The 572195-nt window shown below is 43.3% G+C and overlaps 25 protein-coding genes, 3 long non-coding RNA genes and 1 other non-coding gene across 52 annotated transcripts; 12 read left to right on the top strand and 17 right to left on the bottom strand.

The window, feature by feature from the left end:
* The first annotated feature begins 57740 nt into the window (after positions 1 to 57740).
* On the top strand, positions 57741 to 172337 carry LOC146704180 (uncharacterized). The gene is made up of 4 exons (XR_014921140.1): positions 57741 to 57871; positions 121472 to 121674; positions 162410 to 162467; positions 172039 to 172337. It is a non-coding gene; the product is annotated as an uncharacterized LOC146704180 (long non-coding RNA).
* A 29440-nt stretch (positions 172338 to 201777) lies between these two features.
* On the top strand, positions 201778 to 222058 carry ccnd2a (cyclin D2, a). Of its 2 annotated transcripts, none has more exons than XM_085461173.1 (5): positions 201778 to 202236; positions 203567 to 203782; positions 206142 to 206301; positions 213302 to 213450; positions 218279 to 222058. In XM_085461173.1, the coding sequence occupies exons 1-5, from the start codon at positions 202042 to 202044 to the stop codon at positions 218450 to 218452; spliced, it is 894 nt and encodes a 297-aa protein (XP_085317299.1). In that variant the 5' UTR covers positions 201778 to 202041; the 3' UTR covers positions 218453 to 222058. The 2 variants fall into 2 exon arrangements, with proteins under 2 accessions (XP_085317299.1, XP_085317300.1); XM_085461174.1 differs by lacking the exon at positions 201778 to 202236 and adding an exon at positions 202519 to 203130.
* A 5044-nt stretch (positions 222059 to 227102) lies between these two features.
* tigara (TP53 induced glycolysis regulatory phosphatase a) lies at positions 227103 to 232151 on the top strand. 2 transcript variants are annotated; one of them, XM_085461170.1, is made up of 6 exons: positions 227103 to 227173; positions 227952 to 227989; positions 228105 to 228226; positions 228523 to 228600; positions 228676 to 228786; positions 231016 to 232151. In XM_085461170.1, the coding sequence occupies exons 1-6, from the start codon at positions 227103 to 227105 to the stop codon at positions 231409 to 231411; spliced, it is 816 nt and encodes a 271-aa protein (XP_085317296.1). In that variant the 3' UTR covers positions 231412 to 232151. The 2 variants fall into 2 exon arrangements, with proteins under 2 accessions (XP_085317296.1, XP_085317297.1); XM_085461171.1 differs by having other exon boundaries at positions 227111 to 227173; positions 228523 to 228573.
* A 1188-nt stretch (positions 232152 to 233339) lies between these two features.
* LOC146704177 (fibroblast growth factor 23-like) lies at positions 233340 to 235966 on the bottom strand. The gene is made up of 3 exons (XM_085461172.1): positions 235347 to 235966; positions 234938 to 235035; positions 233340 to 234851 (listed from the first exon to the last, which is right to left on the bottom strand). The coding sequence occupies exons 1-3, from the start codon at positions 235558 to 235560 to the stop codon at positions 234432 to 234434; spliced, it is 732 nt and encodes a 243-aa protein (XP_085317298.1). The 5' UTR covers positions 235561 to 235966; the 3' UTR covers positions 233340 to 234431.
* Positions 235967 to 239064: 3098 nt separating this feature from the next.
* Positions 239065 to 243895, bottom strand: LOC146704176 (fibroblast growth factor 6-like). Its single transcript, XM_085461169.1, has 3 exons — positions 243226 to 243895; positions 242551 to 242654; positions 239065 to 240369 (listed from the first exon to the last, which is right to left on the bottom strand). The coding sequence occupies exons 1-3, from the start codon at positions 243569 to 243571 to the stop codon at positions 240193 to 240195; spliced, it is 627 nt and encodes a 208-aa protein (XP_085317295.1). The 5' UTR covers positions 243572 to 243895; the 3' UTR covers positions 239065 to 240192.
* Positions 243896 to 244926: 1031 nt separating this feature from the next.
* On the bottom strand, positions 244927 to 294504 carry LOC146704175 (solute carrier family 45 member 3). 4 transcript variants are annotated; one of them, XM_085461165.1, is made up of 7 exons: positions 287997 to 290489; positions 287178 to 287380; positions 269557 to 269919; positions 262765 to 262955; positions 261983 to 262646; positions 248078 to 248343; positions 244927 to 247999 (listed from the first exon to the last, which is right to left on the bottom strand). In XM_085461165.1, exons 3-7 carry the CDS (start codon positions 269702 to 269704, stop codon positions 247556 to 247558), a joined length of 1713 nt encoding a protein of 570 aa, XP_085317291.1. In that variant the 5' UTR covers positions 269705 to 269919; positions 287178 to 287380; positions 287997 to 290489; the 3' UTR covers positions 244927 to 247555. The 4 variants fall into 4 exon arrangements, with proteins under 4 accessions (XP_085317291.1, XP_085317290.1, XP_085317289.1 ...); XM_085461164.1 differs by lacking the exons at positions 287178 to 287380; positions 287997 to 290489 and adding an exon at positions 294187 to 294504; XM_085461163.1 differs by lacking the exons at positions 287178 to 287380; positions 287997 to 290489 and adding an exon at positions 294430 to 294504.
* Positions 294505 to 295924: 1420 nt separating this feature from the next.
* Positions 295925 to 308158, bottom strand: ferry3 (FERRY endosomal RAB5 effector complex subunit 3). Of its 2 annotated transcripts, none has more exons than XM_085461160.1 (14): positions 308080 to 308158; positions 307519 to 307707; positions 307164 to 307309; positions 304356 to 304567; positions 303913 to 304012; positions 303626 to 303750; positions 302620 to 302726; positions 302346 to 302543; positions 301952 to 302080; positions 301367 to 301435; positions 301073 to 301275; positions 298346 to 298403; positions 298077 to 298144; positions 295925 to 297061 (listed from the first exon to the last, which is right to left on the bottom strand). In XM_085461160.1, exons 1-14 carry the CDS (start codon positions 308156 to 308158, stop codon positions 296969 to 296971), a joined length of 1776 nt encoding a protein of 591 aa, XP_085317286.1. In that variant the 3' UTR covers positions 295925 to 296968. The 2 variants fall into 2 exon arrangements, with proteins under 2 accessions (XP_085317286.1, XP_085317287.1); XM_085461161.1 differs by having other exon boundaries at positions 304356 to 304537; positions 308080 to 308137.
* Positions 308159 to 309839: 1681 nt separating this feature from the next.
* Positions 309840 to 319920, top strand: e2f4 (E2F transcription factor 4). 2 transcript variants are annotated; one of them, XM_085461166.1, is made up of 11 exons: positions 309840 to 310265; positions 311947 to 312056; positions 312747 to 312935; positions 316429 to 316472; positions 316557 to 316621; positions 316703 to 316891; positions 316990 to 317059; positions 317233 to 317379; positions 317487 to 317522; positions 317735 to 317779; positions 318134 to 319920. In XM_085461166.1, exons 1-11 carry the CDS (start codon positions 310101 to 310103, stop codon positions 318247 to 318249), a joined length of 1176 nt encoding a protein of 391 aa, XP_085317292.1. In that variant the 5' UTR covers positions 309840 to 310100; the 3' UTR covers positions 318250 to 319920. The 2 variants fall into 2 exon arrangements, with proteins under 2 accessions (XP_085317292.1, XP_085317294.1); XM_085461168.1 differs by having other exon boundaries at positions 309842 to 310265; positions 312774 to 312935.
* Positions 319921 to 320825: 905 nt separating this feature from the next.
* Positions 320826 to 340306, top strand: elmo3 (engulfment and cell motility 3). 2 transcript variants are annotated; one of them, XM_085461157.1, is made up of 21 exons: positions 320826 to 321096; positions 325056 to 325164; positions 327605 to 327645; positions 327756 to 327828; positions 328984 to 329034; positions 329213 to 329382; positions 329571 to 329670; positions 329745 to 329896; positions 330215 to 330293; positions 331147 to 331197; positions 331293 to 331415; positions 331741 to 331863; positions 331949 to 332053; positions 332221 to 332329; positions 332405 to 332541; positions 336915 to 337078; positions 338408 to 338520; positions 338599 to 338703; positions 339206 to 339285; positions 339634 to 339714; positions 339807 to 340306. In XM_085461157.1, the coding sequence occupies exons 2-21, from the start codon at positions 325087 to 325089 to the stop codon at positions 340017 to 340019; spliced, it is 2148 nt and encodes a 715-aa protein (XP_085317283.1). In that variant the 5' UTR covers positions 320826 to 321096; positions 325056 to 325086; the 3' UTR covers positions 340020 to 340306. The 2 variants fall into 2 exon arrangements, with proteins under 2 accessions (XP_085317283.1, XP_085317282.1); XM_085461156.1 differs by having other exon boundaries at positions 325053 to 325164.
* A 67-nt stretch (positions 340307 to 340373) lies between these two features.
* Positions 340374 to 345301, bottom strand: fbxl9 (F-box and leucine rich repeat protein 9). The gene is made up of 11 exons (XM_085461159.1): positions 345010 to 345301; positions 344736 to 344837; positions 344521 to 344655; positions 343828 to 344007; positions 343410 to 343715; positions 343117 to 343333; positions 342702 to 342859; positions 342412 to 342627; positions 342129 to 342341; positions 341835 to 342052; positions 340374 to 341748 (listed from the first exon to the last, which is right to left on the bottom strand). Exons 1-11 carry the CDS (start codon positions 345073 to 345075, stop codon positions 341580 to 341582), a joined length of 1980 nt encoding a protein of 659 aa, XP_085317285.1. The 5' UTR covers positions 345076 to 345301; the 3' UTR covers positions 340374 to 341579.
* An 828-nt stretch (positions 345302 to 346129) lies between these two features.
* LOC146704170 (uncharacterized) lies at positions 346130 to 376004 on the bottom strand. The gene is made up of 38 exons (XM_085465102.1): positions 375815 to 376004; positions 375688 to 375706; positions 375543 to 375594; positions 375365 to 375455; positions 374779 to 374798; positions 374594 to 374702; positions 374191 to 374215; positions 373982 to 374069; positions 373683 to 373789; positions 373521 to 373584; positions 373300 to 373375; positions 373192 to 373216; positions 371412 to 371751; positions 371015 to 371164; positions 370854 to 370907; positions 361207 to 361218; positions 359203 to 359258; positions 358553 to 358749; positions 358342 to 358372; positions 356451 to 356640; positions 355589 to 355603; positions 354693 to 354728; positions 354334 to 354432; positions 354090 to 354244; positions 353049 to 353255; positions 352391 to 352599; positions 352262 to 352312; positions 352072 to 352158; positions 351856 to 351920; positions 351543 to 351665; positions 351315 to 351456; positions 349691 to 349850; positions 349505 to 349602; positions 349293 to 349376; positions 349057 to 349175; positions 348673 to 348819; positions 347454 to 347652; positions 346130 to 347369 (listed from the first exon to the last, which is right to left on the bottom strand). The coding sequence occupies exons 1-38, from the start codon at positions 375902 to 375904 to the stop codon at positions 347136 to 347138; spliced, it is 4026 nt and encodes a 1341-aa protein (XP_085321228.1). The 5' UTR covers positions 375905 to 376004; the 3' UTR covers positions 346130 to 347135.
* On the top strand, positions 365131 to 379936 carry LOC146704169 (uncharacterized). 7 transcript variants are annotated; one of them, XM_085461154.1, is made up of 4 exons: positions 365131 to 367288; positions 367511 to 368524; positions 369687 to 369765; positions 377250 to 379936. In XM_085461154.1, the coding sequence occupies exon 1, from the start codon at positions 366154 to 366156 to the stop codon at positions 367228 to 367230; it is 1077 nt and encodes a 358-aa protein (XP_085317280.1). In that variant the 5' UTR covers positions 365131 to 366153; the 3' UTR covers positions 367231 to 367288; positions 367511 to 368524; positions 369687 to 369765; positions 377250 to 379936. The 7 variants fall into 7 exon arrangements, with proteins under 7 accessions (XP_085317280.1, XP_085317277.1, XP_085317276.1 ...); XM_085461151.1 differs by having other exon boundaries at positions 365131 to 368524; positions 377250 to 377471; positions 377645 to 379936; XM_085461150.1 differs by having other exon boundaries at positions 365131 to 368524; positions 377250 to 377694; positions 378579 to 379936.
* A 1665-nt stretch (positions 379937 to 381601) lies between these two features.
* mmp15a (matrix metallopeptidase 15a) lies at positions 381602 to 406393 on the bottom strand. 3 transcript variants are annotated; one of them, XM_085461144.1, is made up of 10 exons: positions 405607 to 406393; positions 391793 to 391941; positions 389375 to 389491; positions 388976 to 389292; positions 388536 to 388697; positions 386584 to 386966; positions 386355 to 386493; positions 385292 to 385442; positions 385102 to 385217; positions 381602 to 383953 (listed from the first exon to the last, which is right to left on the bottom strand). In XM_085461144.1, the coding sequence occupies exons 1-10, from the start codon at positions 405715 to 405717 to the stop codon at positions 383493 to 383495; spliced, it is 2106 nt and encodes a 701-aa protein (XP_085317270.1). In that variant the 5' UTR covers positions 405718 to 406393; the 3' UTR covers positions 381602 to 383492. The 3 variants fall into 3 exon arrangements, with proteins under 3 accessions (XP_085317270.1, XP_085317271.1, XP_085317269.1); XM_085461145.1 differs by lacking the exon at positions 405607 to 406393 and adding an exon at positions 392124 to 392962; XM_085461143.1 differs by lacking the exon at positions 405607 to 406393 and having other exon boundaries at positions 391793 to 392962.
* Positions 406394 to 406787: 394 nt separating this feature from the next.
* Positions 406788 to 416991, bottom strand: zpd (zona pellucida glycoprotein d). 2 transcript variants are annotated; one of them, XM_085461146.1, is made up of 10 exons: positions 414396 to 416991; positions 414242 to 414293; positions 414057 to 414164; positions 410846 to 411054; positions 410596 to 410753; positions 410265 to 410379; positions 407664 to 407791; positions 407405 to 407588; positions 407183 to 407288; positions 406788 to 407063 (listed from the first exon to the last, which is right to left on the bottom strand). In XM_085461146.1, the coding sequence occupies exons 1-10, from the start codon at positions 414414 to 414416 to the stop codon at positions 406942 to 406944; spliced, it is 1203 nt and encodes a 400-aa protein (XP_085317272.1). In that variant the 5' UTR covers positions 414417 to 416991; the 3' UTR covers positions 406788 to 406941. The 2 variants fall into 2 exon arrangements, with proteins under 2 accessions (XP_085317272.1, XP_085317273.1); XM_085461147.1 differs by lacking the exons at positions 414057 to 414164; positions 414242 to 414293; positions 414396 to 416991 and adding an exon at positions 411489 to 411668 and having other exon boundaries at positions 406791 to 407063.
* A 1122-nt stretch (positions 416992 to 418113) lies between these two features.
* nup93 (nucleoporin 93) lies at positions 418114 to 441721 on the bottom strand. 3 transcript variants are annotated; one of them, XM_085461140.1, is made up of 22 exons: positions 441569 to 441721; positions 440548 to 440730; positions 439530 to 439647; positions 428556 to 428618; positions 427062 to 427190; positions 426302 to 426376; positions 425349 to 425441; positions 425099 to 425238; positions 424720 to 424852; positions 424044 to 424201; positions 423776 to 423941; positions 423542 to 423635; positions 421043 to 421234; positions 420833 to 420959; positions 420677 to 420749; positions 420204 to 420248; positions 419644 to 419760; positions 419444 to 419562; positions 419250 to 419367; positions 419081 to 419164; positions 418847 to 418975; positions 418114 to 418450 (listed from the first exon to the last, which is right to left on the bottom strand). In XM_085461140.1, the coding sequence occupies exons 2-22, from the start codon at positions 440724 to 440726 to the stop codon at positions 418340 to 418342; spliced, it is 2463 nt and encodes an 820-aa protein (XP_085317266.1). In that variant the 5' UTR covers positions 440727 to 440730; positions 441569 to 441721; the 3' UTR covers positions 418114 to 418339. The 3 variants fall into 3 exon arrangements, with proteins under 3 accessions (XP_085317266.1, XP_085317267.1, XP_085317268.1); XM_085461141.1 differs by having other exon boundaries at positions 440548 to 440727; XM_085461142.1 differs by lacking the exons at positions 439530 to 439647; positions 440548 to 440730; positions 441569 to 441721 and adding an exon at positions 432748 to 433062.
* A 3535-nt stretch (positions 441722 to 445256) lies between these two features.
* steep1 (STING1 ER exit protein 1) lies at positions 445257 to 446211 on the bottom strand. The gene has a single exon (XM_085465111.1). The coding sequence runs from the start codon at positions 446086 to 446088 to the stop codon at positions 445411 to 445413; it is 678 nt and encodes a 225-aa protein (XP_085321237.1). The 5' UTR covers positions 446089 to 446211; the 3' UTR covers positions 445257 to 445410.
* A 908-nt stretch (positions 446212 to 447119) lies between these two features.
* mt2 (metallothionein 2) lies at positions 447120 to 447859 on the bottom strand. The gene is made up of 3 exons (XM_085465110.1): positions 447750 to 447859; positions 447590 to 447655; positions 447120 to 447351 (listed from the first exon to the last, which is right to left on the bottom strand). Exons 1-3 carry the CDS (start codon positions 447772 to 447774, stop codon positions 447260 to 447262), a joined length of 183 nt encoding a protein of 60 aa, XP_085321236.1. The 5' UTR covers positions 447775 to 447859; the 3' UTR covers positions 447120 to 447259.
* A 4028-nt stretch (positions 447860 to 451887) lies between these two features.
* LOC146704163 (lathosterol oxidase-like) lies at positions 451888 to 458648 on the top strand. Of its 2 annotated transcripts, none has more exons than XM_085461137.1 (6): positions 451888 to 452433; positions 453134 to 453349; positions 453440 to 453572; positions 456414 to 456514; positions 456870 to 456998; positions 457452 to 458648. In XM_085461137.1, the coding sequence occupies exons 2-6, from the start codon at positions 453140 to 453142 to the stop codon at positions 457719 to 457721; spliced, it is 843 nt and encodes a 280-aa protein (XP_085317263.1). In that variant the 5' UTR covers positions 451888 to 452433; positions 453134 to 453139; the 3' UTR covers positions 457722 to 458648. The 2 variants fall into 2 exon arrangements, with proteins under 2 accessions (XP_085317263.1, XP_085317264.1); XM_085461138.1 differs by lacking the exon at positions 451888 to 452433 and adding an exon at positions 452465 to 452608.
* Positions 458243 to 459731, bottom strand: anapc13 (anaphase promoting complex subunit 13). Its single transcript, XM_085461139.1, has 2 exons — positions 459491 to 459731; positions 458243 to 458565 (listed from the first exon to the last, which is right to left on the bottom strand). The coding sequence occupies exons 1-2, from the start codon at positions 459587 to 459589 to the stop codon at positions 458440 to 458442; spliced, it is 225 nt and encodes a 74-aa protein (XP_085317265.1). The 5' UTR covers positions 459590 to 459731; the 3' UTR covers positions 458243 to 458439.
* A 1185-nt stretch (positions 459732 to 460916) lies between these two features.
* On the top strand, positions 460917 to 461961 carry pierce1 (piercer of microtubule wall 1). Its single transcript, XM_085465109.1, has 2 exons — positions 460917 to 461024; positions 461533 to 461961. Exon 2 carries the CDS (start codon positions 461543 to 461545, stop codon positions 461867 to 461869), a length of 327 nt encoding a protein of 108 aa, XP_085321235.1. The 5' UTR covers positions 460917 to 461024; positions 461533 to 461542; the 3' UTR covers positions 461870 to 461961.
* Positions 461962 to 462461: 500 nt separating this feature from the next.
* rspry1 (ring finger and SPRY domain containing 1) lies at positions 462462 to 480569 on the top strand. Of its 2 annotated transcripts, none has more exons than XM_085461132.1 (15): positions 462462 to 462604; positions 463304 to 463922; positions 465458 to 465510; positions 470837 to 470949; positions 471969 to 472095; positions 472212 to 472270; positions 473839 to 473905; positions 474532 to 474663; positions 474786 to 474901; positions 474990 to 475133; positions 475276 to 475387; positions 475666 to 475768; positions 475913 to 476065; positions 478328 to 478432; positions 478538 to 480569. In XM_085461132.1, exons 2-15 carry the CDS (start codon positions 463525 to 463527, stop codon positions 478632 to 478634), a joined length of 1779 nt encoding a protein of 592 aa, XP_085317258.1. In that variant the 5' UTR covers positions 462462 to 462604; positions 463304 to 463524; the 3' UTR covers positions 478635 to 480569. The 2 variants fall into 2 exon arrangements, with proteins under 2 accessions (XP_085317258.1, XP_085317257.1); XM_085461131.1 differs by having other exon boundaries at positions 462462 to 462860.
* A 798-nt stretch (positions 480570 to 481367) lies between these two features.
* arl2bp (ADP-ribosylation factor-like 2 binding protein) lies at positions 481368 to 483619 on the top strand. Of its 2 annotated transcripts, none has more exons than XM_085461135.1 (7): positions 481368 to 481658; positions 481929 to 481998; positions 482275 to 482336; positions 482409 to 482515; positions 482610 to 482695; positions 482846 to 482942; positions 483098 to 483619. In XM_085461135.1, the coding sequence occupies exons 1-7, from the start codon at positions 481640 to 481642 to the stop codon at positions 483194 to 483196; spliced, it is 540 nt and encodes a 179-aa protein (XP_085317261.1). In that variant the 5' UTR covers positions 481368 to 481639; the 3' UTR covers positions 483197 to 483619. The 2 variants fall into 2 exon arrangements, with proteins under 2 accessions (XP_085317261.1, XP_085317262.1); XM_085461136.1 differs by lacking the exon at positions 481368 to 481658 and adding an exon at positions 481729 to 481798.
* pllp (plasmolipin) lies at positions 483569 to 491794 on the bottom strand. The gene is made up of 4 exons (XM_085461133.1): positions 491222 to 491794; positions 486857 to 487027; positions 485708 to 485818; positions 483569 to 484702 (listed from the first exon to the last, which is right to left on the bottom strand). The coding sequence occupies exons 1-4, from the start codon at positions 491381 to 491383 to the stop codon at positions 484595 to 484597; spliced, it is 552 nt and encodes a 183-aa protein (XP_085317259.1). The 5' UTR covers positions 491384 to 491794; the 3' UTR covers positions 483569 to 484594.
* A 764-nt stretch (positions 491795 to 492558) lies between these two features.
* On the bottom strand, positions 492559 to 492641 carry trnal-cag (transfer RNA leucine (anticodon CAG)). The gene has a single exon. It is a non-coding gene; the product is annotated as a tRNA-Leu (tRNA).
* A 2570-nt stretch (positions 492642 to 495211) lies between these two features.
* Positions 495212 to 503224, bottom strand: tgm2l (transglutaminase 2, like). Its single transcript, XM_085461130.1, has 15 exons — positions 503145 to 503224; positions 502501 to 502671; positions 501469 to 501699; positions 501163 to 501281; positions 498922 to 499050; positions 498598 to 498775; positions 498277 to 498418; positions 498080 to 498183; positions 497583 to 497725; positions 497352 to 497451; positions 497115 to 497260; positions 496908 to 497037; positions 496638 to 496798; positions 496179 to 496315; positions 495212 to 495722 (listed from the first exon to the last, which is right to left on the bottom strand). The coding sequence occupies exons 1-15, from the start codon at positions 503158 to 503160 to the stop codon at positions 495539 to 495541; spliced, it is 2091 nt and encodes a 696-aa protein (XP_085317256.1). The 5' UTR covers positions 503161 to 503224; the 3' UTR covers positions 495212 to 495538.
* A 9808-nt stretch (positions 503225 to 513032) lies between these two features.
* LOC146704153 (cytochrome P450 2F3-like) lies at positions 513033 to 546960 on the top strand. 2 transcript variants are annotated; one of them, XM_085461129.1, is made up of 17 exons: positions 513036 to 513284; positions 514592 to 514754; positions 521068 to 521220; positions 521317 to 521477; positions 521606 to 521674; positions 521780 to 521890; positions 532603 to 532704; positions 537189 to 537351; positions 537701 to 537853; positions 537961 to 538121; positions 544564 to 544632; positions 544730 to 544834; positions 545061 to 545199; positions 545836 to 545921; positions 546237 to 546338; positions 546424 to 546565; positions 546653 to 546960. In XM_085461129.1, exons 1-17 carry the CDS (start codon positions 513123 to 513125, stop codon positions 546838 to 546840), a joined length of 2229 nt encoding a protein of 742 aa, XP_085317255.1. In that variant the 5' UTR covers positions 513036 to 513122; the 3' UTR covers positions 546841 to 546960. The 2 variants fall into 2 exon arrangements, with proteins under 2 accessions (XP_085317254.1, XP_085317255.1); XM_085461128.1 differs by lacking the exons at positions 532603 to 532704; positions 537189 to 537351; positions 537701 to 537853; ... (6 more) ...; positions 546424 to 546565; positions 546653 to 546960 and adding exons at positions 522065 to 522203; positions 522464 to 522549; positions 522671 to 522772; positions 522858 to 522999; positions 523087 to 523429 and having other exon boundaries at positions 513033 to 513284; positions 521780 to 521884.
* Positions 523514 to 524661, bottom strand: LOC146704155 (uncharacterized). Its single transcript, XR_014921139.1, has 2 exons — positions 523864 to 524661; positions 523514 to 523568 (listed from the first exon to the last, which is right to left on the bottom strand). It is a non-coding gene; the product is annotated as an uncharacterized LOC146704155 (long non-coding RNA).
* On the bottom strand, positions 541018 to 541382 carry LOC146704154 (uncharacterized). Its single transcript, XR_014921138.1, has 2 exons — positions 541229 to 541382; positions 541018 to 541097 (listed from the first exon to the last, which is right to left on the bottom strand). It is a non-coding gene; the product is annotated as an uncharacterized LOC146704154 (long non-coding RNA).
* A 1896-nt stretch (positions 546961 to 548856) lies between the features above and the next one.
* Positions 548857 to 554922, top strand: LOC146704152 (cytochrome P450 2J4-like). The gene is made up of 11 exons (XM_085461125.1): positions 548857 to 549147; positions 550263 to 550425; positions 550857 to 551009; positions 551104 to 551264; positions 551423 to 551491; positions 551569 to 551673; positions 551869 to 552007; positions 552462 to 552547; positions 553927 to 554028; positions 554110 to 554251; positions 554346 to 554922. The coding sequence occupies exons 1-11, from the start codon at positions 548986 to 548988 to the stop codon at positions 554531 to 554533; spliced, it is 1470 nt and encodes a 489-aa protein (XP_085317251.1). The 5' UTR covers positions 548857 to 548985; the 3' UTR covers positions 554534 to 554922.
* The last annotated feature ends 17273 nt before the right edge of the window (positions 554923 to 572195 follow it).

The following is a 572195-nucleotide window of genomic DNA, read 5'->3' as shown; positions in this document are numbered from 1 at the left end:
TTTCACATCCATTCGTACAAAAAAGAACGTGTGTGTCCCTGAACATGAATCAATAAACCTTTTTGATGCTTTCACAGATTTTGGGGAGACAGTGTTGTGCAGCATCCCTGCTGTGCAGCACCTGTGGAGACCTGTGGGATCTTACATCACAGTGAATGTGCAGAATATGACCCTCTATTTCTTTCTAATGGAGGAAGGGGATATATGGTAATTTCAGTGGCTCACACACACACACACAATGCACTGCATTAGCCTTAAGAGAGAAAGAATTATTGCCATAACTCTCTGTCAAGCATATTGACCGGCCAACTTGAAGGGATCTCCGTGAAAAACGATGGGCTGCGTAGCTGTGTTCAACCTGTCCTGCCAGTGGTATACTCGGTGCATTAAGTGAGTTAACAGGCGGTGCAAAATCACTCATGAACAAACTGTTTCTGACTGCAACCTTGCTCCTCAGAGGAAAATATGTCAGGGGGAAGAATGATGTTGAACATTGATCCTGTGCTGCGCCTCGAGTCCAGCCGCTCTTTGTGACAGGATATAACATAATATAACAAAGGACGGCGGCGAATGACAGAGCAGGGAGCACATCTCATACATCAAATTCAAGTAGTGGTTGTTAGTTTAAGTAAAAGGCGCACGATTAGAGCAGGCTGGAAAATAAAGAGAGACCAATCACGGCCTTTCAGGTGTGTGTTGCAAACAAAGAGAAGAATGGAGATGCACTAAAAATCTATATTAACAGCGTACGCCTATGGTGTCGTTTAGATCTGATACAGGTCAAAACAGCAAGTGCAATAAGCTAAATAACATCTACCACTCATCACGTCTGTGGGAGCAGAAGCATGTTTGGGCACCACAGACCTGTATGACATTGTAATCCAACTCGCCACCAAGTGTTACTTACACAGCTCAGCTCCTCTCTTTACCCAAATGTCTGTGACATATAGATCTAATTATAAAATGAATCATTGACCTACTTTCACTGCGTGTCCTGGTGCCAAGTGCAGTTATGGAATTTGGCACCAGGACCTTCATGCTCAAACATGTTGGAGCGTGATTAACAAAGCCATACAGAAACCCAGTAACAGAGCACCACATGCAGGTGGTTCATCCCAGTCACACCACTTCACACTTCACTGTCATGACCGTGAGCATCGACGACCTCAGCAGAACAATGAAGTCTCCAGCTGGGACGCCTTCGAGCGCTCCACCCGGGGAATCCTCAAAGGCCCGATGCCCTGAACTGCTGCATTACAGCATCAGCACTAAGACCATCAGGACCAGTTTCCTGACCTGAAGGAACATGGACATAATCCTCTTGTCCTCTGGGAAAAACAATAACATGAAATATACCCAGCTCTGGTTCCACGAGCAACTCCATAGCAAATGAAATCCAGACATTCTTTATGAGACTGAGCCTGTAGGTTGTGCGGGTATAACTCAGCCTCCTGCAGAAGCTTGTGCTCCTTTCACACCACACTGCTGATGTGCACATCCCTAAAGACAGTTTAAGCAACACCGAATTGGAAAGTCAAAGTCCAATCCATTAAGCGAGGGTATTAAACATAAGGGTCATGGGCCCGAATCAGCCCGGCAAAGACTCCCATGCAGCCTACTGGACAGCTTTGGAAAATGTGAAGAGGATAAATTTTGGACTTTTAAAGTTTTTTAGGAGTTTTTCCTCTTAAAGATCTCCCTGATGGTCATTCATATTACACCAAAGTAACAGATGAACAGATATATGACAGAAGCCTTCCTGTATTTTTTATGTATTGATTTATTTTTACAGTGGGTTCACAGTAAAAGAACATTTTGCTTGAAGTTACAAAAAGGTTCTGTTTCATAATTGTAGGCAGTCTGGGCTGCCAGGAAATTTTGCCCAAAGAGTCACAGTGACAGATTAAGATAAGATAAGATAAGATAAGATAAGATAAGATAAGATAAGATAACCTTTATTAGTCCCACACGTGGAAAATTTGTTTTGTCACAGCAGGAAGTGGACAGTGCAAAAGTTATGAGGCAAAAATTAGAATACAATAAGAATAAATACAGTACACAGCTGTACAGAATAGAATAAAATAAAATACTATATACAGTAGAATAAAATAAAATAAATATACAATAAGATAAAAATAGAATACAAATACAAATACTATATACAACTGAGTAAAAATACAACGATGACAGAAAGGATTATTGCACTTAGTATTATTGCATATGTATGGATGTGTGTGCTTGATCAGTTAAAGTCTTTATTATGGAGTCTGACAGCAGTGGGGAGGAAAGACCTGCGAAATCTCTCCGTCCCACACCGTGGGTGCCGCAGTCTCCCACTGAAGGAGCTGCTCAGTGCTGTCACAGTCTGCTGCATGGGGTGGGAGATGTTGTCCATCAGGGATGACAGCTTAGCCGCCGTTCTCCTGTCACTCACCACCTCCACTGGGTCCAGAGGGCATCCTAGAACAGAGCTGGCCCTTCGGATCACCCTGTTCAGTCTCTTCCTGTCCCCAGCAGAGATGCTGCCGCCCCAGCAGACCACACCATAAAAGATAGCAGAAGCCACAACAGAGTCATAGAATTTCTTCAGGAGTGGGCCCTCCACTCCAAACGACCTGAGTCTCCGCAGCAGGTACAGCCTGCTCTGCCCTTTCCTGTAGAGGGCGTCTGAGTTATGAGTCCAGTCCAGTCTATTGTTCAGATGAACACCAAGGTACCTGTAGCTGTCCACAGCCTCAATGTCCATACCTTGGATGTTCAGTGGTTGCAGTGGAGAATGCTTGTGCCTGCGGAAGTCTACCACCAGTTCCTTGGTTTTACTGGCGTTGATCTGGAGGTAGTTCAGCTGGCACCAGTCCACAAAGTCTTGGGTCAGACCTCTGTACTCCTTGTCGTCCCCATCAGTGATGAGGCCGACTATTGCAGAGTCATCAGAGAACTTCTGCAGGAAGCACTGGGTGGAATTGTGGGAGAAGTCTGCAGTGTAGATGGTGAAGAGGAACGGAGCCAGAACCGTTCCCTGTGGGGCCCCCGTACTGCAGACGACCCTGTCCGACACACAGCCCTGAGTCCTCACATACTGTGGTCGGTCGGTGAGGTAGTCCAGGATCCAGGTAGTGAGGTGATGGTCCACTCCAGAGTTCACCAGCTTGTCCTTTAGAACCGAGGGAAGAATGGTGTTGAAGGCACTGGAGAAATCAAAGAACATGATTCTCACAGTGCTTCCAGCGGTCTCCAGGTGAGCGAGGGAACGATGTAGGAGGTGAATGACGGCATCATCCGCTCCAATGCCAGGCTGGTAGGCAAACTGAAGTGGGTCCAGTGATGAGCTTATTAGGCGCCGAAGCTGAGCCAGGACCAACCGCTCCAGGGTCTTCATCAGGTGGGATGTCAGAGCCACCGGCCTGTAGCTGTTGAGGTCCTTGGGGCGTGAAGTCTTTGGCACTGGTACAACACAGGAGGTTTTCCAGAGCTGTGGGACTCTTCCCAACCTCAGGCTCAGGTTGAAGAGGTGCTCCATCACCCCACACAGTTGGTCCGCGCAGGACCTGACGACCCTCGAGCTGATGCCATCTGGACCCGCTGCCTTCTTGCCATTAATCCTCCTCAGTTCCCTCCTAACCTGGGTGGTTGAGAGAGACAGGCTGGAGCCTTGTGTTGAGTGTGTATTGGATGCTGTTGTTGGGGGTGGGGGGGAGTGAGCAGGGTGAATAGAGGAGGTGTGAAGTGTCTGAGGTGGAACAGCAGCAGTGGGGGTGGGTGAGTCTGCAGCCGATGTTGCAGACTGCCTCATGGCTGAGTCAAATCTGTTGAAGAAATGATTCAGTTCATTTGCCCATCTCACATCCCTCCCAGGCAGAGTTCTGCTGTTTGTGGCCCGAGATGGTTCTGAGGCCTCTCCAGACTTCACCAACGTTGTTTTGTTGAAGCTGGTTCTCCATCTTCTGCCTGTAGCTCTCCTTCCCATTCCTTATCAGTCCCCTCAGCTCTCTCTGCACCCTTTTCAACTCCTCTTTGTCTCTGGATTTGAAGGCCTTCCTTAAGAGCAGCATTTCTCAGTTATGCAGAAAAACTGAGATACAGTTTGTAGCTGCCCACTTGGAATTACCACTCGTGACGCAGAGAGCTTCGACTGATGCAACTTTATTCTCTCCTCTTTAAACCACCGACAATATGGCACCGTGAAAACTATAAAGATGCACAAACAAATACCATGAAACATTTAAGTAGAAAGTGCAGAAATGTTCACATTTTACTATAGAAAATGATTTTGATTAACTCAAATAGTGACATTGACATAAATCAATAGTTTTTAAACTATTTATGTTGCAGCATTTAATAAAATGAATTAACGACAACCTTTCTGTCTCTTAACCCTTGGTAAAACATTAAACCAACCTCTTTCTGCTCCAAGGGTGCTAATCATGCTGAACCAGCTAGCCAACCTCCTCCATGCACATCTCTTAGCCAGTCTTTCCACACCACAAACAAATGACATGCATATACAATAAAAAACGAATTCAACCACATTGAGTAAACTTTCAAAGTTATAGCATGTGACAGATAAATAAAATACATAGTTTTGCATGAGTATTTTCAAAAAATAAACGTTTTTACTCACTCTGAAGCAACGTGTTTGTGTCGTTTCACTGAGAACAGAACAGGAAGTCTGACACAATAAAAGCGCAAAGTAAAGTGGCTTTACACAGTTGAAACTGCAACGCAAGATATCTGTGTTTCATTAAACTCCTTTACACTGATAGAAAGGGAACTCCACTGGTCAGGCCCACTCACGAAGTGGGCTATGTGTGGCCCACGATGTGAAACGAGTTCCACATCCCTGCCCATGGTTCCTGCTATGGGCCAGGGCAGTACATGGGTTACAGACCAGTTACGAGGTGATCCAAACGAGACCCAGGCTGGGGTGTTGCTGGTCAGGGCAAAGTTCTAGTGGTAATTTGACTCACGTTTAGTCTGGATACTCACCCAGGACCAAAAAAGTTTTATATTCTGTATCAGTTAATATTCACATCCTTATCTGGACAATGACATGTTTGTTTTTGTGTGTGTTTGTTTCTGCTTTTGTTTGTTTTATTTGTTTTTATTGTATTAACTGTTATGGAATTACTTCCAGGTGTATAGTGAGTTGGACAATTAAATGAGAAGATGAGGCCTGTTCGTTCAAGCTTTCTGCTGACGGCCTTGGAGACTTCTCCAGTCTACTGCAGCTCTACGGTGTTGTCCCTGAAGTCCTGCTCTTTGCTCTTGCTTATGCTGGTGCTGAGTTGAAGAAACTGATTCTGTGGACAGGTGTACTGTACAGACATAGTGAGGTGAGATCAGGTGGATTTGTTATTGATTGATTTTAATCTAGAAAACTGTTGCACCCAAAATTCTGGCTGGTTTATAGACCATCAAATCCTTATTTCCACAACATTTCAATGACATGCACACCAATTTATAACTTTGGTATAATAGGTCTTTTCTATATTGTTGGTTGATGCTCTGTCTCTTTCCATTTAAATGAATCAAGCATAAAAATTAGAGACTGTTTCTCTGTGAGTAAACGTAAAAATTCACCGAGGGTCAGATTCAGTCAAATACTGCAAAACTGATGAGACAGCGCTGTGCAAATATATATGAACCAAAGCATGAAGCAAAAGCAAACCTAGAGCTTCTATAGCAAAGAGATGGGATACTCCAGGCCAGTTACCTGATATCAACCCAGTAGAACAAGCAGCAAGTGAAGGCAGCTGCTGTAAACACCTGGGAGAGCCTCTCAAAGCAGAAGACAGTGGGGCGGGGGGGGGAGTCACTGTCTGTCAGTCATTGACAGCAAACATCTTTACCCATGTATAAAATATATATATATATATATATATATATATATATATTTATTTATTTTTTAACTGCTGTCATGATAAAAGGAAAACACACAGTCTGACAATCCTAATGTTACCAATGTTGGTAACATTAGGCACATCGTGACTGAAAATCCACTGTGATGGTGTACAAATAAAACCTTGCAAAAATTATATCATTGTCTAAAATACTTATGGGTCTTTAGTAAATGTGAAGGAGATTTTAAACTTCATGATGAACCAAAAAAGGAAGAACAGCAAGAAGAATCACAGCTTTAATGAGATTTTTGTGCCCTGATCTGAAACAGTTGTGGATTCACAGTGCAGATATCACTGCAGAGGACTGGGCCACTGACACAGTCTTCTCTGTCGACCTTGCATGATAAGAATAACACCATGGTAACCATGGTAGCCAGATATAACAATGCTGAGACTGTCACAAAATAAAAAAATAACCTAAATGTGTCTGACTGAAATCTCTTTTTTTGTTGTTTTAATTGAAAGTAAAACTAATAAAATCAAGTGAGAGAAATATTTCTAAAATCTGAACATGGTACATTTCTTAGATATACATTATAGAATAATTTGGCGTTGCTTGCTTGTTGCCATGGACAACAGATTAACTACACCAGTGTTGGGACTAACGCGTTATTAAGTAACGCGTTACAGTAACTACGTTATTATTGTGGTAACGAGCACGGTAACTAGTTATTATGCCAAAACCAGGAACGCGTTACTCGTTACTGGGATTTAGATAGGCTCGTTATTCGTTACTTCGTGTGGTGGCTATCGCGGAGCTTCCACAGATTCAGTAACATTAGCAAGTGGTGGAAGCTAGCAGGTGGATGAAGGAAAGGGGAGGCAGGAGAAGAGACCCGAAGCGGCCGCTGGTCCGAATGTCAGGTGAACTGAACTTCAGGTAAGAAGCTATGACCTGCAGAATATTACGCGTTTCTTATTGAGGTGAAAAGGAACAGTTTGTCCCGTAATTCAGCTACAATGAAAAAGGCACAAAGCTGGAGTTATTCTGTCTCTTTACGCTGCACAGCTGCCTCTTCTTCTCTCATCCTCCCCCCTCCCTCTCCTGTTTCTACTTCGATCATGAAACTGATCAATGATCAGCTGATCGGCTTTTCTCTCTCGTTTGTTTATCGCCCACTTTGCGCCGAAAGAGGAAACCAGCAGATGTCGCGCTAAACAACAGCAGCACGTTTAAGCTTGATCAGCTGTTGTTAGAATTTATTTAATATTACTTTCTAGTATCAGCTGATGTTTGCTGGAGCCACAGCTGTAAAGCTGCTGGTCATGATATCGGTTTGGTTATGTGGTGGGAGGGAAACATGAAGATGAAACCAGGAGATGTCCTTACTGGATCATCGGAGCTGAACAGGTGATGGAGAAACAGGTTTACCTTTTAGGTGACATGGATGAGTTGAAGTTATGAACTGTTTCTGAGAGACAAATAACACCAGGATCCTTTTCTAAGTAGCTGACAGCTGGTAACTGTGCAGGGGCGGGTCTAGTAAAGTGTTGCCAGGGGTCCATGCAGGGCATTAACAGGGAGAGGGGGGCACAAAGAAATACTTTCTTATTCTCATTTAAAATGTCTCACTTTAAAAAAAAAAATTATCTGAGTCTTACAACAAACGATTGATAGATTGATGCATATATACCATCAGAACAGTGAACATCACTGTCACAACAGTGTTTGTTTTCATTCAAAGGCTTTATGATTTTTCCTATAATGGTGGGCCGGTCTCTAGTCAAATTCCCCGGGCCGATTTTTTGTCCCAGTCCAGCCCTGTATGCAGCTCATCTGCAGTCTGGTGTTACCTACATCTTCCTATTCAGAAGGCAGAATTTCAGAGTTCTGAGTACAATCGAAAGCACCACGACTGCAGTTTTTGTGTTGGATGTAAAAAGCGAGGATAGAATGGCTAGGATAGAATCAGGCGTGGGATTTCTCTCGTGGAAATGTGCACATTATTTTTTCCTTTCTTTTGGTAGGTGGCACAGTGCACTGTGGCAAGTAAGCAAGCTAGAAGACTGGCAAACTTGCTGGGCATCCAGTTACAGAAGCAACACATTAACAAGAGAATTCTGAGTAAAACCAAAGTTACTTTCCCTAGTAACTAGTTACTCTGAAAGTAACGAGTAACTTGAAGTAACTGAGTTACTTTTGATAGAAGTAACTAGTAATGTAACTAAGTTACTAATTTAAAGTAACTTACCCAACACTGAACTACACATTTTATTGGCTGTATTGTAATTCTTATTCTGAGGCTAAGATGAGCATTTTTACACTTGACACAGATGTTCTGTCCATCTATTAATTCAGATAAGGCATTTTCTAATCTTCCACCTACAACTCAGCTGTCTGATCTTTGCACGACTGCAGACATAATAAAAATGCTGGCAAAAGAGCCAGGCAGCAGACACCGTCTGTGAGGCGACTCGTCATATTACAGAGTTGGGACCTAGATTTGACAATTTCAGAAGGTTTTTTTCATCAGGACACTAACACTGAAACTAAAGACTAGAAACATTCACAGAGAAGCTGCCGTATCCTTCCACTGACCGCTACAACACACCTGCACCAGGGTAAACCTCCGCCTACCCCACTCCTGCTTTACAGGTGAAAATAGAGCAAAAGGACCGCTGAGTCTTTGACTTTATTTATTTCCTGCTGTGTTTTACTTGCATCTATTTGAAAGACTGAGTGAAAACACAAAAAAATATATTTTATGTGCTGGAATGTGCAGAAAATAGGTTTAAATGTTAAACTAATTTCTTCCAGTCAGAGAATGTTGCATATAATTAAATTTTTGCTTGATGCATAAAGTTAAAAGATTAAAACTAATAAAACAAGTTTTAAAAAGAGACTTTTCCATTTGATTACATTTTGTATGATGGATTATGCAGAAAAAGTAGAATTGGGCTGAAAGATCTATTTCTTTATTACCTATTCAGGTTGTAAATCATGTTTTAAAAAGTAACTAAGTAACTAATTACTTTTGAAAATCAGTAAGTCATCAGTAAAGTAACTGGATTACTTTTTGGGGGAAGTAATCAGTAATTAGTTACTGATTACTTTTTTCTAGTAACTTGACCAACACTGTCTGCTTGTGTTGTCCCTGTTGCAGGACAGTATAATGGTAAATGGCCTGTATTTGTATAGCGCTTTACTCGTCCCTAAGGACCCCAAAGTGCTTTACACTACATTCAGTCATCCACACACTGGTGATGAAGCTACATTGTAGCCACAGCTGCCCTGGGGCAGAGGCGAGGCTGCCGGACACTGGCGCCACCGGGCCCTCTGACCAAGCAGAAAATGGCAGCACAACCTGTTGTGTTGTTTTATAAGCTGGTTAATGCTATGGCTACATTTAATCCCAAATCTTGGCCTTTTCCTAAAGTCACTAAAAAAAGGAGGGAAAAAGAAAGAAAAAAGTCAAGACCCTAAAACAGAACAGAGAAAATGAACAGAGAATATAGTTACTTTGTTGAAATAAATGGATTACACGACAGTCATTTCCTGTTTCATATGTTAGGCTATGCCCTCTCTAATTTTGGTAATTCTACACATTGCCAGAAACTCAACAAATCACGCATTAAGAGGCTTTAATGTAAGCGTCCTGTTAATGTTGGTGTCCTCAGTTACGCAATGGACCCAACAGAGGCAGCAGTGCACGGGCAGGAATGCATTTCTTACTTGGAAATTCTGACTCCACTTCACATTTAAAGAAGAAAGGGATAAAATCTGAGCGTACAATGCAGACTCTGTTTGTCAGCAACCAAGCTGCTCTCAGCATCAAAAGACTCCAAATGACACGTGGAAGTAAGTTCTTTTTAAAAGCTAACGTTAGCCCACTGTAGCTACCTTGTTTTAGCTGTCGTAGCTGAGGTTACTGAAGACTGTTAGACTTGATGGATAGCATTAACAGCCTGCTAGCATGTGCAGTTCTGAAAGCAGACAGGAAGAAAACATATTACTGATAGAGAAATAGTTTTCTATATGAGATCGTTGTAAAAAGTGCAGCCTGGAAATACTGCCAATCACCACAGAGTGATTCCAAACATCATGTGACCATGGGCATAGCTGGACTGGCCATCGGGCATACCGGGCATTTGCCCGGTGGGCCGCTGGTGATTTTTTGTTTTTATGGGCCGATGGATTTTTTTTTTTTTTTTTTTTTTTTTTTTTTTTTTTTAGGAAGGGTATATATAATGAAAGGTGTTGGATTGGCCAATTGGTCATGATCGACTCTGGGCTGGACCAATTACAGCCGAGGAGGCTGGATGCACCCTCCCCCTTGTTTAGCAATCACGTGATTTTCGCGCATTGCATGCCGGGAACTCGTGGCAAAACAATCCAAGTACCGCATCAAATGCAAACATTTGCAGCACCGCAAAACGTTCATTCTCCGGTTCCAATACCTTCTTTTTTTTCTTTGCCGCACAAAAAAGGAATGTACAAAACAAAAGGAGAACAATGCCGGTCCGTACAAAGACAGACTCGACGAAAAGACAAAGAAAAGATACGAGGACAAAATCAAAGGAGTGAAAGAGTGGACAAAAGACGTCAGCGTGCTGCCCAACTTTCACCACGCTCAGATTTATAATTATACGCTTCTTGGAGTGAGTGCATACACTCATGAAGTTTAGTAACTTCAGGTCACTGCAACAAGCCCAGGTACAGTTTACCGACGGACAGGACCTTGAAACGCACCGTGTAGAACGAAAGACTATTGTACATATCATAAGTTTACCAGTCTCACAAATCGTCTTCATAAATACACATTCATTAACAGTTTATTAATAGGACCTTTGAGCTCAACGGTAATTAATTAGTAGTGGAAATAATTTCTGGTAGTGTAACAGTGTTTATGTGGTATTATTCCACTTGCCACAAATATCAGTGTAATGGGGAAACAGCGCCCCCCCTCTCGGTGTGGCTGGCTGCAGTAATCGCTGCCAGTCTGCCGTAGCCATACGAGAGGTGAGTTGTATTGTTCCGCACACAATATAGCTAAGTAGTACAGACACATAAAACATGTTTGATTAGCTGAAGAGCACCGAGTGTAATAAGTGCTTAGTGGACACATGTCCAACACCAGTTTTATGTACTTTTCATTTGTTTATTAATGTGTGAAACTGCATGCTAAAGCGGAATGCTAATGAGATGTTCTGCCGTAGTGTGCTGTGCGGAGTGGTGTGTGGCGAGCCTGTGCACTGATAATACACCGTTGTTTCCATTCAGGAAATAAAGTGGCAACGATCGATCAGAGACTCCTTGTCTTTTTAAAAACACTACACAACGCAGAGTCGAGGAGTCTGGGCCGTACTGTTGCAGCGGGATGAAGCAGAAACCGGTTACAGTAGCATTACAGAAATGTAGCAGTGACAATAATATTGTATGTTGTAATCGCAATGGACAATTAGTGATACAAAACAACTGTTTTATCTTGTGAATAAAAGTATATGGTTTTGTCAGTGTACCATGGTTATAACAGAAGCGAAACGCAATATTGTGTCAGGACAATTCACTATTTATGCACAATAAACAAAGGAGCATAGCGCGACAATTTCTGTTCAGCGCCAGACTTGCTTGTAACCTATATCACCAATTATGTTAAGAAAAATGACGCATTAACTACTACAAAACTCTGACCTTTGTGGGAATGCTTGGAGCAGACTAACCTGTGAGCTGGAGTGTTCTGAGATGTTATATTTGGTATATCCAGACCATCCGTCGGCTCTTACTTCGGAAACATGGCTTAAAAATTTTCACTTCAACGACGTAATCCGATAAAAAAAAACGACCTCTTTACCCATCGGCTTCCCGTGGCTGTCATGCGACCGGCTATTGCAGTTAATAATACAACAGCTTCTTGCCATTTTTTGGGTTTCTTTTTATCGCTGTGTAAGTGAGTTCAATTGAAAGCCTGCGTGCGCTAGTACCTCTTGCCACAAGTTCCCAGAATCCTTTGCGGTTTTATCCCTGAATGACGTCACATTTCAATCTTTATCCTGGTGGGCCGGTCTCTAGTCAAAATGCCCGGGCCGATTTTTTGTCCCAGTCCAGCCTTGACCATGGGTAATTGAGGCTTTGGTGCATTTCACTACACTTCAACAGATGGTTTACCTGCAGCCTATTTTTGATGGACTAGAGTAATTTGAGCTGGGCTTGAATTACTGAATCCATGGTTTTAATACATTTCTTACACGCAAACACACAAGTGTGTATAGAAGAAAATACCCAGTGTCTCATTTTTAGTTCTGCTGTGAATTGTGAAGACGTATAAGACTAACATCTATCCGCTTAAACATCCTGATCCAAAGCGTAATTAAAAAAATATATATATATATATTCAATTGTAATTACAGACAAAAGAGAAAGAATGAGAAAAACCAGACTGCTGGGAGAGTGCCACTGACTTCATGAATGACCTCAACAGAGACTGCTTGCACTTTCAAAGAGAAAAGTAAAGCAGGCAGAAATGTTCAGTTCCAACTCCCGTCTATTCCCGTTTTTCTACTTTAGAAAAACGGAGTATGTATTTGCTGCGTTAAGTGACTTCATCCTCACTCTAATTATTATCATGGTTGTGTGCAGCCAGAAACTGGTGGGAAAAAATGTTTGACAGCTTAAATAAAAAGGCAAGAAAAATCACATCCATTAATTATAAGTGACCTATTTGGATTTTTTTAAGTTCTAACACTTAAAAGGAGGGAATTCTGCATTTCAGTGTCAGAACCATCATGTTTGTAGACAATCCAGATAAAGTTAGAGAAAGTCTCTTCATCCTCTGTAACCACGATGGATTCGCTCAGATTTAAAAAGGTATCGGGAGGAAAACAAATGAGTCTTGTTTATTTATTATTTATATATATTTTTTAAATAAATTGAAAATGAAACCTGCGTATGTTCAATTTATTTTGTCTTTCATTCTTTGTACAGGGATTTCTCCAAAATCTGTTACTCATAAATGTTGACAGTCAGTTAAAATATATTTTTTTAATTGTGCGTTGCTTGAGTGGCATTGTGACACTAGCAAAAGTGACCATTAGGTGTCACTGTGGAAATGGGTTTAAGATTGTTTCAAAGCAATTCTGCCATAATTGTTTAAATGTTTCGCAAAGCTTCACTTTCATAAAGTCTATAACATGGAACAGCAACATAATGCACAAGCAATGGGAACACAGTGGGAACAGATAACACAAGAAAGTTTAAGGAGGAGACTGAGGAGGTGCACAGGAGGCCAGTTAGAAGAACGGGGCACCGGTGGGTGCAAACAACGTAATGGTACAAAGGACAAAGACACAAAACTAAACACAAGACACGAGAAACAAAAGAATATAAAAAAAATAAAACAGGAAGTGACAAGAGAAGAAACACTTAACAGCCCGGCTAAGACTTGACAATAAGATATCGGGAACTAAGGGAGGCGGGATGAACTGAAGGAATGACCGGAAAGAAGACTAGATTCCAAAAAAATAAATGAATAAAACAAGAAAACAAAAGACCAAAGTGAGACAACACACTGAACATGGACCACGAGACTGTCAAAATAAAACAGGAAACACAGAGACACACGAGCTTGCACAGGAGGAAAGGCAGAAGAGAGAGAGAGACATGACGGGCTGGAGAGACGAGACATCCTGGGTCAAATGAGCCAGAACCATGACAAACTTAAAACAAGATAAATGCAAGAATCCAAAACTAGCTCGGGCAGAAAACCGAGGGACACATTCACTGAGTCGAAGACTTGGAAACGAAGAGAAAAGAAGCACATCCATGTTTCTGTCCTGGTTTCTCTGCCTGTGTATGTGTGTGGGTGGATGTGCCAGAAAACTGTGGGAATCCCAGGATGTGCTTGTGTTGGATAGATGTAAGATATGTTTTCTTGTAGTGTGAACCAGCCTTATCAGAGCTCACCAAAGCTCATCCTTCATGGGAGAAGAAGTCGTATAAGATTCAAACCACATAAGCGTTGCCTCAAACACAGTGTTGAAATAAGGACGAGTTTTTGATGTTTAGCAGTCTGGACTACATCTCAGGCCCAGATTGATTTGCCCTAGACTTGTCTTTGACTCGACACCTGTGACGTCTCTGATGAGTGAGACGGGTAAAAACGATTCAGTCAAAGCTTCTTATGCTTTCATATTTAATCTGAAGACCATCAAAGAACTGTTAATGTCCTGCAGAGCTTGAACAGCAGGTCACAGACAGTGATTAATCAGCTTCTAATATCCGTCACTGATGCATTAATGACTAAATAGCAGGGGAACGCAATATTGAACATTATTATTATTTGTCATGCTAATAATTATGTAAGAACTTAGGAAAGTGGGTATATGGTGAGGCAATTGGATAAGTGGTCCATGCAGATGGCTGCTGATTGCCACACTCCCTCTGTAATGCGTGCGGTTGTCAGTATCTAACCCTCTGATATGAAACTACAATAACTGTTTCTAAGGCCACCAACAAGAGGTGTGGAGGTCTAAATTAAACCCTCCTCCTCCCAATCCTCCCACTCTATTTACTACATTGCTGTGTTTACCACGATCATATGATCCTGGCTGTCCTGAGTTGGCTATTTGCCACAATAAGAACATATTTTCTGTCATGTTCAGCTAGCAGCAATCTCACAAAAGCAAACGCGAATCTTTGAAAGCTGATTTTTAGTGTGCAGTCATAAGATTACATCTTTTTAAACCTTGTTTTGCTTCATATACGAGGAATGTGTCTTTAAAAATACTAATAAGAAGACAGAGCCAATATTGCAGAAGCTATGCAGAGCTAAATGTTAGTAGTAGTGTGCTTTCTACGGCTCCGAGAACCCCTGGCTGTCGGTATTGGGCAAATGCGAGTGGAGTGATGAGGCTGTGGCTGGCAGGGGTTGTATGAAGCTCCGCAGGCCATCTATTTGGTTTGAGCTTTAATCTCTGTGGCAACAAACTGGAGCCCAAGGCCGTCTAAAAATAATTTCTCTCTAGCTTTCCTTTTCTGTCATTCAGAGCATATCTTTTAACATAACCGAAGTTCCTCACTCATTCCCTATTAGTGTCATTCAAGCATGCAGCTGGCATCTAGTTGGTAATGAGTTAATGATCGATGTGTGTGTGTGTGTGTGTGTGTGTGTGTGTGTGTGTGTGTGTGTGTGTGTGTGTGTGTGTGTGTGTGTGTGTGTGTGTGTGTGTGTGTGTGTTCCCGTCCCGTCTCTTATCATCTGAGAAGATGATAAGAGAGCAAACACAAGTGTATCCAGCCTGAACTCTTGTGTCTCGTGTTGTGACCTACAAATTGCACAGCTCTACATTTCATAGGACATTACATTACACTGACTTACATTACCAAGCAAGTGATACAGTATCAACGCGTGTGTCGTATCCTCAGTGGCAGAGAAGTGAGTAAACGAAGTGAGGTGGGCATTGGTACGAATGGGAACTCATAAGAATTTATCATCATCATTATTATTGTTGTTGTTGTTGTTGTTATTAGCATAATTAAAATCTCTGTTGTTGATAAGGATTTAAGGTGTGACAGCCTTGGCTTTGACCAGGACCTGTTTATCCCTTTGTACTGTCTTGCAGGTTCCTGGTGCGATTAGGAGCACCTGTATTCTCCCCGGAGCGTTTAAGATCTGACTGCCTCACCCTTCATTCACCCAGCATCCATGTTATTTGATTGGTTGGTTTCAGATGTTGTACTAGAAATAACATCTTGCTATAGTTCAGCCTAAAATCTTTAATAAGACTTAATAACATACAAATAACAAGGACTCGATCTGTGTTTGACTCGTTTTTCATGTTGTTATGTCAGAATGAGGTACTGTCTCCGATTCAGTTACACCATAAGTGGCTCTATATCGATTTCATGATGCTTTTTATATTGTCACTAAAAAAAGGGTTTTCTACTCACAGGAAAATGTAAAATGCATCATTTGGTTCGCTCCCTTGATGATTCAGGGCTCACCTCAAAGGCAGCGGATGTGTTATTGCCATTAGCGAGTCCCCTAGGGTTTGATTCGTTTTGCTATTTTTGTAGTCATCCTGTTCTCTCCCTGTGTCAACACGTTTAGGTTTGATGAATGTCAGAACTCTCACCATGTAACTTCATATACCAGTGCTATAATACACAAAAATACCTTTCATAGAACCAGAACAATTAGCACATTACTCATCTTTTTATTAGTTACAGTTATATACCATCTGTTTGTTGAGATCTTTAAAAAGAAGCTAATTTGCAGTCGGTTTGGTGTTACAAGATTGTTGCAGTCCCTGAAATACATTATATAGACAAAGTGTTGGTCCACTCTTCTTAATCTTTAAATCCAGATGTTTGCAGTCTTATTGCCACAGGTGTGCAAAACTAAGCGCATGGCCACGAAGTGTAATTTTACTCACTTTTGAAAGAATGAGTTGTTCTAAAGTGCTTACTGTAATAGGATACCACCTTTCATTAATTTAAACTGGAGACATTTAGGAAACACTACAAGTCAGCAACTAGGGGGCAAACCGAGTAAAGTCACAGAGCAGGTTGCCTAATTCATAAAAGTCATCAACACTCTGCTCACTCATTTACTACAGCACTGCCAACCTCCATTAACATCAGTACAAAAACTGTGCTCCGGGAACTTCATAGCATAGGTTTCTATGGCCAAGCAGTTCCTATCCGGTCTTTAAGTGATGACGTATGAAACCTGCCTCGGGGTCCAAACTACTCTGCGTTTATTAGGGCTGTTGTGTTTTTAACATGTTTTAATGCTTTATATATTGTGTTATTTTGTTCTATCTATTTGTTCTATTTGTGGTCTTCTACAGGAAGACCACAATATGTACGTCTCCCACAGTGTGTGTCTGACAAGGTAATCAGCAGCATAGGGGCACCACAGGGGACTGTCCTTTCCCCCTTCCTCTTCACTAGTGATGTGCGATACCACTGATTTCCTTTCCGATCCGATACCAAGTAATATTCAGGGTGGTATCGACGATACTGATCCGATACTTTGTACAAAAACGTATTTTATTTGTTGTATCTTAAATTATAGCGTCATAATGATTACAGGACATCAGATTACTTGTTCTTATCACTTAATAATGCAGAGTTCATCATATAGAAATAAAAAAACTGAAGTTGTGCTATTTGACCACCTTGCCTGCCTGTGAGAGACGTCTGTCTCGCCCTAGCAGCACCTGTCCCTCTCCTCCTCTTCAGTTCGTCTCAACGCTCGTCATATTCTGTGATATGATTTACTCTGAGGTGACAAGGTTAGTGATGTTGCCACAACCATACATGCCAACCCTCCCGATTTTTCTGGGAGAATCCTGATTTTCAGTGCCCCTCCCGAAAATCTCCCGGAGCCACCATTCTCCCGAATTTCTCCCCGGACAACAAAATTGAAAAACCATATCGCAGAATTCATAGCGCGGACCAGCCAATTCCAGTTTCCAACAATGACGGCAGCTACTTAGTTTTAATATTACTCTTATTTCTCTTTCTGGGTCGCAAAAAAACTTTGAACATATTTTCAGGTGAGAATGTAGCTGTGTAAACTTCAAATATCTGAGCCGACACATCATCTTCAAACCCCCGCGGGCTTTCACTACTCGAGTTAAACATGATATTTAAGTCACTTTGATTACTTAAAAATGTTCTTGTTTGGCTTCTTCGGTGTTTTATTTGTTCGTGGGTGAATCGGTTTGGCTGAGATTAAAATGATTAGATTAAATTTAATTTAACTTTTTTAATCCCTCGGGAGGGTTACTCCGGGGTTTTACACAGCTGAATAAACGTCAAACAGAAACTGATTAATAAACAGAAGTGTGAGACGGTCGAGAGTTTACGCCAGCGCACGGTTATATTTTAGATAGCAAGGAGCAGACGGCAGAGTTTCACTACCCGGCTTTCTTTAGACCGCGAAGGCCGGGTCCTCAGGTGGAAGCAGCCTCTGAATTTGGACACCTCCGCTGTTTCCGGGCCGGCCAATAATAGCGGTGACATTTAACGTATTTTATCCGATAAATAAACCCTGTAAAATTTATTTATCCCTCCCAACAACCCCTTTGAATGTCTCCCTAATTCTGAGGTCTCAAGGTTGGCAAGTATGGCCACAACACCTCACTTTTTTGCCACATGTATCGTGAACCACGTCTCAACTGTTTATGGAGGTAAAATACGTCCGCACAATTACGCTCAGCCATTGTTGTGAGTGCGCACGCCAGGGGCTGTGAGACATTTATACAGCAGTATTTCGCACATGACTATGAAAGGCGGAAGAGGAAGTAGTTCCTTTGAATGTAGACAATCCGAATGTTATAGTTTCTTTCCACTGTGTTCCTGTTAATGACAAACTACAAATTTACTCTAAATGACTAAAATATCGATATTTTAATGTGAGAATCGATTCTAGAACATAGATGATTGGTATTGGAGGAATCGATATTTCAGGATCGATCCGCACATCACTACTCTTCACCCTCTACACCACAGACTTCAGCCACTGCACAGAGACCTGCCATCTTCAGAAGTTTTCTGATGACTCTGCGGTGGTTGGATGCATCAGCAGGGATGATGAGACAGAGTACCGGGCTGTGGTCGACTCCTTTGTCACGTGGTGTGAGCAGAATCATCTGCAGCTCAACGTGGCAAAGACCAAGGAACTGATCGTGGACTTCAGGAAGACCAGGAAACAGTTGACCCCTGTTTCAATCCAGGGGGTCAGTGTTGACATTGTGGAGGACTATAAATACCTTGGAGTACACATTGACAATAAACTGGACTGGGCTAAAAACACCACAGCACTTTACAGGAAGGGCCAGAGTCGTCTCTATTTTTTGAGGCGACTGAGGTCCTTCAATATCTGCGAGCAAATGCTCAGGACTTTCTACAAGTCTGTTGTGGCCAGTGCGATCCTCTATGCTGTTGCATGCTGGGGGAGCAGGCTGAGGGTCGCAGATGCCAACAGACTTAATAAACTGATCCGTAAGGCCAGCAATGTTGTGGGGATGGAGCTGGACTCCCTCAAGGTGGTGTCGGAGAGGCGGATGCTGTCCAAGATAAAGACAATGTTGGATAACACCTCCCACCCACTCCATGACATGCTGGTCAGTCACAGGAGCTCGTTCAGTGAGAGACTGAGATTACCGAAAAGCACCACTGAACGACACAGGAAATCTTTCCTGCCTGTGGCCATCTCCCTGTACAACTCATCTACTTAACACACTGTTTACTAGTGGTGTGCGGTACTGCATATTTTGGTATCGATCCAATACCAAGTAAATACAGGCCAGTATCTCCGATACCAACACTGATACCGATACTTTTCAATAAATAGGGTGGATGCCTCATTGAATTGCTAAATCGCAATTAGTTTTCATGACCTTAAGTGTTTTTTGTGATTTTTCCTTTTGTATTTTTAATTACTTAAAAGCCAGGACATAATTAGGAGAAATAATTTATTTATAATTAAATAAAAAAAAATGCTTTATTATTGTGGCGGCTGTGGTCTGCGATACTGCTGCAGATGAGATGGACTCACCTTCACTGCATCTACAATCATGCCTCACCGGCTTAAAACCTGTGCGCTGCTTGTGCTGTTGTTGTTTTTGGTGTTATTGTGGACAGCTGGCAGCAGGAGGGCTGCAGCCGTTGAATGTAGGCTACTGTTACAGCAACCGGGTGATCACTGTAAGGGTGGACAGCGCGCGGCTCGGGGTGAGGCGGAGGCTGACGCGCCAGCAGGACCTGCCAAGCTGGAAATGGAGGTCAAGGTGCGCGAGGGTCCTGCCTTTGGGCGGCATGCTGTGCGCTTCGGTACGCAGCCTGCATGGTCCTGCGTGCCGGCCGTCTGCCCAGCTCGTAGTAACACATCCAAAACTGTGTGATAATTGATCACCATTTCAATCAACAGTCATGGCAAAGCTTTCTGCTACAGATCGAATTGTTATCTTCGCGTGAGAAGCCGAACTAAATTAGAGATTATTGACAACATCTGAGACGTTAGATCAACCATAGTGATTCGCAAAGAAATAATGAAGAAGCGATTACTGAGAAATTAGCCACCACTAACATCACTCTTGACCCCATTTACCCAGGCGCAATCAAATAGTCTATCAGCAATCTCCAGTAATAACTATATAAAAATACAGACAATTTCCCAGTTCTGTGATAATATATATAATTTCCTGGTCTCATATTATTGCAAATTGAATCAATTTACGCTCTTGTTACAAATTATTTGAGGCATTTCAAATAAGACAAACTGCTTTTATTCTCAAGACGAAAGTAGAATTTCATGAGTGAAGTACGTGCAGAGGAATTTTCATGCTGAGGAAATGTTCAGAGCCCAGCCTGCTTGATTACTTTTGAAAGAATTGAAATGACAAGGACAAACCAATTTCTCATCTCTGGTGATTTATTATGGAGATTATGAAATGTGTGTCTCCAATGAAAGTTTGGCGCCCTTGATAAACGATTTCCTGTCCTTTGCTACCCCTTTCTTGTTTGACCTGAATGGAAAGTTAGGTAACTAAATGAAATGGAAAGTTATGTGGCTAGTCTCATAATCCAGCGGTAATGTTTTCTACATCAGTCATCCGTTTCATATGTAATTCACTAATGGCTCATCTCTCTGAAATTAATATATTTTTATTGAGATCAGTTTGCCTTTAAATCTGTAATTTACTAAAATGTGGATCTACAGTCTGGATACAGCGTCTGATATCTGCACAGTGTGATCTAAAAGTTCATAAATTCTGATGCTATTATTTCCTCATTAAAATGTTCAAATTCAAATTCAAATTTTATTTGTCACGTACACAGTCATACACAGTACGATATGTAGTGAAATGCTTGGACAACTGCTCGTGACCTAAAGAAAACAAAAAAGGAAAAGGCTATGAATAAGATAGGAAATAAATATGAAAAATTAAAAAGGGTAAATTTAACTAGGAAGGAATAAAATATAAATTAAGGTTAAAAATGAAATAACTGTACAACACAAATTAGAATGAAGGGTAAATTTAACTGGGAGAATAAGATAAAATATATAAATTAAAGTTGAAAATAAAATAACTGTACAACAAAATACACAATATAGAACTATATAAGAATGTATGAAGAAATATAAATAAATATATACACAATAACAGCAGCATATACACAATAACAGCAGCGTGATTTAAGTAATGAAGTGAAAACAATGTCCAGAAAGTCCAGTGTGTGTGTAAGAACCATATGTGTGGGTCAGTACTGTGTGGTGGTGTGATTGAGAGACCGTATCGCCTGCGGGAAGAAGCTCCTCCTCAGTCTCTCTGTGTTGGTCTTCAGGGAGCGGAATCGCTTTCCTGACCTCAGCAGAGAGAACAGTCTGTTGTTGGGATGGCTGAGGTCCTTCACGATCTTCCTGGCCTTGGTCCAGCACCGCCTGCTGTAGATTGAGTGCAGGTCAGGGAGCTCGGAGCGGATGGTGCGCTCAGCTGACCGCACAACCCTCTGTAGAGCTCGTCTGTCCTGCATGGTGCTGTTCCCAAACCAGGTTAAGATGTTTCCCGCCAGGATGCTCTCTATGGTGCACGAGTAAAAGTTCCTGAGCACCTTGGAGGGCAGTTGGAAGTCTCTCAAGTGTCTGAGGTGGTAGAGACGCTGTCGGGCCTTTTTCACCACGGTGTTGATGTGACAGGACCATGACAGGTCCTGCGTGATGTGAACTCCGAGGTATTTGAAGCTGTCCACTCTCTCCACTGGGCACTCGTTGATGACAGGGGTCTGGTAGTTCCTCTCCTGCTTAGTGCTGAAGTCCACTATCAGCTCCTTTGTCTTACTGACGTTTAGAAGGAGGTTGTTCCTCTGGCACCAGTTCTCCAGATTCCTAATCTCCTTCAGGTAGGCCGTCTCGTTGTTATCAGAGATCAGGCCCACCACGACGGTGTCGTCAGCAAACTTGATGATGGTGGTGGAGCTGGTAGTGGCCACACAGTCATATGTGTACAAAGAGTACAGCAGGGGGCTCAGAACACACCCCTGGGGGGCTCCAGTGCTGAGAGTGGTGGAGGCTGAGACATGTCCGCCCATCCTTACTGCCTGTGGTCTGCCAGTTAGGAAGTTGGAGATCCACTGACACATAGATGAGCTGAGTCCCAGATGCTCCAGCTTGGTGGTGAGTGTGGAGGGAATTATGGTGTTAAATGCAGAGCTGTAGTCTATGAAGAGCATTTTAACATAATTCCCCCTTCTAGTGTCCAAGTGAGTGAGTGATGTGTGGAGGAGATGAGAGATGGCATCGTCTGTGGAACGATTTGGACGGTAAGCGAACTGTAGTGGGTCCAGTGTGTCTGGTAGTGAAGAAATGATGAAGTCTCTGACCAGGCGTTCAAAGCACTTCATCACTACTGAGGTGAGGGCTACAGGGCGATAGTCATTGAGAGAAGCAGGGTGGGGTTTCTTCGGGACAGGAACAATGATGGACTCTTTGAAGCATGTGGGGATCACCGACTGAGATAAAGAGATGTTGAATATCTCAGTGAACACAGGAGCTAGCTGGTATGCGCAGTCTCTGAGGATACGACCTGGGATGCCGTCTGGTCCTGCTGCTTTCCTGGTGTTCACTCTCTTGAAGGCTCTCCTTACTTCATGCTCGGAGATGACGAGCACGTTTCCGGTGCTGGCAGTATCTTCCTGTCTGCAGCCGTTAGCGCCGCTAACACTAGCATTGTTGGAGTCCTTAGCTGCAGCCTCGAAGCGAGCATAGAAAGTGTTCAGCTCGTCTGCCAGAGTCACGGCCGCGTTCGTCATACCGGTTGTTGGTGCTTTATAGTCCGTTATTGTCCTTAGTCCCCGCCACAGGCTCCTAGAGTCACTCTGTTGGAGTTGTGCCTCTAGTTTCCTCCCGTAGCGCTTCTTCGCCTCTTTCACCGCCCTCCGCACGTTATATGACGCGGCTTTGTACGGGTCCATGTCCCCCGTCATGAGTCCCGTGTTGTAGGCAGCGGTGCGGGATCTCAGAGCGTCGCGGATGGTTTTATCCACCCACGGCTTCTGGTTGGGAAACGTTGTGATAGTCTTTGTCTCCACGGTATCATCCGTTAGTTTCCCGATGAATCCCACAACCGCTTCCGTAAACACATTGACATCATCATCGGAGCTGTTTCTGAACATGCCCCAGTCTGCGTCATCGAGTGCGTCCTGTAACGCGGCCACCGATTGATCCGTCCAGCGCGCGACCTTCCTCTGAACCGGAACTTCCTGTTTCAGCCTTTGTTTGTATTTTGGGATGAGGAAGATGGCGGCGTGATCAGATTTGCCAAAAGGAGGGCGGGATTGTGCCTTGTAGCCGTCCTTGACCGTAGTGTAGCAGTGGTCCAGTGTCCTTTCACCTCTGGTGGGGCAGGTGATGTATTGATAAAAGTTCGGCGCTGCGCGTTTGAGGTTGGCGCTATTAAAGACCCCCGTCACAATAAGCGCAGCGTCCCGGTGTTGTGTCTGGTGCTGTGTGAGTGCCTCATGCAGCTCGCATAAGGCGGTGACCGTGTCCGCTTGTGGTGGAATATAAACGGCACTTATAATGACCGATGTAAATTCCCGAGGTAGATAAAAAGGACGACACATGATGGACAGTAGTTCCAGATTTGGTGTGCAGGAGCGTGTGAGAGGAACAACGTTCGCACTGTTGCACCAGTTGTTGTTCACCATTAAACACACGCCGCCTCCCCTTGACTTCCCCAAGTCCCGTGTCCTGTCCATGCGGTGAACCGAGAAGAACTCGGCCGGCTGGATGGCGTGGTCCGGCACCGCTGGGTTCAGCCATGTCTCGGTGAAGCAGAGGAGATTGCAGTCCCGAATGTCTCGCTGGAACTTTATCCTGGCCCTGAGGTCGTCAAGCTTGTTCTCCAGTGACTGGACGTTGGCGAGCAGGATGCTAGGCAGAGGTGTGCGGTGTGCACGAGCTCTCAGCCTGTTCCTGACGCCGGCTCGCTTCCCTCTAGGCCGCCGCCGCTTCCCTTTGTTCTCCCTCGAGATCTCACTCGGCCAGCTCGGATCCGGAGTTAAAAACTTCGAATTGTGAGTACATTGTAAACCAATAGAAACAAGAGTGTCACTGTCATACCTAATGTACCCAATGGTGGTGATTTTGCCGATTTGGAAACGCTGAAAACTAACTTAAAAAACAAAGACAAAGAAAAAGTGGTCGGAGCAGTCGTGACGGCAGCCGACCTCACCGGCGCCATCTTTTCTGTTTCCATCATTATAAGCAAAGCACATATTTCAGTTATAAAATGGTTTTGTTGTAAAATAATTAACGAGCACTGTGGCTGCAGTTTGTTTCTCGTTTTGAAAGCCGTCCAACACGATATTATTTCAGTCGTTGTCAGCGGGCCCAGTGAAGTCAGAGCAGCCTCTACAAGCTTATAAAATGAGTCAGTTAAAATGAATGCACTAAATTTGTGTTGACAAATATAGCTTCTGTTATGTTTAATGATTAACCCTCAAAGCTATTTGCCAAAGTGAGGAAGTCATGTAGTTTCGTTATGCTGCTGAGCAAAGTACTCAGCCTCTAAATACTGGAATGATTCATGAATCATGATGCTTCTTTTTCTTGTTAAGAGGCCCAACAAATTGTTCTGGTAAAGTAGTACCTGCTAGCAAATAAATAATGGAGCGAATGATTTTTTTTTGTCATCCAATAATTTTATTATCACTATATTAAATATGTAAATTGGATACTCAGTGGCCAAACCTGCCTAGAAGTTAAAGTAATATTCTCTTCGTGAATATTTTTCCATCCTTTAGAATGACTTCAAATCAAATACAATAAATTTTTACCTATAGGTGGGAAAACAAACCCATATTTGTGATGTGATGTCTGTGTTTTAGGCATTGCCTTTGGTGAGTAATTGCTCTCTTCGCTCTTTGTGTCATGTCATGTGAAAATTGGCTGTTGAGATATGTGCAGCTGGCCTTAAACAAAGATAAAGTTTAGTTACCGTATTTTTTGGACCATAAGGCTCACCGGATTATAAGGTGCATTAAGCGAAACAAAACAATCAGATAACTTTACTCGGCTCCTTCTTGCTTCCTCCACTTCTGTACCATTGATTCATTAATGTTGAATCCTCTGCAGCTGCTCTATTCCCATGTTGTTGCAGTATATTAATAACTAACCTCGTATTGTGGGAGGATTATCTCAGTTGTTCTCCTGACTGAAGTTTGGTCCATTTACAGCATCCTGCCATGTGATTGCATTTGTCTCTAACCATCGGGAACCCTCACGTTAGCTTTTATCAAGTGGGAAAAAGTTAATGTTCATCCTCCAGCTTCACTGTGTTTATGCTAACATAACTGTGTAGCTAGCTACCACGTAGCACATCATTATATACCAGCTAGCCCAACTTCAGTAACCCTACAAACGTCACTGCTGTTTAGTTTTCTGTCTTCATTTATGTTGGAAGTGATAGCAGAGCTGTACGTTTGAATTTTTCAGAAATCTCTCAGTCAGAACATGCTATCATGTTTAGGTGGAAGCTAGCGAGCTAACTTCCTGCTAACTTCTAACTCTGTTAAATTTAATAAATTCTGTTTTCATGGATGCCTGGATGTTAAACTTAATTGTTGCACCTGGTAAAGCAGCAGCGCTGGTCATTTTATTAAAGATGAAAGAATTTAGACAGTTTGTAACTCTCAGTGATGCCGCAGTGTTTGTGTGACTTTGGCACCTGAATTGGACGGAGTTTAGGACCCAGATTACTCCGCGAGGCTCCCGTCTACGGCAGTCGTAATGCTCCAACAATCCATCAAGCGGTGCGGCTTCGTAGCTTAGCAAAGTCGGACTAAAACATTTTTGACAGATTTTTGAGTGCCATGTAGAACATAAAATCGGTTTGAGGTCAGTAAGCACAACCAGAATTCATAAAAAGGCGCACTGTCGATTTTTGAGAAAATTAAAGGATTTTAAGTGCACCTTATAGTGCAGAAAATACAGTATTGATTTTATTGGTTGATTAGTCCTGCACTAACCTCCAAATCATTGCTTTTTATTAGTGATGTGCGATACCACTGATTTCCTTTCCGATCCGATACCAAGTAAAATTCAGGGTGGTATCGGCAATACTGATCCGATACCGATACTCTGTACAAAAACGTAATGTTTCATTGCATTTCATAATACAATATATAATTGTATTATGTAATTGTAATAATAACATAACCATATTGCTTCGTAATGATTAGAGGACATCAGACAACTTGTTTTTATTGCTTAATAATGCAGAATAATCATATAGAAATAAAAAAACTGACGTTGTGCACTATTTGAGCATGTTGCCTGCCTGCAGCACTAAAGGACTGTGCGAGAGACGTCTGTCTCGCCCTAGCAGCACCTGTCCCTCTCCTCCTCTTCAGTTCGCCTCAACATAAGCTTATCATATTCTTTGATGTGATTTACTCCGAGGTGTTTGACGAGGTCAGTAGTGTTGCCACAACAATGTGTCCACACAGGACTCTGTTTGCGCTCAGCCATTGTTGTGAGTGTGCACGCCAGGGGCTGCGACACATTTATACAGCCGTATTCCGCATATGACTATCAAAGGCGTAAGAGGAAGTAGTTCCTTCTAAATTAGATGATCCGAATTGTATAGTTTCTTTCCACTGCGTTCATTTTAATGGAAAAACTACAAATTTACCCCAGAGTACTAAAATATCGATATTATAATATGAGAATCGATTCTAGAACATAAATTGCTGGTATCGGAAGAATCGATATTTCAGTATCGATCCGCACACCACTACTTTTTATGCCGTTGTTGGTGTTTGGAACGCTGTAGCCTGTTTGTTCAGTGTTGTTTTCTGATGCGCTGCAGTGCACAATCAGATTGAATCTTCTATTTTCTATTTTGCTACATTACCCACTCTGCAGCCGATGTAGTAGACGTGGGTATCCTGTGTTTAGTCCCACTCAAGCTTTAAACATGAGTCACTGACCTTCAGCCTGTCCTCATCTCCTACTCAAATTTGAAAAGCAACAAAAGAGGAATGGATCAGGGTTTGGTGGGGTGTCATCGTACTATATGGCTTAGGCGAATGAAGAGCCAAATCTGTCTTGTCACTTGCTGAAACCAGGCTAACTTGACTTTTTTTTTCACATGATGTCATTAACCCAGGAGATTCAGCTTTGCCAAATTGGTTACATTTCCACGTCTATAAAGTGAAATTAATTTGAACTCCCAAAATGGCCTTTAGACTCAGGTCGGCTGTGTCTCAGGTGGCAGAGCAGGATATCTTTTAATTGCAGAGCTGACGTTTCAATCTCCAATCCCTCCCTGCCTCACATTGCGTGGAAGCTCGGTTCCTAAAGGCTTGTGAGTTTGTGTGTGTGAATTAGAAACACAATGTAAAACGCTCTGTAGAAGCCAACAATAAGGAGGCAGGTGCTGTGAAGGTGCACATCGTTTATTTTTTATCTGCATGTTGACAACATTTCTACTCTTCGTGGAATTCCTTGTATACAGTCATTTGTAATATATTCGTCTGCTACAACATTGAGGTGAGCTTAAAGCAGGGCCATGAACCCTTAAGGCTCATTGAGGCTGGTGGGGTCAATGCATTCAATGTTAGAAGACATTAGCATCACAGAGATAAGCACAAACTGTCCTTTGGCATTTGTGTCTGTGTTTATTTCATTTCAGTCAAGTTCAGATTATTTTTGTGCTGTCAGACTTAAACGGGGTAACCGATCAGTGTGCCCCTGTTTCTGGACTTCATGTGAAGGCACTGGCTTCTAGCTTTTAGCTACTAGCTTTGTGATTAATGTAAGAACATCGATAAATTCATAGCAAGAAGTTTGACAAGCATATCTCCCAAAGCACTGAGCTGTTCCTTTTAGACTTTAATACACATTTTTTCATGTGGAGAGTACATTCTTTACCTTTCTCAGCTTATCTGGTGACATTTTGATAAGACTTTGACTCAGTAATGTAAAGCTGGGCTCCTTATGTGAATCTCCTTAGAGTCTCTAACTATCCTCAACTTGAACATCAAAACACAATCAACTTTCTAATCTAATCGTCTAGCAGCAAACAATAGAAATAGGAAATGAAATGGGGGGAAAGCAAAAGAATAAAGAAAAGAGTATATAAAATAATGTGAATAAAAATCGTTGTGCTCTCAGAGGGTTCAGAAAGTTACAGAGATTCTGATAACACAAAAAAAGAAGAGAGGAAAAGAGAAAGAAACAATTTGTAAAGCTCATTTGTCTTTTTTTCAGAGCTGACAATTGATCCCCTTTTACAAAGGCTCAGTTAAGACAGAGTCATGGTACCAATATCTGAACTCTATTCACAAAGGGACAAATCAAAAGTTTGACATCACTAAAGTTTACATCATGCTCGACCGGGCAGCCAGTCAGGACGTGGCAGGCCAGAGAGATGAAAGAAGAAGAGAACAGAAGAGGGGAAGGTGATTAAACATCTACAGATTCAAAGAGCCTGCTTTTTCCTTTTTTCTGTGCAGAGACTGCACTCTGGCTATCTGGCAAAACAGAGGGAGCACAAGAGGATTATGGCCAATAGCTAATGAGCTATTTAGTGCTTGCAGCGCTGCCAGGAGAGAATGGTCGTTCAGTGTGTACATTCATATCCTGGAGAGCACTGGTATATGCATATGAGAACACATTTACTCCAATGGCCTGAAAAACAAGTCATTTTATCAGATCTGAACCAAACATATAGACTGGACTGGTTCATGCTTTTATAATCATTATATCATTACACTGCACTAGACTGTACAACATGCCCCATTCTCACCCAAGCACTTTTTTTCTACGCTCAAGTGGTTTGAATCAATGGATGCGTCGGAGAGCAACGTGGAATTAGTATCTTCCTCAAGGATACTGGAGCAGCCAGGACTCAAACCACCAACCGTCTGATTGGTAGATGATCTGCTCAACCTCCTGAGCTACAGCCACTGTTACAGGTTCAAATATTGAGGGTGAGCACAAAAACAACAATGGTCCAGAAGAGTTAAGTCAAACGATGATTTTTAATAAACACACGCGTGGGGAGATGAACACTGCACACGCCAGCATCGATCTCCGCCCAATGATACACAAGCAGTTGTTTTTATAACACCAGGGTATTATTGATGGCGCCCCCTCACACGTCAAAGCAGATACAATACAATAAATGTTGACGACTTTTGACACACTTAAAAGGACATCTTCTCCGTCTCGAGGCCAGGTGCTTCCTATTAATCTTCTAACTCTCACTAATCTCCTGGAACAAACTGTCCCTTAGGCAGACACAAAGACACAATTTTGAAACTTTCAAACTATTATTTGAACTCGTGCCTAAACATGAGTCTAACTACTGTGTGTGTGTGTGTGTGTGTGTGTGTGTGTGTGTGTGTGTGTGTGTGTGTGTGTGTGTGTGTCTCGACCTCAACATGCACTCGGCCTCACCCCGCCCGTTGACGCTTCTGACCTTTTCCCAGACAGAAGCTCTCATGTGTAATATATTGAATAAATGCTTTGATGAAATGATAATTAATGTAATGGTAATGATGATGGTTATGAATAGTAGCAGTAATATGTGTACATATATGAAGATTTAACATGAAGATGAAGATTACTTAAAGTGCAGTTTCTTTAGCAGGTTGTTTAAACCAATAAGTGCAGTTTAAGTCAGTGATGATCTCTAGTGCAGCTTTAAGAGTAGGTTCGATATTTCTACTCAGTCAGCAAAGCTAAAGCATCCTTCCAGCCTTATTCCTCATCTCTGTCTTTATTCCTCTCCAGAGACAGACCAGGCAAGCTGACCTGGCATTGGCCAGCCCTCGATGGCATTGACCAGTTAAGTAAGTAAGATGTTTGCCTCGCTGACCAAAGATCATAGCCATCCCTCTACTACACCATTGGACTTCATTATCCAGCAGCAGAGGAGACAGTCAAAGGCCTTAAGTGGGTCTCAGGAGACATGTGAGCCCACAAATCACTTCCATCTCAGTGTTTGATGGTTTACTTTATCCTTCACTTTTTCTCTGTTCTTACCTGTTCTTGGTGTGATAGTTTCTGATCTCCTCAGTGAACGGTGCAGGAGAAAGACTGAAAGAAGGCAGAGGGGAAGACAGAGGTAGGAGGAGGCCAGAGGGAAGAGGGAGCTTGTCGTAACAACCTTTTTTGTGTGTGTTACTACAGGAGCAGACACCTAGATGAAAAGGGTACATTTTGCACTCTCTCTGTGTCTCATTAGCCTCCCTCTCAAGCATTCTCTTTACCTCACACTCATTACCGCAGTGCCTTTTATCAACATTGCATATGAATTTAGCTCCATGTCTTTTTTCTATTTCTTTACTATTCATAATCCTTTTGCTGATCCTTTGTAGGAGAGAATGACAGAAGGAGAGAATGACCAACAGCCTTCTGCAGGCCTCTGATTCATCCCTGCTGTTTTTTAAACACTGACAGACAATGCACTGAAATGTCATTGTTGCTCTCTACTGAATTCCATAGTAGCTAAAGATATCACAATAGCAGATCTATGCTACTAAAAAGTTTTATATAAAATATTAATCTATAGTCATAATGAGGCCAGAGACTCAAATCCAGGCAAAATCATTTTTGCGACATGAAAAGCTACCTTTTTCTTATTATACTTACTGTGTGTTCATACACAACTCTGCATAGTCTTCCTCGCCTCACACCCAAACGGTCAGACCATCTTTCTGCTGGACATTTCTTCCTGTTAAAGGGGAGTTTTTTCTTTCCACAGTCACCAATGTGCTTGGCTCACACGTGGTCCTCTGAATGTTGGGCTTTCCTCTGTATTATTGAGGGTTTTTACCTTACAATATAAAGTGCCTTAAGGCAGTTATTGTTTATTCTTATAGTTTGTTTAGCAACTGTTTTTTGTTTTTTTTTGTGTAACTTCAAGATGATTCTGGAGGGATTTGGACCCCCTCGTCTTTACAGTTTTGCTTCAGTTCATTGCAGTTTGTTTATGCACAGCTCTCACATTTCAGTAAGGCTGAGGTCTGGACTTTGGGCCACTGCAACACTTCCTGTTGTGCCTCTGCTTTTATAGAGCTGCTCCTTCTTGCGTTTCACAGGACTGTTTAGAGTCTTGTGAAAACTGTATGCTGTGACGCATGATCGCATTTCTTGAAACAGAGTGAAACTAATTGGAACGGCATGAACAACGTGTGATAACCTGACCACTCCAATCCACCAGCCAGTGGCAGAACACCACAATCTGTCCAGTGAATCCTTTAGTCGCATTGTTTGCCAGGATGCTGTTTCCATTCATTTCAGTCTGAGTATGGTAATGGCCGACCTCTACACTGTGATAGCAGCGGACCGAGGACTTGAACACAACCCACATGATTATGTGCTGATTTTCACATATTCTGATGAGACCCTTTGAAGAGTTTTAGGTTCTTGTTCATCATCATCGCTGTGATTTTTCCTGAACTTGGCCTTTACACTTCAGACTAGCTTATATCACAAAACCTTTCAGCAAGAAGATTTTGGGACGACTATTCACCGCTTCTTCTGTCTGGTTCCTTTGATGTTTTACTATTTTTCACTTCATGTTCTCCATTTTTAATTTGAATGTCTCCCCCACACAGAGATGCATTATCTTTCTCTCGCTGGCTCACGCACAAACGCACATTCGAGCACTCACACAGTCACACTCGTCTTCTTGCAATCCGGCTAAAGTGCTGCAGTATGGTAGATCTGCTTGCCAGGTGTAATCTCTGTTCTCCTTCTCAACTGAAGGAGGTCTCATTCACTTCTGTCTCATGTAGGTTTTTTTGCTTTCACAATAAAAACTCCTGGCTGCCTGGATCCTGGCAGCACTGCAAAAAGTGGCTTCTAATTTCGAGACAAGCAAACACTGTGTCAGTAATAACAAATAACAGAAAGGGTCTGACCTTCGACCCTTTATCACAGGCTTGGCCAACTCCTGCAGGTTTTAGATCTCACCCTGTGTCAACACACCTGAATCAAATGATGAATTTATTCCCAGGCCTCTGGAGAACTTCAAGACATGTTGAGGTCATTTGGCCATTTGAATCAGCTGTGCTGGATTAAGGACACATCTAAAACCTGCAGGACACCGGCCCTCGAGGCCTGGGTTTGGACACCACTGCTTTATCACTTAATCCACTGAAAGCTGTAAGGGTGATTTTACACGAATGTACTGATGTTGATCCAAGTAGAGGAAACAGAACAGACCATACAAGTGCTTCTGGAATTATCTGGGATTCTGTTCCCAGAGAAGTCAACAAGTCCCCTGATGTAAAACTAGTGCTGTAGGATGATGTCGTTATCTTTACTTTGACTCATGCACATGCATAAGGTGTTTTATTAGAAGGCTGGTAGGAATAACAAATCTCTGGGTCTGCAGTCTATTATTTTTACAGCTCTCATAACCTTTACACCACAGAGCTGTCACTCCAGGTTCAATCCCCCGTTAATGGCTACATTTGCACATCAAAAGTATCATAACCCATCCATTAAAGGTTTACAGTCCAATGAATTCATGTCATATTTAATGGTTACATCACAGGGGAGGGAAGGGTGTAGCTTTCAATAAAGTGCCTAAAGTTCTGTCCTGGAGCCTGACTTGTGTTTTGTGAGCAGTTTGCTTTGTTCAAGCAGCAGCAGGTTTCTCTGCAGTGAAGCTGATACAGTGCTGCTTCTGTTTGCTAACTTGAGAGATCGCATCATGACAGAGTAGCCGGTGGCTGGCAACAGTCCTCCAAAGAATTACTCACAGACTAATTGGACAGTGGTCACTGTAGACGATTTCAGAAAGTGTAAATAGTGCTGAGTCGGTACGGAGGAGTGATGAAAGCATTTGAAACTAAAAGCTACAAATGTGTAAGTACAACCCTGCTTTTGTTTAAAAATAAAGTATTTACATTACGCTGCTAAATACAGCTGATTATTATAATTACTGTAAACAACTATTAAAATGAGGAAAAGAAAGCTAATTGGTGGTCAGGTATAAATGAACCCTCCTCCTACAAAACACGCGCACACAAACTAAAATACATTAACCTGGCGACAGAGACGCATTCAGGCCTGACCTCCAGCAACCAGCCCTCTAACCCACAGGCTAATTATAAACCTCATTATGTTCTCTCAGTCCGGTTCCCTCATCACATTAATTCTGCTATGTGGTCGGACAGAGAGGCAAACGAGAACAAAGACGAGGCCGGGTCTGTATACACAACTTCTTTCATTTTAACAGACTACTTCATTATTTGTCTCATGGTTTAATTTTGAATTTGTAGGCATTGGACAGGCAGCGAGCTTGGCCTCGCTCTGCAGAAAACCTCCAAATGGAACATGAAATAAATACATAAAAACAAGCTGGGCTATTGCTCATACAGCTACAGATGTTCAGTGCAAAGTCTCGGGCACTACGAGCACTAATTAGAAGAGCAGGTTTGTCTTTTTCTGACAATATTTTATGTAAGTTGAAAACCTTCCAGTCATGGAAAAGGATTTTAGTGAATTCATGAGGCAGGTGATGTAAAGTAAAGTGAAACTCGCCACGAACCTCTGCATGTAATGCATTCCTACTTCACAACCATCTCTGCGTTGCTATTACAGTGTTATGTATTCATGGGCTTTATCTACTTCCATATCTCCATTTCTGCCTCATACATGGACACACACACACAATATACAGCAACAGATGAGAACTGGTTGAGTTTGGTTTCACTGCAGCTGGGGTTGGAGGTCTGATATGACACGTGTAGGTTGTACACCAGGGTACTTCAACAAACTCAATTACCCACTCTCTGTTTTTGAAAACAGGATGTATACCCGAGTAATCTTTAAACGAGCTGAAGGTGATGTTATTTATACACATTAAAAACAAAGAGATACTTTCAAACCTTAAGAATCTTCCTATCAGTGTTATTTATAAATTATCATATATGTGAACAGAAGCTTCATATCCTCCATACATTTTGCTTCTGCATTTCACGATCCACTCCACAGATGTGCAGATTAGACTATAGATTCCATGTTAATCTGAATGGACTCATCTGTATGAGCGACAGTTGATCTGTGAAGGTTGTCTTTTGTGTCCTACTGGAGTCTCCTGACACCCTCAGTAGTGCAGAGAAGATGGATACAAATGTTGTTGGTGATGTTATAAATGTCTTTACATGTACAGAACCGCAGGTCAAGGCGATGAATCTGCAGCTGGAGAAGTGGAGGTTTTATGTTTCTTCAGTGCATTAAAATCATTGTTTTGTTAACGTGCTGCAGAATTTGTACAGTGTGTGGATTAATATCTGCTTCAAACAGCTGACATACTGATGAAAGTTAAGGCCAAAAGTGTCCGAACAATGTAGGTGGTAAATGTGGAAGATCAAGAATCCCAACTTTGAGAATATGAGTCTGGTTTGTGTCGTCGCTATAATTAGTAGGAGGTTATCTTTCTTGTGTTTCTCCTCATATTTCTCCCAAGTGTTTTTCAGCCTTTCTGAAAATAAGTCACAATCTGGACGTGTTCTGACCCACTGAATAACAACAACTGTAATTTAATCAAGCATGCACAGGCTTGGAGTCACTGATCCAGTTGGCATGAGGGGGTTTTCATAATAGACCTCCATCAGCACATTCATAAACACATTTCCCAGTTGATGAATTGTGTAATGTTAGTTTAGGTTTACGTCCTTTCAGGTTTTAGATTCTTCTATTGCTTTGAATCAGTTTCTGTAGTCAGGCTGATATCTTTAATAATTCACCGTACTGTAAAAAAACAAAACAAACAAACAACAATTTGTTTAACAAATAAGTTACAAAGTAATTTCTAATTATTTTAACCAATCCAAACGTAGCACTGTAAGATAACTATCAGAGGGATGACTCGATAGCTGATTCGTCAGGCCAGGACTCTGCAGTCTATTCACACCTGCAGGCCAGTGGACTCCTTCAATGATGAGGATGTTCATGTCCTGGACAGGGAGGAACGCTGGTTTGAGGGCGGAGTCAATGAGGCTGAAGAAGTCACCTGATGATGATGAAACGTTTCTCCCACTGAAAACGTCCAGATGAACAGAATCAACCTTTGGGATGTTCTTACCTGGATGATTGAGGATGCATCAAGACAAAGGATCCTTCTGTTGCTGGTACTATAGGAGCTATATAGAATACATTCATTTAAAGTATTTATATAAAGTAAAATATAAGAGAAGCTGACAGTGCATTCATAAAGCTCCTGGCCTGTCCATCCTTTACATTACTACCATTTTGTGGTCCCATCATTGCTGAAAGCGCTACTTGTTTCGTGCTCATGAGAAACTGTAGTTGTTTCTTTTTCATGGGTGTGTCTGTCTCCTGCTAACAGTGAGGTGAGCTGGACAAGCTGAGATGTCAGGAGCTCCTTTCTGGTACTTTCTGCATGTGGGTAAACCTCTGGGGTTGAAGGTGTATTGATGGAAGTGTAGCACGCCGGCAAGCTGCTGCTCTGAGATCAGTTACGATCTGTGCTTTCTGTTGAAGTACAGTTAGCATTAGCATGTAAACAAGCTTACTGATTTAGAATCATAACAGGTGAGTTTCTTTTTGCTAACCACCCTGATTAACATGTGAAGAATAGAAAATAGGATGTGAAAAAGTAACTCCTGTGACATTTACAAGCAAAGCACTGACAATAATGGAAAGGGACGGCTGCTCTTATCACATCTGTCTAATAAAACATTTCAAATGTGCTTAACCTTAAACATGTACAGCAGTCATTTCAACCCATTTTACACTGATGGGGACCATATTTTCAGCATTTTCACTGTGGATGCTCTATGCACATTTTTATGTGTAGTGAGGTGCTTTCACGTTATCATGTTGCTTCTTTTGTTTAGCTGACGATGGTTTGAAATATTCCTCCACGACTGTCAACTCACAAATAGTTTTTAGTAATCTTGTAAATAGTTATTTAGTTATAGAAGTAAAAACATTTTACAATTCTTAAACTAGGAAGAACAATAGAAAGTTTGAAGCTGTCAGGGAGCAGAAATGTGTTTTGATCTGATCTGATTTATCCCAGAGGATCCAAGAGTTTTTGTTTTGTTGTTGTTGTTTTGTTTCTTAATATAACAGGTAAGTAGATGATGAACTTTCTCATAGAGATAAAGTATAAGATCCAAAAAAAAAAGAATACGATTAATGAAGATTAAAATGGAAAATTAACACTTAGTTTGAATCAGGATGGGTGTACACAACTTTGAAACCATTTTCTTCTTTTCTATGTCTTGAATTTGTACTTGAATGTGAATGTGCGGCTTTACAAAACTGATTGTCTGGTCAGAAGTAGAGCTCTGTAAACCTTTGCACTTCCCTGAATATACGAAGTATTGCTTTGCTATAATTTTTTAAGATCTTTTTTTCTGACTAATTGAAGCCATACTTACTCTGTGTTCTTCTCAACCCATGGTATGTCTCATCTTTATAGGACACGACAGTAAAGCTCTGTTTTATGTTTTAATCCAATGTTTTTTTTGGCCTTTGTATTTTAACTGAGACCTAATCAGGTTAACTGCAGGCTTTGAAAGCCTGTTTTGTCTTTGAGTGCCTAATTTGGCATATCTGTGTCTGACGACGGCCGCCTGGTAGCCTCTTCAAAGGACGTTCCAAATCAAATGCAAGTTATATTTTCACGTCAGTTTTTCTAAACGGTTAAAAATAAGCCGATTGTTTTATCACAGGAACTCACTTTTCTGAGATGATGTTCCTCTTGGTGTCTGTTCCATGACACACCCAAGTGGGTTTTGTTCTTAGCTTTTGAGTTTTTGTTTTGTTTTTTCTTTTTCTTTGGTGGTGGTGGTGGGAGGAGCCTTAGGTGGAAGCATGCGTAAAGAAACCATCTTGTAGTTTGCTATTGTTGAGCAAAGTTCAACTAAAGGAGTATTTGGCGCATTTAAATGTAACCAGAAAGGATCCCGATGGTCAGTATTTCACACGAGACTGCAAAGAAGAAAAACCGCAGAAAGATATTATGGTCACAATTCTTCTCAATTTTCCTGCTGTTTGACTTTTTCATATTGGCAACTGTCTTTTATAAGGTCAGCTGCAAATAGTGTCTATGAACGCCATTGTAGGCATGATCACCACCTGCAAGTTTTAAATATCAATGCAGGCTGCATGCTACCTGGCTCGTGCCAAAACAGCAATTTTACAACCGTTTTAATGAGTGAAATAATAATAATATTAAAAAATATAATAAGAAAAGATAAGATAAAACTTTATCAGTCCCAGTGGGAAATTTGCTGGGTCGCAGCAGAAAGTGGACAGAGCAGCAAAAGTTAAGAAAAAAACAATAGAATAGATTAAAATAAAACAGAATAAAAATACTATGTCACAGGCAGTGTGGAAAATAAAAAGTTCAATGTCCGGTCGAAAGAATGAACAGCATCAAATCTGGGAATATAAATATGGATCTGTAATGTAAAAATATACACATATGTATGTAAGCTGTAAGTGAGACTAAATTTATACACGTACACAGTGACTATATGTGTGTATATACACAGAGTGGATGTATAGTAAAATGTAGATACACAAACACACACACAGGTACACAATGGAGTGACAAGCCTTGACAAAAGCATTAGAAATGCTGCAGAAAACTTGCACATTTTAAATTACACATGCTGCCCAGCAGTAATAGCTCAGTAATATCGCACAAAAGAGAGACTAAGCGATGGCTGCCGTGGTGTATTAATAACAAGGAAGAGCGTCGGTTACTTGTAACCAAATTCTAATACATTTGGGTAAAGGCTGGTCAAACTTTCTGATACATTTTCAGTGGAAAGTTTGATCAAACTACGGCTGTCAGTCTGTTGATGTGAATCCCAGCCGAAAAGCAAACGTGTCTGCTGTATTTTAATAAACATACAACTGTCATCTTCAGAAACCTTAGCAATATAAGAACATACAAATTATATGAAAATGTGCTTCTATGCCTTTTTCAAAATATAGCTGCTACTTTCACTGCCGTGCCTCTCATCGTGCCTCTGCAATCCTGGTTCGTGAATTTGTCAACATATTTAAAAGTATTTAAGCTTCTGCTGAGATAACAGAAACATGAACGCTTACAGTGCTAAACACTTATTCACTCTTTCAGTGGCAGAGGGCAAATACACACTGTTGCTATCCACCGTGAAATGATGGCGCAGTCCAAATGATCTTTTCTTAAATCCAATACTGGTGTTTTAAAGTAACTGAATTCTTATCATATCACAAGGTGAAACCTTAATGTACTTGCAATCATGTGAGAAAAATGAGTAAAATCATAAAAAGGACAAACAGTATATTTGTATTCTTTGTTATAAATCACTCTGTTTTGTGCAAAATGTGACTCAGACTGGAATAAAGTTTAGTATTAACAGGAAACAGACTTTAAAGCATCTGTGCTTAGTTTAATATTGCATAAGAGCGCTACAGTGCAGAGAACAGATGATCCTCCTGCGTAGTTACCAGCGTTTAATACTCGTTCCTACTCTGACAAGAGAACATTTTGCTTTTATCTTATTCTTCCTGCCCTTTGAGATTTGAGTTGTGTTAGACATAAAATGTGAAATCCTTTATCTGTATTTTTATCTCTGGTGCTTTAACACAAGTTGGAGATATTTAACTTTCATAAAGGATAACAGACTGTGTATTTAAATGGCTTTAAACCCAAACTTTTACTTGAAGAACATATTGGTTTGGGATTCTTTATGAACTAAATATTTGTTTGTAAGCACAGCTAATGACTAAGAATCCAAACGCTTTGGCTTTCTGTTGGAGTCCTGTGCGTTATCCATTCTTTTCGTTCAATGCGAGGAACAAAGAAGTTTGAATTTCTGAAACGAGCTTTAAACACCAAAGATTATCCAGTTAATTACATATTATCTGAGACAACAGACAGCTATGGGAGGACCAAGAGAGGCACATGCTCAACCACTAAGCGGGCAATTACAATTACTATCAGTTCCACAGCTTTACTGATGAGGAAAGTGATAATGGTGACAATCACAGTGCCTAACAAAGCATCAAGTAATCAGAACTGGCAATTGGACCCTGCAGCCACGAGAACAGTGCTAACAAGGTACCCCACAGAGAAACAGGCAGAATTCAGGTATGTAGGACAGGAAGTGTAATCAGTCACATGAATCTCAGTGTGGATCTATTGATGGTTCCAGAAAGGCGGAGATTTTGTCAGGTTTGAGCAGCGGATGCTTGAAAAGCTCAGCTGGTGAGATTTTGTCACCTCAGAAGATGACAGAAGATTCAGGAAGCGGGTGAGCTTTGATGCACGACAAACATGTTTCCCACTTCATGTCACTCACCTGTGTTTTTATCACACTGTAGGAAAATACGCACCTTCACATTTACAGAAACGTGCCATCGATGCATCTGAAGTGGCATCTTGTCTAATTTTGTCTCAATGAGTTATTCTTTATTTAGAAGACAATGAATCCTGGTCATCTTTGAAATCAGCTGCTTGTTATCTGCTCTCCTTAAACACAGCGTGACGCCTGGTTAGTAGCAGTCACAGTGCTGCCTTTGTAAAGATGTCATTACAAGTCTCATTACTTCCACCGAGAAGGTTTTTGGTACCTTGCGTGTTTGAAATAATGTGTACATATATATATATATATATATATTTTTTTTTTTTTTTTTTTTTTTTTTCTCAGTTTTGGTTTGGCCTCATTTTGTAACCCAAATTTGGATTCCAGTTTGAAACTTTTGTTTTGAAGTTGATTGAACTGATCAAGGTCCAGTTCTTGTGTATCTTGAGACACAACTTTCCCGTCCTCAGGAACGGCGTCTCGCCTTTGCTGCTGACGAGGCTGCAGCGAGCAGTAAACTGAAGGGCCAGCTGCATCGTTCAGGTTCTGGATCAGGTCTTTGCTGATTCTGTTTTTTTCTTAAAGACGTGGCTCTCTGATACTCTTCATAAATGGTAGTTTTGGATGAGTTGTGGTCAGTGTCAGGTGGCTTTAAGAAACAAAATAAAAGCTCTGGTGTTTGTTTGCTTCATAGCTGTAGTTCCTGAAAATAATATTATCCATTTATTATGCGATTCTATCAAGTCGTGGCTCACAAACGTTGAATGCAAATGAATTAATTTATCTAATAGAGTTAAAGTCACTCAAGTTCCATCTCGTCTCAGCGCTGTGCTCCTGTTTAATGCAGCGCTGATTCTGTGTTTGCTTTGGTGACATTTATTGATCCAAACAAAAAACTTACTCTTTTGTTAAGTGATTTGGAATTACGTGAATGATTTTACAGCCCTTTATAGTGTAATTATTCTAAATTTGGATCCATTATTCCACCTAGTGGCTTGGCAACAGCCAGCTGTGAAAAAGCTGCGCGCTCACTGAGCTTCGTTCCACCGGTGGATCATTGATCTGATCACAGCATCTGCTTTAATGATGAAACAATAAATATATATTTTTTAAAAAGCTGTTGACCAGAAGAACAACAAGAGATTAGCAACTATTGTATTTGTTTTCATATTTCATACAGAGGATGAAGATAGAAGGAAGACAGATGTGTTGTGCTGCATTAAAAGGATTGTTTATTTCCATGCATACTCATTTATGTTTAATATATTCGTCTCATTTTAAGGTCACCTGTGAAAACCCGGTAAGCTGTGAAAGCCACCGTGGGCTTGTCTCATGCATGCTGCATCACAAGGAATAAAAAACAACAACATACAAGGAGCAAAATTCTGATTTGCATTTTTAAAAGCAGAATCTCTAAAAATGTCCATATTTCTGTGACTTGGTGCCATTTAGGCATTATACACAGTGTTTAATGAGCTGGCACGCACCATGAGATTACTTATGTCATTCCTGCATAATGTCACAATGTTCCAAGAGCTTCTTGTAATGTCAGCAATGTTTCTTTCACAGCCCCCATAAATGTTCAGTATAGGTCAGGTGACAGTGGAGGAAAGTCCACAGGCGTCTCCGGTCAACTTCTCTCCAATCACTGGTAAATATAAACTAGGGGTGGTTAATATCACAACCACCCTTCTAACCTTGTTGCATTCAAACTGGATGTGGCACCAAAACTACATCAGGTAACAATGGATCAGTGAGTCCAGAAGACAAAGAAGGCAATACTTGTTAAGTGTTAACAGCTGTTTAAAGGGCTGATGCAGTAGGTGCTCTGTTGCTGTGTGAATCCTTGTGAACACGGATGCAGAATGCATAGCTCGTTTCTGCAGAATGAGGTATTTCTCCTTAGCTGGGATATCCTCAGGAAGTGTTTGAGACGCTCAAACACTAAACATCATATTCAGCTAATTCTGTATCTCTGATGACGTTATTGGTCTTATGATCTGAGGCCATGATCAGGATCAGGTTGCCTCAAAATGTTATTGTCTTATTTCAAAATAAAGTCTCATTTTTTGTTTTTAAATATTTCTAAATGTTTCTAAATGCTAAATATAAACCGTGTGATTCTGAAAATATCCTGTAAATTTCCTTATAGTGTCTCTAATAATATACAATATTACCTTTAATAACTTCTTACGCTCTATGAGAACAATGTCAACTGCTCTAACTGTCAGCGTCCACTACACACAAAATTAATGTCATATTTTCATTTGCAGCCCAGGGCTCAGTGTGATGTTTTATATTTACACGAGCTGTCAGCTCTTAACTCAGGTTATGTGCTTTGTCCTACTAAGTCAAGTGATGACAGGGCAACTAATGAGACAGGAGTTACACAGCTCCGCCTCCCTGCCTGCGCTCCTTCTGTTCCCTCCTCCTCCTGTGAGGAGTCAAGGATGTAACGTGTGAATCCTTGAAGCCCAGATGGCTCAGTGGGTGGTCTGAATACACCTGAGTTTTGCTGTCACACTGGAACCCCTGATGAGATAAAGGACTATGTTTACTGAAATAAACCCACCTTTGAAAAGGCGACATCATGTCGACCTGGTTTAAAGGAGGCTTACATCTGGGAGACATATCAGCATATCAGCCTCCTGCTACCTGTGAATATCTGCGTGTTGTAGTTTGCCTTAATAGGTCTCTTTTTCCCTGTATATCTCATTTGCATGTGTTTATGTCTGACTCACACGGTTACGTAGCCATGCAGGCTGCAAGACAGCTTGTCTGCGAAAGACAATAATAAGGGGAGCAAGTAAATATAGGAACGGTTTCCATTTGATCTTCCAAGTCCTCTGTGCTAACTGTGAGTGAAGCATTGTGCCACAAGGACTTCTCCATCTCTCTGTGTCCTCTTCTTCCACCTGCTGGTAGTGAATTAGACTTTTTTTTCCCCAAAAAATATTTTTCTGGTCCTTGACTTTCAGTTGATGCTGCAACAAATCTCTAAAAACTGCATGTTTCAAAAAGAATGGGACAATTAGCCACCGTAATGATGTCCTAAGCACAAATCTCTCAAGAGGTCAGATTAAAGACAAGGCAGTCTAGGATCCAGGGATCATCACAGGGTCATTATAACATGATAACATAACAATGTCTAGAATTACATAAGGCGGGGGTTTCCAGTCTCTGTTTACATTTTGAATAATAAATTTCACACAGGCGTGTTAAGATGTCTGATGTTTGAGGTAACACATACGCATGCTCGTGGCTGACTATCCAGGCGCTCAAATGTCAAGAACGACTGCAATGAGGGTGAAAAAAGCAAGAAGAAATGAAAGAAATATTGTAGAAGAAGAAAAGATCAACTCTACAGTATATTTCGCCTTCTGCAGAGAATATTCAAAGCTGCAGAATGAAAACTCAAGAGCTCCTTTGACACTAGGCTGAGCTTAGAAGAATAACACTCAGCCTGTGTGTCAGGGATCGCTCTTAATTACCTTCAATCTCAGCACCACAGTTTGTTTCCCAGACTAATGACTTCGATGGGGATTAAGCACTTGGCACGGTGCTAATTAGCCCACTAGCACTCCCAGGGCATCTAAATGGGAGCCTCAGACAAAAAGCCACCAACCAGAAGAGAGTACAGTTATTTGGTTTTTGTTTGTTTTTGTTTTCTCATTTCCACCCACCTGACCTATGACCTTTATGCCTAAATGGTGACCACGCCTCCCATTATTTAGACATAGAAGTAGGGTAAAGTGATTAATGTGTGACGAGATTCCAGTAATGGCCACGAAACAGCATCCTTTTGGTTAACAAAATTTGTTTGCACTTGAGAATGACTACACGAAAACAAGTTCCTGCTCGGCGACATCCGGTGTTGTGCAGCCAAACCCAGATGCCAAGTGAAGTCTGATTTACAGACACCAGGATCCGACTATAACAAAACCAGAGCTGCTAAATGTGCTGTAACAGTGCCAAACACGATGATTCCACTTTTTCACAAATCTGCAACCAGAACGAGACGAAGGCGCCATCAGAACAACAGACGGCAAGTGCAGCTCCTCGTAAACGAGCGCTGATTGGAGCGTTAGAGGAGGAGTCGGGGTTACTGCTGCTGTCAAACGCAGCTTTTCACTAGGAACTCCCCATATGATCTGTTAAAGTACACATGAATTACTAATTAGACTGAAAAAACAGCACAGGTGTCGTTATTTACCTTGTGGTGGACCACTAGAGGGCTCCACTCACACCCAGTGTAGAGGAAGTGTGTTCCTGTGTTTTGTGGCGCGATATGCGCAGTTGATGTTGGAGACGAATAAAGAAGGAGTGAGAACTGAGAGCTGTGTCGTTGATGCTTACCTCCACATTGGTGACTCGAGCATGCAACGGGCCGTAGATAACGCACACTCCGCTATGGATGCATCAGCGGCCGCCGGACCTCCGCCTCCTGTTGCAGCTACGTTCGCTGTGGCGCTGAAACTGCCGGACTTTTGGCTCCATGACCCCCCGTCATGGTTCGTACACGTGGAGGCTCAGTTCGCCCTTCGCGGCATCTCGGCTGACGACACGAAGTATCACCATGTGGTGGCCTCGCTCGACCCGCTGGCCACCCGTCACGCGATGGCGCTCCTCCGGGACCCACCCGCCCAAGGGAAATACGCCGCCCTCAAAGAGCTGCTTCTTCGGCGCTATGCCCTCTCCGACGCCGAACGAGCCGAAAAGCTCCTCAACCTGTCAGGCTTGGGTGGCGGTACCGCGCTCGAGCTCATGGAGAACATGCTATCGTTGCTCGGGCCGGATGACGGTGGTTTCCTCTTCGTGCACCTCTTCCTTCGCCAACTACCGGCCGCCGTGAGAGCTGTCCTCGCGAACTCTCCGCTTCTGCCTGCGAAGGATTATCGCTCCCTGGCTGAAGAAGCGGATCACATTTTCCTGGCTAGCCGCACTTTCGACGTTCACGCCCTGGCTACGGACACGCCGGCGGCACCTTCCACGCCTCCACCTGCCTCCCCCGGAGCATCCGCCCCCTTGCTGACGGCAGGGATTGCTACACACCGGCACCGCGGAAAGAGCATCTGTTTCTACCATCAGCGTTTTGGCGACAGAGCGCGTCGCTGCCTGCCGCCTTGCGCTTTCACGGCCCAGGGAAACGGACCCGCCAGCGCGCCGTAGCAGCCGCGACCGCTGGCAATACAGAAAGGCTGCTCTTCATAGAGGACTCGCGCTCCTGGAGACGTTTTCTCGTGGACTCCGGCTCCCAGAAGAGCCTCCTTCCCCCTACCGCTGCCGATGGACTAGCAGCGAACTGTGGGCTGCAGCTCATTGCAGCTAACGGCTCTCCCATCAAAACGTTTGGGGAAAGGTTGGTGACTGTTTGTTTTCATGGTCGGGATTTCCAGTGGAACTTTGTTGTTGCTGCTAGCTCTGTACCTATTTTGGGTGCTGATTTCCTGTGTGCTCATGGACTACTTGTCGATGTCGCTAACAGACGTTTAATCGATGCTCTCTCGTTTTCTTCGCTACCCTGTTTTACTCGGGCCGCCGAGCCCCTGATTCGGGCTAATGTAGTGACCTCCGGGGATGCTTTTCAGCGTTTGCTTTTAGAGTTTCCATCGCTGTCTGTCCCTAATTTCTCTAGCACGGTAACGAAGCATGGGGTTGAGCATTATATTCCCACGGTCGGGCCCCCGGTGTTCGCGCGCGCGCGCCGCCTCGACCCCGCGAAACTGTCCGTCGCTCGGGAAGAGTTTGCAGCCATGGAGCGCCTTGGCATTGGACAGCGTTCGAACAGTGCATGGGCCTCTCCACTTCACATGGTGCCCAAATCGGACGGTCGGTGGCGGCCATGCGGAGATTTCCGCCGTTTAAATAATGCCACGGAGAATGACCGTTACCCCATCCCCCACATTCAGGATTTTTCTGCCAATCTCGCCGGAACGTCGATTTTTTCTAAAATTGACTTGGTGCGGGGGTATCACCAGGTTCCCGTGCGCCCCGAAGACGTTCCTAAAACCGCTGTCATTACCCCCTTCGGCTTGTTCGAGTTTTTGCGCATGCCGTTTGGCCTGAAAGGTGCCGCCCAGACCTTTCAGCGGCTGATGGACTCAGTTTTGCGTGGGCTGCCGTTCGTTTTTGTTTATCTGGACGATATATTGGTGGCCAGCTGCTCAGCGAGCCAGCACGAGTCCCATCTGCGCCAGGTTTTCCAGCGTTTGGAAGCGTACGGCCTGATCATCAACCCTTCCAAGTGCCAGTTTGGGTTGCCTGTTCTGGATTTCCTCGGGCACCGCATTTCCGCTGAAGGTGTGGTTCCGTTGCCCGACAGGGTCCAGGCCGTTTCGGCTTTCCCGCGTCCCACGTCGGTTAAAGCGTTGCAGGAGTTCTTGGGGATGATAAATTTTTACAACCGCTTTCTCCCCAGAGCTGCCCACCTGCTACAGCCACTCTATGCTGCCTTAAAAGGTAAAACAGCCAAAGATCCGGTTGACTGGCTGCCTGAACGCGTCCGTGCGTTTTCCGCAGCCAAGTCTGCGCTGGCTGACGCCGCCCTGCTGGCCCACCCGCTTCCGTCGGCGGAGATCGCGTTGACCACCGACGCCTCGGATGTGGCAGTGGGCGGAGTGTTGGAACAGCGGGTTTCAGGTCTCTGGCAACCGCTCGCCTTTTTCAGTCGTACGCTCCGGGATGCTGAACGCAAGTACAGTGTTTTTGACAGGGAGTTGCTGGCCCTGCACCTCGCAACACGGCATTTTCGTTTTTTCCTCGAGGGTCGCAACTTTGCTGCGTACGTTGACCACAAACCTTTGACGTTTGCGATGTCCAAGGTCTCTGACCCATGGAGCGCACGCCAGCAGCGCCAGTTGGCGGCCATTTCTGAGTTTACCACAGACATTCAGCATGTGGCTGGTAAGTCCAATCACGTCGCTGACTGTCTCTCACGTGTATTGGTTTCTCCGGTGTATGTCGGCATCGACTACGCTGCCATGGCCGCCGAGCAACGTGCTGACCCGGACGTCCTTGCCCTTCAGTCAACAAAAACGGGCCTCGTGCTGGAGGACACCCCGGTGTGGGACGGCGGTCCGCGCCTTCTTTGCGACGTTTCCACCGGCCGCCCCCGCCCGGTGGTTCCCCTTTCGTGGCGTCGTCGTGTTTTTGACTCGGTGCATGCCCTCTCTCATCCCGGCGACCGGGCCTCGGTCAAGCTGGTCAGCGCCAGGTTTGTTTGGCCGGGCCTTCGCAAGACGGTGAAAGAATGGGCGGCGGTTTGTATCCCATGCCAACGCTCGAAAATCCACCGGCACACACAGGCACACCTCGAGCCTTTCCGTGTCCCGGGTAGGCGTTTCGATCACGTTCATGTGGACCTGGTTGGTCCCTTGCCGCAGTCACAGGGTTTCACGCACCTTTTGACTGTGGTGGACTGCACAACCAGGTGGCCGGAGGCAGTACCCCTGGCATCCACGACAGCGGCGACGGTGGCCAGGGCATTTTTGTCAACGTGGGTTTCACGTTTCGGCCCCCCTGCTGACATTACCTCGGACAGGGGCCCCCAGTTTGTTTCCGAGCTTTGGTCTGCTATGGCTGACGGCCTGGGAGTCAAGGTCCACCGCACCACAGCATACCACCCGCAAGCTAATGGGATGTGCGAACGGTTTCACCGGTCACTTAAGGCCGCGCTCCGTGCTTCCTTGACAAGTGGCGACTGGGTCGAACGTCTTCCGTGGGTTTTGCTGGGTTTGCGTAGCGCGGTTAAAGAAGACCTCGGGGTTTCCCCGGCTGAACTGGTCCTCGGCCAGCCTCTCCGGGTCCCCGGGGAATTCTTACCTGAGAGCCCTCCCCCATGTTTCGATACCTCTTTGTTGCCTTTTCGCCCCCCAAGAAACTCATTTCCTGTTCCTGGTCCTGTGCACCACTGCCTGCCTGACACCTTTGTTCCGAGTTCATTGGACTCTGCTCGTTTCGTTTTCGTCAGGCACGATGCCCATAGGACTCCGCTGCGTCCACCATATGACGGGCCATACAGGGTTCTTAAACCAGGCAACAAACATTTCGTTTTGGACTTTGGCGGTCGGCAGGAAGTTGTCTCTGTTGACAGACTTAAGCCTGCACATGTTATGCAAGAGGATCAGGTGGTCCCGGCCCAGGCCCCTCGCTGCGGCTGCCCACCTGCCACCGGGCTGATGGATTCTGTTTTTTCCCCCAGGAGCGACCCGAAATCAACGGAGTCCGAGTCGTCTTCAGCTTTTTCTGACCGCCAGTGCCAGCCTCGCTCCCGGGCTGGGTTGCCCTCTGTCAGTTCCCCACCCCCCCAGTTCAGCCGCTCCGGCCGTTTGCTTAAGCCCCGGGTCCTGGACTAGTTCTGCTGGGTGTTCGGGGGGGGGGCATGTGTGGTGGACCACTAGAGGGCTCCACTCACACCCAGTGTAGAGGAAGTGTGTTCCTGTGTTTTGTGGCGCGATATGCGCAGTTGATGTTGGAGACGAATAAAGAAGGAGTGAGAACTGAGAGCTCTGTGTCGTTGATGCTTACCTCCACAACCTCTCTTTTATTGTATTTATGATTGATGGTGCATTTTAATGCTTTTCCTCACAGAAAAAATATGAACGCACGTATTAAAGAGCCCTCACACCTGATAGTCTAAGGACTGCTCATCGATTAGAATAGAATAGAATAGAATAGAATAGAATAGAATAGAATAGGCCTTTATTGTCATTGTACATGTACAAAAAAATTGTGGTTGCCCTACCAGAGCGTTCTCACTCCCGAGGCGTAACATGTCGACGTTTTGTCACATCCCGCGGCGTTCCTGAGGAACGCGAAAGGAGACCTTCGGCGTTCTTATGGTACGCGGCGGGTTATTGCTGGAATCCAGTGCAATTACGCTCCCGCGGTAATAGACGTTCCAGCCCTGTATTCCAGCCCTAAACCTAACCTTATCCCTAGCCCTGACCATAACCTTATTCCTGACCTTAACCAGGACTTTAATGATGTTAAATAGCGTGTTTCTAAGCGATTTGAAGAAAAAGAGCGAACATGTGTAGGTTCAGTCCAGACGGTTCTCATATTTCCTCTTTTTCCGAGGTCGTCATTTAGGAACGTGGTGGGTAGCCGAAAACGTAATATGGTGACGATTTGTCACCTAGCGTAAAATGTTACGCTTTGGGAGTGAGAACGGGTTGGCCCTACACCAATATGTGTTGGAATAAATTATAAATGGCAGACAGGAGAAATGTGTACAACCACGAGGAAGGTATACAAAAATAAGAGGCACAGTGTTCTGTTTCATTCCCTCCAAACCTGTTCATCTGTCTGAAATCTGCCAATAATTTAAAAATGTCCCGTACCACGATAATAAAATATGCTCTTTTTTGGTGGCAGTGTTTTTTTGTTTTTGTTTGTTTTTGTTGTTTCTGTTGTTTTTGTTTGTTTTCGTCTGAAAGGAAGGATTTCCTCATTCTCAGTTCTTTGATTTAATTGCTGCTGTGGTGCAGTCGAACCCTCAGGAGGGTTGAGGATTACGCATCATAATTAAGCAAACTCACAAAAACTGCTGCATCCACTTAGAATCGTCAGAGCCAAAGATCAAAACTGTGGGGCTTAATTAAGCAATCATCCCTTTTCATGCATTCTCCTATTTTTAATTAATTTTCAATACTATTATGTATGTCAGTGAAAAAACAGCTTATTTCAATTCTCATATCTTCCAATGAAACTAAAACACTTACCTGCATGCACGTATTAGACAGCTGGTTGAGAGATTTGGTTGGCTGTAGTTGCAAAACACAGATGAACGTGCATAATTCTAAGATTCAGAGTAGTTCTGGGGCCTGTGCACGAACATTTATTGTGCAGACATTTTTTAATGTTATTAAATGTTTTTTGATTTTTAATTAACAAAAATCCACCTTTTTTTTCCACAAAAACCTCATCTGACTCTTATAGGAAAATCTGTTCCATTCATTGTTCATCTAAATCCATCTATAAATCATACACCTTATTTTTCGGACCATAAGGCGCATTAAGCGAAACAAAACAGATAAGTCAAACTTTACTGAACTCATTCTTCTTGCTTCCTCCACTTCCATACCATTGATTTTTTTTTTGTAGCGTTTTGGCCAACATTTTGTTGTTATTAAATGTGCTGTATAAATAAAGTAAAGTAAAGATACATTAATGCTGAATCCTCTGCAGCTACTCTATTCCCATGTTGTTGCAGTATATTAATGACTAACCTCGTATTGTGGATGGATTATCTCAGTTGTTCTCCTGACTGAAGTTTGGTCCGTGTACAGCATCCTGCCATGCGATTGCATTTGTCTCGAACCATCAGGATCCCTCACGTTAGCTTTTATCAAGTGGGAAAAAGTTAGCGTTCATCCTCCAGCTTCACTGTGTTTATGTTATGCTAACATAGCTGTGTCGCTAGCGATCACGTAGCACATCACTATATAGCAGCTAGCCCAACTTCAGTAACCCTACAAACGCCACTGCTGTTTAGTTTCCTGTCTTCATTTATGTTGGACGTGATAGCAGAGCTGTACGTTTGAATTTTTCAGAAATCTCTCAGTCAGAACATGCTATATCAGCTGTGTCCCAAAACGTACACTTAATGGGATCGGTAGTCTCTTAAATTAATGTCTGGATCTATAATACTTATACTTAGAATCAATAAGTATATAATGTTTTTATTAAATGAATAAGTACCCAGCATTACATGGGATAGGCTACAGAAAAAACAACTCCCCATGTGCGTGCGGATATGACCGTAAATACTGGGGGTGTCCTTATTCATGGGCTGCATCCTCCTGAGGCCGCATTTGTAGACCGATTACATCACAGCGACTCCTCTGAATCCAGCTGACTTATGCGTCCTCCTTTTCCCGAGATTTGAAGGATGGGTCGGGTGTATCCTTCATGGCCCACCATATCCCAGAATTCATAGTGCGGCCCAGCCAATTCCAGTTTCCAACAATGGCAGCAGCTACTTAGTTGTAATATTACTCTTATTACTCTTTCTGGGTCACAAAATAAACTTTAAACATATTTTCAGCTGTGTAAACTTCAAATATCTGCTCGGTTTATCAAGACATCGCATATTTGCAAAAGTGCTCCGACGTTTTCGGAGACGTCTGTTACCCACCCGCTCGATAGCTAGAGGGCTCACTGGAGCCGGGGAGAGCTGTGAACTCGGTTTCAGACCCCCGCCGTCTTTCGCTACTCAGGTTAAACATGATATATGAGTCACTCGGATAACTTAAAAATGTTATTGTTTGGATTTTTCTGGTGTTTTATTTGTTCCTGAGTAAATCGGTTTGGCTGAGGTTAAAGTTATTAGATTAAATAAAACTTTATTAATCGCTCGCTTGGGTTCCTCCGGGATTTTCACACAGCTGAATAAACATCAAACAGAAAGCTGATTAAAGAGAAGTGTGAGATGGTCGAGAATTTACACCAGTGTCCTGTTATATTTTAGTAGCAAGAAGCAGACGGCTGAGTTTATTAAACTCCACTGAGACAGCGGTGACGCAAATCTGTAGGCTAGACCGTCCCATTTCACAGCCTCGCACTTCCGGCCTTCTCGGCCTTCGAAGGACCCGGCCCACGTAGACCGCGAAGGCCGGGTCCTCCGAAGGATGCAGCCGACGTTTTGGGACACAGCTATCATGTTTAGGTGGAGGCTAGCGAGCTAACTTCCTGCTAACTTCTAACTCCGTTAATTGTAATAAATTCTGTTTTCATGGATCCCTGGATGTTAAACTTAATTGTTACACCTGGTAAAGCAGCAACGCTGATCATTTTATTAAAGATGAAAGAAATTAGACAGTTTTCAACTCTTCGTTTGACTTTGGGACCTGAACCGGGGGAGTTTAGGACCCAGATTACTCCGCGAGGCTCCTGACTAGCCGTAATGTTCCAACAATCCATCAAGCGCTGCGGCTTCGTAGCTTAGCAAAGTCGGACTTGTCGCGAAATCAATCAATGTAGAGCAGTGTCACAAACCACGGAGGCCCCAAAAAAGTGCAATCAGCCGTTGAGTTTATTAACAGCTCGGAGAAAACATCAACATATGTCTTCTGACCAAAATACATGTTGTGGACACTTATGAAGCAGTGGGGTACACGCCCCCCCCATGGCGTCAATGACAGATTGACAGATTAAAATAGGTTCCAGGCATTAGTCACAGTTAGTTGTACATCTTGTACATCTTTAATAGCTATAAACAGACATAGAACTTCTCATTTTGATAACACCTTCCATACAAGATAATAATCTTAAGCCCTCAGAGCGTCTGAGGGCTGGTTATCGCCTCCAGTCATCTGTTACCAAGTAGAATAAAATGCAACAGGTTTGCAACAAGAAGCTGGAAACATTTGGGCCTCTGCTCAGGCCTATTCCTAGATTATATGTATTATATGTACTGTAAGCATGCATTGCAGTTATCCTTCTATGTTCTAGTTTCCCTCAGCATGTATCACCTGGACAGTCACGCCAGTGAAGCTTAAGACCCTCAATGAACTGAACATCAACTCAAAATAAGCGCAGATATGCAATGTGTATAAAATACTTCTGACCATACTTGTAATAAAAGTTAACATGGAAGGATCCTCAAATGGACATCTTCAATAAACAACTGTAATACAGTATCAATACTGTGAGAAATATTATTAAATGGAATAATGATGTAAAGAATGTTATTAATGCACTTATAATGATGCAGGTTATATGGCAGCAATAAAATAATTTCTGTATCTCCACAAACTAAAACATTGTTTGACAGATTGTTGAGCGGCGTGTAGCACATAAAATCGGTTTGAGGTCAGTAAGCACAACCAGAATTCATACAGAAGGCGCACTGTCGATTTTTGAGAAGATTAAAGGATTTTAGATGTGCCTTATAGTGTGGAAAATACAGTAAACATAAATTGCTAATTTCAGAGAATACATGATTGTGGATCCAAAAAGCTTGAGATGGTACAGTACTGTGTGTAAAGTGTCAATAAAATGAGGATCCACTGCTCGCTGTGAATGTGATGTCAGCAACCTAAAAAATAAGGTTAGCAGAGGGACAAAACTCTTGAAAAGTTGTTTAATCTAACAGAACAAGTCAGCTGGACATCTTACAACTAATGAGATAAATTATTCAATTATTTGCATGGGCAAGTAGTTGGACAATTTAACAATAATTCAACAATCAGCAGTCAGAAGGTACTAATGCTGAATGACATATACAGGTTTGGGAACAACATTTGCTTCCACCCAAACAATCTGTGTCAGGGTCACTGCTTAGTATTTCAGCAAACCAGCACCAGTCTGCATTCTGAGCTGGTTCCATCAGTAGCCTGCCTGCAGTGCAGTGCACTTCTGTATTATAACGCTTCCAAAGGCCTCGACCAACAGTTTTCACTGTTCAACAAGGATTCTCACCAACAGCTTGTTCCTACAGGTTCTATAAAGTAGATGGTAAGTACAAGCGAGCCTGTTGTCATAGTTCCCATGTGAGATACTGTAGAACTGCACTGATGTAGAACCTGATCATCTATAATGAATTTCAAATGAATAGAATCCAAAGTAGAATCCAGTCCTTACCAGTAGCAGATGTTTTGGTAGAAAACAACAGAACAGCATATCAGGCAAAGGTGAGTGCGAGTGGATATCTCCCGGATCACATTTACTTTTTAATTATTATTTTGATGTCATGAAGCTTTGAAATGCTGCACTATTATTAGTACCAACTCCTGCAAACACTTTGTAACTGAAGGAGGAGTGGATTCAACGTGCCCTTTGTCCCGATGTGTGTCCAGCGCTAGTTCAAATTTTCATTTCATGCAGGATTTACTTTTTTCCCCCTGTATGGCACATCTTACAACAAAAGAGTCATCAAAAGAAACTCTGGAGATGACACTGGCTTGAAGTGAATCTGAAGCCTACTGTGTGGAGAGTGAAAATGAAAGCTGAAATGTGCGATTCCCTGTGAGACTCCTTTTTATTCTGCAGCATTTCCACCACAATGCTCTGGAGGAGGCCAAACAGCACTTTCTGTCAATTAAATAGCCTGTAATCCAGGACACCATGCTGCTGTCCACCTGCTTCACTTTGTGCTTCACCCAGAGGAGCTGAATGGCCCTGAAAACAGTGCAATCAAAGAATGTGCTTGCCATCTTGCAACCACCTCTCTAGGTGGGATTAAGCCCTGCGGAGCTGGTACATGATGAAATTGTCCACAATCACCACGGCCTCTGCTGAACAACAATAAAGCACATTTGAAAAGGATATAGATTTTGATTAGTAAAACCTGTCCTCACTAGTTCAGCGTATATTTACAGCGTATTTATTCTTTGCGTTTGCTTTTGCTGGTTCGTCATTTTGCCGATGACATCTGCGCGCTCTCGTCAGACTCGTCAAACTCCGACCTTCATTTCTGAACACACATCAGCAGAACAGCAGGATATAGCCATGAAACATATCATTTCAGCAGCATTTCATCTGCAGAACTGTTATATCAGAAATGATCACGAGCCAAAGTATTCATTTCCATAAATGATCTTATTTCCTGTAATCAGCATTTAGAATAAAATATTTAATGCTCCTAAACTGTGACAAAAAATTGTATGAGGTATGTGAGGATGCGTGTGTGAAATGTCATGAAAAGCTTTATATGTGATTTTAAACACAACACTTCCCTTGTTTGGCATATTTCTGTATTTTCCAGTTAAAATGAGGAATATGACGTCTGTAAAGAATTGCCTTTTTCTTCACTCGCGCTTATCTTCAAGAATATTACTTCGTCTTATCAAAGCCGGGCCATGCTTCGTCTGTAACACACTTATTATGCGAGCCCACCAAGGTAGAAATTAATATTCATTAATCAGAGCCTTCTGTGAGGTTCGAGAAATACACTGAAACAAACGGAGAGCGGTGGGCGTCCTGAGCTCGATAAGTCTGTGCAGCCACGTTCAAAGACTCGACGTATGCACATAAATTCTCATTACATTGTTATCGCAGCGTTGATGTCATACACCCATGAGGATCAGTAATGGAAAACATAAACCATTTTCTTAATGTTTGTTCAAAACTAAAAGGGCTCGCTGATTTAATAAACATTTGCATTCTGCTGGCTGTATGACAGATAAGAAGTCATAAACTAAAGAGGCGATCGATCACGTAACTCGCTATAAGCTGATGTTCATATTGGCAGGAGGATTAAGCCTCACTGAATGTGATTAGCAGTTTTTGTATTCATTCGTTCCTTCTCTTGTTAACACAGTTGCTGACCAAGATCGTATTTTGTTGTTTTGTCTTTGATATTTTTCCTGCAGCGTGTAAAAGTCGCCTCGTGCGTCCAGGATCAGTATGATCAGAGGAATTTATTTATCTGTAGCAATTCTAATGTTTATGAATGTTCTCATTAAGTCTCCATCCGTGCGATGAGTGGGCAGGCACACAGATAAGGTTTTTCACACCACAGCTTCACATGTGATGTAGTGATGGTGACACGCTGTCGAATGAGATCAAGTTCATCAGGTTCGAGTGAGGTGAGAATTGTTGTGCAAAGATCCCTCTGTGTGTCTGTGAGCTAGTGCTGTATAGCATTTACTATATTACCTGCTCATCTGCTGCTGGGATGTTTGTGTGATCACTAAAAGCACCTGAACTGAACTGACACTATGCACTGTGTATCTGTATGGACTTCCTCCTGCTTTAGCTTGACGAGGTTGTTAAATAGGTTTTATCTGGTTACCTGTGAATACAAGCACAACATAAAGGCTTTCAAAAATTGAAAGCTTTGGCCTTTGAAACCAGCCAAGAGTGCGGTGCAGTGGTTAGCATGGTCGCCTACAGGAAGAAGGTTCTGTGTCCAAAGCAGAAGCTTCTGCGTGGCGTTAGCATGTACACGCCCTGTGTACGTTTAGATGCTCAGGGTTTCTCCTGAAGTCCAAAGACATGCATGTTAATTATAAAATGTTGAGGCATGAATGTAGGCTCTGGGCTCTAACTGCCAGCAAAACAGCAGTCAAGGAAAAGCACACATTTTGCAGAATGTCATTTTTTTTAATGGTCATAATATTTCATATGCAAAGGTTATTGTCGTGGGACTCAAGCTCATCTATGGATTTACTGCCTCAGGATTCAGCACATTCAACCAGTCTGTGAAAGTAATATATGGTGAAGATAATGAAGGAATAGAAGCGATAGTTTAGTTTAGTTTAGTTTAGTTTAGTTTAGTTTAGTTTAGTGGTCAAAATATTCAGTTTAGTAATACAAAATATGTATTTTGTGTACTTTAAAATCATCGCTTCGTGATTTTATCCTAGCAGAAAAATGTTGTCGTGATAAACAGTTTACTTCCAACAGCGCAAACTTTTTTAGATGACAGACAATTTTATCAGTTTTACTGATCATTTCAAAAGAAATTCTAGTAAATTGCACAACTGGAACCTAAGATGACGCAGTTCTCTTATTACTGTGGCTGCGCTGAGCATCTTGTAAGCTAATGAAATATTTGTTTGTGATACACGGTTGGTGCACAAACAGCAGGACGTTGATGGCAGTGCCATAAGGTTCGAACCATGAAAATAACAGAAATGTTGCCACGATATTCTTATTTTTATTTCTCTGTTTGAATGAACAAGCACCTTTTAACCCTCTGTAGAATGCTGTTGCCTTCAGGGAACACACAGCGTGTCTGCTTATTGCACTGTTCCTTAAATATTTTATTTGCCCATATATGGCTGGTAAATTGTGAATGGACTGGTTCTTTCTCTGGCCCTTTTCTACTCTACCTTAGCAATTAAAGCACTTTAACAACTTGCCTTATTCACTGGAGCAACAGCACCAACAACATGTGTAATTAAATACACACAGGGAAGATCGCTATTCAGTAAAATGCATGTTTGACCTTTGACCTAAGGGTTGGACAGTCCTTTCCAGAACCACATCTGCATGGGACACAACCATTTTCTTCACCTTATCAAGTTCAGAGTCACGGCCAACTTTATTTTTAAATCTGCTTAAGTGGAAAATCTATATTTTAAAAAATATACAGGCATATGCATGAACATGTGAAATGTATCCGAAGTGTATTTGTTTGTAAAATCATTCATTTCATTTATTTACTAAAATAACATTTTTGGTTCATTGCCTCGGGGCAACGTTTCCACTTTTGTCTACTTTTCTTAGGGCAGTAACACTAAAGCAGTGCTTCTAAACGCTGCCCCCTGCAACTACTTATTTTGGGTTTTTAGGTGCATCACACATGTAATAAATCACTTGTGAGGCTGTAATGTAAATAACTTATCTAAGAGTCTACGGTACATGACCCGGTCCATGATCCCCTCAATGCCATGAAGCTATCCTGCACCCTTTTCCTGTTTCCGCCTCCATACTCTGGAGATGGTGTCATTTGGCCATGTACAGCCTTCCTCTTCCTCCAAACATGGCAGATAGAGCTTGATTTTGTTTTCATGTGACCACAGCACTTTGTCCCAGTCATGCTTTGAATGATTAGATGCTCATTTCTAAACTTAAGACGGGCCGGTACATGTGCCTTTTAGAGCAGATGGGCCTCGGGGCTGCCATTACAGCGCAGTGTGTTATCAATGGTGTTTTTGGTGACTGCAGTCCCAGCTGCCTGCAGATCAATAGCAAGCTCCTCCATGAAGTTTTGGGCTAATCCACCACTATTCTCATGATCATCATAGCTTCATGCAGCAAGAAATGAAAGGAGCTCCAGACTGAGAGTGACTGATGGGTCATTTATATTTCTTGCAACAAAGTAGTAAAGGCACCAGTAGTTGTCACCTTGTCACCGAGCTTCTTTCCGATGGCTTTGTAGCCCATTCCAGCCTTGTGCAAGTCTGACCTCCTTTGACAGCTCTTTGGTGTTGCCCATGGTGGCTGAAATGAAGGTTGGAATGGAAGATACTGATTCTGAGCACAGTATTACAGTATTTCACTCATGCAAATAAATGTATAACTGTCATGTAATTTTTTTCTGGATTTTTGATATTCTGTCTCTCTCCATTAAAATAAAAACTACCATAATTAAAATAAATAAATAAATATTCATAATAAATACGGACATTTAATACCACACAGGGGTCGTCAATATCAACGGCTTAAAGAACTGAAGTGTGTATGTTCATATTTGTGAGCCTGGTTCTGCTGGAGGTTTCTTCCTGTTAAAAGGGAGTTTTTCTTTCCCGCTGTCGCCAAAGTGCTCATAGGGGGTCGTATGATTGCTGGGTGTTTCTCTGTATCTATTATTGTAGGTCTACCTTACAATATAAAGCACATTGTGGCGACTGTTGTTGTGATTTGGCGCTGTGTAAATACAACTGAACTGAAATTAAAGCAAATATAAGTGGGCAATCTGCTGCGATCGCCTCCACGTTTCATATTAAACTTCACGTTTACAGCGTAGTGTTCTCGTTCGCCTCCTTGCCTGTGTTACATGAATGCAGCGAGTCCGGGAAACAAGTTTGACACTCGGCCCGGTGACCGAGGTTTGGGGCGTTGACTAAACTTTACTCAGACCAATCAGAGTGTCGGAATTCACGGTGAAACTTTGTAAACAACTTCTACACGCTGGTTTAAAGCTCGTCCGCCGTATTTACTACGAAACAGCGCGGTGGTGCTGCAGCCGAGAGACTCAAACGACTCAAAACAGGTGAGACGCAGTTATGTGTGTTACACGCTCGCCGTTTTTGTCTCCATTCTGTGTTTGTGTCTCGCGCACCGTGCGCGCGCCCCCACTGTTTGTATGCGTGCTGTCGTTACTCATAGTAGAGTGGGTGCAAAAACAGCTGTCATTTCACGCGACAAGTGGAGGAGAAATGCGCGCTGGGCGTTTGGAGACAGTCCAGAAAGACCAAATGTAACCGTTTTATGTGGACGCGTCGCCAGAGGTTGCTTCAATGTATCGAATGACGTCGCCACTATATGGTGAATTCCAGTCCTGAGTAGGAACAGCTTGTAGCTGCTGCACGTCTCCATTGGATCGTTTCGGTGTAGTTTGAGCAAAGTGTGTCTGTTGCATCACCTAAAAGCATGATTAGCGAGACTTTTCATCAGTCGGTGGGATTTGAATTCAATTTTAGAGATTTCCTTAAAGAAGAGTGGGCCACTCTTGCTTCCCCTCTTCCTGTCGACATGTATGTGTGTGAGGCAGCGAGAGAGCGCTTGGTCCTGGCCGTTTAAATTGAACAATCCTTGATTTCTCGGAGTAATTTCAACGAGCAGGCTAATGATGGAGCACACTTCTGTAAAAATCACTCAGCATTTGCCCGCCGCCTGAGTGAGACAGACCTGTTATTAGGCTGCTTCACAGCCTGTGAATGCGTCAGGTTGCTATAAGAGCAGGTATCAGGAGCTGCTTACTCAAAGCCTGCCTCAAATGTTTCAGAGGAAATTTGACTCTGCAAGACACGAGAAAGGAGTCACGCTGAGAAATGTTGAAAAAGCTCCTTATAATATATGAAAAGCCATAAATCAGAGTCACGAGTCAAGTTACACCTGTTTCTCTAATTTCATTTAAATATGCGATTTTCTGCGTGTGTTTCACACTAAAATTTACAGACTCCAAGTTTAAACTCCGTTCTTGATCTGCGAGCTCCAGTGGCGAGAAGCAGTACTGCCTGCTGTGTTACTGTTAAGTGTGAACAGCCTGCTGTAGACTGCGGGAGACTCGGTTCAGAGCGGATGTGGGCACAGCTTTCGTTGTGGAACATCAACATCTGCATGCTCTGTGTTCCCTCAGCACGCCCACTGCAGCGAAGGAGGAGCCGAGACAGAAGGGGGAGGGAAAAGTTTCCTGTCAGAGTGGCTGAGAAAGTGAATCAGGTTAAGTTTGGCAGGCAGTCAGACCTGGGGGGGGGGCTTCAATTTTAGACTTTTTCCGCTGTAACTTCTCTGGAAATGTGACGCATTTCATTTTGTGGTCTGTGAAGTTGATTTCTTGATGGTATCATGCTCATTCTTAGTACATTTCTGTTTTGAAGAAGTTCATCTCAGCTGTCTCCTAACAGCGTCCAAAGCTTAACAGTTGCTGCATTTACTTGTCTGCATGCGTCCTTTGCCTCTTTTTACGGGCAGTTTTTGGTTTGCTGATGTTGTTTTGGATAGAAAGCGACACCACGGTAGACAGGGTCAAATATAAACCCGAAGAGTAAACTTGTGGGTATATTTTACTTGGAATTATTGAGTTGCTTACACTAAACTGGCAAAGTTACATGTTTAACAGAAACAGAACAGAGAGACGTGTTTTTCACAAGTCTTTTCCATATAATGAAGACTGTCCAAATATGCAGTTTCCCAACGTTAATTTGGAAAATTTCCAAATGCTGCCACCAGTTTCCAAAGATTATGTAATTGTGAAATTGTGCAACTAATAAAGGCATTATTTTACTCTTTAAAGTTACACAAGAAAATCAGCCCACATGTGTTAGTTTGATTGTTGTCGTCTGGCTGCCTCAGTTCACACAAGCTGTGTGTCAGCTACCTGTTACCACTGAAACTGATTCGGTAGATCTCAGGGAAATTCTGTGAAATTACCCATCATCTTATCTGGCCCTCAAACAGAATCAAATAATTAAAGTTGAGAAATGATCCCCGCAGTTTCACAATTGCATCGCTTTGTTTCTAACGTTTTTAGAGTGAGCAGGCCGTGTCATCACGTAAAAACTCCACCTATGTCCCAGTTTGTTCTGTTTTGCACGTGACGTATCAGCTGCCGGTAAGTGTGTGGGTTTTATAACAGCTGGACTCACAAGGCGCACTGTGGTTTTGTTGCATTTGCATGTCAGTTAAAAACAGAAATACTCTGAGGAAATACGAGTTTGTTTGTTTTTTACGTTTGATAGCATTCACCGCAACATTTGATTTATAATAAAAGCTTTATCGCTGTTGGAGTGCCCTTTAAAACTATTGTTGCTCATGACCTCAAGCAGCGATCAGACTGTTGAAGGGGAAATGAGAATTGTTTGTTTTCAGGTTGGGCTGTTAACCGCCCTGACAGTACATGAAGCACGCTGACGTCATCGTTTCCCATCACAGCACCTAAACACAAACAAATGTCAGCTGTGACTTACAGACCGCAGTGTTTTGGTGGTTAGATTGCTTTGAATACACAATGTGCCGACCCCCGACGTAGGTTAGACGAAGATAACGATCGTACGTGTTGACTCGGTGCCGATGTTACATATAGAGAAGAAAAAAGAGGCAACACAAACACAAAGGGTAAAAGGATAATAGAGAACCATATAATAACATTCTGCATTATGTATCAGTTATTTTTGGCTAGTTAACGAGTGAGTGTGAGCGACGAAGAAGCTGCTTCCTGCAAAATACTGTTGTGGTGATACGCATCAGTAATGAAGTTGTTGACGTCATTTTGGAGTTTCACCTTGAGTAAAAAGTTGCTCTTCTGGGAAGTCACTGTCATGGTTCTTGTAATATCACGGATGATGTCGATATCAGCTGCTTTGGTAAAGCGGCTGATCTCTTGTGTGTATTTCTCAGAAAACAGTACTTTGCCAAACTAAACGGCTTGTTGGTGTTTCGTGATGCTGCTCGATGTCGGCCTGTGAGAAACAAAGACGAGTAGAAACGACGAGTCGGTGTGAGAAGAAGTTTCTTTAAGCGAAGACTGCTGGCATGTTTTCAGTGGAGCAGGAGGAGGAAGAGGAGGCAGAGCGCGGTTGGATTGTGTCTTCCGATGTGTCTACTACACAACTGGACTGGGATCTCTGAGATTTAACATCTGCTCTGCAGGAAAGAACATCTCGCTGATGCTGATTATTCCAGCTCACATCCTGTAGGGATGCAGTTACATGAGTTACACTTTAAAGTAGGGCTGGGCGATATATCGAGTTTTTAAAAAAATATCGATATATTTTCATACGAGATATAAGATGTGACAATATCGTTTATATCGATATAGTCTATGTTACGTTATAATTATACTTGTGGAGCCGCAGGCTTGCCTCTCTTTCGTCCACTTTTGTCTCTACGCAACGTTACTCGGCCTCGCCTCTCCTTCACTGAACACAACTCCCCCTCCCCCATAGCTTCACCTGCAGGCAATGACAAGATGAAAGCGGAAAATCTCCGTTAGCGAGTTACCGCGGATCGCCCCGTGCGTGGGGCTGGACGGCGTCAACGTGTTAGCGAGTTAACCACGCTAACGACATGCAGCCTGGAGGAGCTGCACGGCCTAAAATCCTTTCATTTTCTCAAAAATCGACAGTGCGCCTTATGTATGAATTCTGGTTGTGCTTACTGACCGCGAACCGATTTTATGTGATACACAGCGCTCAGCAATCTGTCAAAAAATGTTTTAATATGACCGCTTGATGGATTGTCAGAGGATTACGGCTACCGAGGAGGAGCCTCGCGGAGTGATACGTACTGTGTGTGTATAAGGACCACAAATGGCACCTGTTCAGAGACGTGGTGCAGCTGTGAAATCTGTCTCTTTGTTATTATGCTCAGCGTCTATTAGTTTACATTTTCACTGCACAATTGTGAGCTTTTTGTTATGCACAAAAACAAGATTGTTTTCTTTTATTTATAGACCATGATTATTTAATAAATGCTGATAATTTATTTTTGAGTAATTTCTTCGTGTACATCTACGCTGTATGTTAATAAAAGTGCCCGTGTGACATCTGGGACACAGTGTGACTAAGAACTCTCTTTTTGTTCTTAACTTATGGCTTTAAAAATAAATATCGAGATATATATCTTATATCGCCATCCAGGTAAAAAATATCGAGATATGAATTTTGGGTCATATCGCCCAGCCCTACTTTAAAGCGTTCACGCCAAATGAACTATTGACTTGTTTATGTTGCTGTCATTTTCTGCTCCGTGGGTAGTTTTGGCTGTCAATGAAACATCTTGGTTTTGTTTGTTTATTTGGTTTTTGTTTGTTTGTTTCTACACCTTAAAGTGGCAGCATCACAAAAAAACCATTTATACTTGTGTTAAGGGTTTATTTATTGATGTCTAATTAAACTGCTGTTGCAATAATACTGGTGTGTTTTACTCGTTAAAAGGGGAACACAAAGTACAGCTTGGGCTATTAATAAACCTCAATGCAGTGCAGCTTTCTGCTGCATATTTTTAGACACTGTATTTGTTTGCTGTACTTCACAGCTGTGCATTATTGATGCACAATCTTTGTCTTTGCCTGATTTCTAAGGTCACTACAGCTGTTGTAGGGTGTGTCTTGTTGTTTGATAGGTATGTCAGCTGTTGACATTGCAATGTTTTGGTGTTGCAAACTCCCCTGAGAGTCTACGTCAAGACATGTCGGTGCATTTCCCAGAGGTACGCTTTTTTTTTTTTTTTTTTTTTAAGCAGCACAGTGTGCCACTTTGCTCAAATGGGTTTTTTTTTTTCTTCTGTGAAGATGAGTTTGCATCTTCACATCCGGTGTGGTTCATATAAAAAAAGCAAAGTTAAATCAAACTAAATGAAGTGTTCTGTGAAAAACAAAGAACACGAGTTGGTATTGTAAAGGGAGAACAGGAGAAAGTTATTTATGTCCTACATTAAAAAAATCAAGAGTAGAAATGACTGATGTCTTCTGGTATGAGTAATGTTTTGTCGTGTATCTCATAGAGCAGATTTCAGTTGCCTGTGCGATATTTCACTCATGCTTTATGATCATCTTTGAGTGTGGGAACAGTTGTTACTTTCAATCTGATTGCTGAAAAAGCCGTGTTAGACGAAGCTTCTCATCTGAGCTCTTTGCATTTTTATTCTTCATCCAGTTGTTTACTGACTTTGTTGAAAGAGCGTAATTAATGCAGCAACTATGGGCTTTTTCACATTTGTTCATAAGTGGTCGAACTCTGACCTCTAGTGGTGTCAAAGTTACCCACATGCAACATTTACATGACGCAGTGAGATACAGTGTATGGAATGCCAGGACTGCCATAATGAATTAATTAAATACACCATTAAATAATTAATTAAATGTGGCAATAATGAATTTATTAAAATGCGAAATAATTAAAACGCTGATCGAGTCAAAACCATTGCTTTGGCCTGGTGGCCATTGTTTTTAGCACACAACAACCGGCATGTGGAAGCTAACAGAACTGAACTTTGAAAAACCGTTTGTGTGTCACCAAATACCGTTTTAATATTTTTTTAGCCGAGAATGTAGTGGTTTAATCTTCATGTGTCTGGTCGGTTTGTCAAGATACAGCCTCTTTGCAAAAGTGCTTCGATGATGTCGGAGATGTCTGCCCAGTCTCACGGCAAAGCGTGGGATAGACCCGCTCGCCTCGCAAGCAATCGAGCTGTTATTGCCACTGACAAAGCGCAGGCCTGGTACACAGCTGTAGTAACCCCCGCTGACTTCTTTTACTGAGGTTATATTTATCAGGGATTTATTTCCCGATGTTCTTATGTGTCCTACGTGTTTCAGTCACCAATTCTGAATTATAACTAACATTAAAAACATGTTTAAGGAGGAGAGAGAGCAAATAAATCTGTTTAACATCTGATCTTTGGGTTTTTGTTCAGTAATCAGCGTGACCTGTGTATAAACACATAAAAGAGATAACGTTGGTGTTTCCGTCATGTAGTAACTGCTGGCTTTAACTGTACAAAGGTTGTTCGACACTATGAAACACATACAGACTTCATGATGTTCGGCTAATATTTTTATTGTGAATATTAATCATGAGGGTAAACGGCCCTGTACACCACGCAGCGAGGTCAGCATGTCCACGATATCTTCAGCTCTCTGAGTTAACTCAGAGTTTCCCAGCTGACTAATCTAACGGTCATCTACGAATATTTCACGGCTCATATCAGTATGATTTTACAGAAAATCATCCGTATTACTGCCAACTATTCCAGAGACGTGAAAATCTACAGCATAAAGAACAAAAACATATAGCAACACTGTAACAGAGATGAACCGTCAGTTTGTCGCAGATCAAAGTGGAATGAAAGTGATTGGTTGAACAGGTGTGATCTGTGTTTTCTGCATTTTCATCAGTGTAAGAGACTCAGCAGCAGATTAGGATAACAGTTATACATTTAATGAATCACCAAATGAATCCACGCAAGAAACGAGCAAACCTGTTCGGACAGTTTGAGTTTGTATTCCCTCAGCTGCAGACTCGCTGCTGCTTAAATGTTTGAGAGGAAGATTAGATATAAACAAACGTCAAACATAGACTCAGTCTGCTTTCACATTTGATATGAGGCCAGCACGTATAGTGGCTGTGTCCTGTTTTAAGATCATACATGTAAAATTGTTGTCTGACCTCCGTCGATCCAGCCGCTCAGAGTCCGTGGTTACCATGGTTACTGCTTAAGCAGCTGTAATGTTAACAGCTGGCACTGAGGAAACCTCCCGGCAGCATGGGTGTTTATGTTTTTCATTGCAAAAGAACCGTCTGAATGGTTAACTGAAGTTAACTTGGATAAATTATAGTTAAGGAGTATCACAGATAACGCCTACGTGAGCTGTGCGACTGTTCACCACTACACTGAAATCAGCAGGCTATTACTGAAATACACGTGCTATATCATAAACTATGATATAAACAGGGAGGTCCTATTAACATGTTTAGTTTTACAGGACACCTTCCTGCCTTTAGTCTTCTTCATGAGCAGTATTAGTTTTCTTCTAACATCCAGAAGTCTGCACGATGTGTTTCATAGTTTGTAACAAGCCTTTGACAGGTAAACATAACATGACCGAAAAAGCAAAAAAAAAAAAAAAATCACAAATTGTATGTTAACCTTGTTTATTTTTAGTTAAGTAAACTCTAAAAATTCTAACAGACAGCTGGTGCTTAGAATACAGTTGAATAACTATTAAAAAACAGATGATATAATATTTCTGTCCAGGTTGCAGACTTCATGATGAGCATGCTGTTGCAAACTCTGCTCCTCTCGGTGGAAATGCGCCTTCTCTTTCCTCTTTGTATAAAAACATTTTAAAAGTCAGTTTAATCTCAAAATTCACTGTTAAATCCAAAACACACCAGATAAAGAAAAGCGAACGGTTCAGTCTAACACATGTGCCAGTGAACACTATATTTACTTATCTTGTGCAGAAAAATGCGCTGACATTGTGTTATATCGAGCACCGGCTGCCCAGTTAAACTGTGACTATCACCAGGTCACGTGGGCATGTTTCTTGAATTAGCAGCAGGTGTTAAACAGCTGACAGGTGAGGAGGAGGATGCATGCAGGTAAACTGAGGGTCTGTTGAGCTGATCGCTGGTGTCCTGAGAAACAACTCAGCTCGTTCTTTATGTTACAGAAGCACAGAGACACAAGACCAGGTGGAAAGAGACGATCGTTCGGTGAAAATGAGAATCTGCGAATGCAACATGTGGAACACGGAGAGTGGAATATGTAAACAAACTGTTTAACTTAACCCCCCCGTTAAGCTGGAACACCGGGGCTGTGAGCTCGGTGCACTCTGTCAGCTGACTGTTAGCAGAGCTAGTGACATCTCTGAAAACATCTGAGCACTTTTGCAAACATGTTCTATGTTGACAACCTGACCAGACGTGAAGATTACGCCACTACATTCGCAGCTAAAACACTATTAAAAGTGTAGTTGGTGACAAAAAAACGGGGTATTCTAAAACTGTACACCACCACCATTGCTGCCTGTTCATTCTGGGATACCTGGCTGCCCCAAGTCCACACAAGCAATCGATTATCTAGGATCGACCTGTCTTGACTTACTTTGCGGGCAACCAATCAAATGTTAGATTTGACCCCGCCCACTTAGTTTGATGGGTGAGGCTGACAGATAAAATTATTTCAAGGAGAGAGATGAAGGGGGCAAAAGTGCCAAAATGAATTAAATAAATAAATCATTAAATAATTAATTAAAACTGTCAATAATTATTTAAATGTGTTATTAATTAATTAAATATGTCAGTAATTAATTAATTACACGTGTCATAAATATTTATGTAATTAATTATTTCCAATTTTAATTAATTATTGACACAATTAATTAATTAATTATTTAATGGTGTATTTAATTAATTCATTATGGCAGTCCTGGCGTTCCATACAGGTGACACACCGTTACTTAGTGCAGTTGTAATGTGCGTTTAGGAACTGGCGTCACAGCAGTCTGGCTGCACGCAGAGGGCGTCGTTATGCGCACAACAACTTTCTAAATTACAAATATCAATTATTCTGACATTTAAAGGTTGGATTTCAAGCACTTATTTAACCTCAAGTACTTCTCAAGAATGTGAAATCGCCGCTAACAACACCTGCAATTATTTTTATACTGAGCAATTATTTCATGTATTGAATTATTAGCAATTACACGGCACTGCTGGTCGTGGTTTTTGTTTTTTGTAATGTTATTTTATTTATGGAAAAATTAACCTGCCTTTAATTGTACACTTATTAACATGTACTTAACTTTAAAATACCACATAGTTAGTATATTTAACTAATGTCAAGCAAACATTTTCAAATGTGATTCCTATTGTAGAGTGAAATATCTCCCAGTCTTCTGCTTTAATGGGTTAAATACAGAGTGACAAAAATGCAGTGAAGATTTTCTCCATTCAGTTTTGATCCACAGCGTTAGGTGAAGTTCATTTTATGAACGTTCAGATCCACATGCTGTACACGTAGGCTGTCAGCGCTAGATGTTCCCCCATAGTGCTCCAAGTAATCACGGCTGCTATTCTTATATTGTACCTCTAGATGGCAGAATAGTCATGCTGATGTGCTTTAAAAATACACTGTAAGAATCTCTACTCACTCCCTGAGACAGTGTTTTACATGACAGAGCATCAGTCAGCTTAAGTTATAGGATTCAAATTGAGATTTTATTGTTTTTAAACTGCAAAAAACACACAGAAAACCATTTGTATCACGTTTAGGGCTGCGTACTGTTTGGAATATCTACCTAGAAGTGCTTTATGCTTGCTTGGCTCAGTTGTTGTAGTTACTCTGAGAAATCGAATATTTTTTTTAAAATGAAAAACACGAAGTGTGAGCCAGTCAGTCCGAACGAGTAAACTAAGTAGCCATTAAGAACCGAAGAATCAATAAAGTCTAAGATGCAGAAAAATAAGTAAACAATAATAAATGTGTAATAAATATTAATAAATGTGTAGTGATCTTATCTAGTTAAACTAATCCTCACAATAGACATTGATCACTCACTTCCTGGACTTTCCTGGATTTTTTTTTTTTTAAATTTTCATTATCCAGTCTGCCATCCACCCATCCTTCCATCCACCCATCCATCCATCCAGGATTGATCCAGGAGGTGACCAAGACTGCCACAGATCCAAAGTGAATCCAAAGTCCCATCATGTTGAGTGCAGCCCGCTAACATAGCATTAACAACAGAATTCAGCATGTTAGGGATGTGAAAAGGTGCAACTGAGGGCAGACAAATAACTAACGAGCTCGCTCCGTCTGTAGAAGTCGAGCTACATGACCTTCTGTTGGCCCTGTGATCCCAAAGCCTGACCTCAAGTTGGAAGTTTATACTAGAAGGAAACCAATCTGGACGACGTTCCGCATAGAGGATGGATGTGGATTAGAGGAGAATGTTCTGTGTGTGTGGAGGGGGGCGGGGGGTCTGCTTGTTCGGGAGAAGGAAGGATATAGTGTTTTATATCTCCACACAGGGTGAAACCCCCACGGTGAAAAGAACTGAGCCATATTGTTGCCTCGTGTTATTCCTTCATTCTGAATCTCCTTGTGTAATGCGTTAGATGGCTCAGGGTGATGGGAGTCATTTACAGGTTAGTGGCTGCGTGGATGTGTGTATTAACATTTTTGTGGTATATTTTAATTTAAAGAAAACTTCCCTTGATGAAGACTTCCCAGTCAAAGGTGTGCTTTGTGAAATTCTGGCAACAACAAGGATGGACTCTGGTATGAACTGTAGGATCAGGCTGATTGTGAGCGTTCACGGGGAAACTTGAATGGAATCAGAGCTGTGTCGATCGCATGCATCGCTTTGTGTTCAGCTTACATCTGTGACGCACACTCATCGAGACGCTGCACGTGCAAGGTCGGTCCAGTAGGTGGGCTTACAGTACGGAAAACAAGCTGAAGTTCCCAGGCTTCAGTGTTTTGCTGGACTAGCTGAGGAGGCCTCTTACTTGGCTCAGTCCACCTTCGGGTCCCTCCTGGCTCCGGCCTCTGTAGATTTAGACATTGTGGGTTATTTTTAACCTCTTGGCCAAGCTTTAAACTGTGAAGGGGAATAATGGGTGTCTAAAAAAACCGTTGACGTTGTTGCACGGGAACGTGTCCATCAGCTTTTCTTTTGTTTAGTACAGCAGATGTGCCTGTATAGTGCAGTGGTTAACACATTCCCATGACAAGGGTAAGGTCACTGGTTTAATGGCTGGAGACATCAGGAAGGGCATCGGGCTCTGTGCAGTCAACAATGCAACACTGACCCCTTGTGACAAAGGAGCAGCTTTTTACAACAGATACTTGCTGTATGTTTGACCTGTAGTTGTCTTTACATGCACGTAACAACAAGTATGAAGAAATCTATCATAGGAATTGTTATAAATGTGGCAACACAATCTAAAGCAATGCTGTAATATCAAATGAGCTCAACACAACAACCCAGTTGTGCAGTGTGTTGTCCTTCTATGTGGGGGGCCAATTTGAACCTTTTTGACAGACCTCACAGTATTGAAGAAATTGCCCTTTCTCCTTGGGGGCAGTTGGTCTTTCCTCCTAACTTGTCACATGAAGATAAATGACTTAATTTGCAAAGGCATGTGGCCCTAATCTGCTTAATTAGAACAAATAAATCCACCAGATTGGTTAAAGGTCACGGCAGAATTTACACAAACTGGCGTATCAGATCAATCTAGCTGATTAATTGCCGGTTGTTTGCCTGCTGTGCCTTTGTCGGTGAAGTCGGTGGTTTGTTGGACGCTGATCTCGTTCTGTGCGTGCGAGTTTGTGGCCCTGTGTTTAAGTGTCATCGGCACTAGATTTGATCACTCACGTCTGAGCTGTTTGTGGCTTCGTCTCCACGTGTGAAACCATTAATGAGACCGTGATAATATTACACTTTACATTCCATCCAGGAGTTTGAAACTTGAGCTGCTAAATCTACCAATCAGTTGTGCTGTATTATTATAGAAAAGGATTGTTTGCTGTTACTTTAATAGAGTTACGACTGCATTTGTTGCTCAATGTCAGCCCAGCCCAGGCTCCGCAGTCTGGGCTGAATAAGCTGTTATGACAAAGGATTTAATGGGAAACATTTGTTTGAATGCTAAAAATTTGGGATTTTTACAGATAAAGTCTTTCGCCAGATTTTGCATTACAACAGATGCGGTTTTCGAGTGCTGTTGTTGGTGTCACTGACAGTTCTGCCCATCTGCTCCCAAATGATCCAGCACATTCACCTGGTTGAGCAACAGTACCACCCGGCCATTAGGTACCATCAGACTGCCGGTCGTCATGTTGGGCTGCGAAAGCAGGAACCAGAGCCTGCGCCTCACCGCGTTCTCCAGTCTAAACAGTCGCAGTCCCCTTCATGCTGTGTCTAGTTCTACTAATTCTGGGACCAACTACAGAAAAGTTGGGCAGAGGTCAGCAAAGCTTTGTGCATCCTTGTGTCTGTGCATGTATGCATGGTGTATGAAGTCAAGAGTGAGGATAAGGAGAAACAGGAGCATGTGGTAGACACATTGGGGTAGTGGAGGGGGTACCCTAATAGGCCCCAGAAGTTCCCCAAGCAGCACCCAACACAGAGGAACAACTATGGCCTTTGTTGGTCACCCCGTGGATCTCACACACAGTTAATATAGACTTTTCCCACTGACTCTGCCAAGAGTCTGAAGTCATTTAATGAAGTGGCGGCTGAGTTTAGAAGGAGCCAGTGTGCTCGCTGCTTGCACTGACAGAATGGAAAATGTCTGTGTTATGCAGCGAACAGCAAGTGACAAGAGGAGTGTGTTTTAATACCTCTCTCCCTCTCTCTCTCTCTGCACACACACACAGATTAAGAAGACGAGCCTGCATGTGCACATTAAAGCCTCGTCAGGAGAGACACAGTGATTGTACATATTCGCGCAGGGATACGTCGTCTGGTTTGTGATCGGCTGCGCTTCGGTCTAACGACATGAAAAGTTTCTCCTAAACTCTCAGCGTTCGGTCTCTGCTTAAACGTGTTGAGACTGAATGTGGTAAATAAAAACTGTCGCGGCCTAAAGCGAGCACTTCTCGTATCGCTCGTATACTTGCCTAATTGTTTCACGGAGCCTTTGGAGCTATCTCATTGTTCGGGTCATCTATTGTAGTTAAACCTCACCTTTCTCGCCCATTTTCACGGCTGTCTGTTTATCCGCTCAGCTGTGAATGGACAGTATCTCTGTATGTATTTGGTCACACTTCTTTTCAGCTCCCTGTCTTTTCATCTAGCTATGAGCAGATTGCAGTCTGTTTTGCTGTCCCATTGTGCAGCTGTCAGTTATTTCCAAACACTCAAGTGTCATTTGCCTCAGATTCCATCCCTTTCATTTCTCACTTCTTTTCTATGGCTCCACCAGCGTACATCTCATTGAGTGGGCATCAGCAGGCATATTCATTCTCCTCCATTTCTAAAAGCACATTGCTTTTTCATAGCAGCCATAAGCCTCCTTTTTAAATCCACAGACAATGTGTTTTTGTCCATCCTCCTCTATCCTTTTCAGGGGAGAGTGCAGGGATTCTCCCTCTTTCTCTCTTACTCTCTCTCGCTCTCTCTCTCTTTCCGAGGGCATCTGGGCGGACCCCGAGTACGGCGCTCCTCTTCGAGCTCGATTGTCTGTCTGTAATGAGCCGTGATGAAATATAACAGACTGAAATGTAATAATTCACGCGGGCCTCGATGAGGAGCACGTGGCTAGCGGTCGGCTCGGGCTGCGACGGCCTCCTCCTCGGCTCCCGCAACAATGCCGCGGTACTGCCAGCACCGCTCGCCCCGCTCTGGTCCAGTGATCTTGTTGTGCCGTTCTCTCGCCGTTGCCTCGCTTCTATTCAGAGTCACTTAACGTTGGAGGCTGTCTGTGATCACTGGCGTGCCAGTGCATCTCTTTGGGAAACAAGGCAAACTGTCTCCTTTGAATTCCTTCATTCTTTACTCCTCACCTCTCGCTTTATATGTTTGGGTTCTTGCCAGGCTTCTGACCCGCAGCTGAGTTTGTGGAGGAGGCCTAAAAGCATCGGCCCCTCGATGCCGCCTGATCTTCCGTCTGCGTTTTTGGTTTTCCTGAATGCTTCTGTCATTTCTTGCAGTTGTGCTGGGAATGCAAGCATCTTGTTTAGTTATGCAGTCGGCTCAGTTCTTCGTCAGTAACCTGCTGCTTTATATTCATGCAGCGCTACTAAACTTTAGATTTTTTTCCCCATTATGCAGAATTATTGGGGGGATCGATAGCTCGAGCAAAACACTAATGTAGTATCTTACTCAAGGTTGCTTTGAGGTCGTCTGGAGCTAGAGCAGGGCGCTATGGCCAAAAATATTTATCACAATATACATTTGAAAATTTGCGATAACGATATAACTGACGATATAATTGACGTGAGACAAAACACTTTACAACTCCTCAACTTTATTAGTGCAAAAAACCCATCAATGTATTTTCACTTAAACAAGCAGCTGTTTTTTATGTGCATTAATGTTATATAAAAATGTAACAGTGCAAATGCAAATTCCTCGCTGACAGTTTAACCAAAAGGCATTTCCAGTGGAAACTGGCCGACACATCCTCAGCATAACCATGTATAATATCCACAACACTTAAAAAGAGGTTATACACACACAATACGGTAATATTATGTTGAAGCACAGTACGTATCACTCCGCGAGGCTCCGCCTACGATAGCCGTAATGCTCCCACAATGCATCAAGCGGTGCGGCTTCGTAGCTCAGCAAAGTCGCACTGAAACATCTGACAGATTTTCGAGCGCCGTGCACATAAAATCGTTTCGAGGTCAGTAAACACAACCAGAGTTCATACATAAGGCACACGGGGTTATAAGGGGCTCTGTCGACTTTCAGAAAAATCAAAGGATTGATTTTAAGTGCGCCGTATTTTCCAAACAACACGGTAATAACGACGGCCCGCTAGCATGCTCTACCAAAAATAGTGCTTTGTTGTGTATCTGACGGACGAAAGCTAAACCAGTTCCACACCAGTGAAGCTGCAGCATTTTTACAAACCAGTTCTGGTTCATGGTTTCATTCAACGATCCGCTTTCGCCCTTCTCATTCTCCGTCACCGCCATGTGCGTATGAAAACAAAGGCACTGCACATTTTACCCATATTCTATCGCGATATTTCATTTTCTTGTCGTTGCCCAACATTATACCGGTGTTACCGTGAACGGTATGATATGGCCCAGCCCTATCTGGAGCCACTTCCTTTGCCTTTGATTTTGTCTTTGGTGGCACGCCTTTTATGGCATTGTGACTCCAATTTATGCACTTCCTCCAATTGCAAGGTACTCTCTGCTTGCAAAGTCTCCTAGCGATCGTACAAATCTACTACTTGAGAAGTCAGCAGCCTCCCTGCCACACCTTCGTATTCATCAACTTTCCTAAAGGAACTCTAAGAATTTACAATTAGAGGTGAGAAACTTGTGAGAGATACACAATTGAGTACTGGATAACAGCACTGTACTACATATTAAGTCAAGCTTGCTTTGAAGGCTGCCTGTTTCCTTTGAGAGTTGTGCTTTCCTATGACAAATTATGCGGTGTGGACGTCGGCGGTGGAAGAAGGCAGTGTAGACGAGGAAGGCAAAGGGACTGAACAGAGACTCAATTGATGCTCCTGACCAGCAGCTCGGGGTTTTGATGCAGTGTGTGGATTTGTGTCTGTCTGTGTGTGTCTGCGCTCCAGTATACTGCATAGACTCTTATGAGCATGTTGGCCATCTTAAATATTACTTTGCTCATTTGAAGGCAAAAAAAAAAGACAATAGCATCATGGAAAATATATTAATATTAGTGACTCTTCATTGGCTCCCTGTTAAATCTAGAATTCAAAATCCTGCTCCTCACATACAAGGTCTTAAATAATCAGGCCCCATCTTATCTTAATGACCTTGTAGTACCATATCACCCTATTAGAGCACTTCGCTCTCGCTCTGCAGGCCTACTTGTTGTTCCTAGAGTATTTAAAAGTAGGATGGGAGGCAGAGCCTCCTGAATGACCCCTTAGTTATGCTGCAATAGACGTGGGCTGCTGGGGGATTCCCATGATGCATTGGGTGTTTCTTCTCACTATGTGTTAACAGACCTCTCTGCATTGAATCATATCTGTTATTAACCTCTGTCTCTCTTCCACAGCATGTCTTTATCCTGTCTTCCTTCTCTCCCCCCAACCAATCACAGCAGATGGCCCCGCCCCTCCCTGAGCCTGGTTCTGCCGGAGGTTTCTTCCTGTTAAAAGGGAGTTTTTCCTTCCCACTGTCACCAAAGTGCTGCTCATAGGGGGTCATGTGATTGTTGGGTTCTTCTCTGTATGTATTATTGTAGGATCGACCTTACAATATAAAGCACCTTGAGGCGACTGTTGTTGTGATTTGGCGCTGTGTAAATAAAATTGAATTGAATTGATTCAGCAAATCGAGTTACCCTGATCCTCCCTTGATCTGATGACGGGAGATGTATTCATGTTGTTTACATATTCCAACATCACACACCTGTAACATACAAGTTAATTACCGTCTTTAGTAGATAAATCATGTCTCGTTTTCTCTCTGGGTGTCTAATAATGTGCACGCTGAGTGGAGGAGAAGGCTTAAAAAGTCAGATTTACCACTAAATCGCTTTCTTTCTAGCTTATTTTGGTACCTATAGGAAACTCATAAGAGTTTCTTAATATTCTACCAAAGTAAACCCACCAACCATGTGACCTGGTTTGGATGATATTGTTTGCCTGAAGTTTTCCGAGTCTCTTCATAACTAGGCAAAAGCACCGCAATACTCTCAACAGATGTACTACTACAAGTCAGAGAAATATTGTGCAAATTTGATTGCGAGCTGTCTCTTATGTTTGCGTGGAGTTTTATTTATTTTATTTTTTTTGTATACTTTACTGATCCCTTTGGGGAAATTCCCCTCTGCATTTAACCCATTCACTCTGTGAAGCAGTGGGCAGCCATTGGGCGCCCGGGGAGCAGTGTGTAGGGACGGTACCTTCCTCAGGGTAGCAGTTCAGGGGAATCAAACCCCCGACCTTCTGATCATGGGCCACCACTCTACCTACTGAGCTATCCCTGCCCTAGAAAAGAAATGTTACCATGAGCAGGGTTCAAACCCGGGCTTCCTGGTCTCAAAGCGGCTACTCATCTCACTGAGCCAAACTGGTTCTCAAACTGGTTCTCTTTAGCTTAGCTTAGTTGCATTGGCACATACAGCACAACCTCCAGTACAATAGAATCTAGAGGATAGAGAACTAAGAAAGATTACAGAGTAAAAGAGAGTCTAACTGTAAGCGTGCTTTGAGTGTGCCAGTTCACCAGTTTGGTGGTCTTTCTCTGAAGGTTGTTAATTAGTGCAGAATGTAGACTACAGTTCTACTGCCAGCACTGATGAAAAGAGGAAAGGGAGAGAGAGAGAGGGTAAACTGTAGAGCTGCCAAGAAGGAGGAATTAGTGATAGGCTGAGAGTGGTTCCAAATGGTGGAGCAAAGCATGAAGAATCCCAGAGTCCCTGCCTCCTGACCCACATGTTTTCTGCAGCCCCTTTGAGACGCACACATACAGTACAGTGAACAACTGTCGACAAGCGCAGTAGGCATAATGAGAAATCCAAGCGTCAATATTCAGCATATGGAATTAGTTTTAATTGGTTTTGAAACTGTCCTGGTTGAATAGGGATGCCCCCCCCCCCTTCACTGTTGGTATTGGATGGATGGTTCCTTTTTATGTCCTTATTGTGTAAAGGCATCTCAGAGGACATTCAGAAAGACTTGAATCTCTCTAAAGTTGCTGTCAGATTTGGCACATGTGCAGTACGTCAGGTGTGGCTTCACACAAAACACCGTTTAAGCATTTTGAAAACCTGCACTGCAGTTTGTCAAACATCTACACGCTGTGAGAAATCAACTCAAAGGTGCTTTTGGGGACTGTGGGACACCCGTCTGAGCTGTGTGTACTGTAAAAGTAAAAGGTTATTATCCTTCTCTCTCACTCACACTGCACCACACCTTGTTCAGCACTGTACAGATCCTGAGAGTGGATGGAAAACCCCATTATGTCATCACAGTTGCACCCTCTACAACTGGCCACACTGTGGAGCTTTGTGTGCAGCAGACTGAGGATGTGGAGAGAGAGGGATGAACTGATGAACTCTACTGACACAGAAATGTGAACGTTAAAGTAACAAACATTTCTGATTCATCTTCTGGAGCCGTTTCTAAGCAACAATGTTGCAACAATGTTGCTTAGAAAGTGACTGTCGATTGCAGATCAAGTCAAATAAAAACAGCTTGTTGGAATTAGTGGTTTTCACACGGCTCCTGTTTGTCCAACCAACACAACCTCGCACTGAAAGTTTTAATAAGATAAAGTAAAAACTCTGTTTCATCAGTTTACAATGAGTTTACAGCAACTAAGAGATTACCTTAACGCTTTGCAACTACAGACACGCATTTAAATCAGAAGATCTGAAAGTCCAGGGATGACATGTTTAAAGTATAAAAGTTTGCTTCTCTCTCTTTCTTCAGTCTGCCTCCTAACATCTGCTCCCAGCCAGCCACCTGTCTCCTGTCAAATGCAATATTAATGTCCGCCATGCACTTGTTAATTATTTCCCCTGAATGTAGTCGTGTCAAGCCGAATATGGATAACAGGATTGTAAAGAACCATTTTATTAGAGGTGATCACTCTCTTTCTCCCCCCTTTCTTTCTGTTTTTCATTGTCCGAATGCAGTCTCAGGTCTTTCTATCCGCTAAAGTAGAGCGGTGTATGTGTGAGCGTGTCTGTGTGAACTCAGCGTGCCTCCATACACCAACTAGAGCTTGTTTCCAGGGAGACGCACAACTGCGTGTGCTAGGAGGGTGGCAGAGGGATGGCCGATGGGGGCTGACGGAGGGGTGGCACGTTGAACCGGGGATGGAAAGAACGAGGGGGGTGTAGGGGTAAAGTAATGAGAGGTGTTATGGGAGGAGGTGGCAGCAAAGCAAGGCGAGGCCAAGCGGGTGGCATGGCAGTGGGGCCTCCTTGTGTCCCGGTCTCCCTTGTCCCTCCCGGTCCCTTTTGCGGACAGCATCTGCAGCCTGTTTTACATGCAAAACACACCCTGCAGAGAGGGCGTCTACACATGGGGCTAAGGGGAGGAGAAGAAAAGCATTCCTGAGGCAGTGCTGGGAGAAGAGGGAGGTGGGTATCTTCAACAGCCTCGCTCAACCAGTGTCTCTCCCAGATGAAGCCATGGGGGGATGCGGTAATGGGGGATGAGAGGATAAATTCACTGCAGATTATTTTGCATTGAATCGCAGTTGAGCTCATTTCCACACACGGCCAGTGCCATTGTTTTTTTTAGTTTCATTCAACGCCAAAACTGACTGTCAGCAGCTTTCTATTTAGCTCAAGAGCAAACGATTATTAGGATTTTAGTAGAATATGCCCAGAAAAACCTGAACTTTGGATTTATTCTCACTTGTGTTGGTTTTTCTTGTGTTTTGGCACTACACGTCTCCTTACCAGAGGGCAAAGCTGTACTAGAATAAGTTCTTGTCCCATTGTTGATGGAGGAAAACGCTGATGGAGAACCAAGGAATTCTAGTAATGCATTTTATTCCATGGCTTTCTGTTTTTCCTTCCATTGTGCACAGCATATAGTCGCTTTACTTCCCTGAACATCGTATTCAGCACTGACCAGATGTCACGGCATGCAAGTCAGCTCAAGTAGGGGAAGCGCACATGTGTGTGTGTGTGTGTGTCTGTGTCTGTGTGGGTGTCATGAAGGAAATGCCACCTACCAAGCACGCTGCACACATCTATACGCTTCACATCCACACATTGAACATACTTCTTAAACTATTTTTTGCTATAATCCCTCTGTAACAACGCAGTTTTCCTCCTTTGTTGGTCAGAGGTGGTAACTGATAAGGCTTCATTCACCTTTATTCTATTTTCAGTTTTGCTTCATAGCTTCAATTCTTTGTTTTGTTGTTAACTCGGGTTCCTTCTTTCTGCCAGCATCAGTAAAAAGAGTTGACAACAGCATATGATTCCAATGAATTGGACAATTTGGAAATTGTTCTTTACTGGAGCTGTTTCTCAGTTCCCGTCTTTAGTGTTGGTCATATGCCGTTTGAGAAAATACCTCAAAGACACTTTAATGTGTCAGAGTCATTGTAGTCAGAGCTAGACTGTCATTTGTGCCGGCTTCCTCTGGAGTCAGCCTGAGGCCACCGAACGTCCTGGCTTTACATACTCTGCCAGTGCTTGGGGAGAGGTATAATTGACTCGTTGAAGGGATTTGGGATCATCGTGCGACATTTGGTAGTGACGCAGGACAGGTTGTCTTTATTTGTTAGCCTTGACGGGAAAATGGAAATTAATTTAAAATGTGGTTTTGGTGCCACTTCTCTTTGTCAGCCCATCCATCTACTGGCAGATGTCTTAGATCTTTAATTTTTAGAAAGACTCATAGCAGATGTCTTTATTAATGTGTAACTCTGACACGTTATTCTCAGGGCAGATAATTGTTGATTTTCTCGTCTAACTAAAAGCAGGAGAAGTGAGTTGATTGAAATCTGACTGATTTTTACCTCTTCCTTACATGCAACTTTTTTTATTGTACATTTCGTGCTTTACGTCCCACCATATATACGGCGTGTGAACAGAAGTGTGTCTCTCTGGTATTTATATCAGATGTCTGTGCAGTATTAGTTCAAAACAGCTTACAAATCATTTGCTTAGGATTGCGACTCATGAAGACGTTGCTTTGTATGTTTAGAGTAGTGAGTGATTTAACTGCTGTCAAGTGAACCGACAACCTTAAAAAAAGAAAAACTCAATTTATAGATGCAAGTCTTTTTCATTTTGTACATTTTATTTTTACATTTAAAAATTGGTGCTTAAGTTAAAGCCTGAAGTTTCCTTGCAAATAAAAGAATAATTTAAAGTCTCTTCCCCTAAATTGAGTAATGCAGCTTATTGATTAAACACTAGTATTAAATCACTACTTGATACTCCAAGCCAGGTGAAATGTATGGAAGCCCGTTTCTGCCACTTAAAAAAAAAAAAAGTATCCATAATTTTGACAAAAATAAAAGGTTAGTTAATATCATAATCCCTCTTGGGTTGTGGCTTTTTGTTGTTTTGTTGTTTGTTTTCCTCTCTTTTTATTTACCAATGTTCTAACATGAGAAGCTCTGTTTTGTATTCAATGTAAACACTTTTTGTGTTATTCTCTTCTTTTTTTGTAAACTGTATCCACAATTACTCAATAAAAATATTTTGAGTAGAAGATTTTTGATAAAAATAACTCAAAATTTTGAGTTTTCTCAAGATTTTGAGTTAATGAGTCAAAATTTCAAGAAAATAACTTGAAATTTTGAGTTATGGATATTTCTTTTCTGTGGCGGAAACGGGCTTCCATAGAAGTGAAAACGTTTCAGTCTTCTGTCTCCTCCTTTTTTAAACTCTTACATTGATCTTTCAATAATGGATCAAAGAATCCAGACTTAACCAACAACAGCGAGCTACTATTGCAGCCTTGCCTACATTTTCCAAATGGCCCACAGCACTCCTGTCACTCTGTGTTTGTCTTTTCCATTCCCACAGGGGAAGCTTCCTCTTTTTTGGCTCTCCCTGGAGAAGTGAATTGTGTAAGATTGCTTTCTTTGTGTAACTAGTGTGTGCAATAATAAACTGAGGAAATGAGTGCTATTGCCTCACTTAATGTTAACATTATACATGAGAGATAGATTGCTGCTGGTTCAGGTTGCAAAGCGCAGGCTGTCACAAGCAGTTGTTTTGTGGAGAAAAGAATGAAGTGTTTTCATATCAATTAGAGTTGTTTCTGTGATCTTAATTAGATGAATACTACAGAGGATTCTGTAGACAGAATACCTGGAAGACTCATCCAGGGATGAGCTTTGAGCTGGAGTGTGAGGTGTTCAGCGTTGTTCACGAGGGTGTGTGAAGGTAACATCCAGACGAATGACAGGACCGATGAATATTATCTACTTTAGTCTGTGATTTTTATGTTAAGTGTACACGTAGCATGAAATTATAGCACAATATAATTTATTTATTGTGTTTTTGCAGCCATAATACAGCTTAAAAAAACACTGATCCTTGGAAACTTTTGCAATGTCCGTTTTTATTTTAAACATAATGCCCATGAGTCTCTAAGGAGGTAGTTTGAATAGGTAGTCAGGTCACTTCTAAGATAGCATTTAACCGATTATCTGAGCAGATTTTAAAATATTGCACAGCTCCATCCTCCAACAGTTAGTCCCATATTTATTCCCACTGTGCTCCACCATCACTGCAACCACAGACTCTCAGGTTTACCAAACAAGTAGTGCATTAACAATTTAAGATTTCAGTTTATGGATCGATAATGCAAAGGTCATCGATTATGCAGCCCTAAACAACAAGCTCAAGCTTGCATACGACTCTTGGATTTTTGCTGGATGCTGCACATGCACTCTGATGTGTGGCTGGAGCTACTGGGATGACTATTTAAATCGCTGTCTGGCAAGTTTACTGTTGCATTCTGGGCCAAAAGTAGGAAATCCAGAAATCATCTTTTGTGTTCTCCTCCGGCATATATCCCACACGCCTGCTCAATAAAAAGGAAGCCCTGCACTTTGCCAGCTTAAAGGCAAATGTGGGGTTTCCTTTTTTAAAAGTAAATGTTGAACTTCAGTTTTTTCTCTCACTTCTTTTGTTTCCCTCTCGCTGTGGTAAGAAAGACTCTGTCATGCCCAGTTCCAGATGTTGAAGCTCCTCTGAAGGGAAGAGGTGAACCTTTGCATAATTACTGTGCAAATGTACACAATTAAAATCCACTTTTAAGAGCAGCTGTGATCGAAGCCTTCGAGCTGCCTCACCGGGATGCTCAAAGGCTAACATTTTTTAAGGTGTTTTCATTCACTGGTTAGCATTTTCAAATGGAAACCCAGTCTTCCCTTCAAAAGGGGCTGTTCCACATTCTAGTTTTCAAATTTGTGTTTGTGCACTTCAACGCCCGTGCAGTCCTGAATGCTCACAACCCAAACGTGCACGTGTCCACCATACCCATGTTGCATGCCTGCATGCATGTTTGTAGTTGTTCATCCCCATGTAAATATTTGTCAGTGAAAAAGCTTCAGCAGATTCATATGTGTCTCGTTAATGCAGATGACAACATCCCCAAAGCAATAAAAACGACTAACAATACAATCGCAGTGAGATTCTTGAATGGTGTCTTTAATGAATAACAGAACCCTTTCATGGGCCTTAATGTCGTTTGATTACATTCACTGTATGATGGTTTACATTAAAAGTCATATTTCCATTGCAGCTAGTAATTGTGGGTCTTCTATACCGATCACTGCACATGTAGCCACTTAAGTCACTTTCCATTCACTGCATTGTGCGATCATCTCCAGCGTCATGTGTGGCAGCCCAAAGCAAACCCCAGCGAACGAGGCTTTCTCTACTGTGGAACGAAGCATTTGAACCTGATACCTTCCTTGGACCCTCCTGAAACCACGTTTTTTTTCTTTCGTTTTTTTAAATTTCTGTGCTCTAACCTTCAACAGGAAGTTCTTTTTTCTTTTAAGTCACACCTCTTTGACACCAAGGGTGAGATAGAAGCCACAAGTGGTCTCTCCCTTTAATTTTCCGTGTCTTCCTAAGCACAGAGCAAAAGCAGATGGAGATGCAGCGTACTGTCCACATGTGTGCGTGCATGTGCGTCTGTGTTGTGAAAGGCACAATACTGTCATGTTCTGAAAGCCTACTTTGTTCTCACTATTTCCCATCCTTGCTTAGTTCCTATTTGATAATGCACCCTGCATGTCATTTGGCAATGCTGCAACCACTGTTCGTTGCAATCTCAGAGCCTGAAATGAACCTTTGTGATAACAAATCCTCGGCCTAACCCAACCTTCTTCGTTGCCCATCCCGCCACTTCCAGCTTTGTTGAAGGTGACCTGGCCAGTGATCACAGTGTCGTCTGTCTTATTCAGAAAATATAAAAGGAATGAACACACACACACACACTCTCACTCCCCCGCCCCACTCTGACATCCCTGTCTTGTCCCCGCTAGCGGCTGCAGAGCGAGGGAACAGGAGGCCCCACGACAGAGCCAGCTGTTCCAGGCTCCCTTACTGCCGCCTTGGGCCCCACATTCCCTCATTCAAGGGAGCTTTGTAGTTCTGACATCTTGGAACAGTTGAGCAGCTCAGCTTCTAATGCTGCTGTAATGGTGAGAGAGAGAGACCGAGAGAGGGAGGGCAGGGAAAAAGAATAAGACAGACTTTATGTGTGCTTGCTTGTTACGCCTCCCTCTTTCTACCCCTTAACTGCCTCCTCTTAAATCCCCTCACTGTACGGTACCAGGGTCTACACTTGAGTGTGTGAGCTCTCCATAATGCACTTCACTCAGTTTGCAGAATCACACAATGCTGCTCTAAACTACAGTGTAATCATATTTTCATTTTCCATGTTGACTATCCTAATGTTCCATACAGTCCTGTATCTGTTGGCTGAACTCTGTTCCAGACAGTCTGAGCCTCACTGTGGCGTACTGTGTTTATACCAGCAGCACAGTGTATTTGTGGGAGTCTGCCCGTTAGATCATGCTTTACAGCATTTTACTCTGTGCGTGTGTGTAGCTGGCACCTTTGCCAGCGATGACATCCTAACCATGTGAAGGAGCTGTAAACCAATCAGCTGTTGCGATGAACTGTACTTTACAGTAAATGTGAGTCCCGTCTCTCTTCTTCACTGCAGCCCGGCTGTCTGCTTCAAGAACAGGAGAGAGTCAGAAAACAAGTTAACAGAAATCAGGTCGATGGAGTTCGAGTGGGCAAAGAGGAAAATGTTTTCTCTGTAGCTCTTCTTCAGTTGTGATGTGTTAATGTAATTTGGCTCAACCGAGACAGCGTTTTCTTAGTTAAACCTCCTTTAACACTTGCCTAAAGCCACTGTTCAATATCATAGCTGAGTGCCAATGTTTAAAAGCAGCTAAGAAGAGCGTGTGCTCATTTCGGGCTTGGCAAACAACATTTTCTTACCTGCCAAGAGAGTGCTGCTGCTGGTTGCACTTTGATATTTTCTGTGCTTTCATTCCCAGAGCTATCTCTGTCACAACTTATAATATGGATGATTGGCATCGTTCCCATGGGGCTGAGTTTTAACTTGTTCACCTCCAGGACTTTTGCCAGCCTTGCATTTTGCACGGCCCCATTTCTCCTCAATGACATGCCATTGAAAAAAAGCCCAGTTTTATGGGGTAATCAAGAAGGTTTATCTAAAGGAATGGAACTGTAGATCATGCGGCCGGACTAATTGCACTCTACACTCCCTTGTCACAGTGGAAATGCTGTTTGCTTAGGCCACTTATCCACTGCAATCACTTTAACTTGCTTTTTGCACCACAGAAAACTTCATGGGAAACTCAGTCTGATTAGATGCTGAGAGTGGTTGCACTTGTGTGTTTGTGCACATGCCTGTAGCTGTACATCTATGCATGAGTTCACATGGGCCTGAAAGTAATGGTGCTGGTCACAATTTCCCAAAAAGAAAAAAAATCTCCATTTGCAACAAACAAACTGGGTGCGCAGCATGAATGAACCCTCTGGTCAATGACATGCAGACCTTTCAAATTCCTCCAAGTACAAGTCCCTCAATTGTCGCTCTGATGGAGCTTTCTTACGAGGATAATGCGTATTTTTGCCGCTCATGCCACCATCCTGCAGATGCATTACATTCATGTAGTGAATATCCTTTTGTTTATAAGAGAAGCAGGAAGCACGGCCTGCTAACAGGCAGGAGCACAAAGAGTAAAACATGGGCTTTGTTGTTGTTGTAGTACCTTTTAATGACCTTAAGATGGAACTGCTGCATTCATTTTACTGACTCTGTTGTGGCGCTCACATGTTATAATGATTATAGTTGCATACAGACTGCACATTACATGGCTTTAATATAGGCTGAAATAATAATCATAAAGACTCCAGGGCTCGAAAAATGAAAACAAACTATATATATCACATATGATATTATGGAATTGTTGTTTTAGGATAAACCGCTCTTATTGTTGACAGATACTCTGCTGTTTAGTTTGGGAGGCAGCCCAACCATTCTTTTGTATGCTGGGATGTCTAAAAAGGCCTATTTTACATATATTAAATGAATTTTGTATAAATTCTACTTCAACTCTGCTACTTTAATATCCTGCCTCGTGTTAGTCACCACAAATGTATGGAAGTGAACTAATAAATCACATTTGACATTCAAGTTTTTTTTTCTATTTAATTTCAAACATAAATAAATCCTCTTTGCCTCAATTTAAACCTCATTCATACATTTCTGTCTTCGTCTAAACAAATTGCTCGTGTATTACGTAGGCGTGGCAAATCCTAAACCTTAGGTACTGACTCCTGTCCCGACTTCCTCCCATCGCCCCCAATCGGTCGCGGCAAATGGCTGCCCTTTCCTGAGGCTGGTGCTGTCAGAGCTTCCTTCCTGTTAAAAGCGAGTTTTTCCTTCCCACTGTTGCTAAGGGCCTAATACCCCTAAAATTGGTATTAGTTAGATTAGTCAGAGTGACTCAAAGGTGCACTGGTTAGCGAACCTACTGGCTAGTAGCGGTGGGGGAAAAAATCGATACTGTGTAGTATCGTGATATTTTGTTTGCTAATAATGTATCGATACAGGGACAGCAGAAATCGATATTTTGTTACAAAAAGGTTTTTGTGCTCTGACTTCAGAGCATGTTGATCCTTTTTCTGAGCAAGAATCCTGACATTCCTTCACTGTCCAAATGTGTTTAACTTGTTTTTGGCAGCAATAAACATGACAGTTTACTTATTTTAATTTAAGACATGTTTTATTTTAATTAAGTTTAAACCTTTTTTATTTAATGTAAAATTATATTTTGTTTTAATTTACTTTCAAATTCTTCAGTTTTCATAAATTGCATAGTGCAGAATAGCTGTAATTGTACCAGATGGTTGCATTCAGTTAAGTTGGACTAGACTGTAATACAAACCGTTCAGTTTGTCAACAATAAAACTGAAATGAGAGAAAGACTGAGTGCGAGACTTTGATTTTAGATAAAATGAATATTGATAAAGTTTACCTTTATGTACAGAATCTGAATATCGCAAAATATTTTTAAAAATTGCAATAATATCGTATCGTGCGTTAAGTATTGTGATAATATCGTATCGTGGGATGTATGGTGATTCCCACCTCTACTGGCTAGTCGAGCCCCTCTTTGGAAAAGGCTTCACTCTGACCCAACTTCCTCCCACAGTCCAGAGACTTGCTTATTTATGTCTACCCCACTTTTTAACCTATGACAGCTGGGAAAGACCACAGTCTGTATGTGAAGCTGTCTTTTACCTGCCATCTCCTATGTGCAAACTTCATGGGTTGCTTTCACCCAATCACACGCATTCATACGGTGCTTTTTTAAACCCATGCCTGTGCCAATCAGAACAGGAGTCACGTGTTTAGCTGCATGTTCTCCTGAAATTGCTGACTGTCCAAAAAAACACTATGGGCTAACCAAAGACCTAGACAGTTTTAATGAAAGTAAAACCTGACCCTTAGCCTCGTCTGCCCTAGCTGGTAAATTCAAAAAACAGTTTTATTTGCTGTTATCTATCATCCACCCGAGTTTTTTGTCTGAATTTTCAGACTTTATATCTGATTTAGTGCTCAGCTCAGAAAAAATAAGTATTGTGTGTGACTTAAACATACATGTAGACACTGAAAATGACAGCCGCAACACATTTAATCTACTATTAGACTCAACTGGCTTCTTTCAAAATGTAGAAGAACCCACCCACCACTTTAATCGCACTCTGGATCTTGTTCTGACATACGGCACAGAACATCTTACAGTGTTTCCTGAAAACCCTCTTGTGTCTGATCATTTTCTGATGACATTTAAATTTAAAATAATGGATTACACAGCAGTGTGAAAAGGATGTCATCACAGCAACGAAGTTTAAGGATATGATTCATCCACTGTTATCTTCCTTAATGCCGTGTGCCAACGCAGAGCAGAGCAGCTACCTAAACACTCGCACACATCCACGAAGGTTGATTCTGTGCATCTGGACGTTTTCAGTGGGAGAAACGTTTCGTCATCATCAGGTGACGTCTTCAGTCTCAGCTGACTGCAGGTTTCAATCTTATAAACAGGACATTTGTATAATTACTGAAACCAGCCCACTGAAGGAACAATGGGCTGGGAGGTCAGTTCCTTAATCAATAATATGTAAATTGTCATGACCACTGATCAACAACCACTGACCAAAACCCACTGATCAATAACCATGAGCACCATTCACAGAGAGTTGGGGAATGGCTGCAATCACAGCATTGTAAGATGGTGACAGATGTACCCTTAGGCCCCTCCTCGATTCAGAGACGGTCTTTCCCTTTTCACGTAAATGGCCACCTTGACTCCGCCCTCAAACCAGCGTTCCTCCCTGTCCAGGATGTTACATCCTCATCATTGAAAGAGTGTCCACTGGCCTGTAGGTGTGAATAGACTGCAGGTGGCTCTTCTGTGTTGTAGCCAGAGGTTGTTTGGTTTCCTCGATGTATAAATCCTGGCAATCCTCCTGCACTTAACAGCGTACACTATGTTACTCTGTTTGTGTCGGGGACCCGATCCTTGGGGTGGACCAGTTTTTGCCGCAGCGTGTTTTGGGGTTTAAAAGCCACAGAGACCTGATGTTTAGAAAAAATGTGTCTCAGCTGCTCCGATACTCCTGACACGTACGGGATCACTACAGGTTTTCACTTAGGCAGCGGTTGTTCTTCTCTCCTGGATCGGCTGGAGCTTTCTTTAGGAGCCTTCCCAGCTTTGTGGGGATAACCACATTTACTCAGGGCCTTCTTGATGTTCTTCTGCCTCCCTGGCTGCTGTGTCAGTGGGGATGGTGTTCGCTCTGTGTTGTAGCGTCCTGATGACGCCCAGTTTGTCTCACAGTCACAGAAGGCTAACCTGCCACTTTTCATATCCTCCCTGGTGAATTTGATGTGTCGGTCCACCGAGTTAATGTGATCCGTGAAATGTAGTACATCCTGAGATTTGATTTTCAGCCAGGTGTCATCCACATATCTGAACCAGTGGCTTGGTGGTGTTGCAGGGTAGGATAGCAAAGCCCTCTTTTCCACTTCTTCCATGTACAAATTGGCCACGATGGGTGAAACTGGGAGCCCATGGCACACCCATGTTTCTGCCTGTAGGACTGACCCTTGTATGTGAAGTAAGTGGAATGAAGACACAGTTCAAACACACTTGGTCAATGCTGAGAGCGGTCCTGTTGCTGAGGTTGGGGTCATCCTGTAATCTCTTACGAACTAACTCCAACGCTTCCGTGACTGGGATGCAAGTGAAGAGAGATGTAACGTCGTACGAGACTATGGTTTCATCTGCCTCCGTAATGACATCTCTCACCTTCACCTTCTCACTTGTATTTTTATTTTTATTCACTTGTATTTTTATTTTTATTCCTATTTATTCTATTTATCCCCTTCGTATATTTTATTTATATTGTCTCTGTATTTATATATATATATATATATGTGTGTGTGTGTGTGTGTGTGTATTATATATATTTATATATATATATAATATTCTGTAACTCTGTAACTTCTGTCGGTGCTGTGCTTTTTTGGAAATCGAATTTCCCAGAGGATCCCACCCGAGGGATTAATAAAGTTCTATCTAATCTATCTAATCTAATCTAAAATCCAGGGTGTTCTGGATGTGGTGTTCAGAGCTGCCCACCAGCGGGTTGAGGATCGAAGCCAGAAACTTGGAGATGTTATAGGTGACCGAGTTGATCATACAGACGATCGGTCTTAAAGGTGCACCCTGTTTATGTATCTTCGGTAAACCATACAGACTTGGTGTAGACTCTCCTGGGTACAGCCTGTGGTATGAGGTCCGGTCAATAGCCTTGTGTTGTTCTAACTGCTTCAGACAGTCTATCACCCTCTTCCTGTAGCCACTTCCTGGGTTTCATTTCAGGGGCTCATAAGTATCGTCATCAATGAGCAGTGACAAGAATTTCTTACGATAGTCCTTCTGGTTTAGTTAAACCGTGCACCTACCCTTGTCTGTCGGAAGGATGATAATGCTGTTGTCATTACCGAGTGATGTGAGTGCCTTCCTCTCCTCCATGCTGATGTTGGATGCTGGGGGCTTTGCATTGTTGAGACCGGCCGTGATTTCGTCCGCAGTTGCTCTGCTTCCACTTCTGCAATGTTGTTGTTTCGAATTGCTGTTTCTGTGGCTGTGATCAGGTCCACCAGTGGGATTTCAGCGTCACAGCGAAGTTCAACGCTTTTTCCCACAGATTATCTTGTTAATATATTTACTTCTTTACATACTGTAGCTCCTCTGAAAACAAAAATCCCAAATCAGAAGTGCTTGAATTCCAGGTATAACTCTCAAACGCACACCTTAAAGCAGATAACTCATAAAGCTGGAGAGGAAATTGCCTCTCACTAATTTAGATGATCATAATTTCTAAATAAGAGAGCATAAAAAAGCCCTCCATGAAGCTAGAACATATTACTGTTCATCACAGATTGAAGGAAATAAGAACAAGCCTGGGTTTCTCTTCAGCACTGTAGCCAGGCTGACAAAAGCTTAGAGCTGTATAGGACTGCTTTCTTTAATTTGCACAATATCTCCAGAATTAGAACCGTCCTTTCTCAGAGTGACGCTGAAAAACTAGTTCGTGCATTTATTACTTCTAGGCCGGACGACTGTAATTCATTATTATCAGGATGTCCTAAAAATTCCCCGGGGGATTCCCATGATGCACTGGGTGTTTCTTCTTTAGTCACCTTTTTCACTCACTATGTGTTTATAAACCTCTCTGAATTTAATTATTTGTTATTAATTTCTGTCTCTTTTCCGAATCATGTGTTTGTCCTGTATTCATCCACTCACCCCAAACGGTTCTGTTGGAGGTTTCTTCCTGTTAAAAATGAGTTTTTTCTCCCCACTGTTGCTAAAGCACTTGCTCATAGGGGGTCATATGATTGTTGGGGTTTTCTTTCTATTATTGTAGGGTCTACCTTACAATATAAAGCGCCGTGAGGTGACTGTTGTTGTCATTTGGCACTGTATAAATAAAATTACTTTGAATTGAAGTGTGCGCTTTTAATCTGACTTCACATGGACGCACACACACTCACTCCGATGGAAGCGTTGGGGGCAACTCAGGGTTCAGTATCTTGCCCAAGGATACTTTGACACATGGACTGGAGGAACTGGGGAACCCAAGCTACGTGTGATTGCACTCAGATATCATGGGTCTGATTGCACAAGTGAGAATCAAGTGATTGTCCTTTGTAAGATCCGGTTTGTAAGATACTGAACCCTGAGTTGCACTTGGGGATGTGTGTATGAATGTGGGTGTACCTGTAGGAATAAGACTTGAGTAGAAGTGTTTTGGGTGCTCAACCAAATAAAAAAAACAATATTTATTGTAACTAATAACCAATAGAGTCCATTTACTCCTCCAGCACTCTGGCTAAAGCTAAATGGAATATTTCCCGGAATGAGAGCACGTCTGACACAGATTATCTACTTATATGCACAAAAACTTTGCACATGTCCCAAACTGATTTTTCCTATTTTGTTCTGGAGATCAGGTGTGTAAACAACTGAAGTTTGCAAGAATATATTTCCATAAATAATTAAGTTTAGTTATGAAGGTCAGCAGCCAACGATATTGAGGAAACAACCCGAGCACAAAACCATCCACTTTTTTCCTATGATGGCGCAACAACGTGGGCTTTAAAAATGCTGTTAATGCTTACCTCAATCCTAAAAAGTCTAAACACTGGATTTTGTTTCTATTTTTTAAATTGTTTAATACGTAATAATAAAGCCGTCATCAAAATACATCCGGACAACTAGGATCAAACTCCATAGCATCACTGTACCCTGGGCTTTGTGCTAGTTTGATATAATTATCTATTAGTGCTCATTTTGAAATTCATGAAATATGAAACAGATTTATTCTGATGATTTTGGACAAAGACGGGAGGGCTGTGAAATATTCTGCAACACAAAGTCCAGTCACTCGCTCCTTTGATGCAGCATGATGATTAAATAATTCATTCCATTAAGAAACAACATTAGACAGTTTCACCACAGCGGACTGCCAGATTTGATTGCCAACAAAATACTGTCTGCATGGCACCATCGGCCTGGTGCAAAAGCCCTCTGAAGCCAGGGAGAGTTCCTAGATGGGTCCAAAGCTTTGGCAGTAAACAAACTGTTACAGACGCGACCCATGATGTGCAAAGAGATGAACTATGACGTGCAGGATGTCATGGCAGTGAGTGGCCATAGCATTATATAATAAATAGACGCTACTATTTTCATTTCTTATTGAATTATATTAAATATTGAAATGTCCCACGTCTTTTAGTCCTAATCATCCTGCCTGATCAATCAGTCCCACACGCCACCAAAGCAACTGGAATTATCACTATTGGCAGAGTAAATTTTAAAATGACCTGATGCAGAGAATCTGTAGACCTACATACAATCATAGTAAAAAGGTTTTCTGGCTTATAGCAGGTTTTAAAATGAGGAAACTATCATCTCAGGTGAACAACAACATATGACATTTTACACTTTGTAATATTTATTTAATGTGAATTAATCAAAAATGCAGAAGCGCTGTGTGAATGATACCATTAATGCTTTATCTTGGAATTAAGACAATAACTAGCAGCCAGGTTAATTAAATACACTTGATTAACTGATCCTTGGCAAGGCGACCACCTCCATTAACCCTTTAAAACCGATCAAACCGGAGGAGTTATACTTGCATCTTATGCCATCAGCTTGTCCTCGGTCACAGTTTCCTTCCACATATAGCTTTGCAAAAACTGCATAAAAAGCACTTGCAGCAACACAAACATAATATTCCAGAAACAGGCTTTGCCGATCCGATCAGCTGTTTTTAACACTTCCTATGTTGGAATAGACGTCAGGTCGAACTTTTGTATGTCCGCCATTACCTGCCCGAAACCGGAAGTGACGTCATTTTTACGGAAATGTAGTTTTTTACCATCAAGGCCTCATGAGCCTACACTTGTGTTTTTAAAAGTTATGTTTGACTTTATGACTTTCTGTGTCGTTTCTGGGATGCTGAGGACTCATATTGCACTGCTGGAAATAGTTTATTTTGATGCACATGCTGCTTTTTTTGCAAATTTGCATGATAATATTTATTTTCGTTTTTCCTGCAGTAAATAAAAATTGGTGTATTTCAAAAATAAAACTATGAAGACACTTAAAATAAATTTCCTGTGGTGGGAAACTATTTTGTGCAACTTTTTTATATTTACAGTTTTGAGGGATAAGCCTCTTAAATTTCTCTACCTAGAAATACATGTTAAAAAACAAAAACGATTTTAAATTTTTTGTAGTTTATTGCACTTTTTTGCAATTTATGTGGTTACTATGCACCTAATGCAGACATATTATTAAAATCTGGGCTATAATGGTTGTATTGATGTATAGCAACTTGAAATGCTCCCAAAAATGGCTCCACAGCATGTAAACATATAATATAAGCTCTGGCGGACTTGGTTCTATGGTAGGTCTTAAAGGGTTAAAGTACAGGTTTTGGCAGTTTGCAGGTTTGGAATATTCAGGTGTGCATTAACACAATATCAGTGAGAAGAGACACCACCAAGATCTCAGCTTCAGCTTTGCAAAGCTATGTCTGGACAATTCCCAAGACTTCTGCAACAATGTCCTTTGGACAGATGATACCAACATATGTGTTTGGCTATAATGCACAGTGCCGTGTTCATATATGTGGAAATAAACACATTTTCAAAAAATAATCAGTCTATGAAGACATATACCTCATACTAACTGTGAGCACTGGTTGAGGGGTAAGGATTTGGGTCTTGCAGCCACAGCACCTGAGCACCTTCTCTGTATCCCTGTATATGAGTCAGATTGTAGATATTTTTTTATTATATCTTTATTGTCTTATAATTGACAAGACAGTGTATTTAGTTCTTTTTTTTTTTTGTTAACATGAGGGTAAAATATCCAATATAAAGAATTAATTGCTTTTTTTATTGTTTATAATAAAAACAATAATAATATAACTATTCCACCATTATTCTACCTTTATCTGTATATATCAGTACTTCTGTGTATTTGTTCTCTACTTACTGCTTTTGCACTTCTGATTAGATGCAAACTGTACTTCGTTACCATGTATTTATACATGTGTAATGACAATAAAGCTGAATCCTAATCCTAAATCGCATGCATGCACTGAATATAATCCACTCCCTCTCATGTGATATGGCTTAAATAAATTAAATATGGACAAATTACAGAATTTTGCAACAGCAAACGTGAGTAGTAGAGGTGGCAGAAATGACTTAAAGCATACAAGTAACAAAACATAGGAATGACTATTCAGGAACTCTGTGAAATTTCAGCCCAACCAGAGTCTGAACCTAAATCTAAGAGGAGAGACAGAAAGGTGTGCTAAGCTTTCAGGATCAGTCCCGAGACGTTTTTTATGATGTTAGTACGTGTTTCCATTTTGAACAAGTACTAAGTGAAAAACGGTATTTCAGTCTTTCATTTGTATCATTTTTTTTTAATCCCAAAATTTGGCTGTTCTGTGAGGACTGAAAAGTGCATTTTCGATATGTTCAACACAAAAGGTGGAAATTTGGAAAACGTCTGACAAACTCTGGAGGTTCCTACGGGCTGGCTGTTCTTTGAGGCCCACAGGTGTGCAACCATCTGGGGCTCAACCGTTGAACCAGTGTCCCTTGAAAGATAGTCACCACTCTGCCAGCAAACCAAAAACTGACTTTGATGCAACCTCCCATTGACTGTCATAGTTTGTCTGTAGTCGCAATTAAAGTGTGTGTGTGTGTGTGTGTGTGTGACTATTCATGCAAATCTAAGGAGACGTAAAGATGAGTCATGTTTGTGTGTGTATTTGCATGTGATGTATGTTTCTGTGTAATCTCCATGTTTACATGTTTGTTTATCATAAAGTGTTGTGGCAGTCGTAGAGAAACGTGCACGTAGTTCCCCTGTCTCAAACCACACATTTCACATTTGACTAGAACACCACACGGTCAGTTGCTAACCTCATTATATGTATTAAAGTGTTTTTTTGGTTACAGTACTACTTACACTCTTAGATACGGTACAGTTGTAAAATAATGGCAGCAGCAGAATCATGTCATCGTGTCCTCGTGTCCTACTTCTGCGTTGCCATGACGGTTCTTGTCATGTTTTGTCCAGAATTTACTGCTGGTTTTGAAAGCATGCAGCATTTATGCAAAACAGTGTCATTTGTAACAAGTAATACGCAAACTGTCACCACAGTCCATGTAACGTAAAAGTCAGGGCATTGGCGTGTGTAAGAATCAACAAAGCAGCCGTTGTTAAGCTGCTAAACGCAGGATGGAAACACTGTGACGCAGAGAAGAGTGCATGCACGTCCTGTTCTTGGTATTCATTTTTGGGAGGATTTCTAGGAATGTGAGGCGACTGGTGTTTTGGTTTGGTTTTTCTATTTCCTGTGCTTTTTTTTTTGTATAGACGCGGCATATATACAACTTTTATTGACATTAATATTAATAGGGTCAGTGAGAGAGCTTGAGAGGTCGCTGGTTTAAATACCAGTGTCAAAGCTCAGTTTTGTTTTGAGCAAGTGAAGAAGCCTTCAGTCAGTTACGCTTTTTAAAGATGGTTTAAGTGTTGTAAAAGCTCTTATCCTTGATCACTAAATCACACTGCCTGTGCTTTGGCTGTCAGAAAATTGAAACCCATCATTTTGACTCTGTGTGATCAGGTTGATGCACCCAGTTCAGCACTGGTCCTCACCAGTAATCGGAACATTTCACCAGTTTGTGAATGTCAAAACAAAACAAAAAAATGCAGCGTCTCTGAAATGGAAAAAAAATAATAATAATTTCTCTGACAGCTATGTTGCCACAGTGTATGTGTTTAGTGTTACAGACAGTGAAGTTTGTTGGATTGGCAGTTTTAGATAAACTCATAATTCTGCTTCATAATGATAATGTTGAGGTTTGACTGTCAGGTCCGGTCTCATGTACTGAAGTGTCCCTGCAGCATAGATGCATAGAAACAAGCATTATCTTCCTGCTCGACAACTATTATTTCTCTCACATTATTTGCTTCTTTCTTTTTTTGATTCACAAAGCAAAAATAACATTTTAAAGAGAAAAGTAAGCAAACGCCGGGAAAGTTTCTTTTTTCTATGCAGTCAATCTAACATTGGAGCTTTTTCTTTCTATCAGGCGGATTTTATATTTTAGGCTGTTTGCATTTAATACCAAATGTAGCATCAGTGATAACATCCATCACTAGCATCACTCTTGGCAGTTAAGAGTCACTGCCAGGAAGGCTATCAGTGAAGATTATTTCATAAGAGACTATTTCATTAGAAACGTTGCTACATATTGAAAGCACACAGAGCTGAGCGGAGGAAATGATTTGGAAATAGTGCATTCAAGTTTCCTGTTGGACACAAAATGTAGGATGTCTTTGTCCGCACATCAATCGTGTGGTCATTCTACTGACGATGGGAAAATGTTTCCGGTTGTTGCTGACTAAACAAGAACAATAGCAAAAAAATATGAATCCGGAAACCTGCGGTGCTTTGTTTCATGTTTCTGTAAATGTGTTTCCACAATGCTCGGATCAGTTTATTTGGGAATCTCCGACAAAGTAACAAAACAAAAATATCATTTGGGACCATCAGCTATTATATCTCAAGAGCATGTGACTGCCCCGCCCCTACTGAAAGCAGTAGACCTGCTGGAAAAATCTAGAGATGAGAAATAGTAAATATGTTCGCAGATTATTGCTCTGTTTGTTAAGTAATACAAAGGTACGACTTTTTAAAGATGGCAACGCTTGAGGAAATATAAATTTCAAATAAACAAAAACTAATGTAGCCACTGCAGGCAGCCTGAGCACAAACGGCTCGTGCAACATCGCTGACTGAACCTTAAACCAGCTGGATGTTCAGTGGGTGTTGGCACAAAGCAAACACTGTGAGACTCTCGGATCCTACCTCGTCAGTTTAGGGGCCAAAACAGCCATTAACATTATTTATCGACACTGCAACGGGACCTCAGGGGGAAGTAGAAAAAAAGCATGTGCACTATGTTGGCTACTTCAAAAAGTCAGGAAATCACCCGGTCTATCTGCTGTAAAGCTAGCTTAATTCCTATAGTAACTTGTAGTTGCTGACATCTGCGAGGATCAGCACGTACAGTTAAAAGTAAGGGTTGCTTACTATGAGATGATTACCTGATATAGGAGTCGAGAGAAAATGTGTGAACGAGAGATGTGCTGCATCAATTATTTGTTACTTTTGTTACCATAGTGATGCTGGAGAGAAGTAGCGATGCATCATAATGACCTACTTGTGTTGTTGGCAGTGTGGTTAATGGCGGTGTTCACACTAGCTTGTATTTGGCTGACTAGAACTGAAGACACCTTAAAAAAAGAAACATTTGTCACTGTGAAGCAAATGTTGCTTCACTTTTAATGATACAGCTGCACCAATCAGATTGCTGCTGAACAAATTCAGCCCAGTCAAGTAAACATATGGCTTCACATCTTCATTAACTAATTAGTCTCCTACTTCCTCTTTTTCAAAGCTAACACTCGTGAGTTTTTGGATTTAACTGGAAGACAAATGAAAGGAAATTGGTCCAAAGTGCTGTGTGGTCGCCTTGTGACAGTTGCTACGTTACTTATGTATCAGTTTGCTGCTGTTGCAGAGGGGCCTGAGACAGAACCAGAGCCGTCAGAGATTTCCATCAGAGGTCGACTCAGGTTTTCAGACCATCTGGCACGAGAAGGCTGGGGCTGCACTCCTTACATTGTGACTCTCTCTGTGCCGTGGCCGGCGACGTTTGACTTGTGCTTTCAAGGTCATGACCCTCGACTCATTTCCTTCCAGGCACCCATTCTGACAGCAGGGTTAAGTTTATCCGATACCCCTGGATAAGTGCTACTTGAAAGTGCCAAGTTTCTGGAAGCATCCCTCTTAGCTTTGATGCTCTGGTTTCTGTTGTGACCCCAGTCCGTCCATACTGGTCCTTAGTCCATCTGGACAGGCCACACACACACACACACACACACACACACACACACACACACACACACACACACACACACACACACACACACACACACACACACACACACACACACACACACACGCATGCATGCATAAACAGACATACCATCCGTCCATCATAGCAAGGAGCTTCCACCCCAACAGGACATTTCCCAAATTGTTTTTTTCCCTCATCATCTGCCGTAGTGGATGTCCAGCAGTCCAGCATCAACTCTCATTATAATAATAATAATGATTTCTGTGTCTATATAGATAATAGACGTCACTAATGTGGTGAATAAGCGTTTCATTAATATGCAAAGCAGCATGTATTGCCCCCTATAGGTTGACTGAGTCTATAATTACCATTCCCAAATATTTGCTAGGTTTTGGCTCTGTGTGGTCGTTCGCAAAGTAACTCTCCACCGAGAGCTGCCCTGGAATTTGATGAATCTTTGAACCCTGTGTGCAGCCGGCTGGTTTCACAGGCCTGAGGAATCTTTCAGTGGCCCTTGGTGCCAGGAGGAGGGCATCAGGTGTCGGGCTCAGAGCCTCGGTCCTCCCTTCTCTGGCTGACCCTGGGGTTTTCGGGGAATTTGGGAATTGCTGCAAACTAAGAAGAAAAGAGTGGAAGAATTTTTATGCTGATCCAGTAAATACACACTGTGTGTATATGGGTGTGCGTATGCATGTCTGCATGTTTATTATGTTCTAAATGTGGGACAGAGATTGACACTCTCACTCATAGCTGTCAGTTTCTGTGCGATAGCGGCGCTTTCTTTGGTATGTCTCGCTCTAGCTGTCCTTGATAGACTTGGCTCTCTGAGAGAAGTCAGCTGTGGCTGCAGCATCCCCCTCACAGGTGCATCCCATCCTCCATCAAGGACATACTGGCTCATGAAGGAAAGGAGAGGCTGTGTGAGCACTGGGACTTACCTTGTGAATCTTTCAACAAAATGGATAGAAACCCTCACTACACTGTTTAATTTTTATCTTTGCAATAAACATATTTATTGGAGAAGTTCCTGTTTATTCTTTTTCTTCTGTAGAGAAAAAACACATTTAGCTTGCCAAACCAAGACACACCTTGTTTTCTATGGTTCTTTTCTCTTTTTTATACCGTTCATTCGTGTAATGTGGTATCACTTGAACAAGCAGCGACTAAAAATGGAAAAGCCCCGTTTGGTTTTCATTTGAGATAAATACAAGATTTGGTTTTTGTCTTTGATCGTAGTTTGGGCTGTGGCCTAACAACGGTTTCTCAGAATTTTACGTTTACACTTTAAACTCAAACGGAGCTTCTTTTACCTCAGATTGGGGTTTATTCTGAGTCTCTATATATGAATACAACTTATGTAAAATGAATGTAGTGCCTGCAGGGCAACTCTTCTGTAGGCACTTCACTGTTACATGTTGTAGCCATTATTACTGTTAGAGTTTGCCACTTGTAACAGATGTGATACTCTGCCTTTGGTGTGACACCATCTTTGTTTTTAATCGAGTTAGCTGCAAGTTTGCGTAGGGCTCGGCAATAAGACCTGAAACTAGGTTTATTATCGATGGGGCGATGTTCGTCTTGTAATCGGAAGGTTGCCGGTTCGAGCCCCAGCTCAGACAGTCTCGGTCGTTGTGTCCTTGGGCAAGACACTTCACCCGTTGCCTACTGGTGGTGGTCAGAGGGCCCGGTGGCGCCAGTGTCCGGCAGCCTCGCCTCTGTCAGTGCGCCCCAGGGTGGCTACAATGTAGCTGCCATCACCAGTGTGTGAATGTGTGTGTGAATGGGTGGATGACTGAATGTAGTCTAAAGTGCTTTGGGGTCCATAGGGACGAGTAAAGCGCTATACAAATACAGGCCATTTACAGAATCTTAACCCTTTAAAGCCGGTCAGAGCAGCACGCTCTGTTTTGGGTAACTATTTTTAAATCTCGGTAGAACCGGAACCACGTAAGCTAGCGCAATAAGTTTTTTTGCATATGAAACCGGAGGAGTTATACTTGCATCTTATGCCATCAGCTTGTCCTCGGCCACGGTTTCCTTCCACATATAGCTTTGCAAAAATTGCATAAAAAGCACTTGCAGCAACACAAACATAATATTCCAGAAACACGGTTTGCCGATCCGATCAGCTGTTCATAACACTTCCAACATTGGAATAGACGTCAGTGCGAACTATTGCATGTCCGCCATGACCTGCCCGAAACTGGAAGTGATGTCATTTTCGCGGAAAATGTAGTTTTTTACTTGTAGGCCTTATAAGCCTTTACTGGTGCTTTTAAAAGTCATGTTTGACTTTATGCTTTTCTGAATAGTTTCTGGGATGCTTAGAACTCATATTGCACTGCTTTAAATAGTTTATTTTGATGCACATGCTGTTTTTTTGCAAATTTGCATTATAATATTTATTTTCGTTTTTCCTGCAGTGTATAAAAATTGGTGTATCTCAAAAATAAAACTATGAAGACACTTAAAATAAATTTCCTGTTGTTGTAAACTATTTTTTACAACTTTTTTGTATTTACAGTTTTGAGGGATAAGCCTCGTAAATTTCTCTAACTAGAAATATATGTAAAGAAAACAAAAACGATATACAAATCTTTTGTAGTTTAATGCACTTTATTGCAATTTATGTGGTTACTATGGACTTAATGCATACATATTATTAAAATTTGGGCTATAATGGTTGTATTGATGTATAGCAACTTGAAATGCTCCCAAAAATGGCTCCACAGCATGTAAAAATATAAAGTAAGGTCTGGCAGACTTGGTTCTATGGTAGGTCTTAAAGGGTTAACAAACCTACAAAATGAGCAACATTATGTTGATGATGTCAGTTAGAGGTTCCAAATAAAATGGCAGATTTGGTTAATTTTCAGTTAATTGCTCAGCTCTAACTTTGCAGTTGTTTTTTAATTTTCATAATTTATTGTGAGTCACCTACAGCGCAGGGTCATGGCTTAGGAATGCGATCAATGATAGCTATTTTTGCAGGATAGCTTAGAGGCGAAAAGGGGAGGAGTGGGAAAATGGGGACATGGTTTTACCTGTCCTAACGCAACATCGTTAATGGAAGGATGGATACTGTTCAAACATGAATTTCAGCATTATAATTATATGAATTTGGCTGTTGGCCAAACCTTAAATAGACACAAATTAATGTCAGAAAAATCCAGCGCTGTGAAGTCAGGAATAATTCCAGAGTTGTAGAAGAGCCTGTGTGCATCTATAAAACAAGTGATGAAGAATTTCTGTGTGTGCATAAAAAGAAACATTTGTATTTGCAGAACATGTGCACGGCTGGGGGCAACGGGGGCTTTTGGTGACAGTCACAGATATGTACCTGAAGAATTCAGTCCTTAGAGTTGCTTTACCAAACAAGCACACTCATTTAACTCACTGAACCAGATCTCAGATATCATCAGGTCACAAATCATCAAATTTACAGATCATTTTGTGCTCAACCATCTGCGCTTTGCCTAAGAACTGTATGCTTGTAATGACTGCTGTGATATTTTTGTTTTAGCTCAAATTTAATTGGTTGCAATAGGAAAAAAAAAAAGAAATTGTCACTAATTCACTTTTTTTTTTTTTATCAGTGTACGCTTAGATATGCAACTTGGTAGGCCTGCTTGATTTTTTTTTTTTTAATATTTCAGTTTGCTAATACTCTGAAATCTTTGGCTGTTTCTGTCCGAAATGAGAGACTCTGATTCATTTTGATGGTTACCAAAGTCGGTGCAAATTTTCAGGCTAATATCTTTAACAGTCTTCAGATATTCATGTTTAACCCTCGTCTCGAACTTCGACGTATCACTTTATCTCTCGGTCCTCACGCCACTGCTCAGAGTCACAGCCGTGTAGTGCACTGATGCATTACTCTGTATGACACTTGCTAAAAAACATTTTGTTCCATAGATGATGGCAAAAGGTTTACGTGCATTTTCCACAAGTGACAGAGAGCAAGGTCAGGAAGTATGAGTAATATATTTCACATAATATATGTGGTTCACAAGAACCATGACTTAAAGATTCAGTGGAACTACAGTCTGTCCAAATTTAATTTAATGCAGCAATGACTTGCATGCAGCGTAATAAAGAAGAAGATATTCAGAAGATATTTGATATTGAGGTCGACTGTGCCCTTCCTTCCTTCTGGGCCCTGGACTGCACCAGCTGCCCCTGATGTTAAAAGTTTTATTATATATTTTGTCAAAGCATCTGAATCAAATACATGCATAAAACATGTGTCTCTCCTCTTCTTTTTACTTTTAGTTTCTCTTTGTTAAGTTGTTATCTCAGTGTTTGAACCTGAAGAGAAGGAAGGGACACGGTGAACCTCGTTTGACTGATTACTGCACACTGCCCACCTTTTTTTTTTTTTCTTTTTTCTTCAGGTTAATGCACAGATATATGGAAGCCTATTTCTGCCACAAAAAAAACCCAAACATATCCATAACTCGAAGTTTCAAGTTATTTTCTCAAAATTTTGAGTTAATAACTCAAAATTTCGAGTTCGCTCTGCCAATCAGTAATCTACGTAAATGATGTCATTTTCTTGTTACCCGGAAGGATATGGCGCAGGCGAGTGTGCACTCAAAACCGGATCGCAACAAATTGGCACTTTCGAGAGTACGTTTGCTGATAGTAACGCCATGTGATTCAGCTAATAACACAGGGATTTCATCATTTGTGAAGCCACGCTGAAAATAATCAGCAATTTGTGCATTCACGACCGTAATACTGGTAGCTTAGCTGTAGCATTTGCAGCTGAGGGCTTCAGCTTTACGTAGATTACTGATTGGCAGCACTAATGCGAAACTTCGAGTTATTAACTCAAAATTTTGAGAAAATAAGTCAAAAGTTCGAGTTATGGATACTTTTTTTTTTTTTTTTTTTAGTGGCGGAAATGGGCTTCCATACAGAGATGATGGGAATAGCACATGCTCACTAATTATTAATGACAAACTGTTTGTGACGTCTTTTCATCTCCCACGCCACAGCTCACTTTTGTCCACCTGTGTGTCCCTATTGTGGTTATTTTGTTTCACTTGTTACTTATTTATACACCGATTTAAAAGACAAACAGGCAGACGGGAGAAATGAATGCAGTTTGATGTCCAGTGTTGGTCAAGTTACTTGAAAAAAGTAATCAGTAACTAATTACTGATTACTTCCCCAAAAAAGTAATCCCGTTACTTTACTGATTACTTATTTTCAAAAGTAATTAATTACTTAGTTACTTTTTAAAAACATGATTTACAGCCTGAATAGGTGATAAAGCGATAGATCTTTCAGCCCAATTCTACTTTTTCTGCATAATCCATCATACAAAATGTAATCAAATGGAAAAGTCTCTTTTTAAAACTTGTTTTATTAGTTTTATTCTTTTAAATTTATGCATCAAGCAAAAATTAAATTATCTGCAACATTCTCTGACTGGAAGAAATTTGTTTAACTTTTTTGTGTGTGTGTGTGTGTTTACACTCAGTCTTTCAAATAGATGCAAGTAAAACACAGCAGAAAATAAATAACATCAAAGACTAGCGGTCCTTTTGCTCTATTTTCACCTGTAAAGCAGGCTTAAAGTAAGGTCAGTACTTCCACGCTTTAAACCAGCGGTCCCCAACCTTTTTTGCGCCACGGACCGGTTTATGCCCGACAATATTTTACAACAAATACAACAAAATAAAACTATTACCGGTACCGAAAAAAGAAGATTTATTCATAACACACGTGAAAAGACCCAGGAAAAGCGAGTAAACGATAAAAACGATAACAAAATAACGCTGAAAACCGATAAAAACCCTGAAAACTATACATTTCACACCTGATCCTCAACTCTCGCGGCCCGGTACCAAACGACTCACGGACCAGTACCGGTCCGAGGCCCGGGGGTTGGGGACCGCTGCTTTAAACGCTGCACGCTCATACTCTCTCCCGCACTTGATATGTGATCCATTGTTGATCTGCACACAGCTGTTGTCACGAACGTCGCACTCGCTTACGTCACTGTCGTGAGACATTCTCGCAAAAAAATCCCGGTTTTAGTAACGCAGTAACGCAGCGTTCCTACGGGAAAGTAACGGTAATCTAATTACTGTTTTTGCAATAGTAATCCCTTACTTTACTTGTTACTTGACAAAAGTAATCAGATTACAGTAACGCGTTACTGCCCATCTCTGGTGATGTCAGACAATAACTGATGACGCTTCCCTTTATTAAACTTCATTGCTGTTGATGATCACAGCACACAGTTTCACTGCTGAGATTGTGGAAAAGGTCACACCTCATCGCCTGAGGCAGTTTCCCATCCACACCTATAGGTGTGTGTAACATTTTTTGCCTCTGTCTGGTTTCCAGTCTCTACTCTCTCCGTCCTTTAGCACAAGAACTGCAGTGCAGGAAATTCAGCGGATGCTAAACTGAGACGTCGTGTTATTGTGCACCCTGAGTTTAAATTCCTTGGTTTTTGCAAGTTTCTCTGTTCCTCATTTTCAACATAGCAAACTTCATGCTTGGGTAACAGTAAGATTGCCTTTGCTTACTTAAGAAATCATTTTCCCCTCTGTGACAGTAGAAAAACGATATATTTATAATAAATACAGTATGAGAAAAGCTGCTTTATTCACGAACCATATCGGATATTTTAAGACCTATATTAAATGTTAGCAAACAGTTTTCTGTTGACGGAGGTTTTTGTAAAGGATCACACAGATTTCGTCACAGATTAGCACCCTAAATCCCACATGATACGATGTAGACAGCTCAATATAAATTTGTTCTCTTAACAGAGGATTTTAATGTTTTAGCGACAGAGGAAAGAGGTTGCAGGGTCACGAAGTTCTAACTTTGTTATATCTAAATTTGCTTCACTTCATCAAAGTTTACAAGATGTGGACTTTGACTGTGTATTCCAGCACCTTTTTTCCCATCCTTTGTGTTGTAAATTTGCTGGTGGGTCATTGTCCTGTTGCATGACCCAAAGTTGACCAAGCTGTGGGACAGATGGTCTCACATTTGACTCTGGAATACTTTGGTACACAAAGGAGCTCATGGTCAACTCGGACTACGAGGTGCTCAGAACAAAGAGAAATCATTGCTCCCTCCCTGCTATATGCTGAACGTTATGACCAAACATCTCCACGCTATTCCCATCTGTCCAACGGACGTGATTCCAGAAGTCTGTGCTCAGATCCAGCTTTGCAAACTGAAGCTATACTGCCATTTTTTATTGATTTATTTTTAAGAGAGAAGAGGCTTTCTTCTTGCAAACCACACTTGTTTAGTCTCCGTCTTTGCACTGTCATAAACTTTAACACTTAGCTCCTGGGTTTTCTGCGCTATCTCTGAGCTTTGTTATGGACACTCCTGGGAGGATTGGCAACTGTCTTGAGTTCTTCCACTTGTGAATTATCTTTTTATTGAAGAAAGATGGACTTCAGATTGTTTGGAAATGCCTTAGAAACCTTCCTAGATTGATGCGCAGCAACTGTTGGCTCTTTAAGGTCATCGGTGATGTATTTCCTCAAACCTGCAAAATGCCAAAGCATCTGCTTTTATAAAGTTGGTCACAGTCTTCTTCTGCATCTTATTTATGCTGTATATGTTTATTTGTTCCTGTTTTGCTGCTGTAACAATGTGAATTTCCCATCTCTGAGACTAATAGCGGCTATCTTATCTATCACTATCGCTTCAACCGGCTGCAGCTAGTGCTCCATGCTCACAGAAGTGAATGAACCAACCCAATATTGTATGCATTTATCTTATTTGTATTTAAAACCACTCATTTGTTTATTTATTTTGTAGACATGACCAAACTGAAATTTCTACTGTTTATGGGCTATGTCAATATCAATTAGTCATATTGGGTTATAGCATCAGTAGTTTGTTCAGTCCTCTCAACACTAAATTATCCTGATGGGATTTTAAGTTGAGAGAAGGACGACAGAGGTTGGGGGCATCACCCTGGAACCCGTGCTTTGAATGTCAAGACTGTCTGACTTGGTCAGAAGTTCAGCCATTCCGCATTCTTGACTAAAGGATAAAGCAGCCCTAATCCCCTTTACCAGGTAGCTAGAGTTGGCAGCGGAGCCAGAAATTCCTGCAGCATACCGATTTGGGGAAGTTGCTATGGTTTGGATGGACAATTTCAGCAACAATAGAGTTCTCTCATTCAAAAAAGAAAACAGGGTTTAAGTTTTGTGAGAAAGCACTGCCACCGCAGAGGTAGGGACCATATGGAATGTAACACATTGAGAGTCCTTTGAAGTCAGAGGCGTGTATTGCAAGTTTGTTTCATTAATAATGAATAAATGTTCATCATCCTAAAGTCGGGTGAGGAACTCAGACAAAGAAAGAAACGGTTACGTATCGCAGATGATGAAGGTATTTAAGGAGGCGTTTTTAATCTCGCGACAGGCCGACCAGGGTAGAGTATAGTGACAGCAGGCCCTACTGGGCGTACCTGGCTATCAGACTGAGCTGCCAGTCTTGCTTCTAAGAGTCCAATGTCAGGGAACAGGATCAGTTGGACAAGAATAACTTCAGAGACAGAAGGCAGCCTCTAGCTCCTTTATCTGCCTCAATAATGCTGCCAAAGACTAGGGCGTCCACAGAGGTGGAGCAGCATTACTGACCTGTCCTGCTGCTCCTCTCGGGCCTGGTGGATTAGCTGTGAAAAGGCCCCCAGAGAAAAACTGTGGATGAACTACACTGGCCTGTCTTTGTGCCGTCTGTCTGCTGGGCTGGGGAGCACTGACTTTAGCCCTCTGTCAGCTAAGACCGGTGAAACCGCTCAACAAAAGCCATTCATCTGTTGTACTGTACATGCCAAATGGCTGACATTCCTCTTCCAGAGTTGTTTTGTAAGCCGCATCTGTCTGTCTATCTGTGCAACTACAAGTCTGTTAAGAGAAGAATGGTTTCTGTGCAGCTGGGGTTTTCTGCATTAGATCTGATTAACCTTCTGTCTGCTCATTACTGACCAGACTGACCATTACTGAACTTTTTTTCCTGGTCATTTAGTCACTAAGACACAAGTTTATGCATCTGCTTGTACAAAAGCACCACTATCTGTGGTCACATGCACACTCTTTGTCAGACAACAGTTTATTGTAATTTGGAGAATCAGGTTTGTCAGCCGTTACATGTGACGCTCTGACTGGTAAAATCTTTTATGGGCTTAAGTTTATATCACTCGTGATTTAATCCTGCATCCTTTAATTCAATTCTTTGATTTAATTGTTGGATTATTCATTATTGTAATATAACTACATGATACAAGTGAACGCAAAGAATTTGCAGATTTCCAACTGGAACATTAATAATTCAAGATTCAAGACGTTTATTGTCATATACACTGCAAAACACAAGTGGTTACGCAGAGCAGTGAGATTCTTACTTTGCAGCTTCCCTTCACACAAGTAAATAAAGCCCTAAGTAAAATAAAGAATAGACTTAAATCTGAGCGTAGAAAATAATAAAGTAAAGCAAGTGCTTATGTAGCTTATGTGTGGGTGTACTGCAAGTGGCTGAAACAGTCACAGTGGTAATATGCACAGAATATACAATATTAAGATTGTTTAAATTGTATGAAGTTGTATTATATTGTATAGAAATGTACAAAATGAGCCATATTAATATAGTTTAATCAGTTTTCTCTTTTCTGTGATCACGTTTACCTTTCCTGGTAGAGAGAGCGCCCAACTTCAGTTCCAGTTTTTTTCCTGCGAAACACATGAAGGAGATGAGAGCTGTAGCCATTTTCTCTTTTCTTTCTACTTTATTGCATTAAATTAGAAATGTATCGCTGGCTGTTAGGTTGAAGTTTGTGCTGTAAGTTAGTTTAGGTGCGTATTTTAACATTAAGAATGTGTACGTTTTATGTATTTGTATGTTGTTTTTTTTAACTAACACTGATTGGAGAAACAGTTTCTTGTGTCTCTTGTCCACTGGTGGCCGTCCTTTGATTCGAGTAGTAAATTGTTTCTCGTGTGAGAATGTGAGGAATCTCCGATTGCCGTATTCTTAATAAAGCTGATGTTAGTGCTTCCTCTTTGGTACGTGTGTCTGCGTGTGGTTAGATAGCTTTGGGTGGAAACTGCAGTAATTTGTGGATTAAAAAACTATGGTTGTTATTCTGTAACAGGGCATTTATCAGTCTGGACGTGTGCAAAACATTGCTATACTAATTACTTTATTCTACAGCCATAGATGAAATGCTTTCATACTATTTCTCAAAGTGTTTATTAAATGCTTTTTCCAAGATAATATCACTCCGAACTCGAGCTCGAGCCACTGAGCTAATAGCCTTTAATCAGTCAAAGCAGAGACAGACACCGGGGGCCTTAATCCAGTTCCGAATCCTACTTTTGAAGATAAATCTGACATTTCAGACGGACACCACAAGGGCCTGATGTCACTTCAATGCACGTGACGCATTTATCACCGTGAATTCAAGCCTACACGGAGCGAACCGTTCCCACAGTTAAAGAAACGTCGCCCAGAGGACAAATGCCCATTCCCAACCGGCTCACCGTTTCAGTGGCTGGAAATCCCCTCACGCACAAAGAGGCCAGATATGATACCACAGCACTGCAGGCCAGGGAGGGACAGTATTGATACTGTAAGCACTTCTGTCTGAGAAAATCCTTAAGGGACTGCAGCCAATTGTTGTTAATTGTATGGGGCCACATTCTATCCAACTGTCGCTGGTATGTGCTACTTGTTTTGAATAGGAGACAAGTATACGTACTGGTGATCGGCACTTGTGTTTTGTTCTTGAAACATTTTGGTTTTGTGGATTGCCCCATTTTCAGATGGGGTTTTATCGATGTCTGAAGCTCACGTGTACAATCGCATTGTTCGCGTTGCACAAAGAGCTGAGCTGTTGTGCACGCTCATATAAAGTTCATTATCATTTTAGCTGCAGGCAAGCATGCTTCCACACGCTTCTCTAACAATGGAGCTGAGGAAATATATCGATACGTTTGACCTTTTCATTCAGAAAATAAAGTCGAGATTAGCAGCAGGGGACATTTATCTGTGATGACAGGACGTGTGGCACTCGGTCCTGGCGCTCGTCTAGGATCAACGAGGTACCCTTCCTGTTAAGTTGCTGTAATTTGTATTAGAAAGACAGAAAGAAGCCAATGAGTCCACAGATGACTTTGCGTTCCCCTGGGCAGTATAATGAAGCTCTCAGTGGGACGACGTGGTTTGAATGCACTTCAGAAAGAAAGGGGAGAGATGTACAGCCCCATATGCATCTACTCACCACATCATATTTCTACAGCCATGAATGAGGCCCTCACACAGGCACCCCCTGTGCTGCCAGGCAGTCAGAGCCAAAACCTTTCACAACACGTCTTCTACACAATGCAGAGAAAACTCTTTCTTGGGTTTGCACCGAGCAGAACCCTCGGGGAGGATAGGGTCTGTCTTCATACTGCAGCAGCACGGCGAGCCTCAGAGAGCTTGAAAGAGAAAGAAAGACGGGTTGCTTTTCTCAGAAATCTGGCGAGCAACGTCGTATTACTCTCTGTCCTTCATGTGGTCTGGAGCTCTTTTTACATGATGTTTGCAAAATTTGTTTTACTTTTGTTTCCCGACCATGGTTTTGTTTTGATTTGATTTGATTGTAGATGCGATGCTGATGGAGTTTAACTGTAATGAACAGTGCCTCTTAGTGTTGCGTTGCGTGAATGTGACAGATGTCAGGCCGTCAAACTGGCCAATGAGCAGATGTTTCTCTGCAACTGTAATTAAGTCTGTGGCGGAACGCCAGCGAGCTATACTGCTAATGATAACAAATTACTGTTTCTCCGGACGTCCACAGAACACTTTCGTTCTTATAGTTTTCATTACAAAAGAAAATCTGATTCACAAAAATGTGAAATTAAATTTAGCTTTTAAACATCTAATCAGTGATATTCCCCCAAATTGTACATCAGCCTTTTTACAAGATCTCAAGTAAGCGCGCACTCCCAAATGACCTTTTTGTTGTTTTTAACCCATCAATCAACAAATATTCAGAGAATGCAAATGCTTCTCAAGTAGTATATGATGATGACTCTTACAGAACTTCCTTTTACTTTGTTTACCCACCTCAAGACAAGGTTTTAGGGGATTTTCGCTCTCTAAGCCTATTTTAGGCTTTCATTTGTGTTTTCTGTGGGTATGTACAGCGTGTTTTTGACAGCATGTGTGTCCATTGTTGTTCCTGCAACGTGAGGCACTGTTGTCTGTGGTCTAATTTGGTCAGAGTCGACTAATCTCAAAAGGTTTGCATGCCAGCTGCAGGATTAAGTAGAGATCCATCGCTCTGTGTTGCATGTGCATCGTAGCCAGTCGTGAGTTGCACAGGAAGCTAGTGTTGGTACAGTAACCTGTCCTGTTCACACTCTTGCTTGACTGCAGGGTGCGATACCTCTGCATCTATCGTCAACTGCATCTCGCCGTCTTTAAAGCTGCACTGAACCATCCTTTCCTCGCCTGCAAGTGTTGGGGGTGGGGATGGGATATAAGATCTCAATCTTATATCCCATCCCCACCCCCAATTTTTCATCCCAGTTTAATTTAGCATTCCCCTTTTGATAAGGAATATTGTAAAGCTGGGACACAGACAGGAAGCCTGGAAAAAGCAAGGTACTATTTTGAACAGTCCTATTGTCCGCAAACAGGGAACGGCTGGGGGGTGGGGGTGCATGCTCCTGCTCTCTATCTTCCCCCCTACCAGCTCTGATCATTCAGAGGGTCCTCTGTCCCCCCGCTCAGCGTTGAGCTCATGGCAGTCACACTCTAAAACATGTGCACAGGAAGGGGCAGGGGTGTGAGGTGGGGGGTCCGTTATGTAACAGTGCCTTCCTTAACAGGAGCGCTCGTCTCTTAAAGATGTAGTGTGACAGAGGTGCGGCTGAATTTGAACATCAAAAAACTATTAAAAGAGACGAGGCAGAGATGATGTCAGGTTTTTGCTCCCGCCCAACCGCCTCCCCTCAAACGGGCAATCCCTTTTTGTTTTTAGGATATAACAATATAATGATGCCACATGCTAACAATAACTGCTTTTAGGAAAGGGTGGGATGACATGATGAGAGCAAGGGAATGTTGGCCTTGGACTTTATTTTTTTTATAAATGGAGATGTAAATATGGAAAGATTTATGTGGAAAGAGAAGGGCCTGCTTGGAAAAAGTGTGCTTGGAAAATGATGCGTTGCCATATCTTTGCGTTGTCCCAACTACCCCTAAACTGTAAACAGACTTTTGAACATATGCGACAATAAGTAATTTTTATAAGGTTATGAAGCGTGTTAGAGAAGTTTCCCAGGCAGACGAGTGAGTGTGTGAACTCTGTAACACCACCACAAGGCCACACAAGACATTTACCGCACACACACACAAAAATGGGGAGGGGAATCAATGTATGTTACAGGAAATGTGTTCTTGTTTTAGTTTTACGGGTACTCGGGGTCTCATAGCTGCATCCTCCCAACTGTCAGAAGCCCTTACTTCTTTAGGTCTAAATCCCTCAGAGACAATGAAAGGCGTCGACTCGAGCAGGCGTCAATGTAAAGCATCCAAATAACACAACCAAATCAGAAATGATGACTGTAGTGTATGAAATGAAGACCGATGACCCAGTCGGCTTAAAAAGCCACAAAGTAAAACTTTTTTTTAATTGATACTTCCATGCAGGCAGCTTATCGGTGGTTAATAAATCGCTGTAACCGTTTTAATTGCTGGGATAAAAACAGCACAGCAACAAACACACAAGCTTGTCATCGTCCCAGAAGGCTGCGCAAACAAGGTGAAGGTCATAGGGCTGCAAGTACATCATGTATGGGCCACCGCACTGAGCAGCATTAAAGGCTGTGCATACTCATACCAACATGTGCACATATATGCAGCTGTGGATACATGTACTGTGTCTAGCAGCACAGTGCGTATACACGTGCACGCTCCTAACACTTGTCCTCTTACACTTCAGGGGCCTCTATATAGGCTACATACAGTGTTCACCCACGCGTTCCTGTCACTGCTCTCGTCTTACTGACTGCTCTGGCTGAGCCGCTGAGCCAGCTGGTGATAACAACACTTCCTCCGTGCTTCCCTCTTGTTGCTTAGCTGTTGTGCTCTTACCATCTGTGGCAACGGGCTGGGGCCAAAGTGTCGTGTTACTCTCACAACTGGAGACCCAAGATGCTGAGGACACACAAGCACAGACACAATTCGGGGGCGACACACAGACACACACATACAGCAGTTACAGTTGTCATGAGACATGGAGGTGAAGAGGTCTGAAAAATGCAGCAGAGGGGTCAGCAGAGGGGTCAGCAGAGGGGTCAGCAGAGGGGTCAGCAGAGGGAGACCCAACAGCAGACAGTTCCTTGAAGGAATTATGCACGAGGCTGTGTAACATTTAGTAACTCAGCCAGTGCCCCGTGTTGCAGTCGGGAATCACAGAAAAATGTAATGGGTTTTGCACTCCACCTCTCCAGCATGCTTCATAAATTTTGGCCATGGTACATTTGCATACTTCTGCAAAACAGACAAACAGCACTAAAAATGTACCTCCGCTGAGCTTCTTTAGCTAACTGGATGAACAAGGTGTTCAGACAGTGTGAGAGAAGGAAGATCTTTAAATGCTATTTCAGTTTATGCTACAAAGTCATACTACTGTGAGAAACGTGAAATTAAAGTTGATGAAACGCTGTGACCAGATGAAAAAGGATCTCCCTGCAACACTCAAATTTACATGTTCACTTATAGTGAACTATTTTGAAAGTAACAACAACAAAAATAACTGGAAAATTCCAAATGGTAGAAACTAGAGGAAGTTATAACATCCAGTTCTTCTTGTGGGAAGAAATGTTTCCTCCATTTGAGGCAGCGCACGCCAAGTCACAACTGCGGTGACCCTGAAGCGCAAACTTTCCTCCAAACAAAACGACAATCTCACTTCAAAACGCTTCAGTTTCTTCAGTTACAACAAAAATAATAGAAATAAAAATAAAAATACATTTCACTTCACAGGCCAAAAAAAAAGAGATTTAATGGTATAAAAATTCCAAATCAATCACATGTAACATCTCGATGACACCATGACCTTTAACCAGTGACGTTAACACGAATTATAGATCTTGAAATTGTGTCACAACAGAAGATGCAGACAAAGTTTAATCAATAAGATCTCCTGTTCATGAACGTCCAGCTGCGGTCACGGCACGTCCAAGTAGACTCTACATCGCTAAGCTTTAGGCGAAACCTTTTTCACTTTATGATAAGAAAGGGCTCAAACTTGGCAGTTACAGCTAAAGATGGTCGACTGATGAGCCGCAGGTCACGGTGAGGTGGCGGTAAAGAGAGGTCGGGAGTGTAGGAGGAGAGCTGGAGAGGAGGGAGGCTGTTCTGAGACAGAGGACAAGAGTGGCATGTGGCTGGATGGTATCCTTGGGAAAGTTTGCAGCTCTTTCTCCCACTCCCTGGATCTTAGCTGGGGACAAATACCACATGGAGCTGAGAGGAAGCCCGCTGGAGTGTGCAGGGCCACGAGCACGCAGGAATGTTTCACTTCAAACGGAAAATGTTCACAGCTGTTGCTTAAGCGATCTCTCTCACTGTTTCTCCACTTCTATCTCTCCATCTCTCTCCTACCTCTCACTGACTCAGTGTGTGCCAGTGATAACTCGTATTTTTAGTTCTACTGTGGCTATTCTTGGCTTCCTCTGACAGCATCTAATGTGTTTGCTTTGTGTATGAATGAAAAGGATGTTAATTTTCTCTAAAAGTTACCAGGCGGGAACTAGCAAACTTTATGTACTACTCAACGCAGCGATGAACGTGTTCACGTGCACATCACTAATTTGCACCTCTTGTTCAGTTTGCTCATCTCACTAAAAGGTGAAGATTGTCCAAAATAGCCAAAACATCTAGATTTTAATATTTGATGTCGCAGCGTGCATAAGTGATGGCTTTTGACTTTTCCTAGTGCAGAAAGAGAGAGCTCTCTCTCTAAGCCTTCACCTGAAACGCAGGAGCAGGCATCACGCACTGCAGCAGTGCACAACACGCTTTGTGCTGCGTGTGCCAACAGTGGTCATTTCCGCAAGTGCAACCAGTTTTCTGTCCATGCAACATCATGCACGTACCTTCTCCTGCTTACTTTTGTTGGAACATTGGAATGAAACCGTAACACTAAACAGTGACTTATGTCTGAATGACACAATGCTGTCACTTCAGCAGATAATTAAATGCAGCAAATTTACATGTTTGGGAAAGAAAAACTCAAAGTCTTGGCACTTCTAAAACTTCTCATCGTGTGGTGGTTCGTTTTGTATCCCAACACAGATTGGGAAACCGCTCACTCGATTGTGGCATGAAAATACCGGAAGCCCTCGCCCGACCCACGAGCAAAAATGACAACAACACTGGATTTTCGTCCCCACATCAAGCAGCCTGAAGTCTGCTGACTTTGGTTTGGCCCGTGATAAGTTTGGGGGCTGCAAATAAACCTTGCACACACATACCACCATATAAAGTGAACATGTGTGTGCATGCTTCTGTGTTTGTGTGCACATTTATATCCATCGTGACTCATCTGTTTACGATTGGGTAGAGCTCTCAAGCTCCAGATCCACATATGCAAATGGTGGAGAGTCCCAGATGTCCCATTTGACCCGAGAACTGAAGAAGCTTCTCGGATCAGAGGTGAAACGTCTTCGAGCAACTTAAAGAAGTCCAGACGCTTTTCTTTCCAAGCTCCTTAAACTACGATGACCTGGATGACTGAGAACCTTCACAGACATCAGCAAGTCATAGTTGTGCATTCAGGTGTCATTGCACTGTCTAATCACTGTACTTCCACCACCTCTTCAACAGCAGTAGGCAGGCAGCCTCATCTTTCTTCTTCACTTTTGCTCGTAGTTGACCTGATTTGTGGACAGATGACAAAGGCACAGTTCACTGGTACATCTGAGAAGTCGTCGCAGCTTTATTTTGTCTGATCTGACTCAGTGAAAGTCTGAGCGAGCGTCGCGTCTTCGGGCAGAATGCTGGAGCTCCTGATCCTACCAGCCGAATAACGAGTGTGTAAAGAGTTGGAAAATTGAAATATTCGCGACATACATTTTGTGCCAGCATTCTTGTTTTTGTTTGTTTTTACATGAAAATTCTTTGTATTGTTATCAGGATGATGATATAATGGTTCCTGTGTTTGAGCACAGCGGTGATCTTGTTACATACGATCGACCCGTCTGAAAGTCTGCCGACCAGCCTCTGGATGTACACGCATGCATATTTACACAGTATACAGTACGTTTAATGCATATTGCAACTCCACAGACAGACATACAAACCTTGGGCTGAAACCAAGGTTTTCTTTTTTCTTCTTAAACCACTTCCCTGCCTTTCCCCGGCTCCTGGTGACGACATTCTCTTGGAATTCATCATTGCACTGGTGGTGCTCTCAGGGAGACTTTGTTGTTGAGATCTCTGCGCTCTGCAGCCACTAACTAGGACCATTTGGTGTCTCCTTTCACCACACTCTTTTCTTGCTCACTCTCCTTACATTAAATGTTCTCCTTCGTGCATCGGTTGGGAAGATTTTGCATTATCTGCTGTCGCTGGGGCTTTGAAGGGGTTGTTAACTTGTAATGGATGGGTATTTGTGATAAGGCTTGAGGTTTCAGAATGTTGCTTTTATGTGTCATTGCATTTCTGCACTGTATGTGTGCAAAGTGCAAAGGCTTTGAACTTGCATCTGCATCTGCATTTGCATCTGTGAGTGTTCGTAGGTGCTATGTATGTATGGCCACTATGTAATAAAGCTCCTGCATGTTTGTATCCAGTGTCTGTGTGCAAGACAGACATGGGGGGCATGCTGCTGGGTGCTCCGGAGGCCTGCAAAGGGACAGCCTTCCCCTCCTCCCTAAAGCCTGTAGATTGATGGGGGAGGTGTTGCTCCTGCTCACTCATCCATCACACACTTTATTTGGGTTTTAGAGGAAAGGAAAAGAGGAAAAAAGGCAAAATAAAGGAAAAAAGACTTCCAAAAATATCAGAGTTGGGGGTTGGGGTGGTGTGCTCAAGAGCTGAGGAGGGGGAGGCCCCTTGTCCTGCATTGCTCCCCACCCTTGCTCGCCTCTCTTTAAGCAGATGTTGGAAAAGAAGTCTTACCCTTGTGACCCCCTGTCATTCTACAACCCCAGCCCTGCTAACAAAAGACAGATAAAGCTAAATCAGGGGCAGATTTACTGAAGATTAACAGGGAAGTTTGTGATTTTGTGCTGCGCGTAAGCGTGAATGGATGTTTTATATATTTTGGTTACCTGCAGCAGATTATGACGGGCTTTAGTTTGCAAGTGGTTGGTGGTCTTTCTCTGCCATCAAGGTTTAGTGCGAAGCCAAATGTTTGGTTGACAGGGGAAACTATGCCTGTAATCCCAGCCCTCCGTGCTCCCACTAAATGAGCGTCATAGCAACTCAGCCCATAAATTCAGATTAGACTGCTTTACATGGAATGCAGAATTCCTATATATGTGAAGTCATACGTGTTTGTGCTGAGCGTGGTCCAGTGCTGCGTAGTCTGACGGGATGAGTGAAGTTCTACTGTTCCAAACGGATGAATCAAGAAATCTCTGTTTGCTGTGTACTTATTACATATACAAGGAAAGGGAGACTTTTACTTTGTTACTACAAAGAGAGGGTCTAATGTTAATTAGTCAAAAAACGTAAATAAACTGTATTCTCATAATGTTAAATCCAATGTTTCTGTGCTTTTCTTTAACCTTGTGCTCTGAATGTTAACCCCCGCCATGTGGCCAAACGAGTGGAATGGTTTATTTCCCAAGTGCACGCTGCTCTTGTTCATCAGTCAGAGTAAACCGAGCTAAATCCCACAGTTTTGTGATGTAAAAATATTAAAATGTGAAATTGTAGCAAAAAAGAATACCAGGTTAGCTTCTCCGTGCTGGGATGGGAGCGCGTTTGTTTCCTCTGAGATCCTTTTCCAACTCCAGACCTCACAGCGAAGCTCCCACAGGACTTATTTGAATCACAAATGTCTTTCGTTTCTCAGTCGTTCACAGGTTTTGGTCAGTTGAGGAATTTTGGGACCCATTAAAGCCTGGTGACAATGACTTTCACCCCCAGGGCCACCACAGGGGTCCGCCCTCCTACTGACCCCTCCGTTGCCGCCCAGCCCTTACTTCAACATTTCTACACCCAAGTTCTGATCAGTTCAACAAAGAACCAAAAAAACCCAAAAAAACTTCTGGGGTCAATGTCTCTTTTCTCCCTGTCGCTCTTTTACTCCTCGCCGCCTTGTTCTGGCTCAAGTCGGGGCTTATCAAAGACAATCCACTTCTGTCATGTGGCCAAATCATTCTGACACCCATTTAGCATGCTCATCAGAGGACAGTTATGAATATTCAACATGTTCCCAGGAGCCAGTGAGCGGCAGAAAGAAGACTTGGAGTGACAGATAATAGAGCGTGTGTGTCCAGGAAAAACTGAGACAAAGACAGACAAGAGTACGAAAACATATGTACATGTGAGTGAGCAGGAAAGAAAGAAATCAACATAGTAACAATTGGATTTTAGGAGGGAGCCACTTTAGTATTTGCAGAACCAGAATAGTTATTATCAATAGTTTTAGTATATGTGTAATAGTATAGTATTGTGTGTAATAGTATTACACACAATAAAAATTAAAAGCACACACACACACACGCACACACGCACACACACACACACACACACACACACACACACACACACACACAGTGAAGTAGCTTCTGCGAGGTACCGGACCCTCAAACTGTGCTGTTAATGTGTAACTAATAGGGATTTCTTTGGATACTGAACAAATCTGAACCTTTGTCATCTTGAAACAAACCTCGGATTTGTTATGGGATGCTTTAAAATACCGACGGGATCAGAGGCTGATGTTAGAGGTCTACAGGAAAATAGAAAGCACAGGTGTAATTAATAACATTAATGACTTCATTCCATTTGGCTGAGCCTGTTCCAAGGCACTCATTAGGCCAGCGTAATGGGACACTTAATGGGGTCGAGTTGTTAATGTTATGAGTTACATCTGTGCTCAGCGCTAGACTGGGACAGAAAATCGGCCCCAGTATTTTTGGACCAGGCAGATAACAAAAGTAAATAAATGTACATATTTCATTTTGTTTGATTATAGATATTGAAACAGGGCTTAATCAGGTTGGTACAGTTACTGTTGGGTTCTTTCTTTTTGCACAGCTGTGACGATAGTTCATAGCTACACTTTAGCTGTTAGCATTAGCGGTGGCTCATGGTCAAATTTTACCTGAATCTCTGATTCTCTCCTTTGATAATTATGCCCCACCATCTGTTTTCTTACTGTCATGTCATGACTTTCCTCACCTCTCCACGGCTGGTGTAGCAGCAGCAGCACCTCCTGTGCCTGCGAAGCCTGTTTGCTGGCTGTTGTTGGTACTACTGTTAACGGTGCGGCAGTCCAGCAGCTAACGTGTCGGTTAATTTGACCCATTTTGCTGCATCTATTTTTAGTTTCTTTTTATTGTTTTTCTCTCCGCTTCTCAGCTCCACCTTTTCCCCACTTCTGCCACACTTAACGTTTTCTACAAGCGGTGCGAGCGCTCAGCGAAGGTAGGAGAGGGCCCGGCCAGTTAAAGTCAAAGTCAGATTTATTTATATAGCACATTTAAAACAGCAACTGGTGACCAAAGTGCTGTAATTTTAAGATTATCAAAAGAGATAAAACATAGACACACATGATCAAATTTTTTAAAAGAAGCATAAAATAAGAAGAAGTAGTACAAACTCATTCTGATTTAAAAGCCAAGGAATAAAAGTGGCATTTCAGATGGGTCTAATGTTGGGGAGGTCCTGATGTGACGGGGCAGTTTGTTCCACAGTTTAGGAGCAGTCACAGCAAAGGCCCGGTCTCCTCTGGGCTTTAATCTGGACCTCGGGACAGCTTTGATCCGCAGACCTCAGCGATCTTGCAGGAGTGTACCAATTCAAAAGATCAGAAAGGTATGAGGGTGCTAACCCGTGCGACGCCCTAAAAACGAGAAATAAAATCTTAAATCAAATTGAAAACTAACTGACAGCCAGTGTAAGGATGCTGGTACGGGAGATATGTGGTCTGACTTGCGTGCATCAGTTAGTAACCGTGCTGCAGCACTTTGTGGGCTAGCTGATGACAGACTGACACCTGAAGAGAAATGAAGAGATGTGATTGGGCAATCCAGTGATGGATGAAAAGGAACGAATGGGCTGCTGTCCTGCTTTAATCGCCGGTGAGCAGCGACCCTTCGGGCCGGTCCGTTGGCCCAAAAGTGCGTCGGCCTGCTGGCTAAATACCCGGTATACCAGATTACCAGTCCAGCCTTGTCCGTGCTTTTCTTGCTCTGTCTTAATTTTAAGGTCTTTATAAAATTTTGATTTTTTGGGGGGGGAAGTGTGTCGTACAGAAATTATTGTTATAAAGATGATTGTGAACAATATTCTATAAATTGTTTAGCAAACAAATATTGGGTGGTTCTAAAGTGAGTTTGTCAAATGTTCGATTCTGTGACTTTGTGGTCAAAGTTTTTGTAGTTTTTAATTTTTAGTTCTGAGTGTGTTAAACACGATTAAATACTAATAAACGAATAACATTTTGTTGTGCATGTAAGCTGACTTAGTGCGATCTTTCTTTAGCACTGCTGTTGCAACAGCAGCATTTTATCTGTACAGGATATCGAGTTGCATCATGGAAGAGCTTAAAGTCGTGAATGATATTTCCCAGCATTACTGACTTGTTGTCATTTAGTGTTGAGTATCATGGAAAACCCTTTGGCACTCCTTCTGAATCGCAGACTTTCTACGTCTTTGATCCTCTTGTGTTGTTGACCACTGTTTGGTTATGAATGTGTTGGATTTTGTGAGAACAAGAGAGCTGAGCCAGGAAGGAACCAGTTTGTCTGAATGAGACTGTCTGTCTCTTTGACATCGATGTCAAAAACTTCTAGGATCACATCCAAGCTGAGACAAGTGGTCACTCGGACTTGGAGAACGTGGCACCGATCCAAGCTTTGATGTTTCCGCTGTTAAAAGTTCTACATGGAGACGTTTATCAAAGGTTGTTGCATCTTCATGAACTGTAGAATGTTTTTGTAGTCATATTTTCAGCATGTTTTCTGGTTTATGTTGTGTTGTCATTGTTGTCATTGTCATAAATCTCAAAAAATGAGAACAACTGAGAGTGCGAATGTGTCATATGATGGTGGTGGACACCTCATTGGCTGATCAATGAATCAAGTGTACTAAAGAAGTGTTAGGGTAATGAAATGTAGCTGTGTTAAAGCAGGGCCTGCTGAAGTCTCTGGATGAGGTTCATTTTTATCGAATAACTTTCTAGAGGCAGAGCGGAGTGGTTCACCTGCCTGTAGTGTGACTTTGAAGGAGACGGCCAAATAGACCAGGGGTGTCAAACTCAATCGCACTGGGGGCCAAAACTCAAGGCACACTTTAGGTCTCGGGCCAAACAAGATAAACATTTATTGAACACACTAAAACATGTATTTTAAACATAAATATGAATAAAAACAGACAACTTAAAAAAATAAACTTTAACTTGGCATCATACATGAGCTCAAAAACTCTGTTGAGAACTTTTCCCCAACTCAGCCAGCGGAGCTCTGCATGAAGGAATGTCGGCAAACTCTGAATCTATTTCCCACATAAAAGACTGAAACTGACGGTGATTTAAACTTTTGCTCAGATCAAATTTACGGCCTGTGTCACGGTGATCATTACATGCTCCATTTTTAGGACTTTACCACACATCCTTTCCTGGTGTGTGATGCAGTGATGTGCTGTTAACTCACCGGTACAGTTCTCCTGCATCTTTACTCGCATCCTGCGGACTAGTCCGCTTTTTTCACCGCACAGCACCGGCGCTCCATCTGTTGTAAGTCCAACAAGTTTGTCCCAGGGCAGTTTCATGTCGTTACACTTTGACATACGTTTTAAAAAATGTCTTTTCCTGTTGTTGTCCCGTGCATCGATTTAATGTTCAGTATTTCCTCTCCACGGACGAAGATGGCCAGCTGTGCAGTGTCCATCAGGTCTGTACTTTCATCCACAGCCGAGTATGCAATAAAGTTTTTGCTTCTTTCACACAACTGTGTTCTTAAATCAGTGGCCGTCTCACAAACCCGATCAGCAATCGTATTTCTGCTCAGGCTCACATTTGCCAAAATCTGCGTTTTGTCTGGACACAAGCCGTCGCACAGCTTCATCCTGCAGCTCTTCAGAGCGGTACCGGGCTCATTTGGCTCCTCTGCTACGATAAAACTTGCTTTCACAACAGCTTCACTTTGTGATTTTGCTCTGGTGACAAACGTCTGCTGAAATGTCAGATTCTTCTTTAGCTCTTCTACTTCCTGTAGTTTCTGCGTTTAGGTTTTTCAGCTTATCCTGACGTTTTGTCTCGTAGTGCCGTCTTAAATTAAATTCCTTCATTACAGCCACGTTAGCTCCACTAATAAGACGCACGGCTTTACCAGCATGTCTGTAAACAACATTGAGAGTAGCATCCTCCTCTCTGCCCCATAATGCTCTCTGGTTGCTATGGTAACACGTGAACATTTCTTTCAAAATAAGACGCACAGCTGCAACACAGGAAAAAGACCCCAGGAAACTGAGTTAACGATAAAAACCCTGAAAACCAGAAATTTCACACCCGAGCCTCAACTCTCGCGGTCGGGTACCAAACGACTCACGGACTGATACCGGTCCATGGCCCAGGGTTGGGGACCGCCGATGTAGGTAGTATCTTACTTCAGCTGAAGACGGCAGTGCTTGCAATAAAATCTGTCACTTTAGGAGACAGTGTGAACAATTTTTCAAACCTGTGAATTTTTTGTATCTCTAAAATTATAGAAATATGATGTCTTCAACTTGTTCATCCACATTTAGCTCCCTGACTCGGGCCTCATTAATTCACAGATAGTTTTACTCAGCAGTTTTATGTTTGACATGCAATGAAAGCTAAATGTGGCTAATGGCTAAGAAACGTAGACTCGGCTTTTGGACTGACACTGAAGCACCTGCTTTCAGCTAACAGGACCCAGCTCCCCTCCCATCAGCACCATGGGGAGGAGAGAGTTTAATCATTCAAGTGAGGATATTCTAATGTTTTGTAGCTTGCACATGCTAATCGCTGCTCTCTCTTTTGTCTTGCAAAGCAGTGCCGTTGTTGATGTTGTTCCAGAGCCAAGTACATGTGCACAGCTTGTTTCAAGCAGAGAGAACTTTAAAGAATACTTTGATCCTGATTTACTTTTCCCTGTAAGCAAAATTGCCCAGAATTCATCTTCAGATTGGATACAGTATGTGCGTACTGATTCTGTACGTTTACTGGATACGGCTCCTTTGACTCTCTTTCCACAACTTATCTGCATATATATCTCACTGAGATGAGCAGGGGTCAAGGGTCAGGGCTAGGCCACCAGAAGCAGCTCGAAACATGCTTCACAGATTCATTTGGAGGTTTGCTGTGCAGCTAGCATGTTATTTTTTAACTTAAATTGTTTAAGGGATTTTAGTGGACGAGTCTTTTAAGGTCCATTCTTTAGTTTTTAACAGTTTGCCCAGAACTGTTAAGCACTGGTGGACGAAGCTAACGACGCGAGGTCATATGGCAGACAACGGAAAACAACTTGCATAATTAGACGTTAGAAAACCACTAAAAATATGAATTATTGTATAGAGTCACGACCACACCAAAACATTGGTTTGTACCATCTGTAGGCTATAACATATGTCCGTGAGTCGTCATGAGTCTTTGATCCTCTGGTTCCAGTGATGTTTACATCAAGAGAACGTTCCTCAGCTCTGCAATTTCAGACTGACGAGAAGGGTGTCTGTCTAAAATAGTCTTAGCATCTGTGTCACAGACCTTATCTGTTATTATTCTACATTTTATTGTTCTCTCTGTGATATTTCCCATACCGCTATCCTCCATACCGCATTACCGCTAAGCTGCCGTCTCATTTTTGGTTGCATGTGGTCAGTGAAGTCTTTTTGGCTCTTGGACACAGGTCGGTGACTCAGCTGCCACTTTTCGTCGAGTCTTAAAGATGTACGACGTCACTGTCAGATACTGTTGAAAGCATCTGTAGCGCATTAAAGGAAGTAGCAACTTGATTCCTGAATGTTAATCAGTATAAACTGTGTTAAATAAGAGGAATTCTGGTGGGTAAACAGCCGTCAGTAATTAGAGGGGAGGTGGAGTAAGAGTTGGAGACGACCACATTTGAGAAGATCTCAGGATGAGACACACCACAGACGTTGTCAGTTAGACTGGGGTTTCCTGCAAACACACATCTGCCACACTGTGTAGATCTCCGTCTGTGACTGTGATAAGAGAACTGCTCATTGACTGGCTTAGTTCTTTAATGAAATCATGTTATTTTAAGTTTAGTGTTACCTGACTTTCTAACCTTACAAATGACACTTTTATTATGGAAGAATTGTTTTCTAATATTTGGTAAGCAGGGATCAGGATGCACTCGCTGATCCAGCCTAGCCAGCCAGGCAGGCACTGGAAGGTCCAGCCAGACAAATGCTGCCCATTCTGTCAGCTTGCTAGCAAGGGCAGTGAGGTAGATAATAATTGGCAGCTTGATTGTGCCATTGCCAATAATGTCGGGGGGGCATCAGATCACCGTGGGCATCAGAAGTCCCCAACAGGACCAAGAGAAAAAGGCTCACACAAGAATGACCAGATGTAAAATAAGAATAATAATATTTCAGTGTATGAGGAATAAAAATATGTTTTTAAACCAAAATTCTAAATTTGACCTCTGCATTTTTTTCTTTTACCACAGACGCAAACACAATTCAAAAATCTATGAAGGTAAGAAGAATAATGTCACGCAAACCAGAGAGAAGCAGCACCAGAAAGGCCAGCAAGGCAAGAATTAAGACCAAAGCCTGGATCAGGCTCTTTATGGGATCCCTGAGTGACAGATACTCGGCTGAAATTACACATGGAGATCTCCACCCCACTCGAAGCTGTCCAAGTTTTAATGTAAGTCATTTTCTTTCTTTAAGTATTTAAGTCAAAATAGGTGTGAAAGAGATTCTGGTGTCAGATTTAGGGATGGGTACCGGTATCCGGTGCCATGATAGCACCAGTTCTGACATAAACCGTAGTAACCAGACCGAAAAGCAGCGCACATTTCGGTGCTTTATTTTCCTGAGCTGTGATACACTTAGGTAGGCGGGTCCAGGTACGTACGATCTTTTAGAGCAGAGCTACAGATTAAAAATGCCCAAGGCGAAGCAGTCAAAAGTCTGGCTGTACTTCACAGCAAAAGATGCAAACTCAGCAGCAACAAGTGCTTTAAGCTGATACTGTGATACTGTCAAAGGAGGTAACACCTCAAATCCGATGAAACACCTGGCGACGCATAGCGTTTTTTTTTAAAAGCCGAGAAATGCACCGTATTTGATAGCTTGCTGCGAGACCTCACACAGAGCACATCTACTGCGGGTAGAGGAGAGTCCTGGCCCCTAGCCCTGCCAGTGTAGCAGAAATGATGAGGATGATGATGCAGCAGCAGCCGTTCTTCTCTGCGTGAGTAGCTTAATGTTGTTCGTGTGTAATTTACGTTGAGTAGGCTAACCACGTTATTACATTAATGCATGTAAGGTGAACTAGCAAACACCATCATAGCTACATGCGGCTGTCTTCTTGTTTGATGGCAGATACTCCCTTCACCCTGGCCAAAAAGGCTAAAATGACCAAAGAAAAAGAGGGAAACAGCTAAACATGAGAGGTTTTTGGACAAAGTTTGTGTTTTTCCATTGTTTAAGCACCGGCACCATTTCGAAAGTATCGGTTTGGTATCGGATAAAACCTAAACGATACCCATCCCTAGTCAGATTTCACCTTAGCAAAATATAGACATCCACATGTAGATGGGCAGTAAGGCTCTTGATGGTGACTTATGCTATGGGCTTGAAGTTGGCCTTTAGTTTTGTCCGCCACATCCCCATTGAGTTCCTGATGAAGGCTCTTAGGGTCCTGTTGATCCTGTATAGGTCTAGGCATTCCAGGATTGAGTCATAGTCCTTCTTGTAATCAATCCAGGCGGTGCACCTAGTCCTGCAGTCCTGGCTCACTGGTACACTGGTGCAGCTGGTGTTTTGCACCTCTGGTATTCTTGCTAATCCCTTTCTGTGCCGCATTCACAGGGCTGGACTGGCCATTGGGCATACCGGGCATTTGCCTGGAGGGCCGCTCGTGATTTTTCGTTTTTATGGGCCGATGGGGTTTTATTTCTTTTCTTTTTTTCAACGGTATAAATGAAAGCTGGTGGATTGGCCAGTTGGTCATGATCGACTCTGGGCTGGACCAATTACAGCCGAGGAGGTCGGACTTTAAAGTTGAGGTGAAAAGGAACACGGTTTGTCCCGCACTACTTCAGCTAGAAAGTTGCTAATTCAATCATGAAACTGATCGATGATCAGCTGATCGGCTTTTCTCTCTGCGCCGGAAAAAGGAAACCAGCGGATGTCGCGCTAAACAACAGCAGCACGTTTAAGCTTGATCAGCTGTTGTTAGAATTTATTTAATATTAATTTCTAGTATCAGCTGATGTTTGCTGGAGCCACAGCTGTAAAGCTGCTGGTCATGATGTCGGTTTGGTTATGTGGTGAGAGGGAAACATGAAGATGAAACCAGGAGATGTCCTTACTGAACCATCAGAGCTGTGATGGAGAAACAGGTTTACCTTTAGGTGACATGAATGAGTTGAAGTTATGAACTGTTTCTGAGAGACAAATAACACCAGGATCCTTTTCTAAGCAGCTGACAGCTGGTAACTGTGCAGGGGCGGGTCTAGCAAAGTGTTGCCAGGGGGGCATGTAGGGCATTAACAGGGAGAGGGAGGCACAAAGAAATACTTTCTTATTCTCATTTAAAATGTCTCACTTTGAATAAATAATTATCTGAATCTTACAACCAAAGTTTTCATCTGATGTAAAATGTATAGAAATCCATTATTGTATTCAGTAAATATTAAGTCTAGTATATATCCTAGTAAGTTATAGTATTCTTTCCTTTGTTAAGGTACCATCTGTGCAGGCTGCGATTCCGCTGAAGAAAGATGTTGAATGAATTTAATTACTGGAGAAAAATAATAGATTTCTGTGCATTTATTTTATACGTGCATTAAGTTAAAATCGGTTTTATCAGTTAAGCATCTTGCTGGGAGTTGGCAATCCTATTAGTGAGGTATATGTAATTATAAATTAGGTTGTTTTATATTTTTGCTAAGTACTGTTTAGAATAGCAGAATCGTGAGGATAGTGAGGTTTAAGTTTATTATAAAGGCTTTATGGCTTTAATACCACGGAGGGCCGGTCACTATTTGGTGACCACTGAAATTGAGACCTCCTGTTTAGACTGTGGGAACTGTTGACAGGAAACCAAATTAACCAACATTTCAGCTCCTCACTGTGAAATAAACAGTCTCTGGGATGCCATGCAAACAACTCCTTCTGTAAAATATTAAAGAAATGAAGCAGCTACGGGAATGAAAGTCCACCTAACACTGTAGTGCAGGTGTATTAATTTACATGATTTTTGTGCTTTTGAGTGCCTTTAGTTCATCCATTGATACCAAAAAACAAATCTTCAATACCAGTGTGTCACCCTCTGACAACTAAGCCGACTTTGATGCAGCTGAAAATCCAGTTTATTACACTCTGCCTTCTCACAGTAATGCAATACTATTACTTACACTGACTTTGTGTGTGTGTGTGTGTGTGTGTGTGTGTGTGTGTGTGTGTGTGTGTGTGTGTGTGTGTGTGTGTGTGTGTGTGTGTGTGTGTGTGTGTTTAAAGGGGTACACTATAGTTGAGGCCTACAGGGGAGAATGCTGAACCTTAGATGGCTTGACCTTATTTTAGATAGTCATGGTAGCATTTTCTGAGCCACAAAATTGCTTGGCATCACTTACGTTAAATATCAAATTATAGGTCTTCAAACCTCAAACCAGTTATACCTTAGGTGCAGGAGCAGGTGTCACGATACCCTTCTTCAAGACATTGGTTGTTTCAGTGGATTTCTCACCTGCCACACAGGAAGCCTGGTTTCGATTCCCAGCCGGTGCAGGAGCTTTTTTTTTTTTTTTTTGAAAAACATCAGTTACCAACACAATATGTGCAGATATGAACACTTTACAGCTGACTGTAATGTTCTGGAAACTTGTACACATCCCAGGTCCCCACCGGTTTATGAAGTGCTGGGGCTAACTGTGCCCGTGTGCTGGGAAGGTAACGGAAGGTAACTTCCTGCTGCAGTAATACCGGGCTAGCTCATTTTTCTTTTTAATAGTGTAATTTTATTCAACTTCAGATTCAGAAACGATATGAATTTGGCCAACAGTTAGGGTTGCCAACTCCCTGAAAAATAAATAAGGGACACCTCGTGGCCAGGGCCGGGTGACCCAATTGTCTTCACCCTTCCCAGTGTGGTAGCTCTTTTTTTGTGTGTGAAATTATTTTTTAACCCTTTGACTTGAATTTGATTTAAGTAGATGTGTATTCTTTGTGATATGAACACATGTGAAACAAATGATCATTTAGCCATTTATTTTTAGCTCAAAATGACAACATTAACACATAAAACAGGTCTCCTTCTTAAACAGAAGCCTGTCATGCTTAACTTTTGAGAATATAAGTAAATCTTTCTTTAAAAGAACTCTGTCCTGCTTAACTTAAAATAATAGAAAACAATAGAAAGAAAAATATTCTTGTAACAGTGCACATTTAGTGCATTTAGTACAATTGGCTTCAGTTGAGGTATTATTTCAGCTTTTCTAATGCTAATCAGCTGCTCCTGTTTGTAAACCCACTTGTTCCCATGATTACACATCTTAACTCATCATCATTATTCATCTATGTATTACTTTTATGTATTAGTCATCTATTTGTTGTAATCATCTATCCTTGCAGTTGTTTATTACACAAAATAAATTATATTATCACACTTCTGGCCACATAGCGCTGATATTCACTGCACATGCCCATATTAACGTTTTCCAGCCAGGTGTTTTCCTTTTCCCATTCTTCCCTTTCTCTGAGGGGAACAAACATTGCTGCTCTAACGCTGGGCTCACACTGTGCGGTTTTAGGCCCATTTTGAGCCGATTTTTGAGTGATCGGACCGATTTTGGCCTTCATCGTGCGTCGTGTAGTATACGTGGGGTAACGAGAAGTGATTAACACCTCACGACCAGCTCCCGATCATCAATCGCTCGTGAGGTTCTCACCACAGCCGCTCACACTGCTCGCGCGCAAACACGTAAACGTTGGTGTAAAAGATGGAGCAGCACGGCTGTGCAGCGTGTGATCTGGACACAAGCGATGGAGGCACAACTTGTAGAACTTTGGAAAGCTCATCCGAGCCTTTTCGATGTGGCATCACAAAATTATCACGACCACAACAACCGTGAAAATAGTTGGATTTACATGCTGCTCAATCACAGCTGCCTGATGAGTGTTTTTCATTAGCAATTTAGCAAAGTTGATGGTGGTGGTGTGTCTGTGTGAGTGAGAGACGGAGAGAGAGAGCGCGACAGATTTTCTGTTATAACCTTCATTTTATGGACGCACAGTGTGAGCACTCAGGTCGCATCAGAGCATCGGGCCGTATAGTGTGAGACCTGCATCGTGACCTACCAACTGCAAGTCAATCGTGCAGTTTGAGCAGGAGCTGAATAACGTGACTGAAAAAAATTGCACAGTGTCTGCCCAGCATTAGGTTTACTGTCGTCCGAGACTTGCACCGCAGTGTCTGCGTTTGTTTCCCTGTTGGCCATGCTTCTTGTTGTGGTCATTTGTTGTCTTCCGGTATTTTCTCCGTATGCGACCTTTCCTCGACCAATGAGATGAGCGGTAATCTGAATTGTCATACTCGTAAGTGTGCTGTCAGCTCATTGGTCACAAAGCAGGAGAGGGGCTGGGAATTATGTTTTCAAACAAAGCGTTAATTCCATTAAAAGTTATAGACTACTTTTGATTCTCACTGTATTACGGGACAAAGTGCGTCCCTTATTAGCTCAATACGGGACGTGTACTTTTGTTTCGAAATACGGGACGATTCCGTATTTTAAGGGACGGTTGGCAACCCTACCAACAGTAGAGATTTTGACTATCCGGTCTTTAAGTGATGACGTGATAAATTTTGCTTCCACGTCCAAACTACTCTGCATTTATTAAGGCTACTGTTTGGTCCGTTTACAGCATCCTGCCATGCGATTGCATTTGTCTCTAACCATCAGGATCCTTCACGTTAACTTTTATCAGTGGAAAAAAAGTTAGCTTGTTTATATTATGCTAACATAGCTGTGTAGCTAGCGGTCACGTAGCACATCATTATATAGCAGCTAGCCCAACTTCAGTAACCCTACAAACGTCACTGCTGTTTAGTTTACTGTCTTCATTTATGTTGGAAGTGACAGCAGAGCCGTACGTTTGAATTTTCTCAGAAATCTCTCAGTCAGAACATGCTATATCATGTTTAGGTGGAAGCTAGCGAGCTAACTTCCTGCTAACTTCTAACTCCATTAAATTTCATAAATTGTGTTTTCATGGATGCCTGGATGTTAAACTTAATTGTTACACCTGGTAAAGCAGCCACGCTGATCATTTTATTACAGGTGAAAGAATTTAGACATTTTTTAACTCTCAGTGATGCTGGTGTTTGTTTGACTTTGGGACCTGCAGCGGAGTTTGGGCCCAGAGATGGCTAATAAGGTCAGACTTAAAGACCGAATACTGCTGTACCGCGATAGTGCATGTTGATGATGTCATCAAGCTGCGCCTGTTTTGGTCAAAAGCATCGCAGTGGCTGCAAGCATGGAGCTTACACGTGGGGAGGAGGTGCTCATAAAGAAGACCGGCGCGACGTCGGTCACATGCACCTGGTTTGGGTTTAAGCAGTCGGGTGTTAAGCAGAAAAATATCATCTGCAAATTATGCCGGGCGACAGTAATAGTGAAGAGACGAAGCACGTTTTGGAATATGAGGAAAACCCTGCACTCTCCACAAACGCCCAGTCAGTCAAGTGGAAAGAAAAAAGAGGCCCTACACACCAGCAGACTGATCTTTTCCAAAGGCACAGTTTGCACTTTATTTTAAACAACTTAGAATTTAGTGTTTTACTGATATTTAACTTTTTTATTCAAAAATTGTTGTGCATTTATCTTCATTTTTATTTGTAATGTAAGAACTTTGTGTTACAGTTTTTGGAAAAAGATCTGTTACATCGTAAAAATTATTTGAAAAGTTTTGTAATTTAAAAAATAAAAAAAACCTTTTGCACAATATATGTTCTTAAAACGGCATGCTATACTGTTCAGTCATTCTGACACACACACACACATACATATATATATATATATATATGAAAATAATATATCGCAATATATATCGTTGCTGCATATGCTTTGAATTACACTGCAATATGGATTTTAAGCCATATCGCCCAGCCCTATCTCCACCCATCACACCTGAGGATGATGTTAATAAAACCTGAACCAAACAACGCATGATGGGATAACATATGACAACATGTGTCCAGTAAATTGACCTTTTTCCTGAAACTCATTGAGCTCCTTGGACACAAATCTTTGGCGACTGCATTTGAGGTTTCCATCTTTGTGAGACAGACGCTGACAAGCCTCACCTTTATGTACGTCTGAGCTAATGTTGGACAATTAAAGTTAGCAACCGCTACATTCATGCATTCATTATGTTGCAATTTGTGCTGTGTTCTTACTTGTGTTCTTGGTTGAATAGCATTGTTGTGTTGCCCTGAATTGCAGCACTCTCCACATGACTTGTTCACCTTCTGTTGTGCAACACATTTAAATTGTGTTGTCTGTCTGTCTTTTAACACAGTGATGCTCATCTTCTAGCTGTGCGGTACAGGTAACAGCAGGCACGTCGTCACACAGTGATTTGTGGATCGCTTGGTGCACTTTTGCTTTGCCTTCTGTTGGAGAGAACACATAACCTGTGAAGCCTGAATATGCCTTATTTTGACAGGTTAGGACACCGACTATAACATTAAAGAGTTCACCATTAAGAACAGTGTTGGTGGTCCGTCTGCTTCACATCTCAACATAGAACAAAAGCAGTAGAATAACACATGAAGATGAAACCAGCTGTCAGAGGGTTTAATGTCAGAGCCAGACATATTCTTATATACCATAAAATATATGAAAGGTCAAAATCAAGGTCATTTCCACTAGGTCCTGTAAATAAAAGTACTTTGCTATAATAAACCGTTATTCTAGTGTAACTGTTTCATTCTTTTCTCAATTGATTTTTTTCTTATACTGAGAATAAGAAAGATTCTAAATAGAAGTAACTGACTATTAGATAAAGCACATTGTTGATCTGATTAAGCAACGTTATTCTGAAATGTGGTCAACTTTGTTTTTTGCTAGTTCACCTGTAAACCAGGTGCTATGAGCAACTCTGAAAGTAGAGTGTTTTCCGGCGAGCTGACATCATGGACTAAACACTTCAATATCATGTTTTTTAAGCTTAAATTATTCAGTTTGTCTACGTCTGCTCTCTTGTATGAAATGTGCTTTAGTGATGATTGGACTCGTGATGCTAAATGTAAATATATTTAGTGTCATATCCTCTCCATCAGCACTTTGTCTTTGACTGCTGTGGAGTTATAGATGTAACTGCTTGTTAAAAGCTTTAAAGCTCAATGCAAAAGATGTGAAAAATGATGTGTGTAGGTGGGAACACATTAAATGGAAAACAAATTAACGCTTACTGATGCTACTGTAGCAGTAATAAGGTGTTAGAGAAGAGCTTGTCAGCAGTGGTGACGAAATGCGTTCAAATGGCCCCTCTGGACATGACAAATAAAATGCAGGTGTCCAGAGGAAAAGATCCAGCAGTGGAAAGCACGATGGTGTACGTCAGGACCTTGACACGGGGAGGAGAACCTTTCCCCTTTAGCTGTAGGCTGTGCTGTTTATCTGAAGGGCAGGAATTCAGAGGAACAAGGGCACTGCAGAAACTAGAGGACTTTGATTTAGTAGCTAACTTATATACAGTCAATCTGCTTCCTTCTTGCCCACTCCTGAATGTTCAACACCTCAGTGCTGAGTTTCCCACCATCCTCATATAGTCTCCGAGAGTAAACAGCGCATAGACGTAAATAGTAACTCCCTTGCTGTAGTTTAGCTCACTTCCTGTTCACTTGCCCCTGGGCGAGAAGGCACAATGACGAACACCACCCACATTAGCTCCCCTAGCTGGCAGTCAGGCTGACGAGCAGGGTGACACGGGGGTCATTTGTTTCTGTCACGAGCACAGAAATAGTGTCCCAACTCCTCCTGGGGTGGACAAAGCAGGCACACATTCATTGGCCTGCAGCCTGGGCGGGATGTACTCTTGTTGTGATTACCTGCCTCTGCAGAGGAAGGGCTTTCTCTGAGGACCTATGGAAAAATGCTGCCGTCTGCCAAGCGCCATGATTAGCACCCCAGCCAGTTCCTGGGTCAGCTCAGAGGGCAAAAGTGTCTAGACCAGCCAGGGGGATTTCCACAGGCTCGAGCCTGAGCTGTAATTATTACTGCTAACAGCAGAGCCCCGACTCTCGGGGCCCAGTTGCACTTCATGCAGTTGTGCAGAGTTAAACTCCATTCAGTGTGCGGTGGGAGTCAGATCAGACATTGGCTTTACATATGGTTTGAATATTGCATTGTTAATGGCCCCAATTTTTCATTGAGTCGTGTTATTTGATGTGAGCAGATCAAGAGTTGGGCGGTTGGAAGCCAATTTGCTGATAAGTATCGAAAGTTAAATGTAAGAAAACTGTAGCTCTGGAGAAAAACAAACTTGATTGATTGGCGTTGCGTAGCTGTAGGGGGCCTCTTCTGCTCATTTCAGGATCTTCTGCCTTGTTTGCAGTGCTCTTACGCATCATTGTACTTTACAGAGTTGTTGTTGTTGCCAGCAAAAGCACAACCAGTTAATGGTTCGGAACTCTGGCTTATCTCGGCCATCAATGCAACAAAAGCTACAATTATCTACAAAATAAACTCACTTCCTTGATTGTTGGACAAATAATGCATTAAACAGTTCCAGATAAACCTCTGTGTTGCCAGCCCCTGTGGGGAAGGAGAGACTTTCAGGCCACCAGAACTGGAAGAGCAACTCATTGAGCTGCTTAGGAAGTGCTTTGGTTCCAGTGCTTCATAAAATATGAACACCTTATATAAGCAATTATTATTTGAAAAAACACTGTTTCATTCTTCATGAAAAGAGCTGCAAAACATGCCCCTGATGCTTTCTACCTGCCAACAAACTGAGCATTTCTTATATGTCAGCGTTTTTTCTCTCCCGGAGCCTTCTTTATATAGGCTCACATGTTATTTTTGGCTTTTTTTCTGACGTCCGCCTCCTCTCTCTCTGGCCCTTCTCCACGAGGGCCAAGAAAGCCTGGCACTCGCCTGAAGCTCTCAGCCAGTCCTGGGCAGCTGGGATCTGGGGGAGCTCCCTGCAGTTCCGCAGTGTGCTGGCAGCCCCCTTTCTCTTGCCCCCGCTACTTTTAATTCTGCCTTTTTACTCCAAGCCAGGCCCAGAATACAATACAGAGGAGCCCTGTGCTGGGAACAGAGACACACACCCTTAGGCGTGTACACACACATCCACACTTTTATAAACCATTGAAAGAGACAAGACCAAAGGCGTAAAGAGGAGCAGACGCCTCTCAGATGCTGGGCTTGGCTTCGTGTGGCACTCGACACAGACGGCTGCACACAAGATAACTGTTGTTTATTGTTTATGGAGGGACCCTCTGCCACACTCCGCGCTCTCTTCATCTGGAGACTCCTAAAGGCCCCCGGCCAAGAGCCACGGGGGAAAAGCAAACTGGAACTCTGTGTATCTACTGTATGTGTGCAAGTGTGTGACCGTGTGTGCAAAACGATCACACGTATGCAGTTGTGTTCACACGTTCAGCTGGTACGTGCACTTGTTGTATCTGGGACTATTCTTCTGCGACTTCCACGTCGAGTATGTGTTGTTTGTTCAGCGAGGGGTTAAGGAAGCCATGTTCTTCCACTGTGGTATTAGTCACAATAAAGTTATTACAGCAGGCCAGGGTACGCTTCCACTCGGACCTGACAAGTGATGCAATTCTACTATATTATGTAATAGATAAGTAATTGCACAGCCTGATTGAAGTACCTGCGGTTATTGAGCGGCACCTTATCATCATAGTGATATATCGCTAGGTTTCGCTTTCTTACGGTCAACGAGTGCTGCCGTAATTAACTTTTATCCTGGAAAGAAAACGTAAAATATTACGATGTCCGCTCCTCCCAGCCATTGTCCATGTGCTAAGCGATACTTCTCAGTCTGTGCCATGTTGTCAGACCATGAGAAATTCCTCCCTGATGGTGCATGAAAGCACTGTATTATCTTTTCACATTACCAACAATGTATCAAAAAGTCCATATTCGTCTTATAGTTGATATACTTTTTTTGGATGTCCCTCAACCTTTTACCAAAATGTGAAGTTGGTAGGAAAGAGGCTGCAGCTGGACAATTATCAGTCTAATGGCGGTAGAGCATGAATAGCCGGGTAGCCCTGGGCACTGTGAAAAGGTCCTGCTGACGACTGCACCGGCGGGGTCGCAGCCCCTCCGCGAAAGAGAGCGAGAGTAAACAGGCGTAATGGGGAGAGACTAAAAGAGACTTGGACTGTGTTCTTGTAAATAATTGCATTCATTGTTCTCTGCCACTGTTGGTTATGGTCACAAGCTGTTTGGTAGGCCCCTGTCTGTCTGGTGCTCACCATGAGCCTGGTGTCAACCCCTACGCCCGCAAGGGGAGCGACTTGTGCCAGGGGTGAGGATGCCAGCTCCCTGACCCAGTGGCCCTGCGTCTGATGTGCCCACGCCAGGAGCAAACAGTCCCTAGGCCTGCTCGGAGACTCGGGGCGTGCTGTGCGCATGCTGCTCCGCTGTTAAATAAAGCTGGTTCAAAGAGCACATTCTTGCCCCTAGCGCAGCAGCGAAATAGCAAGCTTTCTTGCTTGTAGTGTCAAAGCACCAGATTGTTTCACTTTATTGCTTTGCCTTTATCTCGGCTGACCCCGCTACAATCTGATTGGATGCACCGTGTTATTAGACTCTGTTGTTTGCTGTGGGAACAGCAGATGGCTTATTTGGACCAGATTACCTGTGCACCTTATCTTAAGTGTAGAATTCGTTCCAAGTGCTGAAGAAAGCTGTTTGTCCACATTGTGTATGTGGTGCAATAGAGTTGAGCTTATCTGGACGTTAACACCCACTCATACTGTAAACATCAAATATTTAACCGGTGAAAAACTGTTGTCATCATTATGCATGTTTTATTGACTGTACTGTGGCCATAATTGCTGTTTGAGATTGGCCATTAAAATCTAGCAGTAGATAAGACCGTTACTATGATGACCGCAGCAAAATTTTAAAGTGGAAGCAGACTGTATGAACTGTGAATGGTAGAGCCAAATGCAGACACAAAAGAATGTGGAACAAAACTTGATATTTAACAAAAGCAGAGCCGTTTAATAAGGCAGATTTTTTTTTTTTTTTTTGTGCAAAGTGCAAACAAAAGGCAAGACAAACTGATGAAAACTAACCATTAACCTAAACTGGGAGAACTAAACAAACAACATGAAGAACCCTGACATGACACGGGGCGACCGTGGCTCAGGGGGTTGGGAATCGCATCTGTAACCGGAAGGTCGCCGGTTCGATCCCTGGGCTCTCTGTCCTGGTCGTTGTGTCCCTGGGCAAGACACTTTACCCTACTTGCCTACTGGTGTTGGCCAGAGGGGCCGATGGCGCGATATGGCAGCCTCGCTTCTGTCAGTCTGCCCCAGGGCAGCTGTGGCTACAACTGTAGCTGCCTCCACCAGTGTATGAATGTGAGAGTGAATGAATAGTGGTATTGTAAAGCGCTTTGGGTGCCTTGAAAAGCGCTATATAAATCCAATCCATTATTATTATTATTATTATTATGACCCTGAACATACCTGGACAGGAAACATGGCGAGAAACAACAGACGACCTGCCGACGAATGAAAGAAAACACACAGACTAAATACACACAGGAGGCGATCAAGGGAAGTGGAAACACAAGGGGAAACAGCCGAGGCTAATCTGACATAACGAGACAAAGAAAGCAAACTTCCAAAATAAAACAGGAAACACCATGGAATGACGTAGACATGATAACACAAGCTGGACAACATGAACAAGAACACAACACAGAACACCTAAGTGAAACGTAACTAGACTTAAGGCAACCAAATGTTGCCTTAAGTCTACATTTGGTTGCCTTAAGGCAACCAAATGTAGACTTGACATATGTTACTCAACATATGTCAAGGAATAACTTAAGAACTGAAAACGCAAACTGAAAACGCTGGGTCAGAGACCCACGATCGTGACAGGAACACTGTGACAAGTCACTAACAATAATGATTGTTCGGTAGCTATCTGGTCTTTAAGTCTGAAGTTACTCCAAGCTTCAATTTAACAGAGTTAGAAGTTAGCAGGAAGTTAGCTCGCTAGTTACCTAAACATGATATTGCATGTTCTGACTGAGAGATTTCTGAGAAAATTCAAACGTACAGCTCTGCTGTCACTTCCAACATAAATGAAGACAGAAAACTAAACAGCAGTGATGTTTGTAGGGTTACTGAAGTTGGGCTAGCTGCTATATAATGATGTGCTACGTGGTAGCTAGCTACACAGCTATGTTAGCATAACATAAACACAGTGAAGCTGGAGAATGAACGCTAACTTTTTTCCACTCGATAAAAGTTAACGTGAAGGTTCCTGATGGTTAGAGACAAATGTAATCGCATGGCAGGATGCTGTAAACGGACCAAACTGCAATCAGGAGAACAACTGAGATAATCCATCCACAGGACCAAAGATGATCAAAGAGACAAATGTTACAAAACGGGAACGGTAATGTACAAATGTCTTATCTCTGAAGTAGAGAACAAAAACAAGCACAGCCCAAAACAGCATCACACACAACCTGTAAGGATAGAACTCAATCATGACTGTGGGGCTCCGGTAACAGCGACGGTGCCAGCGGTGAAGTGGAACGCACGAGCTGTGCTCGGCAATGGAAGGCAGATGCTCCCAGGCTCCTTCTTACCATCTACAATCACCGCTCTCATTTCTCCATCCGCTGATAGGTTTAAGAGAATTTGAAAAAGGGGCCTCCCTCACAAGGGTGACGTCTGACTTTACTATATGGAAAATGTCTGAGAATAAATGCAGACCTCTGTAACCAAGTGGAATTGGATCAAATCTGCCCCAGGCCACCGCGTTTGATCTGCAGCCCTCTTCGGTACAGCAACCCACATTTTAGTGAACAGCACATCAGGAAGTTATGGTATTTGGTCATGTATTAATCTGACATCACAGAGGGGGAAAACAATTTTCATATGTTGCCTGACATTATGAAAATGTAAGGTCTTGAATTCGTTCATTTATTCTCATCTTGTCTTTGTTACTGCTTGTTGGGAGTTTTTTTTATTTAACATCCTGCAAAACCGGTAACCAGGTTGGTATAATGGGTTTGTTTCTTTTAGTTTGATATTGTGTACATTATGCTGTTGAGTACTTGCATCTGTGGTACATTCCTGCACAGCCAACAGAATTTCTAACCCACCAGCTGAAGTACAACACAATGCTTGGATTAAATCGAGCTTTTTATATGCCTCTTGACATCATCCTGTTGCAAATAGCATGTCCTTCATATGTGTTACAAGAATAATTGTAGGTGGGGAATGTTTTATCAAGTTGACTGAGGTCAATCACTACACCACAATGAAGCAGAGATCAAAGACAAGAGGGAACAAAAACTCTATAGACCTACAGGTAGTTTAGCAGTTAAACTGGAAATATGAAACACTCACCCACGCACATTCAGTTTCCCAGCTAGTGTGGGATGATCCCTAAAGATGTGAAACTCAAACTGTTTTGTGTGTTGGTTTTGATCATGTGTTTGACATCAGATGATGGATAGGTGTTAAACGCTATGAATCACAGAGGAAAAGTTCTTTTATTTAGCAGATATACTTGCAGGTTGTGATTTTAAAGGTCGATAAAATAAATAATGCAACAAAGTAATGTTGCTGTTTATACGGCCAATTGCTCTAAAATGTGTCTCGAAAGAAAAGATGCTATTCAAATATCTCAGCAGCTAAGCAGTTGATAGATGTCTGAGATGGTTTTATCGTTGCATGCTATTAATTCTGTGCTTGCATCAGCCATTCCACAAACTCACATGAAAGTGTGACCCACTGCTCTGCTGTGGAAATGGCATCAGAAAAAATCGAACAAAATAAAAACAGATGGAAAGAGAAATGACTACAAGTGAGCGAGAGCATGCATACTCGCACCAAATACAGTGGCTTGCAAAAGTATTCGGCCCCTTGAACTTTTCCACATTTTGTCACATTACAGCCACAAACATGAATCAATTTTATTGTAATTCCAGGAAAGACCAACACAAAGTGGTGCACACGTGAGAAGTGGAACGAAAATCAGACATGATTCCAAACATTTTTTTACAAATAAATAACTGCAAAGTGGGGTGTGCGTAATTATTCAGCCCCCTGAGTCGATACTTTGTAGAACCACCTTTTGCTGCAGTTCCAGCTGCCAGTCTTTTAGGGTCTGTCTCTACCAGCTTTGCACATCTACAGACTGAAATCTTTGCCCATTCTTCTTTGAAACAGCTCCAGCTCAGTCAGATTAGATGGACAGTGTTTGTGAACAGCAGTTTTCAGATCTTGCCACAGATTCTCGATTGGATTTAGATCTGGACTTTGACTGGGCCAGTCTAACACATGGATATGTTTTGTTTTAAACCATCCCATTGTTGCCCTGGCTTTGTGTTTAGGGTCGTTGTCCTGCTGGAAGGTGAAGCTCCGCCCCAGTCTCAAGTCTTTTGCAGACTCCAAGAGGTTTTCTTCCAAGATTGTCCTGTATTTGGCTCCATCCATCTCCCCATCAACTCTGACCAGCTTCCCTGTCCCTGCTGAAGAGAAGCACCCCAGAGCATGATGCTGCCACCACCATATCTGACAGTGGGGATGGTTCAGAGTGATGTGCAGTGTTAGTTTTCTGCCACACATAGCGTTTTGCATTTTGGTCTCATCTGACCAGAGCACCTTCCACATGTTTGCTGTGTCCCCCACATGGCTTGTGGCAAACTGCAAACGGGACTTCTTCTGGTTTTCTGTTAACAATGGCTTTCTTCTTGCCACTCTTCCATAAAGGCCAACTTTGTGCAGTGCACGACTAATAGTTGTCCTGTGGACAGATTCCCCACCTGAGCTGTAGATCTCTGCAGCTCGTCCAGAGTCACCATGGGCCTCTTGGCTGCATTTCTGATCAGCGCTCTCCTTGTTGGGCCTGAGTTTAGGTGGACGGCCTTGTCTTGGTAGGTTTACAGTTGTGCCATACTCCTTCCATTTCTGAATGATGGCTTGAACAGAGCTCCGTGGGATGTTCAAGGTTTGGGAAATCTTTTTGTAGCCTAAGCCTGCTTTAAATTTCTCAGTAACTTTATCCCTGACCTGTCTGGTGTGTTCTTTGGACTTCATGGTGTTGCTGCTCCCAATATTCTCTTAGACAACCTCTGAGGCCGTCACAGAGCAGCTGTATTTGTACTGACATTAGATTACACACAGGTGCACTCTGTTTAGTCATTAGCACTCATCAGGCAACGTCTATGGGCAACTGACTGCACTCAGACCAAAGGGGGCTGAATAATTACGCACACCCCACTTTGCAGTTATTGATTTGTAAAAATATTTGGAATCATGTATGATTTTCGTTCCACTTCTCACCTGTGCACCACTTTGTGTTGGTCTTTCACCTGGAATTCCAATAAAATTGATTAATGTTTGTGGCTGTAATGTGACAAAATGTGGGAAAGTTCAAGGGGGCCGAATACTTTTTGTACAATCTCCTAAATTTATGATAGCAAGAGTTTTTTTCGGTTTTTTGTACATGGCTGTAGATCTTCAAAGGATTACATTCAATTCACTTCACTTTTATTTACACAGCGCCAAATCACAGCAGCAGTCGCCTCAAGGTGCTTTATAGTAGACCCTACAACAATACATACAGAGAAAAACCCAATAATCATATGAGCCCCTATGAGCAGCACTTTGGTGACAGTGGGAAGGAAAAACTCCCTTTTAACAGGAAGAAACCTCCAGCAGAACCAGGCTCAGGGAGGGGCGGGGCCATCTGCTGTGATTGGTTGGGGTGAGAGAAGGAAGACGGGATGAAGACATGCTGTGGAAGAGAGACAGAGGTTAATTTCTGGACGACTGGATTTAGTGAGAATCAGTGCTGATGTGCACTTGTTTTTGTAAAGTCAAAGATAATTAGTAAAGCTCTACAAAGAGCACAAAGATCCAAGTTAAACGCCTGCTCCCACTAAAACAATCGTGTATGTAAACCTCTCGAGCATCAGAGTGCCCACAGTTGCATTAGTGAGTAATCTTACATCTGATGTAACACCACATGGATGTAGACAACAAACTGTGTCCTTGAGCAAAGGGAAGGGCACCATGAGTAGATAACCCACATTTCTATACCGGTCCACTTGATTGTCATAGTTTCTTAGATTTTTTTTTTTTTTTTTTAATACTTTATACCGTCCTTAAAAATCTGAGAATCTATTTCGGTGCAGATTGCAGCACATGTTCCCAGTGCTGTGCTTTTCTTTATTTCCTTCCTCATTGTGTGTAATCTTGTAGCTCCCTTTCACATCTGTTTGCTCCCTTCAACTTGAACCAGAAAATCAATCTGCCATACGTGTTGTCAAACAGTGATGTCGACGCTGGTCTACCCATCCATGGGGCCAGACGTGGCTGACTCGAGATCTGGTCTGAAATGTTTAAAATTAGTTGGCGCAGGCCGCTCGCAAACCCGCAGCTTTATACACGCATATAAGCATGCATATACACTCATACCCCCTCTTTCCAAGTTAAATTAAAGTCAGATCACTATTAATATGCTTTTCTGTAAATGCAGCTTGACTTCTTCAGCCAGCCTGTTCGCATCCCTCAGTGTGAGACTCATTCAGAAGCCATGTTTTGCTCACCCTATGCCACTCACTAATTGACGAATGCATTCGATGTGAGGTGTGGTGGATGGAGATCGGGATGCATGGCAATCATATGTGACTAAGCCCACTAAGAGTCTGATGTGGGAACCATTAGCGCACAGCATCAGTAGAAGCATGGAGGCACACGTGGAGTGTGCAGCTTGAACAAATAAGGTCCTCTGTGTTTTGGAGTGAATAACCCTGCTGCCTTATTACCAGTTTGAAGTGTGGTTTGCTGGCGATGACATCAATGACAAACAGAGCGCTCTGGTTTCCTCCTAAGGGATGGAAACTACTGCTTTGAACTTAAACAACTTCTCCATTCATTCCTTATGGGATGGAGTCCTGCGTGATCTGTGCAAAGGCTCGGATTCTCCAGTAAAATGTGACTTATTTTAATATTAAGCTGTTTTACACATTGCCATGAGACTGCCAGAGATTAAATTTAGCTGTTACATTACAATGATGCTTCAAGGAGAATGTTAACATTTTAAGAAAATGGTAAACAAGTTGAGTCAGACTGATTAGACACATTTTGTCCTAATTTCCAATGGAGCTAAGAATGAGTTTGCACCCTTAGGGCCCTTAGACTGCAACTGGGGGCTGTAATGTGCAATTTCAAGGGGTAAGGTCATATTGGTGCAACTACAAAATAAACATACAGTGGTGTGAAAAAGTGTCTGCCCCCTTCCTGATTTATTATTTTGTATGTTTGTCACACTTTAATGTTTCAGATCATCAAATGAATTAAAATATTAGACAAAGATACCACAGTAAACACAAAATGCGGTTTAGAAATAAATGTGTTTATTATTAAGGGGGAAAAATCCAATCATACAATGCCCTGTGTGGAAAAATTACACTCCCCTGCTATAACATAAGTTACTGTGGTGTATCCCATCTTTGGAAAACCGAGTTCACTTTCTCTAGCCACACCCACACTTATTCTCAATTAAGAAATCACTTAAATAGGACCTGCCTGACAAAGTGGAGTCGACCAAAAGATCCTGAAAAGCAAGACATCGTGCCGCAATCCGAGGAAATTCAGGAACAAATGACATGTCCGAGTCTATAAAAGGTTATAAAGTCATTCCTAAAGCTGTGGGGTTTCCAACGAACCACAGTTGGAGCCACCGTGCACAAATGCCAAAAACATGGCACGGTGGTGAACCTTCCCAGGAGTGGCTCCTCATCAATGACCCACCAAAAAGGCCACTAAAGACCCAGAACAGCATCCAAAGCACTGCAGGAACATAAGATAATATTAATAAACACAAAACACTGAGTCATCAGACTCGGGACCATGACAGATCCACAAGACGTTTGGGGAAATACTCTGTGGACTGGCGAGACAAAAGGTGAACTTTTTCTAAGGTGTGTGTTACATCTGGCATGAAGTTAAACAGTAAAACGTGGTGGTGGTACTGTGATGGTCTGGTGGCGGTTTTACTGCCTCAGGACCTGGAAGACTTGCTGTGGTAAATGGAACCTGCTGTCTACCAAAACATCCTGAGGAGAGTGTCTGGCCAAAATGAAGCATTGGTCAAAGGCCTGGCCTGAATCCTGTTGAGATACTGTGGCATGACCTTTAAAAGGTCGTCTATTCCCGAAAACCCTCCAACACGGCTGAATTACAACAATTCTGCAGAGATGAGTGGGCCAAAGTTCCTCCAAAGCTCTGTGAAAAAATTGTTATTGCAGGTCATCGCTATCGATTGGTTACAGTTGTTGAAGCGAAGGGTGGCCAAACCAGTTATTAGGTTTAGGGGCCAATCACTTTTTCACACAGGGCCAAAATATGAAATCAGGAAGGGAATTATTTTTCACAGCGCTGTGTTTATAAAAAGAAATTAGTAGTTCTGGTCTGACTGCATTATAAAAAAGCATCTTTCAACTATTGTCTCCACAATATTTACATGATAAGTATCCTTTGTAGAATGCTAACACTGTTAACCTGATATGCTTGATTTAACCCTAAACTGTAGCTGACATGTTGAGTCCATTGTTCTTCTTCCAACATCAGTCCCTTGATGGTGAAGCAGGGCTGCAAAATGTCCCGGCACCCTCTGTCATCCATCACAGCTCTGTTGGCCATCAATGTAAAATGACATTGAAAAACACACTTGGCTTGTACTTGTCACTCCGCATAGTTACAAAGCTAAAGCATCGCTGCTTTATTTTTGTATAAAACATCCTTCTGTGTTTGCTCTTGCCGTAATATTAGCACTTTTTCTTTTTTGTTGAGCAGAGATGGCACCATCTGATGTCAGCTGATGCTTTTGACAGTGATCTGCCCTTTATAACAACGACAAACAACTTTCTAAGCAATTCTTGAGAAATACACTTAGATGAGAAGACAAGTGTGAGGTCAGTCATTTCAAAGCTGTTATGTGTGTGTGTGTGTGTGTGTGTGTGTGTGTGTGTGTGTGTGTGTGTGTGTGTGTGTGTGTGTGTGTGTGTGTGTGGCAGTGCTGGCCCTGCAGTGGGCCGGCGACCTGTCCAGGTTGTACCCTGCCTTTCACCATATGGCAGCTGGGATAGGCTTCAGCCCACGCACCCCACACCCTGTGCCACTCCTGAAATGGATAAGTGGAAGAAAATAGAAAAATTGATGAATGGTATTAAAAATAAAGCCCTTCCTTAAAGGGCTTAGTCATATAGTGTGGGTCCACTGCTACATTGAGCAGTCGTATGTAACCTGCTTGAGTGTTCAGGCTGCTGAGTACCCTCTTCTGCTTCGTCAGCCTCACACAAGAGTTTATCAAGTGAACTGTGCGAAGGCATGACGGTGGACGACTTTGGAAGCGAGTGCTTACTGTACGTGGAGATGCAGTATGTGTGTATTAATGTGTCAGGATCCCAGTGCGCGTGTTTGTGTTTGCGTGTCATATGCGTTTGAGCTCTGATGCGCATGCATATGTTGTCTCGCTCGGGGACTTTGTCCTCTGATAGGTGTGCCAGCCAGTCAGCTGAGAGAGAGGGAGCGGAAAACAAGATCTGAAGCAAGCCGTGGTGTTAGAACTGGGACAAAGACGAAAGAAAACAAGGGTTAGTCGCAGGGAATTGGAGATAAGAGCAAATGTGAAAAAAATGTGGCGCCGGAGGGCAGTTTGTAACTTTGAACCTTGTTCCAGATGTTTGTAGATTGCAAATATTAAGAATGTAACATAGCAAGCACAAGTAGGATAAGAGTACAGGTGCTTTACAGCCAAGTAATTTATAATTTCTTTAACTTGAATAACTACTACGCTAATTTGTGTCTTGGTTATCCAGCTGAGTAAAGTGTAACTTTCTAATAAAATCATTGTTTTCTGTAAAATTGTATCGTAGATGATGATGTCAGTTTGAAGAGATTTTGATAAGTGGAAACCTTGATGATCATATGTGGTAACATTTAACTGCACATGTAAGAATGAAAATGACATTCTCACTGTTAGCTGACTGTTGGAGCAAACAGAAGACTTGCTGTCATGCATGCTGTTGACAAGAAATGATGCCTAATGACGTCATTAGGTAAAGGACAAACAGTAATGGCACTGACCGACCCAAGCACTCTTTGAACTCCAAATGAATTGCAGGTCTTGCAGCAGCTGTTCAGGATGACCTTACCCCACAAAAATCAATCAGCACAAATATACTGGGAAGGCTTTGGTGTAATGGGAAAGTATGTGTATGCGTGTGTGTTGGTTTCGTTGTCCACCAGTTTGTTTGTTGTCTGGTCCAGCGGGTGATGGATGTTGCAGAAAAACAGGAATCTTCCCAGAAAGTCTTTTGATGTTTTGACACATTATCACAGTTCGCCACGGTCCTTCCATCCCTTTCAAAGATCTTTTTTCCACTGACCCATGTTCAATAGATTGGACTACTGGACTTGAACCAATGGAAAACTCTTCCATGAGCCAGTCAAACACACATTGCAAGTGTCAAGGTGTTCTATTCAGTGATTGAAAGACTTATTAACCTTCCTGTCCAGTCCAAGCCTCGTACAGGACAATAGGCGAATAAATCATGTGGTTTAATAAGCATCAGGCACATACAGTACAGCCCACTGCTTGTTTGCCAGGGTTTTCCTGCCATTTGGGTACTGGATCAGACACGTTGCCTTTCAGTCTGACTGATTCGGGTTGCCACCACAGTAGGCGACGCTTTGTCCAGTAGCGTCACTACATTGTCTGTGTTTTATTTTTATTTCTTTTTGTTCCCGTCACACATTATGTGTCACGTTGTTGGGGAGTACCTATTGCTCTTGCACATGCAAACGTGGGCTGTGGTAAGTGTCGGTTATCTCATTCTGGAAAAGCAGTGCCCTTGTTGCTTCATATAGCCGAGCTCTAGTGACCGGCTATTGATAAGGCTAATGTCTCCCGATAGCTACCAAGCTTTCAAGTCCCGGCACAAAACCGCCGGCTCCCTTTTATGTTGTTTTCCCAAGCCAAGGACAGACAGGCCTGCCTACAGGATCGAGCTGGCTAATCAGTAATCACTAACTTGCTGAGCCCAGCAGTCCCTTTCTTTTCATCCCTTCTTCTTTATCATCTTCCTCCTTTGCTTCTTCCTTTTCCCTAAATTTACTATTCTTCTGTTTATCTTTATTTTTCATTCTCAATTCATTTCATTTCATTTTCAATCTCTAAACTTTTAATGATGCTGATTTGTTTTCTTACTTATGTTAGTTCTTTATGCTTTTTACTTTCTCTCAGGCCCCTCCCTTCTTGTGAGTTCCTCCTTTGCTCGTCTTCGTTTACTTTTTTTATGCCCCACCGCAGAGCAAATGCCGCCTCTTTAGCCTGCTGATGAATCAGGATACAGAAGGAGGATCAAGAGGTCTGTGGGCCATAACTGTGCCACAGACATATGGCATGATATTAAAACATTAGTACCACTATATGACTTTATTTAGGACTTGCCAAAGAAAATTGATTAGGTGACAGAGATGGAACAAAAGAAGAATCCTCTTTAGCCACCCTGACTGAGCTTCTGCTTTTAGAGCCAACAGACACAGTTGCTCTCCAAACTTGTTGAGAAGCGATTTGGCTGTTTGGCCTCTTGCTCCAAGACACTCCCACCTCTGTCTGTTTTCTGCAGTCCTTCTGTCTTTAGCGTTATTCCAAATTCTGGCTAATCCTCACCTGCAAGCATACAACAACATTTTTTAATTGTTAGCATTTAAATGTTTGTGAGATTTGTAGCAGTGTAAGCAGAATCACTTCTTGTTCAGTAGCATGCTGTCCACTTTCGCTTACATTTGTAGACCTTGACTGAGACAAACGAATAAAATACAGTGTAATTAAATGCTGTCGCCTTTATGAATAACCAATAAGTAATGTTGACAACCGAACATGATACCTGAACAATTTTACTTTCAAAATTTGTTCCTTGACAGGTTCAAGTTGTTACATCACAAAAATTGTACCATAGTAATAATAATACTATAGAAGCATGACCTGAGAGATCAGAACACTGTTGTGTGTTATTGAGTCATCGGTTTAATAATAATAAATATGGATTGCATTTACATAGTGCTTTTCGGGACCCCTCAAAGCGCTTTACAATGCCACTATTCATTCACTCTCACATTCACACACTGGTGGAGGCAGCTACAGTTGTAGCCACAGCTGCCCTGGGGCGCACTGACTGACTGTCGCACTGACAGAGGCGAGGCTGCCATATCGCGCCATCGGCCCCTCTGGCCAACACCAGTAGGTGACTGTCTGAGCCGTGGCTCGAACCGGCAACCTTCCGATTACAAGATGAACACCCAAAACCCAACTCTTGAGCCACGAGCGCCAATGTTAAGGCATGAACAAGAAGCATTCAGAGTGCCTTCTGTGATGTAATATATACAATATCGCGTGTATTCAGTACAGAATGGCATTACAGTGTGTATGTAAATCCCTACAGTCAGCCATTTATAACTTCTCTTTTTTCCCCCGACAGAAGAAAACTCTGAGAGATTTTTCCTGGATATTATGGAATCGGGGCTTCTAGTTGTCTTTCTCACTCTTTAGTGTTCAAATTCCTGCAACATGAATATTAAAAAAAGTATTTCTTCAAATGCGTCTCTTGTTCTTTATAGGTCAGCGTTACATAACCGAGCATCTCTCTTCTGATTAAACTTCTGCGTTCTCATTTGAATTTGTGAGGTTGCTGTTTGCAGTGAGTATTAGAGAGAACAGTATTTTGTTATCATTTATATTGTAGTATTACCAAGTTGATGCTAAATAGTAACCACATTACTTTATACAGCAGAATGTTTCGTATTCGCTTCTGGGTAGGTTCAGTTCCATCCACAGTGTTAGCAATAAAAGCAATATTAACATTTTTATTTTTCACTAACATCAGAACAAACTGTATTTACTTCACATTGCTTTCTATCTATATAATCATAAGACAGGTTTCAGAATATCTCAGTTTCACCTTTAACTACAAACACAGTGTCGTGTCCTGGATAAACACAATGTGTAATTTGTAGATACCTTGTTAGCATTGTAGCTTAGTGGATATGGAAAATAATGATTTTCAGCAGCAAAGCATATGGACATTATTTGCAATATTATCCATTGTCAGTCATTTTAAATTAACACTTCAGTAGCTCGTGTGTGCTTTGATTAACTTGATGTTAGAGAAGCTGTGACACCGTGACTGAGGTGGGTGGTCATTGTTCAATTCCATTCAGCTTTATTCATACAGCGCCAAATCACAGCAACAGTCGCCTCAAGGCGCTTTATATTGTACAGTAGACCCTACAATAATAGATACAGAGAAAAACCCAACAATCATGTGACCCCCTATGAGCAGCACTTTGGCGACAGTGGGAAGAAAAAACTCCCTTTTAACAGGAAGAAACCTCCGGCAGAACCAGGCTCAGGGGAGGGGCGGGGCCATCTGCTGTGATTGGTTGGGGTGAGAGATTGTTCTTCACAGGCTCGTCTTGTAATCGGAAGGTCGCCGGTTCGATCCCCTGTTCTGTCTGTCCTGGTCCTTGGGCGAGACACTTCACCTACCGCCTACTGGTGTTGGCCAGAGGGGCCGATGGCGCGATATGGCAGCCTCGCCTCTGTCAGTCTGCCCCAGGGCAGCTGTGGCTACACCTGTAGCTGCCTCCACCAGTGTATGAATGTAAGAGTGAATGAATAGTGGAATTGTGAAGCGCTTTGAGGGTCTCGAAAAACGCTATAAATGCAATCCATTATTATTATTATCATTATTTCCCAACACTGCAGAAAACAGTATGAAAACTTAAAATTATTTACAAAATTGTATTTTCCACAAAACTAAAAACATATCAGTTATTTGCTGTTAGACAGGAGTGACTTTATGGCATGATGTCTATCTCTCCAACAGTGATGCTTTGCACGCTGACCTCCGCTGCTAATCCACAAACTAGTTCACCAGCTGGTCCAAATGCATTGTAAGTAGAGGAAATGACCTCAGAGGAGAGGAAAGCGTTATCATTTCTGTCCAGGACATCCTCAATACAGCAATGTCACCCAGCAGCATGGCTGGGAGATAAAGGCCTGCAGAGGAGACTAGACTTCTATTTTTCATTAATTTACTTTTTTCTTTCCAGTGTAGTTTAGTGTCAGTGGGCCTTCCTTATTTCTGTTTTTATTATTTAAAAATATTTGCTTTTATTTTAGATTTTATTATCCTTTATTATTTTTTTCTAATAATATATTACTGGTATTCACGGGCAAGATTTCCCTCTTTACTTTCTTGCAAAGACGCCATCAATTCATCCTATGTGAGATCAACCTTACATAGACTAAAACTGAAGAGCACTTTGTCTATATTTGAAATATTTTTGAATATTTAAAATACTTCATCTACATTCCAAACAACATTCTTTTGTTTTATTTTTTTATTTTTTTCTTTCTCCACACTTTCTCCTGCGTCATCAGGACGCTACAACACAGAGCGAACACCATCCCCACTGACACAGCAGCCAGGGAAGCAGAAGAACATCAAGAAGGCCCTGAGTAAATGTGGTTATCCCCACAAAGCTGGGAAGGCTCCTAAAGAAAGCTCCAGCCGATCCAGGAGAGAAGAACAACCGCTGCCTAAGTGAAAACCTGTAGTGATCCCGTACGTGTCAGGAGTATCAGAGCAGCTGAGACGCATTTTTTCTAAACATCAGGTCTCTGTGGCTTTTAAACCCCAAAACATGCTGCGGCAAAACCTGGTCCAGCCCAAGGATCGGGTCCCCGACACAAACAGAGTAACATAGTGTACGCTGTTAAGTGCAGGAGGATTGGCAGGATTTATACATCGGGGAAACCAAACAACCTCTGGCTACAACACAGAAGAGCCACCTGCAGTCTATTCACACCTACAGGCCAGTGGACACTCTTTCAATGATGAGGATGTAACATCCTGGACAGGGAGGAACGCTGGTTTGAGGGCGGAGTCAAGGTGGCCATTTACGTGAAAAGGGAAAGACCGTCTCTGAATCGAGGAGGGGGCCTAAGGGTACATCTGTCACCATCTTACAATGCTGTGATTGCAGCCATTCCCCAACTCTCTGTGAATGGGACTCATGGTTATTGATCAGTGGTCATGAGAATTTGCATAATTAAGATTAAGGAACTGACCTCACAGCCCATTGTCCCTTCACTGGGCTGGTTTCAGTCATTATACAAATGTACGGTTATAAGGATGAAACCTGCAGTCAGCTGAGACTGAAGACGTCACCTGATGATGACGAAACGTTTCTCCCACAAAACACTGCGTCCAGATGAACAGATTAAACTTCTGGAGATTTTCTTTCCTGGATGATTGAGATGCATCAACACATTGTTTTTTTTCTTATTTCTGTATCTTGTTGTCTTTTGTTTGTTTTCCAAACTTTTGTGAACCCTTTAGGAATACACCTCCACGGCTGTTAGCTGAGCAGTCTCCATGTGTCATGCGCCTCCTTGTCAGTAAATAAAGTTGTACGCATGTTTGAGTGAAATACACAGGCTCTATCGTGTCTCGCACAGAAATGGGACTCAAACACTGCAAAGAGTTTTTCTTTGTTCTTTCTTAATTGATTTTCTTCTTTGAACTTTTTTTAAACTTTTTTTACACATGTTTATGCATAATTCTTTTTACTGAGCATTTCCTGTAGTGTAGCTGGAGCTGCACAGAAACTTGCACATTTTTCTTTTACTTCTATTCTTAAAGTTTTTCTCAGATGCATCAAGCAGCGAAGGTGGTGTTTTATGACATTTTTGCTTAGTATGCAGTGCAAACAAACAGCCAGAATGAAAATCTTCCAGGCATTGCTTGAATATAAAGAAGGTTCACATTGTGTGAAAGCGTGACCGTTGTAGTGGGTTATTGTAGCCCCCTTAGTTTAAGCAGGGAACACATTCCACCCCACCATCATCGTTCTCTTCTGGGTAACCAGACCCAGATGGTACCTGGTACAGACACCGGCCGCTTGTTTTTTGCCTTTTGTGAGTCTGACGCTGTAATCAGTAGCCAGGAAGTGAGGTGTGGCCCTGTGAGGCCACACCGGGGTGAAGAAAGACTTAGGAAGGGAAAGACAGGAGGGAGGGGTGACGGGAGTTAAGCTGAGCCTTTAAACTTTTTTCACAACAAGGAGCATTTAACTGAAAGCATGAGGAAATATGTAAATGTCATTTTGTGTCAGTGTGGATTCTTAGTTTCTACATAAGCTGTGAGAACTGTGAATGCGTGCGCTGTCATGTTTGAGCATGTGCAGACTCAACGGTTCGATATCCTGGCTGGTGGTGCTGCGCTTTGGTCGCACGTATTATTTTTACACTGGTTTATCTAAGTGGTCCCGTGAATGCACGTACGTGCAGGTGTTTACTGAGATTGTGCACGCTGTGGGTACAATCAACACAGCTGGTCGTGAAGATGGATGTAAACGCTGGGCTCTGGGAATCTGGAAATTGTGAAATTAACTGTGATCTTTTTAAGACGCTACATTTCCAGGAGTCCTGAAGTAAAGAGACACCAGGATCAGGCATGTTATCCATAGCATCCATGTCCCCTGATGAGTAAGCTTCAGGTAATTTCATACGACTGATGGCTTAGTCGGTGTTTTAAATGCTTTGAATGCAGAGTTCATGCATCATGCTGGAGTCTCTAAGCACTTTGTTCACACTGATAAGTTTCCACCTTTCCCTGCCGTGATGATGTGGAATGGTCGTATAAAAGCAAACACCGACGTGAAGGCGTGCCAGCGGAAACAACAGCAGCCGCCCCCTCTCATCTGATAAGATTACATGACTGTGGTCTCTATCAACTCTGGCTTTAATTGTTAAACACAGAATCATGTTTTCTTTTTCTTTTGTCCTGCGAAACATGAGTCATCGTTAACATCGGTGAAGGTGGAGTTTTACAGTAGGAGTTACAAGCTGATCGTAAAAATGTCTCTCTGAAAATGTTACTGCCAAACACACCTTTGAATTGTCGATTGCTCTTTTCAGTTTCCTTTTCTAACTGAGCTCTGCTATCAGTCCTCAAGAACTATCATAAATTCCCTTATCACATCTCAGGGTCCATCATGCATAAACAATTTTGAATGAATGAATATTGGGTTTCATTTTGAGCAATTTCACGCAGTTATAAATTTCCCCACATACCTTGTTAATGTATTAGCCTCCACATAAACTCGCTGCCGTGCCCTTTGACCTTGGGTTTGTTCGTTTGTTTCGTAGTATTCAGCGTATGTAAACAGAAGAAGGCCCTTTAATTTCTAAGATTGAGGTTTTGGCCTTAAATGCCCAGAAAGTGAAAACACAAGGTGTGACGAGACAATAACCAGGATATGAAAGTATGCACAGTATTTTGGAAGAACAGGTGAAAGAAGCCAAAGCTAGAACTGAAGTGACAGGATGTTTACCAGAATGCTTTATATGGAAAATATGTGATTTCCAAGTTACGCTGCTTGCTGTTCCCATATGAGGGAAATTGTACGCTTTCTGTTTTGGCCCAGGTTCTTCATTACTGTAGATATTTTTAAGGGTTTTCCTTCATCTCAGAATGTGCATAAATAAATGTGTATGGTTCTTTTCCTGTTTTGAGTTGGGTTGTTCTCACTTTAACACCTTGACTTGGTCTAAACCTCATCCACCATGAGTATTAACACATCATGGACTTTGCTTTATGCTGTTGTTTTCTTGCCTGGTTGATGTTGTGGTTAACTTGTTTACAGCTGTCAACACACACACACACACACACACACACAAAGAGGCTAAACAAATGTGTGAGTGCAGGAAGTGTGTTAGATAACACAATCCATAATTTAAATGAAAAGCAGGCATGAATTTGTAGTTTGGATAGGGTTACGTGCACATCATTTAATGCCGCTTTATGCATTCTGAAGCCATAAAAAGTATCTGTGTGTCACTGTGTGGAGGGTGACTGATAGCATAGCAGCTGTTTCCGGGGGGCTGCACCGCTGTCTCTGCCACGAGTGCTCCTGGGGGTCATGCTGCACTTGTCCCTGTCCAGCTGCCTGCGCTTGTAGTTTCAGTTTTGCATTCAGCAGCTATTCATAGAGGGCGCTCGTTGCCGGCTGGCTGCAGTTGCCGAAAGGCAGAAAAGGAAGAGCCTCACTTAGAGCCTGCTGTTTCTGAGAGTTGTAGAAGCAGGCAGGATATAGAGTTTGCACATTTGTATGCAGGGCAAGTAAGACGAGTCATAGTTCGTTCAAACAGATCACAATAATCAACAGGCTCTTATTGCTGTACGCTGCAGTGTAAGCCTGTTTGGAGTCACGTGACACCCAAAAATAGTATCTTATTACTTTTTTATTGTTTATTTTCTCTCGCCTCCAATTCTGTTTAACAAATAGTTTTCAATGAATGCCTTTTTTTTAAGAACGGGAAACCAGCATGATTTATCGGTGTCCAGGAAAACTGATTTGAGGAGAATCACCTCACCATACAACAAAAATACAGCGTGTCAGCATGCTGAGTCAGAGCAAGAGCCCTCAGCTGTTCCAAACCTGCAGGCTGCTCTTTGCCACACCTCACAATACCTTCTGTTTCACATCCTTCTCATACTCAAAGAACCATCCTGTTTGCTGCAGATCAGCGGCCATCAACGTTGTGTTAATTGTGCCCAATTCTGTTTGACAGAGTTTAAAAAGCAGTTAGCTGTGGAGCATATTTACTGTATCATAACGGACCCACCCTTTTGATTTATGAGTCACAGCAATGGCAGTTAACCCAAGTCAAACTGTGAACTGAAAGCAATGAAATGGCAGTGCTTTATCTTTTCTTTTTAAATCAGCCCTATCACTGTTAACTTGTGCAAACTTTCACTTTGGTTCCAGAGTTACTGTGTCTCTCATTCTCACCAGCTTCCAGTTTGAATGGAGAGAGTAACCCACCTCTAGACAGGCTGTTAGTATAGTGTTTCTGGATCAGGGTTCACCAAAGGAAGTTAGTCTTCTAACATATTGGCTTCTGTTAATCAGTGATAGCAGTTTTCCTCTTACAGGTACGTTAAATTGCCCATGAACGGTGGCAACACAGATTTCAAAGAATGTTTCCATCATTCCAAACAAGGCAATTATCAACCAATCACATGGGAATCAGTCCCCCTCTTGTCATGTGGAGTTATTTTGCCCAACAACAGTTAAAGTTTAGTCAAATCCCTCTGGGAATGAAAGAGAGGTCTTCAGCTCAATCACAGGACCTTTTTCAAGTGGCTAAATGAAGAGAAAAAAGAGATAAATGTCTCAATCCAAATAGAAAACAGTGGTGGAGTGTTTCAAGGCACAGGCGGTGATGCAGGAATTAGCTGTAGTCACTGAAACACTTGGAGAATGTTTGTGCTGCGTGCCAGAGTTTCTCAGTGGGTTATTTCATCATAAACTATGGAAACAGTATGTTGGAGCAATAATATAAGCTACACATAATTAATTATATTTAAAAATAAGTAATTCTGTCATTCTTCATTAGTCTGTGACCTTGTTTTGACATGCTTTCCTACCGTTCACTCTAACGTGGGCGTGACTACTGTAGGAGTGTCCAGACAACATAAATCTTCATTACAAATATTTCTTTATTTTTACAGAAAAAAGTGTTCCTATGCTGAAATTATTCAGATTTGTATGTTAAATGGAAATAAAGTAAATAACACAAGGCTAATATTTCTATATATTTTATGGTAAAAACTCGCTGCCCTGTTCATTAGGTACACATGCGGCGTGGCTGTTGATGCCAGCAGGTTGGTCTGAGTAGTTGAGAAACTGTTAATCTACTGGGATTTTCTTGCACAGCCATCTTTAAGGATTACAGAAACGGTCCAAAAAAGACCAAATGTCCAGTGTGTGGCAGCTCTCTGGGCAGAAATGCCTTGTTGATGTCCAGGTTGCTCGACAGGAGAACAAACAAGCACTTTTTACAATCAAAATATGCACAAGACCATCTGTGACAACACATTCTCACTCCCAAAGCTTAACATTTTATGCTAGATGGCAAATCGTCGATATATTACGCTTCCGGGCACCCAACACGTCCCTATATTACGAGATTGGAAAAATGAGTAAACACGAGAGCGGTTTGGAATGAATCTACACATGTACGTTCGTTTTACTTAAATCGCTTTGGAAAGCACTAATGTCATTAAAGTGCTGGTTAAGGTCAGGGATAAGGTTATGGTTAGGGCTGCAATACATGGCTGGAACCTGTATTACTGCAGGAGCGTCATTCTACTGGATTTCATCCATAACCCACCGCGTAGCATAAGAACACCGAAGGTCGCCTTTCGCATTCCTCAGGAACGCTGCGGGACATGACAAATCGTCAGTATGTTACGCCTCGGGAATGAGAACGGGCTGTCTCTGAATGCACAACATATCAAATCTTGAAGCAGGCTGCAGCAACAAATGATCATATTGGTACCACTACTACCAGCTATGAACAGGAAACTGAGGCTGGAATCTGCACAGGCTGACCAAAACTGGACAGCAGAATACTGCAGAAACATTGCCTGCAGCATTCAGATCGCAGGTTTAGAATGTGGTGCAAATAGCATGAAGGCTATTCCACCCTGCCTTTTATCAATGGCTCAGCATGTTGGTGTAATAATGTGAGGATATTTTCTTGATACTCTTTGGGCCCCTTAGTACCAATGGTTCAGTGGTTCAGTGGTTCAATGGTAACTTTATTGTCCCCAATGGGAAATTGATTTGCAGTATGTCCATACAGAGATCTAAAAAACAAACAAACACAACAAATAACAAATAAGCCCAGATGACAAAAAACTAAATTTATCATCCAAAAAGTGCAATGTATAATGGCAACAGCCCTTATGGTTTAGTGTTATTAACCATAATACTAGCACTAGGTACAAAAGACAATCTATGTCTCTTTGTCTTCACTGCAGGCAAATGATCATCTGCTCTTTAAGTCTGACATTAGCCGTTTCCGGGTCCAAACTCCACTGCAGGTCCCAAAGTCAAACGAGCACTGCGGCATCACAGAGAGTTACAAACTGTCTAAATTCTTTCATCTTTAATAAAATGATCAGCGTTGCTGCTTTACCAGGTGTAACAATTAAGTTTAACATCCAGGCATCCATGAAAACACAATTTATGAAATTTAACAGAGTTAGAAGTTAGCAGGAAGTTAGCTCGCTAGCTTCCACCTAAACATGATATAGCATGTTCTGACTGAGAGATTTCTGAAAAATTCAAACGTACAGCTCTGCTATCACTTCCAACATAAATGAAGACAGAAAACTAAACAGCAGTGACGTTTGTAGGGTTACTGAAGTTGGGCTAGCTGCTATATAATGATGTGCTACATGATCGCTAGCGACACAGCTATGCTAGCATAGTTAGGATGAACACTAACTTTTTTTCCACTCGATAAAAGTTAACGTGAGGGTTCCTGATGGTTAGGGACAAATTCAATCACATGGCAGGATGCTGTAAACGGACCAAACTTCAGTCAGGAGAACAACTGAGATAATCCATCCACAATACCAGGTTAGTTATTCATATACTGCTGCATGGGCTGGGCTGTAGCTACAGCAGAAGGGTTTAAACACTGAGCTTTAAAATGAACAGTGGCAATAAAAAGTGAGTGATCACTGACTGTTTTAGGGGCTTGTTCAGATTAAATAGAACAAGATACAAAACATTAAAACATGTTAAAAACACTACAGCCTTAATAAATGCAGAGTAGTTACGTCATTAGTTAAAGACCAGATTGTTTAAATGCCTGCTTCAAGGAGGATAGCATTTTTTGACACTAAGAGTACTGTACTCAAACAGACTCCACAGTCATCAGATCTCAGTTTGCAGTTCATGTGGTAGAACAGGAGATTTTGCATCACGCATGTGCAGCAGTTGTGTGATACTGCCATGCCAACATGGATCAAAACCTATGGCATGAAGACCTAAAGCAGGCCTGAAGGCAAAATAGGTTCTAATCCGTTACCAGCAAGCTGTACCTAAAGAAATGAAAGCCAGGGAGTGTTTTCATACTTGTAGTTCTGTATATTTTGCGCAGACAAAGAAAAGATATGATACACTGTTGCCTTTTACTTATGGTCTGATTTTAGTAATAGTTTGGGCTATGGCTATTTAAAGAAAATACACCATCTATTGCAGGGGTGGGGAACTCCAGGCCTCGAGGGCTGGTGCCCTGCAGGTTTTAGATGTGTCCTTGATCCAATACAGCAGATTTAAATGGCTAAAGTTCTCCAGAGGCCTGGTAATGAACTAATCATTTGATTCAGGTGTGTTGACCCAGGAGTTCCCCACCCCAGATCTGTTAATTCATGTTAGACCCAAATTCTGTGCCAGCCTGGAATGAAAGAAAGGCAGATTTGTTTAAAAAAATTCTCTTAAAGTTCCTTAAATGTTTAACATTTGATTATCCAGCCTGTTTTCATTCCTAGAACATCAAGTGTTTTGTTTGTTTGCTAGTGTCTCACTGACATGAGACACGTCTCACGTGACGTCCGTCTGCCTCAAACAGACTGTCATCATTTTTAGTAAGCGTGCGTGTGAAGTGGCGTATTTTAAACCAAAGGACATTTTTTTCCTAAATGTAAGTGACCGACCTTAACCCGACCAAGTAGCACCTAAAGGCCAAAGTGAAAAGGAATAAAAACAAGCTGCAGTTCCATACTAAGGAGTCTCTGAATGCTTTATGCGTTGCCGCCTAAAACTAAATTAATAAATGCACCACTCCCTGTGCCATTTGCTGGTTGTGACCATTTTGGTCTCTCTGAACTTTCGCTTTTAAAGTTAACAGAGTCCAAAGTTTCCTTCGCATTCATGAATGATTGAAAATTGAAACTAAAGGTACCGTGTGAACAAACCTCTGGCCATTTCAACATTGCGACACTGTCCGTCTCACTCAGTCAGTGCATTCAGTGGATTAAAATATCTCAATATTTGTGAATGTTGTTGCGTGTTTGGCTCAGTCATTCAAAAACCACGGCTTGGTGATAAAAGAAACTTTTATCACAATGCAACGTCTTAGAGCTTTTATTCTCAAAGGACTTCAAATGAATGACGATAAAGTGAGCTGATAGATGAAACGACTCTGTTGGACACTAGCTTCAGATTGCATTATGAGAACAAATACAGTCATTTTTATGTGCATGCATGACTGTATCTGCAAGCATGTGTGACCATTCATATCGCTCTGCCCTTTATATCAGTGAGGTTCTCTATGATAGGCTTATTTTGTGGAATGAGCACTGAGCTTGTTCCCAAAAGGGACCGAGCCCCAGGTGTTTCAGACGCCGTGGCGCTCTCTCGCTCTTATTTGCGTACACAGATGTTAAAGCTTCCACCTTTCTGTAAAATCCCCCCAGGCGTCATTCTCAACCATATAATGAAACATTTTGTTTAAAGGGATGGTTTTGTTTGTTTATTTGTTTTTTTGTGTGTGTTTGAATTTTTTCCTTTGCATAGTTTAGATTTAAATAATGTTGCCTGAGTAACAGATCTGTGGCTGATGGAGCTTATGGAGGAGCCATAGGAGCATGCCCACCGGTCGCTGTGGACAGTTGATGAAACCACCTGGCGTCCACATCTCTCCCATCACATCTTCTTCAGACATCTGGCTTTATAACGATGTACTGTTGATGCAACGGACACAAATATTTCAGATGCCAAAAGGTCATCAAGCTCATTCATGCACTTAGAACAGGGGTGGGCAATTCCAGGCCTCAAGGGCCGGTGTCCTGCAGGTTTTAGATCTCACCTTGGGTCAACACACCTGAATCACATGATTAGTTTGTTACCAGGCCTCTGGAGAACTGCAGGAGCTAATTTAGCCATTTAAATCAGCTGTGTTGGTTCAAGGACACATCTAAAAGCTGCAGGGACACCGGCCCTCGAGGCCTGGAGTTGCCCACCCCTGACTTAGAAGGAACTCCTACAAGTTGAATTGATGCATTTTTTTTCTCACATTTCACATGAAAAACGTTTTGCATAACAGAAAGAGAAACAAGATAGCAGTAATTCAGGCAGCACACAAATACGTGAGTGGTAAACGGTAGTGGCGATAACAGACGGACAGTGACGGGGAAGTGACAGAGAGGGGGAGACGGGCCTAATGATGGATGGACAGATAGAGAGAGGGGAGAAGAAGAAGAAGGGCTGTGATAAGGACAAAGACATCAGTCACGTTTAGGGGTTTTTCCCTCCTCCCCCTATGTGAGTGGACCTTGATCCAAGCCACACAGACTCTACTGTGTCATGGTGTGTGTGGCCCTGTGTCCGTGTGCAAGTGGTGGCTGAACAAATCATGACTCAGCAGAAAGCGAGCAGCATAGAATAGAACAGATTATAGAGCGTAAAAGTAGGTTTCTGTGACTTCACAGTTGCCACAATTTCAGACACAACAGATCCAAGTCAAGCAGCAATCTCAGGGCCTGAAACATAAGAGCATTTAGCAATTTTGTGTGTATATAAGTTTTTTTTCCTGTGTCTTCTTAAAGAAAGTCAGGTTAAAATGTCTAATTTAACAGCAGACGTAATAACCTGCTTTTAGAAAAACAACTGCTGGATACATTTTAACATAATTGTAACCATAGTCAGCAGCATTTTTTTATGTAATGGTTTGACAGCTGGTGTGTGGTTATCTTGCAAAAACACTTAAAAATAAGTGGCTGATATCACAATGGACACAGCAATCTTTTATATTCAGACGACTTTTTACAGAGCATGAGTTTGTTCCTTTGCTCTATTTTAAAATATAACGGTTGATATTATACAACCTTTATTAACTTTATGCGAAAATCATCTTACAGTTTATTTCGATGCTTGTTTATCACTCCGTTTTACAGAACTGTGAGCTTGTGTGACTATTACACAACCACGGCTGGTAGTTACAACACACATGCTAATGTATGCTAATATCTAACAAAGTCAAAAAGCCAGCTCACTCTTTTATTTTTGATTCCGGCGCCCGAGCAACTAAACCACGGTGTTTATTGTGTTGAGTAGAGATGTGCTTTATTTCCTAATTTATTATGAATTCTTTTTTTCTAAAGAATGTGGAATATGTTCATAGTTTGACTTTCATTTTTAGTAAATATCGTGAACTGAGAAAAAGAATCGCATTATAAAAGAAATGAGAACGATAATGAAAGATCTCTTAAACCACCTCAGGGATGCGTAACGTTATTAACAATCAGCAAAAATATTCCAAACAGGCTCAGCAGGTACCTGAAGCTGCAAATAAAATAAGACTTTAAATCACCTGTCACATTTGGGACGTGTAATGGGCTTATTGATGCTTTGATGCTGTTTGGTACTGTTAGGTGATCAGATGATCTTAGCAATGTGTGCTAGTAGGTCAGCAGAGGTGGTCTTTAACAAATAAGCAAGTCATCTTTATAGTGTGATTGAGCATGCGGTGTACTTGCATGTGTACGCTGTCCTCTGTGTGTGTCTGTGTGTGTGCATTAAACACTTGCACTTGCAGTTCCTGTTTGGGGAGGTCCGCTGGTTCTGGCAAACAGTGTCTGGTCTTATCTCTTGTGTTTTATGTTTCTAGCAAGCTGAGGGCACAAGCAGCCCTTTGTGGCCAAGAGGTGGCTGGTCTCACTCCAGACCAAGCATGCAGCTGTTCACCACTGTTGGTCATATCCATGTGTGTGTGGGGATACATGTATGTGTGCCCACATGCATTTTTATAAGGATCTTTGAGTATGTGTACATTTCTCTGTGCAGGTCTTTAATGGAGATGACTTCTTTCATGTCATTTAGGTTATTTGGACATGTCACAGTCACGTGTTTGTCATTTCTCCTGGGGTGCGTTCATTAAGATAGAAAATTGGAAATTGACTCCAGTGTTTCTAATCCTCTCTCCCTCTCCTTTGATTAACTGAAGGCTGGTGACGCTCTCATTTCCTGTTCAATAACACATCGGGTTTTATGAATAAAACAGATTAAGAACTCTGAAGAAATGCATTTGGCAAATCCATCACAAATCTTTATGTTGTGTTAATTTCTTAAAAATACTGTCATATGTGTAAATGTGTGAAACACTTTTTAAAAGTTTCTATAAACGCAGAAGAAAGACTTCTATGAACAGCTGAAAGCAACAAACTAAGTAACCCAAACCTCAGATGAGATGATCCCACTCTGATCCACGAGGCATCGGTTTTGTCAAAACCACTGATGCGGCTTATTTATGCACAAGGCGTGCTTTGTCATCACTCAATAATGTATTACAGCTCAACATTTTTCAGCGAGCAGGTGCATATTTTGGAACCCAAACCGTGATATTTTACCTCGGTAGTCATTAATCGTTAAACTGAAGCAGTCAGTGAAAGTGGAAGTTCAAAAGCAACTGAAAAACAAAACAGCTCACCATGTGGGGGGAAAATAAAGAACAGGGTCTCCTGGCTGATGCCCTTGAGTTTGTGCCATCACCTCTACCTGCCCGTGGCTGATGTTGCAGCGGTTGGTGTGTGGCAGTACCAATAACAAAGGAAAACATTTGCATAGTGGAGAGATACAGGAGGAAGCCTTATAGTACACACTGGGAGAGGGGGTTGATTGTTACTGTTGAGTCTCATCCATTTCACCTGTCTCACACTGTGTTTTCATCACAGTACCCATAAAGCCGTGTTTTGAAAACACTGTTTTCTATCTTGTGCACTCAAATAAAACCTGGTGCTTAGATTAAGTTTGTGTAACTAACTTTGACTGACAGGGCGCCAATCTGCCACAGGCCAAACTTTGACTGTGGCGGATTTTCTTAGGAACAACTTTTCTGCCTCCACCTGATTATTTTAGGCAGAGTGAGGCGTCTCTGCAACCAGTTAGCTCTGTGCACAACATCTCCTCCTGCGTGAGCAACAGTTTTACATATGACTTCCATTCAATTCACTTTATTTATGTCACATCATATAACAACAGCTGCCTCAAGACACTTTAATATTATAAGGTGAAAACCAAACAATAACAGGGAGACATCCCCAAGAAGCAGACAAGCCCCTATGAGCAAGCACTTGGTGACAGTGGGAAGGAAAAACTCTTTTAACAGGAAGAAACCTCCAGCAGAACCAGGCTCAGGGAGGGGCGGGGCCATCTGCTGCGACCGGTTGGGGTCCACGTGTGCACCGGGTGCATTTAGCTGATTCTTGAAGAATAGATAGGTTCTTCTCTACCTAGTTCTATGGACCTAATGTAATCTTAACTGGACCCATAGCTGGACTATATCAGGATTAATTAAGTGAACAATAGTATAGGTAAGATGCAAGTGTGCATAAACTGACCTGGCCAAAGAGGATTTATTTCAGACGCACACATATATAAGAAGATGTTACATGTCTGCACAGTTCTGTCGATCCTGCACACTTGTGTAATAATAGGGACGTATACTAAATTCATGCTTGCAGTTCTTACACTCAGAGTGTGATAGCTATCACAAAAACAACTATAATAACCTGGAAAAAACATTTTCTCAATCATAACATTATTAGCTTGATGTTCATGATTATGAATAATTTCCGGACCAAATAATAAAGTTTTTTGCTAATTTTGGTTACGATAATGTTTGGTAACAGTCCGGCTTGAAACAGTTTCTGGACGGTTTAATTTTTTGTTTTATGTATTTTAAAAAGGGCAGCACGTTGACGCGGTGATTAGCACTGTTGCCTCACAGAGACTCTGTGTCTCTGTGCTCGCCCTGCATCAGGCTGTGACCTGTCCAGGGTGGACCCCGCCTCTCCACTCATGGTTGCTAGGATAGGTTCCAGCCTCCCTGATAAGGATAAGCAGAGGGGAATGGATGGATGGGTTGATTTAAAAAGATTTATTCCATCACTTGCATTAGAGTAAATTCTAACAATTAATATTATTGTTGTTGTTAAGCTCATCTGGACCACTTGTCTAATTCAGGGCTGTGGCTCGGCTGGAGCCTGTACCAGCTGTCACAGGGTAACCAGTCTGTCACCAGCACGACTGACAACCATTCACACCCGCTGCCAATTTATATTCAGCAGCTATCACAATATGCACGTCTTCTGACTGAGGAAGTCAGAGTACCCAGAGAAAACCGACACGAGCACCGGGTGAACATGCAAAAGCCTCGGCCGTTCGGCGGATCGAAACCCAAGACTTACTTTGGCCGATGGCGCTAACCACTGTGCCTCCCATCCGTGTGCTTTTGCAAGCAGTCTTGTCAAAAGATGAACAAAGTAGATAAAACAGGTTTCTTCTACATAAAGCACAATATAATGCTTCATCAAATTCATAAAACAGCCAACCGAGTCAAAGCTTCCCTTTCTGTCTCAACATGAAAAACGAGAGGAATCTGTGGTTTTGTCCTGTTACCTGAATGCACCTCTTACAAACTGCCTCCTTTCTCTCCTTCTCTTATCTTTCCTTTCTCCTCTGTAATCTCTTATGTTCTCTTAATGTTTATTCAATCTTTGATGAGCTGGATCATCTCTGTCAGCACTGTAATTGTGTGTTTTCACTTATTTATGCTTCTCTGCGTCCTCACCTCTGTGCAGAAACATCTGTTTAGTCATGCTAGTGAACGGCAAATAGAGAGGCTGAATTCCTAACGGAGTCCCGAATGAACCGTTTCACAAAGGGGATTGGGGAAGACACTGAAGTCTGCCAATCAACTGAGTTTGTTCCTCCAATTAACCTGAGGTTGAAAAGATAGGTGAACCTCCCTGAACAAACGTGGGCTGAAAGTTGCTCTCGGTCTTTACTTGGGTGGCTACGCAATGTGCTGTTTACTCAGGCTTTGGTCTGACTCACAAATCAAAGTGTGTGTCAGAATAGAGAGATTAGAGAATCAGAATAGGTCTGGGATTTTACCTGCACCACTTGCATCTTTGTTGTCAACCACCTGGATGAACTGTTAGCATTGTGTAAGACACGCACATGCACAAATAGGTACGCGGACAAAAGAGTAACTTTCTAATACCCTGATAAAATGCAGCTGTTTTTATCTCCTCCTTCAGAAAAGAGGCCCTGCGAGGGCTGTTTGAATAGAACTAACGAGTGAATGAGCATTGTTCAGAGTGGGAGATTCCCCTTTCCACACTGAAGCATTCGGTTGCTCTCAGTGTGGCCTGTCCCAGCAGCTGCTGTCATTTCAGGACATGGTGCAGAGCGTTTTCAGCGCACACTGGCATGGACCTATAGGGAAGAACACAGAGGAGAAAGCGCGGTGACATGATGACAGACTTTCAAAGCTTCTGCTCAGAGCTGCACGATTTGTTATTCGACAAGGTTAATAAATAATATCAGATGCCATCAGAGTTACAGAAAAGAGGCAGTCGAGTCGGGTTCAGCTGAATAGTTTCCTGCTGTCGTTGTCTTACATTTGTTTAACAGGAAGTGAGTAACTGATGTGCCCGGCTGGGAGCTCGGGTTTCAGAGACAGGACTGGATAAGGGAAGATTGAGGGATCTAATTGAAACCTGGCTCCTTTTCACCTGCTTTGTTTTCCCAGTGCGTTCATTCTGTTTGAAAAAAGAAAATATGTGTTGTGACAACTTCGCGTTTCACTGGCTTCTATCATCCTCTCCCACTCCTTGCGGTTTCCCCTCCAGGTGAATTCAACCTCGTCTGGCTATTAAATGAAGCCCTCCGGGACCTCGGGAGGGAGGGAGGAGTGGGGCATTACCTTTCGGAAGTGAAGCTAGCTCTCTGACCCGCCGTGGTGAAAGGCCCTCGGGCTTCGCTGCATCACGCACATAAAATGATCTCTGTGGGCAAAGCAGGAGATTACACCTGATAGGAAGGAGACTTAGCATAAAGTCAATTGGCTCCTTTGCGGAATAATCCGCTTTTCTCATCCAAGGCATTGCGATGAGTGATAAGGCCTGGAAAAAAGAGTAGCAGAGTGACTATTAACCCGCCCTGAGTGCTCGCTTTACATCGGTTTTATGCTGCGCTGTGATTTTGTCATAAGAAATCACAGTCAGTTAAACTGTAACGATAACTCTGTTAAACGCGACGCTGGAAAGTGTGCGTCAGTGTATTTTATGACTGTTAGTAACAGGAATTTCCAATCTGGTCAAACCGTTCAGAATCTGCATAATCCCTGCACACTGTACAAATGTGAGATCTCTGACATGTCATTGAGCATACTTATCGTATCCTCTAGGACTGGGATCCTACCAGTGAGGTGCATATCAGGGGGAAGCCTCGGGAGATGACTGCAGGTAAGAGGAAACTACCTTATTTCAATGAGCTGCTGATTTCTGTGAGCAACTACTCATCTGTGCCCTTTTTTACGTTTCAGCTCGCTCGATCTCGGGCAAAACTAAGCCTGACTGATTCAGTTTTAAATGACTCATTGGCTGTGTATGAACAGTCATCGTGTGCCCGACGGCACGTTTGCGCCTTGATGTTTTGGAGATGCTTTTAAAAGAAAAGGTCTTTTTCTCACTGCGTAGATGGTCTCGGCGGACGGCCCTTCTATCCCCAGATGCCACCGTCTCTGTTAACAATAGATCATAGCAATGCTGGGCTTGTAGCTTTGTTTTGATTGAAACCAGTCTTGCTGGTCTCCTGCTGGAGCTTCTCTGCTGCTCTTGCTTGTAGTTTTCTTCTGTCAGAGATGTTTCTGAAAAGGTGATATATGAGGGAGGAGTGGAACTTTTTATTCATAACGCTCTCTCACTATAGACGTGAAACTTAATTTGTACCTTTGCAGCAGGGATTACGCTCACTGCAGTCGTGCACTTTGCCTTCGCTTTTGATTAGCTAATTGACTAATGTGTTGGTCGGGTGTATTTCGATGGTATTAACTGAGCTGCGTCTATCGTAAGACGCTCTGCGAGTGTGTAATTCCCTGAAAGAGAAGCAGCTTTCAGTCAGGTAAAGGTCAGCAGAGAATCTATTATTGACCCTGTTACTGTCATTTTCAGTATCACAATGATATGATACTACTGTGTCTTTCTCTGCCATCGAAACCACATAAGCTTGGATTCCTGTAAATGTTAGCTTTAGGTGCTTTCTCTACCTCTGTCATTTTTCACACAATGACTGATTTGCTTTTTAATTTGCTAATTTAAAAAAGTATTTTCAGCAAAAAGATAGACATGAGATGCTCTTGTATCAACAGTGAGGTACTCATAGGTGTACTGTAAAATTATATTGCCATGGTAACGTGTCATCTCACCATTTTTTAAGCCCTTTTTTCACTTTCTGGTGATTAAAAAAAACAATTGAATAAATAAATAATAACATACATAATACAAATATTATTTTATACATTTATTTATTTATTCTTTTTAAATTGAAGGAGTATGCGCTAATCGGTATCTGCGAGTACCATCTCTCTGAGGAAGCAGCAGGTGGAGATGCCCTCGCTAACCTCAGCTGTGGCTTCTGTCATCTGCACCGACTAAAGACAAACTAATTAGAAACCAAGATGACAGAACATTACTGTTCAAAACATATAAACAGGTGACTCGACACTTTTGACACATGGTTTGCCGCTCAGCAACAGAAACAGAACACTTGTGTTCTGTTAGGATTAGCGCTGTGCAGCTGCCTGCTCTCCTCACAGCTGAGCAAACCTGAAACTATATGGAAAGAAAAGGGGCGGAGTCAGCGCACTGCTCTGCACAAGTTTATTTCCTTAGTCCCACCACAGACAGAGATTCTGTCACAGTCTGGCGAGGGCAGACTGTATGAATTGAAAAAAGGACCCAAAATGCAGACTCCAAGGAACAAAACTTGAATGTTAACAAAAAGCGAGCCGTTTAATATGGCTGGTAAAAAAAAGGTACAAACAAAGGGCAAGGCAACCTGAAGCAAAATTAACACAAACCTAAACTGGGAAATCTAAACAAACAATAAGAAAAACCTAGACAAGGAACTTGGAAGCATGGGAAACATGGCGTGGACAACAGACGACCTGACATCACACACTGAAAACAGAGGACTTAAATACACAGGAGGTGATTAGGGGAAGTGGGAACACACGGAGGAACAGCTGACTGACATGAGCCTAATGACAGGACAAGGGAAGTGAAACTAAATACAATGAACAAAGAACACACGACTCCTTCAAAATAAAACAGGAAACATGAGACAGACATGATAATACAAACTTGATAACATAAGACACGCAGCATGAAACACGAAGGGTGAGGGAAACTAAATACAGGGGAAGAAAACACAAGGAGTCTAATAACCAAATGAACTTAGATAACCTAATGAACAAAATAAACTCAAACTTAAAACGCTGGGTCAAAAGACCCAGGATCATGACAGATTCACATGGACTGTACTTATTGCCATTCATAACGTCACAAATAAAAAAGAATATTCATAACCATCCCACATGTGTCCTTATGTACAGCTGCTTTTAACACTACTGATATTTCTTTGGATGCTTTCTCATTAAAAGGTAATAATATAATATGTAAAAGGTATTTAGATTTCATTGATTGAAGTAAAAATATTTATGGTGTGTTTATACATAAATCTATAAATCTATTTTATACTCATTTTGAATTTAATGGGAAAAAAGCTCATTGCAAATGAAAAATAAGAAATGCTTAAAAAAAATTTAAAAACTGTATATTTATTTTGAAACACTTTAGATTTTTTTCCTCATTGCTTTTGTATTTGTGTCTGTGAAGGTTCTCAGTCATCCAGGTCATCGTAGTCTAAGGCGCTTGGAAAGAAAAGCGTCTGGACTTCAAGCAACTTAAAGAAGTACAGACGCTTTTCTTTCCAAGCGCCTTAGACTTTTGTATTTGTGAGGAAAGCCTCCTGTTATCACATTCCAGCGCTCACATAAAGATATTCTTCATCTTTGCTGTGCGGCGCTAAAACGAGCTGCATCAGCGTCACAGTCGCACATTCGATACATTGTGTAGGTTTTGGAGTTACGGAGCATGTTGTTACTTTTTATTCACTCAAAAATGTAAGTTATCCCAGCACTGATAGTATTGTGCTGATATTATTTAATTTATTTATTATTTGTTTGTTTATGTGAAATTCTGTATCTGTGAACAGGACTCGGTGTGTTTGTTCAGATTTAGATGTGCTGGTGACTTTTTGTCTTGGAAGTACTGACCTGGAAACACTCATTCACAGGCCTGTTTTGAGAATGTGAGCTTTATATGATTTTCAAAAGTCAAACAATAAAGATGTTCTGTATTGGGAGAAACATAATCATCAAACTGAGCTCAACAAATGTGACCTAACAATTAGCAAAGAGGAAACGAGAGCATATCTTCGCCGATCAGATGAAATTTACATAGTGTTAAACATAGACGCTAACACGAGAGCAAACTACAAAAACAACTGCAGCACAGTTTTCTGGTTTAAAAACATCCACACATACAATACTAACTGAGTGCAAAACATATTTCAACAGTCCTGATGTGGATTTGCTCGTGCATCGCTTATTTCTAATCTCCACAAAGAAAGAAAGACAAACATCTTGAAATACATTATAGATGCTTTGTGTGGTGGTGAGGCAGCTGTCACACTTTACAACAAGCATTTTAGTGTGTCGTCGACGTCACTCGCCCTTTGAAACCTGAAGTGTAGCCATGATTTGACTCTGATAAAGCTGCTCTTACAATGATAATTTCATATCTCACACTTTCACTTAGTTTTGAGATCAAGTTTCCCCCGTCTGCTTATTAAGAAGGTTTTACTGGACATTTGAGACGCATTTATATTATAGCAGGTGAACAAGAGTCTGATAAGTAGATTAAATTCACTTTAATGCGTAGTGTTGTGGAAAGGAGTAGAACAAAGAGATAGGAAGTAAAGAAAATCGTACCTATTCTAGGAGTTAACAGGATTAATACCACAGATTTGCTCAACGTAATCGCTGAGAAATATCGCAGAATCTTTTGTTTTATCTGATGCAAAATGAAGAAGAGAACTTTTGCTTTTATATGTGTCCAGATCTTCATAAGGTTTGAGAAAGAAATCTTTTAAGAGAGCATTGCTAACTTAGTGAATGTTGGCATCCTGCCTTTGCCACTAGAGGACCTTGTCCAGTAAACACAAAGTTAGGTTCAGGCGTTTAAACAAATGATTTGTTGCCAATTTCCTGTTGGTATAATATCAACACACAATTTATGTTTGGAGAGATCAACAGCGCTTTCAATAGATAAAATGATCCCCGGAGATCAGGCCACATTTTTGGGAAGTGGAGGCTTTAATGGTGACTGTCGGTGCTGCTGTGGATCAAACTGCCTCTCCAATGCCACAGAAATAGCTCTTGTGTGGGCCCTTTCAAAATTTTAGAATAATAACCCTTGTCACCCAAAAGGGAAAAGGCAAGGTCTCTCCTTCCCAGAGATTATGGTGGGAAGAATCGATGACTTCCTCCATCTTTCTCCCCCAGGGGACGTGGGGACAAAGTCTCACTGGTATTAATAGCAGCCCTCTGATAAGCCGGCCAGTGGTCTGCGTCGTGGTGTCACAGCCTTTCGTCTTATTGTTGTGAGAACCTCTTGTTATAGTATCAGAGAGCCCTTATAAAATATACATTTCCTCCACTTCCTGTTTTTGTACTGTACATCACAGTGTCTTTGCAGTACAACAGAGGACACTAGTGTCCCATCAGTAGGCAGTGTGTCTGATAGCTGCTGCTTCAGCTCTGTCCTGGTCACGATGGTGCTTGCTGCCTTGGGTTGTGTTGCTGCTGGATAGTTATGTTGTAAAGGACTGGGAGCAAAGGTTGAGATGCCTCTGCTATTGAGCAGGCTGTAGGTTCGGCTCAAGGACAGCCAAGCCTGTAACCCTGACTCGCTGGCACAAAAGAGGCTATAAATGTTGCTTTGCAATCATCTCTTTGTTTCTGAAAGGACGTGAATCATGTAATGCTTCACTTTGTACAGTCAACTGGGAGACAGTTGTTTAACAGCAGTTTTTTACACTAATGGAACAATGAATGTAATTATAAACAGTGTGGTTATACTGTGAAGTGTTTTGTGCCCATTGAATGGATAACTTTTTTTTCAGCTCTCAGTCTGATAGCCTCAATGCCCCAAATGGGTTCTGTGAAAGGAGAGCATGGGAAAAATAGCTGCCGTTGTGGAAAATGCTGGGAAAAGTTTTAGTTCTCATTGGTAGCAGTGCAGGGCATTGTGGGATGTGAGAGCTGAGAAAGACCGTTTTGCCCCCTGTGAGAAGAAGAAAACATGCAAAGATGGACACAGAAATCCCAGCGAGTCGTCCAGACTGAGCAGAAGCGCCTCGCTGCTTTGAATGCTGGTTCCCTTCAGTCAGAGGTGGGATGGTGAGGCGTGGGCGTCGGTGGGTAGGTGGGCTGGGTACCTGCTACTTGTTTCTCTGCCAGTTTTTTGTAAACCCCCTGACGTCAGCACAGACATTGGTGGCCTGCATACCGACATACCGGGCTGATGTTTGCCAGCCCATTAGCGAAGCCAAAGTGGCGGAGCCCACCCAGGACTGCCGACCCTCTCCTGCCCACCTTCTGCCTTCCCGCCCAGCCCTGGCTCTGGATCAGAGGCAGGCCACACGTCGGGGGACAAGGCTAATGATGGCCACAGCCATGCTATCTCTTTCAAGCCCCAACCCAAGAGTACAATTTTGGCTAATGCTATTTCCTGCAGATAAGATGCAAACAAGCTCCTTTTACTTCTTTTTCCTCACTAGAGGTTTGGGAGGTGAGGGGTGGGTGAGCAGTAGCAAAATAGTCCTCTTTCATTATCAGGTGCTTGGCTTTGGGCGACCTTTGCTGTAGATGACACGACCGCTGTCACATTACACTAATATGAAATACATGAAGTACGTTTTGTGACCAGTTACCCGAATCAAACCATTTTGCTCTCCATCAGTCCCTAAATGCCTCAATCAAGACTGTGTAATGTGATTATTTTACTCATCCAAGACTTTCTAAATTGTTTCCAGCTTAAAACAAGATTGTTGGAGATATTCTTACAGTGTGGAACTCGCACAATGCTGCCGCTGTCTTTATTCTTCAGGCAGATAAGCTCCATAATGGCTAAAAGACATTCTTTGGCTTTTCACTGCTAAAGATCCCCAGATTTTATGCTCCGGTGCAGGTTATTGTGTTTTTCCCGCATAAAGACAATAAGCTATGAAGTTGGCAGTAATATTAGAAACACTTCAAAGGGAGTGTATTTTTTTTCGTTTGACGTAATCAGATTATCATCGATATTTTTCATAATAAATCAGACTGACAATATTTTGCTAAAGCAGCATAGACTGTATTTAAATAATGGACACAGCCAGGGTGATAGCACACACTGACTGTTAGTCGACTGTTCAACGACCCGACACTCACAGGGTAACCACACAGTGCTCAGACAGTTTTAAATGAAGCTTGAAACCAGCAACTGAAATCACAAACTCGTCAGATTTTTTTTGATAAGTTTGACGATTTTCTTATGAACTTCCAAACAGTTCGGATTATTTGTGCAACCACGGGGAGTCGCCCCCTGCTGATCGGTAGGTAAAATGAAAGTACTTCTGCGCTGGCCACGCCCCTTCCTTTAGATGTTTTATGGGACTCTGTGAACATGGAACCGGTGATCTTGACTTTTGCTGTGTTCTCGCCGCCTATCTCTGCAGTGTCATCAGAGGAGATGCGTGATGGCTCGCATGGTCTGAGCAGGGCGTACACATCACACACCACGTGCCCGCCTGATCCCAATCATTCATAAATCTGCTAGAGAGATTTGTATCCACAGTCTGCCTGCAGTCTCTCTTATCTCTGTCCCCGCCTCCCTCTGGCTATTAGGAAGGAATGAGATGTGACGGTATCTACACACTCGGCCCTGTGGGGACTCTTCTATTCAGCCCTACTCTTTTCCCGTTTCTTCCTCTTTTACATCAAACATGCTTTCAAGAGCACGTTCCAGCCATGTTCTTCTTAGCTCACTTCACCCTCTTTCTCTCTGCAGGATCTGCAGTTATTCGCCGTGTCCTTTGTCCAGGAAAAAGCAGTGAAATTTCCCCTCAGTCATTAAGCCCCGATTCAGCACTACAGTCAGTGTAGAGGCTGTAAGTTAACAGAATGTAAATAGAGCAGTGTTTTCACATTGCTTCACCGCTTATTTTTAGTAGCTGGACAAGAGCAGGCGAGGGTGTGCCTTTTCAAGCCCCGACTGTGAGTCTTATCAGCTGAATGCACCGAAGAAAGGATTGAAATTATAAATCAACAAAACAATAATGACTCAATACAGGAAGTGATGTGTTGATTTATGGTTGAAGTTTAACTGTAACTGGCAGACTGTGCTGAAGGAGCTTTTTTAAACATGGAGCAGGAGTGCTGTCAGATGTGCTGCACACGAACTCGACACGCCAAATATTTCTCCTGTAGCTTGAAACAAGCGTGCAACAAGTGACCGCTCAATTATTTATTTTATAAAGTAACAGACTTTATTACTGCACTTGTCTGTTAGGTGAAACCCAAGTGTATATATTTTTCAAGTGCAGCTGCCAGGCATTCCTTGATTGCTGCTCCACATTTAGCTCTTAACTCGCCCTTCCTTCCAGGAATCTAACCGATTACGCCATCCTAGTGGACACAACACCTGTAGCAGTTGGTAAGCAGTGTGCTCGGTTGTGTGTTTCTGTGCATGGCAGTATTGATCCCAGCCACCCGCTGCTCACACCAGGAAAAGACTTTTCCAAAGCGTTCTCCAGTATGGACTTACTTCTCCCCTGCTCGCCAGTGACAAAGCCAAAAGCAGACGAGATCTGTTGCTGGCAGTTTTTAGCACTTCACTGGCAACTGCAAATTTTCTGCCACCGCTTTGACACTTAGATTTTCCTTTTGCAGAAATGGCTTGTGTCGTCTCGTAAATGTGGCTGCAGAAATGAGTTACTAAGCAAAATCTCCAGCTAAGGTGATGCTCTTGGCTGCACCAGCGACACGTAGAAGAACTGCTGTTTTCACGCAGCTTCTCTCGCACAAAAATGAACAGCACTCGAGGTTTTGTGTGCTCTTAAATGATGTCAAAATGATGACTCAGTTCATTTCCGTTGTGGTCTCACTCAGTGTCAGAAAGACTGAGTCACACACACACATATACACCCATCTTCTGTCCCCAGCAGGCCTGTGGCTCAGCTAGAATTATGTGCTGAATGTTTTGAATTGAGCCATCAATAAATACAACAAAACACTTTCCCTCTCTGTGATGATCTTGGTGCACACACACACACTTGTGCTCGGCCTTGTCCCTGTCCAAACAACCCTTCTATAGTGAGGGGCTCCAATGGAGTGGATCGACTCCAGCTAAGACACCCTTTCAGACTTCCTCCCTCCTTTTCTCAAAAAGCCCTCCCTCTCGTGGACCGCAGGGCCTTCCTTCCTTCCTTTATTATGACACACAGGCCTGGTGGCGTCGCAGGGAAGTCAGGATGGCCGGATGTGCCCTGATCAGACACGCAGACAGAAGGATGCCGCTGCTACTGTGGACCTCGGGTTTGGTTTTATGCCCAAGAACTGCAAGAGGAATGACATCGTTCCTGTTTTGATAGCTCAGCAGGAAGACTGACTCGAGTCAGCGAGGTGTGCGGGTCACCGTACGAACTACAGAACTATAGCCACGCCGGCGGGGGTATATTTAACCTCCCATTCCCATCTCGACCCCTGAATGTAATAAGACAATGAAAGTCTCACAGAAGTCAGTGTTCAGTACAAGACGCAGGGCTAGAGCCTCACACAGAAAGCTATACGAGACGAGCTCGTGTCCGTGTGGTTTACGGCGCCTCTGTACCTTATTGTTTACCAAGACTCGTCTGTGACACACTTGCTAGAAACGCCTGTCTCGCAGGGAAGACGAAGCTTAGAGAAGACAGCGTCAGAACAATAATAATCATTTTTCTTTTGGTTTGTTTGTTTCTTGGAAAAGGTTACAGTAAGTAGCAGCTGCGCTCTGCTGCTGCTGTACAGTGCACGCCACCTCGGAGAAGTCGACCCCTCTGCACTCCATCCATCCACCCCATTGAACTGCCAGCCCTGGTAATCAATTCTGAGCCTTGTGCTGTCACTGAGGGCCTCTGCACACAGCAGCTGGCTGGAGGAAGACAAGCGCTCTTCCACAGTCTTTCCAAAGATCAGCTGCACCCAGCTGTCTAGCAGCAGCCCTGCTATTCAGAGCCCTGCCGCTGCTGCTGCTGATGAGGGAGGCCTCTTTCACTGCTGTCACCGGTGTCTGTTGACCGGAGTCCCCTTCAACATACTTTCTTTTTCAGTTCTTCCTTCCTAAATTTTCAACTGTATAGACACATCCGCCCCTTGAACTGCACAGCGTGCCTCATATGTCTGTCTGGGCTCAGCTCGCTTTCTGTCTTTCTCTTTATTTCTCCCAAAGTCATGTTGTCCATCTGTCTCCGCATTTACGGACTTTGAGTCCGCTGTTTTTATCTGGCTTTCTCTCTCCCTGTCGTGCATGCTGGGACCTTTAGATTAACTTTCCTTCTTTTTTGCTGTTGTAGCCTTTCTTTCAGTTACATCCATCCATGTCCCCTCTGTCCCTCTGTTTTGTGTTCCCCATTCCTCTTTCCCTTCTTTGTTGCTCGCCATGTTTCGGTTTCTCTACTCTTTTCTCTGCAGTTCTGTCCCCTTTTTGCTGCTCACTCTTATTTCCTCACAATTTCCATCTCATTCTTTGTTACTCTGCTGCAATCTAAACTATGCCCCCTTTTTCCAAATGTCACAATACTGTATCTTTTCTTCCCCCTTTTCTTTAGAGTAACTTCTTTTTCTGCCCCCCCCTCCCTCCCCCACCCCTTTCTGCTGTATTTTTTTCACAGGTGTCTGTAAGGCGGGGATTTACATTTTCTCAGGACAGGCAGCCCATGGAGAGAGGCCTGCTGGCAGATCAAAGGCTCCGGCTGTAAAACGATCTGAAAGAGTCCAGCATTAGCATCCATCAGGGTACCTTGAAAGCTCCCTGATCAGCCGAGAGGGAAGCTGAGGGCCCCCCAAAGTGAAAGCCCAGTCTGGAGAGGGGTGATGGAGGGGTGGAGGGAGGCTGGAAAGAGGGTACACAGAGAAGGAAAGGAGTAAAATTCCCATAATAAACTACAAATGTTTTGATTTCTCTGTTGGATTTGACCCCCGTCTCATCCCTTTACTCGTCCTCTCCACTCTCCTTTTCTTTATAGCGTTTAGACTGAGAACGTCTCCATCTGTGCACAGAGGCCAGAGTTTACTACTGGTCCCTGATGTCTGTGCATAGTTATGACTGGTCTGGGTAGTGGACTGAAGGGTGAAAGAAGTGAGGGATAGTGTGTGGGAGAAAGCTAAATCTGCTCCAAAGTATCTCTTTATAGCAGCCAGTCGGCACTGTGGGAAATAACAGCAGCATAGAGGCAGTGTGCTGCACTTTTGTGGAATAAGCTTGTTCATAGTCTTGAAATGGATAGGTATCGAACATGTGTGATAGAGATGGAGATTAGACCTGCGTTCCTGCTGTGTCCCAGTGCGTCAGTGTTTGCATCTTTTTCAGTAACAAAAGTAAATCTGCATCCTTTGGATTAAAATTCCCCCAGGAAACAAGCTATAGTAGGGTCCAAAATGTGCATATTATGAATATACATTTAGTCAGTTTTAACATATGTCGTTTTAATAAATGTAGACTTTAAATGACCTGTACTGTTTGTAGTTGCAATCTACACAGTGATTTTGTTTTAAAGCTTTTATTTTGAAATACTGCACCTGCCACTATTGATATAGTTTCCAAAAATGGCTCTAAAAAGGCTCGTGTCTGGCCAATAAATTCCTCAATTTTGCCTGTCATGATACCATTCTTCATTTTGATGAAAAGGATTCAAGATTGAAGATTCTTTATTTGTCACGTGCGTAGTTATACAAGTACAACACGCAGTGAAATGTGACCTGATACGTAGCTCCTGATTCAACACACGGAGGATAGAAGCTCTCCGTGCTTACTCCTGAAGTCCACCACCAGCTCCTTGGTCTTGCCGACGTTCAGCTGGAGGTGGTTATCATGGCACCACGATGCCAGATTCTTCACTTCATCCATGTAGGCCGCCTCATCGTTGTTGAAGATGGCGCCCAACACCACTGTGTCGTCAGCAAACTATTGGAGCCATGGTCAAAGGAGCTTGCAAAGAAAAGCGTCTGGACTTCTTTAAGTTGCTTGAAGACGTTTCACCTCTCATCCGAGAAGCTTGGTACAGATATGTGGACGACACCTGGGTCAAAATCAAGACACAAGAAGTGGAATCCTTCACTGCGCACATTAACGCTGTGGATAAAAACATCAAGTTCACCAGGGAAGACACAAAGGACGACTGTTTGCCTTTCCTGGACTGCGCTGTGCACATTGAAGAGAACGGCAACCTCAACATCGAAGTTTACCGGAAGCCCACACACACGGACCAGTACCTCCTCTTTGACTCCCATCACCCTCTGGAACACAAACTTGGAGTAATCAGGACCCTACACCACCGGGCAGAACATGTTCCTTCTAAGCCTGAAGGAAAAAGAAGGAACACACACATGTAAAGGAAGCACTCAAAACGTGCGGCTATCCTAAATGGGCGTTCTTAAAGTCAGCAAAGAGGCACAGAAAAGAAGATCAGACACCAGCGAGGGAGGATAAGAAGGACAGACGCAACAACATTGTCATCCCCTATGTAGCCGGTGTATCAGAGAAACTCAGGAGAGTTTTCTCCAAGCATGACATCCCGGTGTATTTCAGACCCAGCAACACGCTCAGACACAAACTGGTTCACCCAAAAGACAAAACGCCAAAACACAAACTTAACAATGTGGTGTATGCTGTACAGTGCAGCGAGGAATGCCCAGACCTCTACATTGGAGAGACCAAACAGCCACTTCACAAGCGCATGGCACAACACAGAAGAGCCACCTCCACAGGACAAGACTCAGCAGTCCATCTGCATCTTAAGGATAAAGGTCACTCTTTCGAGGATGCCAATGTTCACATTTTGGACAGAGATGGTTTGAAAGAGGAGTGAAAGAAGCATCTATGTCCACTGTGAGCGACCATCTTTGAACAGAGGCGGGGTTTACGACACCAACTCTCTGCCATCTATAATCCAGTTTTGAGATCCTTCCCAGATGCCTTAACGCCCACTCACATCCTGGGCCATCTGACCTCAGGAATTCACATGATAAGGTGGGGCCAGGTTTCACAATGAGCTCACCCGAAACTCTGGCTGATTGTGACCCACACCCAGTTTCCCACCTTGGCTCAGGCGATTAGAGGATCATCAGGGGGTCCTTTTGTCCCTCTGTGGGGGGAAACTCCTACTGGGTTTATATCTGGGACTCTCCACCATTTGACCTTAGAACTGAAGAAGCTTCTCGGATGAAGGTGAAACGTCTTCAAGTAACTTAAAGAAGTCCAGACGCTTTTCTTTGCAAGCTCCTTTGACTACGATGACCTGGATGACTGAGAACCTTCACAGACCTATTGGAGCCATGAGTGGCCACGCAGTCTGAGAGGCAGTAGAGCAGTGGCGAGAGGACACACCCCTGTGGTGCTCCTGTGTTGATGGTGATGCTGTTAGAGACGCATCTACCCACCCTCACCACCTGAGTACTGCCACCGAGGAAGTTCAACACCCATGCTTAGTGAACAGTCTGCAGGGCACTATTGTGTTGCCCTGTTTCTTGTCCGTGTGGCTGAGGGTGGTGTGCAGGACATGGGCGATGGCATCCTCTAGCATCACAGCTTGGTCTGTGTCGCTACATATTGGCAAATGCCTGTTATATTCATCCTCAAAGCCTCAGCTACCAAGTCTTTCTTTGACAGGATGTTGCCCAGTTTGTTGCAGACTCCATATTAATGTGAAGTAAATGTGACTGTTGAGTCAGATCTTTGGTTAAAAGTCCACTTACCCACAAACCAGTCTACCTAGAGACTGCATGCCTAATAGAATCATTGGCATTTTAGCAGTGACTTGAACCCTTACTATGGCATACAGTTAAGTTGGAAGTTTTTCACAAATGAGTCATCTATGAATGAGTCAGAATTTATGGCAGTTGGTGTGTTACTAGCTTGTAGTGCCTACAGAAACATACTGGAGACCTGCACTGTGTTTGAGGAGTTCTTAAAGCTACCTTATTAAGAGATGTTCTTAATTTTCACATAATGAAAAAAAAAACATGTAAATATATATATATATATATATATATATATATATATATATATATATATATATATATGCACATATGCTTGCTTTTATCAACATGACTAGTTGTCACATCAGCGTGTATGTACACATCAAAATTCATGTAATGCATGCTTACTCTAAGAAAAAGCCCCACTCAAGCACGCACAATACTTCCCACGCAGAATCACCCAAACACACTCCCTGGTTGTGTGCCACAGTGTGCAGCTTGCTGACATGTGTGGAGCCTCCTGTGTGCGGGACCAGGGCTGCATGCCACTGTCTCAGCTCAGTAATGGATGTCCCGTTTGTTGCACACAGATATACAGAGAGACCGACAGACAGTGGCGGGACTCAGCTTGGCTGTCCTGTCCAACCAAGGATGAGTTCCTCTTCTGTTTAGGGAAAGGGATGTGATCTCATTCTTTAAAAATCCAACCTATGTCGCTTGCCACTCATGACTTAATCCGGCCTTCTCCTTTGTGCAAAGTGCTCTCCCGTTCTCCACTTCTCCTCTTACTTTCTCTTACTCTTTGGCTCTGCCTGTATACTTTCTGCCGCTCTGTTTATCAGTGTGTCTGTGTCTCACGTCTTCACTTTCTGTGCTATTGAGGAAAAAGGCCTTGTATTATGTGGGAGAGCAGCAAATTTAATAAAAAAGATTAGACAGTACTTTGCAACTTTTTGAGAACATCATTATTTCCATCATGTAAAATCATCAGAGTCATCAACACTGAATTAGTTCTGCAGCGTGGCACTGAGCCACACATACAGCGAGAGGCATAAAGTCCTCTCTGCAGAGAAAAGAAGGTCAAGGAGTTTTGCAGCGGCCTTCACAGAGCCCTCATCCCAACGTCATGGACTCAGTCCGGAATTACAAGAATTTCGCTGACAAAGCAAAATCTCAGATGCTTACAACAACTGTAGGGGCTTTAGCAAAGTTCAAATGCTACATACATGACAGACAAGCTCAACGCAAATTCAGTGGTCACGTTTGCCAGCAGTACTTTTAAGAGGAAATCCAAAAATGCTGAATGTCGTGAAAAATTTGGGCATTCCCCACATAGTCTTGTTCTTGGTATCACTATCAAGTGTAAAATTAGAAGGACAACAACACACGGAAAATAAGATGTGGTGCAGTGAATTATGCCGTGGAGTTTTGTCTGCGAGAAAGTGCTTCTAAACTCACGTTAAGCCCAAAATCAGTACTTTTTTAGGAGTGTGGAGTATTTGCATGGTGTTACACATCTGGTGAGAGGTGCATGCAGCACAGACGAGGACGCAACACAGTCTGTTTGCAAACCCCGCATTTTCCTTTCTTGCCTTTTCCATATTGCTGCCCACTGAAAATAAAAAGTTGAATGTAATCCTGTTACACATGAAGAAAGTTTCCAGCGAAAGAAATACGTTTTATTAGTTTATGTCAATTAAATCAATCATAAAAAGATATGTTTATGAGCACTGTGCTGACTGTTCGCCCGGTCCGTCAATGGATGCATTTGAAAAAGTCCCCTGCATGTTTTTTGGACAGCTGCTCACAAGAGAGGTGTCCAACCCAAATCTTTTGTGTTATTCTGAAAAACCATCGCGAGCATCTTCACTGCACAGACTCGCACGCCCCCCATCGTTGGTTGGTCGGTAGTACTCAGAATCCAATCGTGTAATCTTCTGCCGCCTTCAAAAGTTTATCAAAGCCAGAGAGTCAAAGGATTGTTTAAAAATGAAGGAGGCAAATATAAAATAGCAGTGGCACCGTGCAGCCGTGACACTACTGGAAAGAATTCACTTGTCCTGTAAGAGATGAGTATTGTTGAGCGTGCAGGAGCACGTTTAGCCTTTCATCCTCTTTTCTGTATACGTCTTTTGTTTGGCACATGTAGATGCATGCTACATAGATGTTCAAACAAAGTGAACACCTCTGATCAAGCTTAACGACAGATTGTGCATCTGTTACTGTTTGTATGCGACATCGCTACATGTGGAACTGCAGCATGCTGGTCAAGCATTAGCTACGCTGTGCTCTCCACAGCAATATGGGCTCATCAGAGCAGCAGTGATCATAAGTCTAAACAAGAATGGGCGTTTTCCAGAAACCTGACTCAAGACGGTGGTTTGTAAAATCTGGACCGTTAAACTGCGCTAGGAAAGCTGTAAGCTTGACTGTGTTGTGTTTAAATGAAAATCTGGACTTTTAACCTTCTTGATCTTTCTTGTGTTTTTCATATTCTTAAATATGTAATGAGTGTCTGCCTGGGTACAAGTTACAGCCAAACACACAGACATATTCAGACGGCCAGGGTTTCATATACTGTAGTATAACTAAGCTCAGGAGCCAGTCCTGTTAACCTGCACGTGAGGTTTAGTTTATCTGACATTAGCAACACGTCATTAAGGTCTCCACATAATAATATTATTGCTCGATTGGAGTTCATGTGCTAAACTGCCCTGCCTGAGACATTATTAGACATAAAGCAGAATCTTCACATGTTATTACTGAACCTCTCATCGTTGCCAGCGAGGCCTCATCTCCTTGCAGCATGTTCTGAAACCCTCACTCCATGCTCTCTCAATTGTCACAGTTTGTCAGGACAGCTGTCTGCATGCAGCAAGTGACCGTGGCACCTCATAACTCAAACTGCACGGCGAAACGAGAACCCGGCGGCTGAACTGGCACGTTGGAAACGATTTGTTGTTTGTTTAGCAAACATCAAACCTCTTCCCGATAATTTGCCGTTTCTCTTTCATTTTCTTTACCTGCTTATTAGTTCCCTGAGGCCGACACAGGCTGTCGTCCAATGCACATGTTAAAGAAATGAAAACACAATGGGAGGAGCTTCACGGTCAATAAAGACATGGGGGTTCTTGGGAGGACAATAATGGGACTAAATGACCTTGTTCTCCACGTGGTCAAACCCTTACACTGACTAAGGTTGCTGTATACGAGCCCGGTGACGTGTTGGGTCAGGTGGGAGTTTTCGGTTTTTCTTCTGTAGAAATTCTTGAATGGTTTTGGCATTATGCTCTGGATCATTATCATGTTAGTATACGTCTCTTCTGCCAAGCTGCTGTCAGATGGTATTTATGTATTTTCACAGGAATTCTTTGTCATCTCACTGATCTCTGAGTCACCTGCCTTTTATCATTGTCTGTAATGTGCCACAAACCACAGCACGGTCTGTGCTCTACGGTCAAGACTACCAAAGTTTTTCATTTAATCATTTTTGGGGGGTCTTTGATACGTTTTGTTGTTATTTGCTCTTTGTCGACATCTCTGGAGGTTGACATCTTGGTTTTTACAAAAACTTGAATTTCCGCTGAAGCGTTCCCATCTATCTGTACAGCTTGAGTCAGCAGGACCTCGTCCATGGTGTCACTGTGGGAGGATGCCCACTGTGGCTCTGATTAGTGGAAGTACAGTACATAGCACACCTGTTGATGGCTTCTGATGGTTGATTTCTACTCACCAATCTTCCTGTGTCTATTTTCGTCTTTGTGAAATTTCACAATCAAATTTTTTCAGTTGCTCTGGAATTAGTTTTTCGTCTGCAGCTGTGGTGCATACGTGTAGATTCAGACCCCTCATAAATACAAAAGTGAGAAAGTTCTGGTGCATCGGACAGTCACGTTTTCTAACTCGTGTGTCTTTAATTGCAGGTGTACTCACTTTTGTTGCAGTTTGATTAGTCCTGACCATTTTTTGTTTTTATTGTACACGGGAAGAAATTGTGTTGAAAAGTAATATATGCGTGCTATGATTCTTTACAAACAACATTTTTTGTGTATCTGTGAATCCTCAAAGATGACTTCATCTGCACTTGGTTATGTTTGTCCCCTTCAAAGGGTTTCTAGCAAATCCTTCCTTAACCTCACAGAGGAGTATTTGCTGAACAATATATTTACCATAATTGTCGGGCTATAAGCCGCTACTTTTTGAACCCTGCGGCTTTTAGTCAGGTGCGGCTTTTCTATGGATTGTCCATGATTTTTGTCATATCGTAAGACGATTTGTTTTGTTTGTTCCGCTGTTGTACGGCACTACGTTGCCTGGCGGAAGGGCATGTGATCAGACACACAATATCGGGGTTCAAGAGTGGTATGTTGGTCACATGTCCATCCGCCAGGCAACATAGTGCCGTACAAGTAGCGCGAAAAACAAACTTCAAAGTAGCGTTCAGCGGGAGGCGTGGATGACGAGCGGCGATAAACTTGCGAAAAGCAAGTTATGCCCAACTCCACCGGTGGATTCTGACAGCGTGGAAAAGTGTGAAAACATCCACGATCACCAACGGATTTTGAAGGGCTGGACTGCTGCATGATGGAGAGGAGGACACCGCCACGGCCCTTCTGAGGGTGTTCGACTCTGACACTGACAATGAGGATTTCTTTGGTTTTGTAAGTGACGAAGGAGAGAAGCTGAGAGTGGATGACGAAGCCATCCTGAGCCTGTTCGTATCCAACACTGGAGGAGAGGACTTTGGTGGTTTTAGTGGCAGGAAGAAGAGGAAGATGGTGAATGACTGACTTTTCTTCTTGTTAAAGCAGTGTCACTGCACCTGAGCCTAAAAGGTAGTCCGAATCTATTGTTCTGGTGTGCTGTAGGCTACTGTTATGTACTACATGTGCAAATATGTACCCATAACTTGTTTTTCACAATATTAATAAAAGTGATGTCTCCAAACAGCCATCTCTTTCCTGACAATTCGCTTTGTGCATATTCTCTTACATTCAGGTGCGCTCTGTAGTCCGGGAAATACGGTAAATAATTCAAGTCCAATACTTGTCGTACTTTTCAAGTTACTCATCAGCAAAGGTTCTTGAATACATTGGCTTTGGGTTGCATTAGCTCCTCAGCCAAGCTTTGCTAAAAGTGGTTTCAAATAACCAAAAATCCTCCAAATCAACTGATATCTCTGATATGATGTTTTACAAACGTGTAGGAATAGAAAACAAGTCGTTGTGGTTTAATGTGAAGGTTGCCTGTGATCTGAAACTAAACACTTGATACTGATATCGAGTGTCCCATCAAACAGCTTGCTATGTGGGTCCCCCATAGGCACCAGGCTTCAAGGCACCCCTGCCCCAAACCCCCAAACCCATCAGCATCATAACCTAAAAATTACTGTAATTACTCAATGTGAATTTGTCATCCGTTTGTTTGCTAATAAAAACTGCAGTTCCCCAAGAATCGCAGTGAAAAGCTGTGTTTACACGACCTTCTGGGGTAAACGCGTTTAGGCTTTTAGTCGTCTGTGTTACTTCTCCGTGGGACATTTCTCGGTGACTTTTAGTATCAGTAGCGTAAACAGTGTTGACCACACACCGCGCCCTCATCGGCGCACACACATTCAGCTGAGGAATGTCTCTCACATCAATCTTATCAGTGTTTTGTCTGAGGGGCATCCGTAGAGAGCTTGGCGTTACGACTGATAGGATTTTTGGAATACACACCTCGCTCTTCCCTTACTCATCCCCCTCTCATCCTGTATCATTACCTCCTTCCATTTGGCACTCCCGCTTCCTTTTTCCCGTATTGTGTGTTCACATTGTTCTTACCTGCGTTAGCATTGAAGCTCCTTCCTTAATTGAAGATGCTATAAAGATGTGCCTTTTCTTTTTACGTTGCTGCTGTTCAGCACTTCTTCCAAGGCTATACTGTTAAAACGTTTTAGACGAGACCTGGCTTTCCTCCGGTCAGAAATACCTCGTAGCCAGCGCTGTTACCTTGTTCCCAGGCCTACCTCCTGCAGCACCCTGACCCATAACAACAAACTGATTTATCCCTGATTGTTAGGCGGCCTCTGGAACTGCGTCTCGATTGGCTCCATATGAGAGGTCATCTATAACAATCATTTTCAGTGGCTCATTATTCCCAGGGCCAAACAACCCAAAGACCCAATTTCCTACCACACTGCTCATAAAAGTGACAGATGGTCAAAACCTGGAAAAGCTTTCCTATAATCGTTAGCCTGTCGAAATGCTAAATACAATGCTCTTTAGTGAGTGGAGGTTAGACTCCACTCACCCACTTCTTCCACCTTCACTAGCCTGTTCATTTTTTCCAAGTGAAGAATGTGAAGCAGGAGAACACAGTATGTTTATTAGCTTTGGGCCATATTTAACCCAGTTCAGCTTTGCTGGTCTTCACATGGACCATAGTATGGATCCAGTACACACAATGTTAGCCAGGTAGATTGTCTCCCTCTACCTTAACATGGGGACAGCACTTATAGTCACATGGACCGACAAAGACCAAGACAATGTGCTCTTTCATCCCACAGACCTGCTACTCTGTGGTATTCAAGCTCATCTAGTCACTTCAGCGAGTCTGTACCCTGCCATGACTGTTTGTGAGGGTCTTTTCTTTCTGGGGAAGTGCCTGTGTGATAAATGTGTGGTTTGGAACAACAGCTGAGACTAAGACTTGGCTCGGGCTTCCCTGTTTTAGACACAAGTGTGGTTTCCTCATATCTTGGCTCTTTGTCATGAATGACCTCTTTCATTTTTCCCCTCCTTACAATAATAACCAAATTCCTCGACTCAGCATTTAAGAAAAAAAAGTTTTTTCTCATATTTGTTTCCACTTCTGTCTCTTTGGCATGCTGAAATGCCAGGTCACTGTAGTCACTGCACGTTGACTCGCAGGATTGCAGTGTGTGGGCACGTTTTAGTGGATGTTTGTTTGAAACATGTTTAAAACATCCATCCACTTGCCAGCTTTTTCATTCACTAAAATAGTTCTCAGTCTCATATCTCTCTCTAGGTGGAGACAGCTTAGACATTGTGCTCAAAAATGTCACAAAGCATTAAATTAGATTTTGCAAAACTGTCACTTCATACATGAACTTGCGCAACGTGGAAGCAGTGGACCAACTTCTGTATCTTTTATGTTAAATAAATCATCTACCGAGCTCCAGCAGTCTGCACACTTGAAAGACTTTCAGGTTTACCTTCAGTCAGTTCATTCATTCATTCTTTGCGTTGCCACTTCAACCACCTATTCATCCTATAAAAATAGGGGGCCTAACCCCCATCTCCCTCAGCCATCTTTCATCCGGGTTTGTGGCCCTCCCATATGTTCCTCTAATCTCTCCCTTGTGTCTCTGAAATGTCAGCGCGGAGGAGTGAACATGTACTTGCTCGCTATGGATTTCTCATGGAATGCGCCATCTTCGGTTCACCCTGCAACTTTGCGTGTTTTGATAGGCGGTGATTATGGAGTATTTGTTTTCCTAGTGGGTGTGGGAACCCAACCTGTTAGTACACTACCAATGCGAGTGGGTTGCTGTTTCTTATGAAGTAGCCGTGCCTCATACGTGTTGAAGCACACAAGCGTGCTCTGATAATTAGATTAGATGGGATTAGATTGTATCTGTAATTAACCTCGAGGCCACCACGAGGTGTTTTTGTTGACAGTGGGAGACAAAACGAATGAACTGGTCCGTTGGGAAGAGAAAAACCTGTATTACTGGAGAGAGATGGGTGTCAGGCCAGATGCAGGATACTGTTCAAAAATGCGGTGTGTTTACAGCTTTACGTCAAGCTTCATAACGCACAAGCATCTGAGTTTTATGTGCAGGTTCAATTCCCATGCATGCATGAACGAGGGTGGCTGCTTGCGTATGTGAGAGAGAGCGTGCATGCCTTCTCCTGGTTGTTTGTGTTTGAGAGCGAGCGCTCTAGGAAGTCACAGAGGTTAAGCCCCAACTATCTAACTCATTGGTGAACGGTGGAGGTCTGTGATCGGCGCTTAGTGGAGGAGGGGGGAAAAAAAACAGAGAGAATGAATGATGGAGGGAGGGGAAAAGGGAGGCCCCTGCAGGACAATTCCCCTGACATTGGGTCATTCACAGACACAGGAAATGCTTGACCTCACACCCTGAGAAATGTCCACAGCGGTCCACTTGTGTTAAAGGTGTAATTGGGCATAATTAGAAGCTGGCAGAGAGAGAGAAATGTGGACGGACTCGCACGCCCCACATGCCTTCTTTCGGCAGCCTGCGACACACCGGAGCCAAACTCTTACTGCACAGAGACGGCAAATACCATATCTAAACAAGCAGCGAAAGGTTCACAGCAACAGGAATCCTTTCAGCTCAACTGCTGATTTTCCAGCTATAGCAAGAAAAGTCTTACTCTTGATATTATTCCAAAAGATCAAGAGAATGTGTGTTGTGTAATCACGAGTGTATAGCAGACATGCCAACGGTCTTTTGCCTTCCTCTAAACAAGATAATATTCTGTTAATTGGTGCAGCAGATATTGCCTCTGCGTTCTGATCCCCTTTGTTCTGGCCTCGTGTTCAGAGGAGGTGCAACCTCTGCTAGTGCTGCAGGATCTCCACAGCACATCAGCCTCTGGGCCCCTTGTTGATATTCTTCTTAACCATATGTTTCATCTTCGCTTTACCCTCCGTCGTATATTGCTTAACTCTCCTGTGTATGTCAAACACAGACGCCTGACATGAGCTCACCAAACACCCAGCTGTTTCCTTTCAGAGCCGAGGCAGGAATGCGCTTTCGTTTGGGTCTTTCATTCATAAGAAATAAACCATCGACCCGCATGCTGGTGTTTTAGCAAGAGTCAGGCCTGCCAGCCGCTGATGTGATACTAGGTTTAGGTTGCAGGGGACTGAAGGGGAGGGGCAAGTCTTGGGAACGGAAACCTGATGAATGGAGCATGAGGTGAAACTCTCTACAGAAACCTGAAGCCAATGAGGCAAGTTTGTACTTTTGAAACTTGAAATTAGGCTCTTTATTCTCTGGTCAGAAAAACCACCACCGAGAATGATCTGATCGGATTTAAAACGACAACAGAAGTGACAACAAGGGTGGAAACGCTGCATTCATCATGAAAGTTTCTTCACCTGGAGCCAAAATGGGTCGAGGAAGAACCATAAAAGAGATGGTGGGGCTACAAAGAGCAATTCATGCGAAGGGTTGGTGGAGCGGGCAGGGAGGGGGTGACCAGAGAAGCCAGTGAAGTCAGTGATCACTCAGGAGGTCTGGAACTCTGACCTTTGACCCCATAGCAGAGCGGATACCACCATGGTGAAAATGTGAGAGGTTAGGTATGTGAGCCCCCCGAGCCCTGGCGGAAACCATTCCCCCCATGATGAATGGGATGTTAGCATTGACACAAATTGGCCCATAATAATGACACAAGGCCGCTAAGCACACAGACACAAAGTGACAGAGTGGGAATTACAGAATGAAAGAGCGGGCAAAGAGAAAGAGAAGAAGAAGAGATTTTAAAAAAGTTATTCAGGAAAGCATTACCTTACCCAGCGGGACAGCCGGGGAGGGGGAGGGGGAGATTTATGACCCAAGGTATCTTTGGTGTTTTCTCTCCCCTCCTCCGAACGTTGGGATTGCAGAAAGTCCTGGAGTTCAGAGGACTCCAGACACACTCAGAGGCAAATTGTGAGGCTGGCAGAGTCACGCACACTCACACACTTTCTTGCCTTTGTTGCACCTCTGTAATGTCCGTCCTTAACCGCCTTCGCTCTTTTCCTCTCGTCTTCAATCCGTGCCCAGTGACCCGAGAGTTCACGTCACCATAAAATACAGTATATGTCTCGCTGAAAATAGATGCTGCATTTGCATTGTGACAGCAGAAGAAAACACTGGCATCTCTTTTTGTAGCTTTGACATTGCATGTTTTTTTTCCTCTTCCTTTCACTAAACAAGCATCTCTCTGTCTTTTAGGAAACACATGTATTAGATTAGGCATGTTGGGAGGCAAGGGTCACACTCCTGTCAGTAATTGAAATGCGATTATGTATGAGCTAACATGATTACAGGGGTGAGGGGCTGAAGGGAGGGGGGTGATTGAAAGGTGAATGCCAGCTTGTGATGTACGGCTGCTGAGACATTCCAGAGGTAATGGAATATGAATGAGTTCCCCATTTTGATCCTGATGGCGACTGATCGCAGTTCACAGTATTTCTGCAGTCTCCAAGACTGAAAACAAGTATCAATCATCGTGGAATTACTTTAGTTTGGTTGTCTTCTCCAGTCTACTAATTTCCTAGTAAATAACAATTAATCTGGGACTGAATCAATGACGATGAATGGATGTGCTGGGGTTCGGTTGTCAGCACGATCACGTGGGGCAACGCACGCGTCGGAGTGATATCGCACGCTTTCTTCAACGATGCTGATTTAGGTCCCTGTGAGTAGCTCTACAACAACAACGCCGGACCACCACCTCTTTGCAAGATGACACCATTTTTCAAAACGAACAGTTTGCCGCGGTCGTAGTTTGGTTGTGTTTTAACACAGAAATAACCTGATTTGGTTTAGGAAACATCACAGTTGAAGTTCTACAGCTACATCAGAGATTGAGGTGTTTCTACCAGACGTGGAGACAGCTGTGACTTGAGAGGGGTTTACTTCATCAATCACTTCCTATAATGCAAATTGCTAATTGGGTGATGTTTCAAGAGTAGAGGGAGAGAGAAACAGACATAAAAAGTCATGTCAAAGAAAAAGAAAATGGAAGATATTAGTACTAAAGTTCAAACATATTCTGGTCATGTAGTCTGGTCGTTATTTCCTGTGAACGCGAGCCCCAGCGTACTGGGGCTACCACTGGGGACGAGCAGGTACAAAGCCTATATGGGTGTTTCTGAAGAAATGTTATGCTTGTGGTTTGTTGGCTTTGCAGCTCATGGTGCAGCCTCACTACTATGTGAAAGACCAACCCTAACCTGACCAACATTCACTGCATCAGTTACAAGTTAGAACTTGTGGTCCCTGATGCTGTAAAACATCATACGCTGCTGACTCATTTTCATATATTTAATAACTCCAAAGTCCAAAAGCCAAGTCTTGATCTCGGTGAACGGCCTCGCCGTCGCCTCCTGCCCTGCCCGCTTATTTGCAGGGACGAATGTAAAAGAGTATCAGTGCACCACAGATGAGCCGTTCACAGGAAAGCACAAAGTAGAAACTTGATGTTTGTTGTCAGCGCAGACTGTTTTCATAGTCTAGCCAATCAGAATATGCTATGGCCTCTTTACTTATTCATTTATATGACTGACAGCATGCTGTGCTCTTGCATTTTGAGATTATGTCATCTTTAGGTGATGTCTATAAGTACTGCATCCTGTTTTGTTTTCCCACTTCCACCTTAGCTTAGCTGATTTGCTAGCAGCTGTGCTGGCTTGAGGGCTGAGCCTCCAGTCTTTTGTTCAGCTCTCTTTGTCTGCCTCTCCCCATCATGCTGCAGAAGGACCTTTGCCGGGCCTTTACCATAAACATTCTGGCATTAGGCCTCCACGTTGATGTTGTGTCAACTGATACTTTCGATGTTTCAATCAGCGATGTATGTACCAGCCGGGAAAAAGTAAAAATATTTACGGGGCAAAAACATGTGAGCTGGTAAAGTAAAAGTTGCTCGCAGCTGGTTAACAGAAAAACAACCTCAAGGATAAAAACTCAGTGGACGAGTGGCGTAATTTTGCAGCTAAACTGGAGCTTAAATTAATAGTTTAAGCTGCCACCGGTCACGTCGGATGCGTCTTTTCTAGCGCGATATTTCTGCACGCTAAAACACCCTCGGAGCACTTTTTATTTAAGCGGGGGCTTAATGTGTGTGTGCCAGAGAGGTGCAGACAAATGTGGCATAAGGTAGAAGTCCATGAAAGGAAACTGAGAACAGAGGAAAACTACAAGTTACAGCTGTCTGACGTAGAGATTGCAGTTTTGTAAGAAAAACATATGCGATTATCTTTATTTCCAGTTCCAGAGAAAGCAGAGGAAAAGAAAAACAGACAAAATAAATAAAGAAGTAGTGAGTTAGTAGCAGAGGTTACTGACACACTGGTTTGTCTCTTCAGTTCAGTTTGTTATAGCAGTGTAGGTCTTTTTTGTGGGCGGAGCTGAACTAGCCCCACGTCATAAACTGTGACAGAGCGTGGCGTTCACTTTTCCAGAAATGTAACAACATGTTGCTTTAACACAGACTATAAAGTCTGTTTGTAACCGGCACAGCGACCTCAGCAAATCACAGTCTTACTAGGCTCACCTGCATTATCTTATGGTCTTTACCATTTATAACACAAAGTGACTTAAGCCGGCTGTTGTTGTGCTGTGTGCTGCATAAATAAAGTTGAACTGAATGAACTGTATCTGGCTCGCAGGATGTTAAAGAGTGAGACATGGGCCATGTATAGACTCAGTGAGCTTTGAGGGTTTCTCTTGTTCCTGTGTTTCAGTTTCACTTACTGCAGCTATGATTCAATATTTAATGGCTTTAATGGCACAAAGCACACCATATAGAGCGAGTATAAATGTCACGCCGTTGTCTACTTGTGTAGGCTACTGTGTAGGTTCTCTAAGGAGAAGAATGAGGTTTGGGGATGTCCAGACTCTTCCAGTGTTTCATCTCACTAACCAGAGGCGAAACGCTGGAAAGATTTCTTCTTTTTGTTGATGAGGGAGAAAAAATGAGTTCAACAACCTTGCAAGAATACAAAGGCAACATTAGTATGAGCACGTTTGTCTAGTTTTGGTTTTGGAGATGGATGATTTCACTTTGGGAGTTTTGCAAAACTGAAGCGTTTCCTTGGAAGCTCCAGCTCACCCAACCAGTCTCCTGAAGTGCTCCTTTCATTCGTAAACCAAGCGTGAAGGTCAAGGTTGTTCCGGATTCAAAGAAGAGAAGAGGTGTAAAACTAAACTGCCATCAAGGATCGTTCTGAACAGAACTCACACAATAATTGATCATTCTGCAGCACAAGAGTTGCACCTGACTAACCTGATGACACACTCCCCGTGAGCAGTCAGGTTACAGTGCTCTAGATGTGGCTCAAAGTGCAGCTTTGCTCATATCCGGCACTTTCAGAATCAATACCTTCAGCAGACATTTGTTGCGCCTTATTCTAATTGGGTATAAGAGATCGTCACATCTGCAAAACCCCGAGAGAGCACGCCTGCAGAGGCGCTGCAGATAGTCTGATAAGAGTAAACTCATCACAAGCTGGCACACAACAAACAGGTGCAACCAACAAACACAGGAACTGGTTGTTTTTTCCCTGAAACGGGTCGCCTCCTCCAGCTGTCAGTGCTACGCCATCGACTGATATTCATTTCTCTTCCAGATCAAAAATAGTTTGGCATTTGTGGGGACGGAATTTCCTCAGTAACAGTGGCTGAAGAAAAAGTCCCCAGCATTCTCACAGATGTTTTACTGTAGCGACTTGGATAGCCTTGATAGCTACTGAACAGTTTTCCCAGTCTTTAATTTTTACATACTAGTATATTAGATCTAGTACTCGTAGTACTAGTGTTTGTTTTTAAATCTAACGCTTGCATATCTTCTAAATTGCACTGGATATACACCAATTATCGTCTCCACCTGGCACCACCTTCCAAAAGATTATGCTAGACCACGTATGCCATCATGGCAGTGGCACCGCCTGTTGACTGGAGCCTCCCTCAGTGGGACAGGGTAACCTCCACACCTCCAAAACTCCTCAGGAACCGCTTGATGAATCAGGAAATGACTCCCTATACTCCCCAACGGTCCAGAACTGAAGGGCGAACGCACCAAAGCAAAGCTATCTGCTAAGATTGAACGTTCCAGGATGCTCTTCTGCATACCTCGGCTGCAGCGAGCGGCAGCTTGAAGTACTCTGATCGTTGTTTGATTCCCTCTGACATCAGTAAGACATTTTTGCCCAGAGAACTGTCACTAACTGGATATCTTTTCAAACACTGTGGGTCTGTGGGAAAATCCCAGTCGAGCAGCAGTTTGTGCAACACTCCACGCCTGCATGCCCAAACGCATGGCGCTGCATTAACAAACCACTGAGCAGGTGTACCCAATGAAGTGTCCATGAGGACTGAGAGATATTCTTACACATTGTGAAAAAAGGAGTAAATCATTTAATAATGTATTATATACTTTAATGAACACACCGCTGTTCCCGAGAAATATTTTGAAGGTGATGTGTGTTTGGAGTGTGTGTCGTTTTCCTGTGGCTGATCTGTTGCACAGTATAATTACCTCATTTTCTTGAACTGCACATCCAGTTCAGGGTTGTGGCCGATCGAACACGAGAGCCGATCCACACAGTTGAATAATACGTATGAATATAGAAACATTTTAAAGAAACGAGCGGTGGTCAGTGTGTATTGTTTGAACTCATTTTGTTTTCCCTGTTGCACGTTTGTCTTGAATAATTTCACTCACAGTGATCGGTCAGATTTACTGTCCCACAAATACAAACGGCGTGTTGAAACAGAGGCCACAAGGACATCAAATGGAAAATTTCCAGTCATGCTTGTATCTGCTGCTCAAGTTGCTCACACCCCCCTGGCATGTGATTTCCAACAGCCACAATACTACAGCCACCGACGGGTGGAGTGAAAAACACCGATCATCTGGATACGACACAATTGACCGGCTGAAGCCTCGGGTCCTGGCGTTCACGTGGAGCTCCTTTCACCGTACCAGCAGACCAAACATACGCCCCCGTGACAACGACACATGCTGTTTTGGCTTTCACTGATGTTAAAGGCTTGTTAGCCGTTCACATTTCAAATATAATCACCGACAGATTGCTGCCATCCTTGAAATTCTATAAAAATGATATTAGCGCATCGGTCCTCGAGCTGTTATGTGAAACCTTTTCAAAGCTTCTATTTATTGTCGATGATTCACCGTCACATTTTGGCCAAAGTAGATCAGCAGGCATCTCGTAAACTGTGTTGTGTTTTATCCAAAATCACAGAGCCCGTGTTTGTTTGCTGTTTTTGCTTCTTGAATAGTTTCAGATTAAAAAAGGCGAGTGAGTATTACGTTAATTTAAAGCGACTGCAGCCTCAATTTGCGCTTCTTCACTCTGCCCTTCATTAATGTCCTGCGTTGAATTTTACAGTCACTGTTATGCAGGCAAGTTTAGTCGTTTTCCTCTGAGATCTCCTCAAAACTGGGAGTCAGCAGCACCCCACGTACCAGTTGTCCCACATTAGACGTACAGTATAGATACTCTGACCTCTGCCACTTATTGTGGACGAGGGATTATTCCTAGTGGGTCTCCTTCCTGCTCCCATTTATCTTTCTTTCACCTCCTGATACCCCCAACCCCACGCCTTTGCTGTCTTTCCTTCTGTAATGTCTCAGCTGTTGCCTGCAGGCAGGGCTCTCTGACTGAGTGCCTGCTCTGTTATGGGTTCATTGGGCTGGTATGCAGCAGGAATCTTTGGATCAAGGTAATTTCACACTGTTCAACTTTTTCCCAGGCTGTTAAGCTTCCCTTTACCTTTGTGCCACTCAGAGAGCGAGATAGGGAGCGACACATGTAGCCGTTAAACATACACAGCGGCTCAGAGGCTGACGCCACCGGCAGAGCCGAGGGAAAGGCTCCACAGATACGGCCTATAAATTAAAGTCCGACACCTCAGTTTCCCAAAAGGATCAGATTATTGCAGGCCGATCCAGCGTGGTGGTGGGGAGTGCAGTGCACATTCACGTGCGCCCCCTTCATTCGTCTCTATCACTGATCACTAAGAAGATCAGATACTCTGTGAGCGTGGGTGTGTGTCGTGTCTGCTTTCCTATTTTCGTGCATTTCTCATCAGATGTTTCTGCTTCCTGCAGCTTCTCTCTCACACGTGTGATTTCTGCATGAAGCGCTTCATCCCAAAGCAGAGCACTTAGTGTTGTTGTTAGTGGCAGCAGACAGACGAGCACCTGATGGAGCCGAAAAAGGAGGGAAACCCTCTAATTGTTGGAGCAATCTTGTGCTCCTGTGCCATCTGTTACCATCTGCAGGAGAGATATAGAAACAAGGGCAACAGAAAGCAGTACTAGACGCATGTGAGGGCTGCGTACGCTCAGGTGTTCAACATATTTGTGTTTTGGGTTTATTTTTAATGGCTTGGGTTATTTTTGTAACGGTGTAGTTATGTTTTTTCATGTTTACGAGCTGTGCCATCTGTTTGACAGACTCGGCGTAAAGAGGCAGATTTTCTTTGTATTGGGAGCAGTGTGTGAATCATAGGTTAACTACTTACTGGGTGATACTTATTGACTCGCTCTGTCTGTTTGTTGTGCATTTGTGTATTTTCTAATATTCAAACGCATTCGGGCTTTGCTGACGAGCTGTGAAATCTCTTTGACCTCTAGTCCTGTGTGTTTTAGTCTAAGCTTGTTGTGATCTCAACTGGAAGTCCACAGGACGTTGATCCTCCCGAAGCACCAACAGACACAATTTTAAAACATTTTTGGGCAGAAAGTCCTTGCATTCTGTTTGTATCAAGGCTGGATTAGCAATGCCTTTGTTGTTGCTGGGCATAGTGAAAAGGGGGGAGCGATAGGCTGGAACAGTGATGCAGTATCAGCAAGCAGCTGTTGAATGAGTGACAAAGTCAAGGGCTAGTGATACGAACATGGGAAAATCCTGGAGGAGCTGGAGGGGAAGAGAGCGGCAGCAGCTGAGGCAGCCTGAGTGCATAAGAATTCAGTGTTGCTGTTACGCAGAGAAACAGACGAGAAAGTCATGAAATATTCACATTATTTAGGAGCTGGAGCTCAAGACCTACCTCTGTAGCTGGCTTATTTTTCCCCAGGCTTGATGACAGTATTTGAGGTTGTTGGTGGGGTTCAAAAGACGGGTCAAGCATGTGAAGGGGGGAGGGATGGAAGCAGGGATGGAGCGCTGGGGTGGAGGAGTGGAAGAAAGATAAATGAATACCAGACGCTTCATGTCTTGTGTAAACTGAAGGTCTGCCCAAATCTGCCAGACCTTATTGTTTCGGTGACACACCTTCCATGTCACAGATTCTATAGAGAAGCGTTTCAGTCTCATGGCAAGCTGTCACTCATACCTGTGATGGGTTTAAAAGTAAGACGGTGTTTAGTTATTAATGGTGCTTTGGCTTTGTATTTTCAGCTGTCCTGCATGGCTGATTGTCTATGAAGAGATAAGCAATCTTTTTCAAAGGGGAAATGTCACTGTATTCACCCGAGTCTCTCACCCGAGTCTCTCACCCGGGTCTCTCACCCGAGTCTCTCACCCGGGTCTTTCACTCGGGTCTCTCACCCGGGTCTCTCACCCGAGTCTCTCACCCGGGTCTTTCACTCGGGTCTCTCACCCGAGTCTCTCACCCGGGTCTCTCACCCGAGTCTCTCACCCGGGTCTCTCACCCGAGTCTCTCACCCGAGTCTCTCACCCGGGTCTCTCACCCGAGTCTTTCACCCGAGTCTCTCACCCGGGTCTCTCACCCGAGTCTCTCACCCGGGTCTTTCACTCAGGTCTCTCACCCGAGTCTTTCACTCGGGTCTCTCACCCGAGTCTCTCACCCGAGTCTTTCACCCGAGTCTCTCACCCGAGTCTCTCACCCGTGTCTTTCACTCGGGTCTCTCACCCGAGTCTTTCACCCGAGTCTCTCACCCGAGTCTCTCACCCGAGTCTTTCACCCGGGTCTCTCACCCGAGTCTCTCACCCGAGTCTCTCACCCGAGTCTTTCACCCGAGTCTCTCACCCGGGTCTTTCACTCGGGTCTCTCACCCGGGTCTCTCACCCGAGTCTCTCACCCGTGTCTTTCACTCGGGTCTCTCACCCGAGTCTTTCACCCGAGTCTCTCACCCGGGTCTCTCACCCGAGCCTCTCACCCGGGTCTCTCACCCGAGCCTTTCACTCGGGTCTCTCACCCGAGTCTTTCACCCGAGTCTCTCACCCGGGTCTCTCACCCGAGTCTTTCACTCGGGTCTCTCACCCGAGTCTCTCACCCGGGTCTCTCACCCGAGTCTTTCACTCGGGTCTCTCACCCGAGTCTCTCACCCGAGTCTCTCACCCGAGCCTCTCACCCGAGTCTCTCACCCGGGTCTCTCACCCGGGTCTCTCACCCGAGTCTCTCACCTGACTTTTTTGTGTCGCTGCTTTGGCAGGACAGACAAAGATGATCTTTTTCACATTATTACCTTCTGTACCTGCTCTATTTTAAAAACGGCATCCAGAAAGTACATTAGCCTGTGGCACAGGTGCCATACGAATACAGTTCGGTGCCTGATGAGACGAGCAAGGTTGTAGTAAGAAGAGAAGAGAACATTTCCCTTGGTCAGTGTGTACACCTGAAGTGGATGTCATCTTTCCAACATGTGCCTTGTTTAAAGTAATGATCATTCCTGCTGTCTGCACTCACTATGCAGCCGTAGCTGTGACGTAAGCCTTTGGGTGGAGAGAGATTTCAAAATGATTTTCTTTTTCATGTTGTCCTTTCAAGTGCCCAAGAAACACTTTGACATTGTGTTACTCAAACTAAAAGGATATGTTTCACCTGAAGGAGCTGCTGGTGGTGAAATCATCTTAAAAATGACCGTTATTGGTGTTACAGTGTAATAATAATAATAATAATAATAATAATAATATAATTCTTATACTTATTAGTGCAACAGACAGCGTAACAGGGAAATTATTCACGAGTGGATACAAATACTAAAGCTGATAATACACTCTTCAGGGTTACTCTGTTTGAAAATTCAAGATGGCTGCCCTTTTAAAGATGGCTGCCCTTTTCACAATGGCCATCTACTCGCTTTTTTGTGTATTTTTAATTCAAAACAATTAAAAAGATTTACTTAAAAGGACATCGTGGTGTCGTAGCAGAGGGAGCACTTTGTTTCCTCGCTGTTTATCCGTCGTTCACTCTTGGGTTGATCGTTAAAGGTGGCTTACAGGAGCCAATATTTAGAGCAAGTTGTCAGCTGTTCGGTTAGCTGGTGATGCTGGTTCCTCCAGTCTGCATGTTGGACAACATGCTAAGCTCCAAACCATCCCTGATGCATTCAGCAAGGTGTGCAATTTTCCTTGCATGTAGTGCAAGTCCAGTTTATAAAAAGTGCTTTGAGTGCTTGATAAGAATCCGGTCTTTAAGTGATGACGTATGAACCCTGCTTCCAGGTCCAAACTGTTCTGCGTTTATTAAGGCTGTTGTGTTTTTAACATGCTTTGTATCTTGTTCTATTTAATCTGAACAAGCTCCTAAAAACAGTCAATGATCACTGTCGGCCTCTCACTTTTTATTGCTGCTATTCATTTTAAAGCTCAGTGTTTAAACCCTTACGATGTAACTGCAGCCCAGCCCATGCAGCAGTATATGAATGACTAACCTCGTGTTGTGGATGGATTATCTCAGTTGTTCTCCTGGCTGAAGTTTGGTCTGTTTACAGCATCCTGCCATGCGATTGCATTTGTCCCTGACCACCAGAATCCCTCACGTTAACTTTTATCGAGTGGAAAAAAGTTAGTGTTCATCCTCCAGCTTCACTGTGTTTATGCTATGCTAACATAGCTGTGTCGCTAGCAGTCACGTAGTGCATCATTATATACCAGGTAGCCAAACTTCAGTAACCCTACAAACGTCACTGCTGTTTAGTTTTCTGTCTTCATTTATGTTGGAAGTGATAGCAGAGCTGTACGTTTGAATGCTTCAGAAATCTCCCAGTCAGAACATGCTATATCATGTTTAGGTGGAAACTAGCGAGCTAACTTCCTGCTAACTTCTAACTCTGTTAAACTTCATAAATTTTGTTTTGCTGGATGCCTGGATGTTAAACCTGGTAGAGCAGCCACACTGATCATTTTATTAAAGATGAAAGAATTTAGACAGTTTGTAACTCTCAGTGATGCTGCAGTGTTCGTTTGACTTTGGGACCTGGAAATGGCTAATGACGTCAGACTTAAAGACCGGATAGGAAAAATAGGATTCCATTCAATTCAATTCAATTCAATTCAATTCAATTCAATTTTATTTATATAGCGCCAAATCACAACATAAGTCGCCTCAAGGCGCTTCATAGATACAGAGAAAAACCCAACAATCATATGACCCCCTATGAGCAAATGAGATTCCATTTATGTTCCGGTAAATCACTTGACTGAATGGCTGATTCAATTCAGTTTTATTTATACAGCGCCAAATCACAACAACAGTCGCCTCAAGGTGCTTTATACTGTAAGGTAGACCCTGCAATAATACATACAGAGAAAAACCCAACAATCATATGAGCCCCTATGAGTAGCACTTTGGCGACAGTGGGAAGGAAAAACTCCCTTTTAACAGGAAGAAACTCCAGCAGAACCAGGCTCAGGGAGGGGCGGGGCCATCTGGATTATTTATGAATTTACACAGACAATTAACAGATGTTGTTGAAGTCAAAGCTGTAAAACTCAGCTTTGGGTTCAGTATCGACTGTTTTCGCTCAGTTGATGCTGATTCTGTGCTGGAAAAGTTATCTGAAGGCAGATAACTGGTAAAAAACAGTTTAAGCTTTACCCAAGGTAAATGTGTAAAGCACTTTGGGGTCCTTAGGGACTAGTAAAGCGCTATACGAATACAGGCCATTTACCATGCATTAAATTTTGAATCTGAATTGAATTACAAAGCACTTAATTGCTGCTTGATGAATGTTTAATGTCTAAAACAAACTGTTTGAGTCACAGGTCCATAACAAAAGTAGAAGCAAACAAGTCTTTGTGATTGTCTTGAATTTTCCTCGAGACCAAGAACCAAATTTTTTTTCCCCTAATATAAAAATATAGAAATTAGGAGTAGAAAAAAAATCTGGAAATGATGGCCATCTTTAAAAAAAGGTAGTCATTTTTATAATTCAAGTGGTTAATGAGGTTTGTTTTAATTAATGACACCAGAGGGACAAACACAAATTTTGGTGCTTATATCCACTTTTATTCGCTCGTTATCTGATGTGTGACATAGTTGCCTGTCTCTCTCGGTCATATTAAATTTAGAACAGCTGATGTTATGAGTTCCTAATCTAGATTATTATTGTAGCTGTATGTGATGTCTGCACAGATACACTGTAGCAAGTCCTGAACATGTTCTAACTGTTCACAAAGTTTTACACTGCCTGCCGCTGCTGTTCTGTAAGAGTTGTGAATAGCAAAGCATCATTAGGTAAAATAATCAGGAGCTAATGGAGTCACACAAACTGTGTTCACATGGTAGTTTGTAATATCTACATATGTAACAGCCCTTCATTTGGAAAAGGGAACGAAACATCTTCCTTTGGGATCTACCTCGAGTTTCTTTCGATGTTCCTTTTCCAGTAGGAAGGGCTTTCACTTCTCCCTGTCATTATACATGAGCGCAGCCGAAAGATGTCAGAACACAATTCCCGTTTTTTTAAACAGTTATTAATAAGGCAGTGTTTCAAAGAGATGAGGGAAGTGCGGGACAAGCGCTCAATGCCAAACCTGCGTCACTGTAACATTGTGGAGTAATAAAATCCCACAGGTGGTCAGAGGAGACGTTGTGGACAAACTTCAACAGTGACAGCTGCTGGAAATGCATCTTATATTGTTTCTAAATGGGGGGAAATGCCCCCAGCAGATTAAAAAAAAAAGAGTTTTCCTTCGTGATGCTGATGCTGCTCATCCTGACTGATGGAGGCTGAGCAGATCTTCACCTCCGATTTCTGATCATCTGATTTAAGATCTGCTGAAATTTAAGGCTTTGTGTATACAAGTCGATTTTTTCAGACGTTCTATGACATTTGTGCGCTTCTAAACAACCTTTTTAGGCATTTTTCATGAATGCAAAATCATTTAGGTTTATATTAGTTTCTGACATTTTAATCTGAAGCTGGTAGCAGTAACTGATGTTTGTGCTTTGTTGTGTTTTTTAACGACCTGATGGGTCAGCGAGATTTAGCAGAAAGCTGGCATTTTTTGATATTGTATCAGCATGTTTCATTTCAGCCAATAAACAGTTTGTGATTTCTGCGACTAGTCGGTTGGATGATAGTTTTCCACAAAGCTTTGCATGCAACGTGGTGCTTTTTTTATCATGGATGAGCAGCTTCTGTCCGTATTGTTGTTCTGGCTCACACATCTGCAGTTATTCAACCACAAAAAAATACTGCCAAAATGGGGAAATATGGGTGCGATAAACAAATGACATGAAGTGATGTATGAGTGATGTTTTCATCAGAATTCAAATGTGATTCGTTGCTGTGACACAGTGGTTGTCAAGTTTCAAACTGAAAGCATGTAAGAAAAACCCTTTTCATGCATGTTTTTGTGTCAAGATTATTGTTACGTAACTCATGTGCTTGGCAGTGTTTAAGGTTGTGATTGGCTCGTGATGCTGCTGTCAGAGAGGACTCCTTGGTTCTTTGCATCCTCTGTCAATTCAATTCAACGTATTTATTTGTAATTAACGGATAAATCCAAAAGGTTTTGTCTCAAGCAGAGAGAGATAAGGATGCTGAATACTCAAGTCAGGACTAATGCTGCCATTTCACCTACTGACTGTTTCTTTTATTATTACAGATTGAACACCTTTGTTATGTCTTTGTGTAAGATAATAAATTTTATAATAAAAATCTAATCAATTTGTTATGCCAAATTAGTTTCTCTTTTCCTGATTTCCATCTTTCTAAACATCCCTCTGTCTCTTCTTCTTTTTTATTTCAGTGGAAATGTATCCTATCACTTCATAACATTTAAATAAAAAGGAAACCAAACTGATTTGATATCCAGAAAATTCAAAAATTAGCATTTGAAAATTATAATAATGAAATGTTTCATTTTATTTGTGTTGTTGTCTTTCAAATAATTAAATCTGTCATCTAATTTTAGAAAAGCTACCAGATTTTAAGCAATCAAAAAATAATCTAATATATTAAGAGTGTTAATACATTATTTAAAAAATAGACTAATAAACATTTTCTGGATCAATTATGTTTGTAAAAAAAAAAGAAATATATATAATCTATATATTAACAGTTTAAATACAGGTATACAGCTAATTAATACATGTCAAACTAAATAGACGAAGATGGAATTTAACAAAATGTCTTTGTTCCATCACATATGCAGGATTCCTGTTTCTTTAAAGTTTTTACACAAACATGATGATTTAGAGTTACATCATGTCCGATTATTGTCTCATTCTAGTCATTTTTAAATGTTATTTCATTTGACTTTTACAGAAGGTCTCCTGTGTAGCCATTACTGACCTGTTGATGTACATGTGTGTTTGGGGTGTTTTATTTTATTTTGTCTTCTCACACACCTCCAGAGAGCTCATTTGTCTGGGCAAAAGATTCACAGGTTGTTTTTTTCTTGGTGATTTTAGTTTGGGGTTCATGGGGATGTAGTCTAATTGGACAAATAATTTTTTTTTTTTTTTTAAACAGCTGTTTAAGGTATTTTCTGTTGTTTTAAACCATATATATTAGCATTTCTTTGAATAAAAGCTGCCTATAAATATCTGTTATTTCTAAATAAATATTGGTAATAAAATATATCAAAGTTTTGTTATATCTGCTTTAGACTGTTTACACAATATAACACCTGCGATGACTGGCAGGTTAGTAGAAAGCACAGTGTGCCTCATCTCAAAGGGAGAGCTGTTTAATTTCTCACTCGTTGTGTTTTACTCCCAAACTGTCAGATCTCAGCTGCTGTCATTTCATAACTCAGTAGGAACTTGTCAAATTCCCCTCCGACACTTTTCTTGTCTTGTGGGACATTTTTCTGAGCATCAGATTCCCATCTTGATGTCGGTAAAAGAAGCAGATAAAAGGAACTTCGGGGCGCTGTCATTATCGGTTGTTGGCTGCTCTTCTCTGCTTGTTGTGATGGTGATTTAAAGTGTGAAATGCGCGGTGATGACTCACTGGCCGATCCTCGTTACAAAGAGTGACCACGTTTCTTTTAGTGATGAATTAAATGGGGATTTTTATTTTTATTTTTTTTTATGAAAACAAAGGATAAATGACCCGATGGCTCCTGAAAATTTGTTGTTTTCTGTTATTTTATTTCGGTAAATTTCATAGACAAGATAAATGGGTAGTTCCCCGCCGCTCGCTTCGCGAAAATAATAATGTTGATAAAACGCAAACCACCGGACTTGTCCCGTATCCTCGGGATGTTTTATTTAACTTAACTGAGCCAAACATGACATTTCAAAGTTTGAGGCAGCACAAAAGATTTTTGCTCCGACAGATATTTCCTGCAGTGTGCAGCGCATAATTTTCAACAAACTTTTAAAACATCGCTACTTATTGATCGCCCCCCTCCCGGGGTGCTTTTGCCTGCCTACTGTCGCCACTCCTTAACGTTTCGAAGTTGCAGGGCGGGTTCCCGTTTTATTCTGGTGTGATAATTGAATGCTTCCGGGGAGAGAGAAAAAACACGCTCCTGCTTTTGCTGCTTCTTCTGAACTCACTCAGAGGAGCAGTTGGTGTCACTTTTCGGCAATAGAAAAAAATAGAAACTCATCTGTTGTGTTAACAGAGTAATATGTTGGTACTTCAACCGCGTAAATGATGGAGTGAAGGGTGTGAAATGCTTTTCCACTGAAGTAGATACATGTTTGAGTCATTATGAGTCTTTTTTGGTTATTGTGTGATCTGAAAACACTTTAACACGATTGAATCGACTTCTTTTCAGCCTTCGTGTGTGGGTGGGATTTTTCCCCCCACTTTTTTCAGAGAGTGGTTTTTTAGGGATTGAAGAATGTTTGTGTGGGTGTGTGATATTCAACAGATCTAACCGCTGATTTGAATTAATGCCTCACCTGTAACAAAGAACAATCAGACTGCGTAATTGCGCGTGGTGTGCTGAGCGCAGCTGATAGGACTGGAGTACCTGTTTGGCCATATTCTTGTTGCTCGTTCTTATTTAAAACTGGCGTGTTTGATAAGAAATAATGCAACTTTGTCTCTTCTTATCCTGTGACAAGGATCCTTTTTGATCAAGTCAAGAACATATTTGTGAAGGTTTTTCTGCCTTGATGTAACTTAAAACTGTCCATTTTAAGTATGACCCATCATAAAGTGCAGATATTCGCGTTTTTCAATTGAGAATATCTATCAGTCAGGATCAAACGCCTTTAAATTTGGTGTTTATGATTTTTTTTCTCAAGTGAGAATGATTTGTGGTGATGTCCCTGTGCGCTGACTTCTTTCATTTCAGGCAGTTGTTTAAAAAAACGTGACAGTTTTTAGGGGGCACTAAACACTGCAGACGCCAATGAAATCTGCCCAGTAACAATCGTACAGCCTCATTCGAGGGCTGAGGAGCTATTGGCTATGCAAATAGGAGGAGGAAGCAACTTAGACTGGAAAAAAAACTTTAAAGAGACATTTCCACCACTTTTCTCACAAGCACTGCTATAGAGCCAGCAAGCTTCAGATGGAAATTAACAGCTCTAAAGCTCTGAGGACTTTACAGTCCCCAGTCTTCCCCTGATGCAGCGATGTCTCGTTTCTTTCACGGCTTGCTCTTTGAAGTTGACTAAGAATGGGACGGGGATTAACATATTTACCCATGCAGATTCTCTTTGTGACTGTATGTGAGGCTAAATCATTTGGCAGTCATTTTTTTAATTATCTGCTCAACGACTTACATTCTCGTTTCCACCTGCTTGTTTTTCCATGTAAATGATGACAGAAGTCTAATTAAAAGTATATATGTGTGTGTGTGTGTGTGTGTGTGTGTGTGTGTGTGTGTGTAAATATATATATTCATATATATATATATATAGTGATTTTCTTTCTGTTGATATTATTTGTGTTGTGCAAATCCAGCGCGTCTCATCTTTGTGTTATCTTTAACAGAAGATTATGCAAAAGAAAAAAAAGTCAATGCTGCTAGAAATTTCCTAGAAAGTTATCTCATAAACCACAAGCAGCTTTGTGGCGGCTATTAAAAAAAGTATAAGATGATGTGTGTCCGTCTATGTGCGCTGGCGGGTTTGACGTCTATGCGGACGCGCGCGCGTGTGCGTGCGCGTGCATCTTTAAGTGCTAACTTGTATTTATGGCTGCTTGCCTACAGTATCTACATGCATCACATCTGCACCAAGGTTCACCGAGTCCAGTGCAATGCAATGAAAAAAGTGGCAGACATCAATAAATTAGTTCTCTCATTGGCTCCGTAATCTGAGCTAATATACAAATTATTTTCACAAGAGGGCTCTTGAAGCACTTTATCAACTAAAGCTGACTTCTGGGAGCCTTTTGATGCTGAAAATATGTGCAATAATAAAGCAACAATGAACATATTGTAACAATTCTATATCCTGATTTTGTAACGATCATCATAAGTTCATCAGGCACCAGCATCAACAAGAAGCCCCCCAATAAAAATGCACGCAAGGACTGTACCTGAATGCACTGTCAGTAGGCTAAACGCTTTAACGCAGCCACAGGAATAACTCTAATTGCCTTATTTGAACCCCAGTTAGTAAAATAACGTGGCCATAGTTGGATGGTGTTATTCTGTGCTTGCCCCTACACTGCTGTGCATCTGCATCTAAAATGCATCAAGTTTGGTGAAAGTTGTCTTTCACAGCAGGGCAGTAGAAAGAGAGACTGGAATGCAGCTTGTTGTGTCTATACAGAAGTAATGCAGTTGCGTCAGTGGCGGACGCAGGGCAGGCTAAATGCGCCTGATCTTAGGCAGCGAAAGTAGAGGCGAGCTGTGGGGAGAGAGGAAAAAGTTCTCAACAAGGAGAGGCAGGACTACTCTTACGGAGCCCCTGCAGTCTCGCTTTTTATGCCTCTAAAAGACTTTTCCTGCCATCTTTTTGCATTTTCGCTCTGCAACACGCCTTTGACGTCTCCGAAAGCGAAATCCTACTTTTTAACTTCAGTGAAAACACCAGCACCATGGAGCTGCTCTGCCTCGAAATGGACACCATCATACGAGCTCGTCCCGATCCGAATCTGCTGTGCGATGACAGAGTCCTGCAGCGCTTGTTGACTATAGAGGAGAGGTTTTTACCCCAATATTCTTATTTCAAAGGCGTCCAGAAAGATATTCAGCCGTTCATGAGGAGAATGGTGGCCACTTGGATGTTGGAGGTATAGCGAAACACCGAGTGCTGACAAGACATATTATTTCCGTGCTCGACTTTAAAGCCTCTCGATTTGTTTCATTTCTTTATCGAGCAATGGTTGAAATATTCCGAGGAGCACATATGGCATACGACTCATATTTCCGACTGCTATTTCCTTATATTATTCGTCGGTGCCGTTTAACGCAATTTCTTTCCATTTTTAAAGTCCGATCGCTGCGTTTACGAAAGTGGCAGCTGTGCCATCTGTGGCACCGGAGGATTTCCTTTATCTGCCTCACATGGTGTCTGCACATGTTGCCCGTTGATTATTTGATGTTATTATTTTAGATAGGCTGAATATTTTTCATGCACACGTATGCACTCCCCCAATTCAATGCTGACTTGCGCTGTATCGCCATGTTGGTTTTTATAGGAGTGCTTTTAAGAGGATTTACAGTGTCAAAAGCAAAGTAACAGCGCGTAAAAACCGTCGGTAATGACAGAAGAGGGTCTTAGGTGTCCACCAAATACAGACTCGATCACAAAAAGCGTTGCGATCGCTTTAGATATCTATTTAAATGTCGGGAAGGGCGAGGGCCTTATCGCTTCTTTTGGTCTCCAGTGACTTGCCGAAGATTTCTGTTCATTTGTTGACGATCCGTCAAATATTTCCGGTCAACAGCCTTCTCTAAACAATCTGCAGTCTTTCCTCTTTATTTTCATGTAAATATTGTCAGAATCTGACGCACTGGAGATTTTTAATTAATTTTTGAAATAATTATATCGGCTCGGCGGTGAGGCACGCCACACCAGCCGCTTGCGACTTGCCTCTTATTTTGACATTTTCTTGATATTTATCGCGCATGGATACGGATAGGAATTGTCGGATATGATGTGGAAGAGTCTGCTGAACATTATGGTGTGAAGAAAGTCGCTCCAGATAATTTATTTCTATTTTTAAATATTTTATGAAAATATGACGACTGTTTTAAAAAAAGTGTGTTTCCGTGTGCTGCGCTTTCCTGGTGTTTTTTTGGCTCGGCTGATTGTGACTTGAATTCATTTCTTAGTGAATGAACTGCAGGAATGCGAGTCTATTGAGAGTATGTGTCTTAAAGTTATTTCAGTCTTTGTGAAATAATTTCTTTCGAATTATTTTGTGATGTCGCAACAGATCTGGGCTGGGCGCAAATTCTTGGCTGAGCCCCAACTATGTGTGTCATTGATTTTAAATGTGCTCTTATGTGATCACTCTTTTGTTTCGTTATTTCACAAAAGTTTTCTATACGTTTCAAGCGCTGAAAAAGAAGTCACGTGTCGTCAACGTTGTCGCCTTGTGTGCTGTCTCCTTATAGGTTTGTGAGGAGCAGAAGTGCGAGGAAGAAGTTTTTCCCTTGGCCATGAACTACTTAGACAGATTTCTAGCAGTGGTACCCACCAAAAAGTGTAACCTGCAGCTGCTGGGAGCAGTGTGCATGTTTCTTGCATCCAAATTGAAAGAGACTCGTCCATTAACTGCAGAGAAGCTGTGCATCTACACAGATAACTCCATCAGACCACAAGAGCTGCTGGTAAGCGACAGTTCTACGTGTTTCACGCAGTTTGCAGTAACACATCTGCAGACTCACATTGTCACCATCAGCTGGTTAAACATATTACATAACTTCTTCTTCATCAGAGCAGGTTTGGAAGCCGGGATTTGTTCTCGAGTATTTCCTTCTTTAAAGGTTTCAAATGTGAGGTATACTCGACACTGTCCCCATTTCACTGAATCGGTTGTCCAGGCTTTAGACATGAAAGGCGCAGGAAGGAGCTCAGCGCAGGATTGTTCTACAAGGGCTCTCTTTACTGTATAAGACCCTCAAGGCTTTACAGTAACCTTCCAGCCTGTGCGGTGGTCTCCATCGCCATCTGCTGGTAGATATTTTTCACAGATCAGCGAGGTCATATTGAACTGGAGCCAAAGTTCTCTGTTCCTGTGAGCTAGAGAGGGAGAGACGGAGAAATTCAAGTTTGCCTTTTACAGTTTAGCTGGTGTCCAAAAATAACTGTGGATGCACACATTGCTGACGTGAGGTCACGAGTCACTGTTTCTGATTCTAACTGCACATGAAACCCACAGTACAGAAAAAGTCACCATTCTGTGTCCTGTTTAATGAATATAAGCTCTGTTGTGCTGGCAAACCAATTAATTAAGTCAGTTTCACATCAGATAAGTATTTTCCCTCCTGCTCTGTGGCGCTACATAAACATTCCTCAGTAAACAACAGCCAATCCCACCCATGTTGTGAAAGAGGCCACATATTATGATTCAGACGGGGCTGATGGTTGCAGGCCTGCCTCGCTGCCTGACTGGCGGCTCTACCCACTGAGCAGACTGCCGCTGCAGCACATTCAAGCCCCAGACGAGCTGCTGTTGATTTGTTGCTTTCCCGTAATTTTCTGGAATGACAATTTCATTTGTTTAATGAAGGTTCCGACTCCGAGCCAGCGTGTTAAAGTTCCAGTTTCAAACAGCTTATTTTGAAAAGAAAAGCAAAATGCGCTGCTGTGGCTGGAAACTCGTATCATCTGCATGCAGTGCTGCACTTGACAAAAAACCGTCTCTGATACCTTCATGTTCAGACTGCAGACGAAGCCCTCAGTCCTTGAACTGGTTTGCTGAGGCCTCCTTTCTGTGTTTCTGTATAAGGCAGTATTTTGGCTGACACGCAGATACAGGAAACAGATCAGCTGCTCGGGGCATGTGATCGTTTTTTTGTCCTCATCTTTAGTAAGAACTTCTTGTAAAGAGAACCACAATTTTACGAAGAAGGTGTGACCAGAGGAAGGCAGTAAGCAGAAGGAAGTGGGTGATACCAGATTGCCACCCTTGTCAGCATAAAGCATGTGTTGCAAGGTTTGTCGCAGCTATTGCTATAGGCTTTGGTGTTGCGTACTGTCATGGATGGAAAACGCCTTTTAATAGCAGGAGGCTGCTAATGATCAGACAAAAACGTTGCTGTAGCCAGAAGAAGACGGCTTTCACTTTATGAAACTCCAGATTTCATCAGGAACATGTCCTGTTTCTCAGTCTCTCAAACATCAGCAAGATAGCAAAGCATGACATGACTGACAAAGGTCACTTTGATTGGGACAATGCATGCTGCTAGTAGGGGCGGCCATATTGAATTGTCTCATGACCGAGTCCATGTGGTCTCTCCTTCTTAAAGGGAAAATGAAGAACATCCATCCTCCCAGTCACAAGGCTGCAGTGCGGAACCAAACCGCTGACATTTTTTCCCAAATTAGTCACCAGCTCTTTCGTTAATCACCTCCTCCTCTAGGAAGTGAAAGTAACAATGCAGTCTCAGAAAAGAGAACGCCACACCTAGTATCCTCACCCCGTGTTACAGACGTGCAGATGGATGAGCACGTGTCAGCACATCCTGCTGTGAGATCTAAATGAAAGACTCAGATGCTGATTAATCAAACGGAGTTTCAGTCTTTCCTCAAGACACTTCATGTGGAAAAATATAGTAACTAAGTGCTGCAGTGCATAAATAGGATTCTGATTGATATATTGCGATAAGAGATGACATACTTAATGCTGACTGTGCTCAGCAGACATAGGCTGCTTATCCGTGTTCACTCTGCGCTCACACAGCAGAGCCTCTGATGGGCCTCTTTAGGAAAGTCCCCACATGCCAGACACCAACAGGGAGGGAGACAGTGATGCCGGGTCACCTGGGTTGGTGGCACTGCTGGTGATTCTCTGTCCCAGGCCCAGCCGAGCAGAGACTAATAACAATAACACTTAACCTCCAGATGCTCGCCGTGTATGTCACATTAACACACTTTTGGCTCAAGCGCACCTGGCTAAACAATAAAAGTGCAGAGCTGCAGCTGAAGTTGTTTTTCCGCCATCCCTTTTCTACTCGCTCTCTCTAGGAATGGGAACTGGTGGTCCTGGGGAAGTTGAAGTGGAACCTGGCAGCAGTAACACCGAACGATTTCATCGAGCACATCGTGAGAAGGCTGCCGCTGCCCGAGGATAAGCTGGCACTTATTCGGAAACACGTCCAGACCTTCATCGCCCTCTGCGCCACAGGTAGGAAACGTTCGATTCGATTCCCTGCAATGAATCGCTGAGCCAGTCTGGACGAATTGAGTCCAAAGATGACCGTATCTTTTCCTCGATCCTTTTTCTGTCGTCTGTGCCAAATCAAACCAAGCACTAATGGCTTACGCTAGCATACTTTGTAGTGTTGTCTTTGCCGTTTCTTCTTTCAGGGCCGTGTCCAAGTCTTCTTTGGAGATCTGTTATGGGCCAGTCACAGCTAGCCTTACCTTCAGTGAGAAAATATTCTTCCTAAGAAAAGCATTAGTCGTAAAAGTGTCAGCCTCTCAGGTCTGACATCCATCGTCTGTCTTCTCCCAGCAGCCTCTGAAGTAACGCTTCAAAGCCTGATTGAGGGGGTCGAAAAGACAAACGGACAAGGGTGGAGGCAGGCAGACCATTGTCTTTTTACACTTGAGCTGAATGGTTCCCGTAAGATCAAACATGCAGGGAGGGATGGAAGGAACGAGAGCCTCAACATGATATGAAGGGAGAGTGAGGTCAAAGTGGGAAAGATGCAAGAGGGGTGAGGGGAGTCAGAGCCAGAGGAGGGTATTGTTTTTGTGCTGCCAAATCTGAGGCATGTCATGTTTTCAAATTTCCTACGTTCTCTCTCTTAACTTCACACGCCTCCACGCCCCGCTGCTGGAGGACATGATGGCGTTTGCAATAGGGCAGATTTCCCTCAGGTCACCACGATCAGAGCTACAAAGCAGGCGGGGCCACGAGCACCTTCTTCCACTGCTTCTGGGCACGCTCGAGGACTTTGTGCGAACGTTTACTTTGGATAACCGCACAAGTCATCCTTAATAATGCTCTTTGCCCCCCACAAACTGGTCAGCGACCAGCAGCTGCTTCATTTTCTCTGCAGGTCACAAATAGGAATGCTAACTAACACCCCCCCACACACACACATGGGAAACACCTCCTTCTGCTGACAACATTGGGAGGAGTGTACACAGTTAGATGAATAGATACGTGACAATCGCAGCATGAGGCGATCTCCTGCACCGATTGTGCAATGGATTCAATACAGACAGCAGAGTCTGAGATGACGCTTCATTTTTTAATACTTCCCCTGTGTCCTCAGTCCGGTTCCCTCAGTTTTCTCATATCTCACTTTTTTCCTGTCTCACCCCGTATTTTTGCCAGAGGATTAATGTTTGGAATGACAGCGTGTCAGGGATCGGACCTATTCCCCAAGCAACGTTGCGAAAGACTCGGCGCGCACTTTGTCCGTAATTGCTTCAATGAGGCAGTGGAAATAAATTTACGAGAATCGTCCTCCTGACACTGTACTCTAGGAGAGCCTCGCTGTGGAGATCGCTCTGGACCGTCATCGGCCGTTTATTTGTGTACACGCTCCGTATCCAGGCAAGCACGAAGTGAGGGCAAAATGAGGAAAGATTCAGCACGAGTGAGTCAACGGTTTGGTGCATCGGAGGATCTCTGGGAATACGAGACCCGTTTGTGAAACATTGCCAGCTGTAAATCTTCGGGTTATCTGGTGAGAATCCTCCTCGAAGACGTCCTCTGAGCAGAGTTGAGAAGGTAAAGGCGCAGGAGGATTTCTCTCTCGGGAGGATTTAGGTTTACGAGCCGGTCGACAGCGGGGTCACCTGTGGCCTCGGTCCCACCGCCGCTGTCCCTTTACGGGAAAAGAAACCACGCGTAAAACCACGGCTCTCTGTTCTCGAGAGGAGAATAAGGCCTCTCGTTCCTAATGGCTCCTCTCTTTTGATGAAACAGTTCCGTTCGGGCCACTCGGTGGGATTTTGTCAGGTGGCGCAGGCTGGCTCTGTATTAATTAATAACATTGGCTGGTCCATTCAGGACTATGCAAATGGCTCAGGGGCTCAGCTAGAGACTGGGAGAAAGGAGACAAAAGGCTTGGCCCTTACATTTCATATGCAGAGCCGTGTGAGGGTCAGCGCTGCAGGGCCACTTGATAGGAAACGCCAGCGTTTCCCTCAGGCAGGCTGCCGGATAATAGCCCAGAAACAAGCTCATTAAGGGAGATTATGAACCTCCGTTCCTAGACACAGACACCGAGCACTCTGAGCTTCCTCTTCTATTCTTATTCACCCGAGTTAAAGTGGGAGAATGGACGGGGTGCGTGGGGCAGACAGATGCAGCCCAACCTGTCTGCTGCGGTCATTGAGCCCCATCTTCTTGCCATATTGGCAGGGTGCATTTTTTCTGTAATGGTATGCATGGAATGGTGACAATGGTCACAGAAGCTGATCAAAAGAAATCTCTGGATCCGGGCCAGCAGCGCTGTCCAAGAGAGACTCGACACAATGCAGATTTCGCTACAAGTTGGGATCCAAGTAATGAGCGCTCGTTCTTTTGTCTCCGAATAGTATTTGATCACTTATTGCTGGTATGTGGAAGTGTCTTTCAACTACGTATGAAGGGACTTGATGATTAACTGGTTAGTTTATCAGGACAACTAATGATTCACTAGCTGACAAACACGAGGGAACTGAAGCCGTGCTTACTTTCAACTGCAGTGTAACTTTGGTATTATTCCGTTTATTTTATTCCCAACCTCCATGTTGGGAATGTTTCAATTTAGCTTTCTGGAAACCGGCAGCTTTCGGCCTCTTTGGCCTTTTCTGGGTTCTATGAGCTGCGTCTTTAAATCGGCGACAGCTCAAATGTCGCAGCTTGATTCACAAGCCCTCTTTCTTTTGTTTCGCCTGTTAAGTCTCTCTAGTCCAGAGGCAGGAATGCTCCTTGTAGCTTCGACTCCAAGCGGCCGTGGCACGGAGAATCCCCTCCAGCCTGGGCTCAGCATTGTAAAGATGGATGATTCATCTCAGATGTGTTCAATGAAAAGAGCTTTGCTGGTGTTTGTTTACATAAAATCCCCTCCGTGTTTGATGAGTCAGAACCCGAACAAATTAGCCACCTTCTCCAGCGAATTATCCTTTCCCTGCACGCTCCGCTGATGTGAGGAATCATGTCCGGTCTGCCTGCATTGTCAACAGATGAAGCAGGAAAAGGCTTCCTGACAGTATGTGCCCAGTAACGTGACACACAGGGTGAATCATCGAGTGGCACGTCCTGAGTTCTCCTCTTCACCTCGCTGTTTAATCAGCACCACAGTATAAATCCTGCGGCTGGTTGAGTCACACCGGAGATCGCAGACATTTTGCTTCGGCTGCTACAATTATCCCAGCAAAAAGGTTTAGAAATCAAAATCTTCCGTGTTTTTCTCGGACGTCATGTTAACCACAAAGACTAATATTTGTACTAAAGTAAATGCTTTGGTTCCAGATAGTTTGACTCAACATTTTTCTCAGCACACCGTCCCCTCATTTTTGTCTTCCTCTTTAAAGGCTACTTGATACGGCCTTTAAATGCTGTCATTGGGATTTAGTTCTTTATTTCAAAAGCAGGACGTGAACAGGGAAATATAACTGTAGGATCTAATCAAAACTACTGCGACAGCACTTTGAGGTTGTTGCAGGAGCGATACACTAAACGGAAGATTGTTTTTGCTATTCGGACGGAAAAACAAGAATCGCTCACATTGATCACATCAGATGAGACTGATGAAGACACAGCAGGCAAAGGGGGTGGGTTACAAAGCAGCTTGCAGATGTGCTACACCTGTTGGCACGCTAATGCGACTTAAATGGCGTGTCATGTTATGACAGTTGCCGAGTAGATGCATAGAAGCTGATGTGAGCGGCCACTGAGGTCAGCTAAACGTCTGACCTGTGGCTGAGCGTCACTTTGTGGCCTGTCGGCGCCGACGCGATGCTTCTGTGAGAGGAGAGCGGTGCATGGTGCCGGCTGTGCCTCAGTTTGTCTGTCAGGCACAGCCGACATCGTGTTTACAGATTGTTTATTCGTTCTTTAACAATGAGCAGGGAATTCGTGGTGATTGGTGAGGTAACGATGGAGCAGCATGACAGTATATTGGGTACAGACACTGAATTACAATAGTCCACACGATGTCATCTGAAAGGGACGAATAGCCCGAGATTTTTGAATGAAGCTTAGTCGATTTAATCTAAACTGTAACTGTGTTCGGGAGAAAAATCTGTACGCTCCTCAACACTCAACTCGACCATCTCAACACTGATGTTACTCAAGACTGCAGCTGTGACACAGGATGTGATAGCGAGAGGCTAAAAGGGCAGCTTACAATTAACACACAATTCTGAGCAAGAGCGTGCAACTCTCACAGGTTTGGGTTTTTTAGTTTGTTTCCAGAGTGACAGCCAGACAGGAAGCAATGGAAATGACAGAAATATCAAGTTGTTGTTTGTTAGTTTGGCATTTGTGGAAAAAAGCCGGCGTGTGGGCCTCGGCCAGCCGCGGTAGGTGGATTGTCTTCTGAGAAGGTCGTGTTGGCTGACGGTCTGTGTTGCGTTAGTGGTGAAACATACTGTCATGCCAGTCCTAAAGAGATGTTTGCTTTTAACCTTAATCAGTCAACCAAACCCCGCGTCCTCGTAACGGCGCTCCCTTAATAAACACGTTCAATAAGCGCTACATGTATAGAATACAAGAAGCTGATTTATCGCTGTGGAAAGAGAGGTCAGGGTAAATCCGTCTTTTTCTTTGGCTGTTGTTCAACTTTCCAACTTTAATTAATTTACAATTTTAATGTGCGTGGTGTGCGTTGCAGCCACCCAGATGGAGCGGGCCATGTAGGGCAGGAGAATGTGCGACCGGTGGCCCGAGGATGAAGTTTCATGGGGTAGGAACAGGGAGGAATGGAGACGAGGGGGCACAGGGAGGAGAAAGGGCCATTGAAGGGGCTGAGAGGCGTGCAGGCCGGGCCAGCCAGCCGCTGCTCACAGGGAGCTTTCCATCGCAGGCGTCCCCACTCAGCTACATACACTGTTTATCCTCAACATGAATATCAATGAGGGCCTCCTAAAATACAGCCATTCTTCCCCCCACATGCAGCAGCCACCAGGCCCGAGTGTCAGCCCGCATCGGCTGCACGCGCACGTCCTTGTTCTGCTACAGACCTGTCTTGTCTTGAGTGCGAAAAATCAGCTTGCTGCCCACTGCCTGCCACTCAGCTCTCCCACAAACCAACATCTGTGCCGTGCGTGTGTGGGGGGGGTCAGTGTGTGTCTGCATCTGAAAGCACGCAGGCATCGGCGCATTGTTTCTCGCCTGTGTCGCTGAGGTGTCTGTTGCCTGTCGCTCTGCGCTCGCTGCACACTTACAGTAAATCCTTGTATGCCTTTGTCGTCTCAGCCCTCTATAGAAAGTTGTGCTCTTACAGCAGTGATGTAATGCCGGGGGGCTTTGTGCGCTCTTTCCTCTTGGCTCGAGGTAGCCTTTAATAAATCGCCCCCTTGGCAGAGGCCCAGCGGCTAACACAGGGGTGTATAATAAGTTCATTTATTTGTCAACACTGAGCCCACAAGATGAGAAAGCGCCTGGCTGTGCATGTTAAAAAGGCAGTGAGAGGCTGCCTCTGCAGCTATCAAAGGGCCTACCTCTTTGATTCCAAATAAAAAAAAGAAGAAGGAAGAAAAATCTCCTTCAGAGCCATCGCACGCGGTTTGCTTTGCAATTGAATATAGCAATATGTTAATGTGCAGGCTGTTTCTATGCCCCCATTGCTCACTCCTCTAACCCAGAGGTGGCCCAGGAACAGAGAAATACTTGCAGGGAGGGATTGGGGGTGGGGGGTTGGATGGGAGGCAGGAGGTGAGGGTCACTGGAGGGCAAGTCTTTTCTTCTTCCAAAACTTCACAAGGGTCTGGACGCAGACTCGAGAGCGATGTGCAGCAGAGTCGTCTAGCTCCCCCTCCTCCCACCACGCCTGCGACCTTCCCCTCTTTTCTCCTGCTTGCCTCGTCACCGCACCGTCCATCGCTGCCCTCTTCGTCTTCCTCCCCCCCTGTCAAGCCCCTGTCCTCAAGTCCAGCCAGGGTCTTTGTGCAGCCTGTCTAGCTGAATTGGAATCGGTGGCGAGAGGATGGATGCCGCGTCCCTCATTTGGGTGAAATGAGGTGATGACTCTGGACAATGGAGTCACACTCTTCTGCCTTCCCTCTCATAGGCCCGCCACTCCATTAATATGCTAAAAGATAGGAGGGCCGCCAATGCAAACCGCTGCCTGTTGTAGCAACAAAGACGGCGGCATGTGTGCCATTCACCGGCCGTCCAAGCGGGCCATGTGTTACCCAAGAAGAAAGGTAGAAGTTGAGCAAGACATAAAGAGAGAATGCAGAAGGGTGTGTGTGCGTGCGTGCGTGCGTGCGTGCGTGCGTGCGTGCGTGCGTGCGTGTGTGTGTGTGTGTGTGTGCGTGCGTGCGTGCGTGCGTGTGTGTGTGTGTGTGTGCGCGTGTGTGTGTGTGTGTGTGCGTGCGTGCGTGTGTGTGTGTGTGTGCGTGCATGAAGAGAAAACCTCTCCCTGTCTGTCTGTCTCACTGTATGCCAGTTGCCTTTTCGGGCTTCTGGCCCGTTCACAAGCTGTCTCATTTGCATTATGAATGACAGCGAGGGGAGCTAACAAGGTTATTGGTCTTTGAGACGCACGCCTGTGACCACACGTGGAAAAAGGACCTACAGCAGTGCGCATTGGCAAAGGCACTGAGCCTCTTTATTCCTTCTTTTCCAAGCGCTATGGGGCTTTTTTCAGCGAGCACACGATTTACTCAGGAGATGGAAGAAAAGGGGCCGGGCTGGGGAAAGGGGGACTGCATCGGGGTGAGGGTGGTTGCTTTTCAGCTCCTTTACAAGCCCAGTGAACCCTCATTATCCAGGCCCCTGGTCATTAGCGAGCCCAGCGTTCATAGCCGGTGCAATAGAAGGAGTATTTATTAGCTGACTGCTAGATTACTAAATCATACCGTATCTGTACCCTGCGAACTGAAACGTGCAGTAAAGAAACCAGTGGTAAATACATGCACCCACCTGACCAAAGATTGTGCTTCCTGACTTCATACGCTCGTGCTTCAGACTAACAAACTCACATTTAACTCAAACGTTTTTATTCCTCTAACAGATTTCAGATTCGCCATGTACCCTCCATCCATGATCGCTACAGGAAGTGTGGGGGCAGCGATCTGCGGCCTGCAGCTCGATTCAGCCGACCAGTCACAGTGGGGTGACAGTCTGACGGACCTGCTGGCAAAGATTACAAACACAGAAGTGGTAAGTTTACCTATCACTGTAGCTCGATCGATTTAAATATGCAGCGTGTTCCAGCGCTAAGAGGTAATACTTACATCTGGAATGTAGGGGATTTGTTGCTGAGTAATATTTTAATCAGTATGACTAAATATTAGTGACTCTGCAGACATCGGTTACATGTTATCTGGTTATCAGAGTACAAGTGTTACAGTAACTATGATTCAGTGCTTAATCAGCTGTTTCCTGCACTGGAAGCTTACTTTTGGAAGTCTTTAGTAGACATTTCTAGTGAAGTGACACATTTAAGTTATCTTATTACCACTGAAACAAACAGGTTTTGCTTTTCTCAAGTAACTGGGTTGTTTTTTTGCCCGACCAAACATGCTACTCTGTTGGAAAGCACATGGCAAGTTAAGAAATGCCACATGTTTGTTGGGGCTGTGTGCGCAACAGACAAAAGTTGAAATGTCACTGAGTTTTGGCTTCACACAGGCATATTTTAGGGGAGATTTACTGCCAATTTTAATAAAAATGAGCACGAGACTGAGCTAAAATGTCTACATTTAAAGAAATGATCGATATTTGTCAGTCCAGCAGCTGCCTCGTGTAAAGGCTCCTCTAAATCGCTCTGTAACTGACAGGAAGGCCGGTGAAGCTGTTGTGCGGCTGCCTGGTACAGTGAATGTTGCACCAGAGGATAAGCTACGTCCAAACACAGGCAGGGCCCCTGCTAGCTCTGAGATTCCTGGCTTTCATCATACACCAGAGAGGATTTTGTCTGTCTGTAGTTCGCTGCTAAGACAAGTAGCTGGGCAGAAGCGTAACCTGTGAAGTTCTTCTTCTTTAGTCCCCGGAGGGTAAGCTGTCGAGCACAGGTCCACAACCACCACCTTGCCAGGAGTGCTGCTAATACCTAACGTGATGAAAACGTCTTTTGGTTGGTAATGGCAGACTTACTCTAAACTGTGTGCAGAGTGCACAGGGGGCACGACACAGATCCCGAGCATCGGCCGTGGCATGTTAAATTCTGCCTGAAAAGGAGGCAGAGGGGGAGGAGGAGGTGGAAGAAAGCTGTTGAAGTGTGAAAAGGACACCGAGGGGGTGTTATGCCTCCCTCGCGACAATCGGGCCTCTCTTGTCTCCTCCTATGGTCCATAATGCAGCGCTGCTGGAGAGCATGGCTCCCTCTGGTGCGAGCTGTGTGAAGTCTCGCTCAGCAGCTGAGGAAAAACAAATAGTTGGCCTCAGCAGCACAGGGCCTCGGTGTGTTTTAGGCTGCTAGGTCTTAGACTCCGGGGAATTAAGTGGCGCTGTGTCTCAGCGATCAACTCCTTACATTCCTGGATTCAGACAAGCCACGGCTCGCGGTAAACACGGGAGAAAAAGCACAAGGCGCCCGTCCTAATTCAACATATAGGGCTTTAGTATGAACTGCCAAGCAAAGCTTAGGGTATTAAAAGATTTTCCTGAGATCCTCGCATCAGGCTCGTGCACCACGTGCAACACCAGCAAAAAATCTCACTGCCCAGAATTACCTGTCAGTATTAATAAGTGGCGTCAGTCCTATTTACGCCCTTTGTCAGTCTCAGCGTGCAGGCTTTGGTGAAAGAGGAAATGCTGTGTCATTTTAGCAGCGACCCTACCTTCATTTAGACTTCAGACACCAGCGAGGTGGTACGAGTCTAAAAGAGTACGCGTAACATACCCCGTGTGATTTTGGCACAGCGGCTCGGCGAGCAGCGACTCGTAGCCGCTCGGCCAAAGAGCCAGGCGAAATATGAAGGCCGAGTTTCGCCAACCGCTGCAGCTGCTGCTGCCAACAGCGCCGTGGCCGACGCCACCCCCTGGTACCCCGCTGGCATGTGTGGTATCCAGAAGCTGCGGTTTTCCAGTGGAAATGCGATAGGGCCAAGTCACCATCTTTGGGCCATTGCAGGAATGCGTGTTGCCTCGCAAACACCTGGTGTGGCCTTGTGGGGCGAGCAGACGGGCTGTGTGTGTGTTTGTGTGTGAGATGAGCAGAAATGTAAGAGTTCGGTTTACTCTTCATTGATTAAAACAGGAAACGGCGGCAGGAGAGGGTTTAAGAGCACCGCTTCCCAGATTTGTTTTCTCTCAGTCTTTCATTCATCTTTTTCAGCCGGGGTCACATGCTAAGACACCGGAAACACATTTTCCCATTGCTCCCTTTGTTTTTCTTCCTCTTTTTTTAATCACAGTTATTTCCTGGGGACAAAATGCTTGTAATAAAAGATGCATTTATTATGACGGATTATATCTATTAGCACAGCCTGTGGCATCACTTGTGGTGTTTCAGGCATGCGGGCTAAAGAAAGGGAAAGGTCACATTTCTATTGTAACTTGTGGAAATTCAAGTCATGTGGTGACTTCTTATTTCCAGCGTCAGCCCCGGGATATTTTGTTTTCAGATTCCCTGAGATTCGTAGTGCGTCCCTGCCTGTGTGTGTGTTTCAGCTGTCTGACCACCAAATCCTCCCAGAGTAGCCAACACTGTCTTGTGTGGTACAGTCAGCAGTTAAAACACATTCCACGCTTCACACATTTCTTCCTTTTGGTTTTGTCTGTCTGCACGACTTCCTCCCGCTGCCAGTGTCACAAAGGCCGCCCAGGGATACAGTGCATGCCACGATTTGTCAGACTGACAGGCTGTTGCAGTATGATGCATGTTTGGGGTGGGCAGAGGGAGGACTATGACTACAAGAAAGGATCAGAGGTGGTCATGTGTTTTCCGGTTTGAGGCTGCAAAGCAAGATGCTTAAGTGCAACGCTGTGTCCCGTGGTGAATTTATTCAGCGCTGTTGGCCCCTTCATTGTCCGAGTACCTACAGCTTCTGTGGAAACAGCATCGGTGTTTCCAGTAGTCGCACACTGAAGTCATTAAAGGTTCTCAAAGCCCACGGGGCTTGGCGAGGGATCCGAACTGCCGCTCTAAAGAGCAGCGCAGACGGGGGGGGAATGTCTTTTAAGAAATGAAGGCGTGCATTCTTGCGGTAGGACACAGGCAGTTCCTTTACATGTTCGGCGTTTGAGTCCATTTTCTCACAGGAATTGAGATTTTATGACCAATGAGGCACATGTTGGTGGGAAGACTTTGCATGTGTGCATGAACACACCCCCACATTAGTGGCCACCCTCTGGAGAAGATTAAGGGACAGACTCTGGTGGGGTTTCCTCCATGTCAAAGCCAATGCTGAGGAAAGTGTTTGCCCAGAGGCGTGCAGCCCAGATCAGTCAAAAACTGTTAGAATTAAGACGTCAGGGGAGCTCTCACTTAGTATTTTGGTAGTGGCCTTGTAATGGCTTCTTTTTTCACATAGTATATAAATCCTCTTCCTTCTGTTATGTGTTGTGCTGTTTGACCTTTGACATTGTGACCTTTAGCCACAGCTCCCTGAGAGCAACTCTGACATGAGTGAGGGCCCGGTTCCTATTTCATGGAGGCTCCGCTGCACCAGAGGCTGTAACGGGCTGGACTGAGGCCATCAGGTTTAAATTAGCTGTAAATTTCTAAAGAATGTCTCAGCGCTCCACAAGCGGTACATTTTCACCCGTCTTTTCAGTCATGATTCCCACTGACGTCTCGTGCTATAAGGCGCAGGTCATGCATGCATGTGCGTGCACAGAGCTAAAAGGAAGCAGCACGGCTTCAGTTGTTTTTGAAGTGTTTTACCACCAGAGGGCAGTGTTAGCTCTCTGTTAGGGACAGCATTTTGTTCTCAGGCCAGTTTCTCAGTCAATCAGCTCTGCAAAGTACACTTGGCATCTTCTTCATGTGCGTTATTAATGGTTGGTCACCTGCACCTTATGCTTCACTGTTGTTGTTTTGCAGCAACACAGATTTTTTTGATTTCATATGTCATCATTTTAAATCTGATAATTAGTTTGAGCTCCTGGGACTAAAGATCCTTTGAGGTACTTTAGGTATTTAATGACCCTCCTTAAAACAGTTCGACCTTTCTCTGACGCTAACAGCCCATTCAGCACTCTTTTACACCAACCCCCCCTTCCTACCCCCGTCTTACTGCGCTGCACTGTAGCACTGTCTCCCGGGGAAGGATAAGAGGCCTTGGTGCTGTTGAGGAGTTTGTCTCCCAGGTGGATTCTCAGTTTTCCTTGGTGGCCTTTGATGGTGTAAGTCGATGCGGCTGGGTCTCAGATGGATCCCCTGCAGGCAGGCGGGCGCACAGACTGGCTCTCGTTAAAAAAGCACCACCTTTGTGTTCCCACAGGAGGTGGATGTAATTAACATAGCTTTAATACTACCTGTGTTTTCAGCCGCCGTTGTCAAGACGACTCCTGTTTGGGTTTTGTGTGTTTTGGGGAACAGCAGAGGTGGTGGGTGGCTGGATGGGGGAGGGCAGAGGTATGCATGCGAGTGTGCGTGTGCATGCCGGTGCATGTGCGTAGGCTACATGAGGACGATAGTGATGGTATTCGCTGCACAACCCCGGTGGGCTGATGTAATGCTTGGGTCTGGCCCATGTCTGTGGTCTTTTGGAAGCAGCAACTCGAAAGTCAGCTGTCATTTAAAATCACAGCGAGACGCCGTCATCGTGGCCGAAGCACTTTCTGAACAGCAGATTGATATTATAGGGCATAACATTTGTGTTACATGCTTGATAGAAAATTCAAAGGTTTAACTTCTAAGTTTAAATTGTAAGTAACAGAATTGGTTTGCTCTTTAGTTTCATGATAAAGTCTCGCTTTGAATGTGCCCGATCGTACCAAACTGGAACTCTGAGTTGATGAAGAAGCAGGAAAAACGCACTTCCTTGACTGCAGATTTAAAAAGATTGATGTAACCTCTCGATTGTCTTTTGCATTGCAGGATGTTCTAAAAGAGTGCCAGGAGCAAATCGAGCGCGTGTTGGTGAGCAGCCTACGCGAAGGACGGCAGCAGCAACAGCAACAGCAGCAAACTCAGAGAGGCCCGAGTGGGAAAGGCCTGGACGAGCTGGATCAGTCCTCCACCCCGACAGACGTCCGCGATGTCAACTTGTGAACCACCAGAGGGCATCATTGCACAGGATTTACAAAAACAAAAATAGAAACCAACAAAAAAAACTCAATTTTCTTAAAAGCAGAAAAAAAGAACAAAATGTAAAAATGTTAAAAACAAAAGACAGCAATGCTTGCTAGTTTTTTTTTGTGTGTAGATTTTCTGTTCTACAAGTCGAAAACACCTGCTCGCAGAATAGATTTTCGATGACGTTATAGCATAAATGCATCAAATTTGATCCGAGATGAAGCTCTGTGATGCCTTGGATATCCAGAAGGGAAGCCAATCATATTTGCATTCTGCCTGATTGTATAGTATGATCTTTTAAGTTATATTCTAACTATAGATTGATAATGAGGCTGAGACGGAAACTATTTGGAAATTGCGGGATCACCCTGGGGCTTCTCTATCGTTGCGTTACGAGTACTGTCACCGTTACGTTTGAGCCGCTGAACGAGCTCCTCGACTGTTGTGTGCTGAGTGTGCGACTGAGGAAGCCGTGAGACTATTTGCCGAAAGTGGGTGGATCGCATTATCAGGGAAGACCCGGGATGATGATAATTATCAGTAGTATTAGTAATTGTTATTATTATTATTATCATTGGACGTCTTTTGAAATTAATAGTAGAGATCAATAAGCTCCTTTTGTCTGGCTGCTTGTGCGTGTCAGTTTGTGGATGCAAGCGTGTTTTTGTGTGTGCGTGTCTGAGTGTGTGCGTGTCTATGTTAACAGTGATTCTACAGCGAAAGGCACTTGAATAAAGTCGCAGGCTTACAGTTGTGTATTTAAAGACAGCGGAGCGAGCCGAGGCTACATATACTTTCTCCATCCGTAGAACTGGGCATCTACGCTACGTCGCTGCCGTCGTGCATTAACAGTGTGTCGTGATTCGTTGTTCTCCAACAATAAACCTGTGTGCGTGGACCACGAGTGAGACGACAGAGGCCGTTATCTTTCTCGGAGGTTATGCGAGCCGTTTGTTCATTACTGCCGTTCCGATAACGAAATATCGCACGTTCGTCGCGCTTTGCGATGAGGCGTTTCTTGTGTCTGGATGGAACGTGCACAGCATGCGTGGCACATGTGAGAGCAGGAGAGTCTTGAGGAAAGTTTCGTTCTTCTGTGTCGGTGAGCGCAGAGCGAGACGAGCGCAGGCTGAGGGAGAGGCACAGCACCGGGTGGCGGGACAGAGACGGTTTTAGTTTTTAGTGGTGCAGAAGTTTGCTGCTGTGTGGGAGACGTGGGCTTTGTACAGCCAGTGGCTGGAAGATGACGAACAATAAAATTGGTATCCGTGGCTGCGTCAGTAACGGATGCCTACAACGACACACAAAGATGTTCCTGGTTTTCCGTTTACGTGGAAATGACACGAGGAAGTAAGACCGTACGCTGCCAGGTCACGCGTTGGGGAATCTTTTGGGGCGGGGGGGTTGGGGGAGGGGTAGAGGATGACAATAACTGTCAAAGCTCATCTGGAGTACCGCATAGGGTTGTTTTCAACACCCCTGTATGATTTTAATGGCAAAGCACTTTGCAAACATGCTCCCCAGGAGATGATTAAATTGAAATGGACGGTGATTGGAGGTGAACAGATGTTTCATTTTTTTTCCTCATTAGCCTTTTCTTTGGTTTACTTTGAAGGGCTGGTTTCCCAACATCAGTCGTTTGCCTTTAAAGGAGGAGTCAAATTGAAAAAAGGCTTCCTGCGACTTTCCGCATAAGCACATTCCAAACAAAGAAACAAAGAAACAACATTCCCAGTCACGCAAATTGCAAGTTGATCCTGAACAAATAAGAGCATGAATTCACACAGCTTTCTGATCTGTGGGCTCGAGTCGATTTTCTTTTACAATGTCAAGAAATGATTTTGTTTTTACTTGAATTTTTCTTTCTATTTATCTGCATCACAGCCAGGGAGGCAGGGCGCTACCAGCAAGGGTGGTCTGAACATCCAGGTTTGCACATGTTCTTTAAAGGGCCATGAGGTTTGCAATGTTAAGATAAAGCAACGCCTGTGTTTAAAAAAGAATTTGTGTCGCAGTGGTTGGTCAGTTGTTGTTTTGTTGTTGTTTTCTTTCCTTTATGTTTGTTTCTGTTTATGGTGCTGGCTTCCGTAGCGCCCGTCCAGGCCAGTTGTCTGTCAGTGAACACATTTCCCCGGTGAGCTTTGCTGCTTCGAATCATTAGCAAGGGGATTCATCTGCCAGGCAGACAGCAGAACAAAGCGAGACGGCTGATTTTGTTTTGTTTGGTCACGTGGCTTTGTCACAGCAAGGTGTCTTTGACTTCTTTTTATTGTTTTTCCATGACCATGTGTAACTTTGCTGAGTGTGAATGTGGGGATCGGATGATTTTCAGTAAAACTGAGCGATTTCATGACCCGTTTGCCAAATCGTCCCCCATCTGAATATTTGGTATGACCCCTTTATTTTGCCTGTTTTCCTGACGTAAGCTCTCTCCCAAACTTGTGATTCCTCCTGCAATATGTTGTTGCATATGTTCTATTTTGAGACCACCTTTGTCAATTTGTGTTTGATAATATTTTACGGGGCGACCAGACCCACAAAGGGTTTTTCTAAGACTTAGAGATACTGTATTCCAAAGTGAAGAGAGGACAGAGGAGGACTGAAGACATCGACAAAAAAAAAAAAAGTGTCAATATTTTATTGTATTTTTTGCGCTGCTAAAAGCTATGAATTTGTTTCATTTATACAAAAAAATAACATTACTTAGTTGTGATGTGTCACTTGAGTGTGCTGCTATTTTATAAACATTTGTATTATAATATAATTATTTTACTGCTTAAGAGATACATTCAGAAACCGAAGTAGATGGTGATAGAAGAACATGAAACGAGTATTCGACTGGAAATGTTCATTGTACAGTTTGACCGTTTGCTTAGATAGCATGTCTCGTTTTCCCCTTTATCTATTTTTGCTCTCCTTCTTCAGTCACATTCTGCCCATCAGTGGTATTTCCGATACCTCAAGATTACTGGATTTTAAAAAAACGCAAAATTCATCAGCTATACCTCTGCAGTTAGGGAGCCTGAAACGGAGGGGAAAGAAAAGAACGACGTGTTCTGTTGCTGTTTTAGTTGGAAAACGACTCGCTCGGTGAGATGGGGAAACCGGAAATATGCAAGGCTTCCACTTGGACTCTTTTGGAGGGGGAGCGCCGTGACGTTGCAACAGCTTCTTTGAGGATTTTGTACCGCAGATAGTTCGAGCATGTTCACTACTGTCCGTGTTGGTGCTACATCTGACTGTGTGCAAGCGAGGGGCAAAAACAGCATTCCTATGATGGCCAAAGTACAGTTCTTGCTTTATATAACCACAATCACTATGAATGTCATTAAATATCGATTCTGTATGTGAGAAACGTGTGTTTTGGTCTAAAGATATTGTGTGTGCACCACTGGAACTCCCGCAGAATAATGGCTCGAGCTGACCTGTGGCATCCAGTCATACATTTTCTGGAAGTTTCAATGGTGCAGATTTCCCTTCAAATCGCCCGCTCCCCCTCCTCTATAACTCATATCATGTACCTCAAATGTCTGTTGCACAACCTCTGTTCAATAAACGTCTGCTTTAAAGGGTGTGACACCACATCAGCTCACTATTTCCCAGGCCTGTGTTCCTTTTCAGCTGTGTGTCTGTCTCCTGATCAGGACATTAGTTTGTCAGTCAGCAGCGACTTTAACTGCATCAGTGATGATGATGATGAACCTGGGACAATATGCACTCATCCCACCAGAATTTCAAGCAGTTTCTGCAAATGTGTATGAACCTGTTGATCCAGTCATGCATGCATAGTCACAAAACCAAAACGGGTTCTGGTCCTACTCCTCCTTTGGATCTGCTGCAGATTAAAAGAACCACAGCTCATGTGTTGGATGCAGTACCGTGTACGGTGTCTCCGCAGTGGAGCGTCTGAATCCTGTAGGGCTGCAAAATGTGAGGTGTCGTGCATCTCATGGATGCTTGAACTTGGATGCAGTGTCCCTTCAGAGAGAGATGGCAGAGGCGGGGCCTTGGAACCAGTACCAGCGTCTGCTAATAAAGAGGCAGGTAAAAGGAAATACAATTTACATAACTGGTGATTTTAAAAAAACAAAAATAATGCATTGAAAGCCATGCAAGACTAAAGTGCAATATAAGACTGGGATACAGTGTAGCCAGCAGTAAAGAGTAAAGTAACATGAAGACCTACAAATGTGATGCGTTGTGAGCCGTGTGTGTCCTGCTCAGCCAGCAGCTGCTGTTGGAGAATGTCAGAGTAATTAGGGAAAAGGGGAGGGGAATCTATATGAATGTCAGGAGTTTCCCAGAAGAGGCGCACAGTAACAAGATCATAGTAATCACTTCTCTGGTCAGTGGGCTTACTATAAAGGCACGTGTGGCGATATGCTTTTCCACATGTTTTATATTTATATGTTCTAAGAGTCGGTGCAGTCCACATAAGTCTCAAACTCAAGCCAGTATCTTTACTACTTATCCTCCAAGATTTCTAAAAGTCTTATTTTTAATTATTACCATAACTATACAGTTCCCCTTTTAGATATTCAGAGAAAGCAGCTCTTTGTTTAGAACAGTCATTGGACTTTTTGCACTTAGTTCTCATGTAGTGTGTCACAAATCACCTTGCTGCCAAGTGAAGTTCTGCTGAGCAGCTACAGTGCTCAGCAAATGTATTAGACAACCTTTCATTAAAGCAAGAAAATGTGTATTTTAGAAATCTGTTAAAAACTTGTTCAAAATCTAAATATTATATTGTTATTTATCAGGCAAATAACAATCTGACATCCAATCACAACAACAGTCGCCTCACAGTGCTTTATATTGTACAGTAGATCCTACAATAATACATACAGAGAAAACCCAACAATCATATGACCCCCTATGAGCAGCACTTTGGCGACAGTGGGAAGGAAAAACTCCCTTTTAACAGGAAGAAACCTCCGACAGAACCAGGCTCAGGGAGGGGCGGGGCCATCTGCTGCGATTGGTTGGGGAGAGAGAAGGAAGACAGGATAAAGACATGCTGTGGAAGAGAGACAGAGATTAATAACAAGTATGATTCAATGCAGAGAGGTCTGTTAACACATAGTGAGTGAAGAAGAAACACCCAGTGCATCATGGGAATCCCCGGCAGCCTACGTCTATTGCAGCATAACTAAGGAAGGATTCAGGGTCACCTGGTCCAGCCCTAACTATATGCTTTAGCAAAAAGGAAAGTTTGATTACTTAACAGAAACTTAAAGAACAGTTTTGGTGTTTATCAATATTGTTAATTTAGGGCAGCTGTGGCATAAACCTTACACACTGTGGTGTTTTTCACACACAAATGTGTCAATGTCAGGGTCACAGGTTTGTTGACGGCAATACAGCGATAGTGTAAAAAAACTGACACAATAAGTGAAGTCCTTACATCGACACATTACCGTTTTTTAAAAAATCTGTCAACTCACGCTTAAAAACAGAAATGTAAAAGAAACTGACACGCAGCTTTACAAAGGTCAATATTTACATATTTGTAACATTTGTAATCAGGAGCATGTTACGTGAAAATTGTAAATGCATATATGCAAGAAATTTTATTACAATAAATTCCTTCCAGTTGTTTTTAACATCTATGCCAAAAAAAAATCACGTTCCCAGTTGGTCTTTATTTTAAATGTAGGCATAACATTATTAGTATAAAATAATTATAGGATTTTCGATATACATTGTCCTACTATAATACAATTTTCCTTTTTTTTATAAAATTAAGTTATCAAAAAACATTTTGGACATTGTTAGCATCATATAACTGCATACGTGGGATTTAAGTTCACTCTGTCTTCCTAAAATTATGACAACAGGCATAATGGCTGGTAATATGCAAGGTCAATATTTATGCTAAAAACATGTTTTTCTCAAACAGAAACTCTGACCATCCTTTGCCTTGGATAATATCCTTAGTCCAATCCAGGGCCGTGCAGAGATGTTTAAAGGGGCAGGTGCTCAAAGTTAAAAAGGGGCACCTAGAACCAGGCTGAAGAGCAACAACACGTTCATGAAGAATCTAATATGGAAACGCATCAAACTATATCACTGTCATCAGGTGGGGTCAATGCAAAGCAAATGTATGTTTTTGTCATGGTCCCCGTGTCTGCCCGGCTGACCCAGGTTGGCTATGTTTCTTGTTTTCCTTTCCCTCTCGCTGTGTGTCGCCTGGGCGGAGCTCATTGCGGGCTCCCGCCCCTGGCCCTCGCACCCGTGGCTCATCACTTCACCAGCGTCCACTACTTAAGGCAGTAGCTGGAAACATCTCATTGCTGGACTACTGAGTAACCTTGGATTCTCTTTCCCTTGGAGGCCTGGGCGAGCTGAGTTGCTGGTGTGTTGTGTTTTTGGAACTGTGTAAAGAGCCCCTGTTTCCGGACCTCCCCTGTGCCCCTCTGGATTCCCCCCTCGCTCTCACCTGTATATAGTTGCACCTGGTGTTGTGTGTTAATAAAAGGAACTGCATTTAGCTTCCCTTGTCTGCACATGAGTCCATCCCGCCTTGTGACAGTTTTACTGATGGATACAATGTTGCTGTTGAGGAGTTGCTGCTGCTGGAGGGCAGGGCCGTGTTGATCTGAGAAGGTAGACATTAAAGAGTCCACAGGAGAGATGGTAGCCGATTAAACAAGTTATGAGATAATAATAAAATGTAAAGAATGGTGACAGCACTTGGAACCATAAGACAACAAAACTGTGAGACGTAAACTCGCTCTGCCTGCGACTCACTCTTTGCCTCTCTTCCATCTCCTCGTCTCATCTGTCACTCTCCACTTCCTGTCCATCTGAGAACGAGGCACAAACTGCTACTGAATTAATCTATTATTGAGTTATCCACACTTAAAAACTCCTCCACCTAATCCATAATAAAGTAATGATAGAAAAATGTTAGAGAACGAAAACATTGTGTTTATTATTGTTTTTATACTTGAATGCAATGCAACAACTGGTGCAGGTGTCATTGTGACCTGTGCTCTTTGTAATCCAGCTGCTGACGGATCCGCTGCCTCACACAGCGCCTTCTGTCACTGTTTCCTCCTCGTGTCCTACAGAGCCTGTCTGGACAATATTATATCATGAGTAATAATTCAAAGAAATCTATACACATAAAACACGCACATACAGTGACATTTTATACCTTCTCAATGATTCTGTACATACTATGGCCACAAGTTTGAATCATAGTGCTGATCCAGAATCCTTCCCTTATTGTTTATTCCTAGTGCTACAATAATAAAGTAACGAGTATAAAACAATTAAGTAATAAATATAAAATAATGTATTTATGGCGATTCAGTTTGTTTGACTATCCACTCTGTGCAGGCAGAAAGTTTATTAAATGAGATACAATGTTGCTGCTGTAAAATCAGCATTTTATCATATTTGAAATATAAATGTAATATAATCTGTTTCTTAATGCATTTTCTTTAAAAACACGTGTGTGTGTGTGTGTGTGTGTGTTTTTAATCATAATTATAATAATCCATAATTATGTGGATATGCATATTAGATTATTCACAATCTAATAATTTATCATTTATATTATTTATATTTAGTGAAATATAAGCCTTCCTGAAAGGTTTGCGGTCGCTCAAACGGCAAAAAATGCGCGTGCTCTTTCGAGCTCATTCCCGGCTCGTAACCAGCGCGCTCTGCCGTCAAGTGCGAGGATTGGTTAATGATAGTCATGTGACTGATGCAAGCTAGACCCTTTTATTTAGCAAAACTGTGATTAATTGTTAAATATTATTGTTGAGGGGCACAGACAGGAAAAAGGGCACCTGGGGCACCCATCAGGAAAGGGGCACGTGCTCAAGCCCCTTCCGCCCCCCACCCTCTGCACGTGCCTGGTCCGGTCCATGATGATTTTTTGCAAATGTACCGCTCCTCCTGTCACTGACAGTTGCATTAGGTGCTTTTACACTAATATGCGATCTTCCTTACTGATGATGTTACGCATTAAAGATTTACAGCTCCTACTCCGACTGTTTGAAGTCAGCACATTTTGAGTTAAACAAGTTTGCAGCTTTTCAGAAGCTTGAGGCTTTGACACAAACTCAAAGTCACCAATTTGTTTACAATTCAGCCTTTTTTTTCTGCTGACACAGAAAAGTGCAGAATCTGACAACTTCCACGTGTACATGAAAATATGACCGATTTGCATGTGGCCCCAGAAATAACTGATATCCTACAAACAGATAAACATCCTGTTTGTTTGTTTCTTATTATTTACTATTATGTAATTTTAGCTTTACTTTAGGTACTTGAAATATATTTCGATTAAACAACTTTTGTACTATAAGCTACCTGTGTAGTAGTATAATGCAAGTATAATGCATCATATGTGCACGTCTAAATCGTTTGTAACCTGGACTCTCTTTAAGAAAAACTCCCAATCTCAGTAGCTGCTCAAATAATCTCCCCTGGATGTCGTAGTCAGTGACTGATCACAGGTGTGTCGACACCTTTCCAGAGTTCATCTTCATAATAAGATCTGTACCCTACAAGCGTGCAGTGGATGGTGTCGGGCTAAATATATCTGTGGGGGTGATGCGCTTCTGTGGGCAGCTGTAATTTCCCCCTGACGCCATAAACCAGTGTTCCCATGTTCCGTCACCCGGTCTCTGCCTTCCGCAGCATGAAAACGCTAACATTTGGGCTGACCCTTGTTCGACAGTAAGTTCATCCGACGATAATATATGAAGTTCAGCACCACAGGGTTCCGAGGAGCGCGACTTGTACTTTGACAGACTTCAGTCTGTCGTGTTTGGAGGGGTTTTAAAACGTGTAGCAGTGACGGACTGTTTATTTCTATCGTGGTCTTAACCGGAGTTCACGGAGAGCGGCTTCTAAGCTGAAACGAGGAATATATGATAAGAATATATGATAAGACTGTGACTCTCCCAGCGGGTTTGTACCGTTTGTTTAGTCTGTGCGACGTTTCACGATGGCCACCAGGGGGCAGAATAAACGCGGAACAATAAAGGTTCATTCATGTACAAAAACAAAAAACCGGATTTTTGTGGGTCAAAGGTAAAACCACTTACACACACCACATATTGTCCGAAGATACCATGAAAATAAAATCAAAATTAGCAGTGCAGACTCCAAATGTTTGTTGTCTTTGTAATTTATTTGCAGTTTGCGTGTCACTGGGGTTCAATCTGTAACTGAGAACTTGTGAATTTCTTTTTATCCTGACATTTGTTGATTTATGCATTTATTTTGGCCATTTTGATTAAGTGATTCAAAATAACTGAATCATCAAAAAGACGTGTTAGTAGCCAGTCGCCATTAAAAGTATAAGTACAGCTTTGGGCATACAGAACGTCATGGCTGTGAGCAACACGTAATAAAAGATTTGCATTCATGTGGTAACAGATGTGAAATCAAACGAGTGCCTGTTGAGCACCAAACTCTGTCAGTGTTATCTCCTGTCATTTATTTCCTACAGTGGGGAAACTCAGTACAACAAAGATGGTCTGCTGCAAGGTAAAGAATGATTCTAAATATTTGTTTCATTAGAATAAAATTACTTGTTTTGGGTAAAAAAAAAATAGAATAAGGGAGCTGCTTTATTCTAATTTCCCCTTTTCCTTCCACCCAGGCCAGGCTATAGACGCACCTTTGTCTGAGGCTGGGCTGCAGCAGGCAGAAGCTGCAGGGCGATACCTCGCCCATGTCAAGTTCACCAACGTGTTTGTTAGCAACATGCTGCGGGCAAAACAGGTAAACTATGAACCTTATACAACAGCAGTGTAAAAAAAGCGTCTGGCCTTTCAAAAGATCCAGTTTGATTGATTTATTTTATCTTGTGAGTCTGTGGATTTGTTTCTGTGTGTCATAAAAGTTCACAGGTGTGGAGATGAGATCTAAATGAAGGCTCAGTTAGAAGATAAATGCAGTCGGACCTTTGAACACTGAGCACTTATGTAATTCTGACTGAGTACTCGTGGCAGACTTATAAAAGCCACCCTCCTCCTCTCTGTAATCAGATTACATTTTGTTTTTGTTTTTCCATCCAGACCACCGAAACAATAATGAAGCACAACAGCAGCTGTTCCGCTCTAGAAATGGTGTGTGACCCTCTGCTTATAGAAAAGGCGAGTGACCTCAAAACTTACGAGAAAACTTATTGATCAGATGTTTACGTGCCAATGAATAAGTTGATCTTTCAGAGCTTTGGGATAGCTGAAGGGAGGCGGTTACAGGACGTCAAAGACATGGCCGAGGCGGCTGGTCAGACGTTTCCAGGCTTCACACCTCCGGGAGGAGAGACGCAGGAGCAGGTGAGGCTGAGGTTGTCTTATTGTAAAAGGAGAGAGTCTTGGTGAAATTCTGGATCACTGGTAATGAAAATAATATAAAAAATAAATAATATTCAGGCCTATTGCCAAGACTGAATTATTTACTTTCTTTTTATTCTTGGGAAACAACAAAATGCTAAAAACAAAAAGATGAAAAACACTCACAGTTCTATTGTTTTTCCACTCTTCATCTCAAAAACAGATGTGGCACTGGTGATAAACACGGGCCATAAAAGTCACCCTATTGATGTCAGGTCCTTGCATCCCTGCTGATTATCTGGTTTTCTGTTATTTATGTGACATTAATAACATCTGTAATCTTTTGAACCCGACCCCTGAACCATAGAGCGGCTCAACATACCCAGGGTATCTTTCTTTTATCTGGATACACGCTATCATCGGCAGTAAGGATAAGCGGTCACATAAAGCTGGCTGTCAACTCGTTTAGTTACCGAGGGTTTCCCACCCGCATTCACATGAAAGATGTGGTGTTGGCAGCATCTGACCAATCACAGCTATGCATAAGAATACCAGCAGTTGATCAGCTGATTTTACAAAGAGAATTATATAATAGCAAAAACATGAAGAAGTTAAACACAGCACAGCAGCGTGAGTGGAAGAGCACTTTAGTATTAATAGTGCTGAGTTAGTCATCAAAACATGGGAAAATATGATGGATTATAATCAACTGTTTGATTAAATAAATGTTTCATCCTTTCAGCTGCAGCCTTGGTTTGAAACGCACATTTGATATAAGGACAGCAAGTGGGATACAAATAGATGGGATCATGTGTTCATGCTTTAGTTGTAAAACTGTTTGCAGCCAACAGGAAAAAATAAGCTCTATCTAAGAATGTATATTTCGTACTGCTCAACAGGGAAATGCAAAGATATTAGATGCTGCTGAAAAACTTTAGACCCTCACAGTGATGCAAATAGAGAATCGATTGGTCAGCTGGTCAACCGGACCTGCTTTGGAGCAGGTTAGCATAGGTTAGCGTGGACATACAGAAAACCCAGGGTTAGCCCTGACGTTGCCCATATAATATGAAATCTTGCTTCTTAGCACAGGCCTCTGGTTTTATTTATTTATTTACTTCATGTTTGTGTGTTAATGTGGTTCCTGGTAACACATCGTGTATAAAGATCAGTCACAAAGGTGCATTTGAGTACTTGGTTCCAGCACGATATAGCCATAAAGTTTTACAGTTGTTTAGTTAAGATTAAAATGAAGTCTCGAGTTCGAAGTACTCACAGGTCACGAACTACAACATTTTGATTCCATCGCAGAATTGTCTGTAGATTATTTCTTTCCTGAGTTTCCTCGTATCTCTGTTTGCTCTCTTCTTCATCTTCAATCCATCCTCTAACGCTCATCCAGTTCAGGGCTGGAGCCTATTCTCTGGACAGGTCACCGGTCTGAGCAAAGACAGAGAGAGACACAGAACTGAGGCTGCAGTGCTAACCAGCTCACCGCCGTGCTGCCCAGTTCCTTTATATATTCCTTCAAATATGTTTCTGATGCAAAAGATCCCACTTAAGCTTTTTTTTCTAAAGTGGGATCTTTTGCACATATTACACTAAAATTAAATCTTTCCGCACACTCTGGATTGATACCAGGTATCTTGGTGTAATGTACACATACTTCCACTAGGTGGCAGGAAGCATTCACCTCCTAGCTCTATAAAGTTATGATTAGCATATCATTGTCTTCTTTGCATGACTGAATGTCTGAACTGAGTGTGTGTGTGTGTGTGTGTGTGTGTGTGTGTGTGTGTGTGTGTGTGTGTGTGTGTGTGTGAGAGAGAGGACAGGATGTGAGGAGGAGGGGTTGTTGGAGGGAAGGATGTTCTATTTCCAAGATACCTCGTCAGACTTCGTCCATTATGTTCTAGCTTGGACATGAACTCTGGTCAAATCCAGGACGTGACCAGCACATCGTGATGGTGACGCTGATCTTCAAATATAGATTTGACACAAGCACAGAGCACTCAAATCCTCTGCAAAAGGCCTGCTCCCTCCCTTTTTTAAACAAGTTGCAGGTTGTTGCATCAGAAAGATGTGCAGTTTTTATACCAAAGGACGTGACTATGAATAAAACGACCTTTAACCTTTATCCCTCAGCTCCGTAGGAAGCCTGGGTCTCATTCTACAGTATGTACAACAATAGAAGCAGGAGAACTTTTCATAACAGATTTTTGCTCTGCTCAGGTGAAGATGCGGTTCAAAGAGTTTCTGGAGAAAATGCTTCAGCAAATTGGGGCCGAACACTTCAGCGAGAGAGGGCAGGACGACTCGTCGTTACCTGCTCCGTCACAGACGACTCCTACTGAGGGGAAGGCCGACGATGGGGTCAAGGATATCCCCGTCCATGCTTTGGTGGTCACCCATGGGGCTTACATGTGCGTGGTGGTGCGCTACTTTGTGGAGGAATTGCACTGCCGCTTACCTCTGGGTTCTGATCAAGCACACGTGTTCTCTCTGAGTCCGAACACGGGCCTTTGTCGGTTTATAATAACCGTGAGGAAACAAGACGACGAGTTCATATTATCAGGGATCCGCTGTGTTTTTATCCACAGAGGGGACCACGTGAAACGCAGATCGTGACCTGTTACGTCCTTTTCTTAGGGTTCGTTTAAACAGTAATTAAAGCCTCGGATCGTTTGTGTTGCAGGAAATTTCGTCATCGCGTTGTTATTGTCTGGCTGTTCGTTGCTACATACGTGGGCGACTCTGTGGTTTAGCGAGGCCTCGTTTCTGAATTTCTCCTGTAGGGGTCCAGAAATCTGCACAAGAACTCGGAGTAGTGTTTACTCTTTGGAAATCAGTTCCTTTCCCATTGTTGTGAATTAACACTTGAGTCAACAAGGACGGACGAATGTTACGAGCCCATTAAACTGTGGAACGCGTGAACGGACTCTGTGTGGCTGTTTTTCAGTCCACACATTTATTTAGAGTAAAAGCTGCTGTTTCTTAGCTAAAGGAGTCTGTGGCGTGTGCGACTACTGAAATGCTTTACTGATGTAAAAATGTACGTTTGCACCTGTGATGGTTCTTTCCTGATAAAGTCGTTTCAATAAACTCAGCTGGTTGTTGGGACATTCTTACTATTCGGTGCCATTTGAGTCCTAATGACATAATATGGTATATTTAGTGTAAAACTTGTCTAATGCTTATTTCTAAACCATTTTCTTGTATGTTTAACCCCCCTCTACCATAGAACACATTGATATATACACAGGATAAATACATTAAAAGTAAATTACTTTTATTTTAGCACAAGTCACTAAAGTACTATGTCCCCAGTCATGCTTGCTCGACTTCAGTTACAAATATAACTTAAAAAAAATAAATAAATCTAGATTTTTCATCATTTCTGGATTGGCTTATTTCTAATGTTCCTCATCAAATGTTCTTTTTTATTATTAATGCATGTTTAATACTTAAAATCTTTAAAAAATGTTGTGTCCCTGAATCAACTGTCACCCCTGTTACTCTGATAAGAATTCCATAGAACACATCACCTGATTATTCTTTTAGTCACATGACACTCCCGGATGTAACATATTTTGGAGGGAAAACTTTCAAGAAGAAGACGAGTAAGTACCACTCTTTAATCAACCCTTTTTTCAATGTTTTAGCAAGATTTTGTAATGTGGCAAAGCATAACACGTCCAACCTGTTACGCTTATTAATAGTGGAAACAATTTTTTTTTTGTAATTTTTATAATATGGCTAATAAACATGTTAAAAATGGTTCTTAGTGGTCACCATGTACTAGCTTGTTGTTCATCATACTAGTAGTAATGGCTAAGTTTAGCATAAAATCTCCCCCCTGTTACCGTCACCCCTGTTATTGCTATGCACTGTAACATGAAATTTCCTTGCAGATTTTAAAAAGGGACATTGTAGCTTTTAGAGAATGTAAATATTACTATAACTGTGTATTCAAAACAGTTATTAATAGAAAATTGAATGTCCTGTAACAGGGTGGACATTTGGCACGTCATGGGTAAAGACTTTGATTTTAAAAAATATTATAATATAATATCCTTAGCTGGACCAATACATTTTTCTTATAGGTTGAAAATCCCTCTTTTAGATGAAATGTTAAAATAATTCAAAATTTTGTATTTTTTGATGAAGAGTGATCACACTGAAATGGCACCGAATAGTAGGAATGACTCTGTTATTTATTCATCTTTTCATGTTGCGTACCTTTAATTTTCATTCCTGTAAGTGGGCTTCATTATTTAGGTCATTTTAGTTGTTTTTGTTCGGTTTTGCTGCCTTCATGAGAACTGTGTGACACTTATTGTCAGTAAGATTTTAAAAGAGTGTTTTAATCTTAAATCACTCAAATGCTTTCAGCTAACTGGGACTTCCACGTTTGCAGATCCCGTTTATTTTCGTTTGACAGGCATCTTAGAGGAGGAGGACGTAATCTGACAATAATGCACATGAGAAATGTCTCAGCCGTGCGTTTGAAAATGACTCATCTTCTGCTTAAAACAAGAAGCAAAAGATGTTCCAGATACTTACAATTTATTTTATTAACATCAGAAATGATACACCAACCAATATATATAAATAATAAAACAGTAGGCGAGCAAGGACGTCATTAAAACAGCTCAATAAATAAATACGTTTGTATTGCTGTGACTGTTGGTGTCCAGCACCTGATACATTTTTGACATTTTTATGGAAGCTGCATACAGGAGATATTTTTTCCCAGTCACAACAGCATCATTCGTCTTTTTGTTGTTCTTGTTGCTGTTTTTCAGCAACACTTCAAGAGTTGTTGGATGATTTAAACAATTATTTGAACAAATATTGACATATCTGACCCAGAGGTTCAAATTCTCCTCACCAAAGAGGTTAAAGGACAGCAGCAAACTGGACCAAACTTATGTCGAGTGTTCCCAGACCATTATCTTCAAACAGGAGACCTGCACGAGCCCCTGTGATGTAACTTGGTTTATGAGTACATACAAAAGGGTTAGCTCCATAAAAACTCCAGGAAGGTCAGTATCTCCCCACCCAGCAAAGCATGACTTTACAAGTGCAAAGGCACCGTTTGAGTTCATTAGAAACGTGATCTTCCTTTTTTGGGACGGTGCAAACTCCTCAGACGACCAGCAGATTCAAAGCCGCTCACTGTTACTGTCAGGCAGCACTGACATGCTGCCCACCCTGTGAGAAGCTCACACACCATGCATCAGACACCGAGACATAACCTGCTTACGTGTAGATATATGCATATATAAATAGCATAGATGTGTTTTAATATTTTGAAAAAGACAATCCACTAATTCTAGTTGTGGACCTGAAGCAGACACTGTTTTACTGTCCAACCATTTCACATCCCAACAAACAAAAACAGACACCTGCATGTGCATCACTGAAGCGACGGCTGTTATCTGTGTCCAATAAACTTTTGCTTTGGAACCGACTTCAGCCTCGACGACTGTGCAGAGTTTAGATGTCAGTTCGGCCTCTAATCAACAGGTCTTTTCAGACCTTTTCAACCAGGTCTAGAAATAAGGGACTAAGGTTTCTATGGCTCTTAATGGTCAGCCAGATTTATCCCGGGAAATATCTTCTATGGATGAGTGATGCTGCGCGACTTAGGCTTGGTCTGCAATGTTAGTCTTCACAGGGCTTCCAGGCGCGTTGGGCTGTAAGACAGACAGGGGGTCGTCGCAGGAGGCGATGGTCTCTTTAGACACAGCGCCTGTCTGAGCCTGTTCAGGCCGAACGTGATCTGCATCTCTGAGATCTTTTCCAGAACGTGAGGGATTTGCTTCTGTTCGTAAAGGATCAAAGGGGTTCACCTCTTCGCTCCTTCTCTGTCTTTTAACCGAGGGATTCAAGAGCCTCTTCAGCGGGGCTAAGTAGTGTTCAGGCAGCTCGCCATGTGCCACTTGCAGATGACCTCCTTGTAGTCTGAGCAGCCTTCTCCCGCTTGTAGAGTAAAACACATGATGGTGGCTTACTAAATCTAACCAAATGTCCTGGAAGAGACAGTCTTCTCTGTCCCTTTGCCTCTGTTTGGTAGAAAGAAAATGTTTATGGTCTGTTTTTGGCACTTTGTGACTTCATTCAAACTAAGAACATCTAAAACAATACTCACAGATATGTACAGCTTAAAGTCCATGCAGATGAAATGTTTTCTTCTCAAATCAAATATTGACACAAAGTTGCTGGAAGCTGTTCTCACAGGCAAAGTGACTGAAAAAAAAGCACATTTTCTATTAACAAATGTAACAAGAAAAATTATTTGATTAACAATATTCTGCTTTTAAATTTGAAAATATATTTTGAAGTTTATAAATGTACAGAATTAATCTCAAACTTTCTTTTTTGTTTTGTTTGGTTCAGTTTTTCTCTGATTTTCCTGAACTTCCTTTCAGATCCAAAGCTGATATTTACCCTCTTCAAAATCAAGTAAGCAAAGTCGGTCATACTTAACATTTTCCTTTATTATTGCAGAGGATTGTCTGTATAAGCGGTTCCAGTTGTGTGTTTATATGCAGACTTACCCAGAAAGCCGCTGTAAATGCTGTGTCTCATTGATCCATTCAGCACAGAGTAGAAGCGTCCCATACCGGCAGATGGATCTGCATTTGTTGCCGCGTTCAATCGACCCTGCTGATGTTGAGCTAGTTGTTCTGAATCCTGGAGCCTTGGCCTACAATCCACTGGTACAGACACATGTCCAGCAATCAGGATGACTAAGAAGGAAGCCAGTTGCATGATCGATGGCAATTAAAGGCCTTCTAAAAGCACGAATGTTCAGGATGGTATGTGGTCCGCTACTGGAGGAGGAGAAAGTCCAACGGGTCTATTTAAACAGAGGGTCAATAAACTGGCTAACTCATTTACCAAAATGACTCCAAGCTTGGCTGCAGCAGTTAAGGGTTGCCTAGATGCAATTGAAGTAAGCTGTATGGAAACACGATGCATCACACATGCATAAAAAACAGTTTTCTCCCCTACGTGGAAGTAAAATTTCTCATGTGTTCAAGTTTAACTAACAAAATCTAGCACAGAGCTTAAAGTCTAGAGATAAGAAAGTGCAGAAGAAGAAATGACTGACGGTCATTCTTTGACATTAATGACGGGTTTTCACAATTTTTGCTCATATTTCTTGTTACTTGACCTCACGTGTTGTTAGAAATGTAACATTTATGAAAGCGTTATATAAAGATCAATTAGATTCGTCTAAAATTGGTCGTTTCTTAATGACTGGCCCTCTGTTGCGTCACAGTATCAGGCTAAATGATTTATCCTGTGCTTATTATTAAACTGCACACACTTCCGCTGCTCTCGTTATCTTTTACAAGAGTTCCCGCCCTGTAATTATTCCTGGAAAGCCTGGCCTCATTCTTATTCATGTCTATTTAAAATGGAAAAAAAACTTTCAAACTCAAACATCAAAGGAAGATTACATTTGAATACTAATGTAATGTTTATTGAAAATTGTGCAGATGATCTGCGATTATATGGCATATATTTATAGCAGAAGCTATATAAACTAGCAGTATGTCACATATTCATGAGGAAAATGAAGATTCATGTTACTGTATGAAATCACACACTATTCAAACTGATGCTAGTGTTTGTTTTTGCTTATATTGTAATTGGAGAAAAATGATATTTTTTCAGATTCAAATTTAAATGAGATCAACATAAAGGGCTGCTGTATTCTTGACCCATTTTCTTTGCAACTACGCTTCCACACCTGCAAAAAACCAAAAACATACATAGTGTGCCTTCCTCTTCACCAGGAGGGGGCGCTACATACTGACTCATGAAAAAGACTTTGGCTGCAGGTTCAACATTTGCGCTGGTACTCGGATTTTCTCTGGTCTTTGCCGTCATTCCTGTCATGCGCGTGTGAAGTAACTTAGACACAATAAAATAAAAGATTCGCAACAGATTTTACAAAAACGTATTTTATTATCGTCTCAGGAATACAGTTGACTGCTGTGCACAGCACATACGTACAAAAATAAAAGGAAAACCATTTGCAATATATTATTTTACTTACTCATCATCATATTTTTCAGAAACAAATGATTGGAGAAGTCTGTTGTTTCAAACTAATTTACAATCATTTCAATAATCGGAACTAAGGCAGAAGGTGAGGTATATGTTAAAAAAGAGGGGGTGGACTCGGAGGAAGTACTCTCCTTTCAGTGCAGGAATAGAAAAGTGAGAGAGAAACACAAAGGCTGCCGGTGGCACACCGGGAGTCTGATCCCAGAGCCGCCCGCAGGCCTCCGGTTCCCTACGAACCGACACGTTTTGAAACCAGCTGAACAGATATATAATGAGCGCAATGGCAAAACCCAGACCTGGATCCGGATCCTTAATCAAAGGGGTAAGACAAACCTAGTCCGTTCAGAACACTACATGCATAATGAGGACTTGAGGAAGTAAAGGTTGAGGACCTTTTCTCCGTTACTGCGGTATCATACAACCTTTTATGCCTCTGAACAGCAACATGCAAAAGTCGTACAATTGCGACAGTAAATGTTTCCTTAGTCTTAGAAAGTAAAAACCAAGCTTAGTTGGTGTGTGCACAATATCGATTTCAACAGAAAGCATCATGTTGGAGGAACTGCTGTGGCGTTCCTGTTCCTGCAGTGCTGACAGTGTCTCTCAGGGCCGTACAGAAACTACTCGTCATCAAAACCACGTGCTTTTATTCTTTCGCGTCAGCTAACTGCTTCTGCGCTCCATTAAAAACGCACCTTTTATATATTTTGGATAAATTAGCAAAAATAGCTCTCTGACCTTTTCCTCATGTGGTCAGCCAAGAGAAAAAGCTACATGTGATCATTGCTTCGATGGCTGATCGCTCATAATGACAAATAAGATGCTCAAGGCAAAATCCCCCACAGACACTTATAAGTGGTGTATTCAGATACACACATGACATCCTGGGCATTTCAAGTTGCTCTCTTGGATCACAGTATTCAGAAATAAGCATCCCCTCTCCTGGAAGCGTTTGATTCTTTTTCACGAGGCCTTTTGCTACATAGCTGTTGTACAGTCAGCGCTTTTCTGCTGCACGCATCCCTCAACTCACTGGCTTTGCTTCCAGTCGCTCTCATCTTTGTCCTCTCCGTTACTACCGTGCGTCAGTTTGCACGGCTGGACAATGCCTCGTCATTCCCGACTTAAGGTAAATTGATCATCGCTACAGTCGTTCTGGCTGAAACAGAACAGGACAGGAGTGTGCTCAGTCGGACACATGCATACGTGCTTACGCACACATTCGTCTCTGCTACTAGACAGAAGCTGGAGCTTAAAGGGCGCATAAACCATTGCTCACAGACATTCTGTCAGTGTTTAAAAGGGCATGAGGTAAAATATGATAACATATCTACAAGTGCCTCGCTACTTCCTTTTAATCATATTTCACCGAGCTGGCCTTATACTCGTAGCATAATGAAGGTCAAAGCCAGCTTGATAGCACCTCCTTCCAGCATTTAAAATACTTGAGAAGTTGCGAAAATCATTAGTACTTTCATTGCACATTACAAGAGAACTGTCGTTGTTTTCATCAGGAAAATGGCCTAACAGGTTTTAAACTTTAGAAAGCAAAAATGACGTGGCTGAAACGCAGCTACACGAATAACACAGAGGGCAAATCGCCCACGCCTCTGACCTTTGCGCAAAAATGGCTCAGATGCACAGGATTCTCAGGTCCCTGCGATGACCGTCCAGTCTAAGATTAACTAACAGGAGACCCACGAGTCTGCCACGCAGGTATTTCACCCGATATTATCCACATGTTCGTCAACTTAAACACTCCGTGATTCCTCTGTCCATCTTAGCTATCGTTTGCTTTGTTTGCTTCTTGTGCCCTCTCGTTTCTACTATGGAAAATTACAGTATTAGAAAGAGGAGCATGAGAGGTTGTTAAATTCAAGTATGATATGCTGTATGCAAAGCCTGAATGTACATCACTAACGTAACCCTTTGGTTCAGCTCATATTCGGCGCTCTCCTGTGAGACTCAGTGACCAATCTGAAGAATGCATAAAAACTCTGTCATAAACGATCCGCTTTATCTAAATATCAAAAACGGAGACACCGTAAGGATCGTTTGCAAATCCCAGGATCTTGAACTGAGAGTAAATGTCGCTTTTCACTCGATTTATTTCGAGTTAAAGCAGCAGACCGTGCCTGCTCTGTAATTTTACTCAGCATGCTGCTTTAACCAACTTCATCGTCTTACTCTACTTTGCAGTGTAGAGTAAGAGGCCTGATGCAACAGACGGCACCGACTTGAACCGGGGGAAATGTACAGTAGGCAGAGATGGAGGGTATTTTGCGTCATAGTGTTAGGTCTATGATATTCTGTCCCTCCGCCATGTAAAGGAAGAAAACAGGCAAATCCGCATACATGATGAAAGCCAATGCATAAACATTCACATTTTCAGTTTGGACTGATGATCCGGCTACAAAAACTGTTCAAACGAACCCCGGGATTGTCAAAGCTCCCTTGGAGGTGATGGCGACTCCAAATCCAGCTTTCCTTTTTAACAAGAGGCTCCACTGGGTCCTGTGCAGCGTAGAGTCTCGCTTACTAAATTGATCTAATTATGGAAAGAAAATAAAGTGAAAAAACTTCTGGCCCTCTAGGAATTGGGCTAAAGCCCCCCCAGTGGTGTCTGAGGGAGTGATGACTTGCGTATCATTCCTATTTCTGACTTGAGCACCACATTTCTCGCATGCAAGGGTAAGGGGGGGCCGCAAGAAGGAATTCAAGGCACCGCCACCTCATGACAAAGCAAGAAGAAAACAACCGTTATTTTTTCAAGTGCTCTAGTTGCCCTGACCGTGACAGAGACACGCAAATGCAACGGGTGGGAAATGTCTATAGTCCTTGATAGATGACGACGACAACAACAAAAACAAACAAAAAAAACCTTAGAAGTAAACAGGCATTCTTCTGTGTAAAAATTTCATGCACACATTTTCTACATCCTTGGGACACGGTGCTTTGAGGTAATAACAAATCCATTTGAAAAAGATGAGCTGTCATCCACCGACAGGACAAAAACTCAACCAATTCCAGCAAGCACCCATAAAACCAGAGGGGACAAACGACGCCTCTCCGTGCCCTTCATATCATAAAAGGATGAAAATCACAAAAGCAGCAAAGAATGGCATTTTTGATCATTTCTAATACAAAGTAAACTACCCAAATATACATATAAAGTTTGAATAAATACTATCAGATATAACTGTGTTTCTTTATTTTATAGTCCATTTTTGTCTTTTTTGTGTTTGTATGTAGTATACGGTATTTATGTTACCTGGGAGATAATCCACATGTGCAAATACGTTTGTTATTGCCACTTTTTGCTCGTCATATTCGGGGTAGGAAGTGCGTTACAGTCATGGCAGTTGTGGCCTTGTTGCCCCTCTTCACGCGGCCATGCTTGCTGAGTGCGATGTAGGATCCTCTGTAAACCAGAGACTCGTAGGCGTTGTAATTGTTCGCGAGCAAGCTCTCCTTGAACTTGCATTCGTCGTGGAAGACTGTCTGGAGGCGACAAAGAGACAGGACATGCTTTACAACGAGCTGCTCGACACAAATGCAAACAGAGACACAAGTTTGAAGCTTAAATAAGACTGTGAGCAATGAACAGTAATAAAAACAGTGAAATCTCACTGTTGTGGGTTTTAAAGAATCATTTTTTCAGTTGTTTGTGTTACTTCGCTGCAATGCTGTGCACTCAAAAAATGATTTTTGGATTTACTTTAAACAGTTATGTCAAATCCAATTCAATTTTATTTATACAGCTCCAAATCACAACAACAGTCGCCTCAAGGCGCTTTATACTGTAAGGTAGGCCCTACAACAATGAACTATGACCCCCTATGAGCAGCACTTTGGCGACAGTGGGAAGGAAAAACTCCCTTTTAACAGGAAGAAACCTCCAGCAGAACCAGGCTCAGGGAGGGGCTGCTTCCACCTGACTGTGTTTAGTAACTATAAAGAATTAAACGTGTTTTACTCCAAAATGCTGTCCTGACTAAATGAAAAGCCACTGCAGCTCTGTGGAACCACCCAGCGGAGCTTTTTTAATGTCAGCCGGTAACTTGAAAGCTCAATAAGTCATTGAAGGTTTCAGGTTTTTATTATTACCCATACTAGGCCTTGCTCCTACTTTCTGCTATCAATCTGATCTAACTCCAAATCTTGCAAGTATTGCTTTCTGAGATGCAATATTTCAGACCTAAAACCTCCAGCAAATATTCTCAAATAAATAAAATAAGAACAATTTTGGAGACAAAACTGCTCGTCTTTGAATATCTGACACTGTGAAATATCTGACCCTTCTCTGCTGTGCTGAGCTGGCTATGCATGACTTGCACAGTGTGCAACAGTCACACTCGCCATCAGAGACCATGTGGCCTAATTCAGTCTCTTATCAGATCATCACCATGCTCTCAAGCTAACGCTTCATCACTCATGACCAGATAAGTGATTCACATTCTGTCTGTCAAATATGTTTTCCACAATCACATTCATGTGTCAGCAGGGCTCCACTAAACATAATGTTCCTTCCCGCACCACTCGGAGCTAATAACTGTCATCAATGTGCTTAAAAGCAAACCGATCACGTCAGCTCAAACAAGCACGTGTTTCCTGAGCAGATGAGGAGTTCAGTGACGAACTAAATAAAAGGAATGTAAACTGTGCTCTAGCTACCATCACATTGGGAATGTGAGGTCATTGGGCAATAATAAGATGCACAAGCTTGAAACTCTGATTAAGACCCAGAGTACTCCAGTTATCCAAGTCAAGCAATGGAGGAGATGATGGAGTTGCAAAACACTAAAAGGAAGAATTATAAAGCATCTGATGAGGTCCTCAGGCAATAAAATGCTCAACCTCAGAGAATCAGAGGATATAAAATATATCAAATAAAGACTTGAGCTGACAGCTATCAATAAAAACCCTGATGAAACTCAGAGGTTTCCATGTGTCACCTTGCTTGCCATGTTGAAAGAAAACCTGCTCTACCTCAAGGCATCTTCAGCGCCTTTAAAACACTGAGTCATTTTGTTTTATTGGATCCTGAATCCATATTTTCAAAAGACCACAAAGGCTGTTGAGGAGAACAAGCAAACAAAGTCATGAGTAATAACTGCCAGGAAACTCTTAAGAACAGATTGTCTTTTGTAGAATTAAATGTTTAACAAGAGAAATAAAGTGAACATGTTTGAAGGGCAGGATTATGGAGGCCTGTGGAAGGTGCTGCCCATGTGCCTCTCAACATGTGTGTGCTGCGCCATTTGCCATTAAAATCGATTTTCAACTGTGCTGACAGGTTTCTTGTCACCAGGGGGGTTTCCCTCCTCCTCTTGCTCTCGTTCTCTCTGACCCACACACACACACACACACACACACACACACACACGGTACAGCCCTGTGATCTAAATCCCTCATCTGTTAACCTCATCATTATTTACCCATCGGCCAACAGGCCTCGCACACTTGCTTTAAATATAGCTTTAGAAATTCCTGATGAAACTGAAATATAGGTTTCGCAGGCCGTAGCGTGCAGCTCCCCTGCAGCCACATAAGGCAAGAGTCTCTTTCCAATTTATGACAGGCAAACAGAAAAAAGGCGGATCGAGCTCCAAGTGCGTCCTGATTTCAGGATCCAATTAACCAACAGTGCTGAACAATAAACGAAATACTGTGCATACCTACCGTTCCGTATAACCTCCCACGGCTGTTCATTGCGACAAACAGCTCACTCTTCACTCCATATAGGCTCACCACTCCTCTCTCCACCGTCGAGATCTCTATTAGACCTGATACATGACAAAGATGCGTTACGTTAGAGTGAGCAGTGAGGTACATACCAAAGGAGCATCCTGGCTAAGTGCGTGCGTTTTGCCACTGTAGCATTGTGCTTTCTCTGCGTCTATGGGTGTAACCTTGCAGGTTGCTGCGCAGCATGCCGAGCCTTTGTTCTGCATCTTTCACCCCATCTTCCATTTGCATCCAGGCGCATTAATTTAGCGCATTGTGGTTATCGCAATAATAGCTGTCCTAATTGCACGGCGTGCACGGCTATTGGTCTCCCGGACCGCCCTCAGAGGGCTGCGTAAAAATAAGTTGTGTCTAAAAGCGTCCATACATTCGTGACATGGTTGAGCTGGAGGAGGAGGGGGAGGAAGAGGGGTTTTCAGTACTGATGGATACGTGCTTTAACAGATTTGTCTTTGCCGTGGAAGAAATTCAGTTCTCTCCCCGACTCGGATGAGACGCGATCATGCAAATGAATAGAGGGGATAGACTAGCCTGCTCATCGCAGATCCATGCTTATTGACCGTCTCTCTTTTATGTCTATTGCATTACATTGGTGGAGATATAACTCACTGTACTGGTTTTCATTATGTACACCGTTTATCCTGCCGTCGGGGAGGATCTGAAGGTGAAACCCGATGCCCACGTTGCAGTAGAGCCTCCGCACTCTTTTGATGCCCAGCAGATAGTCACTCTCCCAATTCAGCTCCGGTTTCTCTCCGGAGATCCCGAGCACAGAGCGCGAGAAGAGGGTCTCCCATCGTTTCTCCAGTAAAGTTGCATTTGTCCTGCTGCTCGGTAAAGGGTACGCTGACACGATCCCCAGCAGAAAGCCCAGGAGAACCACTGCGGTCAGCGTCCAGTGCGGCGTGCCGGCCTCGCAGGACATACTGACGAGGAGCCTTTGCGCAACGGCCATCCGGTTTACCTTCGGGCCACGTGGTCAAAATTAATGACCCTAAAAATACCGCTCTTCTTGTTTTGCTTCCTTCGGCATGCTGACTGAGGGTTATTTTTGGAGCACAGATCAGTGCTTTGGGCATGAAACGCAAGCCCCGGTGCAGACGAGGAGAGGAGACGGGAGAGTGCGCGGCAGAGCTGGAGGTGATGGTGATGGTGATGTTGGTGGTGGTGGTGGTGATTACCATGTTTTGCAGCTCCCCCGCGCCCCTCTCTCTCACACACACACTCACTCTCTCTCTCCCTTTTCTGACAGCCTCTCTCTCTCGGTAAGAGTTCAGAATATTGCGCTCACCAAAAACCCTTCAACCTCGCCAAGACTATCGCATCCCTAGATGACATCATGCTGACTTCACCCGCAGGGTTATTGCAAAGGCAGAAAAAACAGCAGGTCTGTGGAGATGTGAGGGGGATAGCTGCTGTTTCTGCCTAACTGGAAGAGAAGAAAGCTTATTGGCGTTCCGCGGTATGGGACGCGACGGGCACTCGGGCTGCTCCCAAATTGGGTCGGTGGTCATATGTCTACCCGATCGCTTCCTTATTTAGAAGGAAGGTGTAAAAACAGGCCCACTTGTCACCGGAGAGCAATGACAGGGCTCTTGTGCTGGTCGCTCTTCTTTCCTGCCACGTTTAAGACTTTTCCCCAGCAAATCTAGGCTTTTTTAAGCCTAAACTGAAATGTCAGCTGGGCCAGAGAGCCAGCGGGGAGCTCGCACCAATCAACGGCAAAGATCAAGGTTCAAGCCTTCAGTGCAGGCTAGCATCCGCCCCCCTGACCTTGAACAAGACACTGAGCGCCTCTGAACTCAACAGCACGACCGGGTAACGGAGGCCCAACGTGTCATTTTAATCATGTCAGGTTTTTCCACGTATACCCTAAGCCGTGCATTTCTCACGGCGCATTCGTGAGAACTACGAGGAGCACTGGAGAGGCCCGTCACGAAACGGCGCACATTGTCGGCGTGCCATTCCGTGTAACATGAAAGCCTGTCGTCTTTTCCATGTAATGGATAATGCCACCAACAGTATGTCCATGCGTCAGTGAGCCCAACGCAGCTGCGCACCAACAGCTCTCTCGCACACATCAGTTCCCCAAGATTTCCAAAGGATGGCACCATTTCCAAGTTCATTTGTAGCGCTCATGTAGAGTCTTTAAGCTTCGGCTTTGGCAGAATTGTGGACGCTGTAAACGGCTCATTTAAATAAATGATCCAGAACTTGTTTCAGATTTAATTAAAGAAACGCTTCTGACCTCTGTCATGTAATGTTTGATTTTTAAACACTGTCGCATGAAGGACCAAAGACACCACCTCATTGAAAACGCAGATCTTTTATTTTGTATAAAATCTATTTGGTAACTGCACATTTATACACAGCCTGACAGGTGTACAGTGAAAATGATATAAACTCTGAAATAAGTAGCTGAAGTCATGTGATAAAACAGAAAATCAAAAACAACTTCTGGCCTTAAATCACTAAGTCACTTTGTTTTAATACAAGGAGAACATCTCCACTCATCCAGTTACAGACAACTGCAGTTAACGGAAACTGTTTATTGACCACTGATGAGACGTATGACCCGACGAATCACTGCTGACAAAGGACACGATTTCTTAAATGAACCATGAAAACAGAAAAAGAAACTCAAACCATGTCGCTTGTGTAAAGGGCTTAACAGACCTCAGCAACGAGCTCTGCAGTGTCCCCAAAGCCAACAGAGGGGGTGAAATGGGTAATATTAAAATAAATTACAGCTTTATGAATGCTTCTATAACACATCTATACAAATAATTTATTTTCACAGAAAGAGCCTTCACCCCTGCACCTGTGACAGATGCCGAAAAAAAAAGTCCAATAGTTTTAATACATGCTATATTGTAATAGAAGCATAATAAATAAATACATATGTACAAAACATGTTTGGAAAATGTACAGGCACTTGTAAAACAACCTTTCAGTTAATGCTAGACATGGAGGATAAGTCGATTGCTTGGCAGTAATGTCAACATGACAAATTCTCTGGTCTTCCATGCAGGAAATAGGATCCTTCTGTTGTACCAACCGAACAGTTTGTGTAGGATCAGAAAAGAAGGACTCAACACAAATTCTCAGCAAGAACTGACACAAACATGGATTCTTCATCATTTGGCCAAGATGATGCTCCGTGATGTAAAGCATTATTCAGGCTACTCTTTCCTCTTGCTGTCGGTGCAGCAAGAGAAGAAACAAAAAACTGCATTTGAGTCATACCAACTATTACTCTCACACTTACTCATGACTTCTTGCAATCTGTCCTCCATGTTATGCATACATACAAACACGCACGGCCTCCATCGCCCTTGCTTGCATGATTTTCAGTAACCAAATGTTGACATGCACTGCATAACTTTTTGGGAGATGTTTTCCAGAACGGTTGCTATGACGTGGGCATCCATAAGACATCACTCTGCGTGTTTACCGTTCACGTCTGGGATTATATAACAAGCCCATCTGGATGTCCTAGATTGTCATTTAAAAAAAAAAAAAAAAAACTTAAACGGGGCTTAGGCAACGGGGAAAGTGTGTTATTATTACTCGACAGGATAAGCAGTCCACTAGTCTAGATTACCTCTCTTGATTATCTACACAAAGGACATTTGATGCGATATTCCCATTCAGCTGAACAGCCTAATTGCTAAATCATCACAGTCAGAAACTTCACTTCAGCACGTTGCATAACAAATTCCCATAGGGATTATACAGTAAAAATGTATGCAAATATTCGCAGTAAACAGCACTAAAAGATGGCACTAGACGAGGAAGGGAGGGATAAGAGGAGACTCAGAGTATAGCTCACTGACTGCTGAAAGAAAAAAAGGTCTCCTAATAAGGCTTTGGGCCAGAACAGGCCTTGGCATTGCCGCTCCAAATCTTTGGAAATATACAGCAGGAATGAAACACCCTGACGGTGCACGCGATTGCCGTCTACCACTGGTACAAAATTTCCCATAGGTGTTAAATAAGGATGAGATGCTGTGACTGAAGAAAATGAGTCACATTTTCACCTTTCGGTGACTCCCACATGCCATCGTCCTCCTGGACGTGACCAATCCCAGGAGGAGAAATGGATACTGATGGCCCAACAGAACTACCACATCCCCATATGTACCCCACCCACGTATGGAGTTAGTTTACTTATGGTGGAGACTAGACAAGTGTAATGACGAAAGCACATTTGACAGAAAAAAGGTCGATTATAAAGTAGAAAGATGATGACATTTAGCAGGAAGGGACGGTCTAATAAGAGATCATACAGAGTTGGCAAGACCATCTCTGGAGGCTCTCAAATTAATGAATAAAGTAGCATATTTCTGAAGAAACCAATTTGTCTGTTCTGCCATCTTGCATTAGATTGACTCCCCCCCACGCTCACCTAATTTAATTTTAAATGTCATTATGTAAGATGACCATTATGGAAAATGCCTTAGTGACAGTGAAGACGAGTGAGCAAAGACAAAAACCGACTGCACTGTGTAAAACCGTAGCTTAAGATAATTAAAAAATACGATTCAGAAAAGTTAGTTGGTGTATTCGAGGTTGACGGGTTGTACAGTAAATCTGTTTGAAGGTACCTGAGGAAAAAGGTGGACAGAAATTATGCCGTGACAGTTTTAAAGAGACACGTCTGTTGAATTCAATAGGTTTTAGTACACACTGTACCTCATCGGACCTGAGCAGGTGGTGACTCTTCTGGTAGCAGATAATTCCTGCTATAACACGGCAAACGGCTCCTGACTTTATCTTCGGTAAGCCAGTTTCACACGCCACACGCTAACAGATATACCTTAATGCAGAGTGTCGCTGAAAGCAAAAAAATGTTACTAGCAAAAGGCTTTCTGGGAACAGTAGTGCAGCGAGTACCACTCGTGGAACCTGAAGGGTTGATTATTGGCGATCCCATCACTCAGTTTCTGAGGTCCTTTTGGTCAAAGACAATCTGACTGGCCAGGTAGATGGCGACAGCTCCAAAGATGGCAGAGCAAGCGATATAGGCAGTGACGGACTGAGCAAACTGAACAATCATGCCCATGAAGAGGGTGGGGAAAACCTGAGAGAGGAGAAAGGTGCTGTCTAAGATGGCAAAGTCCAAGCCCACACCGCGTTTCTCAAAGCCCGACTCGGCTTCGTCCTGCTCGGGGGCGTTGGCGCTGTGAGACGAACCGTTTTGGCTTTGCGGGCCGGGGTAGTACTCGTAACTGTCCTGGCTGAACAAGGCGTGCCTGTAAGGAGGCCCCGTTTGGTGGTTCAGTCCACCCTCCTCTTCCACAGGAGTCAAATACACAGAGTCCCGCATGGCTGTTACACCGTTTTTATGTCTGCTTTTGGTTATTCTTTTTGGCATGTAGACCTGAAATGAGAAAGGAATCATTGACTGTAATCATCTAAAACATGTCTTTGAATATCCAGTTCTTACTTCTATACTTACCTCTATCTCCTTGTGGTAATGGCAGGTGAGTGTGTAAGGGAGGGTCTGCAGTGTTGCGTATGCATAGCCAGTGAGAGCTGCCATTACAGTGACCAAGACGACGCTTTTGGACAGGCAGATGACCAAAGCGGAGACTGTGAAGCTCACCATGCTGCTCAGGTAAACCCACCGGGATCCCAAATGCCGAACCAAACGACTCATAACCAGAGAGAAAAAGGTTGAGGTAGCACACTGCAGGAACAGGCCCATGCTGCCCATACGGATTCCTGAAAGAAACAACAGCGTCCAGAAAGTATAAGAACGAGCAAAATGAGTGAAGGACGATAAAAGATGGATTTATGTCATCAGCTGCAGTCGAATATTCTGCACTGACTCCTTCTAGAAAGCATTCTAGTGAAAAAAAGTGCCTTGGAGTGACGTTTGCTGAACTCTGCAGCACAGACACCTAGTTTGGTCTGACTAATCGTTACACAGCATCAAGTTTAGAATAATGCTGAAAAGAGACACACACAGGCTGACCCAAGGCATGGGCTGTTTGGAGGGGGTGTCACAGGCTGACCAACAGCAAAGCTTACTCACTATTGTCAAAGTTCCTGAATCCTTCCTTAGTTATGCTGCAATAGGTGCAAGCTGCTGGGGGGTTCTGGGTGTTTCTTCTTCACTCACTATGTGTTAATAGTAGTGCTGTCAGTGTTAATCTCGTTAAAATGACGTTAACGCCATAACAATTCAATTTTATTTATACAGCACAAAATCACAACAACAGTCGCCTCAAGGCGCTTTATATTGTACAGTAGATCGTACAATAATAGATACAGAGAAAAACCCAACAATCATATGACCCCGAATGAGCAAGCACTTTGGCGACAGTGGGAAGGAAAAACTCCCTTTTAACAGGAAGAAACCTTCGAAAGAACCAGGCTCGGGGAGGGGCGGGGCCATCTGCTCTGATTGGTTGGGGTGAGAGAAGGAAGACAGGATAAAGACATGCTGTGGAAGAGAGCCAGAGGTTAATAACAAGTATGATTCAATGCAGAGAGGTCTGTTAACACATAGTGAGTGAGGAAGGTGACTGGAAAGGAAAAACTCAATGCATCATGGGAATCCCCCGGCAGCCTACGTCTATTGCAGCATAACTAAGGGAGGATTCAGGGCCACCTGGTCCAGCCCTAACTATATGCTTTAGCAAAAAGGAAAGTTTGAAGCCTAATCTTGAAAGTAGAGATAGTGTCTGTCTCCTGAATCCAAACTGGAAGCTGGTTCCACAGAAGAGGGGCCTGAAAACTGAAGGCTCTGCCTCCCATTCTACTTTTAAATACTCTAGGAACAACAAGTAGGCCTGCAGAGCGAGAGCGAAGTGCTCTAATAGGGTGATATGGTCCTACTGGTGTTGGCCAGAGGGGCCGATGGCGCGATATGGCAGCCTGGCTTCTGTCAGTCTGCCCCAGGGCAGCTGTGGCTACAACTGTAGCTGCCTCCACCAGTGTATGAATGTGAGAGTGAATGAATAGTGGTATTGTAAAGCGCTATATAAATCCAATCCATTATTATTATTATTACTACAAGTAGGGCTGGGCCATATCATACCGTTCACGGTAACACCGGTATAATGTTGGGCAACGATAAGAAAATGAAATATTGTGATAGAATATGGGTAAAATGTGCAGTGCCTTTGTTTTCATACGCACATGGCGGTGACGCAGAATGAGAAGCGCGAGAGCGGATCGTTGAATGAAACGGATGAACCAGAACTGGTTTGTAAAAATGCTGCAGCTTCACTGGTGTGGAACTGGTTTAGCTTTCGTCCGTCAGATACACAACAAAGCACTATTTTTGGTAGCGCATGCTAGCGGGCCGTCGTTATTACCGTGTTGTTTGGAAAATACGGCGCACTTAAAATCAATCCTTTGATTTTTCTGAAAGTCGACAGAGCCCCTTATAATCCCGTGTGCCTTATGTATGAACTCTGGTTGTGTTTACTGACCTGGAAACGATTTTATGTGCACGGCGCTCGAAAATCTGTCAAATGTTTCAGTGCGACTTTGCTGAGCTACGAAGCCGCACCGCTTGATGCATTGTGGGAGCATTACGGCTATCGTAGGCGGAGCCTTGCGGAGTGATACGTACTGTGCTTCAACATGATATTACCGTACTGTGTGTGTATAACCTCTTTTTAAGTGTTGTGGATATTATACATGGTTATGCTGAGGATATGTCGGCCAGTTTCCACTGGAAACGCCTTTTGGTTAAACTGTCAGCGAGGAATTTGCACTGTTACGTTTTTATATAACATTAATGCACATAAAAAACAGCTGCTTGTTTAAGTGAAAATACATTGATGGGGTTTTTTTTGCACTAATAAAGTTGTGGAGTCGTAAAGTATTTTGTCTCGTGTTAATTATATCGTCAGTTATATCGTTATCACAAATTTTCAAATGTATATGGTGATAAATATTTTTGGCCATATCGCCCTGCTCTAACTACAAGGTCATTAAGATAAGATGGGGCCTGATTATGAGGAGCAGGATTTTGAATTCTGGATTTAACAGGAAGCCAAAACAGGAGAAATCTGCTCTCTCTTTCTAGTCCCTGTCAGGACTCTTGCTGCAGCATTTTGGATTAGCTGAAGGCTTTTCAGGGAGTTTTTAGGACATCCTGATAATAATGAATTACAGTCGTCCAGCCTGGAAGTAATAAATGCATGAACTAGTTTTTCAGCGTCACTCTGAGACAGGATATTTCTAATTTTAGAGATGTTGCACAAATGGAAGAAAGCAGTCTTACATATTTGTTTAATATGTGCATTGAAGGACATGTCCTGGTCAAAAATGACTCCAAGGTTCCTCACAGCGTTACTGGAGGCCAAGGTAATGCCATCCAGAGTAAGAACGTGGTTAGAGACCATATTTCTAAGCTTTTCAGGGCCGAGTACAATAACCTCAGTTTGATCTGAATGAAGAAGCAGAAAGTTAGCGGCCATCCAGGTCTTTATGTCTTTAAGACATTCCTGCAGTTTAACTCATTGGTGTGTGTTATCTGGCTTCATGGACAGATAGAGCTGGGTGTCATCTGCATAGCAGTGTAAATGTATGCTATGTCTTCTAATGATGCTGCCTAAGGGAAGCATGTATAATGTAAACAGAATTGGTCCTAGCACTGAACCCTGTGGAACTCCATAATTAACCTCAGTGTGTGAAGAGGACTCTCCATTTACATGCACAAACTGGAGTCTATTAGATAGATATGATACAAACCACTGCAGTGCAGTACCTGTAATACCTACAGCATGTTCTAATCGCTCTAATAGGATATTATGGTCGACAGTATCGAACGCTGCACTAAGGCCTAGCAGGACAAGCACAGAGATGAGTCCACTGTCAGAGGCCATAAGAAGATCATTTGTAACCTTCACTAAAGCGGTTTCTGTGCTGTGATGAGCTCTGAAACCTGACTGAAACTCTTCAAATAAACCATTCCTCTGCAGATGATCTGTTAGCTGTTTGACATCTACTCTTTCAAGGATGTTTGATATACCATACCACCTTTATTTATAAAGCACTTTAACATAAAACCAGAGTTCACAAAGTGCTGTACATGCTAAAAGCATAAGTAAAGAAAATTAAAATGAGATAAGATAAAAGAAATAACTAAAAAACTAAAATAAATTGAAACATGTCAAAACAAATTGAGTCAACCCCTCTAATCAATGCCAAAGGCTTCAGCAAATAAATATGTTTTAAGAAGACTTTTAAATTCAGAGAGAGAAAAGGCCTGCCTAACATGCAAGGGTAGATCATTCCACAACTTTGGAGCAACTACAGCAAAAGCACGATCACCTTTAGATTTATACTTAGTTTTTGGTACCTTAAGGAGCTGCTGATTGGCGGACCTAAGGGAACGGGGAGGTGTATATGGTTGTAGTAGCTCCGAGAGGTAGGGGGGGGCCAGGCCATTAAGAGATTTAAAAGCAAATAAGAGAATTTTAAAAACAATCCTAAAATATACAGGTAGCAGTGGAGTGAAATTAAAATTGGGGTAATGTGCTCAAACTTTTTTGTTCCAGTTAAAAGACGTGCTGCAGCATTTTGCACAACCTGCAGGCGCCTAATGGACGCATCACTAACCCCAAAATAAAGTGCGTTACAATAATCCAGCCTAGAAGTAACAAAGGCATGGATTACTGTCTCAAAATGCTGTTTCGATAAGATGGGCTTTATTTTGGCTAATTCCCTCAAATGAAAAAAGCTAGATCTTACAACAGCTCTGACCTGGCTTTCAAGTTTAAGATTTGCCTCTATTTTAACTCCCAGATTAGTGATGACTGGTTTAACATACTGTGCCAGTGAACCAAGATCTATAATAGTGGCCTCAGAAGCGCCACCAAAAACCATCACTTCTGTTTTCTGTTCATTAAAATGTAAAACGTTCAAAGCCATCCAGGCCCTTATATCATCAAGGCATCTGAGCAGCGGGTCTACTGAGAAGCCATTTATCTTTTTAAGTGGGAAATAAATCTGGGAGTCATCGGCGTATGAAAGGAAGGCAAATCTCTGTTAGCAAGTTAGCGCGGATTGCCCCGTGCATGGGGCTGCATGGCACTAATGCATTAACGACCTAACCGCGCTAACGCATCAACGCCGTGCAGCCACACGGCGGGGACAATTCGTGCTAACTCGCTAACGGAGATTTGCCGCATTAAGATCCAGTCATCCACCCATTCACACACACATTCACACACTGGTGATGGCAGCTACATTGCAGCCACAGCCACCCTGGGGCGCACTGACAGAGGCGAGGCTGCCGGACACTGGCGCCACCGGGCCCTCTGACCACCACCAGTAGGCAACGGGTGAAGTGTCTTGTCCAAGGACACAACGACCGAGACTGTCCAAGCCGGGGCTCGAACCGGCAACCTTCCGATTACCTTACCTTACCTTCCGATGAGGCGACTGTTGTTGTGATTTGGCGCGGTATAAATAAAACTGAATTGAATTTAAATAATGTTAACAATAAGTGGAAATTTTTAACAATGTGATGCATCTAAAACCAGAGAGACAAGTCTTGATATTACAGGTCACAGTAGACAGTTTTTCAAAAGCAGTATATAATGATTAGAAACACTGTAAATATAATTTTCTAATAATAGCATTGCCCATTTAATTTCATCCTCTCGCTTTCAAAATATTAAAATGAAAACATTTCCATCTTTATAAAGATTCTCAGAATTGTTTAGTAATGAGATTTGCTGCCCAGAAAAAGGAAAGAAGGGCAAAAACAGTCAGTGGTAAGACTTTATTTTAAAAAGGACTTGCTTTTTATGTTCCCAGTTTGTCCTTCCAAGTTTCTCATGCTTAACCCTTTAAGACCTACCATAGAACCAAGTCCGCCAGAGCTTATATTATATTTTTACATGCTGTGGAGCCATTTTTGGGAGCATTTCAAGTTGATGTACATCAATACAACCATTATAGCCCAGATTTTAATACCGTAATATGTATGCATTAAGTGCATAGTAATTACATAAATTGCAAAAAAGTGCAATAAACTACAAAAAAATTGAAAATCGTTTTTGTTTTTTAACATATATTTCTAGTTAGAGAAATTTAAGAGGCTTATCCCTCAAAACTGTAAATACAAAAAAGTTGCACAAAATAGTTTCCCACCACAGGAAATTTATTTTGAGTGTCTTATTTTTGAAATACACCAATTTTTATATACTGCAGGAAAAACGAAAATAAATATTATACTGCAAATTTGCAAAAAAACAGCATGTGCATCAAAATAAACTATTTCCAGCAGTGCAATATGAGTCCTCAGCATCCCAGAAACGACACAGAAAGTCATAAAGTCAAAGATAACTTTTAAAAACACCAGTATAGGCTCATGAGGCCCTGATGGTAAAAAACTACATTTCCGCAAAATGACGTCACTTCCGGTTTTGGCCAGGACATGGCGGACATGCGATGGTTCGCCATGTCCTGGCGGAAGTGTAGGAAGTGTTACAAACAGCTGATCGGATCGGCAAAGCGTGTTTCTGGAATATTATGTTTTTGTTGCTGCAAGTGCTTTTTATGCAGTTTTTGCAAAGCTATATGTGGAAGGAAACTGTGACTTAGGACAAGCTAATGGCATAAGATGCAAGTACAACTCCTCCGGTTTCATATGCAAACAATTTTATTGCGCTAGCTCACATGGCGTCTCAGGAGGGGAAAGCGGTGCTCTACCTGCACTGTGTATAGTGCTGGCGGAGCGCTGTTGACGTCGACTGAGAAAATTGTCGGGCGGTGGAAGGAATACTTCGAGGACCTCCTTAATCCCACTGACACGTCTTCCGGGGAGGAAGCAGAGTCTGGGGATGAGGGGTGTGACCCACCAATTTCCGGGGGCGAGGTCACTGAGGCAGTTAAACAACTCCTTGGTGGCAGAGCCCCTGGTGTCGATGAGGTCCGCCCCGAGTTCCTGAAGGCTCTGGACGTTGTAGGGCTGTCTTGGTTGACACGTCTCGGCAATGTTGCGTGGAGATCAGGGGCAGTACCTGTGGACTGGCAGACCGGGGTGGTGGTCCCCATCTTCAAGAAGGGGGACCGGAGGGTGTGTTCCAACTACAGGGGGATCACACTCCTCAGCCTCCCCGGGAAAGTCTATGCCAGGGTGCTGGAGAGGAGGGTTCGTCCGCTAGTCGAACCTCGGATACAGGAGGAACAATGCGGTTTTCGTCCTGGTCGCGGAACACTGGACCAGCTCTTTGTCCTCTCGAGGATACTTGAGGGTGCATGGGAGTTTGCCCAACCAGTCTACATGTGTTTTGTGGACCTGGAGAAGGCATTCGACCGTGTCCCTCGGGGCGTCCTGTGGGAGGTGTTGCGCGAGTATGGGGTGTCTGGCCCATTGCTACGGGCCATTCAATCCCTATACAACCGTTGCAAGAGCTTGGTTCGCATTGCCGGCAATAAGTCGGACTCGTTCCCGGTGGGTGATGGGCTCCGCCAGGGCTGCCCTTTGTCTCCGGTTCTGTTCATAATTTTTATGGACAGGATTTCTAGGCGCAGCCAAGTGGTGGAGGGCTTTCGCTTTGGTGGCCTCAGAATCTCATCTCTGATTTTTGCGGATGATGTGGTTCTGTTGGCTTCATCGGGTGAGGGCCTCCAGCTCGCACTGGAGCGGTTCGCAGCCGAGTGTAACGCAGCGGGAATGAGGATCAGCACCTCCAAATCTGAGGCCATGGTTCTCAGCCGGAAAAGGGTGGAGTGCCCACTCCGGGTCGGGGATGAGTTCCTGCCCCAAGTGGAGGAGTTCAAGTATCTCGGGGTCTTGTTCGCGAGTGATGGGAGAAGGGAGCTGGAGATCGACAGACGGATTGGGGCTGCGGCTGCAGTAATGCGGACGCTGCACCGGTCAGTCGTGGTGAAGAGGGAGCTGAGTGTAAAAGCGAAGCTCTCAATTTACCGGTCGATCTACGTCCCTACCCTCACCTATGGCCACGAGCTGTGGGTAGTGACCGAAAGAACGAGATCGCGGATACAAGCGGCGGAAATGAGCTTCCTCCGAAGGGTGGCTGGCCTCTCCCTTAGAGATAGGGTGAGAAGTTCGGCCATCCGGGAGGGGCTTAGAGTAGAGCAGCTGCTGCTCCACATCGAAAGGAGCCAGCTGAGGTGGTTCGGGCATCTGGCAAGGATGCCCCCTGGGCGCCTCCTGGGCGAGGTGTTCCAGGCATGTCCCACCGGGAGGAGGCCCCGGGGCAGACCCAGGACACGCTGGAGAGATTATATCTCTCGGCTGGCCTGGGAACGCCTTGGTATTCCCCCGGACAAGCTGGAGGAGGTGGCTGGGGAGAGGGAGGTCTGGACCTCTTTGCTTAGGCTGCTACCCCCGCGACCCGACCTCGGATAAGCGGATGAAGATGGATGGATGGATGGATAGCTCACATGGTTGCAGTGCTACCGGGATTTAAAAATAGTTACGCAAAACGGAGCGTGCAGAACACCGGCTCCAACCGGCTTTAAAGGGTTAAATGTCTTTATTTATTTATTTATTTCTCCCAGCTGTGGTTCTGACCTCCAGGTGCTCTTGGTAAACAGTCAGGGTCAAGTTCAGTAGCATAGCAAGCAGCAGCTAACTTAACATGGAAGAGTATGTTTATGATATTACTCCTGGAAAGCAAAGTTAATGAGCTCCATTTTCAAACACTACCACATGTAATGAGCACTAAACTGTAGCCCTGACAGATAAGGGAGGGAGCCAGAATGCTACTGAATCAGCTGCAGAGGTGGGTAGTAACGAGTTACATTTACTCTGTTACATTTACTTGAGTAAGTTTTTGAAAAAAATGTACTTTTAAAGTACCTTTTTTGCACGATACTTTTTACTTTTACTTAAATACATTTGTGAAGAAGAAACGGTACTTTTACTCCGCTACATTTGCAAAATTCGACTCGTTACTTTTTGAAAAAGTAATTAGTTTAACACATTAGATAACATGCTGCCAGTGGAGTTTCCGGTAACTTTTTACCAATCAGATGTGGCCATGCAGTCACATGACCAGTTTGAAACTGTGGCGGCCAGAGCGGCCCAAGCGTTTCAAAGTAGCGACACACGTAAAGAAGAAACATGAAAACATGGCAGAGCCAGTCGTCTACGCTAGAGCTGAAGAGGATGAACAGCCTTGGCCTCACATACAAAGGATGTTTCGCTTAAAAGCAGCACAAAAGAACAGCTCTGTCTTCAGCGTCGGTGTCTTCAGTGAGAACAAAACAACAACTTTTCAGCGTGAAACAACTCAGCTCGTGTAACCTGAGTAAGTTTTCTCTAAATATCTTTTAGCTGTGGTTAGCTGGATGTCAGTCTTATGTTACAGTAGCTGTGTCGAGCTGCGAGTCATGTTTTCGGCGCTACGTTGTAGTGAGATAAGTTTGTGAGTGTTTTGTGCAGCTTCGGCTGTCTTTTTAACTGCTCGCTGGTTAGCTAGCGTGAGCTGTAAGCTAACAGCTAACCTGGTTAATGATGCTAGAGTTCCACGCACATGCAAACAGCTCGTCTCTACTGCTTTAACTGTTAAAACAGAAGGCAATACTGCGGCTGACAGGGTTTATTATGTGAAACAGCAGCTTGTTTAGTTTAAACAGTCTGCATTAAGCTGGGCAAACACTGCGATTTTTTTCAGTCACGTTATTCAGCTCCTGCTCAAACTGTACAATTAAATCGCAGGGGTTAGAAGTTCATAGGTCACGATGCAGGTCTCACACTATACGGCCTGATGCTCTGATGCGACCTGTGCAAAGTTGTCTTTGCACAGTACAGCTGATTCAGCTGTACTGTGCAAAGACAACTTTCTGTGGTACAGATGTTACAGATAATGCACAGTGGTTACTCTTAAGAAAAAAAGGGGGCCATGCAACTGTAATCAACAAAGATCACCGTCATCCGGAGGAACATCTGCAGACAGAAGGATGTGGCGTAATAACAGTCGCTGCATTTCGGATTAAACAAATGAAACTCAGACCTCAGATATGTGTGCTTTGGCCGTCTAGTTGACTTGAATGAACACGCTCTTTGTGTGCCGATTCCTTGACATTAATGCTTTTTGAGTGTGACATTCCTCATGGTCCAGCAAGCACCGGGACTAGGAACAGAAGAAAATTAGAAAGTAAACAAAGTAAAGAATGAAAGAGGCGGACAAAGAGGAGTATGAAAAGAATGTGGATGGATGGATAAAAATGTCAAATGAGAGAGGGCAAAAGGGGGGGGGGGGGGATCCCCAGATTTAAGGATACATTTATAGTATATATGGTAGCGGTGTCGGAAGGACAGCTAGACAGGTTTAGCTACCTGTAGTGAACAGGTGATTTCTTACTGGTTTAGAGTAAATTATATTTTCTTTAAGGTCATAATGGTCATTTTTCTGAGCATATTTGTGCTTCAGATAAAATGTTGTACTTTAAGAAAACACATATTTAGAAGCAAAAACTTGTGCGAGAACTCTTAAATATTTATTTGATATTTATTGGGAATCTGCCAAAAAGTATGGGAACATGTACTTTCAAGTTATTTTAAATAGGCCGCTTTGACCTACTTTACTCAACCAAGTAGGTAAACAGGGGGGGCGGGGTGGAGGTCAAACGCAGGGTATACATTTTTCTGGCTGGATGAATCCACCAAATTACATTCCAGGACTGTCAGAAGTCTGTACACCGTCAGTTGTTGGTTTGTGAAGTAAATGACGAGGAGGTAACTAAGAAATCTCCCCATGGAGCCAAGAAGAGGCAGTTTCAGTTGACCCATCTCATTTGTCCCGTCCCCAGCAGCAAACCATTCTTACACCCAGATTTCTTTGGTGGGACCCCAGCGTTTACGGCTCTTGTCCAGATATAAATACAAGTCAGCTGGAAGACGCTCCGTTCAGGAGAGAAGCTACAGGATTCCAGAGTGATTGGTACCAGTGCTGCAGAAAGTTGACGTTTCCAGTAGTGAGTGGTGCAGCTCTATTGATCTGGTGCCAAAGAAAGATGCAGAGATTTTGTATTGAATTCAGATATTTAAATTCCATGTCTGACTTTGATCCGTGCTTCACGCCTGGAATCGATGATCTGTTAGGAAAAACATCCTGGACCTAAACACATCAGCACTCTGAACTAGAGATGGACCGATCCGATATTACGTATCGGTATTGGTCCGATACTGACCTAAATTACTGGATCGGATATCGGAGAAAAATAAAAAATGTAATCCGATCCATTAAATATCACGAAAGCGCCTCACAAAACTTGCAACACGCCGTAACTCACCTCAGAACGTTAGCACGTCAGAGCAGTATGCATCACGTGATAGAGCGGCTGTGGCATGCGGGACCTGTCGGTGGTCTGGATAGCATGTGGAGCTTCGCTAGCAACCCGGCATTTCATCTCCGACAAAGTTATCCCCGAGAGAAGTAAAGCAAGTGTGTAAGTCCATCTCTGAATGTTTGTAAAGCATTCCTGCGTTAAGCTTAACAAACGATATATGGAGCGACTGCCTCTTCTTGCTGCGACTTCAATCATGAAACTGCTTAATGATCAGCTGATCAGCTTTTCTGTCGCGAGTCCGTGTCTCTGGTTTGTTTTTGGCCCACTTTGCACCAGAAAGAGGAAACCAGCGGCTGAACAACAGCAGCACGTTTAAGCTTGATCAGCTGTTGTTAGAATTTATTTATTATTACTTTCTACTCGAGGATCTTTTTCTACGTAGCTGACGCTGGTAACTGTGCAGGGGCGGATCTAGCAAAGTTTAGCCAGGGGGGCCGATAGGGCATGAACAGGGAAAAGGGGCACAAAGACATACTTTTCTTTCTTATTCTCATTTAAAATGTCTAGCTTTTAATAAATAATTATCTGACACGCAAAGTTTTAATTTGATGTAAAATGAATAGAAGTCAATTACTGTATATAGTGACTATTAAGTCTAATATATATACCCTAGTAAGCTATAGTACTTTTTCCTTTGGGAGGGTACCATCTGTGCAGTCTGCAATTTTGTTGAAGAAAGATGTTGAATCTATTTAATATTTCTTGAAAAATAATTGATTTCTGTGCATTTTTTTTCCACACTGCATCAAATTAAGGTTGATTACGTCGATTAAGCATCATGAGGTGGAGCGTGAGGGGTGGTTCCCTATTTTTTATTTATTTTTTTTTGTTGTTGCTGGGAGTTGGAACCCTATTAGTTAGGTTGCTTAATATTTACGCTAAGTGCTCTTTAAAATACCAGAATAGGGAGGATGGTGTAGGTTTAAGTTTATTAGATTGATCAGTATTGCTGAACTATGAAATATATTTTTTTTTGCATACAGGTATAACAGAATAGCTTTAGTGTAGTTGTTGTTTTAAACTTGAGTATGAACTTATACAAAATGCAGCAAGATATTAAAAAAAAAAAAACAGTTTTGTTGATTAAAAAACACTATATCGGATTCATATCGGTATCGGCAGATATCCAAATTTATGATATCGGTATCGGTATCGGACATAAAAAAGTGGTATCGTGCCATCTCTACTCTGAACTAAAGGATATCGGCAGCTGGCCTCAGCACCAGAGGTAAGAGAACTCACAGCCTTCGAGGGTATGTACCCGTTTAGTTATATCATTGGCCTCCAGGGGGCGCCAGCCACATTTCAGTGACTGAATTGCTGAGCGATATGTCCGAATTTTCAGTAGAATATCTGGATGATGTGGTGGTGTACAGTTGGGACTGGGAAGAGTAAATAAATCCTACAACATAAAGCCTCTTGGGTTGGGCATCAGCCCTCGCCGCTGCACAGGTACCCATAGAGTACCTGAGCTTTGTTGTTAGTTAGGCAGGGTCAAGCTACAAGCTGGGAAAATGGATGCTATCCAGTCCTTTCCTGTTCCACTGAGAGGAAGGGTGAGCTGAAAGGCTTCATATGCCTGGTTGGGTGGTACAGAAAATGTACCCCCCATTTGCAGAGAGTTGAGTGACTTCACCAAGAATTTAGCCCCTAACAAGGTACTAAGGTAATGGAGAAATGCACAAGAGCATTCAGAGATCCAGGCTGTTCTCCACAGCATTCATCGAGCCATTCATCCTGCAGAGATGCGGTCCTCCTACAAAGAGGGAGGCCAGTGTTATTCCTCTGTTGAAAGATGTTGGGCAGAGAGGTGAGGTACTTGATGGTAGAAATGAGTGTTTGGCAATGAAGTGGCATTTGAATCCTTCAGATATCATCTCTGCTTTGATGCCACTTCCTCATGGAGACTGATCATCACGCCCCCCAGTGGCTGTCTCATGTGGTGGCTGACTGACTGACTAGAAAAACTGAGTAGTGAAATCTTTATCCCTGCTGTAGTGAGAGGAGGTAATGAAAATGTATTCCATTACTGCTTTGCTGCATTTTGTTTTAGGTAATAACATTTTCTGGGCACAGCTGCACTTTAGGAAAACGTTTGCACATTAAAAAGCACAAACCCAGACGTGTGGGCTTGTATGGTTATATGATCTTAAAGTAAATAATATATTTGTGGGTGATGATGGTGACAGTTTTAATAGCAGGCTATAACAGAAAAAATGTTACATGGCTTAACTGTCAAATTAAGTAAACTAAAATTAATTCAAATTTCATTTGTAAATTAAATGTTTGATAAATAAAAATAACTAAAGTTGGTTGGCACCAAGTCCTGCCTCTGCCTGGCATGATTGGTCACTCGGGTCCAATCAAACAGCTCAGCAGCTTTCTGTGGTGGGGACCCTTTTGCTGCGTAATTTGCAGTTTTCTGCACAGCGCAGCCCCTCGTTTAGAAACGAGCTTGTCGATGTGTTTGGCTGGTCTTTCTGTGGTGCCGCAGTGACTGTTGCTAACAGTCATCTAAAACAATGAAGAAATATTGCAGTAAATGGCGTTTTACGACAGCAAGAAATAAAAGCGAGACTGTATTATGAAACAATACATTTTTTTATATTGTCATCCGATATATTTCGGCATATCGCACAGCCCTAAGCAGGAGTGGAGCACAATACCTGAAATTTTGGAGTGGATTTACTTGACATGCTTTAAAAAAAATAAAAAAAATAAAAAAAGGTAAAACTTCACAAAACGCTCACAATCCTATCTGCAGTGTTGTATCGGTGTATTAGTCTCAGCCATCGTTTCTGTCTATATCAGATACCCTGAGACAGACCAGAAACGGATGCATGATAACAGATACACGGGATTCCAGGTCAGCTGTGTGCCACGATGACAAAAAGAGGAGGACACGTCCTGCATCCGATTAGCACAACGAGCACCGGTAATCAGCTATTTGTGCATTTAGGACTTTTTTTTGGCAATGCCATGCTGTCTAGAGCTACAAACACATTTATAAAGATGCAAGACATAAATCTTACATCATATGCACGTAATGTAAAAAGAGGAATCTGACCTTCATCATATCTTTGTTTGGACACACTCCCTGGTAATGCACTGGGCACGCCCTCATAAAGGCCTTCACCCACAAAGTCTGTGTAGAAAAGCATAAAAGACATGACAGCCATCCAGCTGCAGAGCTGAGCCACGCACAGCTGCCTCATCACCCGTGGAACGTGGCAGTAGCTCCTGTAAATGGCCGGCGTCATGGACCAGCATGTCCTCAGTAAGCACATCAGGGGTCCAGACTTGAGGAGCCTCAGCTTGCACTTCAGCAGGTAGCAGCACGAGCGTGGCACGCCACACCGGCCGGCCTCCATCACACCGGTCCCCGGCTCCAGTAGAGATCCCGACTCTCCCGCGCCGCTGTTGGCACAAGAGGGTTCCTCGGACACCTTCATGGTGATTAGCACACTGGAGATGAAGATGAGGATGAGGAGGGAAAAGAGGCACTCTGCTTGGCCTCCCAAGTAAACAGAGAGGAGGCCGTGACTCCAGTCCAGCGCAGGTAGCAAATAACCCACACAGCCTCCCAAGCTCACCATGAAGGAGAACATGGCAAAGGCTTGGCTGCAGTCCTCCTCATCCCGATACAAATCTGACAGAAGAGCCTCCAGCGGTGTGAAGCAAACTTGTCCACAGAAGTCAAGGAGCCCAACACCAAGGATCAGGAAGCCCACCTGGAACACGGAGGAAACGCAAGGTTATATGGAGGACACAGTCTTCAAACGAATAAACTCTCGGGAAGAATTTACCCTTTGTCTGAAAAACTCAAATTCAAACAAACATTTCACACACCTGGAGCGTGCGGCCACCCCATGCAACGTGGGCTGCCAGGACATCAGCGTGGGGAATAATGAAAAGCGCCAGAAGGACTCCCATCGACAACAGCCAGATGAAAGGCCGCCTCCTGCCGTAACTGCTGTTGCACTGGTCACTGGCTGAGCCGATCAGGGGGATGAACAACAGGCCAAGCACTGGCCCGATGCCTGCAGGTACAACCAGGCAAACACAGAAGTCAGAGATCATACTAACAAACCATAAGATGCAAAGACAAAGCATAAAGAAACACAGACAATGTTGGGGAAAACATGTATTCACAGATGTCGATGTGGCGGAAAAATCAAAACCAATCCCTATCAACTCAAACATGTCTTTGCCACAAACACCAGTATGGTTAAAAGATACTAGAACTGGTCGAATGGAGCCAGATTTTTACTGGTTGCCTTAGATTCTTTGTTATCGACCTCAGGGGTGAACTGCATGCGTCTCTGCCATCATTAATGACTGCTGAGGTGACGGTTCCTACAGATGGCTCGCTGCCTGAAGGTAGCAGTCATCCTTCACACGTGGCTGGGTCTGGCTAATTAGAACACACCATGAGACGCTGGTCCACACAAGATCTAATGTGATGAGATCTCAGGGCTAGATTTTGACATTTAAGAAGGTGCCCCGTGAAGTACTCTTACATCATTTCTCATCAAAAGGAATTCGTGCGTGCCCAGTGGCCACGCTGTCCTTCATTTAAGTGTTTACAGAACGCACGAAAAATAAAAATACACAGAAGCCTGTTAATCATGAACGCTGTTCTGCAGCACCTCTAACGTGACACGTGTGTGTTAGAGTCCGGCGTAAAAGTAAAGCAGCAAATATGGGGAAGAAACTTAAGGTCAGAAAGACCCGAAAAGATCAATTCTACCACCAAAGAAACAGGTCATCGCGCTCGTTCCTCCAAACTGATCCAGCTTAACCACAAGTTCCAGTTTCTGCAGAAAGTCTGAGCTCTGGTGGATCTGTGCCCTGCACCTGGAGGGTAGTTGCAAATAGCGTCTAAGTTTACGCTCGTTTCAAGTCTGATTATCGGTGTTGACTTGGTCCCCATTAAGCCCATCCCCAACGTAAAGGCCATCGCCCACTGAGAAATGCAGACAGGCTCTCAGAAAGGAGCCTCAGACTTGGAAAGTGGATGTTAAACGACAGAGCCCCAAACGTGGGAACACTTTTCCCAAGTTCGCCTGACTCTAATGGCTCTGAAGTCGCCCTGTGAGTTTCTTACCAACGGTGGCACCTTTGTCTCCAAAGAGACTAACGTTCAAAAAGTAGTAAATGGCCTGCATTTGTATAGCGCTTTTCTAGTCCATAGGACCCCAAAGCGCTTTACACTACATTCAGTCATCCACCCATTCACACACACATTCACACACTGGTGATGGCAGCTACATTGTAGCCACAGCCACCCTGGGGCGCACTGACAGAGGCGAGGCTGCCGGACACAGGCGCCACCGGGCCCTCTGACCACCACCAGTAGGCAAACACGGGGTTAGTATCTTGCCCAAGGATATTTGGCATGCAGCCAGGATGCAGCCTGGGATCGAACCACCGACCTTCTGATTAGTGGCTGACCTGCTCTGCCACCTGAGCTACAGCCACCCAACATGGACACACAAGCAAGATCAATTTGCACTCTTTCTGCAGTTTGACAAGAAAGTGAAACATGAAGAGAATTCTTAAAAGCATGAACTGAAAGGAGCCACTTAAACTGGGAAATGGAGACAGGTAGAACAAATACGCTGCTGCCAGCGAGTCTACCCTCGATCACATTTCTCCCTCTGCAGCTGTGGAGGCCCCTCAAAACAATCCTTATCATCTACAGCTGGAAGTGTCACTGCATCACACATTCCCCACTCACTCTTACCTCTCCTAAACACAATGCAAACTCCAGTTTAGAAACACGCATGTGTGCTATGAAAAATAGCCAATACAATGAATAAAAAGCGTCACATGTGCTCAACTAAACGTACTTACGATTAAATGCTAAAAAGCAGAACGCTCTCTGCCCCAGTAAGAGAAACTAGAGAAAGAAAGTAATTACTGTTGGATGAAGCAACCACAAATGGCTATTAGATACAGCAGACAGCAGCCATCGGAGAACTTGACACTGCTGCTTGGGGAAATTAGCTATAAGCCTCCCAAGACACGATATCCATCTTCATTCAAATAACATCCCAGCACTCCATTATAATACAAGCATATAGGAATTAGGTTGAAAGCCATTTCCAGATTGGCTTACAGTGCAGCGTGTTTGAGAGCAACGCTACAGTGAAATCATTTTTCTTCATATCACAAGCAGCTGTTAGAGAAGTGCAAGAGTAGGAGGGGATATTGTTTTATACAGCTGAATGGCCATTTCTGTTGTGCACTCTGAGCCTTTTGTTACGGTGGAATTATATCTATCATCAGTACAGTCACAAGGCAACGTCTCAAACAGACGCCTGCAGTGAGGACCACGGGAATGCCATTTGCACTTACAGGATAAAGCAACTATTCATATTAGCACACAGTACAAATGCTAACAGTCCAATCAGACAGGTAAAGTGAATAACAGTGATCGTCTCTTTTTCCTCAGTGGGGATGTTACTTTGTCACGTACGACCCACCGAAACGCTGTTGCAGACTAAAGGTCATGAACTCGTTTTTAGTTCGTAGTCCACATGTCGAACAATTTCAACTAAAGTGGGCCTTCCCTGTAAGCGCAGTCACCGAACCGGCTCATTAATGCAAATATCCAAATAGCCAATGCCATGGCAGCAACTCATAGTATTTAGGCATATACAGATGGTCAACATGGTATGCAGGCAACCCGCTGAAGTTCAAATCACCAAAACTGGACAACAGAAGATTGGGAAAATGTTGTATTGACTTCTGCCTGAATTTGGCGTCAACAACATTAAAGCACAGATACATGGAGCCTTGTATCAACAGTGCCGTTGGTGTAATGGTCTGAGTATTGCTGGTGACCCTGTCTACACCGACTACATCCTCTGATGGCTTCCAGCAGGATGAAGCAGCATCCCGCAAAGCTCAGACATCTCAAACTGGTTTCTTAAACACGACAACGAGTTCACTGCACTCCAATGGCCTCCACAGCCATCAGATGCCAATCCAATAGAGTATCCTTTGGGATGTAGTAACGCAGGGGATTTGGTCCATTTCAGCTTCACCACCTTTGGCTGAAGCTTCCAACGATTCAGGCTACGTCCACACTAATGCGTTTGCATTTGAAAACACATCGTTTTCTCTCCGTTTTGGCCTCCTGTCCACGCTGAGACGGCGTTTTCGCTCAAGGAAAACGCAGCATTTTGAAAACGTATACATTTGAAAACGGTTGCAGTGTGGACAGCGAAAACAGAGACTATCGAAAACGATGACGCATGTTAGTCATGTGATGCAGTCATGTGACTAATTAAACAAAGATAGCGGAGGGCATTATACAGCAGTTGTTTTGTTTGAGTTTAATATCAGTCTGCACGCGCTCCAGAGAGCTTTTCTTCAAATTCTTTAATTCTCACTCGCTTTTGCAACTTTGTACTTTTGTGTTACTCGCAGTAACAACTCCACCTCATTGTGAGTCCATTTAACAAACTCGGTGCTTTTCCTCAACATTCTGCCGCGACGTTTCAAAGAGCCGGAAAGTAAATAAGCAGCAGACAGAAATGAGGCAGGTCGCATCTTCTTGTGTTTCACGCATGCGCAGGACTGGAACGTCAGCGTTTTCGGCCTTTTCAATGTGGACGCACAACTCTGAAAACGACTGAAAATGCTAGTGTGGAGCGTTTTCAGACATAAACACAGTTGTCAAATCTATCCGTGCTGGTGTGGACGCAGCCTCAGACCTGTGAATAAATGTATTCATTTGAAGAACTCCTCAAAGGGTAGTGCTAACGATCTCAGGGACTGATTACCAACCGGCTGCCAATCAAGGTGAACTTTTAGCTCGTGTTCCAAGAATAAGAGAATGCTTCAAATCAAATTATCGTTAATAATAGATCCACATTAAATGTAATTTGCCTCATTATAATTTAATAATAGCATCTTGACATTCACCCAACACAGCTGAAACACCTCTGCACCCTTTTGGAAAGAACGCGTTTGTGTGAAGAGCGGTTACATCCATTACCGTCATCATCATCAAAGGGGAAACACAAGCATGTCATCACTGTTTATTAGTTTGATTTCGAAATGAGTGTGAGCTGAAGAAACTGTGGGTTTGGAGAAATGGCCTTTTGTCTACCACTCTGCACTACTGAGCCGTCGCCATCACGCCTCACACCAGAAACGGTATCGGTTATAGGCAATAAGATCATCGAACCCTACACTCGTGACACAACCTATTAATTACTTTCAATGAAATCAGTCCCGGTGGGGAAATTCCAGCTCTCCATTTATACATTTTGCAGGTCCAGTGGGCATTTTGGAAACCTGTGGTGGGAAGGTCCTTACACACCGGCGTGAGCAAATAAGCCTCAAATACATACAGCACCAGAGGCAAAGCCAATTATGCTTTAGTGAATTGCAGTGTTCGTCAAGTTACTTGAAAAAAGTAATCAGTAACTAATTACTGATTACTTTTGAAAATAAGTAATCCCATTCCTTTACTGATTACTTATTTTCAAAAGTAAGTTAATTAGTTACTTTAAAAAAAAAAACAAAAAACAAAAAAAAAAAAAAAAAAAAAAAAACACGATTTACAACCTGAATAGGTAACAAAGCGATAGATCTTTAAACCCAATTCTATTTTCTACATAATCCATCATATAAAATGTAATCAAATGGAAAAAGCCTTTTTTTAAAACTTGTTTTATTAGTTTTAATCTTTTAACTTTATGCATCAAGCAAAGATTAAATTATCTGCAACATTCTCTGACTGGAAGAAATTAGTTTAACATTTAAACCTATTTTCTGCACATTCCAGCACATAAAATAAAATGGTTTTTGTGTTTACACTCAGTCTTTCAAATAGATGCAAGTAAAACACAGCAGAAAATAAATAAAGTCAGCAGCCCTGTTGTTCTATTTTCACCTGTTTAGCAGGAGTGGGGCAGGCGGATGTTTGCCGTGGTGCAGGTGTGCCGCAGCGGTCAGTGGAAGAATCTGGGAGTTTCTCATTCCCCTGGTAGCGCACTCGGTGCTTGTTTTCTTCCCGCGCACAACGGACACTAATGTTTTTGTCACTTTTTACAGAATCAAACTCAAAGTAAGGTCAGTACTTCCACGCTTTAAACGCTGCACGCTCATACTCTCTCTGCACTCCATATATGATCCACTGTTGATCTGCACACAGCTGTTGTCACTAACGTCGCACTCGCTTACGTCACTGTCGTGAGACATTCTCGCAAAAAAAAAAAAAAAAAAAAAAAAAAATCACGGTTTTAGTAACGCAGTGTGCTTACGGGAAAGTAACAGTAATCTAATTACCTTTTTTGCAATAGTAATCCCTTACTTTACTCGTTACTTGAAAAAAGTAATTGGATTACAGTAACGCATTACTTGTAACTCGTTACTGTATTTTCATGTAAGCAACAAAGTTGGGTTAATATGTTCACATTACAGTGGCTCCAAACACTGAATGAAGCAGCTCTGTGTGTCTGACGGTCTGGAGGACGTGGCTCTTCCTCCCACAGTTCTCCTCCCTGCTGCCTGATTGCCACACTGACAAAACAGGTGATTTGACCACTTACCTCCATAAAGACCTCAATTATGTTTTTATGACCTAAATGGAAGATGGCTGCCCCGACGCGTACTCGCACTCCCATGCTACACCCCCCACTGTGACACACAAATTTAGCTGCCACTGGATCTTATATACAGTGCTTCTGCAAAAATTAATGCCGATAGCTTTACACTACAGCAAAACCTACGAAATTCACAGAAACCCTGCTTTTTGTCCTTTTGATCTTCCTGCAGATGCACAAAAATTATGTTTATTAGTTTGCAACGTATAAAGTGTCACAGAATCGCTGATCAGTGTTTCCTTACAGTATATCTGGGCCGAAACACCCAGGTACTATTATATAAATTATATACTATATATCATATTATTATTGGAGATAATGTGTCATTCAGAGTTAGTGGACTAGACCAGCGGTCCCCAACCCCCGGGCCACGGACCGGTACAGGTTCGTGAGTCGTTTGGTACCGGGCTGTGAAAGTTATGGTTTTCACGGTTTTTATCGCCGCTAATAAAGTTACACAATTACACAGTGAATTCGCCTTTATTATTATTATATTTACAAAATACCACAGTTTTTGTTTTGGTCGTATAATTTTATTTTTTATTATTTTTCCGCTGCACCTTAAAGGCCGGTCCATGGCGCTAAAACGGTTGGACCGCTGGACTCGAGCACAGTCTCCTATTCGGTCCTTGCCAACCAGCCAGGCCTAGCTCAAGGCAAAAACCAATGTTTTATACTGGTCTGGTCTTTGTGTTTGTTTGGGTTTTTTTGTCAAAGACACTCGGAAACAGGAAATGCTCATTATTAGTCACTCTGGTTCCCAGCTCTCGTGTCTAACGTATCAATTATACCATGAAACTATTATTTAAAATACATATCGTCATTGAACCAGCCATCGAGGAGATAGACAGGACACGCAGCTGAAACCTGCAGGGTGGGCGGTCCCACCTTTGCCTTTCATGTTTAACAGAAAGAGATGAAACGACGAGAGAGCATGAATACGTGTACGAGAGTGAGGCTTAAGTGCATGCAAACACCCACACCGCGAGGTGCCGAAAAGGCCTAGTAATTAGCTTACCTAGCACCATGGTCATGTACCGCTCTTCTACTCCAGCCTCCAGCAGCAGTGGAGGAACGTATGTGATCCCAGCTGCCACACAGATCTCCAGGCCACAGGTCAGGGAGTTCAGGAGAACAAGACGCCAATGAGACCTCCATCCAGGCATATTTACAGAGGCTGGGTCGCCTTTCCTTCCCTCTGGGATGGTCACTACTGGGGGCAGGGAAGGGGGGAAGGATCTGGATAGGGACAAAGGGGGGGATGAGGGGAAGCAGATGGTGCCCCGGTCGGACCTGAGGACTGTCGCAAAGGGACAGCAGCAAAGACACTTTGATGTCTCAGATGACCTGGAGGATTCATCCTCTTCTCAGCATTCTGGATCTGAAGAGCAAAAGAAAAGCTTTCAGTGCACAGTCACATCATGACCATCGTGCAGAAATTACCAGTTTTAAAGCTGAAATAAAACCTGAGCAAAACCGATTATTCACAGGATGACACCTGTAAAGCCACAGATGTCAGTGGCTTCAGGTTACACAGGGGATTATCAGCATCCTTGTAACAGAACACAACCTCAAACAGGTTGCATTATATGTTCCAAAGACACGGAAATGGCAGCAAAAGTCAAAAAGCAATGATGGATTCTCTGAGCTCTTCACCAACAGCTTCAGGGCAGCACGAACAACAACAGGGAAAGCAGATGAGTCAGCTGGAGCAACGTGGCAAACCATTTGCTATGCAAATTACTCTCTGCTGTTTTCCTTGCTCACTTTTTTCCGCCTCGTTTTAAAATATGCCAGAGATGTAGAAAAAAAATTAACCATTAGCTTTCGGAAAAGTTGAATTTCTCTTTTCTTACTATCCCTCACCACGACACTTGACAGGAGCACCAGTATTAGCACCCACACCTCCCGGAGCCTACACTGTCATTATTGCATTATTGAGCTCTGATTGGAGCTTTAGTCACATATTCTGCAGATTATTGTTGAACTCAATGAGCAATAAAAGATCTTTGCTGGGCAGAAAGGATCAGGCAAGATGATCAGTCGAGTCACCTGTAACGTATACAACACGTCATCCCATCACCTAACATAACGACGACTGAGACAAATTGTCGGCACGTTACGCGTTCTGAGGCGTGAGACGGGTCAGAATGAACCTATACATGTGTTTTACATGTGACATGAAAATCAACCTAACAAATCGTCATGTATGTTAAATCTGTTCACGTCCTGATCCTGAATCACTTTGGAAAACACGATGTAGTAGCGTTAAGCTTACGCGAATGGACAGCTGGAGTCTCTGCTTGAGCGTGCCTTAGCGCCACGAGCGGCTTTCTGTTGGATTCAACTGACAACCCAGAGCGTTTCATAAGGACTTGGAATAGCATGTGACGCCCAGGGGCGGGGCAAATCATCAGTATGTTACGCGTTGGGAATGATAATGCTCTGACTGTATATGGCAGGGGTGTCCAACTCCAGGCCTCGAGGGCCGGTGTCCTGCAGGTTTTAGATCTCACTCTGGGTCAACACACCTGAATCAGATGTTTAGTTCATTACCAGGCCTCTGGAGAACTTGAAGACATGTCAAGGAGCTAATTTACCCATTTGAATCAGCTGTGTTGGATCAAGGACGGGTCTAAAACCTGGAGGACACTGGCCATCGAGGCCTGGAGTTCCCCAACCCCGGTATATGGGCTCAGCATGCCAGACACTACTACAGGATCCAATGTGATGCCAGATAGAGGCAGACTGACAACACCGTCATCGACAGTTTGGTCAAGTTGGTGCTTTTAGGTTCAAAAGAACAACAACTGTATCCTTATTGATCACGTTGACAGACGACCCAAACACACATTGAAGCATACGTTCTCCAACATGTTTTTAAAAGTTGTTTAATTCTAGTCAAATCATAACAGCCTCGTGAAACTCTCACTTTCCCAATCAAACAGCATGTATTCACTCCATATACCTGAAAGTGCTCCAATCATTCACCCGAACATGCCGATAAGGCGACCAGTCTCTCAGTGTTTTGAACTGAGTCTGAAAACCAAAAGCAGAATCTTACATAAACTGAAATATCTGGAAACAGCAGAAGAGGCAGATTGATGAAAGTCCTCTAAATAGAAAACTGCCATCCATGAACATCCATGTGCAGATCGCACTGCTTCCTGGAGCAGAAAATAAACAAAAACACAACCAAGAGAAACACTGTCGTCATCATCCACCAATGAGACGGTGTGTTCTGTTAAAGCAGAGGGGCAGAGCACGAATGGTCAGAACAGCCACAACCACAAAAACAAGGCGCTATATTTGCATTTAGTGTGACATTTATCTGCCAATGCTGCCCATCTGTTCACTCCCAGCAAACAAAATGGATGTGATCATCTCAGACGAGACTCGGTTAAGCACAGATGGGTTCAGTCGGTATTTCAAGGACTTTCCACTTTGCTGGGTGGGAAAAAAAACCCAAAAAACCTCTTTAAAAAACAAACAAACAACAAAACATACAGCATACACTATTATATATCGTACATATATTTATTAGTTTCAGGTTGGCCATTCTTGTATTTTGCTCGTTTGTGTTGTTGTATTTTGCACATCTCTGTTGCTTGTGGGGCTCGCACACAAGAATTTCACTCGCATGTGCTGTGCCAGTGTGCCTGCACATGTGATGTGACAATAAAAGTGATTTGATTTTGATTTGAAACAGCTGATAAAGACATAAAATAGTGGCCAAGCCATTTTCCCCACCAGTGGCTTTTGAATAGTATAAGGTGTTAGCTAAGAGGTCCATTTAAAATCTCTGATGCCTTTCACATCATTACAAATCAGGGACATTAACTGAATGCTATCAACACCACTGCAAGACTTCCTCAGGCATTCATACATTCCCATCTTTGTCATTATGACACTTTTGATATAGAGGCTCTCTGAGAATCTGAAGGACAATGCAACAGTGTTAGCAGGCCGGGCCGATCAGGCGCCCGGGTCACAGGGAGAGAGAGGTCCATTTCACACCCGTCAGATCTTATTCCCACCCAGCCTGGACGCACTGAAAGACACTCATCAGGGGACCAGCCTTTGCCCCTGGGCCTGTCTGGCCACTACAACCCCCTACCAACATTCTGTGTGTGTGTGTGTGTGTGTGTGTGTGTGTGTGTGTGTGTGTGTGTGTGTGTGTGTGTGTGTGAGAGAGTGAGGATTTCTTCCTCATCCTTCCTCTGAGGTCAGCTTTATCTTTGACCTGCATTCTAAGAGGAACCTTCTGACATCTTTATGGTTCTCGGTGTGAACGCCTTCCACCGCAGCTCCATCTGACTCTGTTAGACTGAAAAAGTGGCAAGAGTACAGAAATCTGATTTTCCCAAATGCGCGTCAGATTACAGTGTTTTGGAAATGAAACTGTGTCGAACTAAAGAAGGACTGCAAGACAGCAGTGCAGAGTGACATTCATTCATGCTCCTTAACCTCCTAGGACCTGCGTCCACCTATGTGGACATCCCATTTTGTGTTATTTAGACCAAAATACTTAATTTTGCTCTATAAGGGCCTGATATCCACTTACGAGGACATTATGCTGCTACTGTTCTATCGAAATTTTAAACGAATATCCTCATATGTGGCTCTCATTTTTCTTAGAAACAAAAATAAGGTAAAAAAAAAAAAAAAATATTATATATATATATATATATATATATATATCTGGTAATTCTTTTTTTACATTCGTTAGGTCCCAATCTGCCCAAATATCAAAGAGAAATTAAAAATGCTGCTGTGGAAGAGTTCAGGTCTTAGGAGGTTAAAGTCAAATATAAAAAATAGGGTCAGTTTATTGTAAATTGTAGCTCTACAGCTAACAAAGCGTTTGTGGTGCCGTTTTAAAGCAGAACGGAGCTTTCAAGCTCTCAAGTCTGCATGTTAGGGAGAGGGGACAAAGGACACACACACACACACACACACACACACACACACACACACACACCACTGCTTACTTAATGACACCTGACTCTACAATGCATTGCAGTCATGACCTTCATCTTCACGTAGCCTCGGAGACACAAAGGCACGCTTAGGCTGTTAGACAAATGACTTTCCTGCTGCTCACCTGACAAATAACACAACCGGAGCCAGACAGGTGACGGCGAGGAGATGGAGGCTGGTTTACTGTTGTCAGCTCTCCTTTTGCTCCATTACCAATTCCTATTCAGCCTCGCCCCCTCCCACCTCACAAAAATCAGCCCTAATGACTCCGAGTGGTATTCTTAGAATACAAAACAGCCTTTGTATACATTGTGCCAGGGAGAGTAATTTAATAGAGGGAGGTATTAACTCCAGACTAAATGTTTTGATGCAGGATTCTTATAGACGGTAAGATACAGGAAGCATGTTTGGGTACGAGCGGAGGGTCTCGCAGCAGATATCAAGGTTTGTAAGAGAAGAGCGGAAGGAATTGTTTTGAGATGACATCACAGCCAAAAACACAGCGGAGGCCGTGGCTGCAGAAACAGCAGGAGGCTCTGGTTGGCTGCTTGGCTCACGCTGAATGGCTGCAGCACTATAGCCGCTCTGCCTCTCCGGTTCCTGGACATTAATGGACCCAATCGTCCGCACTGAGAGACAAGCAAGACCAGTCTTTATGCAGACCGCTTGTTTGGCCAGCAAACCTTTTTCTATGGCTCTCTCTGTAAAACAAGACAAAGTTAAGCTGGACCTTTACTTGGTCCTGGAAGCTGCTTAGAGAGGAGCACTGTAGAAAAGTAGCAGGTGAAAAGGAAACAAACAGGTTACACCTGGAAGGTCCTCGAGGTGGGCTCCCATCAGACATGGGATCTCTACAGAAACAAGTATCAAGAGGCCAAATTAGACCCAAATTATTGGATTACCATCCCCGTTTAAGAATTCAAAACGTGCACCAAGATGAGATCAAGTAAAAAAACCAACATACTTTTACTAAACAAATGCTTCAATCTCTTCTTTACACGTCAGTTCAGATGGTTTTGCTGCTTTGCACATTAACTGGCATTTGAGCTGCTTTGGCTTCCTGATTTGCGTGACTTCAACACTCAGCACGCGAAACCAAAGCCTTTCACAGGTCCGCTAGGGTCAGAGACACGTAAAGTTCGTGGCCACACAGTGAGTGCAAGGGTCGTGCGGACATCTGCGTGCCATTTATGGATTTGGTGACGTGCATGTATGAGCTTTATGTTACTACGAACCAGCTGCACATGCGTCACAGGTGAGTACGAGGGAGCGACCGCTCATTCAGTCCTCTCCAACCGTCCACGTCTGCATCTTCCCTCAGCATGTGCATAAGCATACATTATTAATTTGTCTCCAGGGGGTAAATGAGACTCTTCTTCATCCTGGCGTTGTTCCCGCTGGTGCAGGGTCCGCTCTTCGGCAAAGGTTTGGTTCTACATTTGGTTCTGTCCGAGGCGTCCTCAGGCGATGCGTTGACGGTCTTAATGTCTTCCTTGATTTTGTCCATCCACCGTTTCTTCAGTCTGCCTCGAGGCCGGCGTCCTTCTGGGTCGATCCTCATAGCCGTTTTTGCTACAGAGTTCTCATCGCTTCGAATCACATGTCCGTACCACCTCAGGCTCAAGCATCTGCAGTAAATGATATTGTAAACCTATAAATTAATGAACATACCACAGTCAGTTCATTCGAATTTTAAGCTGCAATCCAACAGTTTGACAGCGAGCCCACACTCGGCACTTGCTCCAGACTATGTGTAGTCTGTGAGCCGTTTGCTGTGTAGCAACAGATGCGTCAGTGACATTTTCCATTCAGCCCAGTCTTCCTCCTGCAGTCGCACCTCAGAAAATAAGAACTCGACAGCAGTGGAATCAAGTTTATTCTCAAGCAAGTTTATTCTTAGCTGGCTGCAAATTTAGTGATGCCACGCAGCTGCATTTGTTAAACGACAGTCCAGCTGTGAACAACAGGATACTCTTCTGTACTGTGAAGAATTAAGAGGCAAAGGAGGGCCAACCCAGTATTAGCTAGGTCTAAGTAAAAAAAAAAAAAAGCATGTCATATTTTAATATGTATGACCTAACAAATATTGCACATACAACCACAACATCAGCAGCTATACCCGATCAGGTCGGACGTGAAGCTACAGCACAGCTGTGCAAACGCTTTCAAAATGTACAATTTACAGCACACAGTACAACTCACTGTATTTATAAACCAGGGAAAACGTCTGAATTCACCAAAGAGGCCTAAAAGTCTTAGAACTGAAGTTTGAGACCACTTTACGTAACCGGCTGAAATGAATCGTCGAGCCTTAAAATGCCAAAATATGATTTGTTAGTCCACATCGCCCAGCTCATATCTCGTGTAAACAATTATTCCAAGACATCAGAGATATTAGATACTCTATGCGATTACAACAACCTCCTTTCATCCCTTCTTCAACGAGCATTACCGGGTGTTGTCATCCAGATTAGCTATGCTAATCCACCGGCATCATTCTCCAACTTCTTTGCGTTTGATTTGGATTTTCAGCCTGTTCCCAACTCTGACCCTCATTTCACTGCAAATCCTGTGACCAACCTCTTCTTTTTATGCAATTTTAAAATTTTAAAAAAGGAACAAGTGCAAAGCTTTGGTGCAAATAACCCCCCCAGTTTTGTGCAGCCTGAGTAAAAATTACAGTCAATCACCGTTATTTTAAAATGCTGGTTTGGTGAGAAAATGTGAGTACGGGACATGCATCTTATATTTCAGCTGGAAAGCCAACCGAGTCTCATTTCTAGAGGGTAAAAATAAAATTCTTTCCGTTCAAATCTCCACATAATTAGGACAATGACTCAGAAGAGTCTAGACTGAAAGGATGACAAGCAGACGGTTCATAGCTCGTGAGAGAACGACGCTGAAGGTTTTCCTTCAAGATTTATTTTAATAAGAGACTAATTTCTTCTGCTAGGAACAAAATATGTCGTCACTATGAATTCTTTTTAGGATTCGTTCCCTCCCAGCACAGGAACGCATCTTCACACCAGTAAGATCCAACCATGGAAAGAGTGGAGGAGAGCACCAGTGCTCACCACACCGAGGCCAAAGATGATTCACACAGCTAGAGTGAGGTCTCACAAACACACTGTTACGACGCGGCTCAAAGCCGCAACATAAAAAAATGAGACGAATATCAGAGTATGGGTTTTATCTTAGAATGGAAAACCAGGTTGGCTAAAATGGCTGCTGTCACCAAGGCAAAGACAAGTGAGCTCCCTGGGAGCTTGCATCAGGTATGCTTTTATCCACACCTGACTAGGTGTGGCCAATTAGCACCAGCTGAAAACATTGAGGAGATTAGGGGCTGCAGAGACGTAACACCTCCTCCCTCAAAAGGGTTCCTCTAGGACCCCTAAATTTATTACAAGCCCCTCTGAAGCCTTCAGGTCCTTGACCCACAAACCTGAAATAAAAGTAAAAGCTAACAGAAGCACAGTGTTCACATTATAGTTGGCATCTTTAAGCATGGATGCCCCTGCATGAGGATTTGAAGTTGCCACACAACAGTCAAACCCAAAATGATGACCTGACCTGCTACAACACAAAACCAAAAGTAGCAACAAATAATCACAACCAAGTGATCTGTTCTCTCCACCACACAAATGGTCACATACGAGTGGCCCTATACCACAACAACTTACTTTAATCCACAAGGTTCAGTAAAGAAAACATACTAGTGACCACCCACAAATGGAGAGCTATGGCCACACGACGACCACGTCAAGGGTGGCTCAGCACCCCTCAGTGTTATTGCCATCACCTGGCCAACAACACTCACAAGTGATCCAACAAAAGTAGCCATATTCCCCACAACACTAAAGGTCACAGCATAAAACACTCACCTCATGAGGATGTCATTAGCATCCATCAACACTGACATTAGATGTGCACACAGTGTACACACTATGCCAACTTAAAAACGACCTACCTGCCTCAGCTACAGACCATAATTAATGAATGTCTCAAACCTCTTGCCAACCCATATGGAAAAGAAATAGTAAAAACATACATGATTTACTCATGAAAGTGGCCACTTTCATATATTTTTTTAGTAAGTATCCAAAACATACAAGTTTCATTATATAATTTTTCAAGGGATCTTATATCTGTTTTCACCCTTGTATGCTTTTCATACAAGTTTCACACAAGACAGATACAAACTTTATAAAATTATATCTATATCTATTAGAGCTGGGCGATATGAGATTTTTTCATATCACGATATGTTTTTTTCATTTCAGGCGATAACGATATATATCACGATATAAGCCAAATAACTATATTTGTAAGATTTAAATGTGCCGTTGCTCACAAGTAAAATGTGAAATAATCAGCAGCTTGTTTTTATTTAAATATTTATTTCCCATAATAAGTTCGACAGGGTAGATGTACTTAAGGAACATGAGACTTTTTCAGATAGATAAAGGCAAATATTGCAAACTACACAAAAGGCAGCCGCTAAAGCGTTTAAGTTTCAAAATAGAACAAACGAAACAACTACTAAATTGTCAATTCCACTTAGAAACAAAATATTAATTCTAAAAATAAATCTTAGTTTGTTTTACAGAAGAACAGACAAAACTGACTAACTTTTGTCAATATCAAATAAACTGAGAACTAAAAGGAAATTCTCAATCTCTCCTTGTTGTATAGCTTAGCTTTTCAAACAGTTTTAACAGTTACTTTAGTCTGACAAAAGCCGAATGACGAATTAGCGCTTCCAGTCAGAGACTGAGGCTACGTCCACACGTACACGGGTATTTTTGAAAACGGAGATTTTCCGTTTTCGTTTTAAAAAATAATCCCGTCCACACATAAAGGCAGAAATGAAGGAAAACGCTGCTATGAACATGCCAAAGCAGCAGGTGGCGCTAGATTCCTAACCGTGAAGAAATGTTGGCCAATCAGAAGTCTAGAAGCCTCGGTGGGAAAAAGTAAACAAAGCTGCGGCATAGAAGCAGAACAGAGTCGTATGTGTGGACGGACAGTAACTGTGTGTATATGTAAGCATTTAAACACTGCAGAGAGTAGAATTAACAGTAACAGTATTGTAGAAATTCATTTCACCGAAACAATAACGTGGCGCACAGTGTGACGCATGCACCAGTTTATTGTATTTCCAGACTTGCTTTCGGCACAATTTACAGTGCACGCTACTGTTTTTTGTCAGACTTGAAATAGCCGAAATACCTTCACACTACGGAACTTCTTTGGCTCTTCCGTTCGACAATCTCTCCGGCATTGGAACCATCATCTGTTTTCTCTTCTGTAACCTTCGGTCACGCTCGGTTGATTTTTCTAGTCGGCACACTCATTTCCTCCATTACGCGCTGGCTCCATTACCCGCTGGCTGCTTCCCAAACAAACACACGTGCGGCTTGGCACTTGTGCTGTACGTAACAAGTCACGCGACGTGACGCTGCGGCTGTGATTGGTTCGGCTCTGCGCTACTTAATTTGGATTGGCTGACCTTTTTTTTTTTTTTTTTTTTTTAAGAGGACAAGAGCGGCGAGGTCTATCGCGATAGCTTAATTTCTCTATCGAGTAAAAGTTATATCGCGATACATATCGTTATCGTTCTATCGCCCAGCTCTAATATCTATATATCTATATATATCTATATATATCTCTCTATCTATCTCGATGGCCCCAACTGACCGAGTGCTCAGTGAATACCTCAGGCAGCAGAAACCCAAGAAAGAGGAGGGAGACGAGGAACCATCATGGAAGGACAGGCCCCTGCACGGTATGTACCACCGGCAGATAGAGGAGGTGGCTGATATCCAGAAATCCTACCAGTGGCTGGACAAAGCTGGACTGAAAGACAGCACAGAGGCACTAATCATGGCAGCACAAGAACAAGCTCTGAGCACAAGATCCATAGAGGCTGGGGTCTATCACACCAGGCAAGACCCCAGGTGCAGGCTGTGTAAAGATGCCCCAGAGACAATCCAGCACATAACAGCAGGGTGCAAGATGCTAGCAGGCAAGGCATACATGGAACGCCATAACCAAGTGGCCGGCATAGTGTACAGGAACATCTGTGCCGAGTATAACCTGGAAGTCCCGAGGTCAAAATGGGAGATGCCCCCAAGGGTGGTGGAGAATGACCGAGCTAAGATCCTGTGGGACTTCCAGATACAGACGGACAAAATGGTGGTGGCTAACCAACCGGACATAGTGGTGGTAGACAAACAGAAGAAGACGGCCGTAGTGATCCATGTAGCGGTTCCCAATGACAGCAATATCAGGAAGAAGGAACACGAGAAGCTGGAGAAATACCAAGGGCTCAGAGAAGAGCTCAAGAGGATGTGGAGGGTGAAGGTAACGGTGGTCCCCGTGGTAATCGGAGCACTAGGTGCGGTGACTCCCAAGCTAGGCGAGTGGCTCCAGCAGATCCCGGGAACAACATCGGAGATCTCTGTCCAGAAGAGCGCAGTCCTGGGAACAGCTAAGATACTGCGCAGGACCCTCAAGCTCCCAGGCCTCTGGTAGAGGACCCGAGCTTGAAGGATAAACCGCCCGCAGGGGCGTGCTGGGTGTTTTTTTCTATATCTATCTATCCATCCATCCATCTATATTTATTTATTTTTTCTTCTCTCCATATGGGAAGTTTGGTGCCACTGGTTTACTATGTGCAACTCCCAGCCTAAAATACTAAAAAAAAAAAAAAAAACAACAAAACTTTACCTGTCTGGTCTTCAGTGGTGTACCGGGCTCGAGGCAACTTTAAACGCAAACTCAAGGGTAGGCAGCAGAGCGGGGTACAGTTTCCCACCAAACCCTGAAGCGTACCCCCACCCAGGATAACCACCAAACACAAACTAAAACAACAAACAAGTGCTTCGATGGAAGGGCAGCACAGCCACTCAGCTGAAACACACTAAAGGGACGTTGCTCAATCACACACCAGTGGAGATTATTGTGGACTTCAGGAAGCACACAGCTCCACTCCCCCCCATCATCCTGACTGACACCCCCATCACCTCTGTGGACTCATTCCGCTTCCTGGGTACCACCATCACCCAGGACCTGAAGTGGGAGCCCACCATCACCTCCGTCATCAAGAAAGCCCAGCAGAGGATGTACTTCCTGAGGCAGCTGAAGAAATTCAACCTGCCAACACGGACGATGATGCAATTCTACACTGCAATCATCGAGTCCATCCTCACCTCCTCCATCACCGTGTGGTACGCTGGAGCCACTATCAGGGACAAACAGAGACTGCAGCGTGTTGTGCGCTCTGCTGAGAAGGTGATTGGCTGCAGACTCCCATCTCTGCAGGACCTGTACACCTCCAGGACACTGCGGCGTGCAGCTCGGATTAGAGCTGGGCGATATGAGATTTTTTCATATCACGATGTTTTTTTCATTTCAGGCGATAACGATATCTATCACGATATCAGCCAAATAACTATATTTGTAAGATTTAAATGTGCCGTTGCTCACAAGTAAAATGTGAAATAATCAGCAGCTTGTTTTTATTTAAATATTTATTTCCCATAATAAGTTCAACAGGGTAGATGTACTTAAGGAACATGAGACTTTTTCAGATAAATAAAGGCAAATATTGCAAACTACACAAAAGGCAGCCGCTAAAGCGTTTAAGTTTCAAAATAGAACAAACGAAACAGACTAAATTGTCAATTCCACTTAGAAACAAAATATTAATTCTAAAAATAAATCTTAGTTTGTTTTACAGAAGAACAGACAAAACTGACTAACTTTTGTCAGTATCAAATAAACTGAGAACTAAAAGGAAATTCTCAATCTCTCCTTGTTGTATAGCTTAGCTTTTCAAACAGTTTTAACAGTTACTTTAGTCTGACAAAAGCCGAATGACGAATTAGCGCTTCCAGTCAGAGACTGAGGCTACGTCCACACGTACACGGGTATTTTTGAAAACGGAGATTTTCCGTTTTCGTTTTAAAAAAATAATCCCGTCCACACATAAAGGCAGAAATGAAGGAAAACGCTGCTATGAACATGCCAAAGCAGCAGGTGGCGCTAGATTCCTAACCGTGCAGAAATATTGGCCAATCAGAAGTCTAGAAGCCTCGGTGGGAAAAAGTAAACAAAGCTGGGGCATAGAAGCAGAACCGAGTCGTATGTGTGGAGGGACAGTAACTGTGTGTATATGTAAGCATTTAAACACTGCAGAGAGTAGAATTAACAGTATTGTAGAAATTCATTTCACCGAAACAATAACGTGGCGCACAGTGTGACGCATGCACCAGTTTATTGTATTTCCAGACTTGCTTTCGGCACAATTTACAGTGCACGCTACTCTGTTTTTTGTCAGACTTGAAATAGCCGAAATACCTTCACACTACGGAACTTCTATGGCTCTTCCGTTCGACAATCTCTCCGGCATTGGAACCATCATCTGTTTTCTCTTCAGTCACGCTCGGTTGATTTTTCTAGTCGGCACACTCATTTCCTCCATTACGCGCTGGCTGCTTCCCAAACAAACACACGTGCGGCTTGGCACTTGTGCTGTACGTAACAAGTCACGCGACGTGACGCTGCGGCTGTGATTGGTTCAGCTCTGCGCTACTTAATTTGGATCGGCTGACCTTTTTTTTTTTTTTTTTTTTTTAAGAGGACAAGAGCGGCAAGGTCTATCGCGATAGCTTAATTTCTCTATCGAGTAAAAGTTATATCGCGATACATATCGTTATCGTTCTATCACCCAGCTCTAGCTCGGATCTCAGCTGACCCTTCTCACCCTGGACACAGTCTGTTTGACCTGCTCCCCTCAGGCAGGAGGCTCCGGTCCATTCGCACCAGAACCTCTCGCCATAAGAACAGTTTCTTCCCCTCTGCTGTCGGACACATGAACAATAACCGTATGACTGTTCCCACCACTAACACATGACCCTACGCTGTGTTCACTGCATCATTCCATGTTTGGCACTGATCACCACCTGCACTCATGTATATATCATGTATATATCTTTCTACTTAGCACTTTTAATTCTTATTCTCATTTTTATTTTCATGTCTATTTAAGCTTAATTTATAACAGTATGTTTGCACTGAAGCACCGCAGCAATTTCCCAATGTTGTAAACCCGCTCAACATTTGGCAATAAAACCCTTTCTGATTCTGACCATGGCAGCCTAACCTAGCCTGCATTCCTGCCATGTTCGCTGTGTGTGTGTGTGTGTGTGTGTGTGTGTGTGTGTGTGTGTGTCAGTCAGAGGCTGGGGGTGAAGGCTGTGCCTGTGTCCAGAGGAGGAGACCAGCTATGCTTCGGGGAGGTGACCGTTATCTCAGCGGCTCACAGAAACAGCCAAACAAAGAAGTGCGTGAGCGTCCAGCTGTGACGCCTCCTGAGGCTGATAACGTCTCCTCTCAAAGCCATTACAGTCAGAAAAGCTTTTCTGACTGGAGTCAGACCGGAGTCTATCCAAACGCTAATGTGTTGTCATTTAATCTTGATCAGGCGTGTTTACATTCAGTTAATACTGTTGTCATGCTGTAATTAGGTTTCATTAACAGGTAATTAGCAGATTTGGGTTTTTCCCGTTCGACCGCGATGCATCGTGTAAACAAAGAGATTTACAAACATCTTGATTTTTACATCCGCACTTTATTCCAGCTTTTCCACTGCATCGCTGTATTAGTGCCCAGTGTTTACCACTTGGTTTAAAGTTTAATTACAATTTTAATGTCATGTATGAACACTTTAACCTACATGCAAATATTAGATTTTTTTAATTGACAAATGTAAATGTAAATTTAAAAGTCAAAATGGAAAGCCTGTAATTATGGATGAAAAAATAAAATAGAAATGCACCTGTGTATTAGGCAGCTGCTGAATATCGTGGTAAAATGGCCACTGAAAACAAGAGCTTTGTCACTTTTTGAAACGTGCCACAAAAAAAAACCAACAAAAGAAAGCAAACGTTAAAGATGGAGAAGGTTACAGACACAATGCTCATCTGCTTAAAAATGAGTGGAAACCTTTGCAGCAGTGATCACTAGTTATCAGTTATAGAACAAGCTGTAGCGCCATTAGTCAGAGCCAGCCATCTTCCTAAAGATGTCAACACAGACAGCGCACTTCTTGCACAATTTAACTCTAAAAAAAAAAAAAAAAACAGACAAGCGACGTCCTCGGATTTGGCACAGAGGTCATCAGTGAGAATCAGTTTCTGTGAAAATACATGATTGTGTAACATTAAACCCGCATGCAGAAAACGTCCAGATTACAGTTTGCTGAAGAACTGGAAGTGTGATGACACAGATCAGATGGGGTCTGCCGTGTTCCGTCTGAACTTAGCCAGGAAAATCCCAGTGACTGGAGAATTCCCACAGTGAAGAAGAGAAGTGGGAGTGGGATGACATGTGGCTACATGAGTGCAAAAGGTGTTGGAGGGATGACATTTATAGATGGCACCACGGCTGCCTGTGGTTACACAAAACAAAAAACACCCCACAAACTTGATATGTTGAGTTCCAGCGTCACTGACAGAAGAAGATTCCTGAGTGCAAAACACCTCCCGCTGAACAACGGCATCCTTCATACCAACAAGTCAAAGTGAAAACAAACAGGAACCAAACTGACTTCAGCTGCATCGTCTGCAGATCCACAAAGTTTCATGTAGCAAGTCAAATCTCTTTCTTCTTAATTTTACATGAGGGCAAAGATCCTGTTGTTCAGAAGTAACTTCAGAGGATACGCACTTTTGAAACGTTTGACATTTAAGTAACTCTGCGCCCTTTGCTGCACATAATATATATTTTAATAAAAGAATGTTCTTCAAAAATCATAAAAGGTCACCGAGACCTTCAGTCAACAGCATAACTTCAGTTACAGTGCAGCAGAGCTACCATTAGCCAAACAGTAGCTACAGTTTCACTTCACAGACTAACATGGACACAGCACATTCAGCCAGGCTATTAACAGCATCTACAAATCCAGCTGTCATTCAGAGGTGAAAGCACCAATATTACTCACTAGAAGCCCCAAAGACGTGTTCGCTGCCACCTGGCCGGGAAAGGCCAGGTAACAATGCATGAAAAAGGGCAGTAATAGCAAAATAGCATAGCCATAAAAGAGTAGCAATTAGGCAAAATTATACTCACCAGTGAAAGGAGAAAAACCTAAAAAGGTCCATCTGTAGATGTGTATTGCTGAAAATCCATCATCTAACCTATTTTAAAAGCTATTTGCAGGCTTTGTCTGATCAACACTTGTGACTCACAAAGCTCATCTGTACTGATGCTTCCAACCACCTGCTTCTAGCAAGAGTGGGACTTATTTATCCTGCCTCTTCCCATGTCTCCTGTTCCCGCCGCTCTTATTTAGCCCACCTCCTTTGCATCTCTCCCACCCTTCCACTTTTCCGTGTCTCAGTCTATAAGGTGGGAATTTGGAAAATCCCAAGGCACTTGAGGAATCCTGCTGGTCTTTGTCTGCTTGGGTTTGTCCCCAAACTGCTTCTCAGACAAAAACTAAAACCTGAGATGTAGTGTTAACAGAGACGCACAGCAAAAGAGGCATTTAGGAAACAAAGAATGAATTGATATCATCTAACAGCCCCACAATGAAGCCACTCCCCCAGCTCTTCTCTCTCACCGTCTATAACCACTCCCTAAAAGTTGAGTATTATACCCCCTGACCCAGTATCATGTTCAGCCGCCTATCAGGTCAGGGGGCAGCTCTCCCGCCCTCTCGCCCGCCACCTTTCAACCAGCCCAGTCTTAGCTGAGCTCATACCCCTGCATGACTACTTGTCTGTGGATTTCGTTAATATTTCTTGCTTCACCAGCTCAGCAAAAGCCTATTTGAGTAGACAAACGCACACAAAGTGCACATTTTCAGGGAAACACATGATCAGGCGACCACCCGGCCAGTTGCCATGTCTGTACCAAATGCCTGCAAGCCAAGACCAGCCCTCCACAGAAAAGCTTTTAAAACAGTAATGTCATTAGACTCCAAGCGACTTTAAGGAATCTCCATTTTTGGAGCACAGAGCCTGATCAATAGAGCAGAGTGCAGGAGAATGGCTGCTGGCAGCACTTCCCTCTGCAACAGGACCGGCTTCCCTGGAATTAAGACAATTCTGAAAATCCCATTTTGGAAAGAGGCCTGGCCTCACTTACTCAGCTTCTGTCCCGACTTAAACAAAATATTTTGTCCTCTTGGTTCAGATATATTTAGAACTCCTCACAATGCACACCAACAGTGTCCTTTCTTTAAAATAGCTGCTAAACGTAGACCATCATTACTCTGCAATTACCCACCCAAAGTGCAAACACGCATGGGCTGAAAGCACACCATCCAAGTGGTGTAATAATTAACCGGGAATGAAAAACACCAGAGAAAATGTAGCAAAACACAGAGAGGGAGAAAGGCTTCCAACCCAGGTCCAAACATACCGGACACTTTTTTCTTTAAACAAATGAATTTATCGCTCCACAAGATGATAAAGCAAACTTTGCATATCTCTAACGGTTTTTTCCCTCCCTTTGCTGTTCTGCTCGAATCGCTAACAAAAGTTTTTTACATCTATCTGCAGCTTTGGCTAAAAATGCACGAGCGCTCCGAGCTGACCGAGAAAGATTTAATTCCACAGTAGCCTTTTCCACAAACCCAGCTTCCTCCTGTGCCAGTCAAACCCAAAGTGGCCATAATGGGCTATGACACACGGCGCCCAAAACATTGTTTCAGAAATAGATCTGGAGGGCCACCGCTCTTGGCGTGTAGCAGCAGGTACCCAACAAAGCCTAAATGTCACCCACATTATACATCGCACGAAGGATGGGAGGGATCGATCAGTCACTGTGTGGTCGCACAGCAAATTAACCTTTAAGTAAAGACGCGATGCTGATGTTTAACCACAGAGCGTCCATAAATGCGCGGTAGCTTTTAACGTGTAGAGTCTTCAGGATAAGCATTGCTCCCATCTAAGAACACTAGACGGCTAACATCGCCAAAGCTAAGACAGCATAGCTGGTCCAGATCTGTGTAGTTTCTCAAAGCTCCCACCAGTGTTTCATTTCCACAGAATGTCCCAGCTGCCACGTATGGCAACATTTACATTATAATGTTGGATACCATTAAAAGGCCAATCGCATATCGCAAAAGAACAATTACTCATGTCAGTTCCTGCATCTGAGAAGAGACGTGACACCCAAAGGAAAAAGGTTTCCGTGCTGGAGAATTTCATGACATGAGAGGCAAAAATTTTTCAGGTTTTTTCAAGTTAAAAAAGAAAAAGAAAAAAGACACATTTTCATGCAAGAAGGAAAACTGAAAGATTTAATGATGCTCTTTTAAACATGGATTTAATTTCAAAGAAATCAGAGCAAGTGTGTAACAATTAAAAAGTTTAAATAAGTAACAGCCAAAAACAGCACTGGTAAAGACTTTGCTTACTGTGTGAACAGACAGAACAGAAAAGCAGCAGAGTAGCGATGGATCCAAACAGATCTGAACTTTATACACTGTATTTAATAAAGTGACGATTCATCCATAGAAAAATGCATCTTAATAAATCCACCATCGAAAACGACCCTGAGACCACCACAAACTGCACGACTGAAACGAGCAGGAAGATCACATCCAGAGTTCAGTTCATATTCTGCAATTACGTTTTTTCTTACATCAAAATCGATTTGCAATCAGAATCAGTCGGCGCCAACCAGCTGGATCCAGTCCGTCCCTCTCCCTGTTTACTTAAGGGCAGTCTGGTCAAGCTGCTGCTGCGGCCGCTCTCGATGTCATTCAGCTGCCTCGATTCTCTCGTCCCAGGGTCGAACTAAATCCACCGTCTGCAGCTGGTCACTGCTCTGGGATGTGCTGTGAGCTTGGAAGGAAGTACGTCCAAGGATGAGGATTATTGCTTTGTTATTTATTGTGCTACTTATCAGTTCATCTGAGGACATGCCTTACTGTGGGCACAAAGTTAGAGCAGAGAATGGGACAGTACTGGTGAGAGCGACAGATCATTCATAGTTAGGCTTAGTTTTGTAAAAGGACAGAAACACAGCAGCGTTTGGATGGAGAGGCTTCACACGAGTCTAAATTCAAGAGAGGAATTTCAACCAGGCTGCAAAAAGAGTACTTAAAGCACGCCAGTGCAAAAGTGTAGCAACAGTGGTGTTAGTGAAATTATACCCTTCACCATCTTTCCTTAAAAACAAAGTGTCATCTTCGCATTCATTTACTTTTGTTCTTGAACACGTACAGCACGTGAAGCAGTCTTCCAGGTTGTACTTTTTACAATGACTAGTATCTAAAGTCCAGCTATTGGACAATAACTCTTACTTATATGTTGCTTTGAACCATTACAGATGCATTTCTTGTTTTAGTGGCTAAAGATGCACGCAAGCACAGGATGCAGAAGGAATGAAACATTAACTGCTTCTGTAGTGTGCAATTGTTTTTTTAACAGTCAACAAAAAAAGGGAAAGTCCACATACTTAAATGCTGGGATGGAGTCGGTGACGGACTTGCAGGAAGTCGTGGGCTGAGAGACAGAGCACCAGCAAGCTCCTTCCAGCTTTTTCAAAAACTTTGTGGTAGTTTTGCGAGGAACGCCAAGGTCATGAACCTACAGCTGCGGGGATACAGTTAATGCAGCAGTCCACCGAGGACTGACAGACAAAAGGACAGATGGACACCAACAGGTCCATCTCCCTTTTCCAGCTGTTGTAGGAGCAGCAGTGGCCCCAGGGTGTAATGATTAACGCCTCAGTCAAATGCTGCACAAACCAGATGGTAAAGATAGATGAGAAGGGCAAAGTCCCTCGTCTCTGCAGCTCTGCACCCACAGACAAACCATCACTCTCCACATACGATTAATCCTGTGCGCACACAGTGTTTAAATCATTTTTAATAAACATGGAGCCGTAGTCAGGAAGCACTGTGCCGTAAAACTGTAATCACATAGCCTTTTCTGTGCAAACATAAAAGAGCAGCATAAAAACATAATTACACAAAAGGCAGGCTTTTATAGCATCGCTATTTACTTTCCAAACCTTAAATGATGACTAAAGAGCGAGAGGCGACTTCATATATTCTGGGGAGGAAAAAAGAAAAAGAAATGTCCGGCGTCGACTTGACAAGAAAAATATCCCTGCTAACAAAAGAAACATGCAATCAGGCGAAATCTTTCCTTCCTTCGTTCTAATCGTGCCCTCCAAAGTTCAGTCGGGACGCTCGTTATGAAACGAGCTCACAAACAGGACATTGTGCATCAACAAGGGTGGACGTTTCTGACAAAAACACTGGTGTGGCGAGAAAACAGGCATCAAAGCACTCACATGCACGCTGACTCAAATCATAAGCTGGCTCTTTTCATAAGGCACAGAGCATCTCACATATCAAAGGTCTCCCTCGAACACTCAATAGCATCCCCTTCAGCTCGCTACATGAAAGAGAACACTGTGGTGTCTTATAATACGCCGTTTTCCCCGTTCACAGGGCCCAACTTCAAACATGGACAAAATCAAGTAGGAAGCCTTTCAGTGTCTCTGTGGAACGGAGTTTCCTGGAAGTTTAAGTCAGAAATTATCAGGAGGCAGCAGGCTCATTCATAATTTGGCACACTAAACGCCTTACTAGACGTGCTCCATATAGACCCGCCATCACACACACTCGCCGGGGCTCCTGCTTTGCAGAGTGCGAGTAAGTATCACGAACATCTGGCCAAGCCCTTATCACCATGGGAAAAATGTCTAAGGAGGCTGTGTTATCCCTGCTCCAGGGTCCGATTTAGATTGTGTCTGCGGTTCAGCAGCCATAAACTGTCATAGCTGTGATTCTTGTTAATGGGAATCATGAACAGTGATTGTTAAGCGTTTGTTCGCCTATTTCATGAGAGCTAGACCTGAGGCTGTTTTGCCTTCAATGCCATGCAGCCTCGCTCACGCCTGACCCACGTGGGCAGAACTAAGTCAAGTCAGAAAATGAAATTAAGCTGGCAGAGGAGGCGTTAGAAAGAAATGGCAAACAGACCGGGTGGGTGTCAATATCAGTGACATTCACCTGGACCGAGTGTGTTGGGGGGTTCAGGTAGTTTCATTGGGGCCGAGGTCAATTGCACCAACGAGTTGGGGAATCCTTTTCTTAATGGTACTGCCACGTGAAGACATTCGTGGACTCCTCAGTGAAGACCTTTCATTAAACCGTGGTTTCTCTCCGACTCACATGACACAGGGTGGCAGGTCTACCACCTGAGGTACTAACAGGAAGGTTGGTGGTTCGATCCCAGTCTGCTCCAGTCTGCAGATACTAGCCCCATGTTGCATCTATCGGAGTGTGGATGTTAGTTAGGAAGCACTTTAATAAGAGTAGAAAAAAGTGCTTGGCTGAATGTACAAGTTGTGTAAAGCCCTTTGAGTGCTCAACAGAGTAGAAAAGCACTATATAAGAACCAGCCCATTTACATCACTACAGGATTTATTTATTAGACTTGGCACCTTTGTGATATAATTATAGAAAGTTGTGTTCAGACAAACGACCACCAGCTCAGTGAACAGTTTAAATGAGAAATGCAGAAGGTGAAAGAATCTACAGCTGAGCACAAACGTGCATTTCAACATGTGATATAACATGAAGCCGTTTAAAGCAGCGTCGTGCAGACGTACTACGATTCCTCGGACAGGAACCAGGGATTTTTTTTAACCTTAATGGCAGAAGATTTGAAGCAGGCTTTCATGTCTGAGTCCTTTTGTCTGATTAGTGCACTCATGCTCCCAACTCCCATTACTACCTGACTCTGACAATACAAGCGATGACTCATTCAGTAGATTAGCAAAGGAAAAAATAATAAAAATATTCGTCAAGCTTCCAAGTGCACCGATTTGTGTTTAATGAGGGGGATCACGACTGTGCACACACTGGTCTTAACTCATCTGTACAGCTGCACCCCACGGTGTCGCACCTCAGCTAACCCCACACACATTATTATTAGATACAGGCCGACATAAAGTTCAACGCGATAGAACGAAGCTGGAACTTCCAACATGCAACACAAATTCATAACGTCACATTACAGGCTCGAGTTAAAACTCCAGAGAGTCAGTGCACAGAATTCCTTCATTTCCTAACAAGACTTAATTTCACATCTGCAAGCAGGAACATGAAACCTAGTTTTGACATGCAGACACACAATGCAAGACTTTTACATTAATATTACATGAAAATGTTCCGTCCACAAACATGCACGCACAAAGGTTAAAAGGGTGGTTAGCGCTACGTTGTTGTGTTTCCTGTTCAGCTGACAAAGGATGAGTAACATTACTTTAACATAATGATCATTCCTATCAATCAACAGGATCCGAGACAAAAAGGAAATCTCACTAAGACTCCCACTGGGAAATAGGACCAGTGTCCCAGAAATGAGATGGCCCCATCAGATTAACACAGAGGCCTGAGAGGGGACTGGAGTAACAGAAACAGCTTAGACATGACAGGCAGTTTGTGGTGAAAAATCGCAGGAGGCACAAAAACTGTCCAGCAGTCAATATAATGACATTATGAGAGGACAAAAAAAGGGCTTAAATTTTATCTAATGTTTCACAACATCTCAGGAAAGGGAGGCATCAGGAGAATTGTGCTTTGCCTGCCATATACGAAGCGAGAGCCACAATTAGGTTTCCATAATTCACTAAAAAAAGCCATACAGTTGGCATATTTCACAGTGAATCTGAATGACAAAAATACTGAGCAGCAAATTAGGATTAAAGAGAAAAGCATTTGGCCAAGCAAGCCACTAGAGAACTGAACCAGTGCCAGTGCACCCACACACTCCGGCATGGAGCGATTCCATGCCAGCCCGGAGAGAAGACAGGGAATACTCCTTCCTTTAATCAGACAAGATATTAAAAGAGCATCGATAACCTAGATGCTTGAATTAAATAGGTCTTCACCTTCTCAAATCAAGTCAATCCGGCTACACTCCCGAGTGAGGTCACGAGAGGACTCGGATCCTTAGAAGAGGACGATAAAACAAACGTGCTGCAAAAACGTTCCCAGCAACATCCCAGAGGAAGCGGCAGTAATGTGAAACACAGTGAACGGGCTGAATGATAACCATGTCACAAAGGTGACATTCCTAGCTGGAGGGAAAGCCGCCGTCTTTTCTGTAACTCGGGCCCATTAAGGTAGTCTGTATGCGGTCTTTCTTTCTGGCCTGGCTCGCTGGGGAGCACCATTACAGGGAAGCAGTTTGGACTTTGACCCCGGTGCCTGCAGAGAGCTGGGAAACACTTCTGAGCTCCTCTGCTTCCTGTCAGTGAGAGATGCAGGAATCAGACAGGTTCCTTAATATTCAGCCTTTTCCCTGCTGTTAGTGGTTACGGGGGCCTAACGATGTGCATTCCAGCACTTGTGCGATTTTCACAGTCTAGGAGCAGGTGTTGCTTCGCTTTTCATTGGTGGTTGTTGTACTCCAGAGAAACACATACCAAATGAAAGAGGGGGGAGAAAAATCTCACACTTCCCCCTCCCTCCCCATCAACTTTCTTTTGCCATTACCACTTCTCTGCCCCCTCCTGTTTCAACAAATGAGCTCACTGTTTTTACAATGATTAGTACTTAAGGGACTTAGCAGTAAATGTACGAGGTGTAAGTGGCATGAGTGTGAAGACAACTACACAATACACAAATTCATGCAGAGACAAAGAAAATAAGACAAATAAGAGCGCCAGCATGGATCCTGTCAGTGCGGCTTCAGTGACGTGAACCCCCCCCAGGCTATTAGTCCCAACTTAGATGAAGGTTTCAACCAACTTCCTGCAAAATCAAAAGGTTTGTATTTTCCTGTTTATAATGGACAAAACTGAGACAAAGCAAGAACTGGAAACGATCGAAAAACAGTTTGGGATACAAACACACAGAGCTTCAGGCGCTGTAAGCAAACACATCCACATAACAACGCTTTCCCAGAGCGTCTCCTCGGATGTGAGGGACGATTTCAGACTGTACCTGTGACTGCTGGCAGCACACGATGCTTTGAAGAGGACAGAGCTTAAGGGAAACAAAACGCCTTCGAGCAAATGCTTTTCAGACTCAAACCATCAGAAAAAAGGTAGGAAATATATGTATCACACCCACCACATAATCCAGCACTCGTCTTTGAAAGCATATGCAAGAGCTGAAAAGCCAGGTACACACAGGAAGAACAGAAAGCACACCAAGCCGGAGCTAAACAGCCTACGAGCGATTAGAACTGCAAAGCCTTCAGTCTGCCTAAGCAGCTTGGTGTCCTCGACGGTGGGCGATTATCTTGCGCTTGGCTTTGGGGGGATATCAGACTGTCAGGGCGCAGTTAGAGAACAGCCAGCTGGTCGTGGCATGGAGAAGCGTTTCTATCACGGTGGAGCAGATGAGCAAAGCTTTCCTGGGGGCAACAAATAAATAAGAAAGTTGCAAGTACTAAGAATATAACTGCTCTGAGACCAGCCGGTCAACCGTGACGACAGCCTGCCACTGATCGTTAGCAGACAAACTTCTGGGTGATGTCAGTGCAGCAGTAAGAATTTACCGCTACTATTTCACAACCCTTATGTGGCAATAAGCTGCGCACACGTGGACGCAGTTTAATTTGATGCCGTTTTAAAAGCAAAGAAACAGAAATGACGTGTGACAGGATGAAAGAGAAGAGTCCAGTGTCCAAGGCGGAGTGACTACCAGACCTAACGCGCCCAAGAAGCGGAAAGAGGTCTTTGTGTGACGGCAGAGTCACGGTCATGGGTTAGAGCGCTTTAACCTTCTGATCCTCTGCCCTCCTCATGTGGATTCTGAACCTTGAATTTTCTCCAAGAAACCAGACTCACACAACCTCCCAAAAACATGCGAGTGGAAACTTTCAGCACCAAAGAAGTTTACTTGGTATAAAGCGTTGCTTAATTTCCTGGTGCTACATTCCTTAGATAAAGAAATTACTATTAGCGGGTGTGATAACATTGTTCAAACAAAAAAACAAAAAGTCGAGGAATCAAAATCCAATGATGGCTGAAAAACAGGAAACTAAAGAGGAAAGCTCGTGAGGCTTTCAGCCTTAACAGCTGATAAATCAAAGCACACACGTCTAGTTCCTGAGAGTCACCATCAACAAGCTGATGGCCGCACTGTGGAAAATCCCATCTGTTTCAGGCTGAGAACACTTGTCCATACAAGACTTGTCTTAATATGATAGGGCAGCTTTTAGAGTGCCTTTACGGTCCATGACCTCACTCTGTAGCGCGCGCACACACACGCGACATTAAAAAAGGAGTAACGAAGCCCAGGAGTCATTCTTTTGAACGTTACCAGCCAATGCCACAGCCAGCTGGAATACTTCGTAACTTTCCACACGGCGGTGTCCGCAAACGCCTCCTCCCCCATCCATCCATGTGTCAAAGCAGCGGGGTCTCGTCAACACAGCGCCAAACGCTTACGGCGAAGGTTTTGGTGTAGACACGCAGCGTTGTGTCGGCCGGGGAGAGAGTAAAGTTACTGCCACCACGGCACTTGGCACGGCATCGGTGTCCAGGGATCCCGGTGGCAAAGTGGCGGTCTGCGACGCAGAGTGGAAAAAACTTCCAGACAGCACCACGCTGCTGAACCCTGGCTAACCGCACACCTTTTAGCCGCAGGCTCGAGCACACACCGCCTCACACCTACCTCCGTTTCCAGGTCAGCTGTATCACGGTCTCCGGCGTGGTACGACTCGGGGACGCTTGGGTCAAATTTTAAAGCCGCTGTCTGCAGTTTCGACGCGGTGAACAACGTTGCAAGGCAGCCACATACAAAGAATAAGTTTCAGCACATAGAGCAGCCGACATGTGATAGATGTGTATCACACACGAAAGCCTTACTGAACACAGACAGAATCGCGCTAACAACTCGTTTGGGTGCAAACTTAACCGTAAGTTCCGCGGAGCTCCGAGAAATCCATGCAGCAACTTGCTCGCTCCCGACAGCCCCTGTTGCTTAACTTGTAGCGAGCCAACTACCCAGCTGTGACAACCTCCGTCAAGCCAGTGGCAGCGACAGCGGTAACTTCCGGTTTGGAACTTCGAAATAAATGTAGCAAAAACTAGAATAACACGTTAATGACAATTTATAAAACAAAAACGGCACACAAAAAGAAGATTTCGTTTATTTTATTTAATCAAAGACCTAAAATAACAAATACATTCTTTGCTGTTATTTTTAAAGCGTTTCACAAGAGATATTCACGTTTTTATTTTTTTAAGCAAAAAAAAAAAAAGCATCTTCCGGTAGCAGCACCTGTGACGTATGATTTTTCTACTGGCGCTCTCGGGTTTGCTCGTTTTCATGTTCAGCATTTGTCTGTTAGCATTTTCATATCATTAAAATTTCTGTATATAAATTGTATTTAATTTTTGCCATTTCCAACCAACTGTGGAGAAGCCGAGAAGCTGCGTGTAACAGCTGACTTACCCTTTAAATTCAAATTCTGTCACATACGCAGTATGACACGTGGTGCTTATTGCTGTGCAGCAAGAATTGACCGTAAGATAAAGGGTATAGTACAGTAAGTGATATTTATGTAAATTACACCTTTACTTGACTTTTTACTTTTGCAGAGGATTGTATATTACATCATCCATTACCAATCACCGGTAATACCAGTGTAAAATAATATTTCTGATTGTTATCGCATCAAATAATGATGCATTTTTATGCATGTAATTACATGTTTGTGACTGTACACACACTTTGTACAGCAATTTGGGCAACGTTGTATTTGAAAGCTCATTTAAAAATACATTTTATTTGCTTACTGAATGTATGCAAAAGTACTTTCAGCAGTTCTCTCATTTCTGTGCCTGGACTCTATTTACACACACACACACACACACACACACACACTTGCTTGAGTGTGTAAATTTTCATGCATTTTAAGCTTGTGCACAATCAAAGCCTCCAAGACCAATCCTGAGAATGCTGAACACTTTGCAACACATATTCTTACAGCTTTGTGGCTTCTCAGCCTGGCTGCATGATAAAAACAGTTGCAAGTTTCAACACAGCGCCATTCAAAAATCTCATAACTCTCTCTGGGCACAGCTGATTGCTACACTGTCAACTCTTTTAATCAGCCTAATGCCACCACTGAATGCCGCAGTGGCAAACTTTGTGAGAAACTAAATGGATTATCTGTCTGAAATGGCTCGTAGGCCAACCATTAGACGTGAAGGAATGTAATTCCAATGAATGACATGGATTATTAACTTTAGGGAGATTAGGTCCCCGTGGATAACCAATCAAGAGTAAATACAGCCTGGAGACGAACTCACTAGAAGTGCATCAGTTCTGGCAGACGGGTGGGGGCACAGAAAAACTAATCCTCCAGTGCTGAAGTCTGTCAGAGGCTTATGAGGAATACACCACATCAGTGTAGAGTGTTACTTTATTAAAACATAAAAAAATGTACACAGATAAAGTAAATATACAGAGTGCACATCTAAGTGTTTAACATAAAATACAACCGAGCTGTACTTTCAGTGCCGTTTCCCTCACTTAGAATAGATTGAGATGAATTTCAATAGGCAAAACGTTTCCTCCGATAAGCAAAGCGTTCAAGTACAGTTACTCTTTTTCACATTTTTGTCTTTAGGAACAGTGCCATCTACTGTTACGCAGGTGAGGGGGGAGGGGGACCGTACACATTCACACTCCCACAGAGAGTTAGCGGCAGTCGCCTCAACTGTCTGCAATGCAGTACAAAAATCACAAGCACACCGCTCATATGAGCAGCAATGCAATTTGTCACTAGGACTAAAAGAGCCAAGTCCATGTCACTGAAGCCACAGCACCACGACATCATGCTGCTAAATCTCACTCGATGGCTGAACTGTAAGATCGTCTGTCACCACAAGAAATTCTTTAAGAATTAAATATGACAACAGCAAAACTAGCATTCAAGTTTGAGCCCAGATTGGTGATTTTTTCCTGCAATAATCAACATACTGTAAAAAGAAAAAAGTAAAGATATGACAACATGAAGAGTCACAAGTTTTTTACCGTTCAGCCCACTTTACACATTTGGTTGTCTCGTTTTTACCGACTTCAAGCAGCTGAATGTGAACAAAGTTGCAGCTTTAAAGGAAAGTGTCTGCAGTGCTGGCAGCTAATGTAATAAAACGCTGTCACCAGAACCACACCCTGGAGACTAAATGATAACTGCAGCAGCTGTTTTAGCGTGCCAGTGAATCCAGTCCTCTTCCAGTCAGAGTGAGTAGCTTTGGAAGGTGCAATAATAGGATAGGTCATCAATTCTTTTGCACTGAATGCCACCATAACTTAATTGTTTTTAAACAAATGGAAGTTATCTATGTCACAAAGTTTCTATATTCATCCTAGTTTAATAAAAACAACACAAAAACCCAAGACTTTACTTGTCTTCATTTGCCCGAATGACCTGAGGTGCAACCAATCAGTGCTTGGAGGTGAGAGTAAGGGTGGAGGAGACGCGGAAGATCTGCGGCAGCATGTTGCTCAACTGGTAGAACATTTCCTCTGAGATAGTCTGTCAGTACAAAGAGACACACAGAGGGGTGACCAGGGTTAGTGGGCGGTTTGCACGGAAACATCTTCTCTCCCCGTGCTGTGATAATGGAAAGATGCTGTTTAAAGTCCTCAAAAAACAAAAGTACAGCTGAACTCTTGGCGTCCAGTCAAGTATTAACAGCCTCTGTGGCGTCCTGAAATGAAGTGAGCTCAGCAGCTGTGACTGGAACAGGGGACACACTCTAAGCACTGCCACCCGTCAAGTAAGAATGTTAAGTAATCCTAAAGCAGAAGCAGTCCCGCAAACACACGGCTTATATTTAGACACAGTATTTCTTTGAGTCGCAGACAACAATGTCGTTTCAGAAGCTGCTATTTTGAATGGTGTCTGAGCATGTAGCTGACAGGAAGCCGGTACAGTCAGAGTCCTTTGATGCCACTCGTTTTATCATCTTATCCTGTCAGCGGGAGCTCATTCTATAGGATCCACCGCCTTCCTGACAAACCGCAAAAACTCTGCACGTATAGCTTCGCAAATAGTAACGGCCGTGATTCATCCTGCACGGCAAGCTTAAATCAAAATATAACAGAAAACCTCGCTTCAAAGTTAACCCCGAATCTTTTTCCCTTTCCTTTATAACAAATTAACATAAGACCTGGATTTCCAACAAAGTGAAAGTGATTACACCTCAGTGTTGGCAAGCTGCACACTAATCCCATTGCTTATCACACATTTATGTGATTGAGTCTCTGAGCTTTCTTTTATCACAGCAGTGCAAATATGGAGCTAAAATATCCTAAAGCTCTGTAATCTATGATTTATGGCACGCTTTTCAAGCAGTCAACTCTTCGTAGTGTGCACTCGGAGACATGCACTGCAAGGCCAGGTGTGCCTTTTGTTACATTATGTACGTGCGAGGCCTTAAGTATACAATTCTTTAAAAGAAGCATGAAGCATTGCCGGAAGGCAGTCACTCAGAGAACAGCAGTGTATCCACAGGTACACGTTTTGAAGCCTGAATAACTGATCTCACCTTTGGCACTAGAAACTGGACTGTGCGTGATACACCGCCATCCCACGAGGCCATTTCCATCATAAAACCTGCAAAGAAAATTTAGCATGAATATCACCATTCATTCTTACATTGCTGCATGCAATGTTAAGTGCAATTATTGTGTATTAATACATAATAAAGTAACACAGTATTAAGGATTCTGTATATTTATGTTTGACAGACGGTTGAACAAACAAGAAAAAACCCACCAAATGACCAACAACAGCTATGCATAACATCCATGTTACCTTTGACACATTTGAATACGAGCTCCGCCCTTTTAAGACACCACGGTATGGTCATCTCCTGCAATGAACAGAGAAGGAAGGTTGGTGTGAAATGAGACACACGGCGGTGAACTCAGACTGACGTACGACTTCATTTCAAAGACTTCATGTAGCACCACCATCACCTGCAGCGTACGAGCTCCACAGACCAAACAGGAAAAATAATGTGATCAGTTTTTGTAATGTGAAACAATGTTTCAAAAGACTTTTTGGCATCTTCTTTCATTTCTTTCAAATTTGTAACATTTTTAACGTTCTCGTATTACTTATATCTGTGCTACAGTTCAAACATGATAAGAGAAAGAAAAGCAAACGAGTTGGTGGTGAATGATGTTACGGGTTAAAGTCACAGAACATTAGTACACAGATACTGTTTCTACAATATTACTCCACACAGAGCTGAATGCCGTCCTACACACTACAGAGCAGAGAGAACCTGTTATATGATGCGTCTTTGTGTCAAATCCAAAGCTTCTTATTAGGCAACTATGTCTAAACTGATGTTGTCAAAATGTTCTTTGTGCTAAATCAAACACTTCTATTTCCTTTCAGCTTTGAGTGTACTCCGCTGCAGTTTGTGCACAGTGATCTCATCTTGCAAACTACCTGTTCTCACTGCAAGGAGTGTAACAGAGAGTCTTTGCCACAACGCACACTCTTGTTTACTTGTACGTTTTGTATTTGGATAAGCTGCACAGGCTTTAGTGAGGGATTTCTGAATATTCATTCAGCTTTTTGGTAGGACTGAAGCGTAAACAGGAGCACTGAAGGCGACTGTGGCGTTTGCCAAACAGTTTGAGGCAAGAACAAAAGTGTTTCTTACAGCCAGGAAAATGAACACAGCAGTCGTGAAACAGTCAACGTCTGCAAAGTGGCTCCAAATGAACCCAGTTTTCAGTTTTATCTACACAAACCTTTAACCATATATTATAGTGACACTGAGCATTTATTATGTGAACCTCTTTCCTCAAACTTCAAAGGAAAAAGAAAAACCAAAATAAGAACAAGAGCAACAGCCGTGCTGGATTTGGACTGTGGTCTGTAGTTCATGTAGACAAACTAAACCAGTTGTTGTAACACTACAATAGACTTGTACAAACAGGCAAACATCTGTGCTCAAAAGGGAAATGCCTGAAAAAGAAGCTGGCAGATGGAAAGTTTTGAAATGAGAAGCCTTCAATCAAGTATCCTCTGCTTCTCGAGGCTTCCAGAGCTCCAAAACTTTAGTTTTATGAATCTAAAGACTGTTGATTAGGCAGCAGAAGAAAAATTAGGCATCTATAAAGAGGCTTGTTGAACTGATTATGTTATTATTGGTAACATTACTCAGTTAAATAACCAACAAAGGACATCTAATGTGATTAAAAACAAAGAAACAAATGTAACAGACTAAATACAAGAAGTTTCACAGGAAAATACTAGAAGTGTCCGCTCGCTTCACGTCGAGGCTTTTTCTGTTATTGACCCAAACATGTGAGCACTGACTGTCGCTGTGCGTATGTGCTCTGTACGATCGGTGACCCAAATAAAGTTGTAGTCTGAATCTACAGTTCGTGTCCAACGAGTCAGACGTTACCGTACAGGAATAAGCACAAGCTTAAAGTCAGTCTGGGTGCTGACAGTCGGGAAAGTTGCACAGCCATCAGGTTTTGGGGTTTGACGCAAGTGCAAGACCACAGACGAACCTCACAGTTTGTGACGTACCCTGTTACAACATCACTGAGTAACAATGCACTCATAGCAGTTTTTCTGGGAACCGATCCTGATTACTCAAAACCCCTTTTGCTTCCCCCCCACCTGTATCAAATAGCTGACAGTAGAGCTTCAAACAGGTAACACAAGAAAAGAAAGAAGGCAATAAAGCACGAATCCAAGACCAGAGTCATCGAATAACGAACGTTTCAGCCCCAGCCGGCTGAACTCAAACGCCTCCCATCAACATCGGCCGCTTTGAAAACGTTTCTCAGCACCATTAATCACTAAAGTTTCAATTCTCTACTTTTTAATACAACTGAATCATTAACGTTCAATCACAGGTATGACAGTTTGAAGAGTTTATTACAGTCTAATGATACAAGTACAAATACTCAGGTTGATCTAACAGGAATACTCCAAATGAGACTTTTTTTCTACTTGCCCAAACTAAACCATCAAGAAGAAAGAAGAAGAAAGTGTACTTTATTGGTCCCCGTGGGGAAAATCCCTCTCTGCATTTAACCCATTCACTCAGTGAAGCAGTGGGCAGCCATTGGGCGCCCGGGGAGCAGTGTGTAGGGACGGTACCTTGCTCAGGGGTACCTCAGGGTAGCTGTTCAGGGGAATCGAACCCCCGACCTTCCAATCATGGGGCCACCACTCTACCTACTGAGCTATCCCTGCCCTCAAACATCAAACATCCACGGCAACCCTGAAACGTCTAATAACCCAACAATGGATCTGTCCGGCTCAACCATTTACCCGTACTGTACTTCCTGATCCTTTCTCTATTTGGAGAAATCTGATCAGTTTGTGTACTCGTGCAGTTTATGGGGAAAAAGCAGATTCTGTGAAGGCACAATACCTGGACGTCTGCTGGTCCAATAAACTTGCAGTCATTTGCTCCACTAAGATTATTATATTACAATATGCAGTTTACAAGCGTTTATTCTTGCAGCTGCACTCATGCAAGCATTGAGAGCGTCTTCTTACCTCGGACATGTCGTGGACGAGCAGCAGAGGGATGGTAACGGTGGTGATGTCGTGAGTGCAGCACACCTTGAGGATGTTTCTCAAGCCCATGATGGCTGGGTCCCGGGCAGTGATGTTCCCTGATCGGACGTTGTCATCCACACACAGATGGAAGACGGCGTGGACCTCCGACAGGTTGGAGTGCCGCGTGATATAGAACTCACCTTTAGGAAGAGATGTCGCCGACAGAGTTAAAATATAAAATGATGCTCTAGAAATAATCTGCTGGATAATCACAAACTGTTTTCTTAATACCTGGTAAGATATTCGAGGGATTTCTTTCAACATTTTTGCTCTTATCATCACCGCCGTTCTTTTGAGTCTCTGTAAGGATACAGGATTGCAGAATAAAGCACAAATCAGCAGGAACAATGCTCATCACACTATGTCAAAGGGACAAAAAGTGTTAGCAGTGGATCTGTGACAGGCTTGGAAGCCAGTGGGCCTGTATGTGTACACCTCTACTCAGTAAATCACTTATGCTGTGATAAAATCAACATCTTCTATTTCCTGACAGCTTAATCCCGCTCTCATACTGCTAGCATAACACTGAAATGTCCCAGCTCCACGAGGAGCCTGTCAGTGTGAGCTTCGTGTAAAAGCCAGACTCGTACAGGCAAGTATACGCATTTACTTGCCTCCTATAACTTTTATTTTATTGTTTGTTTGAGAAAGGCTTGAATTTTACTCATATGTTATATTATGGTATTAAAACAGGAGATAAACATCTTGTTTTCCTGAAGAATGGCTGAAACTATAAAAAAACCAACCATAGCATCAAGAATAATCAAATTTATTCCCCAAGATTTCGGGACCTCCAGGCTGAGCGAAATGTCTCACCAGGCTGGTCTTTGTGCTTGCTGCTCCGCTGGGCTCTGGCGTACAGCACCACCTGCTGCACCTCCTCCAGCTGCTCTTCTAGGCAGGGGAAGTGGAAGTCTGTGCACTCCTTTGCCACAGTTGCAAAGTCTGTGGGTTGACATAGAGCAGGCCCCAGATGAACTCAAACACAGTGGAACCAAATGACTGCTTAGCCTCAAGTTCAAACTTAAAGTTAAATGAAACCCACAGTAAGTGAATAAAACACTTAAAGTTTGGCTTCTCCCAGTAAAAGAAAAGAGAAGGTAAACAGAAACAAAATATCCACGTTACAGCCAAAAACCACTCTTTGCAGGTAAAAGCAGGAATCAACATACATATATGTAGCTACATTATACACCGCGTGCTCCCTGACCTCTCTTGATGCCACTGTAGGAGTTGACCCTGTTATCGACCAGGAGCACCAGACCGCACAGTGAGAAGGAGTACAGCGAAAGAGCCGTCTGCAGCCGCCGCAGCTTGGCGCCGCTGCTGCCGTGTCGTCTGTGTTTGCAGAAATCCAGCACATCTGCTCGGACCAGTCGCAGGTTGTGCATCGTCTTTAGCTGCGCTCCTGCAAATTTTTATTGTGTTAACTGTAACAGCGATCCCTGATCTGCGCACAAATACTGGGGAAGCATGTGAAGTACCTAAGTGTATGGTGAAACTCTCCTCCAGCTGCGGCTGTTCCTCGAACATCCTGGCACCCAAATCTGCGGCTTCTGACAGCTGGCTGGGCTGCACCTTAATCTCCTCGCTGGAAAATTGAGAGGGACGAGAAACCAACCCTTAGCACGTCTGCGGATTCAAGGAAATCATTTTATGGAACCGACGGTTATAAAAAGCTTGAGCTTTAGTTGCAGCTGAGGTTTAGTGGGCGAGTGGGCGTGGGTTATACAGGTTAGTAAAGTGAAGAGTTTGATCCCAGGATCTGCTAAAAAAGTTACTTCTGCCGTGGCAGGTAAACGCACACCTTAGCCTTGTTTATCAAGTTTAAGAAATATATTCTAGAAACAGACCCACGAGTGACACGTGCATTGCATTAACTATTCTCACCAGTGTCCGGTGTAAAATTTCATAAACCAGCATTAAACCCAGGAAATCAGCCTGTTTAACCAGTGTTATTATCACAGCACATATCAGATAATGATGCTGCACTCACTGCAGGGTTTCTCCTTTAAAGGAAAGAGTAAGACTCAGCAGCTGACTCTGGTGTTTATCATCTCGAATCGACTGTTTTTGGTAAATGGCCTGTATTTGTATAGCGCTTTACTAAGGACCTCAAAGCGCTTTACACATCCAGTCATCCACACATTCACACACTGGTGATGGCAGCTACGTTGTAGCCACAGCCACCCTGGGGCGCACTGACAGAGGCGAGGCTGCCGGACACTGGCGCCACCGGGCCCTCTGACCACCACCAGTAGGCAACGGGTGAAGTGTCTTGCCCAAGGACCCTTCCGATTACAAGGCAAACCCCCAACTCTTGAGCCACGATTTTGTTGTACCTCGAAATCCATGAGAGTATTGTCACACACCTGAAAAGGCTAGCTCGGGTAAATGCGAGCAGAAAGTGAGGTTTCATATATCAAAGAACAAACACAAAGACAGGCTGCACTGCACTGTGCACACACAGATACACAGAGAAGAACTCACTTTATTTTGCTGCTGTTGTTGGATTTCTGCAGGTCCTGGTGCAGTTTGACCACCCAGTCTTGGTATTCATGCTTCTGAATGCCCGTCACTTGTTTAAGCTCGCTTGCCCACTTGTTTTCGAGTACCTGTTCATCGATGACAATGTCAAACATTCAGGGCTTTAAACAAAAAGCTTACTTGAAAAACAAACCACCTGTATCTCCTGAAATGTCACAGGTGAAATCATCTTTTTTTAACCAACACTTCTATTAACACTGAGACAAACTTCCTTTCAAGCTTCCTTTCACCTGTTGTGCATCAAAGTGTTGAGAAGCTACTGCGTTCACATCCTGGTCACTCAGTGTGTTTCCCAGCTCATGCATGACTTTGTCCATTTCTGCCGCTTGCCTACAAAACAGGAAAGCATTTATTGATTTTTAACAGATTGTTGGGAAAGTACATAAACATTCATAAAACATGATAAAAATTATCTCTGTGGTAGGAAACAGATATTAAATCATCTTAAGTGTGGTTGCTTAAAGGGAAAAAAAGATCTGACCTAATTTTAGTCCATGGAAGAAATTTGAGATGATGATCTATTTGATAATAGTTGTGTAAGAGGGGAGGGCTGAGAACTAACATTGGCCAACAAACTAAAGGCAAAACTGTTGGCAATAAATATTTAGAAATAAGACAGAAAAACATGTTCAGGAAATCCAAAGATCCCAATCAAATGCTGCCTAACACCAACCTCTCCTGAAGCTTCTTAATCTCCATGTCTCTCTCACTGATGAGCTCAGAGATGCTAACAAAGTAGTTGTGCTCCAGGTTGAGCAGCGTATCTGAGGCGGGGGAGTGGATCAGTTCATGGTACACATTGGCAAAGTCCTCATCCCAGCTGGGCTCTTCAGGCCGCGCATGTTCCAGCGTCGTCTGCAACAGTGACGGCAGGAAGCAAAACATCTTCTTGTGAAACGACAGTTGTAAGCAGTTAAAGAAGGGTGGAGGTACAGTGCTTAACCATGATCAGACTGTGAACAAGAACAGTAAGCAAGCAGCTTATTTTCAGCACAAGTAGCCAAACAAAGAAGGCAAAATACAGAGTCGCAGTTTCTGTGTTATGACCTGCAAAACATACGAGGCCAGTTGACCCAGTAAATGCAAAATAACAGCACTCTTCAGTGTGAACACCCCTCATTTACACAGGCTCGAGAATGTTTAGGCAACAAACTCCATGCAAGCGGGACTGCAGGCAAACTGCTAAATGTGCGAGTGCAGCGGGAGCTGATCTCAGCGGCCTTCCTTAAACATGAAGCGAGGCATTTGGGTTTAAAGAAATGTCTCAGTGAACACACCATACACGATTTCATTAGGAAACCACAAAGTCTGCTTCTCACAATTGTGTTTGTTTGTATTTATCCACAGCACAAAAGTAATGACTCAATTCTCGGGCATGTGAATATATCCCATCTCTGGTGGGAAATGCATCAAAGTAACCAAGTAAAATGCTTGCGAGAGACATTAAACACAGCGTGAGGGCTCATGTAATGAGATTTTTTTTGTTTGTTTGTTTGGGGGTTTTTCTTCGAGGGGTCCAGAACTCATGAATAATCAATTACTGCTCCAGTTCTGTTTAAATGACTTTAATGATCCATGACCGCTCCAAAGTTAGTGAGAGTGTTCAAGGACGCTGCTGTGCTGCTGCAGAAACATGGAGCTGTATTTATCAGGGTCTGTTAGGCAGCCAGCGCATGAAATGTATTTTTGGAATACCTGCCAAGCTTAAAAAGCACCGTCCATAATATTAACAGATATTTTTAACAGAAACATTTGTCCACACAGTTTTACAAATTTCTGTATTGAATCTAATCTGTTTCCTGTGTCACTGAATGAGACAGTCGCAGCACGATTCTTTATTCTAACGGCCACATGGCATTTTGAAGTTACAGTTTAAACACACAGTGTTATATAACAATAGCGACGCTTATGGAAGATGTTTTCTGTAACTAAGGCTACGTTCACTCTGCAGGTCTCAATGCTCAACTCCAATTTTCTGATCAAATCAGATTTTTTTTGTCTGCTTGTTCACACGACAAATAAAATGCGACAGCAAACGCTCTCCAGTGTGAACGCTCAAAGCGGCCGCGTGCGCAAAAGAAGATGTCACACACGACGCGCTCTGTTTAGACCCAGAGCAACAGCATTGTTTGACTGATGGCCTTAATATAAAGACTTGTTTCGTACTCTACGTTTCCCACTTTTGCTTTAAGTTATAAAGTTATTTTGTTATTTACATTTGGCCTAATAATGATCCTGATTGCTGTGTTAGAGGAGCGCTGCTTCTAGCTGCAGATTTCTGTCAGACTCTGCAGATTATACAGAACAAATAAAATGTTCACGTTGTCTTCCCAACAGTTTCACTGACATCTACACCGGATGGCCAGGAAGCGTTCGCGATGTCTTCTCCGGCGCTGATAATGGCGTCTGTCTTGTGTCAGTGACGTAAAAGACGGATTTAATGCGACATGACCATCAAACAGCAGTCGCTTTCTGAAACATCAGATATGTATCGGATTCAGGACCACATACCAAAGTGACCCAGATCGGCTTTGAAAATATCGGATTTGTGCCGTTCACACTGTCACACCATGATCGGACAGATGGTCGCAGAGGGTCAGAAAAGTCGGATTTGATGCGCTTTCGCCTGCAGTGTGAACGTAGCCTTAGTTATGGTTAGTTATAGTTAGGCACCAAACAAGACTTTACTTTAAGACAAATGATTTGTAACTGTTAATAAAATATCGTGTGTGAAGTTAAATGTTTTTCATTAAAATTATACATCCTTCAGCCTAAAATAGATAACATTAGAAACAGAAACTTGCTGTAAGGTTGTACAAACAACTAAGGCAGTAAAACTTATAATCCAGCCTCAGCCTCCTAGAAGAGCCACCTATGGTTTATATTTGAAAGGTGATTTTCAGAAAGGTTGACCTCTGAACTATCCATAACATTCATATTTAAAAGAATTAATCAAGGAAGTTACATCTAAGAATCTATGATTCTTACTGATGCCAATCAGAGAAAGGCAAAAACTTTAAGACACTCCCACTCTCCATCCAAAGGGATCTTTCAGAAATTTCTGGAGAACCGATTAGTCAGTAAGAGGTGATCGTGTACCTGCTGATCTCTAATCTATAGCATAACCTGCTCCAGAGCATGTTAGGTTTTCAAGCGTTGCCCCACTGGTAAGAAGTGAACCACCTCCTTAATTCTGAAAACTCAGGGTTCACCGTTAAGGTGCATGGATACAGCGAATTTCTGCTGTGTGGTACCAGGCGTCTGGACAGGTCACCAGTTCATCACAGGGTGGACGCACAGAGACAGACACCCACTCCACACTCACATTCACACCTACTTTTCCTGACGTGCACGTCTTTGGACTTTGGGCCCCAAGCAAACACACAGAAAGGCCCCAGGTGGCTGATGGATTCGAACCCAGGCCCTAGTTCACACAGTGCTGTGTTTAACACGATAAAAGCACAATGAAATGCGTTATTACCTCCACGTAAGACCTGGTCCATGCACTGGTGAGCTTGTTTACATCTACGTCTCCTGTCGTGAGTCTTTGCAGTGCCAGCTCTGCCTCTCTGTCATAATCCAGAATCGTCTCCTTCTCAACGAAACTGGAAAGTGAGTTTTTCAGTTCTAGAGCAACAAAGGACACAAAGTAGATATTTAAAAAAAGAAAGTCTTTCAGGTCTGTGCAAGCAAAGTGGAAAGTGCAACTCTGTAGCTTTGTACAAGAAATGTAACAAGCTCCTGTAATCGAATGCTTTAGTGCAGCTTCTAGCTGTCTTATGTTACAGTTAGGGCCGTGGTTATACTCAGGGAAGGGGAAAGAATAACAATCTCACCACTTTCTAAGTAGCAGGGTATTTTGTGCAGCAGCATCAGGCGTCCGTGAAGGTCACTGATGTTCTCCTGCACAGGAAGCTGCAGGGGCACTTTAAGGACACAGTTGTGTTTACCTGCCCTGAACTCGAACACAAACTCCTTCTCAGTATTGCTGCTTGCCTTGGCTTTGTTCTTCTTCATGGTCACAGCTGAAAAAACAAAACAAGATAGCAGAAAACCATGAATGAATTCAAGCCTCCGGTGCTGCGCCACTTTTACACTGTCGCATCAAATCTGTGACACAACCGATGTTTGCACACAAAAACACGGTATTCACGAGCTACAACAAAGGCCGTAAATATTTGTAACTTAATCCCTGCTAAATAGCTGCTCAGTTTGTTAACGTGAATCTCAACGTTGGCTAGCAGTGCGGCTAACAACTTAAAGTACCACATATCTAACAATAAATAAATAAATAAACAGAATAAAAATAACAAAACACAAATCTGACAAGACGGCCACAGTATTATTTTTTCAATATCATGTGATGAACATAAAACCTTTCTAAAACTCAAAATTACCTGCGTCTGGATGAATGTAATAACGGTATTTCCTGTAGCCTTCCTGTTTATCGTTGAGCTCGCAGTCAGCTGACTGCATGTGACAGCAGAAGCAGATTCGCGGCGCAGAAGCTCGGGGGTTATTTTTATAATTTTTTATATTTCAACTCTGGGTCACCACTGATAACACATTTGTATGCAGCTCTGATAAAATTTTATTTTTGTATATTTTTTAGTGTTGGACTTTTTAAAAACGTTATTACCGTCACGAATCTGCTGACTTGAAAGATTTAACTTATTGGGATTTTTTCCCTTGGGCACTAGCTCCCCCTGCTGGTTTAAAATAGTGTCGGCTGGATGGCGTGGTTATATATCAGCTGCCAAAAGGAATCTATTATTTCTCTTAACAATAATTCCAAGAAGAATAATTATTTATATAATATTCAGTATATTAATATTTATTGAGCTATTCAGAGGTGGACTGACTGGTGTGTTTCAGATCATTGTTCCCCTGCGAATTCCAACTGCGCTTGAGCTTCATAACATGAACCGACGGGCAAACACTTTTCCTCGGTATTTTCTGTTAGGGAGAGAATTTATTGTTCCATCACTTACAGCAAGTAATTCAGGTCCCGAAGCAGCAAAGCAGCTTCAGACCAACAGACTACCACCACCACGCTTAATGGGTGGTATGATGATCTCTTTTATGATCCAAACCTTCCAAAAAGTTCAACTTTTGTCTCATCAGTCTTTTTTTCTCCAAATGTGGTGAGATGACTCTTGTTTTACTTTTGATCAGCAACGGGTGGTCACCGATCTTAACTAGGGCCTGCATTTCACCACTATTCCAAGTTTTCTCCATTTGTAGATAATGACTCTCATTAGCCAAGGGAATTAGAGAATGATTTTTTATTTATTTTATTTTATTTTATATACAGAGGGACGTGGATAGCTTTTTTTTTTACTCCTTAATAAAATATTAATCATTCAAACACTGATTTTGTTGAATTTACTACTAAGAAATCAGGAAGGGATTAAAAAAATTTTCACACGACTATAAACGTCAGCTTGGACTTTGTGTAAGATGCTTGTCTAAGTTGGTGGTAAACCAAAACATTCAAATGAACAATCTGCAGTGTACAAAACTAGCATGCCGACAAAAAAGGAGAAGTACACCACGCCTTTCCCTAATGTTTTCAACCGCATGATCTTTTTTCGCAGATAAACATTTGAATTTGGTCAGGTGCCATGAAGAGTCAAATGATAAATACTAGAATATGAATCACTGATACGTGTACAAGCGCGTTTAATATATAAAAAACACAAGATTGTACATTTAATATACAGACTAAAAATATGTCGTGCAGTCTGTGGGGCAACTTATACTATTTGTTTATATAACGTATATGAAGATATTTGTGTGTGTGTAGTTTTAAAGGACTTCTTAATTCTAAATAATTCTAAATACTCTATACTCTACTATCCTAGAAAGTAATTGCCCGCGCGCACGCAAGCTAGCGTAGGCGTGTACGTGCTTTGACGCGTGCGTGTGTTTTCTTCAAGTTTGAGTCAGTAAGGGTGCGTCTGAAACTAGCACTACTACATTAATCCGGAAAAACTCAGTGTTGTTGCTATAAACGAAAATAACAGCGAAAAGAATTTGCAAATTAACCTTTAATTGCGAACAATAGAACGGCGCACTAGAAACAATGTAATGACTGTACAAGTCTTGGCGCTGTCGCTTTATTCCACAATCTTTGACGATGGAGTTTTCGCAGACACTCCCTTGAATGATTGAACCGTCCCGTCATACCTCGCGTGGCCAACGGCTCTCCGCCGACTGTTCGCTCATTGAATTACCGTGTTCAGCCTGTTCGGCTTGATTTGGGGCAATAAATTGGAGAAACGCGGGTTACACCAGCACATTTGAAAGCCGTCGCGCTATCCCGGCCTTCTGCTTATCTGACTGGGCGTGCTTTCCTGGGCTCGCTGGCTGGTTTTGGTCGGGGAGGCAGGGGGAAGTACGGAGCTGGTCCCGAGTGATGATGGAGCTGGAGTCGGCCAGTAACAGAGGCGACCTGGTAGCTGTGGGGGACTCGCTGCAGCCGCAGACCCCGAGCAGGCACGAAAAGAGCCTGGGGCTGCTCACGACCAAGTTTGTGACTTTACTACAGGAGGCGAAGGACGGGGTGCTGGACCTAAAAGCTGTGAGCATGCAACCCGGGGTCTTTGTTGTTAGCTAGCACATGTCATTTGGAGCCTGCCCGCTGTCGTTACACTTTCGCTAGCTTGTTAGCCTAGCCTAGCTGTATGACAGGCTAATTCGAACGGTTTTCTTTCGTGGCACTGCAGTTTCAATACACCCGGGTTACTTTCAAACGCAACTTAAATGTTGTTTTCAAGTTTTTAGCTAGAGAACTGAGCAAAGACAACAAGTGAACTTTGAGAACACCGGTCAACTTTTCAGACTCTGCCCCCTGCAGATTCAAAGTTTAAAAAGTGGGTCAGCTTTTGTCGCTTTCTTTTGACTCGACCCTGCTGCATCTTCACACATGAACAAATTTTCTCTGATTGATAACGTCTTTGTCACTTAACGACATGCATTCACTGTGTTAGTTTCCCCGCAGCTACTCGGAGAGCATGTGTCCTAAAGGACAGTGCATTCAGTCACCGTCCTTGTTATAAGCGCTTCTGATATTACACAATGAGCTGCTTTTAGATTAACCATAAGTAACTGGGTACTTGATAATTGTGCTCTTCTACACTTATAAATAGAACTACAGTCTGAAAAGTCTAATATTGTACTATTTATACTATTTGGCTTCAAAGTCGTAAAGTTTAAAACGTGTTTTTAAAGTGAAAACCAGACTTTACCAAACTTCTCAGCTCGTGTTATAAATAGAAGCCTTTCACAAACTGCCATTCATGTTTTCTTAAACCAGTGAACCAGAAGGCAGCCTGACCAGCCAAGCATTACTTGGACTGTATCACAGTGGCTGCTGGGTCTTAGCAGATAGATTGGCTTCATAGCTTTTGACACTCGCAGCTGCACTGTGCAATGCTGATAAAGTGCCAACCCTCTTTTTCCCCTCCCTGTCTCCTCAACTTTAATTTTCAGCAGTTTATTAGAATAGAATGGAATAAAATAGCCCTTTTATTGTCATTGTACATTTACAACAAAATTATGTATAGGTTAGTAAAGACATCAGGAATAAATGGCAAACAGAAGAGATGTATACAGTCTATAAATAAAACAATAGAAAGGCACACAATGGAGAGCAAAGTGCTTGGAGGTAGTGCAAAAATGCTATGATAATGAAACAAATTTACTGATTCATTCTGTAGTTGTGTAGTTATACTCTGTAACTTTCACACAACAAAGGACTTTTTTTCATTTTTCCAGGGATCCTGTTATTGAGATATGGAGCCATTACGAAAAAACTGACAGAAATTAGTTTGGTGCCAAAAAACAATTTTCTCCCCTGATTTTTAGGCTGAAAATAAATAAATAAAATAATTGAAAGGCCATTTGCGTGCTGCAGGGTGAAGCATTTTATGTTGGGAATGTATATGAATTTATGTTACGTGAATTTTCAAATAGAGCTGTCATTAAGGAACTTCCATGAGTCCACTTTAGCCACAGGCCCTGACGATAACGCGTGGGCTTACAGTATCAGCACTTGCCATATGGTTAATGTTAGCATGTTGTACATCAGATGATTTGGGCTAGAAAGGAAGGAAGTTAAAATTATGCCACCATTTTTGGTGTGACTTTAAAAGTTTTTTGTTGCAGGGCACCTGTTGGCCTAGATACCACAGTCCCTGTCTATGCGTTAGCTACATAAGTGCTGTCGTCTGTGTTTTAAATGAATTTTTCTTGTCTTTCAGGCGGCAGACACCTTGGCTGTGCGTCAGAAACGGCGTATCTATGACATCACTAACGTGCTGGAAGGTATTGGGCTGATAGAGAAGAAGTCCAAAAATAGTATTCAATGGAAGTAAGTCCACATTTCATTTTGTTCTTCAAGTGATTGACAGGGCTTTCATGACAGAAGGATGATGTGCTTAGGTAATGATGGTACAAGCTATTTGAAACCATAAATGTTTTGCAAGAACTTGCATCACTCCCAAACCTTCCACTCTGCACAAGAGGCATGTGCTACAGATGCAGAGAGAGGCGGGCAGTAGGTGAGAACCTGAGGACTGTGGTGCCTGTTGGTGTTATTCTTTGCATGTTTGCGTTTCATGGAAGATGCTCTCATGGCGTTAGCTTCGTGGTAACGGGACAGAAATGACTAATGAACTGAAAAGTGCACATTCAGACTTTCAGTTTGCATAAATCATGAGGGCTGTAGGACTGACCACAGACCATATGCACTATAAATGCCACCTGAGTTACAATAACACCGCATGAAAAATAGAAAGACCCCGTCTACCGTAGCTGCAACTTCTAGGATATATTATAATAATATATTATAATAATATACATTAACATTTCAGTTTACTCAGGAGAGAAAAGAATATCAAAGCTTTAATTACGCATAAGTAAACTTTCTGAAATTTTCAAATCTTTCAGGTTCGGGCAAATTAATGTGACTCTGAGAGTCCAGGCTCTAATAAAAAACAGATGATCAGTGGCCAAGAGTTTTGTGTGTGCATGAAGGCGTCTTTATCTCCTCTCTGTACAGAAACGTGCTATTACCGTTGTGTTTTAGGGGTGTTGGTCCAGGGTGCAACACCAGAGAGATAGCCGATAAGCTGATTGATCTGAAGGCGGAGCTCGATGACCTGGCCCTTCGGGAACACGAGCTGGACCAGCAGAGAGTCTGGGTCCAGCAAAGCATCAAGAACGTGACAGATGACTCCAACAACAGCCCATATCCTTCACTGCACAGTCTGTGGGTTTTAGCTGGAAGTGGTCTGTCCTGTGGTCAGGGATGCTTTAACACGATGGCTTTATTGAAGCTGCTTGTTAGATTGTACATTCAAATTTTATTTGTCACGTACACAGTCATACACAGTACGATATGTAGTGAAATGCTTGGACGACTGCTCGTGACCTAAAGGAAAAAATGAAAAGGCTATGAAGAAGATAGGAAATAAATATGAAAATTAAAAAGGGTAAATTTAACTAGGAAGGAATAAAATATAAAAATTAAAGTTAAAAAATAAAATAACTGTACAACAAAATACACAATACACAGTATAGAACTATATAAGAATGTATGAAGAAATATATAAATATATATATATATATATATATATATATATATACACACACACACACACACACACAATAACAGCAGCTGTACATTTTGTGTTTTCTAGTATTTAATTAGAGCAGTGTCAGATCTAGTGCATACCTGTGTGAGAGTTATAAACTAGTGGGTACTGCAAGGCAGGTTTATTTATAGAGCACAATTCAGCAACAAGGTGATTCAAAGCGCTTTACAGAGACATTGAAAACAAAAACAAAAAAAAGCATGATTTAAAATTGATTAAAAAAAACAGTCGATAAAATCAGTAGTTAAATGTAAGTTTTGAAATTTAAGCTTAAAGTGTGGATTTGGTGCTTTATTCAAATGCAGCTGAGAACAGGTGAGTCTTCAACCTGGATTTAAATAAACTGAGTGTTTCAGCTGATCTGAGGCTTTCTGGGAGTTTGTTCCAGATATAAGGAGCATAAAAGCTGAATGCAGCTTCTCCGTGTCTGGTTCTGACTCTGGGAACTGATAAAAGACCGGATCCAGATGACCTGAGGGATCTGGAAGGTTCATACTGGGTCAGGAGGTCACTGATGTATTTTGGTCCTAAACCATTCAGAGCTTTATAGACCAGCATCAGAACTTTAAAGTCTATCCTCTGACGGACAGGCAGCCAGTGTAAGGACCTCAGAGCTGGACTGATGTGGTCCACTTTTTTGGTCTTAGTGAGGACTCGAGCAGCAGAGTTCTGAATGAGCTGTAGTTGTCTGACTGATTTTTTAGGTAGACCTGTAAAGATGCGTAATCAAGCCTACTAAAGATGAATGCATGGACTAGTTTTTCCAGGTCCTGTTGAGACATCAGATCTTTTATCCTTGATATATTCTTGAGGTGATAGTAAGCTGACTTTGTTATTGTCTTAATGTGTTTTTCTAAGTTTAGGTCTGCATCCATCACTACACCCAAATTTCTCGCCTGGTTTGTGGTTTTTAGATGTATAGATTGAAGTTCTCTGGTGACCTGTAATCGTTTTTCTTTGGCGCCAAAGACTATTACCTCAGTTTTGTTTTTGTTTAGCTGGAGAAAATTGTGGCACAACCAGTCATTAATTTCCTCAATGCATTTACCAAGAGCCTGTACAGGACCTTGGTCTCCTGGTGACATTGTGATATATATTTGTGTGTCATCTGCATAGCTGTGATAGTTTATTTTGTTGTTCTTTATAATGCTGCAGGTTCATAAATGTTACTCTGAGCAATGCCAAAGATCTGACGTGATTCAGCTGTGGGTATTGGCATACACTGCCAGTCAAAAGTTTGGGCACAGCTTATCATTAATGGTTTTTCTTTATTTTTATTTACATTGTAGATTCTGACTGAAAGCATCAAAACTATGAATGAACACCTTGGAATTAAGTAGTAAAGGAAAGAAGTGTGAACTAACTCAGAACATGTTTTATATTTCAGATCCTTCCTAACAGCCCTTTGCTTTGATTCCTGCTTTGCTCACTCTTGGCCTTCTCTCCATGAGCTTCATCAGGTCGTCACCTGAAATGGTTTCCAACAGTCTTGAAGGAGTTCACAGAGATGCTGAGCACTTGTTGGCCCTTTGCCTTCACTCTGCGCTCCATCTCATCCCAAACCATCTCCACTGGGTTCAGGTGACTGTGGAGGCCAGGCCATCTGACACATCACTGCATCTCTCTCCTTCTTAGTCAAATAGCCCAGACACAGCCTGCAGGTGTGTTTGGGGTCATTGCTCTGTTAAACATAAATGATGGGATGGCATGTTGCTGCAGGATGCTGTGGTAGCCGTGCTGGCTCAGCGTGCCTTCAGTTTTGAATAAATCCCCAAGAGTGTCACCAGCAAAGCCCCCCCCCCCACACCATCACACCTCCTCCATGCTTCACCTTTGCACAAAAACACGGCAGGTGGAACCAAAGATCTCAAATTTGGACTCATCAGACCAAACCACAGATGGTCTAACGTCCACTCCTTGTTTCTCAGACCAAACAAATCTCTTCCGCTTGTTGCTTTTCCTCAGTCGTGGTTTCTCAGCAGCTATTTGACCATAAAGGCCTGATTCCCACAGTCTGCTCTGAACATGTAGAGATGTGTCTGCTACTGGAGCTCTGTGCGGCATCTATCGGGGCTCTAATCTGAGCTGCTGTTAATGATTTCTGAGGCTGGTGACTCGGATGAACGTATCCTCAGCAGCAGATGTGAGTCTTGGTCTTCCTTTCCTGGGCGTCCTCATGTCAGACAGTTTGATCGTAGTCTTGATGGTTTTGGGGGACACATTCAGAGTTTTAGTGTTTCCTGGACTGACTGACCTTCAGTTCTTAAAGTAATGATGGGCTGTTGTTTCTCTTTACTTAGCTGATTGGGTCTTGTCATAATATGAATCCTAACAGTTGTCAAATAGGGCTGTCAGCTGTGCACAACACACCTGATGGTCCCAACCCCATTAACAAGGCAACAAATTCCACAAATGATTGCTGACAGGCACACCTGTGGAGTGAAACCATCTCAGGTGACGACATCATGAAGCTCGTTGAGAGAAGGCCGAGTGTTTGCAGCGCTGTCAACAAAGCAAAGGGCGGCTGCTTACAGGAATCTAAAATATAAGACACATTTAGAGTTATTTATCAGCTTTTCCTTTGCTACATAATTCCATAAGTCTTGCTTCATATATTTGATGTCTTCAGTATTTATATAAAATGTAGTAAAAATAAAGAAAAACCATGAACTGAACAGGCGTGTCCAAACCTTTGACTGGTAGGTTGGACTACAGTCGGACTCGTGTCTGCATTGCACAGTGAGCTGCAGCATAATGAAAGACAACCATAACCCTCTATATTAGTGTTCAAAGGTCTTCAGAGAGTATGAACTACAGGTGAAGCATTTCTTCCGTGACTTTTAATGTCTGAGGAAATTCTCCTAATGATGTCACAAGGTGTTCGGGGACTTTCTGAGGGCGTCTAATAAATATGCAGTTTAGTTACAGATGTAAAGGTTTCTTCTTTCAAGCTTAAACTTGAACTCTTTCAAATACTCATTAAATGTCTGTCAGTCATTGTTAGTGTTTGTGTACAAAGGTGTGCTGTTGAGAACACTTGAGTTTGTGTGCCAGATGTGGTTGCTGCTGCACTTAACGCATTCATACTATGGCCTATGTAAAGCACGAAGATCTCTGTGGAGCATTTAAAGGTAATTGTTTCGCACGCTTGGATTTGCAGGCATTTCGCTCTTTCACTCAAAGCAACTGTTCTCACTCGCCACCTCCTTCCACAGGTGACACTCTCCTCGCCATCCGTGCTCCAATAGGCACACAGCTAGAGGTGCCCATACCAGAATCTGTAAGTGACGTCTGTGGTGGATTTTCCTCTCTCGGGTCCGGTTGTTGTTTCGCTCACGTCTCCGACTGTGCGTGTGTGCAGGTTCTCAACGGACAGCGAAAATACCAGATCCGTCTTAAAAGTACATCTGGTCCCATTGAAGTTTTATTGGTCAATAAAGACCCCTCCAGTGCCTCTCCCGTTGTTTTGCCCGTTCCTCCTCCAGATGACGTCCTACAGAACCTCCCAGCTCCAACACCTACCTCCCAGTTGCCCACTGCCACCACACAGGTCCATTTTCTCTTTGTTTAGTGAGTCTGAAGTGCCAATAATAAGAACAGTGATCTTATACTAGAGTACTGGACCACCTTTGTTTGTTTCCTCTGCAGGTCCCTAAAACAGCTGTTGCTCCTCCCACAAAAACAGCTCCTATCACATCGGCCATCCAGACAGCAACGGGTAAGGAGAATCGAGTAATCGTTTAATTGTCCCACACGGGGAAAATTGGTTGTAACAAATGGCGCCTGGAACGTTTCCTCTCAACACCCACACAGTTTCCTATCGTGGTTCACATTTTGTCCAACATTATGTCAAACTATGTTTTTGTTGTGTGATTCTTGCCTTTATCTCAGAGGTGACAGCCACCACAGCGCTCAGCCCAACAACCGAAACGCCCGCTGCAGTTACTCAGCAGCTGCAGTCGTCCGCCTCTCTGGACGGTCCCGCGTCGTCTTCTGCCTCTGCAGGATTCGAACCAATGAAGTCAGGTCCATCTGAGTGTGAGTGTTACCCCTGTTCTAATAAAGGTTTGGTTACAGTTGCCTGCGACACTGTTTTATTATTATTATTATTTATTTTTTTGGTTGTTTTTGTCTTTTCTCTGTAGTGCTGGACTTCTCTGAAATGTTTGACCCAACAAAAGGTAAACTTCTCCTGAGCTTACGTAGCTACATTATTGGTTGCTGTACATTGAACGAGTGCATTGGAAATATTTACCAGATCCTGACGTTCTGGCTTCTTGCAGAAGTTGACGTTTCCTTAGGAACGTTTCTGCTGATGCAGGCCACTTGTCTTCATTCTCCTGCAGACTTGGTGCTTTAAAAATGTCTCTTGATTTTATTGTTCCTCTGACAGAGATCATGAGTGGTGACCTGCTGGAGGACTTGATGTCATCAGAAGGTATGTTTGCTTACAGACGAGCTGGGATATTTGTATTTCTCAGATATTCCCAGAAAGATTCCAAAGTGGAGCGTTTGTGCAGGAAAATCTTAGCCCGAACGTGTTTGGGCTCATTTGGACGAAAGCATCATTTATCCCTCGAGAACCAGTAGAGCTCAACTGCTGAGATGACTCTACAAATATCTGCGTTCTGTTTGGAATTGAATGTCGAGCTGTTGGAGAAGAAGGAAATTGCAGTGAAGGATTTTTGGAAAAAATGATTTGCTTGTGTATTTCTAATTTATACCACGCTGTAAGGTGCCTGATCTCAGTTCTCTATAATAGGTCTCATGTATTTCTCTCTTTCACCCCCAGTGTTCTCTCCTCTCCTTCGCCTGTCACCTCCACCCAGTGACCACGACTACATATACAACCTGGACGAGACAGAAGGTCTGTGTGACCTGTTTGACGTCCCCATTCTCAACCTCTGACCTCCGAGATTGTCGTCAGAGCAGGAAACAGTTGGCCCAAATATAATCGACCCTCATTTTATCCGAGTTTTGCCCCTCCCTCTCCGTGACGGTGAAGGCGGGAGAAGGTGCAGGACAGCCATCCCCACCTGAGGAGCATTTAGGGGCACCTCTGCACTGACACGATGAGCTCCAGCTGAGCTCTGATAGCAGCTCCATGTGCCGCCTCCTGAAGAAACGCAGGCGAGAACAAAACGTTTTACTTACCGATTTTCCAAGGAAAAAAGAGTCGGAATTATATTTTTGGGGGATTTTTATGTATCATAAGGGGTTACGTTTGTGTATCGGCTGCGTGGGCACACTTGATGCGAGCGAGCTTGTGTGTCTGTGAGTGTGTTTTTGTATAGACCGATCTCTTAAGTCAGAAGTCTCCGGGATTTAAGAGAAACCTTTTACTATCAGGTTAAAAGTCATGGCACGCTAAGTTCATGCATGACGTCACTGAGTCCAAACAGAGCTGGTTAAAATGCACTGTCCTCATGTACATAGAGAATATATATTTTGTATTACCAGCGCATTAGAACTTCACAGAGAAATCATTTGCAGGTAAACCAAGTCGCCACACTCAGTTAATCATACCATGTAATCTTATATGAACTGCTTTCTTTAGCATAATGGGACATTTTCAAATCCTTCAGAGTTTGAGTGTTTTTTGTACCAGTTTCATGATCTTAATGCAAAACTAAGCCTATTTAAATTTGTGATACAAGGAATCATGGACCAAAAAACATCATTTAATTAAACGGTAAAACTTGGTGCTTGCTAAAATCAAAAATCTTCTGCAAACTTCGCTGTATAACTGACTTCAAGCTGGTACTAGTGCTTCTAAACTTGCAATTTTCTCCTTTTTTAAGAAAATCGGGCTCACTTTAGTCATTAACTCCTGTTTGTCAGAGGACAAACTCCCCTCCTTCCAAAATGACTTCTTTCACTCATAACGTATGTATATCAATGGCATCATTTGTATGTAAAAGGCATTTTTGATGTACTTTTTTATTGCTGCAGTGAAACGTGTATTTCTTGAATTATCCTTGTTTTTTTTTAAGTGTATATGTGGCACAGATCCCTTTTTCTGTAGTTTTAATGGTTTTTGTTGTAAGCAGAAAATCTGCCCATCACTCTAAATTACACCTTTCACCTTAGTTTATTCTCTCTGCGCAAAGGACACGTAAGTGCTTTCTTCTGTAAAATCATTTCAATGTGTAACATCCTGTTTTACCCTGGAAGACGTGTGTTTGTACAGTATGTGCTGTGTATATCTCCCTCTACTGCTTGTATAGAATAGCATTTATTTTTTATACCAGCTAGATATATTATTACAGGATTCTTGCCACTGATTCTGAGCTACTCAAGAAATTTATCGACAAAACCTGCTTCAGCAAAGCATCCTTTCCCGTCGTTGCACTTTTGACGTCACTGTGGACAGACTGGTTGCTACTCATCCTCTCTTCGGTCGATATCCAGTTTTCGTGTTTTGGACCGTGTCGTGAGCTGCCGGGGTTCCAGCAGTGGTCGCTGAACAAATTGTATCCATGTAAGACTCGAGTATGCAGTCAGTTTTTAACAGGATCACAATTGCTAAGCTGTAGTTGCATCAAATGGAACACAATAAACACTTAAATATTATTTGCATGTTTTTGAGTGGCTTGTTACTTACTGGTCGTTTCTTACAGTACACACTTGATTTATTCCAACTGTAACTGGTAACCTGATTATGAGGAACTGTTGAAGGATAAAAGTAATGGGATTCTGGGATTAGGCTCTTAGACTACTGGTCAACACATAGTGGACCATCTGCATAGAGTATCCTTCTATTATGTATCTGCCATATGGCCTTTAAAGCTTCTGCACATTGTGATGAAAGTAGAGAAACTGAGTCATAGCAGCCATTTGATAAACATACATCCCATTTTATGAGCTTCCTGTTGGCTCTCACTCCCGCTTATCTTCCTCCTCGCATTTCGTGTCAATTTTACTGCCATCTGTAAACAAAGGCAGAAAATCTGTGGAGAAAGTATTTCGCATATAAGGGGAACATAATCAATATCTTGATAGCACTTTATCAGGACAGGAAGGTCTTTCTGCTTCCCTTTTTTCTGACATTAATCCTGATACATACAGAAGTCTTTCTGCTGGACAATGAGGCGACAGCAGGGGGCGGCTGCAACCAGCTGTACGCCACCGGAACTTTGAATTCAATTTTATGTGCTAGTGAAGAAATGTGAAAGAAATATGATAGAAGTCACCATAAGCAGCAACGACACCTCCGGTATGTATGTCGTTTGTGTTTCAAAGTAAAAGCACTGTATCGCTCGAAAGAAAAAAAATGTGACGGTCAAAGGTTTCCTGCATGGACAATAAAGTAGCAAAATATAAAATAAAATATGGCGTTGGTTATTGTTCCCATTTTAATTTTTCTCTTCCTTATCTCTAGTTTTATTTTCAATTTAAACGTTCAATTAATGTGAAACGCGGGAGGGGTATTATTGTGAAAATCCAAATCGGAAACTGCTCTGTTAATCAGAGACGATTGACTCCAAAAAAAAAAAAAAAAAAACCCAGAAAAAAACGCTCGACCAAGAGACTCCAGCCGACCCGGAACTTTTAGGTCAACTTATCACAGTTAAAACTTTCTGCAGAGACGCTGGTACAGATTTTGTCAGCGGTCGGATGTTTTTGTAGGGGAACACATCTCCGCGGACCGACTCGGTTCCTCCTGAAGAGTAAAAAAGGAGCTGCAAATGTTTCTCGGTCCGACTGCGGCGGTTCCTGCAGGATAGTAGCTCTTGACTCGTCTTCTCATACCAGGTAGGAGGCATTCAGGGAAAAAGAAAGCTGTGCTCACATTTCTTTCACGACTGTTGTGTTGACTGTTTCCAACACGCTGTGGCTGCGCTCATATCAGATTAGCTGCACTTTTAACTTGTTGCACTGAGTGGTTTACTTTAACTAAAACATTGTTTAGCTGCTAACTTGATGCATGACTTTACTTAACTGACATGTGCTATATGTAAAGCACAATTGTCTTATTCATAATTATTATAAGAAAAACTCCGAATATAAGTGTTTCTGTGTTTTATTTTTATTTTAGAAAGGCAGCTTCCAGTTTTCTCTACCATATAAATCCCTTTTCTTGGAAACCTGTAGCATTTGAGATTTACCGAGTGTATGTGCGACTCTGTCATGTCAGGAATTTCAGGCAGCTGAGCTCTTCCCTCCCTACATACACACTTCCACAGTGGGTAGGGGGGGTCTGCCAGTCCAGGGGGTCTCAGACACACACACACACACACACACACACACACACACACACACACACACACACACAGGATCTGCAGGCTAACAAAAGCTCTGAGCCTGCTTGTGGTTTTAAGCCTAACTAAGCAAACTGCTCACTGAATATAGACGGTGACAGCTGAATGTGGTGGGACTCTAATCTGTCTGACATCATCTCCTTTAAATGCATTTATGCTTTTAATGGTGCGCAGCTCAAACTCCACCTGTTTCAGCTGCACAGTGAGCGAGTGCACAGAGATGTACTCTTTGAGTTCTCGTCTATTGTAGCAGCTAGAACTTCCCATATTATAACGACCTGTTTGTTGTTGCATTTCTAACAACTTCCGTTCAGAAAAGCAGAAAATTGTATCTGATTGAACCCAGCAAGGCTGATTTTTCTTCTCCTTCTTCTTTGATTTACACATAATTGGGTTTGAGTAACTGCTGGCCTGTAAAATGAACCATGTCTTGTCTTTGGCTGTCAGATGGAAGCAGCTATGATCCATATGTATTACACTGCTGAGGCTTCGGCTTTTTTGTGTCTTTGAAAGATTGGCTAATCTCTTATTTGACCAGTTGTTCAGCTTATTAAAGGATTTTTGTTAACTGGGATCATTACATTTAGAGTACTAAAGTTAAACCTCAACTTCTCTTCTGTTTTAAGCCAGACAGTGGGTGTGGTTTCAGCTTCCACTTGGTTAATTCTGGGGGGCATCACGAACAGGCACAGACAGGTACAGACTGAGGCAAGCACGCACTGGTGGTTAACCTCTGGAGCCTCACATGAAAGCTTCCCTCTTTTCCTGAGTTCCTGAGTAAATGAGGCAGCTTACACAGTTTTGCTGATCAGCAGCTTTTTAACTTTCGATACAAGCAAGTTGGGTTTAGTTAAAAATGCAAAAAACATCTTTTAGTTCATCTTTCCTTGTCTGGGGACGTTAGTTCCCCTAAAGAAATGGTAACTTCTATTAATGAGAGGTTTTAATTTATTCTAATTTGTATTTCTGCCGTCGTGTTCCTGACCACTAATGCATTAAGTGTAAAGCTGTATAAAATCAATTCAGACACTTTAAAAATACTTTGTAGGAAATGCTTAAAGGATTAGCTTAAGTTGATTCTTCTTGGACGACAGGAATGCAGGCTGATCTCCGCCCTGGTCAGGCCACGGTGAGCTCTAGTCTGCTCAGATTATATCAATGTTCAAGCTTCTGATCTAGACGAACTGTACTGTGGTGTTCTATTCCTGTCGCCGGGCCACATTTGTCTACAACCTCATTTCCTTCTTTCTGATAGATCGTATAGTTTGCTTATAGATGCGACAGCAGCATCGCAAAGCTGTGAGCTCTGAATGCTCTGGTCTACAGATTATCCTTGTACAGTGCCACAGTGTCAGATGAGTAGTACTGGGTTGAAGCCCCTTGTGCCTTCAGAACTGCCTGCAAAGATTCATCAAGGAGCTGGAAACACTCCTGAGGTTTTGGTCCAGCTGCAGATCCATGATGCGAGTGTCGCCTTCGACCACATCTCCACGACGCTGTGCTTGGACTGAGATCTGGTGACTGTGAGGGCTCTTTGGGTGCCCTGAACTCACTGTCATGTTCAAGAAAGCAGCTTGCAATGATTTGACACATGACACAATGTCCTGCTGCAAGCGATCATCACAGGACCTGTACGCTGTGGTCATAAAGAGCTGGACGTGGTCTGCTACAGTACTTGCTGCGGCGTTTAGACGATGCTACCGAAAATATCGCCCACATTGAGACTCATCAGACCGTGCAGCATTTTTCCAATCTGCTGTTGTCGAGCTTTGGTGAGCCTGTGCGAGCCGCAGCCTCAGTTTCCTGTTCTTACCTGACAGGAGCGCCACGTCATCTGCTTCAAGGTCCGACGTGTTGTGCGTTCACAAACTCTCTTCTGCTTACCTTGATTGTGACGTGGTTGTTTGAGTTACTGTTGCCTTTCTGTCAGCTGGAAGCATTGGCCATTATCCCTGAGCTCTGGCATCAGCCATGCATTTCCTCCCAGAGAACTTCTGCTCTTTGTCTCTTTGTTTATGCCAAGTGGAGACGCTTGAGCAGAAATCATCTAAAAACTGGCTGATTTGAGAGGAAGTGACCCAATTATATTTGATGACGTAAATGATGCCAAGCAGGTAGCGTGTTTACTGTGAGTGCCATCCTCTCTGTATTTATCATCACAACATCGTTATCCTGCTATTATTGTAAATCACGACGCTAGTCAGTGTTGACCTGATGATTGTGCTTACTAGGAAAAAGGGAACTTCTTCAGGGGTTGAAAGACTCTTTGTGCCAAGTTTCACTTTTACAGCGCTTTCTTTGACTGATGTACTCGTCATTTTTTTATTGAAATGTTGGATTTTACACCCAGACCTGAAATTAAGTTCAGTTTCCACTTGCAGGCTGATTAGGAAACTGGTGTAGTCAAAGCTGTACTATATGACGCAACTCATGTGTACTTGTTTGGTTAGTTCTTTGAGCCAAAGCAGTAACCACAGCAAGTAGCCTACATGGGCTCAGTTTCACATTCTTCATTAAGCAGCTTGGACAGCTCAAAAACCGCAGGTACTCTCAGTTATTGTTAATAAAAACCGTAGCGTGACAGGTTGGCCTTTGAATTCGGTCACTCAGAAGCTGAGTAGGCCTCAGTTTCTATAAATCTCTATTAAGATTAATACTTTATTTTCAAAGGGAAGTTGACCTTTGGCACCACACCAGATCCAACATACCCAAACAGGTTTGGCCCTTCAGACTTCTCCTTCCATCTAGTCCATGTCAATTACCCCCAAACAAAGATGGATGTTTGAGAGGTGACATCCAGGTATCGGCTGCATTCTTATCGTCACTTAAAACGGCCCTTTTTTCTCAGACGGCGCCTCAGGGAGGCGAGGAGGCCTCGAAGCATGCGGTTGTTGTGACAGCAGTGGGAGTGTTGCTTTGTTAAAAACTGCGAGCTTTCTTTTTGAGGCTGGAAGTGACAGAATGCAAAAAGCATCCAAGAGATCGAGCACAGGCTGGGCTGTTAATGACACCGAGCCAGTGAGCGCACAGAAGACTCAACATCAGACTGTATGTGTTGTCCATGTGTCGACAGACTGAGGAGGAGGACGAGGAAGGGTTTGAAGCGCAACAGCAGCTTCTTCTTTATCCTCTGGGAAAAGTCTATCGGAGCCGAGGAGGAAGTGAGAAGAACGATGGAAGGACTGGAGGTGCCTGTACGGGCAGGAGGTCACCTGTTTCAGCTTTACTCAGCACTCCATAAATAAACCGTGAAAGAGGAACCGCCGTGTTCTGCAGCTTCACGTGTAAAACGGTTGTTGGATCAACGCGAGGCAGCCATCAGATTTACTCGTTTTTTTGTGCAAACTCGAGTCCATTTTGGTCGCATGGTTTTTATATATGTTCTTAAATGGGACTCAATGTATTTCATATAAATCCCACAGGTGCCCAATAACTCTGTTTTCCCGTTAGCAGCTGAATAGCGGTGTAACCAAGAGGTGCCATCATGCCGCAGCAGAAGGACATAGTGAAGATAGCCATCCAGATGCCCGGGGCCTACCCCCAGCTCATACAACTGGACCAGGTAATGCACACATTTATACAACGTGCACACTTTTAACTGATAACGTCCGTCGCGCTCTGGTTGGTTAAAATAACGCAGTCTGTCACACTGAGTGTCTGATGTGCTTCTCTGATGTCACGTTTGATCTACCTCTAAACCACAAGAGGACTTTGTTTCCCTCTGCGGAGCATCTTACCCAATTTACTTGTCTTGGTAGAGTTGAAAGCCGTTTTCACACGTGCACCGCAGCCGTGAACAATGCCCTGCGATCGTGCAAACGTCTGATGCAGCAGGACTGAACTAAGCTTTCTTTAATGCGTGTGATCTGACTGTTTCTGTGTGAGACAGGTTCAACGAGCTCGTCACTGTAACCAGTCGGCTCGTAGTGACGTCGTCGCTCTCTCGATGCTACGGGACAACTTAGAAGAGTGTCCTGATCTTATGTTTCTGGCATTTTGGGAGTTTTTGTGTAAGAAAAGATGAGATGGTGCAGGAATGATGGCGCATGAGGACCTGGCAGAGCTGTGACCCTCAGCTCACATTTTACACCTCTGAGTTTGTTGCACCGTCAGCATCGTGGTGAATATAAACCTGCTCGGTGGAATCAAACAGGGGAACCTGAACCACTTTGTTCTGCAGCCGTTATGAACACATTTCATCAGAGAGTTGGTCAAAATGCGAAGGCTCTGATTGGACTCCAGGTTGTGACATATTTCAGTCAGGCTGCATCAGGTAATTTGGTCGATTAATTCTGCCCAGGTTGGTTTTAGTCCAGTAGTGCTGAGACTTTCTGGCACGTTCATAGCAGCACTCACGCTAATGAGTCAACGCCAGACCACAGAGACGTGCATTCATATGAACTATGCTGGGCATTTTCTTGCTGGGGGGGAATAAAAAGGTGTCACCATATTGGCCCGTGCGTCTGTGAAGGCTCCGCCCACTCCTGCTTGTATCAGTTCAGAGGGAGAGAGAGAGAGAGGGGGAGAGAGCGCTTTGGCAAAAGGTTTTAAAAGGGGAGTTAATTATGACTCTAGAAACTGAAAGACACTAATAATACTGGCACTTTTAGGTGTGTGTGTGTGTGTGCGTGCGTGCGTGTGTGTGTGTGTGCGTGTGCGTGCGTGTGTGCGTGCGTGTGTGTGTGTGTGTGTGTGTGTGTGTGTGTGTGTGTCGATGGTGATGATCCCCACTTCCTTACCGCTGTGGTTTGAAACAGCTGCTATAACATGACATGTTTAAACTAGCTGTCAGAATAACACTTCGGCTCCCGACTGTAAACGTGATGTAAGACTAACAGTTAAACTCAAATGTTCCCACTTCCTGCTGCATCCTACATAAACTTCATGAAGCACATGTTGATATAATATCACAGAAGTCACGCCGCTTTCATGCGTTTCTCAGTGATGCTGTGGAAAGAGCTGCAGCTCACTTTCTCCACTTTCTCCCTGCGTCTGCCTTCACTTCAAATTTGCACAGTGAACATGCACCGATGTGAGTTTTCAGCTTCCTTTCAGTCGCTCTTGTTGGCGACTCACATGACCGGACTCTGCGGTCTGTCTCTTGCTTGCTCGTGCCTCGGGAGTGACTCTTTCACGTGAACGTGTTGTTATTAATACACTTGTTACTCGTTCTGGGGTTTGTGTTGATATGAGCCATAAAGTGTGAAAGCTTTGTGACTAAAGTAAAAAGTGTTTCATAGCAGTGATGGCTTTCTGTGATTGTGGGGAAGTTTTCCATATGTTTCCCAGAAACTTGGGGGAAGTTGTTTCCTTGCGCAAGACAGTTAAGTCTAGAGTGTACAGCAGGGCCGGCTGTGAGGTCTCTGAGTTGCACACTAGCGTAGGCTTAACCAGGTTCCCAGCCAGCGCCTTTCACCCACTATTTGAACAGCTGATAATCTCATCGGGATTATTCTTAGAGGAACCATCACAATAAGTTATTCAGGAGTGTTACTTTGGGCCTTTCTTGACACAAAATAGTTTCGTTTTAAATCGCGACCAATTCTACCTCGCCAGGAAAACTTCCCATTGGCCCGAGCGTTTCCAGCAGACGCATCTGATTCGTAGACCCTCTTTGCTGCCACTAATGACAGACTGTCCACCGGGTCAACCACAGAACCTGAAGACATTTTGACAGGGTAACCACAGGGCTGACCACTAATAGCAGGATAGCTGAGAGGCAGACATGGAAGTAGTCTGGCTTTTATTTCCGTACAGAGAGGACTCTGGGCACCGAGGGCAACATTGTTCACAGAGTGTCGGCGAGCTTTCCTCTGCCCAGCAAACAAGGTTTCCAGCCAGCGGGAATAGTTGTGGAACCGCGATCCCATAACAGCATGTCATTACTGAAGCATGAATTCAGCTCCCCGACAGAGAAACATAGTAGTTGTGCAGCAGGTGTGTGTCTTTTATGCTGCGTCTGCATGCATGTGTGACTAAGTGCTGTTTTGTTGTCTCTGCAGAAAAAACCTCTGTCTGCTGTGATAAAGGAGGTGTGCGACGGGTAAGTCTGCGATGGAGGTTGTTTTGCTTGACATCATCGTGCTTCATTGGTCACACTGAAGAGTGTGTGTGTGTGTGTGTGTGTGTGTGTGTGTGTGTGTGTGTGTGTAGATGGAATCTCCCCGGGTCCGAGAACTACGCCCTGCAGTATGCTGACGGAGTGCAGATGTACATCACCGAATCGGTCAGTCGGCAACAGTCAACACAAAAACGTCTGTCGTTGGCTCAGGTTTCTGCAAAAACGTCAAGTACCAGACCCGAGTCAGCCTTCCAGATGTTTCCATGGTTACGAGATAAGCATCTATCTCTGCCACTAGATCAGTGAATCACTACTTTGTCAGCACTTCGCCTGCGTTTACGAGCGTCTCCCTGGAGCTCAGTCATCAAAGACGAGCGTGAAACAGGAAAAACAGAAGCTAAAGCGAGAAGCAGCTTCACTCAGATTCCTCTCGAAAGGTTGCTGCTGAAGCTTTCCTGCTCTCTGAGATAAGACTATCATCCCATCAGGAAAAATGCAGACGAGGCTTCTGCAGCTCCTTTACAGTTAGCGTAGGGATGGTAAGCTTCAGGCTTTTGCAGTGATCACGTAGTTAAACACACATGTTTCAGTTTAAGGTTGGCTTCTTGAGGAGTCTGTGGAACAGAGGCGGTCTAGTAATGGTGCTGATTATTTCCTGCTTTTAGTGGCAGACTTCAGAAATGTGCATGTTAATATTATCAGCAGTCAGGTGGTCGGTGGGTTGGAGCCCAGGCAGGGCCCGTTGGTTTTCTCTGAGCTGTTTCTCCGACCACCAAAAACCGCTAATGTGCTGGGTTCATCCTGTCTGCACAGGCCAGGGGCAGCCTCACAAAACACAGACTCGATTGCAAAGATTTTACTTTGTGCTTAATAAATGTTAAGAAGAAGAACAGCAGAAGCTCTTGGCTGCAGCAAAGCTGCACGGCTCATTTGTAAGTGGCACGACGAACAGGGACTGAGACGCTTTATTGGAGATGAGGTGTAAATTTGGGCTGAAATATTTTGTCACATCTGTGATCACGTGCATTCAGTCTTAATGTTCTGCTCTAGACTTAAAAGCCAAACAGGGTCACGGTGCAAACAGCAGCCCGAGCCCCAGACGGCCCGCTAACCCCGTTTTAACGTTGGTCTGTTTGGCCTTTGGTAAATAAACAGTACATATGCAGGATGAGTCATTCTTTGATAATGTGAGGAATGAGCTTCTCGTTGACGTCTTGAGCCTCTGTGCCTGGATGTGCAGTCCTCTGATAGACACAGATTATGTTTGGTGTTCTTCTTAAACCTTTTCTCCGTGTCTGCCTGCTTGTTTGTGTGTCGTAGAATCGTCTGGACATTAAGAACGGCTGCATCCTGCGTCTGACCAAGGCACCGGTGAGTCTGCAGCCTGTTTCACCTTCTTCTCCCTCTAACACAGCGAGAGGCTACGTTCTGCTACGTGCTGACCAACTAGAGCTCCAGAAGTCTAAACTGTCGCATCAGAGCTCGATGGATGACTTTTCTGAGCCGGTGTGTTTCTCTGTGTGTGTTTCGTTGGCGTGGATGAACTCAGGGCCGCTGCGCGGAGGATTTGTTCAAGGGTATCCAGAGCTCAGACGCAGGCGTGCGCTGCGATTCGCTGAAGGAACTGGCGAGCGTTTCAACAGACGTGACCTTTGCTCAGGAGTTCATCAGCCGAGACGGACACCTCTTATTGGTCAAGATTGTAGAAGACTCTAATGAGTTAGTATCCTCGTCACATATCACCGACTGATTCATTGAAGCTCTTTTCTGTGATGGTAGCAGCAACACGATTGGCTGAGCTCTCAGCGATGCAACGCTTTATGTTACTGACTTTAAAGCACCAACGGCATCACTGATCGTGTCCGTGTGAATGTCTCATGCTTGCCTCTTTTTACTGTGTCATTCAGGAGTAATGTGATCATGACGCACACGCTGACGGGGTTCATGGAGCTGATGGATCATGGGATCGTTTCATGGGAGAACCTCTCTTCTGTCTTCATCAAAAAGGTCCCCGCTGCTCTCCGCACGCCTCTCGCACGTTTTCCGAGTTTGATTTTCTGAAGCTCACGTTTCTCCCTCAGATCGCCGGCTTTGTGAACGCCAAGTCGACGGACGCCTCGATACAGCAGGTGTGCTTGGACATCCTGGAGAGCATGGTGCTCAGCAGCCACAGCCTTTTCCTGCAGGTCAAACAGGAAATCACCATGGAGAGGCTCATTGCTCACCTGCAGGTGTAAGTAGTTTATCACGCAACAAGTCACACTCGCTTGGTGTCTGTTGCATCTTAAAGTTCAAAATCATTAATCAGCATCATTTGCTTTCGCTTAATCTGGCACAAAGATATAGTGTCACGTGAAACGCGTTCGAGTAATGCAACGAGGTCACAGCATTGTTTCTGTAACAGGAAGTTTTAAATATGTAAACTGTCCAGTTTTTACTGCACGAGTGCAGCGATACGAGAACTGAAATCTGTCAAAGGAGCATGCACGCATTTCCATGTGGCTGCAAAGCTGTAAAAATAATGTTTTTGTGTGTCTCTAACCTTTTTCAGGACAAATCAGCAGATACAAACCAAAGCCATGGCCTTACTCATGGCCCTGCTGCAAACAGCCGGAGACTCGGACCGAAAGGTGCCTCTGCTACTTTCAAACCTTTCATGCACTTCCTCTTTTCCACACTAGTAAAACTTCAAAGCTTGCAGATGATCAGGTGTTTTAGTTTGGCTCGCAGTTTGTCCTCGGTGTCTGCCTCCAGGCAGCACCGTGCACACTGTTCATCAGCAGTAACCTTAAAAGTTTGGCTTTTCTATCGCAGGATGTCAGATTCAGGTGCTTCTTCACTGATACTCATACATGTGTCCTAGTGACAGCTTTTAAGGATCAAAAACATTTAAACTTGATGCTTTGTGTGAATATGTGACCTTGTGAATCTGTGGGCTGAAAGTATGTGTTAGTGTAGCTGATGTAGGCGTCCCTCAGGTAAAAGGTGGCTGTAGTTCTGGGCCACAGCAGAACGGAGCTGCACTTGTTCCTGGAATAATTTCATTCTCTTTGTTTTTATCTCATAATCTGAGGAGACTGTAGCTGCACATGTGCCTCGGGGTGAAGGACAGTTGCTGTTCATGCGTGTCAGAATCCCACAGGCACCGTCTGCAGACAGTCGAGTCTTTCTGCGCCTCTGCTCCTCTCTCCATGTGCACAAACGGTTCCTTCATTCGGCTCTTTTCTCTCAGGCTCTCTTTGTTACTTCCTCACTTTTACATCAGGTCAACAAACCCACCCTTCTTATCAGCAAAATAGTTGCGAACAAAAACGCGGTTGAGTCAGAGATGCACGTACCAGCAAGCAGCGATTTCGTCACAGAGGTCAAAGTCCCTCAGGCTGATCCTCCTGCCTTACGCTGCCTGTCGACACTGTATCGCCACCCGGTGGTAGAAGCAGGTCTCTGCAGTCCAGTGACACACGCGCTCTTCTTGTTTTACAGGATATGTTTGATTTCCTGACTAAGAAGAATGTCCGCCAGTACATATATAAGGTGAATCATCTTCACGTGTACGATCACGTTTCACAAATTCTTTTAATAATGATGAAATATAAAATGTATTCATGTCAAATGTGTGTCTCTGGCAGAATATAATCCACAGTTCTGGTTCAGTCCAAGACGAGATGGCCCACTACCTCTATGTCCTACAGTCGGTTACCTTGAATCTCCAGGAGCCCCGCATGAGGACACCTCTGGACTGTTGCAGCCAGGTGAGCCGCAACACAGCGGGTCAGGTTTCAGAGAGCTCGGAAAGAAACGCGTCCGGACTTTAAGTTTCCTTGAAGACATTTCATCCGAGAAGCTTCTTCAGGTGTAAGAGTAAGGCCCACGTCCAGACGCCTTTCTTTCCGAGCTCCTTAGACTACGATGACCTTCACAGACATGTTAAAGCCACGCCCGGTCGGCTGCACATTTATGTTTTTACATTTATAATCCTGAAATCTTATGAATAAAATACCGTTTCTAATGTTCTGTCGCGCTCAGAAACGTAAAGATTCTAACAGCCCACTGTGTGTCTGCCTGCTTTCACCTCAGGAACAAAGAGACATCCTTCACGGTCTGAGGCAGGCAGCGTTCGAGACAGAAAGCGAGAACAGTCTGAGTCACGAACGACGGCGTTCGCTCTGTGCTAAAGAGTTCAGGAAGCTGGGCTTTTCTGTAAGCGTGAGATCATACACGGTAACTGTTTGTCTGCCAGCTTTTCTCTCGTTTATATGTGACACTTTGTCTTCCTTCCTTTCAGAATAATAGCAACCCCGGTCAGGACTTGTCACGAACGCCTCCTGGTCTCTTAGCTTTGGACACCATGTATTACTTTGCCACACGTTATCCCGACGCCTACAGCAGGGTGAGCATGACTTATCTGCAGTTTAGTTAGACATAGAAAACCTCTGCTGGTGCATGTTAAATGAAAAAATGATCGAGTACAAGCGGCTTGTTTGTTACATGAGCTCAAAAATCAGGTGACTGCATAATAAACGCTCAGCTTAGTTTCCGTTCTGTCTCTGTCGTCAGTTTGTCTTGGAGAACAGCAGTCGAGAGGACAAACACGAGTGTCCCTTTGCCAGGAGCAGCATCCAGCTCACGCTCATCCTGTGTGAAATCCTTCGGATCGGAGAGCCACGTCAGTCTGATCTCTTACGCGCTGCGATCTCTGCTCGCTCTTGTTCGAGCTCTAATTTATTTTGTCTGTTCACAGCCTCGGAGACGGGTTCCGGCTACCACCCCATCTTCTTCAGTCAGGACCGGCTGATGGAGGAGCTTTTCTGCGTCTGCATTCAGCTGCTCAACAAGACCTGGAAAGAGATGAGAGCCACACAGGAAGACTTTGACAAGGTACAGCAGCAGAGGCGCTCGCTTTGCTAGAAGGAACTCAGTCCTTGTACACCGGGCAGTTCTCACATAGACGGGAGAGTTTGCTCTGGTCGTTGGCTGTGGCAGTGTGTGAACCGGTGACGTGGGGTACGTCAGATCCAAACCGTCCACGACCACATGTGGGATCTTTGCTAAATGCAGTGACAGTCAGTCTCACTTTCCCACGGAGTACTTGGAGTCATTTGCGGTACACCCAACCACAAAAACGCTTCCATAAATCAGAAAACAATGAGTGGAATCGAGCCGGTGACCAAACTGAAGTGAACGGTGGCTTTTTGTAAATTCTTCTATGCGACATTCGTCGTTTTACACAATAGCACCATGAGTTGGAACGAAAACACAGCTCTTCATGTTATATACGTTAGATGCATGTGTGTGGTCGGGAACAAAACACTTTATTATATTCATAGCACACAGTCATACATGCATACGAGTGATGTGTTTAGCAATCGTGCACTCGTGGATGCATCGGAGGAAACTGTGGTTCAGTGTCCAACCCAAGGATGCTTCATCGTGCAGACCGGAGGAGTCAGAGAGGGAACCGCTGGCTCAGGAAGTTCAAGGGTAGAACAAGGTGTCATCAGAAAGTTCAAGAATCAAAGAACGTTACCTTATTTAAATATAGTCAGGCAGACAGAGGTCAGTAGTCCCAAAGTAGTCCCCCCCACCGCGGGTATTTGTGCAAGCTATGCTGGATCTCTTCTGGTGAGCTTTTGTTCAGGAAGTAGAACAAATGTGGTGAATAGACTGCTCCACAGTTAATCCCATTTCTGCCGAACAATACAAATCAGTTGCACTCTGAATAAACAGGAGTTGAAATCAGAGTGCAAAAATTCAATCCAATTTTATTTATACAGCAACAGTCTCCTCAAGGCGCTTTGCATCGTAGACCCCCGACCTTTTTTGTGCCACGGACGGTTTAATGTCAGACAATATTTTCACAGACCGACAAACCCAACAATCATATGAGCCCCTATGAGCAGCACTTTGGCGACAGTGGGAAGGAAAAACTCTTTTAACAGGAAGAAACCTCCAGCAGAACCAGGCTCAGGGAGGGGCGGGGCCATCTGCTGTGATTGGTTGGGGTGAGAGAAGGAAGACAGGATAAAGACATGCTGTGGAAAAATGCTAATTCAGAGGGCGGGGAAGCCAACACTTCTTCATCTTGCCCCTCAGTTGATGTTTCTTATTCGAACCGCTGCAGAAAATTGTGGTCAAAGCTAGAGATGACCCGCCAAATTAAAATTGAGGCCAGTGTGCAGTAAAATGTAATTTAAGGTCCGTGGAGAAGCCGCAGAGTGCAGGTGCTCAGAACTGGACTTCTGGGGAATGATCTGAGAATAGCTGCACTTTAATCCCTGTGGTCATGTGGGTGACCTTGCATGGGTTGAATGGGAGACCTTGAATCCATTAAGGCCCACTGGTGGACTGTTTTGATCACACCTCACAGGGTGTTTCCACTCAGTTATCTTAATGAACTGTGACACAAGTAAATAAAAATGCTGATATAGTAAAAATGAAGCACAGAGAGACTGAAATTTAAAAGCAGAATGCTTTAAATTCAATTTTAAATGTACATTTGTCTAAGTTTGTATTTTGGTGGGTTGGATTGGTTCTCCTTCCCCGCCCCGCCCCCACACGCACAGTTAGCTTTGTGGTTTAAGCCGAGCTGGCGGCAGAGCGCTGTCATCTGGGAGAAATACTGAGAACTCAACAATCCTTCATCCACACAGTGCTCATAGAACTCTGTGACCTTTTGACCTCTCCGGTGCACGCCAGTGTCCTGTGTGCCAGACCAGCAGACTGGCCTTTTGTTTCTGCTCGTGTCCAACCTCCCAGGGTGCTTTGAGGCAAGGACAAAGCAGCATTAGGTGGACAAAGAGAACCGCGGCGAACGGCAGAAACGGAGGGAGAAGGAAACGAGGAAAACAAAGCGCCCAGGGCATCGGCAGTAATGACACGACAACAGAGGGGAACGTAAAACCTCTGGAAACGATGTGAGAGGGAGAGAAGGAAAAGGTTCGACAGGGAGCAGCAAAGAAGAAGGAAAGCTGAGGCTGTGACGGCGATATCGCTTATTTAGGTTTTAGTTGCATGTGCGCCTCCAACATTAAGAAATCTCCTCAGTCCAGCTGTGTTATGATCTGAACAGCCGTCCTCCGCTAACACACATACGCACACTTAGCGTCCGTGAACACGCTGCCAAACAGAGAGACAGCTGCCGTCGCTCCTATTGGCCCGCTGAGCTAAACGACAGAGGGGCCGGACCCGGCTGGGCGTGTGCATGTGAGCACCGGGGTGTCTGTTTACCAAACACTCAAAGGCCTCTGCTGTCATAGGTGATCTCACTTTGACTCCGCGTCATCCCCGTCACGTTTCTGCGACTGACCGAGGGTGAAAATTGAAGCCAGGGTTTTAAAATAATTGTCTGTTGAGGAGGAAGAATGGAGGTAAGATAGTAGTTTTTAACTAACTGGTAACACAGAGGCCAATATGAAGTATTCTAGTACAGAAGTGATTCATACATCAAAGGCTAAAAGGTTTTTTGTTTGTTTTCAGTGTGTGACACTAGAAGCTGTTAATAAATCGTTACAATGTGTCGATTAGATTTATTGTCGTTACACGTGTATAAACACACGGCAATGAAATGCAGTTTGCATCAATCAGAAGAGCAATAGGAGCAGATTGCATACAGATAAGGGCAGAATAGAAGGTGGGAACAGTTACGTACAGATGTGTACAGCTGAGTGGTAAACAGATGTACAGTGGTGGGAGCGCAGACCGTGTCATGTGATTGCTGCTGGACGATGAGTTTATTTTGGCTCTGAGGACGTGAGCGGAGAGCCGCGCTGTGAAACCGTAGACGCTCGTTTCGTGTTCTGGATTTCACAGATTGTGTTTCCACTGCTGCGGGACAAAAACGACTTCGCTGTCGTCTGCAGTCACAAACACTTTGGTCACGCTTCACATTCTTGGAGGACATTTGTGAGACCGAGCGATTACTCTGAGCTTTGAGAATGAGTCGAGGCTTATCGACACTTTAGACGCTGATTGTTTGCAGTCAATCAAATTGGGCGTGAACAGGAATGATCTAGGTCAGCTGCGTACATGTGTGGGTGAGGGGGTGTGACCGCAGCAGCGCAGAGTTGGCTCGGTCTTTTAACACTATTGATTTTTATATAGATTTTCCACTTTTACGACTGAGGGAACCATAGATTTAACACGTATGTCACTGCCCTGAGCGCTGAGGGTCACCTCCCGTCTCTGTGTGAGCGTCACTTTAACGAGTAGAAACACAGACTGAAGCACGGAGCTTCAGAAAACGCTGGGCAATTCAGTCTGACCACCATCTCAATAAAAACAAAGAATAAAGTAAAAATTGAACTAAAGAAACACTTTACAGGTAACGATAGAAACCAGTCAGTCTGTCATCGAGCAGCACGAACCGTTTCCCACACAAAGACGACGACCTTACCAGTGTATGTATCAAGACAGCTGCTGGGTGGAGACCGCCCTCACTAACTCCTGATGCATGAACATTTTATTCTGTAAGCAGAAACCGAGAGCTCGAGGGGGTTTGCTCCTAACCTCAACCCCCTGAACCCCACACGACCGACAGGTGAGCTGTGGACAATAAGAGACGGGACAAGAACAAATTATTATTCTTCACGTTTAACATTCAGCAGCTTAATAGAAGAACGTGAAAGAATTTGAGGAGCAGTTTTTGTCTCGAGGGTGCGCGAGACTCGAGCTCGGGGATACTGCTAACGCTGTCCCTGTTACTCACATCCTGCTCATCAAAGCAGCGCATACAGAACGTGTTGCAATAACAGAATGATAAAAATTCTATCAAATATTCTTAGAAACACTGAAAACTTTCAGCTTCTGCAAAAATAAATTCTTTGTTGTCCTCGTTTAACCGCAGTTTCTCGTGTTTATATCAGATTTAAGCTGCGAGTCCAGCGTTCCCAAATATTTACACAACTTGGAGTCTCACTGTGTGTGATTCTGGCCTTCGGTTTACCGCCATCTTTCCTGTAACCAGTGATTAACTCCTTAGTCTTAGTCACATTAAGGTCAAGGACGTTATGATGGCACCGTTTGACAAATGCAAGCAAGGCCATTGTGTGAGCGCGTGCGTGGAGAGGATATCGCACTGATGACTGAGCGGCTCTGAGTCTTCTTTTGCCCACATGAAGGAATAATGTTCAACCATTGTGCACAAACGTGTTAAATAGGCAGGCTGACATGCCCTGGTTATGTCAAAGCCAAGCCGTGAAACACCAATCCCTATCACACCAACAGCATGTCTGTGCTCCCATATCTGTCCTCAGGTGATGCAGGTGGTGAGGGAGCAGATCACCAGGACTCTGTCGAGTAAGCCGACCTCCTTGGAGCTCTTCAAGAACAAAGTTAACGCTCTGAACTACAGCGAGATCCTCAAACTGCGGCAGACGGAACGACTGCACCAGGAAGAGACTCTGGCTCCGCCTGTGCTGTGAGCATCAGCAGGTTTACGTGCTGCGTACCGGTCTGTGTTAAAGGAGTTGCCATGTGCACCAACTGTCCTATAGTCTGTATAAACAGATGTTTGTCTATCTGTAGGCAGGAGCCAGGTCTACTGGTTATGGATGAGTGTGTTGTACAGTCACGTTCGAGTGGGCACACATGGTAAATCCATCTGTACTGCAGGCGAGCCGAGGCCCACCGCGGTGTGATAAACGGATAGGTTGTTTAAAAGCTGCCAGCATTCATCGGATCAGATGAGCGCCCACTGCTTCCCAGATTGACTTCTTGCCTTTTACAGTTGAACTCATTTACTTTCTGCATGTCAGAGAAATGTCGAGGTCTGCAGTTCCCGCCGTGTAGCATCCCTGGCTGAATGATGGTCTCTTATACTGATGCTTCAGAGGTTTTATTGGAAATGTTTTTATTGAAACATTCAGTGAAGACACCGTAAGAGCTAGGAGCAAAACAAAGCCAGCAATATTAATACCATAACATTAAAGGAAACACATTTCCCCTGCTCACATATAGCATATACATCAAATTTACATCATTCAATTCATTATATCACCTCACTAACTTACAGCTACACATAAAGGTCAAGGTTAACAACACAAACTCTATTAAACGACATGTTGGTTGCACGTAACTTATTCCGTTAAAGGAAACATTAACAAACCTTGTGCCACTGTCAGCCAGGTACTAATTGGCAAAGGAAACGTACATATTTTTCACTTTAAGGCACACTATTTACCATATCCTAAAAGAAACCTTACTAACAAGCCCTTTAACGGTTTTGCGCCAGTTTCCTGTTTCAAAATAAAAGCCTGGATTTCAAAATAAAACCGAAGTACCTTTCAAACAAACGTAAAAATATTTACCAAATTTAAAGGTCATTTACACGCCGTCCGTACTGATTCAGTCATGCAAAGATCAGATTTGTAACAGAACAGAAGCTTGAAATAAACGAGCTCAGGTTCAGTGTGTTTGTGATCCACACACAGTTCGGCTGAGCGTCCCGTGTGTTGACCCCACATTCTGGAAACGATTCAATAAAAACGGAGTTTGTGGTTTGTTAAACTGTCCGATCAGCTGTTCTGCTGACGACTCCAAATAGTTTCCACCCGTATGGAGCAACCAGCAGGTCACACTGGTGTTTGTCACTAAACACTCAGTGTAACAGTTCTGCTGCTTGATTTTTGATTAGATTTGAATAAATGTCATCTGGGCAATAGTGACGGTTTATGTCTTAGAACAACGAGAAAACTGCTTGTGACGTTTTCAGAATAATTTTATAGCTCTTTGCTGCTTTTCTTTCCAGTGAACTCAAAGAGCGGCTGAAGCCGGAGCTGCTCGAGTTGATCCGGCAGCAGAGACTCAACAGGCTGTGTCAGGGCACGATGTTCAGGAAGATCAGCAGCCGACGCAGACAGGGTGAGAGCGCTCACAGGCTCGCGTGCAGCGAACGGCAGACTGGGCGTGTCAGGCTAACCCGCGTCTTTGTCTCTTCAGATAAACTGTGGTACTGTCGCTTGTCGCCCAATCACAAAATGCTTCACTACGGCGATGTGGAGGAAGACACGGAAAATCCACCAATAGAAACACTGCAGGAGAAGAGTGAGTTCAGTTTTTCTACACCAAATGGCTCGAGCCATATTCATGCTTAGGTTTATCCATTAAAATTAAATTGTGAGAAACTGTCATGTGTGGAATTCCAGTTTATTATGCTCATTGATTAATCTTAATAATCATCAAGCATCAGTGCCCAACAAACCCTGATACAAAGTGCAGAACAGTGCAGGTGTGTTGAGCCGCTGATCAATTCAGTTTTATTTACACAGCAACAGTCGCCTCGAGGCGCTTTATATTGTAAGGTAGACCCCACAGTAATGCATACAGAGGAAAACCCAACAGTCTTTTTTTGGTGACAGTGGGAAGGAAAAACTTCCTTTTAACAGGAAGACTCCTCAGGGAGGGGCGGGGCCACCTGCAGCTACCGCTTGGCACTGACGACTCTTTGTTATTCAAAACAGAAGAAGGAACTAATATGACTCCGACAGATGGTTTTTATTGTCTGAAGTATATTAACCATATGTGTGTTTTGATGCTTCCTCTTCAGTTCCAGTCGCAGATATCAAAGGCTTGCTGACGGGTAAAGACTGTCCTCACATGAAGGAGAACAAAGGCAAACAGAATAAGGTCAGCTGTTTCACCTTCTCAGTACCATGGTGATCACCTCCTGCTGTAGGTGGTGTGGACAGTCAAGGGAGAAATATGGAGAGAAACTAAACATGACTTAAGGAAATAAGATGCAGGTCCATCGATGGGCACAGAAGGACCTCCCTCACTCAGGGTATCTGGGGTCACGCTGAGGCGTTCCCAGGCCAGGTGAGAGATGTGGTCTCTCCAGCGTGAAGTCCTCACCCAAGCACACTGGGATGTCTCTGATGCTCTCGAGCTTCTTTCTGTTTAACAATGATTCTTGTTACTGGTGATGATTGATAATAAGTGTGGACGGGGGAATGTCTCACTGAGCTTTCTCTGTAGGAGGTCCTCGATCTGGCATTCAGCATCACGTACGACGTAGAGGAGTACAGCCTGAACTTCATCGCCCCGTCCAGAACCGACGTGAGTCTAAACGCTGCTCCGTTACCTCCTTCAGTTTCTTTGTGATATACGGTGAAGAAACTAAATCTAACCAGCTTCCACTACGTCTTCAGTTCTGCCTGTGGACGGACGGACTGAGCGTGCTCCTCGGCCGGGAGATGAGCAGCGAATCGATGCGGAGTGAGCTGGAGATCCTCCTGTCTATGGAGATCAAGCTCCGCCTCCTAGATCTGGAGAACGTTCCCATACCCGACAACGCTCCGGTCGTTCCCAAACCTCCGAGCAACTTCAACTTCTGCTACGACTTCAGCCAGACGGAACAATGAGCGCGTGACTGTGTAAATATGTGTGAAACGAGACGTTGGTGTGGGCGGAGCTGCGCGTGCACGCGCTTGTCATCTTAATCGCAGATTTATAACTTTGACGCTTGAGTTTTCTTATTTTAAACATCCAAGTGAAACGAGTGAAGCAGGAACAAGGTTGAGACGCCGTCAGTGTTTGTGTGACGCACGTCTGCTCCTCCCTGCACTCAAACCTTCACACAGGTACCGAGCAAAATGTAATTCAATCCTTTTTAATATAACCACTCAAGTAATGGTACTTTACACTTGTTTTACAATCATTTTATATTTTTGAATTCTCTAAATGTGTGTGAGGAATACTGCGTTTTTTAAAGAGGGCATTAACTACAACACGGTACGTCGTTTATTCTCCAGCACATCAGACATACAGCAGGTGTTCAGTGTTACGCAGCTTCATGCACCTGCAGGCACTCGTCTTCATGTGGATCTCAGCAGCTCTGGAGCAGAGATGCATTAAATGATTTTGAATCGTTGTTGCAAACAGGCACACGTCCCTCTGTCACAATCACACGGTACCACATGCGTTGGATGACTTTTGGCTTTTTGGATCAAATTTCATTGTAACTTTAAAACTGATGCTTTTTGTCCACGGCTGGTTTTGTAATGTGAGCACTCAGTGGCGCCACCTGGAGGAGCTACTGGGGAACTGACTGATTTCGTTTCAGCACAGCTGCTCCACACTGACACACTGACCTCTGGGATAATGTCCACGTTGAATCATGTGCTTTGATTTAATTCACATGAATAAAAACATTTGATTTATACAGCAAAAAGCCAAACTTTGGTTTATTTATAAAAGACACCTTTGCACACTTTGGTCCATGATGAGTACTCCCTCTGTCTCAGTGCTACAACAGCGTCCACAGTGGGCTGGAGTGGAAATGAAACTCGCTAGTTTTGGCATGATGCTCCCTTTCCAAGAACATCTGACACTATCATTTTTGAAAAGCAATTAGTGATTAAAACCCTGATTTACTTTGTTTTAATCTAAAAGATGAAGTTGGGGAAACGTTTTCACTCCACAGCTTTAGCAGCATCAAAGTGTCCCATCCTACATCCTGCTTTTAACAACATCACTGAGCAAACAAGCAAAGACTGCCAGCATTAAAACAATAAAGGAAATGGAGCATCGCTGGCATCTGTCTACAACAATCTACGTCTGTGACAGCAGTAATTCATTTAAAAGCACCTCAAAGAATTTAAATATAAAATTTTCCAAACAGTAAATACATGAAATGCTGACTACTTTCTTCCTCCTGTGGTGCTCGTGTGTTGCCGTCTTCGCCTTCCTTTGAAATCTTTAAAAATAACCTTTGGTCCAAACTGGTGATTCCTACTCCACACAGGAGCAGATATTTACTCGAGAGATGACATAATTAGGTCCTGCTGTAAACTTTAAAGTATTTTTCCTCTCTTGCACAAAATACTGACATGTGCCAAAAGCTCAGCTGAGAGCAGACTATAGTCAGCAGGTTTTCTTCTTTTTCAAGTCCCAGCAGCCTCTCGGGATGTTCACTCAGCCTGTCAGAGGCTTAGGCTAAGATCAGCCCCACCTATGAACTTGTAGTGGAGATTCTCCAGGAAGGGCAGCTGTGTCTGGAGGAAGTCCACTGCTGCTACGGAGATGTTGTTGCACCTGGAGATGTCGAGCGTCCTCAGACGTTTGCAGTGCTGCACCAGGAGGAGCAGGGATCTGCGGGGTTTAGAGTGCAAACAGCGTAAGAATTTGATGGCTTTCCGATGAGCTGCAGCTACTTGCGAGGCGTGTGTGCTAATCACCTATCGGTGATGTTATTACAGCAGGAGAGGTAGAGATGTTGCAGTCTGGGGAGGTAGGGCGCAGCATGCGCCACGCCGCGGTCGCTGATACCTGGGCAGTGGCTGAGCACGAGACTAGTGAGACTGCGGCAGTGACGCGCCGTCGACACTAAGCTGTCGTCTGTGATCTCTGGCAGCATGGAGAGAGACAGATGGTGGAGATCTGGGAAACGCATCACCTGAGAGAGGAGAACAGAGCTTTTCAAATATTTTGCATTCCAGACTGGAACCTTCTGCTGCCCGTCCTCCTCCTACCTGAGTGATGCTGCTGTCCGTCAGTTTGGAGCAGGCAGAGAGGTCCAGTTCCTGCAGCCTGCTGAGAGCTAAAAGAGAAGCTCCAGCCTGCTGTCTGAGCTGCTCCAGGTCATTCGGAGTCACTAGCTTGGGTCGCTCCTCGAAAGGCAAGCGAGGAGGCTTGAAGAAGCCCATGTTGCCAAAAGTCCGGGTGAACCTGGGCCCCTTGTCTCCCTGTTAGAGCGAATTATTATAACAACCACACGTGCTTAGAGCAAAACAGACACAAAGCTGTGATTCTCACCGTCTCCTCGTCAGGCTCACATTTGGCTCTTTGCACCATTCCCAGCAGACCCCAGTCTGTCACTTCTTTACACCAGCCGAGCCGCAGCACCACCAGCTTCTGCAGGTAGGTGGCGACTGCGCACACGGACAGGTCAGTCACATTACTGCAGGAAGTCAGGTCAAGCTCGCAGAGAGTGTCCCCGAGCAGCTGGGCGAGAAAGAAAACTGCAGGATCCTAAAAGAAAGGCAGGAAGCTAAGATTTTTCCGTCTGGTTTAAACCGAACGAAGCGACGCAGACAATGACCGACCCTGATGTAGGTGCAGCTCCTGAGGTTGAGCGTCTCTAGCTGTCGTCTGGCAGCATCGGATCCCTTCAAGCCTTTCACCATCTCTGTTCCATTGATGTGCAGACACTCTGACAGGTCCAGAGAGCGCAGGGAGGGCAACAACAGCAGGTCCGACAGGCCTGTTGGTAACACGATGTTAATCACATGGAGGCAGTGCAATAAGCTGCGAGCGTGAAACTAATAACCGAGCATCATAAACTTGCAGTTCTATTCAAATAGAAAAATGCTGATTATTTCGTTTGTTTTCCCCTTAAAGCTGCTTTTAGTTTGTTCCATCATCGTGATTACGGTCACTCCAAAGATAATATCAAATATAAAAATGATCACACTGGGTGACAATTTCAGTTAAATACACAAGAATGTGCACGGGGGGAACCTTTTTCTGTGATCCTCCAGTCCTGCGACAATGAGAGGTGTGTCAGTGACCTCAGACCTCGCGCTATGGCCTCCACAGACCTGCTGGTCAGCTCCGTGCAGCCGCTGATGTCCAGTTTGAGGAGGCTTGGCTGGTGCTTCACCAGAACTTCCACCGAGTAGTTGGTCAGCTCCTTACAGCCGTGCAGGATCAGCTCCTCTAAAAACAAACCCTGAACCTGCAACACAGAATTACAGCTCTCAGTGGAAGTATTCTTAGTGATGCTGAAACTTGTGCTGTGCCAGCATCCCGACCTGTGCAACAGTGCGCAGCGACTCAGGGGTGATGGATGTCCTGCTGAGGTCCAGAGCTACGAGGGTGGATTTCTGCTCCATCAACAACCTCCTCAAGTTCCTAAGCGACAGCAGAGCTGAAGAGTCCTCGACGGCCCCCACCGGGCACCCTCGATACGGGTCAAACTCAAAAGCAATATGGCAGCCAGCCAGCGAGAGCCGACGGAGACGCGGCGTGCATCCGGTCAGCCGGTTGAAGGTGAGGTCAGACAGGTAACGGAGGTCAGACAGGTCCAGCTCTTCCAGACCACACAGTGCTGACCGCACCTGGAAGCAGATTATGATTGCTCACATTTTTATGACACCATAAAAAAATAAAGATTTTTTAAAAATTTCTTGTTTGAATTGTTCAGATTGTTTATTGCCCGTCTCCACCCACCTGCTGTCTGTGCTCCTCCCTGGAGAGGAATGCTCCAGACATGAAGAGGCTGTCCAGACCTCTGAGGTCCAACCTGCGGAGGGAGGAAAGCCGAGGGAGCAGGGCCAGCAGGGAAGCCTCTGTTATGCTGCTTCCAGGCAGGGCCAGGCTCTCCAGTTTAGGGCCCAGGCAAAGGCCCACCTGAGGAGGAAGCAACACAAAACAGGAAGGTTAGCAAAGGTGTGTGTGTGTTTAGTGGGAAACTCGGTGCATACACGTTCACACACACAGACGCACATGATTGTGATAAGCATGAATTATTAAGTAATGACCACAGCTGCTCTGAACTTTGGCGTTCATTTATGGCCTGTCACGTGTTTATCCTTGTGACAGGAAATTAAAATAATAAGGCTGTGATTGAGATATATATAAAAATGTTAAAACAATGCTAGTGTTTTTCTAAGATGACTAGAGTCCAGACAAATCCACTGTAAAAAAAGTTTCCATTGCCCGGAGGTGTGTGAATTATGTGAGCCTACCAGGAAGCGTATGACTGCTTGTTTGTGGGTTTGTCATCACATGACGTCAGGAATATAGTTTCACAGAAGGAGCAATGGATGCTGAGACATTTTTAGGTACTAAACACAACAAAAAACCACCTGTACCCCTAATATGTGTCAGACAGGAGCTGTTTAATTCGTCAGAGTACTGCACCTCCAGCAGCAGCGATCTGGAGATGCTGAAGCCATCGAGCTGGCTGATTATCAGGCTGCAGCGTGGCTTTCGGCCCAGACCCCTGATGAGCTCCAGGGACGAGGCCGAAGCCGGGAAGCGGAAGGTGATGTTCCTCTGCAATTTGAAAAAAACACAGTTAAAATGTGCAGCCACCTTTCAATTCATCGTCTCTGTTGTGGTCTGGGGAGAGTGACCTGGAAGCGGGGGTCCTGGCTGGCACTGTACCAGCTACGGCAGACCAGCGAGGCTTCCTTCCTGTCTGAAGCGTGGAGAAAACTCAGGATGTAAACTACGACCTGCAGATTGAGACAGAAATGCTGGATTAGATTAAACATCCGCGAAGAGCTCGATCCGAACCAGCTCCAGCGAGAGCACACTCGACAGGTACAGCAGGTCATGCGCAGTAGCTGACTGCCATTAGAACACTGTTACTGTAGCTCACGAGCACTGCGTTTGTATTGCACTCACCTCCACGGGCAGCGCAGGAGTGTCCACTGCGTCCTCCCCATCGCTGTCTCCCATCGTCCAGACCATCTGTGACTCAGCTAGCCAAACAGTAGCTATCGTGAACTAAGTTTAGCCTTTAAGCTAATGCGTCCACAGCACAGAGAAACGGTGTCGCCCGTCAACTAATAATTACAGCTTTCCTTTCATTACAAGCTGCGTTACCTGCTGTCGTTCCCCTGAAAGCTCCTTTACGTTAGGCTCTGTGCACGCTCAGTCCCTTCAGGTGCGATCAGCTGACCGCAAAGGAGGCGCTGATGACGTCAGGGGGCGGGGCGCTGTGTTTTTTCCAGCACGCTTGGTACCGACGAGCTTTGATCTGATTTGTTTTTGACGCTTTGACCTAAATGTGTGGAAAGTGTTCTGTTTACCCCACACAGACGATGGTGCGGCCCAGAAGAAGCGGTTAGCTGTTAGAGCCGAATCAGAAAGGCTTTTGTTGCCAAATGGTGAGCAGGTTTACAACAGTATTGCTTCGGTACTTAGTGCAAAACATAAGTAAGATACACTTAAATAAACAAAAATAAAACTTAAAAGTGCAAAGCGGATCGATATATACATGAATGCAGGTGATGATCTGTGCAAAAATGGAACAGATATGACTGTGGGTCAATAACACGCCGTAAAAATACTAAACATCCGCAGTGAAAGTTAACGTTTGGAAAATCTTGCAAAAACATTTAAAATGACTTCATGCAGAAAAATGTCCCCTGTATGAGAGAAGACCGCAACTTTACTGTGGGGATTGGCTGTTAAGAATTAATTAACCCACGTATTGACCTGCAGAAAATAAAATAAAAACAAAGATATTAACTAGATTTATCATTCAAGCCCCTTTCCCCCCAACAAATACTACAAACCTCCAGTTTAATATCAGTAAAGTTAAAATATGTTGGAACAAACACCAGCAAGTAAAAATGTCAAATTTGTTCTTGATTTGAACCAAGAACCAGATCCTGGTCTGTGGTTAGTGTTTCAACCACCAGAACTAACTGGTTTCACGTCCTGTTGTTTCCTGTTTAGTTTCGGTCTTTTTTTCTTTTTACCTTTATGACAAGTCAAAGACAAGAACAGATGCTAAAATATGACGAAAACTCATTTATTTCAATAAAATTTACTCGAAAAAACAGGCCTTTGTCGATGATTCCTTTCTATGGTCTGGCAGTACGGATCGCTGGCTTGTGGCTACAGTTAGCACATCTATACAAAAGTACTGCTGTGCGATTATATTAAGCATTTACAGCACAAGTGAAGCATTTTGCATTTCTACAGTTATTGCAGTCTTGTGACAACACAACCAGCACAGTGACTTAAAATTAAACTGTGAGAGCTAAATAAATACAAAAACAGATATATTTACATTATTGTACAAAACAAAAGAAAACATAAAAAGATCGACCGTAGTGAGGTTAATTCCATCAGTAGACTGGTTCTTAGTACATAGTAATAAACTGTTTGCTTTACAATTACACATGTATCATGTATCAATGTGTAAAATATGCTGAAGTTAGGAGATGTTGCTACAACCTTACCCAGTATCTTTGTTCAAAACAAAACTTACACCAACACAACAGAGTCAGACATGTAAGGCATCTTTCAAGTTTACAAAAAGAATCCGTAAACATTCAGCAAACAACAACAGCAAAAACATTTTCTCCTTTCCTGTTTCACAGAAAGACAACAAGTTCAATCCTGCAGAATTTACTCATCGTAGCTACAATGAATTTACTCACATAAACTCAGTGCAGACGATGAAAATGGGCCAGAAATCGTGGCACTGACAGTTTCCTGTTACATTACATGAGCTATAAAACTTAACTAGTACAATGTGTTAAATGCATTAGGCTATAATTATAGATATTATTATTTAACGATCATTCAAACTATTGAGACCCTCCCTGAGTTTCTTCCTGTTAAAGGGGAGTTTTTCCTTCCCACTGTCGCCAAGTTCTTGCTCATAGGGGGGGAATCTGATTACTGAGGTTTTCTCTCTAATATCATCGAGTCTTTCCCCTAAAGCGCCTTGAGGCAGCAGCTATTGGGATTTGGCGCTATACAATTGAAAATACATTTAAATAAATAGAAAGTAATCACGACTTTTTTTCTTTCCTCTTCCCGTTTCCTTCATCATCACTGATTGGCTCCTTCGTGACTGTGTCGCTGTGGCACTCAGAGGGTGACTGAGGCATCGCAGAGTACCGACACCGGGAAGCAGAGCTAAATGTCGGAGAGCCGGCAGACATGGGTGATGGCGTGTCCACTTCCCTGTCAGGTTCCAAGCTGGAGGCGGGGGATGGAGGTGGGAGGGGGGAGGAGATGGACGGCTGGGAAGGGAAGAGGAGAGTAAATAAATCTTCTATTCAAAGTAGATGATTTGCTGGGTTAGCTCAGGGTTTGAGCATGTTTACCTGTAAGGAGATGCTGGACTTGTTCGTCTTCTCTTTGACTTTTGCCAAAGCGCCTTTAAGTCCCGACGATCTCTCCGTCATCTCAAGAGCTGCTTTCAACAGTTTGGGCGTCTCTGCCCTGACAGGAGCTGCTGGTACCAGAGGGGGTTCCTTAGCCTCTTCTTTAGGTTCAGGTTTCTTTCCTTTGTTAAGCATCTTCCTGTGTTTGAGACAAGGATAATCCGGCTAACGACAACTGTAAGCAGAAAAAAGGGGGAACTCGAGCTGCCCTGCATAGTCATACCTTCTTGGGAAAGCAAAATGTTTTAGCGGTTTTCCAATCTGGTTTTAAACCCTTTCATAACACTGAATCAGCCCTTTTAAAGGTTTTCAATGACATATTTTTAGCTACCGATGCTGGGACTGTGCTGCGTTTGATACAGTGGATCCTTTTACTCTCTCCTTTGGAGCACTGGGTGGGCATTAGGGGCACAGCACTGGAGTGGTGAACTTTCTGTGTCGTCCTCCCCTCTTGTGTGGTTTCCCACAGGGCTCAGTTCTAGGCCCCCTCCTCTTTTCTTTATATCTGTTTCCTCTTGGTTCTGTACTGAGAAAGCACAGCATTGCTTTCCACTTGTATGCTGATGACTGTCAGATCTATGTCCCTCTAAAGAAAAAAGGCAGATTCCACACAGCCCAGTGTGTTAAACCAGCTGTCACAAACCTGGGGGTCAAAGTGGACTGTGATCTGAAGTCTGACAGTCAGATTAAGGCAGTGGTAAAATCTAGCTTCTTTCAGCTGAGGCAGCTGGCTAACATAAAGCCAGTTCTTTCACAGCAGCACTTTGAGACAGTGATCCACGCCTCTGTTAGCGGTCGGCTGGATTACTGTAATAAAATTCTTTTAAACCTCTCCATGGCCTTGCCCCATCTTATCTCTCTGAGCTAAGATGTTGTTTTCTTGCTTGTTTTCTTTTAATATAGGGCTGTTTTAATTTTTATGTATTATGTGTTGTATATATTTATTAATTTTTGCTGTTTTCTGTTATTCTTTTGTTTTTAACTGATTTTCTGTACAGCACTTTGGTCCTGTGCTGGGTGTTTTAAAGTGCTTTTGGATTGATAGCTACTTGAACTGATGATGGGTGGCCGACAGCACCGGAGCGTTTGATGAGCTGGCAGTGAGGGGAAATCATACAGTACAGATACAGGACAAATATTATTTCTATTCATATTCAACCTGGCTTTCTTGCGCAGCAGTTTCTTGGACTCTGGATAGTGGACCAGGATCTCATTCAGGTCTTTTTTGTCCAGGATGAATAGATTGGCAAAGCCATGAGCAATCACATTGGCTGTGCGCCTGTTACCACCGCCGACTGCAAGCAAGCTACCAAACAAAGAGCACTGTGGTTAAAAACAGCATTATTTAAAAGAAAGGTGCATTTTTACATTTAGGAAAGAGGAATTTCTCTATAAGTGTAACTGTTTGATTTGATGTATAAAATGGTTCTGGGACCTTGGAGTGTGACCATCACAGTTTTTGGCTCTGTGCTTGTCTGCATGTGTGAAAACACTGTAACTCTGTTTGAAAACTTTTACTCTTAATTGTGCGCCACGTCTTTACCTGATTTCTCCAAAGACTGATCCTGCTCTAAGAGTGACAAATACAGTCTTCCCATCTGGGCCTCCAACCACCTGCACCTCTCCAGCCTTTATGATATACATCTCCCGACCCACCTCGCCCTTAGACAAGTGAAATACCCGAGCCAGGTGATTAGACAGAGATCAAGCAAAAAACATCAAGCTGAAAATATTTGACATGATTCATACACCAGAACATGGAGAAATAAGCACATGTACCTTTTTGCAGACATAATCCCCCGGGAGGTAGACGACAGAGCGCAGGCTTTTTAGCATGTCGAAAATCATCTGTCTGTCACAACCCTGGTCAGGAGGGAGAGCCAAAATAAAACAACCTGGCGTCACTTCTCCAGATGCATAAAAGTATTTTAAAAAGGGAGATTAAGTGAAGCCTACCAGTATGTTCTACATTTTGTATTTCTAATTCCTACCTGAAAAAGAGGGACTTTGCTCACAATGGAGTAGCTGACATCTATCGCTATGTCCAGACGCATTTTATCTGGCAGCTGATTCAGCAGCTCCTGCTCGTCTGGACGGTAAAGGAAGAAGCAAAGGGTCAGGTGTGACTGAAACATTGCATGCGTAAGATGAATGCAAATATATCACGTCCTCCTCACCCAGCATGCCTTGTGATTGCCAGGTATAGTTATACCAGGTTTTGACCCGGTTCTGGACGTCTCTCGGGATGCGGTAGGAGGACATGTATTTAATAGTGCTGTCCATGCAGCTGCGGTAGTAGGTTTGACTTGCTGTAGCTGCACCGACAACATCGCGCATCTGACAGACAAATGAGCAAAATGAGGATTATTAGTGTCCCGAAACAATCACAAGCTTTTAATGTTACACACGTTTGCCCCCTTTCTGATTTCTATTTCGATATTTGTCACATTTAAATGTTTCAGATCATGAGAGCAGCCCAGACCATCACGCTACCACCACCACTGTGGACCGTTTGTATGATGCTCTGTGTTAGTCTTACACCCGTCCACACAATATTTCCCCAAAGTCTTGACAATCATCCAGACTTTTTTTCACTCCTTTGGAAGCTTCACCCGTTACGTCCTGGTCTAGGAGTACAGGAGCGCAACATAAGGGTTAAAAGGAGAGTGACCCCGGCCCGGTCCCCAAAGTATGGAAGCCCGTTTCCGCCACTAAAAAAAAAAAAAAAAAAAAAAAAAAAAAGGATCCATAACTCAAAATTTCGAGTTATTTTCTCTTAATTTTGAGTTACTTTCTCGAAATTTCGAGTTATGGATACTAGCTTTTTTGTTTTTATTTAGTGGCGGAAACGGGCTTCCATACCAAAGCCATATCCAGAAGCCAATTTACAAGTTAAGGTGGTTTTATTGCTACCAAAAACCAAAAGCTTTAACTCCGGGGTGAACAAAGGCCAAAATAACAAACAGAACAAGCTATTCCAAAAACGGAGGTGCTAGCAAACACAAGGCAAGCGCTACTGCTAACTCCCTAACTGAATAAACAAGAGAAGGAAGGCAGTCCACGCCTTCTGCTTCAGAGCCTCTTTATAAGTGAAAGCATCTACACACTGTATACAAAACTTAGCAATTCTCTGAAGTCACACACAGAAGTTTATCACAGATAAAGGTTTGGAGGCGGAGGACGGCTCTGCTGCTGTCAGGGGGAACAACTGCTGGAGAGAGTTTTTAAAACAGCCACTTGATGATGGAACCAATCAGCAGCTGCCAGCTCTCCAATCAGGAAGGACCTGCAGAGACTCTTAAAGGCACAGGACACACAGAACAAAATCCAGCCAACGTGATCCAAAATATGGCCAGGGCCATAACACACCATAGTTCCAGGCTCTTTAACGCTGGAGTCCCAAAGCCTTAGAAATGCACTGTAACTCTTTCCAGACTGACAGGTGCCGATGACTTTCTTCATGTTTGTTTACATCGTGCAGTGATGAGCTGCTTTCTGTTAGCGGACTTCGCTTTGTCAGACACGTTCCAGTGTCGGCCTGGGTGCGGTTAGTGAAACTGAACTCAACTGTCAGTCGCAGTTAATTCATCATTTAACCAAGGGTCAAATAAGGTAGATGTTGGCTTTGTTTTCATCATTTAAAAACTATTTTATACTTACTCAGGTTATCGTTGTGTAAAATTAAAATCTGTTTGATGACCTGAAACATTTAAGTGTGAGAAAAATATTTGAAAAAGAAATCAGGAAGGTGGGCAAAGACTTTTTCATGGCACTGTACATGAGGCGCACGTGTGCGCCTACCTGTCCAATCATGATTGAGAAAGCAAAGACTCCGATAAAGTAGTTGATGAGTTGGAAGATGATCTCAGACAGGGTGGTGGGATCTGGCAGACCCCCAATGGTAATCAGGGTCTTCACTGCGAAGTAGTAACAGCGAATGTAACTGAGAAGAGAAACACTCTGTTCTTATCTTCAAAGCAGTCATTTGGTTAAAAGACACATGGCCGCTACTAAAAACAGCCCACCAACCTGTTACCCTCGCCATCGTACACCCACTCAGTCAGTCCCAGTCCTATGAAGTCAGAGATCCAGTAGTAGAGACAGGCATTAAAGTGCAGACAGTAAAGAAGATAGGTGGTGGTACGAATCACCCTAAGAGACGGAAAACACAGGAAAATACATGAAATGCATATCTAACAGCAGATTGGTTCTGTGACTCGGTAGCTTTGTATGTCTCTTAAAACTTTATTTCAAAAAGGAAATGAGGACAATGCAGTCACAATTTTTCCTGCCACTCGAGTGCTAACATATCAGGACACGACCAATGCAGTGTGACGCTGACCTGTAGATATAGGCTTTGGTCAAGATGGCCTCTAGACGATCATTGAACTCAAAGAAGGACTTGATCTGCAGATATGGAAGGAACATATTTGTAGAGCTTAATATTTGAAACTGTAAATGACTGATTCCTAAAACTAAAGGTGATGTGGAGCCCAGGAAATGAGCGAGCAGTGAGATTGTTGGAGGAGACGTTCGGTGTGTGGTGTCAGGGTTTCACCTTCAGCAGCCGTGGTAAGCGGAGCAGAGGGTTGATGCCAGTTTTAAAATAGAAGAGCTCAAGGGGAACAAGGCTGGCCACATCAAACTGAAAGTGAGACGACAGGATCTCACTTTAATGACTGATTCTACCCTTTAAATGCAAAGAAAACACAACCTTTGACATGTACCTCACTTTCTTAATGTTTTACCTTAAAACGTTTGGTTTTCATGTAATTCTTTCTCATCTCCTTTTGGTCACACTGTAACAAAAGCAAAATGTGCACAATTATACTCTTAAACTACAACAAGTGTCCACATTACTCCTTTGACCCACTCACCACTATGTCCCCTCCACGCACAAACTGCAGGCGCGGCTGAAAAACAGCGATGTCCAGGATGTAAATGAGGTCACACAGGTAGTCGGTTAACAGCCAGTAGTGAATGTTGTCCGGGGTTTGGTAGGGGAAGGCCCAGCGCACCGGGATGAACCACACGTTCCAGTTCCAGGCCAGAGACACCAAAAACATCCAGAGCACGTACATCAGGTCTGACAAGAGGAAGAAATCAGGGAATTAAGTGAGTGGACAGTTCACAGAGGTGCAGAGTGTAGACCAGGAGAGACTGGATCGGTAACTAAGAAAGCATCAGCTACCACCATGCAAGATCCAAGTGCTATTAAAGAAAACATGCAAAAGAATAAGAAAAGATAAAGTCTCACAAAGAAAAGTAAATGATTGGAACACGGGTTTCTGTAAAAACAGGACAATGCAGTCGTTTGACCTTTTCCCAAACCTCACATGATGTCATGTTTCTCGTGTTCTTTTCCTTTAAAGATAAGAATCAAAGCACTTGATAAATGCGTGTGGGGTTGTTTCTCAGAAATATCTGGTCCGATTTGTGTGGCTTAGCCTGTGGGTGTGTGTGAGGTATGATTCCAGTAACTGTCCAGCACAACACTGAAGGCGGTAGAGGGTGACGCATTCGCTGGGTTCTCACTGGTGAAAGGGTCGATGCTGGCGGGGAAGCGGAATCGCACACAGGCTCGTATCCACCGAGGTGTTTTCACCTTGCAGCAACGGCCAGGCTGCTCCTCCTCCGTTCCGCTCTCTACTCCTCCTCCTCCTGACGGACCTGCTTGCGTCTCGTTCTCATCTGGCGGCTGAGCTCCAGGAGCAGGCTGAGGAGCTGGAGGCTGAGGAGGAGCTGGAGGAAGGAAGAGCCAAAAAGAAAGAAAACAGTGCCTTCAAGACAGGATTCAGCAAAGCTTTATTACCTTCTTAGCATTTGGTAGACATTTATATAAATACTGGAACAAATAAAGTGTTAAAGGTTTATCCACCTGTAAGCAGCTGTTTACAGGGTGCCACAGATGACATGTTGGACTTTAGCACAGGTAAAAGTGACACAAAGGGTTAGCTCTGACCAGCTTCTCACTGGGTGCTACAATAACAGATGCTAAATGTAACTAGAAGCTGTCGTGACAACAAAAGAGAAAAATGCGATCAGCCTGTTGTCAGAGGTGTTTGTGGCACACGTGTGCACACAGACCTTAGTTTGGTTTTATTAGGATCCCATTGGCTGCAACATTTTAGCAGCTTCCTGGGGTCACAAATCTTTATACACTGACATTTCTCTGTAAAACAAACCCCCTCGCTAAAAACAAAGCACTGATTTATCTGTTTGTCTTTAAGACTGTGACCTACAGGAAGCTACTTTGGGAAGGGCTTAACTACATAGTGGGATGAATGAGGGACACTGTGGGTAAAACTCTGTGGGTGGCTGAGGAGTGGGTGGCAGAAGCTGCTCACCTGTGTGTGACAGTCACTGGGCAGTTTTATGTAATTTTATCAGTCTTGTGTTTGAGTGGCAGCTTTCATGGCTGTGCAAGGCTCGAGATCTTCGTACCTGGAAGTGAAGTGCACCGTAACATCCACACACACATGCTACTATCCACATACACTGAAATGTACCGGCAAATCTTTTTGACTTCTTTTGTTTCTCGAACGTGTGTCAGTTCAGTTTGTGTGCGAGACTCACAGGTGATAATGCTGTCTTCATCCGAGCTGTCTGGGTCGATGAGTTTCTCCTTGGCCTTCTCCGTTCTCTCCTTAAACATCCTGACGAGCTCCTGAAGCCTCTCGTTGACCACCGTGCTGGTCTGACTGGCAGAAGATGCTGGACGTTCTTTCAGACTTGGACACGGAGACATCAATTTATTTAGATGATGCCGATTTTTCTTATTGTAAATGTCACTTATTTATCTTGGTGTGTGCACGCTCACACGTCATCTGTGCTGTGCAGGCTGGACTGGCTGGGCCAGGCTCTGACGGGGATGCTTGCCTCTTCATCGTCATCCTCGCTTTCAGAATGAAGCCTCCTGCTGTCAAAGTCAGGCAGACGGGGCAACTTTGAGACTGTGCTGCCTTAGTCACATTATTCTCTTTATTTCACACAGGAAAGCCTAACATCACTGCAGATTATGGAAAAGCTACATGCAGCTATCCATGTCAATGACTGTGAAAATAGAAATGATGACTGAATAAATAAGTGAGCAAGGACTCAGATGGGAAAGTGCACGGATAAAATATTAGAAAGTGGATGAAAAAGCAGCAGGACACCAGTAAGGATCGGATATCTTACATCTTTGTCCAGACGCTCCTGCGATTCCTTCCACTACTGTCAAACAGAAGAACGGCGTTTCAAGCAGGGAAAAACACGGAGTTAATCCAGGACACAGATAAGGAAGTCTAAATCACTCACAGTAATGTGACCAGCAGGTGACACAGTGATGAAGCAGGATTGTGATGCATTTGTTTATTGACTTTTGCTACGTTATGAAAACAACCAAAAGCACAAAGCCGTGCAAAAGTAGAAACAGTGCCATCACAGTTTACAACAGAACATCACAAGACACAGCAACACAAAACAGGAAGCGCTCTTTCCAAACCACTCATAAAACAAACTGTTTTCTGTGTTCTGCATAAACTGTACGTGCCCGTTTCCTTGTGTGCGTAATCTTTTTGGCAGCTTTCAGAGTTTTTACGTGCAGAAAGGATAGGATATGTTTCTGAGTGCACACACATTGTTCTGCAGGACACTAAAATACAGACAAAAGCAGCAGCAGTGACTCTGGAAAGACTGCAGAGCAATAAGATGGACAGTAGGGGGCAGTAGGATGAATCACAGAAAGCATAACAGACTGTAGGAAGTGTGAAGCATTTCACTCCAAAATGGAAAATGTAACAATGAAAGACATATGTGACAATTCTGACAGCAAACGCCTTTTATGATGAAACAACTGCATTTCTGTTTTTGCTGCTACAAATATTTGGATGAAAATGCTTCACATGACAAAGAGAAGCTCGCACCCAGATCATGTATCCCAGTGAGTCTACTTCTTATTTCTGTGTTATGAGATATAATGGCAGGATTGCATATATGCTACACAAATACATCTATAGTGTCATGGTGGAAGTGGTCACTGTTGGAAGAGCGTGCACAAAAGCCCCAGGAGACAATTCAAACAGGATCCTTACTCTTTATCTCCTTTACTGTAGATGCAAAGCGTAAGGAGAGAGAAAAGGGTTAAAAATATTTAGTTGAGATGAACTGAGATCAAAACGTGAGTGCAAAATGTTAAACGTAACACACACTAGTCTGTTGATAACATACAACCAAAGCTGCATTTACAGACAGAGAAAACAACAATATTGATATTGTTCAGCATGAACGGTGCCCTCACAGACGTGCTATGGGCACTAATCTGCCCCCGTACCATCTGATTACAAGCTGCACAGCTGCTCTCCTCTTTAGGAGGACGCGGCATCCACGATTTCCCAACACGGGAAAGACAGCAGGACAGCTTCTTATCTTCATCGTTTAGTGTATCTTACAAAAATAACATCTAACAACGTATCGTTAAATATTTAGTGTTTAATTAAATCTTACAGCGAGTTTTATAGAAGCCAGTCAGTTAAGAGCATAATTATTTTAGTTAGTGATCATATTAAAAATATGGATGTTTATGCAGTTTTACTGCTGATTCAGTCTTCTGCTGTGAATTTGTAGAGCAGTGTTAATCGTGTAAACCATGTCAGTGGATGGTGGTGTTTATGAGGTCAGCGTTTCACATGCGGAGCCATCCATAATGGAAAAATGGAAAATGTTGCCCCTTTAGTTTCCCAGCTCGTCACTCGTTGTTGTGGCCGTGAAATGTTTCAGAGTTTTTTAGGTAAATTAAATTGTCCCTCAAGCTTTTCGGCTTTGCCGAAACAATTGTAATAGCTGTAAGGAAACACCTCCCTCCAGCTGCTCACTGCGTCAACGCGACGTGCAGTTACATCCGTAGGCTTTGCACCTATGGGATAGATTTAAAGTATAAATCCCCTGTTAGCTCACCTTTGACGACCTGAAGGGGTCACAGGAACAGTGAGGGTTGTAAGCTTTGGGTCCTGTGGGGTGAGGATTTGGGGGATTTGTTCTTCCCCTCCTCCTCCTCCTCCTCCTCCTTTTGCTCCTCCTGCCCTCTCATGATCAGAGTCAACATCCTCTACATTAACAGCTGGGCGAAGGCTGATGTTGGAGCTCTCTGGAGAAACAGACATTTATTTTCATTTAGTCAAGGCCAACCGCATCACTGCAAACAGGCAAAACTGATGCTGCAACGTGAGCGTCACGAACTACTGAAAGTACTGCAAAACACAAAACAAGTAAAGCAAAAGACAAAGCAGGTCACGAGTATAAGCAGGAGCAGGGCAGGCTGGGAGAAAGGTCGCGACCTACAGCGGGCTAATGAAGAGGATTCACGCGTGAACTAGGCCATGTATAGACGCCCTGGTAGTGAAGGACTAGTTTACTAATCTTGCAAGCCAAACAATCTGGTTAATCTGGCTCATGATTCACTGGCACACTTCTGTCAACAGTCATTTGACAGACTTCATCAAAGTGATGAAGAAAATAGATGGCATCAGTATATTTCAGTCCTTTGGAACACCTTAGCTCCGTGCGGCTCTTTACCTTACCCGTCTATGATCTGAGCAAACTCGGGGTCAGAGGTGAGCTTATTCGAGGAACGACAAAGCAACACAAAAAGACACAAAAATGTACTTCAACAACACAAAGAGCTACTTTTTTACCCTGCACAGACTCTCGAGCTAAACATCTGAACTCAAGCATCCTTTACTGATGGTTCGTATTTGATTTAGTGTCAGATACCTGCCAGGTTGATTTTAGAGTCTGTCACATATGACGAGACGGCCGTTTACTCGCATGCAGTATGACTGAGTTCAGGATGTACAGGGAGTGAGAGGACAGTGAACGCTACACTGATGTGGATTCACCTGCAGGTCTTATTGCTGAGATGTCTGAGTCATCTTCGATGAAGAATGCTGGGTTAGATAGACCAGACAGCTGATGTGATAGGGGTCTGGGTTGCTTGGAAGGGGAGCTGACGATGGGCGGCAGGCGTGGATAGGATGGCACGTTGGGCAACTCGAGGATGCTGCCGTTAGGGGAGGAGGGAGAAGGGGATCGGGATCGCAGCTGTGGATGATGAGGAGGAGGGAGAGGGGAGTGTCGCACGAGCCGGCTCAGTTCTACATCGTGCTGACTGTTGTCTTGTTTCTGTTTTTGCTGTTGTTGTTGTTTCTTAGGCATCTTGAGGCACAAGGCTGTTGAGGTGGTTCCGAATGTTCGTGAAATACTGCTGCGCCAAGCTCGGAAACCGGGAGAGCTTCTGCGGGACGTTCGAGAGGCTTTGGGAAATACCGGACAGACTAGGGCCCACTGAGACTTCCGAGCTTTGGGGCAAAAGCTCGGTGAAAGTCTGGGCAATATTTCGGGGAACTTGTGTGAGTCTGATCTGGGAGAGCTCTTGGCGTATCTCTGGGGGTAGGGTGGGTAAGTACTTGGTAAAGTCAGAGAGCCGGGTGGGTAGTTTAGGCACCGAAGGTATTTGGGGAGGAGTGATGCCGTTCTCTTTGAAGAATGCGTTGATGTTGTCGAGGCACTCGGAGGTGAAGGGAATGCGCATCAGGCAGCTCTTAAATGCATCGCAGCTGACTGGAGCTACAGAGAGAGGGCGACAGGCAGATACAGTAGGAGAAGGGCACTGCTGGCAATCAGACAGTCAAGAATGACAATATCAGACTTCTGGTCTCCAGATGAACTCTGCAGTCACACTCAAGCAGTGAATGAATCGACTATTTAAAGTCCAAAGAGATGAACTGGCGTTACAGTCAGATAAGCAATCTGAGACTTTCCTGAAAGACAATAAGAAGACGGTACATACCACCGCAGTCATCCCCAGTAGCTTCCTCCTCCTACAAAAACACACGCACAACAGTTGGGAACTAGTAACCAGTTATCCGATGAACATTATTATTCGATTTCTTGATAGTAACTAAAAAAAAATCTTTTTAGCTGTACTGAGTCAGTCGGGCAGTTTAGCATGACAGAGTCAAGAGTAACGCAGTGATACGGCCCGGGATGTCAAACGTTACTTTTTCAGGAGCCTTGTCAGCGTTAGCAGTTTGACCGACGTCTTCGTTTTTCTGCGGCTGCTCAGTGATGGGCTCAGCTTCTGGAGGAGCTTCTGGGCTCTTGGTTTCTGCTTCTAGTGCTTGTTCTGGCTTAGGCTCAGAAATCTCCACTGGTTCACTGCTCGGAGGCGGTGAGGTCGAGGCTTCTTCCTGCGGCTCTAAGATCCAATAAGCAGGGGTGTCACACTCAAATACACAGTGGGCCAAAATTCAAAACTGGAACAAAGTCGCGGGCTAACGTTAATATGAAAAAAAACTTCCTCCAGATATAAGAATGAATCTTTTCTTATGGACTCAAACAGGTTTTGCTGGAAAACTGAATATGGAACAAGCAAAGCTTAATACTAAACAATATATACATTAGCTGTATAATACCAGTAGGCCAGCTCTAATAGTCATTTGGTATGGCTTCGCAAATGTAATTAGGCTGCGGGCCAAATTTGGCCCGTGGGCCAGAGTTTGACACCTATGATCATACACACAGCACAATGTCCTGCATTTGTAAATACTGTTCAGAAGAGTGTTGACGTTACTTAAAGATGTCACGCTGAATGAGAGAAACTCCTCTTAATGATAAAAACATTTTTAACATATATTTGAATTGTATCTACCTGGCTCGTTGACGGTGGGCTCCTCAGTCTCAGCTTTCTGCTCCTCCTGGTTCTTCCTGCAGAACAGCACAAGAGAACGGGTTGTTGGGCGGCCCAGGAGCGACAGGGAACACAGCTGTCCTCTTATGGTGACCCAAGTCACAGCCAGAGATGGGCAGTAACGCGTTACTTGTAACTCGTTACTGTAATCCGATTACTTTTTTCAAGTAACCAGTAAAGTAAGGGATTACTATTGCAAAAACGGTAGATTACCGTTACTTTCCTGTAGGAACGCTGCGTTACTAAAACCGTGATTTTTTGCGAGAATGTCTCACGACAGTGACGTAAGCGAGTGCGACGTTCGTGACAACAGCTGTGTGCAGATCAACAATGGATCACATATCGAGTGCAGAGAGAGTATGAGCGTGCAGCGTTTAAAGCGTGGAAGTACTGACCTTACTTTGAGTTTGATTCCATAAAAAGTGACAAAAACATTAGTGTCCGCTGTGCGTGGGAGGAAAACTTCTTTTTACAGCAAAAAAACCCCTAAACTTCCAACAAGCACCGAGTAGCTACGACGTAATGGGAAACTCACAGAGAAACTCGCGGATTCTTCCACTGACTGTGTGATCCACACAGAAATGTGGTCACAATTGTGAGTTAAGTGTCGTGATATATGGAGATTATTTTGCATGTTTTATTTTGCTGGTTTATTGGTGTAATTTAAAGCCACAATGTCATGTAAGTTCCCTGTTGCCAGGAGAGTGTATAACACTTTGGACAGTAGGGGGCAGCAGCGTGCTTTGGGAACTGAGTCGGGTGCATAGCTGCCGTAAGTTTTCCATTCTGGCAAGACTGACCAGGCGAACGGCAGCGTGTCTCCTGTGCTCACTTTCTCTCCTGTTTTACAGGTCAGTAACGTGGTCAAAAACATAAAGAAATACACAGCTGGACACTGTGATACTTAAACTTTCATGACATAAGACGGGTCTGTGATATATTATACTGTCGCTATGTGAGCTACTTTAGCTCTGTAAGATGTTATAGCTAGGCTATATGCCTGGGTAACGCTAGCAAGCTGTTGCAACTGCGTATAATACTCCATATAATAATAAGAAGCACCAACCCAGTTAGGTTTACAGTTCCTGATAAACTTGTAGCTTTGTGTTCATGACAAATGTTTTGTATAACGCGTGTGTAAAGTGTTCTGAGCCCGCCTGAAGTCATGTGTAAACTTGCTGTTTCAGTGTTAGAATCTAACTGGTCTGAAAAGGACATATGAAGCGAGAGCGCTAATAAGAGTACAGCCAACAAAAATGCTGGCAAGGAAAGTAGTGCAGTAATGTTGAAAGTAGAGTTTCCTTTCTATGATGAGACACTACCATGATGATGTGAATTATTTTGTTTATCTCATTTATGGGAAAAGAGGTGTAGTTTTCATTTGTTTCATTCATTTAAACCCTTTGTTGTTTTATGCCAGTAGTGTGGACTAATATTGAAATGTACTGGTGGAAAACAAGCCATGTGAGGGAATGAGCAGTTATTGTGAAATTGAGTTAACGAAAGAGTGGAGCAGATATGCTTGTGTTGTATGAATAAATTCTGGCAAGACTGACCAGGCGAACGGCAGCGTGTCTCCTGTGCTCACTTTCTCTCCTGTTTTACAGGATCGTAATCTGGCTACGCGCCCATCATAGTGGGGCCTGTAACAGATTTCTGGGGGCTCGTCCGGGATCGGCGGCGTCTGAGGAGCACGTCCGGCTGATCCAGTGATCATTGGACCCAAAGTGACAGTGTTGCTAAAGAGGGTGGGACCGGTAACGCCACCAGGCTGCAACAAAAGTCATGTCAGGCGACGAGAGGAGAAGACTCAGCTGGTCCATCAAAAAGAAACTCTACCAGCTAACGGCTGATGAAGCATACGACATTGCAACTCACCTTGACCCAGTGGCTGAACTGGACTCAGAAAGGCTAAACAAGGACGATGAGGAAGGTTGTATTGAGTACATCACTGCTTATATGAACAGCTCCACACTCCTACAGCTAGAGGATGAGGGCTTGGTCATGTTGTTATGTTTACAAGACACTATTGACTTGGTTATTACTAACCGGGATAAGGGTAGACCACCCCCCAAAGATCTGGCTAGTGGTGAAGGGACGCCTGTGATGCCACCAGCCAGTGATAACATTAATGGCAAACATATATCTCCCATGGGTGGCTACGCTCCCGAAGTGGCAACCCCAAACTTTGACATACACCAACTGCTCACAGATTCAGGGGAGGGGCAGAACAAATCTCACAGACACAGCATCAACGCACCTGACCCAGAGGGACCACAGTGTAGGACGGGTAGCTGCGGTCACATCAGCGGGCCTCGTGCCACTAACTCACCACCAACTGACATCAGACATCCACTGATTCCCCAGCAACACCACATGGCTGCAGGAGCACTGCCTGCCCCAGCCCACGAGAGTGTGATTGCCCTTCGCGACCTGCCCCTGTTACAGAGGAAGGAATTCAAAATACATGGTGGGCAAATAACTGATACTGCATCGGACATTAGTTTTAACAGTATCTGCAAACAGATTGATGACGGTCGCAGGGAACAACACACAGATGACGACATAATTAGAGGAGTCCTACGCGTAATCAAGGGTGGAAACTTTAAAGACATGCTTGTGAACAAGGAAGACCTGACAGTTACAGAACTGAAAAGTTTCCTACAGTCCCATTTGAGAGAGAAAACCAGCACCGAGCTCTTTCAGGAACTGATGTGTGCTAAACAACACGAGAACGAATCTCCACAGCAATTCCTGTATCGCATGATCGGACTGAAACAGAAAATAATGTTCACATCCAAGCAGGCAAGTTCAGTCATAAAGTATGATGCCTCCACACTCCAGGGCGTGTTCCTGAACGCAGTTTATCAAGGCATGGGAGAAAGGCACGAGGACCTCAGGCGGGACCTGAAGCCGCTCCTGGCTAACCCCACTGTTTCTGATGAAGCTCTCTTAAGACAGGTTATCCAGACCACGATGGAGGACAACGAGAGAAAACGCCGACTGGGGCGTAGCGCCAGCCGGAAGTTCACACAAGCCCACAGCACAGTTGCAGAGCCAGAGGGAATGACCGGCGTTGTGGGCGAGACTAGAGTCAAAGGTAAAGACAATGTAATTCAGAGACTGAGTGCTCAGGTCGAGGCTCTAACGGAGGCCATGGAGACACTGAGAAAGCTCACTGCTCCAGCCCTGGTGCCCGGGGCTGCCCATCAAATTGTCCAACAGAGTGCCTCTGACAAGACCAAATTGGACAGAAAGACACAAAGATCATATGGGTGTCCACAGTGTGTAGCCCAAGGCAGGCCAAGCTGTAACCACTGCTTTTCGTGTGGAGAAGTAGGCCATCGTGCTATTGGCTGCTTGAAAAGGAATATGCAGTCGGGAAACGAGTGCCGGTCAGGGCTGAGGGGCAACCCCTGACCAATCCAAGGGACAAATCCCAGCCCCATGATGCCACAGTACTAGAGTTAGGAAAGAGGGACCAGTCTATGAGCTTACAGATGGGTAACCACCTACCCCCACCTGAGAAAGTTGCCCCACTGATTGGCCGAAAATCCCTATTGAAATGCAGCATGAACGGCTATGCAGTGACTGCCATGTTAGACACAGGGGCAAATGTGAGCATCATAGACCACGCCTGGAAGAACAAGTACCTACCTGAAAAAGAGATCCGCCCACTGAGTGAACTAATGGATGAGGAACTCAGTGTAACTGCTGTCACGGGGGAGGCAGTGCCATATGATGGGTGGATGGAAGTGGTGGTAAACCTGCAAGGCAACAACGATCCAGATCTATCCATTAGAGTACCTTTTCTAGTTAGTCGACTAGATTTAGAAAGACCATTGGTTGGTTTTAATGTCATCCAAGAACTCATCAAGAGTAACGAGAGCAGACCCAAAATCATGTCCATCCTCGTCAACCTGCTGACTGGTGCCCTAGAGATCAACAGTGCAAAGGCAGAGGCTATTGTAAGCTTCATACAGACCAAACCAAAAGTAGAACAGAATGCGACTGTAAAGGTGGGCAGGAAAGGTGCCACTATTAATCCTGGTCAAGTAGCGTATATTAGGTGTGGAGTATCTTTAGACATTAGTGACTCTAGCCCACTCGTGCTGTTTGAACCTAACCTAGATGACACACCACTGTTGCCACTGAGTATAGGTGAAGGGCTATTGGCAATCCAGCAGGATGAGAGACCCTTCGTGAAGGTACCAGTTTCCAACCACTCTACCGAGACGGTGGTCCTGCCCAGCTCCACGGTCCTAGGCACCATTGAAGCTATTGATGGAGTAATAGGAACAGGCAGCCCAAGCGGCGAGCACAGTCAAGCCCGGGGCAACACTGACCCGCCACCAAGCTCCATGAGTGACCTGCCCCCTACTACACTGTGGCACCCGCCAGTGGATGTTAGTCACCTAAGTGATGAGCAACAGAGAAAGGTGAAACAAATGCTATACGAGGAGTCAGGAGCTTTTGCTTGTGATGACGAAGACATAGGGTGTATTCCAAGCCTGCAAATGTCCATAAATTTAAAGGACAACATCCCAGTACAGCGAACCTATGCTGCAGTGCCCAAACCCCTCTACAAAGAGGTTAAAGAATACATCCAAGATCTGCTTGCCAAAGGGTGGATAGTTAAGTCAAAGTCACCGTATGCAGCACCTGTCGTGTGTGTCAGAAAAAAAGATGGAACATTGAGATTATGTATCGATTACAGGCTTTTAAATCAAAAGACTGTACCAGACCGCCACCCACTGCCTCGCATCCAGGACCTCATAGACACACTAGGAGGCCACAGCTGGTTCACCATCCTGGATCAAGGCAAAGCCTATCACCAGGGCTACATGGCAGAGGGATCCAGACACATGACAGCATTCATCACTCCTTGGGGTCTCTATGAATGGGTGAGGATCCCATTTGGGCTCTCCAATGCCCCAGCCGCTTTTCAACGCAGCATGGAGGAGATGTTAGATTCCCTGCGTGATAGCTGCTGCATCCCTTATCTCGACGACATCCTCTGCTACGCAAAATCTTTTGACGAGCATGTCGAGGGAGTACGTCAGGTCCTGAGGTCTCTAAAAGCCCATGGTGTCAAGCTTTGGCCCACAAAATGTGAGCTGTTCCGGCAGGAGGTCAGGTATGTGGGGAGGCTGGTCTCAGCTGATGGTGTCAGGATTGACCCAAAAGACACTGATGCGATCAGGCTGCTGCAAGAGAAAACACCCAATACAGTGGGTGAGGTGAGGAAGCTGCTTGGGTTCCTGAGCTATTACAGAATGTACATCCAAAACTTCTCTAGCATCGCTAAGCCAATCTACGAGCTGCTGAATGTGAAAACCGCCCCAGCAGTAACAAGTGGAAAGCTCACGAAGGGAAAGGGGGCCCAGCTGCCATCAAAGACACCTATCGTGTGGACAGATGAGCACCAGAGGATATTAGAGCAGCTGATAGACACTCTGTCGCACCCACCCGTGTTGGCGTATCCAGACTTTGAACTCCCGTTTGTACTCCACACAGATGCCTCTAAGGAGGGACTAGGCGCTGTGTTGTATCAGCGCCAGGGTGGAAGAATGAGGGTCATCGCTTATGGCTCGAGAACTCTGTCCCCTGCTGAGAAAAATTATAACCTGCACTCAGGGAAACGAGTTCCTCGCCCTTAAGTGGGCGGTATGTGAGAAATTCAGGGATTACCTGTTTTATGCACCCCATTTCACAGTCTATACGGACAATAATCCCCTCACCTATGTGCTGAGCACTGCAAAGCTTAATGCGGTGGGCCACCGCTGGGTGGGTGAGCTGGCAGATTTCCGGTTCGATGTCAAGTACAGGCCGGGGAAGGTGAACATAGATGCGGACACATTCTCCCGGTTTCCACTTGACATCGACACCTATCTCACAAAGTGTACGGAAGAGCTCACGGGAGACGCTGTCCATGCTGCCTGGGAGGGTTGTGAGTCAGCAAAGACAGAGGACGTTGCATATGTTGCTGCCCTGAGCTTAACATGCCCGGAGCCACCGGTGAACGGATCACCATTTACAGTCTGTCACAGTGATCTGGTGACATCACAAAGGGGGGATCCTGTTATCAGCGAACTGATCAAACTGAAAGAAACAAAAACAGTAATAACGAATGACGACAGAAGGAGAGCCAGTGGCCCTGTGAGGAAGTTGATGCACGAGTGGGGAAAGCTCAATATCGAAAACCAGCTACTGTATCGCACGGCAGGACAGCGGAGACAGCTTGTGCTTCCAACACAATACCACCCCCTAGTGCTGAAACATCTTCATGATGACCTGGGTCATATTGGGGCAGAGAGGGTCATTCACTTGGCAAGGGACCGTTTTTACTGGCCTTTTATGAAGAGGGACATTGAAGCGTATGTGACCAGGAAATGCCCCTGCATTAAGAAAAAGAAGCCGGTCAAACAGATCAGAGCCCCGATGGGATCAATCTCCACTTCTGCGCCGCTTGAACTGGTGTCTGTGGACTATATGCACCTAGAAGCCAGTAGGGGGGGCTACGAGTACATCTTAGTAGTCATCGACCACTTCACCAGGTTTGCTCAGGCCTACCCCACGAAAAACAAGTCGGGAAGGACGGTGGCGGAGAAGATATTCAATGACTTCATCCCCAGGTTTGGATTTCCAAGGCGGCTACACCATGACCAGGGCAGAGAATTTGAAAATGACCTGTTCATGGCCCTACGACGCCTGGCTGGGGTTGCTCACTCGAGGACGACACCATATCATCCACAGGGCAACCCAGCCGAGCGATTTAACAGGACGTTGCTCCAAATGCTAAGGACGCTGGAGGAGAGGGCGAAGAGCAACTAGAAGGAGCACCTACCCCAGATAGTGCATGCCTACAACTGTACCAGGCATGAGGCCACAGGCTTTTCACCCCACTACCTCATGTTTGGTCGGCACCCCCATCTCCCAGTAGACCTAATTTTTGGCCTGTTAACCAGAGATCAATCTGAAACACCTCAGAGTTATGCCAAAAAGTGGGCATCACGGATGAAAGAGGCTTACCGTATTGCAGCTGAGAACAGCCAGCACTCCAGTGCAAGGGGTAAGAAGTATTATGATTGTCACATACAGAACACAGTCACTCTCCAGTCTGGTGACAGGGTCCTAGTCCGTAATATGAGTGAGAGGGGAGGACCTGGAAAATTGAGACCCTACTGGGAGCAAACTGTGTATGTCGTCAAGGAACAAGTGGGTGACAGTCCCATTTACAAAGTATGCTCTGAGGCAGGTGGTGCTAAAACCCGCATACTTCACAGAAACCTTCTACACCTTGTAAATAATCTACCTGTGGACTTACCTGACCTGCAGAGGGGGCCATTGCCATCCAGAGGGGCTCGAAGGAAAAGGAGTGACCCTGCTGTGGGACATGATGGGATGGAGACGCCCGAAAGCAGCAACTCTGAAAACTCAGACAGTGAAGCACCCAGAGTGCAGTACTGGCTCAGAGTATCACCACAGGCTCAACGCCAAACAAAGAATCTGAGACCAATGCATCAGTCCCAGAGAAATATTGAAGGAGCCCAGAATGTCCCTGGAAAACAAATATACATGCCACGGTCAGGAGGTCATATGGCAGAGCAACCCAGAGGCACTTCTCCTGAAAGAGAAGTTGAACAAGAACAAGGTGAAAACCAAATTGCAGACTGCTCTGTTGCTGATCCAGAACACCTTGATGCGGAGGAGTGTCCAGAGACAATGACTGAGGGTGATGAGGCTCGACCGCTGACTCCTCAGGAAGCCACAGTGAGGAGATCCGCCAGGGGCAGGAAACCCCCTCGGGTTCTCACATACGAGTCCCTGGGCCAGCCATCTTACCGAGCACACGGGTCACTTAACCCCGCTGGACTTTGTACAGTACAGGCCCTGCCAGTCTGGGGAATGCCACCCCTCACTGTGCCACACTACATCCCATACCAACCATTCCCCTGCACTGTTGTACCATACACAAACCCATATTGATACACACACTGACGAAATACCTTCGCTCTGAAATATGAAGATCAAGAACTGTTTCTAGGTGAGCGAGTTAAAGTGTTAAGAAGTGTGAACTTTTTGTGTATTTTCTTGAAATGTCTGGAGCCATCTTTTTTTTTGTTTGGGAGCATGTGATCCACACAGAAATGTGGTCACAATTGTGAGTTAAGTGTCGTGATATATGGAGATTATTTTGCATGTTTTATTTTGCTGGTTTATTGGTGTAATTTAAAGCCACAATGTCATGTAAGTTCCCTGTTGCCAGGAGAGTGTATAACACTTTGGACAGTAGGGGGCAGCAGCGTGCTTTGGGAACTGAGTCGGGTGCATAGCTGCCGTAAGTTTTCCATTCTGGCAAGACTGACCAGGCGAACGGCAGCGTGTCTCCTGTGCTCACTTTCTCTCCTGTTTTACAGGTCAGTAACGTGGTCAAAAACATAAAGAAATACACAGCTGGACACTGTGATACTTAAACTTTCATGACATAAGACGGGTCTGTGATATGTGATGTATTATACTGTCGCTATGTGAGCTACTTTAGCTCTGTAAGATGTTATAGCTAGGCTATATGCCTGGGTAACGCTAGCAAGCTGTTGCAACTGCGTATAATACTCCATATAATAATAAGAAGCACCAACCCAGTTAGGTTTACAGTTCCTGATAAACTTGTAGCTTTGTGTTCATGACAAATGTTTTGTATAACGCGTGTGTAAAGTGTTCTGAGCCCGCCTGAAGTCATGTGTAAACTTGCTGTTTCAGTGTTAGAATCTAACTGGTCTGAAAAGGACATATGAAGCGAGAGCGCTAATAAGAGTACGGCCAACAAAAATGCTGGCAAGGAAAGTAGTGCAGTAATGTTGAAAGTAGAGTTTCCTTTCTATGATGAGACACTACCATGATGATGTGAATTATTTTGTTTATCTCATTTATGGGGAAAGAGGTGTAGTTTTCATTTGTTTCATTCATTTAAACCCTTTGTTGTTTTATGCCAGTAGTGTGGACTAATATTGAAATGTACTGGTGGAAAACAAGCCATGTGAGGGAATGAGCAGTTATTGTGAAATTGAGTTAACGAAAGAGTGGAGCAGATATGCTTGTGTTGTATGAATAAATTCTGGCAAGACTGACCAGGCGAACGGCAGCGTGTCTCCTGTGCTCACTTTCTCTCCTGTTTTACAGGATCGTAATCTGGCTACGCGCCCATCATAGTGGGGCCTGTAACAACTGCGGCACACCTGCACCAGGGTAAACCTCCGCCTGCCCCACTCCTGCTTTACAGGTGAAAATAGAGCAACAGGACCGCTGAGTCTTTGACTTTATTTATTTTCTGCTGTGTTTTACTTGCATCTATTTGAAAGACTGAGTGTAAACACACAAAATATTTTATCTTATGTGCTGGAATGTGCAGAAAATAGGTTTAAATGTTAAACTAATTTCTTCCAGTCAGAGAATGTTGCAGATAATTAAATGTTTGCTTGATGCATAAAGTTAAAAGATTAAAACTAATAAAACAAGTTTTAAAAAGAGACTTTTCCATTTGATTACATTTTGTATGATGGATTATGCAGAAAAAGTAGAATTGGGCTGAAAGATCTATCACTTTATCACCTCTTCAGGTTGTAAGTCGTGTTTTTAAAAAGTAACTAAGTAAGTAAGTAATTAATTACTTTTGAAAATAAGTATTCAGTAAAGTAACGGGATTACTTTTTTGGGGAAGTAATCAGTAATCAGTTACTGATTACTTTTTTCAAGTAACTTGACCAACACTGGTCACAGCTGGTTGTGTTGGCAGATTCTTACAGTGCTGTTATTGTTAGCTGGACACATACTGCAAATGAGGATTTGGACCCTAATAGGCTGTAAACTGAGTGTGTGAACTGCTTATTGTGGAAGTCAATTTAATCGTAAAGTTTAGGAGAGGTTCTCCTCTGTTTTAACGTTATGAGATTACAGCAAAATCACATTTCATAGACTTCAATTATGACAGAGTTGGTTCCTGCTATTTATTTTTATATTTCAGCAGGTTCCAACGTGACACACATAAACCAGGTTACAGTCATTTAAGCCGTCACGCTTTTTACTGGATATCAGAAATATTTGTTGTGGATGAAGAAACTTCAGCTTCTGTTTTCTCTCTTTGAGCACAAATTTACCGACTTTGTGACCACCTGTAGCAGAAAAGCTCACTCTGTACACGAGTTACTGTTTACACATGAAAAACGTTAGTTATGATAAATAGAAACTCTGTAAGCTTTACCGTCACGTTTTTTTAAATAGGCTGTGTTTACCTTTATTAGTCCCGACAGAAAAATGTCCACCAGCATCGACACGCGTTAATTCGGCTGCTGAGACGCATAAACTGCATCAGGTGGTTTTAGGAATATGAGAAAAACAACGAGGAAAAGGTTCTGTTCCGATATGTCCGTCCATCTTTAATCCAGGGACGCGGAGCAGCTGCAGCAGGTGCGCGGGGTTACCGGGGCAACAGCTGAGAGGAGGAAACGAGGCGGGCGCGCGGAGGTAAGAGGGTCCGCTGTTGCCAAGGGAAGCTGTGGTTGCTACGACACAGTGATGTGATGCAAAGATCACATAACGAGAACCCGCGGGATTTGGACCTGCTGATAACAAAATGACCGTGCTAGTGTCGTAACAGAGAGTGATTATTTATTTCTTTATGTCCAATATCGATGCTTGTATTGATAAACAGACTTTAGTCAACAAGATTTACAAAGGAGTTGAGCTACATGTCACCGTGTCTGCGCTCTGTTCTGCGTTATAATAAACTGTTATGGTAGATTTGTTACTACTTCTATTGCCCATCTTGTACTGCTGCTCACTCCTGCCACTTACATGCAATTACGTGCCCCCCCGACACACACACACACACACACACACACACACACACACACACACACACACACACACACACACACCTCAATACCCGTCACTTTCTATTTCTCTCTGTAAAGTTTAGTTTAGTGCTCAGAATGTCTTTATTTAAACATGTGTACATTTATATGTATAATAGTCTGTTATACTGTTTTATACTGCTGAGAGATTTGTTGTTGAGCTTGACACATTTCATTGCAATGTTGACCCTGTGCTAACTTGCATATGACAAAGAAAGCTGAAACTGAAACTCCCTTAAAAACCACATTTTTAATGTCAAGATCACTTTTTACGCGGATAAATAAAAGGACATAAAATTCACTTTGCTAGAAACTGATGGTAGCACAGGCCTGCAGACGTCCACACATTAAACTGCCCAAAGGTATAGAAAGTAATAAAGTTTATGAAAATGCATGACGTTGCTGGAAGATGCAGTTACACACTATTCTATGTGTATTTATTAGTAGAACATCCTTTATTTCCTATCAAATAACCTAATAAAGTCCTGACTGCAGCTTAAAGTAACCTGTATATTATATTGTTGCATTGCTACTTATTTTTCAACAAGCTGCTGGCTCAATCGGGGGAACAGCAGCAACAACATCAGCATTTATGCACATCTGCTATGCACAGCACAAGACTACTATGATATGCACGGTGACACAGACAAAGTCCTACAACGACGTTAACAACCAGGAAGCTCTTATTTGAATTCTTACTCTGGGGCTTTGCTGATCTCCACCTCGCTCTCCTCTTCTAGCGGCACCGGCAGCCTGGTCAGAGTGGACATGGAGCCTCACGTCAAATCACAAACAGGCTCTCGCTGCCAAAGCTAACCTGAGCATATGTTCAAACTTTTGCTCTGGGTACACCGTCTTACTCGGCTTCAGGCTCCTCCAGGAGCTCTTGACTCCCCAGCGAGAGCTTGATGGACTGTCCCTCACTGGCCATCTGTCTAACGGCCATCTCAGCTGTCTGCCTGGCAACCTCTTCAGCCATCCGGGTCATCTCCACCCTCTCCTGAAGCAGACTGAAGGAAAACAGGACAAAATGCTTGTGCTGTGAGCTAAATATCATTTGATGATAAAGAAAATCTCGTGCCTCACATTAAATCAGGTTCATTTCTCTTTGTTGGCTGTTTTCATTGTCTTAAGGTGTTAAATATGACAGCAGAGAATATCTTTAAAAAAGCATCCAGGTGCTACAATGATGGATGTAAACATTCAGTATCTGATAAGGGACGCAGCTGTTTCTCTTCATTTGTCCGCCATCCTTACCGCTCCTCCATGGTAGCCAACGCCACCCCTTCGGCCTCCTTCTTGATGTTTTCAATAAACGGCGTCCAGCGGCCTGTCTGGGTCTCTGCATCTTCCAGAGATACTTTTGTGGCACTCTCTGACGGTTGTGGCTCCGGAGGGGCGGCGCTGCATTTCTGTGACTCCACTGAAAGCGACTGTGAGGGTTGTGTCACTTCCTGTTGCTGCTGGGGTGCAGGTGATGGTGGAACCAGGGATGCGGACGGAGCTTGAGCTTTGGGAGCATCTGCACATTTGTGCTGGCCCTCGTTGTCCGACTCCACGTCTTCCAGCACCATGTCTGGTTTGAGTTTGGCTGATGCTGTGAGAGGGCGATAAGCATGAGAACTGTTTGGTTGGTAAAACTGGGGGATTTAACCTTAACTAGTATAATCCTGTTATAATTCTATTGGGCTGCGAGGATCGTCAGCTGCGATTTCATTGGTGGTAGGAAATGTTGTTGTTGTTAGGATTCGAAGACCTCTCAGTTATCGGTGTTATTGATGAAAGCGCCACAAAATCAGTTCACACACTGATCCTTTATTATTCTCACTTCATGCTTCCATTACAGTGTTTACTACATTCATTTGCATGACAAGCGTGCTTCTCTTAAATCACAACACACCCCCAGGCCACATTTCACAGTTCAAGGCTACACAGCAGATACATACGCAGATCAAACCAGCCTCACGCTGCAGCTCGTCTTACACTGAGTCGTGCAGGCTCTGCTTGATGTTAAGTTTTAAATATACAGCAACATGACCAAGAACCAAACTGAGCTCAACTTTCTTTAAGCAAAAAATCACAAAATATTCTGAAGAAACAGGACTAAAATTAAATACGCAGGTCCTTTAGAGACACAATAATAACTGAACATAGCTGCCATTTAATCATCATATCAAGGATAAAAAGGTGTGTAACTCTATGGTAGGTACGTCAGGATTGTTACAGTGTCTCTTGCTGCTGTTTTGTATAGTGAAATGGCAACACGAACATACGACGCACCCTGACGCAGGGAACGTTACAGTAATGTCACAGCCCGTTTTTGGAGCTGCAAATGTAATCTCCAAACCATGACTGGACATCACTGTTACAGTCATTTAAGAGAAAAAAGCATTGAAATGATTTTGGGTGCACAGCCTACAGTAATTTCAAGCAAACGGCGACTTCTAAAAGCTCCGGTATGAAACAGGAAATGTGAGTATTACAGGATAAAACACATTTTCTGTGTTATATTTAGTTTACATTCATATTAAACTGCACAGAGTACAGTAAGGTGAGTTTAAGATATTACTATGTTCATGTGTGTTCATTCACAGCTGCCTATAGTCCCTATTGTCTGCTGACAGTTCAATGAGCCTATTGGTCTATCTGTGCGGGTCAGAGCATCCCCCAGTCGTCTCCTCCTGCTGTTTAAGGGGCTCGCAGCACCTTCCCCCCTGAAACAGAAGGAGAAGAGGGACTGAGTTAGGCTCCGACCGTCCGACCAAAACACCTCTTCATTAACTATAAGGAAAAAACAAGAAGCTGCTTCAACAGAAAGCATGCATGCAAGAGTCTGCAAATGTCACACTGATGCAGAGGAGCTGTTCAAAATCAAAATAGAGTTTTTACTGGTGATGAGACGGGTTCACTCTGTTCTGTTCTTTTCTACAAACTCTACGCTCTTCTCTAGAATTAGAAAACACAGAATAGTAATCCAGCTGATTGAACTGTGAACTGTGGCGCTCAGGATCCAAAAGTACTGACAGGAAAAACTCACCTTTCTGAATGAGTTCAGGTACCGTCTGAAACAGGGGACACATAAATCAGTAGATGGCAGAAGAAAAATCAGGTGTCAGGGTTTTGTTGTTTGTTCCCCACAACTTACAGTAGCTTCATCCTTGGATGGAGAAATAGGCTGCGGCATCTTCAGACCCAGCCCTGACACAAACCAGTTCACCACACTGTGGAGCAGAAACCCAAGTGTCAGGAGTGTGCCGCACACTGTGCAAACACATCTACCACGAGCAACCCCCAAAATGCTGCTTTGCTAAAAAGGAGGCACTCTCAAGTCCCGCTTCATCCACGTGGATGTTATTCAAGACTTACCCAGAGGCCTTGCTTTCAGTATCCAGTGAGATTCCACTGAGCGATTCAGGCGGCGGAGACAGAACTGTGGAGCAGACAACATGAAGCACTTTACAAAAAATATATCCTCAAACAAAGTCACAGTTTCTGGCTGTTAAACTGGGATTTTCAGGCTTTCTTTACTTTTATCCAGAGAGGTGCAGGAGGACTTGGTTGACGGTTCCACGGGCACAGCACCAGGGGGCAGTATGACCGGCTGAGGAACTATCTGCTTTATCCAGGTCACCACACTGAAACAGAGCGTGCAAGGGGGCCTCCTGAACGTCTGCAGAATATTTAACTCGGTGATTTGTGTCATTAGTGTGTATTTAATATTAGGACGCCTGTAAGTGTTTGGGGAGCAATTCAGACAACGCGGTGCAGATTATTCCTCGCTACGGCTGCCGTGTGTGCACGTGGAGCAGGAGGTGGTTTACACTCACTTGGGAGGAAAGTGAGGGGCCAAACTCTCTGTGTCCTCGTCGTCTGACACCATCTCCACCACAGGGATGTGGGGAAGTGGATCGAAATCTGAGTTTAAACCCCCCCACAAACATTTCATTCATGCATTTTGTTATTAACTCACTGCATAATCATCAAGGGTGATTTTAGAAACATGCATGCAGTGTGTTTGCATGATTGTGGAACGTACCTGGCATCGTGGCTACGTCGTACACCTGGAACAGCAGACAGAAAGAGATTAAAAGAAGCCGTAACACAGAGACGATGGCAGGTGCAGGATGTCGGTGTTGTTTTGTTTATCAGTGTTGGTGCCCTGGTTTAGATAGCAGTGAAGGTGTTTAACAGGATACCCCCCAACTTCCTTTATACCCTTGATCCTTATATGCGATTAGTCTTTTAAGCCTGTGGGACAGCATCACGCTGCTTCACAGTGTGGCTGATTTAACTGTTCATTGAACTCCATTAAACACTCAGTAAGTTTAGTGTTGGTGTTGTCGTTTCCTAAAGACAAACATGCTGCACAGAGACGATGTGCTCATAGGACAAACTGACACTTTTTAAATGTTAAATATTCTCTGGCTTTGTTTTCTAACCTCCGTGTGCTCCTCGTCCTTCGAGTCCTTCTCAGTCTCTCTGTACTTGTCGTCAGGCTGAGGCAGCACTTTGGTCAGACCCTGAGTGACCCAGGTGATCACTCCAGACCTGACAGGGAGGCACGATTTCATTTGATTTCATGCGAGTTCATTATAAACTCAGCACATGTTCAGTCATACTGTACCTGTCTCCATCTTCTCCGGACTGAATATATAGAAACAAAGAGAGAAGAATAGAAAATAAAATGAACCTTAAATAAAACAGCTCAGAAAAAGTGCATCTTTACACCAACAAAACAAATGCAATGATTGTGACACACTCGTGTGTGTTGGTTCATCAGTCACATGGTTGGCGAGGTGATCATGAGGAGGTCCTTCTGCTTTCTTATAGTAATTTGAACTAATAACTGTACAAGCTGCACAAACTCAGCTGATAAAATAGCTTCACGTGAGGATTTCTTCATGAGAAGGAGCCACAGTGGTGAGTTTATGCATGCTAGTGTCGCTGGAATAAAGCTGTTCATTAGCCTCATTTACAGCAGCTCCTTAGGACACGAGTCCCCGGCAAACTGTGTGAACATTTGGTGTTGGAAAAAAGGTGCTCTGTTAGAAACGCCTTGAATGATGATGTACCTTATAAAATATTATTAAACTGTGCTCAGGACATTTCCACATCGTAAGGGAGACGAGCAGCTTAGATTCTGTGTTTTATAGATCATCTCCTACGACTACGACTTCACAGAAACTCACTCCAGTCATCTGCAGACTTACCTTGGCTTCAGAGTTGGCTCTGCCCGCAGGCTGTGGGAGCGTGCTGACGAACCCATTAGAAAACCAGCCCAATACTCCAGTCTGCGCTTGGCTGTAAAGGATGCGCACGCAGACAGGTAGAAGTCAGCAACTGTGCACGCCGCGAGACACAAAGATGCTGATGGACAAAAACATTTACCCTTCCTCTGAAACCTCGTCTGCATCTTTCAGTGCAGCTGTCTTCACTGCAGCTGCAGGAGAAGTTAAAGACATTTGCTGTAGATCCATGTGCACGTATAAAGATAAAGGTGGAAATAGAATAAAAGGTTACAGATAATCCTCACCCGCTTTATTTTTGGTTGGCTGCAAGGAAAGAAAACAGACTGTTAATTACTCTGTATGAGTGTGTGTGTGTGTGTGTGTGTGTGTGTGTGTGTGTGTGTGTGTGTGTGTGTGTGTGTGTGTGTGTGTGTGCTGTCGTACAGCATCAGGGGTCTTGGCAGCATCGTCTGTCCCAGCATCAGGAGGCTGGGGAACCACTTTCACCACCCAGTTAAACATCCTGTTGAAGTAAAACACAGAAACACACAGTCAGCCTCTTAAAGAGCCGCTCATCAAACACGGCTGATGGTCCTGATGATAATGATAATAAATCAGTAACTCTTTACTGGTGGCTTCATTAAAGCAGCTTCTTCAGCTGCCTGAAAGAGACGTTCAGCTGCTTCATTGTTGCTCACACACTGTCAGCTCACAGGAGAGACACCCAGAAATCAGGATCATGCATGCCATGCAAAGCCCACACAGAAGTCAAGAGTTAGAGGACGTTAGGAGGCAGGACTTTGTTCCAGCAGCAGCAAACCATAAGCTGCTTTAGCGAGAGGCTCCGCGGGGGGTCGATCGCTCAGAAAGGAAGAAATGTGGGAACGAGAACATTTGAAGCGGCCTGTGCGCACGACTGAAGATGGAGTGTCTCAGAGCCTCCAGGAGAGCCACTGTGCTGACTGATCTCACTCATATATGCACGAGTTATCCATATTGTCCTCGGTGACAGTTCATCAGCCCACTGAGATAATCCTCATCAGCAGGGGGGAGACGTCAGTAAAACCGGAGGATGTCCTGCACCGTGATCTCACCATCCAGGACACGAGACAAACGCTGGGATTATTTCTAAATGTCAATCACAAGATTGTTCTTTTAAAACATGCGTTTTAATTTTCCTTTGTCAGCATCACTCGAGCCTGGCTGAGGGGGCAGCTATCAGTGATGGTGAGCTAATGAGGGCCGGTCTTAAAGATTCATTCATTCAGCTGCATCTACAGGTTGGCTCTAGACACATAATACAGCACAACAAAGGTCTGGTAAAGGCTTCACAGCGCTCGGAGCTGTCGCGTGTTTTCAGCAGTGGGAATCGTTTCAAGGAAGAATCCTCTCGTGGATGATCCACGGAGAAGACTTCTTTGAAAAACTGTGTGAGCTGCTGTCGTCCCCATCAGCAGAGATCAGAGGCGCCTCTTCTCAAATTTGTGGCATTAAATAGTGCAACTCTGGCCCCAAGTAATCTACTAACTGTCATCCTCAGTGCCTAGGATCAACTCATATCCTTATTATAAATGGTCCCTTCACTTATAAAAAAAAGGAAAGAAAAAAGAAAGAAAATAGTTCAAGATTATAATTTAACTTTGATTGTATTTAGATTTTTATTTTTTAAAGTTCAAATTAAAGTCCCGGCTTCAAACGATCTTTAAGGAGGGTCACACGCTCACTCAGCACAGGAAATGAAACCACATTAACTTCACCGGTTGTCTGCTCCATCAGGTTTTAAAGCACCACCTACATAACCCACAAAGTTCCACATTTCACTGTGTACGTGATAACAGAGCTGCGTTGCTTACCTGCGTGCCTACAGGTGGTTCTGCATGCCGGTGGTACACGGATCTAGAGTGTGGCACAGCCGGCGCAGGTCTGCTGAGATCTTCACAGCGGATGCCCGCGGGGCTAACGGGATTAACCCGCAGCACCTGAAGGTCAAGGCCCAATCCCAGACCGTGAGCAATCGCAGATTAACAGCGAGGAAACTTCTCCGTAACCTATAAACTGCTGTCACGGGAAAACACGGAGCAACCAGCAGGTGGGGGATTGTTTGTAACAGAAAGGGGAAAGGTCCCTTTTCTGTCAGATCACAGTCGTTTAAACATGTGAGCACATGCAGCAGAGACTTCACCTGAATCATAAACGAGTGATGAATTCAATTCAATTTGATTATTAAAGTAACTAAATTTCTTTCATCTTTGCTTTTCACAGGAATGTCGATCATTTTGGATTCGTTCTCACTATTCTGCTGATTAAATAAGGTCAAGGTCAGATTTATTTATATAGCACATTTCCAACAGCCGATGCTGCACAAAGTGCTTAACAATAACAATAAAATTAAAAACTACAGTGTAATACAATAATAACAATAGAAACAATAGAATAGAAGAATTGAAACAATACTAACTAATTCAGATAAATCCAAAATGCTTGGGTCATAATGTGTTAAAAGCCAGAGCGTAAAAGTGTGTCTTTAGTAAAGATTTAAATTGCTCAAGAGTTTGAGCAGATCTAATATTAAAGGGGAGACTATTCCAAAGTCTGGGACCTGCCACAGAGAAGGATCTATCACCACGAGATTTGAGGTTAGTCCGTGGAATGGACAACAATAGTTTTGAACTAGATCTCGTGGGTTTTCCTGGAGCATAGGCAGAGAGGAGCTCTGACAGGTAGGGGGGGGCTCGGGCGTTGAGTGACTTAAAAACAAAAAGTAAGAGTTTAAATTGGATCCTGTAGGGGACAGGGAGCCAGTGTAAAGAGGCTAAAATTGGGGTTATATGCTCTCTCCGTTTGGTACCGGTTAGCAGGCGAGCAGCAGCATTTTGAACCATCTGAAGGCGATGGATGGTGGCATGATCTAGGCCATAATACAATGAATTGCAGTAGTCCAATCTGCAAGTAAGAAAAAGGTGGATGATACGCTCGAAGACGTCAGCCGGAAGGTATGGCTTTATCCTGGCTAGCTGTCTTAGCTGAAAAAAACAGGACTGAACTACTGCACTCACCTGCTTATTCAATTTAAAAGAACCATCAATGTAAACTCCGAGGTTTTTTACATGTGTTTTACAATACGAGGAGAGGGTACCCAACGTGCTGTCGATATGATTGAAATTGCCAAAAATGACAACCTCAGTTTATAAATAAGCTCCCACACTGCAGGGTCACTGAACTCAGCTGCTCAGCATGTGTGAGTCCTTCATCGTGTCAGTGCGTAGTGAGGGATAAAGCGTCAGGCTTAGAAGTGTATTACTGATGCAGTCATAGATTGGAACGACAGGAGGAAGAGGAGTGAGAGGAGGAGTGGTCAGCTTTAGTCTGCACTGCCCTGCTGGGTGTTTCCTGTGAGTTTATAAAACTTCTTATATTAAGTTGCTCTACATTTGTTACGTCATGTATTTTACTTGGTTGTGTTTCCTCCATGACAGAAACCTATGACACCACGAATGAAGTGAGTCGCTTGATCATCGTTGCCGTGTTGGAGCACTTTCACCTTTTCCCATCCACGTCCGAGCTTTTTCAGCAAAGCTCGTTCAGCTCGTTCAGCAGTCTAACAGTTTCGCTCTGTCAGCCTAAATGTCACTGAATCAGTAAAAATATGAAGAGAGCATACTGTGTCTTTAGGCCTCTGTCGGCACTTCCTTCCTCCAGACTTCTGTTTATTGAACATTTTCAGACTCAAAAGTTCCACGCAGATGTAATATTTATAGTAATTGTGAAAAGAGTCGCAGTTATCTTTCATAATCTTATCTGAATCTTATTCGTTTCATTATATTCATCACATTTAAATATGTTTGTAAAATCCCAGCTGTAGATCAGACTGGTAGGCATGGATCCACTTCTGTCAGCAGTCAAAGGCGGTGGGGACGCTCTTGCCCTTATTGTTTGGACACCACAGCCTAGCGGACTATTGTTGCTGACGTCCATCCGTCTATGATCAGTGTGGGCATCTTCTGATAGCAGGACAAACACAAGATGTCACAAAACCAAATCATTTAAAACTGATTTCTTGACTGTAACAGTGAATTCGCTGCACTCGATGGCCTGCACGGCCTCCGGCTGTCAATCCAATGGAGCGTCTGGTGAAATAGGAAATTCCCATCACGGATGTGGAGCTGAGAACCTGTGTGATGCTGTCAGTACAGTATGAACCAAACATGTCTGAAAACACCTTGTTGAATAATTAAGAGCCCAACCTGATGCCTGAATGTGTTTGAATTAGCAGTGAAGACTTTGAAGTAAAAATCACTCCTTATCTTAGAATAAGGTCAAGATGAGGAAAAGTATGAATCCTTTTTTTCCTATTTCACTATTTTATATCTTTTATCAGCTGGAGCCCAAACTGTACACCGGCCCTGCATGTGGGACTCACAGCCCGATCGAAGCAGTCACATCTATGAAAACGACGCCCACCAGTGAGGCATCATCGGTCGGATCCAACGCACTGACACGAAGGTAAGGCGTCCAAAAACAGTTCAGATGCTTCTGGTCATCACTAGTGTACAGTGTAGAGGACGCTGGTGCACTGACACTTGAAATGGGGATATTTCAGCCTTTTTTGCATTATGGTGTCATTTTTACTCGCCAACCTGAAGAAGAGTGGTTGCAACTATAACAGAGGGATTTAAGAATGAAAGCAGAAAGAAAGGAAGGTGGACAAAGCTAATGAGAGGATTGGGAAATAGGTATGAGAAAGAAAGCACGGCCCGATGCCAGAGGGTGATTAACGAGGATTCAGGACAGCCGTTGTTAAAAAGAAAACTGGTAAACAAGACGTGGCGTGTTGGTCGCCCCAGCTGATGGCGTGCGAGCTCTAAGGTGGAGCTGAAAAAGAACAACTGCAGGAAGAGGCAATTTTATGGCTATCAGATTCATTTGGTTCAAAGAGCAGATCGTCGGTCTGATCATCCAGGTAAACACAGACTGTCCCTGGCAGGTGGACAAACATTCACCAGTTCAGATAAATGTCCATTTAAAAAAGCCTCGTGCTGCATTTGAGAGTGAAAACCATTTATGGTGCTGATGAAGCAGAAGGCAGCAGGTAGATCTCATTATCAGCTCAGCAGGAGATAAGCTGAGAAAACAGGCTGATGACACAGAGCTGGGCCTTGGCTGGACACAGTACTTCCACACTGTCCTCAATTCTAATTGAACAGCTGGATTAGACCCGGTGAGGCGGCTGGTTTGGGAAAAGATGAGGTAGGAGAGAGCACAGGGATACACAGCTGTGTCCAGCTGGGACACCCCCCCCCCCGATTTGTCATATTTGAGTTAATCTGAGAGTCAAAGGAAAAGAGAGAGCAGCTGAGGAGTGGATGATCTGTGACGAAACTAATCCTCATTACCTCTGACATCAAGGTGCTCTCATGTACAAGACAAAGGAAGTCACGCAGGAGCCTCATGCGCGCGCGCGCACACACACACCTCAATATTTTGGTCCTTTACTCAAACCAACAGGAAAACACTGAAAAAGGATCAAAGTCAAATTTCATATGCTTAAAAAAAAAAAAAAAAATACACAACTGCAAATTTACTTACTGCGAATATTAGACGAGTGAAACTGTTAGAGGTGGAGCTCGTTTTCATTTCCATCATTTTATCGTTTAGAGCAGCGCTCTCCAACCTTTTTTGCGCCACGGACGGTTTATGCCCGACAATATTTTCACGGACCGGCCTTTAAGGTGTCGCGGATAAATACAACAAAATGAAACTAGTACCGGTACCGAAAAAAAGAAAATTTATTCATAACACACGTGAAAAGACCCAGGAAAACCGAGTAAACGATAAAACGATAACAAAATAACGTGGAAACCGATAAAAACCCCGAAAACCAGACATTTCACACCTGAGCCTCAACTCTCGCGGCCCGGTACCGGTCCGAGGCCCGGGGGTTGGGGACCGCTGCATTAGACCGCAAATAAAGTTGTGATTTACAAAGTCACTGCTGACTTTAGATGTAAATAAATGCAACAAAGATATTTCATTTGAAAGATTCTTATTATTCAACATCGACATACATTCATAATATTAAAGATTTAAGTAGGAAAAAAAATGCAGTTTTGTGAGATCAAGTTTTCACCATTTCCTGGAGCAACGACTCCCTCTTGTGGCCAAAAGTATGAATAAAACTGCTGAACTTGAAGTTTCAGACAGCATGGAAACACGCAGCAGCAAAGACGACTCGTGTTGCTTTTTATTTGAGTTTTATGTGAAACCTTTAATGTACTCTACACTGGAGTGCACAGGCCTTATCGAACATGCCCTGCATGCATCATCATCATCATCATCATCATCATCATCAAAAAAAATCTACTGCTGCTCTAACAAAACATCTGAATGCACACAAAATGTGCAAAACTACAAATGATAATGTAAAAAAAGTAAGAAATCCTTTCCCCGTACTATCTATATAGTTCTTTAAAAAACGCCGCCGCAGTATCCACAGGAGGGAAAACAAGTCACAACGAAACTCGATGCAAAGGTTAACAAGTTTAAAATGCTGATCGATGAGCCGGGAAAGACAATAAGACGAGATCCCGTCCTGCAGATGCTTCTGTGGATTCATTATCTTGTATATGCTTGAGCTGACTTTCCAGAAGAGTGGAGGAGAAAATGAACACACCGGGGAAAATACATGAGTGAAAGAAAGAAAAGCGAGCAGAGAAAAAGCAGACAGTCATCTGTAGCCGTGAAAACAGAGCGCAGCAGAAACAAGAGCTGAAAAGGAGAAGCGGACTCGAGTGGCCCAATGTAGGTCAGGAGGCACAACGCCAGCATTGCTCCTCCTCTAAATCCTTCTAACCTCCCTTTCTCCTTCCTTCCTTCCCTCGCTCGCTCGTCCTTTTATGCAGAAACCTGAGGAAACACTGACAGAGCCCTCCCTCTCCTCATCTCCTTCCCTCTCATTTCCCTTCTACTCTTTACTCACCGCCATCACTTTTTATAACTCCCCCTTCTGCATTTTTCCCGACTCCCCCGCCTCCCCTCATGCCTGACGGCCCTAAATCTGCAACATGTGGCCTTAATGGAAACCAGACCCTCACCCATTCAGGCCTCTCCCTCGTAGACATAATTAGCTTTAACTCTGTTTAGCATTAAAAAAGCAATGGAGACAAAAAGAGGACACAGTTGCTTTTTCACTCTCCACAGGCTGACACTGCAGATTTTATAAAAGACCTCGATAATTCTCGACAGCGCTCATAAAAAGGCGAATAAATCCTAACGCCGGCACCGGCCGTATATCAGCACGTCTCCGCTGGGATCGTGTTTGTAGCGCTGCAGTCTGCAAGAGGCTGCGGCAGGAGGAGGGGAGGCTGGAGCCTAAGTGTCTGTACACGAAAAGAAAAGAAAAGCTACGTGCTGCGGGTGGATGAGCGAACATGCATGCACAAATCAGTGCAGATACAAGCTGTTTTTGAGCTAATGTGTGTCATGTGTGCAGGAAAGGTCAGACATAATGGGCTCAGTGGGAAGCGGGCAAGTCATGGACACGCAGCTGTCGAACATTCCTGCGCTGTTGGAGGACGAGCTCGGCCTGCAGAGACGCAAACAGCACAACAGAGACGGCAAAGTGCAAACGATCTGTTCTAAACAGAAGAAACGCTGCTGAAGCATCTTCATTAAAAAGCTTGTTCTTATTAATGCAAGCAAACGTGTTTATGTGACGGTGCTTCTAATATATGTGCTCGAAAGACTTGGTCTGCATTTACACTACAAATAATCCCCCAAACGTCCTCAGTCCAGTTGGAATTGATGCAATCACACATCCCTGGTGAAAACTTATTTTAAAGAAAGGGGTTTTTTTGGGGGGGGGGGCCTTTTCAGACTTTTGGAAGGCACAGAGAGAGGCACAGTAGAAAAACCTGTGGCCGAGCTAAAGCTCCACAGGCGCTGAATTCACAATTTTTTCATCACGTCACACGAGCAGTGAAAGTTCTCCCAATGACTAACGGGCCCATCGTCAGCTTTTTCAAAGCTTCTTTTCCTCTAACGCCAAAAGTAAAAACTGGGCGGCTGCACCAGATGAACGACGGACACCTGAACTCTCTCTTCGACTCGAGCGTCACACCCAGTCCTGCAGCGAGCGCTTGCAGTGCACCAAGGCCCTCGGTGTCTCTTTGTTCTGAAGAGTCCTGAGGATGGCATAGATTAGGACGAGGATGCACAGGATGAGCACCAGGGGAACGACCACCATAATCAGGGTCATGACCTTTGATTCATTGTCAGCCACAGCCACGACCACGTTCACGTCTTTGTCCTCCTCTTCCTCTGTGCTGTCAGGCTTAGCGGTCTCCTCTCGCTCCGAGTTTGCGTCTCTGTCTGGCTCTTTGTGCTCGTCTTTGCCTCGGTCTGAAGGCTCGACCGGTTTGTCTTCCGGCTCGGCGTCTGCGTCGGGCTTCGGGTCGGGGACCCCCACGCAACCCATGAAGTCCTTCAGGATGGAGCGGGGATAGCCTTTGTCTGCTTCGGATCTGCGATTGTCAAATCTCCAGTAGTTGGTGCCTTTGTAGAAATAGGTGTAAGCTGCACGAGGAGAAGAAAGGAGACATTTTCACTTGATGCCGATTATACAGCATGCACAGTGCTGATGTTTGGGAGCAAGCCCCCCTCATGTGAATAGAGCCTTTCTGGCTGTAGACCATTATAGAGTCAGATCAATCTAACAGGCAGTGAATGTACGTAGTTATCCGTACAGCTACAGCTAGCTCTCACAAACAAGGAAGAGGCTCCGTCCAAAGATACCAAAATAAATTCACTCATCGCATCTTATTAGTCAAATCATCAAAAACATGAACTTGTGGTTTTCCAGGGTTACGTGCCGACCTCGTCGTGTTCAACAGCGAACCTGCAGAGGCGACCCGCGCAGATTAATCCTGTAACTGTATTTTGTAACTTGGTGCTATGAAAGAGTATTTCCCCCTCATGATTTTGCATTATTGTCACAATGTTTCAGATCATCAAACAAATTCTAATAACAGAAACTTTTTCAGAAGGTGGACTAATGAATAAACTCATCATTTAAAAACAGTCTTTTCTAGTTACTCGGGTTACTTCTCTCTAATATTGTATACTTGTTTGATGATCAGAAACGTACGAGTGCGACAAACATGCAAAAGAAAGAATCGCTGCACATTCAAAAGGTCGTGTGCGAAGACTCACACAGTGCGCCGCTTTGGTGACAGCCAGGCCTGACTATATTAGTCAAGTCTGCCAAATTATTGGATAAAATAAAACCAAAATGCAATAAATCCTTTGAAATCTGTCACCTTCGTGCACTTATTGACAACATGCTGCATGAATAAGCACAGATTCTTCTCTGTGCTGCACAGGCTGCCTGCACAGCGTCTGGGTGGAGATGTGATCCAACTCTTACCGAGTGCATTCAGAGCTGCTCGGACACAAATCTCATTTCCAAAAGGAAGGACGGGCCAACCCACAGACCAGCGCTCTCCTTCCTCTCTCTGCTTTGTTGCTTCACTGCTTCCTCCAACCTTTCCTTCTTTCGCTCCCTCCACCTCCACCCTGCTGCTCTGTCAGGCTGTTCTCTTGCTTCCAACAGTGAAGGCGAAGCTTTTTATGTTTGTTGTGATTCTCATAAACCGAAGCTGTTGGATGTTCCCACTGCTAAAATAAAACCCGGGCAAATTGCTCAATTTAAACTCCTGACTTACCCCCATCATCGCTGAGGAAGGCTCCTTTAGGGGAGGGAGGGATCCTGCCCCATCTGCTAATTGGTTTGGGGAAGTCGCGGTCTGTGGTCCGTGTCTCCTCGTTGTATCGCCAGTACCTGCGAGACAATAAGACGTATTAAGATGTCTACGCGGCGTTAAAACCTCCGCGCTCCGTGTAGCCGAATCATACCTGTCTCCAGAGAAGAAGTACGTGTGCCCGTTGGGCTCCCACCAGATCGCTGTGTCGATCCCGTGTGGAGGAACGCCTTTTCCATAGTGATATAAGGGCTGTGGGTACCCTGGCATCACGTCAGCCTCCCTGAACACCCAGAATCTGTCACCTGTAGGCACAGATGGAGACGACGCTTTGTCCAAAGAAACAAAAGCACACCGAGTCGAGCTTTCTCGCACAGCTCGTGTTTCTGACACGGCCAACAGAGGGAAGAATAAGGCAAAGGTAAGTCTGAGGAGAAGAAAGGAAGATGAAAAGAAGCTCATGGTCAGCACACATGGTGTACATCAGCAGGTTTACTCACTCCAGAAGAAAAGCAGAAAAGACAGGCGAGGTTGAAATGGCATGCATTCACACATTTTCCAAGACTTCCATATGTGAGGGTTGACTCCTCTCCTAAGCCTAATCTTTGGACACACTTTCAGCCACTTTCCGCTTCTACTGCCAGGCTGCTGCGCTGCGCTCCAGGCCAATAAAATGTACTGAAGTGTCCGAGCCTGATCAGAGATCCTGAAAACGCACAGCAAAGCACCACAGCTGCTCACATCTGGAGCAGCGCAGTCAGAGAGGCTGATGTAAGCCCCTCCACCTCTTTCATAAGGCCGTCCGGGCTCAGCTGGAGCCAATAACAGCTGCCACGCTGCACAGGCCTGTTCAAAACACCCAGTGAACTCACAAACACACATTCATAAATGCAAACTCGGTGCTCTCGTTCAGTTTGCAGCAATCGTGTCGTAATGTTTTATTCTTTTGAGGGGAGTTTTTTCTTTTTCTGTGGTGTTTTAAACATTTTTTACTCAAATCCGTGTGATTCAGAACCTTGTAAATCAAGTTGTGCAGGAGACGAATGCAGAGTTTGCATCGAACAGTTCATGTTACGCTGCTCCTCAGAGAGGACGCGAAATGAGGAACTAGAGCTAAACTAGAATAACATCGAGGCGTAACGCACTCGCTGCTCAACAGGTGGGCGACGCTTTGTGGAAGTGGCTGGTTTTATTTGGAATAAGCAGCTGTGACGTACCTTTAAAAAAGACAAATTTGCCGTCGTGACGTTCGTACGCTGCGTCAATGTCGGTGGGGAGACCGTTCCAGAATACAGATATCGGCATGGGGTAATTATCGAGGACGCGGTTCCTCCGAACCCGCCAGAACCAACGACCCTGCAAAAGCAAAACAACGATGCACGTCTTAGTTACTTTCCCTCGCATGACTCGAACATTGCAGCTGTGAGCAAAGCCCTGTTTGTTTACCTTGAAGACAAACATCTCCCCCCTCAGCATGGTCACTGTATCAAAGTCTCCATCGCAGATGTCAGGGGGCTGGTTGTCTGGCAGCTTGGGAGGCCGAGGAGGAGGAGGAGGGATGTCTTTCCGTGGAGTGACGGGTTCTGGCACAGGCGGGGATTGGGTGGTGGTGGAGGTAGGGAGGATGGGAGGCGAGGTGGGACCGGGGCTCGGTTCGGGTTGGGCCGGAGGATCCGGGTCGGCGTCCGTCGGGACGCGTGGGGCATCGGCTGGAGAATAAGTGGTGGGCTCTTCTTCTGGGACAGAAGGGGAGGTGGGGGAGTCGACGCTGGGTTCATCGTCAGGGGCGAGCGGAGAAGTAGGCGAAGCATCTGTGATGAGGGGAGGACCTTGGGGGAAAAAAGAGGCAACAGGAAAGGCTCCAGTCTGTGTGGCATTAGACATTAATACTTGCTTTTATTCGCTTCCTTTCGACTAAATACTCTGCAGCAGAGCGAACACAGTTTTCCATTTTGTGACCGACTGTCACTCTGCTGCTGCTCGTTGGAAAAATCTGCTGGTTGCTAAGAGAGGAAAACACACAGATAAAGTCAGTTATGCAATAGGTATCAGCTGATGGGCTCCAAGATGCGTGGGTTACACTGGACCAAAGGCTTTGCTCAGAACACATCGAGGCCAGTATGTGAAGAAATCCACCGTCTGCAGCAAAACAACAAAAGCTCAGTGCTGCCAAACGAGAACTGAGGCCATCGCAGCACAAAGATACTGTCATCAGTTTTCTTCTTTTAAATTCAGCTGTGTTTCAGTGGAATAAAAACTTCACATTTACAAAGACCCTAGTCGGCCGCTATCCTCACAGGAAGACAGCGGGCGTGTCTGCGTCTCTGCACAAAGAAAGGAAAAAGCTCCAGGACGAGGCTGACTGCCCGCCGATGTTACAACATTTTTGGCTCCAAAGCAAAATACATCCCAAACCCAAAGATGTCAGCGAGTCTTCTCAGCAGCATTCACTCGTAGCCAATCAGGAGGAAGCTGTGAGCAAACACCATAACGAGCAGCACTTGGATTTATTCGGGTCGTGTGTCTGACCACACGGTAAACGTTCGCTCTTGCTTTAAGCTCAGTTTTGTATCAACCATCTCCAGCTCAGAGCGCTAAAAGCTCCGAGCTGTTACTCAGAGGCGGATTTATATAAAACAGCTGATGTGAGAGAATCAAACGTCACGGGATGTAAAATCAAAACAAGCGTGAAACCTGCGGAAAATCCTCGTTTTTATCTAAAGCAAAAGAAATGCAAAGTTCATAAATCATCAAGTGTGAACAATTCACGTCTGTGGTTTTAATGCAGCGCGATACGCCGACAAACGGCGTCTGTTAATCAACAACGCCATCTATTCAGGAGGAAGAAGATGGGCTCATCATACTGGAATGCATGACATTCTGCATCTGCTGCTTCCTGCATCCTCTGTAAGGATCCAGATGTGACGTGAGAGCGATGACTGACGTTTGGCTCGCTAACAGCGCAGCGATCAAAGCTCAGCATGGAAACAGAAGATGATGACACCCCTCTGAGGATGGTGAGCCCGACAACACGGACAATCAAGAATAGATGGAAAGGCTTTCGCTGCAGGGGTAGGGCAGATTTGAAATGTTAATCATGAAAGACAAAATAAAGTTTGGGGCATTTGCTTTTAGATTCAATAGTGTTTTTCCATAAATACTGCTAATATGCATTTAAGTAGCCCCAAACACTGCACTGGACCGCTGTGCAAGGATTCACCATGAGGATAATCAGCATCATTTCTAGTAATATCCATAATTTCCAGAGCACTGTGGGGTTTCACATCTCTTCTGCATACAGAGATTTAGAAGCTCTGCAGCCCAAAGAAAAGAACATCTCATGCTGGTAGAAATAACTCTGTATCACCAAAGACATCCATAGAGCGCGTTCTTCTCACCATATATGTGCTGTATGCCTCTGATGTCATCCTCATGGAGCGTGAAGTTCTGTGTGTGGACCCACTGGTAGACAGGAGCCATTGTGGCTCTGGGGTTATCCGAATGCTGCAGACCCAGAGCGTGACCGAGCTCATGAACCGCAACCAGGAACAGATCTATACCTGCGAGAGAGACAGGCGTAGCTGTGGGTCATCTGCTTTGAGTGTGCACAACAAGGAAAATGCACATTGCTTTGTGGTTGGTGCGCACACAAACGAACACAAAAGGCACTGAGAGCTCTCGGCCCAAACATTTATCACTGCGGAGTCAAAGCGAGTCAGGTCACCGAGTACGACCGCATCCTTCCAGGTTGCCTCCCAGCTGATATCGACCAAAACGGCGACTGTTCAGAGATTAAGTTGAATTTCTCACATAAGCAGAAAAAAACAAACCCACTGACCTTTCGGGTTTTCGTTGTCCAGTGTCCAAGGCTCATCTGAATCAAAGTGCGTGTCCCCACCTATTCCCGGTCCGGGATAGTAGGCGTGGGCCAGAGACCCACCCTCGCCATCGAACAGTGACATATCACCATGGAAACCGGAGGCAAACAGCAGCAGGATATCGGCGAGCTTCGTCTGGCTGCTGTTGACGCCGTGTCCAGGTGGTAGCTCCTCAAAGGTGAGCGGCGTGACTCGTCTCCAAACACCGAAGGCTTTGCGGATCGCATCGTACGTCCGTTCCTCTCCCAGGGACGGGGGCATGTTTTGGTCCATTATACTGAAGTCAGAAGTAAAATCGTATCAGAGCTGCGGAGCACTTTGATTTATTGCAGTCTGATTGTTTCATTTGGTCTGGAAACCTGTAGGTGATGTGATCTTTGTCCCAGCGCTGCCCAGTCAGAACGTAGCGCTTCTTCCTGTCAACCAGATCCTCGGGCTTTCTGTCAGGGAGGCCACAACGAGGCCGCCGCATGGCCCTGCGCACACACACACACGCACGCACAATAAAGGATTTCTCAGTTCCACATTAAGCTGGATGAGATTAGCTTTCTCATTCTCACCAGACTAACCTAGAAACGTGTACAGTCAGGTCCATAAATATTGGGACATCGACACAAGTCTAACATTTTGGGCTGTATACACCAGCACAATGATTTCAAATGAAACGAACAAGATGTGCTTTAACTGCAGACTGTCAGCTTTTATTTGAGGGTGTTTACATCCAAAGCAGGTGAACGGTGTAGGAATTACAACAGTTTGCATATGTGCCTCCCACTTGTTAAGGGACCAAAAGTAATGGGACAATTGGCTTCTCAGCTGTTCCATGGTCAGGTGTGTGTTATTCCCTCATTCCTCCAATTACAATGAGCAGATAAAAGGTCCAGAGTTCATTTCAAGTGTGCTGTTTGCATCTGGAGCCTGTTGCTGTCAACTGCCAAGATGAGAGCCAAAGAGCTGTCACTATCAGTGAAGCAAGCCATCATTAGGCTGAGAAAACAAAGCAAACCCATCAGAGAGACAGCAAAACCATCAGGCGTGGCCAAAACAACTGTTTGGAACATTCTCAAAAAGAAGGAACGCACCGGTGAGCTCAGCAACACCAAAAGACCTGAAACAACTGCGGTGGACAACCGAAGAATCCTTCCCCTGCTGAAGAAAACATCCTTCACAACAGTTGGCCAGATCAAGAACACTCTCCAGGAGGTGGTGCATGTGTGTCAACAATCAAGAGAAGACTCCACCAGTGTGAATACAGAGGGTTCACCACAAGATGGAAACCATTAGTGAGCCCCAAAAACAGGAAGGACAAATTAGAGTTTGCCAAACAACATCTAAAAAAGCCATCACAGTTCTGGAACAACATCCTGTGGACAGACGAGACCAAGATCTACTCGTACCAGAGTGACGGGAAGAGAAGAGCATGGAGAAGGAAAGGAACTGCTCATGATCCTGAGCATACCTCATCGGTGAAGCATGGCGCTCGAAGTGTCATGGCGTGGGCATGTATGGCTGCCAGTGGAACTGGTTCTCTTGTATTTATTGATGATGTAACTGCTGACAAAAGCAGCACCATGAATTCTGAAGTGTTTCGGGCAATATTATCTGCTCATATTCAGACAAATGCTTCAGAACTCATTGGATGGTGCTTCACAGTGCAGATGGACAACGACCCAAAGCAAACTGCAAAAGCAACCAAAGAGTCTTTGAAGGGAAAGAAGTGGACTGTTTTGCAATGGCCAAGTCAATCACCTGACCTGAATCCGACTGAGCATTTCATGTGCTGAAGACAAAACTGAAGGGAAATGCCCCAAGAACAAGCAGGAACTGAAGACTGTTGCAGTAGAGGCCTGGCAGAGCATCAGCAGGGATGGAACCCGGCGTCTGGTGATGTCTGTGTTCCAGACTTCAGGCTGTGATTGACTGCAAAGGATTTGCAACCAAGTATTAAAAAGTGGTTCTTATTCTGTCCCATTACCCTGCCCTGTTCACCTGCTTTGGATGTAAACACCCTCAAATAAAAGCTGACAGTCTGCAGTTAAAGCACATCTTGTTCGTTTCATTTGAAATCATTGTGCTGGTGTATACAGCCAAAAATGTTAGACTTGTGTCGATGTCCCAATATTTATGGACCTGACTGTATATCGATGCAGCTCTTGGGAACTTTTGGAAACATTCCCCAGCCGGCTGCTGTAACCTGGACTTTTCAGCAAAGTGTGGGCGGTGTTGTGGCGCTTTGCACCATTAATTCACAGTCAGAGTTCAAATCCTCTGTGGAGTTTGCATGTTCCCTTTGCATGATAGTGGGTATAAGGGGCTGGGTTTATTGGCAGTCCTAAATTATACCCTCCCCTCTTGCCCTACGATACCCGGGACAGGCTCCAACCCCCTGCCACTGTAAATTGGATAAGTGGAAGAAGATGCAGATGTATCCCTCAGTTTCCAGGCTTTATGAACAGCTAATCTAAGATGCAGGTCTTTGTAGTTTCACTACAAATCTACCACACAGACACAAACTGATCGTCTTCACACTTGACAAGAAAACCACAAACAGCGTTTCCAGCCGAGAATTTGCAGTAAAATTATTTTGAAAATCTTTGAAGGAAAAGCCATGCTCGTATTTGGGATTTGTGCCTGGAACTGTCATTCCATCCATCCCCCCCCCCCCACACACACACACACGTTGAATTCATAATATGCAAATGAATAGAAAAAAAAAGTCTATACAATATCCCTGAGCTCTCTTTGTGGTCACTGCTCTCAGCACATAAAGAGCTTACGCGAGCGTAGCAGAGTCCACCTTCCCGGTCACCTCCAGTCCATACAAGCGCTGCATGTCGCTGATAGCTTTGGACATAATCTGAGCCGACTGCATGGTGGACATCTGCCTGCTGGCTTGAGACAGGTAGCCGAATTTACGGAGCCATGCCTGCGTGGAAGGAAAATAGAAGAGGTCGTCAGATTTCCTTAAGATAGCAGGTCTCTGTGCTTGTGCATCAGGAATGCATGGTGTATACATGAGCGTGACAGCCCCAGCTGTTGGAAGAGCAGCATCTGAGGAGTCGGGAGGAAAGAGAAAGTAGAAACAAACCAGATGGCTTGCATTAATACCAGGACATTCCTGCTCCTTCGTTCCTGCGGTGACAGCCAAGACGGGGAGAGAGGACAGAAACGGGAAAACTGACATTAAATAAATTGCACGTCAGTCCTGTGGGTACACCAGCTAAACCTATAGCTCTGCATGAGTGCCTGAGGTCCCTGCTGAATGAAGCGTCACATGTTGTGAATTATTCTTCTTCGTTTCATGTTTGATGGCACTGAAACTGAGCCACGAAGTCACAGAACAGGCAAAACAGGATGATGGCTCCAGATGGGTGGGGGGAGGGTCCTGATGTTAGGTAACATGTGCCTCAGCAGGAGAACACGAAAAAACCCACATGCAACGCGGCTTCATGCGTGCGCACTGAGACAGAAAATCCTTAGAGGGTCTTTGCTAGCAGGACAAATCTTAACCAATCAAATGTGTCGTTATGAAGCCGGACGGGCCAAACCTGCCAGAGAGAAACTTTCCTACAGCAGTGTGGTTTACGTGACAAGTTTGAATAATGTCCCTATTAAACCTTTAAAAGCTTAGAAACACATTTAATTAGCCTTCGTGTTGTGTTTGGGGGATAAACTCACTAATAAATAATCACAGGTAACACAACACATCAAAGTCATTTCCAGGTGAGTTTCACTCTGCGGTCTAAAGATGCCGCTTCAGACACATTGTTACCACTCAAAGGAAACACTCGGGTCTAATCGTTTCCTTGTTGACGGACGTCGGTCACACCTGCACAGCTGTTATCTGGAAAGAGGACAAAGGTCAAACGAGCTCCCGCTGTAATCTGTAATTCTGCAGTGAGACTGTTGAAAGCAGGATGATTCGTTTCAATGTGCAGCAACAACGATTTAAACTAGAAAGTGCATTTTCTGAAGAAACTGCAGTGTGAATGCTTGAATCTGAATGTATGCACTGAAATGAATTAATTACTGAATTTAAGTTAAAAATCTTGAATGAGATAAAAAAAAAAACCCGAATTTAACCTGAAAACAAAAGTGCTGAACTGCTAAAAGCTGAAGGTTACACAGAAGAAGAAGTTGGAAAAAAGCTGAAAATGTTTTAATTGTAAATTAGAAAAACCTAAGAAATGAGAAAAGAACATTTAGAGTCAGAAAACATCTGAAAGAATATTAAAAGGTCATATTCTTTGAATCACTGAATGACTAAAATGTGATCCCTCCACTTGGACCCACACAGTTTAAAAAGTTTACATCTCTGAGCTTTGAAAGACAAGATGTTGGAAAAAGAACAACGATGGCGACGTTTTGAGGGTAAAATGATGGCTGTAACACTGTGGACACAGCAGCAGTTGAAAGAGAAGTGCTTAAGATGAATCTTGGCACAGTGGCAGGCAGAGCTCGTTAAGCAGGCAGGTGTGAGCCTGGTTGCTATAGTGACTGCACCCAATGGCTCCATACACACGTACACAGACATGCACCTCACTTTTGCTGCTTAAAATGAACAGAAAAGTCAGGCCCAAACAAATTCTTCCCAAATGAAAAGTACATGTCGTATTGACAAAATTCTTTCACCGTGAGCGACAGCCATGTCTAGTCTACCTAATTCTCAGTTTTCATGCCTGTGGAGTTTATTATATGGACGTGGTGACAGTGTAAAGACACCATGCTCTTCTGATTTTCAAACGAACCTTCTGAGCCATTTTAACATTAGAGTCTATGGAAGAGTTGGAGGGAGGAGGCTGTGCATTGGTGACATTTATGAATGAACCATAACACCTAGTACAATAGTAAACACATTGGATGAAAGAGGACAGCGATGGCTACGTTTTGAGGGTAAAATCATACCTGTAGAGCAAACGCTGCGGACACAGCAGCAGTTTTAAAAAAGATTTTAAGATTAATTTTTTTGCTCCTCTCACTCTAGCAGTTGAGCTGCCTCACTCTAGCCCCAACATTCCGTCCCATACACACCCATTATAAACTCTGAAACGGGTGAAAAAACATCATGAAACTTAAACTGGAACTGAAGAAAAAGTATAATAGATATTGAAAAGATAAATACAAGTTGAATAGTTGAATGTCTTGTCTTCGTTTTAAAGTTTGAATGGTGGCTCTATGTCAATGTATGTGGAAGTAGTAAGAGTTTAAAAATGAGTAAGTTGAATGAGGATTTGAAGGGTCTCCCCATTGAAATACATTATAAATTTTTGTTGAATAAAGTTGAATAAAATTAAAAATTTAAATGTTAAAAATATGAAAAATAGAAGCAGTGTTGTCCAAAAGAATAGGAATCTAACGGTGTTTGAATGGTTTTTCTAAGTTGAACGGTTTTGAAGTTATAGGATTACAAAAAACGTACGGAATAGATAAAATATAATAATAATAATAATAATAATAAAGATTCGAATAACAATACTGTGAATGCTTTTCAAGCATTCACACTAATAAAGATTAGAAGAACAATACTGTGAATGCTTTTCAAGCATTCACACTAATAACTAGAAAGTGCATTTTCTGAAGAAACTGCAGTGTGAATGCTTGAATCTGAATGTATGCACTGAAATGAATTAATTGCTGAATTTTGAGTTAAAAATATTGAATGAGATAAAAAAAAAAAAACAAAAAAAAAAAACGAATTTAACCTGAAAACAAAGGTGCTGAACTGCTAAAAGCTGAAGGTTACACAGAAGAAGAAGTTGGAAAAAAACTGAAAATGTTTTAAATGTAAATTAGAAAACCCTAAGAAATGAGAAAAGAACATTTAGAGTCAGAAAACATCTGAAAGAATATTAAAAGGTCATATTCTTTGAATCACTGAATGACTAAAATGTGATCCCTCCACTTGGACCCACACAGTTTAAAAAGTTTACATCTCTGAGCTTTGAAAGACAAGATGTTGGAAAAAGAACAACGATGGCGACGTTTTGAGGGTAAAATGATGGCTGTAACACTGTGGACACAGCAGCAGTTGAAAGAGAAGTGCTTAAGATGAATCTTGGCACAGTGGCAGGCAGAGCTCGTTAAGCAGGCAGGTGTGAGCCTGGTTGCTATAGTGACCGCACCCAATGGCTCCATACACACGTACACAGACATGCACCTCACTTTTGCTGCTTAAAATGAACAGAAAAGTCAGGCCGAAACAAATCGCTCCCAAATGAAAAGTATAGGTCGTATTGACGAAATTCTTTCACCGTGAGCGGCAGCAATGTCCAGTCTACCTAATTCTCAGTTTTCATGCCTGTGGAGTTTATTATATGGACGTGGTGACAGTGTAAAAACACCATGCTCTTCTGATTTTCAAACGAACCTTCTGAGCCGTTTTAACATTAGAGTCTATGGAAGAGTTGGAGGGAGGAGGCTGTGCATTGGTGACATTTATGAAAGAACCATAACACCTAGTACAATAGTAAACACATTGGATGAAAGAGGACAGCGATGGCTACGTTTTGAGGGTAAAATCATACCTGTAGAGCAAACGCTGTGGACACAGCAGCAGTTTTAAAAAAGATTTTAAGATTAATTTTTTTGCTCCTCTCACTCTAGCAGTTGAGCTGTCTCACTCTAGCCCCAACATTCCGTCCCATACACACCCATTATAAACTCTGAAACGGGTGAAAAAACATCATGAAACTTAAACTGGAACTGAAGAAAAAGTATAATAGATATTGAAAAGATAAATACAAGTTGAATAGTTGAATGTCTTGTCTTCGTTTTAAAGTTTGAATGGTGGCTCTATGTCAACGTATGTGGAAGTAGTAGGAGTTTAAAAATGAGTAAGTTGAATGAGAATTTGAAGGGTCTCCCCATTGAAATACATGGGAAATTTTTGTTGAATAAAGTTGAATAAAATTAAAAATATAAATGTTAAAAATGAGAAAAGTAGAAGCAGTCATGTCCAAAAGAATAGGAATCTAATGGTGTTTGAATGGTTTTTCTAAGTTGAACGGTTTTGAAGGAGATAGATTACAAAAAACGTACGGAATAGATAATAATAAAATAGAACTAGAAAGTGCATTTTCTGAAGAAACTGCAGTGTGAATGCTTGAATCTGAATGTATGCACTGAAATGAATTAATTACTGAATTTTGAGTTAAAAATATTAAATGAAATTTAAAAAAAAACAAACAAAAAAAACCAAATTTAACCTGAAAACAAAGGTGCTGAACTGCTAAAAGCTGAAGGTTACACAGAAGAAGGAGTTGGAAAAAAACTGAAAATGTTTTAAATGTAAATTAGAAAAACCTAAGAAATGAGAAAAGAACATTTAGAGTCAGAAAACATCTGAATGAATATTAAAAGGTCATATTCTTTGAATCACTGAATGACTCAAATGTGATCCCTCCACTTTGATCCACACAGTTTAAAAAGTTTAAATGCCTGAGCTTTGAAAGACACGGTGTTGGAAAGAGAACAATAATGGCGACAATTTGAGGGTAAAATGATGGCTGTAACACTGTGGACACAGCAGCAGTTGAAAGAGAAGTGCTTAAGATGAATCTTGGTACAGTGGCAGGCAGAGCTCGTTAAGCAGGCAGGTGTGAGCCTGGTTGCTATAGTGACTGCACCCAATGGCTCCATACACACGTACACAGACATGCACCTCACTTTTGCTGCTTAAAATGAACAGAAAAGTCAGGCCCAAACAAATTCTTCCCAAATGAAAAGTACATGTCGTATTGACAAAATTCTTTCACCGTGAGCGACAGCCATGTCTAGTCTACCTAATTCTCAGTTTTCATGCCTGTGGAGTTTATTATATGGACGTGGTGACAGTGTAAAGACACCATGCTCTTCTGATTTTCAAACGAACCTTCTGAGCCATTTTAACATTAGAGTCTATGGAAGAGTTGGAGGGAGGAGGCTGTGCATTGGTGACATTTATGAATGAACCATAACACCTAGTACAATAGTAAACACATTGGATGAAAGAGGACAGCGATGGCTACGTTTTGAGGGTAAAATCATACCTGTAGAGCAAACGCTGCGGACACAGCAGCAGTTTTAAAAAAGATTTTAAGATTAATTTTTTTGCTCCTCTCACTCTAGCAGTTGAGCTGCCTCACTCTAGCCCCAACATTCCGTCCCATACACACCCATTATAAACTCTGAAACGGGTGAAAAAACATCATGAAACTTAAACTGGAACTGAAGAAAAAGTATAATAGATATTGAAAAGATAAATACAAGTTGAATAGTTGAATGTCTTGTCTTCGTTTTAAAGTTTGAATGGTGGCTCTATGTCAATGTATGTGGAAGTAGTAAGAGTTTAAAAATGAGTAAGTTGAATGAGGATTTGAAGGGTCTCCCCATTGAAATACATTATAAATTTTTGTTGAATAAAGTTGAATAAAATTAAAAATTTAAATGTTAAAAATATGAAAAATAGAAGCAGTGTTGTCCAAAAGAATAGGAATCTAACGGTGTTTGAATGGTTTTTCTAAGTTGAACGGTTTTGAAGTTATAGGATTACAAAAAACGTACGGAATAGATAAAATATAATAATAATAATAATAATAATAATAAAGATTCGAATAACAATACTGTGAATGCTTTTCAAGCATTCACACTAATAAAGATTAGAAGAACAATACTGTGAATGCTTTTCAAGCATTCACACTAATAACTAGAAAGTGCATTTTCTGAAGAAACTGCAGTGTGAATGCTTGAATCTGAATGTATGCACTGAAATGAATTAATTGCTGAATTTTGAGTTAAAAATATTGAATGAGATAAAAAAAAAAAAACAAAAAAAAAAAACGAATTTAACCTGAAAACAAAGGTGCTGAACTGCTAAAAGCTGAAGGTTACACAGAAGAAGAAGTTGGAAAAAAACTGAAAATGTTTTAAATGTAAATTAGAAAACCCTAAGAAATGAGAAAAGAACATTTAGAGTCAGAAAACATCTGAATGAATATTAAAAGGTCATATTCTTTGAATCACTGAATGACTAAAATGTGATCCCTCCACTTTGATCCACACAGTTTAAAAAGTTTAAATGCCTGAGCTTTGAAAGATACGGTGTTGGAAAGAGAACAATAATGGCGACAATTTGAGGGTAAAATGATGGCTGTAACACTGTGGACACAGCAGCAGTTGAAAGAGAAGTGCTTAAGATTAATCTTGGTACAGTGGCAGGCAGAGCTCGTTAAGCAGGCAGGTGTGAGCCTGGTTGCTATAGTGACCGCACCCAATGGCTCCATACACACGTACACAGACATGCGCCTCACTTTTGCTGCTTAAAATGAACAGAAAAGTCAGGCCGAAACAAATCGCTCCCAAATGAAAAGTAAAAGTCGTATTGACAAAATTCTTTCACGGTGAGCGACAGCAATGTCTAGTCTACCTAATTCTCAGTTTTCATGCCTGTGGAGCTTATTATATGGACGTGGTGACAGTGGAAAGACACCATGCTCTTCTGATTTTCAAACGAACCTTCTGAGCCATTTTAACATTAGAGTCTATGGAAGAGTTGGAGGGAGGAGGCTGTGCATTGGTGACATTTATGAAAGAACCATAACACCTAGTACAATAGTAAACACATTGGATGAAAGAGGACAGCCATGGCTACGTTTTGAGGGTAAAATCATACCTGTAGAGCAAACGCTGCGGACACAGCAGCAGTTTTAAAAAAGATTTTAAGATTAATTTTTTTGCTCCTCTCACTCTAGCAGTTGAGCTGCCTCACTCTAGCCCCAACATTCCGTCCCATACACACCCATTATAAACTCTGAAACGGGTGAAAAAACATCATGAAACTTAAACTGGAACTGAAGAAAAAGTATAATAGATATTGAAAAGATAAATACAAGTTGAATAGTTGAATGTCTTGTCTTCGTTTTAAAGTTTGAATGGTGGCTCTATGTCAATGTATGTGGAAGTAGTAAGAGTTTAAAAATGAGTAAGTTGAATGAGGATTTGAAGGGTCTCCCCATTGAAATACATTATAAATTTTTGTTGAATAAAGTTGAATAAAATTAAAAATATAAATGTTAAAAATATGAAAAATAGAAGCAGTGTTGTCCAAAAGAATAGGAATCTAACGGTGTTTGAATGGTTTTTCTAAGTTGAACGGTTTTGAAGGAGTAGGATTACAAAAAACGTACGGAATACAGAATAAAATATAACTAGAAAGTGCATTTTCTGAAGAAACTGCAGTGTGAATGCTTGAATCTGAATGTATGCACTGAAATGAATTAATTGCTGAATTTTGAGTTAAAAATATTGAATGAGATTAAAAAAAAACAAAAAAAACCCCCAGAATTTAACCTGAAAACAAAGGTGCTGAACTGCTAAAAGCTGAAGGTTACACAGAAGGAGGAGTTGGAAAAAAGCTGAAAATGTTTTAAATGTAAATTAGAAAACCCTAAGAAATGAGAAAAGAACATTTAGAGTCAGAAAACATCTGAATGAATATTAAAAGGTCATATTCTTTGAATCACTGAATGAAGAAAATGTGATCCCTCCACTTTGATCCACACAGTTTAAAAAGTTTAAATGTCTGAGCTTTGAAAGACACTGTGTTGGAAAGAGAACAATAATGGCGACATTTTGAGGGTAAAATGATGGCTGTAACACTGTGGACACAGCAGCAGTTGAAAGAGAAGTGCTTAAGATGAATCTTGGTACAGTGGCAGGCAGAGCTCGTTAAGCAGGCAGGTGTGAGCCTGGTTGCTATAGTGACTGCACCCAATGGCTCCATACACACGCACACAGACATGCGCCTCACTTTTGCTGCTTAAAACGAACAGAAAAGTCAGGGCGAAACAAATCGTTCCCAAATGAAAAGTATAGGTCGTATTGACGAAATTCTTTCACCGTGAGCGACAGCAGCTTCTAGTCTACTGAATTCTCAGTTTTCATGCCTGTGGAGTTTATTATATGGACGTGGTGACAGTGGAAAGACACCATGCTCTTCTGATTTTCAAACGAACCTTCTGAGCCATTTTAACATTAGAGTCTATGGAAGAGTTGGAGGGAGGAGGCTGTGCATTGGTGACATTTATGAAAGAACCATAACACCTAGTACAATAGTAAACACATTGGATGAAAGAGGACAGCCATGGCTACGTTTTGAGGGTAAAATCATACCTGTAGAGCAAACGCTGCGGACACAGCAGCAGTTTTAAAAAAGATTTTAAGATTATTTTTTTTGCTCCTCTCACTCTAGCAGTTGAGCTGCCTCACTCTAGCCCCAACATTCCGTCCCATACACACCCATTATAAACTCTGAAACGGGTGAAAAAACATCATGAAACTTAAACTGGAACTGAAGAAAAAGTATAATAGATATTGAAAAGATAAATGCAAGTTGAATAGTTGAATGTCTTGTCTTCGTTTTAAAGTTTGAATGGTGGCTCTATGTCAATGTATGTGGAAGTAGTAAGAGTTTAAAAATGAGTAAGTTGAATGAGGATTTGAAGGGTCTCCCCATTGAAATACATTATAAATTTTTGTTGAATAAAGTTGAATAAAATTAAAAATATAAATGTTAAAAATATGAAAAATGGAAGCAGTGTTGTCCAAAAGAATAGGAATCTAACGGTGTTGGAATGGTTTTTCTAAGTTGAACGGTTTTGAAGGAGTAGGATTACAAAAAACGTACGGAATACAGAATAAAATATAATAATAATAATAATAATAAAGATTACAACAACAATACTGTGAATGCTTTTCAAGCATTCACACTAACTAGAAAGTGCATTTTCTGAAGAAACTGCAGTGTGAATGCTTGAATCTGAATGTATGCATTGAAATGAAATAATTACTGAATTTAAGTTAAAAATATTGAATGAGATAAAAAAAAAACCCCCGAATTTAACCTGAAAACAAAAGTGCTGAACTGCTAAAAGCTGAAGGTTACACAGAAGAAGAAGTTGGAAAAAAGCTGAAAATGTTTTAATTGTAAATTAGAAAAACCTAAGAAATGAGAAAAGAACATTTAGAGTCAGAAAACATCTGAAAGAATATTAAAAGGTCATATTCTTTGAATCACTGAATGACTCAAATGTGATCCCTCCACTTTGATCCACACAGTTTAAAAAGTTTAAATGCCTGAGCTTTGAAAGACAAGATGTTGGAAAGAGAACAATAATGGCGACAATTTGAGGGTAAAATGATGGCTGTAACACTGTGGACACAGCAGCAGTTGAAAGAGAAGTGCTTAAGATGAATCTTGGCACAGTGGCAGGCAGAGCTCGTTAAGCAGGCAGGTGTGAGCCTGGTTGCTATAGTGACTGCACCCAATGGCTCCATACACACGTACACAGACATGCGCCTCACTTTTGCTGCTTAAAATGAACAGAAAAGTCAGGCCGAAACAAATCGCTCCCAAATGAAAAGTATAGGTCGTATTGACGAAATTCTTTCACCGTGAGCGGCAGCAATGTCCACTCTACCTAATTCTCAGTTTTCATGCCTGTGGAGTTTATTATATGGACGTGGTGACAGTGTAAAAACACCATGCTCTTCTGATTTTCAAACCAACCTTCTGAGCCGTTTTAACATTAGAGTCTATGGAAGAGTTGGAGGGAGGAGGCTGTGCATTGGTGACATTTATGAAAGAACCGTAACACCTAGGACAATAGTAAACACATTGGATGAAAGAGGACAGCCATGGCTACGTTTTGAGGGTAAAATCATACCTGTAGAGCAAACGCTGTGGACACAGCAGCAGTTTTAAAAAAAGATTTTAAGATTAATTTTTTTGCTCCTCTCACTCTAGCAGTTGAGCTGCCTCACTCTAGCCCCAACATTCCGTCCCATACACACCCATTATAAACTCTGAAACGGGTGAAAAAACATCATGAAACTTAAACTGGAACTGAAGAAAAAGTATAATAGATATTGAAAAGATAAATACAAGTTGAATAGTTGAATGTCTTGTCTTCGTTTTAAAGTTTGAATGGTGGCTCTATGTCAATGTATGTGGAAGTAGATACAGTTTAAAGAGGAGGAAGTTGAATGAGAATTTGAAGGGTCTCCCCATTGAAATACATTATAAATTTTTGTTGAAAAAAGTTGAATAAAATTAAAAATATAAATGTTAAAAATGAGAAAAAATAGAAGCAATGTTGTCCAAAAGAATAGGAATCTAATGGTGTTTGAATGGTTTTTCTAAGTTGAACGGTTTTGAAGGAGTAGGCTTTCAAAAAACGTACGGAATAGATAATAATAATAACTAGAAAGTGCATTTTCTGAAGAAACTGCAGTGTGAATGCTTGAATCTGAATGTATGCACTGAAATGAATTAATTGCTGAATTTTGAGTTAAAAATATTGAATGAGATTAAAAAAAACCAAAAAAAACCCGAATTTAACCTGAAAACAAAGGTGCTGAACTGCTAAAAGCTGAAGGTTACACAGAAGAAGGAGTTGGAAAAAAACTGAAAATGTTTTAAATGTAAATTAGAAAACCCTAAGAAATGAGAAAAGAACATTTAGAGTCAGAAAACATCTGAAAGAATATTAAAAGGTCATATTCTTTGAATCACTGAATGACTAAAATGTGATCCCTCCACTTGGACCCACACAGTTTAAAAAGTTTACATCTCTGAGCTTTGAAAGACAAGATGTTGGAAAAAGAACAACGATGGCGACGTTTTGAGGGTAAAATGATGGCTTTAACACTGTGGACACAGCAGCAGTTGAAAGAGAAGTGTTTAAGATTAATTTTGGCAGAGTGGCAGAGAGAGCTCGTTAAGCAGGCAGGTGTGAGCCTGGTTGCTATAGTGACCGCACCCAATGGCTCCATACACACGGACACAGACATGCACCTCACTTTTGCTGCTTAAAATGAACAGAAAAGTCAGGCCGAAACAAATCGTTCCCAAATGAAAAGTAAAAGTCGTATTGACAAAATTCTTTCACCGTGAGTGACAGCAATGTCTAGTCTACTGAATTCTCAGTTTTCATGCCTGTGGAGTTTATTATATGGACGTGGTGACAGTGGAAAGACACCATGCTCTTCTGATTTTCAAACGAACCTTCTGAGCCATTTTAACATTAGAGTCTATGGAAGAGTTGGAGGGAGGAGGCTGTGCATTGGTGACATTTACGAAAGAACCATAACACCTAGGACAATAGTAAACACATTGGATGAAAGAGGACAGCGATGGCTACGTTTTGAGGGTAAAATCATACCTGTAGAGCAAACGCTGCGGACACAGCAGCAGTTTTAAAAAAGATTTTAAGATTAATTTTTTTGCTCCTCTCACTCTAGCAGTTGAGCTGCCTCACTCTAGCCCCAACATTCCGTCCCATACACACCCATTATAAACTCTGAAACGGGTGAAAAAACATCATGAAACTTAAACTGGAACTGAAGAAAAAGTATAATAGATATTGAAAAGATAAATACAAGTTGAATAGTTGAATGTCTTGTCTTCGTTTTAAAGTTTGAATGGTGGCTCTATGTCAATGTATGTGGAAGTAGTAAGAGTTTAAAAATGAGTAAATTGAATGAGAATTTGAAGGGTCTCCCCATTGAAATACATGGGAAATTTTTGTTGAATAAAGTTGAATAAAATTAAAAATATAAATGTTAAAAATGAGAAAAATAGAAGCAGTCATGTCCAAAAGAATAGGAATCTAATGGTGTTTGAATGGTTTTTCTAAGTTGAACGGTTTTGAAGGAGTAGGAGTACAAAAAACGTACGGAATAGATAAAATAGAATAATAAAGATTAGAAGAACAATACTGTGAATGCTTTTCAAGCATTCACACTAATAAAATATAATAATAAAGATTACAACAACAATACTGTGAATGCTTTTCAAGCATTCACACTAATAAAGATTAGAAGAACAATACTGTGAATGCTTTTCAAGCATTCACACTAATAATAATAAAGATTAGAATAACAATACTGTGAATGCTTTTCAAGCATTCACACTAATAACTAGAAAGTGCATTTTCTGAAGAAACTGCAGTGTGAATGCTTGAATCTGAATGTATGCATTGAAATGAAATAATTACTGAATTTAAGTTAAAAATTTTGAATGAGATAAAAAAAAAAACCCCGAATTTAACCTGAAAACAAAAGTGCTGAACTGCTAAAAGCTGAAGGTTACACAGAAGAAGAAGTTGGAAAAAAGCTGAAAATGTTTTAATTGTAAATTAGAAAAACCTAAGAAATGAGAAAAGAACATTTAGAGTCAGAAAACATCTGAAAGAATATTAAAAGGTCATATTCTTTGAATCACTGAATGACTAAAATGTGATCCCTCCACTTGGACCCACACAGTTTAAAAAGTTTACATCTCTGAGCTTTGAAAGACAAGATGTTGGAAAAAGAACAACGATGGCGACGTTTTGAGGGTAAAATGATGGCTTTAACACTGTGGACACAGCAGCAGTTGAAAGAGAAGTGTTTAAGATGAATTTTGGCAGAGTGGCAGAGAGAGCTCGTTAAGCAGGCAGGTGTGAGCCTGGTTGCTATAGTGACCGCACCCAATGGCTCCATACACACGCACACAGACATGCACCTCACTTTTGCTGCTTAAAATGAACAGAAAAGTCAGGCCGAAACAAATCGTTCCCAAATGAAAAGTAAAAGTCGTATTGACAAAATTCTTTCACTGTGAGCGACAGCAATGTCTAGTCTACCAAATTCTCAGTTTTCATGTCTGTGGAGTTTATTATATGGACGTGGTGACAGTGGAAAGACACCATGCTCTTCTGATTTTCAAACGAACCTTCTGAGCCATTTTAACATTAGAGTCTATGGAAGAGTTGGAGGGAGGAGGCTGTGCATTGGTGACATTTATGAAAGAACCATAACACCTAGTACAATAGTAAACACATTGGATGAAAGAGGACAGCCATGGCTACGTTTTGAGGGTAAAATCATACCTGTAGAGCAAACGCTGCGGACACAGCAGCAGTTTTAAAAAAGATTTTAAGATTAATTTTTTTGCTCCTCTCACTCTAGCAGTTGAGCTGCCTCACTCTAGCCCCAACATTCCGTCCCATACACACCCATTATAAACTCTGAAATGGGTGAAAAAACATCATGAAACTTAAACTGGAACTGAAGAAAAAGTATAATAGATATTGAAAAGATAAATACAAGTTGAATAGTTGAATGTCTTGTCTTCGTTTTAAAGTTTGAATGGTGGCTCTATGTCAACGTATGTTGAAGTAGTAAGAGTTTAAAAATGAGTAAGTTGAATGAGAATTTGAAGGGTCTCCCCATTGAAATACATGGGAAATTTTTGTTGAATAAAGTTGAATAAAATTAAAAATATAAATGTTAAAAATGAGAAAAATACAAGCAATCATGTCCAAAAGAATAGGAATCTAATGGTGTTTGAATGGTTTTTCTAAGTTGAACGGTTTTGAAGGAGTAGGCTTTCAAAAAACGTACGGAATAGATAATAATAAAATGGAATAATAAAGATTAGAAGAACAATACTGTGAATGCTTTTCAAGCATTCACACTAATAAAGATTAGAAGAACAATACTGTGAATGCTTTTCAAGCATTCACACTAATAACAACATGGCAGTCTCCCCCCTACGGAGCCTTCAGCGTACCTCGGCGCTGAAGCGTTCTTCCTCTGGGTCATCTGGCACCGCGCTGCACAAGACCAGGGAGAGTAAGGACGCGGACGTGATGATCTGAGCCCAGGTTTGTTGGGATGTCATCCTTCCCTCGGACGCAAAGACTTGTTGAATGGCAAATATCAAACCAAGCCGCTTCCTCCGACAAGCAGATGCTTTTACATTTAACTCCTGCGGAAAGTGATCATTATTGTTCAGCTGAGAAACTTAAGGCACATTTAAAAGCCCGAGAAAACAAAGTGTTTCTACTCCATTCTTGGTCGATCCGGGACAACTTCCCTCACGGAGCATCCAAGTGTTTGTTTCCTCATACGGAGCTGATGCAGCAGAAGTCCTTGCCCCTTTCTGACGGTCACAATGGCTGATCGGCAGCTGAGGAGAAATCCTGCTGAAAGTCACAACTTCAAGCGTCCGAGCACCGAAATGAGCGCATGAAAAGTAAAGTACTTGTTGCGCCGTTTCTGGGGTTACTGCAAAAACCGACCGCAGTAACCCCCCAAAAATCAACCCGAGGGAGAAACTTCACTTTTCCCCGCTGCAGAAATCGACTTCTTTACGTTTTAACCGCGCAGCATGCCTGAGCCCATCATCGGACAAAAGAATCCGCCATAAAATATCTGTTACCGACTTCCTGTTAAGACCTCCCCCTCATGGCTCAACAAACCTGACCCCAACAAAAGGCCACACAAGGTAATGGTCAGTCTGCCCTCTGCTGCTGTGAATGGGACGCTGCAGCAGGTCCACGTGACCACAGCCATTTAACTATAGAAAACACGCGTCGTGTTATTTCAAGTCCTCAAAATAAAACGATTAAAATTCGCTTTTTCTTTAACAAAATTTCCAGACACTAGAGTGACGCGCAGTGACGTCACAGATATTTGAAGCTACAGGACAGTTTCATCTCATCTCCATACAATTTGCTGCCTTCATTAATCGAGTTACGGAGAAAATTAGACATTGAAATATCTAACATTGCATTTCTAATGTTAAGCTTTCCTAACAACACTCAGCCTCCAGTTCACAAACTTGCCATAAGCCTGGTTGCTTTTGTTAATGATGAGCCCACATGTGTCTGGATCTCAGTTTTTGCAAATATAACAGAAGTTAATCTCTTTTGGGCTCACGAGGCATCATCTTAGATGAAACTTGATTTTTGCTTAAAGGTCACCAGTTCCTTCTGCAGCCATGCTTTCCTCAGCTGACACCCACAGTCTGTGAGAACACTTGTTACGGTCGTCATAATAATAAAACAAAGGAAAAAAAAATGCACATTTTAATGTTTTATTTGTGCTGCCAGCAGCATTGTCATCACTGCTCCTCTATTTTCGCTAGCCTCTTTCTGCCAGCCTTGGCCACAGTGATGAGGATGACGAGGAAGAAGCCGAGAGTCCACACAGCTGCTACGGGCAGCACCACCGCCAACAGTACGCCTGAAACAAATGTGAAATTTAAAGAGAATGAAGGGACACGTTTCTCATTAGCAGAAACCTGCTGATGCTACAGGAGCAGCAGGCAGAGTGTAAAGATTGATATAGAAACAGGAGCTTACTGGACTGAGATCTGTCTGGTACTTCGATCCTGATGGGGCCATAGGTGAGGAGACCCTGAGCGGGGTCGGCACTCACTGCTTCTCTCTTACTGATCGAGTTACAATTCTGAAAAAGAACGATGCTCCTGAGAAAAGTCAAAGATGATGAGACGGTAAAAACGATGCACTTCATCGTGTCCACACACTCCTAAATCGCCCTCAATAATAATAGCAGCAGCTCACGGGAATGCAGGACTCGTGGTCGTCCAGGTCACACAGCTGTACGGTGCAGTGCAGGTAGAGGTCGTGCGGATCTGCTGAGAAGCGAAACATGTCGAAGCTGTAGCGGACGGTGGACTTCTGCCCATTACGTCCAGACTGTCCCTCGGTTATATTAAGGAAGGAAACCGTTTGGTCCTTCACACACCTGGATGAGAGAAGTCACTGGATGTGAGGAGTTCATCGTTCACGTGCCAGAAACAACACAAAGAGAAGTTCTGACCCATTCTGAAGCAGGAAGTGAACAGATCCCTCTGTAGAGTTTGGCTGGGGATACTGTGTGGCCCAGCACTCGTTTACTCGGAGCAGAAATAAATCTGCAGGCTCCATCATTGTAACCTCGACATATACCTGTGCAAAACAAAACAATTCACTTTAATTAATATTTGGTTCTTCAGAAGGCACTTAAACCAAGACGATTTTCTAAGAATAAATGTCAAAATTCCCAATCTTCTGATTTGATTCCACCACACAGTCCTGACCCACACATATGGTTCTTACACACACACTGGACTTTGGTTTTGCACAACACTGGTCACTATATTCTTCATTTCCAGTTAATACTTGTACAGCTGCTGTTATTGTGTATATATTTATTTATATTTAGATTTCTTCATACATTCTTATATAGTTCTATATTGTGTATTTTGTTGTACAGTTATTTTATTTTCAACCTTAATTTATATTTTATTCCTTCCTAGTTAAATTTACCCTTTTTAATTTTTCATATTTATTTCCTATCTTATTCATAGCCTTTTCATTTTTTGTTTTCTTTAGGTCACGAGCAGTTGTCCAAGCATTTCACTACATATCGTACTGTGTATGACTGTGTACGTGACAAATAAAATTTGAATTTGATTCTTTGATGGCAGAGAAAGGGTTGACCTGCTAATCCCAGTTGAGGTCATCTCTAATGGGAGCGCGTGCTTACAAAGGCAACATCAAAGTCAAAGCCACCATCAGTGTGTAGAACATTAGCTGGGACTAATTTCACCCCGAGCATAAACTCGGCTAAACGTTTCGTCCCTTTAAACCTCATTTTCAGCATTTAGCCTGAACGGTCAAACGCGTGGTTCTCCAACTCAGTGCTGGGAACCAGTTGTGGACAACAGAGCCACACAGGTGAGGTGTGGAGGACCAGAAATATGGTTTTCGTCCAAAAGCCCTGAGCAACCCCTCATTTCTTGATATTTTGTTAGGAAAATAGGACAGATTTATTGAAACGTGCAAACATAAATGGAAACATTTGAGGCAAAGAGAGTTTCTACATCGTCAACCAACCTTCAAGGACATTCAGAGCTGCTCTTTGGATGTTGGCTGCCTTTTGTTACATTGCTTCAGTAACGTTAAGATCTGGAGGCCAATCACCAACTAACCATGTATACTGTCACTGCATTTGCAGTTCTTGGATTCATGTTGAAAAATGGAGCTGCTGCCAATCACAAGCTTTGCAGATGATAATGTAAATCTGATGGTACTTTTCATATCGTTAACGACTTTGACAAGATCATCAATACTACTGAAACCCAAACCATAACAGCCTCCGTGCTTCACAGGTGACTTTAGACATCCTGGTGTGCTGCTCTGACCTCGTCTGTAGAGACTGATGATATTTGGATGCATCGCTCCGTGACGCCTGTTGCTACCGTTCGTGTACCTTGGCACACCTCAGGTTTTCCCTCCCTTGTAAATGCCTTCATGACAGCCGCTCTACCACAGAGGTAAACGGTTCATGAATTACTCAGCTGAAGAACCAGATGCTTCTTCTCAGGTCTTCACTGGATTCCCCCATTTTTTTAAGGACATGACTTTCATGTATTGTTCATCTGCTGCAGATATGTCTTTTAGCCCGGCCAACTCGTTGTGTCACACACACACACACACACACACACACACACACACACACACACACACACACACACACACACACACACACCTCCAAGATGTGCAAACCTCCCCCTCAAACTGAGCCTTCTTTTCTGAGTTTGAGGTGACCCTGCACACCACCTCCCCCTTTACCAGGGCGTTTGTGTTGTGTGTCCAGGTGAGATGGACGGCGACGTGGGTGCCCAGAAACCTGAAGGTGGAGACAGATTCCACCACTTCTAATGGGACCGGTCTGTGCCTCCTTAAGTCCATTATGAGTTCGTTCAGCTTCAGGTTGTTTTCTAAACACCAGCGGGACAGGTTCTCTACCTGCGCCCTGTACGCCGTCTCATCTGCATCAGAGATGAGCCCAGCCACGGCCATGTCATGGTCAAGCATGCCAATGAAACCCCCGTGATGTTTGCCATTTATTCCTGTTTTCTACCATCTATATTGCATTCTGTCACCGTTGGTGTGGAGCACCCACAATTCTAGTGTACACATACAATGACAGTAAAGGGCTATTCTATTGCATTTGAACCAGGGCACGTCAGCATTGTAACCTGTGCATAATCAAACTGCTCTTGGGCAGCTTCTGTCCAAGATAACAGATCAGCATTTACAAAACCACCACCCAACATGAGTCAGACCGTGGTCAGGCGGGCAACAGTGCTCAGGATCTGTAGTTCTCTGTATCAAACAGACTGATTTTAGCACTAAACCCTTCTACTTGTTGCCATCAGATATGAACAAAACCCTATTAATCAATCTGAGTAATATTTCTACAGCCCTGAGTGCACGTTGACTAGCACTACATGTACCTGCTTAGCTCAGGTGTTGCATAAAGGCAGGCTGCATCACAGCACAGGTGAATTTGAAACCTGCTTCAAAGAACCAAAAGTCCATCCTTGTGTCTAAGCATCAGTTTCATCTGTGACTGGTTAAAATCTTAACCCACCTTGTCTCGGAGCTCAATGGTTGGAGAGCTTGTGTAAGGTTTAGTGTAAGTGTGGTCTGTGTACAACATCATCCGTATCTTGGCTTCAAGTTCGTCTACTCGCATCACCGTCTCGCTGCACGTAAACAGAAGAAAGTCAAGAAAGGCGGGTTGTTCGTGGCTCTGAATACTCAATGGACAGAAAATCATTAACTCATTGCAAAGACTTCAGCAGACGGGTTTCAGAGGTCCATCAATTGAACAGACTTATTACAATGCTCAAAGGCAGCTTAAAAAAAAAAGAAATGTGAAGTACCATGGATGGAAAAGATGCGTTTATTTCGCCCCTCACCTGGAGATTGGTGAAACTGAAAAAGGCAGACTGACTCTTCTGATGAATGGATACATGCACGTGAAATCCATCCTGATAACTGGATCTCTAATGATGTTTCCAGTAACCCGAGGGTCTGACCTCACACTCAGGGAAAACCAGATGTGAGTTACATTTTTCTGTAAGGGGACAATAAAAGAAACAAAACATTGAGGTGCTCATCTTTTTCTAGGCTGGCGCAGACATTAAAGGAATTGTGCTCGAGCTGCACCTCAAACGGCAGTCCTCCACAGGTCACGTATTTGTGTTTGGAAACCCTGAACACGTAGTAGGGGACGCCGTCGATATGCTCTCTCTTAGCACCACAAGATTTGTTTGGCAAGTGAAGCGATTCCAGCGGCACGCCGTGATACTCGAAAAAAGCTTCCGCTGCTCTGATTGCTATGTGGTCTTTCCCACACATAACCTTGAGATGTGCATCTGTAAGAAGCAAACGTCAGCGAGTCTCTAACATAAACACGTATCAAAGGAAACGGCTCAGTTGGTGAATCGCATCCATCTGAGATTCCAGATTGTTCGTGTAAATGAGAAGTTTGATGCACACAAAGGTTAGCCATGGAGTCCCACAAGGCTCTGTGCTAGGACCAGAGATGGGCTGTAATCCGATTACTTTTTTCAAGTAACGAGTAAAGGGATTACTATTGCAAAAACGGTAATTAGATTACCGTTACTTTCCCGTAGGAACGCTGCGTTACTGCGTTACTAAAACCGTGATTTTTTGCGAGAATGTCTCATGACAGTGACGTAAGCGAGTGCGACGTTCGTGACAACAGCTGTGTGCAGATCAACAGTGGATCATATATCAGTGCAGAGAGAGTATGAGCGTGCAGCGTTTAAAGCGTGGAAGTACTGACCTTACTTTGAGTTTGATTCCATAAAAAGTGACAAAAACATTAGTGTCCGCTGTGCGTGGGAAGAAAACTTCTTTTTACAGCGAAAAAAAAACCCTAAACTTCCAACAAGCACCGAGTAGCTATGACGTAATGGGAAACTCACAGAGAAACTCGCGGATTCTTCCACTGACCGCGGCACACCTGCACCAGGGTAACCCTCCGCCTACCCCACTCCTGCTTTACAGGTGAAAATAGAGCAACAGGACCGCTGAGTCTTTGACTTTATTTATTTTCTGCTGTGTTTTACTTGCATCTATTTGAAAGACTGAGTGTAAACACAAAAAATATTTTATTTTATGTGCTGGAATGTGCAGAAAATAGGTTTAAATATTAAACTAATTTCTTCCAGTCAGAGAATGTTGCAGATAATTAAATTTTTGCTTGATGCATAAAGTTAAAAGATTAAAACTAATAAAACAAGTTTTAAAAAGAGACTTTTCCATTTGATTACATTTTATATGATGGATTATGCAGAAAAAGTAGAATTGGGCTGAAAGATCTATCGCTTTATCACCTATTCAGGTTGTAAATCGTGTTTTTAAAAAGTAACTAAGTAATTAATTACTTTTGAAAATAAGTAATCAGTTACTGATTACTTTTTTCAAGTAACTTGACCAACACTGGCTAGGACCACTACTTCTCACGTTAGACAACATTATTAGAAAACACTGCATACACTGAAACAAAATGACATCAGTTGTCTCAAAGGCCTGGATGAACTTCATTTGTATTCCATCGTTTCCATTTTACTTCTCATCGTTTTTAAAACTAGTTTTCATTGCAGTTAGTTTAAATGTCTTCTTACACCAAGCTTTCTGTTAGGTATTTTAGTACCATGGTAGCATTTACTGGATATTGTTTTATAGTGACATTATACAGGAAAACTCTGTCATTCAATAAGGCCCCTTTGTTTTAGTTATTTTTCTCTTTGACCCAAGAATTGATGTGTGAGAATCACAGGCTGGTACAAGGTTGAAATACCACAGAGATCACTCCCTCAGCTACATTAGTTTCTTAATCTTTTAGACACCTGTTGAAGGCCAAATGGTTTGTTTCAGATTTCACTAATGTAAGAACTCTTTGTTTTGTGCCTTGAAAATATGTCGCTGAGATAATCACAATTGTAGCTGAACTGATAAACTACACAAAGGATGCTTCTTCACCCAAGGGCAGGAAGACGCTCCCTTATCTTGGTCTGTACTGGTTTAAACTGATAATCTGCTGACTCATGAATTTTTCCCTCTATATAAACTGTTGTACTTGAGAATAAAGTTGAGTCGATTTGGGAAGACAACCTGAAGCAGTCTCTGTTTTCTTGTTCTCCCAAGCTGCTCCCGAGCTCGTACTAACACGCTGAATGGCATGCTTGAATGTTACTTGAGAATATATTTGACTGTGTTACAGACTAAGGGACAATCTCTGCTGATAGACGTCCACGCCTCGGAGGAAGTCGATCCACGGATTAGGCCTTGGAAACCGTTTCCTTCACTTTCGTTAACTGTAATAACCTGGGTTATATCCCACCTCTTGAAACACGTCAGATGACAGGCAGCCCTGTCATTGTTTGCTAGTTACAAATGTGACTATGCCTCAAGTTTCTAGTAGAAAATTAGGAAAAAGTTTTTCCACATCAAACCATAATTTGACTGAAGATTTCTTAGGGGCAGTGCGCAGTACTGTAAAACACCAAGTAAAAATGAGCACACCTTCAGAAGATTAGATTAATTAACATCAGGCTTTGCTGAATGAGACAGCAAGAAACGTCACAGATATTGACTTTGCTACATAAGAAAACACGAGCCTGCGATCAGGAGAAGCACCGTTAACAATGCGGTCAGAAAAAGAAGCATCTACACTAGTCGGGAGAAAGCTGTGGGTGGGTTGTTGCATATCAGCATTTTAAAGTAGAAGAACCAGGGAGGGGAGATCCAAGTTTGTGGCAGTAACAGATGGAGAAGCAGAAGACAGAAGGGTACTGCAGAGTGAAACGTGGTGGAGGAAAAGTTTAAATCTGGGCTCGTTTTGGCTACTCTTAAGTTGTTCGTCCTTCAGAGACACTCCACCCTCTGGTTTGCTTGTTTGTGGATAAGGATTCATACACAGCAGTGGGATAATGAGCCAAACACCTCAATCTTTGTGAAATTGGACTATCACGGGCTGCCCTCCAAAAAAACAACACTACATATTTATGTTGGAACAAGACGTGGAAGTGGGTATAAGAGGACTTGCAGAACAGTGTCAGTGCAGCTAAATGCATGCTATCACAAACCAAACGCATGATTCGAAAACTCATTTTTCACAATGACAAGCTTTGAAATAATATTCTAAGAGATATTAGCACCGGGATCAATCTGAGAAGCTGATCTTAGACAAGTATACATTTTTGTACTTGTTATGATTTAATCTCCAATTCAAAAGCCCTAAACACAATCAGCCCAACTCAGCATAATTCTGGGGTGCATTCAGTTTCTCTTTGACAAAACTGATGATGAAATGCATTGAAATAAAAGAAAAGACAGGAGAGCCTACTTCGGTCACACTTGTCAGCATAAAAGCCGAGAGCACATTTGCAGCTCCTCTGGTCTTTAGACAGGACGCATCTTGTGGGGTCGGTGCAATGCTCCACACTGCAGGTTCCTTAGAAAGGACACAGTAAACGAACTTGATGAATCTCCACGCTGAAACACATCTCACATTTTTTTTAACCTTCTTACCCTCAACCCCGTCCAACGTGAACCCGAGGAAAAGCAGCAGAGCCACGGGAAGCTATTTTGGAGGAAGGATATTTCCGCTTTTACTCTTTTTATCCAACTTTCTTTTTTTTACACGAAAGGACAATAAAGCTGTGGACGTTTCACCCGGGCCTACCTTCAAGCCGGTTAAGCTCATTGTAGTAACGATTTGTGGGTATATGCAGGACACGCTGGCGTTATATTTGCAGTCAAACGAGACGTCCTTCTCCGCTCCGTCGTTACTTCACCTGCCGGTCTCCAATCAGGAACACCTGCTGTGTTTTTCCGTGGAGGGTTTTGGAGCTTTAACCCCGCTGTTTGAACCCCGCGAATTAATTCGGCTAAATATGTCATGTTTAAAGTATCAAATAAGTTTGAACACTCAGCCCCACCACGTCGATCTCCTGCGTTTTATTGATTAACATAAATAATATTCTGATAATTGATTATATTTACATTTTATAGTTTCACGGTTTCCCTTAAAACAAAGGGAAAGAAAATAAAAAGAGGCAAAACACAAACATCTTTTTTTTAGTTCCTTCGTGGATGTGCTGACAAAATTGGTTTTATATATCAAGAGGTTTCCAGCAGAGGGCGCTATTGCCGCCTCAAACTAGTTCCGTGCTTCGTCATCCCCATCACCGTTTACAGCAGTGGTTCCCAAACCTTTTTGCTGGGCCCCTTTGTTTTACAAGAAAAATGTTCCCCACGCGCGTGCACACGCACAAACACATCCTCCAACCACACGCGCTCATATTTTGCTCCATTGCGGTTTATTTCACACCTCAAACATTTAGTAAACAATTAAAAAACACAAGTAAACTGCAATAAATTACAGGTGGTAATAAAAGAAACTACTAACTCTTTCACGCTGCGTCCGCACCTACACGGGTGATTTTGACCACGCAGCTGTTTCGTCCACGTAAACGGCGTTTCCAATCACCGAAAACGGAGATTTTTTTAAAACTCCTTTTTTGCGTTTAACGTGTGGACGAGGAATACAGAGTTGGTCAGGCAGCGTCAAAGGTATGCGCCTTTATTCACGTCACGCTGTGGCCACGTTATTGTTTACAGGAGATGAATCACAGAATGATAGAGACGAAATACTGTTAATCTGACTGTCTGCAGGTTTACACGCAGTTACTGTCCCTTTGTTTACAAAGGCAGAGGCGTCACGGTGTCATTATTTTACATGTACTTGTTTTTTTCCTGTGTAATAATGTTCAACATTGCTGTCAATACATTTTTAAAAAGGTTGGTGAAGCCAAAGGGAAGAGTTGCTTCACCACATTTTCTAGTCTTTGGCTTAGAATGAAGTTGGTTTGGAAACATATTCAGCGACGCTTCATCTCCTGCTTTGCGTTTCTGTGGGCGCCCCGTGCTAGCAGTGTCCAAGCGTTTTGTTTTGACCCCCCCCCCCCCCCCCCCGCCGCTAGGGGGCGGGCCCCACACTTTGGGAAGGTCTGGTTTACAGTATGCGTAAAAACGCCGCAGTCACTCAGGTGACTTAAAGTTCGGCTCTCTAGTAAAGTAAAGACTTTGAGCCAGATGCATCTGGACACTGGAAAATCACTAAAACCACTTTGATTCCATATTTGGACCACTGCGGGCACAGAAGGTTTAGTGTCAGCAGGTCAAAACAGTGGGGCTCCTGCATGATGGGCCTGTGGTTGGAAATATCTGTGTCTCCAGGGAAGCCATAAGTGGGTCAGTGCATTTCCTTCTGTTCCAACTCGTCACACCCCGAGGCTGGGGTCCATACTCTCAGGCATCACTGGCCAGGCCTCCCTTCTCTGCTGCAGAGGCACGAACAGCACCGAGGAGCAGGTTCTTTGTCTCTGGTTGTTCAGAGCTGTACACTTCATTTTATTATTCCAATCTTCAGTTTTGCAAATTTGAGTAGATGTGACACGATGTTACAAAACCTCTGAGGAAAAATCGGCTGAAATCCAGCAAAGAGCAGAGGCCAAAGATTTTGAAATTACCGATAAATAATGGCTCGGCACACGTCACATTTTGGTTTAAGATGAAATACTGTTACAGTACAAAGATGTCCTCTTTTTACACTGTTGGTAATTAGCTTTAGATTTACAATGTAGCCATGTGTGCTCTTGTCTTTGCAAGCAGAAAAAGAATCATTCTGCTACATTTGAAATGATCTGTTCTGTGCTTTGATGCTTCCCCTCTAGCTGTAGGTAATACAATCCACTGTGTTACTATAATCTCAGTCAAAGAGAAAAGAAACATACTGGACTTTATTAATGGACCAAAGAGGGAATCTTATGCTTTACAGCTCAACGCGGTGAGTTTATGGAAGATTTCATCAAGCAGATGTACCTGATATCAGAGTGAATTTGACTAAAATAACTGAAAAAGAAAGAAAGAAAAAAATGATCTCGGCAGATTTAACTGACAAAAACGCGATCATTATTTTCCCTTTTCAAAGTACCGGTACACAAATGATCGTTGTAGGACTGAAGACTTGAGCTCTCCCAGCTCTGCTCCGTCTGGCTGAAGCGGGTCCTCGTCTCGTCGGCAGCGGTGCAGGGCCACCCTGGTGTTGTGAAATAGCCGGGTTATAAGAGGTGTGTGTCATCGGCCTGATTCACAACACCAGCTGCGGCACACACACCTGAGAGGCAGATCTTCGGGTGACGGAGCTCTTAAAAACACGCACGAGCATTTTCCTGAGAGACTGCACCGCCCAATACAGTCTAACGCGGCCCTGACGACGTAAGCAGGAAAAACATAAGGAGGCGATAAAACAACAAATGCAAAGGCGAGACAAAAAGACGCTCGAGCACAACAGCGTGGGCCTCCTGTACCGTTCAGCTCAGCTGTGTTTGTGACCACGAGTGATTCCGACCCGTCTGCAGTTATGTGGAGCAGCAGAGACAGAATGAGCCTCCATCTGTGTTCTCTCAGGCCAGACTGAAGGACACAGAATGTGGGCCACAAACAGAGGAGATGGAGGGCCAGTTTTTCTAGCAAACCTCAAGCGATGTCTGGTTGTGCTGCTGAATGTTCAACAGGGGCTCCAGGAGGGGCTCGGTCTGAGTTCAGGTAGCTTATAAAGGCAGGAGTGGTTAAGATGCTGTTCTAAATGCTGGCCGGAGCGCGGCCGGGCGATTACGGTGCGCCCTTACAAAAGATTTGAAGGAACTTTGCATACAAACGTATCACAAAGTTAAACAACGTCCACATTTTTAGTCAAAGATTAGTTTTTGGTTTCTTTACTAATAAAATAGTTTAAGACTACCTCCTTTGAAAATACGCACAAGGAACGAGCATCACGAGGACGCACTCGTTCTGCAGCGTGCGGTAAAATGTTTTGTTCCACTGATTTCCCCTCTGATGGAAACAGAAATATCCCCCCCAAGTCCGATAGCTGAGCTTGAGCCAACCAACCATCTGCCAGGGGACAGGACGCTCCACAGCCTGTGGAAACGGCACGGCTATGGCCTGCGACACTCGGGACTGCGTAAGGCTGAGAGGAACGGTCTTGTTTTGTTTCCCAGGGAGACGATTCAATTAGATTTCACCTGATTTATTCCCTCAGGGGGGACATGGAGCATTTCGAGTCTGTTGGGTAAAAAACAAAAGTGTTTGCACCTTCTGTTTTAGACGAGTTCACTCTCAGGATGTGTTCTCCAGTATTTCCTTTGTGCGAGTTAATATAGGTGCATGATGACTAATGTGCTCAAGCCTGCGTGTAACGGCTCCCGTATTAAACACATATATCATAATATTGTCACAACTTTGACAGTAGCACTGAAATAAAATGAAGCCAAATGAGGAAAAAAAGGAAGAAAATGTAACGAAACATAAAATGTTTCAAAATAAAAAAGACGAACGAAAAGCAAACTTTTTATTCTAAATCATCACAGATACAAATATGAAACAAAACAATGGAAATAACAAAAACAGACTGACAGGATTTCAGATGAGCAAAAAAACCAACGTATGGCTCAACATGGCGATGAACGCCGCCGCTTTTACACAACAAGATGGCAGGTGAGCGTGTGAATGAGCCGGTCTTCCCAGAGGTTTCTGCTCATCGTGTGTGTGTGTGTGTGCGTCTCAGTTCATCAGTAACTCCATCTGCACCAGTCTCGCGTTGGTGTCCCCGGCCATGTTATAGGGAATCATGCCAGCGAAGGTGATCAAGGCTCTGGCCTGACCGCGCAGTTGCTGTTCAGAGAAGAGATGGCGTGTTAACATAACGCATCAGTGAGACAGAATATTTAACAACCAGCGAGCTGGGCATAGACTAGCCGGCTCGACACAACCTAAAATCCTTCTGTAGACACCAGCTGCAGTCAGCAAGCTTCTGGGTCACCAGGCTTTCTATGTCTGATGTAAGTAGAAGTGAAAAGGTAGAATCCAGAGGAGCGACGGAGACGTACTGACAAGGGACGAACGAGAAACTCTGCCAAAAATGTCACATGAATATATTCAGTTTGCCACTAAATGTGCTCGTATCAGCTCAAATATTTAAAGTAAACGGATCTTTGTATAAAAACAGAATGCGTTAGGTTCAGATCTACCTATAAACACACGTCTTTAGTGCTGTGCTCATTCCCTCACCGTGTCTCTGTCCTCCATGGTCCTCTGTGGCCGTCCCGGTGTGCCGGCTGGCGCCCCCTTCAGGCGTTTGTACTGCGTGTAGAGGATGTTCATGGTGGCCAACAGCACCTCGGAGAGGTTGTGACGCACCTGGAGGAACAAAACGACATTTAAATAAAGAGAAAGCAGAGAAGTGGAGCCCATATAAAGACTGAGTATCGGTTTTGTGTCTGGTGTCCAGAACCGAGTCGACACCTCATCGCTGAAGTTCCTGAAAGCCGCCACTCTCTCCTCCACACTGTCCTGACTGAGCGGAAGAAGCTTTAAGCGCTCCATCACCTGACAGAGAGAGGCAGCGTTAATGTGACGAGGCCGCGTGCGTCTCCCTTCATGTCTGTTTGTTCATTTTCAGAGTTGCACTCACATCATACGCTCTGTCGACGTGCCCCGCGTGGTACTCGTCGAAGAACGTCATCAGGTCTAAGAGCAGGTAGAAGGTACTATCGACCGACTTGTCTCCTGCTACGCCCTGAGAGCGATACCTGCAGAGGGAAAAGAAAAGGTTACGGAGGTGCGTGTGTAGATTTTGACCAGCGCACGGCGTGTCCGTGTCCTTACCTCTCGGCGATGGCCACGGCGGTGTTTTTTAGCCTCTCCTTGTTGGACTGAGGCGCGCTGACCTGGGCGATGACGGGACTCAGGAGCCGATTCATCAGCTCCAGCACCTTGTCTGAGTTCTACGCAGAGACACACGTAAAGTGAACGAATCCCAAAGCGACAGCTCTGCAGAGATACTGCGCAGTGCACGGTCTGCTCACCTTGGCCAGCTCGTACAGTTTGACCGCCTCCTCAAACAGACCTTTGTTCTCGGCCTCCAGAGCCACTTTACTGATGATAGCTCTGGTGTCCCCAGCAAACTTATCTATGACTCCGGGCTAGACAGGAGAGGATGGGAGACGGGCGTGAGGCTGAGAGAGGTGCAGTCCTGACAGTAACAATGTGCCTTCTGTTCTATTGTGTTACTCAAACAAAATAAAACCCGTCCTTAAAGTCTGACTGTCCATCAAAATAAGTCGATGCATATTTTTAAGTAAGCCGTTAATACAGAAGCTGCACATCTAACGATGCGCCGTGACGCATTTAACATTGTCAGTCGTGAGTGGGACGACCCGAGACAGCAGAACCGAGTGCTGCTGAACGGGGCGTGTTGAGACATGCGGGACTCGTGCCAAAGGACCCCCCCAGGGACAGGGAAGACAAATTCAAAGCAAGACGAGGAAGACATGGGTAGACAGTAGGTGAGGGAGGCAGGTTATAGAAATAACCATCGACCAGATGACAGTGAGCCGAGACATCGGAGACGTGTCCATCGTCCTACCTTCCTACTGCCGTCCTTCTCCAATCTGCCCAAAAGCATGTCGAACTAAAAGAGGACAAAGTACAAATCACCACATGACAATAAATACATGAATGCAACATCGTCAAAGTTCACATGTAAACTTGTTTTCCAGGAGAGATCAGTTATTAAAACCAGACAGAGCAACACATTGTTCTGAATCTAAAATTCACTCCATGCTCCTCACACCTGTTTTTATTACAAACATTTGTCAAACGTTGCTTTAACATATACCTATTTTTCATATTCTTTAAGTATTTTTTAAACACATGAGCTGTTTCAGAGCCAATCGTATTTAACGAGGACAACACCGGGAATCATGCAGGTCTCATCTGCCCCGCGGGAAGCACAGTGAACCAGCTCTGCTCTTCTAAGATGTTCAACATCAGCTCATCTGTCACCAGCGCAAAGCTTCTGTGCTAACGTTCGACCACAGAGTAAGACGGGCCGCCCACCTCTCGACTCTCAATGACAAGTTCGCTGACACAGCGCATGAACATGTTCTCGCCCTGGTTGTCTTTTTCATTGCTGCAAAAAAGAAGAAACATGAATTTAAACTTGGAGCTGTACAACATATCGTGTGTGTGGTGCAGGGCGAGAAATGTGTTTACCGCAGGAAGTAGAAATACTGCAGCGCTTCTCGTGGATCCGTGGACTCAAACTTGCGAGTGTAGAGCATGAGCAGGCGGATAAAATTGAGCCGACGCACCATGGGAGGGTCACCGGGCTCCTGGCTCACTGCGGGGACGATGTGATCAGTGAGATCGACAGGAAATAGAATATGCATGTGCATTACCCTACAAAATAAAGGTGATACTCACGTAGCTGAGCGCTTTGACCGGTGGACTTCAGCAGCAGCCGTAGCTCATACAGGACCAACGCCACGTGCACGGCGTGACTCCTGAGTCGCTCGACTCGAAACAGGAAAGCCACCGCCGCCTCAAACTGAGCCGTCAGGAACAACACCTGGAAATACAGGAAGGGCTGCTGGCTCGCAGAAAAATGGGACTCGCCTGCAGAGAAGAGGCGGAATAAAGACGGCAGGTGGGAAAATCAAGTGTCTGTGACCAAAACCTGCAAACAAGTTCAGGAGGAAACGGGTCGCGCTGCTCACATCCACATGAACATAGTAAACGAGCGTTTCCGATCACTCTGCGGAGATGGATGGAAGTCACCTGTGTGGGTGTTTCACCGTCTCAGACAGAAACTCTGCGCTTCACAGAGCTGTGCACATGGCCACGTCCGGCTTTTTTAAACATGGGAGGAGAAATTTAAAGACGTTTTTTGAGTGCAGGTACTTAGTCATCAAGTTTACTTTTTTAATTATAATTCCTAATCCTCTTGTTGGCTGAAAGTTTGAGGAGGAGAGCAGGGTGGACCATGTCAGCCATTTTACAGCCTTATCGCAGACTCCCAGCGTTTTAGTTCAAAACGGGAGAGCGAGGGAGAGAGGAGGCGAGAGAGGGGGGAGATGAAGGGAATAAAAAGGACAAAGGGGGAGAGATAGGAGTGTGGGTGTGAGAGGGGGGAGAGGGGGAGGGCGCTGCAAACAAGAAAAGAGAAAGAAGAAATGCACAGCAAAGAATGTGAAAGGACAAAAATCAGTGGGACGGCGATAATAGAGGACGGGGCTGCAGGAAAGCAGACGAGCCCGGCACCGTGTGAGAGAAATGAAGACGGGTTTTGGGCTTCGTGTCCTGCTGTGAAGCAAGATGGAGGACAACGAGGAACGCTGTGCCAGACAACCGAGGGAGGCGAGCGGCAGCGAGAGAGAAAGCAGAACGAGGCTCCGGGCTGTGCTTCCCACCGAGCAGCGAGGGCGGGAAAATGGGAGATGGACAGAGAGAGGGAGAGTACGAGAGAGCGCCGAATCTTATCTGAACAGAGCAGGATCAGCCTGGAGAAGGCAACACCCAAGGGAGAAAGCTGTGCTTTTGTCCGTCTGTGGGAGGGAAGGCCTCCTCGCGCCCTTGCACTTGTGTCCCGGACATGTTGAAGTCTTACTTTAAATCGATTCTGGATGAAGAATCAAAGCGTGTCTGCTGGTGCCTGTTCACAGGCGTGAGCAGCTGACCCACAGCTCTCTTTAAGGCTGCTCTCAGCTTTCTGGTGTGCAGCTCCGTGCTCAACACCACGCATGCCCCAAAAAGTGCCCCGAGTCTCTCGCTGTAATATTAATTATGGTGAGACATAAGCTCGGCCCAGTTTGTTTCGGGCACTCTTAACGGCGTTTGACCCATTTTCATCTCCCTGCTTTAAGCTGAGGAGCTTTGCTGACGGTGTTTGATGAAGCCTGTGGAGATGTGGTGGTAGGTGTTGGTTAATTTGATGCAGGTAGCTGTAGCGCTTCCAAAGCAGGAAAGTCTCATCATCATGAGCACAAAGATGAACGACTGCTGCTATTTCCACATTTCCAGGTTACAGAAAAGAAATCAATTCACAAACAGACTCGTGAACTTTTGTTCCTGCCGACTATGACGAAGCTCTGAGTCACACTTGGCTCGTCGTCCATGGCAACAGCTGCTGAGGCTTATGGGGAGGGTAGTACTTCGAGCTGTTGGTACAGCAAAGAGAAGCGAGAATATTCATGTGCAGGAAACAGTTGAAATATTCATCGAGCGATTAGTTACACAGGAAAATGAATCACTTCTCTTTAACGATCACCGATGTTACTGATGAAAACTTCACATGTTTAGCATTTAACATCTATATGATGTTTTAAAGATTGTGAATCTGACATCATGTAAGAACACAACGAGACGCTGACAACAATAATCACCTGATGAAGCAAATCCTGAAGCGTGCTGTGATTCGTCACCAGCACACACACATTACAGGTTGTGCACCTCGACTCTGTGCACAGAGGTGCTCGCACCATCGCTAATACGTCTGTTTGAACATTTTAACGGCTTAAACCAAACCAGCACTCAAGGAAACTCATTTTGATGTAGTTAAAAAGGTTTTAACGGACTCAAATTTAACTTAAGATTTTGTTTCTCAGACGACTCGCTCCTTACGAGGGACCGGTCGTCCGTGTGCACGCCGTCACCCTGCGTTCTACGTGTCCGCACAAACATGGATGCAGTCTCACAACAGCACGAGAGGCAAAGAGCAAACAGTAATCCAAATAAAATCTGCATCCCGGGAGGTGCAAACAGCTCGGCCGTGCAAGCCTGTGCTTGTTCCTCTGTGCTCGGGCAAAGAGATAATGGAAAAAGAGGAAGGTGGAGAGGCAATGTGATGCACCGCAATTCTCAGGAAACTCAAGTTCATATATTTGTAGTTATTTCGAGAGCTGAAGGAGAATTTCAGTCCCCTACCATAGTCTTCCAGCAGCTGTTTCTGTAGCTGTGGCAGGGTGAGTCTGTCCTGAGGAGAGCTGCTGCCGTCATCATCGAAACACACCTGGTTCAGCTGTGGGGACACAACGCGACGCACATTACGCAAGGGAGCAGCACAGCCCCGAGATATCAAACTGGGACGATGATCTCTAACCGACCAGGATCAGGAAATCGTGCCTTTAACCCAAAAACAGCAAACCAGGGGAACGGTACCTTAAGCCAGAGGTAGTCCTCAGTCTTGTCTGCTATCTCGCCGTGGTTGTCATTGATGTCGCATTTCCCAATCATGCAGTAGACAGCTCTCTTGTATGGATCGGCACAGTTTCTCAGCACTCTGCGGTAGTGCAAGCGAAGCTTGTTCTCTGAAGTCGGGGAAAGTCTAAAGAGGAAAACCAGATAAAACGGGAAGCGCGATAAGACCGGTTTGACCTTCAGGACTTCTCTGTGTGCAGAGGATGAGAATGAGCTGAGCGGAGCTCACCGTCTGTCAGGACTCTTCATGTACTCCTGAAACCAGGTCTTGAAATCTCCCAGCTGATGTTGCATTCTGTTCACCACCTGCATGGCTGCATGCAGGTCGCCACAGCGCAGGCAGTAGTAGATCACAGCCCACACCGGGTGGCCTTCTATCTCGCCGTCCTGTTGTGCAAATTGAACAGAGTGGTCGTATTATTTATTTATTTTGCAGCCACTGCTTAATTCTTCAGACGGTCGGAGCTTCGCACTGCAGATGTGACCTGTCAGCCAAACAGACTCATCAAGAATCAGTGAAGCAACGGTGGGAAATTAAACCGTTTGCACCTACCAGTCGCTGGCTTTTAGAGCACAGGTGTGCATGACCAACTGCATGAATGCCAAAGAAAAGATAAACTCTTAAATATAAATGACATTTCTGATCAGCCCATCAGATTATTCTGATTAGGTACTCATGCACCAAGCCTGGGTCACCCTGCACAGACAGTATTACTGCAACAGTGAGGAAAGCAAATGAGTGTGGTAAAGGTTATTCAGGTAACGACTGGAGTGGAAATAATAAAAATGCAATCCAATGCAATTTTTAAAAAAGTGATGAGGCCTGTAGGAAAGTTAAATAAAGCTGCGTGTTGCAGGCTTTCTTTATTAGCCAAACATTTAAACAGTGTATACACGTGTGGTACCTGCATGCCAGGCAGAGGCCCTGGTAGCTTGATGTTGAGGAAGCTGCGCACTAGTTGGTATGTTCCAGGCACCCCTCCTAGTTGGGCCTGATGGAGGTTCCCAAAGACAGTCACCATGGTGTAGTTTTTATAACTGGGAAAGACAGAATTCATATTTATGGTTCATCCATCCATCCATCCATCCACTTCCGCTTATCCTTCTCAGGGTCGCGGGGGGCGCTGGAGCCTATCCCAGCTGTCATAGGGCGAGAGGCGGGGTCCACCCTGGACAGGTCGCCAGTCTGTCGCAGGGCTAACACACAATATTTATGGTTCATTCTAGCTTAATTTCAGCAAACTGTAGATCCATGCATGTATCCACAAAAACAGGACCGGCTACCTGTTCTCAAGGAAAGCAAGTGCCTGGCGCACAAAGGCCATTTGCATTTCAACACTAGTGCGACTCTTCAGAGTGTCTTTGGCTGGAACCAACAACACGTCTGTCATCTGCTTCACCATCAGCCACAACTCTGACACGTTCTGGAGGAACGAGAGAGAAAGAAAGGTGCGTTCATACCGAGTAATCTGTTACATCTGTCAGTAACAAGTAACTTCAGGCTGATACATCAGTGAGAGATCAGCGTTCCTACCTTGTCGTCCAGGCTTTCTGCTACTGAAGCACATAAATCTCCCAGATTAGGCTGAATGTGACCGTTCACTATCTTCTCATTGAAAATGTAGATCTGATGGAGAACAAAACGGAGGCAGGTCCACAAACTGTTAAATGCTCGTTTTATAAGGAAATGTCAAAACTTTCATATAAACTTAGCCTCCGGTTAAAAATGAACCTTTTTTTACGACCACCGAGTGAAATGGTTCACAATAAAAAACAGCACGAAAAGTATCAAAATGTTGACGAGGTCGTCAAAGAGGATCACGAAAATCAGACAAACGACGCCGCACGCAATGTGTCGACACATGGTCGAAGTAATAAAATGTGGTGCAGCGAGTGGAAGCGACAGAAGGTCATCCTGGATGATGCTGGGTGGAGCGCTGGGGCGGGGACACGCGCCCCCTCTGCAGAACAATTAATCCATATGTTTGATCTGCAGCTTCCAGGCTTTGCTGTAACCCCGTTTCAACCAAACCATCGGCCGACAGCTTCATGTCTTTAACAGAACACAGCTAGAGATGATTATTATTGTTATTGCTACCAAGCTCTGCGGCGCTGTTTGTATTAAAACACACTCTGCTGATGTCCTCCTTTTCCCCTTCATTAGATCCCAGTATGTAATCAATACATGTTTCTTCTTCTTCTATGCATTTATTACATAAGAAAAAGCAATAAATAACAGGCATTATTAGGCATTAGCACAACACATTTTAGTGCCACTAAAAATGTATTTCCCTTATAGTAACATTTGCATTCAGATTTTGCAGCGTTAACCTGATATAAAAATGCTTCAGTAACAATAACCTGCTGTGCAAAATGCCACAATATGAATGCACTGAAAGGTAATTTGCATAAAACAGGAATGTTGATGTGCTGTGTGCATTTACCTGAAATTTTCACACCAAAATAATTAGACTATCGGGGACCCACCTGGCGTCCGTAGGCCACCTCCACGCTGTCCAGCGCACTTCTTCCTGGAGCGGTCACCTCACTCACAAAGCTGGGCTGTAATGGACCGCAGGTCAGGTGGTAAGCAAAGACAGAAGTAGATCAGTCGCGTGCTGCTGAAACGTTTGTGTCTAAACAGGAGAACTTTTGCTGCTCATTACTTTGCATGTTGAGAGTCTGAGACAGGAGGACGTCCTGTCCCGACTGATTACTGCCCGCCTGCTCGACACACGCTGGGACACAATCCCACACAATAAGATCAAAGTCTTGTTTTTGTTTCTTGCTCAGGGTGATGATAAAAATAGTGTTTCTGAGTCTGAGATGAAAACGCTAGCTTGTTTGTTTTAGTTGAGCAGGTAGACAGGTAGTGTGTGGCGTCACAGCCCTGACATGCTCTTTGAAGCAGACATATTCAGTCCAAGAAGTTTAACTGTGTTACAAAAATGATGCTATCTGTAAGACCTAATGAAGCGGGAACGATGCGGCACTTGACAGTTCTGATCTCCACACAGCAATGTTTCTTTCATACTCAAACGAGGTCACGATTAATAAATCCACCGTGTTGTTGACACACCTGCACGTTAACTGAGACACAACCTCTGAATTTATTGTTCATAACTACAAATGACAGATTCATGAATGCATTAAAAATGACACAAACATGGACCGACTCGCTGCTGCAAAATTCATTTACAATGTGCAGGTGCCACCATGAGCACCTATACGGCTCCCTGTCCCGTACCTCCACGTCTTGACTGAAGTCCAGAGCGTCTTCTCCTGCTCCCAGCAGCGTGTGCAGCACTCTCTGCTTCACCTGCTCCCACTGAACCAGCATCGACTCCCGATGGTACTCTTCAGCCAGCAGGAACGTCTGAACAAACGGCGATGGGAAGCAAGCCTCCAGTCATATTCGAGCGTGCAGAAAAACACAGTTCACTGGGGTCAAGCTGTGTTACAGATGCTAAACAGGGGATTGTCCTTAACATGGTCATCTCTGCCCCAAGCACCAGCTACTCAAACCCTCCCGTTTGTGAGTGGTAGCAAATCACAAATAAGTTGGCTTAAAGTCAAGATGACCTTAAAGTTGAAGGCGCTAAAACAATGCATTTGCCAGGCAGGATGAGTGGAGGGGTCTGCACTGAGCTCCATCATACAAAAAATAAGAAGCGCTAGAAACGAGCAAAATAATTTGTCCTTGTAGTACAAGTACGTTAATCCACATCCACGAGGTAAGACGAACATCGCACACACTAAACTGGATTTAACAGCAGACCCCTGTGAAGACGAGTCCACCAGGACTCGGTGGCGTCTATTTTAACCCTCCACAGAGACTTCAAAGTGAGAGAATGGGAACTCGAGATAATTGAATCTCCAGCTTAGGGAGATGCAAATCTAGACTAAAGCCACCATTTACTGGGTTAACTTGGTCAAAGCTTTAAACAATTTAAAAACGGCATTAAGTCTAAAAAGATATTAAAATTGTATTTAAATCGTAAGTATAAACGTTCCTGGTCAGCGACACATCGCAGTAATTTAACAATTTAAAAAAGCAGTTTCATGTTATACATGTATTACGTTCTGTTATCGGGGCTTTTTCCTGCCCAAATACCTTTTTGGTTTTAGAAGCACACAGCATGCAGCAGCTCCAGTGGTTACTGTAACATGCCTGCCTGCCCTGCTTTTCATGTTGATGTCAAAACTAAAGCTACGAGATAAAAATCTGCAGGAACATCTAACACCCACGTTCTTTTTAATCTTCAGTGCATTTGTTTTTCCCCACCCTTGCACATAAGTCCCTTTCCTCTCTCGGGGAGCGGAGACAGATAATGGGAACGGCAGCTAATTAAACGCGGGGCCTATTAGCTCTGCACATCAGGGAAGCCATTTCAGAACCATTCCCCAAAGGTTCACACCAGAAGGACTTTTAGATCACAGCGAGCAGAAATGACTAAAAATGTCGTTTTTAAGTGTTCGGTATTGTGATGTGCTGATGCTACGAGACAGTGAAACGAATGCTTTTGTAAACCTCGGTATATGACAAACAAACACACACTGTCTGTGACTGTTGGGACTAATTATGTCATCTTCTTTTTTAATCATCTAAAGAATAAAAAGTATAATCGCACTCGGACGTGCGCCCTGCAGGCCTGCGTTACTCTAACAGTGCCTGTGAACTAGTTTCCTACACTGCAGGACTAAAGACTGCGAGGCCACGAGACTCTGGACAGATACCGACCCTGCGGCGAGACTCCTCGATGGCGGACAGGAGGGCGTTGTCCCTCTCGTTCTTCAGGAAGCCCTGCAGACACACAGACAGATGTGGGGAGAAGAGGAGTCACGGTGATGAACACACTGTGCATCATGTTCCTGTTGGCTTTGGCTTACATTAACACGTTTGTCAATGCAAAGGTGCACTTCTATCATGTGCAGGTAAGTACTGCCGCTAACCTTGAGTTATTCTGCTTTTTTAGGTTTATATAACTGCAAGTCGTGCAGCCCTGCCATAATAGCTTCTTAGACTGGAGGAAGGTTGTTCCCTTTGTCAGATAACAGAATAATCATTTACTGGTGACATTGTCTGACTTTAAATCTGAAGCAAGCAGGATAATTCAGCCTCAAACCCCCAAAAGCAAGCAGTTGATCAGAGACAGCTAGTTTCCAAAGCCAAGGACGGTTTATTCAGCTCTTAAGAAGCTGAATTCGCTCCTGTCCTCTCATGTGCGTCTATGTCCAAATGCTTAGCTCAGTCCAATTTCTACCTCTTCCTTTTACAAGCTCACACACACATCACCTCTGCCTGACGCTAAATGGGCAATTTGCATGAACACCTTTCTGAAGAACTGTCAATAACAAAATACCATCAAGTAACTCACAACTAAGGTACAGCAGGCTTACCACAGGTTACCGATCCGAACTGGATCAGTCAAAGAAAGTGATTATTGGATTTTACGTGCTGATTTTTGCTGACCACTCTGTGGGTGAGCCTTTTTACCAGTGAGAATAAAAACAGACACATAAAATGTTCAGAAGGTTTATTATAAAGAAAAAATGAGCCCTATATAATCGTATAGTTGTACTTCCTGTAATACTGCAGCCTTCTTGGACACGCACACAGAACTTTATCTCTTTTGGCTTTTTCACGGTGTGGCGTTGGTTCTGCGATGAGCCCACCGACAGTTTAGCAGACTGACGTCTACGTGCTGCTGCCGTTTACCGTCACCAGGGGGCAGTGTCCCACGCAACCCGCGCAGACACGAGAGAAGTTATAACAGAAAGAGCAGAGAAATGTTCGCTGCTCTTTTCATGCCGATGTTTGAAAATATTTTCTTTACGCTTTTTCACACTTCTCCCGTTTATGTACGACCTCACTTTTCAACCAATCACAGTTGAACCTGTGTGTGATTTGCGGCCTGTCCGCAAAGCATGTCTGCGTGGGTTGTAGCACAGGCAAACACCTACACGCACCAACAGAACGTGCTACTATAAATCCATGTAGGTGCACTCTTAGATAAAGCAAGAAATTTGAAAACATTGAAATATTCATTTTCACTATTTAGCTCCGTAGATTTATGACAGTATTTCAACTCTGTTGGCTCTTTGGGTCTAAACATTAGGAAAATGTCTTTTCAAGAGTAAGTTACAGCTTAGCTATGCATGATGAAAATGTGCAGAACGCTAAATTTGACTATGAATAGCACAACCTGCCACCACAGACATGTCAGTAACTGATTATCAGTATTTGTATTTCTCCATGTTAATCATTTCTGGGCTTGCAAACACTAAACATCTGACACTACATGTGGAGCAGTATTGATATCTTTTGGGTTTTATTTCGCTTCAGGCACTCTACAGTCTGTCAAACAACATCTTTATAACTAGCATATTTTCCATCTTGGAAACAGCTGAAACTACTTATATTGTGACATCTTCAAAGCTGCAGAAGAAGAGTTCCCGTCACAAAAGATGATGTCGAGATCCAAAAAAAGTCTATGCAGAGGTCGGTCAGAAAATAGGACAGAAACGTTTCCTGCTGCAGTCGCTGCAGGTGTTTGAGTTTACGTGGAAAATAACCAGTGGCTAATCTGGTTTTGTGCTACAGTTGACTTTTAGAGACGTTGTCGTGTTAAACCGTAATGGATCGCGTCTCCTCTAAAACGGGTCAGTACCGCGTCACTGAGTTTAAGCCACAGCATTCATTCAGGTCAGTGTAAAGTGACAGAGAAAGACATCATTTACTTCCTCGTATTACTGTGTGAAAATCTAATTATCTATGACAGATTATCCACTGCAAATTAAAGACTTGAAAAGCTGGTGTTTGCACGGCTGACAGCCAAGTTAAAGGTAAACTTAGTGAACTTACATGCAACACCATTACTCTGGTAATTAAGAAAGAAAAGAAGCGACTCCAACGTAGCCCGTTTATAGCAGCAGCTCATCCCTGCTACCCTTAGCTTCCCTTTCCTGCTCTGTCCCTCTCTCGTTTTTTCCCCGTCTCACTTTCCCAGGAGAGGCTGACAATAGGTCTATATTTAACCACTCAAACCAAAGAAGAGCTCAGGTCAACACTCGCAGGAGAGCTGCACTGGAAAAATGAAGAGAACAGAATGAAACGTTCACAGATCAGAGGCTGATTGCGATGACTCCAAGTGTTCTTGTAAATTGGAGAAAAGGCGATGAGACTGACGATCCTTACAGAAACAGGCAGGGGGCGGGGCTTAAAGCATCTAAAACTACGGCGGTACATTGGGCACCGAGGGGGAACTGCCTCGTCATTTTTCCTTCAGCAGGTGGCAAACATTTGTGACTGATGTCATTATCAGTGCTGCCAACCACTGGCCTATACATTACTTTTTGTGCCAAGTGTAAATTGATGAGTTAGCCAAAAGCTGAGGCCAACAATCCCATTTATCTGACATGCAAATGATTTCTGTCTTTTTGGCTTTGGTTGATAAATCACTAAATCAAATATGAATATTACAGCAGTTAGATATCTGATAAAAAGGACTGCTGGTAGCTGGATACACTGTTTCCCTCTTCACCACAGGGGGTGGCCAGTTTCACGTAACTGCTCCTTAAAATGTTTGAAGCTTCATCGCAGGCAGGCACAGCATCGCTGTCGCATATAACCTCCTTATAATTTTGATCAGCACTACACAGTCCGAAGATCTGGCACGTTGTTCAGGCCCAGACACCGGCGTTTCGCGCTGACTAATCGCTGCCAATGTTTTAATTCCTCCTCGTATTTGTTCCCAAACTGTAAAAATAACCATGAAATAGAGAAACGCATTTAAAAAAGCAACGCTGAAGCGTTTAGAAGTAAGAAAGATGAAAAAACACATTTTAATAAATGTGCTTATCACACTCGATGATGCACTGAGCACTGGGGTATCGGCGTATCAAAGATGCACGTTTCTTTTGCCCCACCCCTGTATTGTGTATCCTCAGAGATCTGCAACCTGCTGTGAACACCCACAGCCTGCTGGCCAGACAGCCCAGAAGCTTCTACAGGAAGAGGAGCACTGCCACCGAAAATTATTTGATCATGGTTGATAAATCAGGAAATACTGATGGGGGTGGGAAGAAAGGTAAAGGCGAGGACAAGTCGGCCTTCAAATATAAATACAAATGATCCAAGTTCCATTCTTTGTCTCCAAATTCATCGACAGTATGGAGATAATGTGAAAGCTCGGTGCACATTTGACTCTAAAAATATTATTTTCTATACGCCAAAATGAAACATGACTAAATTTTAGCATACAGTATAAATGTGATATTTAAAAAGGTTTCTCTTCAAACTTGTACGCATGCTAAATCTCTGTGCTGGCATACAGGCCCCCGTCTCCACTGCTAATGACAGTCACGCCATCTACGCATAAAGGTAATCTTATTTTATACTCATTCAAATCAGAACATCTGAATTTTCACTCTTTTGAGCCAGCTTCATGCTTATGACACTATACGAAAAATATTAAGATACCGAGCCGACGCAGAAACGTGTGATTTCCAGGAATCTAGAGGTTACAGAAGGGCACGTTCAACGAGCTGACGGGGAAAAGCCTCACTGTGGAAGTCATTATGAACCAAAGCAAAAACATTTACCATGACAGAATGAACCGACCACTGCCTGAGTGTGTGTGTGTGTGTGTGTGTGTGTGTGAGAGAGAAACCCCACCCTTTCACTCTTTCACTTCCTGTGTGGTGAAATAGAAATAAAGAAAATGAATAACATACATTTATAACATGTAAGTATAAATGATCAGAGTGCCTCACATTCACAAATGACTCAATCATCTCCATCATCATGTATGTCCGCACACACTGTAGCACAGCAGAGAAGACATGACAAAAAGTAAGACGCACAAAGCACATACCCATCAGTGAGTACATGTATATGTGTGTGTATCCGTGTATGTATATGCAATACTCACTCATGAGGAGAGCCTTTCTGCCTGTCTGGCAGACAGACGAGAGGGCAGGATGAGACAAGGAAAAGTAAAAAACTGGTTTTCAGTTCTTTGTCTGAGCCTAGGTACGTGGGCTCTGACAGCCCAGGACATTTGCATCGTCTCTTCGCCTCTCCATCCCACCGTGTCACTGTGCCAGGGCAGCAGCAGCGGCCGCCATGCTGGGGCGTGTTCCCTGTGCCCCGTCGAGCCGGCATGGCGGTCCGCTCGCAGCCTTTTCCCCGTTCAAAGCAGGCCAGTGACTCTGGTGCGTGAGCCGGAGAATCGAGTGAAAGTGCCACATCAAGACTCGCTGGAGGTTGTTTTATTGTCGGAGGGCTGTACCAACTGAGCGCTCAGACACAGGGGGAACCCGCGAGAAAGAACTATGGATTCATATAGAATATCAGTTCCTGCCATCAGCTGACACCCCCCCAAACAGCCATTCTCCATCCTCTGTCTCTCTCTCCATCTCTCACTTCGTCCTAGCATCTCTGACGGCCCTCCCTCAGTCCCACTCATTTTCTTCTTTTTTTATCCATCTATGCATCCTTCTTTTCTTCCCTCCTTCTCTCCTCCCTCCTTCAGCTCAATGCAATTATAGTAATGGATTTTTTCCCCCTCGGTTGATGGCTTCCGACATCCTGTCTCGAAATGAGGCTAATCATGCTCTTAAGGGTCATGTTTAGTTAATGAAGGGTTTGGGAGGCACATGGGGAGAAAGGGGATGGGTTGGTGGGTATTCCTATATGCAGTCTGTCTATTATAGTGCACACGTGCACACACAAACAGCTTCAGGCATGTTAATCCATGCACTTCCGGAAGTTTTGTGCACATAGTCTCTCTCTCACACACACGCACACACACGCACACACACGACTGGATTCATGTGTGCAGGCAAGCAGACAGGGATGCACGCAACCACGTGCAGACAAATCTATGCTACACATTCATTCATAAATACACGGTTCAGACACCGTATACAGCAGCGATCGATAGCGCCTGACACACAGGCATGCAATCTCAGCACACGAGGCTTGTGCACGAGAGACACACACATCGTGTGAAGCTATGTCAGGAGCGTTCGTGTATCTCAGCAGATGCTCTGGGCTTAGCCAACTGCGTCCGCTGAACGCATGCCATCACTGCTGAGGGATATGTGTGTGTTTAAGGGCTGGGGAGGGCAGAAGAACAGGAGAGGAAGAGAAAGGATGTAAATGGGAGAAGGATAAAAAGCAGAAAAATGTGAAAATATGCAATTTAAGAGAGAAAGGGAAAAAATGAAAGCAGAGAAGCACGTAGAAAGAGTGCGATGTACGAAAAAGGAGAAAGAGAGCATTGGCAGAGAAAGATGGAACAGTGAAAAGTGAGACAAGGACAGGGAGACGGAAAAATATTGAAGCCGGTCGCCATTTTTCTACCCGCTCTGCTCTCTGCCTTTCACTTCTACAGTTTCATTTTTCTGCTCTTTTCATGTGATCTCTTCTCTTTCTCTGCTTTGCTTTGATTTTGAATCCTTTCCTGTTAATCCTTTGTAAGCACTGATGGGAACACAGGAAACAAAAACATGTAAGCAGACTGCACTCTGATAAAGACCCTAAACATGAGATGTAAATATATTCACGTTTGGAACAGACTCAGCCTCATCTAACCAACCACATAATCTTACTAAATATGAAGTTGTCCATAGTATGTGCAATCTAAAAACATGCTAATTCCTGCTAGCAGCTCCGACGTCCACGAAGCCCAAAATCTAAGACGAGCTATACGGCCACAACCTATAGGAGCGCTTCAGCATATATACAGGCGCATCATTCACACACCACTGCCCTCTACATGTACACGTGTGTGAGCCGCAGAGGCATGTACCAGCTCACTCATGCGCAAACACACACATTTACACACACACACTCATAAAAACACAGCACATTTTCCATTTCCTTTGTGTCCCGTCTATCCTGGAGAACTGCAGCCTCTACTGCCTCGCACCCCTTAAACCAAATTAAACCCAATCTGACGCACTGAGGTCGGGTTGGTTGAGGAGCGAGGATGCACAGATGGATGATGCACGAGGCACACGTTAGAGGTCCTCGGTTACATTTGGATACATTCTTTGATTTCAGGGTTGCCATGGGTGCACATGCATGTGTGAGTCAGCAACGGTAACGAGGAAAATGTAAAGCGTAGATTTAAATTGAAAGTTAAACTGATGATGAAAAGTTGGCTGATGAATAAAATCATTGACAGACTGCAGATGAAACACAACAATATGTGATTGTAAAAACGGAGACTCTGTCCATGTGCAGCGATAATATCTGGGGTGTTAGTTAAATATAGACAGGCTACATCCTTTGTGTGGTTATAGGAATGCATCTGTACGAACAATAACTTCTGCAAATAGTCTGCTGTGAGACTGTGACAAAGAAAAAGTCTAATATAAAGTGTATCGTGACAGGAAAGGAAGCAACAAGATCAAAGTTTTAGTAACAGTAAACTAAAGCTAAACTTCACTCCTAATTAATCAAAGCTAATTAAAAAATAACAAAAATGTGCACTGATTTCGGGGATGCTTCCATTTGAGTAACTCCATCACGTACAAACACAGGTGGTGCTGAAATGTGTGTTTGATCTTAAAGAAGAACATTTGGGTGTGAGATTGAACTGAGCAGCGCGAGAACGTGACAGAGGTCCTGAAAGTGGCGATGACAAACGCATATGTTAGCATTTACACACAAAAGGCTTGAGTCTCCAACGATGATGACTGAAGAGCGAACGCGGCCCTAAAGAAAGTGTTCTTGTCACTGTAACAGTGACGAGAAAACGTGTTGTAAGTACTGCAAATATAAACTACTACAGTCTTTCAGAGTTTTATTAAATATTTAATAAGAATACTCCTGTTACTGCACCAGCTGTGTAATTATAGAATAAACCATTTATTTCTTTTCAGTAGACATTATTTCCACCTTTCTTTCCAAAGTAACTAAGATTTGAGCGACTACATCAGTGCATTTGAGCGTAAATTGCAGGTCAAATGTAGAGTCTGTGTGTTAAGAATACTCTGGAAAGGCTGTTTGCTTTCAGCTGTTCAACAAAGTGCATCAAACAGCTTCTTGGTGATGCCTTCTTCATTATCATCGTCATCATGATCAAATAACCTCTCTGCTCCTTTGTGTATACTTGATGATATAAAGTGGCTGAGACTGCCATCAGTTAAATGGAGGGGAAAAAAAGCTGAGCTCAGTTTCTCTTTTCAATGGTTCAAATTTAAACTACATTTCTTCGTTGTTTCCTTATTCTGGCTGAAATTCTGCTTCATTTTTGGCACACTGTCATGGAGCCAAACACGCCCAGTTAAATGAGGTTCACAATTAGTCACAATTTGCAATTAAATTCAAACTGTGTGTATGTGACGTTATGATCTTCATTAAAAGAGAATTTCCCATGGGGGAGCAGACAGCTTTCTAAATGACTACTCACCTTGGTCTGCCTAGATTAGCTTAAACTGTTGTAAAGCAACTAAAAAGGCTAAAACATGAATCTTTTTGATGCTGCTAAAGACTAGATTTACCTTTAGTTTGGGGGACGGTAGAGTAGAGCATCACAACGTTACGATTTAAGACCAAAGTAAACAACTATTTTTGGCAAAGGCTCACTGCGCCACTAAACAGAGGCTTAATGGAGATGGTGAAGACTTTGTTTAAGCTCCATTATGCAGTTAGCCTGGCTGTCCAGAAATCATCCTATATTGTGCTTATAGATTACACATATATATGAAAGACTACTGTGTGCAGTCTATGCATCCAACAATCTGACATCTGGAGTCCAATCCTGACTCAACAAGCTGATCTACGGAGCCGATCTTTTCAATTCTCTGCTGTTCTGGGTTTACCTCACAATGCCTCAGCAGCAGAGCTCCAGAGGAGGAATACAGCTTATTAGTTTAACACTGGTATCAGATAACTACTTGGCATCAGCAGATACCCACAGCAGCATCAGTATCATATGAAAAACTGTACAGTGCACTCCATTAATTTTCCATTTTTGATCATAATTATTTATACTGAATATGCTCAGCGCAGGGCCCATTAGGTAAATGCCAATACAACACTACTATCTCAGCTGACTTTCCATTTATCTGACCAATTCCTGTAATGTGGCTGTTTAAACTGAGCAGCTGTTTGTCTGAAACAGCTGTGGAAAATTTCTCCTGAAATAAAACGTAATGCAATGTCATCTTCTAGACCCAGAAGAGCAATCGCAGGGAGGCAGAGTGCTCGTGTGTGTGTGTGTGTGTGTGTGTGTGTGTGTGTGTGTGTGTGTGTGTGTGTGTGTGTGTGTGTGTGTGCGCGTTCACCCTCACACTGCCAGAAGCTAAGTGCTTTTCCAGTCAGTGAGTGAAACCCACCCTGGCCAGGATACATCTGGCCGACCAATAAGAATAAAGAAGATTTCAATGAAACAGAGAAGAGGCTGGACTGCAACAGTGGAAGAAAAAAAACCACAGAGATAAGAAAGGAGGGTGATAGAGTGGTGGCACATGTATGTGGAAACCTGATGGAGAGAACAGATACAGTGGAGAGAAATAAGTAACCAATACAGGAGGATTAAGCAGGGTGGGAATAAGGGACGGAGAGAGCACTCAGGGAGCAAAAAGTCTGGAACTCAACATTAAAAGAATACTGGGCAACTTTGATATTGCACTTTCAGACTTCTAACAGAACCTTTGTTTTACATTTAAACCTTCTGTCTCCAATACCGTCAAAACAGTTCAAGATTCACGTGTACCACAGGAGCAAATGCAGCTTTGAGCCTCCAGCCTAAAACAAAGGACAGAAGCGCACGATAAGCTCACTTTGTTCCACCTCCCTGCATCACAGTTTCTCCATAACTTGCATAATCTTCAGATCTAACCAACTTCTACTAGAGCAGCATGGCCTCTGGCAATCCATCAGACGTCTTCACGCTCAAACCTGCCAAACTACAAGACAGTTTCACACACATAACACAACTACCTCCTCACGCCTGACTAAATGCGACAACATGCCAACCATGTATCCATCACAAATGCTATTAATTCTGTTCAGCTCTACAATCGTGTACACGCACTCAGTCACAGCACAACCTCCAGAGCCACATCTATACATTATGTGACATGCACTGCTTTTACATGGGTGAAAGCTTTTTTAATTCAGTGCAACTCCACAGATGTAGTTTAGTGTGACTGATGATACATGTCATCATATAGTAAAGTACAGTCTAATGAATGTGCAGAAAGAAAATATGATCAAAACTCAAAGTTAAAGAGAATAAACAGCACAATGTGACCTTGAAACCAATGAGATTTTCCATGAAAGTCATTTTTCTTGACTGTCCACAAAAACAGAGCCTGTGGGTCACACAGCAAACCCAATTTTCCACTGGAATAATTAACTCATTGGCTTTGTGTACTTATTTCTGTTATCTCTTAAATCTTTGTTCTGTTCAGCCTCCAGTTATAAATTTCAACATTTTCAGCCTTTAACTAACAAACTTCACACTTGCTCAGTTTTTATCAGGCTTATCTTGTCAGTGGGGACAAAATGCAGACTTATTATCTACAGTTAATTACTTTCAGACCTTAGCCACAAAACAAATTTAATCCTCACTTCTAAATGCAGTGAAATATGCACATGCTTATTAAAAGACTAGGTACTAGTTTCTTACCATCTGTCAATGGAATATTTCTTATTTCACTCCACAAAATACCTCTCAGTGCTCTCAGTAGTAAGCGAGTCTTCCTCTAGTGAACCAGTTCATTTAGGTTAAAAACACTGCATTAGCAGCTAGCTAGCAGCTAGTTTATGGTACCTGTATGTAGGGCTGCTCGATTATGGCAAAAATGATAATCACGATTATTTTCACTGAAATTGAGATCTCGATTCTTTGGCGATATTTATTTAACAATAACAATGTGTTGAATAATGACTTTAAGGATTGTCATAAAATAATATAAAACAGTGCAAATACTGATAACAGTGCAAATGTTTGCAGTATAAGAAATAAATGAAAAATGTAAACATCTGTGTTTAGTGAGCTTTGCAGTGTTGCTCTGTGGTGCAGCTACACTGTAGCAAAGTTTACACACTGTGTCTACTTGATCCACGTCTGACTGAACCCATAATGTTTCCACACCACTGAAGTTTTTTTTACCTCTTTACAACCAACAGCAGTCACTCTCCTCTCCAAATAACTTCTGCTCAGCTTTCCGAGCTTCCCTCGGGTCCTCTTAATCAGCGGTCCCCAACCCCCGGGCCTCGGACCGGTACCGGTCCGTGAGTCGTTTGGTACCGGGCCGCGAGAGTTGAGGCTCAGGTGTGAAATGTCTGTTTTTCAGGGTTTTTATCGGTTTTCAGCGTTATTTTGTTATCGTTTTTATTGTTTACTCGGTTTTCCTGGGTCTTTTCACGTGTGTTATGAATAAATCTTCTTTTTTTCGGTACCAGTACTAGTTTTATTTTGTTGTATTTATCCGCGAGACCTTAAAGGCCGGTCCATGAAAATATTGTCGGGCATAAACCGGTCAGTGGCGCAAAAAAGGTTGGGGACCGCTGCTCTTAATTGTTGTGACACGTGTTCGAAATGCAGAGAGGTGCGCTCGATTTGCCACACGGAGCAGCGCGAGAGTAAAGCACGAGGGAGGGGCTAATAATCAGCTCAGTCATTTTTAATGATCGTTGAAAGCCCAGATCGTAATCGAGATTACAATTCGATTAATTGAGCAGCCCTACCTGTATGTCCGTGTCTTTGACTGGCTCCAGGGGCTCAAACGTGGTGGCAGCGCTGAGACTTTCTAGTCTCTGAGAAATGTGGAAGATGTCTAAACCTCTGGAACCAAGGAGGATGGACCTGAGGTGAAACAGAAAGGTGATGAAGAACTGACTGACAAATAACTGTAGTTGCTCCACGTGACCACTAGAGGTCGCAGAACGCTTTACCACCGTTACAGAAACCACTGATGTGAACTGTTACCCATCAGATCAGGTGTCATCACATACATCACAGAGAGAATTTCAATCTAATATCAATGCAGTTTTAAAACTAATACATTAAATCCTTTAAATATCACTCAAGCTTATTGATTAAGGAATATCTTCTTTAAATCTTTAAAACCAAACATATAGTTTAGAAATGAGTGTGTCTATCATAGAGATTAATGGGAAACAAATGAAAAATGATTTTATACTTTACATTTTATTTACATGAGAATATATTGCAGTAGATTATACTAAATCTGTCTGTTATACTAAGTCTGTTATTGTGAAACGTGTATTATTATTAGTAGGATTCTTACCACTATATATAAAAAGGAACTCTTCCCAGGCTCTTTTTTTCATGTTGATCTTTAAAAATTAGACCTGATGCCTTGTGTGACTGTTTACCACCAATTTAGTTCCCTAATAGCCCGTCCCTTTCTTTACTGGTATTGGGATCTAATTACTTTATTTATACAACTTTGTACACATAGATAACCATTCATTTGTTATCAATTACCATTTTTGCCAGTAGCAGTAATATTATGATTAACAGTGGGACATTTTCTGCCTATCTGCACATACTGATGTTCATATTTCATACCGTTCTTGGTTGTATCTTGTTATTTTATAGTTCAGCTTTATTTTGTTGTTTGCTGGTTTACTCTGTGACTACTAAGTGTTTTTGTTTCCACTCTTATAGTACTGTGCAATAACAGAAACCACAAGAATTTCCCTCAGGAAAAATAATAAAGTTCTATCTTATATTTCTTACGCTTTTACGTCTGCAGCATCTTGGGAGGTGCGGGTCAGGGTGCGGGATCGAAGCCTCTCCCCCGCCTGCTGGATCTCCTGAAGGTTCCTTTCGACGTGAGGAAGTTCAGACACTGCTTCGGTCTCAGCAGCCAGCTGCTCTGCCTGCTGCAGGAGCTCCCCAAATCCCTCTGTATCCATGCTGCTATAGAGAAACAAATGAAGATATTTACATGTAACATCATCAGAGGTGAGATGACTAGTGTACAGTGGTTTGGGGAGCTATAATTTTAGGGTGCTCACATCCTTTTGGGGGGAAAAAGGTATAATTGGCCTGGACAATTTTGCATAAATATGTTGCTGTTATTTTAGAAACCTAATCAACATTGTACCTCACCGACTAAAGGTTTTGTATGTATTATTTGTTGTTCATTTTCAATCCTTAGAAGAAGGGACTGGGTTAAAATGTACTGCAGTTCCTCAACTGCGTGGATGGAGATTTACACAAATTCAGAAGTAAACGTAAAGTGAGCACGTAAACGTTTCAGACGTAATATAGCTGAGAACTGCCACAACAACAACAAAACACGTTTAGGACTAGGCCTAGTCGATAACATACAAACTGTGAATAACATAAACACCCATGTATATAAGGACATACAGCTGTGAGCTTTCGGACAGTTGACAGCAACACCTGGAGCGCGCGCATGGAGCGCTGTGGTGTTAGCTTAGTTGCTATAAACTCGCTTTAGGAACAGCAACAAAAATGTACAGTTTCAAATGAAACTTAATTCCGGCTGCTGTGAAGTGGCGTGATGTGAATCACGATAAAAACATGTTTGAATTCATTTTATTTTATTGTAGTGCTGTCCTTTTGGCTAAGCTTCGTTAGCATGCTAACATGTAGCTACAAGTCAGAATGAATTACACTGTGCAACGTTAGCTAGCATGCTAAGCTGCTATTATTCTTACATATGCTCAGTGTTGCGTTAACTCAAAAAGTTCATTTTGATGACGCGGCTGGAAGCAACTACACTTCATACCTGTTGTGTGAGGTGGGAGAAAATACGGTCCTGTTTATACTCCACGCGTGAATGTATTTACAGTTATCTTCTGTTACTCCGTTTCTTCAGCACGCAAGTACATTATTTGCCCCGACCGGCACTTCTGGAGTCGATCGTGATTGGACAATCCCGCATCCCTCCCGGAAGTTCTTCTTCTTCTCTAGTTTCAAATATTAACGAAGCATATCGTCACCTACTGTCATAATTTATTATCATCATCATCATTATTATTATTATTATTGTTATTATACATACAACATCTCCCACCCCATGCAGCAGACTGTGACAGCACTGAGCAGCTCCTTCAGTGGGAGACTGCGGCACCCACGGTGTGGGACGGAGAGATTTCGCAGGTCTTTCCTCCCCACTGCTGTCAGACTCCATAATAAAGACTTTAACTGATCAAGCACACACATCCATACATATGCAATAATACTAAGTGCAATAATCCTTTCTGTCATCGTTGTATTTTTACTCAGTTGTATATAGTATTTGTATTTGTATTCTATTTTTATCTTATTGTATATTTATTTTATTGTATTCTACTGTATATAGTATTTTATTTTATTCTATTCTGTACAGTTGTGTACTGTATTTATTCTTATTGTATTCTAATTTTTGCCTCATAACTTTTGCACTGTCCACTTCCTGCTGTGACAAAACAAATTTCCCACGTGTGGGACTAATAAAGGTTATCTTATCTTATCTTATCTTATCTTAACACTAAGTAGTAGGATAACTCTTCTAAATATAGGCAGAAACGTGTACAGTATGAAAAGCTGTTCTCGCTTTTAGAAGTATTCTTTGTCAAAAGTTTCAGTATTAAAATGCTTGTTTTGTTACTGTAATGCTTACTTGGGGTGGCTGTGGCTCAGGAGGTAGAGCAGGTCACCTACTAATTTGGAAGGTTGCTTTAGCCTGTGTGAAAAATATCCTTGGGCAAGATACTAACCCCAAGCTGCTTGCATGAATGTGATAGAATTTGTGTAGGAGAAGCATAGAAAGAGAGTACATGAACAGTGTATGAATGGGTGAATGAGGCAATTTGTGTAAAGTGCTATGAGTACTCAGTTAGAAAGGTGCTATATAAGAACCAGTCTATTCATATGGAGTTGAACTACCTCTATGTGGGCATAGAGGCAGGTAGACTTTTGCTCATAGAGTCATGTTGACAAGTTTCAGTCATTTGCTGCAGCAGCAGTCCTTCATCAAATAAAAAATAACAAGACACGCAGTTGAAACCTCAGTTAAGATATCTCATGAATTCGATGTGCAGTTTGTACAGTGACAGAAAGCAAAGTGTCACTGGTCCAGCTCACTTAAAGGCTACATGTGACCCATTGTGTAAAATTAAATTGTTATCCCTGTCTTACATAGTCTCAAGATTCAGCTGTTGTCTGTGGGGAACAGGCATACATTTAAACTCTATTGACATCATTTGATTTTTATTTATCTCAATTTTGCTGCTGCCTTGGGACAAAACCACTGGCTTCAGGTTAAATCACAAAGATCAGATGGGTGATCCACACCTGCTTCCAAGCTGCAGTCTGTGGCTTCATCAGGAGAAATCTGGTCATGTGGCGCACAGTCGCCTTGAGCTACTTTGTTATATAATACAATATGTATGATCCTATTATACAACAAAAAGCAGACACAGAAAGTGAGGCACAGGGATTGCATTACTCTTGAATACAAAAGTACAGAAATCTGGAAGCTATGCCGAGTCTTCCGCTGGTCCCAGGGATCATCAGTTAACCTCGTGACTGGAAAAACTCACATGTGAGAGAGAAAAACAACCAGTGAGGACAAATGAAAAAAGACCCAGTTCACATTGATCAGTGACAAAGATCACAGTAAGCATAAAAATGATAAGCATACTGTGTTGGATCTCAGTAACAACAGTTTGTACCACAGAAGAAAAGTGCAAATGTAGCCAAGTTATTGGTTTTAGTTGTGTCTCCAATTTATTTTGAAGCTGTTTGTTTTCATTACCATCAGCATCCAAAGCCACAAATACTTTGGCTCTTCTGTCAGTGACGTTGAGATCCAGTCCAGGCGACTCATTGTTCTCCTAATTTGTCTTGTATTTTGTGGCCTACATTGAGTCTGGTGTGCTGGTCGGACACTGCCCCAGTTATTCTATCTTCTCATTAATCACAGGATCTTTTTTTAGCATTTGGGCTCCTCAACAGTTCAAGGCCTCGTTTGTTGTCAGTTTACCACCTGAATCGTGGAGCCATGGTGTATTAACAAGCTGCTTCATAAGACACGAACCATCATTGGTCAGAATCTGGAGGCGTGTCAGTCAGTAAGAGACAGAAGTCACCAAACTTTACACCAGGGGTAGGCAACCCCAGGCCTCGAGTGCCGGTGTCCTGGAGGTTTTAGATGTGTCCATGATTCATCACAGCTGATTTAAAGGGCTAAATGACTCCTCAGCATTTCTTGAAGTTCTCCAGAGGCTGGTAATGAACTAATCATGTGATTCGGGTGTGTTGACCCAGGGTGCGATCTAAAACCTGCAGGACACCGGCACTGGAGGCCTGGAGTTCCCCACCCCTGCTTTACACGCTCCACACCACACAGACAGCAGAGCCTTTCTGTGACAGGTCCACAGACCTGCTCCATATTTATATTTCTGTATTTTTGAATGCAGTCTGCACGTCTTTATTGCCCAGTGTCAGTCTTACTTTTCTTTATCTTAACCTTGTATTTATTTTCTTTTTATCCTGTTTTATAAATAAAGATCTGTCAGCTTATGGCCTTCCCCATGTGCCTGTGGAACTTTAATTTAACTCTGTTATTTATTTTTTTATCCTACTGCTGCAACACAATCATTTCCTCTGTGGGATCAGATATTTAAGGAACTCTCCTGAAGAGTTTGGAAGAATGCTCTAATCCAGGGGTGGGGAACTCCAGGCCTCGAGGGCCGGTGTCCTGCAGGTTTTAGATCTCACCCTGGGTCAACACACCCGAATCACATGATTAGTTCATTACCAGCCTCTGGAGAACTTCAAGACATGCTGAGGAGGCCATTTAACCATTTGAATCAGCTGTGTTGGATCAAGGACACATATGAAAGCTGCTGGACACCGGCCCTCAAGGCCTGGAGTTGGACACTCCCACAGCTTTACAGATGCTTTCTTTTGAACTATGCACTGATAACAAGTTGGATAATCATCATATTTGACCTAGACTGACTACAAAGATTTTCCCAGATTCTTGGCAATGTTGTTCCTAAATGTTTCACCCATTCTGAACACACAAGTCTGAGAGTAGTGAACCCTCTTCTCTATCTTCAGTCTCTCTGGAATGACCTTTTTGTGCCTAATCATGTTACTAACCTGCTGCCAGGTCCAACCTGAAAAGTTTCACTGGCTCAAATAAAAATGAGCGAAAGAAAATAATACAATAAAAAAACTAACGATGTTTGTTCTGATGTGTTTGTAGCTTTAAAATTACATTTTTTAATTAAATATTTGGTTTGAATTATACACAACTCAAAACTGATGGTGACAACTTTACCTACAGGCTTCCGTTCATTGAGCTGTTGCTAATAAAGTTTTCCCCCTCGTGTGGGCTGACTCTTTCAAACAGCCGAAGCCTTCTGTGAGGTTTAAAGCACTCTGCTGGTGATAACGACAACAACAAAACACTTTTTAAAAAATACCAACAACAAAAAATGTTTATTTTGTCTTTTCCTGTATGTACAAAACATTATGACAAACTAATTTAAAGGCCAGATCACATTCTTATGATACGACTGCTACACTCATCAGTCCTGTACACCGAGTCCCAGGCAGAGTCTCCTCAGACTCCAACTATTTGAACTGATTATCAATGAGAGTGCCCTTCATCTTGGCCTTCTTGGCCTCCAGCTCAGCCAGCTCCTGCAGCCTCCTCTTGCTCATGCCCTTCCTCTCCAGCTGCTTCTCGATCACTTTGGCATTCTGGGCATAGGAGTCCGCCACCTCCCTGGCCTCGATCTCCTCCTCCTCCTCGTCGATGGTGGAGACGGTGACGGAGCTGAACTTGCCCATGTCTTTGGTCCGCTTGGTCATCATCACTCGGACTTTCTTGGGAGCCTCGGGCTGCTTCTGGCTGTAGACGCTGGTGTTGCCGAAGCCCTGCCCGAACTTGACCACGGCCCCGTCCACGATGAAGGTGGCCGGGTTGTTCTTCTCCTGGTGCTGGTAGAAGAGCAGCAGGCCGCATTTGCCGCACTTCTTGCGGTACTGCCTCTCGATACCCTCGGCTCTCTTGATGTACGTGTTTTCGTCCTCCTCCACGTTGCAGAACTTGTGAGCGTGTTTGGCGGCGTCGATCACCCGGGCTTTGTCCCGGGGTCTCATGGGCAGCTTCTCCAGCTGGCAGTCCAGGACCAGAACCATCTGGCCGCACAGGCAGTAGTAGACGTGGAGGGGCTTCTCTCCGTCGTCGTACTCCTCCCGGTCTCTGGTGTCCGAGCACACGACGCTCCTGGAAACCACCTTCGGCATGTTCACACGCGTGGGTGTATTTTACTACCAGGACGGGATCAGAAACACCGCTACAGCCAAACTTGCCCAGAAAATAGAAACAACGCAATAGTTCCTGTGTGCACCGACGATATTGTTCCCGCGAGAAACCCAAGTGCCGAATATTTGTTCCGCCTTCACAGATCGTTCCGCGAAACTCAAAATAAATAGATTTTATTACAACCCCAAACCAAGAAATACAACTTTATTACAGATTAAACGTATGTATGTAACACTACCTCACAACAATAGTGCTCTTTGCAAGCACCTCCAGGGCAGGTGTCCTGCAGGTTTCAGATCTCACCCTGGGTCAACACACCTGAATCAAATGTTCAGTTCATTACCAGGCCTCACGTTGAGGGGGTCATTTAAGTCAGCTGTGTTGGATCAAGGACATCTAAAACCTGCAGGACACCGGTCCACCCTTGGGCTACAGTAACAGAGCAGAGGAGGATCCTCTTTGAGCCAGCACGTAACAGGCCATGATTGGAGGTGAGGGGAAAGACAAAGACTGTGGCGCAGTGAGATAAGAACCTCCCTTGAGTACCAGAAGTGCCAGGTTCGGAAAGACAAAGGATCAAGAGCCTGCAAAAAGGATATTACGTATTTGCCCCCACCCCATTCAACTAGGCAAACGGGCTAATAAGTTTAAATTCCATTTCTGGTTAAACGGGGCAGACATTTTCAGTCTGCTGGCTCACAGCCACGTGTAACAGTTCTGGACTAATTTTATAGCAGCTTTTGTTCAGTTCAAGTTACAACTTCAGTTTTCCAAATGCTAATACGCCAGCTAATGCATTTGGACTTCCAACTTTAGATTTGAGAACAGTTTCTTTGCATCCCTGCAAGAGGCTTTTAAGTGGGCCACACAGTTTAGTAGCAATCATGAGTCAATTTAACTTTAGTCCTTATTCCAAGATGAAGATTCCAGCATTACACAAAGTACCACAGAGCGTGACCAGAGTGAAATGATGCACTGACATTAGCTGAATTAATACACCAGACAGGTCATGGCGTCAATAAACATGTTTATTTCAGACACCCAAAGACAAGTACAAAATCATCCGTCACCATTTCGTGGACGTGTAAATTTATGATTAGTGGCAAATAAATGACTCCATAATTTCAGCAGAGAGCTGATGCTGCAGACTCCTCACTGGCAGCAGCTGGTGTCGCACGTCTTCCCTTTGCACACGCAGCCAGAGGCGCATTTGCTGCAGCCGGATGGGCAGCAGTCGCAGCAGCCTGCAGTGACAGACATCATTACTGACAGAACACAAAGAAAACTACAGATCTCACTAAAGCAATTCGAGCCGCTGCGCATTTTGTTTTTTTTAATGGCATCAAATGCGGAATTTTGAAGAAATGGCGCATGACTATAAGACACAATCTTCACACTATGCATGTTGGGAAGATAAACAGGAGCGTAACATTAACAGGTCGACAGATTACTGTTTGCTGTGCTGTGAGGTGTTAGACTTACTCTTCTTACAGCTCTTGCATGAGCACTTTGTGCACGTGCAGGATCCTCCGCAGTTGCAGGTTCCAGCTGCACATAAAAAAAGTCAGTTGAGTTTCATGTGGTCCGCTGGTAACAAGCAGCGCATTAAATAGCCTTGTTAAACAGCGGCAGGAATACTCACTCTTGGCGCACTCGCAGGGGTCCATTTCTCAGTTGATGGCTCGTTCAGAGTGATGCTGGCGTTGCTCTCGTGTCTTCGGGACTTGAGTGAATGTTGTGAATGACGGTGTAGGAGTGGCTGTTTTATAGCGTCCTGGGAACAACAGAGCCGAGTGCAAAACACGCCTGTCAAGCTACACGCAATCACGTGGTTAATGATTACAAAGAGGTTTGTGCACACGGCATGGTCCAACCTTTCAGCAGCGGGAACAGAGAGATCCTCATAGCCAGATCTATGGCCTGCTGCCTGAACATTATATAAGAATGTCAACTCCTGGAGAAATTCAAGCATGCAATTAATTCATGTATTTAAACAGAGGAGAACATCTTCAGGCTACACGGAGATGTGAACACACGGTCACAAACGCTCACCAACACTGATTCATGTAGAATGGGCTACATGAAGTGCGGGTCTCCAATCAGAACGTCTTAGTTTTATATGGATGGAAGTGACTCTCATATTAACCATTTGGAGCTAATATGAGAGGATGTTGGGTGGATGGGTGCACGAATGATCACCAACACTATTATTTTAAAAATTACAAAAAAACTTTTCAGCATCTGCGAAGATTCTTCACAGAAAACATTTCCGTTCAGTATTTTCATAACAAACTTAACCTCATACTTGATTAATTGAAACTAATACACTCTATGCCGGTATTATTTTGACAGTGCGATCATTTCATGGGAGTAAACATCCACATTAAATATCCTAAATCCAAATCTAACCGCTCATTAAAAAAAATAATAACACATGTAATATATCGTGTGACTCCTCAGTTTTGCTCATTTTTTTATAATAAAAATAATATAGTCATCATGTTGTTGAACAACTGCAGCGGAGAACACGGGGTGTTTCTGGCGCTGTGCACACGGTGCAAACCAGCTGGCGTCTGTCTGCCGTCGGTGTCGAGCTGCACCCGGCCGCTCGTGAGCAAACCGAAGCAAACAGGCTATTGTAATATGCTGCGTTCACGTACCGTGTGCTATCGGAAATACCGGATTCAGCAGCGAGCCGTGTGCATATGGCACGTGAGACGTCGCGTCTCCCCACAGAGGACAGAGAAAATTGTTGTGCATTGTTGTTACACAATATATATATATTTTTAATAATAGCAGTCTTACAAGAAATTAAACACCAAAATCGCACAACGCATAAAATATCCGTGGGGAAACATCGGTGCGCAACAATAAAGAATCAAACAGAATAGGCGAGCTTTAAAAGAAGTGCTTTGTCGGTATGTGTGAGTACAATAGAACAGAACAAAATTAATCTCGGCTTCCGTAATCCTGGATGCTTCGCACTTGGTTGCTTAGTTTTTTATGTCTATTTGTCTATAAAGACGATCTGTATTTACAATTCTTAGGTTTTCCATGACGGGAGCATGAAGGCAGCATCATTCACTGCACTCGACACAGTCACTGGAGTGTTTGTCCATTAACATGTAGTTTCTAGAAAGAGTGTGTCAGCCGATGTAAACCGCAGGGAGCGACGAGCGAAACGAGCTTTAGAGATGAGTGCTACTCTTCTTAGCGAAGCAGCTGAAAATGGCAATTATGAGGGGAAAAATCGGTCATAATATAATAATACTGCAATTAGATTCAGTCCATCCATTTCCTATCGTTCATCCAGGGTTGGGGAGGGGGCAGAGTACTCCGGTCTGCTAACACAGACCTACAAATCAAGAAGAAGAAGACACTTTAAATAACTCAATTACCTGAGCTGACTGTCCAAAAACATTGGTGAAAACAGAGAGGGGAACTACTGTGCTTTCCCCCGTTTCTTTTTGTTTTCTTGGACTCTAGTGGAGTCCCAGCTATGTTCACACAACCTTCTGTGCCTGCACAACTTTTCATTTAGAGTCATCAGACCAAAATGTCTCTGGGGACAGAGGACACTTTATAGGACTTGGAACAAATTGAATGCTTCTGTCTGGGATGCAGTGTTACATGTTGGTGCAGTGATTAGCAGCAAAGTCCAAACACAGGTTTGTTGGTTTAACTGGTGATTCTAAACTGGTCACTGTGTGATTGTGAGGATGAATGACGTTGTTGGGTCTGTGTTTCCACAAGCCCGGCTAGTTTAGAGACTTATTCATCATGAAGAAAACAAGACATAACAGAACATCTTCAAGCGGTTTTTCACTCGCTAACGAGGGACGCTTTGGTCAAGAACCAGCTCTTGGAGCCCACGCTCCTGTCTCCAGCCCAAAATCCTTCCAAGAGCAGCTTCCCTCACAGCTATTTATTGACAAACTGTTACAATACACATCACAGCACAAGCACCTCCCTCTGTAAAACCCCCTTCTAAGACAAGGCACTATATGTGTGTATGTGTAAGCACGTATATGCATGTGCAAGAATGTGTGTGTGTGTGTGTGTGTGTGTGTGTGTGTGTGTGTGTGTGTGTGTGTGTGACCTCCTGCTGACCAAAAGGGTCATAAAAGCAGGAAGCTTACAACAGAAGCTTCTTCTACAATAAAACCTCCCCCAGCACAGAGTGGCTGGAGAGGTGGTCAGGATCAAAGGAATGTCTTGAACTCAGACTTACAAATTTAAGAAGCCCAATGACAACATTCAACAATTAGACTTAACAGACGTCCTTCTCTCTCCCAGGACCCCAAGACTACGCCATGCTGGGTCATACATGTTTTGTTAACCCTTAAATGAAACACTGCCACTGAAAAACACGTTTGCATTATTTACGGTTTAAAAATGTCAGTGCAGCAGTGCAGTGTTTCAGCCACTGTCTGAAACAAGCTGTTATAACTCCGCCTCTGTTTGGCCTACGTCCTTTTGATTGGCTGCTTCTTACAAGCAGAAGTTTTGAACAGCTGCTTTTAGGGATTTTTGTTCTCCTAGCCACAGCTGTGTGACTGAGATCACACCATCAATATAGTCATGTCATCATAATAAGGCCATCCCCTCACTGAAACATGATGTGGTAAATGGCCTGCATTTGTATAGCGCTTTTCTAGTCCCTAAGGACCCCAAAGCGCTTCACACTACATCCAGTCATCCACCCATTCACACACACATTCACACACTGGTGATGGCAGCTACGTTGTAGCCACAGCCGCCCTGGGGCGCACTGACAGAGGCGAGGCTGCCGGACACTGGCGCCACCGGGCCCTCTGACCACCACCAGTAGACAAACATGGGGTTAGTATCTTGCCCAAGGATATTTGGCATGTAGTCAGGAGGCAGCCTGGGATCCACTGACCTTCTGATTAGTGGCTGACCTGCTCTGCCACCCCCGCCACATGATATAGAGCCAGGAGCAGAACATTTTCATTATTTGAAATTTTAGCCATGTTTTATGAAAAGCCAGCATTTTAACAGCAAACGTGACACAAAGTAAAACAAGAGAGAAGAAAAAAGCTCCACCTTACATGTAAATAACCTGTCATACATCCTTTATGAATACACTGCTTGGATAAATATGCAGTAGTTCCTGTTTTTGTACATGATTCATTTTGGACCCTGGATGTGAGAACTGTCCATTACTCCCTGAAGGTGCTGTTTCAGTCCGGGAGCGCTAGAGGGAGACAGTTACACGTGTATCTACTGGTGGACAAGAATGCATAATATGAAACAACTCAGCTGCAAGTGCAAGTAACTGGTGTTAAAATATTTAAAGGCAGATACCAACAACCCAAATTCAAATGGCACAGGTGGCCTTACGTGCTCTATTTGAACTAGAATGCCTGACTTAATGTGATGGACACACGTTAACGAGCAGTTATAGGAGAGGAAAGTGTGGAAGTGGCATAACAACATCCCCTGTCCTGGTCAGAGCCTCTTTGCAAGTGTTGCTCTGCTCATTCTGAGAAGTGATTACGCTGTCTTAAATTTCATACTCAGTGACTGTCTGCATGTTCTGTCCACCAAGATGTGTGTTTATGTCAAAGGTCAGTAATGCCGACAGACAGACTATACTTTACACTGATGGGATATTCTAACAAAGTGTTAGGCATGCTCCCAGCAAGACTCGCTTCTCTTAACTCTGTGTGTGTGTGTGTGTGTGTGTGTGTGTGTGTGTGTGTGTGTGTGTGTGTGTACAGGGCAGACAGCTGAGCTGCTATATTTGATCCTTCCAAGCCCAGCATGGGACAGGGTACATCCACTACACACACGCAAAAATGACATGCTGACCATTGCAAGGGATTTTATTTTGCATTAAAACTGAGATAATACAGCTGAGTTGCTACAATGCACTCTTCACAACTGTGTAGAATATATATATAATATTTAATTCAATGAGCACAGATATTGTGAGAAAATGGTGTCAGCTGAGGAGCGCTCCTGCCGCTGAGCTCTGAGTTATTTGCTGAGCATGCTGGGATCTTGTTCCACCTGGACAGGCATGTCTGTGTCTTCTTGGATCCACTGAGCACACGGTGTCAACTACCTCGCAAAAAAAAAAGAAAAAAGAAAGAAAACCGGAGCTTCTCTTGCAGTTTGTGGAGACGGCGGCCTATTGCACGGTAAACCCATGTTAGCAGCGGAGCAGTTTTCCGTATGGGCCACGTGTTCTCTGTTCCAGATGATCTGCTGTTGGACAGACTGTGAGAGGAGGAGTGAGCACTCATCAACTTTCTAGGAAGGTTCTTTCTAATCTGGTGACAGAGCCCATCCTCAAGCAGGTCAGTGCAGCACAAATGATGAATTCAGCAATAAACGCTTCACTAATAATAATTTTTAAATAGTAATGAGATAAAACCTGGAAAGTTGAGGTGGATTTTCTTAAACTGACCGCTGAGATGAAGCTGCAGTAGGTGCACTAAACAACGGTTTGTTTTCAGTCACTGAGTGAAGAGGGTGAGTAGGTGTGAGAAATGCTCATGATTCATGTTGAACCAAACAGATCCAGAACAGCTTTTCGATTACTATAGAAACAAGCTTGAGAGCACTTCTGTAGTCATGCAGGGACGCGGGGAGCAGGTACGTAACGAAAAAGTTCAAATAAAAGATTTAAAAGTGAACAGCTGAGTGTTTTATGCATCGGCCTCGCAGGGGCAGTGTTGGATTTTGTACCAGCACAAACTTATATTTCACTGTCTTATTACTGTTGCTCCTTTTGCAGTATTTCATGCACTTAAATGTGAAATGTGTACATGTGCTCTCTGACAGAGCAGCAATGATACAGATTATCCAGTTTCAAAGCTCTGGCTGAAGCAGCCCTGAGTGTGTGCCGTGCACACCACAGAGCTTAGGCTATTCACTTCTCGCTAAAACATAATAACGTTTCCACTCCACCTAATTTTAGCAAAGCGGGCTGTGATTGGTTTGCTTTCTCTCATGTATGCTAAGAGCACTACGGGACATCATTTACTGTCTTCACAGGCTGCCATGGATCATGTGCTGGACATAGCTGACTGTTACTTCTTCACTCCTTACATTTACCCGGTCTCATGGCCTGAGAGCTGGGCTGTGCGCCAGATTATCAGCCTGTGGGTGGTAACCAACGTGGGAGCTCTGCTGGTTTACCTGGTTTTTGGTGCTCTTAATTTCTACTATGTGTTTGACCATGTGCTCATGAAGCATCCGCAGTTTATTGAGGTAGGCCAGTGGATGGATAGCCAGCTTTGGTACCATTTCCAAACCAAGGTTGTCCTAAACCCCAACTTTGTGCATTTGCTTCACTAACAGCATCAAGTAAGAAAGGAGATCCAGCTGGGAACAGTCTCCATCTTCTGGATGAGTTTTCCCACCGTGGTGCTTTTCTTCTGGGAAGTCAGAGGACACAGCAAACTTCATGACAGCGTCAGTGAAAACTCCCTGGGTGAGAAAACGGTTATTTACATATTATAGCACACGATTCATGTTCGCTCCAGTTAATGTAAAACTAAAAATGAGATTCTCCAAGTGAGCCTACTGTATTTAATGAATGTACTGTTAAAATGCTTATATATGGCTAAAGGCTCAAATCAGAATACTTTATTGATCCCTGGGGGAAATTATTTTTCATTACAGTGCTCCATTATAAACAAACAGTAAAAAAGACAGACAATACACAAGAATAGCACAATATATGCAGGCATATATATCAGGGCTCTAGACTAACCTCTTGCCATGGGCGCACCGGTACGCCTAACTTTAAAAATTTAGGCGCATCGGCACAAAAGTTAGGCGCACTCAAATTTTTCAACCGCATCGCTTAACACCGCAGTTTTACATGTGCACTTTCTTTGGGGGGGGGGGAGTCCATACAGACAATATTCATTTCTAAATTATTAACTAACAAACTTGTGCTTAAAGTGCTTTGTCAATATTGTAGAAAATGTTAAACTTAATCATCATCTCGGCTCCTCTGACGACCTGTTTGCTGCTGTCTGGTGCTGACAGGCAGTGTTAGAGGGGACACTCGGGCATTTATTGCAGCATATAATGTGTTTTCTGGACACACTGCTGCTTTTTCAGCATTCAAAGATTGATGACACCGTGTCAGAGCTGGCTATGAATTTCAGACGGATCAGGCCTTAACTTAACAAAAAAGTTATCAATAGTTCTTTTCATCTTTTCTTATTACAGCTACATCCACTCTGTCGGGCCCAGGCTGCTCACTAGGGCTGGGTATCATCACTGATTTCTATAATCCATTCGATTCAACTTAGCCTCAGACAGTCAGAAATATTATAATTCTGATCATTTATCAGCACTGATACACATGAGACCATTAACACCATAATTCCCTCCACACTCACCACCAAGCTGGAGCATCTGGGACTCAGCTCATCTATGTGTCAGTGGATCTCCAACTTCCTAACTGGCAGACCACAGGCAGTAAGGATGGGCGGACATGTCTCAGCCTCCACCACTCTCAGCACTGGAGCCCCCCAGGGGTGTGTTCTGAGCCCCCTGCTGTACTCTTTGTACACATATGACTGTGTGGCCACTACCAGCTCCACCACCATCATCAAGTTTGCTGACGACACCGTCGTGGTGGGCCTGATCTCTGATAACAACGAGACGGCCTACCTGAAGGAGATTAGGAATCTGGAGAACTGGTGCCAGAGGAACAACCTCCTTCTAAACGTCAGTAAGACAAAGGAGCTGATAGTGGACTTCAGCACTAAGCAGGAGAGGAACTACCAGACCCCCGTCATCAACGAGTGCCCAGTGGAGAGAGTGGACAGCTTCAAATACCTCGGAGTTCACATCACGCAGGACCTGTCATGGTCCTGTCACATCAACACCGTGGTGAAAAAGGCCCGACAGCGTCTCTACCACCTCAGACGCTTGAGAGACTTCCAACTGCCCTCCAAGGTGCTCAGGAACTTTTACTCGTGCACCATAGAGAGCATCCTGGCGGGAAACATCTTAACCTGGTTCGGGAACAGCACCATGCAGGACAGACGAGCTCTACAGAGGGTTGTGCGGTCAGCTGAGCGCACCATCCGCTCCGAGCTCCCTGACCTGCACTCAATCTACAGCAGGCGGTGCTGGACCAAGGCCAGGAAGATGGTGAAGGACCTCAGCCATCCCAACAACAGACTGTTCTCTCTGTTGAGGTCAGGAAAGCGATTCCGCTCCCTGAAGACCAACACAGAGAGACTGAGGAGGAGCTTCTTCCCACAGGCGATACGGTCTCTCAATCACACCACCACACAGTACTGACCCACACATATGGTTCTTACACACACACTGGACATTCTGAACATTGGTTTTGCACAACACTGGTCACTATATTCTTCATTTCCGGTTAATACTTGTACAGCTGCTGTTATTGTGTATATATTTATTTATATTTAGATTTCTTCATACATTCTTATATAGTTCTATATTGTGTATTTTGTTGTACAGTTATTTTATTTTCAACTTTAATTTATATATTTTATCTTATTCTTCCCAGTTAAATTTACCCTTCATTCTAATTTGTGTTGTACAGTTATTTCATTTTTAACCTTAATTTATATTTTATTCCTTCCTAGTTAAATTTACCCTTTTTAATTTTTCATATTTATTTCCTATCTTATTCATAGCCTTTTCCTTTTTTGTTTTCTTTAGGTCACGAGCAGTTGTCCAAGCATTTCACTGCATATCGTACTGTGTATGACTGTGTACGTGACAAATAAAATTTGAATTTGAATTTGAGACTTCATCAGAATTGTGAACATCACAGCAGACGCCTTTGGGTGAAAGTAACTGAGAATAAAAACACAGAAAAACATGAGGGAGATTTTCCTGGTCTGGCTTTTTATAGCAGATAACCTGAAAAATATTCTGCAATTTTGCATAATTTTAAGAAGTTTAAATTTCTTCAGTATTGAACAGCAGAAATTAGGCTTTCTTGTCCGAGGTCATTTAAGTGAAAAAAGAAGAAGACAGCGCTGTAAACAACGGTATAGTGAGTAGATATCCCTCATATGGTCATCTCAGCTGCACAGCTGTGTTTAGCACAATCGGGTGCTTCTGTGAGGCAGCCAATCAAAAGACAGCTGCCTTAAAGTGAAGGGATGAGATTTAAAGTGCTTTTTTCAGGGAGAGGCGAGTGGCTGCACTAAGGACAAGTATGAAGTGAATGAGCGTGTCCACTTTAAGGCTGCGTGCGATTAACTCACTGAAACTAACCAACCCACAAAGAGTCTGCAAAAATGAAAACTCATGTATGTCTCTGCTCCAGGCTGGTCACGACTGTTCGTAAGCATCACTGGTTTCTTGTTCTTTACTGACATGTGTATATACTGGATTCACCGCGCCATGCACCATCAGAACATTTACAAGGTGAGCTTCAGCATCTGTACTGCCAACCTACACTTGCCCCAGGCAGTCAGTTACCTTTGTCAGTGGGTGGCTTCCTATAATGAAAGGGTCCACCTGTACCAATGAACCCATGAAACAATGATTTCATGACCTTTTGGGCTTCTCAGCACTTTTATGCTCACAGTTGTTTTTACCAAACAGGTTACAGGCTCGGTTTAGCACACAGTAAAACACCGAGCAGCCGAAGGAAACATGTAGAATATTCTTTTACTCTTATAGTTATTTTAACTCCACAGCTTTGACTTCGTTTGTCTTGTGTATCTTCTCATTAAAAGAAAATCTCAGACTTGACACCATTTGTGTTTCTCCCCCTCAGCACTTACATAAGCAGCACCATACCTTCAAGATACCAACACCGTTTGCCAGCCATGCCTTCCACCCACTCGATGGCTTCCTGCAGAGCTTACCGTACCACATCTACCCTTTCATCTTCCCTCTCCACAAGGTGCATATCATCTGCTGTTGCTAGGAAATACTGACATGCCCGATCTGAGGTCAAAGGAGGACCACGCTGTAAACCAGGGGTTGGCAACTCCAGGTCTCGAGGATCCTGCAGGTTTTAGACGTGTCCTTGATCCATAACAGCTGATTTAAATGGCTAAATGACCTCCTCAACATGTCTTGAAGTTCTCCAGAGGCCTGGTATTAAAACTAATCATGTGATTCGGGTGTGTTGACCCAGGGTGAGATCTACAACCTGCAGGACACCGGCCCCTGAGGCCTGGTGTTTGACAACCCTGCTGTAAATCAGGGCTGCATTAAGTTATTGCTATTAAACTGCAGTAAAACGTCTAAGTGACTGGACAAAGTGTATGTTGATACACTGAAACTGAGAAAGTGCACCGTTGTCTTCAAACTGTGAAATGCTTCAGCTGACATGAGTTATTTTAAACTGCAGGTGGTTTACCTCTCCCTCTTTGTCTTCGTCAACATCTGGACCATTTCCATCCACGATGGAGACTACCGCCTTCCAGGCCCGCTGATATTTCTGATTAACGGCGCTGCTCACCATGTTGATCATCACCTGTACTTCAACTACAATTACGGACAATACTTCACACTCTGGGATCGCCTGGGAGGCTCGTACCGACACCCATCGGCGCTGCTGGGGAAGGGACCCCGTGACCAGATTCGCAAGCTGACGACAGAAGCAGCACAGACACAGTGATGATGGACGCTCAGAGCAGAGAGCCATTTCTGGAAATTAACAGGCTATTATGCTGCCAATGGTCTAAAGCAGAAGAAAGAGACAGCCGGTACGAAATATGCAGATGCCCTAGCTAGATACTACCCAGGCAGAAGATGAAAATGATAAAGCATAGCAAAATAACACACTGTATGTTAGCAACAGTGTCATAGGGTTAAGTAGTACTACTGGTGTGAATGTAACGAGCACAGATTTGGTGTTACACACAACTGTAGCAGAAAACTGAAAGTTGAATCGATGTGTTTTAAGCATGTTTAAGCATAAGAGCAAACCTTTTCCCCCAATAATTTGGCTGCTTTTATAGTACAGCGACATCCAGTGGCCAGACTACCTGCAAGATAACTCTGGTATTACTGCATGGGTAAAGGTGAGATGATTTTGTTACAAACTCAGGAGACTAGATCTGTTCAAAGCCAGGGCTCCTCGTTATAACGCTGCAGAAATAAGAGCCGTGGTTTAATAAATGCACACACAAACAGGAGGACTATGTGCTCACATTTATCACAGTTTCATAAAGTATAAACAATGTTTATGTTTTACAATAAGAGTGATGGATGGTTCACCACCAAGTAAAAGGCCAATGCGCAGAGAAGATACGGCACATTTGTGTGTCAAAACCGACACAGCGCGCACCACGTCTGTGCATTTTATTTGTACAGTTCGATTCTGTGTTAGTCTTTCAGCTTCCGGTGCTCGGTGTGTTCTCATGTAGGCTCTGCAGGGCGAGGTCTGTCCACTTCATCTCTTGCTCTTTCACAGACTCTGTCGATCCCCCGTTGTCCTGCTCAGCCTCAGGCAACTCACTCTGCAACAAACCAGCATCAGAAACTGGTGATCTGCTGGGATTTTCCCACAAAACCGTAACTTGTGTTTAAGGTAACATACAAATGGGTGAAAATGTGTTGTTGACGTTAGAGATCAGAGGAGAATGTGCAGACAGTTTCAAGCTGATAGGAAGGTGAAGGCAATCCAAGCACGCAGAGCTTTGAACGCACAACACACCATGAGGCAGATGGACTACGGCGGCAGAAGACCACACAGGGTGCTGCTCCGGTCAACTAAGAACGGGAAACTAAAGCCGCAATTCACACAGGCTCATGAAACTTTGAGAACAGAAGACTGGAAAAATGTTGTTGTTTCTTGTACACGATGTGTTCACGGCACATGTAGTGCAAGTAGGAGATCTGGATCGTGGACGGCCAAATCAACAGCAACTGCGTGATGCTATCATGTCAACATGGTTCAACATCTCAGAAATGTCTCCAGCATCTTGTTGAATCTTCGCTATGACAAATCAGAGAAGTTCTGAAGGCTTTAACCCTGGCAAGGTGTATCTAATGAGTGTATATAGTAGAAAGCAGGTAAGCATGCGCATGTCATCTTCTGTAAACCGAGAACAGGACAGAGAAGTATACCAAAGCAAAATCCCCCCCAAAACCACGTGTATATTTAAGCTTATGTTCATATCCTCTCATTCTTTTCTATTTTATACTCGAACTCTGTAATATGCAACTTCTGTCGGTGCTCTGCTACTGGAAACTGAACTTCCCGGAGGAACCCACCCGAGGGATTAATAAAGCGCTAATCTAAGTCACTGGCATTAAGTAAAAAGCTGGATATTATGGAGTGTCCTCTCATAAACTGCACTGCTCGGGAACATCCTGCAAAAACATTTCTGCTTCCTGTAATCGTTGGTCCTTGTTGACGTCAACCTTAGCATTAACATTTACCAAAGGAATGGTGACGTCTTCGTACGGCAGCCTGTCTTCCCTCCAGGCATCATCGGTGAGATCCAGGACTCTCCCATCCCGTTGGATTTCACTGTCCATCCTCCCGCCGAGACACAGCCGGCTGCCAACTAGCCTCAACAGCAGGGGAGCAACAGGACCCCAGATTTACGTCCGAGAACAACGCCGTTGCTGTTTGAGAAGAGCAGTCGCAGTAATTCTACGTACCCCGTTGTCACGTGCTGATGACGCAGTGAATGGCGCCTTTACGTGCAGTGGAAAAATACGAATCTGACGAGTTGTACTAGCAGGAGATCCAATACAATTTCTCGAAACCACAGATTGTATATATGCAGTACATTATATGCAGTATATATGTATGTTTATGTACAGCCATTGGTCCAAATATGTAAACTTACACAAGAGCAACATTTAGACTGCTACGTGGCATTTATGCTCCACAGTATACAGCCTTGTATGCCACCTGAAGGCAAGTTTAGCCCATCAGGAGTTATTTTAGAGTATTATCTAAATGACCTGATTCACTGATCATTGGGACCCAAAAACTGTATGCAGAAAATGGTCAGTCACCATTCAAGTCCTTGCTTTGTCACAGCCCTCCCACATATTTAAAGTGACGATTAGTTGAGTTTCATGTCTCTGTCTTCTACCACATGCATGCATGCATGTGTGTCTATGGTTATTTAGTGCCCCATGGGTTGTGGTATGTTCTATATTTTGGTGAGCAACACATACCGTCACTCTTTCTCCAATGATCATTTTGCACTTAAGATCATGCAATATCAAACAGTGACCACACACTGTGGTTTCTTTTGGTTTCTTGTTATTGTTGTTTTTTATGTCTTCCTTTATTTGACCGCCAGACTGCCTGATTTTTATCTCTGACAGCAAAGCAAAAAAACCTGCTTTTCACATCTAATCTGTATTTTTCTTCTTCTCAGTCTTCTAATCAGGCCTCTTTATGTTGTGATATAACTTGGTTTACTCTGATTAGTGTTTGCTTGTGAGACTGTCCAGAGCATGTCTGAGAGGAGGCAGTTAGCAGCATTACATCTGACATATGAGACTCTTGTATGAGTTCAGGGAGATGTTTGAAGAGAGGAATAAGGTGGTGCTGTGTTTAAGGTACCTGATGGAAAATAGTGCTCATACTTGAATGTTAATTATTAGTATAGCGAGCTGGGGGATACTATTAAATATTTTAAGGTAGATTTGAACCAAAGTTCGGAAATATAGGCAAGTTATTACGTTTTGGTTTTTTTTGTTTTTTTTTTGCCAGGGCCAATATCTGTCAGTAGCTGTAATTATTTCTTTAAACTATGTCCAGCTGCTGATGACAGAGTCTTTTTTTTCCAGTACAAAAGAGTCGGAGCCCCATCCTCTCGCGCTTTCTTTGAAAGTCTCGTGAGATTATGTGAGGTCAAGCGCCTGGGTCGTCATTGCTATGGTAACCACATGTTTCTCTGTCTTCAACCCGTGACCAGTCGGTGTATTTTGTTGAGTTCACGAATCTAAGGTAATTATATGAATCACATCGTAGTTTGGAAACAAAAACGCTTCAGTCAAGCAATAAAAAACCCAGTGGCGCGAAATTTAGCGCTAGATAGTGAAGTTAAAAGAAATGAATAGACATGAATCACAAAGATCGCTGGACCGCTCTATGCTCGAAAATAATTTAACTGTAATCACTGAAATATATATATATAATCTTAAATCCGTGTAAAACTAATACCCGCTATATGCAACTCTCCATTGACCATTAGTGAGTCCATATACACCTGGTCAGAGGGCCCGGTGGCGCCAGTGTCCGGCAGCCTCGCCTCTGTCAGTGCGCCCCAGGGTGGCTGTGGCTACAATGTAGCTGCCATCACCAGTGTGTGAATGTGTGTGTGAATGGGTGGATGACTGGATATGTAAAGCGCTTCGGGGTCCTCAGGGACTAGAAAAGCGCTATATAAATACAGGCCATTTAATGTAAATGTGTAAATAATCTCCTAAATCGTTTCCCCCTCCTTTTTTAATAGAAGATCAACAATGCCTGTTTCTCCAGAGCAGCAGGCAGAAGATGCCAAAACATCAACCAGTCCCGGAAACCCAGTTTTTACCTGCGTGATTACTCCACAAGCAAAAGATCTGATGTCTGCAGGGGGAACAAAGCTCGAAAGCATCATGTATAAGACCACATCCGCCGACTACGGTCGCCTCCCTCCAACCTTTGAAAGCTCTCCGTGCACTTTCCACCCCAAATCACAAAGGTTCACCGAAGTGCTGAGGAAGACCGGGATGTATCGGAACTACTCCTTTAATACATCCCTGGACCGCAGCAGGGTGTGTGACTGCTTTGCAGGACATGTCTTTTGAGAAAAAAAAAAAAAAAGCATAAATCTCAAATGTAACGACTGCAGTATTCAATATCTGCACATGTGTGAAATTAAATGACATTGTTTAGCATGTGTGTTGATGTTTTTGTTTTCCTAGGCGTTTGATTTATTTGTCTTAACCTGTTAATATTATATGTATATATTATTTTGAATCTCAGATGAATTATAAACACATAGGTAGTCCATCTGGCATTACTAAATAGATAAAATATCCTTAATTGATGTTTCGGAGAGTAAAAAAAAAAGAAATCTTTCTTTCTTTTTTTTTTTTGAAGGGGGGGGGGGGGGGGAGGTCGCTTTAGTAAATGTTTCAGGCTGAACGAATAAAATGTGTACAAATTTAAAGGTTACTAGTCTTATAGTCCCGCTCTGCTGTACTGAACTCAGGTGTAGCATGCCATTTCTTTAATTCTTTGAACTTTGTGTTGCGCAATCAATTTCCTTTTAAAATTAACAAATTAATTCATATATTTCTTATTTCCTCATACACGTTTTAAGAGAAAAAGTAAAACCATCAGGCAGAACTCCTATGTTCACGTAACATTAGAGAGAAAAATCCTCCCTTCTCCTCCAGTCTCGCCTTCGCATCCACAGCTGACGATGACCAACCTTTTAGCTGGCAGCGCTACGGAACTTAGCGACCAGCTAGCTCTCCTTAGTAGCGTCGTTTAAAATGTGTACGCTATGACCGTGTTGCTGTTTTACTTCAGCGAAGGTGTGTTACGGCGGAATATAGACGGGTGGTGTAAATGTGTCCTGATACCCGAGTACCACGCTCAGCTTGTTGTTCCTCTCGTTACCTAACTTGTGTAGTCCGACGGGAGAATCGGAGGAGGGTCCAGCTATCGAAGCTAACAGCTCGGAGGCTAGCTCATACACAACGCAGCTACCTTGTTAGCCTTCTGGTTTGTTAACTACTTTTGTCTGGCTCGACTGCGCTTTGAATGGTGTTTGTTTTACAAGATAGCACCGTAAGTATGTCTTTAGTTCAAAATGGAACCATTGTGGCTTTTAATGATAAGAACAAGTTCGGGAAACTTGAGTTTCCTTTTTAACGTGACAACTGCTTGCTTTGTGGGTGGCTAGCTTGCAAGTCAGCTAACTGAAAAGCTCTTGTTTGTCAACAATACTAAAATGTGTCATCGTTTAGTTGCTCCGTGTGATACACTGTGCCTTTTTAATTGAGCAGCACAGCTATAGATTGAAACAACTGAACGTCGTTTAGTGGCGCTTTTGTTTGAGAGAAAGGGGAGTCATGTTTAATTTCAATAATTAACTTCTGTAATCTGCTGACATTTATCGTACGGGGTGTGTCGTTTCCGCAAGTCTAAATATTTGCTGCTGGCGGCACTGACAGATTGAGTAAGCAGCTGAGCTAAAGGCTTTCTGTTTTGTGTTTGTGTTGCCTTCACAGCGATCCATCCAGTCCTGGATGAGAGGTTGACTGAAGCCTTTGGTTGCCTGTGATGTTCCGAGCTTTCCTGGCTGCATCACCAGACCTTTTCTGGTTCATTTTAGTAGCCATTTATCACTAGTCCCACACAAGTCTCTGCTTGGCAACAGTATGGTCTTTTGCGCTGGCCCCACCCAGCCCACAGGGACAAGAACCCCCCAAAACCAAGCTCTCCAAATGATATGATAGTAGCCACCTGGATTACTTTCTGTGCCTGCAGGAGCCTTGTACAGGTTCTGCTCTTCCTCTCTTCCTCAAAGTCCCTTCATCCATTCTGGGAAACACTTGCCAGTTTGGTCTCCAACTCTGGAACCATGGGTAATAGCTGTGTATGTCGAGAAGATAGTGACTTAGAGGACCAACATCATGGTTCATCGAGAGCAACCCGAGGACAAGCTAGGCGGGTGGATCACAGTGCAGGTGTGGGTGCTGACGCCGCAGAGGCTCGGAGCAGTCGGCCCAGGGACCCGGTCAGGCCACCTCGTCGAGGTCGAGGGCCTCATGAGCCGAGACGGAAAAAGCAGAATGTAGATGGCCTGGTGCTGGACACGCTGGCTGTCATCAGGACACTTGTAGACAAGTAAGTTGGAAAATGCCAACAACTATTCAATAAGCTCAACAAAATGAAAACTTAGGGTGTTCTTGGTCTACAGCTCTTAAATTCTGTCTATCCTAATTCTTGTTGGGGTTTTTTTTTTGGTTTTTTTTTAAATAACGTCAACCTATAATGTTAACAGTGGGTTAACAATTAGGTGTCAATTAGGGTTCAGTGTTATTCTTGTGGTATTATAACAATAAACTGGGGAGTTATTCTTTTTTTCAGGAAATTGGGATCTTTCATAAAGAAAAGATTAATAATAAAGCATGCAGCTGCAGCTTATTCATGAAAAAAATCAATACTTTCACACAAAAGCCTGCTTAAAACAAAGGTGATTAAGAGCCCTGAGCTGCAGTTGCAAGCATTAATTTGTAGAACCTGTGGCTTTGAATAAGTAGAACCCATAAGCCCGTGCCACCTCCTCCACGTATTTGTTGTCGTTGAAGAACCAACTTGCATTTTGAGGCGTAGTATAGTGAGTCATGTTTCTGAAGTTCATGCAATAAGAAGAGATGCTCCCAAGGAAAACTGATTTCCTTGTGATTGTAGATAATCAGAAAAGAGAGATTTTACTGTCCACTGGGACTGTTGTCACAGATCTGTGCAACTGTCTCTTAGTATACACCAAATAACAGCCACGGTGTCTTTATTAACTCTTCTTTCATCGTGTTTAAAAGCCTTCTGTACAGACATCTCAGTTTGTACCTAAAGCAACAGAACAGATTTTCCATCACAGCCTCTCGGTGGTTTGATGTTGGCTTCAGCACGTTCTGTCTGATTCAGCCACTTGTTCAGTTGCCCTTTTTTTTTTTTTTATTTCCAGATTTTTCATTTAACATCACTGACATCTGTTTTAACAGCGTGTTGCCACACAACTAAACCTCTTCAGGATAACAGTACATGTATGAATCGACAATAAGCTGCAAAAAATCGGACTAACAGTGTTTTAGAGGTTCACTGTTTGTCTTAAAATCAATGTATTGGCAAAATAAAGTAGACTTAAAATACTATTGCATAATCTCAGTTTGAAAATGGCTGTGTTTAAAACATTATTCCAACAGTGTGCAAACAATATGACTAATTAATGAAGGACATCTCACTTGCAGTATTACTAAGTAATGGTAGGAAATCTGAGAATTAAGCCGAGTCTGTGGCTGGCTATAGTGATAGTGGGTTTGATTTTTTTGGGATCAGCTACAATAAGTAATGGTAACAGAAGCGTTATCATCAGTTACATCCACTGAACCAGATACATCGTAACTATACACTCGCTTCAGCCTCTCCACAGGATAACACTGTTGTCCATATCCATTACTGTGATCACAGAAACGCACAAAGACATGAGTCATTTGTTGATATTATTCCAGATGCTGTGATCACAGGGTCACAAACACTTTGGCTGGTTGAGTGCTTTTAGTGAGCATCACTACATTTGTGTTAATTGTGCACGCGCAAGTTTGTTATTTTTGGGTAAAGTGAAAAAGATGTAAAACAAAAAACCCTGCCTTGTTTTTCAGTGATCAAGAGCCTCCTTACTCCATGATCACGCTGCATGAGATGGCAGAGACGGGTAAGGAAACTTCTCTGAAACACGTTCACATGCTCAACACAAAACATGAAGCCACACAGCAAACAAACACCACTCTGGCACGTCGGTGTTCTTTAAAAATGTGAAGAAGTGTGGCTCTGTGTGACATAAGAGCTTTTATTGTTGGTTCAAAGGTTATCAGATGTGTGAAAGAAGGAACACTTGCTCTGTGATGAAAACACGATATGATAAGGTGACAAAAACATTTCTTGGTTTGTCAAATGAACCCATTTCTCTAATATCGAGAGGGTTTATCTTTATTAGTGACTAGAGAGGAGTTCCAGGAATTAACAGTCCTGTGTGCATATGCTTTCCCTTCCCCCCCCTCAGGCTCAATGTCTGAGTTGTTTATGAGAAGTGCTAAGGAAGTATCATTACAGTGCATTGAACTCAGTAGATGTTTTTCTGCTTTGATATATCTGGACTAGAGCTGGGCGATAGAACGATAACGATATGTATCGCGATATAACTTTTACTCGATAGAGAAATTAAGCTATCGCGATAGACCTCGCCGCTCTTGTCCTCTTTTTTTTTTTTTTAAAAGGTCAGCCAATCCAAATTAAGTAGCGCAGAGCCGAACCAATCACAGCCGCAGCGTCACGTCGCGTGACTTGTTACGTACAGCACAAGTGCCAAGCCGCACGTGTGTTTGTTTGGGAAGCAGCCAGCGGGTAATGGAGGAAATGAGTGTGCCGACTAGAAAAATCAACCGAGTGTGACCGAAGAGAAAACAGATGACGGTTCCAACGCCGGAGAGATTGTCGAACGGAAGAGCCATAGAAGTTCCGTAGTGTGAAGGTATTTCGGCTATTTCAAGTCTGACAAAAAACAGAGTAGCGTGCACTGTAAATTGTGCCGAAAGCAAGTCTGGAAATGCAATAAACTGGTGCATGCGTCACACTGCGCCACGTTATTGTTTCGGTGAAATGAATTTCTACAATACTGTTACTGTTAATTCTACTCTCTGCAGTGTTTAAATGCTTACATATACACACAGTTACTGTCCGTCCACACTTACGACTCGGTTCTGCTTCTATGCCCCAGCTTTGTTTACTTTTTCCCACCGAGGCTTCTAGACTTCTGATTGGCCAACATTTCGGCACGGTTAGGAATCTAGCGCCACCTGCTGCTTTGGCATGTTCATAGCAGCGTTTTCCTTCATTTCTGCCTTTATGTGTGGACGGGATTATTTTTTAAAACGAAAACCGAAAATCTCCGTTTTCAAAAATACCCGTGTACGTGTGGACGTAGCCTCAGTCTCTGACTGGAAGCGCTAATTCGTCATTCGGCTTTTGTCAGACTAAAGTAACTGTTAAAACTGTTTGAAAAGCTCAGCTATACAACAAGGAGAGATTGAGAATTTCCTTTTAGTTCTCAGTTTATTTGATATTGACAAAAGTTAGTCAGTTTTGTCTGTTCTTCTGTAAAACAAACTAAGATTTATTTTTAGAATTAATATTTTGTTTCTAAGTGGAATTGACAATTTAGTCTGTTTCGTTTGTTCTATTTTGAAACTTAAACGCTTTAGCGGCTGCCTTTTGTGTAGTTTGCAATATTTGCCTTTATTTATCTGAAAAAGTCTCATGTTCCTTCAGTACATCTACCCTGTTGAACTTATTATGGGAAATAAATATTTAAATAAAAACAAGCTGCTGATTATTTCACATTTTACTTGTGAGCAACGGCACATTTAAATCTTACAAATATAGTTATTTGGCTGATATCGTGATAGATATCGTTATCGCCTGAAATGAAAAAAACATATTGTGATATGAAAAAATCTCATATCGCCCAGCTCTAATCTGGACTATTTGAAAACTTGCTTGCTCCAAATTTACCTGTGGTATTCTAAAATGCGCACTTCTAGACATCATACTGACTGGTTACCATTTCGTGGCAATTCAGGAGCAGAGTTTGCTTTATCTGTCAGAAAAGACCCCGTATGTGTGACAATGGCTTTATCCTTCTAAAGCTTTCCCACATGCGCTGCAGCTCTCGCCTCGTCTAAGAGTTGCCCAACAGAGGTGCTCGTGAGAAACGAATGCAAGGTGCCACTGGATCAGACATTACCTGGTCTTAAACCTGCTCCCCAGTACAAAGTCTTGGTGAGATTATGCTAGTGGTCAGGAAGTGCAGCTAACAGTATGTATGCATTAAGTGCATAGTAATTACATAAAATTCAAAAAAGTGCAATAAACTACAAAAAAATTTGAAAATCGCTTTTGTTTTGTTTACATACATTTCTACTTGGAGAAGTTTAAGAGGCTTATCCCTCAAAACTTTAAATACAATAAAGTTGCAAAAAATAGTTTCCCACCACAGGAAATTTATTTTGAGTGTCTTCATAGTTTTATTTTGGAGATACAGCAATTTTTATATACTGCAGGAAAAACAAAAAACAATCCTATGATGCAAATTTGCAAAGAAAACAGCATGTGCATCATTTCACTGTGGGAAGTGTTACGAACAGCTGATGGATCGGCAAAGCGTGTTTCTGGAATATTATGTTTTTGTTCCTGCAAGCGCTTTTTATGCAATTTTTGCAAAGCTATATGTGGAACAAAACCGTGACCGAGGACAAGCTGATGTCATAAGATGTAAGTACAACTCCTCCGGTTTCATGTGCAAAACAAATTATTGTGCTAGCTTACACGGTTCAGATTCTACAGGGATTTAAAAATAGGAGCGTGCTGCTCTGACCGGCTTTAAAGGGTTAACAATGACTTTAAAAAATAATATAAAATAGTGTGCAACACCACTGAAGTTTTTTTTTTTTTTAACTCTTTTCAACCAACGGCAGTCACTCTCCAAATAACTTCTGCTTAGCTTTCCGAGCTTCCCTCGGGTCCTCTTAATCAGCGGTCTCCAACCTTTTTTGCGCCACGGACTGGTTTATGCCCGACAATATTTTCACGGACCGGCCTTCAAGGTGTCGCGGATAAATGAGGGAGGGGCTAATAATCGGCTCGGTCATTTTTAATGATCGTTGAAAGCCCAGATCGTAATCGTGATTAAAATTCGATTAATTGAGCAGCCCTAGATGACACCATGCATTAGCACTTGGATGAGATCTGCTCAGTGTATGAGCTTGACTCCCACCAGTTGTGGCCTGTTTCTTCTAGTCATTTTTCAGTCCCCGTTTGTTTGTCTTGAATTGATGTATCATCTCCCTTATTCAGATAAGTGTGCATGCACGCTTCAATTGTGCAATTTGTAGTGTTCAAAACTGGTCTGGGTTGTGCAATCTCTTGTTAACAGTAAGCACAGTTTTGACCAAAATACGCAAAACCTGCACGATCAGGTTTGAGTGGACTGAATGTGAGCAGAGGAGTGGGACTGCAGCAGTCCCGAGCTAAGGTTGCTTCCTCAGCATATGTACTCCAGCTTGCCCAGCCTGAGGGGAGCAGTTCATCATTTGGGGAAGGGACACAGTCGTGATTTATCCCACATACATAATGTATTAGAGTTCACACTTTTACCCCAATCTAGTGAGTTTTATTTATGGAATAATTTTGTGCTAGTTTGATGTTTCTGTTGAATTCTTTTTGTTGTGCTTCAAGCAAATGCCCTCACATTTGCTTGAGGCGTGCAGTGTTTGGATGTGTATGCGGTACCTTGTGAATTCTTGCACAAGCCTGGTGTCATGCACATATGGTGTTTGACGCTCACAAGGCTTGGTGTTGTGTGGCTTGACAGCAGCCAAGCTGGGTATTAGCTTGCAGTCCTGAACCCTGAGTCCAGCCAAGAAGCAAATCAGTCAGCTAGCCAGTCACTTTCTGTTTGACACGTGCAAGCAATGTAAATTATTCATAAGATAGTTGGCTTTCATGAGTGCTATTACAGAAAGGATTTCTCACTGAGTCACCTAATGGGCAGGAAATGCATGCTTTAGTAGGCTGCGTATTATACTCACAACCGAGGGTTATGTTGGTGAGCACGGATTTATACTCAAACATCTTCTTTCCTTGTGAGAGAAACAGCAGAGGAAGCTTTGCTTGGATGAGGCTTTAACAGCAGCTGTGAAAGGAATTTATATTTTGCACTTAGTATTTATTATTTAAGAGTTTATGTGAAAAACAACCCAGACATGCTCATTGATTTCACACAGTGTTGACTGTTTTATTCTTTTTCTTAGTTTTAATTTTCCAACCAGCATCGTCAGTCCACAGATACTTGCTCCTTTCAGAAACATCTCACTGGAGATCATTCAGATGAAATGGGCAAATCATGGAATTTGAGCCAGATTAAATACACCTTGTACAAATGAACAAACAAGTCTCAGAAAAGAGACCAAGAAGTGTGCTGCTACTTTTGCTAGTGTGGGCTCAATGACGGCTGGTTTGCCCTACAGACAGAACACGAGTGTCAACTATATAATGCCAGTATCCAAACAGCATCTGTGTGCAACTCTGTTCTAGCTGAATACATCAGAAAATGAGGCAAAATCTTGTGGGACCATTTAATAATTGCACCTTAGATTTTAATTATGTATTTTGGAAGACACCACATGCTCACTACCGTGAGGTAGAGCAGGTAAAGAACCGTAAGATCTAGGGCATTCATGCCACGGCTGACCTGGCCTGTGCCTTAATTTACATCTCGCCTGGTAGAGAAGGACCAGCAAAGGCTCTTTTTTCCCCAGAAAGCTTAACCTGTTAAGCCCCCAGCGGCTTTATGATCTCCGCAATCTCCTCCCTTTTGCACCCTTATTTGGGTGCTTAAGAGGTTAAACTAACTGGGCTTCCTTCAAGGCTGCTGGCGAATTGTTGCAGAACCACAATAGAAAAGCATCTTGTGTCTTAGTGTAAGAGTATGGCAGCTGCATGAAACAGGACAGAAAGGACTTGGCCAGGCTAGTGAGAAAAACATAGGGCTTTATGGGACGGTCTCTCCCAGATCTGGATCCAGTGTATGCTGGCCATGTCCAGAAGGAAAGCTAGCTGTAGACTCCGCCCACCTGGTGATAAACTTTGTCCCTGTTCTTTCTGGAGGACGGTATAGGACCACTGAAGCAAGAACCAACAGACGCACGCATGCAGGCACCTCGGGCCATGCACTGGACTCCTGCACTTTAAAACGTGCGGCTACAATGCTGCCTCTTTATTCGTTTCCCTGTTGTGTGTATTTATTTATTTGAAGTCTTTCTGTGTTTTAAGCTGAGAACTATCATACAGAATTATGTTGTGTGACTGCTTAATGACAATGACGAATCTTTTGATTCTCAAGGAGGCAGATTACCAAAAACCAACAGTGTAAAATAACAAAAGTGATACAAAATCTCGGTTGAAAGTTTCTTGTTTTCTCTTAGATGACGGCTGGCTGGAGGTTGTCCAGTCTCTGATACGAGTGATTCCACTGGATGATCCACTAGGCCCTGCAGTGATCACACTTCTCCTGGATGAGTGTCCTCTACCCACCAAGGTATCAATCTGACCTTTAACCTAGGAAGTAATGGATGTGATCTTAAATCTGCCGTTCCTTGGCCTTTCTGTTTGACTGCAGCTCTAATCAGAATAACAATCTTTGACTTGTTCTTTCCCCTTTTCTGTATTTTGATGACGCTCGCTCACTCACATTTCTCTGCGCATATGTTTCAGTTAAAATGATGCTCGTTTATATTTGGAAGCAGCATTTTAAATCATTAGTTTCGATTTTCGCTCAAGTCACACAGATTAAAGGAAGTGCAGCTATTTTTGTAGATTTCTTATCATTTCTATTAATTAGAAATGATAAAAATGAAATCACAGTTATTGTTATTATTGTCCAGGATAGATTAATCTTGTGTAGAACAACAAGTGCTCATTCAGCTAAAACTTTTTTGTTTTTTCCCTCCGATCCCCCCCTTCACCCACAACCTTTTTTTTAAACTTCTTTGAACAAATAAAATGTGCCTGCTGCTTCCATGATCAGTGATGTGGGGACAGAGGCCGTACCGTTACACTCTGAACAGAGTGAGCTCCTCACAGTATCCCACAGAAATGCAGTGAATCCAGTGGAACTTATATTTCACACAATATCATGTAATAATAATAATAAAGTGTACTTTATTGATCCCTGTGGGAAAATTCCTTCCTGCATTTAACCCATTCACTCAGTGAAGCAGTGGGCTGCCATTGGCCGCCTGGGTAGAAGTGTGTAGGGACGGTACCTTGCTCAGGGGTACCTCAGGGTAGCCGTTCAGGGGAATCAAACCCCTGACCTTCCGATCACGGGGCCCTAAGACTCAATCAGTACAATCTTAGAATAGAAATTGTGGGTGCTCTGCGCCAACTGTGCATGGAATAATCCTGGTTTATGTCCTTGTAGCATCATCTGTCAGGATCATGGAAGTGTTTTTAAATGTTTAAAACAGAAGCGTTCCAGCTTTCTGTGGTGCTTGACTTTAGGTTGTTTGGAGAAACAATGAATGATCCTCGCTGAAGTTTTCCTTTTCTGTTCAGGATGCTCTCCAGAAACTCTCGGACATGTTGAGTCTGAGTTCAGCCGTTGCACAACAAGACGCTCTAAACCCCGCTAAACACAGAAACACCACTGCGGTTCTGGGATGCCTGGCAGAGAAGCTAGCCGGTACAGTCCACAGTTCTGGTTTATTTGTGTTTAATTTTTGGTATTTTTATGTTTTCAATAAACCTAAAGAAAGACCAACGTTTGCCCTGTTTCTTACAACACCTTTTATTTTGTAGGATTGCCCAGTATTGGGTTGTTGAGCCCTGGAACCCTTGAATACCTTCTAGAGAGCCTGGTGAGCAGACCTTGACACGCGGTGTTGTTTAGTGTGTGGTATGCTGCACGAATGACACTGTTGCACATTGCCTACAATTTGCTGATGCCTTGTGGTCCGAGAGCTTTTATTATCCTTCAGACGGAGCTCTATAACACCGGGTAACCTAGGGCGGCTCGATTATGGCAAAAATGATAATCACGATAATCATCTCGATTATTTGACAATATTTATTTAACAATGTGTTGAATAATGACTTTAAAAAATAATATAAAATAGTGCAAATACTGATAACAGTGCAAATGTTTGCAGTATAAGAAATAAATGAAAAATGTAAACGTCTGTGTTTAGTGAACTTTGCAGTGTTGCTCTGTGGTGCAGCTACACTGTAGCAAAGTTTACACACTGTGTCTACTTGATCCACGTCTGACTGAACCCATAATGTTTCCACACCACTCAAGTTTTTTTTACCTCTTTACAACCAACAGCAGTCACTCTCCTCTCCAAATAACTTCTGCTCAGCTTTCCGAGCTTCCCTCGGGTCCTCTTAATCAGCGGTCCCCAACCCCCGGGCCTCGGACCGGTACCGGTGCGTGAGTCGTTTGGTACCGGGCCGCGAGAGTTGAGGCTCAGGTGTGAAATGTATAGTTTTCAGGGTTTTTATCGGTTTTCAGCGTTATTTTGTTATCGTTTTATCGTTAACTCGGTTTTCCTGGGTCTTTTCACGTGTGTTATGAATAAATCTTCTTTTTTTCGGTACCGGTACTAGTTTTATTTTGTTGTATTTATCCGCGACACCTTAAAGGCCGGTCCATGAAAATATTGTCGGGCATAAACCGGTCAGTGGCGCAAAAAAGGTTGGAGACCGCTGCTCTTAATTGTTGTGACACGTGTTCGAAATGCAGAGAGGTGCGCTCGATTTGCCACATGGAGCAGCGCGAGAGTAAAGCACGAGGGAGGGGCTAATAATCGGCTCAGTCATTTTTAATGATCGTTGAAAGCCCAGATCGTAATCGTGATTAAAATTTGATTAATTGAGCAGCCCTAGGGTAACATTCTACTTGCAAGAACAGTGAGAAAGCTTCAGGTTACTTAAAACGAAGTCTGGTAAGGTCCAATCACGTCGAGCAGCCCAATCCCCGATGATGCACGGCAGAGACGGTGGACTATAAAGATGTGGACACCACTCTGCTACATCTGCTGGGATCGCTCTCGCTGTTTATTAGATAAGAGCTGCACTGTTTTCTGTGACACTGCGTCACCAAGTTTTGTCAGAGCTATAAAGAAGTCGGGTCTGTTGCAGTGCGCATTTCAGGCTGGTCTAACAACAGCAACAAAACACATCAGCATTTTCTGACAAAGACAACAGACGCAATATTGAAGTGGCCAAATTTAGTGGGAATAAGTGCGTTTCTTTGGACTGGTTGTATTTGTGCCACTGCGAACATGAATGCGATCACGTCACTGCAGCGACTTTTTATAAAGTACTCAAGGGAGCGTTAAGGTTGAATTATAACATGAAAGTTAATGGTTTGTTTAATTGGTGAAATATGTGGAAAATGAATGTGTAATATTTGTGGTTCCTCCAGAGCTCCGAGGCCCACCCCACTGTCATGCTGTTTGCTCTCATCGCTTTGGAGAAGTTCTCTCAGACAAGTAGGTTCACTCACTATATGAAGCCAGTTTAAAAACGAAGACTCACGATTAGGCTGGTGAAATAAGACGTGTGTTATCAGATAAATGAGCCGAGGAGCTGTAAACGGCTCTTCTGCTGTCGATTAGTGTTTCACAGAATTCAGATGAGTGCTTTTGTTTAGCAGTTTTATTACCTGAGCGATGAAGCATAATAGCACTAAAACCCACCACTTCTCTGTATTTCACGACTAGGACGTAATGGTCTCAGTTACAAATCTTTTCTTATAGTTTCTCTAAAATGTCAGCATTGAGCTGCCCCCTACATATTTAATTGAAGTCACTGCATAAAGAACTGTGAGGTCTGTTTAGAGACAGGGTTTCATGTGATTTGTTTTGCTTCATTTCAAATGGCTCACGTTTTATTGATGCTGTTTGTTCTTGAACATGTTTTCTCCCATTTGTGTTGTCAATTCTGCTCCGAGTGCTCCTGAAACGTGGGCGACTGTAGCTCGATGCGGTGCACAAACAGCACTGAAGCTGCTGATGCTCAGCTAATTGAGATCCTCCCGTGTAGGGATGCTTTTACACACAGCAGGGTTGTGACGTATTGTGCGAGGTTCACAGACGTTCTGGTTTCCTTTGCTTAGGCGAGAACAAGCTGACTGTGTCCGAGTCTTCGATCAGCGATCGTCTGGCTGTTCTGGAGTCTTGGGCAGAACATCCTGACTATCTAAAGAGGCAGGTTGGATTTTGTGCACAGTGGAGCCTTGACAACTTGTGTGAGTAGCCCCATGTTTCACCCGTTCTGTGCCGGTGTAGTTTCTTAGATGAGCCAATTATAATCCTCTGAGTCACCGACAAAAGAAAAGCCATCATTTTTCTCCCGCTCTTCTCCATCCAGTCCTAAAGGACGGTCGTCAGTTCACTTACGAAAAAGTCAACCTCACGAATATCAACGCCATGCTGAACAGCAACGATGTTAGCGAGTACCTCAAGATCTCCCCGACTGGACTCGAGGTCAGTCTGCGTGTGAATGCAGATTCGATGCAGAGTTTTTACTGTAACTGAAAAGTCTGAACCTCCTTCTGTTTGCTCTTGTCTTCAGGCGCGATGTGATGCCTCATCCTTTGAGAGCGTGCGCTGTACATTCTGTGTGGATTCGGGCGTTTGGTACTACGAGGTGACGGTTATCACATCGGGGGTGATGCAGATCGGATGGGCCACCAAGGACAGCAAGTTCCTAAACCATGTACTTGAATACTTTTACAGTTTGCCCTTAGCAAAGTGTTCTGAATCTGATGAGATATTCTCCTTTGGGTTGACTGCACCACCTAATCTGTGTGTGTGTGTGTGTGTGTGTGTGTGTGTGTGTGTGTGTGTGTGTTTTACAGGAAGGTTATGGAATAGGAGATGATGAATACTCGTGTGCGTACGATGGCTGCAGGCAGCTAATCTGGTACAACGCTCGCAGTAAACCTCATGCTCACCCCTGCTGGAAGGAGGGTACGCAGTACTGACATACATGTAGTTATAATCAGGCATTGCTGCCATCTTTTTGCTGACTTTAAAGACATTTTCAAATGTTCCCATTTTAAGAAACCTGTGTTATAATGACATGAGTGCCAGTGTTTGGAAATAGCTTTGTTATTTCGGCGTGACTGTTTTGTGATTTTTAGCGCCCACGCTGTCACTGCCAACATTCAGGCTCTGGCCCACATCCCACACAGATAACAGTAATAGCACGCCAAAGCTTCATTCTGCTGCGTGTGCGTTCCCTTTAGGAGATGCCATCGGCTTCCTGTTGGATCTCAGCAAAAAGCAGATGATCTTTTACCTGAACGGACATCAGCTCCCGCCAGAGAAACAGGTGTTCTCATCTGCCACGTGAGTCCACACAAAGTCTGTCATCTCCTCTCGTCATGTTTCACTTCCTCCCTTCCTCTCCTTTCCTCATTTTTCTCTTTATTTTGTTCTGTGTCTCCACATTTTCTCTCATTTATCCCCGTGTTTTCTTCCCCTCTGTGCCAGGTCCGGCTTCTTTGCGGCAGCCAGCTTCATGTCGTACCAGCAGTGTGAGTTTAACTTCGGGGCCAAGCCTTTCCGTCACCCACCTTCTGTCAAGTTCAGCACCTTCAATGACTTTGCTTCACTGCTGCCCAGTGAAAAGATCATCCTGCCCAGGTAAGACATGAAACAGGTCCGTGACATATTTTATTTATTTATTTCGTGGTGTTGGATGATGCTGTGAGAGGTTGGGAAAGCAGTGTGTAATCTGCTGTAACTAAACTGTCCTCTGAATGGTTCTTGTATAGCTTTTTCACTCTGAGCACTCAAAGCGCTTTATACAACGAATTCATTCACTCATCATTCTTTAAACCTCTCATTAGAGTCTGTCGGCTGCATCAAACCAGCACTTTTATTTCAACGGTAACATTAAAATCTTCAGTGCATTTGTCTCCTACACGTCAAACTTTGCTCTGGGCAGATGCTCGGTCTTGGCTCAGTGTAACCACGCAACCATACTCTGAAAGTGGAGCAAAAACGAAACCCTGATGTCATATCTGATTTAATAAGACAGGATGGAGACGGGCTACAGCTGCTTAATACAAAGCTCTAATGTTCCTCTGTGTCAGGACGTTGTTGACTCAACTTTGCAGCGATCTGTTGCAACAACGGGACCTTGAACGTTACCACAGTTGGATCATCGCGTCTCTAAAACATCATCAACAAAAATAGCAAAATAATGTGGACAAAGAAAAGACTCGATGTAGGTGTTTGTTATAGTGTCCTGTCACTGACTGACAAATGAAAAGGATGGACAGCTTTTCATTTCCTCTGTTTTTGTCTTTTCTTTGAAACACAGTCGGGCTAAATGAAGGAAAGACTGACGCAATAGAAATGGCTGCATCTAAAAACCAAGCGTCTGTCCACACCACCGTGTGCAGCATGCAGTGTTGGGAAGGTTACTTTTAAAATGTATTCCATTACAGAATACAGATTACATGCCCCAAAATGTATTCTGTAACGTATTCCGTTACGTTACTCAATGACAGTAACGTATTCTGAATACTTTGGATTACTTAATATATTATCGTGCTTTTTACAACAACGTGAATGTACTATTGCTGTGTGATTTATTACTGTTACTGAAGGTCCGCGACTCCGAACTGTAGTAAAGGGACCTCTGACTAATACGGCGGGGTCCCTGTCGGCTCGTAGCCGAAAAATAGCTTTACTGTGTTGTGTGGGTCACTTTTCTTGCGAGAGACAGAGAGAGGCGTTGAAAGGCTGCTCCAACGGAACTTATTGTTTTCGGAGGAAAACAGGAACACGGTGTACAGTCGAGTCTTAATAGCTTACTTACAACTGGGCTCGTCAGGCTCTCTTCTTGGCTGCAGTGGTTATTATTATATTTACATGCTTCCAGCTCCCGTTTTTCCTCGATGACAACTCGTACCTTTCCACTCCCCTTTTTCTCCCTCCTCGCGCTCACAGACCCATAACGTGTATGGCAGTCCATTCTCCCTGCAGCACGGACTACACTGCCCATGATGCAACATTCTTTAGAGCTATGCTTGTAGCATTCTGCCTGTTAGCTTAGCACAACAACAACAACGAAAAGGCCTCTCTCACCCAGGGAACACACAGTCGCAGAGAGAGAGAGAGCGTCGCCCTGTAACCATGGCAACCGTAACGCTGCCGCCTGGAACAACAGAACGTAGCTGTCAAACAAAACCCAAACAGTCCTGACCCGCGACAAAATGAAACAGGAAAGTACCGCCGTGTAATCCATTTATTTCAACAAAGTAACTGTATTCTGAATACCACCTTTTTAAACGGTAACTGTTACGGAATACAGTTACTCATATTTTGTATTTTAAATACGTAACGGCGGTACATGTATTCCGTTACTCCCCAACACTGGCAGCATGACGCATTAAGCAGCTGTCCCACAGAAAATCTGTCAGCTGAGCTTCAGCAGCTCAACGTTAGCTTGTTCGTCCTAAAAATGTACATAAAATGTGACCTTTAAAAAGAAACCTAAATGTAACCATTTGAGTTGCATATTCCACATCTGGATTTTATTTTATTTACTGATTTATTTTTACATTTGCAAAAAATGCAACAATTAACATTTTTTTTAATTAAAAAAAGGGGTTAAGACAGCTTGTTTCAGAGCACCGTAAGGTAATTGGGGATTATTTTGAACTTGAAATGCATGGCTCTAAATGAGTGTAATGACTCTGATCAGTCACTCCCCCCACACATCGATTTTGAACGCTGTGGGAAAGGGAGACGGCGTGAAGAGAAGGAACGATTGCATGAAAACTGTCCGTGTGTGTGTCCAGTCTTCTTTTTCCTTAGACAGAACAAACCCCAGCAGACGGTGCACCTGCATGTGTATAGAAACGTCACGTGTGTATTTGTGTGTGTGTTTCCTAGACACCGGCGTCTGGCCTTAATGAGGCAGGTTAGCATCCGAGACAACTGCTGCACGCTGTGTTGTGACGTCATGGCCGACACAGAGCTGCGGCCCTGTGGACATGGGTATGTGTTCTTCTGCTGTCAATAAAACGTCTGTGAAACTCAAGTTCATTTTTGTTCACTCCTTAAACAGGAACAATCTGACTTTGTCCCGTCTCTTTTCCCCAGTGGTATGTGTATGGAGTGTGCCTTACAGTTAGAGACGTGCCCCCTCTGCCGCCACGACATCCAGACCCGCGTCAGACTCATTGCACACGTCTCCTGACACACTTCCTGCGCTCGCTCCAGTAAACGGAGGCACACAAGCCCTTTAGCTTCCTCCTCCTCCTCTAATCCCCTCTTACCCCACAGGGCTGCGAGGACGTTGCCACAGTGTGGCGATGATGGCAGAACGCTGAATTCTGGTCAGACGAGATGGCGGCAATGGAGGGGTGGATAGATGAAAGAAAGGAGATGAGAGGAGGGGCAAAAAACCGACAGCTGGAACCCCCAGGAGCTTTTCCTCGTCTATCTACATCTCCTCTTTTATATCCTTCTGACAACTCGCTGCAGAAGCTGGGCCAAGAAAACTTTCTACTTTTTTTTTTTTCCAAATAAAAGCGCAGAGACCGTGTAACTCGGCTACAGACAGAACCGAGTTCTTATCTCCAGGCCCGTGTAAAGCTATTTAAAAACAAAGAACCTTTCCATCACGAGGACCCCACTTGTGCTTTCAGTCCTGAGGCTGCTACTATTTAACCCCATCGCCGTCATGCACACGTCTGCAGACGTGACAGGGCTTGGTCACAGAGGAAAACGCAGCCTGTAGTACAGTATTAAACCGAAGGTACAAACTTGAAATGTGTCTTACTTTCTTTTTTTGCTTACAGATGCGTGAGTGATTGTGTTCTCACTGTAGCATTTTCATTTTCTCCAACACTCAAACCCTGGGCAGCTTTCCCGTCTGTACTGATCGATCACCCAGTAGGAGGTTTTTCATTCTATTGTTGGCTAAAATCTCAGATTCTACTCTGTCTAATTGACTTTAATCGCTTGAGTTCAATTTTCTGATTAAGTTTACAAAGCAAATCCCAAAAGAAAGTAAATGGCAGAAATAACGTGTTTCTGTCTGAATAAGAACTGATTGATTTGACCCTCCCTTTTGTGCTTTACTCGTTTATAAAGCAACCACAGAATGTGGGGATTAAAATTTACATTAAAGTCACATACAAGTGATCGCAGTCAGGTTTCTTCCTCCCGGTTATAAATGCACATTTTAAAGAACCAGTGTAAGGGAAGTGTGTACTCGCACCACCACACACTGTAAAACTTGATTAGTGCCAACAGTTGGGGAACAGGGGTCGAGCTTGTCTGAGAGGCTGTTTGATTTTTGGTTTGTGATGACAAACCTGACACTTTTCAGTCCACAAAAAGAGTTTTTAGTTGGTCACTTAAAATGAGGCTGAACGCTGATGTTGGCTCACGAGCTGAGCGGTGAATTGCAGGAGGAAATGTGGATTGATCGTTCACGTGCTGCACGTCACAGCGCTGCTGGTGATCTTGTGTTAAAAGCAAAGTTTGTCAGAAGTGCTCAGGCTGAGTAAAAACGCGGGTTCTGTACAACTCCTGCTCCCTTTTCTTCATCTTCCCTCTTCTTGTCTTTTGCCTTGTGTTTGTCTTTCTGTCCATCCTTTACTTGAAGCATCTCTGGGTTGACTGAATTATGTTTGTATTTTGGAAACAGGTGACAAAATTAATCGTACGTTAAATCATAATTCAGTAAAATTGTATTGTACAATTTTAAAACGCCCAATGGCATTTCAAATGACAGCAATTTTACATATATCCTGTTCTTATAGTTTCTGAAGGAGTTGATGCTTCATGCTGCATGAACAAAATCAGTAAAATCATTCACACGATACTAGAACGGTTTATGACAACAGCAGAATCTCTCGGTATGACAAAAGACCGGTATGGTCGTTGTTTGCTATGTTGTAGTTTCCTGGAGCACCTTATCCATGGAGGTGAGAGGTGAAAAGTGTGTGTGTGTGTGTGTGTGTGTGTGTGTGTGTGTGTGTGTGTGTGTGTGTGTGTGTGTGTGTGAGAGAGAATGTATTTAAAACATCTGTAAAGGAAAATCTCCCCGAGTTCCCAAAGATGTGATTTATTGAAGAATTGTTTCCTGGATTGTGACATTTGTAATAAATGTATGTTCATGTGATTCTTTTGTGTGACTCCTGCTACAAAACCAAACTATTGATACACTCACTGATCATTTTACCCACTGGCCTGTGAAATGTGGACATTTTTAAACACACACAGCAACTCTTTAAGTAACAGCTGATCTCCATCTCCTCTGGATATTAGTCAGGGATCTATTGCTATGTTTTTGTCTCTTGGTGTGTTGGTAATTTATCACAAAGAATTACAGTGCAGAAAACACTGGGCACTGTCTCAGGCTCACATGAAGCCCGATGCACTCAGGACAGATGTGTCAGGGGGAAAAGTGACACAGCAAAACAGTTTAAACGTTATTTTGTATTTAATAACTCCTTTTGGAAAGTCCTAATCCTGCTTGGTATGATAATAACCTACGAAGTCGGATTTGGCATAAAAATGTACATGAAGTACTTTAAATATAATACGTTATGCTACAGGATAATTACAGATTCGTTAATACCTCACGTTAATGTTGCAGCTGAAGATGATTTTAATTACTTTTACATAATATTACCGATATTAATACGACCTTTTAGATTTCGATTTTAAATTTGCAATAATATCAATAATAAAACTTTAATTGATACTTTAAAATAAAAGTTATGGTCGATCCACCGTCTCATTCACTCTTCTCTTGTGGCACGAACAAAAGAAGTATATGATCTCCGATTTTCAGCGCTTCTGATGGACGTCAGGCAGCATCTGAGTTATACGTATTTCCTTTTTGCATCTTTAAGCTCCAACAATCATCTGGTTCCGCTAAAACAGGCTAATGATCGTCTGTAGGTGACGGTTTAAAAGTAACAGGCCTGATGGAAGAAACGTGAATCGTCCTCATGGCGAATGATTTGGTGAACAAACAAGTGTAATCTGCAAAATTCGTGAACATTTTGATGTATAATATTAGTAGTAGTACCAGCTGTTTCCCTTCCAGATAAATGTGGACTTGTTTCGAATGTGGGAACCGATATACGGTAGTTTTTGTTTTACCCGACGGAGCACGAAGGCGCACAAAGTTCACTCGTTTCCTTGGTAACAGGATTACGTACGCTAGTGAGCAGTTTAGCCGACATGGACATCAGGGAGCCGGGTGAGTTAAACACGTCACGACACTTCTGTAAATGAACTTTTTCACTTATGAGAAATGGCGGCAATTTAACGCCGCGTGCGTCTTTGATTAGCCGCCTCGGCTAACTGACGTTGCTCGCGCGGGGACTCTGATGAGAGCAAGTAACGGAAACACACTTCAGAGCCGATGTTGCGTTTGTTGTGAACGTTAGCGCTGGCTACCTGCCTGTTTTATCTTACAGGTGTTAGCAGAAGGGCAGTGCTCACCTGTGTGCTCGCTTTATCTTCTCAGAAATCCGGAGTAGTGGAGACAACATGGTAAACGTGTTCGATACGGACGAGGAGCACTTTGCTATTTCCAGGTGGGTTGTTGTGAAACGCTTTCTAACCGTCTGCAGGAAGCTGACGTCCTGTTTTAAGTCAGATTTGATGCACTCATCGTGGGCATGAATATCAGGGTAATTTTGGGCTTTTTAGCGATTTCTCACTTTTTCCAGGGTGGAGTGATTGTACAGCAAACATGTTTAACGGGTGCAAAAGTTCAGAGTCATTTGGGATTTTCTCTTGCTGTGTAAAATCCACCACAGAGCAGGAACTCGTGGAGTTTGTGCTGATTTCTCTCACTTCTCTCCCTTCAGTTCCTCGGCTGCAGACACGGCCTTCGATGGAGTTATTGGCTGCATAGAGGACATCATCATGGGTAGGTTCACTGACAGTGCCACCAGTTAGTGATGAACACGCGCTTTCTACATGTCCACTGCTTCTCTTTCAGAGGACGACTTCCAGCAGATTCAGCAGATTTTCATGGAGAAACATTACCGTGAGTTTGATGACTCTGATGAGAACAAGCTCAGCTACACGCCCATCTTTAATGAATATGTAAGTGTGGGCAGATTTCACTCTCACAGTCATACAGAGATGTTCAGTTTTTACAAATACGTTGACTTAAAGCAGAATCTTGGCTGTTATTTAGGTTGACCTGCTGGAAAAATACCTGGAGCAGCAGCTGATGGAGAGAATTCCCGGCTTCAGCATGGACACCTTTAAAGAGTTACTCATGTAAGATGTGACAGAAGTGGAACCTGAACTGAAAGCAGCCCATGTGTCAGTTATGTTGTGTTGCTCGTAAGAAATGTTATTTTGCAATAGACCACAAGGTGGCACACAAGTACACTGAAAAAGTGACGAGTTTATCTCCTTCCTCTGCAGGCAGCACAAGGAGGAAGTGTCAGGTGACATCTTTGACATGTTGCTGACGTTCACTGACTTCATGGCTTTCAAGGAGATGTTTCTGCAATATAGAGCTGTGAGTTTTCTGTGAGCTGGAGAATAACTATAAAAGTGGCCCTATTTAAATAACAGGGCAGCTGTGACACGTGGCTCTTTGTTATGAAGTTTTGAACCGTGTGTGTGTGTGTGGGGTACTGTACATTAATGCTGAATGTATTTGTGTGTTTCTAGGAAAAGGAGGGCCGGTGTCCAGACCTGAGTCAGGGACTGGTGGTCACATCTCTGAACCTTGGAGGCTCCAAGCATGCTGACTTTAATGAATCTCAGTGAATCTCTGGAAAATTGTTCCAGGGCCTTAATGAAAGTGTTCGATTCAGAGTCTTTTAACGTAAATCTTCCGTCTGTAACGGATAATTTATATTTGTTTCTCTGCGTTTTATGTAGAGGGGTCAGTGGAAGAGCCTCTGTGTCTGTTTGCCATGAAAGTTTGAAGGTTTTGCCCACTTTCTGTTAACAATCACTCGACTGCATGTGACTCCTTGAAAAGTTAATATTTCTTCAACTGTAATTCACATTTTCATGCTTTCACTCGTGTGCAGTGATTCTGTTTAGCTTTTACTGGAACGGCCTGTTTGAAACAGGAAGTCGAGTATTTCTGTCCCTGTGCTGTGAAACAAACATGCTTCGTTTTTCAGAAAGTAGTAAAGTAGAACTAATATATGTTTCATGGACATATAAATTATATTAACAGTGTTTAAGTTTCGAACTTGTCAAAGTGACGTTTAATGTAAAATGATTGTGCGTGTCTGCAGTTAGTTTTTGGTACAAATTGTTTTTACGTGTTTAGAAATGTTTCATTTTCCAAGTATATTTATTTCTCCGGTGAAATGCTGTTGTTGTTACGATTGTCTGTAAAAAACAAACAAACACAAAACGATATTTTCAAATAAGCACAAAAGAAAAACCTCAGTCGTTTATTTGAAGTGTGTAGCTGAGCTCTAGCACTCAGCGCAGGATTTCACCAACGTCCAAACTCTTGGTACAAAAAGACTCGCGTGGTTCATAAAGGCACGTACAGTACAGCAGGAGAGGAGCAGACTTTCACTTAAATCACACAAAAACAGTGTTCCACGCCTGTGGATCGATATTTGAATCATGCAGAAATATCCAGTGTCAGTGTGTCAGCATCATGATTATTTTCTTACAGGTGCATTATGGGCGGTTTTATTGCTAAAAGGCTCTGTTAGGCCCAGTAAACCCAAACTGTGAAGCCAACTTTCAGCGGTTTCATCCTCCTCTTCTTGTTGGTAGATGCAGAATGCAGCAGAGAACTGCCCAAAGCTGGAGGTCGAGATCTGCGGTCCTCCCTTAGCTAACAGGTTTTTCCACTGGTGATCTCAGACTAACCAAACAACCCTCCACTGTAGTTGGCACATGCAGCCTGTGCTTATTTTTCTTTTAATGCTGCTCACATTTTCAGATTTTGTTCAATTATTACTGAAATTTATAACTTTATGTACATAATGATTCAAGTGTATTTTTAATGCAATCTAGGATTATTACATTTCGTAGTAGTAATACAGTATATTTACTGTATTACTGGGATGGCTAAAACAATAAACCACCTGGAACAGATTTCATCTCGTGGTTATTATCAGGGTTTGCCTCAGTCAGGATCTGAGTTTTGTGAGCTTTGTTCCTGGGAGCAGCACCGCTGGCCGCACAGCCCTAAGTCGGCACTGTGTTGGTGGCGGCGTTTCCTCCGTCCCCCTTCCAGTCCAAGTAGGAGAAGAAAGCACTGGCTGCGTACACAAAGGTCACCACAGCACCAAAGAACTGCAGCGAAAGAAAATGAGAAGAGACGCGGTTACACCGCCGAAGGGACTCCAGGAAGCTGAGCAAAAGTCTGAAATTCTTATCAGCCATCATAAATCACAGTCATGTTTATATTTCTGAATTCATATCTATACCAAGCCCAGCTGTGTGATTTAGCAGGTTAAACAATGTACTAGTGGGACCTTACCTCTATAATCTAGACAGGAGTGGCTCAGAGGCAGTTTCTGATAAGAGTGTGTGTGTGTGTGTGTGTGTGTGTGAGAGTGAGTGAGTGAGTGAGTGAGTGTGTGTGTGTGTGTGTGTGAGAGTGAGTGAGTGAGTGAGTGTGTGTGTGTGAGAAATCATGTGATCAATGCTTCTGCTAAAGCTGTAAACCAGGACAGACTTTGACCTGCAGGAGGAACTGTAAAACACACTGATACAGGAGATGTTTCTGCCAATGTAAGTCATAGTCACCTGCCACTTTATAAGGCACACCTATTCAGCTGCTCATTATTGCAAATATCTAAACAGTCGATCACTTGGCAAGAACTCAGTGTGTTTAGGTGTGTAGGCCTCGCCAAGACAGCCTTTGATTGTTGGTGTCAGACAGGCTGGTTTAATTATTTCAGACATTACTGATCTGTTCCTCAAACTGTCCTCTTGAAACGAGAGTGAGTTCACTGTACTCGAATGGCCTCCACAGTCACAACATCTCCATTAAATAGAGAAGCCTTCCGATTTGGTGATGTGGAAAACCTTCATCACGGATGTGTAGCCGACGAATCTGTAGAAACTGTGATGCTGTGATAGCGTGGACGAAAAACTCGGATCAGTATTTCTAGCATCATGTGGAATCTGTGCCATGAAGAAATTAAGCTCTTCTGAAGACAAAAGGTCGTTCCCAGCACTAACAGCACTAGCGAGCGGCACACCTAATCAAATACACCGAGTGCGTTATAAAAGGCTGTTCTGTGTTCCCTGGACATTGGGCTAGTTTGTGAGATAGTGTGAGTGGTGACTTACTGCAGCAGCTGCCAAATGTCCATAGAACCATTGGAAGGGAGCCACATAAGCTGCGTTGGTGATGAAAGCAGTGAGATAGAGGACTGTGGCTGCGCTAAAATACACCATCACCTGAAACAAATGGAGAAAACGCACATTACATCAATGCACAACGACTCGCCGTCTTCCTGCCACACTGTGCCCCTCTGTGGCTTCGCATCCTCGTCTTTTTCTCTTTCTGTCTTTGAGCTGTTTCTGCAGCCTTGTCATCGTCACCACTTCATCAGCCTTTTTGTTGCTCTGTGAGAGTACACATTAGTATCGCTGACGTTCATGCACCGTCTCTCAGAACTGATGACCAAACATCCAAACTGCAAAATCAAGGAACCGGTAACTGTTTCTAATACAACCCGTGACTAAGGGTGTAATTCCCCTGTAGACTGAACTTCAACATATTTTATTTAAAATTATGATGTCATTATAGTCACATACAAATATTTCAAGTTATTAACAGTAGACTGAGGATGTAATGAATCGCGGTTTTACAGGAAACAAAGGAATCATTACACTGTAATTAATTCAAATAATGTAATTTTAAGTTATTTACTAATCATAAATCAAACAATTTTCCTATTTTACATAAATGGTAAACGGTCTGTATTTGTATAGCGCTTTTACTAGTCCCTAAGGACCCCAAAGCACTTTACACACCCAGTCATCCACACACTGGTGGAGGCAGCTACAGGTGTAGCCACAGCTGCCCTGGGGCAGAAGCAAGGCTGCCATATAGCACCATCGGCCCCTCTGGCCAACACCAGTAGGCAGTAGGTGAAGTGTCTTGCCCAAGGACACAACGACGAGACTGTCCGAGCCGGGGCTCGAACCGGCAACCTTGCGGTTACAAGGCAAACTCCCAACTCTTGAGCCACGATCATAAGTGTGCTGCACTTTGAGGTGTGCAGGGTGTGTTGTGCTGGAGACACACATTATACTGTAACTGCAGTACAATTAATTCTTTGTTTCCTGGTTTTTCTAATGTAACAACTTTTAAGTAGTTAAATGCACTGAAATGATGCCCGAAGTCACAGGTGGTTTATAAAATGTTGCCAAGGAACATCTCTGTGTACGTTCTTTGACTTTATTCGTCTTTGCCCTCCGTCTCTCACATACCGTCAGGGGCCATGGGACAGCAGGCAGTGTTTGTGTGACACCAAACAGGATGACGAAGAAGAGGATGGTGGTGAGGATCCACAGAGTGATGGCGACAAACAATACCCAGCCATACGCTCCTCCCACTTTAGAGGTGCCTGCTATCAGCGCCCAGTGGAGCAGCCCAAAAACCTAAATAGGTGAGAGGGAGGAAACAACAGGTGCATCAGTTTGGGGGCACGAAAAATAAAATTATGTAAACAGTTATTACATTATTAACAAACAAACAAATGGTGACTGGTGCTCATGGAGTGCTGTTCTACTCTGAGCACTCAAAGTGCTTTTTACGATGAATCCATCCAGTTAAACAGACATTTCTATACCTTGGCTAACATTCACATGGGGCAACTACCGACCTTCTGATTGGTAGATAACCGCCTCTATCTGCTGAGTCACAGGTAAGCAGTAGTTATTGTGTTAGACGGAGCATGCAAGAACAACGTAATCACCTCCAGCAACTGTATCCATTATGTATGGGTTCATTTTTGAGTAAAATCTTAGAATTCATATATACCAACATTTACAGTACACATGGCTGTTGTAATCTTTCTTCAACCATCAACTTCTGAGGAAAACACCAGCTGTTAAATGCTTTGCGATGCTCAGCAGATATTCGTCAGCAGATCTCAGATTTTAGAATAATCTCGAAACCTGAGTTTACTGCACTTGACGAGGTCACTGATGCCCAGATAAGCACCACAGACTGTCTGTGACACTGAGGTGGGCAGACTGTTTTCATGGGGATCTTAAAAGTCAGTCTGACCGACTCTTGCAGGTACTGTACAAAACACACGAGGCGTCCCTCTTTCCCTGCACGCATGTCTTCCTGCTTCAGTCTCATGAGAAAGGACATGACAGTCCATTATGTATGCACAGGTCAGGTTTCACTTTTTACACACATGCATACACAGCACGCTCTCCTAAGTAGACCTTTGCAAAGCGGCTGCATCATAACGAGCTTTTCTCTTCTGAACCGAAGGAAGAGGAAATCATTTGAACTTCCTGAGTAAAACAGTAAAGTCCAGCTGTGATGCACATGTTCGACCAGGGAGTTTGCTGTGACACTGCTGTGTAAACTGTGTTTACCAAAATGAGCGAGGAACTTGAATGAAACGGAGGGCATTCACCTTTGATTTAAAACAAAAAAGCAAAACAGTGTCGAGCTGGATGAAGTGGAGAGGACAACTCTGCACCATAAAGTGTTCTAAATATATCGTTTAATGGCCAAAGTTCAAACATCGCTCAAGTTAAACTGTGTGCTCTAGCACAGCAGCAGGAGTTTATGCATTATGCAAATGCATTTTATAATGGAGTGTGCAGGGCATGTTGTATATTAATACTGCATCAGGACCTGGAGACCTGAAACAGGAGACTAATCGTGTTCTGCTAATTTCAGAGTAAGGACAGGTGAAAAGATGCAGTCATGGAGATATGAAAAAAGGTTTGTTTTTAAAAATGTGTGCAAAAATATTGCTGAGACTAACTTGTTGTTTTTTTATGTTGATGTTGTTGATGTGGAGATGGAAAATCAACAAGGTGGTGCTAAACATTATGGATATCAAACAATGATGTCACAATGTTTCAGCCGCAGCAAACTTTACTCTCACATTACTACTTCTGTTTTTTCATTGTGGAAACAGCGTCTGGGAAGAAAGGCTGTGTTTCAGTTTTAATAAATGCTCGTCAAACAACAGCTAATTTAACATTTTGAGGGGGTTGTTTTCAATTCAACTTTATTTATACAGCGCCGAATCACAACAGCAGTCGCCTCAAGGCGCTTTATATTGTAAGGTCGACCTACAATAATACATACAGAGGAAAAACCCAACAATCATATGACCCCCTATGAGCAGCACTTTGGCGACAGTGGGAAGGAAAAACTCCCTTTTAACAGGAAGAAACCTCCAGCAGAACCAGGCTCAGGGAGGGGCGGGGCCATCTGCTGCGACCGGTTGATGAGAGAAGGAAGACAGGATGTGGACTGATACACAGAGTACGCAAGGTACAGCAAAAGTTTGCAGCAGTGAAGGAATACAGTGTAGGTAATCCAGGATAACTTTATATTATAATATAATATCTTTATGTTATATATCAGTCATGTGACTTAAACCTGTGATGAGCTCTTTCCGTTTATCTATGACTGCTGGTGTCATAGATAAAGACGTGTGTGTCTGCACCATTAATCAGATGACACAGAATTTGAATGTGTGTCAACAAGTTTCCGTTTATGCTCCATAAACCTTCCTGGTTATCTATAAACAATAAAAATGACTGCATGCTGCTTTACTGTGCGGTGCACAGTCGGAAAGCTTCACTATCAGAAAGTGGCACAGAGCCTGGAAAATGAAATCAATGATGGTGTCTGCTTATGTAAATCGTTTTTTCTCCAGATAAACCTCATTGTGTGAAGTACCAGGTGAACAGTGATACGACAGCAGCTCTCAGCCTCGGTCCAATCTCCCCCCCCCTCAGGTATGTACTGGCTTTAGGCAAAGGAAACATGGCTGACTAACGTCTGAGAGGTGGCGGAGGTCTTTGGCTCCTCCTGTCACACTCCACTGATCTCCCCAGCATTGCACTAAAACTGCAGGAACAACAGTGCACGGCGGCGTCCCTGTTAATGTTCAGACTGTGAAACGTGTCACCTGTCTGGGCTTTATTAGGTGCAGTTTTTGCTGACATTTCATGGTGTTGTAGTAGTAGGTCGGGCAAAACTCAGCACGGAAAAGTAATAACGTTTTGCTTTAATCATTAACTCAGACAAATCACTTCATTTAGTCTTTTTAACGTTTAAATTGCCAATGACAGGCACGGGTGTTAATCCATGCTAACAATGTTTCTTCCCAGGTGAGAAACACGTGAACAGGAGTTCAGTCTTTTGCAGCTGCATTGAGCTGCGTTCAGCCCACCATAAGGATCATTACACTTCTTGCTGCAGTGGAATTTATGGTCTTCGGTGTTTAAATGGGTCAGGCTGTCCAAAGGTTGATAAGACGCGCATATTGCCTCACTGTACATCAGGCGATGTGGGGTAAACAGCTGCAGCTCAGGGCTTCTTGTGTTTGTTTATTAAGTTTTTATGACTTTTTTTGGCAACTCAGCAAACGCAGTTCTGTCATAAACCAACAGCACCGTCATACTATCAAATTATAAAGCAGATACTGTAAGGGGAGCACTCAAGCTTGTAAGGAGTTGTGTTTGAGGTCTAACATTCTGCTTTGATCTCCACCACCTCTGAAAGCAAAAGTCTCCCTCACAGATGTTTGAGTTCTAGTTAGTTTGGTTGCTGCTCTGTGCTGAACATAAACCGACGCTGACAAGTTTCTTTTTCTACTCTTGTATTGTGTCATTAAAGGCTTATATGCTTGAAATAGTCCACTCAGGCACACGGGAGCTTCACCGAGCTTCAGTATAAGATAATTAATGATTATTTTAAAAATATAATTTGTGTAAAGCAAAGAGTTTGACAACAATAAAAGGGGAGGTGAAAATAAGCATCATATTTAAAGGACCTTTCCAGCACCTCCCACCAGAGGTAACGTACAACATGTTCATAATGCAACACTCTTCAAAAAACCTCCAAACATTCAAAGTAAAAACAATCTTCAGTGCTTTTAAAAATAAAGCATCGAAGGCAGTTTTAAAATTCACTTAAAGTCTTTTCAGCAATAAGGGGCGTGTCCATCTCTAGAGGTTGAGTCACCTTGATTAGCTTTTCCATGCTGAACAACCCCAAAGCATTTTAAATTGGCCATTCATAAACAAATCACACCATCATTTATCATTAAATCCTTCTCTCACCTCAACCAATCGCAGCAGATGGCCCCGCCCCTCCCTGAGCCTGGTTCTGTCGGAGGTTTCTTCCTGTTAAAAGGGAGTTTTTCCTTCCCACTGTCGCCAAAGTGCTGCTCATAGGGGGTCATATGATTGTTGGGTTTTTCTCTGTATGTATTATTGTAGGTCGACCTTACAGTATGAAGCACCTTGAGGCGACTGTTGTTGTGATTTGGCGCTGTATAAATAAAGTTGAATTGAAAACAACCCCCTCAAAATGTTAAATTAGCTGTTGTTGTTTATTAAAAACTACAGTCACAGGCTGTTTTAGGAACTTACTTTTGTATCTTCAGTGTGAAAATTGTGTTCGAACACTAAATATTTTTATGTTTCTGTCCGTCAAAAGTCACAATGGCTAAGATGGACCGAGGCCCTGCTGGTTTATAGTGCAAGAGGTTTCAGAACATAAAATAAGTAGAGTAGGCATCCCTCCCACTAAACAGAGCAGAGTGCAGGACAGACAGAAGAGTAATCATTTAGTTGGTTACATACAATTTCAGCGATCATCAGCATAGCTGGGATGCTTCGGATAAATGAAAAGTCCACCCTGGAGGATATGCTTCCAGGCAGCCCTCGGATGCTGTTCCCACCGTGGGAGTTCTGGGAGTTAGGGACGCTGGTCTCTGTGGTAACTTTGGACGGGAAGTCTGCCATGACTGAGCTCTCACAGACGCAGGTGCCACAATAATAGAGTCCTTAAGTGTTCTCAATAAAAGGTTTTGATGAAAAATCGAATCCCTACGTTGACTGGAGGCACCAGCAAATCTCAATCTTCAAATAGTCAAGAAAAATAAAAAATATGACAAAACAGAATCATTCAAAACCCGACGCCTTCAAAAATAAAAAAATAAATAAAAAAGAAACAAAAACCCTCCACTGAGTTAAAGAGGAGCCCTCCAGCCAGACCTCCAGGTTCAGGTATCAGCTGTCAGTGTCTCCACCTGCTCTGACAGGTGTGTAATGGTGGAGGCGATGTGAGTCTCTCTACACATTGCCTTCTCCTTTTCCCTCTGACACACCCACACACATATTGAGTGCGTCGTCATCTTCTCCCCATCTGCTTTGGGTTGCTCTCTTTTGCTCCCCTGGCACCTCCCATATGCTCCTGCAGGCTGCTCACCTGCGGCGCTTCAGTCACTAATGTGTTTGAACTCCAGGAGGAGGGAGGAAAAAACAACACAAGCTGGTGGTGCCCTCTAGGCGTGGAGCTCGCACATGTTTGTTCTTCCCCTGTGGACTGATAAGAAGGGATGACACAACGCTACATTCCTTAGTTTAATCAATAACACATATGGGTGGATGCTGTGAATGTTTCAATGTTTAACTCAAAAAATCCACTAACCCAATCTGTCAGTTAAGGAGGATTTTTGTGACTTTTGAAAATTGCAGCATACTTTGTTTGCTTTTTCTTCTGTCGCTTTCTTTATTATTTGCTGTGCTGTTCATAAAGACCGTAGCTTGAAAGATTAAACAGTCGGAATACACTGAAAAATATGGAGATATTAAAAAGAAATAATTTTAATTCTTTGCAACTATTAAAGAATTACTGCATAAATAGACCAAAACAAGAAGCAAAGAAAAAAACATTAAAGCCAGAAATATTTTTCTCACTGATGATATAATGAGAAACAAAATCTCCATAAATTTATGTTAACTAAATTTTATTAATTAATTATTGAAATTCTTATCCTCTCCCTGGGAGACATGCCATCTATTTGAATATTATGTATTATAGTGTTTGTGGTGTAGTGAACATTGATTTTGAGCGTGTGGAAACAGTTTTAAACATGTAAAACATTTTTAGAAGTAACAATCAAACAAAAAGGTGATGTCAGAAGTGGGATTCGAACCCACGCCTCCAGGGGAGACTGCGACCTGAACGCAGCGCCTTAGACCGCTCGGCCATCCTGACTTATAATAGCGCGTCAACAAAATCTGGTTAATATAGCTCTACATGCAGTTTTATTTTATTTTTAATTTTTTTGCTCAAATCATGTAAAGACTGAGCACGGAAACGTTTTTCTGTTTAGCGGAACATCGGTTCCGGTTTCCTCGCCTTCCCTCTGCTGGTGATTCTGGTTAATAAGCGTCTCACGGAATGACTCCACGTGACACAGGTTACACAGTCACCCTCTATCTATTACCTATACGGTTTCAGTTTTCTTTCCCATATTATTATAATCGTATTCTCTCCCATTTCAAGTTTATTTATTTATTTATTTTATTAACCTTTATTTAACCAGGAAGATCCCACTGAGATTAAAAACCTCTTTTTCAAGGGAGACCTGGCCAAGAGCAGCAGCAAGTGTCTCACAGTTACAGAAATTACTCAATTAAACACAGGCAGCAACAACACACATGCAAACATAAATGAAAAAAATAATGAATTAATTAATTAAAATTCAATAAAATTCTAATAAAAAATTTAAAAATCAGTTAAAATAACAAATTGATATAATTGAAACAGTTGCATGTTATGGGCTTGTCCTCAAGGATTCGTAATTTAGATTTAAAAACAATTAATGCAATGAATTCAGTCATTTTCCATTCTTTCTGCAGTTTGTTCCAAGCCGAGGGTGCTAAACGAACAAAAGCTCTTTTACCAAATTCAGTTTGGGCAAATGGAACAGAAAGCAACAAGTAACCATGCGGACGAAGAGAATACCGACCAGCATGTTTCATTGCAAGCAGGGAACATATATAAGAAGGCAGCAACCCAAGTATCACCTTATATATAAAACTGTATAGATGAGAGTTCCTCAGACTTTCCAAAGCAGGCCATCCTACCTGAGAATAATGGATTGGATTTATATAGCGCTTTTCAAGGCGCTATATAGGCAAGGCACCCAAAGCGCTTTACAATGCCACTATCCGGTCGTTAAGTGATGACGTGATGAATCCTACTTCCGGGTCTAAAGTAGTCTGCGTTTAATATGGCTTTTGTGTTGTTAACATGTTTAATGTTATGTATTTTCTTCTATTTGATCTCAAAAAGCTCCTAAAACAGTCAGTGATCACTGTTGACCTCCCTCGGCTTTTATTACCACTAATCATTTATTTAAGCTCAGTTTTTAAAATCATAGGATGTAACTACAGCCCAGCCCATGCAGCAGTATATGAATGACTAACCTCATATGTGGATGGATTATCTCAGTTGTTCTCCTGGCTGAAGTTTGGTCCTTTTACAGCATCCTGCCATGCGATTACATTTGTTCCTGACCACCGAGAACACTCACGGTAACTTTTATCCAGTGGAAAAAAAGTTAGCTTGTTTATATTATGCTAACATAGCTGTGTCGCTAGCGGTCACGTTGCACATCATTATATACCAGCTAGCCAAACTTCAGTAACCCTACAAACGTCACTGCTGTTTAGTTTTCTGTCTTCATTTATGCTGGAAGTGATAGCAGAGCTGTACGTTTTAATTTGTTTCCAAAGCCCCGCAGTCTATGGGGCGCCGTTTGTAAAGTGAAATATGCTGAAATTAACGGCAACATTTTTCCACATTTAGCTCAAAACCTTACAAAAACATATTTTTTCGAGTAATTTTTTCCAACATTTAGTAAAATATTTGTAACTTTTCATCAAATGTTAAATATTAAATCTAAAAGTTAAATGTTAAATATAAATGTTAAAAGTTAAATCTAAATGTTTAGGCTAATATGCAAATTTATTGTACGGATCAACGGAAATACCAAAATAAAAGCTTCCCGAAATGCTCAGACCTCTACATTGGAGAGACCAAACAGCCACTTCACAAGCGCATGGCACAACACAGAAGAGCCACCTCCACAGGACAAGACTCAGCAGTCCATCTGCATCTAAAGGTCAAAGGTCACTCTTTCGAGGATGCCAATGTTCACATTTTGGACAGAGAGGACAGATGGTTTGAAAGAGGAGTGAAAGAAGCATCTATGTCCACTGTGAGCGACCATCTTTGAACGGAGGCGGGGCTTACGACACCAACTCTCTGCCATCTATAATCCAGTTTTGAGTTCCCTTCCCAGACGCCTTAACGCCCACTCACATCCTGGGCCATCTGACCTCAGGACATCACATGATAAGGTCGGGCCAGGTTTCACAATGAACACACCCGAAACTCTGGCTGATTGGGACCCACACCCAGTTTCCCACCTTGTCTCAGGCGATTAGAGGATCATCAGGGGTCCTTTTGTCCCTCTGTGGGGGGAAACTCCTACTGGGTTTATATCTGGGACTCTCCACCATTTGACCTTAGAACTGAAGAAGCTTCTCGGATGAGAGGTGAAACGTCTTCAAGTAACTCAAAGAAGTCCAGACGCTTTTCTTTGCAAGCTCCTTTGACTACGATGACCTGGATGACTGAGGACCTTCACAGACATAAAGTAACTGGTAGAAAAAACTTCTGTATATGTTTTTATATATTGGCTGAAACACAAATATTATAAAAGTGCATTCATTTGAACTTTGTGATTACAAACAGTGAAAAAGAAACAAAAAAAATACAAACAACAACAGAATTTCCTTTATTAGAAACCTTTAAACTGTCGGCCAGGCGCCAAAATTCAGCAGAAAAACCAAACCGCAAAAGTCAAAGGCAAGAAATGAGACGCTAACGCAGTGAAGCCGAAACAAAATGCAAAATATGATAATGCAAAGTCAGAAATGTTCATACCTGGCACATAGTGGCTTCAAACTAATGCTTTATCATCATGTATTTGTGGACTTTCACAGGCTGATGTATGTGGAACATGTTTTATTCCACATACATGCGGATTGCTCGATGGCTCATCCGCTCACAGGACACGTCTCAGATTATTTAAAGGTTGCTTAATAAAATTCGGTAATTTCAGCAAAGATATTTCTGTACTTCTTGCGGACGACCACTGTGGTGACTCCCTTGACATCTTTCAGTCGGTCAGAGTCAAAGTCCACCAGCAGCTTCCTCACCCCAGTCCTCATGGGTGAGAAGGACACCACAATGGACACCGTCTGTCCTGGAGAAATGTCCCCACTGGAAGAGAAGATGCATGTGTTCTTCTTTATTTTGTTTTTTACTGACTGCTGTATTTGTGCCTCAGTGCCACATTAAAGTCATCAGGAATAACCTACAAGGGCAGTTTATTACAATCAAGCCACTGGTTCACACATGGAAAAATCCCTGTTCAAGGACTGGCCTTTGGACCAACTCTGTCCTGGCCCAGAAAAACCGTATTATTACACTGAGGGATCCAAATGACCACAGCGAGTCCCTACTGCGCTAGGCAGATTGTAAAATACTGATACTTTTAAGTGATTGAGAGGGCTGCTATAAGTATATACTTATAGTCTCTATGTAACAACGCCCACCCACGCACTCATTTATCCCACATTTTCCCAATGTTGGACCCATTGCCTCATTCTTCATACACGCGACAAGCTTTGCTTTGTGGGCTAAACTTTTGTTCTAAACAGCAGACCCATTACTTACCTAACATGGATCTTAGTGGAAGAGAGTAGGCCTGCGCCCTCCACAGTGAACACACCTCCTTTCAGTGGAACTGGTAAGGGATTGGTGAAGGAGATGGAAGCTTTTACTTGTTCACGAACAAAAGCCTTCCCAGCAACCTGGAGAAAGAGGAGACCGCTCTGTGTTCTAGAACGTCTGAAACTGAATGTCTACAAGGCTGCGAATCAACTGCATTCACAAAGAGTTTTTACTGGAATACTGATTTTCCAAAGTCTTCCTCTGACGTGTCCCCTCCACACAATAATAACTGAAAAGACTCAAACCAACACTGAAACTAGTAAAAACTAAAGTGAAAGATTTTCAAACAAAAAAACCTGAACTGGGACAAACAAACCAGCTCTGACTTACAAACAAAAAGTTAAAACGTGTTAGAAAATATAAAACTATAATAACCCAGGTGACCTCTACAGGTGTTCCCACCTGTATGAAGACGTCAGGTCTGCTGAGTGGGATGTCAGTCACAGACAGGAGGGGCTCGTTCTCGCCTGGAGCCTCTACGAATGCTTTCACCCTGATCAGATGATCGTCTGAGACACACTGGGCATAGTCATCGTAGCGCAGACGCAGCACTTCCTGCTGAGCTGGTAACACACAAACACACAGCATCAAACAGCATCCAGCTCTTACAGAATTACAAGAGCAGCTGAGATGTTACTTTGTAACATGTCAGAGCTCATCTAGGCTGCTGACCTTTGTGAGCAGGCACCATCACAGTGGTGGTCTGCTTCTGGCAGTTCCCCCGATAGAGAGAGCTGTAAGTAACAGCCGTAGCCAGCATGGTCAGCTGGACGTGAGCATCCTGGTCTCCTTCATTCTTCACCTACTGACAGAAAGACTGTGTCATGAATTCAGGTTTAGTTCATCCACTCATTTAGCTGCAGTGTGAATAGTCCATACCTCAATAATCACATCAAAGTCTGTCCCAAACACAGGCTTGGCGTGCTTGATGGACAGCTGCAGTCGTCCTGGTTCTGAGCTGTCACTGAGGACGTCTGTCACCCGACGCCCCGCCTTCTCGTACACTTCTCTCTCCTTCTTGGATCCTGTGGAGAAGAGAGTTTTCATGAAGAACTGCCATGAACTCATGTAAACGTTATTTATATGCTCCTGCGTGTGTTCTGCTTTCCAACTAACCTTCAGGATATTTGTATTGCACAGTGACGTCGTCTCTGAAGTCCCCATAAACACTTTTGGTGCTGATGTTCCTACCCACAGTGGTCTGGTCCACTCTGATCTGTGGAAGTCGGAGAGACCATTAGAAATGATTATCTGTTATAAAAACGTGTGTGTGTGTGTGTGTGTGTGTGTGTGTGGTTACTGCTTTATGAGTTGGAAGATAGAAAAACTGACAAAAACAACACATACTTTTCTCCGTTGGCCATTTCTCTGAACGATCCAGTGGATGATGTCAGCGTTCACCTCTGCAAACACAAACGGAGCATCGTACTTCACTCCCAGATTTCCCTCCCTGACGGCCGTCACAGGGCACGGACCACAGCAGAAAACCCCTGAAGCACAAACGTCCATTTATTTAAAAGCATTTCCTGCATCAGTAGAGAATCACTAAGTGACATCAAAACACTTTTAACAATTATTATTCAGTTTGATGACCACCCAAGTCCACCTGGAACTAAGTTTTGACACTCAGGAAACAACGGTGGGACTTTTCTGAACTAAATAAGGTTTTGAAAAGTATTTTTTTCAAGTGGAAGTCAAACTATCAACATCTTTGTTTTAGCTCTAAAGAAAGGCAGCGGTGATAATCCTCACAGCCGTTCATAACGATGAAATACAGAAATGAGTTTACACAGAAAAGTACCAGAAAAACATGTGGACTAAAACATCAAACGTTAGGACCGTACCATCGCTGAGTTCTTGAGGGGTGGGATCTAAAACCTGCCAGCCATCATTTCCTTTGGGGAGATCATCTCTCCTCATCCAAGACTCCACCCAACAGTGGAAATTCCTAAAACCGTGAGGACGGAAAACGTATCACCTCCCGTTAGATAATGCCATATTTGTGTATTTTTTCTGATCGTAGGCGTTCCTGTGATCCTACCAGCTGCTGTCTCTCCCTCCTCTGCTCTCCAGTGGTTGCAGGTTTTCATCCAACAGGAAGTCTATAGAGAGGTTTCCATCGACATCATGAGCTGAAGAGAAGTTGGTGATGAGGCGTGTTGGGATTCCCAGACAGCGCAGCACTGTGAAAAGATCACACGCTCCAACTGAGACAAAGGATTTGTTTCTACATCTGATGTTGTGAATGTGTTTGTGCTGAAGATCTGGAACAATGGAAGTAGTTTAAATGACAACTGCTACAGAAGGGATGCTTTTAAAGGAATGATTTAGCTATCCTTGAATGCAGGGAAGTCTGTGTTACCTGTACATGCAACAGCAGCAAACACCCAGCACTGGCCATATTTCACTGCTCTGACCCCAGCTTTGCTCCACTGACGGAGGATCGGTGCGCTGCCGGTCCACCGGTACGGTGCAACTCCATCAGAGTACGGCTCAGTCCAGCGCCCAGTCAGCACTCCTCTGTCATCATTAGAGTTCACCTGCAAGAGTTCACCTATCAGACTCAGGATCGCTGCTGTGGCATTCATGAGCTGCAGATCATGTTCATCATGTGCTCACACAAATGAAACCAAATGTTTTCCAGCCGTTAACATTATTTTCAGCCGAAGCCAGAAATGCTTCTCACCATTGCAGTGATGATCCTGCTGACGTAGACGGGGTCAAATCTCTGCTCAATGTCCATCTGTGAGTCTCGCAGAGCATCGTTGGAGTTATTCAGGACTTCAAAACAGATGTCCATCACATAGTCCTCAAACTGCAGGAGAAGGAGAACGCCAGTGAGAGAGGCCATAGAAGAGCGCCTAAAAACAGGAAAGAGATTTCCTGAAGAACCTTTTTCTAAATACTAAATGTTTCCCATCGGCTGCCCAGTGTGTGCAGTAGGGGAAATAAGTTTTGGATTCTGTGCTGATGACTTTTGATCCTCAAGAAGATTATAACTTAGTACTTGGTGAAGAAACCCTTTCTGACAACCGCACATGTCAGGGGGGATTTTGGTCCACCCCTCTTAACAGAAACACTCCTTCAGGTTTATTGGCTGCTCCTTAGCAACTCAAGGCTTCAGCTCCCTCCACAGATTCGTATTATTTCCCCCACTGTACGTGTGCATCTGTTACACCCACAGTCTGCCTGTTAGTCATCCTCTCTGCCCTCGCAGCTACCTGTGAATGGGTGAGCCTTTGTTTGTGTGGTCTGGTTACATTCTGACACATCGCATCCAGATGTTTCCTCCAGACAACTGACAGATTTTCAGATCCAGCCAAAGCCTGAGAGTCTCTGCCACACTGCTGTGACAGTTCACACCAGCCCCCTGTGGTAGGACTCGACTTAAGCGGTCAAAGAACTGCAGGAGACTGATGCTGTCCAGTGTAGCAAGTGATTTATTTTGTGACCCAAACAATATTTACAAAGAAACAAATAAGAAACTCAACTCTATAATTAACTCAGTTCAAATAAACATAACTGAACTTAAATCAGTGGAAATTAAGGTCAGACTGCACACAGCTACACTGACCTGGACCTTTCTCTTGAAACACCTGAGTTCTTCTGCTTAAATCGTCCACTTAACCAAACACTTTCTCCTCTGGACTATTCCATTCAGTAGGTAAGATGAACATGATTATATTCAAACCTCTACTGCTCCTCTTTACTGGCAACATAAACTCTATTGCTGTAATCAATACATATTACAACAATAAATCCATTTCTTCATAAACCCTCTAAAACCAACTTTATTAAATTATAAGAGTTCTTCCCCTTCTGCACTTGGTCTCTTCCTGTGACCTCAGATGAACCCAGAAGCTATAAAGCAGGAAGTAAAACTACATTTCCTTCTTTTGTTTCTGGAAGACAGGTAGGTAAGGTAAGTCAGGATACATATGATGGGTCTATCGGTAGTGTTTGATTGGGTCCCGGCTCACTATGGGGTTAAGGGGGAATGAAGCAGCGGACAGGTTAGCAAAGGCAGCCACTAATCATGAGATAGTTGATCTGGTGGTGAATTTTGGTCAGGAGGAAGTAAAGAGTATTATTAAGCTCGAAATGAGGGGTAGATGGCAGAAACAGTGGGACGAAGACAGGAGGGGAAGGTGGTTATATAAAATTCAAAGGGGGGTGGGAGTGAGGAGATCCACAAGAAGGAGTAGGCGAGAGGAGGAGGTGGTGTCAAGACTGAGATTTGGGCATATGGGTTTGAATTCCACACCGTTCTTGATAGGGAAGCATGCCTCAGGGAAATGTGATTCTTGTGGAGCGGATGAAACTTTGGAGCATGTTGTTTTGCAGTGTCGGAAATATACGGTAGAGAGGAGACGGTTGGTCCGAAATCTCAGTAGCATTGATATGAAACTTGATGTTGTAGGGTTACTACAGAGGGAGGCGGGGGATAAGTGTTATCAGGCATTGTTTCAGTTTGAGAGAAGTAAGGTTGTTTGGGAGGATATGAAGTGGTTTTTTTGTTGTTGTTTTGAGCATGATTTCTGTCCACACTCCATAGCAGTGGTGGCGGTAATGCACCATGCAGTTGTTTGCCAACCGCCAATAACACGTAAAAGAAGAAGAAGGTAAGTTGTAAACAATACAAATTAACAGTTGAAATGAAGAACATGTTAACTTAACAAACTTGTAGGGATTGATTTAAACTAAGATGTTATATTATATAATCTGTAAAAGTGCAAAACATAAACAAACCCAGGATAGTAGATGTTTGCCTGTTGCAGACTACGTGTGAAATATGGTTAAATCAAAACAAGAATGTTAACTAAGAATATAGACAAATGGTCTTCTCGCCCGCTTTGTCACACCCCACTGGGCTGACAGACACAGATGTATTCAGCACAGTCACACTTTAAATGTTTGTGTGTGTTACCTGTCCATAATTCCAGTGAATGCTTTTGATGTATTCCCAGGTCCCCATGTAGATTATTCCTTCTTCGTTCATGATGTACTCCTGAAGCTGAGTCTCGTCAGGCAGATACACCACATCATCTGGTAAACGCATAAAGACCACGACAGTGTTGCTAATATGAAATCTTCAGTTGTAATCTGATCATTTTGCTTATTGTGGAATTTAATTCATCGTAATCGCAGAAAAAGCAAATGAAACTCAGAGTGTGTCAGTGGCTTCAGTCTGACCTGCTGAAGCAATCAGACACACAGAGAGCGCACGCTTTACCTTTGCACCAGGGGTTATAGAGCAGGTGGAAACTCATTTTGTCCTTTTTCTCTAAAACGCGTCCGTCCGGTGACATCAGCAGCACAGCCAGACTGTACTGGCCAATGATAGCATCTGCTGGACTGTGCAGAGTCAGCAGCATTTCATCTTGTGCTCCCTGCTGGTTAAACCACCACTTGTCCCCAGCTCCATGCACCTTCTGAACCTTGATCTCCACCTCGTCTCTCTTACCTGGTGAAACAAACAAAGCCTTCTGGGTCAGAAACAACAGCATGTATGGAACAGGTGTTCAGCTTTACACAGCAAGTGATGGTTATAAATCTGAACTGTTTTAATGATCAGGAGTTCAGTGTTGGGGATCAATAGACTTATGTCTGTGAAGGTTCTCAGTCATCCAGCTCATCGTAGTCAAAGGAGCTTGCAAAGTGTCTGGACTTTAAGTTGCTTGAAGACGTTTCACCTCATCAGGGGGTCCTTTTGTCCCTCTGTGGGGGGAAACTCCCACTAGGTTTATATCTGGGACTCTCCACCATTTGACCTTAGAACTGAAGAAGCTTCTCGGATGAGAGGTGAAACGTCTTCAAGCAACTTAAAGAAGTCCAGACGCTTTTCCTTGCAAGCTCCTTTGACGATCAATAGACTTGTGTAGACCCAGTTTTGCTACATATAAAACTTAAATTTAAGGTAAAAGTACAGTCTATTGTACACACAATATTTACTAACAATCAGTGTTTGTATAAGATTTCTTCTTTTACAAAGGTACAAACAAGCTGTGTATAACTGTATAAATATACATTAAAACCAATATTGTAACTTGTTATGTAATTAAGTCAATTTGTAGTTGAAATTGAGACGGCATAAGGAAGGACGTACGAACTGATACTGACTTATTAATGAGTTACAGTTCTTATAAGGTGCTGACTGACTAAAGAAATCTTCCAAAACAAGATGCTTTCTTTGCAATGTTCCCCAGAAGACTTGAGTTTAATCTTTTCTATCTTTACAGCTCCTTCCTGGTCAGCCTGTACTCACCGAGGTGCAGGACTAGATCCAAGTGGTGTTTGGGGGGCAAAGAGCCATTACACTGCACAGTGATGGAGAAGGGCTGACCCCTACGGACAATCAAGCGCTTCTGATCGATCTCCCTGGTGCGGTGTGCCGAGTTGTTCTCACGACTTCTCAGATCCACATCACTAATCAAACCTAAGACAAACAGCAGAAGGTTTGGACATCGGTCATGCACTGATATCAGGCTTATAGAGGTTTCTGTCATATCGCCAAATAACACATTTACAGACTTGGGAGTTTCAGCTTTTTTTAAGCTGCGACATTGCTAAGAGTCAAGTCCATGATCATAGTCAAGATGTACGTCGGCTGTGCTGCTCTGCCTATGATTTTTCCAACTGTTGATTTTTCTTCCCTTTAAATCAGATTATTGACAAAGTATTAACTTTGCATAATCTGCAAAATTACACGTATTTGTTCTCAATGCATAGCTGCCTTCCTTCCTGTCCTAGTTTTGCTCAAAAGCTGTGAAAGCCTTCGGTGGGGACCCAGGACGAGTCCTGTAGCACCCAAATGCTGATTCACCCGTCAGCACATTTCTCACACATTAAAATCCAAACTAATTTTGTACTAGCAGTAATAGCTGCAGTCAGCAGCAGACGTTCACTTGCCTTTGTGGTTGGCCATTGTGAATATCTGCTCCAAATGTCTTCACGCTGTCTCAGATTCGTGCTCGATGTCCACCAGGCTCATGTATTTATGCTCTAGAGAGGACTTCCCACTTATCTGACACACACTCACCCCCCAAACACTCGGTCATGCTGCTTCTCCTCCCTCTGTGACCTCTCACATACCAAAAATTACACTCCTCTGTGGGTGTAGGCATGAGTGAAAGCTTCAGAGGCTCTTTATTATCTCTCTTGAGTCTTTAGTCATTGTAACAAATAGAATGAAATCAAGAGAAAAACAAGAATATAAACTTCATTCTGCACATTTATAAAGAAATAGCGACTCACGTCGACCAAAGCGCTGAACAAACACAACGGAAAAACAAAACCCATCAAATACCAATCAGAGTGGGCTGAATTATAACACCATGCAAAGAAAGCAGAAGCCAAAGCAGATGAGAAAGAAATCTGGTGCTAAACAAAGCTCATGAAATTACAGAATATATCGAAGCTGTCAGAGATATTAGGTCTTAACCAAATATAGGCCCAGTGACCCCAAAGTGACACCAGAACAAAGGTGGTCAGGATCACGTGCCCACTGGTCTGGATACACGTCTTTAAAAAGATGTCAAATCATGCACTCGTACAGGCGAACTTGTAAGTTGTTGTATGTAACTGGTCCTGCGCTTTATCTTAATGTTTCTTACTCTGTGATCTGAAGTTGAGCTGAAGCAGGAAGGTCAAAGTTGGGTCAAAGAGTCACAAAGTTGAGGTCAGTTTGCCCTTCTTGAATTACTAAATACAACTTTAGTCATCTAGCAAATGTCCACACCCAGATTATTCAAGAGCAGGGTGTCTGTGACTCTGAACAGTTATCTCTATCTAACCCATACACCAAATGTCAGCACCTCTGCAACACTGACACGCTCGGACTGCTGAATTTTAATGTTCAAGTAAAGCTGAAAAATAGCTTTAAGCTTCATGCTGCTGTCCTAAAAAACAGGAAACCACTATTTATAGTCATTCTAACGTATTTTAGCTACACATGACCTTTTGCCTTATTCTATGTAGGATTTAATTTAGTGACTTAAGTACACTGAGTCAAGTAGATAGTTGTGATAAGCTCCCTGAATTAGATAAGCGAATAACACTATGTAAGGATGGAGTCATGTCAGAATAACCACAAAGAATATATAGTGAGGACTAAATTTAGACTTTAAAGTTATAATATCTGATGCTTTTGGACAAACTGAAAACAGACTGAAATCATATAAAGTTACGGAAAAGGTGAGAAAATAACTCATGCACATCTGTACACATATAAATCCAATGTTATTGCTGATGCTAAATCTTCCGGTGTTCTTTGAGTGGTCAGTAAGTTGTAATTGGTGCAGGCTGGTGGATGACCTCTATGAGAGGGAACGTATGCTTTGAGCTGCTGATGTAAACTAGAAAGAGACAGCATCACTCTGACGAGGACTGATTCAGAAGCACTTATGTTGCAACGTGTTTGTAAAGCCAGACAGTCAGATTTCTCTTTTAGAGCCACATCAGAACCGGCTCTTTTGCTGTCACAACAACACGACGGTTTCCTCACACTGAGCTTTTCCCGTCAGCCTGCTGAAACAGTGAGGCACACATCCAGAAATCTTGAAGGAGTTCAACACGTAGTTGAAGGAGGTTAAGAAGAGTCATTTGTGTTTCGGGGGTTTCTGCAGTTACATTTTGTAGAGTCAGTAAAGGTGCTGGAAAACGTGGACCCCGTCCTAATCTGCTGATGTAAAACAGTCTCTGTGACTTTGGTTTGAAGAAACTGAATGTGTTGGTGCAACTGGAGCTCTTCCTGCATTGTGTTAGATTTCTCAGTGCCCACCGAGTGTCTGTGCCTGATAATGAGGTCTGTGACAGACTGAGAGCACTGACAAAGCAAACACAATGAACACAGTGCAAAAAATAGCCTGAGGTGTCACTACTGTGTTAGAAGGATGACGCACAATGGGAATTAGTTTTTTGTAAACTACACACACTTACACACTTTCACTAACACTTATACAGTATTGATATTCAGTACTGAGTCAGTTAAACGTGTACGGCCACTTGACTCATTCATTTATGCCCGGCTCCATCTCATTTACAGCTGAAAGAGGCAAATTTGATGGAAATATCACCAGGACATATCAAAATTTGATCTGAAATCTGTTGTGGTTTCAGCAGCACCTGGTAGTCCAGACTGGGTCGTCATTTTGCTGAGTGGAGCCAAAAAACAGCAGAAAATCCACTTCTTAGATTTAATATGTTTGAATGGACTTTTTCATGAGTTCTCCACCAGTTTAGAAGTTTTATCTCTTTAATGGAATTACAAGGGCGCTGGCCTCATCTGACCTTGAAGCTTCTTGCCACTAAACTTCATCCTACTCCTTTTCGAGCGCACACATTGTGTAGACATAGAGATATACATGAAAACTTGATGTTGTTTAAAGTTTTAGTTTGTTTTTTTTGTTTTCTTCTTTTCTCTTGTTATTTCACTTATATTTCCATGTTCAAAATAAAATTCTATCTATCTCTATCTCACTCATTGCCTGATTACCTCTGAGCCTCTGACCATGTACGCCCGTTCCTGTAAATTTAAAGCAGTTTATGGAATATTTCTCTTACAGCGCTTGGATTAACGCTTAGATTCTGCACTGCAATCGCATTTTAATTGTTTGATGTAATATCCACAGCGATGGTGAACAGAAGCAAAATCCAGACTGAGTTACAGGAAGACATTGTTTGTCTGATGCTGAACTGAGGAATGCTGGGATGGTCATGTTCGGGAAACCAAGGTCTTTAACTGACCTCAGTGTCCTGATCGCACCAAAGTGTTATCAGAGTGACAGACTGGTCTTTCACCCAATTTCAGCACAATTCTGTGGAAAACCCCCACTGCTAAAAAGTTTAAAAAATCTTTTAGATCAGTTTAACTTTTATTCAAAGGACAAATTACGACGTTTATTAATACACTGATGCTTTTAAAGAAAAAAGTCTCCTAGATATAATTTGTCCTTTTTCAAATATACAGTACGTACACAGTACATTCCCTGCTTCATGAAGTATTTCTCTAAGATGAGTCTGAGACAGAAGATGTTCTGGCGTGAGCATCAAAGTGCATGCAAATGAAACTTTAAACGAAACTGTGAAAATGTGTGATGGGAAGAAACCCAGAATAGACGAGATTTGAGCTGAGGTTGTGTGGAGTGACTGCAGACAGCTGGATATTTCAGGAAGTGATGTTTCCACAGATGGTTTCCGTAGAGTTGATACTAGCAGGAAAACACCAAGGAGGATCTCAAACATGAAGAGAACTGTAGGTAAGTGCTTTGGGAAATGGGAAATTACAACAACATCAAACTACTATAACAGAGTCTGCACACGAACATGACATTAGTTATGCTGTAAAGCTAGATGATTGAGCTGGTCCTTAAATATACAAGATGGAAGGTGAGTGGATGAAGTGCAGGTCAGGGAGTCAGCTGGTGAGAGAACACAGCTCTGCGGACCTTACAGGGAATAAAAGATCTACCTGCTTTCACACAACAGAAGAGAAGCTGAGGGAGAGGACAGAGACGAGAAGCAGGGGGGTAAATCCGGTTGTTCAGTCTGACGTCACTAGCCGTGTCTGGGTCTAAACTCCGCTGCAGGTCCATATATCAAACGATCACTATGGCATTACTGAGAGTTGAAAAACTGTCTAAAGTCTTTCATCTTTAATAAAATGATCAGCGTTCTGCTCTACCAGGTGTAAGAATTGAGTTTAACATCCAGGCATCCATGAAAACGGAATTTATGACATTTAACGGAGTTAGAAGTTAGCAGGAAGTTAGCTTGCTAGCTTCTATCTAAATACAATATAGCATGTCCTGACTGCGGGGTTTTGGAAACAAATTAAAACGTACAGCTCTGTTATCACTTCCAGCATAAATGAAGACAGAAAACTAAACAGCAGTGACGTTTGTAGGGTTACTGAAGTTGGGCTAGCTGGTATATAATGATGTGCTAGGTGACCGCTAGCGACACAGCTATGTTAGCATAATATAAACAAGCTAACTTTTTTTCCACTGGATAAAAGTTAACGTGAGTGTTCTCGGTGGTCAGGAACAAATGTAATCGCATGGCAGGATGCTGTAAAAGGACCAAACTTCAGCCAGGAGAACAACTGAGATAATCCATCCACAATACGAGGTTAGTCATTCATATACTGCTGCATGGGCTGGGCTGTAGCTACATCCTAAGGTTTTAAAGACTGAGCTTAAATAAATGATTAGTGGTAATAAAAGCCGAGGGAGGTCAACAGTGATCACTGACTGTTTTAGGAGCTTTTTGAGATCAAATAGAAGAAAATACATAACATTAAACATGTTAACAACACAAAAGCCATATTAAACGCAGACTACTTTAGAAAAAGGCAGCTGACACTAGAGACAACAGGGGAGAGTGACCGAACTCTGTATGCTGTAAAGGTGTTTCAAATAGTTTTACATTATTCCTGATTCACTGACGTATACTGAGATATAACTACAGAGATTTAACCTGAGATCTGGATGTCACAGGTTCGAATGTATTTTTCAAATGTAGCTCTGTTACTGGAAAGTTAGAGACTGTTTAAGTACATTTTAAAAAAAGAGAAATAAGCAAATAGATTCAAAACTCAAAGATTTATATCTGACATCTAAAACTGCGATCTCACTCTTCATTCGAAAATCAATTTTCCTTTCCTGTTAGCTCGCGGATTAGCTACTGGATTAGCAAAATTCCGAAGCAATCCGAATTAGCCACAAGGTGCGATGTAACGAGCTCTCTGATTGGTTGGACAGACACAGGCTGGCTGCCTGGATTTTTCTATGCTGCTGTTTGTGCTAAAAGCTTTGCCCTGCTAACACCTGTGTCCTTGCACAAAGGCCGTTCAGCCTCGGGATTTACACTCTGCCCGACACCGATATGTGATGAATGAGGGGACCGTGCAGTGAAACGTGGAGCTGAAACTCTGACTGTGCGCCTGTGGACTCAGCCTGACCACCTGTTGAAGGTATGCTAACATGGCTAACGCTAGCATCACCGAATGTAGCCCCGTTATTTGAAAATTTTACGTCGCAGCTGTACGAGCCAGCTACGTGTTTTGTAAGCTGTAAACTACAAAACAATTGAAAATCGTTTTTTGGTTCTTTTACATATATTTCTACTTGGAGAAATTTAAGAGGCTTATCCCTCAAAACTTTAAATACAAAAAAATTGCAAAAAATAGTTTACAACAACAGGAAATTTATTTTGAGTGTCTTCATAGTTTTATTTTGGAGATACAGCAATTTTTATATACTGCAGGAAAAATGAAAAAACAATCCTATGATGCAAATTTGCAAAGAAAACAGCAGGTGCATCAAAATAAACTATTTCCAGCAGTGCAATTCGAGTTCCAAGCATCCCAGAAACTATTCAGAAAAGCATAGAGTCAAACATGACTTAAAAAAAAACACCAGTATAGGTTTCGGGCAGGAAATGGCGGACATTCGATAGTTCGCATTGACGTCTTTTTCAATGTGGGAAGTGTTACGAACAGCTGATCGGATCGGTACAACTCCTCCGGTTTCATATGCAAAAAAAATTATTGCGCTAGCTTACGCGGTTCCGGTTCTACAGGGATTTAAAAATAGTTACGCAAAACGGAGCGTGCTGCTCTGACCGGCTTTAAAGGGTTAACAATAACAATGTGTTGAATAATGACTTTAAAAAATAATATAAAATAGTGTGCAAATACTGATAACAGTGCAAATGTTTGCAATATAAGAAATAAATGAAAAATGTAAACATCTATGTTTAGTGAGCTTTGCAGTGTTGCTCTGTGGTGCAGCTACGACACCGTAGCAAAGTTTACACACTGTGTCTACTTGATCCACGTCTGACTCCGCGAACCCATAATGTTTCCACACCACTGAAGTTTTTTTTTTTTTACCTCTCTTTTCAACCAACGGCAGTCCACTCCTCTCCAAATAACTTCTGCTTAGCTTTCCGAGCTTCCCTCGGGTCCTCTTAATTGTTGTGACACGTGTTCGAAATGCAGAGAGGTGCGCTCGATTTGCCACACGGAGCAGCGCGAGAGTAAAGCACGAGGGAGGGGCTAATAATCGGCTCAGTCATTTTTAATGATCGTTGAAAGCCCAGATCGTAATCGAGATTACAATTCGATTAATTGAGCAGCCCTAGGCACAACACAGAAGAGCCACCTCCACAGGACAAGACTCAGCAGTCCATCTGCATCTAAAGGTCAAAGGTCACTCTTTCGAGGATGCCAATGTTCACATTTTGGACAGAGAGGACAGATGGTTTGAAAGAGGAGTGAAAGAAGCATCTATGTCCACTGTGAGCGACCATCTTTGAACAGAGGCGGGGTTTACGACACCAACTCTCTGCCATCTATAATCCAGTTTTGAGATCCCTTCCTAGACGCCTTAACGCCCACTCACATCCTGGGCCATCTGACCTCAGGAAATCACATGATAAGGTGGGGCCAGGTTTCACAATGAACACACCCGAAACTCTGGCTGATTGTGACCCACACCCAGTTTCACACCGTGGCTCAGGTGATTAGAGGATCATCAGGGGGTCCTTTTGTCCCTCTGTGGGGGGTCACTCCCACTAGGTTTATATCTGGGACTCTCCACCATTTGACCTTAGAACTGAAGAAGCTTCTCGGATGAGAGGTGAAACGTCTTCAAGCAACTTAACGAAGTCCAGACGCTTTTCTTTCCAAGCTCCTTAGACTATGATGACCTGGATGACTGAGAACCTTCACAGACAATTTAAGCATTCACTGCACCTACAGTATCTACACCTGTGTGGCAAAGATACAGATGATGAAATTGACTAATAAAATATAAATAATGAAAAGAAAATCTGTAATTGAGTAATTGAGAGTGTGCCTCAGTCATGATGCACCCTACATCCGCTACTTTACTTCCTAATCTCCATCTCCTTTAACACACAATGTAAATTACTGTGGAAAAGTGTACATGTAGACAAAGTCTGTAACCTGTGCACACTTGTACTTGTTTATGAGTTACATTTAAGAAGAGTAAAGTTATTCACATCGAGTTTTTATTCTTTCGTAATATGTACCACAATCATTCAGCTCCAGCAGTTTTTCTATCCATCTTATCAATTCCAGTCTAATCTGAATTCACTGCTCGAGTTCAGTTTGGGTCTTAAACTGCAGAGAATACCTCCTGAATCCAGTGTTTTTGCCTGATAATGGCAGAAAGCTAACAGCGGTTTTCTTCTGAGAGATGCTGCTGAGGCTGAAATTAATCCAAGAGCAACAACAACTGAAAATAAATGTGTACATAAATCTCTTGATGAATGAGTTACAGGCAAGGATATGCCCAAAAGTTCAGTTCCTCTGGATGTTTCCATGGAAAATAGTTTCATCACTCATCCAAGTGACTTCTCAAGTGTCACGGATGACTCCCACTGAGACCAGTGTGTCCAGTTAAATTCAGTCGATTTTTTAAAGGAGAGTTGTTAGATGCTGTGCTCATGAGGACAATTAGTTTTAACTTCCAGCACAACACAAAGCTGCCATATTTGATCATCAAAACACTTAACTGAGCAGAATTAAGTGAAACTGTAACATCCTCATACGATGACACACCACATCATTGTTGTGAGAATGCAAACTTTCTAATTGGAAGTTTGCACGGCTGCCAGGAAGGGACAGTTTGGTTTCTGGCTGATGTTAATGAGCGGTCGTTGCTCTCTCGTTCTCTCTGGAATGGCTGCACGGAGGATGTAACACCCAATAAGCGCTGAGGTTGGTGTCCTTGTCAGGAATCAGCCATCCTCAGCTTCCAGGTTAGGAAAATTGGAACCAGAAGATATTCAAATACATCTCTCCACAGCTGCTGATGAATTCCACAAAAAACAAAGTTTGTTAAAAACACCGATTGATCATACATTTATTCAAAAATCATTGATAAGTGGATAACTGCAATATATAGTTTATAATTTCAACAATGTCCTGTAAAAAATGGAACCATATATGTCAGATGTAGCGTGGTGCTTGTGTGAGTACTCATGTTACTAGGTGGGCAGTTCCTGCTTTAAATGCATTCACTTAGATTTAGAAATCTAAGAGGCCAGAAATGTTTGAACTCACGTATGAACCTGAACCAATAGTGTCATGATGCATGCTCGATCATCTTTGATTGAAGAGCATCACAAGTTGATCTTGTTAATCTGGACGCACCTTTTTTTTTTAGTGGGAGAAACGTTTCGTCACTCATCCAAAGAAGGTACATCCAGATGAACAGAATCAACTTTTGGGGGTTAAATCAACAGTGTCACTGCCCTCTGCTAAGACTGCAACACTGTCTTTCCCTGATGTTTGCCAGTCTGCATTGCTGACCTTCCACCTGTGTGTTGTCATTCCTCATGCGTCTTCAGTCCAAACCTTATTGGATAGTGATCACTGCCACCTGCTGGCCGGTTTAACAATTTCCAGGCAAAGATTTGAAAATTCAAACTTTTGAAGCTGGACTGTTTATTAAGCTCAGTTAAATGTGCCAAATAAAAAAAGAAATTAAATATCAAATTGCATATATGAGTTTTGACATTTTTTTTCAATTTACTGGTCAAAACGTTATCTTGCAATTTATTTTTGGATGGTCAGGTAAAAACATCACACTCATGATGTAGTTTTCAAAAACGGAGTTTCCATCAGACTTGATCACAATTTTTGATCATTTTGAATTCCTCATCCTGTTTCACTGTTACAGTTCAAGTTTAATTTCACTCGTTTTTTTTCCTCTGATCTCTGCCTATAAAAAAAATCCCGTTTGTACTTGACCCCACCCATCGTTACTCCTCCACCCACCTGCTTCTGTGCTCATCTTTGGCCTCTTCTTTCTGCCGTCTGCTGTCCATTCACAGTCCGGCCGAAACCATGGTAACATGGTAACACTCGCTGATGATCAGTTATGAGGTGCATGTGATTATGACCGCTTACCCTAACCTCGTACAGATGTGTATGACAGATACAATAAGGGTGAAATTAGTTTCTCGGGCTTCTTCTGCATTTTGACTTTGTTATTTTTAAATAATGACGTGTGTAATGTATGATGAGTCTAATTTTACCAGTTTGTTTATTACCTGTTAAGGCGCAGATTACTCTAATTATGTCCCGATACATAACACCTTAGAGAAGATTACAGGACTGCTGTTCATGTCATGGATTCTGGGATGTTTCAGTGTTCACAGTTTTGTTTTATTTCTAGTCTGTGGTATTGATTGAGTTCGTTTTAATGTAGTTCAGTAATGTTTCTATTGTGTTTTGTATTTGTTTTATTTGTGTATCATTGCTGTAGTTTCAGCTTTGTCTAATTCCCAGTGTCTTCACTTATCTTGAGTATTTAAAGCCTCAGTTTAATAGTGCTCGTTGTCAGTGTTATCCTCCCTTAGTGCACCTTTGTTAAAGAGCTTCGATTCCACTCTTTGCTGTTTGGTTTTTTGCTCCTTGCTGCTGCCTTGTGAGTCCTCCATTTGGGGCCTTTACTGCAGTTTGCTTCAAACACTTTGCTTCAAATCTTGTTTGATTTACAATCAAACAAACCTAAAAATCATTTAAATGAGCACATTACCATGGAAACAGGAAGATACACGGGCTCTCCCCCTCTATCAGTATTCACCTCAGCTGCGATGCATTGAGAGAACTCACTGGCTTCTGTGTTTTAACATGGGCAGAGTTTAAAAAGAAAATACTCAAGTCTGACACAAAAACATATGGTTTGGTTTAACAGTGGCTCTCACTGAAAACCTGCAAAACTCCAATGGCCTCCCTCTTTAACAGCCTCTCTGAACTTTGACTCAGAGGACAAAGTAAACACTTACAAGAGACAGGGCTACTGCTACTACTAATGGCAAGTCAGCCAGCTTTCAGTACAGTCCAGTTTGACCATGTTCCTTTCTGTTGTGCTGCTGTGGCTCTGTGTTTGCTTCATTGTTCTTCAGCTCAAATCTCGGAGACCCAAGAACTTTCCACCGGGACCCCCTATCCTGCCCCTGCTAGGCAACACTTTGCAGCTGAGCCTGGAGAACCCTTTAAAGGACTTCGAAAGGGTAAGAAAAAAAATGCTGCAATAAAGAGGATTTTGTTTAAGGTGCATATTGTTATGGCACTGGTGAAATTACTACTATTAGCATTTAAATATGTCTAAATGTCTGGATGCTAATGTAGCCGGTCTGGCCTTAAACTCTGATTGCCGTTAGTTCTCTGCGTTGTGTTGTGCGAATGACCAGAGGACTCAGCTCTCACTTTGCCAGCTGGGTGGATTTATTCTCCCCGAACTGTTTAAAATAAAAACAAAACAGCACAGCGACTTCACTTTACTGGACTTCTGCATGAACACCTTCAAGGGAGAGAGAAGGATAGCGGCCCACATGAGAAGCCACCTGCATGCTCCTATGCTCTGGTCTGAGATGGCTAACTAGCATGTTACAATAAAGTGCTGTACTCGACAGAGAAACTAATTCACACTAAAACATCGAACAAAATGCAGAAAGGGAACGAGCAAGATAACACTGCAGGATGGATCTTTGGTGAAATATAAATTATTTTTTAATACACCCGTTACACTAACACATCAGGAAATTTTTCTGCTTTTCCTGAAATGAATGAAACCGTTGCTGTTACAAACTGAATGAAACATAATGACAACCAAAAACATCTTGAGCTGTAAGGGCACAAATTACCTGGCAGCAACAACAGTGCACCCGTTTGCTCTGTGTGATTGCAAAACATGAACTTGGCGTCCCAGCAGTACTGCACCTCTTACACAACAGGAGTTTTCTAACATCTTTATGTAGATATTTATTAAATATGTTTATAATTTGAATGAAAGGAAGTTGTTATTTTTTGTCCTTCAAGTTATTTTAAAAACAGTTTTTTTTTTTATAAACAACAGCAGACTACCAATATTTCACCAAAGTACTGCATCAGATAAGATAGTTATTCTACAATGTTGGGTGTGTGTTAGTACAACACACTCATTCGTTTCATAGTTCAGCAGTTATAAAGGAGACAAAAGGTTTTGGTGGGTTAGGACACGTGCCAGCAAGCAAACTGTCCAGGGGCGAGTCTCTTCTGGTTGGACATGAATACATTTGCATCTGATTGGTTGACAATAACCATATCACACAAAAGTGCCATTATGCCCGGTCTTAGATCATGTTACAGCAGGCTGCTATATTAGGAACCACACAAAGCTCTACACAGGAGGTTTGTCCCTAAATGCATTTTATCCTCTCTGTATGTTTTGTAATATTTAAATGCAATGTTTCTATATCATGTGCTCAGCTGTGCAAATATGTTTAGCCCACTTTAAACATATGACTTATCCTGTGCTTGTTATCGCCTTCCCTCCCAGCTGAGGAAGTCTTATGGAGATGTCTACAGTATCTTTATTGGCCCTAAACCAGCAGTAATCATCAATGGGATGAAGGCCATAAAGGAGGCCATGGTGACCAAGGCTAGTGATTTTGCTGGACGACCTCAAGACTTGTTTGTTAATGATGTCACCAAGAGTAAAGGTAGGAATGGATGTTTGTATCTGTGTGTGCCTGTATGTCTGTGTCTATATGTCAGGTTGAGTATCAGACGCCACCTCTCTGGGGACATCTCAGGCCCTCCAAGGTTTGGAGGCCTATCTCCCCCCACCACCACTTCCCCTGCCAATGGCGGACTCCCTCAGGTGTCGGTGCGTTGGTGGTTCTTTGTGTCTGGGGGTGGGCGTCCAGGTACACACCGGCTCACTCCTTGGCGGCCGCTTATCGGGGCCTGGAGCCTGGGGCTCGCTCGGGCCACTTCGGAGGTGGGGTGCCCCCGGCCTCTCGGCCTGGGGCTCGGTCACTCAGGCACAGCTGGCTGCCGGCGGAGCTCACGGGCGCGTCACTGCAACTCCCCCTGGCTTCTGCTCCGCGGCTGCTGAGTGAGCTCTTTCTGGGACAGTGGCGCGGCTGCCCCTCTGTTGGTCTTCCTTGGTCTCTTGTGTTCTGGGGGCCTCTGGATGTCTGGAGTTTTGATCTCCTCCATACCTGCTTCATGCCCTGGAGGACGGGGCTGTGGCCCCCCCACACTCCCTAGCAGATCGTTACATGGAGAAACCTTTGGAATGCAAGCATGCTGATCCACACAGGTATGCTCACAGGTGTACACACGGGTATTCACAGACGCGGACTACAGCTTTCTTGGCTGCTGCCTCAAAGCACATTGTGCGCTGTCTATCTTGCGTGCTGCACAATATCGTTTATTATTCAGTATCTACTGATATCTACTGCTAGCTAGTTTATTGTGATGGTGCCGTTTTTTTTATTATGTTGCTCTTTGTTGTTTGCTTTCTCTTCTGTTTTTTTTCTCCATACAGGTGACCCAGGTGTTTTTCTTTCTTTCTTCCCCCCCTTCTCACCGTCTCTTCTCCCCTTTGGTTTTCTTTCTCTCCCTCTCTTTCTTTCATTCTTTCTCCCTGTCCTATCCCCCAGTCATGTCTGTCCCGTTTGTAGCAACTGAAAATAAAATAAATTCATAATTATAATAAAGGTCAATCAAATGGACCAATATGGCAAGGCCATGATGATCCACTTGGTAAAATAAATCCGCTTGGCATCTTTCTTGGCCTTAAGACAACAATTCTGATGCTAAAGATCCAAAAGGGACACAAAAAAACAACAAAAAAAAAAAAGATGTCACCAAGAATAAAGGTAAAGCAGGTATTATATTGTATAGGACACATTTTTGTCTTTATATTTTTATCATTTGGTAAGCAGTATATGCATATTTCACCTTTGTTCTTCTTGCATTATTATCTCAGGAAATGACTTTGAGGTAACACTCAGATAAGAGTGTTTTATACACTGTGTCAGTAACATGTCACAGTAGTATTTGACATGTGAAACAAATGAAAAGGAAATAAGAGCACTTTGTGTATGTCTTTGTAAAAGGCATCTCAACATAGTGTGCAAAAATCACAGAGCGTAAGCATGTTGGAAATATGATACACTGATAAAAAAGCATCTGAAAGAGGCAAAACAGTGAGAGTTAAACCGTGGCTACACCAGAGTTTGTTTCTCTTTAAGAAAACCAGTTTTTTGTTCAGTGTTCATGTGAAACAGGACGTGTGGCAGGCAGAGAGTGAACCCAGTGTGCAGGACTCAGCAGATACACTTAGATCACATCTTTATTAATGCTGGAAATGAGACAAAGCAACTATCCATCCATCTTCATCCGCTTTATCCGAGGCCGGGTCGCGGGGGCAGCAGCCTAAGCAGAGAGGCCCAGACCTCCCTCTCCCCAGCCACCTCCTCCAGCTTATCCGGGGGAACACCAAGGCGTTCCCAGGCCAGCCGAGAGATATAATCTCTCCAGCGTGTCCTGGGTCTGCCCCGGGGCCTCCTCCTGGTGGGACATGCCTGGAACACCTCACCCAGGAGGCGCCCAGGGGGCATCCTTGTCAGATGCCCGAACCACCTCAGCTGGCTCCTTTCGATGTGGAGCAGCAGCGGCTCTACTCTGAGCCCCTCCCGGATGGCCGAACTTCTCACCCTATCTCTAAGGGAGAGGCCAGCCACCCTTCGGAGGAAGCTCATTTCCACCGCTTGTATCCGCGATCTCGTTCTTTCGGTCACTACCCACAGCTCGTGGCCATAGGTGAGGGTAGGGACGTAGATCGACCGGTAAATTGAGAGCTTCGCTTTTACACTCAGCTCCCTCTTCACCACGACGGACCGGTGCATTACTGCAGCTGCAGCCCCAATCCGTCTGTCGATCTCCGGCTCCCTTCTCCCATCACTCGCGAACAAGACCCCGAGATACTTGAACTCCTCCACTTGGGGCAGGAACTCATCCCCGACCCGGAGTGGACACTCCACCCTTTTCCGGCTGAGAACCATGGCCTCAGATTTGGAGGTGCTGATCCTCATTCCCGCTGCTTCACACTAGGCTGCGAACCGTTCCAGTGCGAGCTGGAGGCCCTCACCCGATGAAGCCAACAGAAACACATCATCCGCAAAAATCAGAGATGAGATTCTGAGCCCACCAAAGTTAAAGCCCTCCACCACTTGGCTGCACCTAGAAATCCTGTCCATAAAAATTATGAACAGAATCGGAGACAAAGGGCAGCCCTGGCGGAGCCCATCACCCACCGGGAACGAGTCCGACTTATTGCTGGCAATGCGAACCAAGCTCTTGCAACGGTTGTATAGGGATCGAATGGCCCGTAGCAATGGGCCAGACACCCCATACTCCCGCAACACCTCCCACAGGACACCCTGAGGGACACGGTCGAATGCCTTCTCCAAGTCCACAAAACACATGTAGACTGGTTGGGCAAACTCCCATGCACCCTCAAGTATCCTCGAGAGGATAAAGAGCTGGTCCAGTGTTCCGCGACCAGGACGAAAACCGCATTGTTCCTCCTGTATCCGAGGTTCGACTATGGAGACTCTGAACATGGTCCATTCGGACTCAATGTCCCCAGTCTCCCTCGGAATGCTGTTGAAGCTCTGCCGGAGGTGTGCGTTGAAGATCTCGCGGACTGGGCCTCTGCTAGACGTTCCCAGCACACCCTCACTACGCGTTTAGGTGCACCGGGTCTGTCCAGCGTTTTCAGCAGGTTGGTTCCAGAGTCCAAGCCATGCGTAGAGGTGAGCCCGACTATATCTAGCCGGTACCTCTCAACCTCACGCACAAACTCAGGCTCCTTCCCCACCAGAGAGGTGAAAGTGAAACCAACTAGGCTGTTTGATCGAAACTTAAAGTGTGGTGTGACGTGAGAGCGAGTATATAAATAACTAGGCTTCCGTTTGTGCTTCAGACCTGGAGTTGTGTGTTTTGTCTTAAGGTCTCCATATCCAGAAATGTAGAATAAAGATCATTTTTTAAAGTAAAAGACCACTTTGAGCCGTGTCTTTCTTGGCCCTAAAGAATCGAAAAGAACTGAAATTTAATACCCGGTAACACTATCCCGGGCAGGGTAAATTGTTCCCTCGATGTTTTCTTCATAAGGGTCTTTTGAAAGCAACTAAACAAAGAGAAAACACTGTTACGACCCATCTAGGGCCAGGCAATAACACGAGTGAGGCACTCGCGCTCCCCCCAAACACCCAAGCAGCGGCAGGGAACAAATCTGTTCTTTACAGTGGGGCAAAAAAGTATTTAGTCAGTACCGATTGTGCAAGTTCCCCCACTTAAAATGATGACAGAGGTCAGTAATTTGCACCAGAGGTACACTTCAACTGTGAGAGACAGAATGTGAAAAAAAAATCCATGAATCCACATGGTAGGATTTGTAAAGAATTTATTCGTAAATCAGGGTGGAAAATAAGTATTTGGTCACCTCAAACAAGGAAAATCTCTGGCTCTCACAGACCTGTAACGTCCTCTGTAAGAAGCTTTTCTGTCCCCCACTCGTTACCTGTATGAATGGCACCTGTGTGAACTCATCATCTGTATAAAAGACACCTGTCCACAGCCTCAAACAGTCAGACTCCAAACTCCGCCATGGCCAAGACCAAAGAGCTTTCGAAGGACACCAGGAAAAGTATTGTAGACCTGCACCAGACTGGGAAGAGTGAATCTACAATAGGCAAGCAGCTTGGTGTGAAAAAATCAACTGTGGGAGCAATCATCAGAAAATGGAAGACATACAAGACCACTGATAATCTCCCTCGATCTGGGGCTCCACGCAAGATCTCATCCCGTGGGGTCAAAATGATCATGAGAACGGTGAGCAAAGATCCCAGAACCACACGGGGGGACCTGGTGAATGACCTGCAGAGAGCTGGGACCAAAGTAACAAAGGTCACCATCAGTAACACACTACAACGGCAGGGAATCAAATCCCGCAGTGCCAGACGTGTTCCGCTGCTGAAGCCAGTGCATGTCCAGGCCCGTCTGAAGTTTGCCAGAGAGCACATGGATGATACAGCAGAGGATTGGGAGAATGTCATGTGGTCAGATGAAACCAAAGTAGAACTTTTTGGTATAAACTCAACTCGTCGTGTTTGGAGGAAGAAGAATACTGAGTTGCATCCCAAGAACACCATACCTACTGTGAAGCATGGGGGTGGAAACATCATGCTATGGGGCTGTTTTTCTGCCAAGGGGACAGGACGACTGATCCGTGTTAAGGACAGAATGAATGGGGCCATGTATCGTGAGATTTTGAGCCAAAACCTCCTTCCATCAGTGAGAACTTTGAAGATGAAACGAGGCTGGGTCTTCCAACATGACAATGATCCAAAACACACCGCCCGGGCAACAAAGGAGTGGCTCCGTAAGAAGCATTTGAAAGTCCTGGAGTGGCCTAGCCAGTCTCCAGACCTCAACCCCATAGAAAATCTGTGGCGGGAGTTGAAAGTCCGTGTTGCTCGGCGACAGCCCCAAAACATCACTGCTCTCGAGAAGATCTGCATGGAGGAATGGGCCAAAATACCAGCTACTGTGTGTGCAAACCTGGTAAAGACCTATAGTAAACGTTTGACCTCTGTTATTGCCAACAAAGGTTATGTTACAAAGTATTGAGTTGTATTTTTGTTATTGACCAAATACTTATTTTCCACCCTGATTTACCAATAAATTCTTTACAAATCCTACCATGTGGATTCATGGATTTTTTTTTCACATTCTGTCTCTCACAGTTGAAGTGTACCTCTGGTGCAAATTACTGACCTCTGTCATCATTTTAAGTGGGGGAACTTGCACAATCGGTGGCTGACTAAATACTTTTTTGCCCCACTGTATAATGTGACAACAAAACGGGAATGTCAACACTTCAGGGTGAGCCAAGGCCAAAATAATAAACAAAGCTAAAATCTAAACAAATCCCGCACCCCTGACCTTACCAAAAGTCAAAAGTAACGACAGGGTCTGACCTCCTTAACTAATTCAAAACAGGAGAAAACTGGTGGTCAAAAGAAATGGCAGCTCACCCCTACCCACTCCACTTCCACAACTGTCAAAACAGCACTGCAGGGGTACACTGCTGGGTCGTGAGGAGAAACGCGAGAACCTCTCCCACCGCAGCACTCCAGCCTCCTTTTAATGGGCTGGAACCAGTCACGTCGGAGCTGTATATCCACACACCAATCGGAGCAGGGCCCTGGCACAGCTGAATTAACATAAACAGATGCATTGACTGCACAAAACAAACACATAAAAATAGGGTCAAAGACCCCAGACCAGACAGTTCAGGCTCCACCAGCCTCCTGAAAGCCAGGTTGCTTCACTTTTCTAGTCAAACACTTAAAAAGAGGCAGCATGGCGGCTCAGTGGTTGTCTGGTGGTCTCCCTGTGTCTGCGTGGCTTTTCTCCTGGTTCTCTCTCCCAGAAGGTTGATTCTGTTCATCTAGACATAGTGTTTTCAATGGGAGAAACGTCTTCTTCAGTCTTACTTACATGGATGATTGAGCATGCACCAAGACATTTTAATCCTGGTTCTCTGGTTTCTTCCGTCATTAAAACATGCTCTCTGTGTCGGAGCATGTCACTCTCATCAAAGACCTTTTTAATCTCAAGAGTGTAACTTCTTGGTCAAATAAAAGATGAAATAAATATTACTAATACTAAATTCTTGAACTTTGCTGACAATGTCCAATTGTGTAGTTTGGCACTGTTAACACGACAATCCCAAACTAGATACTGCATGTGTACCATCAGCATGACTGTAAAGTGTAATGGTACTAAAAAGGTCTGCATGCAGTTTATACCTGTCACCCAGCGATTTTAGTGAATTTTCTCTACATTAACACAATTTAGAGTTCTAGAACATAACAGCAGTGATGATCAAAGGTTCAAATAGATGATTCTTAAGTTTGTTGTTCCCCTTTTGTGTTGGTGAACTTGTTGTAGGGGTTATTCTGGCAGATTATGGCTCTAGTTGGAGGGAACATCGTCGCTTTGCTCTGATGACTTTGAGGAACTTTGGTCTGGGGAAGAACTCGATGGAGGACAGGATTCATGAAGAGATTAAATACACCGTCAGTACCCTGGAAAAGAGCATTGGTATGTCATTTAACATAGAATTGTTCATTGTGCTGTTGTTTCTGTTGTTCTTGTGTATTCCTTTGGTTTTTATAACTTACATTACGCCTCCCACAGGTAAAACCATGAGTCCTCAAGTTATGTTTCACAATGCAGCGTCCAACATCATCTGCCAGGTCCTGTTCGCTAGACGCTACGAGTATGACAATGCGCTAATCAAAGTGATTGTTAGGTGCTTCACTGAGAATTCCAAGATAGCCAATGGCCCGTGGGCTATGGTGAGTAAAACAGCAACAAAATGATAAAATAAAAGAAATGACTTAATTATTGCAAATACAGCGTCCTGTAACCATCTTCTGTTACAACTGAAGCATAGAGGAAAATAAACGATTGTCCTTCTTTGCAGCTGTATGACTCTTTTCCTTTAATTCGTTACCTACCACTGCCCTTCATGAAAGCCTTCAAGAATGCAGAGGTAACATTTAAAATCCCTTTAATTACATTGAAATAATCTGTGGATTTCATCAATATTAAGAAAAAGTCAATGCTAATACAGTCATAGTTACTTGTGTTTTTTTAGACAGTTGAAAATCTTGTAAATGAGTTTATAAGAGAGCACAAGAAGACCCGAGTTCCCGGAGAGCCACGGGACTTTGTTGACTGCTATCTGGATGAACTGGAGAAGGTGAGTGTGAAATGAGGAGTTTACTATCCCAGATATTATAATAAAGCAATTGATTACATTTAAAATAACTAGAAAAAATAGATTTTACATTAAGGAGACTACACATATGGCTGTGACCTTTTCACCCTGTAACAACAAAGTTGAATTTCCTTATTTGCATAAATCATTCCTCTGACTCAGAGAGGCGATGATGGGTCTTCATTTTCAGAAGACCGGATCTGTCTGTACGCTTTAGACCTTCACTTTGCTGGCACTGACACTACATCCAACACCCTACTTACTGGATTTCTTTACCTTATGAACTATCCGCATGTACAAGGTAAACCTGCATATTTTCTTCTTTTCTTTCAGTTCAACTGATGTTTGTCCATTTAAAATTGGTTGCACTTACCTTTGTGTGACACATGCCACTTATATGCTGTAGACTATGACAATCAATGGAAAGCAACTATTTTCAGCCAATTGGTTTAACTCAACATACTGCTGATTCACTGAACATATTTGGTATAATGTTGTTGTGTATCATTGCTTGTGGTGACTGCAGTGTGTAGACGGTAACGTGTTGCCCTGCTCTGGCAGAACGGTGTCAGCGGGAGATAGACCGAGTGTTGGAAGGGAAAGACCGGGTCAGTTTTGAGGACAGACACAATATGCCCTACGTGCAGGTGCCGTACAGCAAAGTTTTATTCACTATTGAACTTATTTTTAAGGTTCCCACCTGGTTCTGGGTGCACACATACATTCTGCTCCAAGCCAAAGCATGAGAAATGTCTTCTCTTCATCCAGGCTGTGATTCATGAGATACAGAGAGTTGCCAACACTGTTCCTCTCAGTGTCTTCCACTGCACCACTAAAGACACAGAGCTGATGGGTTATTCCATTCCCAAGGTAAGGGCCAACTGGTTAAATAGTTTTTGGCAACAGAGAAAGTGACGAGCATCCTTAATGGTTTTGAGGTTGATTTCGTCCTCAGGGAACAATGATCATCGAGAATCTGACCTCAGTGCTCAGCGAGGAGGGACAGTGGAAATTCCCTCATGAATTCAACCCTGAAAACTTCCTCGATGACAAAGGAGAGTTTGTTAAACCAGAGGCCTTCATGCCTTTCTCTGCAGGTACATGAAGACACGATTCACATACCGACATAGATGATTAAATCTTCTGTCGTAGATGATACTGAGGTATTTTTTTCAATGTCTCAGGTCCTCGGGTGTGTCTCGGGGAAGGTCTGGCTCGCATGGAGCTCTTCCTCATGATTGTGACTCTGCTGAGGAAGTTCAAGTTCATCTGGCCCGAGGACGCAGGAGAACCAGACTTCACTCCAGTCTATGGGGTCACTCTGACTCCCAAACCTTACCGCATGAAAGTCCAACTCAGAACGCCGCAGTGAGGTCACAAACTAACCATGGAAATCCTGGAAATCCTGGTGGGAACGCATCTGGGATACTATTAAGTGAAAGATTATAGAGCATTCCAGTTTTTGTCTTCTGTTGTATTATTGAAACAAGAAATAAACACATGAAACTCCCCTTTATGTTTCTAACAGTTCCTGCAGTCTAAATATTTATTTTCACACAGTCCTTTTTTTCTTACTGTAGCATCCCCGGTTGAAAAGATGGTCTCTCAAACTGATGGTTCACAATCCTTTTATTAAACAGCCGTGTATGTGAACACACCGTAAGAGCTACAACATACAGAATAAAAGACTATTAGTAAATCAAACAGTGTGTTACCTTTAACCCTTTGACTTATTCATTTATTACAAATTAATTCTCCTTACCTTACATAACAAATAACACTAAAACTTGTAAATTATTGCATATAACAGGGAAATCGTTGCATCGCTGCCTAAACATGACGAGGTACGTTAGCGCCCTCTAGTGGGTGAAAACTTAGCCTTTATGCTTAGTAGCGGTCAGCAGCTACATGCTCCGTAAAACAACAAAATGCATATCTACAGGACAAACTTTGTTACAAACCTTGTTCCCTCATCAACCAGGTGCTAAGAAACTGCTTTCGACTCAGTGTTGCACCTTAATAGCCGTTCTTTTCCCCATTCCTGTCCATTAACCATAGAGCACACCTCTCTGTGCATTAAAACTCGCGCTTCTGCCATATGGTTTACACCACTTGATTTACGGCACCTTGTCGCTCTGTGACTTTCAAAATAAAAGCATTCACTCCAACAATATAATAGCCACTCATAAGTTTACAAAACACTTTACCAAATATTAATGAGGTCATTTACACTTAGCTCACAGCTCTAAACATGGACTAAAGGCAGCTACCAGCCAAACAACGTTAAAACATCAAGCAACCACCTTACAAAAGTCTCTTGCACTACTACAGGCGTCTGACCACTGTCAACAGTCAGTTTTCTTGTCCCGGGCTCTGTGGGGCTGGGCGACGCTGCTGTTCTGGGCCCCGGTCCGGATGGGCCTGGGCCCCTGTGACGGAGTTACACCGTCCCGGGCTGCAGACAGCTGATCTGGGCGCATACACGCACCACCACCATTAGTTTCTACAATTACCGTGGCTGCGCGTCTTTTCGTCGACCGGGCAGATAAACAAAAAGGGGTGAGAGGTATATTTTGAGCGGCGCAGAGGGTGGCCAACATATTTTCCCACTTACCTTTAATAAAGCCGGTCGCGTAGACTCGCTGTGATCGCCGATTATACGGGGTTATGCAAGCCGATGGTATGGTGTTCCGGGGTTTAAATGGTGGGTTCGTGCGCGCTTGAAAGATCACGTGAACTGCATTATTTTTTTTGTTTGTTTTTTTTTGTTATTATGAAACACTGTAGGCTGCCTGGAATTGGCCATAAATGTCTCTATATACATATATGTATTGTAGGAATACAGCTGGAAATAAGCTGAGGGGGAAAGATTGTTTGGTAAAAGGAATAATAAAGAGCTTGCAGAGAAAAGCGTCTGGACTTCTTTAAGTTGCTTGAAGACGTTTCACCTCTCATCTGAGAAGCTTCTTCAGTTCTAAGGTCAAATGGTGGAGAGTCCATGGCTCCTTTGACTACGATGACCTGGATGACTGAGAACCTTCACAGACAATAATAAAGAGATGACTATTATGCCTAGTGGGAGGGGCCATGGGGTATAAAAGAAGGCTGTCAGGGCCTACCTGGTTTCTTTTCAGTGAGATGTTACAGAGAGGGTAACATGCAGACTGTGTTTTGTATATAGATGTATAGATGTTGTATATATGTTTGTTTTGTGTTGACTTAAGTTAGTTTCCTATTTTCTTTGTAAATAATCTCTATGTCTGTCTCCACGTTGGTTGAGTGTGGAGTAAGTGCATATGAGAGCATGAGGGTGGGAATGGATGTTTGTATCTGTGTGTGCCTGTATGTCTGTGTCTATATGTCAGGTTGGGTATCAGACGCCACCTCTCTGGGGACATCTCAGGCCCTCCAAGGTTTGGAGGCCTATCTCCCCCCACCAACACTTCCCCTGCCAGTGGCGGACTCCCTCAGGTGTCGGTGCGTTGGTGGTTCTTTGTGTCCGGGGGTGGGCGTCCAGATACACACCGGCTCACTCCTTGGCGGCCGCTTAACGGGACCTGGAGCCTGGGGCTCGCTCGGGCCACTTCGGAGGTGGGGTGCCCCCGGCCTCTCGGCCTGGGGCTCGGTCACTCAGGCACGGCTGGCTGCCGGCGGAGCTCACGGGCGCGTCACTGCAACTCCCCCTGGCTTCTGCTCCGCGGCTGCTGAGTGAGCCCTCATCTGGGACTCTCCTCAGCTCTTTCTGGGACAGTGGCGCGGCTGCCCCTCTGTTGGTCTTCCTTGGTCTCTTGTGTTCTGGGGGCCTCTGGATGTCTGGAGTTTTGATCTCCTCCACACCTGCTTCATGCCCTGGAGGACGGGGCTGTGGCCCCCCACACCCTCTAGCAGATCATTACATGAAGGAACCTTTTAAAAACACAAACGCGTCCATGCTCACAGGTGTACACACGGGTGATCACACCCACAAACTACACCCTTTTTGGCTCCTACCTCAAAGCACACTGTGTTCTGTTGATCTTATGTGCTGCACAATAATGTTTAATATTTAGTATTTACTGTCATATTCCCATATATCATTGTGATGTTGTTTATTCTATTACTCTTGTTCTCTTCTGCTTGCTTTCTTTTTTCTTTCTCAGCAGGTGATCCAGGTGATTGATATATGCTTTTTTTTGTCTGCTTATTTAGTTGGTTTTTGTTTTTTTTGCCCTTTATCCCCGTCCCTCTTCTCAGCTGTTCCCCCCTCCCCCCCCTCTTCCTTTCTCCCTTTTCTTTTCCTCATTCAAGTCTGTCCCGTATCTAGCAAGTGAAAATAAAAAATAAATAAAATAAACAATAAAAGGTGAATCAAATGGACCATTACGGCAAGGCTGGGATGGTCAATTTGTTAAAGTAAATCCGTTGGGCATCTTTCTTTGCCTTTAGACAATAATTCTGATGGCAAAAGAGCCAAACGGGACAGGCAAAAGAAACAACAAAAACAACAGTCAGTTTTCTTGCATTTATATGTTCATTTGTCTCATCATAAACAGTCACACTGAACAAAAAAGTCTGTGTGTGGGGCACTGAGTCACAGGCTGACTTGCAGTCTATCCAGGTGGTGCACAGGTTGGGGAGCGGGGTCTTACAGCATCGAGCGACAGCCATGTCTACCATGGAGCTGGTGCTTCACCCCTCTGCCGAATCCTTTCTGCGCGCCGCTCATGTATTGACCCATGTGCCTGTTCATCTTAGACGCTGGCAGGAGCATCCATGTGATACTGATACTGATACTGAGGTTATTGGCCGGTAGTTGGATGGGACCGGTCCCTTCTGGGGGTCCTTGGGGATCAGGACTGTCCGGCCTTCGGTTAGCCATTCCGGCTGTCTCTCATTGATTAGCAGCTGGTTCATTTGTGCTGCCAGATGCTCGGGGAGTGCAGTCAGCTTCTTCAGCCAGTAGGCAAGAATCATGTTGGGGCATGAAGAAGCAAGTTTTCATACTGGAGACCCTCTGGATGTCTGCCACTGTGATGGTTACTGGACAGCTGTTCTGTCCTGTGACCTAAAACTCAAAGTTGCCAGTCAGAGCTTTTAAACCCTGTTTTCATCACGTTTGATGAACATGCTTCCTGCAACATCCCCAAGTCCTAGTAGTAATAATAAGATGATAAATGAATTCTGAATAATAATTCTCTATATAATAATAAGATTAATAATAATTATGGAAATACTGTTGTAATGGTCCCTATTGCCAGTCTTGGCAGCTGGGGGTCAGTCCGCCAGGGTCTCCGCTCCTGGCCGCCACCCGGCACACAATGCACCCGACCCCTATGGCGCCTCCTGCGGGTGGTGGGCCTGCGGGAGGATGGGCCCATGTCTCCTCTTCGGGCTGTGCCCGGCTGGGCCCCATGGACTAAGGCCCGGCCACCAGACGCTTGCCCTCGGGCACCCTCCCCGGGCCTGGCTCCAGGGTGGGGCCCCGGTAACCCTACCCCGGGCAGGGTAAACTGTTCCCTCGGTGTCCTTTTCATAAGGGTCTTATGAATCGCTCTTTGTCTGGTCCCTCACCCAGGGCCAGTTTGCCATGGGAGACCCTACCAGGGGGCAAAAGCCCCCAGACAACATAGCCCCTGGGATCCCTGGGACACACAAACCCCTCCACCACGATAAGGTAGTGATTCAAGGAGGGTTCGCAGCTGGAACGGTTCGCAGCCGAGTGTGAAGCAGCGGGAATGAGGATCAGCACCTCCAAATCTGAGGCCATGGTTCTCAGCCGGAAAAGGGTGGAGTGCCCACTCCGGGTCGGGGATGAGTTCCTGCCCCAAGTGGAGGAGTTCAAGTATCTCGGGGTCTTGTTCGCGAGTGATGGGAGAAGGGAGCCGGAGATCGACAGACGGATTGGGGCTGCAGCTGCAGTAATGCGGACGCTGCACCGGTCCGTCGTGGTGAAGAGGGAGCTGAGTGTAAAAGCGAAGCTCTCAATTTACCGGTCGATCTACGTCCCTACCCTCACCTATGGCCACGAGCTGTGGGTAGTGACCGAAAGAACGAGATCGCGGATACAAGCGGCAGAAATGAGCTTCCTCCGAAGGGTGGCTGGCCTCTCCCTTAGAGATAGGGTGAGAAGTTCGGCCATCCGGGAGGGGCTTAGAGTAGAGCAGCTGCTGCTCCACATCGAAAGGAGCCAGCTGAGGTGGTTCGGGCATCTGACAAGGATGCCCCCTGGGCGCCTCCTGGGTGAGGTGTTCCAGGCATGTCCCACCGGGAGGAGGCCCCGGGGCAGACCCAGGACACGCTGGAGAGATTATATCTCTCGGCTGGCCTGGGAACGCCTTGGTGTTCCCCCGGATAAGCTGGAGGAGGTGGCTGGGGAGAGGGAGGTCTGGGCCTCTCTGCTTAGGCTGCTGCCCCCGCGACCCGGCCCCAGATAAAGCGGATGAAGATGGATGGATGGATGTTGTAATGGTATTCAGAGAATTCTGATTTTATTTCATTATGGTCACTAAATATTGGTGTTTATTGATTAAATGCAGTAACACAACGGTTTTACAGACTGGGGATTTTAAGCTTCCCGACGAGTGTTTCTTGCTTCTCTCTCTGTCTTTGTGTGACGACTCCCACCGCTCTGAGTTTTCTTTGAAGGAGACTGAAACCATCAGAATCAGAATCAGAATGGGTTTATTGCCAAATGTTGAGCAGGTTTACAACATTAGGAAATTGCTGCGGTGCTTCAGTGCAAACATAGTGTCATAAATAGCACTTAAATAGACATGGAAAAAAATAAAAGTAGGGATAAGAATTAAAAGGATCCACTACATCATTCATTTAAGCTGAGTTCACCTGTGTGAAAGCACTATTTAATTCAATTCAGTAGCACTGTGGAACTGATCCTGACTGGACGCTGACTTGTCTGAGGAACGCTGAACATCAGGAATGAACTAAAGAAATTCCAAACTCTTAAACATTCCAAAGATGCTTTTCCAGGATTACGAGATTAATATAATGCACACTTTGCTTATAGTGCTAACACTTGTTTGTGGAGCTCTGTGAAATATTCACTGCTGATTTGTGCTCAGGTGAGTTTTGAGTCTGGACTTAAAAAGAGGGATGAGTGATGTTTCTTATCTCAGGAGGAAGGACGTTCCAAAGATGGGGGGGCAGAGCAGCAGAAAACCCTGCGCCCCACGATGGCTAGCCGGGGAAAGGGACGGAAAGAAAAGAAGAGCTGAGAGACCGAAAAGGAATGATGATCTGAACAAGGTCAGAGGTATGAAGGCGAGAGATGATGGATAGCCTTGAATGTAGTGAGATAGTGAGATATACCTAATAAAGTGTCCAGCGATTATATGTATTGAATGTCCCCCATCAGCAAAGAACACATCTATGGTTGGTGTTCACAACTGTTATCATCATCTTATATGATGATAACAGTTCTTGCTGATTGGAGCTGGCTTGGCCCTGACTTATCGACGAATTGAGAAAGCAGAACCGGCTGTTCAAACCCCCACAAGGCTGCCCGCTGGGATTGAAACGATGGGACGAGGCGTGAATTCTCAAAATGGGCTCATTGAGTGCAGCACGGATAAGATCTTGGAGAAGCTTACGGCTGCCGTGAACACTCCGAATAAGACCTCTGAGTGCAAATTAGATTACATCTCGGAGAAGCTCACTGCCGGTCGTGAGTTCTCAGAAATCGGCTCTTTGAGCACAAGAATGACAACATCACGGAGAAGCTCACGGCTCTCCAACGGGAGATTGAGAGACCAGTGTTGGACTGTTAGAACAGCTTTGAAATTCATATGAGTTGTTCGCACTAAAGTAAAAACCACCATCACTTCATGCGGATACCCCTTTGGCGCCAGCTGCGGTCTCAAGGCTGGAGCTGAACAACAACACCCTGATAACGACTGTGTTGAGTCTGTTCCTTCCCACTCCCTACAAGGCCACCTGGGTTGGCTGGAAGACTGTTTACTTAGCCTGGCAGGACGAAGGACACTGTCTCAGCTGAACTCTGGACACGCACACAGACATATATACACATGCAGATGTACACTCATCCCCCCTCCAAACGCCTTCGACGCTTATTCCCCTCCGATGCTGACGGTGGATCAAGGAGACCAGCGCTTATGCTGCAGGCCCGGATGTGCTGTCTAAATCGGCGGTCTCTCACCCTTTACCCCCCCTGTTGCTTGTCATGTGTTTCTTTGGTGTATTTAGAGTTTTTTCATGTGCAGAGGTGTTTTTTCTGTTCTCAAACTGATCTCCCTGTTGGAGCTCAGTCTGGGGGGAGTTATTTTGTTCTCCTCGTCTTTCCTCATGTTGTGCTTTTTTCATGTTATACCTCTCTGACCTGTGTTCCCCATGTGATGTTTGTGTAATGTATATATGGTGGGAAGGGTAAGACGGCGCTGGCACGGCTGGCAGCCTTAACCAAATTTCCCTCGGGATGAATAAAGTATGATCAATCAATTAATCAATAACAGTGGAGTTCAGTTTTTTTCTCTGTCAACTCCAGCACTTACCTTTGGCCTCCAAAGCTCGCTTACTTACCTTTGGTATTCCAACTTCTTGTTAATCAATACGTGACACTGATTAGGGCTGTTCGATATAACAGTATATATCGGATAACGATATGAAAACGTCTATCGTTTCATATTACGCTATCGTTTGTTTCGTGGTGTTGCAAAATAAACCTTTTATGGTGATGGTCACTGTAGAGGCTATATTAATTTCTTAAAGTTGTCTTTTTTTCTTATATTTAAAATAACCACACTACAGATGGACAAGCAACTGTTTTAATGCGTTGTCATTAGCAACAACAACGGTAGACCCATCGTGTGACTCCGCTGTCCGCTTGTGTATTTTCCACATAAACCTTTCACAATAAAGCTGAAGATCCTGTTGAGGTTTTTCAAAATAAACTGGAATGATGACAACAAACATTATTCTCAAACATCAAATTTCAGAATATGCATCAAACAAATGACCTCAAATAAAAACATAAAGTAAGTATAAATGGCACTTAGAGTCACCACGTGGATGCAGGCACAAAGAATACCAGTATGACCAGTAAAGATGAGGCAGAACCAGGTAGCTCCAAACAGAAGTACCAGTCCAAACAAATCCAAACTTATTCCTAAATGAGTGGCTACCTCTGTAGCATGGACATGGTTTGGTTATGAAAAGTGTGACATAGACCAGAGAACTGTACGATGCAAGTTATGCAGGAAACCGGCCCCCACCTCAGACTCAAACACGGCAAACCTCTTCTACCACCTACGCAAGAGTCATGTGAAAGAGTGTGGAGAGAGTTTATGGATGAGAAGCAAAAAAGAGCCGTCAGGTGCTCAAAATAAACCTTAGACTCAAACATTAGAACAGGCTCTTCCCAGCAGCACGCCGTGTAATAAATACATAGAAGATGGCGGCTGTTAAATTTATGTCTAAAAATGTATCGTTTAATGCATCGGTCAAAACACTCGACTCCAGGTACACGACACCCTGCTGAACACGCAAGTCAAGTTGCCCGAGATTCGCAGAAAGTGTACAATTTTTGTGAAATATATTGTTGTTGGGAGGATAAATGTCTTATATCAGGATATGAGATTTTGGTCATAGCACTGATTAATCTGCATTTATCTGGAGGTGGTTGAGTCAGAATGACTTTTCTCCTCACTTACTTTCACACAGAACAAAAAGTAAACACCATGCTTTCAGCAGCATGATAGCGCCATATCACAAAACTCAGATAATCTCAAACCAGTTTTTTGAACGTGATGTGGAGCCAACAAATCTGCAGCTACTGCATGATGCTTTCCTGTCAGTACAGACCAGAATCTGTAAGAAGTGTTGCAGGCACTTTGTTGAGTCTATGTCTGAAGGCAAAAATGGGTTAAATTAGGTAACATTGAGGTGTACCTAATAAAGTGTCTGGAGAGTAAGTAAGTAAAATTTATTTATATAGCACATTTCACAGATAAAAACCACAAAGTGCTTCACAATAAGATCAGACATACAAGTTAAAATTAATTAAAAGCCTGTTTGTGTAAAAATGTTTTCAGCTGCTTTTTAAAGGAGTCAGTAGAGTCTAGACAGCGTAAAGACAACGGCAGGGAGTTCCACGGCCTCGGTGCCTGACAGGCTCGATCCCCACGTGTTTTAAACCCAGTACGTGGGACCACCAGTAGCCTCTGACCTGAAGACCTAAGTGCTCGGGATGAAGCATGAGGTTTCAACAGGTCAGAGATATACTGGGGAGCTTCACCGTGCAGAGCTCTAAAAGTTACAACTAAAAGAGTATGTGCACTGTTGGTGTCAGTGGTGGCAGTTGCACTGCATCTATAGTTAACTTTGATAATTAAGATAAACTTTGAACGTGTTAGTCCAGTGGAGATAACAGAGGAATATAACAGTGGAGTCAAGTTTCTTACAAAGAGCATTTACCTTTGGCCCTCCATTTCTACGAATTCTTGTTACTTATTGTCTGATAAGTAACTTCGCCTGCCGCTGAGTTGTCTGCCTTAATCTGAAAGTGGTTTGTCTCTTGACACGAAGTTGGCACAGGGCGAAAAGTCAACATTAGCAAAGGCAGAGCTGAGCTAACATTTTCTGGCAGGTTATCCAGCTACTCCTCTTTTTGCAGTCCAATTGATTCTATCATGTTGATTTCAGTTTTGCTGCTATGGCTTTGCATTTTCTTTATCATCCTTCAACTCAAGTCCCGAAGACCAAAGAACTTTCCACCAGGACCCCCAATTCTGCCTCTACTGGGAAACATTTTACAGCTGAGACTGGAGAACCCCTTGAAGGACTTTGAGAGAGTAAGAAAACACTTGCAATGAAAGCTATTTTCTTTAAATAGGCTATTTTATGGCACAGATGTAACGACTGTTATTAGTATTTAAATGGGTCTAACTGTTTAGTTACAAAGACATATGATCATCATTATGCTTTTCCTAACATTGACAGATTCCATCATTGCTATAGGTTAAAAACTACAAATGTAAAACAATGGTTGTAAAAATTAATATACTTTTTAAAGCACTGAAAATCTTGCAATATAATGGCACAGGTAACCAATCCTGCGTTCCTTTATGTGATTGCATAACACAATGTCTGCATAGAGTGCACTAGCTACACACTTTGGTGTATCCATCCCATATTCCAAGTCATACATTTTGTTATTTGGATTGTTTTGAAATCAAATCGGATTTGGACATGTGTAATTAAATCTGTTAATCTGTACAAAGGTTTGTGAGTCTGTGCAGGGATCTGCAGACGGGTATTCAGAATGTTCAGTGTATAAATCGGATTTTTTAAATGTGTAAATAATCATTTAAGTGTGCATAGAGATTATTAGCAGAAAAACATTGTTGGAAGCACTGAAAATACAAGTAAGTCATCAGTCATAAATCACCCAGCTTTTCAATTTAATAACTTTTGCCATTGCCAGTGTTGGGGAGTAATGGAATACATGCACCGCCGTTACGTATTTAAAATACAAAATATGAGTAACTGTATTCCGTAACAGTTACCGTTTAAAAAGGTGGTATTCAGAATACAGTTACTTTGTTGAAATAAATGGATTACACTGCGGTACTTTCCTGTTTCATTTTGTCGCGGGTCAGGACTGTTTGGGTTTTGTTTGACAGCTACGCTCTTTGTTCCAGGCGGCAGCGTTACGGTTGCCATGGTTACAGGGGGACGCTCTCTCTCTCCGCGTGTTTCCTGGGTGAGAGAGCGCCTTTTTGTTGTTGTTGTGCTAAGCTAACAGGCAGAATGCTACAAGCATAGCTCTAAAGAATGTAGCATCATGGCCAGTGTAGTCCGTGTTGCAGAGAGAATGGACTGCCACACACGTTATGTGTCTGTGAGCGCGAGGAGGGAGAAAAAGGGGAGCGGAAAGGTACGAGCTGTCACCGAGCACAAACGGGAGCTGGAAGCATGTAAATATAATAATAACCACTGCAGCCAAGAAGAGAGCCTGACGAGCCCAGTTGTAAGTAAGCTATTAAGACTCGACTGTACACCGTGTTCGTGTTTTCCTCCGAAACAATAAGTTCCGTTGGAGCAGTCTTTCAACGCCTCTCTCTGTCTCTCACTAGCAAAGTCGACCCACACAACACAGTAAAGCTATTTTTCGGCTACGAGCCAACAGGGACCCCGCCGTATTAGTCAGAGGTGCCTTTACTACAGTTCGGAGTCGCGGACCTTCAGTAATAGTAATAAATCACACAGCAATAGTACATTCACGTAGTTGTAAACAGCATGATAATATATTAAGTAATCCAAAGTATTCAGAATACGTTACTGTCATTGAGTAACGTAGCGGAATACGTTACAGAATACATTTTGGGGCATGTAATCTGTATTCTGTAATGGAATACATTTTATAAGTAACCTTCCCAACACTGGCCATAGCAGATCTGCAAATGTATGTAACTTTAAGGTTATACTGTGAGTTTCAAGCACGTTACCGTCGCTTCTACTGTAGTTAGATATCAGTTCCTCCACTGAGCTTTTTTTTTTTTAGCTAGGTACTTTATTATTTTGTCCTTTCTGTCAGATGATGTAAGAGCTTGCTTAGGTGAACCATAAGTTGAACAAGTTATGGGTAGAATTTTATTTTTTGCAAAAAGTTCCAAGTGGCAGGGATAGCTCAGTAGGTAGAGTGGTTGCCCCATGATTGTAAGGTCGGGGGTTCGACTCCACTGAACAGCTACCCTGAGCAAGGTACCATCCCTACACACTGCTCCCCGGGCGCTGCATTGGTGGCTGCCCACTGCTTCACTGGGTGAATGGGTTAAATGCAGAGGAGGTTGTGTTCATAACCTGGTTAGTGGCTCTGGTCGCTCTTAGAGGTTGTTCTCCTCGTGGCTGCGTGCAGCGGGGCTGGAGGATGGTCTGTACTGGTGGACGTAGGTTACTGGCCTGGTGGCCTGGCCGCCCCTGAATGGATCCGGGGCAGGCGTGGGGGTTTGGGGTTGGGGGCTGGGCCTTGGGGGCTTCAGTCCTCGTCGGTGTGTCACCGAGGTTGTGAGCGGGTGGGTGCACGGGGGCTCAGCCCTGGCGCAGGGGGCCTCTGGTGCATCGGCCTAACTGGGGGGCTCTTCAATTGGCGGGGAGGTTGTTCCATCCTTGCAGGAGTCCACTCTGCAGGTGGGGGAGAGACATAGGAGAGGTGGAGAATAAACTTAACCTGGGTGTCTGTTGTCTTGTGTAGTCTGGGAGATGATTGAATGTTGGGGTGGGTACAGTTTCCTCTGCGGTGGGGTCGGGTGGGCTAAGGTTGGGGTATATTTGAGCTAGTCTGGCTTTAGTCCAGTGTACACGGTGCAAACTCTTACATTGAATCAGCCTGTGTTTGGCACATAATGAGGAGCCATGGACCCGGTAAAGAATTTTATCCCAAGAGTCATCCTGAATCACACACCCCAAATCCTGCTCCCATGCCATTTTAATAGCCGAGGTTGAGGAGTTGCCAAAGGAACATATTCTCCCATACAAACAAGAGATCAGGCCTTGCTCTCTCTTGTTTTAAATGCACTTTAGAACAACACGCAGCAACACTACACATGAGCGGGAGGAGGGAGGTATGGGGTCTTCACACACCCCCGTTCTCTGCTAGCCATCGGGGCGGGGGGACTGGGAGGAGATGTTGGCTGTCCGATTGGCCTCCCTGCTGCTGCGGAGCCTGGGACGGTCTGCTTGCCTCCATCCCGGGGGAAAAGGTAACATCTCCTGGGTCTAGGTACCGTTTCCCCCTCCAGGGGTGAGGGTACCTGGACCTGGGGTATAGAGTATGTTTGGGGAGTGTGATTGTGTGTACAATGTCCATTTGTGTCTATCGTTACGTTGGCTGAGTGCTGAGTATTTGTATATGTGTGCATGAGGGTGGGAATGCATGTTTGTGTCTGTGTCTATATGTCAGGTCGGGTCTTAGACTCCACCTCTCTGGGAACTCCCAGGCCCTCCAAGGCCTATCTCCCCTCACCACACTCCCTGCCGGTGACTGATGCCCTCAGGGGTCGGTGCATTGGTGGTTCTTGGTGTCCGGGGCTGGGCACTCAGGTATGTACCAGCTCACTCCCGGTGGCTACCTGGAGGGGCCTGGCGCCTGTTGCTTGGTCAGGCCTCCTCCGGGGTGCGGGGGGCCCTCGGGCCTCCGGCCTCTGTGCCTGCGGCTCGGTTCACTCTGGCACAGCTGGCTGCCGGCAGAGCCGGCGGGCACGCCGGTGCAGCCCCCTCTAGCTTCTGCTCCGTGGCTACTGGGTGACGCCTTGTCTGGGGATCCTCAGCCCTTCCCATGAGGGTGGCACGGATGCCCCTCCAGTGGTCCTCTTTGGGCTCTCGCACTCTGGGGCCTCTGGATGTCTGGGGCCTGGATCTCCTCCATGCCTGCTTCATGCCCTGGGGGACGGGGCTATGGCTCTCTACACCCTCTAGCAGACCATTACATGTGGAAACCTTTTGAATACAAGCGCGCTGATCCACCCAGGTGTGCACACGGATGTTCACTGCTCGTAGACTTAAATTACACCTTACCTGGCTGCTACCTCAAAGCACATTGTGCGCTGTCTGTCCTGCGTGCTGCACAACAACATTGAATATTTAGTATTTACTGCTGTTTACACTTAGCTAGATTAATGCGATGGTGTTGTGTTTAGTATGTTGCTTTGTTTTTTGTTTTTTTTTTGCTTGTTTTCTATTCTTCTTCTCTCAACAGGTGATCCAGGAGATTTTTTTTCCTCCCTCTCTCACTGTCCCTCTCCCCTTCTGTTTTTCCTTTCCTTCCTCTTTCTTTCTCCCTTTCCTATCCCTCACTCATGTCTGTCCCATCTGTAACATCTGAAAATAAAATATAATAAACCATAAAAAGAGGAGTAATTTCCCTATGGGGACTAACACATACACACAAGTACTAGTTACTTATGACACCTACTGAAAAAACCTTCAACATCTACTTACAGTGAACATAGAGCACATCTGTTGTGGTCTGTCCATCTGAGCTTGCCTTACGTTGACACAACCACCACTAACAGCCGACTAATACCACGCTTAAGGACTGTATTACAGCCTTACAAAGTATGACGTTAGACAAATCTCCATGCACATTTGCACATAGCAACAATTGTCTGTATTTTCAGTGCTTCCAGTAAGACTCAGATACACTACATCCAGATGAGCAGAATCACATTTTGAGGTTTCCTTAACTGGATGATTGAACCCACATCAAGATTTGATGAAAATATCCATCTGAATTTGTCATAAAATAATTGCAAACACTTGTTATTTTCTCTGCCAGCTGAGGAAGTCCTATGGAGATGTCTACAGCATCTACATCGGTCTCAAACCGGCTGTAATCATCAATGGGATGAAGGCAATCAAAGAAGCTATAGTGACAAAGGCTACTGATTTTGCTGGACGACCCCAAGACTTGTTTGTCAGTGATATCACCAAGAGGAAAGGTACAATAAACATTACATGTAATATAAGACATATGTCATGTAATATGTCCCCAAATCCCAACAACTGTTCGCTCATATAAAGCGCCTTGAGGCGACTGTTGTTGTGATTTGGTGCTATATAAATTTTTTTTTTTAATGAATTGAATTCAATGCGATGTTAGGTAGGACTACAAAAAAGACGTGCATTTGTATTCACACATTCAAATTAAGATTCCACCAAAGGAGAAAAAAAGATCACAAAATGTTGCCAGTTTACTTAAGAGGAGGCAAAGTTCAGCTCTGTCCTGTAGGATAACTACATGAATCATACTTAGGTTCTCTCCTCTTTGTGCTACTAAACTTGTTGTAGGGGTCATTATGGCTGATTACGGCTCTAGTTGGAAGGAACATCGTCGCTTTGCTTTGACCACTTTGCGGAACTTTGGTCTGGGGAAGAACTCAATGGAGGACAGGATTCATAAGGAGATAAAACACATCATTAGTACCCTGGAAGAGAGTGTTGGTAGGTCCATCTGTGCATCCATAGCTAAATTGGGTAGTGCTTTTTTTCCTGTCACGTTATTGTGCATTATTTCACAATTCTGTGCTGTTACATTATTTCTTGCACAGGTAAAACCATGAGTCCTCGAGTTATGTTCCACAATGCGGCCTCCAATATCATCTGTCAAGTCCTTTTTGCCACACGCTATGAGTATGATCATGCGTTAATACAATTTATTGTCCGATGCTTTACTGAGAATACCAGGATAACCAATGGACCATGGGCTATGGTGAGTAAAAGCACCTTAGTCTATAACAATGATAGCTGCTTTATGTGTCACAACCTCTGTGGAGTCTGTAGAGTTTCAAAAGGAACTAAGATCCAGAATGAAGATGCAGAAAACACCAACAAAAGACAAAATGTCCCAGAAACGCAAAATCATTAATTTGAATTTTCAATCATGCTCCTAACTTTGTGGGAGCAGTTTGGGGACGGCCCATTCCTGTTCCAACATGACTGTGTACCAGTGCACAAAGCAAGTCTGTAATGGATGATGAGTGAGTTTGCTGCAGAAGAAGCTGACTGGACTAAACAGAGTCCTGACCTCAACCTGACACAATCCTTTTTGGATGAATTAGAGTGGAGACTGTAAGCCAGACCTTCTCGTCCATCATCAGTCATCAGCCAAAAATTGCCATGAACACTCTCGTGAACCGTGTCGAAAGCTTTCCAAAAAGAGTTGAAGCTGCCATAGATGAAGAGGGTGATTCCACATGATCTTAAACCCTTTGGGTTAATAATTGGATTTCACTCATATGCTTGTGCAGCCAGATGAACGAATACTTTTGGCAATATAGTGTATATCAGTCAGAAACTGAAAACCTAAGCAAGACAAACAATTAAAGTAATTATCATATTAAAACTGAAAATAAACTCTTACTGAAACATGAATGAACTAATTCAGGGGAAAGATGTGGCAGAGGCAGAAACCGATGAGAGAAATAAATGCAGATTAACTCAAAGTAGGAATTGAAGCTAAGTAGAAAACAAGGATTCAAAACAAATGTTGAAACAGTAAATCACTTGAACAAATTGTCACGGTTCTGGGTCCGTTGGACCCAGTATTTTGAGTTTATTATGTTTTGGTTTACTTTTGCATTGTTGGATTGTTTTCTGATGTTCTGGTTAGGGATGGGTATTGATAAGATTTTAACGATTCCGATTCCATTTTCGATTCTGTTTAACGATTCGATTCTTTATCGATTCTCTTATTGATTCTGTTTAAAAAAGGAGAACACTAAGGTCGATTAGCTTAGAACTTTGTTTTTTATCTTCTCTTTGAACAAGGTAGAAATTTAGGAGTAACATGGCCTTACAAACCCAACATGAGATCTTAAGAGATCCAGCCTACGGCTCTTCAATGGGGTGTCACAGGGTCCCAGGAAAAAAAATGTAAATGTAAAATAATAAAATAAATATTCTCCTGTAGCAATAACAAAGTGTAACATAAATTATTCTGTAGCAATTACACAAGAATATCCAGTAATGTCCTGCCTACAATTAAACACATTCACTTACCGAAAATCATCTGCTGTGGCAAACGGGTGCAAGCCTTTGACCACAAACTGAGTCACTGCTCGGTGACATTCGTCTATCCTGCCTGAAAGGAGACGCTACCGGTAGACTGCAGCGAGAACTGCCAGCATCTGAGCCAGACTCTGTCTGTCTCATCATGGTCACCTAAATGCACAGTAATGGCAGGTTTGTAATAAGGCAGATCGCGCTAACATAATATGCACTGTTGTTGATTATTTACCTGCCGCATTAACGGGAGAGGACGTGCAAATGTTACCGCTGCTGCTGGGTTGAGATTCACGAGTCCGGAGCGGAATTAAAAACACGACATTCATTTAAGGTCATCGTGTGTTTTGTGAGCAAATGCTTTTGCATATTCGTAGTGTTTCCTCCCTTAAATGAAATATCTACTTTGCAAGTATTGCAAGTTGCCCTGTTGTCATCCGTTCTCGTAAAGTATAACCAAGCTTTTTAGCGTTTGAGCCGCTGGCGCCGTGTTTCCTGCCAGGTAAATGACGCTCCGCAACGTGGTGACGTCATTCGGGGCGACTGGAATCGATAAGGGAATCGTTTGCAAAAATGGCAAACTATTCCAAGGAAGTGAAACAGTGGGAACCGGTTCTCAACAAGAACCGGGTTTTGATACCCATCCCTAGTTCTGGTGCTTTGTTTATTATTATCATTATGGATCTGTTTCTGTTATTCTTGGTGAGGGATCAGTTCTTAGGTTTTGGGTTCTCATGTGTATTACAGTTTCTGTTCAGTGTCTAGTCTGTCTCTCAGTGTCATGTCTGCATCTGGTTTAGTACTTCTTGTTTCCTGTCTTATTGTGAAAGTCTTTGTCTTATGTTAGTGTGTGCAGCTTAGCTCCTCCGTCTCGTTAGCCCTGATCTCCCCCAGCTGTGTCTCCCTTCTGTTGCCCATTCCCTCATTACTACCCTGTGTATTTAAGCCCTGTGTTTTCCAATGCTCGGTGTCGCGTTGTACCATCAGATTATGCCTGTGTGTTTCGGGTCTCCATATTCCATGTTCACTTCATGTTTTGTTTTCGTACCAGCAATAAAGCTGAGGTTTTTGAGTTTCAAGTTAGTGTCTGAGTCCTGCGTTTGCTAGTGATGGGCAGATGAAGCCCCATGAAGCACTGAAGCTTTTCATCCAATTGGTTCACCCCAACGCGAAGCTTCATGAAGCTTCATTTGCTCTAGCAGGACACCTACTGGACGTAAAAATAATAGCTGGCATGAATTTGAAGAGTGTGGCATTTTGCACACAGCCTGTAAATGTCAACAACAAAAGGAGTGTGTAAAACATGTATATTGTAGTGATGGCAGTATACTGTGTATATTTATAGTGGCAGTATGGGAAATGATTATTTGGAAATGCTTGAAATGGAAATGATCATTTACTGTGAGGTGAGGTGTGGTTGGGGTGTGGACAGTAGTTGTGCTTTTGTAACGTTGAGGTATGGACAGCTACACACTGAGGCTTTGAGCCTCAGTCCTGCCTGTTCACATTTTATTCTGTAAAAACTAAATTTTCACTGCTTTTACGACCTTTTTAGTGGGGAGAACATAGCTGGGATTTAATGATTTAACAAATCTTTTGAATCCTTTGTCCTCCACAATGCTAAATGGCTGGGAGTCCTCAATCACCATGCTGACCAGGTCTTCATCTATTTGAGATTGTTCTCCTGAGGAAAGACAATAAAGACAAAGCACAAATATAAATATCACACACGTAACTTATAACAGTTGTATAATATTGTTATATCATTTAGTAACATTACTGCATGCTATATTATCATTGCATTTGATGGCTCACCTGGTCTTGCTCCACAATCGGTGTTCCTCTTATTCTCATGCAAAGCTCTGCAGTGCCTAAGCATGGATGTTGTTGTTATATCCCAGCTCCCTGGCACATAGCAAACACTTCACCTTGTACAAAAGTACAGACAGCTCAACATAAATTGTATTGCACCATCAGTATCATGACAATACATCTTCTGTAGAAATGTACATACCTTGTTGGGAGGAATAGAATCAAAATGTTCCCACACAGGGGAGGACATCCTCCTCTTCTTAGCTGGCTCCATTCTCTCCTGACTTTCTCTCCTCACTCTCATAAACCTCCAAACGGTCTCCAAACTCTCTCTAACCGCAACTCTCCATCAAACACCCACATTTTGAATGAAGTCTGAGGGGTTTATATCGCTGTCATATCTCGCGGCAAAGTTCGAACCACTTCATGAACCAGTCACGTGGTACAGCCGGGCAGCGAGGCTTCGGACGTCATCATTTTCAGCTCCTCCCATAAATGAAGCAAGCCTCGATACGCGCTTCGCGGAAACGCCCCCTCCATTACTCGACACACACTCCGAAGCCTCGATACAGAACGTCCCATCACTAGCGTTTGCATCCTCCTCTCCGCCTGCCCGCACACAGAGCCCTGACAGAACGACGCGACCAGTAATGGATCCAGCGGACTTCCTGTGGAAGCGCAGCTCCCGTTTTGACGGGACCCGGCTAGCGCTTGGAGGGCCTCCGTGCTGCCGTTCCTTGCTGGCAGCCTACCCTTCGGCCCACTCGTCTGTTTCCTCCCCGCGGACGCCCCGGTCTCACAGAAAACGCTCCAGCCGGTCCCGGGAGGATTACTACGAGCTTGCAAGCAACCAGCTTACGCCTGCACAGGCGTTCTACAAAATGTTAGGAATCATTATTGTGCCACCCGACTCACCCAGCGTTTCCACACCGCAGAGGGAGCAGCCGCAGCAGAGTTTTGCCACGTCACCCTCAGCCAGCCCCGATCCCTCTTCGACAGGAAAGCGGCGGACCCGCCGCCAGCATTCACAGCTCCAGTGGGTGCCTAGGATTTTTTCTGAACAGCCGGCTAGGGTGAGTGGTGGGGCTACTCTTTCGCCCCCTGCTGAAATAAGAACTGTAAATGAAAGGAGTGATTATTTGAAGGACAGTTCTCCCGGTTCATTGCACTATTTAGACTGTCCCATACCTCACCTTTCTAAACCTGTTGATGAAACCAAGGAGATCTATGACTCTATGCCTCAAAAAGTTCTGGATGATTATCATGCTCCTAAACCCGTCAAGCATATAGTGACTGCTGTTCGTCCTCAACTCAACACTTCTGTGAGAGCAAACAATGTGTGTGTCACCCCAGAGACTCTTAAGCCCATGTCAGCTCAGTTTTCTGATCAGCAGCCACCTTCAGCTCAGTTTCCAGTGTTTCCTGCTCAGCAGCCACCTGTAGCCCTGTCACCTACTCCACCACCGCTTTCATCTCAAGTGGGTCACCCATAGCTCAGTCTTCACCCTCACTATCCATAGCTCAGTCGCTACCTCAACCAGATTTTCTGCAAGCTTTGTTACAGTCCATAACCCAGTCAGTAGCTCAGTTAGTGGAGGAATCATTAGCTTTGTCATCTGCTAAGTCAGTCACTCATCTTCACCCTCAGTCAGGGGTCCCTATTGCCTCTGGTCCTGCTTCCGCTCCAGCTGGAGGGCCCGAGGAGCCAGTCCAGCCTAAGGTTTCGTCAGCTGGGGGTTTGGGAGAACCCAGCCAGCGTCCTGCCTCGTCAGCTGGAGGGCCCGAGCCGCCCGTCCACCTTCAAGTCACGTCTTCTGGAGGGCCCGAGCCGCCCGTCCAGCTTCAAGCCAAGTTAGCTGGTGGGTCCGAGGAGCCCGCCCAGCACATCCTCACATCTGCTGACGGTCCGGGGAAGTCTGTTCAGCCGTCATCTGCTGAATCATCCCCCCCGACTTCTACATCATCACCATTTGCATCACCGCCTGCAGTGTCGCTGCTGTCAGGTTCCGCAGCCGTCCCTTCATCCACGCCTGGTCCAGCCTCCGTGTCTTCATCCACGCCTGGTCCAGCCTCCGCGTCTTCATCCACGCCTGGTCCAGCCTCCGCGTCTTCATCCACGCCTGGTCCTGCGGTTGCCACGCCGCCTCTAAGGTGGCGTCATGGCCTTGGGGGACGGCCTCCGGAAAGGGTTTGTCGCCGCCACTGGCATCGCGGCCGACCTCCGGAAAGGGTTTGTCGCCGCCGCTGGCATCGCGGCCGACCTCCAGACCTGCTCAGTGGCCGCCACTGCCTTCCAAGTGGTCGGCGTCCAGAACTGTTTGCCCGTCGCCGCCGTTGCCGTGTGCACGGTCGGCCTCCAGAAATGTTTGCCCGTCGCCGTGTGCACGGTCGGTCCCCTGAACTTTTCGTGGACTCTTGCTCCTTGTTTTTTGCTTGGTTTCTGGCCCTCCATCCTGGACCCCCTCTGCCCACCCTGGCCTGGTGCTTTGTGCTTTTTTGTTTAGGGCTGTCGGGAGCCAGCCCTTAGAGGGGGGGTACTGTCACGGTTCTGGGTCCGTTGGACCCAGTATTTTGAGTTTATTATATTTCGGTTCAATTCTGCTTCATGGATTGTTTTCTTATTCTCGTAGTGATGATGATTATTTCTTGTTTCTGTTTATCTGTGCTTAAGGATTTGTTCTCAGTTATATCTCACGTTTAGTTTAGTTCAGGTTCCATGTGTCAGTCTCTCTCTGTCTCTCAGTGTAAAGTCTGCATGCTTGTTTAGTAATTCATGTGTCCTGTTTTATTGTGAAAGTCTTTGTCTTATGTTAGTGTGTGCAGCTTGGTTCCCCCCGTCTCGTTAACCCTGATCCCTCCCTCCTGTTGCCCATTCGCTGATTACCACCCTGTGTATATTAGCCCTGTGTTTTCCTGTGCTCAGTGTCGCGTCGTACCCTCAGATCCTGCCTGTGTGTTCCAGTTAGTGTTTTCATGTTTGGTTTATGTTTTGTTGGTGCCAGCAATAAAGCTGTGGTTTTCAGTTATATTTCCGCCTGAGAGTCCTGCACTTGGATCCACATCTCCACCTGCCCGCACACAGAGCCCTGACACAAATAATCAAACTCCAAACTGAAAAAACAAAAACAACACTGACAGTTCATCCAAAACACTCTAAAGCTATTCAAAAACTCTGAGGCGAAAAAGCTGCAACCATGACAGTAAGAGAAGGAAGCACTGGACATAAGGAGACGTAGAACAGAGAAGTCCTTTTTAGTGGTTCGAAATACTGAGGATCTTTTATTTATCAGGTACAACTGAAGCTCAAAGGAAAACTGAAGACTTCTCTTTATTTACAGCTGTATGACTCTTTTCCTTTAATTCGTTACCTGCCGCTGCCTTTCAGGAAGGTCTTCAACAATGCTGAGGTAATACAACGAAAACACTAACTACAAGGACATACTCTATGTACTTTATTTGTTGAAAGCAAATTGTAAGAAATGAAGAGTCCCTTGTATTTTTTAGGCTTTAGAAAATCTTGTAGCTGATTTTGTGAGGGAGCACAAGAAGACCAGAGTCCTGGGAGAGGCGCGCGACTTTATTGACTGCTATTTGGATGAACTGGAAAAGGTGTGTGTAAAAGGAACAGTTTACAATGTCATATATTAGAATTTATATAAATACAGGCTGCAGTTTAATGAATTAAAAACGAATCAATTTGAATTCATTCTAACACAACTCTTTAAAAAGAGATTCATAGTTTTAATGCAGAAAGGTGAACATACGTGTGGCTGTGACCGTTCCGTCTCTCGTACCGTGTCTGTCACTTTCTTTTCCATTTATAACTTTTTCTTAGAGAGGCAACGATGGGTCTTCATTTTCAGAAACGCAGCTCCTTAGGTTCACCTTGGATCTTTACTTTGCTGGGACTGACACTACATCCAACACCCTGCTTACTGGTTTTCTTTATCTTGTGAACTACCCACACATACAAGGTAAACCTGCACATATGACTTGGCTTTTTGTTATCAGCTCTTGTTCTCTTGTACCATAAAGTCATGCACACTGCTGTGCTGTATACTAAGGCCCTTAATGTAAAACAGCCATTTTTGCAAATGATTTGTTGATGTTTAGGTCCAATATACTGGACTGCATACACAGTACACCTACAGGCTCGTCCATGGAAACCCATGTCACGAAGCTGCCGATGTATATTTTTAATGCCAGAGGAGGACTGCTCTGCATTGTCATTGATTCAGCAGAGCATTAGCAAGTTTAATGCACCGTGTGCCTCCGCATTCAGCAAACCCACTGTAACTTAATATGGTCTGTCACTTTGTGGCTGACTTCAGTTGATTGGAGTACCACACTCTGATTCACTGTGCTCTGTGTAACAACTCATTCTTTCACAGATGTTCGTAAAGGCACATTGCATGGCTACGTGCTTAATTTGTTACATCTGTGGCAAAGACACTGAAAACACCTGAATTCAAATATTAAGCATTGTGGTCAAATACTAGTCCATATAGTGTATATCAAATGTTGTATGCCTACGAAGTTACTTTTCTAAAATCATAGTTATATCACTGGTTATGGTGTACTGCAAAGTGTTTGTTGTCCTGTTCTAACAGAACAATGTCAGGAGGAGATAGACCGAGTGCTGGAAGGGAAAGATCAGGCCAGTTTTGAGGACAGACACAAGATGCCCTACATGCAGGTATTTTTTTTTTACTTACATCTAAGTTGTTTGGTTGTGAGTGCCGTGTTTGTTAGATGGTGACGCAAAGCCATGTAAAGTTTAGAATTAATTTATAAATGAGTAAAAGTGAAACGGTAACTCTATTTGTAGCTGTGTCGAGACTCTCAAACCAAAGCACAGACTGTCAACAAACAGCTGCTCTGTGGAACTGCAGATCCACTGGATTATTCATCAAAATATTGCTCAAAGTATATATGCATTGTTTTTGTGGCTGAATTTGACAGCATGCATGTATTCTGCTCTAAGTCAAAGAAATGTCTTCTCTTCATCCAGGCTGTGATTCATGAGATACAGAGAGTTGCCAACACTGTTCCTCTCAGTGTCTTCCACTGCACCACTAAAGACACAGAGCTGATGGGTTATTCCATTCCCAAGGTAAGGGCCAACTGGTTAAATAGTTTTTGGCAACAGAGAAAGTGACGAGCATCCTTAATGGTTTTGAGGTTGATTTCGTCCTCAGGGAACAATGATCATCGAGAATCTGACCTCAGTGCTCAGCGAGGAGGGACAGTGGAAATTCCCTCATGAATTCAACCCTGAAAACTTCCTCGATGACAAAGGAGAGTTTGTTAAACCAGAGGCCTTCATGCCTTTCTCTGCAGGTACATGAAGACACGATTCACATACCGACATAGATGATTAAATCTTCTGTCGTAGATGATACTGAGGTATTTTTTTCAACGTCTCAGGTCCTCGGGTGTGTCTCGGAGAGGGTCTGGCTCGCATGGAGCTCTTCCTCATCATGGTGACTCTGCTGAGGAAGTTCAAGTTCATCTGGCCCGAGGACGCAGGAGAACCAGACTTCACTCCAGTCTATGGGGTCACTCTGACTCCCAAACCTTACCGCATGAAAGTCCAACTCAGAACGCCGCAGTGAGGCGGTGTGCAGATGGACATTAACTAGCAGTTGGTCCTGGTCGGAAGTTATCTGGGAAACTTTTATCCATTTCTTATTTCTACTGCATTGGTGAAATATGAAATAAACGTATGAAACTCACATTTGTTTCTTGTATTTCACACTTTCCGCAGTTTGAATCAGCTTCTTTTATTTTCAGGCTGTTCTTTATTTGTTAGCTCATGACTCCATAAATAGATTAAAGATTGTTTCTGGCCCAACAACATAAAACTTCAAACAAACTTTTCACCTCAGTCATTTTCTTAGTTACATTTGATTTGGCTTTTCACTAAGTTGTTTTTAATCTTGGTCTATTTACCACAATATAACTGAGCTTTGGTCAGTTATTAGTACCAGACCATGATCATTATGATCTTTAAAGGCCTCGAAGAATTTCTCAAAGAATCTCTTTAAACTCAATATCAGACACTTACAGGATCATAAAAAGTATTAAAATTTGATTATTTCAAACTTCAAACGTGAAACATTGAAGATTTGAACTTGCATTAAATCTACTGAAACCCTGTTGTGGAAGTTTTCCCTTAAATAAAGCCTGCAGACGAGCGGTGAGCGGTAGCTAACATTCTTTAATCCAAACACACAAAGAACAGAAAACCAAGCTTGTGGAGAGCCTACATGTCCGCGGGGCAGACTGTCAGCAGAGTCTCCCTGAGCCTAGCATGGCTCTCAGTTAAATACCTTCTTCAGGAACAAAGGCAGTGCACAGCTGTTTCACACTTTAAGGTTCGCACTCCCTTGCTACCTCCCAGAGTCCTCAAAGAGACAAAAGACTTCCTGTGGAGTGGTCTGCTTCCCCCAACTTCCTTACTACACCCCCACCATTTGTCTTAATGTATGAGTGTGAGACTTGTTAGAATCCAGTGGCACCAAGGTATCATACAATAAAATAATGTGATTAATACATAAGTAAAAGAAATTCCTATACAACCCTTATTTAAGAAATGCACATCCTCAACTTGATCCAACTGCATGTTTTGTATTCTTAGACTTTTATAGCCACGCTTTCACGATAAAGTCCTCCCTGCAGTGCAGCACTTGCAAACATTAACAAGATTCTTTTAGTCTTGATGTAATGGACTTCAGTAACTCTGCTAGCCTTAATGTTTCCATAATGCTAGCAGCATTAGCAAGAGCAGCTAGGTGAAGATTTTGTTGCAAAGCAACAGTAACTTTTACCATTGCTCTGACTCATCTACCTTACAAAATCCTTGCAATAAAACAAGGTTGGTTGCTCAGCAGCAGCTGGCCCTTTGCTACTTAGCTGATTACGTAATGTGCTGTCTGTATAGAGTTCAGCACCTGTACAGTTCAATGATCCAACAGGCCTTTCAACTCACACAAATGGAGTGTTTTCTTTTTTCATTCTTTTTCTCAAAGAAGAGTTTGAAAATAGCCGACTGATATTTTACAGCCATTAGAGTGATCGTTGTACATGGATACATTTTCATTTTATGATTTTAGTTTTTCCATATCACAGCTGTGCAATCATTGCTGCCAGTGCTACATAAGAACCACACGTATGTTACACATTTATAAAATACAGAAGCAGGTCTTTTTATCTAAATCTTGTTTACGCTTTGTCTCTTTGTATCTTAATATTAAAGTTTATTTAGTTTATGATCTTATGTGAGGGTTTCCTGCTGTTTGAGCATGTTCAGCTCAGTTTTTACCTGGAAATTCTGACTCCTTCACTCTTTTCTTTCAGATCTTTACAAGTCACAGCAAATTCTTGTAGATTAGTCAGTTTACCCAGTTTACTTCCACGTTCTTCTTCACATAGAAATGAGGATCCTCGTATTCAAATGTGTTTTATTAACAATGGAAGAAAATGAAACACAGAAAAATGCCTGACACTATGCGATATCTAAGGAAATCTGATACCGCTGTACAGTAGCCTGTCACATTATGCTAAAGTTGGTGGAGCAATGTGCTCTGTTTTTATCACGCTGTGTTTCACCCTTCACACAAATCTCAAGGTGTGTAGGTAGAAGAGGGCCGGCTGAGCTACATATTTAAATGTGGGTCTGCCAGCTACTCCTCTCATTTCAAGTCAAGAGATCAGTAATAACTAACAATTTTTCATAGTGCAGTCCAAATCGTCTCACCATGTTTGTTTCAATTGCACTGCTATGCCTCTGCCTTTTATTTCTTATTCTTCAACTCAAATCCAAGAGGCCGAAGAACTTCCCACCAGGCCCCCCAGGCCTTCCCCTGGTGGGGAACACTTTGCAGTTGAGTTTGGAGAACCCCTTAAAGGACTTTGAGAAGGTAAGAAAAAACATTCAATAAAATAAAAATGTCCATAATGTTTTATAATATTTTTTTTATCCTATTGATGGATTTACTATTATTAGTACTAAATGGGTCTAAATGTTTAGCTACTAAAACATTAGTGTGCTTTTCCTGACTGTGCTGTTAAAGACAATACCAATGCTTGTGGCTGTAAAAGGAAACACCTTTAAAATCCAAAGTTCTTACACTATAGTGAGCTCCTTATGTGATTACAAGATAGTTTAGCATAGTTTAAACCCCCTGCAATCATCACTGTATATGGATCAATGTTCAGCTTATCGTTTAAGAAATGTCATGTGACAGTGCTACATGAGAAAAGAACCACATGCATCTCTACAAATCAGACACACTGTGCTCCGTTTTTAAAACTGACCAACATCAACATCTTACAAAATGAAACACTGAAGTCCTTTGGTCTCATCACTGCTAACGTTTGCTTATGCTGTATATCGTTTTTTGTTTCGCTGCAGGTCATCAAACTACAGAGAGAAATGTGTCTTTAACAAATGCATATGGCATGCTCTGCAAGCGTAAAGTTAATAAATGTGTGCAGTGTGTAATGCGTGCTTCTATCCACACACAAATACAAAGCAATTTTACACCACGTCAAACTATTTTACAAATGTGTATGCCCAGACCTGAATAAATACAGATGTATAATAACTGATTTATAACTTAATTTATTAATTTCAGCTTCAGGAATTGGATAACGTTCTCCTTCAAAAAGCTGTTTGTGCATACACATATTTCTAAAACTACACGTTACTTCACTCTCACTTGCTTAGAAAACCTGCAATGCACGTGCACGAATCATCTGATCAGTCACGTCGTCACGTGGAGTCTTGAGACAAATCTCACGCTGCCAACTTTGCACAGATCCACAAATGTAAGCATGTCCCACTGTAAATATGTGGGCTTCCTCTGTATCCCTCCATGAAATGTTCAGGATTAGTTCATTTGATGCTTTTTTCTCTCCACAGAATAACTGAAATTACTGGACAGAAATGTTTAACCGTGTTGGAGGGAAATGTCCACCTGAGTATCTGGTTCATAAATTTCAAAAACTGCCATGTCATTTTGTTCCCTCCCAGCTGAGGAAGTCTTATGGAGATGTCTACAGTATTTACATTGGCCAGAAACCAGCTGTAGTCATCAATGGGCTGAAGGCCGTAAAGGAGGCGATGGTGACTAAGGCTGCTGATTTTGCTGGACGACCCCAAGACTTGTTTGTTAATGATATCACCAAAAGGAAAGGTAGAACAGATGTTATCTAGCACATGATACACTGTGTTCACACACATTTTACCATCAGTACCCAAAACAGCAAAACGAAAAATTAAATAAATAAAACAAAACAAACAAAAAAATCCAGTATATACGTTAGCATATACTGGATTCTATGGTTTCAAGTTTTAGTGCATTATTATTTACTGCATGCATGAGGAAAAACACCCAGTTTGAGATAAGCACGCAGGGACAGCATGGGTTAGGAAAATTCACCTTTTGCTGTTATCTCTTTGTAGAATACTCCTCTTCATCACAACGGTGCAGCACTCATGCTGGACCATGTGAACGATCCATGTAAACAATAGAGTTCTTTTAATGAATGTGGAACGTAATAAAAGATGACACAGTCCAGAAAGTAAATGATCTTGTTTCCCTTTGTGCTGATAAATCTGTTTTAGGAGTAATTTTGGTCGATTACGGCTCTAGTTGGAGGGAACATCGTCGCTTTTCTTTGATGACTTTGAGGAACTTTGGTCTGGGGAAGAACTCGATGGAGGACAGGATTCATGAAGAGATAAAATACATCGTTAGAACCTTGGAAGACAGTGTTGGTAGGTCCGTCTGTGACCACAACCACGTTGCATTTGCTGTTGTTTCCTTTGCATTCCTGTAAAATTCTGTTCTGCTGAATAATCTCTTCTACAGGTAAAACCATGAGTCCTCAAGTTATGTTTCACAATGCGGCCTCCAACATCATCTGCCAGGTCCTGTTTTCTACACGCTACGAATATGATGATGCGCTAATCAAACAGATTGTTCAGTGCTTCACTGAGAATACCAAGATAGCCAATGGACCGTGGGCTATGGTGAGTAAAAGCATGTTTCCCATGTAATCGTGCTTACTTAGGAATCCTGTCGTGGCTGAAGTTTTACGGCGACAATTCCACTGATACCAAAACTAAGATGCAGAAGTTCTGTGTTCATCCCCCCCACTCTCATTTAACTCTCTTATCTTTCCTTTCAGCTCTATGACACTTTTCCCATAATTCGTAACCTGCCACTGCCCTTCCAAAAGGCCTTTGAGAATTTAGAGGTAATTTCAATTTTCACTTTACCAGCAGGAAGAAGTAAAATTTGTTCAAACTTTGAGTGACTACGTTTGCTTTTTAGACTTCAAAGAAAATTGCAATTGGTTTGATCAATGAGCACAAGAAGACCAGAGTTCCTGGAGAGCCACGAGATTTTATTGACTGCTATCTGGATGAACTGGAGAAGGTGTGAGTGTGAAAAGAAACAGATCTGCTCTAATTTGAGTATGCAAAATATAAAAATGATTTGACTTTATTCAACCCACACTTTTCCAAAAGGAGATATTTGTATAGTTTTAGTTCACAAGATGGTTAAAAATTCTGTTTCAAATGTAAAGAGCTGAAGGCATTTCTATCATATTCATTATTCCCCTCCTTTTAGAGAGGCGATGATGGGTCTTCATTCTCAGAGGAGTGGCTCATTATGAATGCTTTAGATCTTCACCTTGCTGGGACTGACACCACCTCCAACACCCTCCTTACTGCTTTCCTTTACCTGATGAACTACCCGCACATCCAAGGTAAACCTGCACATGTAAATAAGACATATTATGGTTATTTGTCATTGGTGTCTGTGGTCCTGCTCGAGGTTTTCCAGGTGTTCACTTGTACTTCAGCCTTCACATAATACAATCTAGTCTGAGCCACACCCGATAGCAACAAAAGGGGCCATGCCCGTCCCAGCATGCTATATTCTATATGCTCGTTATATTAACTTAACAAAGGAGAGTCCCACTCAACTCAATTCCTTACCGGTACAAATTATTTGTATTAGATTAGGTGTGGATGTGGTGTTTGATATGACTAATATCATCTCATGTTAAAGGTTGAAGACAAATTGAATGAATACAGAAGGTTCCATCTCTACGGGCCTAATGCTTTAGTGTTACATTACTTGTGTGTAGTCTTCCTTTGTCTCACCTACAGATATCTGAAATGTGGAATTTAATATGTGGTGTAATCCCTCCTGCACAGAAAGATGCCAGCAGGAGATAGACGATGTGTTGGGAGGGAAGTATCGGGCCAGTTTTGAGGACAGACATGAGATGCCTTACATACAGGTACTGTATATCAGAGAGATTTCTACTTATAATTGCCTTTTATTTAGCAGGCATTGTTACACAGCATAGCGAGTCCTACAGGTAATCATAAAGAGAGAACACACACATGCACAGGGTCCACAATAAGACGATAGCTCCAGGACAAGCAGTAGGTGGAAAACAGAATAAATATCAGCCTGAATCTCCTCATTTCTCAAAACAGTTTATGTTGGTTTATATTGGCAACAGACACAAAAACTCAGACCAGTTTTGGTCATCATTAATAACATTAGGTGATGCATTTAAACAGCTTCTTTTCAGGAAACCGTGGAGCCTCCATTGTTGTAGAAAGGACTGGTTTGACTGGAACTGGTCTACTCATAATAAAAAGAGCGTTTCATGTCGAAATCATACTGCAGAATCATCATGACCTTTTTCCACACTGTGAACTATGATGTTTGAATGTTTTCATTAGTCATGAAACAAACGTGTTTTATCTTAATGCATAAAATCTAGTAAGGCTGCTGTGTGATGACGTTGACTAAGAAGTTTTATGTTTCCACATCAGGTAACTGTTTATTTAAAGCAGAACATTAGACTGATGGTCCACAGCAGTGTCAGCTAACAGGGAGAGTAGCCTCTCTGTCGTCGTGCGCTGTCACAAACATTGAGTGTCAGGTTCATGCTCCAGAATATTTAGGAAGCCTAACATGGTAAATGGGCTGGTTCTTATACAGCGCTTTTCTGCTCTCGTGGAGCACCACATGCCACATTCACCCATTCACACTTTTTTCTGTCGTTTTACGTGCTTCCTTATTAACATTCACACATACTGCTCTACCTGCTGAGCCACAGGAACCCACTGATTTTATAAGAAACATACGCACTCAACCATCAGGGTCGTGTTTGCCTACTTTGAAAGAATTATATTGTAATTTAAAAGCTTGTTTTGCATAATGTCCTGGTTACAGACTGTAGTTAGGAACTACCAGGATAGGTAGGAAGGATGTTAGGAACACCCTTTCCCTAACAAACCCCTGGCTTACAAACACAATAACATGCAGCTCTGGCTGCATGAAGGGCCTGCATGTCTGAACATGTTGTGGGTTACGCCCAACGCTCATGTGATGGCAGGAGTGTTTCATCACATGACTGTGAAGATTAGATAGGATTAGATTTCCTGGCACTGCCAAAGGCATGTGATAGTCCACGTGACCCTGTCTGAATATTTCTTAAGGTTACATCAGCTGAAATGATCTCATTAATACTGCATCCTGTCTGTGGCTTATAGGGAGAGGTCCCCACGTCTGCAGCCTTGAATTTCTGTTGTGTTTTTATGTCAAAGTACTTAAAAATTGCTCAGTCAGATAAAGCACAGAAAATGTCTTCTCTTCATCCAGGCTGTGATTCACGAGATACAGAGAGTTGCCAACACTGTTCCTCTCAGTGTCTTCCACTGCACCACTAAAGACACAGAGCTGATGGGTTATTCCATTCCCAAGGTAAGGGCCAACTGGTTAAATAGGTAGAGGCAATAAAGTGACGAGCATCCTTAATGGTTTTGAGGTTGATTTCGTCCTCAGGGAACAATGATCATCGAGAATCTGACCTCAGTGCTCAGCGAGGAGGGACAGTGGAAATTCCCTCATGAATTCAACCCTGAAAACTTCCTCGATGACAAAGGAGAGTTTGTTAAACCAGAGGCCTTCATGCCTTTCTCTGCAGGTACATGAGCACAAACACGCTGAGTAACAGCACAGACATGGCCAGTTCAATCAATGTGTTTTTGATAATTTTGCGGTCTTTTTCAATGCCTCAGGTCCTCGGGTGTGTCTCGGGGAGGGTCTGGCTCGTATGGAGCTCTTCCTCATGATTGTGACTCTGCTGAGGAAGTTTAAGTTCATCTGGCCCGAGGACGCAGGAGAACCAGACTTCACTCCAGTCTTTGGAGCCACTATGACTCCCAGCCCTTATCACATGAAGGTCCAACTCAGGACCGCGCACTGAAGTGGCGTGCATAGGTGGAAGATGCAGAAAGAAAAAGTGCCGCTTAGTTTTGAAAACCTATTTAATGAAGAATGCTGTACTTAGTAGTTTAAATAGCTTCTGCTGGGAAAATTTCCCTGAGATGTTTTTAACACAATGATTCTCAAACTGTGGGACATGGAGCCTCTGCAGGTGGGACGTGGGTAACAAAGGGAATGATGAGAAAAAAAACAAGTTGATTAGCATCTGTTGAGTGGTATTTATTAAAACTCAGCTGTGATTTTTTTTTAGATTAAAATGGTCGTGGAGTGAGACGTGCTTTGGGCTTCTTAGCGGGGTGATGCCAGTTAAAACTTTAAGAACAAGTGTATTAAAACACTAGACAGTCTCTGATAAACATGCCAAACTCACACTTGTCTTACTCCTTTTTAAATCACTTTCTCAAACATTAGGAACTTTGTTTTGGAGCTCCTCGATATTAGATAATATTCATAACTCTTGACTAACTCTGAGTCAGTATAAATGGAAGCATCACTGAGGCTACGAACTACTCTGAATGCTACAGTCACTTACATTATCCCTCTTTTCATTAAAAAGGTGCATTTTTAAACTCTAAAAGCACTTTAGAAAACAATGAATGATAACCAACAGCACTGGTCTGAGAAATGGTGGAGGTATGCTTTGGAGACCTGTCATCAAAGCATTCAAATTAAATGTGTACCAGCTGCTGCAGCATGGGTGCTGTTGCTGTTGTTGTTGAGTGTGTGCAGCAGTGTTGTCACAGCAAAACGTTGTCCTTTAGACGTCTCATGTAGCAGAAAAAATGACAGAGTTAAACCCTTTCTCCTTTGGCCTTACTGTCTTTGAACAGGTTTTGTCAACACAACCACTCAAGATGTGTCAAAAACACATGTGTAGTTAGAAGATGGGTCTGGTCCACGATGGGAACACATCAGTCTTCTGCTTTATGTCAGCAGATTTGCCTCCACTAGTTGAATATCAGTTGTTTTTGTTTACTAGCACAAGTTAAAAAGAAATAATCACTTTGCGACTGACCATCAGAGCCAGACTTTGGCCATTTAGCACAACTGTTACTGTTCAACAACAGTTTGAAATAATAACCTAAACTGAGGATACGCAGTCATTCCTGACTGCTGAATCATGCAGTTTTTCAAATGACCTAAATTATTGATGAATATTCAAAAATATTACTGAACAATATAAAGCACCTTGAGGCGACTATTGTTGTGATACAGCCAAGTGTGACTCACTTCACACTTGGCTGTATCCAGTGAATACTGTGAGTCAGTTCTTTGGCAGTTCTGAGCCTTCCTTTCTTTATAAGCCAATATTTGCAAAGATTATTTTCTATATGGGTGAAAGGGCTTGTGTTACATAACTGATTGCATGTTGATAAGATGTTTGATCCTTAGCAGTCTGCAAAGACTCTGTGTGCCTCCCAGAGCACTCTGGCATACACACGCATCATAAGGTCATGAGAGAGGTCGTACCTTCTCTTACTGATTTATGCTATGGGAAGACACCTACTCTGTATCTGCTTAAGTAAGACACAGAGAAAAAACCCAACAGTCATATGACCCCCTATGAGCAGCACTTTGGCGACAGTGGGAAGGAAAAACTCCCTTTTAACAGGAAGAAACCTCCAACAGAACCAGGCTCAGGGAGGGGCGGGGCCATCTGCTGTGATTGGTTGGGGTGGGAGAAGGAAGACAGGATAAAGACATGCTGTGGAAGAGAGACAGAGGTTAATAACAGATATGATTCAATGCAGAGAGGTCTGTTAATACATAGTGAGTGAGAAAGGTGACTGGAAAGGAAAAACTCAATGCATCATGGGAATCCCCCGGCAGCCTACGTCTATTGCAGCATAACTAAGGGAGGATTCAGGGTCACCTGGTCCAGCCCTAACTATATGCTTTAGCAAAAAGGAAAGTTTGAAGCCTAATCTTGAAAGTAGAGATAGTGTCTGTGACAGGGGATTTCTTTAAATCACCCGTAGTTCTTCAGCTAAGACACCTGAGTTAGAAAACACAAACACTGCAGTTGTCTTTACTAATTCATGAACGCAAGACCTGCGACCTGCGTCTCATCACTGTCTGCGTTCTTTATTTATACTTTTCTGTGTGTGCATGTGTGTGTGTACAAAAATAACAACGTCACTCAGAGCAACGGGTTTTCCCCTTTTCTACATCTGTATGTTCTCGGAAAAGAGTTGAGGTTTCTCTTCTCTACATCTAACTGTTCTCTGAAAACAGGAAGTGGTTAGTAGCTGAATAAGTTCATCATCACAAAAGTTATTAGGTGAAAAGTCACGTAGACATGTAGATTGCTTAGTGATCAATAAAAAGCACATTTCATGAAGCTGATCACATTATATAAAAACAATTTCCCTTTGACATTCCCTCCTGTTGATCAAAAAAAATGAAATGTACAAGTCATCAGTAAGTAACTACTTGTCTTTCACATTTTCAGTTACTACATAATTAGTTGCACGTCATCTTCATCTTACAAATAGGAAAGAAGTCTTCATGATCTTCATCGGTTTGTGGTACATCTGCGTATGCTGTGAGTGATAAACGTATCATCTGTGAAATTACAGCTTTTAAACAAGGAATAACACAAGTAAAGAAAAGCCAAATAAAATAAAATAAAACCAGGAAAACTCCAACGCCGATCAGCAGTCTCTTTAGAATCTGAAGCCATGTTTAAAGAATGTACATTATCTGGTATGTAGGTGCAGCAGATGGTGTTGAAAAAGACACACAATCCTCCTTTCTCAGCCAGGATCATGTCCAGTGCTACACGATGTTGCATTACAGCAATTCTGAGAGCGTCTATTTCTTGGTTTTGTCCCTCGTTGACCTTGCAGGATGCATTGAAGAGCAAGCCGAATCTATAGTCCGGTGTCTCACTTCCGAGACCATGAGAGAGATACTCCCATACGGTTTATGACAAAATTTGATCCGATTTGATTGATGGCCCTAATCATGACCTTTTGACCTCCCCCCTCCCCCCCGGAAGTGTGTAATTTGATCCCCTAAGCGTGACGAATTGCATCCTGAGAAGGGAGGGGGAACCCCCCGGTGCATCCGGAGAAGGGAGGGGGGAAACCTCCGGAAGCGCGGCACCTGTTGTTGGGAAAAAAAGAAAAAAGTTTTTAGAGGGAGGGAGGGTCTGCGGTATGGGAGGAGAATAAAAGCAGAGAGGAGGAGTCCGTCACAATTTCTAAGGCACAGACGCAAGATGGATTTCCTTCTGCAGCCCAGCAGCGCTCCTGTGTACTTGGACGGCGAAGAAATCTGCTCCCCCGAACCCTCGAGCATGGGGGGCAGCAGCAGCGAGTGGTCCTCGTCGATTATCAGCGATACCCCCGTCACCGTCTACAGTAACAGATCCGGAGCAACTGCCGCTCCGCGGAAAGAAGGGAGAAATAAGAGCGTCTTTATGTTCCGCAGCCAAATACCAGCACCGAGAAACTTGCGGGGAGAATGGACTCTGCCTTTTGAGGGCTGTGGAAAGTGGGGCTACATATTCAAATATGAGGTAGGAGAGCTTTGGCTTTATCAGCTTAATGAAGGAGAGAGCTTGATGGAGTCGAGCAGCATTGTGAAGCTGACTTCCGGTGACTGGGCCGTGCTGAAGCTGCTGATTGCGATGGTTATCGGAGAGGCTAACGAGGATTTTCCCATTCCGGAAGAGGAAGATGTTGCCCCTAAAAGACGCCGGAGAGAGGTAGATCCCCCTCCTCCCCCTCCTCCTTCTCCTTCTGATGAAAAAGAGTATGATGATCCTCCTGCTGAGAATGATGAAAAAGAGCATGATGAAAAAGAGCATGATGATCCTCCTGCTGCTGAGAATGATGAAAAAGAGCACGATGAAGATCCTCCTTCCCCTCCTTCTGACTCCTCTTATGAAAAAGAGCACGATGAAGATCCTCCTTCCCCTCCTTCTGACTCCTCTGATGAAAAAGAGCATGCTGACCCTGCTGCTGAGAATGATGAGGATAAAGAAAAGACCCTCTCTGTAGAAGATGTTTCCTCCTCGGATGAATCATCTGATGAGGATGATCTCTACACCATTACAGAAGATGATGAGCCCCTGGCTGAAAAACTTCCAGAAGATGACGATGTTCCCCCAGCTCCTGAAAAAAAAGAGGAGAAAGCAACCCCTGCTTCAGCCGCTGAGAATAAAGAAAACATTCCCCCGGCTCCAGAAAAAGCTTCTGAAGAAGAAGAAGAAGCTATTCCCCCTCCTCCACCACGGAACGGGGGCATACGCTTCAATGACGAGGAACTGATCAAGACTAAAACAATCTTGTCAACCGTCTGGTCTTCAGGAACCACAGCCACGGGGAGATGGAGAATGCGTGCCAGCCTGCGCTCGACGGATGAGTCTGATGCGCCTGACATTTTTGTCATGGAGAAATTCAACCCCGACTGCGGTTTATTTCGCAGCATGATGGTTTTACCAGCCAAAGAGTGGGTCGTAAGAATGCTGCAAGTGAGGAAGGATATTACAATTCTTTTTCAAACTTGCCGCTGCTGGAGAGACGCCGTAGGGGTGAGAAAATCTCTCAGCTTTTGAAAATCCCTGCCCCTCCCGGACCACGCCCCCCTTCCTTCTGTTTTAAAAAGGAAGCCCGTTCAAAAAGCCTTTTTTAGCTCAGAGAGAGAGATGGACTCTGCACCCCTGCTTCGCGATGAGGAGATCAGTTTTTCGGACGAGGGCGAGCTGGTACCCGACACTCCCGGCTACTACGGACCTCTGAAGCGACGGCGGCGGCAGCAACAGCAGCAGCATGCCGACAAGATGGACGGCTGGGCGTCTTCTTTATTCATCGACACTGTGAAAACGGCCGTGTATCATCTGGTCAACTTGGTGATCAACAAGTACCGCACCGGGGAATGCAACGGCTGTAAGATCGATCATCCCAGCCAGAGACAACACGAGTGTCTGCAAATCCTGGAGGATGATTTTTACTCCGACAACTATTACAACATCAGAAAGAAACTGCTCACCCCTCGCTTTGTCCCTTCCATTCAACGTCTGCTGATAGCCCGCAACATCAAGACTGATGACGTCAAAGTCGGGACGGTGGCGGAGACTCTGCTTCATGAGCTGAAATCGGTGAGGAAAGTCTTTGACGCCATCACCGATGCTTATGACAATTTGGTGGGTCAAGACGTAGTTAAAATCGGGGAACTGCGTTTGGTCACAGAGTGCTACAAAGGGTACTGATTCTTATTCTGCATGCAACCTTGTTTTCTGAATCATGTATTCTTTTTCTTTAAAAAGAAAAAAAAAAAAAACTACCTCGTTTTTTAATCCTGCTTTATTTTTTAAAAAACAGAACAAAACGAAAAAACATGTATGCTGCTTTTTTTAATCATGTATTCTGTTTCTTAAAATCCTACCTCATTTTTTAATCGTGTATGCTGCTTTTAAAAGAAAAAAGTATCCTGTTTGTTTGTAACCTTTTAGCATGTTTACCTCAGGGTTAAAAAAAAAAAAAAAGTTTTTGTAATTGTATTCCTGTTTGATTCTATAAGTGTGTTTTATCTCAGGGTTTTGAATAAAAATGTATTCCTGTTTTTTGCATGTTAAACCCTCTGGTTTTGAATAAAAAATATTTAAAAAGCATTCATCTCTGGTTTTTGAATAATGTATTCCTGTTTTCTGCACATTAAGCCCTCTGGTTTCGAATAAAAAAAAAAAAAAATAAAAAAAAAAAATAAAATAAAAAATAAAAACATTCATCTCTGGTTTTTGAATAAAATAATAAAAGCCGACTCCTGCGACGCTATAACGCAGACGGGCTTTTTATCAGAAGACGAGATGGCTGAGGAAAGAGAGATGAAAAAAGTGTATTACGACCCCCTTCACCCCGGTAGTTTCGGAGGGGTAGATAGACTCCGACGTGCTATAGAAGATGAGACCGGTAAAAAAGTAGATGTCCGCAAGGTGCAGGATTTTTTATCTGAGCAGGACGCCTATACTCTACACAAGCCGGCGCGAGTAAGATTTAAGAGAAATAGAGTGTTTGTGACCAAACCCCTGAAGCAGCTTCAGGCCGACCTGTGCGACATGAGACACCTGTCTGAATACAACGACGGATTTAATTATTTATTAACCGTCATAGACGTATTTTCAAAAAAGGCTTACGCCCGTCCCCTGAAAAAGAAGACGGGTTCGGAAGTGACTGAAGCTTTCGAGTCTGTGTTGAGAGAGAGTGAAATACCGGAAAATTTACAGACCGATGCGGGAAAAGAGTTTTTCAACAAGAGTTTTCAAGCTCTGATGAAAAATCACAGCATCTCCCATTTTGCGACCGCCAGCGACCTAAAGGCCTCGGTGGTGGAGAGATTTAACCGCACCCTGAAAACGAGAATGTGGAGATATTTCACCGCACACAATACCAGACGCTATCTGGAGGTGTTGCCCGATCTGTTAGAAGGTTATAACCGCAGTTATCACAGCAGCATTAAAATGGCACCTGCCGAGGTAAGCCTCGAGAACGCGGATCGAGTGTTTCGTAACCTGTACGGAACGACCCCCGCCCGTCCTAAAATAAAGATGAAATTTAAGAGGGGTGATCTGGTGAGAATATCCAAATTGAGAGGAGTATTTGATAAAAAATACAAACAGAGTTTCACGGACGAAACCTTTACTGTGATCCGGGTCCTTCGGCGCTCGCCACCCGTGTATAAGCTAGAAGATTATGACTGGGAACCTATCGAAGGATCGTTTTATGAGCCCGAGCTGCAGAAAGTGAAACTGACCGAGGACAAAGCGTTTCATGTGGAGAAGATTTTAAAGCGGCGCGCAGTCAGAGGCGAAAAACAGGTTTTTGTCAAGTGGAAAAACTGGCCGGATAAATTCAACAGCTGGGTGAAAGCCTCGGAAGTGGTCGGCGTATAAAAAAAGAGGCCCCTCGGATCATTCGGCTCATTTCTTTTAATTTTCTCATGGAGTCCGATGGGTTTTACGTGACCCTGCCTTCCAACGCCAGCAAGGACTTATTTAAAGATAACACCAGCGGCTGCTACACGGTGGATCTGGCCAAACCCCTCGAGCTGACCGGAGAATGGACCGTGGGCCTCTGCGAATTTATTTATCCGCACACCTGGTACAATCTACCGTCGGACGCCTCCTACTTGGAGCTGATGCGGACGACGGAGGAGGAAGCTCAGCCCGTGGTGATTTTAAAATTCGGCAGGGGAGGTCATTACGGACGCGTTAAAGATCTATTGGATCACCTGGTGCCGGCGATCAAAAAGTACGACCCCTCCTTCGAGGCCTCTTTCAACAACATCACCAAACGTCTGGACGTCAAAGGAGACGGGAGCCATAAAATAAAGGTCTTCCCTCCTCTGGCTTACATGCTGGGATTGAAAACGAATGAGTGGTGGACTCTGACGAAGCGCTCTACCCCCTATCCGTGCGATATGAGTGCGGGCGTATATAACCTGTTTCTCTACACCGACATCGTTCAGTACCAACCGGTCGGTGACAGTTACTCGCCACTACTGAGTGTGCTGAACGTGAAAGGCGATTACGGAGACGTGGTGAGCGTCAGACACAACACGGTGCATTACCTGCGCGTATCTAAAAAATACATTAAAACCATACGCGTAGAAATTAAAACGGACCGCGACAGATTCGTGGATTTTGTTTACGGGAAAACGATAGTCAAGCTGCACTTTAAACCGGCTTGAGAATGGCGGCGCGTCTCCCACAGGACCCTCACCGTTTTGTGAGATATTATGAGGGTCAGGTGGGCGGATCCCTTCCGGGTTTTTACGGAGCCCCCGTGATGTACGGCAGAGGGATAGGATCCATCTTCTCCAGGCTGTTTCGTTTCGTGTCTCCTCTCTTCAAATCGGGGTTCGCCGTAGCTAAACCTCACCTGAAAACAGCCGCTACCAACATCGCTACAGACGCTGTGAAAAGAGTGATGGGTAAGCTGACCGAGCCTCGCCAGGAGGGGGCGGGGGGCATGATGGTCCTCTCCCGCAGGAAGAGGAAACGCCCTCCGGGCGAGCGGGTTAAAAATAAAAGTGCCGGAGTAAAAACTAAATCAGTCAAGACCGGCGGCGGAAAGAGAAGGAACCCCCAGCGGAGCTCGGACATATTTTAGAAAAAAAAAAAAAAAAAAAGTCTCTCTTACACAAGAAATCTACCGATTGCACCCTGGCCGAACTGGATCTATTTTCGGCTCCCATGACCCAGCTATCTATAGAGGATAAAAAATATCAAGAATGTCAGCCCCTCTCTGCGTTGAACGACAACTCACCCATTGAATTTTTCATCCCCGGAGACGGGGAAAAGTATCTCGATCTGAACGATCAATTACCCCCTCAATACAATTTTCAGTCAGTGCGACGTTATTCTGGGGGATCATTTGATTTCGCAGTCCAGCGCCACCCATCCTTACAGGGCCATGATCGAGACGCTGCTCAACTTTTCAGAAGACACTCTAAAGAGTCAATTCAGCGCCAGTCTGTTTTACAAAGACACGGCCGGAGACATGGATTCTATAGTTATAAGCAACGGGCCGAACAAAGGGTTAAAACAGAGAGCCGTTTTCACGGCCGAGTCGCGAGAAGTGGACCTGCTGGGTCCCCTCCACGCAGATATTTTCTTCTGCGAGAGGCTCCTGCTGAACTCTGTGGATTTGAGAATTAAATTGATACGCAACAGCGACGCCTTCAGTCTGATGGGAACTCGGGATTCGCAGTTTGCCCTGAAAATAACTTCGGCCTCTCTGTTCGTTAAAAAGGTCACGGTCTCGCCGGCCGTCAGGCTGGGGCACGCCGCGGCCCTGATGAAAGGAAACGCCCTCTATCCTCTTTCGCGCGTTTCTGTGAAAACCTACTCCATCCCTGAAAATTCCAGGATCTGCAACCAAGAGAATCTCTTTCTGGGAGCCATGCCCAAATACGTGGTCCTGGGCATGGTTCATCACGACGCCTTCACTGGGAGGAGGGACATGTCGCCACTTTAGACACAATGACGTGGAGTATCTGGCGTTGTGTCAGGACGGCAGGCAGGTGCCCGCCAAAGCTTTCCAGCCACAGTTTGACCGCGGAAATTCGGTCAGGGAGTTTTACCACGTTTTCCGCCACGGGGAGACACCTCAAAGATTTGCCTCTGAGCATCGACCGCCGGGAATTTAACGAGGGGTACGCCCTGTTTGCCTTTAATCTGGAGCCCTGCGAGGATGCGGACGCCCTGTCTCCTGTCTCCAACGGGAATTTGAGGCTGGAGATGAGATTCAGAGTTCCTTTGCCTCAGACCACCACTCTCATAGTATACGCCTGCTACGACTCCATTTTGGAGATTGACTCTAAAAGGCAGGTGCTGGTGGATTATTACTAAAAAAAAAAAATACATGGATAACCTTCAGCTGGAGCACATTCTGCATCGCGCCTTGGGAGACGTTTTCTGCGGGGTTTGGGCCTCGGACCAGCTGGCCTTTTTGAGGCGCGACTTTAAACCCCCCGCCTACTTTATAGTAAACACTCACCCCTCGCACTTGAGGGGAGAACACTGGCTGGCTCTGACTCTGGAAAGGGACGGTTCCTCCACTTTTTTTGACTCTTACGGATTCCCTCCCGACTTTGCTCACTATCCCTCGGTCATCTCAGAGTTTCTGGAAGACCGCTCTGACAAAATACTCTATCATGATCGTCAGCTTCAGCACCCTATGTCTGTCGTTTGCGGGCAACATTGCATTTTTTATCTATGTCACAAGGCTCAGGGGTTATACGTCGGCAAAATACTTTCTCTGTACTATAACGATGTGTTTAAAAATGATGACATGGTGTCTGACTTTCTTTTTTTTTTTTTTTTTTTTTTTTCTAAATGACATCAGAAACAGCAGTATGCGACATTACGTGATGGCAGAGCTTCAGTTCATCCTTTGTCATTTTTTTTTTTTTTTTTTTTTTTTTTAAATAAATAGGACAGGGGGAATGAATGAGAGAGAGAGGGGGAGAGAAAGAAAGAAAACCAAAGGGGAGAAGAGACGGTGAGAAGGGGGGGGAAGAGAGACAAAAAAAACCAAAACTCCTGGGTCACCTGTATGGAGAAAAAAAACAAACAAACAAACAAACAAAAACAAACAGAGGAGACAGCAAACAACAAAGAGCAACATAATAATAGAGAAAACAAAGCACCATCACAATAAACTAGCTAGTCATAGATATCAGTATTTACTAAGTAATAAACGATATTGTGCAGCACGCAAGATAGACAGCGCACAGTGTGCTTTGAGGCAGCAGCCAAGAAAGCTTTAGTCCGCGTCTGTGAATACCCATGTGTGCATACCTGTGTGGATCAGCATGCTTGCATTCCAAAGGTTTCTCCATGTAATGATCCGCTAGGGAGTGTGGGGGGGCCACAGCCCCGTCCTCCAGGGTGTGAAGCGGGTATGGAGGAGATCAAAACTCCAGACATCCAGAGGCCCCCAGAACACAAGAGACCATGGAAGACCAACAGAGGGGCAGCCGCGCCACTGTCCCAGTAAGAGCTGAGGAGAGTCCCAGATGAGGGCTCGCCCAGCAGCCGCAGAGCAGAAGTCAGGGGGAGTTGCAGTGACGCGCCCGTGAGCTCCGCCGGCCCCCAGCTGCGCCTGAGTGACCGAGCCCTAGGCCGAGAGGCCGGGGGCACCCCACCTCCAAAGGGGCCCGAGCGAGCCCCAGGCCCCAGGCCCCGACAAGCGGCCGCCAAGGAGTGAGCCGGTGTGTACCCGGACGCCCACCCCCAGACACAAAGAACCACCAACACACCGACACCTGAGGGAGTCCGCCACCGGCAGGGGAAGTGGTGGTGGGTGGAGATAGGCCTCCAAACCTTGGAGGGCCTGAGGTGTCCCCAGAGAGGTGGCGTCTGATACCCAACCTGACATATAGACACAGACATACAGGCACACACAGACACAAACATCCATTCCCACCCTCATGCTCTCATATGCACTCACTCCACACTCAACCAACGTGGAGACAGACATAAAGAGACGCTGTACACACAATCACACTCCCCAAGCGTACTCTACAAACCGGGTCTAGGTACCCTTGCCCCTGGAGGGGGGAATTGCACCCAGACCCAGGTGGTGTTACCCTTTTCCCTGCGGTGGGGAGAGGCAGACCACCCCGACTCCGCAGCAGCAGGGAGGCCCCACACCCCAGACCGCAGTCGGACGGCCAACTCCTCCTACTAGCCCTCCCGCTCCAGCAGGCCGCAGAGAATGGGGGTGGGAGAAGACTCCAAACCTCCCTCCACCCGCTCATTGTAGTGTTGATGCATATGTGTTCTAAGGTGCAATTAAAACCCAGGAGGGCATGGAGCTACCTGCCAAGGAGCAGCAGGTAAGCGCATAGTCCCTCCTGCTAACCCTCAATGACTAAGTGTATTTAAAATTGAGAGGTGGGCAACGACGTCAGGGGTGAGGTGTACACCCTGATGGTGATTTGGACTCCGTGATTGTGCCCACCCCCAAGATCCTATATGTATGTGTAATGAGAGTGTGAATAATGTGAATGTCTAAGTTGTGGGATAAAATTGAGGCAGAGGCAGCCAGAAGGGGACGGGGGGGGGGGGGGGGGGTAGCCTCCTCTGCACCCTGGTGACATACCCCCACTCCAAGGCCCTGCATGTGTGGGTGGTTGTGGAGGAGCGGGAAGAGGGAGGCAGCTGGAGATGGGGAGGGAAGGAAGGGAGGGGCAGGTAACCCCTCCCTGGGGCCAGCTCCCCCGCTGACCCCAGTAGGCACTCCCACCCTCCGCGACCCGCCAGGGAAGGGGGGCCCAGGCCCATCAGACCGGGGCCCAGTGCAGTAGCGCCCCCCGGCTCCACAGAGCCCTGGACAGTCCACCCAACCCCACCACAGAGAAAACTGCACCCACCCCACCAACCACACATCTTCCAGACTACATAAGACGGTAAACGCCCAGGCTGAGATCTTCCTCCACCTCTCCTGTATCTCCCCCTCCTGCAGAGAGTTCCTGAGAGAAGAAAGCTCCTGCCAGATGTGACCATCCCCCCCACCAGTTGAAGAGCCCCCCAGGCGGCTCGATGCACCGGCGGCACCCTGCTCCAGGGCCGGGCCCCCATGCACCCACCCGCCCACAACCCCGGCAACACACCAACCAGGACCCGAGCCCCCGAGGCCCGGCCCGGGCCCCCGCCCAGAGACGGAGCGCCCCCAGAACCTCACGCCCATCCCGGACCCACCCAGGGGCAGCCAGGTTGCCAGGTCAGTAACCCACGTCCGTCAGCACAGACCCTCCCCTAGCCCCGCTGCACGCAGCCGCGAGGAAACAGTCACCTGAGAGCCAACAGAGCCCCCAACCGGACATGACCGCTACCCCGGGTTGAGCCCCCCAAGGAAGATGCCTCCGGGGAACCCCCCGACGCCCTAAGCCTGTCCCTACCCCCTCACCAATCACAACAGTGAAGGCGGGACCAAACTATGACCCCCCACCCCCACTAGGTGATGGAGCTGATAAAAGGGGCCCAGAGCAATTGATCTAATGTGGTGGCAGAGGCTGTATCAAGACTAATGTAATCTAATAGATAATTTCTATATTGGTTAGAATTAAGATTATTTTTATTTTTCCAGTTCATGAGGACTGTTTTCTTGGCTATGCATAGGGCAGTGAAAACCATATGGGCTATATTCTTTTCTGAAGTGACATTATCTAAGCTGCCCAACAAACACACTAAGGGGGAGGTTGGAATGTTACATTTCAGACATTTTGATAAGTCTTCACATATCTCGCGCCAAAACTTTTGCACTGGTGGACAGAACCAAAGAGCGTGGATGTAATTGTCTGGTGTATTGCCTTGACAGTGTGAGCAGTTGTTGGAAGATGTAAAGCCCATCTTGAACATCCGATGACCTGTATAGTGCACTCTATGAAGTATTTTGTATTGTATTAATTGCAGACTGGGATTTTTAATTAATTTAAAAGTTTTTAAGCAAATCTGAGACCAGAAGTTTTGGTCTAGGTTGACTGATAAATCTGCTTCCCACTTTGCAGTAGGAAGGGATATTGATTCATCTAATTTAGAAAGTGTTCTGTATATTTTAGATAATAATTTGGGGGATTTAAGAGTAAGAAAATGTGCCGCACTTAGTGGTGTTTGTAATTCAACTTGACTGAGGTTAAATTTCTTTTTTACTATGGATTTAATTTGTTGATATTCTAAAAACCTTGTCTTGTTGATCCCATATTGTTCAACTAGTCTGTCAAATGGAATAAATTCTGTTCCCTCTAATATATGTTCTAAGTATTTAATTCCTTTACAACTCCATTCTGGGAAATTAATCATATTATTGTTTTGTAATATGTCAGGGTTATTCCAGATAGGTGTACGTTTGCATGGGATTAATGAAGACTCCGTTATTTTTAGAAACTCCCACCATGCTGTCAGAGAAAAGCTGATGTTGATACTTTTAAAGCATTCATGTCTTTTGATGTTTGAGCTAATAAATGGTAGGTCTGAAATCTCTAGATCCTTGCATAGTGCCTGTTCAACATCTAGCCAGGGCTCAACTAAGAAGGTATGTTTTAACCATTCTGAGATGAACTGAAGCCTGTTGGCTAAGAAGTATTGGTGAAAATTAGGCAGATCTAATCCTCCTCTATCCTTGGTTCTTTGTAGCGTTTTTAAGCTAATACGCGGGGGTTTATCTTTCCAAAGGAATTTGGAAATATATGAATCCAGAGATCTGAACCAATCTTGTGATGGTTTGTTAGGGATCATCAAAAATAAGTAATTTATTTTTGGCAAGATCATCATTTTTATAGTGGCGACCCTTCCCATGAGTGATATGGGTAAAGATTTCCATCTAGTCAGATCGCCTTCTACTTTCTTTAGAAGTGGGATGTGGTTTAGTTTAGTTAAGTCTGAAAGCTTAGGAGAGATATTAATACCTAAATATTTAATATTTCCGGATTGCAGTGGGGCAGAGGAAGAATTATGGAAGGAGCAGTTAATGGGGAGAACTGTAGATTTTGGCCAGTTAATTGAATAATCTGAAACTCTTGAAAACCAGTTTATTAAAGTAATTACCTCAGAGAGGTTGGTTTGTGTGTTTTGCAGAAAAAGGAACACATCATCCGCATAGAGACTGATTTTATGTTCTATGTTCTTACATTTTATGCCCTTAATTGTTGTAGCCTGTCTAAATGCTGCTGCTAGAGGTTCGATAAAAATTGCAAAAAGTGAGGGGGAGAGTGGGCATCCCTGTCTGGTGCCCCTCAGGAGACAGAAGCTGGAGGATGTCTGGTCATTTGTTCTGATACGAGCCGTTGGGGAATTGTATAATATTCTTATCCAGTTTATGAAAGAGTTTCCAAAACCAAATTTGTGTAAAGTTGCGAATAAAAATTTCCAATTAACTCTGTCAAATTCTTTTTCTGCATCTAGAGATAATATTATGGCTTCGATGTTTTTATCGTATGAGTAGTCTATTAAATTAAGTAATCTACGAGTGTTTGTTGAGGAGTGCCGACCTTTTATGAAACCAGTTTGGTCAGGATGAATTAAGAGGGGGGTCATTTTCTCTAATCTCTTTGAGAGAGCTTTGCAGATTATTTTAAGGTCTACATTTAAAAGAGAAATTGGACGATAGCTTGAGGGAAATAAAGGGTCTTTGCCTGGTTTTAGCAGGAGACTAATGTTGGCAGAATTCATATTTGGTGGTAGTCTGCCCTTTTCCTCGATTTCCTGCAACATGCTGTGGAATACTGGTGCCAAAATTGTCCAGAATTCTTTGTAGAATTCTGCAGGGAAGCCGTCTGGACCTGGAGCCTTATTATTGGGCATACTTATCAGGGCTTCCTGGAGTTCACTTGGCGTCAGTGGCGAATCCAATTCCATTGCTTGACTGTCTAGTAATTTTGGAAGAGTTACGTTGTCAAGAAACAGATCAATTTCATTTTTAGATGGGTTTATTTGTGGTGAGTATAAAGTTTCATAGAAATCCCTAAAAATGTTGTTTATTCTTCCAGGATCATATATTGTGTTCCCCGATAAATCTTTAGCAGCACATATAGTTGTTTTTTCTTTATTTATTTTTAGCTGGTTAGCTAGAAATCGACCTGATTTGTTACTGTGTTCAAAATTCTGCAAGCGAAGTCTTTGTATAAGGAATTGTGTTTTTTTATTAATAGTTTCATTTAATTCTAGTTTTGTTTTGCATATTTTGTTCAATGTTTCCTGATCTTGGTGGGACGCGTAGGCTTCTTCTAGTGATTTGATGTTTTTTTCTAATTCCTGAATATTTTTGTTTTCTTCTTTCTTTTTGTGTGATGAGAAAGAAATTATTTTACCTCTCATCACAGCTTTCCCTGCTTCCCATAGAACAGAAGCAGATATTCCGAGAGTGTCATTAAAGTCTAAATATGAAGTCCATTCCTTTTTAAAGTATTTAATAAAGTCTTCATCTTTAAGTAGTGATATATTAAATCTCCAGTTTTTACTTGGCGTAGTATTATTCTTGTGCATTAGTGTTAAAGATACAGGAGCATGATCGCTGACAGCTATAGGATGAATCTCAGTGTCTGAAATGTCACACAGCAGTGAGCTGCTGACCAAAAAATAATCCAGACGAGAGTAAGAGTGATGAACATGCGAGAAAAAAGTATATTCCTTACTGGTGGGGTGAAGAGAGCGCCATGCATCGCAAAGACCAAAGTCGTTCATATACTGTTTGATTATATTTGTGGACTGCCAATTACGCTGAGTTCCTGTTGTGTTGAGCCTATCCATTTCTTCATTTAGTCCAAGGTTGAGGTCACCGCCAAGAATGAGTGTGCAATCAAGGTGTTCAGAGAGTGCACTAAAAAAAACCGTGGAAGAATGAGGGTTCATCAACATTTGGACCATATATACTTACAATACATAGTTTTTTGTTCAATATTGATAGTTTAATAATTAGAAATCTACCCTCTGGATCTATAACTGTATCGAGTACTGTAAAATTAACATTTTTATGTATTAAAATTGCTACTCCCCGTTGTCTAGAATTATAACCGGCTGCAAACACGTTAGGAAACTCAGGTGTTTTAAGTTCATTTAAACCTGTGACAGGTTTGTGAGTTTCTTGTAATAAAACAACATCTGCCTGTAGTTTTTTAAGCTGGTTAAATATTTTTAACCTCTTTCCTCTGGTGCCAGCTCCATTTACATTCCATGTGACAAACCTCAGCATGCCCTTAATTGTGCGTGTATGTCTAATGATGTATGCTGGGTGTTTCGTTTAGACAGGTGGAGAGAATATGGAAACATCCCTTGTTTGTAAATAGAAAGAGAAAAAGAAGTGTGGTGAGAGACTCCATAAGTCTGACTATGTGTGTGAATATTCACTAATATGAACAAGCGTGGCTTGCTTATGTGTCCTGCAAGTCTGTGCGTGCTGTGAGGCTGTTGTGAATGTGCTGCCGTTGAGCTGATGTGTTTGCGTGATCGTGTTGTGAAAATATGGAGAAATAGAGGGTGTTGTTTGTAGGTGAGTGGGGAAGTAGGTGACCACAGCAGTGAAAGACAAGAGAAAGAAAGAAACCACATGAACTGTGAGCGACAACAAAAAAAAGGAAACGAAACGGAAACATTCCAATTAAAGCAATGACGGAGGGTGACGGTGTTATATCTGCTATGACATCCTACTGATATTACTAGGTTAAACACATTTTAAAGGAGAAAGTGTGAATGAATAAGAAAAGAGTGTAGCGGGTTCTTATCTGGAGTGCAGTCAGTATAACCACGGTGTGGTGCCGGGGTCGCGGTACAGCTGTCCGTCCACGTAGAGCCGGTCCACAGCGATGACAGTACGGGAGCCTTTCTGGATAAAGCTACGTCGAACTGGGAACAGGACCTTGCGTCGTTCCAGGATCTCTTTGGGGAACTGGTCGTTCACGCTGAAGTCCGTTCCTTTCAGCTCTCTGCCGCGACTCTTCACCTGTTCCTTCTGTTTGAATTGACTGAATTTGGCCACAATAGGCCGTGGTCTCCCGGTCCGCGACCGCGCGCCCCCCAAGCGATGTACTCTATCGAAGTCGATGTTCTTTACGGTGTCCTCCGGCAGCTTCAGGTGGATTTTAATGAAGCTTTTCACCGTTGCCTCTGCGTCCTCTCCGGCAGTTTCTGGAATACCAGAAAACACAAGATTATCTCTCATGCTACGGGCTTGTAGATCGATAACGGACTCTTTTATTTTTTTATTTTCAATGTTTAGCTGGGTCACGTTATCGGTGAGAGATTTAACCGACTCCCGTAGCGTGGCATTTTCAGCGGCAAGCGTTTCCACCTGCCGCTGGCTGAATTCCAGGGATTCTCTCAGAGATTTAAATTCCCGGTGTAAGATCTCCACCAGGGACAGCCTCGCATCGAAACTGGACAATCGCTTGTCGATTGACTCCAGGATTTCTGCGATGTCTTTGCCGGCAGGCGATGTTGTACCGGGGGAGTCTGCCTGGCGACTTCTCTTCGATGACGGCGTCTCGATTTTGGCCGGGGAAGATGCACTCTGGGCCTTATGCATTACTAAATCTTGAAAACAGCGGTCGATGTAATCTTGGAGAGCGTCTAAACTCTCCCCGTTGTCCTCCAGGGTGTTAGAGATGATAAAACAGATGTTGTTAGTTATATGACA

This window comes from Copadichromis virginalis, linkage group LG7, assembly GCF_057382275.1.
Source record: "Copadichromis virginalis isolate Kocher_CV1m ecotype Utaka linkage group LG7, C_Virginalis_male_GT1.1, whole genome shotgun sequence".
Lineage (NCBI taxonomy): Eukaryota > Metazoa > Chordata > Actinopteri > Cichliformes > Cichlidae > Copadichromis > Copadichromis virginalis.
Note: the sequence above shows the minus strand (reverse complement) of the source record. Positions and strands in the feature narration are given on the sequence as shown.

Bases quoted from the DNA above. Each gene is read 5' to 3' on its own strand.
- ccnd2a (XM_085461173.1), top strand. From the start codon at position 202,042: ATGGAGCTGCTCTGCCTCGAAATGGACACCATCATACGAGCTCGTCCC. The intron at 203,783-206,141 runs GTAAGCGACAGT...CGCTCTCTCTAG, and splicing joins TCAGACCACAAGAGCTGCTG to GAATGGGAACTGGTGGTCCT. The intron at 206,302-213,301 runs GTAGGAAACGTT...TTCCTCTAACAG, and splicing joins CATCGCCCTCTGCGCCACAG to ATTTCAGATTCGCCATGTAC.
- tigara (XM_085461170.1), top strand. From the start codon at position 227,103: ATGTTCCGTCACCCGGTCTCTGCCTTCCGCAGCATGAAAACGCTAACA. The intron at 228,601-228,675 runs GCGAGTGACCTC...TTGATCTTTCAG, and splicing joins ACCCTCTGCTTATAGAAAAG to AGCTTTGGGATAGCTGAAGG. The intron at 228,787-231,015 runs GTGAGGCTGAGG...TGCTCTGCTCAG, and splicing joins GAGGAGAGACGCAGGAGCAG to GTGAAGATGCGGTTCAAAGA.
- LOC146704177 (XM_085461172.1), bottom strand. From the start codon at position 235,560: ATGCAACTGGCTTCCTTCTTAGTCATCCTGATTGCTGGACATGTGTCT. The intron at 235,036-235,346 runs GTAAGTCTGCAT...CTTTTTTTTCAG, and splicing joins CATTTACAGCGGCTTTCTGG to TCACTTTGCCTGTGAGAACA. The intron at 234,852-234,937 runs GTGAGTATTGTT...TCTACCAAACAG, and splicing joins ACTTTAAGCTGTACATATCT to AGGCAAAGGGACAGAGAAGA.
- LOC146704176 (XM_085461169.1), bottom strand. From the start codon at position 243,571: ATGGCCGTTGCGCAAAGGCTCCTCGTCAGTATGTCCTGCGAGGCCGGC. The intron at 242,655-243,225 runs GTGAGTTATATC...GTCATGTATCAG, and splicing joins ACATAATGAAAACCAGTACA to GTCTAATAGAGATCTCGACG. The intron at 240,370-242,550 runs GTAGGTATGCAC...TGTCGCCTCCAG, and splicing joins GTGGGAGGTTATACGGAACG to ACAGTCTTCCACGACGAATG.
- LOC146704175 (XM_085461164.1), bottom strand. From the start codon at position 269,704: ATGCCTGGATGGAGGTCTCATTGGCGTCTTGTTCTCCTGAACTCCCTG. The intron at 248,344-261,982 runs GTCAGATTCCTC...TGTTTCTTTCAG, and splicing joins CAAACAAAGATATGATGAAG to GAATCCGTATGGGCAGCATG. The intron at 248,000-248,077 runs GTAAGTATAGAA...TTCTCATTTCAG, and splicing joins ATTACCACAAGGAGATAGAG to GTCTACATGCCAAAAAGAAT.
- ferry3 (XM_085461160.1), bottom strand. From the start codon at position 308,158: ATGCAGTCAGCTGACTGCGAGCTCAACGATAAACAGGAAGGCTACAGG. The intron at 301,436-301,951 runs GTGAGACATTTC...GTATCCTTACAG, and splicing joins CAAGCACAAAGACCAGCCTG to AGACTCAAAAGAACGGCGGT. The intron at 298,145-298,345 runs GTAACATGGATG...TTTTCTTTGCAG, and splicing joins CGTATTCAAATGTGTCAAAG to GTTTTATGATGGAAATGGCC.
- e2f4 (XM_085461166.1), top strand. From the start codon at position 310,101: ATGATGGAGCTGGAGTCGGCCAGTAACAGAGGCGACCTGGTAGCTGTG. The intron at 316,473-316,556 runs GTAATTGTTTCG...CTCCTTCCACAG, and splicing joins TCTCTGTGGAGCATTTAAAG to GTGACACTCTCCTCGCCATC. The intron at 317,380-317,486 runs GTGAGTGTTACC...TTTTCTCTGTAG, and splicing joins GAAGTCAGGTCCATCTGAGT to TGCTGGACTTCTCTGAAATG.
- elmo3 (XM_085461157.1), top strand. From the start codon at position 325,087: ATGCCGCAGCAGAAGGACATAGTGAAGATAGCCATCCAGATGCCCGGG. The intron at 329,035-329,212 runs GTGAGTCTGCAG...GGATGAACTCAG, and splicing joins TGCGTCTGACCAAGGCACCG to GGCCGCTGCGCGGAGGATTT. The intron at 331,416-331,740 runs GTGAGCCGCAAC...CTTTCACCTCAG, and splicing joins CTCTGGACTGTTGCAGCCAG to GAACAAAGAGACATCCTTCA.
- fbxl9 (XM_085461159.1), bottom strand. From the start codon at position 345,075: ATGGTCTGGACGATGGGAGACAGCGATGGGGAGGACGCAGTGGACACT. The intron at 343,716-343,827 runs GTGGGTGGAGAC...ATCTGCTTCCAG, and splicing joins GGGAGGAGCACAGACAGCAG to GTGCGGTCAGCACTGTGTGG. The intron at 343,334-343,409 runs GTCGGGATGCTG...TCTGTGTTGCAG, and splicing joins CGCTGCGCACTGTTGCACAG to GTTCAGGGTTTGTTTTTAGA.
- LOC146704169 (XM_085461154.1), top strand. From the start codon at position 366,154: ATGTTTGGTCGGCACCCCCATCTCCCAGTAGACCTAATTTTTGGCCTG.
- LOC146704170 (XM_085465102.1), bottom strand. From the start codon at position 375,904: ATGTTTAACTGGGTGGTGAAAGTGGTTCCCCAGCCTCCTGATGCTGGG. The intron at 374,703-374,778 runs GTACAGTATGAC...CCTCCCTGTCAG, and splicing joins TCCGGAGAAGATGGAGACAG to GTCTGGAGTGATCACCTGGG. The intron at 356,641-358,341 runs GTATGTACCGTC...CTGTTTCTCCAG, and splicing joins TACTGGGGATGACTGCGGTG to AGAGCTCCAACATCAGCCTT.
- mmp15a (XM_085461143.1), bottom strand. From the start codon at position 392,199: ATGTCAGTTTTCCCGTTTCTGTCCTCTCTCCCCGTCTTGGCTGTCACC. The intron at 388,698-388,975 runs GTCAGTGGGTTT...TCTCTCTCGCAG, and splicing joins GGACAACGAAAACCCGAAAG to GTATAGATCTGTTCCTGGTT. The intron at 386,967-388,535 runs GTGAGAAGAACG...TTTTCCCCCAAG, and splicing joins AGGCATACAGCACATATATG to GTCCTCCCCTCATCACAGAT.
- zpd (XM_085461146.1), bottom strand. From the start codon at position 414,416: ATGAGCTTAACCGGCTTGAAG. The intron at 414,165-414,241 runs GTAAGAAGGTTA...GTCCTTTCTAAG, and splicing joins CACGTTGGACGGGGTTGAGG to GAACCTGCAGTGTGGAGCAT. The intron at 407,064-407,182 runs GTAAGCTCCTGT...CATTTGTTTCAG, and splicing joins ACCAGACAGATCTCAGTCCA to GCGTACTGTTGGCGGTGGTG.
- nup93 (XM_085461140.1), bottom strand. From the start codon at position 440,726: ATGGATACAGAGGGATTTGGGGAGCTCCTGCAGCAGGCAGAGCAGCTG. The intron at 427,191-428,555 runs GTCGGTATCTGT...CCGTTTGTTCAG, and splicing joins TCGAGGAGTCTCGCCGCAGG to ACGTTCCTGCTGGCTGAAGA. The intron at 418,976-419,080 runs GTGTCGACTCGG...TTGTTCCTCCAG, and splicing joins TCAGGAACTTCAGCGATGAG to GTGCGTCACAACCTCTCCGA.
- steep1 (XM_085465111.1), bottom strand. From the start codon at position 446,088: ATGCCGAAGGTGGTTTCCAGGAGCGTCGTGTGCTCGGACACCAGAGAC.
- mt2 (XM_085465110.1), bottom strand. From the start codon at position 447,774: ATGGACCCCTGCGAGTGCGCCAAGA. The intron at 447,656-447,749 runs GTGAGTATTCCT...TTTTATGTGCAG, and splicing joins CCCCTGCGAGTGCGCCAAGA to CTGGAACCTGCAACTGCGGA. The intron at 447,352-447,589 runs GTAAGTCTAACA...CTGTCACTGCAG, and splicing joins ATGCAAGAGCTGTAAGAAGA to GCTGCTGCGACTGCTGCCCA.
- LOC146704163 (XM_085461137.1), top strand. From the start codon at position 453,140: ATGGATCATGTGCTGGACATAGCTGACTGTTACTTCTTCACTCCTTAC. The intron at 453,350-453,439 runs GTAGGCCAGTGG...CTTCACTAACAG, and splicing joins AGCATCCGCAGTTTATTGAG to CATCAAGTAAGAAAGGAGAT. The intron at 456,515-456,869 runs GTGAGCTTCAGC...TCTCCCCCTCAG, and splicing joins ACCATCAGAACATTTACAAG to CACTTACATAAGCAGCACCA.
- anapc13 (XM_085461139.1), bottom strand. From the start codon at position 459,589: ATGGACAGTGAAATCCAACGGGATGGGAGAGTCCTGGATCTCACCGAT. The intron at 458,566-459,490 runs GTAAATGTTAAT...GGTTTGTTGCAG, and splicing joins AAGACGTCACCATTCCTTTG to AGTGAGTTGCCTGAGGCTGA.
- pierce1 (XM_085465109.1), top strand. From the start codon at position 461,543: ATGCCTGTTTCTCCAGAGCAGCAGGCAGAAGATGCCAAAACATCAACC.
- rspry1 (XM_085461132.1), top strand. From the start codon at position 463,525: ATGATAGTAGCCACCTGGATTACTTTCTGTGCCTGCAGGAGCCTTGTA. The intron at 472,271-473,838 runs GTGAGCAGACCT...TGGTTCCTCCAG, and splicing joins AATACCTTCTAGAGAGCCTG to AGCTCCGAGGCCCACCCCAC. The intron at 475,134-475,275 runs GTACTTGAATAC...TGTGTTTTACAG, and splicing joins ACAGCAAGTTCCTAAACCAT to GAAGGTTATGGAATAGGAGA.
- arl2bp (XM_085461135.1), top strand. The intron at 482,696-482,845 runs GTAAGATGTGAC...CTTCCTCTGCAG, and splicing joins ACCTTTAAAGAGTTACTCAT to GCAGCACAAGGAGGAAGTGT. The intron at 482,943-483,097 runs GTGAGTTTTCTG...GTGTGTTTCTAG, and splicing joins TGTTTCTGCAATATAGAGCT to GAAAAGGAGGGCCGGTGTCC.
- pllp (XM_085461133.1), bottom strand. From the start codon at position 491,383: ATGGCAGACTTCCCGTCCAAAGTTACCACAGAGACCAGCGTCCCTAAC. The intron at 487,028-491,221 runs GTATGTAACCAA...TCACCTATTTAG, and splicing joins TGCTGATGATCGCTGAAATT to GTTTTTGGGCTGCTCCACTG. The intron at 484,703-485,707 runs GTAAGTCACCAC...CTTTCGCTGCAG, and splicing joins GACATTTGGCAGCTGCTGCA to TTCTTTGGTGCTGTGGTGAC.
- tgm2l (XM_085461130.1), bottom strand. The intron at 499,051-501,162 runs GTAACACACACA...CTTCTCCTGCAG, and splicing joins TTCACTGGAATTATGGACAG to TTTGAGGACTATGTGATGGA. The intron at 497,452-497,582 runs GTATGTGTTGTT...CGACTTCCACAG, and splicing joins GAAATGGCCAACGGAGAAAA to ATCAGAGTGGACCAGACCAC.
- LOC146704153 (XM_085461129.1), top strand. From the start codon at position 513,123: ATGTTCCTTTCTGTTGTGCTGCTGTGGCTCTGTGTTTGCTTCATTGTT. The intron at 521,891-532,602 runs GTGAAATGAGGA...CTTCAACTCAAG, and splicing joins ATGAACTGGAGAAGGTGAGT to TCCCGAAGACCAAAGAACTT. The intron at 545,200-545,835 runs GTAAACCTGCAC...CTGTTCTAACAG, and splicing joins GAACTACCCACACATACAAG to AACAATGTCAGGAGGAGATA.
- LOC146704152 (XM_085461125.1), top strand. From the start codon at position 548,986: ATGTTTGTTTCAATTGCACTGCTATGCCTCTGCCTTTTATTTCTTATT. The intron at 551,265-551,422 runs GTGAGTAAAAGC...CTTTCCTTTCAG, and splicing joins CCAATGGACCGTGGGCTATG to CTCTATGACACTTTTCCCAT. The intron at 554,029-554,109 runs GTAAGGGCCAAC...TTTCGTCCTCAG, and splicing joins TGGGTTATTCCATTCCCAAG to GGAACAATGATCATCGAGAA.